This window comes from Ahaetulla prasina, chromosome 3, assembly GCF_028640845.1.
Source record: "Ahaetulla prasina isolate Xishuangbanna chromosome 3, ASM2864084v1, whole genome shotgun sequence".
NCBI lineage: Eukaryota > Metazoa > Chordata > Lepidosauria > Squamata > Colubridae > Ahaetulla > Ahaetulla prasina.
The window spans coordinates 2381354-2867202 of record NC_080541.1 but is presented as its reverse complement, the minus strand read 5'-3'; the positions used below and the strand labels follow the sequence as shown (position 1 = coordinate 2867202).

The following is a 485849-nucleotide window of genomic DNA, read 5'->3' as shown; positions in this document are numbered from 1 at the left end:
AGATGTTGAACAGAAGGGGCGAGAGAATCGACCCCTGCGGCACCCCACAAGTGAGGGCCCTCGCGGTCGACCTCAGCCCCCCTGTCAACACCGTCTGCGACCAGTCGGAGAGATAGGAGGAGAACCACCGATAAACGGTGCCTCCCAATCCCAATCCCCCCAGCCGGCGCAGCAAGATACCATGGTCGATGGTATCAAAAGCCGCTGAGAGGTCTAATAGGACCAGGGCAGAGGAATAACCCCTGTCCCTGGCCCTCCAGAGATCATCCACCAATGCGACCAAAGCTGTCTCCGTGCTGTAACCGGGTCGGAAGCCGGACTGGAACGGGTCTAGATAGACGGATTCTTCCAGGTATTGGGGTAGCTGACGTGCCACAGCACTCTCTACAACCTTCGCAACAAAGCAAAGGTTGGAGACTGGCCGATAATTTCCCAAAATAGCCGGGTCCAAAGAGGGCTTCTTAAGGAGGGGTCTCACCACCGCCTCTTTCAAGGCGGCAGGGAAAACTCCTTCCAACAAAGAAGCATTTATAATCCTCTGGAGCCAGCCTCGTGTCACCTCCTGAGTGGCCAGCACCAGCCAGGAAAGACACGGATCCAGTAAACATGTAGTGGCGCGGAGCCTCCCCAACAACCTGTCCACGTCCTCGGGAGCCACAGGGTCAAATTCATCCCAAACAGACTCAACAAGACGTGCCTCCTCTCCCTCGCTTGGATCATCCCAATTTCGGTCCAGACCATCCCGGAGCTGAGCGATTTTGTCGTATAGATAACCACTAAACTCCTCGGCACGTCCCTGTAAAGGGTCATCCCGCACCTCCTGATGAAGGAGGGAGCGGGTCACCCGAAACAGGGCGGCCGGGCGGTTATCTGCCGACGCAATGAGGGTGGAGGCGTAAGAACGCCTCGCCTCCCTCATTGCCACTAGGTAGGTCCTAGAATAGGACCTAACTAGTGTCCGATCAGCTTCGGAACGACTGGACCTCCAAGTGCTCTCTAGGCGTCTTCTCCGGCGTTTCATCTCTCTCAGCCCCTCGGAGAACCAAGGGGCCGGACGAGATCTGCGCCGGGTCAGAGGCCGCAAAGGCACGACACGGTCCAAGGCCCCAGCCGCGGCCTGTTCCCAGGCCGCAACTAGTTCCTCAGTCGTGCCGTGGGCCAGATCCTCAGGGAATGGCCCAAGCTCCGTCAGGAACCTCTCAGGGTCCATCAGGCGCCTGGGACGGAACCAACGTGTAGGTTCCGTCTCCCTGCGATGGTGGGTGGCGGTTCGGAGGTCTAGGCGAAGGAAAATGATCGGACCATGACATTGGTTCTGTTACTAAATCGTCTAGTATCAGATCATTTAACCACTGACCAGAGATATAAATCAGATCCAGCGTGCCCCCCCCCATGTGCGTAGGGCCATCATTTACTCGAATCAGGTCCAAGGCCGTCATGGAAGCCTGGAACTCCCGAGCTGCAGTCGATGATAAGCCAGCTGATGGCAAGTTGAAATCCCCCATAACTATAAGTCTGGGGGTCTCAACTGCCACAGTGGCAAATAACTCCAGCAGCTCGGGCAGGGCTGTGGTCACGCAGCAAGGAGCCAGGTACGTGATCAACAAGCCCAACTGATTCCTATGGCCCCACCTCACATAGAGGGATTCACAGCCGGCAATCTGAGGAACAGTGGCCTCCCTCGGCTCTAGATCTTCCTTAATGACAACCGCCACCCCTCCACCCCTACCCTGGGCCCTCGGCTGATGGAATGCTCGGAAACCTGGGGGGCACAGTTCAACGAGGGGAACCCCCCCTCTGGCCCCAACCAGGTCTCCGTAATGCCCATAAGGTCCGCGGACTCCCCCTGAATAAGATCGCAAATCAAGGGGGCTTTATTTGCCACGGACCGGGCATTACATAACATCAACCGAAGATCCAGGCTCTGAGGATCACGGCCGCCCGAGGAACGGGTAGGGACTAAGGGGCCGGAGCACGTGATCGCTTTCAGACATCGAGCACGTGCTCCCCAGACTCGATACGGCCCCCCCCTCCGCCATATCTGCCTCTCCCACTTACCGTACAAATTGAACCACCCTCTAGTCCTGGAACAAACCCCTCCCCCCCTGCCTTCAGACCAGATGTAGTAGTGCTGCGAACTGGCACCGGGGCTGGATCCCTCCCCGACGGGTTCTCCCCCCCACCCGTCTTGTCCCTCCCCTTTAAAAACCCTTGTTTAAAATCTATTTAAAAAACCCCATACATTCTTCTTAGCAGCATGCCACCTCTCTGGGTCCCAAAACCCTTCGTTGAGGTAGGCCCTCGATAACTTGGAGGGCCATTCCTGCGAGGCGGGGGAACCTCGCAGTCGAAGGAGGTCAATAGGCGAGTATCTCATGGAGAAGAAATAATAAATGGCAGAAAAGGGGTCCATCCCTAACCGGTATAGGCATCACAATCCTTCAGATGACCCGGTCAAGACACGCTGTAAGATGTTAAGAATTTAGGAAGTTCACTCTCGCCAAGCTGTTAATGGTGATAGAAAATGCGGCCAAAAAAGCCACCAGCTTATTATTATTATTATTTATTATATTTGTATACCGCCCATCTCCCGAAGGACTCAGGGCGGTTCACAGTCAAAAAACAACAGAAAACATATAATAGATAAAAAACAGCTAAAAGAATAGGACCTAACTAGTGTCCGATCAGCTTCGAACGACTGGACCTCCAAGTGCTCTCTAGGCGTCTTCTCCGGCGTTTCATCTCTCTCAGCCCCTCGGAGAACCAAGGGCCGGACGAGATCTGCGCCGGGTCAGAGGCCGCAAAGGCACGACACGGTCCAAGGCCCCAGCCGCGGTCTGTTCCCAGGCCGCAACTAGTTCCTCAGTCGTGCCGTGGGCCAGATCCTCAGGAAATGGCCCAAGCTCCGTCAGGAACCTCTCAGGGTCCATCAGGCGCCTGGGACGGAACCAACGTGTAGGTTCCGTCTCCCTGCGATGGTGGGTGACGGTTCGGAGGTCTAGGCGAAGGAGAAAATGATCGGACCATGACATTGGTTCTGTTACTAAATCGTCTAGTATCAGATCATTTAACCACTGACCAGAGATATAAATCAGATCCAGCGTGCCTCCCCCCATGTGCGTGGGGGCCATCATTTACTCGAATCAGGCCCAAGGCCGTCATGGAAGCCTGGAACTCCCGAGCTGCAGTCGATGATAAGCCAGCTGATGGCAAGTTGAAATCCCCCATAACTATAAGTCTGGGGGTCTCAACTGCCACAGTGGCAAATAACTCCAGCAGCTCGGGCAGGGCTGTGGTCACGCAGCAAGGAGCCAGGTACGTGATCAACAAGCCCAACTGATTCCTATGGCCCCACCTCACATAGAGGGATTCACAGCCGGCAATCTGAGGAACAGTGGCCTCCCTCGGCTCTAGATCTTCCTTAATGACAACCGCCACCCCTCCACCCCTACCCTGGGCCCTCGGCTGATGGAATGCTCGGAAACCTGGGGGGCACAGTTCAACGAGGGGAACCCCCCCTCTGGCCCCAACCAGGTCTCCGTAATGCCCATAAGGTCCGCGGACTCCCCCTGAATAAGATCGCAAATCAAGGGGGCTTTATTTGCCACGGACCGGGCATTACATAACATCAACCGAAGATCCAGGCTCTGAGGATCACGGCCGCCCGAGGAACGGGTAGGGACTAAGGGGCCGGAGCACGTGATCGCTTTCAGACATCGAGCACGTGCTCCCCACACTCGATACGCCCCCCCCTCCGCCATATCTGCCTCTCCCACTTACCGTACAAATTGAACCACCCTCTAGTCCTGGAACAAACCCCTCCCCCCCTGCCTTCAGACCAGATGTAGTAGTGCCGCGAACTGGCACCGGGGCTGGATCCCTCCCCGACGGGTTCTCCCCCCCACCCGTCTTGTCCCTCCCCCCCCCTTCAAAAACCCTTGTTTAAAAATCTATTTAAAAAACCCCATACATTCTTCTTAGCAGCATGCCACCTCTCTGGGTCCCAAAACCCTTCGTTGAGGTAGGCCCTCGATAACTTGGAGGGCCATTCCTGCGAGGCGGGGGAACCTCGCAGTCGAAGGAGGTCAATAGGCGAGTATCTCATGGAGAAGAAATAATAAATGGCAGAAAAGGGGTCCATCCCTAACCGGTATAGGCATCACAATCCTTCAGATGACCCGGTCAAGACACGTTGTAAGATGTTAAGAATTTAGGAAGTTCACTCTCGCCAAGCTGTTAATGGTGATAGAAAATGCGGCCAAAAAAGCCACCAGCTTATTATTATTATTTATTATATTTGTATACCGCCCATCTCCCGAAGGACTCAGGGCGGTTCACAGTCAAAAAACAACAGAAAACATATAATAGATAAAAAACAGCTAAAAGAATAGATAGTTAAATTCAATTGATGCTCTAACTTTAAATACAAATTTAAAACCTCATTTAAACCCCTTTTTTAAAAATCCCAATTTAAAACTACATTCAAGCTAGTCCTGCTCTTCGAAACAGCAACGTCTTCAGCTCACGGCGGAAGGACTTGAGATTGGGGAGTTGACGAAGCCCCAGAGGGAGCTCGTTCCAGAGGGTAGGGGCCCCCACAGAGAAGGCCCTCCCCCTAGAGGTTGCCAGCCGACATTGTTTAGCTGACGGTATCCGGAGGAGGCCCTCTCTGTGAGAGCGCACTGGTCGGTGAGAGGCTAATGGTGGCAGTAGGCGGTCCCGTAAATATCCCGGCCCTAGGCCATGGAGCGTTTTAAAGGTGATGACAAGTACCTTAAAGTGAACCCGGGAGACCACTGGGAGCCAGTGAAGATTACGCAGGAGGGGTGTTACATGGGAGCCAAAAGGTACTCCCTCTATCACCCGCGCAGCCGCATTCTGGACCAGTTGGAGTCTCCGGGTACACTTCAAGGGGAGCCCCATGTAGAGAACATTACAGTAGTCCAGGCAGGATGTAACAAGGGCATGAGCGACCGTGCATAAGGAAGCCCGATCCAGAAAGGGGCGTAACTGGCATATCAGGCGAACCTGATGAAAGGCTCCCCTGGTGACGGCTATCATATGATCTAAAGACAGCCGTACATCCAGGAGGACGCCCAGATTACGAGCCCTTTCCGTGGGGGCCAATAGTTCGCCCCCAATGGTCAGTGATGGAATTAGCTGACTGTACCGGGCTGCCGGCATCCACAGCCACTTGGTCTTGGTGGGATTGAGTCTGAGTCTGTTCCTCCCCATCCAGACCCGTACGGCCTCCAGGCACTGGGACATCACTTCAACAGCCTCGTTGGGGTGGTTAGGGGTGGAAATATAGAGCTGAGTATCATCAGCGTATAGATGACAACTCATCCCAAGACCACGGATGATCTCACCCAGCGGCTTCATATAGATGTTGAACAGAAGAGGCGAGAGAACCGACCCTTGCGGCACCCCACATAAGAGGCGCCTTGGGGTCGATCTCTGTCCCCCCGTCAACACCGTCTGCGACCGGTCGGAGCGGTAGGAGGAGAACCACCGATGAACAGTGCCCCTCACTCCAAGTCCCTCGAGTCGGCGCAGCAGGATACTATGATTGATGGTATCAAAAGCCGCTGAGAGATCTAATAGGACCAAGACAGAGGAACAACCTCTGTCCCGGGCCCTCAAGAGATCATCAACCAGCGCGACCAAGGCTGTTTCCGTGCTGTGACCAGGCCGGAAACCGGACTGGAATGGATCAAGATAGACAGTTTCATCCAGGTACTGGGGCAACTGTCGTGCAACCACACTCTCGACAACCTTTGCCAAAAAGCGAAGGTTGGAGACCGGACGATAATTTGCTAAACTAGCTGGGTCAAGGGAAGGCTTCTTGAGGAGGGGCCTCACCACCGCCTCTTTCAAGGCGGCAGGGAAAACACCCTCCAACAAAGAAGCGTTCACGATTTTCTGGAGCCAGCCTTGTGTCACCTCCCGGGTGGCCAATACCAACCAGGAGGGACACGGGTCCAATAAACATGTGGTCGCATTCAATCTCCCCATTAACCTGTCCATGTCCTCAGGGACCACAGGATCAAACTCATCCCAGATAATAACATCAAGACCTGCCTCGCCCACCCCGTCCGGATCCACCCAGTCTGTGTCCAACCCTTCCCGAATCTGAGCGATTTTATCAAACAGATATTGTCCAAATTCCTCAGCTCGACCCTTTAAGGGATCCTCTACCGCTCCCTGATGGAGGAGCGAGCGGGTCACCCTAAACAGGGCGGCTGGGCGGTTATCTGCTGATGCAATGAGGTTGGAAAAATACTCCCGTTTTGCCAGCCTCATCGCCACTAGATAGGTCCGAATTTGAGACCTAACTAGTGTCCGGTCAGATTCGGAGCGGCTGGCCCTCCAGATACTCTCTAGGCGTCTTTTCTGGCGCTTCATTTCCCTCAGCCCCTCGGAGTACCAAGTACTATTAATACTCCTATTTGCATTAAGATATAAACCTTCATTATTTAATTATTCAATATTTCAATGTATCATTCTAATGCCGATTACAACATTGTTTAAGCATGCATAATAATACTATCTTTCAACCTCTAATCTTTCCATTTAATTCTTTCATTTATTCTATTTAATCAGGCCATCCTTACTAATCCTAGTATAGTACACATATTGTATTAAAACCTAATCCCCTTACTCCATCCTGACAGCTACTACCATATTGTTTAAACATACATATTAGATCCATCTTTCAACCTCTAATCTTCCATCTGTTTATTACTTTTATAATATGAGTATCTTTATTTCTACTTCTAGTCTTTTAATCAGGCTCTCATTATATTAAAGAAAGAAGGGGGAGGGGACAAAAAACATTTCCTTTCTATCCACCATCTCTTGCCCATTTTAATATTTCAGTTTTTTGGGTTTTTTTGGCATACCTCCCATACTCCTCAACAAACAATGGCGGTTTGTTGATAGAAAAGCTCTCTTTGAGCCCAAGAAACCCTGATTCTTATCTCATCGTGTTCTCCCTGTAGAAAGTTAGCACCCACCCCTCTCTTCGAAGAATGAAATGTTTTGAGAAATACTAAAAAGGCAGAATATTATATTTCCCTGGGTGAGTAATGGAGAAACGTGCTCTTGGAGAGGAGCCTCCTTAATAGCCCACAGCAGATGTCAGCACAGGAGATAAAGAGATAGATAGCTCTATTCATAAGCAAATTCCCTGCAGCAAGGTCTGAACAAAGGTAGGATTAGCCCTCAGCCATAATAGGAATTGCCCAACAAGTCCCTTCATTGCATCAACCCAAACTTCAACCAAACGTAGCTCAGACAAACATGACCCCTACATGGCACCATAGGAGTCTGACAACAGCCAATAGAACGCATATTCTTGCACAGGAACAGGAAGCGCCAGTGCAGAGCCCAAGAGAAGATACAAACTCCAATCAGCTTCCGTGTTTCTAGTGTCCCAGCTTAGAACTGAACCCGATGGATATTTCTCCCAACATCACCTAACCCCTATAATTCAAAACGGTCTCTATGGCATGGGGCCAGTACAGGTAGTTCTCGACTTACAACAGTTTGCTTAGTGACCGTTTGAAGTTCCAATCACACTGAAAAAAGCGACTCATGCCCATTTTGGGACAGTTACAACTGTTGGGGGATCCCCACGGTTACGTGATCAAAATTCGGACGCTTGGCAATTGGCTCCTATTTATGATGGTCGCAATGTGCCAGGGTCATGCAATCACTTAACAGAATAACAGAGCTGGAAGTGACCAAGATTGGAGGTCTTCTAGTCCAGGGGTCTCCAATCTTGGTCCCTTTAAGACTTGTGGACTTCAACTCCCAGAGTTCCTCAGCCAGCAAAGGCTCTGGGAGTTGAAGTCCACAAGTCTTAAAAGAGCCAAATTTGCAGAGCCCTGATCTATAGTCCAACCCTGTCTGGAGACAAACATGAACAACAGTTTCAGGATTTGGGTATGGGTATGGCCAGTCTAGAAAAAAGAAGGGGAGACATGATAGCAATCTTCCAAAATTCGAAGGGCTGCCACAAAGAAGTGGGGGTCCACCTATTCTCCAAAGCACCTGAGGGCAGGAAAAAGAAGCAACGGATGGAAACTCATCAAGGAGAGAGGCGACCTGGAATTTCCTAACAGTCAGGACAATTAACCAGTGGAACAGCTTGCCTCTAGAAGTTGTTGGTGTTCCAAGTGTATAAAATAAACTTGGCTTACAGGGAGCAAATGGCCCCAAAACTCAGGAATCCGCTAGCCGGATGTGCATAGGGACTACCCAGACGGCTGAAAAAAATGATTTCTGACAGGTTCTCGCACTTTTGACCAGGCCTCACACTTATGACTGGTCATCATTTATGCCTGTTGCAGCATTTTGTGCATAGAGACTACTTGGAGGGCTGAAAAAGTTATTTTTGACCTGTCCTCACACTTTTGACCGGTCCTCACACTTTTGACCGGTCCTCACACCTACAACCGTCCTCACATTTTACATTTTGTGCCCTGTCTTGTAACCGTGGTGAAGAGAAGCAGTTGTGAAATGAGTGGCATGGTTATTAAAAATGCTGCAATGGGCATAAATGTGAGAATGGTCATAAGTGCGAGGACCGGTCCGAAATGACTTTTTTTTTTAACCCTCTGAGTAGTTTCCTATACCCATAGCCATGGCCACCCGGTCACATGAGCAGCTAGGCTTGCCCACCACATTAGAGTTTAAGAAAGAAGGGAATTGATAGTGTGATGGTTTAATGGTGTGAAATGGAATATGTTTTATGTTATATTTTAGATTATGTTTGCTAGTTACAATACCCTGTATTCTGTTCTGGGAAGTCTCCGGTGGGGGGAGGAGGGGGGAAATGGGGGGGAGGGGAACATTATAAATTGATTGATTGCCATTGTACAGGAATAATGGTAGAATTAAACAAGTTGGAATGGTGTAAAGTCGGGGCTGCTCGGTAACCACTCCTGAAGGGAAAGGGTAAGGAAAGAGGAGTAAAGAAGGAAGAAAGTAGGTAGGTAGGTAGGAAAGAAGGGAGGGAGAAGAAAGGATAGGAGGAGAAGAAGGAGAAGATAGAGGGTTAGAAAGGATGGTAGTGAGAAGTGGCGAAGAGGAGGGGAAGTAGGAAAGCGAGGAGAAGGATGGTGGGGAAAGTCGAAGAAGGATGAGAAGGGTAGAAAGGATTAAGGGAGGGAGTGGCGGTCAAGTAGCCCGGATTGAGCATAATTTGAGTATAGGATCGATTGTATAAGTGATTGTATTGTACACTGGTCAAATTGTGGGAATTATTATGGGAAAAAAAAATAAACAATTTTGCCCTAAAAAAAATAATAATAATGCTGCAATGGGCATAAATGTGAGAATGGTCATAAGTGCGAGGACCGGTCCGAAATGACTTTTTTTTTAACCCTCTGAGTAGTTTCCTATACCCATAGCCATGGCCACCTGGTCACATGAGCAGCTAGGCTTGCCCACCGAGTCACATGACCACCAAGCCCAAAATAAGCCACGCCCACAGAACCGGTTGTTAAATTTTTTTGAATCCCATCACTGGTTGGAGGTATCCAGATGTTGGCACCTCTGCAAAAGGTGCCCGTCTCTCCTCCCATCCAGACCCAGAATTAACTCAGGTTATTCTCAGTTCTACTGATGGGAAGGGATGAACTCTTCCCCCCGCTATTTCTCCTTTTGCCATAGTGGACCATTCCACTCATTTTCCTCCCCTTCACCGGCGTTGCATTGGTTTCCTCCATGCGCTTTAGGACTATTTCAATCTAGCAAATGGGGGGGAGGGAGAGAAAGTAGTGGATTTTTCCTCCCCCCACGAAATCCATCAGGATTACTCCCTGTGAGAAACCATTTTCTTCCCATGTGTGGCGACAACGCGTAAAACCAAGATAAGAAAACATTTTCTAGGGGGGAAAACAAATTCTCTCCGCTTTAAACGCACCCCCGTCCACCATCGTGGCCTCGTCCGCGCAACAAACTGGCCCATTCCACCTTTGTCGGGGGGAGGGAGCAAGAAAGAGAAGAAGGAAGAAAAAAGGAAGCAGAAGGAAAAGCTTCACCTCTCATCGCACTGACGAAGCAGTATGTATACACCCGATTTTGTCGTCGTCGTCGCGGATTCTCCCCTTCCGCCACCTGTTGGTATCGCCCCCGCTCTCTTTCTCTCCCCCCCCTCGATTCTACAGAGAGTGAACTCGCCCGGAGAGGCGCCGCTCCCATAACCCCCTGCGCGGCGCGCGGCTGCCTTCTTTCCGCCGGAGCGTGAGGCGGAGTGAGCATCTCCCTCAGGCCGGTTGCCTCGTTGTCATCCCGGCGGCGCTGCGTGAGTACAGCCCCTTCTTTCGCCCGGAGCCCGTCGATCGATCGGTCGGTAGGTCGGCCGCGCCGGGATTCCCTTCCGTGGCTCCCGGAAAAATTCGAGGCGGCGTCCGGTCGGGCTTGACCCGAAGGGTCTCGGCCATCCCCAACCGGGCGCCCGCGGGCGCCACAACGCCATCCCAGTGGGCGGAGGCTCCTGCGCGCGCCTGGGGTGAGGGTGGGGGGGATGGAAGTGTGTTGGGGGGGCAGAGGGATGGCGCGGGGTATCGAAGCTGCCCCCCCACCCCCATCCGGTCTTTAGTTCTTTATTCTCCATCCTTTCGTGGGTCTACCTTGCGGGGTTGTGGTTAAGGAGTCAGGGCTGGAGATCCGCCCGGGCTTGCGGCCCTTTCAGGTGTATTGCAAAGGGGTCTGTGTGTGTTTGGGGCGGGGGGGGGGAGGGCTTGCAAGTAAGTCCCAATGGAGGGCTTCTTTTTTGTGCATCAAGTCAGCATTTCCCAAGCTTGGCAGCTTTTTTTTGCTAAACAAATAATTCCCTCAACACTGTCAGACTATTTACTGAATCTGCACTACTATTAATCGTTTCATAGATCACCAATCTCTTTCCACTTATGACTGCATGACTGTAACTTTGTTGCTGGCAATCCTTATGATTTATATTGATATATTGACCATCAATTGTGTTGTAAATGTTGTACCTTGATGAAGGTATCTTTTCTTTTATGTACACTGAGAGCATATGCACCAAGACAAATTCCTTGTGTGTCCAATCACACTTGGCCAATAAAAATTCTATTCTATTCTATTCTATTCTATTCTATTCTATTCTATTCTATTCTATTCTATTCTATTCTATTCTATTCTATTCTATTCTATTCTATTCTATTCTGTGTACACTGAGAGCATCTGCACCAAGACAAATTCCTTGTGTGTCCAATCGCACTTGGCCAATAAATTCTATTCTATTCTATTCTATTCTTTGAAGATGCTGGGCTTCCAACGGAAGGCGGAATTCTGGGAATTGGGAGTCCTTAAAAGTTCCACCCATCCTGCGTTTTTAGGATGGGTGAACTTCGTTGAACGAAGCCGATTCAAGGCCTGGAGACTAGAACCCGTGAAGAACAAAGGTTGCAGGAATTGGGTTTGGCTAGTCTAGAGAAAAGAAGGACTATAGGAACAGTAACAGAGTTGGAAGGGGACCTTGGAGGTCATCTAGTCCAACCCCCTGCTCACACAGGAGACCTGTGCTAGGGATTCGAACCTCCGAACTGCAGACCTTTCTGATGGACAAGCTCAGCGTTTTAGCCACTGAGCCACCTGATAGCAGTATTCCAGTATTTTAGGGGCTGCCCCAAAGAAGAGGGGGGCAACCTATTCTCCAAAGCACCAAAAGGCAGGAGGAGAAGCAACGGATGGAAACTAATCAAGGAGAGAAGCAACCTGGAATTAAGGAGAAACTTGCTGACAGTGAGGACGATTAACCAGTGGAACAGCTTGCCACCAGAGGTTGTAGGTGCTCCATCACTAGAGGGTTTTAAGAAGAGATTGGACAGCCACCTGTCTGGAATGGTAGAAGGTCTTCTGCTTGAGCAGGGGGCTGGACTAGAAGATCTCCAAGGTCCCTTCCAACTCTGTTATTTTGTATCTGCATTGACAGTGTGAGAAAAGAACAAATGGTTTAACAAATAGCTCTTAAATAAGTAAGTATTTATTGTATTGCTGTTTCCTGTTTGTTTTATTGGGATATTTTTATGACAACGGTGAGAACAATTCATCAGTGGAACGGCTTGCCACCAGAAGTTGTGGGTGCTCCAACACTGGAAGGTTTCAAGAAGAGATTGGATAGCCCCTGCTCTCAAATGGTATTCCTGCCTGGGCAGGGGGTTGAACTAGAAGACCTCCAAGGTCCCTTCCAGCTGTATTCTGATTGATTGAAGTCTCTGGAGATTCTCAGTCATGCAAATCATGCTTCTCCCAAAGGTGTTTTTTTCAATGAGCAACTGGACTTCCTTTGGTTTTCCTTGAAGATGTTTCGCTTCTCATCCAAGAAGCTTCTTCGGTTCCGAATGAACGGTGGAGAATGGAAGGATGTATATTTTTTTCAATCATCCGGTGATAAGGACTCTTTCTAAAAGTTGTTGAAGCCACTCAGCGGTTTGCCAAAGAGATCATATGTCTTAAAATTGAACAGCCCTCTCTCAATGGAATGGAAGAGATAGACAACTACCCTCCTCCTGTCCATATCACAGTCCTCTCAACACCTCCAAGAAGGCTCCACACCCATTTGCACCACTCAGGTGACCTTAAAGACAAACCCCCAGGTGGCCTCAGTGACTCTCTTAAAGAGACCAAATGACCAGCTGTCTGGAAGGAATATAAATCCTTCCATTCGCCAGCATTCAGTCAGAGCTCAAGTAGCTTCTCGGATGAGAAGTGAAACGTCTTCAAGGAAAAACAAAGAAAATTCAGTTGCCTTTTGAAAAAAAAAGGACTTTTGCGACCCCCCCTCCCCCATCCACATCTTAAAAATTGCTAAGATTGAGAAACACCTATATTCGGCTTAGGTTTATTAAGGCTGGACTAGGTCTTGGGGCATTAGTTGATTCTGTACAGATAGTCCTTGACTTACATCCATTTGTTTCATGGCCGTTTGAAATTATAACTGTAGTGAAAAAAGTGACTGGTTTTCACACTAACAACCATTGGCAGCATCCCTATGTTCATGTGGTTAAAATTCACACATTTGGCAACCGGTTGATAATTATGACGGTTGCGGAATCCTGGGGTCAAGTGATTTCCCTACCCGCAAACTCAGTGAAAACAGATTCATTTTACAGCTGGATTACCAACTTAATTGCAGTGATTCACTTAACAACTGTGGCAAGAAAGTTAAAATGGGTGTGTGTGTGTCATTTAACGGTCTTGCTTACCAATGGCAGTTTTTGGCTCCGTTGTAGTCGTAACTCAAGGACTATCTGTAATCCGTCATGCTCTGTCCACTCGTTGCCATTCTTTGCCTTGCCTTGGCATTTTTGGCTTTTGGAAATCCTGAACCCAGGGGTGGAAGAGGGCCAGGCCCTAGGACTGAGCCTGCAGGCAGCTGTGAATTAGATTAGAAGTTATGCCCTTCACAAGGCTTTAACCGGTTTTGCTGGTGAAATCTTGTTTTCTCAACCCATTTAAAAAAAAAAAAAAAAGTTGAGTTGCCTCGAGAGAAAAAAAAGGGTTGCATTCATTCCCTCTTGGGAGAACGAAGACACAATAATGAAAGTTTTGTTTTAGGAGCTTGGAGAAGTAGCATTTCCCTAGTAGGCGACCGTTTATCGCATAGACTCACTTGTGATAGAAGTAAAGGAACTCCTCATACAGGAACCGTATTTCCCCCCAAAATAAGACCAGATCTTATATTAATGTTTGCTCCAAAAGATGCATTAGGGGCTTATTTTTTGCTTAGGCCTTCTTTTTGGGGAAATACGGTACTATGCATCTGTCTGGCTGACACCTGGGACTTATTTTGGGGGAAGGGCTTATATTACGAGCATCCTGAAAAATCATACTAGGGCTTATTTTCCAGTTAGATCTTCTTTTGGGGGAACTTAGTCCTCGACTAAGTAACTGTTCAGAAGTAGAGCAGCATTAAGGAAAAAAAAAACCCATACCACCAGTCCTTAGACTTATGGCTGTTGCAGCCAGTGTCCCTGGGGTCAAGGGATTGCCATTTGAGACCGTCCTGGTCAGCTTTCCGACATGCAAAACCAATGGGGGGAAGCCGGATTCGCCTAACAGCTGCATGGTTTGCTTAACAACCTTGGCACAAAGGGTTTTAAAATTGGACAGAGATTGCCTAAGAACCACCTACTATTCAAAGAGAAATTCTGGCCCCAATTATTACCCTACATCAAAAATTGCCTGTACTTTGTGGTGGTTCTGCACACTAATTTGTGACTTAATAGCTTTGTCCAGTGTGACGGTTCCCAGTTGTTGAAGGAATTCTAGTTACAAATGTCAGCCTTTCTGTTTGCCTCATCTTTTAGATCAAGTAACTGCGTAGAACATCTACTTCTGTTACTTAAAAAAAGAAGACTTGGAACACCTTGAAGAGCCACGTTTTTGCCTGCTGTGTCATTCCCTTCTCTTGGATGCAGTCCCTGTTCAATTTTTAATGTTGCGCTGTACTGGGATGTGGTACTTTAATTGTATGCGGATTGTCAGCAGTTTTTATGTATATCATCAGATGAGGAGCTCTCTGAGCTTAGTCGTTTCCTTGCAGACATTTCATTAACTAGGTAATATCAGTGCAGCACTAGCACTGATGATGTTACCTAGTTAGGGTAATGAAACTTCTGCAAGAAAACAAGCAAGCTCAGAGAGCATCAAGGACCCATCATGTCAACCCTGAACTACAAATCTTCTCCTTTATTGGTACCATCATTAGAGATAGTCTGCTATTGGTTTTCTCTTTTCTTTTTTCTTTTGCAACTTTTTTCTTTTCTAGACCGATTTGGTTTTTATTGTAACCTGGCATGCTGTCTTAACTGGTCCTTAGCTTTTTTTCTTTTCTTTTTTTTTTAGCTTTCTAGCGTACAAATAAACATTTTGTGATCAACCAAATTCTCAGGCATGCTTTTATTGATCCTATAGCAAATAACCTACTACTCGCAGATGAGAGCTTAAATTAAAACATTACACAGTTGTGAGTCTATGAATAGTAGGTGATTTTTATGGCTGCCCACATGCACAACAGAACATGGAGTACGCATGTCAATTCATGTGCCTGGCAGGTCAGTTCCAGTGAGTTTGATGGTGGACTTCATAGCTTTACAAGTTGCAGGTGTTTTATGGCCATGTTTTAAATAGGAGCCCACCTTCATTGTTTACAGTTTAGCATTGAAGTGATCAATAGCATTCTAGAATGTTTTTATGTATAGCTGGGATCTCATAGAGCAGTGGTTCTCAACCTTTATAGTGCTGCGACCCCTTTAATACAATTCCCCACGATGTGGCAACCCCAACCGTAAAATCATCCGCAAACATGTGCAAATGATAGGCAGCGATCTCAGCACGCCTCAGCAGCTGCAGAAGGGGGGGGGGGAAAGCGGCAAACTTTTTTTGAATTTATCGCCCCTGAAGCCGTATTGGCCAGCGATCTGAACTGCTTGCGATTGCCTTGAGGACGGAGGCATTAAAGCGGAGACTCCTCCCCTGTTAAGTTTATCGCGCCTGAAGCCAGATTAGGCTAGCGATTGGGAGTGATTGCAGCTGGCTTGAGAGGGAGACATCAGAGCAAAGATTTTTTTTAAAATTCATTTCTTTTTTAATTCATCGCGCCTGAAACCGAATTCAGCTAGCGATTTGAAGAGCCTGCAGCTGGCTTGTGGAGTCAACCATTGGTGCGCGATTATTTGACTCGCAAGTATACTTCCCATATTTCCGATGGTCTTAGGCGACCCCTGGCAAATCGTCATTCGACCCCCAACGGGGTCCCGACCCACAGGTTGAGAACCGCTGTCATAGAACCATGATGGTGAACCTATGGTAGCCATATCGGTGGGCATGCAAGCTCAGCTCCGGTATGCATGCACACGCTAGTCAGCTGATTTTCGGACCTTCTGGATCCACCAGAAGTAGGGAAACATGCTGTTTCCTGCCTCTGGAGGACCTTCAGGGTGGTGGCAGGGAAGCCCCCCTTTTTTTTCTCCCCAGCCTCCAGAGCCTTTCTAGGAGCCTGGGGAGGGCAAAAACGGCCTTCTCCACCCCCCTGGAGGCCCTCTGGAGGCAAGAAGTGACCCATTTGCCAACTTCCGGTGGGACCGGAAGGCCTGTTTTTTTGCTGTTCCCAGCCTCCAGAGCCTTCCTAGGAGTCTGGGGAGGGCAAAAATGGCCTTCCCCACCGTCACCCCCAGAGGCCGAAAACAGCCTCTTTGCCAACTTCCGGTCCCACTGGAAGGACCGGAAGTTGGCAAATGGGGCCGGTTTTGCCCTCCCGAGACTGTTAGGAGGGCCTACCGTGCCATCACGTGCAAGGAGCAGGAGGGAGGGTCATTTGCGCAGGGCAGGGTGCATAGAATTATGGGTGTGGGCACAAGCGTGAGTGACACCCCCCACCCCCTCCGCTCCGCTCCTGGCACACGATGGCAAAAAGGTTTAGCCATCACTGTCATAGAGTAACACATTTTTTCCTAGAGGAAAGATGGTTCCATAGTATAATTTATATATCTGAACTTACATCAAATACACTGAAATCCAGATAAGAGTTACTTTCATATATTTGTTATATTGAAGATAATGTATTTGGAATATTTGGAAAAGTGATCAAATGGATGTTAAATTTAATAAATTTAGTTCAGTGGGTTTGGCCTAGGCATCACATTCAATAGTAGCATTAACTAATTATTGGGAGGGGGTTATGAATGAGGAACTGGATGTAATAGCTGCTTCACAAGTAAAATTAATGTATTCAGAATCTGAAATAAAGTCCCATCATAGGTTTTTGCTGGTGATTTGGAAATTTATCTTCATAACTGGGCTTATTTTAACTTTAAAATGATAGAGAAACATAGCTCTCAAGGTTTGGAGATATTGGGGGGGGGGGGGTTTAGTCCTACTGTGAGTAGGACATACTGGAAATTTGTTAACTTTGGACTTAAAGGAAAATGGAATTATAAATTCAGCTGGCTGGGGAATTCTGGGAGTTGAAGTCCACCCATCTTTAAGATGCCACGGTTGAGAAACAGTTTTAATCAACAGTGTAATCTCAGAGTACGGTTTTTACATTACTATTCCAGCGATTTGTCATTTTACTCTCTTCTGTTGTTACCTGTAGAAACAATATTTTCACTTTTCTTCTCCTTTTAATGCTTTCTCTTTCTTCTACTTTTAATGCCTTCCTAGGAACCAGAAAGTAAGTATCTGCTGACAACACAGAACATTTCTTGACCGGTTTAAAGTAGAAGTCGTCGCCCCCGTCAGTCCGTCGCCCCGCGAATCTCTTGTTTTTAAAGAGTCCTATCATTCTGAGATCTCTTGTCTCCTTTTCATACTTCTCTCTTTCCTCTTGATGTAACAGTGGTAGGACGAGAAAATTTACATTTCAGTCAGAGAAGCTGTAGTTCTATAACACGGCTGTTTATAAGCCTTCATTTCTTCGATATCGGCAAAACTGCCGATAGTTTCTGTATACCACAATGTTGACATAACACACAATAATATAAAGGTTTTCTGGCACGTCGTATGTGGGTTCACCCCACGTTGTTTAAAAAGCTGTCCCTTTGTTCTCAGATTGCACTTGATGAACTAAGCCACACCAAGCAAGCCACATTATGGGTTAAGCGTTATCTTCAATATTTATCCTTCCCATTCCCAAAGCACTGCGAGCAGCCAGCAAAGCCATACAAAGAACATCCAATGATAAGCCAGGCCGTCTGGCTATAGAGAGAGGAATTCAGACAGTCCCTGCTCCCTTGCAGGCCACCTTGAAAGATGCCAGCCACAGCTGCCCATAAAATGCCAGAAAAATGTATCATCTAGGCCAGGGGTCTCCAACTTTGGCAACTTTACGACTTGTGGATTTCAACTCCCAGAATTCAGCAAATCCCAGCAGAGCTGGCTGAGGAATTCTGGGAGTTGAAGTCCACAAGTTGCCAAGGTTGGAGACCCCTGGTCTAGACCAAGGCCACTAAATTCTGAAGCCCAGCCTAGGCCAGCCATGAAAGCCTTACCCCAGAACAGGGGCCTCCAACCTTGGTCCCTTTAAGACTTGTGGACTTCAACTCCCAGAGTTCCTCTGCCAGTAAAGCTGGCTGAGGAACTCTGGGAGTTGAAGTCCACAAGTCTTAAAGTTGCTAAGGTTGGAGACCCCTGCCCCAGAACATGTACTTCTCGACTTACGAACATTAGTGATTGCTCCAAGTTAGTGATGCTGAAAAAAGTTGACTTGTGACCATTTTTCAAACTTCTGGTCACATGATCAAAATTCAAGCAGATTGGCAACTGACCGGTATTTGTGACTGTTGCAGTGTCCCAGGATCATGTGATCATCTTTTGCGACCTGACAAGTAGAGTCAATGGGGGAGCCAAATTCACTTAACTACCATCTTACTAACTTAACACATTTAAGTGATTCACTTAACAATTGGCAGGGAAAGTCATAAAAATGGGGTAAATCTCACTTAACAACTATCTTGGTTAACAGAAATTATGCACTCAACTGTGATCGTAAATTTTATACGGGCAAACTGTTTACTTAGAAACAAATGTAAAATAATTTAGTGGTTCTATGAACTTGGTATGTTGTTGTGCTGCGAACATTTTTTTTTTAATTCAAAAAGTTTTTTTTTAAAAAAAAATCCCCCCCCCTTTCTCCCCAACCCCCTCCCTTCACTAATACCTCCCTCCCCTGACTTCCCGGATCAAGCACAAGGTATAGTTAAAAATAAAACAAACATATGCTAAGAAAATTTTTCCCCAAAACTATTATACCAATTTTCCCTCTCTAGCTCTGACTTCCTCCTAACCTAACCAAAATCCTTCAAAAAAAAATAATTAACAATTAACAGTAATAAAATATATAAATCAATAGAACAAATTAATCCTAAAGTATTTAAAACCAGCTAAAGCATAAAAATCCAATCCAATTCAGAGAATATCTCCCTTATAGCTTCTATAACCATATAATTTCCCCCCCCCAGGTCTTTCTTACATAAGATCTTTCGAGAATATTCTATTTAAAATTCAGTGCAACACATTATAAAATTTCAATACCGAAAATTACAGTATCTATTCAACTTTAGTCGAACATTTTGATATATTTAAAAGAATCCATAAACTCCTTTTTTTACGGCTGGCTGCTCTTACAAATCGATTTATAAAATACAGCACTTTCCTTCCTAGAAATGTTTGGAGTTGTTCTTTTAGTCCCCGAATCACTTTAGGGTTTAGGGGAGGTGATATAGCCCAAGGGTCTCCAACCTGGAATTCTGGGAATTGAAGTCCACAAGTCTTAAAAGTTGCTAAGGTTGGAGACCCTTGCACTAGACCACACCATTTCTTTCCCGAAAATCTGGCAAACAGATCAATTGCTTAGCTGATTGAGATAATCGATGATCGGTCTGAGAAGACAAAAAGATTGGCCCGGATAGTCCCTGTCTCAGATGGATGGGATGGTGCAAAATTGAGAATCATAAATAAAGGAAATTCTTATAGTAAAGGTATTGATATAAAAACCAATCTAATTTTACCTGAGCAAGACACATTTCAAACTCCATATGATAATAGTGAGCTTTATTTAACAAGGGCAGAGTTTGATTTTTGAGATAGAAAGATGTTGCTGTATTTTTGTGCATTTTGTAAACACAAAAGCCATCTGGCTGTTAAAATAAAACTTCTCCTAAGTTATCCTTGTATAAATTGGACCTCCCTCCTACACACATGCTTAAACTTACAAAACGTTTCAGGGCCTCCAATCTCCCTGCGTCAATCTTTCGATAAACACCCTTGTCTCTTTTTTTCCCTAATTCTTGGGCTGTTGTTTTATTCTTGGATTCGCTTTAGATCTAAGAGAGATGGTATCCAAAATTGCCCAAGGGAATCTTATGCCAGGAGCACAGTTAAAATGTTCCTTGTGTGGCTTTGTATGTGAAAAACAATATCAGTGCAATACTAGATTATAAACGAGTTAAAAGTAGGAAGGCGCAATAGAAAAAAAAACATACAGGCTAAAGCGATGATTATTTATTATTTATTTACGTATTTATTTTATTAGATTTCTAGACCGCCCTTCTCCCGAAGGACTCAGGACTCAGTACAGCCAAGATAAAAATAAACAATGTACAATTAAAAATAAATAAAAAAAACTTATTATACAGTTAGGCCAATAAATTAAAATATATAATCTAAAAAACCCCAATTTAAAACTAAATAACAATTAAATTTAAAATCTACCCAATTTAAGATGATGACAAGTTCTTGGTTTGTCTCCCCCGAGATGGCATTGTGATGTCAAAGGCATTTAGCGCCTGTCACAATTCCTTGGAAGTTCACATAATGCTTTATTCTGGGACTTGGCTCATAACAGCTTACAGCTTTTTAACATCTTACTACAAATTTGTGATGGACGCACTCAAGGTTAGACAAGTAACTTTTTTCCAATTTGTAGTAGCGTGCTCCATTTCAAGTCTCCAACAGTAAGTAGGGAAAATGTTACTAACGTACCTGAGATGACATGTACCTTTTAAACAACAAACAGCACTTTGAGGAATGGCCTGACTTTTGTTCAGGTTAATACCAAGTAATTTCATCTACATGTGGGCCACTTGTTTGTTTCCACAGTGAGGCGCCAAAATTGTCAATCGTGTATGTGTTTAAAACTGCCAAAGGTTTAGTAATTCTTCCTTAGTAACACATAATTTGGGTATCCAACCTCAGCAGGACTTTTTGGGAGTGTAGAGTAATTTTGCCCACCAGATTCTTAAAATGTCATTTAACTAAGAAGTCAGTTTTTCCAACTTTTAATTCTGCTTTATTTGTGTGAAATATCCCCTTCTAGAAGAAATGGAACTGGCAATTTATGGGAGGTTTTGGGCAGTAAATTGTGGAAGACTTTCTCCCTTTCTTCACCAGGAAGGATGGGACTGAATTGCTTTCAGTATAGGCAGGTCTTATTTAGTGACTGCCTTGTATAGCAACCATTTGCAATTACTATGATAAAAAAGTAACATTGCAACCAATCCTTGCATTTATGACTTTCTAATAAGATGATAAGTATAGTTGTGGGTTCACTTAGCAAGTGTTTCCCTTAACCAAGTTGCCGGTCCCAATTTTGGTTGCTAAATGTTGTGTTGAATGTTAAGGGTGACAACAGAGACCTCTAGCCAAATCATACCACTCAAAACACACACAAATACACACACCCCTTTTAAAGCCTCTTAATGACTTATGGTGTTTTCTTGCCAATCATCCAGGGTTTTTTTTTTAAAAAAAAAAAGCCTAGCCTAATTCCCACATATTTCCTGGTGGTCTCCCATCCAATCCTCCTTAGTTTCCAACCCCAGGCATGCGGTGCCACCTGCAGAGACCTTTGCCAGTTCTTCATGGCCCAGGCAATATGGATCGGCCACTCCAGCCCCCAAAAAGCCCACTAGCCATGCCAAGACCTTTGAATATGGGTTTCAACATGCTCCAGGGCAGCTCTGAGCTTCTCCAAGAAGTGTTTCTCTGTCTCTTCTGGATGTTTAGGACTTGAGCCCCTTTCGGGACTGATGTGGGGGAGATTGTGGGAATGTTAAAAATCCGAACATCTGGCAGACACGAGTTGCCTACTTCTGCTGAAGCTGCTTGTCCAAGTACTAATGAGGAAGACGGGCAGTTTAAGAAATACGAAGCATAAAAAATATATATATTGTTGGCATACTGGAGAATGACAAGGGGCAGAAGAGCTCTCTAAACAATTTGTTTAAAGCACTTTTTAAAAAAAATAAAATGGCGCAATCATCCACACAATTAGGGCTTTGTATACAGGTAGTCCTCAACTTACGACCAATTGTTTCAAGTTACAGCGGCACTGAAAAATGACTTGCAATCGGCTCTTGACTAGCCACCATTGCAGCATAACCACAATCACATGATCAAAATTAGGGTGCCTGGCAACCAGCACACATTTACGATGGTTGAAGCGTCCCTGGGGTCTTTGCTACCTTCCCAGCCAGCTTCTGACAAGCCAAGTCAGTGGGGGAAGCTGGATTCACTTAAAGACCGCATGATTCACTTAACAACTGCAGCGATCCATTTAACTGTCACAGCAAAACAGGTCGTAAAATGGACCACGACTCATTTAAAAATGTTGCTTAGCCACAGAAATTTTGGTCCCCAAATGTCATCGTAAGTATATGTATACAAGTAGTCCTCGACTTACAAGGGGTTCATTTAGTGACCGTTCAAAGTTACAGCGGCACTAAAAATGTGACTTACGACCATTTGTCCCACTTAGGACTGCTGCAGCATCCCCCATGTTCATGTGATCCAAATTTGGCCGCTTGGCAACTGACTCATAATTATGACGGTTGCAATGTCCCCGGGGGTGGGGTGGGGAGGTGTCACAGTGACCTGACAAGCAAGCCGATGAGGAAGCCAGATATACTTAAGAGCAGTGTGACTAACTTAACAACTGCAGTGATTTGATTAACAACTGCAGCAAGAAAGGTCATAATGCGAAAATAAATAAATAAATAAAATGGGGCAAGACTCCCTTAACAACCGTCTTGCTTAGTCACAGAAAAGTTGGGCTTAATTGTGGTCATACGTCGAGGACTACCTGTAATTGGTGGCGCTTGGGGGGCATTGCATAGCTTTTCCAAGTGCCACTGTTCTAGAGTTCCCAGCTGGCAGGGGCCATACACCCAGGTTGGAGAACGCCATGGCACTGTCCGCTGCTTGTGGTGTGTTATTTTAGCCACTGTACCTTTGTCCTTGTCTCTTCATGCTGGCGCCACGTTCGGAAGATGAGAACAAGGAAGCTGCTGTACCCTACTGAAAAGGTCTGGGTGGACAAGCCTAAGTACGACGAGGCCGAGAGGCTTCACTATGAACGAGAAGCAGCGTTAGCTGCCTCGGCGGCCGGGTCTTGCCAAGAGCTGGTGGCTGTGAACGGCTTCTGCCATGAGGAACGCGCCGAGGAAGCGTTGAAGGCAGAACTGTGGCGGGTTGGCAGCGGGAAGAAGCAGAAGAAAAGGAAGTATTCTCCCAAAGCCAAGTCTTTGGGACCCAAAATAGATCCCGTCTTGGCGGGGTTGTTGGCTGACCACGTCTGGTTTGACAAACCTCGGTGTGACCGAGCGGAATCTGCCTACCACATGAAACTCGCCGACTCTTTGCCCCTGGTAGCGCTTCCCGTCGTTGAGCCAGCTGCTGTGGTGCCTTGGTCTGAAGACGCCGTCCAGGCTGAGACTGAGCACGTCGGAAACCAGGCCGTCTTGCGCTGCACTCACAGCAGCCTCATGGCGTGTCACCACGTCATTCAGGATGTGTGGGTCAACAAATTCCACTTCGACAACGCCGAGAAGTCCTTTGTCGAAAGGTCCCAGCTTGTGACGCTCGCACACCTCCTGCAGCCCCCGTCCGTCCTGAAGCTGGCCAGCACCGGGCCTGTCACCCCTGACGAAGGCTACGTGACGGCCCTGGCTACTCCTTCCACCCCGGCCCACGTTGTCGATGCCGAGCGTCAGGCCCCCAGCTCTCCGCTCATCCCGGCGGGAGACGCAAACCAGACGGTGAACGGCAAGCCTCCGGGCTCCAGTTTGCGAGCTCTGCTGTCCGAAGTCTGGCTGGAGAAGCCGATCTATGATGACGCCGAGCGATTATTCTATGCCAACATGTTTGACGGCCACCCTCCAGGGAAGGTGAGGCTGCAGGAGCGCGGCCACGCGGACATCTCCAGAAAGGGCCGGAAAGAGAAGAAGGGCCGGAGCAGCCTAAGGAAGCAGTCGACGGGAAAACGGGGAAACAACGCTGCAGTTGGGACTCTGACGCCCCAGGAAACGGCAGCAGCCGCACCGCAACCTTCTGCCTGGCATTTTATGCACCCGGACACGGAATCTTTGTGGTTTAGCAAGCCCACGTATGACAGTGCAGAAGCCTGCTTCTACGCCTCCCTTGCCCAAGAAGAGGCCAGCAGACTATCGGAAGCCACGCGAGTTAAGGCCACCCAGCCCACTGCGCAGCCCTCCAGCGCACCAGAGCCTGATGCTAAGTAGGAAAAGCATGTGTTGGGAGGTGTTTGGCAGGGGTGTGGGGGTGAATGTTCTCGGTCCCAACAGCATAGCTATAAAGACTTAGACTCAGCATGCAGAGGGCATGGGAGATGTTTCGGTGTGCAGCTGGCCACGGCCAGGGCTAAGATAGCAATGGCACTTAAGACTTATATACCACTTCAAAGTGCTTTATAGCCCTCTCAAAGTAGTTTACAGAGTCAGCCTCTCGCCCCCAACAATCTGAGTCCTCATTTTACCCCATCTCGGAAGGCCAAGTCAACCTTGAGCCGGTCTGGATCGAACACCCAGCAGTTGGCAGCTGCATTTACTGCATTTAGATAGAGGGACGGACGGACGGACAGACAGATAGGAGAGGTGGATGGACAGACAGACAGAGATTGGACGTAGATAGATAGCACTAGCCCTTAGACTTCTATACCGCTTCACAGTATCTTTACAGCCCTCTCTGAGCAGTTTAAAGAGCCTATTGCCCCCCCAACAATCTGGGTCCTCATTTTACTGACCTCAGAAGAACAGAAGGCTGAGTCAATCTTGAGCCAGTCAGGATCGAACTGCCGAACTGCAGTTAGCCTGCAGTTCTGCATTCTAACCACTGCACCATCATGGCTCATGATGCTCCCCTTTGGCAAGGAGCATTATTGAAAAAAAAGGAAATTAACCCTACTGTTTTAGGAGAACCCAGAACTAAGGGGAAATTTCCTGAGAGAACAGTTAACCAGGGGAGCATCTGGCGTCCAGAAGTTGTGTGGGCTCCCAGTACTGGAGGCTTTTAAGAAGAGACCGGGCAAACATTTGTCTGAAATGGTACAGGGTCTCCTGCTTGAGCAGGGGGTTGGACTAGAAGATCTCCAAGGTCCCTTCCAACTCTGTTATTCTGTGTTCTGAGAAGGGATTCCGGTGTTTCAAAGTTAAGGAAAGGGTTTGGAAAGAGGTTGTCCTTTGTCTCTGTTTCAGTTGAATTGACAGATACGTGTACCAAGGGAGTCCCTGTGAGCTAATACCAGATGAAAAGAGTATTTCGTTCAGTGAATCTAGATTTTAAAAGCCCATCCCCCCTCCCCTTAATGCTTCTCTGCATGCAACGTGTTGGATGCCTCCTCTGCCTGCTCTCATGTGAGAAAAAGTGTCAAATCTATGCGTCACCCGAGCCCTGCCCTTGGCGGTGGGATGGAACCGCTTGCCAAGCCAACTCTCCGCGGGATAACTCGTCATGGCCAACTCCCCACAGATTGTCGCAATTTAATTTATTTCAGTTTAATGAATTGTAATTTTTGACATTCTCATTTCATTCTGTCCCTCCTTCCTTTAATGGTTCCATTCCACTATTTCTTTGATATTCATCTCATTCTTGTCCCGCCGTGAATTGGCCCTGACAAGAGGTCCTGTGACGGGTTGTTGGGGTCCCCCTTGGTGGCAATGTTTGTAAGAACCGAATCCAAACTGCTGCTTCGCAAGAGGGACACCAGTGTGCGGAGATGTTTTGAAGGGTAAAACACCCTGGATACTACTTGACTGAGTTTTAGGCCGACATGAGTGGCGTAAATCAGATTTTGGATGTCTCTTGAGATGATATACTTTTTGATGGTGTTCATGGTACTCTGTGCTATACCCCATCTCTAGTTTAGTAAGCATCTCTTAAGGCCAGCTGATGCTCTGTGATTTTATTTCCCCTACTCTCCCCTTCCAGACTCTTGTAGAGAGCATTTATCTCCCATCGTTGCTGAATTACAGTCCCACATCTAGCATTTATTACCAGGTTTCTCTTCCAGAGGCAGATTCAAAGATCAGGAGGATTGAGATTCCTAGTTATCCCTGAACTACCAGGCAGCCAGATAAAATTTCCCCCCGAAACAGTTTGGCAACTGGGACTGTTGTAAAACAGTGGCTCTTGCTCCATTGTGTGGTTTTGTTCAATCCCTTGAGGGCTCTTATTAGTGGAGGCCTGTTCAGAGTTTACTGAGAAGGTTGGGGTACTGCTAAGCCCCTTGTTCTGTGCTGTTTAAGGATCGGGTGCTGTTTGTAATACCGCATATCTTCTGAGAAAAAATAGCCAGGGTTAGGGCACTGCTCCTTCTGTTACCCCTCTTTGAAGCCAAAATTTGTAGCTGGTAGTTACTCTTCTGGTCAGTTTTCAAGTGTCAAATGATTCGAGTAATTGCTTGTTCGATTGCATTTTGGTTAGCTTTTCCGTATAGATCTGGGTGTCCAACCTTGGTGCCTTTAAGACTTGTGGACTTCAACTCCCAGAATTCCTCAGCCAGCTTCTGGCTGAGGAATTCTGGGAGTAGAAGTCCACAAGTCTTAAAAGATGCCAAGGTTGGATAACCCAAACTAGAGTGATGGGTTAGTGAGTCCTTACCAGGTGCAGCCCTGAGGGATGAATGACTCGTGGTCACTTGGTGACCTGATCCTAAAAACAAGTGCTTTCAAATATTTATTTAACCTCCTCCTCTTTGCAGAAAAATGGCAACCCACTTCCTCATGCACGAGAAGATCTGGTTCGATAAATTCAAATACGACGATGCTGAGAAACGGTACTATGAACAGATCAACGGTCCAGCCCGCAGCCCTTCCTGCCAGCAGGTAAGATGCTAACATCTCCCATGTCCAAGACACAGGTGGCCTCTCATTCGATCTGGTCCAATACAAACGGTGCTCCTACCTGTAATTGTGGATTCTCTACTGGTTCACTCTGATCCATCCAAGCTTGTATTTTTCGCCTTCGTTGATGTCTCCGCAAGGCTTTGTGTTCTGACCCACCTCACCAAACACGACAAACTCTCTGTGGTTGAAGCAATGATTTCTTTATTAGGAGCACTAACAGCCCCGGCAAAAAGTTCCTCTCTCACTGCAGGCTAATAAGTCTGTCTGGCAGGGAGATGAATAATTGTCTGCCACATCTATTCATCTCCACCCCCTGCCTTTTATCCCCAGAGCTAGGGTGAGGCTTTGCTAGCAGCAGTGGCTCTTCCGTTCCAAGGATCAGCCCACAGATTTCCATTGCTCTCCTCTCCTCTGCCTTCTGCGCATCAGGCACCGGACCCAGCTGTGTTCCTCCCCTTCCTCATCAGCCACCTCCAGACCTGGGGGCTGTTGACTCTTCACCTGAGGACTGACAGACGGCCCAGGTTCCACCTCTGTCTCTCTCTTTCTCTGCCAGCTCCATTTCCTCTTCCTCCTCAGAGCTCTCAGGTTGCCTTGATGCTGACCTTGACTCCCACATCACCATCTCTGATTCAGCTGCTGGAGGAGACAACACCTTGGGAAACCATTTCTGTCCCTCTCTCCTGCCAGTTTCGGCTCCCCTTTGCGGGTTATTCGTAGAGAAAACCCCAAAGAGCTGACGGCAAGGGTGGTCCTTTGTCCCTACACGCAACCAGCAAGTACAAATTGTGTGCCATCTCTGCTCACTTATCAGCATCGTAACTTGATTCATAGAAAGTATTTCTCCGGCCATTTTGAACTCTTGTTCCATTCTCAGTCACCCTCGGAATCTGGTAAGGTTTGAACTTCCCAATAATTTTGGGTCTTTGGCAAGGAAGGGGGGGAGGCCACCTTTAAGGAGAGTCAAGCAAAGGGTTGAGGGTTCTGCTCCTTTGTGGGGGGAAAGTGGGGGCCCCCAATTCCCGAGTAACCCTCAGAATAACCTGCAGGTCGTCCTCGACTTACAACCAGACTTGAGTCCAAAATTTCCCTTGCTAAGCAAGACGGTTCTTAAGTGAGTTTTGCCCCATTTTACAACCTTTCAGGTCGCAAGATTGTTACGTGAATGTGCCTTCCCCCATGGAGTTTGTTTGCCCCAGAGGGTTGTGAAAAGGGATCACGTGACCATGGGGCACTGCGATTGTCGTAAATATGAATAAGTTGCCAAGGGTCTGAATTTTGATCACGTGACCCCGGGGGAATGCTGCAATGGTCATAAAAGTGAAAAATGGTCCTAAGTCACTTCCCCCCCCCCTGCCATTGTAACTTTGGTTGCTAAAGGTGTATTTGTAACTCAAGGATCACTTGTAACATGTCACATTCAGTCTGAGCACTAAATATAGGTACTCCTCAACCATCATTGAGCCCCAAATTTCTGTTGTTAAGTGAGACATTTGTTTTGCCCCATTTTACAGCCTTTTGTTGTAACCCAGGCCCAAGTAGGTTGTAATAAACTTAGTGAAAAAAACGAACTTTATTTGAACAGCTGGGAATTACTTCATTCCCAGCGTCGTTCAACTCAAAGTAAAACAAATGCCTCCCAACACAAATTCCTCAGTTATCTCACAAACCTTAGCCCAATTAGCCAAACTACCAAAGGCCCTTCCTGGCAAACGTCCAGAAGCCACAAAAACAAAGACATACACGAAGCAGAAGACGCAGCTACGACATTGTTTTCCGGCAAAGCCCAAAGGCCGTTGCTGGTCTGTTTTAAGCCTTATGGGAGGGGCCAATCATCTCTTGGCCTTACTCCTGAGTTGTCCTCTCTGCTTGAGCTGCTCTTGCCTTCTGGCAACTCTTCTCATGCGTGTACTAGGAACAGGCTCCTCCTATTCCTCTGCCTCACTACTATCAGCCTCTGGAGGCTCTGGAGTCCGTACCTCACTCCCCGATGGCCCTGGCCCCACCTCAGCCTCATCGCTGTCCGACTCCGTTGCCAGCTCCGTAGGCTGCTGAGGGACCACAACACCGTTCTTGCCACAGTTGTTAAGTGAATTGCTGGAGTTGATCAGTTAGCGACCCGGTTATTAAGTGAATCCGGCTTCTTCATCGGCTTTGCTCGTCGGAAGGTCGCAAAAGGGGATCACTTGACCTTGGGGCACAGCAATCATCATAAGTACATGCCAGTTGCCAAGCGTCTGATTTTTGACCACATGACCCTGGGGACGCAGCAACGGTCGTAAATGTGAAAAATGGTCATAACTCACTTTTTTCAGTGCCGTTCTAACTTTGAACGGTCACTAAATGAACTGTTGTAAGTCGAGGGTTACCGGTACTTGTAGTAATCTGAGATCCTGGCTCACAGGTATCTTGAGTACCGTAGCTAACAGGAAACTTTTAATCCCTAAAATAGTTTTAACACCAACTCCTTCATACGGGAAATCCCTCCATTTTGCATTGTCTGTCACTGGGACCATTCCCTCTTCTGGGACAAGCCAGGGTTCCTGGTTTGAAACTGGCTTATTAATATAAGCCCAGAGGTGGGATTCAGCCAGTTCAGGCAAACCGGTAGTTGTGACCTGTGGGTGGGCCCATCCACCTGCACTGGCGCTATGCCGTCCTGTTTAGCTGCGTTTTTTAAGCCGCATGATTCCCAGCCCAGCCCAGCCCCGCCCCATCTCCATGCAGCTGCTACTGGTTTTCAGTGGTTCTCCTGGTTGTATGCGGAAGATTGCAAAGTGCGCGTGTGGGCCTTGTTCTCCTGGGCTTGTATGCTCACGACTCAAAAGATACTATAATAGCAGGGAGTCTTTGTAGCTCAGGGTTGAAGTGTGAGGGCCTTGGTGCTCTCTGAGCTTAGGGTGTTTTTTTTTGCAGACGTTTCATGACCCAACTAGGGAACGGCATCAGTGCTGTATGTAGTGCTCCCTTCTAGCACTTAATGATGTTAGTGGGATAATGAAATGCCACCAAGCTCAGAGAGCACCAAAGAGACGCTATCCGGACACATTAAAGCAGCCCCTTCTATGTGGGGCTTTGTTCGGGAGCTCAATCGATCGGAATTCTGTACTGCAGTTGCATTTTGAAAATCTTTTTTTTTTTTAAATCATTTTATTCCTCACTTTAGAGAGAAAGCGTTTGTCACCCTGTGTCCTTAGCTGGTGGAGCTATCTGAATGGGAATTGTTAGATCAGCCTGTTTTGATCCCACAGCTAGTCGTGTCACAAGCCCTTTCTGCTTATTCGTTCCAGTATTTTTCCCTGTCCCACTACCAGCCCCCTTCAGTTTTTCATTTTCTCAGTCCTTGATAGGAGGGACAGGAGGGATAGGCCCTTTTTAAAGGCCTTTTGGTAGGGAAGCAGTGGCTCAGGGGCTAGGACGTTGAGCTTGTCGATCGAAAGGCCGGCAGCTCAGCGGTTCGAATCCCAAGTGCTGCCGTGTAATGGGGTGAGCTCCTGTTACTTGTCCCAGCTTCTGCCAACCTAGCAGTTTCGAAAGCACGTAAAAATGCAAGTAGAAAAAATAGGGACCACCTTTGGTGGGAAGGTCACAGTGTTCCGTGCGCCTTTGGCGTTGAGTCATGCCGGCCACATGACCACGGAGACGTCTTCAGACAGCGCTGGCTCTTCGGCTTTGAAACTGAGATGAGCACCGCCCCCTAGAGTCGGCAACGACTGGCACATACGTGCGAGGGGAACCTTTACCTTTACCTTTAAAGACCTTTAATATGCAAACAGAGTGTTCTTCAAATTTGGGAGCACAGAATTTAAGTCGCCTCCAATTTAATACACATAACCACCCAGAGGTATGCATGTGTGGTGGACAGTTTAGAAATAACCCCTCCCCCCAAAAAAAACAACCCAAATAAATTACTCATCTTGCAATGCTGGCCGGAATATCCTGAGGATAAATAACATTTTTTATTGTATTTCTCAGTTTCCCCAAATGAACCTACAGACTTGGGTTTGGGCCAGAAACCGATAGAATTATGGAAGCAGTTTGTGGTGTATTTTGCACGTGCCCCCTTTTTTACGGCCAGAAATTTCACTGACAGCAGCATGAGTGTGGCCTAAGGATGGCTTGGCTGGGCATAGTTCCCCTCCGCTGCTTAATGCTGAATTTAGGTGGTTACCCCCCCACCCCCGTGGCAGTATTGCAGGAGAATTCATGTGGCCATGTAGAGTTGATAACAACTGGCCACAACTATTGCCACAAAAGCGATGGTGTGAAGGGTTTGATGGGTAAGCGGAGGTTGCCGAGGGCCGCAGACGGGCTGATGCAAACATTCCCCCCCCCCAATCCCAGCTGTGCATTGTGGGTAGGTGCAGACCCTTCATGCCGATTGGTTCCAACTTCCTACCAGGAGGTTATGGAACTTAACTTCTCCATCCAGCTACAGGTAGAGTCCTCAAATGACAACAATTCATTTAGTGACCCTTGGAAGTTTCAACGGTACTGAAAAAAGGGACTTATGACTGTTTTTCACACTTATGACCGTTGCAACATCCACCTGGTCGTGTGATCCAAATTCGGACGCCTGGCAACAGACTCATACTTATGACTGTTGCCGCATTCCCCCAGTCACGTGATCCCCTTTTGCAAACCTTCTGATGGCCGTATTTCATACTTACGACTGTTGTGGCATCCCCATAGTCATGTCATTAAAATTCAGACACTGAATTTTGACCTGTACTTACGACCGTTGCAGTGTCCCGGGGTCACGTGATCCCCTTTGCCACCTTCTCACAAGCACAGTCCATGGGGAATCCCGATTCACTTAACGACCCCGTTACTCCCTTAACAACTGCACTGATTCACTTAGCAACTGTGGTTAAGAAAGGTCGCAAAACGGGGCAAAACTCACTTAACAAACGTCTCACATAGCAACATAGGTTTTGGGCTCAACTTGTGGTCGCAAGTCAAGGGCTAGCTGCATTTCTGCCACTAAAGTACCTGTTGAAGATGATGTTAACATTTACAAAAGGTGAAAACAAAATCGGACAGAAACCCCTAACCCCCCCCCCCCCATCCCCACCCTCCTGTCGAAGTTTGCCTTGAATTGTGGAAAACCCACCTGGGTTTGATCCGCCCTGTGCAACACGAAGAACACCAAACCAAATTCACAGTGGCCACGATAGGTGTGCAGATGCCCTCTGCGAGTGGGACAAATTGCCATCACCAAATTGTGACTTTGGGGCTGAAAAACAAGCTATCCCACATATGGTGACACAGTGCAAAAAAACAGGGGCCCCTAATGGAGACTTTATTGATTTTCTGGCTGTGACGCAAAGAAGCAAAAGATTATATCCGTAATCTAGATCAGGGGTCCCCCAACCTCTGGGCCGCTGCCCACTAACGGGTCCTGGCCCATTCGGAACCGGGCTGCGCAAATGGATGGATGGCGCACGTAGTTGGTCTTTGCCGAGCAGCAAAGCTGGCTGAGGAATTCTGGGAGTTGAAGTCCAAAAGTCTTAAAGGGACCAAGTTTGGACACCCCTGATCTACACGGTCTCCAACCGTGTCAACTTTAAGCCTGGAGGACTTCCAATTGCCTGGAGCAGGGGTCTCCAACCTTGGTCCCTTTAAGACTTGTGGACTTCAACTCCCAGAGTTCCTCAGCCAGCTTTGAAGTTGAAGTCCACAAGTCTTAAAGGGACCAAGGTTGGAGACCCCTGGCCTGGAGAACTTCAGTTTCCCCCCAGGGGAATTCTGGGAGTTGAAGTCCTCCAGGCTTAAAAGTTGCCAAGTTTGGAGACTCCTGATCGAGACATAACATTCCCAGTATTTTTAGATTTTCTGTTTCGTATTTTGTATTTTCATCTCTTGTACTCGTTGAAATGTGGTATGACTGTGCCATAATCTACTGGGAGGAGGGGGAAGGTGAAGAACACTCAAACGGGAAACATTACAATTTTGCTGGTGTATTTTAAAAAAAAACCCGCCTTTGCAAACCATCCCTGACTGACAGCCGCCTGACTTCCGAACAGTGCAGGAAAAGTCTACGGCAGCCTTTAGCCCTTGCGCTGAGCAGGCGAATTTTCATGCTGTTCCCTTTCCCCACAGCCAGCTGTTGCGCACCTTAAAAAGGGTCCCTTTCATTTTGAGCCACTTTTGGGGAACTTCTCCTGTGTCTGTATGCACTTCTTTGGAAACAAAGAAAGAGAAGGAAAACACACCACTTGGTTCTTTCTGCATGTTTGCAGGAGAACGGCGCCAGCACCATCCTGCGCGACATTGCCAGAGCAAGGGAGAATATCCAGAAGTCACTAGCCGGAGTGAGTACTCAGATGCTCTCTCACCAGCTGGCTCTTTCCGTTCTTTTTTTTTTTTTTTTCCCTGGCTGTGGCATATCTCTCAGTCCGTCCTTCCTTCCTTCCTTCCTTCCTTCCTTCCTTCCTTCCTTCCTTCCTTCCTTCCTTCCTTCCTTCCTTCCTTCCCTGATAATGTTCCATAGTTGGGTAATAAAATGTCTGCAAGAAAGCTATCAAGCTCGGAGAACCACCAAGGGCCCCACAGACCTCCACTTCCTCCTCCCTCCCCTTCCTCTTCCCTTCCCTCTGCAAACCCCACTCCCTTCCAGCACTGATGATGTTCCATAGTTGGGTCATGAAACGTCTGCAAGAAAACTACCAAGCTCAGAGGCCATCAAGGACCCCACAGTCCTCCCTCCTCTTCCTCCCCCATCTCCGATAAACTCTTACCTGTGTGGTTGTCTGTGGAGATTCTCAGCCATCCAGGTCATGATTGTCCCAAAGGTGCCTTTTTTCTTCTTCCTAAAAGCAACTGGACTTTGTTTTCCCTTGAAGACGTTTCGCTTCTCACCCGAGGAGCTTCTTCCGTTCTGCTGAAGCTTCCGATCAAGAACTGAAGAAGCTTCTTGGATGAGAAGCGAAACGTCTTCAAGGGAAAACAAACTCCAGTCACCTTTGGAGAAAAAAAAGAAAAGAAATAAAAACACCCTGTGTTTGACTGCCTGTTTGGATTCTCCTGCCTTAAGTTAGAGAGCTGGGATCGTGTGAGATGAACTCTATCCTGCAAAGCACAATATCGCAGACAAGGAAATCTAAGGCTCGGCTTCCTCCAGGGAGTAACGCTTTTGCAGACTAAACCTAAACAACTATAGAATAGAATTTTTTTATTTTTTATTGTTTATTTTATAAACAACTATAGGTAGTCCTCGACTTAAAACAGTTCGTTTAGCGACCGCTTGACGTTACCACGACCCTGACTTTCTCCACTTACGATTCTGGCAGCATCCCCATGGTCACGTGATTTACATGCAGGATGCTTGACAACTGACTCATATTTACGACGGTTGCAGTGTCCCGGAGTCATGCGATCTTCCCATGAGCAGAATCGACGGGGAAGCCAGAACCGTGTGACTCAACACATGCAAGCGATTCACTTAACAGCTGTGGCCGGAAAGGTTGTAAACGGGCGAAACTCACTTAACAACGTGTCTGGGTTTGCAGCAGAAATGTTCGGGCTGCATTGTGGTCGTATGTCGAGGAGTACCTGTAACACGGGCTGTTTGGTGCCAGAATGCACAATTCAAAATTCTTGCAGGATTTTCCTTAATTCTTCCTCAGAAGGAGAGAGAACAAGAATAGCCTCACTCTGTGTCCCTTTTCACTGTACAGGTAGTCCTCGAATTACAGGCATTTTATTTAGTGACCATCCAAAGCGACCATGGCCCTGAAAAAAGTGACTTATGGCCATTCCTCACACTTACGACTGTGAGGAATCCCCACCGTCAGATGATCAAAATGTGGGCGCTTGGCCTCCGTGTCCTGGGGTCATGCGATCGCTGCTTGCGACCTTCCCAGCTGGGCTTCCAACAAGCAAAGTCGGATTCGCTTAAGGACTGTGTGATTCACTTAACAACCGCGGCCCCTTCATAACCGCCTTGCTGAGCAATGGAAGTTCTGCTCCCAGTTTCTGTTGCTAAGTGAAACATTAGTTGTGAATTTTGCCCCGTTTTATGACCTTCCTTGCCACAGTTGTTAAGTGAATCACTGCTGTTGTTAAATTAGAAACACTGTCATTAAGTGAGTCTGGTTTTCCCAATGATTTTGCTTGTCGGGAGGTCGCAAAAGGGGATCCGCTAACACTGCAACTGTCATAAATGTGAGTCGGGTCCCAACTGTCTCAATTTTGATCATGGGGGAGGCTGTAACGGTCGTAAGTCAGAAAAACGGTCATAAGTCACTTTTTTCCAGTGCCATTGTAACTTTGAACGGTCACTAAGTGAATGGTTGTAAGTCAAGGATTCTCTGTCCTGCCCTCTTAGGTTTCCCAGGGAAGATAAGAGGTAGTTTTCCACTTATGACGAAAATTGAATCCAAAATTTCCTTTGCTAAGTTAACTGAGTTTCTCGCCACCGTTGTTAAAATGAATCAGTGCAGTTGTTCAATTCATAACACGGTCGTTAAGTGAACCTTGCTTCCCCATTGACTTTTGCTTGTCAGAAGGTCACAAAAGGTGACCCTGGGACCCTTCAGCCGTCATAAATGTGAGTCAGTTGGCAAGCATCTGAATATATGACCACAAATGGATGCTGCGACGGTCGTATGGGTCCTAAATTACTTTTTCGGTGCCGTTCAAATAGCCACTACACAAATGGTCGTAAGCCAACAACTTACCTGGAGTCTACTCAGATTGCAACTGGTACAGGGAATATTTAGAACATTTAATATTTAACATTTAAAGAGAACAAGACCTTGTTCTGTATTTTTCCGATTTTGTTTTTTTAACGGAAACTGAGACTGATTTAAGGACCGTTTTCCTCATTCGGGGCCTTTCCAGGTGTGTGAGCATTGCAGGCCAGCAGGTGCCCCTGTGGAGATGCTGCTGGATTGAGCGAAATCAAGTTGGAAATCAATAGAAGATCAGAATCCTACACCTTTCCCACTTTTCGGCTCCAATCGGGGAACTTTCATTTCTCTTGGAAAGCCAAGCTCTGCACCTTTACAATTAATCCTCGACTTACGACAATAAGCAAGCCCAAAATTCCCATTGCTAAGCGAGGCCGTTGTTAAGCGAACCTTGCCCTGTTTTAGGACCGCCTTTGCCATTGAGTCAATCCTTGCAGTCATTAAGGTAGTAACACGACTGTTAATCAATTTGGCTTCTCATTGACTTTGCTGGTCAAAAGGTTGCAAACAAGGATCGCGTGCAACAGGCCCCGGGACATTGCAACAGGCATAAGTACATGCCAGTTGCCAAGCACCTGAATTCTGATCCACCTGACCACGGGGATGCTGCAGCGGTCGTAAGTGTGAAAAACGTTATATAAGTCAAGGACTGCCTGTATTGGATATGACGGTGCGAACATCCCTGGCAGGTGTGAGGATTTGAGTTGGTTTAGGACGGTCCCTGAATGAGGCTCTGATGGTAATTCTGATGGCAAATTGACAATTAGATGCCGGGTATGAAAGAGAGGAAAACCCTTTTATTAGCAGATGAATACAGGCAGTCCTCGACTTGCAACCGTTCACTTAGTGACCGTTCAAAGCTACAATAGGCCTGGAAAATGACTTACAACCGTTTTTCACACGTCCGACCGTTGCAGCATCCCCACAATCACACGGTCAAAATTCAGACCCTTGGCAACCGATTCATACTTACGACGGTCGCAGTATCCCGGGGTCATGTGATCCCCTTTTGCGACTTCCTCCCAATGGGGGAAGCCAGATTCACTTAACAACCACGTTACTAAACAGCTGCCATGAATTACTTAACCGCTGTGGCGAGCGAGGTCGTAAAACGGGACAAATCTCATTTAATAAGCGTCTCGCTCAGCAACAAAAGATGTCGGGCTCAACTCTGGTCGTAAATCAAGGACTGACCGTACGTAGCTTTGGCTGTCTCTGGTTTAGGCCGGCCGGTGGTAGCCCTCCTGTTCAAAGATATATCTTGTGGGGTTTTTTGCAGATGTTCTGTATTAAATATCCATATTCTATTTTTAAGTGGCACTTGGAGAACTGTCAGCTAAGGTGGTTATTATATTTCATGGTGGATTAGATCTGTCCCAAAAGGTCAAAGCTTGAAGGAGAATACGGAAAAATAATTCTCGGTTTCCCTTTTTCTTTTTAATGTAAAGAGCTGCTTCTAAAACACTTGAAATTACTCAAATATTTTCAGTCTCAACCAAACTGTGAAAAATAGCCACTCAACCAAGTGTGAAAAATTCCCATAAGTCTTTTTTCAGGCCATCATAACTCTAAATGGAATGTTGTCAGTCGAGGATTACCTGGAAGAGTTCATTTAGTGACCGTTCAAAGTTACGATGGCACCGAAAAAAGGGACTTATGATCGTTTTTCAGACTTACGACCGTTGCAGCATCCCCATCGTTACATGATTGACATTTGAACGCTGGACAACCGACTCGCATTTATGACGGTGGAAGTGTCCTGGGAGGTCTCATGATCCCCTTTTGCGACCTTCTGACAAGCAAAATTAATGAAGCCAGATTCACTTAACAGCTGTGTTCCTAACTTTTTTTGTTTGTTTGTTTACATTTATATCCCGCCCTTCTCCGAAGACTCAGGGCAGCTTACAGTGTATAAGGCAATAGTCTCATTCTATTTGTATATTTTCTTTTTTTTTTTTTTTACAAAGTCAACTTATTGCCCCCCCAACAATCTGGGTCCTCATTTTACCTACCTTATAAAGGGTGGAAGGCTGAGTCAACCTTGGGCCTGGTGGGACTAGAACCTGCAGTAATTGCAGGCAGCTGTGTTCTAATAACAGGCTTCTCTATTGCCTGAGCTATCCCGGCCCATCTGCAGCCGGAAAGGCCCTAAAACCAGGCAAAACTCACTTAACGACCGTCTCGCTTAGCAACAGATATTTTGGGCCATCAATTGAGGATGACATGTACGGAAATTCTTAATTTCCCCTTTGATAAGTAAGCAGCTGCTTTTAAAACACTTAAACTTGTGCCTTGGCTGGATTGAGCACTTGAAACATTGGCCAAATCCGGCTGCCATAATCATTATTATTACTTTTTTTTTTTTTTTAAGGCTACCCAGCTGCATAAGGACATTGGGCGGTTTACAATATGTGCAGTACGTAACTTACAGGCCCAAGCAAAGCAACCTGAGCCAGCATTGAAAAAACGTTCATGAAAAAGGTTCCCAGATGCCCTGTGCCAGGCCTGGGAAAAAAGCCAAGGCATTGCAGGGACATTCTGTTCTAGAGAGGGCAGGACTTTGGCAGAGAAATCACACCTCCAGGCAGGATAAGAAGCAACGGATGGGAAACTCATCAACTTTAATTAATTTCCTGACCGTGAGAACAATGAACCAATGGAACAAAAGTTGCCTTCGAATGTTGTGGGTGCTCCATCGCGGGAGGTTTTTAAGGAGAGCAAAGCTGGCTGAGGAACTCTGGGAGTTGAAGTCCACAAGTCTTAATAGAATAGAATAGAATAGAATAGAATAGAATAGAATAGAATAGAATAGAATAGAATAGAATAGAATAGAATTTTATTGGCCAAGTGTGATTGGACACACAAGGAATTTGTCTTGGTGCATATGCTCTCAGTGTACATAAAAGAAAAGATACGTTCATCAAGGTACAACATTTACAACACAATTGATGATCAATATATCAATGTAAATCATAAGGATTGCCAGCAACAAGTTATAGTCATACAGTCATAAGTGGAAAGAGATTGGTGATGGGAACGATGAGAAGATTAATAGTAGTGCAGATTCAGTAAATAGTCTGACAGTGTTGAGGGAATGATTTGTTTAGCAGAGTGATGGCCTTCGGGAAAAAACTAAAGGAGCCAAGTTTGCAGACCCCTGGTATAGGGTCTCCTGCTTGAGCAGCGGGTTGGACCAGAGGACCTCCGAGGTCGCTTCCAACTCTTGTTATTCTGTTAGGACACGTCTCATCAAATATTTTGTGCATCCAAGGATGTTACATAATAATCCCCTGTTCCACATCATAGCGTTTCTTGCATGGAGAACAAGCAAATGTTCATTCGTTACCCTAATTACAATTCTGACTCTATTGTGAAAAGGAGTCTCTCTAAATCTGGGTCTCCCAATTCCCAAGAGTTCTGGGACTTGAAGTCCACAAGTCTTAAAGTTGCCAAGGTTGGAGACCCCTGATTTAAACAGCATAACCACAGGCAGATGCAGCAGTTGAGATTCACAGGGTAAGCCGGTTCCAGCCCAAGTAATGAGCATTTTCCGGTTTAAAGAGGACCTTAAGCCTGCTCTTTATATTCTGCACCTCATTGCTCTCACAATCTCAGCATATTGGTACTTTTGAAAGTATTTTTTTTTAAATCCTTTTAATTCCTGCACGTGAGGCTTCTGCTACACCAACTTTCTGCACTGCATGAATGAATCTCCATCGTGATGGGATTATTTTACCAAGAAAATATATATATATATATCTTGCCCTTTCCAGCTCAAGACGGTTTTGCAAATCCCTCTGGAAGCCCCTGGTGTTCGGTCCAAGAAGCACCGGAGTCGCGCGGCTGTAAGTCGCTTATGGGAAGGAAGCGATCCCCTTCCTTCCGTCTGTCTGTCTGTCCCAGCTGGCATGGAAGAAACAGCCATCCGACATGCCTCTCGTGCTGCTTGGAAAACTCTGTCCTGTCCATTGTCCATTTCTGTGCATTTTTGGCCTCTCAATTTCCGTGCTCTGAATTATGGAACTTCAAGCACTTTCTGGAAGGGGATCAGTGTTTGACTTCCGAAGCTGTAATATAATTCCTCCCTTCTTTTAGAGACATCTATGTCTCCTAAAGGGATGCGGTGGCTCAGTGGCTAAGACGCTAAGAGCTTGTCGATCGAAAGGTCGGCAGCTCAGCGGTTCGAATCCCTAGTGCTGCCGTATAACGGGGTGAGCTCCTGTGACTTGTCCCAGCTTCTGCCAACCTAGCAGTTCAAAAGCACATAGCAAATGCAAGTAGAAAAAATAGGGACCACCTTTGGTGGGAAGGGAACAGCGTTCCGTGCGCCTTTGGCATTGAGTCATGCCGGCCACATGACCACGGAGACGTCTTCGGACAGTGCTGGCTCTTCGGCTTTGAAACGGAGATGAGCACCGCCCCCTAGAGTTGGGAACGACTAGTACAAATGAGCGAGGGGAACTTTTACCTTTATGCCTCCTAAGTATCAGATACTTACCAGTATATTAGTCATACCCTATAAAGTCCTTTACTTGCACAGGTAGTGCTCAACTTACAACCATAAGGGAGTTCAAAATTTCTGTTGCTAAGCAAGACATTTGTTAAGTGGATTTTGCCCCTTTTACGACCTTTTTCGCTGCATTTGTTAAGTCAGTAACACGGTTATTAAATGACTCTGGCTCTGTTTGTCAGAAGGTCACAAAAGAGGGTCACGTGACCCCCAGGACACTGCAACCGTCATAAATATGAACCGGTTGCCAAGCGTCCAGATTTTGATCACGTGATCGTGGAGATTTCCGCAACGGTCGTAAGATTGAAAAATGATCGAAAGTTACTTTTTTCAGTGCTGGTGCCGTATTTTTTTTGGTGCCGTTTTAACTTTGAACGGTCACTAAACGAATTTGGTTGTAAGTCAAGGATAACCTGTACCTGACGGGTGGATGTTTTAACAACCGGGTAGATTTTCCCAATGAAAAAAAAAAATCGGTTGTTTGGCAGAAATTCGTTCCCACCCAGGCAGCAGGATGCAAAAGTGACTTCAGTTCACTCGAAGAGTTTTGCGCTGCTAATATCTCGCATGCTCCCCCAGCCCCGTTTTGAATCTTTGGCAGGTTTCACAATCTGCTTTTGCACTTTGCCAGAGTGGCTATGTTGTTAAAGGCCGGAGAAATAAATCCTTCTGCTTACAAAAAAAAAAAAAAAAAAATCAAGCGGAACTCAGTAGCTGATCGATTTGGAGCCAAGCTCTTTAGAGTTCCTGTGTGGATCCTAGGGAGAGGCAGACATTCTGTCCACCCTGAGTAAGGAAAGGTCTTTCTGCCCTCAGCCTTGTGGGTTGGAGAGATTTTATTACAGGATTACATTCTTGCACTTCCTTTCTTAACATAGAGTTCCAATTGAAGATGTTGGGCCATGTCCTAGCAAAGTACCAGTAAAGGAGAACTTTGGTAGCTCAGGGTTGAAATGAGAGGCGCTTGGGTGCTCTCTCGGCATCAGTCATAAGATTACCTAGTTGGTTAATGAATCGTCTGCAAGAACACAACCAAGCTCAGAGAGCACCAAGGACCACACAGTTCTCCACCTCCTCCTCCTCTCTGCTATCCCCACTGCCCTCTAGCACTGATGATGTTAGCTAGATGGATCATGAAATGTCTGCAAAAAAACAACCGAGCTTAGAGAGCACCAAGAAGAAGGAAGGGAGGGGAGAGAAGGAAGGAAGGAACCAAGCTCAGACAGCCAAGGAAACCTCATAGCTAGATCATCCAGCATTGCAACTTTTAATTACTTAATTTAATTATCCTTTTAAGAAATCAAGGAAACACATCCTGGGTATTCAAGAATCTCCTTTTCCTTTGCAAACCATAAAAGCTTTTCCGGTCTTGTGCTCTTACTGGTTCCCAGTTGCTTTCTGGAAGTCTCCCCTGTCCATCTCCCTCTTGTGGCTACAGCTTGGCTTTGTTGTCTGTGGGTCTGGTCGGGGTCAGCGCTTGGCCTGGCCTCACCTCCCCCTCCTCCCTTCGTCCTCGCTGTGTCTTGCAGACCGCCAGCGGCCCCTCCCCCGCAGGACCAGCCGGAGACCAAAATGAGGTGGTCACCAGGATTGCTAACTTGGAGGCAGAGAACCAACAGCTTCGTAGCGGTGAGTAGCCATGCCCTAAGACTTGATCGTAGCTCTAGATTGAGGGATTGTAGCATCCTATCCTTCTAATAATCCTTTTTTCTTACTGTTTTCAGTGGTCACAAATCTCCAAGTGGCTATCTCCAAACTGGAGTGTCGCCTGAGCGTGCTGGAAAGGGCATCGGCTTCCCATCATCCTTCCCCACCTCCACCAACACAGGTAAAATGTGCTAAAAAAAAAAGTCTTATGCCTGTCCATTGCTTTGCTCATTTTTAAAAAGCACATGCTTTTTTTAAAATCCAAGGCCCATTCCTTCCAAGGCCTTCGTAGCAACGAATAGAAATGGGATGGGATGGGATGGGATGGGATGGAATGGAATGGAATGGAACAGAACAGAAAACAGAGTTGCAAAGGGACCTTGGAGATCTTCTAGTCCAACCTCCTAATTTAACAGGCTTCTTTGCCTTGACTCACACAGCTAGCTCAGGGGTCTCCAACCTTGGTCCCTTTAAGACTTGTGGACTTCAACTCCCAGAGTTCCTCAACCATCTTTGCTGGCTGAGGGACTCTGGGAGTTGGAAGTCCACAAGTCTTAAAGGGACCAAGGTTGGAGACCCCTGAGCTAGATGCCTGATGAGCAATGTTGAGATGTCCCAATCAGTTCTCCTCAGGAGTAGAGCAGGGGTAGGTTGGAGCGAGGCCGTCCCAAAACCTTCAGGCGAGGTCCCTCAAATAGTTGGACCCATGCCATGCAGGGCTTTATAGGTGACGTCCTCCCCCCCCCCCCCCCCCGTGTAGTTTTAAGGGGGAATGGGACAACTCATTGCGGGACAATTTAACAATTCTGTTTAAATTATTTAAAATAAATAAAAATTATTTTAATTGTTGCCATTCACCTTTCATTCTGTCCCTCCTTTTGCATCCTTCCTTTAATGATTCTATTCCGCCATATATATTTTTTATATTAGCATAACGGCAAGTTGGCCGCGGCAAATTGGCATGGACTCCTTTGAAGGGTGGTGTCCGCGGGCGTCGAGAAAGCCAGGCCTTCTTCCCACGCCTTCCTCCTCCTCCTTTCTGATGAAACTCTTAAAACCTCTCCCCCCCCCCCCCCGGGAAGGGCTTTCGGGGTGAGGCTCACCTTCTTGTTTTTTTCCGCAAAGCACGTCACCCCCATGAAGAAAGTTGAGCCCCTGGCCGTCCCGTCCAAGAAGGTGGTGCTCCCTTCAGCTACCATCAGAGAAGAATCCCCGGGCGGTGCCGCCGCTGCCGCCTCCTCCGAGGAAGACGATGACATCGACCTGTTTGGCAGCGACGAAGAAGAGGAAGACCAAGAAGCTGCCCGCCTTCGGGAAGAGCGGCTAAAGCAGTACGCCGAGAAGAAGTCAAAGAAGCCGGGCCTGATTGCCAAGTCCTCCATCCTTCTGGATGTCAAGCCGGTGAGTGGGAGGCTCTGGGGCTGGTTGACGTTCCCACATGCCCAGCCCACGCTCCCCCGTTCCCTGTTTCTCCTTGAGCCCACAAAAGCCGCGTGGATCCTGGACCAATCCTCTCGAAACAAAATTTCATCTTTTTCTGAGTTTTTCATCTGCTTTTCTGCTCTTAAAGCAGGGGGTGTTGAACTCAAGGCCCGCGGGCTGGATCCAGGCCACAGGGTGGTTAAATATCAAAGGACTGGTCAGTGGTGCCTCTGCCGGCCAAAATGGGCTGTGGGTGCCCCCCCCCCGTGGCCTCTTTTCAACCTATCCGGCCTCCAGCAGCACTCTGCCGGCCAAAACCAGGCCGCATGGACCCCCTGCGAAGCCTCCCCATGGACTGTTTTGGCTGGCAGGGTGCTGCAGGAGATGTCCGTCCCGTCTGCCCCCTCTCGCTCCTTGCTGGCCCGCAGAGGAGAACTACAATACTGATCCGGTCCTCGAAGAAATCCAGTTTGACACCCCTGCCTTAAAGAGTTACGGTAGGGTGGTTTGAACTGCTGGCTAGGATTGCTAAAGGAGGCTTCTGGATCTCATTCACAGGGTTGGGTTTAAGATTCACTGATTTTCTTTGGGGTTGGGAAAGTAGCAGAAATGGGCCAAGCTCATTTTGGCAGTTGGCAGTTGTTCACATTTCTAGCAATGATTCCTGCACCAGGTAAACCTTGTTCTCTTGTTCTCGCAGCTTAACCAAGACCCGGGTTCCGTCCAGAGGTGGCCCGTAGGGAAATTGGGGGAATTAACTATGCGTTGTGGCTCCAGCCCCCGAACCTGGCCCCATGCCCGAAAGTGACTCCAAGAGTGAGGGGGAAGGGCCAGTAAGGCTTACCTCAGGAGCACCGATTCCTTTGGCCCGGCTCCAGGAGCCAGAACCAGACCAGTCGGAGGATGTAATGAGGCCGTCATCCCCTGATTCCTCCCTTCCCCAGGTTACGCCTTCAGACCCAGCTGATAATCATACTAATCAAGCCTGGATCGACCCGCACTTCAGAAGATTAAAGAGGCAGCGTCATTAAAGGGAAGGGTGGGGCAGGAGCCCCACCCCACAGGATATATAAGGAGCTTTGGGACTGCTCTCATTTCACGGGAAGCAAATTAGCTGAACCGTGTTGAAGTGAGCTGAAGTCTTAATCTGTTTGAACTTTTTGGCAGGCAGCTGCATTTTCTCGGCCAGGACTGATAGGAGCCATGTATCCACTGGCTGTAGGCCAGCTCGTTACTCCAAAGTGAGGACGGAGACAGAACACTATGCTTGCTTTCACGTGAGAAACCGAGAGCTGGTTTTGCTGCTTCTGTGCCAGTGTGTTTGTAAAGTTTTATACTCTGGGTAAAATAATATCCCAGGAGTTTCTTTTTCTGGATTTGCCAGCTGGGCAGTTGACAGGGCCTTGCAATGCCCCTGGGTCACCTGATTGTGATCTCAGCTCTTGGCAGCCATCTGCAATCTTACCCTGCCGGCTTCCTCAACCGAAGCCAGGAGAGAAGATTGCAAGCCACTTTGTTTCTCGGTGTGGCACCGCCTCCCTTCCTAAGTTCCGAGCTTTCTGGCACACAGCAGGTGGGAGAGCTGGCGTACTGGGTTGGAGAAAGGAAGCACGGATCGCCAGGATCCAAACCCCAGCCTGCCGGTTCTGTGCACGGAGGTTAGCTACCTGCCTTGTTTGCTCTGTTTGAGTAAGGACCCGTGCTTGGCGACCGCATCCAGATGGGCCAAAATGGTGGTCATTAAGTAAGATGATATGATAGAATAGAATAGCATAGCATAGCATAGCATAGCATAGAATTTTTATTGGCCAAGTGTGATTGGACACACAAGGAATTTGTCTTGGTGCATAGGCTCTCAGCGTACATAAAAGGAAGAATAGAATAGAATAGAATAGAATAGAATAGAATAGAATAGAATAGAATAGAATAGAATAGAATAGAATAGAATAGAATAGAATTTTTTATTGGCCATTGAATGCACCAGAGGAGAAGAGAAGAGAAGAGAAGAGAAGAGATTTTTTTATTGGCCAAGTGTGATTGGACACACAAGGAATTTGTCTTGGTGCATATGCTCTCAGTGTACATAAAAGAAAAGATACCTTCAAGGTACAACATTTACAACACAAATGATGGTCAATATATCAATATAAATCATAAGGATTACCAGCAACAAGTTACAGTCATACAGTCATAAGTGGAAAGAGATGATTATGTGGGCATCATGCTTAACCATTCCAACAACTTACAACCGTTAATGGGCAGGCTCCATTACGCCATAAACTGGAGGGCTTCCTGTCATTTGTTAGTTGGAAAAGTGGCTCACAGATTCCTCCTGAATTTCCATTACATTTCTGCTGGAATTTTGAAAGGGCACGATGGCTGAGTGGTGAAAGACTTGTCAGCGAGAAAACAGACAGCCCCCAGGTTCGAGACCCGAGGGCTGCGTGACAGGGTGAGCTCCCGTTCCTCGCTTGCCCCACTTAGCAGTTCGAAAGCATGCAAAGATGATAAATAGGTACCACTTCGGTGGGAAGATGACATCGTTCTGTGTGCCTTCAACGGTCACATGACCACGGAAATTGTCTTTGGACAACGCTGCCTCCCTCAGCCAAGCAACATCGATGAGCCCCTAGAGTTGGATACGACTAGACAGGGGGAACTTTTACCTTTTATTTCTGCTGCTATGAGGGACCCTGGTGGTTCCTTAACAGGGTGTGCAAAATAGACTGTTTTGGAATCACCACAAGATTTCTGTCGCCTTCCCAGGCCGAGCCTTTGCAGAGATACTCCGAAGGCTTTCTTTTCGGCAGTCTTCTGGAACAGGAAGTGGCTCAGGGACGCTCTGTGCACGCCTGTTTCTCAATGTTCTCTCTCTAAGAGGTTTTCCATTCCCTTTTAGCTTTGGGTAGCTCCAGAAAGACGAGACACATTTGTGCAGCGAAACTGCAACTTAATGCGTTGGGCAGACTTCAGATACCGCAGACAAAATCGTAGACAAATTGCAAAGAGGCTGAGTTGACTATGCACAAGCGATGCTTGTAGGACTCGTATCCAAGAGAAGGTGAAAAGGGAATGTTTCATTTAGCAGAGAGGAGTTTCAAGACGGCTGGAGAGGATGTAAGACAGGGGTCTCCAAACATCGCCGCTTTAAGACTTGTGAACTTCAACTCCCAGAATTCCCCAGCCAGCATGGCTCTAGTCTGCGGGAGACTCTCTGTTTTCTCTGACTGTGATTGTCATGCCCCCGTCGGAGCCTGAATCTGCATGGGAGGGTATGCCAGAGCTGTGGCTGACAGAGACTGATGGGGGGGCTTCGTTGGCTTTGGAGGAACGGGGCGAGGAGCAATACGGGCCAGCCCCGGGCCACTCAGGCTTGGGACGGCTTGCTAACAGGGAGAAACCAGGGCAGGCTGACCGAGAGAGGGAAGGCAGTGGAGATGAGGAGTGGCGGAACTCAAGTGATGAACAAGGACTGCCCCCTCCTGATCCCCAAGCACAGAGAGTGGAGAGAAGGCGGGAACAGCGCAGGCCGACCTGACAACTCGGGAGGAGAGTGTCCCGCCCCTGTTTACAAGGCACACCTGGGAATTGAGATTTAAGGAGACCCTGTGGGAAGGGGCGTTTGTTGGGAACAAACGCTGAATTTGTGGAGTTGTATGTTGTTGCAGATATTTGGAGTTTGCTGGACTTCTTGCCTAGTTCCTTTGCTTCCTGGACTCATTGACTTATTTCCTTGCCCCGCTGGATTTCTTGCTTTGCAGCCGTTGTACTCACAGCGTTTTGCAGGACTACTTGCAGCCAGAGGTTGTTGGAGGGGGGGGCATGTGTGAGTGTGAACACTTTGCTCTGGGACTTGCCATAAATGTGAGAGCATTTGGGGGAAAGTTGGAGCAATAAAGGGGCGGTTTGAACTGACTGTGTTGCCTCCGTGCCTTGCCCCCTGTCATTACGGTGATTCGAAGTGGCAAACACACACATGGGATCTGGGGGGTGTGGGCTGTGGGGAGTGGGGGAGGCAGCTCACTTATGTCCTGACATCACCGTGGCTATCAGCATCCCTCTGCCTGGCTGGCTGTGGAATTCAGAATCCTCAAATCTGCCAAGTTTTGAAACTCACGATGTTGGAGAGGACCAGGCTGAGCCTGAAGGTGGGGTCAAACGTGTCATTAGTCTGGAATCCCTACATGCCTGAAAGAGACCTAAGTCCAGCCTCACCCCTTGAAGTCCATTCGCTGTTATCTGCCGCCAATTTGCCTTGACCACGAATAAATCAGATTCCGGTATAGGCTGCATGGAATAAATAAATTCACGTGGCCGGAAAGAGGACTCTTAATTTCATGCAAATTTTGGTGTCCTTTGGAGAAGCAATTGTTGTCTCAATTTTGTGGGTTGGTTTTCAGCTCGTTTTACAGCAAACCCTTTATTTTGGCATACAAAGCTGCCTTGATTTGATTCCCCTTTTGCTAGCTGTGAGTTTGAGGTCCATCTTTCTCATTCTTTCCTCCCTCACCCCCCCCCCCCCATTTCCAGTGGGACGACGAAACGGATATGGCCAAAATGGAGGAGTGTGTCCGATCTGTCCAGATGGATGGGCTTGTCTGGGGGGCTTCCAAACTGGTCCCGGTGGGCTACGGCATCAAGAAACTCCAGATCCAGTGTGTGGTGGAGGACGACAAAGTCGGGACAGATATCCTGGAAGAGGAGATTACCAAATTTGAAGATTATGTAAGTTTTTCAAAGGTGGTGTATTCCTGTTAGATGGGCCACTCAGAAGTTCTGCCAACGCTAGTAAAAAGCCTTGAGTTATAAATCAAGTTAGGGTTAGGGTTTATTTAATTAATTAATTTATTTATTATTTATTTATTTAATCAGGGAATATCTGGAGTAGAGGTCTTATGCCAAAGGTTCCTTTGCAGGGATCACAGATTCTCTCAATATCTCTGATAATCTCAGTTCCCAGGTCATATCTCACCCTTCTGTCTGACATGGATTGCTTTTATTTTGATGATGTAAACGAAGATTCAATCATCCAGGCCAGAAAGTATCTTAAAAAGGTTAAATCATCATTATCATCATCATCATAATATTTTAATTTTTATACCGCCCTTCTCTCAAAGGACTCAGGGCGGTTAACAGCCAGATAAAATACAGTACAATACAATACAATAAAATCACTATTAAAAAACTTACTCGATATGGCCTATAAGTTAAATTATAAAATACATAATATAAAATAAAACCCCATTTAAAATCCAATTTAAAAACCCATTTTATGCCAGTCCTGCTCGGAAGAATAAATACGTCTTCAGCTCGCGGCGAAAGGTCCGGAGGTCAAGAAGTTGTCGAAGTCCTGGGGGAAGCTCATTCCAGAGGGTAGGTGCCCCCGCAGAGAAGGCTCTCCCCTGGGGGGTCGCCAGCCGACACTGTTTGGCTGACGGCACCCTGAGAAGACCCTCTCTATGGGAGCGCACCGGGCGGTGGGAGCCATGTGGTAACAGAAGGCAGTCCCGTAAATATCCCGGTCCTAAGCCATGGAGCGCTTTAAAGGTGGTAACCAGCACCTTGAAGCGCACCCGGAAGACCACAGGCAGCCAGTGCAGTCTGCGCAGGAGAGGTGTTATATGAGAGCCACGAGAGGCTCCCTCTATCACCCGCGCAGCTGCATTATGGACCAACTGAAGCCTCCGGGTACTCTTCAAGGGGAGCCCCATGTAGAGAGCATTGCAGTAGTCCAGGAGAGGTTTCGTTACTCATCCAAGTAGCTGCTTCAGTCAAAACGAAAATTTTGGGCAGGCAGAGAAAATGGTTGGAAAGAACGGCTGCAGGAACTGGGCCTGGCTAGTCTAGTGAAGAGAAAGACCATGGGAGACATGATAGCATCTTCCAATATTTGAGAGGCTGCCACAGAGGAGGAGGGGGTCAAGCTATTTTCTAAGGCACCCAAAGGCCAGACAAGGACTAGTGGATGGAAACTGATCAAGGAGAGATTCCCTGACAGTGAGAGCAATCAACCCATGGAACAGAAGTTGCCTTCGGAAGTTGTGGGAGCTTCATCCCTGGAAGCTTTCAAGATGAGACTGGACTGCCATCTGTCCGAAATGGTGTAGGGTCTCCTGCTTAGGTAGAGGGGTTGGACTAGATGACCTGCAAGGTCCCTTCCAACATTGTTAATTTGTTAAACCAATTCTTGCCATACAGATTGCAGGGGATTTCTTCCCAAAATGAAAAGCAACCTGAAAATGAAGATATGAAAATGAAGATCCAGGCCAAAAGTATCTCAAAATGTTAAACAAAACAGTTTTAAAAAACTTTGGTCCAGTTGCCATGATTTAACCTTTTCAGATATTTTATTTTGAAGATAACTGCTATTATTATTATATTCAACTGACATCTATGCATGAGTGGGGGCCTCTGCACTTTCCCAGCCTTATTGGTTCGGCCTTCCACAACTGTGTCTTGATTTCCTGCTCCTCTGCCTCACAATCTGGGCAGGGAACAGGTTGAGGTGGCTGGCCGGTGCCATCGCTTCAAGAACATCCAGACAGTTTGCTTCCTCCCCCTTGCACAGGCTAGGTGGATATATTTCTTTTGGAGTCACATGGGTTGAATTGTTTCAAATGGCAGGCTACATCTGACCCATGACCCATGGGCCAGAGGTCATGAACCCTGTTCCAGAGAGATCCAGCAGCCAGAAGCACAGAACATCCTCCCTTTCCCCCCCACCCCAAAAAAAAAATCATAAAGGATCAGGGATTTCAGGTCACCCGAAAGATATTTGACCAGAAGTGTTCAACTTTGCCAACTTTATGACCTGGGAACTTCAACTCCCAAAATTCTGGATGGGGAATTCTGGGAGTTGCAATCCCCAGGTCATAACATTGCCAAGATTGGATTCTCCTGTTCTAGGACCATGCATTTAAATTGCATGCTTTAACTAGGTTTATTGCAAGCCTCATAAGCTATATATTCGCTCATTTATTTATTTGTTAAATTTATTTGCCACCTATTTCGGCATGGGGGCGGATTCCAGGCGGCTTACAACTGTGAAAAGGAACAAAAATGAAAAGATATGTAAATGGAACAGAAGTAAAATAACAAAACAATAAAGTAGACATTGAGAAATTAACCCAACGAGACTAAATACACCAATATGCTAATCATGGGTCAATTTTTAGGCTTGGTTGTGTTCTGTAAACCCAGCTCCACCTCTCCCATATAAAGGTTTTTACCCTGCAAATATTACCCCTTGCCTTGCTGTTATCTCAGGAAATGCTACATGCGTAGAATTCTGGTCCCAGTGTTGGTTAACTGAATTCACACAACTCACTAAAAACCCTTTTTTATTATGGTGTCGTTTTATTAAGACTTTCGACACGCGAAGACCATTTGACTTTCGACAAATCAGACCAGGGTTTGGCTTAGCACAGTTGACGAGCTCTGAGTCCCAACGAGGGACCATCACAGTTGTCCTTATTGCTGAGTTTTGGCCCAAATAATCCCCCAACCCTTGGTGCCCTCAGGGTTGAAGTCTCACAGTCGCACCTCACCGGTTTTCAGCAGCTTTAAATCACAGTTAATGTTTTATTTCGGCGTGGTGATATTTCAGGAATGGGAAATGGAACCAGAAGTCGTTCTTACGCTGCTGATTCTGCTCAGCAAAGATGCGGATAACAGAGTCACAGAGTTGGAAGGGACTTTGGAGGTCTTCTAGTCCAACCCCCTGCTCAGGCAGGAGACCTTTATATTTTTGCAGACAAATGATTGTCAAAGAATCAAAGAAATGGAGGGAGTTGTGGACGGAATGAGAGACTAAAACATATGAAGAATGGTTGCAGGAATTGGGTATGGCCTGTCTAGAGAAAAGAAGGACTAGGGGGGATATGATAGCAATATTGCACTATTTGAGGGGCTGCCACAAAGAAGAGGGGGTCCACCTATTCTCCAAAGCACCAGAATTTAAGAAGTAGTGGATGGAAACTAATCCAGGAGAGAAGCAACCTGGAACTAAGAAGAAATTTACTGACAGTGAGGACAATCAACCAGTGGAGCAGCTTCCCTCCAGAAGTTGTGGGTGCTCCATCGCTGGAGGTTTTAAAGAAGAGACTGGACAGCCATCTGTCTAAAATGGTATAGGGTCTCCCGCTTGAGCAAGGGGTTGGACTAGAAGACCTCTGAGGTCCCTTCCAACTCAATTGTTCACTATTCTCTCCGTTTTGACTACACCCACCCTGGCCAAAGTACCTTTTAGGCATCCATTGTCCAAGTCCCTTCTATAGAAGCCTCTGGACGCCTGAATGAAATGACGGAGCCAGGCCTGAGATGCGCAGGTCTCCCCAAACAAAGCTGCTCATGGCTCTCTTTTTGTCTTCTAGGTGCAGAGTGTTGACATAGCTGCTTTCAACAAGATCTAACGGCAAACCTTTACCCTTTCTAAAGCTAATAAATGGTTAAGAGTTGGAGAGCGATGCTGGGGCCTCTTGTCTTTCCCTGCGGATTAAGAAGTCTGAGATTGTGACACTAGGAAGCAACATCAACGGCGCCTGGGATGTAAATGCTCACTTCCAGAGGTCGCTCATTTCAGAAGTGGTGTTTAACTAACATACCTTTAACCGGGGTGTTTTTGTGAGATTGCAGCCCTGCAGACTTTGTGACTGCAAAATCAAATTCCACCGTGGTGTATCAGTTGTGTTGGAAAGTTTTAAAAAGTGGACATTCTCCAGTAGACTGCTCCAGATCGCCTGGGCAGCATCGCCTGGGCCACTTTTTAAGACCTATAGACTTCAACTCTCAGAATTCCCCAGCCAGCTGGGGAATTCTGGGAGTCAAAGTCCACAGGTTTTAAAGTGGCCACAATTGGACACTCCTGATACAGAGAGATCCACTCAAAACACCAGATGTTGCTCAAAAGATCCCAGTGGCCAGCCGTTCTATGTTGAGCGTGATCTTTCCATCAGTGTTGCAAAAGAACATGGTTTCAACATGGAATCCCATCTTTCTTCGACATGCGAGAAGGATAATTTAATGTTTTTTAGGCTTAACAAAGAACGTTTTTAATTCCCTCTGTTGAATGCTTGCACGTCCACGCACAAAGCTCAGCTTTCATCAAATCGGTTGAAAGTGCCTGTGGAAATCCGAGGTCCATAAAGCAGGGGGCCCTGTTGTGACCAAGGCCCAAGTAGATAGTAGCAAATGCAACCAGTTCAAAAACAGACTTTATCAGAACAGCTGAGAATTAACTCGTTCTCAGCGTAGTCTAAACAAAATCAAAGCAAATTCTTCATAACACAAGTCCTCAGTCTTATCACCAACCTTGGTCTAATTAGGCAACCTGCCAAAGGCCTTTCTTGGCAACAATTCAAAAGCAGAAGACGCCAACAAGAAATAAATGCAGCAAGAGAAAGAGCAAGGCTATCAATGTTTTCAGACAAAGCCCAAATGCTGGTGCTGCTCTTTTAAGCCTTAATGGGAGGGGCCAATCATCTCTTGGCCCTACTCCCGAGTTGTCCTTTTTGCTTGAGCTGCTCTTGCCTTCTGGCAGCTCTTCTCATGCGTGCATTAGGAACAGGCTCCTCCTGTTCCTCTGCCTCACTACTGTCAGCCTCTGGAGTCTGCACCTCACTCCCCAATGGCCCTGGCCCCGCCTCATCTGGGTCTTCCCCAGCCTCCAGGACTGGCCCATGTTCTTCCTCAGCCTCATCGCTGTCCGACTCCGTTGCCAACTCCGCAGGCTACTGGCGGACCACAACAGTCCCCAACCCCTGGACCGCAACCCATTAACCAGGCCGCAGCCCGATTCGAACCAAGCCACACAAGTGGCGGAACAGCCTCCATTCGCATGCAAAGTTCCACTCGCATGAGTGGCCGGCTCTCGTGCTTATGTGTGAAGTGCTACTCGTGTGAGTCGCAGGCACCTGTGTGTGTGCCTGAATGTGGAGTTGCATGCCTGCCACTCACACGGAGCAGTCCCCTCTCCCACAAATTATTATTAGTAATATAGTAAATATATATATATATATATATATATTAACTGCTTCCATCCTGCAACGATATCTGTAACTGTCCAACATGTGGATTTGCCTATCCCAGGCCCTTGGTAAGGACTCTATAGGTAGACAAAAGTCCCAAAACCAGTCTGGCTGGCTTTGCAATGACTAATACCGTGTTTCCCTGAAAATAAGATCCTGTCTTACATTTTTTTGAACCCTGAAATAAGCGCTTTGGCCTTACTGCCATGCGCTCAAAAGCCCGATTGGCTTTTGGCTTTTGGGGGAATCGGGGTAATAATATCTCCTGGCCATCGAAACTACGCGATTATGGATGTAACGTGACAGTGATACCCATTGTCATCGGGGGACTTGGCGCCATGTCCAAGAATTTTACATCAAAAAATGGCAGCTTCCTGCAATAACACCAGCGGAACTGCAAAAAAAGACTGCACTACTCAGGAACATCGTACATCTTAAGAAGATACTTGGTTGATACTTAGGATGCTGGCAGCAACCCGTATCAACCATCAGTGCCAGTCAATTATATTTGTGATGTATTTTTAAACGTTCAGTTGACCGAGTTTCATGTTTCATGAATAAAAGAATAATTATTTGGACCAGTCACAAGAATAATGAGAACAATTGGACTGAATAGGTAATCAAAAAAACTAAAAAGCCAGGCTTGTATGCCTAATTGGTTTTTACCATGGTTTATTGAGTAAAATCACATTGGGCTGACCTTATATCCATTTATCCTATCTCATTTTGTACCATTTATGATTTCTATTGCCTATCTTACCATCCGTCTTATCAGACTTATCATAAATCAATACCTATTTTAGGAACTGCTGCCCGTCTCCCTCACAAAGGGACTCTGGGCGATGTACAAATAAAACGTTTTAAAAAAAAAAACAATACAAAAATGTAAACTAGAGGTGAAGATAGTTAAAATTCAACATGGAAGGTTAATGAGAAGCCCTGCTGCCTGCTCCCCTCTGAGATGCCAGGGCCAGAGTTTGCAGGCTGCCCAATTTCACAGCCACTCGCACACAGGCTTACAAATAAAAATCGAAAGTACAGTATATTAAAAAAGAAATCAAGAACTCCCAGAGGCAGCCAATGAGTAATGGAAAGGGCTCGATCCCCATCCTGGACCAGCACCTAGGAGTGAGCCAGTAAGTCCTCACTTTGTGGAAAGTCAAAGGGGGATGTAAGTCTCCAAGGGGTGCCCCCCCCCTTTGGACAAAAGTGACCTGGAGTGGCGTAGCTCAGGGGTCTGCACCCTTGGCTCTTTTAAGACTTGTGGACTTCAACTCCCTTCAGCTTTGCTGGCTGAGGAAGTCTGGGAGTTGAAGTCCACAAGTCTTAAAAGAGCCAAGGTTGCAGACCCCTGACCTAGCTAGCTGGCCTTACCAGGGGCAGAAACAGAGGAGGCGGCAGTCCTCGACTTAAAACCGTTTGCTTAGTGACCAAAGTTAAAACAGCAACTGAAAAAAAAGGAGCGATGACTGTTTTTTACATTCGGCTGTTTGACAACTGACTCACATTTATGACGGGCTAGTCACGTCCCGGGGTCACGTGACACACACACACCCTTTGGCGACCTCCTGGCAAGCAAAGTCAAAAAGGGGAAGCCAGATTTGCTTAACAACCTTGTGACTAATTCCATACCTGCCCTGGTTCACTTAAACGTGGCAAGAAAAGTCGTAAAAAGGGGGACACACACACACACCCCACACTCCAGGGCTTTTTCCCATGCAGGATCTGTGGCAATGGCCACCAGCTTTCAAAGGGACAATTAAGTTTGATTAAATCTTCATTCTTCCTCTTCTCTTTTCTCTTCTCTTCTTCATTTCTCTTCTATTCCACTCCACTCCACTCTATTCTGTATTTTCTATTCTACTGTACTCTACTCCATTCCAATTCCCACCCCCATTCCCTATTCTATTCCATTCCATTCCATCTATTATTCTATTCTATTCTATTCTATTCTATTCTATTCTATTCTATTCTATTCTACTCTAGTATATTCCCATTCCCATTCCCATTCCCATTCTCCTATTCTATTCTATTCTATTCTATTCTATTCTATTCTATTCTACTCTACTCTACTCTAGTATATTCCCATTCCCATTCCCATTCTCCTATTCTATTCTATTCTATTCTATTCTATTCTATTCTATTCTACTCTACTCTACTCTACTCTAGTATATTCCCATTCCCATTCCCATTCTCCTATTCTATTCTATTCTATTCTATTCTATTCTATTCTATTCTATTCTATTCTATTCTATTCTACTCTAGTATATTCCCATTCCCATTCTCCTATTCTATTCTATTCTATTCTATTCTATTCTATTCTACTCTACTCTAGTATATTCCCATTCCCATTCCCATTCTCCTATTCTATTCTATTCTATTCTATTCTATTCTATTCTATTCTATTCTATTCTATTCTATTCTATTCTATTCTACTCTACTCTACTCTAGTATATTCCCATTCCCATTCCCATTCTCCTATTCTATTCTATTCTATTCTATTCTATTCTATTCTATTCTATTCTATTCTATTCTATTCTATTCTATTCTACTCTAGTATATTCCCATTCCCATTCTCCTATTCTATTCTATTCTATTCTATTCTATTCTATTCTATTCTACTCTAGTATATTCCCATTCCCATTCCCATTCCCATTCTCCTATTCTATTCTATTCTATTCTATTCTATTCTATTCTATTCTATTCTATTCTACTCTACTCTAGTATATTCCCATTCCCATTCCCATTCTCCTATTCTATTCTATTCTATTCTATTCTATTCTATTCTATTCTACTCTACTCTACTCTAGTATATTCCCATTCCCATTCCCATTCATTCCCATTCCATCTCCCATTCTCCTATTCTATTCTATTCTATTCTATTCTATTCTATTCTATTCTATTCTACTCTACTCTAGTATATTCCCATTCCCATTCTCCTATTCTATTCTATTCTATTCTATTCTATTCTATTCTATTCTATTCTATTCTATTCTATTCTACTCTACTCTACTCTAGTATATTCCCATTCCCATTCCCATTCTCCTATTCTATTCTATTCTATTCTATTCTATTCTATTCTATTCTACTCTAGTATATTCCCATTCCCATTCCCATTCTCCTATTCTATTCTATTCTATTCTATTCTATTCTACTCTACTCTAGTATATTCCCATTCCCATTCTCCTATTCTATTCTATTCTATTCTATTCTATTCTATTCTATTCTATTCTACTCTACTCTAGTATATTCCCATTCCCATTCCCATTCCCATTCTCCTATTCTATTCTATTCTATTCCATTCTATTCTAGTATATTCCCATTCCCATTCTATCTCCCATTCTATTCTATTCTATCTATTCTATCTATTCTATCTATTCTATCTCATTCTATTCTATTCTATTCTCTACTCTAGTATATTCCCATTCCCATTCCCATTCTCCTATTCTATTCTATTCTATTCTATTCTATTCTATTCCATTCTATTCTATTCTCATTCTACTCTACTCTACTCTAGTATATCTCATCTCCATTCCCATTCATTCCCATCTCTATTCTATTCTATTCTATTCTACTCTACTCTAGTATATTCCCATTCCCATTCCCATTCTCCTATTCTATTCTATTCTATTCTATTCTATTCTATTCTATTCTATTCTATTCTATTCTATTCTATTCTACTCTAGTATATTCCCATTCCCATTCCCATTCTCCTATTCTATTCTATTCTATTCTATTCTATTCTATTCTATTCTATTCTATTCTATTCTACTCTACTCTACTCTAGTATATTCCCATTCCCATTCCCATTCTCCTATTCTATTCTATTCTATTCTATTCTATTCTATTCTATTCTACTCTACTCTAGTATATTCCCATTCCCATTCCCATTCTCCTATTCTATTCTATTCTATTCTATTCTATTCTATTCTATTCTACTCTACTCTAGTATATTCCCATTCCCATTCTCCTATTCTATTCTATTCTATTCTATTCTATTCTATTCTATTCTATTCTATTCTATTCTACTCTACTCTACTCTACTCTACTCTAGTATATTCCCATTCCCATTCCCATTCTCCTATTCTATTCTATTCTATTCTATTCTATTCTATTCTATTCTATTCTATTCTACTCTACTCTACTCTACTCTACTCTACTCTAGTATATTCCCATTCCCATTCCCATTCTCCTATTCTATTCTATTCTATTCTATTCTATTCTATTCTATTCTATTCTATTCTACTCTACTCTACTCTACTCTAGTATATTCCCATTCCCATTCCCATTCTCCTATTCTATTCTATTCTATTCCATTCCATCCCATGGGTGGCCCGCGGGCGCCCTGCTGGCGCTAAGCGAGGGAAGCTCCCCTTCCGCTCCAGCGCTACAATGTCTCGAGGTGCGGGGGGGGGAGAAGGAGGAGGAGGAGGAGGCGTGGCTTCCCCTCGGGGTGGGCGGGGCTCCTGGCTTGCTGGGTCTCCGCGTGCCCCGGCCGGGCGCAGAGCTCGGAGCGCAGCCGAGCCGAGGAGAGGAGAGGCGAGCCGGGCGGGCGGGCGCGGCGGGGCCATGGAGGCCGGCGGGGGCTCGCTGGCGTTGCTGACCGACCTCTACCAGTTCACCATGGCCTACGGCTACTGGCGAACCGGGAGACACCGCCAGCCGGCCGCTTTCGAGCTCTTCTTCCGCCGCTGCCCGTTCCAGGGTGCCTTCGCCCTGGGCGCCGGCCTGACCGACTGCCTGGCCTTCCTCCGCGCCTTCCGCTTCAGCCGGGCAGGTGAGGCGGGGGTGGGAGGGGTGGGGGGGGACCCTCAAACCAAGACCGAAGCCCCCCCACCCCAAAAGGGGCTCCCTCCCTCCCTCCCTCCAGTCCTCGCGGGCGCCCGGTTGGGGAAGCGAGCTGGCCAAGGCACGTGTTGGGTGGAGGGGAGGAAGGGGAGGCTGGGAATGGTGAGCCTCGGGGGTCGCGGAAGACCCCGAGGTTCCCCAAAAGGGCCTGGGATCCCCCCTCCCTCTCTTGCATCAAACCACCTTGCACGTGGGGAGGGGGGGGGCTTTCCCTGCAGGAGCCAAAGGGATCTCCTGGTGGTCTCCCATCCCAATGATGAGTTTTTCCCCCCCCCTGGGGCTGTGTGTGTGTGTGTGTGTATGGAATCAATTGCACCTTTGGGACAGTGAGCTTGCCAGGGCATGTAGAGGTGGGGGATGGGGTGGGATGGGAGGCTGGGAATGCTGAGCCTCGGACCCTGAGGTTCCTCAAAAGGACCTGGGACCACCACCACCCGCCCCTTGCATCAACCCACATGCACCTAGGGGTGGCATGGGGGGTGGCCCTTTGGCGGTCTTCCCTGCAGCAGCAGCAGGATCTCCTGGTGGTCTCCCATCCCAACGATGATCCAGCAGTCCTTTTTCCCTTGAATGGGGTGGAACCATTTGCGGCTTGGGGGAAGTGAGCGGGCCGGGGGCAGGGGGGGGGGGGGTGGGGGAGATGGGAGGCTGGGAATGCTGAGCCTTGGGGGTTGAGAAAGACCCTGGGGTTCCCCAAAAGGATCTGGGATCCCCCCACCTTTCTCTTGCATCAACCCACGTGCACATGGGGGGCTTTCCCTGCAGGAGCCAAAGGGATCTCCTGGTGGTCTCCCATCCCAATGATGAGTTTCCCCCCCCCCCCCCTGGGGCTGTGTGTATGGAATCAATTGCACCTTTGGGAAAGTGAGCTTGCCAGGGCATGTAGAGGTGGGGGGTGGGATGGGAGGCTGGGAATGCTGAGCCTCGGACCCTGAGGTTCCTCAAAAGGACCTGGGACCACCACCACCCGCCCCTTGCATCAACCCACATGCACCTAGGGGTGGCATGGGGGGTGGCCCTTTGGCGGTCTTCCCTGCAGCAGCAGCAGGATCTCCTGGTGGTCTCCCATCCCGACGATGATCCAGCAGTCCTTTTTCCCTTGAATGGGGTGGAATCAATTGCAGCTTTGGGGAAGTGAGCTGGCCAGAGGCATGGGGTGGGTGGGTGGGGGAGATGGGAGGCTGGGAATGCTGAGCCTTGGGGGTTGAGAAAGACCCTGGGGTTCCCCAAAAGGATCTGGGATCCCCCCACCTTTCTCTTGCATCAACCCACGTGCACATGGGGGGGGGCTTTCCCTGTAGCAGCCAAGGGATCTCCTGGTGGTCTCCCATCCCAATGGTGAGTTTTTTTTCCACCTCTGTGTGTGTGTATGTAGGTGAATCAGTTACACCTTTGTGTGTGAAAGTGAGCTTGCCAGGGCATGTAGAGGTGGGGGAGCCTCGGACCCCGAGGTTCCCCAAAAGGACCTGGAACCACCACCACCCGTCCCTTGCATCAACCCGTGTGCACCTAGGGGTGGCATGGTGGGGGCCCTTTGGGGGGGGTCTTCCCTGCAGCAGCAGAAGGATCTCCTAGTGGTTTCCCATCCCAATGATGAGTTTGATCCAGCAGGCCCTTCTCCCTGGGGGTGCAGGGAGGAATCAATTGCAGCTTTGGGGAAGGGAGCTGGCCAGGGCATGTGTTGGGTGGGGGAGGGATGGGCAGCTGGGAATGCTGAGCCAGGGGGCTCGCGGAAGACCCCGAGGTTCCCCAAAAGGACCTGGGATCCCCCCCCTCGCATTAACCCACATGTGCCTTTCCCAGCTGCGGATTGGCATAGGGGGAGCCCTTTGGGGGCCTTCCCCGAAACATCGGAGGGATCTCCTGGTGGTCTCCCAGTGATGAGTTTGATCCAGCAGGCCTTTTTCCCTGGGTGTGTGTGTGTGTGATCAGTTGCACCTTTGGGAAAGTGAGCTTGCCAGATCATTTGTTGGGTGGGTGGGTGGGGATGGGCGACAGGGAATGCTGAGCCTCATTCCGAGGTTCCCAAAAGGGACTTGAAATCCCCTCCCTCGCCCCCTTACCCCACCCCACGTGCACCTTTCCCAGCTGGGGGATGTCATAGGGGTCTTCCCTGCAGTGGTGTGTTTGTGTGTCTCCTGGTGGTCTCCCATCCCAATGGTGAACTTGGTCCAGCAGGTCTTTTTCCCTAGCGGGCGGGAATCAATTGCAGCTTTGGGGAAGGAGACCCACAGGTGGGAATTGAACTTGCCTTCAGTGGGGCAAGCCAGAGCCAACTGCCCATCCAGAGGTTGGGGGTGGGGGGGAGATGCAAGGAAGAAGACAGGCCAGCCGGTTGCAAAGGAGCTAAGGTGAATTTTTTATTTCCTTCCCCATAAATCGCACCTTGGCGCTAAAACGCGCCTGTAAAACCTCAGAGGTTGGCTTGGGGCCAACACCGAGAGGCAGCGTGCCTCAGTTTCCCCTTCTCCAAATCAGGGGGGCTGTGCTTTGCTTTGCATGATGGGCTCTCTGGGGAAGAAACGATGCCTCCGGTTGGATTAAGGCTCGGGGCTGGGGAGGAGGAGGAGTGACAGTGTGGCTGAATTTGAGTTTGGAGCGCATCCAAAGGGTGCGTGCATGCATATTGGTTAACGGGCCATGCGCCAACGCCCAGGCACGGTGCTGCCTTGCAACTTTTGTCATGCCCACTACGCATTTTGTGCAAAGTGTGTAGTGGGTGCAAAAAAAAAACTCCAAAACCCCGGTACAAAATTACCCTCTTAACTGGTGGCCCATCTTCTCCTATCCGGCCTTCCTTCTTCTGGTGCTCCTAAACATTTATTTATTTATTTCTCGAGGGGGGGGGGTTCTCCTCAAATTACAATGGTTTGTTTAGAGACGGTTTAAAGTGACGAGTGGGGGGGGAAAAAGCGACTTGCGACCAACTTTTCAACTGAGGACAATTGCAGCTGCCCCCCCTCCCCCCGTGGTCACGTGATCAGAAGCAGATTCACTTAACAACCTTAACAAGTCCTGTTAAGGTCCTCTGGTGGCTCAACAGACTAAAGCAGTCTGTTATTAACATCAGCTGCTTGCAATTATTGCAGGTTCAAGCCCCACCAGGCCCAAGGTTGACTCAGCCTTCCATCCTTTATAAGGTAGGTAAAATGAGGACCCAAATTGTTGTGGGCAATAAGTTGACTTTGTATATAAATATACAGATAGGATGAAGACTATTGCTAACATAGTGTAAGCCACCCTGAGTCTTCGGAGAAGGGCGGGATATAAATTCAAATTTAAAAATAAATAAAAATTGAACTGCGTTACTTCGGTGAATACCTGTAGCAAGATTACGTCGTAAAACGGGACAAAGCTCACTTAATGGCTATCTCGCTTGGCAAAGGGAAACGTTGGGCTCGATTGTGGTTGTATGTCGAGGACTACCTGTATTAGCTAGAGAAATATCCCTTGGGCATTGCCATTCCTCTCTACCACAGAGGACAATCTGCACAATTGTGGCTTTGGATTAAAAAATTTATTTATTTATTTATTTATTTATTTTATTTATTTATTTTGTCACAACAATATATGTAGGTATCATACAAAAGATTATATAGTATATAAACACATATATGGGTAAATATAAGGAGGTATAAGCATATATATAGGAAGAAGAAAAGAAAAAAAACAATAGGACAGGAACAATAGGACGTTTGTGCTCTTATGCACGCCCCTTATGGTCCTCTTAGGAATGGGGTGAGGTCAATAGTAGAAAGTTTTTGGTTAAAGCTTTTAGGATGATGGGAAGAGACCACAGAGTCAGGTAAAGTATTCCAAGCACTGATGATTCTGTTACAGAAGTCATATTTTCTGCAATCTAGATTAAAGCGGTTAACATTAAGTTTAAATCTATTAGTTGCTCTAGTATTATTGCAATTAAAGCTGAAGTAGTCTTTAACAGGAAGGACATTACAATAGATGATTCTGTGAGTTAAACTTAGGTCTTGTCGAAGGCGACGGAGTTCCAAGTTTTCTAAGCCTAGGATTTCAAGTCCGGTGGCATAAGGTATTTTGTTGTTTTCAGAGGAATGGAGAACTCTTCTTGTAAAATATTTCTGGACTCGTTCAATTGTACTGATGTCAGAGATGTGAAATTGTCCCATTTGTGGAAACTCACATGTCTTCCCCCCCCCCGCCCACACCCCCACCTCAGGAATTTCCTGGGAGAACCAGTTTGTTTTACCTGGTAATTATGGTAAATTGCTTCATCTTGTTCAAGGACTAGAAGTTAAGAAGATAACCTTTGTACAGCTTTTGGTTCAGTTTTTTTTTTGAGGGGCTGCCCCAGAGAAGAGGGGGGTCCACCTATTTTCCAAAGCACCAGAAAACAGGACAAGAAACAATGGATGGAAACTCATCAAAGAGAGAAGCAACCTGGAATTAAGGAGAAACCTCCTAACAGTGAGGACGATTAACCAGTGGAACGGCTTGCCACCAGAAGGTGTTGAAGAGTGGACAGACACTTGCCTGAAATGGTAATCTTTTTGCCGTCACGTGCCAAAAGCAGGGGGAGCGTGTGGTGGGGGTCACACACATGCGTGCCCACACCCATAATGCAATGCGCTCTGCCGCCCCCTGCGCATGCGCTCACAACCCCCCCGGACCCCCTCTGCTTTTGGCACATGATGGCACGGTGGGCCCAATAGGCCCGTTTTTTGCCCTCCCCGGGCCCCAGAGGCTTTCTAGGAGTCTGGGGAGGGCAAAAACGACCTCTCCACCCCCCCAAAGAGTCCCCCTCCCCCCGAAGACCCAAAAATCAGCTGACTGGTGCACAGATGCACGCTGAAGCTGAGCTAGGGCAACGCTCGCGTGTCCACAGATATGGCTCCGCGTGCCACAGGTTTGCCATCATGGGTATAGGGTCTCCTGCTTGAGCGGGGGGGCTGGACTAGAAGACCTCGAGGTCCCTTCCGAATATCATTCTGTAATTCTTTTAACTAGTGGGACAGTTTGCCTCCAGAAGTTGTGGGTCCTCCATTGCTGGAGATTTTTAAGAAGAGACCAGACGGCCATCGATCAGAAATATTATAGGTCTCCTGCAAGAGCAGGGATTAGACTAGATGACTCCAAGGTCCCTTCTAAATCTACTATTGTTAATGTACAACCAACGGTCTAATGTGGCAAAGGAGCAACCTAGAACTCCAGGAGAAATAGAATAGAATATTTTTATTTTTTTTAATTGGCCAAGAGTGATTGGACACGCAAGGAATTTGTCTTGGTGCATACGCTCTCAGTGTACATAAAAGAAATTTCCTGACAGAGCAATCAACCAACGGTCGCCTTCAGAAGTTGTGGGTGCTCCAACACGGGAGGTGCTTAAGAAGAGATTGGGCAGGCATTTGTCTGAAATGGCATAGGGTCTCCTGCTTGAGCAGGGGGTTGGACTAGAAGACCTCTAAGGTCCCTTCCTATTATTCTATGTTTAGGATGGTGCTGAATAAAGGACCACACAGAAGGAAATTAAAAAAAAAAACAAGAACGTTCACCAGAACAGGATATTGGCCTAAAGTTCCTAAAATCCCCGCTACCCTGTGCAAATTTTTTTTTATGGGCCCATTTGCAGCCCCCCCACCCAACTGTCAAATTTTAGGATCCTACAACCAGCATTTTTCTCCCAAATTTCTCCACGTTTTTCATGTCTCCAGATGTTCCCCCTGACTTCGTTTCTCCCGATTCGTTTTTTCATTGATGTTTTGTTTATCTGTTATGAAATTTATGCGCCGCCCATCGCTTATCTAAGGAGCCGGGATAGCTCAGAACATAAATAGACTTGGCGCTAAGGAAGGAACATTTTCTGCAGATTCTAAGCTGTCTCCCTGCTCACCCATTTCCAAACTTGTTTCTTAAATGCCTGCTCATATTTATTCTTTTCATCTCTCTCTCTCTCTTTTTTCTCTTTCATCCAGATTTTATTCAGGCTTTGTTACTTGATATCCGGTTCTTGGTATTCAGCCTCAGACGCTGAATTGGATTCTTGCAAGATTTTTGCTGGCTGGGCTTCTTGGAGATAGAAGGCCGGGTGGAATGGAATTGGAAGAATTGCAATCCTGCTCTGGGCAGAAATCTCCCTTAAGCATCCATAACATAACATAACATAACATCAGAGTTGGAAGGGACCTTGGAGGCCTTCTAGTCCAACCCCCTGCCCAGGCAGGAAACCCTTCACCATCTCAGTCAGATGGTTATCCAACATTTTCTTAAAAATTTCCAGTGTTGGAGCATTCACAACTTCTGCAGGCAAGTCGTTCCACTTATTAATTGTTCTAACTGTCAGGAAATTTCTCCTTAGTTCTAAGTTGCTTCTTTCCTTGATCAGTTTCCACCCATTGCTTCTTGTTCTACCCTCAGGTGCTTTGGAGAACAGCCTGACTCCCTCTTCTTTGTGGCAACCCCTGAGATATTGGAACACTGCTATCATGTCTCCCCTAGTCCTTCTTTTCATTAAACTAGACATACCCAGTTCCTGCAACCGTTCTTCATATGTTTTATCCTCCAGTCCCCTAATCATCTTTGTTGCTCTTCTCTGCACTCTTTCTAGAGTCTCAACATCTTTTTTACATCCTGGCGACCAAAACTGGATGCAATATTCCAAGTGTGGCCTTACCAAGGCATTATAAAGTGGCACTAACACTTCACGTGATCTTGATTCTATCCCTCTGTTTATGCAGCCCAGAACTGTGTTGGCTTTTTTAACAGCTGCTGCACACTGCTGGCTCATATCTAAATGGTTGTCCACTAGGACTTTGCAGATGGTTGCTGACCTTCAGCCAAACTGGGAGGGGAGGCTGAGCCTTGTGGCTTATGGTTTCCCTGGTCCAACTGTTTTTACTGAATCCACCTGGATTTGAGAAGTTCGAAACCGGTCATAATTTTCAAGGTGTAACCTGACTTATCAGGTTACAGCTGAAGACATATCTATTCTTTCGAGCAGGACTGGCTTAAATAGGGTTTTTAAACATGGATTTTATTGGGGTTTATTTTACATTTTGTATTGTATTTTAAATTTAGGCTATATTGAATAAGTTTTTTAAATAGTGTTTTTATTGTAATGTATTATTTTATCTGCCTGTTCACCGCCCTGAGTCCTTCGGGAGAAGGGCGGTATAAAAATTAAATAATAATAATAATAATAATAATAATAATAATAATAATAATAATAATAATAATAATAATAATTATTATTATTATTATTATTATTATTATTATTATTATTATTATTATTATCAGAAGGGAGTGGAACTTAGAAGCTATTCCAGTTCTTTCATCAAATGTCCATATGATAAGACAGAATAATCAGGTAGGAAAGGGGCCTTGGAGGTCTTCTAGTCTAACCCTCTGCTCAAGCAGGAGACTCCATATATCGTTTCAGACAAGTGGCTGTCCAGGCTCTTCTTAAAAACTTCCATGTCGGAACATCCACAACTTCTGGTGGCAAGCTGTTCCACTGGTTAATTGTCCTCACTGTTAGGAAGTTTCTCCTTAATTCCTTAATTGCTTCTCTCCTTGATTAGTTTCCATTCGTTGCTTCTTGTCCTGCCTTCTGGTGAGTATTTATGGAGTAGTACCATAAATTGACCCCCTCTTCTTTGGGGCAGCCCCTCAAATACTGGACTACTGCTATCATGTCCCCCCACCCCACCCCCAGGCCTTTGTTTCTCTAGATTAGCCAAATCCAAATCCTTCAACCCTTCTTTGTATGTTTTAGTCTCCAGGGCTTGAATCATCTTCATTGTTCTTCTCTGCACTTTTTTCAAAGTCTCAATATCTTTTTTGTAGTGCGGTGACCAAAACTAGAAGCTGTATTTTAATATTGCAATGGTGCAAAGTTCAGGTTTATAGCAGTCAAAATCTTTCTGTTCTATTCCTCTAGTTTTGGTATTGCTTTTAATTCTGACACATTCTGCTTGTTTCCAGCTGAAGAGAGATATATATTGATATACTGACCATCAATTGTGTTGTAAATGTTGTACCTTGACGAACGTATCTTTTCTTTTATGTACACTGAGAGCATATGCACCAAGACAAATTCCTTGTATGTCCAATCACACTTGGCCAATAAAGAATTCTATTCTATTCTACTCTACTCTACTCTACTCTACTCTACTCTACTCTATTCTGTGTTGTACCCTATGATTCTTGATGAAGGTATCTTTTCTTTTATGTACACTGAGAGCATATGCACCAAGACAAATTCCTTGTGTGTCCAATCACACTTGGCCAATAAAAAATTCTATTCTATTCTATTCTATTCTATTCTATTCTACTCTACTCTACTCTATTCTGTGTTGTACCCTATGATTCTTGATGAAGGTATCTTTTCTTTTATGTACACTGAGAGCATTTGCACCAAGACAAATTCCTTGTGTGTCCAATCACACTTGGCCAATAAAGAATTCTATTCTATTCTATTCTATTCTACTCTACTCTACTCTACTCTACTCTACTCTACTCTACTCTACTCTATTCTATTCTGTGTTGTACCCTATGATTCTTGATGAAGGTATCTTTTCTTTTATGTACACTGAGAGCATTGGCACCAAGACAAATTCCTTGTATGTCCAATCACACTTGGCCAATAAAGAATTCTATTCTATTCTATTCTATTCTATTCTACTCTACTCTACCCTACTCTACTCTACTCTACTCTACTCTACTCTATTCTGTGTTGTACTCTATGATTCTTGATGAAGGTATCTTTTCTTTTATGTTCACTGAGAACATATGCACCAAGACAAATTCCTTGTGTGTCCAATCACACTTGGCCAATAAAGAATTCTATTCTATTCTATTCTATTCTACTCTACTCTACTCTACTCTACTCTACTCTATTCTGTGTTGTACCCTATGATTCTTGATGAAGGTATCTTTTCTTTTATGTTCACTGAGAACATATGCACCAAGACAAATTCCTTGTGTGTCCAATCACACTTGGCCAATAAAGAATTCTATTCTATTCTATTCTACTCTACTCTACTCTACTCTACTCTACTCTACTCTGTGTTGTACCCTATGATTCTTGATGAAGGTATCTTTTCTTTTGTGTACACTGAGAGCATTTGCACCAAGACAAATTCCTTGTGTGTCCAATCACACTTGGCCAATAAAGAATTCAATTCTATTCTATTCTACTCTACTCTACTCTACTCTACTCTACTCTACTCTACTCTACTCTACTCTACTCTGTGTTGTACCCTATGATTCTTGATGAAGGTATCTTTTCTTTTGTGTACACTGAGAGCATTTGCACCAAGACAAATTCCTTGTGTGTCCAATCACACTTGGCCAATAAAAAATTCTATTCTATTCTATAAACTTTAATAAATATCCTGGCAACACTCTTAAAAATATTCACACTGTCTATTTCTTACGGTGACAATGCATATACCAAATATATTTTCTAACTTTGCATCAAACTCTGAATCTAGGTTAAAGTGCACCCCCCCTTTTTTTGTGGCAGCACCTCAAATATTGGAAGACTGTTATAGTGTCACCTCCTCTTTGCTATCCGTTTCCTTTTTTAAAACGTCACACGGTCTTCGTTTGGGCATAAATTCGTAATATTAAAAACTTCGCCCCGTGTAAATTACCATAGTCTTTCATACCAGGGGTCTCCAACCTTGGCAACTTTCAGACTTGTGGACTTCAACTCCCAGAGTTCCTCAGCCAGCTTTGCTGGCTGAGGGACTCTGGGAGTTGAAGTCCACAAGTCTGAAAGTTGCCAAAGTTGGAGACCCCTCTTTTATATACTTTTAATGTACTTTTTCTGGAGCAGTCCCTTTCTCTATCAGTTGCTCTAATGATCTTTCCTATCCTCGCTAATCTTGGCCATTTTTCTAACGGTTCCATTCTGTTATTCGTACTCCGGAAGTGAAAATGAATCTTACAGGTAGTCCTTGACTTAACAGCAGTTCATTTAGTGACCGTTCCAAGTTACAACGGCACTGAAAAAAGTGACTTGCGACCATTTCAACACTTGCGACCGTTGCCGCATCCCTGTGGGTCACATGATCGAAATTCAGATGCTTCGCAACTGACTCATACTTTAGTTCAGCATTCAATACCATCATTCCAGGCACTCTTCTAACTAAGCTAAACCAGCTACAGGTACCGGAACAGGCTTGTAAGTGGATCACAAGCTTCCTAACAAACAGGAAGCAGCAGGTGAAGCTAAGCAAGATCCCATCAAATACCTGTACAATTAGCACAGGGGCCCCCCAAGGCTGTGTGCTCTCCCCACTTCTCTTCTCTCTGTATACCAATGACTGCCATCTCCAATGATCCATCAGTTAAGCTACTGAAGTTCGCAGATGACACAACAGTGATTGGTCTCATTCGAGACAATGACGAATCCGCATATAGACGAGAGGTCGAACGACTAGCCTTGTGGTGCAACCAAAACAATCTGGAACTGAACACGCTCAAAACCGTAGAAATGGCGATAGACTTTAGGAGAAATCCTTCCATACTTCCACCTCTCACAATACTTGACAACACAGTATCAACAGTAGAAACCTTCAAATTTCTGGGTTCTAACATATCGCAAGATCTCAAATGGACAGCTAACATCAAAAACATCATTAAAAAAGGACAACAAAGAATGTTCTTTCTGCGCCAACTCAGTAAGCTCAAACTGCCCAAGGAGCTGCTGATTCAGTTCTACAGAGGAATTATTGAGTCTGTCATTTGCACCTCTATAACTGTCTGGTTCGGTTCTGCAACCCAACAAGAAAGACACAGACTTCAGAGGATAATTAGAACTGCAGAAAAAATAATTGCTACCAACCTGCCTTCCATTGAGGACCTGTATACTGCACGAATCAAGAAGAGGGCCGTGAAAATATTTGCAGATCCCTCGCATCCTGGACATAAACTGTTTCAACTCCTACCCTCAAAACGACGCTATAGAGCACTGCACACCAGAACAACTAGACACAAGAACAGTTTTTTCCCGAAGGCCATCATTCTGCTAAACAAATAATTCCATCAACACTGTCAAACTATTTACTAAATCTGCACTACTATTAATCTTCTCATCGTTCCCATCACCAATCTCTTTCCACTTATGACTGTATGACTGTAACGTCGTTGCTGGCAATCCTTATGATTTATATTGATATATTGACCATCAATTGTGTTGTAAATGTTGTACCTTGATGAAGGTATATTTTCTTTTATGTACATTGAGAGCATATGCACCAAGACAAATTCCTTGTGTGTCCAATCACACTTGGCCAATAAAAAATTCTATTCTATTCCATAATACAGTTATCTTGTGTTGCAAAACCCACTAATTATCTTTCCTCTTCAATGTCAATCAATCAAGATTCCCACAAAGCCCCCCTGATCTGTCTAATTAGTTCCAAAAACATCAGAAGTCCTTTCATCGAAATATCCCTCTTTCGAATTTTTACAGTCCCCTTTGTCCGTTTATGACTTTCTTAAGTCAAACTGTCACTAAGCTCTTGGCGGTTAATTTTTAAAAATATCATTTCCCTTCTTTCTTGCAGTAATTTAGAAGGGAGGCCGACTCACTAAAAGGATTTTTTCTTCAATTTGTTTCAAAGACGTTAAAATGTCTCTTTAACAGAACAGGCCAGAAACGCGGCTGGGCCATCCTCTGACAAGCAGAATAACGGAGTTGGAAGGGGCCTTGGAGGTCTTCTAGTCCAACCCACTGCTCAAGGAGTTGACCCTATACAGGGAGTCCTCGAATTACGAACACAATTGAGCCCAACATTTCTGTTGTTAATTGAGATATTTGTTAAGTAAATTTTGCCCATTTTACGATCTTTCCTGCCTGCCACCATTGTTAAGTGAGTCACTGCAGCGGATAAGTTTGTAACCCGGCTGTTAAATGAATCTGACTTCTCCCTTGACTTGGCTTGTCAGAAGGTCACAAAAAGAGATCACGTTACCCTGGGACACTACAGTAGTGGCCAAAATTGTGGAAACCTTTCGGGAAAAGTGTATTTTCTAAAACTAGCTAATAACACCACTTTTTTTTGGAGTAGTACCATAAAATTATATATCAGTGGAAAGATAATTGAATCAAGAATGTAATGCAATAACTTATGAAGGATTTGCTATTAGAATAGCAGTTACAGTATAAAGAAGAAAAGTGAAACACAGAAAAAATGAGATAGACGAATATTATCACCATGTCAGTGAATCCTTAGTTGGGTAACCTTTAGCATGAATTACAGCCTTACAATGTCTTCCCATGGAGTGAACCAAGTCTTTGAGTTCTGCAGCTGTTCCAATGTGAAACCAAGATTGATTGATTGCTTCTATGAACTGGGTTTTATTGCTGGGTCGCTTCTGACTAGCAAGTTTCTTGAGTCAGCTCCATAGATTTTCAACTGGGTGAAGGTTTGGGCTATTCCCAGGCCATTCCAGCCGTGGAATAGGATTATCTTGAAACTCCCCCCAAAAAAGTGGTGTTATTGGCCATCAAACCTCAAAAATACACTTTTCCCAAAAGGTTTCCACAACTACTGTAAATCAAGGATTACCTATGCAGCAATTTGAAAAAAGCAATTTGAAATTCTATTCCTCCCAAAAATAAGGAGTGGGTCCTTTTTTGCTTTGGGGGCTGCGTGTATCTTCATGCCATCGGAGGTCCAAGTTTGGAAAGTGCCTCTTCCACACCAGGTGAAAGACGCAGGTAAATTACAAATTGAGAGAGAACCACATCTGCTCTCTGCCCAACAGCTGGATCTCAGCTTGCCTGGAGATGTTGCAAGGGGGAGTCTTGTGTGGGCACGCATCGTTGGCGGCTGAGATTGCCTTGGCTGCCCTTCCCAGTCTCTCTGGCACTCGTGCATCCCACACACACACACCCCCATGAGGGAGAGGGTGTGGGTTTCCACTAGGTGTGAAAATGCACATCTGAAGTGTGAAAGACTGCTGGGGCGTGTTTGGAGGCCACAGAGAGTAGCTTGCACTTCTGTGGGTTTTGAGGGGAATCTCTGTAGCTCAAGGGTTGGCCTGCGAGATCCTTGGTGCTCTCTGAGCTTGGCTGGTTTCTTGCAGGTGTTTTGTGATCCAAGTAGGAGAAATCGTCAGTTTGGAAGGGAGGGGGGGTTTGGTGAGGAGGAGGAGGAGGAGAAAGGGGAGGAAGAAGAAGGAAGAGGAGGAGGAAGAAGACAAAAAGAATAGGAGGAGGAGGAGGAAGAAGAAAGGAAGAAGAAGAGACGGAAGAAGAAGAGGAGAAGGAGGAAGAAAAAAGAATAGGAGGAGGAAGAAGAAAGGAAGAAGAGGGAGAGGAAGAAGAGGAGAAGGAGGAAGAAAAAAGAATAGGAGGAGGAAGAAAAGAGGATGAAGAAAAGAAGAAAATGGGGCTGTGGGTGCACTTTAAGCTTTGTTATTTACTTGCAGATGTTTCATTACCCAGCTAGGCAACATTATCAGTGCTAGAACGAAGGGATGGGGTTGTAGAATGGAGGAGGAGGAGGAGAGGAGGAAGTGGTAGAGGAGGAAGACTGTGGCGCTCTCTGAGCTTGGTTGTTTTCTTGGAGACGTTTCATTCCTAAACTAGGCAACGTCATCAATCCTAGAAGGGAATGGAGTTAATTCTCTGTTTATTATATTTAAGTGGCTTGTTTTGAGGGAGCAAACCTCACTCCATTCTAGCACTGATGATGCTTCCTAGCTGGGTCATGAAATGTCTGCAAGAAAACCACCAAGCTCAGAGAGCACCAAGGACCCCACAGTCCTCCTCCTCCTCCCACCTCCTTCCTCCCTCCTTTTTAGCACTGATGATGTTACCTAGTTGGGTCATGAAACGTCTGCAAGAAAACCACCAAGTTCAGAGGGCACCAAGGACCCCAAAGTTGTCCTCCTCCACCTCTTCCTCTCTACACAGCTCACTCCAACGAGCGCTGATAATGTTACTTAGTTGGGTTATGAAATGTCTGCAAGAAAACCACCAAGCTCAGAGAGCACCAAGGCCCCCCTCATTTCAACTGTGACCTATCAATATTCTCCTTTATGAATTGTATGAACTTACAAATATTCCTTGATTTACGACTGGTAGCTTGCAGCTGTTCAAAATTATCACCGGGACCGGCTTCCGATGACCAGCTGCCCACCCCCCTGCAGTCACGTGACTGCATGTTGGATGCTCGGCATCCGGTCCACAGTTACGACCATTTGCAGCATCCCATGGCCTCTTGGCCACATTTTTTGACATTTTTTAAAAAAAAACAAAAAACCCCAGATTGACTTCCCTTTTTCAGCAAAAACCTGCCATAGAAAAACTGTTTCCTTAATCATCACAGGGTTTGCTTAATGACCACTGCAGGAAAGGTCGTAAAATCGGATCGGTTTAAAGCTGTCGTGACCATAATGGGCAGGCTCCATTGTGGTTGTAAGTTAAGGACTATCGTAGAAAATACGCTATTGGGAGCAGTGCCTGACAATAATATTGTAAGAAAAGCTAGCTTGTGGATTCTCTGTTGTTGAAAGGAATGCTTCCCCATTTTTTCTCTTCTTCCCAGTCTTAAAAAGTTTCCCTTTTTAAGGGAAAATGCCTTTGATTTCTTACTCGGCTTCCTTTTGTTTCAGATATCGAGTACCTGAAGTCCGTCCTCCCAGCGACAACTGAGGAAGCGTTCTTTGAATACTTGTACACGGTCGATGCCTCCGAGGTTTCCATCTCGTCTGCCCCAGAGGGCTCGGTGGTCTTCTCCAGGGTGGGTGCAGCTTCCAGCAGCTCCCTCCGAGAAAGTGCAGCGTGGACGAGCTCAGAAGAGCCTTGTTGGTTCCAGAAGAAGAGTGGGACCGAATCCTGGCCCTTTTTACCTTGGGGGGGAAGGAAGGGGGCGAAGGAGAAGGAAGGAAGGAAGGAAGGAAGGAAGGAAGGAAGGAAGGAAGGAAGGAAGGAAGGAAGGAAGGAAGGAAGGAAGGTGGAAAGAAAGGGTGGGTGGAAAGGAGGGAGGGAGGAAGTTCTGGAAGGAAGGGTGGGAGGGAAGGAAGAAATAGAGAAGAGGGAGGGAGGAATGGAAGGAGGGAAGAGGCAGGAAGGGTGGGAGGAAGGAAGAAATAGAGAAGAGGAGGGAGGGAGGAATGGAAGGAGGGAAGAGGCAGGAAGGGTGGGAGGAAGGAAGAAATAGAAGAGGAGGAGGAGGAATGAAAGGAGGGAAGAGGCAGGAGGAAGAAGGGTGGGAGGAAGGAAGAAATGTGGGAAGGAAGGAATAGAGAAGAGAGAGGCAGGAAGGAAGGAATAGAAGGAAGGGGAAAAGTGGACAAAGGGTGGGTGGGTGCAAGGAAGGAGAAAACGAAGGGAGGGAGGAGGAGGAAGGAAGGTGGAAGAGAAGGGAAAAGGGTGGGAAGGAAGGAAGGAGGAAAGGAGGGTGGGTGGGTGGGAGGAACCAAGGGAAGGAAGGAGGGAGAAGGGGCATGAAAAAGAAAGAAAGGAGAGAGAAGAAGGAATTAAAGGGGAGGGTGGAAAAGAAAGAAGAGGGAGGAAGGAAGGAATAGAAGGAAGGGAAGAGCACGAGGGTGGGTGGGTGCGAAGGAAGGGAGGAAATGAGGGAGGGAGGGAGGAAAGGAATGTGGGGAGGAAGGAGGGAGCAAGGGAAGGAAGGATGGAAAGAAAGAAGAGAGGTGGGTGGGAAGGAAGGAGGGAAGGAGAAGGGGAATGGAAAGGGAAGAAAAGGGATGAGAGAAGGAATTAAAGGGGAGGGTGGAAAAGAAAGAAGAAGGAGGTGGAAGGAAGAAAGAAGGGATGGAGGATGAGATGAAGGGAAGGGAAGGAAGGAAGGAAGGATTGCTCATTAAACTAGCCCACAACTTCAACCGAGAAGGACCGTATGTTCTGAAATTCATCCCAAGGAACCTTCTGGCTAAAAGGCCTTGCTGAGATTGTCTAACCCAGGGGCCTCCAACCTTGGTCCCTTTAAGACTTGTGGACTTCAACTCCCAGAGTTCCTCAGCCAGCTTTGCTTTTCTGGCTGAGGGACTCTGGGAATTGAAGTCCACAAGTCTTAAAGGGACCAAGGTTGGAGACCCCTGGTCTAACCTCCCAGTCAAGATGGCATCTGATGAGCCATCGGGAGGAAGCTCACCTGATGCTCCCCTTCTCTCCCCTGATTCTGCTCCTCCAGGTGCCGTTACTCCAGGTCAGAGGTCCCTTGTTGGTGGTCCAGCTTATGGAGACCACTCTGCTGTGCCTGGTGAACTACGCCAGGTGAGTCTGCCTGAGGAGCCAGGGAGGTTGGGTGTGTTCACATCCCCAACCAGGTCCCTGTGTGTGTGGATCTAAAGTGATGCGTAGAATATTTTCGATTTTTAAACCTTTCCAGTTCAAAATGACCCGTTTTGAATGTGAATCACTCCAGCTCATTCCGAAATGGGCTGTTTTCAGTGTTAACGATATTGGGTCTATTTTTTCCTGGGAAATTTTAACAATTTTCCCCAGATGTATCTGAGATTGATAGTTTAAGGCTTTACCTTGAAATAAAGGTAATAAATTCCACAGAAGTCCTGGATCCCAAATTTTGGACAAATTCTGTCAGCTATCCCACCTGTAGTACCTGTCCTACCATGCACGGTTTCACTCAGTTAAGGATTACAGGAACAAGAGTTTTAGTAACAGGTAGATATAAAAACAGTGGGAATAGAATAGAATACGATAAAATAGAAAATATGGAATGGAATGGAATAGAATACAGAATAGAATAGAACAGAACAATAACTATTGTAACTTTGAATGTACACTAATCAGCATACATTAAAATGAAATTTCCTTGCATACACCTCTCGAAGAGTCTCCACCTCCAATATACACTACATGAACATGACAAAATAAATAAATTTTCTAGATTTACAGTAGTGGCCAAAATTGTGGGAACCTTTTGGGAAAAGTGTATTTTATTTTTTTTTTTTATATAAAAAGTTTTTATTGGTCAAAAAAGATTTATGCAAATACATATCAGGTATGGTAAATTTTCATTTTTCTTATACATGATAAGAATTTTACTCAAAATTTTAAACACATACAACAGCCATATGGCAAGCAGGTGATACGAAGTAGCTAAGTTTCAATCTTACATACACAATAAGGAAGGGTCAAGAATAATCAGAATATCATACGAAAGAGAATAAGGAAAACCAACACAATACCAAATATCTTTGTCACTTCCTAGTTTTGGATCTCAGAACTCTGGGTTCAGCCTGACCCAACTCCAGGGCCGCAACAGCGGCAGCCGCCTCCGCCCCATGGTCTATAACCTCCCCTTCTTCAATTCCTGGGTCATCTAATTCCAGGAGGGCTTTGTGTTCCTCCACGGAGGCCGCCGCCTCCAATTGTACTAATTTTTTCGTAATGCCTCCCGGAAAATCATCAATCCCTCTGGCATCAGCCATCTGAAGCCCACTCCCTTCTGGTACAATTTGCTTGATAAAAAGTAATATTTCTTTCTCATTTCACGTACCTGTCTGGGAATCTGCCTCAGAATGGCTATCTCCCTGCCCCTATAAGTCAGTGCCCCACTCCTATGTTTTCTAAGAATTTCATCTCTCGTCTCTCTTTTCACAAATTTGACATGAACCTCTCTAGGAACTGCATGCGTGCATATTGTGAATTAACTCTATAAACTCGATCCACATCCCAATTCATAAAATCAACACCTCTCCCAAGAAATTCTCCCAACAGTTTAGTCACAACGTCTCTCAAGTCTTCTTGGTCCACTTCTTCCAAATTTTGAAACCTAAGGAAATAAGACATTTTATCCATCTGTAGTCCAAGCACAGCATTGCTTGTCGTCTCCCCTCTTTTCTGCACTGCCCGCATCTCACCCTCCAGACCTTCCACTTTCTGCTTATTTTCTGCTGAGACTTGTTGAGTATCCTTTAAATCCTTTTGGATAGTCACAATTTCTGCTCTTATTTAACATAACATAACATAACATCAGAGTTGGAAGGGACCTTGGAGGCCTTCTAGTCCAACCCCCTGCCCAGGCAGGAAACCCTACACCATCTCAGTCAGATGGTTATCCAACATTTTCTTAAAAATTTCCAGTGTTGGAGCATTCACAACTTCTGAAGGCAAGTCGTTCCACTTATTAATTGTTCTAACTGTCAGGAAATTTCTCCTTAGTTCTAAGTTGCTTCTTTCCTTGATCAGTTTCCACCCATTGCTTCTTGTTCTACCCTCAGGTGCTCTGGAGAACAGCCCAACTCCCACTTCTCTGTGGCACGCCCTGAGATATTGGAACACTGCTATCATGTCTCCCTAGTCCTTCTTTTGTTAAACTAGACATACCCAGTTCCTGCAACCGTTCTTCATATGTTTTATCCTCCAGTCCCCTAATCATCTTTGTTGCTCTTCTCTGCACTCTTTCTAGAGTCTCAACATCTTTTTTACATCGTGGCGACCAAAACTGGATGCAATATTCCAAGTGTGGCCTTACCAAGGCATTATAAAGTGGTACTAGCACTTCACGTGATCTTGATTCTATCCCTCTGTTTATGCAGCCCAGAACTGTGTTGGCTTTTTTAACAGCTGCTGCACACTGCTGGCTCATATCTAGATGGTTATCCACTAGGACTCCAAGATCCCTCTCACAGGTACTACTATTGAGCAAGGTACCACATATACGGTACTGGTGCATTTTGTTTTTTTGGCCTAAATGTAGAACCTTACTTTTTTCACTGTTGAATTTCATTTTGTTAGATAGCGCCCAATTTCATCCAGTTTCTTGTCCATATTAGATAACTTTTCCAGAATTCTCTCCATTTCTCCAGCAGTTGGTCTCTGACCTTTTGCCATTTAAAAAAAAAAAAATTTTCAAAATCCTCAGGCAAGCACAGTATCCTTATAATTTCCTCCGGATCCACCAGGGGGCACTCACAGGAGCAACGAGTCCAGAGTACAGTTAATCAACCAGGAAGCCGAAGGGAAGTGATGTCATCAAGATTCTCATAGTGAAGGCGGAAGCTGGACGCCACCATTGTTCCCCAGAGGGAGGGGGGGCCTCAAACCCTCCCTCCTAAATTTCTCCATCACCTCTTCTCTCCAGAGCTCCACAAAACCGGTAATCTTGTTATTTTAGTTCTCCTCTCTCCAAAGTGATTCGTACTCCTTCCAGTCGCAGGGGAGAAAAAACCCCCCCGCACTCCGGAATACTCCACTCACGTTTGCCGATATTCCCTTCCCTTCTTCATTCCTCAATTCTTCTCCGTTCCCTGTTCACCACCAGGCTGCTGCAATTATAAATCCAAAGCCCGGTGTCACGGGCACAGCGGCCCAGGCGGCGACCAAAGTAATGGCGCGGCCTGTAGCCTCCGAACCCCGCGAGCCTAGGGCCGCGCCAGCATCGGTCCCCAGTCCTGTATGTCGGCTGGGAGACCCCTGGCGAGCCGTCCGTGCGGCAGGTGTCCTTTTCGGAACACCTGGCCCCTAAGGGCCTCGGCGGCGGCCGGATTCGGACACTGGAGGCAGGAGAAGCCTTCCAGACGTCCGTTGCCACCGGACACCGGAAGTCGTCTCCGGAAAAGTGTATTTTAATAACACCACTTTTTTTTTTTTTTTTGAGTTTCAAAATAATCCTATTCCACTACTGGAATGGCCTGGGAATAGCCCAGACCTTCACCCAATGGAAAATCTATGGATCCGACTAAAGAAACTGGTTAGTCAGAAGCGACTCAGCAATAAAACCCAGTTAATAGAAGCCATCATTCAATCTTGGTTTCACATTCTAACAGCTGCAGAACTAAAAGACTTGGTTGACTCCATGGGAAGACGTTGTAAGGCTGTAATTCATGCTAAAGGTGGCCCAATTAAGTATTAACTGACACAGTGATATTTTTGTACAGTATATCACATTTTTTCTTTGGTGATAATTTTTGTATATCTCCTTTCACTTTTCTTCTTTATAACTGCTATTCTAATAGCAAATCCTTCATAAAAATTATTGCATTACGTTCTTGATTAAATTTTCTTTCCATTCATATATAATTTTATGGTACTACTCCAAAAAAAAAAAGTGGTGTTACTAGCTAGTTTTAGAAAATACACTTTTCCGAAAAGGTTTCCACAATTTTGGCCGCTACTGTAGTTGTAAAGGATCCGTATGTATAGATTTCCACAGGATATTTTTGGGGTGAAATGTTAGCTAGATCAGTCATCAGAGTCACCAGGCTCTGTAAATGCTCTTTCAAAGTTTAGGTGGTGAATCATTTTATGCCAAATTTCCATGTGCATTAGGAAAGAAAGGCATGTAGAAGTAAAATTAAAAAATGCAACCAATCTTTGCAGTGCCCTTAACTGCATTAGTGCTCTGTAACAGATGGATAAGTAGCTTGCCACCTTAATCAACAAAGGTGATTAGGGGACTGGAGGCTAAAACATATGAAGAACGCTTGCAGGAACTCGGTATGCCTAGTTTATTGAAAAGAAGGACTAGGGGAGACATGATAGCAGTGTTTCATTATCTCAGGGGTTGCCACAGAGAAGAGGGAGTCGGGCTGTTCTCCAAAGCACCTGAGGGTAGAACAAGAAGCAATGGGTGGAAACTGATCAAGGAGAGAAGCAACTTAGAACTAAGGAGAAATTTCCTGACAGTTAGAACAATTAATAAGTGGAACAACTTGCCTGTAGTAGTTGTGAATGCTCCAACACTGGAAATTTTAAAGAAAATGTTGGATAACCATCTGACTGAGATGGTGAAGGGTTTCCTGCCTGGGCAGGGGGTTGGACTAGAAGGCCTCCAAGGTCCCTTCCAACTCTGTTACTATTATTATAAGCTTGCTGAGTTTTGCTGCTGTGTGGTGATACACTGCCATGAACTGTTGGGAGGACGGATGAAAGGAGGAAGGCTTGGGAAATCGAAAGTAACCGCTGTATCTCCTCGAGAGGCTGCTTCAAGGTCATTTGACTGGAAGAAGGAGGGAGTTGCATTCTAACCTGGCCTTGAACTGATCATTATGAAAACATCTTGCTTGAACCTGTTTGGTTATAATACGGGGTGGGCCATAGGAGGCAGTTAAGGGTGGGAAAAGTTGAACGTAGGGATTTGGGCATGCGATTCTCAGTTCTGGCTTTGTACTACTGCAGTGGACTTGGCCTCTAATAAAACTATACCTTTCTCAATAAATGGAGCCAGGGATCGTTTTTAGAATAGAATAGAATAGAATAGAATAGAATAGAATAGAATAGAATAGAATAGAATTTTTTATTGGCCAAGTGTGATTGGACACACAAGGAATTTGTCTTGGTGCATATGCTCTCAGTGTACATAAAAGAAAAGATACGTTCATCAAGGTACAACATTTACAACACAATTCACTTTTTTTCCATAAAATAAGTACGCATGCCATCCATATAACAAGTCATAACCTTCTATATTCAAAATTCTTTCCTCTGTTAAGTTAAACCAGTCACTTATTACTGAAAGGGTTACTGCTTCATAATATAGTTTAAAGTTAGGCATTCTTAAACCACCTCTTTCCCGTGAATCCTGTATTATTTTCATTTTAACCCTCGCCTTTTTACCCTGCCATATAAATTTATTAATCCCACTCTGCCAATCTTCCAAATTTTTATCCTTTTTAATTATAGGTATCATCTGGAACAGAAACAAAAATCTAGGTAACACATTCATTTTAATAGCCGCAATCCTTCCCAATAGGGATAACTGCAATTTCTTCCAGCCACTCATATCATTCTGAACTTTTGCCATAGCAAGTCATAATTATTCTTATAAAGTTTCTTGTTCGATGAGCTAATATAGACCCTAAATATTTAACCTTTTTACTACCTCAAATCCTGTCATTTCCTCTAGTTTTTGTTTCTGTTGTATAGACATATTTTTAATTATCACTTTTGTTTTATTCTGATTTATTTTAAATCCTGATACCTTTCCATATTTATCAATTACTTCCAACAAAATCTACTTGAATTTATAGGATTCGTTAACGTAACCACTACATCATCTGCAAAAGCTCTAACTTTGTACTCATATTGTCTAATCTTAATTCCTCTATTTTCATTAATTTCGTATTTTATCTAATAATGGTTCCAGAGTCAAAACAAACAATAATGGTGATAAGGGACATCCCTGTCTTGTTCCTTTCGCAATCTTAATAACTTCTGTCAAACTACCATTTACTATAATCTGTGCTGTTTGCTCTCCATAAATCGCTTTAATTATTCTAATAAAACAGTCTCCAAATTGCATTTTCTATTAATTTAAATAAAAATCCCAATGCAATCGATCAAAGGCTTTCTCTGCATCCAAAAAAATAAGTGCCGCTGAAGTATTCTTCTTTTCCAAATATTCCAATATATTAATAATCTGTCTAACATTATTCCTCATCTGCCTCCCTTTTATAAAACCAGATTGATCAGTATGAATTCTTTGTTGTAAAACTAACATTAATCTATTTGCTATTATTTTTACAAAAATCTTATCATTATTTAAAAGTGAAATCGGCCTATAGTTACCAGGTTTAGAGCAGTCTTGCTCCTCTTTCGGTATCAGTGAAATAAAAGATGTTTTCCATTTCCTAATTGTATCTGATTAAATAATTCTTTAAGTGGGCCTAATATTTCATCCTGTGTTTTTTTATAATAAGTTGCTGTAAGACCATCTGTACCAGGGGTTTTCCCCATTTTTAATTGTTTAATTGCCTCCACTATTTCTCCAGTAGCTATCGGCCGGTTCAGCTCCTCCCTCTGTTCTAATGTTAGAATATTCACCTTATAATCTTTCAAATAATCATAAATGTCTCTATCCAATATTTTGTCTTTTGCATATAGTGCAGTATAAAATTCTGAGAATGCCTTTTTAATTTTATCCTGTTGGTATATCTCTTTACCTTTATATTCTATTTTTTGTATGACACGTGCTTTCTGTTTCTTCCTTAAATTATATGCCAACCATCTCCCAGGTTTATTTGCATTACAAAAGGTATTATGTTTAGCATATTGTATATTCGTTGCCACCTGGTCTGCCATTAACATATTAAATTGACTCTGTAATATTTTTATAGCCTCTTTAAGTTTATGATCTTGTGGGTTTTGAATTAATAACTGTTGCTTCCTTTGAATTTCTTCTTCCAAATATCTACGCTGCCTTTGTTTATTATTCCTTTGCCTGTTGTCCAAGTAAATCAATATCCCTCTAATAAACGCTTTGCTCGCTTCCCACACAGTTCCTATAGGTGTCCCTTTGTACATATTAAAATCAAAAAATTATTTTAACTGTTTCTTACAATAAGTTACATTATCCTCATATCTAAACAGATTTTCATTCAACCTCCATGTTCTACCACCTTTTTTCCCTTGTAATAATTCCATCCATACTGGGCTATGGTCAGTTAAACACCTCGGAAATATCTTCGTTTTCTTCACCCTAGAAAGCAAGTCATTAGAAATTAAAATAAAATCAATGCGTGAAAAAGATTGATGCCTATCAGAAAAAAAAGTAAAATCTCTCTCATCTGGATTCCGTAACCTCCATATATCTCTAAACTCAAAGTCTTCCATCATTTCAAAAAAAGATTTTGGTAATTTTGCATGTATAGGTATCTTCTTGGAGGAGGTTGTCTTATCCTTCTTGTATCAATTACTCCATTCCAGTCTCCTAATAAAATAAACGAACTATAATCCCAGAGGTCAACCTCTCATGTAACATTTTGTAAAACTTTTCTTGTTGCTGATTAGGTGCATAAATACCTATCAACAAAGTCTTTTGCATCTATCACCAGTTCAATAGCAATAAATCTTCCTTGAATATCTGCCTCAATTAGCTTAGCTGGTAAATCCTTCCTGATATATACAACAATTCCATGCTTCTTTTCCAAAGCTGATGCAACAAAATGGTTACCCAATTTTGAATTAATTAAATATTTTTGGTCTGATAATTTTATATGTGTCTCTTGCAAACAAATCACATCATTTTAAATTGTTTCAAGTAGTGAAATATTTTCCTTCTTTTCTGAGCTGAATTCAAGCCATTAACATTCCATGACAAGATTCTATTTGCCATTACTGGCCTCCTGAAGCTTTGAAGCAGACAACGAAAGCTCCTCCTCCGGTATCTTCCGTCTAGCTCCTCCCACAGCTTCCATAATGGGATCCTGACTTTTACTTTGAGACTGTTGCTCTTCTTTACGCTTAAGGGCTCCTCTTGTCACCCTTTGCTCTTGTGGTTCCTCTAATACTGGCAGCAATAAAGGCTCTTGGGTCACCACGCCTTCTTGAGTCTCTTGAAGTTTTTCTATCACTTCTATTTCGACTTTCAAAACTGTAGAAAGAAAATCCTTTGCCTTTAAAACAGTGTCAATTCTATATCTCCTTCCTTGATAGAATAGTGTCAGTCCAACTGGCACCTCCCATCTGAATTGAATCTGATGTTTTTTAAGTTCTTGTGTAAAAAAAGCAAATTCCTTCCTGTCTCTTAACATCTTTGAAGGAATCTCTTTCAACACCTTCAACTCCTGTTCTCCAATTTTAAAGTTGTCTGATATGAAACTTGCAGAATTTGATTTCTCATAGTCCTTTTCACAAAATAAACCACAATGTCCCGAGGAAGCTTTCTCTGTCTTGCAATCCAAGAATTAACTCTATATATTTTATCAATTTGGTAAGCTACCTCTTGGGGTCCGCTTCAATAAATTCAGCCAATGCTTCTGATATAATTTTTCTTAAGTCTTCTCCACGCTCTTCTTGCATACCACAATTCTAAGAGCTCCTTCCATAAGTTTATATTGTAATATCACAACCTGATCTTCATTTTGATCCACTTTTTTCTGAACACCTTTCATTTCGTCTTCTAAATGCTTATTTGACTGAGAGATCTGTTGCATTTCCACTTCCAATCCTTCAATTTTTTTACTCAGTCCTTGAACTGCCATAAGAATATCTTCTCTTATTTTTGCATTAAAATTCTCCATCATCTCTTTTTGCCTATCTTCAGAAAGTTTTAATTGTTCTTTCAATATTTCCTCAAGACTTGGTTCAGATCCTTCTTCCAGAAGGCTTTAAAGGTTTAGCTGCCATTCTGTCTTCAAAAGAATTAGGAATTCAAACTTAATAACTCTCCTTCCTCCTTTCAGTATAAAAAAACTCCGTTTGTAACAATCCACAAGTAACGCTGCTTCATCGTACTAAAAAATTTTTACTTTCACTTTTAGACGCCATTTTAAAAGTCAATTAATCAAAGACAAAGAAAGGTTTCAAGTTTCAAAAAGGGAGTCGGTACTTGCCGTGCTGATTCTGCATCAAAGATCGAACGCTTGTGAAATTCCCGTCTGCTTGGAATATCAATCAATTTAATAAGTCCTCTAGAGCAGAAGCGACATTCCTCTCCTTTTCCCTGATAAAAACAGGGGCGTGCTGAAGTTGGAAGGAGTGGAATTCGGTGGGGTCATAAATCCAGGAAAATTCGCTCTTGAGAGCAAACCCCCTGTCAGACCTGCCACTCTTCCACAATTCTGATAACCTCTTTCACCCAGAGATTATGCTAAGCTCAGTGAACAGTGATTTATTTTCTGTTTCACTGACTTTTACAATCTTCTAACACGGAGTGCTCTGTTAGAGCACCCAGCAGGAGGGTGACGTCACTGGAGAATCATGTGTTGAGAAGTGCTCTTTTGCGGGTCTGGAATAAATATTCCTATAAATTAGATTACAAGATTCCTATATGGGCGAGCCCTAGACATGCAATAGAGAATATAAATATAGAACAGAAACAGGAAATGATTACATATAAAGAACTTTTGTATGCTGAAGGAGGTAGATTGCAATTAAAATCATTACAGGTATTAAATGAAGAAGGGAGGAATTATACTTGGTTTCAATATGGGCAAATAAGTGCTAGATGGAAAGAAGATCAAAAAATTGGTATAATGCAAAGGGAGGAAAATTTAATAAAGCAAATTAGAAATCAGACCCAGGAGCATATAAAGAGATTGTATAATGTGTTGCTTGAAATAGATTCGGAAAAGGATTTGGTAAAGGATTGTATGATAAAATGGGCACAGAATATTCAGGAACCAATAATGTTGGAAACATGGGAGAAAATCTGGGTTAGAAATGTTAAGTTTACACAAGCACAGAATTTAAGGGAAAATTTTTATAAGATGTTTTATAGATGGCATTTAGATCCCAAAAAATTATCATGTATGTATCCTAATATCCAAGCGAAATGTTGGAGGTGTGATTGTGATGATGCTACATATTTTCATATTTGGTGGACCTGCAAGAAAATTAAGGTCTTTTGGATAAGAATTTGGTGGATTATTCAAAATGTACTGAAGAAGAAGATAAAGTTCCTGCCACAATTTTTCCTTTTGGGAATTATAATGGATTGTACAGGGATTGAGACTAAATTGATTTTGAACTTAATAACAGCAGCAAGACTGTTGATTGGACAATACTGGAAGAAAGAAGAGATACCTACAATAGAAGAATGGATATTGAAAGTTATTAATTTGGCTGAGATGGCTAAAATCTCAGCGTTTTTAAAAGACAATACGCAAGAAAGATATTTAATTGAATGGAAAAAATGGATTGATTTTCTACAAAATAGATATCAGATTAAGAAATATCAGATTGCCTTTGAATAATTAGAAAGTTATTTTATGTAATGGGGAGGGGGTTGGGAGACGAAAAGCTTTGGATGTGGTTATTTGGATTGGAAGGGAAAATTTTATTCTATGTTTGGTTTATGTATAACAATACCTTGTGATTGACCCGGGAAGCCGGGGGGTGGGGGAGGGAGGGGGGTGTTTTGGTTTTTTTTGGGAGGGAGGGGGAAAAAAGGGGGAAAAATGTTTTTGTTTTTTTAAAACTCTTTCAATAAAAAAAAAAACAAAAAAAACATTTACAACACAATTGATGGTCAATATATCAATATAAATCATAAGGATTGCCAGCAACAAGTTATAGTCATACAGTCATAAGTGGAAAGAGATTGGTGATGGGAACTATGAGAAGATTAATAGTAGTGCAGATTCAGTAAATAGTTTGACAGTGTTGGAATTATTTGTTTAGCAGAGTGATGGCCTTCGGGAAAAAACTGTTCTTGTGTCTAGTTGTTCTGGTGTGCAGTGCTCTATAGCGTTGTTTTGAGGGTAGGAGTTGAAACAGTTTATGTCCTGGATGTGAGGGATCTCTAAATATTTTCACGGCCCTCTTCTTGATTTTTGCAGTATACAGATCCTCAATGGAAGGCAGGTTGGTAGCAATTATTTTTTCTGCAGTTCTAATTATCCTCTGAAGTCTGTGTCTGTCTTGTTGGGTTGCAGAACCGAACCAGACAGTTATAGAGGTGCAAATGACAGACTCAATAATTCCTCTGTAGAACTGAATCTCTGTAGAACTGAATTTATTTAGAGATTTAAGATGCGGCAGGCCTGACGTTCTCCAATGGATTTTTCTTCTGCAGTCTGGTGGCCACAAACGCCGCCCGGTTCCGTCTTGCAGCCGGCCCAGACAAGAAGCTGATGGAGATGGGTCTGCGTCGGGCTCAGGGGCTGGACGGAGGCCTCTCAGCATCCAAGTACTCCTACATGGGCGGTAAAGTCCGGTTTGTTACTCTGCTCTTGAAGGCGGCGGTGGGAGGACTGAGGTCAGCCCCAGGAGGTAGACCAGATAATGAGGTCAACTCCACAGGAAGGCTAAAACGGCTTTCATGGGGAATGAACATGGCTACAGAATCTCTCTCTCTTTCTCTCTCTCCCCTCCCCGTCTCCCTCCCTCTTTTTTTCTCTCTCTGCCTCTCTCTCCCTTTCTCCCTCTCCCCTCCCTCCCTCTCTTTTGATCTTTCTCCCCCTCTCTCTGCCTCTCTCTCCCTTTTCCTCCCCCTCCCTTTCTCTCCCTCCTCTCTTCTCTTTCCCTCTCCCTCTTCTCTCTCTCCTGTCTCCTCCCTCTTTTCTCTCTGCCTTTCTGCCTCTCTCTCCTTTCCCTCTCCCTCTTCTCTCTCTCCCTCTTTCTGCCTCTCTCTCTCCTTTTCCTCCTCCTTTCTCTCCCTCCTCTCTTCTCTCTCCTGTCTCCTCCCTCTTTTCTCTCTCTGCCTTTCTGCCTCCCTCCTCTCTTTTGATCTCTCCTTTTCCTCCCTCCCTTTCTCTCCTCCTCTCTCTTCTCTTTCCCTCTCCTCTTCTCTCTCCCTGTCTCCTCCCTCTTTTCTCTCTGCCTTTCTGCCTCCCTTCCTCTTCCTCCCCTCTCTGCCTCTCTCTCCCTCTTTCTGCCTCTCTCTCTCCTTTTCCTCCTCCTTTCTCTCCTCCTCTCTTCTCTCTCCCTGTCTCCTCCCTCTTTTCTCTCTCTCTCCCTCCTCCTCTCTTCTCTTTCCCTCTCCCCTCTCTCTCCTCCCTCTTTCTGCCTCTCTCTCCCTTTCCTCCTCCTTTCTCTCCCTCTCTCTTCTCTCTCCCTGTCTCCCTCCCTCTTTTTCTCTCTCTCTGCCTTTCTGCCTCCCCTCCCCCTCTCTTTTGATCTCTCCCTTTTCCTCCCTCCTTTCTCTCCTCCTCTCTCTTCTCTCTCCTCTTCTCTCTCTCCCTGTCTCCTCCCTCTTTTCTCTCTCTGCCTCTCTCTGCCTTTCTCCTCTCCCTCCCTCCCTCTCTCTTTTTCCCTCTCCTCTCTCTCTGCCTTTCTCTCTCCTCTCTCTCTCCTGTCTCCTCCTCTCTTTCTCTCTTCTCTCTCCCCCTTGCTTTCCCTTCCTCTTCTCTCTCTCCCTCCCCTCTTTTTCTCTCCCCCCCTCTCTCTCCCTCTCTCTCCTCCATCTCCCCCTTTCTCCCCCCTCTCTATTCTTCTCTCTCTCTCCCGCTCCCTCTCTCCATCCCTCTATCATCTGTCAAGTGTGAAAAGCTCTCATCAATCAACTTTTTTGGTGCTGTTGTAGCTTAGAGCGGTCACTGAATGAACGGTTGTAAGCCAAGGGCTGCCTGGATCCACCGCTATATGAACCCAAGCGGTTCTACCGCCTGCTAGTGAAGAGAGGGATCCTGGGATGCTCTGCCTAAGTTTCCTCTCTCCTCATTCTCTCCCTCCCGTCTCCCAAATTTACCCTTTTCTAGGTTTTGATTTTACCAGCAACGTCCTGGCCGGAAAACTCTACGGGATTCCAGCGGTGGGAACCTTGGCTCATTCCTACGTCTCCTCTTTTAGCTCCGTGGACGATGTCAACCCACGGGTTAGTACTCAGGGTGGCAGGAGAAGGTCCCCCCAAAGATCACCGCAGTTAAACTGCCAGGAAGAAAAGGGAAACCTGACTTTTCCAAGGCACCTGAAGGGCAGGACAAGAAGCAACGGATGGCAGCTGATCAAGGGAAAGAACCAACCTAGAACTAAGGAGAAATTTAAGGAGAAATTTCCTGACAGCGGGAGCAATTAATCAATGGAACTGCTTGCCACCAGAAGTTGTAAATGCTCCAACGCTGGAAGTTTTCAAGAAGAGATTGGACAACCATTTGCCTGAAATGGTCTAGGGTCTCTTGCTTGAGCAGGGGGTTGGACTAGAAGACCTCTGAGGTCCCTTCCAACTCTGTTATTCTGCTAAATAGCTTGAAACTGGCTCCTTTTATTGCCCTTCAAGAAACGGTTTGTTCTGCCTTGGGCAGGTGATTCTCACAAGAAGCTAAATGCTAGGATGGCCCAGTGCCAGGACTGCGTTTCCAGAATGTGCTGAAGTCCAGCGAATGGGCTCCGTGATCAATTCGTTGGATGGCTCGTCCTAGCAACACGTTAACGCAACGGTTGGGTGCCTGTAAGATACCAGAGACACCCGACCGGTTACGTTTATTATTGGGCTCTCCATCTCGGCTCGATCCCAAGCTAGATGCAAATACAGCAAGAGAATTAAATCATGAAGAACTGTTGCCCCCCCTTGGATAATTAACGGGGGCCAAGAAGGTAGAAATTCAATTATTTTCTTTGCTGGGAGAAACTGTGAATCTAAAGACCATTGAAGGTAGAGTTGGTATTACTAGAAGGGGATGTGTCAGCATTGAACTGGGGTCCTTGGTGCTCTCTGAGCTTGATGGTTTTGTTGCAGATGTTTCATGACCCAACTAGGTAGCATCATCAGTGCTAGAAGGAAGTGGGGTTTGCAGGGAGCAGGAGGAGGAGGAGGAGGAGGAGGAAGAAGACAACTGTGGGGTCCTTGGTGCTCTCTGAGCTTGGTGGTTTTCTTGCAGACGTTTCATGACCCAATTAAGTAGCATCAGTGATCCTTCTTTCCTCTCTCCCTTCCCCGTCTTTCCTCCCTTCCTTCCATCCCTCCCTTCTCCCCTTCCTTCCTTCCTTCCTCTTGATGCTCTCTTGACCTTGGTGGTTTTCTTGCAGATGTTTCATGACCCAATTAAGTAGCATCAGTGATCCTTCCTTCCTCCTTCCTTTCTCCCATTCTTTCCTCCCTCCCTTCCTTCCTTCCCTCCCTCCTCCCCTTCCTTCCTTCCTTCCTTCCTTCCTTCCTTCCTTCCTTCCTTCCTTCCTTCCTTCCTTCCTTCCTTCCTTCCTTCCTTCCTTCCTTCCTCTTGATGCTCTCTGAGCTTGGTGGTTTTCTTGCAGACGTTTCATGACCCAATTAAGTAACATCATCAGTGATCCTTCTTTCTTCTCTCCCTTCCCCCTTCCTTTCTTCCTCCCTCCCTCCCTTCCTTCCTTCCTCTCTCTCCCTCCTACTCTGGGAGCTCCTTAGTTTTCTTGCAGACCTCTCATTACCGAGGTAGGTAACAATATTAGAGCTAGAAGGGAGTGAGGTCTGCTCTCTGTTTATATACAAGTGGCTTGCCTGGTCGGTGTTGCGTGCTCTTGGTGCTTCCTTGAATAGGCTTCTGTTAACTGAGTTGGCAGTTCTTCAATTGGGACCTTAATTACTGCTTGGTGTAACTAATGTTCCCAGCCTCTGCTTAGCTGTGTGTTGATGGTTGTGATCTTTTAGCTTCTGGATTGTCTCAGTAAATAATATCCCAATCAAGGAACTTGAGTCCTTGAGTGGCTCAGATTGTTAAGACAGTCTGTTATTTTTATTTATTTATTTATTTTTGTTTACATTTATACCCCGCCCTTCTCCGAAGACTCAGGGCGGCTTACAGTGTATAAGGCAATAGTCTCATTCTATTTGTATATTTTTACAAAGTCAACTTATTGCCCCCCCAACAATCTGGGTCCTCATTTTACCTACTTTATAAAGGATGGAAGGCTGAGTATTAACAGCAGCTGCTTGCAATTACTGCAGGTTCAAGTCCCACCAGGCCCAAGGTTGACTCAGCCTTCCATCCTTTATAAGGTAGGTAAAATGAGGACCCAGATTGTTGGGGGCAATAAAAGTTGACTTTGTATATAATATACAAATAGGATGAAGACTATTGCTTGACATAGTGTAAGCCGCCCTGAGTCTTCGGAGAAGGGCGGGATATAAATGCAAATTTTTTAAAAAAGGGAACTACTCAGAACACTCCTACCAATACTGACAGGGCAAGATGCTTGGCTATAAACAGAGAGCAAACCCCCCTCCCTTCTAGCACTGATGATGTTACCTAATTGGGTAATGAAATGTCTGCAAGAAAATCACCAAGCTCAGAGTCCAGAAAAGAAGAGAATAAAAGTGTTGGAAGGGACCTTGAAGGTCTTCTAGTCCAACCCCCTGCTTAGGCAGGAAACCCTACACCACTTCAGACAAATGGTTATCCAACCTCTTCTTAAAAACTTCCAGCGTTGGAGCATTCACAACTTCTGGTGGCAAGTTGTTCCACTGGTTAGTTGTTCTAACAATCAGGAAATTTCTCCTTAGTTCCAGGTTGCTTCTCTCCTTGATTAGTTTCTACCCATTGCTTCTTGTTCCGCCTTCAGGTGCTTTGGAGAACTACTAAGGAGTCCGTAGACCAGTCCGGGCCTTCAAACATGAACTGAAGACCTTATTATTTCACCGAGCGGGACTAGCCTAAGACATATTTTAGCGAAATTTTAATGGGTTTTAATCGGTCTTCGACCGTTTTAGTGATTTGGCCAGTAAATATTTGTTATTAATTGTTTTTAAATATTGTTATTTATTGTATTTATATTGTATTTTAATTTTGGCTGTAAATTGCCCTGAGTCCTCCGGGAGATGGTGCGGTATAGAAATGTAATTATAAATAAAAATAAATAAAATAAATAAAATATCCCTGGGAAAGAGGATCTGTCTTGGAGTTAGACAAACAGATGTGGACCTTTGTGAAAGATCTGGTCAAGTAGCCAGGAAGTCCTATCAGTTGAGGGGCCCACGTGGTCTTCCAAGAAGCCCCTGTGGAAGGTCCTTTCTGAGCAGCGACCAAGAAATTCCAGACTCGTCAGAGGGGGATGGAAGTACTGGGGCTTCTTGAGAAGTGGTTGGGCAGTCTCTCTTTCCCCCAGTAGAGCCTGCTGCCCCTGACTGGGAAGGAGCCCGTGGATTTGCCAACGTTAGTGGACAAATGGTTGACCCAAGTGTGCCAGTTACTCCAAGTCCCGCCGGAGAAGGTGAGCTGCGGAGAGCGGGCAGCCTTCATGTCCTATGCCATTGCCTACCCACACAACTTCCAAGGGCTGGTGGACACCTACTGCGTCATGAGGTAAGGAGAAGGAAGGCTGAAAACCCCACTTTGAGGGGATGAGGTTTGGGGTGGGACTGGTCTGGTCATCCTTGGCTGGACTCAGAAGCTAAGCAGGAAGGGGGGATGTTAGGCCTTGGAGTCGAGACCACCAAGGAATCCTGAAGACCAAAGCAACATCTAGAACAGTGGTAGTCAACCTGGTCCCTACCGCCCACTAGTGGGTGTTCCAGTTTTCTTGGCAGGCGGTAGGAGTTTTGTCCAATATTGAAGAACTTTTCCTTTTTTTTAATTTAATTGACTTTTTAAAAAAAATTCATAGCATTATTTAAAAACATTTTTGTTAGGTTTTCATAAAATTCCTCGTGACAATTTAAATTTCTGAAAATATACTATTTGTATCGCCTGCACATAAGTTTAGTTCACGTTACGTAAGTGAAACTAAATGGCGCTATAGTGCGACCGCAAACAAAAGAGCCTCGTCCCAGAATAGCTCGCGCATCTCCCGCCCCACACCACCCAGCTGTAACAGACAAGCAGAGCGGGTAGCCGGCGCGAACCCCCCCAACCCCAATCCACGAGAGAGGCATGCGCAGATGACGATACACAGCGCATTACTGTGGAACCGGTGGGTGGTTAGAAAATTCTACTACTAACAGAGATACAAAAGTGGGCAGTAGGTATAAAAAGGTTGACTAGCCCTGATCTAGAAGAAGGCAGTGATGAACCGTTTCTGTAAGACTCATTATCTATGGATTGATAGGATTCCATAGGACAATAACTGACTGGGAAGTCTTCCCATCATTTGAATATGCTAGAAGAGAAGATTTGTAGCTCAGTTTTGAACTTCGTAGTCCTTACGAAGTTCAAAAGCTTGGCGGTTTTCTTGCAGATGTTTCATGACCCAACTAGGTAACATCATCAGTGCTACAAGGAAGTGGGGTTTGCAGGGAGGAGGAGGAAGGAGCATGAGGAGGAGGGGGAGGAAGACAACTGTGGGGTCCTTGGTGCTCTCTTGAGTTTGGTGGTTTTCTTGCAGACGTTTCATGACCCAGCTAAGTGACATGATCAGTTAATGGCTTGCCCTGTCTTCGTTGGTGGGAGTATCTTATTTGAATCTTCTTACAGACCCCTGTTGAAAATCCATCAGGAACTTCCGTGTAAATACTCTATAATACTTACGTACAGTCTCCTCACACTTTCCCCTTTTTTAAAAGAAACCTCTCACTTATTATTTTTTTTTTTTAGAACAATGCAAGAGGAGAACTCTGTTAATCTACTGTTAAGCACAATACTTTTAAGAAATGTTACTCTTAGGCAGGGGTCCTGTGAATAGTTTCTCTAAACATATATATATTTTAATTAAAAACCTGTCTCACTTAGCAACAGAAATTGGGGGTGCTCCATTGGGGTTGTAATTCGAGGACTAACTGTAAAGAACAACATGGCATAGGGCCGGGTTATTTACGGGACCGCCTGCTGCTACCGAATACCTCTCACCGACCTGTGCGCTCTCACAGAGAGGGACTCCTCAGGGTGCCGTCGGCTAGGCAGTGCCGGCTGGCAACGCCCAGGGGAAGGGCCTTCTCTGTGGGGGCTCCCACCCTTTGGAACGAGCTTCCCCTAGGACTTCGTCAGCTTCCTGACCTCCGAACCTTCCGCCGCGAGCTTAAAACACATCTATTTATCTGCGCAGGACTGGACTAGATTTTAAAATTTAAATTGGTTTTAAATGGGTTTTATTATGTATATTGTTATTTTTAATTATTCGGCCATTTGTAATAAGTTTTTTAACTGATGTTTTATTTTGTATTTTATGTATATTTTTATTTGGCTGTGAACCGCCCTGAGTCCCTTGGGAGATAGGGCGGTATAAAAATACGAAAAATAAATAAAATAAATAAATAAACTCAAGAATGGCCTCTCCTGTAAGCCTTCAGGCGTGATCCCTCAGGAAAGCTTGACGGATACTTCAATCTTCTCAGGAGTGGCATCCCCAACTTTTGTGCCGTCGCCCTGGCGTTGAACCAGCTGGGATACCGAGCCATCGGAGTCCGGCTGGACAGCGGAGACCTGGCCAAGCAGTCGGTGGAGATCCGGCACATCTTTCGGACCTGTAGCAAGCAGTGAGTTGGGGGGTTGTTGGGCTGACCCTCTGGTGTCAAAGAAGGGGTGAAACGCTACCGGTTAGGGCCGGTTCGCCCGAACTGGTAGTAAAAAAGGCTGCCGGTTTGCTGAACTGGTAGTAAAAAAATGTAAAAAAAAAAAAAAGTTCCGACGATCAGCTGACCACGATCCTCGGAACTTTTTTTAAAAAAAAATTAAGCATTTTTTTACTACCGGTTGGGGCGAATAGGTAGTAAAACAAATGCTTAAAAAAAAGTTTTTTAAAAAAAGGTTCGGCCGATCGCACGGCACAGCTGTGATTTTCCAAGCTTTTTTTTTTGTTTTGTTTTTTTGCTTTTTTAAAGCAATTTTTTACTACCTATTCGCCTGAACCAGTAGCAAAATAAATACTTTAAAAAAGTTTTTTTAAAAAAAAAAAGGTTCCCAAGATCACAGACTGCTTGAAATAAGTGAACAAAGGGCCTTATGACCGTTTTTCACACTCATGACCATTGCAGCATCCCCAGAGTCACATGATCAAAATTCGAACGCTTGGAAACTGACTCATATTTATGACGGTTGAGTGTCCCGGGATCACATGATCCCCTTTTGTGACCTTCTGACATGCAAAATCAACCAGAAAGCCAGATTCACTTAACAACCGGGTTACTAACTTAACAGCTAAACTGATTCACTTAACAATTTTTGCAAGGCAGGTCAAAATTCACTTAACAACTGTCTCACTTAGCAACAGAAAGTTTGGGCTCAATTGTGGTCATAAGTCGAGGACTGCCTGTTACAGGACTGCCATTACAGCCTTAACTTTTTCCTTTAACAAAGTAATATTTTTTTGCAGTATTTTATTCAGAAAAATTAAAATACAAAATCCAAAAGGGAAAAATTAAGACAATACAAAATGAGACAAAAACGTTTAAAAAAAAAGATGTGGGTTAAAAGGACAAAAAACAAAAACCGATATCTCCCCTCCCCCACCATTGAACACTGACAAATATATTGCAAAAATAATAGCTTTTCTGCTTGCAAAACAGGTCCAAAATTTATAACTTCTACATCTATTTGCAACCCAATTTGACCTGTCATACATTACATATATATAAAAGGAAAAAAATAGTTAACAGATTAATGTACAGCAAAGTTATACTTCAAAGCCCTGTTAACAATCTGTTATTGCAATTAAATCATAGAAAGTCTACAACTTCTTGTCTACCACAATTCACCCCGATCATATACTAATATTTCCTACTCCTTTCTATAATAAACTTACCTGATCGGCAAAATCCAAAATCAACATTTCATATTTTTTTTTCCATCTCGGGCACAAAGTCCAGAAGTGGTTTCCAAGTAGAAATGAAATTTGTTGCCTTTTTTTCTTTGATCCAAGCAGGCAATTTAGCCATCTCTTTTTTCCCCAGCCATTTATCCATTGTGGAAAAGTTATCATTCCATTTTTGTGGCAGTAAGAAAGTCTTGATGGAGACAGCTGGATCCCCTTGGCGTAGGCTGCAGACGTGTCTGTGTGTTGCAAGAGAAAAAATGAAGGGCTTATAGAGAAAGGAAGGGGGTGTCGCGTAACCCCTGTGTCTTCCCTTCCAGTTTCCAGGTTCCTTGGTTTGAGAGGATACCCATCACGGTGAGCAACGATGTCAGCGAACAGAGCTTGGAAGAATTGTCTCGAGAGGTGAGGATACACCGATGCAGCTTGGCCTGGGGTGGGGAAATATTTTTTGATGATCTATAGAGCCCAAAAGCTTTCTTAGCCTTTGCAGTGAAGGTTGGAATAGAATAAAGCTGGAAGGGACCTTTGGAGGTCTTCTAGTCCAACCCCCTGCCCAAGAAGGAGACGCTATACCATTTCAGACAAGTGGCTGTCCAGTCTCTTCTTAAAAACTTCCAGTGATGGAGCACCCACAGCTTCCAGTGGCAAGCTGTTCCACTGGTTAATTGTCCTCACTGTCAGGACATTTCTCCTTAGTTCTAAGTTGCTTCTCTAATTGATTAGTTTCCACCCATTGCTTCTTGTTCTACCCTCAGGTGCTTTGGAGAATAGCTTCTTCTTTGTGGCAACCCCTGAGATATTGGAAGATGCTATCATGTCACCCCTAGTCCTTCTTTTCATTAAACTAGACATACTCAGTTCCTGCAATCGTTCTTCATATGTTTTAGTCTCCATCCCTTTAATCATCATTTTCCAAAAGTCTCGACATCTTTTTTGTAATGTGGTGACCAAAACTTTTATATATAAAATAGAATAGCAGAGTTGGAAGGGAACCTTGGAGGTCTTCTAGTCTAACCCGCTTCTCAGGCACGAAACCCTCTATCATTTCAGACAAATAAATGTCCGATCTCTTCTTAAAAACTTCCAGTGTTGAAGCATTCAGAACTTCTGGAGGCAAGTTGTTCCACAGATTAATTGTAACTGGTAACTGGAAGCAGTATTTTAATATTACAATGTTGTGATAAAGCAGTCAAAATTTTCTTCTATTTCCCTGTGTTTTTTTTTTAATTCTGACATATTCCACTTCCTTGCAGCTGAAGTGAGATAAACTTTAATAAATATCCCGATAGCACTCTTAAAATATTCACATTGCACATTTCTTATGGTTAAAATGTATACCGAATGCATTTCTTAAATTTGCGTCAAACCCTGAATCTTTGACCAAGTTGGCTGGATTTGCACGATGTTCTAAATTCTCCGCAAAAATTAACTGAGTTTAAAAGTCACCCAGTTTAAGGTATTGTAAAAATGCAGTATCTGGGTTTTGGGGTGTGTGTTTTTTACCTGCTTATGCAAATGCAGCCGATGTCTGCTAAACATATTGTGTGCAAAATGGTTAAACCTTGATCTGGATTCCATCAGTGGTAGAAGTTTGCAGGATGTTGTTTTTTCAAATTACATAATATTTTAAAAAACTCTTTTAACTTTTTAATTATTTTGATTCATGTGGCTTTTTTTCTTATTTTAACCTTGTGAGCTACCTAGAGTCACACACAAGAGATGGACTGCTGTATAAATTGGATGAAATAAGTAAACGAGAAAAAAGATTAGAAATATAGTGATTAAAAGTCACATGCTGAAGCACAGAGGGAAGCGATTATGTTTTCCAAAGAAGGGAATGCTAGGAAAGATTGAGCAGAGTTCGAAATGGAGTATTCTGTATTTTTAGCAGCAGGGGAAGTTAAATATAGTGGTGCAGTGTGATACAACTAATGCACTTCCTGTATTTTTAGTAACTATCAAAGCAATCCAGATTATCACCCCATATTTATATTATGGTTTGGCCTTGGCTTCCTGTTCTGACCCAGCCTTAGCAGAAACAAGAAACGGATTCCTTGTCATGAAAACCCCCTCTTTATTTATCTCTTGTGAATTAATGGCATTCACCCACCGAAAAGTCCAGGCAACAGTCCTGCAAGGAGTTAACAGCAGCAATAGACCTTATCAGTTCCTTGTGATAATTGCCAGGCCGGGAGCTCCCAGCTCAAAGGCTGCAAATTAAGTTCTGGCAAGCAGTCTTTGTGGCATGAAACACCATGAGCAAAATCTTCAGAAATACGAACGGTTGTCTCCTACAACCACCACTCCCCTTTTCCTTCTATTTATTCCCCAGCCAGGGAGGGGCCATTTAGCGTCCACGTGGGCCTTGCTTTCTTAGTTGACTCCTTGTCCTCCGTTGTTCTCCTCTCCTAAGTGCTCTGCGCATACGTGCATCTGGAACAGGCCCCAGCTATTCTTCCTCCTCTTCACTCATCTCAACCTCAAGGCAGCTGCCTCTCTCGTGGCTGGGAAATGTCAGACAGCCCTGGATCTATCTCTGCGTCCGACACAGAGCATCCATCAGAGCCTTCCCCAGACTCCAGAACTGGCCCAAGTTTCTCCCCATCATCCGAGTCTGCCGCCAACTCTGCTGGCAGCTGGCGGGCCACGACACTTTACTTACACAACTGACCCCAAAATTTCCACTGCTAAGCAAAACAGTTGTTAAGTAAGCTTTGCCCCATTTTAATGACCTTTCTTGCCACAGTTGTCAAGCGAATCACTGCATTCGTTAAGTGAATCATTAAGTTAGTAACACGGGTTGGTAAGTGAATCCGGCTTCTCCATTGACTGCGCTTGTCTGAAGGTCGCAAAAGGTAATCACGTGACCTCAGGACGCTGCAACTGTCATAAGTACATGCCAGTTGCCAAGCGTCTGAGTTTTGATCACGTGACCCTGGGAATGCTTCAACAGTAGTGTGAGGGGGGGGGGAAGTCGTAAGATTTTTTTCAGTGCTGTTTTTTTTTTTTTTTTACATTTATACCCCGCCCTTCTCCGAAGACTCAGGGCGGCTTACAGTGTTTTAACTTTGAATAATCACTAAACAAATAGTTGTAATATGACGACTATATTATTATTAGTTGGGAGGAAAGAAAGATTGAAGCTATTTGTCTAATAAATAGAGGGTTGTATTTATTTATTTATTAATCATACTTTTATACCGCACCATCTCTCGTAGGACTCAGGGCGGTTCACAGGCATATTAAAATACAATTAATATAATAAATACCAATTTAAAACCCAATTAAAACAAAATATTATAATAGTCAAATCACTAAAACGGTAAAGACCGGTTAAAACCCATTAAAATTCGACTAAAAATGTTTTATTCTTAGGCTAGTCCAGCTCGCTGAAATAATAAAGTCTTCAGTTCACGCCTGAAGGTCCGGAGGTCTGGGAGTTGCCGTAACCCTGGAGGAAGCTCGTTCCACAGGGCCGGTGCTGCCACAGAGAAGGCCCTCCCCCTGGGGGTCGCCAACCTACATTGCTTGGTCGACGGCACCTGGAGGAGGCCCGCTCTGTGGGAGCGCACCGGTCGTTGGGAGGCTATCGGCGGCAGAAGGCGGTCTCGTAGATATCCCGGTCCTAAGTAGGACAGGATCTGAACTTGTGCTCCTCTGACGCCAGGAGAAGACACCGAGGTTCAAAAGCCTGGCCTTCTCTGATTTGTGTGACATCGTGAGATTGTGTGCGTGTGTGTGTGATCCATCCATAAATCTGGGCTCAGGCGTTCCCCTTTGGTTTTGCTGTGTTCCTTGCAGGGTAACGAAATCGACATGATCGGCGTTGGGACCCACCTGGTGACGTGTCCTCTTCAGACAACCTTGGGCTGCGTTTACAAGGTACCTAACCTCTCTGCCCCGCGAGAACGAAGTTGGCAAAAGCCAGATCGCTTCTCGAGGGCAGCCGTTGTAGGCCAGGAAGTCTGCTGTGGGGCAGGGGAGATGGGTCGATCTCTAGAGCAGGGGTGGGCAACGATGGCCCTTTTATGCCTTGTGGACTTCAACTCCCAGAATTCCTAAGCCTCCCCATGGGTCCCCTCACTTAAGGCGGTCCAGCTAGAGGGAAGGGCCTTCTCCATAGTGGCCCCCTCCCTGTGGAACATTATTGTTGTGTCTGCGCCCCCCGAGCCGGGCCCCCTGCCAGAAAGTGACTCGGAAAGTGAGGGTGTCGTGTCCCACTCCTCCGCTGACGGCCGGGTCGGGGAAGTCCGTATCAAGCATGCCTCTGCAGCTCTGCCAAAGTCCTATCAGAGTCCTCAGGGCAGGCAGGAATCCAAGGTGTGACTTCAGCAATCCAGATTAGACTTTGTCTGACTCAGAGAATGCCAGAAAGCAGATCCTTTATATAGGCCATGGGGTGTCGCTCCATGACTCAGCACTTATCCAGGCCTGCCCCTCCCTTCCTTTTGCTGACGTCGCCTCTCCATTCTCCGGAAGCGTGGATCTATCCATTGCATTGTTTCGTCTCCAGCTGTTGGTAATCCCAGCTCGTGGCTGGCTTCAGGCGCACATGCTATCAGAGGGAGGTTTGTTTGTTCGGCCTGTCCGGGCATGGTGCCAGGGCTGGGGGCTGGAGGCATGCCAGGACATTCTTCAGCACTATCAGCATCTGGCAGGAGATAAGAGGGGCCCGGCTGCGGCAGTGGGAGCGAGCGAGACACAACAGAGGGGGAAGGGCCATCAGGACTTACCTCGAGAGCACCGGCTTCCCTGGCTCAGCTCCAGGAGCCAGAGGCAGGCCAGGTGGAGGAGATAACGAGGCCTCCGTCCCCTGACTCTTTTACCCCCCCCCCAGGTCACGCCTCCAGACCTGGCTGATGGCAATCAGGCCTGGCTGGACCCTAGGTTTCATAGGCAGGAGAGGCGGGAACAACAGAAGCAGGGGTGGGGCAGGCCTAGGAAGTGCTGACTCATGGAGCCACACCCCACAGGATATAAAAGCAGCAAGGGCTGCTATACCACTTCGTGGCGAGCAAATCAACTACTTAGAGGGAGAGAACTAGAGCTGAAGTCCTGTTCGTTCCTGGTTTCCTGGCTGACTCATCGGCATCAATAGAGATAACAGAGACACTTGGCAGACGCTCGCTAGTTTGCTGCCAGAGCTGATAGTTGCCGGCTAATTAAGTCATCGCTCGTGTCTCCCGGACTGCGGAGGGGGACAGATCAATTATCCCTGCAGAGATAAGACTGACCCCCACTTTGAATTCTTTGGCAAGGCTGTGAAGACATGGGTCTGCAAATAAGCCTGGGGACCTCAGGGTAATATGGGTTTTATGGAGGAGGAAGAGGAGAAAGGGAGGATGAATTTATTTAGTAAATTTAATGAGGGGTCCTTGGTACTCTCTGAGCTGGCAGTTTTCTTGCAGACGTTTCATTACCCAGCTAGGTAACATCATCCATGCTACAAGAAAGTGGGTTTTGTGGAGGAGGAGGAGAACTCTGGGGTCCTTGTTGCTATCTGAGCTTGGCTGTTTTCTTGCAAACGTTTCATTACCCAGCTAGGTAACATCCTCAGTGCTGGCATTTAGCTGGGTAAGGAAACATCTGCGAGAAACCAACCAAGCTCAGAGAGCACCAAGGACTTCTAATTAACAGTATTTATTTATTATTAATTTATAAGCTGCCCCTCTCCTCTGTTGGGCAACGAACCACATATCTGAGAGCAGGTGGCCCTGAACGAGGTCCAGTGTCTTTAACTTGTTGCGTTTGGCTCCATCTTTAGCTGGTGGAAGTCAACGGTTCTCCGAGGCTGAAAGTGACCGAAGACCCAGACAAGACAACCTTGCCTGGAAGGAAAGTGGTCTACAGACTGTGGGATGAGGCAGGTGAGTCGGGGGATCCCCTTCAACCAGACCGAAGTGCCTGATGGTTTCAGAGTCTCTTGGCCTACCCAACTTCCTGGGCTCTTGGAAAGGCGAGAATTTTCTTAGCAGAGATGCCCAGTGCTTGTGGGAAGTAGATATTGAGGTACTGGGAATACCTGTGACCCACTTTGTGGAGGAGCTAAACCCACTGAGCAACCCCAATGACTATCTGGAGCAGGGGTGTCCAATCTTGGCCATTTTAAGATTGGGGGGCTAACTCCCAGAATTCCCCAGCCAGCTGCCCTGCCCTGTCTCATCCCATCTTGTTCTATCCTATCCTATCCTACCTTACCCTACCCTACCCTACCATATCCTATCCTATCCTCCTATTCTATTCTATCCTGTCCTATCCTCCTATCTTACCCTACTATCATCCTATCCTACCACATCCTACCTAATTTGGAGCATTAAAGTGGAGTTTGAACTCTCTGCTGGCTGTGTGACCTTTGTGCCTTGTCATGGGTCATCACACCATCTGCAGTGGGACTCGTGGCCTTTCTTGGACGGTTGGCTGGCCAGGAGAAGAACTGCTGGATGAGACAGGTGCCGTCCGTCACAAGCATCCACCTCTCCGTCATAAGCCAGGTGTTACTTCTAACCTCGCATCTTCTGGTTCTCTGAAGGCTTCCCATGCATGGATCTCATGGCCCTGGAGGAAGAGTCGGCTCCGGAGGCTGGCCAGGAGGTGGGCTATTGGCCTCTGGGAGGAACCGAGAGAGCCGGGAAGGTGATTCCTTCTGCAGTGGAAATCCTTCACCTTGTCTACTTTAAAGATGGACAGGTAAGGGGGTTGAATTCGTTCTGGCAGCCTGGGAATCGGGCTGTCTTGCAGCAGGATGTCTCTGGGCGTGATGGAATCTCATCCTGAAAGAGGAGAGAAACACAACCTCAGTTAATCAGAATAGAGCAGGAAGGGACCTTGGAGGTCTTCTAGTCCAGGGGTCTCCAACCTTGGTCCCTTTAAGACTTGTGGACTTCAACTCCCAGAGTTCCTCAGCCAGCTTTGCTGAGTTGAAGTCCACAAGTCTTAAAGGGACCAAGGTTGGAGACCCCTGGACTAGAAGATTACCACGGGGGCTGAGAAGGAGCTGGCATTGGACCAGACCAGCCTGACCTCCTGAGGAGAGGAGGGACTAATGGGGGGATATGGAATGTTAGCCATATTTTGTCTCAGATCCAACTTTATACTGCTACAGTCATGATGTATTTAGTAAAAGTACTTTTCTTTATTTGCAAATGAAGTCAAGGTGTATTCTTTCCTAAATATAATCAGAGGCAGCCTGACAGTATTAACTCAAGGACTACCTGTATCTTTGAACCGTCACTAAATGAATTGTTGTAAGTCAAAGGACTACCTATATTTGCTGTTGTGGCTGTTTAGAATAGAAAGGGGCTGCCGTTGGACCATTTATGTTCCCGTTTCTCTTCTCTTTCTGCCTTTCTCACGCCAAAGGTTTGCCGGACTCTCCCCACCCTGTTGGAGATCAAGGCTCACGCTCAGAGGTCCTTGGATAAGCTCAATCCTGTCCACAAGAGGCTGCAGGATCCAGAGACCTACCAGGTATCTCATTTTGCTCAGAAAGGCCATGCTAGAGAGAGAGAAATGCCTCTAACGTTGGACTTGTGAACATAAAATAGATCGAGGGGAGGCAGAATTCAGGGGTTCTCATCACTTACACATCTATACTGGTAGTCCTCGATTTAGGACCACAATCAAGCCCAAAATTTCCGTTGTTACGCGAGATATTTGTTGTGAATTTTGCCCCATTTTACGACCTTTCTCGCCTCCGTTGTTAAGTGAATCAATGCAGTAGATGTTAGTAACCCGGTTGTTAAGTGAATCCGGCTTCCCCGTTGGCTTTGCTCGTCAGAAGGTTGCAAAAAGGGATCACGTGATCTTGGGACACAGCGATCGTCATAAATATGAACCGGTTGCCAAGCATCTGAATTTTGATCACATGATCATGGAGATGCTGGAAAGGGCGCAGCTGAAAAAAGGTCATGTCACTTTTTTCAATGCCGTTGTAACTTTGAAAGGTTACTAAAAGAACTGTTGTCAGTCGAGACCTATCTGCATTGCTAAATATACAGATCTGTAGAATTGACTGGGACACTACACATCCTCTTCACAACCTGTTCTGAAGTTGAATGGTTGTATATTCTGAAGAACTGAAGAAGCTTCTTGGGTGAGAAGTGAAACTTTTTCAAAGAACACAAACCAAGAAAAATCCAGTTGACTTTTGAAGATCTTCCTCCCCCTGTCCTTACCACTTTCTATAATCAAAAACATCCTATCATATTGCATTACTGTCTGGTTTGGAAGCATTACTGCTTCAGACAGGAAGGCAGTGCAGAGAGTGGTGAGGACAGCAGAAAAGATTATTGGCAGTTCACTCCGTTCTATCCAGGACGTGGGATAGAAGCAGTGCTTGAGTAGGATCCATAGGATTGTCTGGGACACTACACATCCTCTTCACAACCTGTTCTGAAGTTGTATGGTTATATATTCTGAAGAACTGAAGAAGTTTCTTGGGTGAGAAGTGAAACTTTTTCAAAGAATACAAACCAAGAAACATCCAGTTGACTTTTGAAAATCTTCCTCCCCCTGTCCTTACCACTTTCTATAATTGAAAGCATCCTGTCATATTGCATTACTGTCTGTTTTGGAAGCATTACTGCTTCAGACAGGAAGGCAGTGCAGAGAGTGGTGAGGACAGCAGAAAAGATTATTGGCAGTTCACTCCGTTCTATCCAGGACACGGCAGATAAGCGATGTTTGAGCTGGGTCCGTAGGATTGTCAGGGACGCTACACATCCTCTTCACAACCTGTTCTCTTTGTTACCTTTAGAGAGGGGGCTTTGTGGTATGCGAAGCAAAACATCCAGATTCAGTCAGTTTTACTGCATATAGCATCAACCTTTTAAACTTTCAAGTTTCTTCTTTCCACTAAGTATTCAAGATGGACAGTGATTAACATTTATATTACTTTACTTTATTGATTAGCCCTTGGGCCATATCAAAGTGCAAAGTTCCAGGCACAAATTGTTACTAAAATCTGATATAAACAATTTAAAACGAAATTGGATAAAATACAATTTAAAATGAAATTGGAACAAAATACAGAACATTTATATGTATTTATAAGCATGGGTGTACACACACACACAAACACATGAGAACCCAGATTATTGGGGGCAGTAGGCTGACTCTAAACTGCTTAGAGAGGGCTGTAAAGCACTGTGAAGCTATATAGAAGTCTAAGTGCTATTGCTATATGTAAGTAACGGAATTTCATTTTTAATGTGTGCCAGTGTGCCCCCGGTAAAAAATGACAGTAAAGGTTATCTTATCTTATAAGGCTCAGATGGACTAACTTAGTTCAAAATCTGGGATCCAGGACTCCAAAGGGTTACACTTCTTAATTACATTTGGGCAAACTACGGCTGCTTCAAAGCTATTGGCTGCCGTTCGAGTCCCATGATCTTCATTCTCAACCTTCTGTGACGGTTTCCCAGCCAATCTTGCAATCCTTTGCTTTCCCTCCCCACCTAGCAGCAGCCACTTAACCTTGGTTTGCTTCCCCATCTCAGGTGGCCGTGACGAGAAAGCTCTACCTGCTCCTCCTCGACCTGCAGAAGGACAACAGCTCCTGAGCATCACTCCGCTGTCGCAAACCGAAACCAGCCAGTGGCTGCTGTGAGGATCTGGACTGAACAAGACCCCAAATTATTGGGGGTTGTGGGCTCCCGTGCCAACCCTCGAGCGGTTCACCTCCAAAGTCTGTCCACGCCCACGTCTCTCCAACTCCGTTACCCTCCATCACACACACCTGTACACAAGTCTTTCAAAGGAGCTGGCTGGGGATTATTGGGAGTGTTGGCCAAGTGACCGGGAGAGAGCAGAGGGTCGTTCTCTTCCAGGAGCCCACCACGATCTGTTGGGTCGATAGAAGAACCCAACCAAATTTTCTGCGTTCCAGCGCAGGGCTGTGGCTGGACCAGATGCAAATCGCCAGTAGGATGCAGGAAGAGGGATGCTGGTAACCACGGTGATGTCAGGACACAAGGGAGCTGCCTCCCCCACAGCCCACCTAGCCCCAAATCCGATGTATTTGTTTGCCACTTCGAATCACAGTCAGAAAAAGCGGAGAGCCCCCACAGGCTAGAGCAAAGGGGGGGGTGTTTCTCCAAATTTGGCCACTTTAAGACACGTGGACTTCAACTCCCAGAATTCCCCAGCCAGCCAGGATTCTGGGAGTTGAAATCCACAAGTCTTAAAAGCCATGTTTGGAGACCGCTGGGCTAGGATTCGCTGGCTGTAAAATCAAGCGAGGGTCCCCCATGTTGTCCCCGTCACCACCTCCCCTCCCCCAAACAAAAGCCTTTGGCAACACTACACCTTGATGTGCCTTTTCTTGCTTTGAGAATTGTGTGTCTCTTTTTTTGTGTGTGTGTCCCCCCCACCTGTGAATGTGATCTGTGTGGAATCTGGTTTTTTTAATCTGCAAAATGATCTTTGGGTTTTTGGTGCTCCCACTCTTGAGCTCAGGAGCCTGGGGTCAAAGGAGGGTTTGGACTGAGTCAGCTGCACTAATTCTGGGGGGTGTGTGTGTGTTGGGTTGGGCTTACTTTCTTGCGAATGTTTGGATGCTTTCCAGGATGGTGTGACACAGAAAAGCCGGCTCTGAAACCAGCTGCCGCCATGCATTGAAAATTTTATCTTTAGAAAACAAAACAATAGAAGGCTTAGGTACATTTGCTGCTCTTTATCCAAACCAAATCCTAGCTAGCACCCCAGATATCCCAACCACCTAGGAAAGGCAGCCTTTAAAAAGACAAGCCTTTAAAAGCGTCTTGCACGCTAAGTTGCCACTAGAAAGAGTGCAGAGAAGAGCAACCAGGATGATGAGGGGAGGAGGCTAAAACATATGCAGAAGAACGGTTGCAGGAACTGGGCCTGGCTAGTCTAGTGAAGAGAAGGACCAGGGGAGACAGAATAGCAGTCTTCCAATATATGAGGGGCTGCCACAGAGAGGAGGGGGTCAAACTATTTTCCAAGGCATCCAAAAGCCAGACAAGGAATAATGGATGGAAACTGATCAAGGAGAGATTCAACCTGGAAATAAGGAGGAATTTCCTGACAGAACAATCAACCCATGGAACAGAAGTTGCCTTTGGAAGTTGTGGGAGCTTCATCACTGGAGGCTTTCAAGAAGAGACTGGACTGCCATTGGTCAGAAATGGTCTAGGGTTTCCTGCTTGGGCAGGGGGTTGGACTAGATGACCTACAAGGTCCCTTCCAACTATTCTAATCAGATTCCAATTCTAATCATGACCAGTTGTGGGAGCTTCATCCTTGGAGGCTTTCAAGTGACTGCCACCTGTCAGAAATGGTGCAGTGGGGGGAGGAGAGGAAAGGGTTGGGCTAGATGACCTACCAGATCCCATCCTACTGTTGTTCTGTAAAGCTGCCTAAAATCCAATGCAGCAGGGTTGGTTGGGGCATTCTGGGAATTGAAGTCCTTAAGCTCCCCTGGTAGAGCCTCCTCGAATGGAGGGGTGGACTAAATGACCAGGTCCCTTCCTACTTATTCTGCAAAGCTGCCTAAACAAGCCAATGCAACATAGGTTCCCAAGGTTGGGCCACCCCTGGTATAGGGCCTCCTGCTTGAGCGGAGGGTTGGACTAGATGACCCGCGAGATACCCCCCTCCCCCCTGGTAGTCTGAATTCAATGGGGAAAAAATAAACCACACAGGATTTGGATGCACAAAAACTCAACTTTATTCAAAGAAACTCAACGAAAACTTCCAACTTTCGAACCCGTCTCTCGCCACGTCGGGGAGAAGTCCAGATTCGCCGCCGCGCCGAATGAGTCCCCCTCCTCTAACGACCCTCCACCCCTTTTCTTTACAACGAACTGCCCGCCCACCCCGTCCAACAATGCAAACGAACGAAAACTGGGGAACCATCCCGGGGGGGGGGGACTCGGGGGGAGCTGGGCCCCTTCACATGCCGGCTTTCTCGGGGCTGCCGGGCGAAGGGCTCTGGCCGCCTTGCAAGCTGCCGCCCGCCCCGTCGGCGCGGCAGATGGGGATGGGGACGGTGCGCTCCCAGGCGGGGCTGGAGCCCAGGCGGGGAGCTTCGATGCGGAGCCGGCCGGCCTCGGGGGCCAAGCAGCAGGTCAGCCCTTCCAGGTCGGCGTCGTCGGGCAGGAGCAGCTCCCGTCGCACCTCGCGGACCTCGTGGCAGATGCAGCCGTCGGAAGCCTCGCTCCGCTGGTCCCGCCGGCCGCAGACCGTCAGCTTGGTGCCGTCCACCTTGACCGCCAGCTCGTCGGGGCAGAAGTCGCCCACCTCCACGCCGAAGTAATAGGTGCGCCCGTCGTCGCTCTGCTCCAGCCGGGGGATGCCGCTGCCCGAGCCGCTCCGACGGGGCATTCCGCCGCCACCTCCGCCGCCGCTGCTGCTGCCGCTGCTCTGCCAGCCCGAAAGGCGCGGATAGGCGTCGAGCAAGCCCACCCGCAGCCGCTCCATCTCGTCCAGGTGGCTCTGCAGGTCGCCCACCAGCTGGTCCAGCAGCGCCTGCGGGGGCATCCCCAGCGACACGCACTCGAAGCTCCGCGGAGCCCCGCGGGTCAAGCGCAGCCGGCACTCGCGCGAGAAACTCGACATGACGTCCAGGGAGCCGCCGGGCTGAGCTGCTCTCGCCACCGGCCGCCCGTCGAGCAAAAGCTGCCGCCGCTGCTGCTGCCGCCGAGCGAGCGACGGGAGACGCGGGTGGCGAAACGAGCGGCTGCTCCTGCTGGACTCGCGCGCCTCGACGACGCTGCTCTGGCGAGGGAGCGGAGCCGGGTAACGTCTGGCGAGCCCGCCCGGGGAAAGGGCGGAGCGAGAGCCCGGCTGGCTTTGCAGCAAACAAAGTTGCCAAGTGTTGGGCCAGACGAGGAGCAAGCGAGCCCGGGTGTTTGCCGCGCTCCGGTCCCTGCAGACGTGACCGCGCTGGCTCAACGGCATCCTTGCAATCTGTTGCACCCTTGCATTCAATTGCACCCTTGCGTTCAATTGCACCCTTGCATTCAATTGCACCCTTGCATTCAATTGCATCCTTGCATTCAGTCGCACCTTTGCATTCAGTTGCACCGTTGCAATTGATACCACGCCTCGATCTTTGCGATTTTTTTCCCCAGAAGGCGCGCTTTTGCAGAATTGCGAGGAGAAGGAATATGTTGGAGAGGTTTGCATCTGCTGAGACGGCTTGGAAGGACGCGCCGGTCGAGTTGCAAACGCAGACGCCTTCCTCGCCCCGAAGGGCGCTGGAAAAACGGCGCCTTTTTTGTTTCTTTTCGACAGCCGTCCCCGTGCGAGGTTTTCCCGCCCTCGCCCCGGTTTTTGTTTTTTGCAAGGGGCGATGCAGGGTGGGAGAGAGGGAGGGGAAGCTCAGATGCCGGAAGATCGGCCTAAATGGGGCCGGTTGTGCACGTGACATCAATTCTACCTGCTTTTTTTTTTTTTTTTAAACAAGTGTGAGTTATGGAATTCATTTAATTTAATAACTAATTTAATTATTGGGCCAGTTTGGTTTAATGGTTACGGAGACAGGATAGAAAGCTGGTGATGGGGGAATTCTCCTTAGCCACAAAAGCTGGCGTGGGTGGTTGACCTTGGGCCATTCACCAGGAGACGGGGAATTATAGTCTCTCCTTAGCCACAAAAGCTGGCGTGGGTAGTTGACCTTGGGCCATTCACCAGGAGACGGGGAATTCTAGTCTCAGCCGCAAAAGCCGGCGTGGGTGGTTGACCTTGGGCCATTCACCAGGAGACGGGGAATTCTAGTCTCTCCTTAGCCACAAAAGCCGGCGTGGGTGGCTGACCTTGGACCATTCACCAGGAGACTGGGAATTCTTGTCCCTCCTTAGCCACAAAAGCTGGCGCGGGTGGCTGACCTTCGACCACTCACCGGGAGACGGGGAATTCTAGTCTCTCCTTAGCTACAAAAGACGACTAAACGAAATCTTGTAAATTGAGAACCACCTATTGGTTTAGGCTTAAAAAATTAATAAGATCAGGATGGCAGCTCTTGATTGTTTTATTTATGTCTTTATAATGTGTGCATAACTGCCAATTTTACGCAGAACTCTGGCTGTCTCACAAGCAACAGTTAAATCATGATACAATGAATATATAGATATATGGAGGAGGTGGGGCAGAGTCGGGGGTGGGTGGGGGGTGGAATCAAAAGAGAAATCTGCCTAGATTCAGTACCTAGCAGCTTTAAGACTTGTGGACTTCAACTCCCAGAATTCTCCAGCCAGCTATGAAATGCAGTGAATTGCTGCATTTGTTAAGTCACACGGTCATTAAGTGAATCCAGCTTCCCCCCCCTCCCCATGGTCAGAAGGTTCCAAAAGGAGATCACATGATCCCCGGGACATTGCAACCGTCATAAATATGAATCGGTTGCCAAAGCGGCTGTATTTTGATCACGTGACCGGAGGGAAATGCTGCAACGGTCGTAAGTGTGAAAAATGGTCACAAGTCACTTTTTTCAGTGCCGTTGTAACTTTGAACAACGTGAACAATAAGTTTAATTGGAAGTTAATGTATGACCTTGGTCTTTCACCTATATATAGGTGTATATATACACCTATATACACCTATATATATATATATATAAAGACTATATATATAGTCTTTCACATATATATATATGAAGATGACGAATGAGACTTCGTTGAAACGTCGCCAAGACACTTCCAATTTTATGCGGGAGAAAACCCGAATAACCAAAGACATATATATATAGCCTTTCACATATATATATATGAAGATGACGAATGAGACTTCGTTGAAACGTCGCCAAGACACTTCCAATTTTATGCGGGAGAAAACCCGAATAACCAAAGACATATATGTATATATATGTATGTCTTTGGTTATTCGGATTTTCTCCCGCATAAAATTGGAAGTGTCTTGGCGACGTTTCAACGAAGTCTCATTCGTCATCTTCAGGCTTCAGCTTCGTGCTTCTGGGAGCAATGTGTGATTGCAGCTGTTGCTTCCTTTTCAACTGCTAGTGGGGGTTTGAACTGATTGGGTGGGAGCTTGGCTGTGCTCTGATTGGATGGGGTTTTTTGTGTGCTCTGACTGGCTGGGGGTGTGTCCTGTGTTGGTGGGGGCTTGGTTGTGCTCAGATTAGTCTGAGTTGCAGGGGGATTTGAGCTAGTGAGCTGCATTGCTGTTGTTTGGCTTCGTGTTTGTGGTCGTGCTACATCTTCATAGTGGGTGTCTGTCTGCTGTATGTATGGATTGGAAGGGTTTGAAATGGCTAATGTTGCAGCTGCGGTCTGGCTTCTGGTCCTTGGTCGTGCTTCCTGATCCTTGGTCGTGCTTCCTGATCACTTATATATATATATATAAGCCACATATAGTAAAAAATCTGGCAGCATAATGCACTTTAACTAACAGCCCGTCTCATCTCACCTTATAGTACCAGCTGGGAAGGAAATTTTAGATTTTAAGCCAGAGGTCTTCAAACTTGTCAGCTTTAAGACTTGAGGACTTCAGCTCCCAGAATTCTCCAGCCAGCTTTGCTTTTCTGGGAGTTGAAGTCCTCAAGTCTTAAAGCTGACAAGTCTGAAGACCTGTTTTAAGCACTTTTCAGAACTTTGAGTGAGTTAATACCTGCCTAACTTCAGGGGCACCAAGTGTTCCATATGGCACAACTGGTCACAGAAAAGACCGCCTTCTTAGCTCCTGTCAGATGGCAATATTTAGGGGAAGGGCCTAGGAGGGGGCCCACCCTTCCTGAGTTGGTAGGGCGGGTAGATATCCTTAGGGAAAGATTCTCAAGCCTCCAAAAAATAAAATCCAAAAAAATAAAATCCAAGGCATTCCATCTTCCTAATAGCTAATAGGGGGGAAAAAAAGACTACAGAGGCTACAATAAAATATAGCTACGCATAGGTCATCTTCAGGGTCGACAAAGATGCCCTGCAGATTTAACAGCATAACGAAGTTGGAAGGGACCTTGGAGGTCATCTAGTCCAACCCCCCCTGCTGAAGAAGGGAGACCCTACACCATTTCAGACAAGCGGCTGTCCAATCTCTTAAAAGCAGTTCCACTGATTAATTGTTCCGGATCGGGGTCGCCAACCTTTCAGACCTCAGGGACCACGACATTCGTCATTTTAAATCCCGCGGACCACGAATACGAATCCAGCGCGCCGCTGATTGAAGTGCCTGGACTCCCAGTGACGGGATGGGGTCCTTCAGACACTTAGTTTGGTCACCTGTTTCTGCAACCTTAAACACTCAAAGAGCCATTTGGACCTGTTCCCCACAGAAAACAAACACTGGGATCTCTTATCTCTCCCCCTTTTCTGTTTCTCTGTCTCCCCCCCCTCTTTGTCTCTCTCTCTCTCATCCCTCTTTCTCTCCCCCTCTCTTTGTCTGTCTATCTCATCTCTCTCATCTCTTTCTCTCTATCCCTCTCTGTCTGTCTGTCGCTCATCTTTCTCTCTCTCATCTCTGCCCCTCTCTTTCTGTCTGTCTCTTATCTCTCTCTCATCTCTTTCTTTCTCACTCCCCTCTGTCTGTCTCTCTCATTTCTCTCCCCTTTGTTTGTCTGTCTGTCTCATCTTTCTTTCTCTCCCCTCCCTCTCTTTCTGTCTCTCTCTCCTCTCTCCTCTTTCTCTCCTCTCTCTCTCTCTCTCTCCCACCCTCTCTTTGGCTCTCTGTATCATCTCTCTTTCTCTCCCCCTCTGTCTGTCTGTCTCTCTCTCATCTCTCTCTTTCTCATCTCTCTCCCCCCTCTTTTTCTGTGTCTCTTTCTCATCTCTTTGTCTCTCTCTCATCTTTATTTCTCTTTCTCTCTCTCTCTCTCTCTCTCTCTCATTTCTCTTTCTCTCTTCTCATCCGGGGTGAAGTCTACTTACCTTCCCTACCAGTTCGGAAGTGCGAGCGCTCCATCATCAGGTCCAATTTTTGGCCCTCTGCACATGCGCAGAGCCTTCCCTCCAGAGGGTCAAAAACTGGTTGCTTCCTGGTTAAAACCAGGATTCACCGAGAAAAAAAAACACACCGCAGTCCCAATGGCTCAGAGGGAAACCACTTTTATTATAAACCAGGAAATCCATCAAAATAAATTATTTTCCCTTGGACTGTGCGCACCCATCCACCCACACCCCGCACACACATATACACACACACACACCCGTGGCCACATGCACCAAGGCAAATCAAGGCAGCACCACAAGCCAAAGTCTGAGGGTGACCCACACCTGTCAGTCCATCGGGCGCTGCCCTCGGGATCAGTTGCAGCTTTTGGGCAAGCGGTAGACGCCCCCCGAGTAGCTGAGCTGCTGGTCCCGGACTTTCTTCTGGAGGAAGACCTGCAGCTCCTGGATGTCGATCTCGGTCACCATGGGGCCCGTCATCACAAAGATCTTTAGCATGCTGTGTATGCGCTCCAGGGAAAGGCACTCCAGGTTGGTCAGCATCGCTTGGATGTAGGTCCAGAAGAGCTACACAGGGGGCACAAGGACACAGAAAGAAGGGCGAGGCAGAGGTCAGAACACTTGCATGGTGGCGGCGGGAGTGGCTGAACACTGCAGGGCTCTGGCTCAGGTGCTTCTGGGATCCCGCCAGCCCTGAGCTAAAAGGCTCCCGTTGTGCCCGGACAAGGGTGGGTCACTCAATCGAGGCCCAGTGCTCGGACCCCGCCTGCTCTCTGGCTTTCCCCCCTTAGCCAGGACTTAGCCTGGTCCACGGAGGGAAGCCTTCTCCGTCCTCAGATGAGCACCTGCAGTTCCTCCTCCTTCTGGTCCGCCTGGGAGGCCATGGCCGAATCCCCCTCCTCATCGCTATCGATCAGCACCACCTTCTCGGCCTGGTCCTTCAGCTCCTCCTCGATCACCGTGAAGGTCCCGGGGGGCTCCTCCCGCAGCACCCCTTGCTGCAGCCAGAGGGTCATCTTGCGCCGCAGGGAGGCCGCGGGCACCTTCACAGCTTCGCTCAGCTCCTCCAAGGTCCACGTGCCTGCAAAAGAGGCAGCCACCCTGCTTAGGGCCTCAGCTCGAGCCCAGCAGCGCCGCCTAAGGAAGGGTCCCCAAGGAGGGAGGCCCAAGAAGGATCTCCTGGTAGAAAGCCTTCCCTCCATCTACCTTGACCCTGGCAAATGCCTCCCTCCCCATAGCTGGCTCACATGACCGACATCTATGCATCTACGCGTGCGTGACTGGCGGCCCTTCCCTGGAAGACTGGGGGCTCCCTTCATGGAGCCAGGAGACCTACTTTTCTCCTGGAAGTGCAGGATGACCGCCGCGTGCACCGGCGACACGGAGAGGGAGATCGTACGGTCCGCCAACTCCAACTCCAGGTCTACCAAGCCCAGGTGATGCTTCCAGTTCAAGGTCCTCATGGCCTGTGAAGAAGCCACCAGGGGAAAAACGGGATTACTCAGCTGAAGGACCGGAAGTTCCTGGCTGGCGGCCCAGCCGCACGTCTGCTCCACACACGAGCAGGATGCCCTGAGCGAAGGGAGCGGAAGGTGGCAAGAAAGGAACAGCCGAATCCTCGGAGGAGAAAGAGAAGGCCTCCTTCGCGGTTGGCTGCCAGCTGCGGAAGAGGCCCATGGCTGAGCTCCCTGCAGACGGAGGACTCGCCTACCTTCAGCTTTTCATACTTCTTAGCGTAGGCCTCCATGGCCTCCTTGATCGGCCCCGGGAGCTCCAGCTTCTCCTCCTTCAACGGAGGCCAGAACTCACTGGAGAGGATGGTGGCCTCAAGGCTGAAGGGGGGCCTTTCCTGCTCGGGCAGCTTCTGCTCCTCATCACGAATGTTTGCATTGATGCGCCGAGAATCCGCCATGTCCTGCATGGGAGAGATGGAAGGGACGTCCGAGCTCAGCTGGACAGGCCACAGCGGGGCCTTTTTGTGGGCCTCCCCAGCCGAGTAAAATCAGCCTTCGGAGGGACCGGGCTGGTCTGGCAAGGTCTCTATAAGGGAGCACCTACTTTTAGCATGACCTCACAGTAGTGCATCTGGGCCTCTCCAAAGCGCAGCTTCAGCAGTTCCACATTTCGGATCTCCCTGAAGCGAGAAGAAGGGCGGACTGTTGCCGAGGCCTCTGCTGCTCTCATTCTGTAGAGGAGACCCTCTACCGGCAGAGAAGCTCCACCTGCCCCACAACCCTCCTTATCCCCGGCCGGTCGCAGCAGAGCAAAGGGCCCACAGAGGGCTGCCTTTCCTGGCTCTGCCTCAAGGGACTTTGCGCAGCTGCGGGCCTCACCTCTCGGCACTGTAGTTGCATTGATGCAGCAAGCGGTCAGCCAGCAGTGTGCGGTACTCATTGATGAAGAGGTCTTTGCTGCCATAGATGCTCACCAGCAGGCTGATGATGTCCGAGGAGCGGCGCTTGGAACTGGACTTCCCTGGTAGGAGGGGGCGAATGGGCAGAGGCCAGAAGCATCGCAAACCCGGTTCCCGTCTCCCAAAAGTGCCTTCCAACCGCAGCCCCCGACTCACCTGGATCGGCATCGACCGGATCGGGCACCCAGTCCTCGGGATCGGAGTAGTCGTCCTCGCTCTCTTGGTCGTTCTCCAGCGTCACCGGGTCAGCTTTGGAGAGCTCATTTGCCAGATCAGCCGATCCTTCAGCATCCCCCGTCAGGCCTGCCACAATCTGCCGCACGGTATCTTCCCTGGTCCTACAGAGGAGTGGCTGATGGGACTACCACAGCGATGAAATCCCCCTGGTTCTATCCGGCTCGCCGAACCGATAGCCCCGATGGTGGGAGACTCCGCTCACCCGGTGGGACGTCATTACTCCCTTTTTTTTTTTTTACCAACTGCGCATGTGCAGAAGGTTCTGCGCATGTGCAGAAGAGGCGCGCTCCTTTCCCAAACCGGTAGCGAAGGAAAGTGGATTTCACCGCTGGTCTACCACCAAAACGACAGCCGGCAATCCCGACTCATCACATCGGCGAAAACAAGCCAGGGCAGCCATAGAGGCGCCACTGCCAACCGGCCCCTCTCACCTCAGGTATTTCCGGATGGGCTCACAGGCCACTTCCAGGATCACCATGGAAGAGTCCAGCTCTCGCAGGGCCTTGATGGCCGAGATGTACAGGGTGATGATATCTGCGGTGTTGACCCCTGAAACAGAGGAGGAGGAGGGGGCACGTAGAGGTGAGACTCCCTCAGGGAGGCTGAGAGGAAACGCCGGGCAGAAGGAAGCGCGGTCGGTCACCCACCGGGATGGAGGAGACGGAGTTCCAAGGCGCTTTTCAGGGAGGTCAAGAGCTCCTGCCGCTGATTGGTCCTTTCAAGGCAGTATTTCAGGTCTTCCACTGCAGGCTTTGACTCCGGGAAATCTGTACCAGAAACCGGGGCAGCCGGAGGGAGGGAGGGAGGGAGGGTGAGGAAGTGCACCCAGCGCTGGGCTTTTTTTTGGGGGGGGCGCTCTGCTCCGGGTCTGCGTCCTGCCCAGCAGTCAGAGAGGCTCCCACAAGGGCTGGCTCACCGCGGATGATGCTGAAGAGTTCCTCGATTCGCATGCTGGCATACAGGCGGTAGAAGAAACCCTGAACATGGCAGCGCCATCTCTTCAAGGTGCTGCTGCTGCTGCTGCTGGCGGCCGGGCTTGGCAGGGTGGCGGCGCTTTCTTGCAGAAAGACTCTGCTGAGCCAGCCGATCACCTTTTCGATCCACTGGGGCAACAAGGGCACAGAAGGTGCGGAGCCCCCTTAGCAAGGGTGAAATGCTCCCGGTTCAGACTGAATTGGCCGATCCGGTAGCGATGGCGGCAGGTGGTTCGGAGAACCGGTAGCAAAAATCCCTGCCCCCCCACCCCATGGCCAGCTGAACTGCACGATCATTAGAGGGGTTTTTTTTTTTTACTTTTAAAAGCATTTTTTCTTTGACCAAAAAAAAAAAAAATGCTTTTAAAAATTAAAAAAAAGGCCTCTGATGATTGCACGGCTCAGCTGGGATCATCAGAACCTTTTAAAAGCCTTTTTTCTACAACCTCTTCGGCCCAAGAGGTTGTTAAAAAAATGCTTTTAAAAGGCCCCGACGATCCCAGCTGAGTTGCCTGATCGTCAGAGGCTTTTTTTTTCTTTTAAAGGCATAAAAAAAATGTTTTTAAAAGAAAAGAAAAGCCTCTGACCATCAGGCAACTCAGCTGGGATCGTCGGAGCCTTTTAAAAGCATTTTTTAAGAAAAAATGCTTTTAAAAGTAAAAAAACAAAGTTGGCCATGCCCATTGTCACATTACCCCACCACCACCAAGCCACGCCCACAGAACCAGTAGTAACACATTTTACATTTCACCCCTGCCCCTTATATTTCACCATGTCCCCATTTACTTGTACTCATTCCTAGTTCGTGTCCACGTTCATACTTCGACCTGTTATCTAGTACAGGGGTCTCCAACCTTGGCCACTTGAAAGCTTGGCGGACTTCGACTCCCAGAATACCCCAGCCAGCAAAGCAAAGCAGCAAAGCTGGCTGGGGAATTCTGGGAGTTGAAGTCCGCCAAGCTTAAAGCGGCCAAGGTTGAAGACCCCTTATTACAATAAGAGTTGGAAGGATCCCTGGAGGTCATCTAGTCCAACCCGCAAGCAGGAGACCCTACACCATTTCCGACCCCTGATCTAGTATATGTTGGACAAATTAAATTAATTAAAAAAAAAAATAAGCTGAATAGGGAGAGTGGGGAGATGGGTCCCTTTTCCCCGGGGCGCCCCTCTCCCACCCTCCTGCCTACCTCTTGGAACTCGGCCAGGAAAGAGCGCTCGTACTCGCCCCGACAGCGCCGCTCCACGCGCTCCTCGATCATCCGGTGCAGTACGTGGGTCACGGCGTCGGCGCTCACCCGCTCCAGCAGGTTCAGCTCTTGGCTGAAGGGAGAGGAAGACACAAAGAAGGCCGGTCAGAAGCCCCACCCAGCCCATCCTTTCCAGAGCCGGGAAGGGGCCTTGGAGGTCATCTAGTCCAGGGGTCTCCAACCTTGGCCGCTTTAAACCTGGAGGACTTCAACTCCCAGAATTCCCCAGCCAGCTTTGCCAAGCGGCCAAGGTTGGAGACCCTGGCCGGGGGATTCTGGGAGTTGGAATCCTCCGGGCTTAAAGGTTGGAGACCCTGGCCGGGGGATTCTGGGAGTTGGAGTCCTCCAGGCTTAAAGTTTGGAGACCCTGGCCAGGGGATTCTGGGAGTTTGAATCCTCCGGGCTTAAAGATTGGAGACCCTGGCTGGGGGATTCCGGGAGTTGGAGTCCTCCAGGCTTAAAGGTTAGAGACCCTGGCTTGGGGGGGGGATTCTGGGAGTTGGAGTCCTCCGGGCTTAAAGGTTGGAGACCCTGGCCGGGGGATTCTGGGAGTTGGAGTCCTCCGGGCTTAAAGGTTGGAGACCCTGGCCGGGGGATTCTGGGAGTTGGAGTCCTCCGGGCTTAAAGGTTGGAGACCCTGGCTGGGGGATTCTGGGAGTTGGAGTCCTCCAGGCTTAAAGGTTGGAGACCCTGGCTGGGGGATTCTGGGAGTTGAAGTCCTCCAGGCTTAAAGGTTGGAGACCCTGGCCGGGGGATTCTGGGAGTTGGAGACCCCCAGCCTAGTCCAACCCCCTCCTCCTCCTCCTCCCCCCCTGCCGGTACTTACAGGATGCCGTTGAGCTGCTGGAACTGCTCCGCGGCCAGCGGGCAACTACACGGCTCCTCCCCGCAGCCGCAGCCCGCCGATTCCTCCTCCTCCTCCTCGCCGCCTCCGGGCTGCTGCTGCTGCTGCATGTAGCTGCGGAAGCTGCGGCCGTAGAAGCGTCGGACGGCCTGCGGGAAGCCGGCGGGGGCGGCGAAGAAGAGGACGGCGCGCAGCAGCGCCTCGGCTCTCTCCCGCGGGCCGCCCGGGCGGCAGAGCCCCTCCGGCCGCAGCCACTCCTCCAGCAGGGCCAGGCCGCGCAGGTAGCGCTCCAGGCGGCGTCGGAGCAGCGCGAAGGCTTCCAGCAGGCGGGCCGGAGAGCACGGAGCTTCCCCGCCGGCCCGGCTCCAGAACTCGGGCGCCAGCCGGGCCTGCAAGTCCCGCTGCAGCACCTCCAGCAGCCACTCCTGCAGCTCCCCCAGCAGCCCCCGACGCCCCAGCACCGCCGCCGCCGCCCGCAGCTGCTCCCCCGACGCCGCGCCCCCCGCCGGTCCCCCCGCCAGCCCCAGCGCCGCCGACGGCACCAGGCCGGAGCTCAGGGCGCGCCAGGCCGCCGACAGGTCCATCGCGCGGGCAGCAGGGCGGCCGGTGCAGGAGGAGGAGGAGCCGACGGGCGGGAAGGCGGCCGGGCGGGGAGAGAAGCGGCGGCGGCGGCGGCGATGACCCAGCAAGGAGCGGCGCTGCAAAGCTACAACAACGAGCTCGTTAAGTGTAAGGTTGGGGGGGGCGGGGATCGAGGCGGTGGGGGAGGGGGAAGAAGCCCCCCCCCGGTGCCCCCTCCCCCCCTTCCTCCCTCCCCCCCTGCAGGCATGGAGGCGGGGGGGGGGTGGGGGAGAAGCAGGGAGGGAGGGGGAAAAAAAGTTCCGTGGCCCCGCAACGCCCCTCCCCTCCCCCTCTGAAGGGGTGGGGGAAGAAGTGGGGGGAGGGGGAGAAGCTCCGTTGCCCCACATTGTCCTCCCTCCCCCCTGCAGGCATGGAGGTGTGGGGGGGGAAGAGCATCGTTGCCCCACATCGCCCTCCCTCCCCCTCTGAAGGCGTGGGGGAAGAAGTGGGAGGAGGGGGAGAAGCTCCGTTGCCCCACATTGTCCTCCCTCCCCCTTGCAGGCATGGGGGAGGGAGAAAAGCAGGGGGGGAGGGGGAGAGGTCCGTGTCCCCACAGCATCCTCCCTCCCCCCTCCAGGCATGGAGGTGTGGGGGGGGGAAGAGCATCGTTGCCCCACATCGCCCTCCCTCCCCCTTCCTCCCACTCTGAAGGCATGGGGGGGAGAAGGGGAGGTAGGGGGAGAAGTGCCGTTGCTCCAAGGCCCCCTCCCTCCCTCCCCCCCTTCAGGCATGGAGGAGGCGGGTGGGGGTGGGGAGAAGGGAAGAGGTGGGGGTCGCCGTTCCCCAGAACCCCTGATCCCGCAGGCCCCTCTCTCCCTCCCTCCGTCTCCCCACCTGCTGCAGGCATCGAGGAGCTGTGCGCCAAGCGGGAGGAGCTGAGCCGGCAGATCCGGCAGGAGGAGGAGGAGAAGGGGAAGCTGCAGGGCGACCTCCGCCTGCTGACCGAGCGCCTGGCCCGCATCAACGAGACCCTGGCCCACAAGATGGCCTCCCGCAACGAGTTCGACAAGACCATCGCCGAGACCGAGGCGGCTTACATGAAGGTGAGGGGGACGGGCTTCAGGCGCGGCTCAAGACGCCGGGCTTGCCCATCGGAAAGGTCACCAGTGCTGTTGTGACCCAGGCCCAAGTAGGTAGTAATAAACTTAGTCCGTGAAAAAAACTAACTTTATTTGAAGAGCTGGGAATTACTTCATTCCCAGCATCGTTCAACTCAAAACAAATGCCTCCCAACACAAATTCCTCAGTTAGCTCACAAACCTTAGTCCAATTAGGCAAACTGCCAAAAGCCCTTCCTGGCAAACGTCCAGAAGCCACAAAAACAAAGATGTACATGAAGCAGAGGATGCAGCTACAACGTTGTTTTCCGGCAAAGCTGAAACACCCGTTGCTGGTCTGTTTTAAACCTTATGGGAGGGGCCAATCATCTCTTGGCCTTACTCCTGAGTTGTCCTCTCTGCTTGAGCTGCTCTTGCCTTTTGTCAGCTCTTCTCATGCGTGCATTAGGAACAGGCTCCTCCTGTTCCTCTGCCTCACTACTATCAGCCTCTGGAGGCTCTGGAGTCTGCACCTCATTCCCTGATGGCCCTGGCCTCACTTCAGCCTCATTGCTGTCCGTCTCCGTTGCCAGCTCTGTAGGCTGCTGATGGACCACAACAGGTGCAGGTCTCCTGCGTGAGCAGGGGGGTTGGGCTAGATGACCTCCAAGCTCCCTTCCAACTCTGTTAACTGTTACTGAGAGCCCGGCCCCACCTGCATCCTCCTGCCCCCTGCCTTAGTAGAAGCAGATGTAGGGTCTCCTGCTTGGGCAGCGGGGTTGGGCTTTGATGGCCTCCAAGATCCCTTCCAAGTCTGTTAATCTGTTAGGCCCCCCGTTTTCCCACCCACTCCAGATCTTGGAAAGCTCGCAGACGCTGCTGAACGTGCTGAAGAAGGAAGCTGGGAATCTGGCCAAGGCCACCGAGTCCAAGAACCTCCCAGCCAAGGACAGCTGAGAACCCCGGGGGAGGGCATTGAGGAGGGGGGAGGGGTTTTGGGGAGCATCAATTAAAAGTTTATGGATTTCTTAAAAGACTTTTCTTCCTGCAGCTTCCATTGGGGGTAGGCAGAGGGTCTGCATGGGGTGGGGGGGGGGGCAGGGGCCTTTTCCAACCCCCTTCACACACGCCCCTCAGGGCAAACCAGGTGGGCAGCAGGTAAGAGGGTAAGGGGCTTCTAGCAGCTGCATCACCAAGCTGGTGGTCCCAGCGCCTGGCTTTCTTTGGGACACACAGCCAGCCAGATCTTTAGAAGGGATCATGTGGCTTTTTTTTTTAATTAATTGTTATTAAATTTATTTGCTGCCCATCTCCGTTTGAGGCAACCCTGAGCTCTGACGGAAATTGGTGCTACATTTGACTGATGCAACATACACACACAACAACAACTGGCTGACCTGGAATCTCCAACTCTGGAGCTGACGTGGAAATAGAATAGAATAGCCCAGGGGTCTGCAAACTTGGCTCTTTTAAGACTTGTGGACTTCAACTCCCAGAGTTCCTCAGCCAGCAAAACTGGCTGAGGAACTCTGGGAGTTGAAGTCCACAAGTCTTAAAAGAGCCAAGTTTGCAGACCCCTGGAATAGACTAAGACTTAAGGCTAGAATAGAATTCTTTATTGGCCAAGTGTGATACATTCATCAAGAATAAAAAGATACAACACTTAGTGATAGTCAAGGTTACTAATAAGCTATCAAATCATACGGTACTAGAAAACAAACAAAAACAATATATTTGAAAGATATGTCGGAAGAAATGTCCATTTGGGTTCAATTCCAAGTGGGGGAAAAGACACTGGAAACATGGAGACTGCTTGGAAAGATGGTTTAATGGTGGACGGGATCACATGGTTTGAGTTCCTGAACAGAAAAATGAGCGAGATGCTGAGCATGCCTTGGTTTTATGCCCTCTCTGAGCTTTGAACTTGTGGGGCACAGGAAGAGTATCCTGATTGGCTGTCAGACTCCCAGGGGGTGGGGGTCTTAGCTAGCCTTGCTGGCTGATGTAATCTCCCCAGGTGCCATGTGGGGAGTTTCTGTTGCTAGATGGGTCCTATTGTGTTGCAGATGATGGTCCGTTGGCAAAGATGGGGAGGGGGAATTGGGTTTCTGCCTCTGGCCCATTGACAAAGTCGTGGGGGGAGGCAGGAAGGTGGCAGCTGCTTTGTCTTATAAAACATGTTTCTCCATTTCTCATCCAGGGAAATATATTCTGCCTTTTTAATATTTCCTAAAATATTTCATTCTTCTAGGACAGGGGTGGGTGCTAACTTCCTACAGATACAAGCAACATGGCTATAGTCATAAGTGGGAACAGATAGACACTAGTAAGGAAGAGAAGAATAACAGTAATCCAGCCTTAGTAAATTATTTGACAGTGTTGTGGGAATCCGTTGTTAAGCAGAATGATGATGTTCGGGAAAAACCTGTCCTTGTGTCTAGTTGTTCTGGTGCGCAGAGCCCAATAGTGACATAGTGAGAGGCTCCTGCAGTGCAGGGAGAGCAAAGGGACAGGTAGAAGGAGGTGGAAGCTGTAGCTGCAGCCCTCATAGCAACACAAAAAGGTAAATAGAAACAGCCAGGAAGGCTCTGTCTGTAGGCCGCCTCCCTGCTTGGTGTTTGCTCTGCCTAGAAGCAGGCTGGGCCTGGACTTAACAACATCTGAAGCCCAATTATTTTAGCCTAGCGAACAGAGATTTGCCTCCACCATCCAGCTTCCTTTTCCTCCAACCTTCTACGCTTTCACACCTCCCCTGATCATGAATCTTATCAAAATGGCCAGATACTATAGGAATCTGAAGGTCAGAATTGGTAAGATGGGGATCTAGGTCTTAGATCTAGGATCTAAGCCTGACTAGGTGGCTTAGTGGCTAAGACACTGTGCTTGTCGATCAGAAAGGTCAGCAGTTCGGCGGTTCGAATCCCTAGTACAGATTTGCTGCGTGAGCAGGGGGGTTGGGCTAGATGACCTTCAAGGACCCTTCCAATTCTGTTACAGTTACGGGATCTTAACTGCAGGTTCACGTTGCAGTTCTGCACACACGGATATACCAATTGCACAAAAAAGCCAAATAAATCACCCAACAATAATGCTGAAGAAATCGCTTGAGTGGTTTAATGAACCTGGGAAGCCCATTCAAAGGCGGAAGAGGAACATGTGCACCAGTGCCATTTTTCCAGCTAGATCCAGCAGAGTGTAAGATCAAAGCCCCAGCTTCCTCCATGAATAAAAACAATTAAGTGCAAAATATACAATTAGCTTGTTTTGATTTAAGATACTAAATAGAAAGAAGACACACACCTACTCTCCAGGAGGTTTAAAACTTGGTCCTTTCACAGGCAGCTACGTGTGAGCTGAGCCCCATATATAAACACACAACATTCTGCTCTTGCCTGGAGTGTTACTGAAATGGTTTATTGTTGTTAGTTGTGGAATGTCCCACCCATCGACAACGTTCCTCCAGGCCTTCCTGTCCTCTACCATCCTCTGGAGTCCATTTAAGCTCACGCCCACTGCTTCAGTGACTCCATCCAGCTTCCTTTTCCTCCAACCTTCTACGCTTTCACACCTCCCCTGATCATGAATCTTATCAAAATGACCAGATACTATAGGAATCTGAAGGTCAGAATTGGTAAGATGGGGATCTAGGTCTTAGATCTAGGATCTAAGCCTGACTAGGTGGCTTAGTGGCTAAGACACTGTGCTTGTCGATCAGAAAGGTCAGCAGTTCGGCGGTTCGAATCCCTAGTACAGATTTGCTGCGTGAGCAGGGGGGTTGGGCTAGATGACCTTCAAGGACCCTTCCAATTCTGTTACAGTTACGGGATCTTAACTGCAGGTTCACGTTGCACTTCTGCACACACGGATATACCAATTGCACAAAAAAGCCAAATAAATCACCCAACAATAATGCTGAAGAAATCGCTTGAGTGGTTTAATGAACCTGGGAAGCCCATTCAAAGGCGGAAGAGGAACATGTGCACCAGTGCCATTTTTCCAGCTAGATCCAGCAGAGTGTAAGATCAAAGCCCCAGCTTCCTCCATGAATAAAAACAATTAAGTGCAAAATATACAAGAGTCAATTAGCTTGTTTTGATTTAAGATACTAAATAGAAGACACACACCTACTCTCCAGGAGGTTTAAAACTTGGTCCTTTCACAGGCAGCTACGTGTGAGCTGAGCCCCATATATAAACACACAACATTCTGCTCTTGCCTGGAGTGTTACTGAAATGGTTTATTGTTGTTAGTTGTGGAATGTCCCACCCATCGACAACGTTCCTCCAGGCCTTCCTGTCCTCTACCATCCTCTGGAGTCCATTTAAGCTCACGCCCACTGCTTCAGTGACTCCATCCAGCCGTCCCCTTCTTCTTTTGCCCTCCATCGTTCCCAGCATTCGGCTCTTCTCCAGTGAGTCCTTCCTTCTCCTTAGGTGGCCAAAGTATTTCAGTTTCATCTTCAGGATCTGGCTTTCTAAAGAGCAGTAAGGGTTGATCTCCTCTATGACAGACTGGTTGGATCACTGACTGGTTGCAGTCCAAGGGACTCGCAGGGGTCTTCTCCAGCACCAGAGTTCAAAGGCCCCAATTCTTTGGTGCTCAGCCTTTCTTATGGTCCAACCTTCACAGCCATCCATTGCAACTGGGGAAACTGCAGCCTTGACTATACGCACTTTTGTTGGCAGGGTGAGGTCTCTGGTTTTTAGTACGCTGTCTAGATTTGAAAAAGATTTTTAAAATTTTTAGATTTAAAAAAGACTACAAGGATCACAAATTGCCAACTTTCTACATGTAAGACTGCTGCACGGTGGAGCCGCACGATTTGGTCACAAAAATGCAAGCATCAGATTATGGGGCATACCTGCGATTAGCCCTTTTGGGAACTGAAAGTAACAGAGTCCACTAGATAGCCTGGCCCTTTAGATGAGGACTAGCACCTTGAATTGAACCCAGAAGGAAACTGGGGAGCAATGCAGCTCACACAACAGAGGTGTAACGGGCAAACTCCCATCACTGCACACATGGCCACATTCTGGACCGGTTGTAGCTTCTAGGTGGTCTTCAAGGGCAGCCCCATGTAGTGCGCAGTGCAGTAATCTGGACAGGAGGTAACCAAGGCATGAGGGACTGCAAAGCCTGCCAGTTCAGGAAAGGGCCCCCAACCCATGGCTGCCATCTGCTCCTCTAGCAAGAGTCCTGGGACCCCCACCCAAATTAGAGTACAATACGATATAATACAAATTAGAACAGAACAGAATAGAATAGCTGGAAGGGACCTTGGAGGTCCTCTAGTCCAGCCCCCTGCTCAAGCAGGAGAACCTATACAAATTGCAGGGGTCCTGGAGGATTTGCATCCTGTCCAGCCATGGTTGGCTGGGCAATTCTGGGAGCTGAAATCCAAAGAAGGACAGTCGGAGCACCAGCTGTCGAAACTACCAGGGAGTCCGGCTTCTGCTAGGGCTGTTTGCAAAAGACGCCACCGACCTTTTCCAAGCCCCGGAGCTGGATGAAGGGCGTAAACTACCGGGGGTGGGTGGGGAGGGAGGCTTCCCGGATAAAAGCCCGCCCGCCGTCGGGGCTGCACAGTCAGCGGTGGCGGTCGTGTGCCGAGCGGAGGAGCGATGGCGAGCCAAGGCTACGGGCGGAGGCAGCCACTCCGCGTCCTGCAGGAGCCGCAGCTGTGGAACTTCGGCCGGCAGCCCGACTGGGAGGCCCGACGGTGGGCCGTCAGCGGCGCCCCGAGCCTCTTCAGCCAGCTGATGGGCCATTTAAACGAGACAGACCGGCTGCGCCTGGTGCTGCTGGACCCTTCCCCGCTGCTGGCCCTGGAAGAGCCCGGCCCCGGCTCGAAGGAGCGGACGCAGCCCCTTTTCCCCCGCGGGCAACGCTGGCACCAGCTGGCCCTCGACGTGGAGGGCTTCTCGGCGGAGGAACTCACGGTCAGGCTGGAAGGGAGGAAGCTGACGGTCCTGGGGAAGCAGGAGAAGGAGACGGCGGCCGAGGACGGCTGCGTGTGCCGGGAGTCCCGCCAGGTGCGCAAGGAGCTGCTGCTGCCCGCCGACGCCGACCTGGAAGCCCTCACCTGCGCCCTCAACCCCGACGGGCATCTCCGCGTCCAGGCCCCGCGCCTGGAACGCACCATCCCGGTCACCGTGGAAAGGAACCCGAGCGAGGTCGGCGAGACCGACGGAGGGGCCGAGGCTGCCTCGGGAAGCGAGAAGCCGGACGGGGCGGACGAGCAGGGATCAGCGGTTCCTTCCCAGAGTTCCGTTTAGCGGCTTCGGAGGGCGTTTTCCCCGGGTGTCACGCAGCAGCGAGGATGGGGCGGGGGTCGTTCTGTACGTAGCAGCAAGGGTGGGGGAACAGACTCGGTTTGTTGCATTCACACGACACGGGTTGTACTCATTTCCTGGGAAATAAAGCTGTTTTCCTTCAATATCGCTTTGCTCGGGTCTGAATTAATAGGGGTGGGTGGGAGGGAGAGGAGGCTGCCTGCGGGGGTCCCTTAGGAAGCAGAGGGGAGCTGCTAAGGACCGGGATGGGGAGGGGGAGCGTGGGAGAGTTGGGTGATGGAGGGGAGGTCGGCGGAGGAGCGAAAGCGGAGCATCTTCGGCGTTCGGCCATCGGAAGTTTTCGGCCAGGTCCGTCCGATGAATCGCAAGAGGCGGTGGTCGACCTGGAGCCCTCCGCAACGTCGGAAATGAAACACGCAACCCCTCCTCCCAGCAGAGATGGGTGCGGCAGACGGACTGCCTGGGGGCGCAGGAACCCCTCGGTCTCGCTGGACTGGCGAGGAGCTGCCTCTCAAAAGGGCTCCGGAACCCGGCAGCTTCAGGGTGGCCGCCTCAGTTCACCAAGGAAATCTGGATAGTCCCTGGATGGGAGACCACCAGGAAACCTCCGGGCGGTAGGTTATATTGGGGCGGGTACTCAAAAGTGTCCCGAACAAAACGATGCTTGGGGAGTTTTGCCCCGAGAAATCCAGGGGTGTCCGTGAAACTTGAGGGACACGAGCTGCCCTCGAAGACACCTTTAGTCATTAGAAGAGCCAGAGGAAAGGGCACCTCCAGGTGAGCCCAGTGGGGTTTGATCAGCCTTGGGAACGGAGACCACGAGGAAATCCCAGGGTCGTGGGGATAAGCTGGCAAGGACTAAAAAGAAAAACTCCTCCGACAGAAGCCACCGCGGTTGGGTCGGCCTCCCCACCAGTCCGGTTGAACTTCTGCCTGGCTTCTGCCAAAGAGGGATTCGGAGCGAAGGCAGAAAGGTCTGGAGGCTGCTTGGGATTCATGGTGCTGTAGGGATCTCTTCGCCACACTCGTCCTCCAGAACCCTCGGACTACAGTGCCCATCCGCCACCGCCGCTGCGGATAATGGGCTTCGGAGTCAGCCGCATGAAGCGGAGGGGGGAGTCTCCCCATGACGTCTCCCCCTCCCTCCAGACGCGGGGAAAATCCCTGGGTGGAGCCACGTGGGGATTTCCCTCGCCCCGCCCCGCCCCTCTGGAGCTTCCAATTGGCCAAACGTAGGCGTCTATCAAAGAGAAGGGGAGGGAACAGAGTGCTCTCCGTGTGCCCTCTTCTCCCGTCCTCTCTTCCATCCCGTCGTTGATTGGGCGAGCCTTGGCGTCCATCAAAGGGAGGGGGCGGTAAAAGAGAACGCTCAGTCTTGCCCACTTCTCCCCTCCTCCCTTCCATCCCGTCGCTGATTGGGGGAGCCCCTGGGGGGCGCGCTCACCTTTGTCGTTACGGTTACCGATTGGCCGTTTGGGCGGCTGACGTCACGCCCGTCGCCCGGCCGACTGAGGGGAGCGTCGTTTCCTCAGATCTTCCCTCAGAAGATTCTTCTCTTTCGGACGGGCGGGCGACCGGTGGCGAGGCTCCGTCCCCATCCCCGAGGAGAGCCCAGGAGTCCCCAGTCCCGCGGAAGGGTCGGTCCCGGAGCTGCCGTTGTCCCACCGGTTCCTTTCCGCCGCTGGGAGAAGGCCGAGACCGGGCGACGAAAGGCTGTGGGGAAGGCCCGGGGGCGGCTGAGGGGACCGAGACCGGTGTGGATTCTTTCCTCTCCCGGCGTCGGTTACCTGCCTTACCTGCTTTACCTGCCTCCTTTGACTCCCGGCGGCCTCCGAGGTAGATTTTCTCCCTCACGATCCGTCGCTAACCCGGCCTTTCGGTTTCCCTTCAAGACACGGCCTTCGGGTCCCCGACTTACGACCACCATGGAGCCCCGGGTTCATGTGGCCGAGCGAGACGGTAGTTCAGTGAGCTCTTTACGGCTTTTTTCCTGCCCCCGTTGTTAAGCGAATCACTGCGGTGGATAAGTTAGGAACGCGGTCGTTAATGCGAATCTGGCTTCCCCTCCCCCCACATGGACTTTGCAGGTCAGAATGTCGCCAAAAAAAAAAGGGTCACATGAGCCCAGGATGCTGCGACCGCCATAAATATGAATCGGTTGTCAAGTATCCGAATGTAAATCCCACGACCGTGGGGATGCTGCAATGGTCGTAAGTGTGAAAAATGGTCATAAGTCACTTTCTTCAGTGCCATTGTGTGACTTCGAACAGTCACTAAGTCGAGGACCACCCGTATGCCTGAAAAGTTAGTCTTATCAATGGCGTTAAGTAGATTTTCCTTCCGAATGATTTGTCCCTAAGCTCTGATGATGATACCTAGTTCGGTAATGAAAGAGCTGAAAGAAAACAACAGAGCACAGAGAGCACCAAGGACCCCACAGTTCAACCCTGAGCTTGGATACCCTCTTCCGTTGGTGATGGTTTGTTTTCTTGGCTATCCATGGTCTCCTCAGGAGTCTTCTTCAACACCTCAATCCCAAAGTTTGATACTCAGGATAGTCTTCCTGTCCTGCTTCTTGAAAGTTCAACTTTCACTTTCAGATCGTCTTGGGAAATACCAAGGCTTGTGACTGCTGGTCTGAAATACACATCTCAGTAACAAATCTCTTTTCCTAAGTCCCAAAGGTGCTTTTTCAAGGCATTTCGCTTCTCATCCAGAAGAGAAAATCTCTCTCTCTCCCTCTCCCCCTCCCTCTCATTCTAACCCCTTTTTCCCTCTCCTCTCTCTCCCTCCCTCTCATTCTCCCCTTCCCTCCCTCTTGTTCTAACCTCTCCCTCCTTCCCTCTCTCTCTCCCTCCCTCTCTGTCTCCCGTTCTCCCGCCTCTTCCTCTCATTCTCCTCCTCCCTCCTTCTCTCCCCCTCCCACTCTCTCCCATTTTCCCCTCCTCCCTCTGTCTCTCTCTCCCTCCCATTCTCCCTCTCTCTCCTTCACTCTCTCTCTCTCTCCCCTATCCTCTCTATCTCCTCCCATTCTGCCCCTCTCTCATTCTCCCTTCCTCCCTCTTGTTCTAACCTCTCCTCCTCTCTCCCCTCCTTCCCTCTCTCCCTCCCTCTCTCCCTCCCACTCTCCTCCTCTCTCCCATTCTCCCTCTCTCCCCTCCTCCTCCTTCCCTCTCTCCTCTCATTCTTCCCTTCCTCCCTCTCCCTCTCATTCTTCCCTTCCTCCCTCTTGTTCTAACCTCTCCCTCCCTCCTTCCCTCTCTCTCCTCCCTCCCTCTGTCTCCCGTTCTTCCCCTCTTCCTCTCATTCTCCCTCCTTCCTCTGTCCCTCTCATTCTCCCCTCCCTCTGTCTCCCGTTCTTCCCCTCTTCCTCTCTCCTCTCATTCTCCCCCTCCTCCTTCACTCCCTCCCACTCTCCTCCCTCTCCCATTTTCCCCTCTCCTCCCTCTGTCTCTCTCTCCTCCCATTCTCCCTCTCTCCTTCACTCTCTCTCCTCTCTCCCCTATCCTCTCTATCTCCTCCCATTCTGCCCCTCTCTCATTCTCCCTTCCTCCCTCTTGTTCTAACCTCTCCCTCCTTCCCTCTCTCCCTCCCTCCCTCTCTCCCATTCTCCTCTTCTCTCCCTCCCATTCTCCCCCTCGCTCCCTCTCATTCTTCCCCTTTCTCCCTGTCATTCTCCCATTCCCTCCCTCTCTCCCTCTCATTCTTCCCTTCCCTCCCTCTTGTTCTAACCCCTCCCTCCTTCCCTCTCTCTCCCTCCCTCCCTCTGTCTCCCGTTCTTCCCCCTCTTCCTCTCATTCTCCCCCTCCCTTCCTCTCTCCCCCTCCTTTCCTCTGTCTCTCTCCTCTCTCCTCCCTCTGTCTCCCGTTCTTCCCCTCTTCCTCTCTCCTCTCATTCTCCCCTCCTCCTTCACTCCCTCCCACTCTCCTCCCTCTCCCATTTTCCCCTCTCCTCCCTCTGTCTCTCTCTCCTCCCATTCTCCTCTCTCCTTCACTCTCTCTCCTCTCTCCCCTATCCTCTCTATCTCCTCCCATTCTGCCCCTCTCTCATTCTCCCTTCCTCCCTCTTGTTCTAACCTCTCCTCCTTCCCTCTCTCCTCCCTCTCTCCCATTCTCCTCTTCTCTCCTCCCATTCTCCCCTCGCTCCCTCTCATTCTTCCCTTTCTCCTGTCATTCTCCCATTCCTCCCTCTCCTCTCATTCTCCCTTCCTCCCTCTTGTTCTAACCTCCTCCTTCCTCTCTCCTCCCTCCCTCTGTCTCTGTCTCCTTCCCTCTCTCCTCTCATTCTCCCCTCCCTTCCTCTCTCCTCCTTCCTCTCTCCTCTCATTCTAACCTCTCCCTCCCTCCTTCCCTCTCTCCTCCCTCCCTCTGTCTCCCGTTCTTCCCCTCTTCCTCTCATTCTCCCTCCTTCCTCTCTCCCTCCTTCCTCTGTCCCTCTCATTCTCCCCTCCCTCCTTCACTCCCTCCCACTCTCCTCCCTCTCTCCCATTTTCCCCCTCCCCTTCCTCTCTCCCATTTTCCCCCTCCCTCCCTCTCTCTCCTTCCCTCTCTCTTCCTCCCTCTCTCCCCTGTCCTCCTCTCTCTCTCTCCCTCCCATTCTGCCACCCGCCATTCTCCCTCTCTCTCTCTCTCTCTCTCTCTCTCTCTCTCTCACACACACACACACACACACACACACACACACACACACACACGACTAGGTGATCACAAGACTCCTGGAGGCCGCACCTATCATAAATCTGACGGTTGCCAAGCATCAGAGTTTTAATCACATGACCATGGGGATACAGCAACAGTTTTAATTGTGAAAAATGGTCACATAACCAAAGTTACAACAGTAACTTTGGTCACTAGATGAACTGTCGTACATCAAGGACTACCTGTATACTTATGTGTTGTTGTCTGCATGTCATCACAATCGCTTGGATGTTGATATCTCTGCTGTTCAGAATGCCACTACGCTCCTTCTACTGTTGTTCCAGGCATAACTGTATTGCATAGCAAATCTAGTTGACTTGTAAACTTTTTGGGACATCTCTACCATGCCATCAAAACAGGTCCTAGAAGATTTCTTTATCACCATTGTCTTGTGAAAGTACTTCGGATGGCTTTCAAACAATATTCATCATCCTCGCTCTAACTAAATAACTGATCCTTGGAGATCAAGGGTGCACATGCTGGCTTATCTTCTTTAGCAGTTTCAGTTTCAGTGCATATTTGGATGAGGCTATTTTTGTATCTGAAAAAAATAAATTTGGTCAGAGACTGATCACACATTTGTTTATTTTAGGACGGAAGAATTTGAAAATGGACACCCCCGTCTCACACTATTCTTACCAGTCTTCACAATTGGACAGAAACATGTATTATATCTTGACGGAAAACTACCATTATGGCAGCAAGCTTTTCCACGCAGGGAGTATGTGTTATCTGAAAGAACAGATATACCTGCAGCACATTAGCAGAACGTCTACTCGCATGTGGCGGTTTATCATGGAACAAGATGGTTCCATGGCTACTTTGGACGTGGAAAGCCTGCAGCCGGTGAATGAGAAGATGGCCGACTTCCTTCTGGCCATTTGCAACGCTCAGGAACGCTTGAACTGTTTTCTAGACAGGCAGGTTCTAGATGCTGCCATGATGGCTGAACTAGGTCAGCAGGTCTTGGTCGATCTGGATGATCAATTTTTCCCTGCTATCATCCGCTATATTGGGAAACTTAACAAGAGCTCTTTACCGTCAGGGGTCTATCCAATTTACTTTGGTGTGGAATTGCAGGTAAGGCGGATATTTAAAAAAGGCTCTTATTTTTGTGCCAGACTGACAGAGTACAGGTAGTGCTCAACTTATGGCAGTTCATTTAGTGACCCTTCAAAGTTACAGCGCAGCACTGAAAAATGTGACATAGGACCATTTTTCACAGTTAGGACCTTTGCAGCATCCCCATGGTCATGTGATCAAAATTCACCTGCTTGGCAACTGACTCATACTTATGATGGTTGCAGTGTCCCACGGTCACGTGATCCCCTTTTGTGACCTTTTGATGTGCAAAGTCAATGGGGAAGCCAGATTCACTTAACAACTGATTTAACAACTGCAGTGATTCACTGAACAGCTGTAGCAAGTAATGTCATAACATGGGGCAAAACTCACAACAAATGAAATGTTGGGCTCAATTGTGGTTGTAAGTCGAGGACTACAGGTAGTCAGTTTATACCTGTTGTATGCAGACCTGTTTTCTGATCACCGGGTTATATGGTGAGTTTTTAATTTAAGCATGAATAGAATATTTTTTTTTCGCTTTGGAAGGAATGAAATTTAAAATAGAGATAGTCCTTGACTTAGGACAATTTGTTTAGTGAAATACCAAATTAGTGCAACACACCCAGAAAAATTCAACCTCCGCCCCAAATCTAAGAGATACTATTTCTTGGGGAAAGAGTTTTGACTTGATGTAACCTGAACCAGTTATGCAGATTTGTAGATATGCTGAAGAATTCTGGTAGTTGAAGTCCACAAATCTTAAAGCTGCCAAGGTTGGGCACCCCTGGGCTAAGGCCCCTCAATCATGACCTATGTCTGCTACTTCTCCAGGGTGATGGTGAAGGCAAAGGCCACTGTGCTGGCAGCTACCATGGGGCAGAATACTTCAAGTGTAAACCCAAGTGCGGCCTTTTCCTGCCGTTCAACAAGCTACAGTTTCTGCCAGCGTCAGAGACCAACCAGGTGGAGGAGAAAAAGCCGAAGGCTGATGGAATCCTGCCGGTGAAAATGGGCGACCCCGTCGGCTTTTATTTAGATGATGCCTTCACACGAGGGATAGTCCTGGAAGTGTATCAGAAGGGAAATGAGTGGATGGTGAAAGTATGTTCGGTAAGGTCTCAAAGAGAAAACTTCTGAAATTTATTTGTCAGTTTTATTTGCTTTTTTTCTCTCGTCTCAAAGGTACTTTTCAAAAGGCAACTGGACTTTTCATTTTCTTTTTAAAAACATTTTGCTTCTCATCCAAGAAGCTTCTTTAGTTCTTGCATGAGAAACGAAATGTTTTCAAAGAAGAAGAAATAAACAAAGTCCAGTTGCCTTTTGGAAAAACATCTTTGGGAAAATGTCTGCAAGCATAAACAAGCTCAGAAAGCACCGAGGACTTCCCAGGAAAGTTAGGTCCAAAATGAATAGAAGTTTATTTCATCCTGCCTCTAAACAAGAATCCAGACTACTAGCAGCCAAGGCAAATTGGTAGTAGATAATAGTCAACAGAATTCAAGGAGGGCTGGACTTAGATCTCTTGTGGGTACAAAGGGACTCTAAACTAATGACGTCTTTGATCCCTCTCTCTCTCCCTCCCTCCCTCCGGCTTGGCCTGGTCATCTCCTACAGTAATAGGATTGGAACGGACCGTGGAGGTCTTCTAGACCAGGGGTCCCCAACCTTTTGGACCTCAGGGACCACCAAGTTCATAATTTTAAATCCTGCGGACCACTAATACGAATCCAGTGCATTGCTTGCTGAAGTGCCTGGACTCCCAGTGATGGGATGGGGTCCTTCAGGCACTCTCCCTCCTCTCTTTCTCTCTCTCTCTTCTCTTTCTCTCTCTCTCTTTCTCCCACTCATTCTCTCTCTGATTCCCTCTCTGTCTCTTTCTCTCTCTCTCTCTCTCTCATTCTCTCTCTCTCTCATTCTGTTTCTTTCTCTCATTCTCTGCCTCTCTCATTCTGATTCTCTCTCTGCCTCTCTCTCTTTCATTCTCTTTTTCTCTTTCTCTTTCATTCTGTCTCTCTCTCTCATTCTGTCTCTCTCTCTCATTTTCTCTCTGTCTCTCTCTTTCATTCTCTCATTCTCTCTTTCTCTCTCTCCCCCTCCCACTCTTCTCATTCTCTCTCTCTCATTCTCTTTCTCCCCTCGCTTTCTCTCATTCTCTCTCCCCACTCTTCTCTCATTCTCTCTCTTTCTCTCTCCCCCCTCTCTCCCACTCTTTCTCATTCTCTCTCTCTCTCTCATTCTCTCATTCTTTCATTCTGTCTCTTTCTCTCATTCTCTCTCTCTCCCCTTTCCCCACTCATTCTCTCTCATATTCCCTCTCTCTCTCCCCCCCCCTCATTCTCTTTCTCTCTCTCATCTCAGGGGCCAGCCAGTGTCTTGGGGCTGAGAGGAAGTCAAGCATCTCCCTGAGATACCGAGGTGCACAGAGCACCAACAAGGACCGGCAAGATCCAGCAAGAGACGAAGCTTTACTCCCACTCTGAAATATGGAGCAAATCTCCATCCCCCCCTCCCCTTCCCTTGCCAGGCGAGGAGTGACTGGGAAGGGAGGGCAAGGGGTGGGGACAGCCAGTGGTGGGTTCAGTTGACAGGAAGCTACAGGAGGGGGAAGAAACAGTCCGGGGTTCCTGCCACCCATTGCTTTGGCCCATCTGCACCGCCATCCACCCCCCCTTTGCACCATTACCTCATTCCGGCTGGCACTGCAAAGTTGCAAGTTGCACAAACCTCCCTCTACGGCTGAGATTTCCAGCCCCACCATGAGCTGCCTGGCCAGTCCCATATTCCAGAGCTCTAGTCACAGGACTGGCCATTGCTCATCCTGGAGCAGCTCCTCCACCCAGGTGCACCATGGACCACCAACATTTTCTCACGGACCACCAATTGGTGACCACTGTTCTAGACCAGCCCCCTGCTCAAGCAGGAGAACCTATACCATATCAGACAAATGGATGTCCAGTCTCTTTTTAAAAGCCTCCAGTGATGAAGCATCCTAAAGGCAAGCTGTTCCACTGGTTGATTGTTCTCGCTGTCAGGAAGTTTCTCCTTAGTTCTAGGTAGGATATCTCTCTTTAATTATCTTCCACCTCTTACTTCTTGTCCTGCTCTCAAGTGTTTTGGAGAATAAGGTGACTCCCTCTTCTCTGTGACAGCCCCTCAAGTACTGGAAGGCTGCGATCATAACACCCTTTGTGATAGGGTAGAACAGAGGTCTCCAAACTTGGTAACTTTAGGACTTGTGGACTTCAACTCCGAGAATTCTTCAGCCAGCCATGCTCAAAAGTTGCTAAATTTGGAGATCCCTGGGATAGAGCGATGTGAAACAGCCTCTTCTGTATTGGCTGGGTTGCTGAGAATTGGGGGAGCTGTAGTCCTAACACAACTTGGGGGAGTTGTCCTAATTGTTTGTCATTGAGAGTGACTGAGCGGCCATATAAATCCTCTAAACAGACATACCTTGAGCTGGCTGCATTGTAAGACCTTGGGGTCCCTATGATCCTTTCTGTCCTCACGTTTTGTGACTCAGCTGGATAACCAGATAGCACTGGGAACAGTTGCAAGCAACTCTTATTTTGAGAGAGACAAATGTGAACCAGTGCTCTCTTTCAGAAAACCTCCATTCCCTTAAACCCGTTTGTTTCTTTTTTGGGAAAGGAAATAGTTTTGTAAAAGCTTTTAATACTTGCTTTGAGGAAGGTAGAAGGAAATTGGACACCAATTAGCTTGCGGGAGTCTGATGTCTCTGCAGGGGACATACAGTACCAGTGCAAAACATGGACGCTTACAATAAAACATAAACAAAAGTTAAGTCACCACGGAAATGAGTTCTTTGAAGAAAGCTGCTGGAGTGACCAGAAAAGATAAAATCAAGAATGAAAGCATAAGAGAAAGAATAGGCATAGAACCAATCTTAAGCCACATATAAAACAGCAAATAAAATGGCTTGCTCACCTGGAGAGAAAGGTCCTGGGATTCCATACCGTACAAGGCATATAAAAAAGAGGAGAAAGTTAAAGAACACGAGGCAGACCCAGTCAGATGCCTATTTAAGAGCAGAAAAAAATAAAACAGAATAGTCATTACTAAATTATAGGAGGAAACCATTTGTTAAGTGAACTTGTAGAAAACGTCCTATTCTATTCTATTCTATTCTATTCTATTCTATTCTATTCTATTCTATTCTATTCTATTCTATTCTATTCTATTCTAACATTGGCAAAGAAACATTGATATTTCTTGGAAATTGCTGATTTAGTGAGGGGGTTCTGTAAATGTGATTGAGGGGCTCCACATGTGTATTGCCAATTGACTTTCTGCAGGGTTCTCCAAAATATTATTCATTTATTTATCAATTGATTGATTTAGTTATTATATCTGGCCATCCATCCATATCTGTCTGTCTATCTATCTGGTTTGCCTATCTCACTTTCCAAGTGACTCTGGGTGGTTTACAGATAAGTTACCACCAATCTTTTCATAAGATTAGGTTCTCAGCAGCTGTTGTTAGCACCCTCATGAACTGACTGTGGCACCTAATAATTCCCCTGGATTTTTTGTTATGTACAGGACTTTGTAGACAAGCAAGGATGGTCTCTGAATACGTACATGCCTTTTTCTGAAAGGAAACCTTTTTCTTCCAATAATATTATTTTAAAATTAGAGAATTATCTTAAATTACCTACAAATAAAATACAGAGGCAGGTGTTATCCAGACTCCCTTTAGGGTAAAGAGGACTTCATTTCTCATAAGTACAGGATGATCTTATTTTACTATTGGATACTACTACTTTACTACATAATATATTGCATAGAGAAATGCCTTCCTGACAGCTGACATTTTAAAATCCATCCTCTAGAGTTGGACTTGGGCTGAAACTCCCATTGTATTTGGCCCTTGACTAAATTGATTGGCCATCCAATTACGTAAGGAAGGCGACACATTGTCTGCATTTTTTCTGGTGTAAATTCATCAATACGAATTTGCCTGTGGAGATTCTCAATCATCCAGGTCATGGTTGTTCCAAGGATGCTTTTCCCAAAAGGCAATTTAGACTATCTTGTTTATTTTCTTTTGAAAATATTTTCCTTTTTATCCAAGAAGCTTCTTCAGTTTTGAGAAGCAAAAAAAAAAGAACCCCAAGAAAGTCCAACTGCCTTTTGGAAAAAACACATTTGGGACATCAAAAGCACCTTTGGAACATCAAAACGAACTATTTATCAAATTTACTTCTCATCTTGCTGTTCAGAAGACTCTGGGCAGGTGAATGATGCTTTTGTAGAATTCCAGCACCTGTTATAAGTTGGAAAAAAAGGAGGAGACTCACTCCATCCACAACCATCCCTTGTGCTTAGATCCTAAACTCCTGTTAAGTTTTCCTTCTCTCCTTTATTTTAGGAGGAAGAAGGCTCAGCAGACGTTTTCCGAGAGATCCCTCTGGATTCGGTGGTGAAGGAGGAGCTGCTCTCCTTAGGTAAATGGCTTTTTGGACAGCCTGGAGTTTTTATTGTCATGATTTTGGGAGGGTGACTGAAAAACAAGTACACAGGTAGTCCTCAAGTTGCAATCGTTCATTTAGTGAATGTTCAAAGTTACAACAGCACTGAAAAAAGTGACAACCATTTTTCACATTTACGACCTTCGTAGCATCCCCACAATCGTGTGATCAAAATTCAGATGCCCGGCAATGGACTCGTACTTATGACCACTGCTGTGTTCCTAGGTCACGCGATCCCCTTTTCCAACCTTCTGATGAGCAAAATCAGTGGGAAAGCCAGATTCACTCAATAACCTTATTTCTAACTTATCAACTGCAGCGATTTACTTACTGATCAGAGCAAAGGAAGGTCGTAAGATGAGGCAAAACTCACTTAGCAAATGCCTCACTTAATAACAGAAATTTGGGGCTCAATGGTGGTCATAAGTCGAGGACTACCTATAGTCAAATATACCGGAGCAGAATGTCATACCTCGTCTTATCTGAGCTTTTAGAAATGAGGAAAGCAAAACACCATAAGATCAGAGTGAAAGGGTTTAGCAGAAATAAATAGACAGGCCTCGCTTTTCTGTGTTTGATATAGATCCAGATTCTGGGCTCCAGGAATATTTCAAGCGTAAGAGAAGTGAAAGTGCAGAGAATTTGGAAGACAAGACGGGCTCTCTGGATGTCAACTCTGTGGTGCAGATCAACTTAGACAAGGGACGGGCTGTGACAGGGACTATCCGTTGGATTGGCTGCCTGCCTAACACCCAGCAAAGGGTGGCTGGAATTGAGTTGGTAAGCACCCATCCTTTGTACTGTGTTCCGTCCCCCTTTGCGCTCTCTCTGTCTCTCTTTGATGTGAACTTTTCAGCTTTTAGCCAGATCAGGACCCAGAGCACTGAGCTATGCCTGCAGAATAGAAACTGCCTTCATCCCCAGCAGCTGGGCCCCCCTGGAGCCAAGAGCCTCTGAAAATGGAATGGATGGTTGCTCCCATTGGATTCTCTCCGTTGATCTTTCTGGAGCCAGCAGGCATGTGAAGTCTGCTGATCAAAGGTCACAGTGAGAAGGTTTGGCCCAATTCTTTGGTTTCCTCTTGCCCAGAAGATAATAATGAGGTAGCTTCCATTATTTATTGTGCCTTGAATAAGTGTGTGTGTATATATGTATATGTACACACACACACATATGTATTCAGTCTATCTACCTGTATGTATGTATGTATGTATGTATATTTATTTATTTATTTATTTATTTGTATTTGTATTTGTATTTGTATACCGCCCTATCTCCCGAAGGACTCATATATATATGTATATATATAGACTCAATATATGTGAGTGTGTGTATACACACATACACATGGATAGATAGATGATAGATATAGATAGATGACAGACCGACTGGCTCAAGGCACAATAAATAATGCAAGCTCCCTCATTATCACCTCCTGGGCAAGAGGAAGCCACAAGGTGACCCTATATAATATATTATACATACCGTATTTTTCGGAGTATAAGACCTTTTTTGGTGAGGAAAACAAGAAAAAGAAATCTGCCTCTGCCTCCCAGCAATTTTGCCTCATTGCAGCAAACAGCAATCAGCCTGCTTTACTTTCATTTTCAGCATAGCTTGAGTAGCACAAGAAAAAAAAGAATCTGCTCCCAGCAATTTACCTCCTTGCAGCAAGCAGCAGAGGCTGGCGCAGCAATAGGCCATGGCAATCCCTGCAGCCTGAAACAGCTGAGAGTTGGGAGGTTGATGCAACAGACAACTTGTGCTAATTAGGCTGTGCTGAAGCTGAAATGGGCTGTTTCTTCTTGCTGCTTGCTGCAAGGGGGTAAATTGCTGGGAGGCAGAGGCCAAAGGGTGAGAGCCAGTGGATGGGAGGGGCTACATTCGGTATATAAGACGCACCCAAATTTTCACCCCCTTTTAGGGGGGGGAAAAGGTGCATCTTATACTCTGAAAAATACAGTATGTATGTATATAATTATATATATAATGTGTGTGTGTGTAAAAAAATCCTTACTGGATTATTGAATTCAATAATTGATGATTGAAATTATCAAATACAGGTAATCTTACAATTTATAATAGTTCATTTTGTGACCATTCAAAGTTAGAACAGCACTGAAATAAGAGACCATTTCTAACCCATGGTACAGGATCAAAATTCAAACACTTGGCAATTGAAGCAGATTTCTGACAGTCACAGTGTCCCGGGATCACACGATCCTCTTTTGTGACCTTCTGACAAGCAAAGTCAATGGGGAAGCCCGGTTCACTTAACAACCGGGTTACTAACTTAACAACTGCAGTGACTCAACCATTGTGGCAAGAAAGGTCGTAAACGAGGGGAAAACTCACGAAACAAATGTCTCGCTTAGCAACAGAAAGTTTGGGCTCAATTGTGGTTGCAAGTCAAGGACTACCTGTAAGAGGGACCTGTTATCCTCCCTGACAGGATGAAGAGAAAAACGGTCTTTCCGACGGAGAGTGGCAAGGTGTGCGCTATTTTACCTGTCCTCCCTATCGGGCCCTTTTTGTGCGGCTGGAGTCGTGCCAACCAGATTCGCGTTTCCAGGGAAACAAATGCCTGTTTCAGGAGCCCTCTGAATGCAGTAAGTCCTTTCCCTGCAATGGCTGAGATGTTGAGTCCATAAAGTCTTCAACGGGCATCGGTTTGAACCCTTGGTCAGGGCAAGAAAATGAATGTAGATGCTTATTTATTTATTTATAAGTAATTCAAGGCAACAAACATACCTAACACTGCTGCTTCCTCCTATTTCCCTCCCAACGACAACCCTATGAGGTGGGTTAGGCTGAGAGAGAGGGACTGGCCCAAAGTGAAGCCAGCCAGCTTTCATGTCTTAACGCGGAACTAGAACTCACCGTTTCCTGGTGATTGGCCCAAAGTCACCCAGTCGGCTTTCATGCCTAAGGTAGGACTAGAATGGTTTGTTGCACAGTCAGCCAGATGCTTAGACTCGATTTGGTGTTTTTGGGGCCCTTCCGAAGGACCTGGGATAGGCAGAGGTTGCTGTCTGATGAAGTTCAAGGTCTCGTTGCAGGATGTAAACTGTTGGCAATTGACCGGTGGGGATTTTGTCACTGTATTATTAATTAAGATTTAATCTTCAATTTGATTCCCAGTCTGGGACTGGTAAAAACTTAACAGTTCAGGTCCTAACCAAGGACCTAAGAGCTGCTAAGGTAACATCTGAGCATATAGGCCAGTGATGACTAATCTTTTTGCCATTGCGTGCCAGGAGGGTGGGGACAGGAGGGGTCGTGCGTGTGTGTGCCCACACCCATAATTCTATGTGCCCCGCACATGCGCGCACGACCCCCCCCCCTCCTGGCACACGATGGCCCGGTAGGCCCGCTTTTCTCTCTCACCTGGCTCCAGAGCATTTCTAGGAGTTGGGAGGGCGAAAACGGCCTTCCCCACTTCCCTGGAGGCCCTCCGGAGGCCAGAAACAGCCCGTTTGCCAACTTCCAGTGGGAGTTGTTTTCACCCTCCCCAGACTCCTAGAGAGGCTCTGGAGGCTGGAGACAGCAAAAAATGGGCTTTTCAGTCCCATTGGAAGTTGGCAAACAGGGTGTTTTCAGCCTCTGGATCTCTGGGGGTGGGGGGGGGAAGGCCATTTTTGCCCTCCCCAGGCTCCTAGAAAGGCTTTGGAGCCAAGTAAGGAGAAAAATGGGCCTTCCCCACCCCCATCCCCCGAGGCCCTCCAGAGGCAGGAAACAGCCTGTTTCCCTACTTCTGGTGAGCCCAGAAGGTCCGAAAATCAGCTGTGGAGCTGAGCTTACATGCCCACTCATATGGCTACGTGTGCCACCTGTGGCACGCGTACCATAGATTCGCCATCACGGATATAGGCAGTTCTGAATAAGGTGGTTCTTTGCAAAGGTCTGATAAGTTCAAAATTCCCATGTATCTAGGTAGCCCTTTGGGGATTGCTCCAAGGGCTCCTGTTACTATTAGTACACCCGTTTATTTATTTCTTCCTCCACAATCACTTGACTTCAATTTGCAGATCGCGATATTTCATTATTTTTTTCTAGCTGTTTCTCTTCAATTGGTGTAGCAATATCACCTGGTGTAGCAATATCAATGAACCAGATTTTTTTTCTCTCCATAATAGCCATGTCAGGTGTTTTGTGGGCCAGAGGTCAGTCTGTTTGGATCTGAAAGTCCCCACAGGATCTTGACTTGCTCATTTTCAAGAACTTTGTTAGCATCTTCTTCCTCTTCCTCTTCTTCTTCTTCTCCTCCTCCTCATTATTATTATACTTTATTCATTAAACATGAAACAACAACTTCTTCTTCTTCTTCTTCTTCTTCTTCTTCTTCTTCTTCTTCTTCTTCTTCTTCTTCTTCTTCTTCTTCTTCTTCTTCTTCTTCTTCTTCTTAATATTATTAATATTAATATTAATAATAATAATAATTTTCAACAGAGATTCCTGCTCTGTTTCAGGTGAGGTGGACAGCCTGTCTGTTCCGAGCAACTCCCCACCCCTGAGAGACCAGGTGGCCGTGAATGTCCTCCGAGGGCGGATGAGGGGGATCCAAGGCCACTGTAACTCCTGCTACATGGATGCTGCCCTATTCAGGTTGGCCGCCCTACCGAGCTTCCTTCACCCTGCAGGTGAAGGTACCGCCTTTGGGACTCTGCTTGTTGATAGCCTTGCTTTCCCTTCACCTTCTTCTCCCTGAATCTCTCTGTCCTCCACCCTGACGCCTTGGACTGACTGGCCCATCCTCTCTCCCCACAGCCTCTTCTCCTGCACCTCGGTTTTGGATTCCATGCTGTATAAGCCCCCTCTCCCCGCTGATGGGCGCATTCAAGAGATCCTCCGGGACAAGATCGTCAACCCTCTGAGGCAGTAAGTGGCTCTCTGGGTCCTCTGATGGAACCGGGACTGGAGGCTCAAATGTGTGAAGAACGGTTGCAGGAACTGGGCATGGCCAGTCTAGTGAAGAGAAGGACCAGGGTAGACAGGAGAGCCGTCTTTCAGTACTTGAGGGGCTGCCATAAAGAAGTGGGGGTGGGGGCCAACCTATTCTCCAAAGCACCAGAAGGCAGAAGGAGAAACAATGGATGGAAACTAACCAGGGAGAGAAGCAACCTGGAATGAAGGAGAAATTTCCTGACACTGAGGACAATTAACCAGTGGTACAACTTGCCTTCAGAAGTTCTAAATGCTCCACTGGAATTTTTTTAAGGAGGGACTGGATAACCATGTTTCTGAAATGGTATAGAGTTTCCTGCTGTCGTGTCCCACTCTCACTCCAACACACGAGTCAAGGAAGTCCGTAACAAACTTGGCAACGAAGCCTTTGCAGCTTGCCAAGTTCCTTCGAGGTTTATCAGGGCAGGCAGGAGTCCAAGTTGTGACTTCAGCGATAGAGTCCGGTATCAGCAAACTAGCTAAGACTTTGCTTGATTCAAGGTTGGAATGCCAAAAGCAGGTCCTTTATATAGGCTGTGGGGTGTGGCTCCATGACTCAGCATTTATCCAGGCCTGCCTCACCCCTCCTTCTGCTGGCATCGCCTCTCAGATCTCCGGAAGCGAGGGTCCTCCTACACTGAATTGTCTTCAGCTGGATCTGCTGTCAGTAATTCCATCACCTGGCTGGCTTCTTGCTCACACGCTGTATGAGTGAGGTTTATCGGGCTTCTCCTTTCACTCCTGGACTCCTCTCCAAGCATGGGGCCAGGGCTGGGGGCTGGAGGCATGACAGGTTGTTCATCTTCATTTTCGGAGTCTGATAAAAGGCCCGGTTGGAGACGGGAGGGGCCCTGCTGAGGAGAGGACGAGTCACAACACCTGCCTAAGCAGCGGGTTGGACTAGAAGACTTTTGAGGTCCCTTCCAACTCTGTTATTTTATTACAGGTAGTCCTCGACTTAGGATCACAATTGAGCTCAACATTTATGTTGCTAAGCGAGACATTTGTTAAGGGAGTTTTGCCCCATTTTATAACCTTTCTTGCCACAGCTGTAGAGATTCTCAGCCATTCAGGTCATGGTTGTCCCCAAAGGTGTTTTTTCAGAGGCAACTGGACTTTCTTGTTTTTTTCTTCTGAAGATGTTTCGCTTTTCATCCAAGAAGCTTCTTCAGCTCTGACAGGGAATCACTACAGACTTTTAGCGATACAATTTGGGATGAACACCCTTTGAATGGTGTGGGAGTAGGAATGGACTTCCAGAAGAAAAAAAATGCAGACTACAGGAACCATTTGCACCACTCAGGTGACCCTGAGGACACAGGTAAATCTCCAAGTGGCCTCAACGTCCCTCTAAAAGATGCAAATGACCAGCTGTCTGCAAGGAGTATTAATCCTTCCATTCCCCACCATCCAGTCAGAGCTGAAGAAACTTCTTGAATGAGAAGGGAAATGTCTTCAAAAGAAAAAAAAACAAGAAAATCCAGTTGCCTCCTGAAAAAGCCCCTTTGGGGCTGACGTGTGTCTGTATTTGGGGCTTCCACTGCTGTCTTTGTAAAAAGAACCTTCCAGGTAGATTCTGGAAGAAACGTCCATTTTAAAATAGACACCAGAAGCTCAATTCCACATCTGGGAGAGGAGGTCTAAAAGGTGCCATGGGAAATACAGGTAATCCTTCATTTATGACCGATCACTTAATGACCGTTTGTTAGTTCTCAAGGCTCCTCCCAAGGCTCCTCCCTGTACTTAAAACCTAGACTCAAAGTTCCCACGGCTGCCACTTCCCCAAGGCACCTGGTTTTGGGTGCTCCACAACTGGCCCACATGTTCAGCTGTTTGCAGCGTCCCACAGTCCCATGACCTCACTTTTACAATACAGATAGTCTTCCACTTACAACAGTTCATTTAGTGACTGTTGAAGGTAACAACGGCACTGAGAAAAGTGAATTATGACCATTTTTCACAGTTACAACCTTTGTAGCACCCCTATGATCATGTGATCAAAATTCAGATGCTTGACAACTGGTTCATACATACAACCGTTGCTGTGTCCGAAGGTCACATGATCCCCTTTTGCGACCTTCCGACGAACAGAGTCAATGAGGGAAGCCAGATTCACTTAACAACTGGGTTCCTAACTTATCTTGATAGCCGGGTCTGGATGGGGAGGAACAGGCTCAAACTTAATCCCTCCAAGACGGAGTGGCTGTGGATGCCGGCACCTCGGTACAGTCAGCTGCAGATGCGGCTGTCTGTCGGGGGTGAATCATTGGCCCCGATGGAGAAGGTACGCAACTTGGGCGTGCTCCTGGATGGTCGGTTGTCCTTTGAAGACCATTTGGCAACCGTCTCCAGGAGAGCATTTTATCAGGTTCGCCTGATCCGCCAGTTGCGTCCCTTCCTGGACCGGGATGCCTTATGCACAGTCACTCATGCTCTCGTTACCTCTCGCCTGGACTACTGCAATGCTCTCTACATGGGGCTCCCTTGAAGAGCACCCGGAGACTTCAGCTAGTTCAGAACGCGGCTGCGCGGGTTATTGAGGGAGCGTCTCGGAGCTCCCACATAACACCTATCCTGCGCAGACTGCACTGGCTACCTGTTGTTTTCGGTGCGCTTCAAGGTATTGGTTACCACCTTTAAAGTGCTCCATGGCTTAGGACCGGGCTATCTACGGGACCGTCTACTGCCGGCTTCTATCTCCCATCGTCCGGTACGTTCCCACAGAGAGGGACTCCTCAGGGTGCCGTCAGCCAAACAGTGTCGACTGGCAGCCCCCAGGGGGAGGGCCTTCTCTGTGGGAGCTCCGACCCTGTGGAACGAACTTCCCCTCGGACTTCGACAATTACCTGACCTTAGGACCTTTCGCCGCGAACTTAAAACTTATTTATTTCATATGGCTGGACTAGCCTGATTTTTATTTTTATTGGATGGGTTTTTTAAAATTTTGTGATTTTACGGGGGAGTATGCTTTTTAACATTTTGGGCATTTAAATTAGTTTTTTAAGGGATGTTTTTAATTATTGTGTGTATTTATATTTTATCTGCCTGTTCACCGCCCTGAGTCCTTCGGGAGAAGGGCGGTATACAAATTAAAATATTATTATTATTATTAATGGCAGCAATTCACTTAACAACTGTGGCAAGTAAGGTCATAAAATGGGGCAAAATTCATAACAAAGGTTCACTTAGCAACAGAAATGTTAGGCTCAATTGTCGTAAGCCAAGGACTGCCTGTATTTTTGGCTAGAAACAGGCATTTACTTCCAGTTTCCAGCCAAAAACACCTATTCGGACAAAAATAGTGCAAAATATGTCATAAAATTAGATCGGCCACATGGGTGTCTTGATTTATGACCATGACAATATACAACGGGAATTCCAGGCTCCATTACGGTCGTAAATCGACAACTATCTGTAGCAGTTGGACCAGGCCTGGCATGGATTTTAGTGGCCTGAATTGAAGCCATGACGTAGCTGCATGTTTCTTTTCCTTCACCTTTCAGAAGCAGAATAAATTGAATGCAAAGAGCTGGGATTTTGGAGACCCGGTGTGGAGATAGTGGCCGCCAGAATTTAGTTTTCAATTGTGTCTTGAAATTTTCCTTTTTGTCTTGATCTTAAACAGGAACGGTTTTGTCGCTGCGAAAAGTGTGATGGATCTTCGGTATCAGCTGACCGAAAAGGGACAGTCTTCCAGTTTTGCTACTTCGGAAAAAGGTGCCTTCCTTCCTTCCTTCCTTCCTTCCTTCCTTCCTTCCTTCCTTCCTTCCTTCCTTCCTTTCTCTTTCTCTTTCTCTTTCTCTTTTCTTTCTTTCTCTTCATCTCTCTCTCTCGATTTGAAATTGTGAGATTCCGATTTCAAAATTGGGGGATTGAAGGTGGACCTGGATTCCCAGGATCTCTGGCTGTGATTTTCGTGGGAGGGATTGGGCAGGAGGCAGAGATTATCGAGTAGATTCCTCTGCTGAGCAGTGGTTTGACAATCTGTCTTTTATCTTTTATATGTAACAATTTTATTAGTTTATACTATAGCGTTCAATGAAAATACAAAATAAATAAAAATAAAAAGATAGGGAAGGAAAAAGGGAAGAGAAAAGTGAAAGAAAGAAAAGGAAAAACAAAAAAGAAGGCCTTGACTTCCAACTCCCTTTGGTGCAGTAGAATAAGGCATTAACATCAAACCTCAACTTTTTTACTTTTAAATAGTAGTATAAACTAGCCATTTCTATAAGAACAAATCTATCTAATCGGTAAAATCCAAAATCAAAGTTTCTATTTTTTTGCCCACCTCAAGCACAAAGTCCAGAAGTGGTTTCCAAGTAGAAATAAACGATGATCTGTCCTTTTATCGAATAAACTAGAATTGGCTGGACCGTGCCAAAGCAGAGAGCACCCCTTTCTTGGAAAAAGGCAACATAAGTTTTACAAAATTCTGTTAGTTGATTCCATGCAGTGCTACGGAGGATGAAATTAAGAGCCTTAGAACGGTTAGAACAATCAACCAGTAAAACAGCTGGCCTCCAGAAGTTGTGGGTGCTCCATCAGTGGAAATTTTTAAGAAGAGGTTGGACAGCCATTTGTCTGGAATGGTTTAGGGCAGGGCTCTTCAACCTTGGCAACTTTAAGCCTGGTGGACTACAACTCCCAGGATCCCCCAGCCAGCAAAGCTGGCTGGGGAATTCTGGGAGTTGAAGTCCACCAGGCTTAAAGTTGCCAAGGTTGGAGAGCCCTAGTGTAGAGTACTCCTGCTCAAGTGGAGATTGGACTAGAAGACCTCCGAAGTCCCTTCCAACTCTGTTATTCTGTATTCTGATTGGTCAGTTGCTAGTAAATTATTAAAGGCTGGCTATGGCAAGAACTGATGACTCGCAGCCTGGACAAGGCATCCCAGAAACGGAGGAGAGATTAAACCCCATCCGTTCCCAGCGGCCAGAATTTCTTTCCTATGGTATCTATTACTTTATAGGGTTTGCACCCCACTTTAATCCTTACATCTTTACAAAAACCTTGGGAAGAGGACGAAAAGGCAGGGCAAGAAATATTTAAAATCTTATCAAAGAGCGATCCAGTCTAGAACTGACTGGTCTAGAAATTGGGGGTTGAGCAGGGGGTTGGACTAGAAGACCTCCAAGGTCCCTCCCAACTCTGCTATTCTGCCTTTGTATGGTCCTTTCTTTTGTGATTAAATCACCACTTGGCCATCTTATCTGTCCAGCAGAGCCTCAGGGAGGATCCGTGGGGCGAGTGCTTTTTCAGAGAAGGATTTGTGCTTGCGGCTGCAGCAGTGTTTGTTCTCCGTGGAAGGAGGGAGCAAGTGGGGGTGGTGGGGTGTCACATGGCCCTGCATCTGACCCTCTGCTCTTTCAGACCCCGAAGAGTTTCTGAATCTGATCATGCATCGCATTCTTGGACTGGAGCCACTCTTGAAACTGCAGTGAGTCTATCACGCCACCCTTCCATCCTCACTTGGGTTATCCTGAAGGGGGGGGAAAAATAGCATTGGAAGGGACTCCGTGACCTTTGAGATATGGTCTAGTGGTAACCAATGACTCGGTAAGAGATGTCTCTCTAGCAAGAGAGAAAGAGATGGGAGGGGAAGAAGGCCCCAACCAGGCCTGGTCCATGCTGGAAAAGGGCTTATAAAGGCAGCCGGTCAGACCTGCCTCGGCTTGAAAACTCCTCTAAGTAGAAACCACGTGTGGAATGGTAGCTGACACAGGCCTCAGGAGTCTCAGGGAGCTGCCTCTTCTGCAAGCAGGAAATTGACCACCAGAAATGACCACTTCCACCGACACTGACAGGGCCAGTCACTAGGATACAACATGAGAACCGGCCCCACTCCCATTCGGCACTGATGGTGTTGCTTAGTTGGGTAATGAAACGCCTGCAAGGAAACACTCAAGTTCAGAGAGTGCAAAGGTCCTTACAGTCTTCCTCCCCCTCTTCCTCCCCTCTTCCTCCCCTCCCCAAACCCCTCTCCCTTCTATCCCTGATTATGTTACCTAGTTCGGTAATGAAATGTCTGCAAGAAAACACTCAAGCTCAGAGAGTACAAAGGACTCCATGGTCCCCCTCCCCCCTCTTAATAAGACTGTCAGACAAGGATATTGGATTATCTGAAAACTGTCTGGCCAAAGTTTGATTTTTCGCCTCCTTCCCCACTTCCACCTCCACCACCTTCTTCTCTTTTTATCCTTGCAGACAGCTGGTCATTTGCACCCTTTCTGAGGGTCTTTGAGGCCACCTGAAGCTTTATCCTGTGTCCAGGTGGTTTCAACAATTCACTGAAAGGATGTAAAGGACCAGCTCTCTGCAAGGAGTATAAATCCTTCCATTCCCCACCATCCAGTCAAAGCTGAAGAAGCTTCTTGGACGAGAAGAGAAATGTCTTCAAAGAAAAACCAGAAAGTCCAGTTGCCTCATGAAAAAAAAAATACTTCTGGGACAACCATGACTTGGATGATGGAGAATCTCCACAGGCACTTGTGAATTAATCTTCTGATTTTCCAGTGTGACCTGTTGGTGATAACTTGAAACCTCAAAGAGCAGAGAAATAAGCTGAAACTTGGAAGTTCAGCTTTTCCCGCCTGCCTTTTCGGAAAGAGGTGGGGTATATAATCCCCAGGCTGGCTCAGGAGGGAGGGAGGAAGGATCTTCTCCGGGTTCCACTCCCACCATGGCTGGCTGGCGCTTCTCGGTTGAAAAAGAAAAGTGGGTGGAGGCTGCAGCTTAGTTCTGCGTAGTTGAAACTTTGGTTCCTTTTTCGGGGTTGGGCCAGAGTCGGTGGGTCACCAGAGCGCTTCTTATTCCAGGTCTGGAAGGCTGAAAGAACAGGAGTGTTACTGTTACCAGATATTCATGGACAAGCAGGAGAATTTGGTGGTACCCAACGTTCAGCAGCTGGTAGAGCATTCCTTCCTCACCTCGGACCTCAAGTTAGTGGAGGTGAGTTCCTCCTCCTCCTCCTCCTCCTCCTCTTTCATAAGTGCTGCCCCCCACCCCACCCCGCCAAGCAGCATAGTCTTTAGCACTTGTGGCTGGTTTTCTTCTTGCTGCGTGCAGGGATTTGGGAGCTGCATTCAGTAAAACCTGGAGCAGCATTTTCAACTTTGGCCCCTTGAAGATGGGTGGATTTTAATTCCCAGAATTCCCCAGGCACAGTTAAGAAACTGCCTTGAGGAGTGACCTCAAGAGGGGGCCCTGGGCTTGGTCTGGCCAAGGTCCCAGATTCCAGGCCTAGAAGAACCTTCTCTCTGGAAACTTTGACACAAGTCTCGGCCAATGAGCAAAAACTGAACCAGGATTCCCTGCGCTCAGTCGTTCGGTCCATGGTCATCTCACAACTGGACTACTGTAATGCATTCTGCATGGGGCTACCCTTGAAGATTATTTGGAAGCTACAGCTGGTGCAGAGTGCAGCAGCGCAGGTAGTTTTGGGCCCCCCAAGAATGGCCCCTGGGACACCACTGCTCCACGAGGTGCATTGGTTACCCATCTGCTTCCGGGTGCAATTCAAGGTGAAGCCCCTCATGACAGGGATCAGGTTACCTGAGGGACCGTCTCACCCCATTGGGATTGGCGCATACCACCTGTGCCAGCAGAGGCAGCATGCTGTGGCTCCCTTCAGCCCAATTACCTAACTGGCGGGGTCCAGAAGCAGGGCCTTCTCTGCTGTGGCTCCTGCCCTCTGGCCCCAACCCTCCTAGAGGCTTTTAAGACCCCTGGCTCTGCCAATTGACCTGTGCCCTTGATTGAGGGGGGTGGGCACTCCATCCTGGAATTGGTTAGCGGATTAAGAGAAGATTCTACCCCTACTTCGTTGCCTATTGCTTCCCTCTTTAACCCTCTTTGTTAATTTTAATATTAATATGTACTGTTTTAATGTTTTATATTGTCCTTTTTATCTTCTTGTAAACTTTCCATAGTTTCCTGATGGGCGGCCTAGAAATTTAAGAGAGAGAGAGGGTGAAAGAGGGGGTGAGCAGGAGGGGGAGATGGAGGGAAGAAAGAAAGAAAGGAAGGAAGGAAGGAAGGAAGGAAGGAAGGAAGGAAGGAAGGAAGAAAAAGAAAGAAAGAGGAAAGAAAGAGAAAAAGAAAGAAAAAGAAAGGGAGAGAAGGAGGGAGAGGAAGGAAGGAAGGAAGGAAGGAAGGAAGGAAGGAAGAAAATGAAAGAGGGAGGAAAGGAAGAAAGGGAAGGCGAGAGGAAGGAAGGAAGAAAAAGAAAGAAAGAGAAAGAAAGAAAGAAAGAAAGAAAGAAAGAAAGAAAGAAAGAAAGAAAGAAAGAAAGAAAGAAAGAAAGAAGCAAGCTTTGTAGGCAGAGATAAGAAGAGCCAGATCTACCCGGGGGGGCCTGTGGGAAAGAGCAGGGCCACATGCTGGGGGTGAACTTGGCAGAAGCCCTCTGCCCTCCGTGGGGGCTGCTGGTCTCCAGACTGGCCCCTTCCTATCTCCATTTCTCCCTTCCAGATTCCGTCCTGCTTTATTCTCCAAATGCCTCGTTTTGGGAAGGAATACAAAATGTTCAGCAAAATCATCCCTTCCTTGGAGCTGGATATCACCGACCTGCTGCTGGACAGTAAGTCCTCTGGGATGGGGGGGAGAGAGAGGGGGAGAGAAGGGCATAAAATGCTCCATAAACCACCTCCCTGTGATGCCACCCCGCAGCGTGAAGCTGAGGATAAGCTAAGCTAACCTTCATCGTCATTTTCCCGTCTACACAATGGCACACCTGAAAATGAGATTCCAATGCCCTGCTCTGGAGAGAAGGAATGCCCCCCACCCACCCACCCACCAATGTCTTCATCCCAAGATGACAATCATCATATAATAGCAGCAGCAGAATCCCCAAAGGCCAGGCTATACAAAAATGACACTCAAACGTTTATCTATCTATATATAGGTAGTCCTCAACTTACGACCACCATTGAGCCTGACATTTCTGTTGCTAAATGAGACGTTTGTTAAGTGAATTTGGCCCCAATTTACCACCTTCCTTGCCACCGTTGTTAAGCGAGTCACTGCAGTTGGTAAGTTAGTAACCGGGTTGTGACGTGAACCTGGCTTCCTTGTTGACTTTGCTTGTCAGAAGGTCGCAAAAGGGGATCATGTGACCCCGGGAAGCCGCAACCGTCGTAAATATGAACCAGTTGCCAAGTGCAGGACTAGCTTGAACATAGTTTTAATTTTAGGGTTTTAATTAGGGTTTTAAACGGGGTTTTAAATTGTATTTAAATTTTTAGGCCGTTATTGAATCAGTTTTTTATATGGTTTTTTAAATTTGTATTGTATGTACTGTGTTTTTATTGGCTGCGAACCGCCCTGAGTCCTTCGGGAGAAGGGCGGTATACAAATATAATAAATAATAATAATAATAATAATAATAATAATAATAATAATAATAATAATAATAATAATAAAAAAAAAAAAGTGTCTGAATGTTGATCATGTGACCCTGGGGATGCTCCAACGGTTGCAAGAACGAAAAATGGCCATAAATCACTTTTTTCAGTGATCATGTAACTTCAAATGGTGACTAAATGAATCGTTGTAACTCAAGGACTACTTGTATTAATCACAGTCCATTTTGAATATTTATTTATTTATTTATTTATTTATTAGATTTATATACCGCCCTTCTCCCGAAGGACTCAGGGCGGTTTACAGCCAAATAAAAATAAGATTACAAAAATTAAGAAATAATTTAAAATCTAAATTCAATTAGGCTGAAAAATAAAACAGTAATAAAACCATATTAAAACCAAACTTTAAAATACGTTAAAATACATAGCAGAAAAAAGATTCTTGAGATTTAACAAGGTTTATATGGGAAGGAAAAGGGAGTTGGAAGGGACTCCCAACAACAGGAAAGATGTCCAATCTTGGCAACATTAAGACCAGTGGTTTTCCAATTCCTGGAATTCTTAGAAGTTGCCAAGGTTGGACACACCCCTTCCCTAACTCTTTGCACATGTGTATAGCCACAAGGAGTAAGGCCCCAGCTGCAAGCTGGGCAGTTGCTGAGCCCCTGAAATCCAGTCACATGACTGAAGAGGGAAGGGGTGGAACTGTGGAATCAGGTTAGAACTGTCTGATATCCGTGGGTCATGAAACTTGTGCAGTGTCATGTCACAGGAGCTCCTTGTGCGGAAATCATCATTAGAACTGTGGCATTGATTTCTGAACTCCCTTTGGTGCACTAAAATAAGATAATTGGGTGTGTGTGTGTGTGGGGGGGTATTTTTATTATTTTTACTTTTTATTATTTTTGTTTTTCTACATTGTGTTTTTATTATCTGTAAGCCGCCTAGAGTCACCGTTAGTCAGTAGGCAGCTATATAAATTATCTAAGATAGATAGATAGATAGATAGATAGATAGATAGATAGATAGAGGGATAGATAGAGTGATAGATGAGAGAGAGATAGATGAGAGAGAGAGAGATAAAAGCACCAATCCTTTTTACTTTTGCATAATAATATAAACTGGCCATTTCTATAACAACAAATCTATCTAATCAGTAAAACCCAAATTCAAAATTTCATTTTTTTTTCACCTCAAGCACAAAATCCAGAAGTGGTTTCCAAGAAGGAACAAAAGTAATTGTGGTTTTTTTTCTTTAATCAAAGCCGTCTGTTTATAACCATCTCTGCTAAGGCCATCAACTTTTGCAGCCATTCATCCATTTTGGGAATCAAAGTATCCTTCCATTTTTGTACTTTTTTTACCTTTCCTTTTCCTTTCCTTTCCCCCCTTTTCCTGTACTTTCTCTTCCCTCCCCTTCTCCCTCCCCTATTTTCCTACTATTTTCTTTGGCATTCTTGTATTTTTTTTTTTTTTTACATTTATATCCCGCCCTTCTCCGAAGACTCAGGGCGGCTTACAGTGTGTAAGGCAATAGTCTCATTCTATTTGTATATTTACAAAGTCAACTTATTGCCCCCCCAACAATCTGGGTCCTCATTTTACCTACCTTATAAAGGATGGAAGGCTGAGTCAACCTTGGACCTGGTGGGGCTTGAACCTGCAGTAATTGCAGGCAGCTGGTTTTAATAACAGGCTTCTTACAGCCTTGAGCCACCACGGCTCAAGTTTATTTTTATTTATTTGTATTATAAACTAATTTAAAAAAATATCCCGTATCATTAGAACGGTTGCCACGATGAGGGCAGGCCTCTGGTCTGAAAGGAAATTTTCTGAGGTCTCCCTGTCGTGTCCCACTCCTCCTCTGACAGCCGGGTCTGGGAAGTCTGTATCAAGCGTGGCCATGAAGTCTCTGCAGCTTTGCCAAATTCCTGTCAGAGTTCTCAGGGCAGGCAGGAATCCAAGGTGTGACTTCAGCAACCAGATTAGATTTTGCTTGACTCAAAGAATGCCAAAAAGCAGATCCTTTATATAGGCCATGAGGTGTGGCTCCATAACTCAGCACTTATCCAGGCCTGCCCCTCCCTTCCTTTTGCTGACGTTGCCTCTCCATTCTCCGGAATTGGGGATCCGTCCACTGTGACTTTCCATCCTCCTGATCTGCTGCCGGCAATTCTAGCTGGTGGCTGGCTTCTTGCTCACGCCATTAGGATGAGGTTTATTTGCTCAGTCTGTCTGGGCATGGTGCCCGGGCTGGGGGTTGGAGGCATGCCAGGCCATTCTTCTTCACTATCAGGTTCTGGCTCAGATAACAGGAGATGGGAGGGGCCCGGCTGTGGAGAGGGGGGCGGGCGAGGCACAACACTCCCTTTCTCACTGACCCAGCCAGATTTCTGCTTGTGACCTCTGCGAAGGATGCAGGATTTGGGCTTTGGATCAGTGAGATGCTTTGCTTCTGACTGGGGGAGCCAAGAGGCCTCTGGCTTCCTGGGGTCTTTCTGGTCACTTGTGAATTGCAGGGAACGGATGAAAGTTTCAGGGGCTGATTGTTGCATTCACGCTTCAGGTCCCCGGGAGTGTTTCGTGTGTGGAGATATCGCAACTCTGGAGTGCTCGGCGTGCTTCAGAGACAAGATGTTCGCTGGCACGGGGCTGAAGCAGTTTTGTGACTCGTGTGGCAGTCAGGTGTGTGGTTTTTTTTGTTTTTGTTTTTTGCTTTGAGGAATGCTGCGGACATTCAGGTCGGGTTTGTTGTACTAAATCCCCAACAACTCCTTGCCAAGCTGGTCCACTATTGCTTGGTGGAGTTGATTTGGTCAAAGGTGGCACAATTTAGGGCAAGGTTATCCAACCTTAAAGGGCTGCGGTGGCTCAGTGGCTAAGACGCTGAGCTTGTCGATCAAAAGTTTGGCAGTTCATTGGTTCGAATCCCTAGTGCCGCCTAACGGGGTGAGCTCCGGTTACTTGTCCCAGTTTTGCCAACCTAGTAGTTAGAAAGCATGTAAAAAATGCAAGTAGAAAAAATAGGGGCCCCCTTTGGTGGGAAGGTAACAGCGTTCCGTGCGCCTTTGGCGTTGAGTCATGCCGCCCACATGACCATGGAGACGTCTTCGGACAGCGCTGGCTCTTCGGCTTTGAAACAGAGATGAGCACCAGCCCCTAGAGTTGGGAACGACTAGCACGTATGTGCGAGGGGAACCTTTACCTTTACCTATCCAACCTTGGCAGCTTTAAGACCAGGGGCTTCTGGTGGCTCCGCTCTCTCCGAAGGACGCCCTAAGGGCGCCCGCGCTGGGATTCTGTAAAAGCCGGCGAAATCAACGGCTGAAAGTACCTTCCCCGGTAAGGAGAAGGGAAAGAGCAGAAGAGGGAAGGGTAGAGCTCTCTCTAGAGGCCCCGTTTGGGGAACTCGAAAGGGAAAGTTCCCTGGAATTCCTTCTGCAAAGCTCCAGCCCCAGTGTGTTTCTGCTTTAAGCAGACAGAGAAGAGAGCGACCACTTCTGCTTCAATTGATTGTTATGGATATTTATAAGCAGACGGAATAAAACACAGGAGATCAGTCATTTAAATTGCAAGTATTAAATCTGACTTCTATTTTTTCTTTTAAAAAAATAATAATTTTTTTTTCTCTCATCTACAATCAACACAATGAAATAAAATGGCGTTTACTTGTTGAGAAAGTGAAACTGAATGGAGATTTTATCTTATTGTACTGGACTGTGGATTGTTGGATTATTTTAGTTTGTTTAAGTATTTCATAAGGGGATTTTCAGCAAGAACTTTGCCATGAAGGTTTTTTCAGAAGAATGGATTCGTGACTTTATACAGGATTATACAGAAAGAATGTATTTAATTATTCAACAATACGAATTGGAAAAAAATGGAGGCGTTTTGGATGAGAGTTTGGAGGAAATTAACCAAAGTAATCAGGACTTGGAATATGGAATGGATGTAAAGAAGCCTTTTTTAAAAAGTTTGGATGAAAAGCCTGAAGTTGTGCTACAGGAGGCTGTCTCCCGAAATGGAAAAATTCACAGGGTTAATGCTTTCCAAGAGTTTTCTTTTCGGATTGAGGGAATATACGGCAGTAACTCGTGGATTCTTGGACATAAGGAACTATTATTATTATTATTTATTATTTTTATTATTTAAATTTATATACCGCCCTATCTCCCAAAGGACTCAGGGCGGTTCACAGGCATATAAAACATCAGTGTACAAAATTAAAATAATCTTTAAAAAACTTATTCCAGTGCCCTATCATTAAAAATAGAAATATAAATATTAAAATCAATTTAAAACCCCTATAAAATTTAAAATCTAAGCCAGTCCTGCACAGATGAATAAATGTGTCTTGAGCTCGCGACGGAAGGTTCGAAGGTCCGGAAGTTGACGGAGTCCTGGGGGGAGCTCGTTCCAGAGGGCGGGAGCCCCCACAGAGAAGGCCCTTCCCCTGGGCGTCGCCAGACGACACTGCCTAGCTGACGGCACCCTGAGGAGTCCCTCCCTGTGAGAGCGCACGGGTCGGTGAGAGGTATCTGGTCGCAGTAGGCGGTCCCAGATAACCCGGCCCTATGCCATGGGCGCTTTAAAGGTGGTCACCAAAACCTTGAAGCGCACCGGAAGGCCACAGGTAGCCAGTGCAGCCTGCGCAGGATAGGTGTTATCACGGGAGCCACGAGGGCTCCATCTATCACCCGCAGCCGCATTCTGGACTAACTGTAGCCTCCGGATGCCCTTCAAGGGAGCCCCATGTGAGGCGTTGCAGTAATCCAGGCGAGACGTCACGAGGGCGTGAGTGACCGTGCATAGGGCCTCCCGGTCCAGAAAGGGGCGCAACTGGCGCACCAGGCGAACCTGGTAGAACGCTCTCCTGGAGGCGGCCGTCAAATGATCTTCTAGAGACAGCCGTTCATCCAGGAGGACGCTGTTGCGCACCCTCTCCATCGGGGCCAGTGACTCGCCACCGATGGTCAGCCGCGGATTTAGCTGACTGTACCGGGATGCCGCATCCACAGCCACTCTGTCTTGGAGGATTGAGCTTGAGCCTGTTTCTCCCCATCCAGACCCGTCGGCCTCCAGACACCGGGACAGCACTTGATAACCGTTGGGGTGGTCCGGTGTAGAAAAGTACAGCTGGGTGTCATCCGCATACAGCTGGTACTTCACACCGAAACCACTGATGATCTCACCCAGCGGCTTCATGTAGATGTTAAACAGAAGGGGAGAATCGACCCCTGCGGCACCCCACACATGAGGCGCCTCGGGGCCGATCTCTGCCCCCCTGTCAACACCGACTGCGGCCGGTCGGAGAGATAGGAGGAGAACCACCGATAAACGGTGCCTCCCACTCCCAATCCCTCCAACCGGCGCAGCAGGATACCATGGTCGATGGTATCGAAAGCCGCTGAGAGGTCTAATAGGACCAGGGCAGAGGAACAACCTCTATCCCTGGCCCTCCAGAGATCATCCACCAACGCGACCAAAGCCGTCTCCGTGCTGTAACCGGGTCGGAAACCGGACTGGAACGGGTCTAGATAGACAGTTTCATCCAGGTGCAAGGGAAACTGATATGCCACCATACTCTCTACAACCTTCGCATGAGCGGGTTGGAGACCGGACGATAATTACCTAAAACAGCCGGGTCCAGGGAAGGCTTCTTGAGGAGGGGCCTCACCACCGCCTCTTTCAAGGCGGCCGGAAAGACACCCTCCACCAAAGAAGCGCTCGTAATCGCCTGGAGCCAGCCTCGTGTCACCTCCTGCGTGGCCAGCACCAACCAGGAGGGGCACGGGTCCAGTAAACATGTGGTGGCATTCAGCCTCCCCAACAACCTGTCCATGTCCTCGGGAGCGACAGGGTCAAACTCATCCCATACAATGTCACCAAGACCACCCTCAGGCGTCTCACCCGTATCACCGCAATCTTGGTCCAAACCATCGCGAAGCTGAGCGATTTTATCGTATAGAAAACCGTTAAACCCCTCAGCACGTCCCTGCAACGGGTCATCCCGCTCCCCCTGGTGTAGGAGGGAGCGGGTCACCCGAAACAGGGCGGCTGGGCGGTTATCTGCCGATGCAATGAGGGAGGAGGCGTAGGTACGCCTCGCTTCCCTCATTGCCACTAGGTAAGCCCTAGTATAGGACTTCACTAGTGTCCGATCAGCTTCTGAACGGCTAGACCTCCAGGAACTCTCTAGGCGCCTCCTCCGGCGCTTCATCCCCCTCAGCTCCTCGGAGAACCAAGGAGCTGGTTGGGACCTGCGCCGGGTCAGAGGCCGCAAAGGCACGACCCGGTCTAAGGCCCCCGCCGCGGCCCGTTCCCAGGCCGCAACAAGTTCCTCAGCCGAGCCGTGAGCCAGACCCTCAGGAAATGGCCCAAGCTCCGTCCGGAACCCCTCCGGGTCCATCAGGCGCCTGGGACGGAACCAACGTGTCGGCTCCGTCTCCCTGCGGTGGTGAATGGCGGTCAGAAAGTCCAGACGAAGAAGAGAGTGATCTGACCATGACAAAGGTTCAATGACTATTTCCTTTAAGTCCAGATCTCTCAACCACTGACCAGAGACAAAAATCAGGTCCAGAGTGCCACCCCCAACGTGAGTAGGGCCATCAACTACTTGGGTCAGGTCCAAGGCCGTCATGGAAGCCATGAACTCCCGAGCTACCGTCGATGACGAGCCGGACGATGGCAAGTTAAAGTCCCCCACGACTAAAAGTCTGGGGGTCTCAACTGCCACCCCAGCAAGCACCTCCAGGAGCTCGGGCAGGGCAGCTGTCACGTAGCAAGGAGCCAGGTACGCGACCAGCAAGCCCATCTGACATCTATGACCCCATCTCACAAGGAGGATTCGCACCCGGCAATCTGAGGTACAGTGGTCTCCCTCGGCTCTAGACTCTCTAATCACAACCGCCACCCCACCACCCCTACCCTGGCCCCTCGGCTGATGAAGTGCTCGAAAACCCGGGGGGCACATCTGAACAAGGGGCACGCCCCCCTCTGGGCCCAACCAGGTCTCCATGCGCCCATAAGGTCCGCGGCACCCCTGAATAAGATCGTGAATTAGGGGGCCTTATTGGCCACGGACCGTGCATTGCATAACATCAGCCAAGGCCAGGGCCCTGAGGATCCTGACCATCCGGGAACGGGAGAAGTTTGAGGGCTCGGGCGCGCGATCGCCTGTAGGCATCGAGCGCACCCCTAACACGATATGAGCCCCACTTCCGCCATATCTGCCCCTCCCCTTACCGTGGAAATAGCACCACCTCGACCAATGGAACACCGACTCCCCATGACCTCGGACCCACCAACCCCGCCACGAGCATGTGCAGGAACTGGACTCCCCGACGGGTTACCCCAACACCCACCCTTCCTCCCACCCCCAACCCAAGCCCGTCGGTTTCCTCCCCCTTAAAATCCCTTTAAAATTCCCCTTAAAAAATCTATTAAAACAGCCAATTAAAAAACCCCTAAGCCTCCTATTTTTCGCATGCCATTAGGAAATATTGTGACTGACTTTTCAAAAGGAGTAATGAAGGAAAGACAGAGACTAATGCATCAAAAATGGCAAGAGACAAAAGTATCATTTTTGAAAGAATTTTTTTTTTTTGAAATATTAACAGAAAAAGATTTTAGCCTTTCTGAAAGACAATACGTAAGGAAGATTTGGAAGAAATGGGTTGATTATATGTTTTATAACCATCATAAAAGACTAGATATTTGGATTTATACTGGATTTTGACGAGGAAGGACTAAAGTTGAACAGATATTGTAATTTCCCTGTATTGAAATTCTATAATCTGTTGTATTGAATTTTAAATAGAATATTCTCGAAAGATCTTATGTAAGAAAGACTTGGGGAAAATTATATGGTTATAGAAGTTATAAGGAGATATTCTCTGAATTGGATTGGATTTTTATGCTTTAGCTGGTTTTAAATATTTTAGGATTAATTTGTTCTACTGATCTATATATTTTATTACTGTTTATTGTTAATTTTTGAAGGATTTTGGTTATGTAAGGAGGAAGTCAGAGCTAGAGAGGAGAATTGGTATAATAGTTTTGGGAAAAATTTTTTAGCATATGGTTGTTTTATTTTAACTATACCTTGTGTTTGTTCCGGGAAGCCAGGGGAGGGGAGGGGTTTGTGAAGGAGAGGGTTGGGGGAAAGGGGGAATTTAAAATAAATAAATAAATAAATAAAAAAAAGACCGGTGAACTTCAACTCCCAGAATTGTGGGTGTTGAAGTCCACTGGTCTTAAAGTTGCCAAGGTTCTAGAAATCCGGGTTTAAACCTTCCTTGCCAAATTCTACAATCTTGAAATGAACAGAGGCTGATGCAATCTCTACGTTGTGCAACACGCATCTTTTTATATATTTAACTGCAGGCTTAGTATTATTTGTACTACTTTACAGATATTTTTTAAAAAGAGGATACGGCAGCATTTTTTAACAACAACTTGTCCAAAAATAGCAGCTTCTAAACATTTTCTGCAGACAGCTGAGAAACATTGTATTCTGGTTTGGGATATTTTCTTTTCGCCCCAAACGTTCTTGGGTCTCTCTGTATATTCTGCATGTTTGTCAGCTTCCTGCTGATTCTCAATAACATTCAAGCGTGGGAACTGTGAGGGCCTTTCAGGAAGCTTTATCTTTTCTTTCTTGCAATTATTTTGTAGTTGATTTGAAACAGATGTTGGAGGGATGTTTTGTTTAGATAAATCAACCGCATTTCAGCTTCAGTTTATTCAGGCCCAGAGAAAGTCACGTGTCTTTTTCAGTTTAGACTTCATCAAATCTTGTAATCAGATCGAATGATGGTTTCCACTATCCCAAGAGCTTTCTTTTAATAAATACGTTTAATATACAGGCAGTCCTCGACTTACAACAGTTTCATTGAGTGACCATTCGAAGTTGAAAAAAGTGACTTATGACTATTATTCACACTTATGACCGTTGCAGCATACCCAGGGTCACGTAATTTACATGCGGATGCTTGACAGCTGGTTCACATTTATGACGGTCACAGTGTCCCAGGGTCACGTGACCCCCTTTTGCCACCTTCTGACGAGCAAAGTCAATGGGGAAGCCAGATTCACTTAACAACCGTATGACTAACTTAACGACTGCAGTGATTCACTTAACAAAAATGGCAAGAAAAGTCGTAAAATGGGGCAAAACTCATTTAACAAATGTCTCATTTAGCGACATGAATTCTGGACTCAATTGTGGTTATAAGTCAAGGACTACCTGCATATTACCAGTACATACTCTCTTTTCCGTTAACTAATTCACCTCTTTCCTCCTTCACCTTCAGCAAAATTGTTATGTTTTCTGCTGTTCTTCTAAAGTGGTGTCCAGTTAATTCTTCAATTAGTCGAAGGCAAATAGGCTCTTTTCATTCCATCACCAGGAATCAAGGCTTAATTAATTAAAGTCCCCCTTCCTCCCCCCTATCGTGTAATGTCTTAACCATTTTACTCTAAGATAAATTTTCTGAAAGGAAAATTGGTAGGAAGACTGTATCCAATGCATATGGGTGTTACAGTCTCTGGGCCTCTGGGGGCTCAACAGGCTAATGCAGCCTGTTATTAACAGCAACTGCTTGCAATTACTGCAGGTTCTAGTCCCACCAGGCCCAAGGTTGACTCAGCCTTCCATCCTTTATAAGGTAGGTAAAATGAGGACCCAGATTGTTGGGGGCAGTAAGTTGACTTAGTATATAATATACAAATGGATGAAGACTATTGCCTGACATAGTGTAAGCCACCCTGAGTCTTTGGAGAAGGGCGGGATATAAATGCAAATAAAATAAAAATAAAAAAAATAAATAAAACAGTCCTCCCCACCTTTGCAAACCTTCCTTTTTTTAGGTGTCTCAGGCAACCAGAGTGTTTTGTCCAAGGGAAGCTCTGTGTGTATTTGTGTGTGTGTGTGTAAGTAAATCCTGTGTTCCTAATATCAAGGTCTCCTGCCTGAGAAACCTCACCAGTTCTCCCTCGCTCGCTTTCAGGCTCACTCCCACTATCAGCGAAGAGGCCATCAGATGACCAAGCTGCGCATCCCCAAGGAATTCACTCGGGACGGCCGTCGAGACAGGGTGCGGGTGCCACGGGAGAAACTGGAGCTTTTTGCCGTTCTCTGCATTGAGACCAGCCACTACGTGTCCTTTGTGAAATACGGGCCGGACAAAGAGAACTGGATGTTCTTTGACAGCATGGCAGACCGACATGGTGAGCCATTCATTTGTTCGTTCATTCATTTGTTCGTTTGTTCATTCATTTGTTCATTCATTCATTTGTTAGTTCGTTCGTTCATTGATTCATTCGTTCGTATTCCCTGGCTTTATTTGTAAGTAGCGCAAAACAGAAAACATATTTAATAATTTTCCCCCCACCAATTTTCCCCATAGCAACAATCCTATGAGGTGGGTTGGGCTGAGAGAATCTTGTCTAAGGTGGGATTAGAATCACCATCTCCCAGTGATTGGCACAAAGTCACCCAGCTGGCTTTCATGCCTAAGGCAGAACTAGTACTCCCAATCTCCTGATGATTGATCCCATGTCACCCAGCTGGCTTTCATCCCTGAGATGGGAGTAGAACTCATTGTCTCCAGGTGAGTGCCCCAAGGTCACCCAGCCAGTTTTCATATCTATGGTAGGACTAGAACTCACCATTTCCTGCTAATTGTCCCAAAGTCACCCAGCCAACTTGTATGTCTAAGGTGGGACTAGAACTCACTGTCTTCTGGTAATTGGGCCAAAGTCACTTGGTGGTTTTGATGCTTAAGGTGGAGCTAGAATTCATCATCTCCCTGTGATTGGCCCAAAATCACCCAGTTGGCTTTCATGCTGAAGACAAGGCTAGAATTCACTGTCTCCCAGTGACTGGGCCGCAGTCACCCAGGCGGCTTATATGCCTAAGATAGGACTAGAATTCCCCGACTGCTGCTTCTAGCCTGGCGCATTCACCACTAAACCAAATGTTCCTGTCTGGGCCAGGGTTTCTGCTTCCTTGGGGGGCTGGAGGGGCACATTTTCAGCTCCAAACACAGGGGTGCCTGAGGGCTTTGTGGGGATCTCTGGAAAGTGTTCCCCTTCTTTCCCAGGCAAGGCAAAACGCCTGGCCCTCCAATCCGTCTCTCCCTCCCTCCCTCCTCCACTCAGGTGATGAGAACGGCTACAACATCCCCACGGTGACTCTGTGCCCCGAGGTTGCCAAATACCTGGAGATGCCCGTGTCCTCCTTGGCCATGGAGCAGCCCCGGGACATGGAAGGAGTCGCCAAGCGCCTCTTTTGTGACGCCTACATGTACATGTACCAGAGCAAGAAGATGGCCCTTTACAAATGACGCCCACGCCGGAGGCCCCCAGAAGAAAGAACCTCCAGGCCTTTCCTGCAGCTCTTCTCTCCTGCTCTGCTGCTCACAGCGCCCCTTCTCAGGGACTAAGCGAAGGCAGTCCTGCCAGCCAGAAGCCCCTGCAGTCGAGACTCCCCCAACCCCGCATTGATTCGCAGGGGAGGAACGTGGTTGGTAGAAGAGTGTGATCGACATACCTCACTTCTCACTCCACTGAGCTTTGGCTTGTAATCTTCGGACTGATATGCCCTGACCACAGCTAGAAACACAGAAGCTGAAGGTCAGATGTGGGGAGGGGGGAAGACTGCCTGGGCTGTAACCCTGAAGCAGGAAGCCCCCAGCCCCATTTCCGGCCTGATCTGAATCCGGTGAGAATGCCTCTTCCTGAACAGACTGATGGGGATTTGTGGACAAGGATTGCTCACAAACTCTGCCCTGACTTTGTCTAGGAATCCTAAGTGACCAAAACGTCTGTGACTCTTTGCACGTGGCCATTTTTAATGCTTCCGGGGCACCTATTATGGCGTCCACCCTTTAAAAAATGACATTTTTTAAAATTAGGGGCTCCAAGCTGAAGTTGCATGATGACATCTTACGTTGCACCTTCAGCTGTCCAAGAACATATTACCCCACTTGGGGGGAACCTCCCATTTATTGTTTTAGTTTTTCCATTTTTGATGAGGCTGCACTATGTACAATCAGCTCCCATCCAAAGCAAAGAGGGCAGCAACTTTGGGCGTCCAATTTAATTAGTTTAAATTAATTATTATTTTAATAATTTAAAGTGCCCCAGCAGCACATTCAAAGAAGTATCTAGGGAGCCTTGGGCTCCTTAGCTAATTTCTATTTTCGGATGCAAACAAATACATCCCTGGATTTGCCTATGAAAAATCTAAGATATATAAATGACTTTTCCTACTAAGTCCTATATATTTTTTCCTGTACTGTAGGCTGTTCTCTTTTATCAGCTTGTCTAATTCGAATTTCTATCTCTAAGTGCCAAGGTTATGAAAGGTCTTCTTGAAATATCAGCTACGAAAACCCTTCAAATGAACACTTTTAAGGCTGCCTTGCTCGGTTATGTGCGACTTACACAATCATTCCCCTGACTGATTCTCATTTTCTTCCCATCCCCAAACAAAACAGCTTTCTTATTTTCTGTCCTTGTAAATACGATGAAATAAAGCTCGCAAGAAGCAGGAAGAAAAGTGCCTTATCTACACAGCCGGGTGTATAAATTTTAGCTCTAAGTGGATGCACTTTTCTTTTTTCTCTGAAAAGATACTGTAATGTAATACATTGTCACTGAAATGTCTCGCACTTCAGCTTCAGATCAACACTTCCAATTACGGCCCTTTTCAAAACAAGGCTGCCTCTTGGGGGAGAAACTACTACTTGATAGTAATACTTGATACTGATGTCGGAGATCCCTCTCACTAAACAGATCTTGACACGCTGGCAAGTTAATTACTGCAATAAAGAGGTGGCATTTGATTCGGTTTGTTTGCTTAGAATAATTTTTTAAAAAATATTGTAAATGTTTAGTTTTTGTAAGTTATGTTGGTTTGATCCAGGAGCATCCAACCTTGGCAATTTTTAAGATTTGTGGACTTCCAACTCCCAGAATGGCTGGCTGGATAATTCTGGGAATTGAAATCTAAGTCTTAAAAGTTGCCAAGGTTGGATACCCCTGGAATAGTCAATGCTTTTTGCACTTTCAAAAAAAAACACCCATATGCTGAATTGTATTCTCTTATCTTTTCAGTCTGTAGCCCTTTTTTGCTTTCATCTCAGGAAAAAAAAAAAAGAACTTTTTGTTTATGTAATGTCTCTCTGAAAAATGTCTTCCAATAGAGTCTTATTTTTAACTTGACTTATGTGTTTGCCTGTTATTTTCCTAAAACTCAAGGTCTTAATATTATTCAATCAGAACAGGCCTGGAAGAGACCTTGGAGGTCTTCTAGTCCAACCCCCTGCTCAAGCAGGAGACCCTATCATTTCAGAGAACTAACTGGCTGTCCAATCTCTTTTTAAAAACCTCCAGTGATGAAGCAACCACTTCTGGAGGCAAGCTGTTCCACTGGTTACTTGTTCTCACTGTTAGGAAGTTTCTCCTTAATTCCCTCCTTGATTAGTTTCCATCCGTTGCTTCTTGTCTTGCCTTCTGGTGCTTTGGAAAATAAATAGACCCCCCCCTCCTCTTTGTAGCAGCCTGTCAAATACTGGAAGACTGCTACCATACTAGACATACCCAATTCTGCAACCGTTTTTCATGTTTTACTCTCCAGGCCTTTAATCGTCTTAGTTGCTCTCCCCTGAACTCTTTCCAAACTCTCAACGTCTTTTATGTAATGTGACTAAAACTGGATGCGTCATTCCAGGCGTGGCCTTACTAAGGCTTTATAAAGCGGAACTAATACTTCACGTGATTTGGATTCGACGCCTCTGTTTATACAACCAAGGATTATATTGGCTTTTTTTTTTGGCTGCTGAATGGCATTGAAGAGGGAACAGAGTTCCTAATTCCATGCCTTTGGCATTGCTGGCTGTTTTTCTCCTTGACTGTTGATGTGGGAAGCGATGAGCACTCAGGATACGACAGACAGATGGGTTTTTACTATTTGACACTTTACGTTAGGCTGCATGAGTCAGTAGCCCTTCCTAGGGTGCCTACAAGGCAATCAAAAGATGATCTTTTAATCAATCACGGAGCTTACAATTATAGGTAGTCCTCGACTTAAAACCACAATTGAGCCCCAAATTTCCCTTGCTAAATGAGACATTCGTTAAGTGAGTCTTACCGCATTTTACGCATTTTCTTGTCCCAGTTGTTAAATGAACACTGCAGTTGGTAAAATAGCCATCTGGCTTCCCCACTGACTTGGCTCATCAAAGGGTCACAAAAGGGGGATCGCGTGACCTCTGGAACGCCGCGATCGTCCTAAATATGAGCCAGTTGCCAAGCGTCCAAATTTTGATCATGTGATCCTGGGGATGCTGCAACGGTCGGAAGTGTGAAAAATGGTCTTAAGTCACTTTTTTCAGTCCCGCGGTAACTTTGGTCACTAAACGAGAAGTTGTAAGCCAAGGACTACCCGTAGCGGTAGGTAAGGCCAGTCCGTTGCAACAGGAGGCTGAGACATGAGAAATCCTTCCTACGGAGAAAATGGACAGAAATTCACGCGGACAACGTCTTGTTATAAATACTGGCTAAATAGATTTATTTGTTCATAGAAAGAAACAGAATCCCTCCCCAGAGTGGCACCAAAAAAGAAAGGGGGGGGGATGATCTTGCAACAGTGCTGTTGTGCCAACTCTCTTGTGCTTCTTAGGGGTTCCTCTGCTGGAAGAAAACAGGGGGTTGGGGGGCAGTTTGAACTGGGCTACTGGCAAGAACTCCCACCCACCCAGGAATTGCTGCGGTTGTCTTGTTGAGTTGCTCAACGGATGTCCGTTCAGGTTGCAAATTTGCTTCCTTCTCACACTTCCTCCTTTGCTTGAGGCTTCCCTGGTGCCCACTCCCTTTAGAATAGAATAGAGCTGGAAGGGACCTTGGAGGTCTTCTAGTCCAGCCCCCCCTTTCCCCCCCCCCCACTCAAGCAGGAGAACTTATGCCATCTCAGACAAGTGACTGTCCAGTCTCTTCTTAAAAACCTCCAGTGATGGAGGCACCCACGATTTCTGAAGGCAACTTCTGTTCCACGGGTTAATTATTCTCTTATTAAATTATTATTCATGGAAACGAAGCACATGGGGACCCCCCCCGCCCCCCGCAGACTGAAAGTCACAATTTGAACTCGCCGTTCTTGCAAAAGTCACCAGAAGGGGCAATTGATTTATATCTCGCTTTCAAGCCGGCTAATTTTTTTAAATCCACGGTTGACTGCATTTTAAAAGCAGAGAATTAATTTTAAAATTAAGAATTAAGGAGCTCACTTAAATGGCACCGGTTCACTACTAACAGGTGTGCAACCAGTTGCTTCCTCCCCATCCAGGGTTAGTAGTCGAAGAGGGAAGTCCAAGGATAGCAAAAAAACAAAAACAAAAAACAACCCTGACAGCTTTGTAAGAACCAAACTTTGCAGGGAAGTTCTCAAACTTTTGAGAATTTTAAGGACCGCCTTCTCCTAAGCAACAGGTCTACTTTCCTGCAAAATGGACCAGCAAATACTTGCTGTATTTTCTTGCACTTTTAAGTCCTGAATTGTGCCAAGTTCTCTAACAGGGTTTTGAACCCTGTTCTGGCTTTCCTAGCAACTCCATCCGAGATTCATCAAAAAAACACCCAGTTGGAGATGGGACTTCCTTTGCAAGTTGCATTTTTTTTCTCCCCGTTTCTGACACGTCTCTTACAGGTTTTCGATATTCTTGCTGCAGAATATTTTTTTTTAAGTGCTAACTACAACTCTCAGCTGGCTTGTTATGTTGGATGAACTACCTGGTGACAACCGTTCCTCCTTTGTAGTCTTCCTGGCACCTTTTGAGAAACAGGTGGCAGATTGGACTCCTGTCTTTTGAGTCTGTTATTGTCATGAATTCTCCTTTCGTTGCATAGTCCTCTAAGACAGGGGTCTCCAACCTTGGCAACTTTAAGCCTGGCGGACTTCAACTCCCAGAATCCTCCAGCCAGCTTTGCTTCTGGGAGAATTCTGGGAGTTGAAGTCCGCCAGGCTTAAAGTTGCCAAGGTTGGAGACCCCAGCTCTGATACATAAACGCTCCTGTTTCAAGTTATTTCCTGCTCTAAAACCCACTTCACCCTCTAGTGCATTTCTCCAAGATGTCCCTTGAGCGACGGTCCCATTGCGAGGCAAATTTAACCAAATGCGTCCCAAATTCGGTCAAAAAAGGCTTCTTGAAATTATCTGGCCTTCTTCTTTATCCTTTCCCTGTCATCATCTTTTAACTACCCCATAATCCCTTGCGGGGTGGGATCTGGGCAAATGAATGGCGCTAGCGGAGTTTTTACTGGCCGGATGCCCTTCCTGTTGCCAATGCAGAGTTTTGTTCAGCTGATATATCGTGCCCAGAGAGAGAAATATTGGCCTCTACCTAGGATCAAACTCACAGCCTCCTGATGGTGAGGCGAGAGCTCTAACTCTAGGCCACCGCAGCACTCCTATCCTCTCCCTAAGTGGGTGACACTTACCTACTGTCCTTAGAGCCAGGGTATCCAACCCTTGGCAACTTTAAAACCCGTGGACTTCAACTCCCAGAATTCCCTAGCCAACCATGGAACTAAGGAATTCTGGGTGTTGAAATCCCTGAGTCTTAAAAATTGTCAAGGTTGGAAACTCCTGCCTTAGTGCATGCAGAAAATTCTTAAAAAGAGGCTAAAATAGCGACAGAGGAGAATCTTTGTAGCTCAAGGTTGAAATGAAGGGTCCTTGGTGCTCTCTGAGCTTGGTTGTTTTCTTGCAGACGTTTCATGTCCCAACTAGATAACATCATCAGTGCTACAAGGGAGCTGGATTGGTGGAGGGGAGAAGGAGGAGGGCTGTGAATTCCTTAAGTGGTTTGCTCTCTATTTAAATACAAGAGGCTTTCCCTGTTATATAAAATGAGAGCAATCCTCCCTCCCTCCCTCCTAGCACTGATGATATTACCTAGTTTGGTCACGAAATGTCTGCAAGGAAACATCTAAGCTCAGAGAGCACCCGGACCCCGCCGACTAAATTATACGCCCCTTTTAAGTCTCAAAATGGAACTGCTGTTTTAATTGGACTTGTTGTGACTCCAGCCCCCGAACCTGGCCCTATGCCCGAAAGTGATTCCGAGAGTGAGGGGGAAGGGCCGGTAAGGCTTACCTCGGGAGCACCGATTCCTTTGGCTCGGCTCCAGGAGCCAGAACCAGACCAGTCGGAGGATGTAATGAGGCCATCATCCCCTGATTCCTCCCTTCCCCAGGCTTCGCCTTCAGACCCAGCTGATAATAATAATCATCAAGCTCAGCTTGACCCATGCTTCAGAAGATTAGAGAGGCGGCATCATCAAAAGGGAGGGTGGGGCTCCACAGGATATATAAGGAGCTTTGGGACTGCTCTCACTCCACGGGAAGCAAAAGTTTAGCTGAACCGTTTCAAAAAGAGCTGAGAGTCTTGCTACGTGAGTCATTTGTTTGAGCTTTGGCAGGCAGCTGCAATTTCTCTGCCAGGACTGATAAGAGCTGTGAATCCACTGGCTGAAGGCCAGCTCATGGATCTGAAGTGGGGAAGGAGACAGAACAGACTTGCTGGAAAGCTGATCACGCCTGATCCAAGTATTCTTTCCACAAAAGCACAGGGTGTTACCCCCCCACCCCAGCCAATCACCTTCTAACCATCAGCACTACGACAATTGAGGCACATCCTCAACCCATCGCTCCAGGCCAGGTGGAGGATAGGGAAAAACATGACGAGAACCTTTCTATCCCTCTCTCCCTCCCTCCCTCTCTCTCTCCCCTTCTGAATTGCCTGGGACCCCCGACGTGCCCGCAACCCCTCCCATTCAACAGCCAGCTTTAAGACCAAATGCAGATTACAGCTAGAGAAAAATAAAGATTATGCCTTTTAAAGAAGAGCCGAAAGCTGGAAGCAGTTCAGCCAAAAGACAAGCACCTTTTTTTTTTGGGGGGGGGGGATCCCAAAAAGGAATCTGGAGAGGCCGCTTTGGGGGAAGGACGATGCGTTATCTGTTGCGCCTGGATCGTGCTTTGCCCTTCAGATGCCACGTCTCTGCGGCGGCTTCGTCTTTTCCAAGGTGACCCTGACTTGGCTTCCAAATAATGCCTGCCTACCTTAGATCGCCCGCATCAAGGAAGAAGAAAGGGCGTTCCCAAGGGAAAGGAGGCCACAAGGAATAGCAAAAATGAAAATATTTCTTTCTGCAAATGACATTTTTCCGAATCGGCCTCCACAGACTTCCGGGATGGTTATTGGTGGGGAAGGGGAGATTTGTTTTCTTCCATAACCCGCAATAAATAAATAAATATACCCAAGGCTGCCACGATGGTCTGCGGAGAAAGGCGTGTGGGACTTTGCCTCTGGCACAATTTGGAATTTAGGATGGGAAGACCAGCTGCAGAGCAGAACACAACGCCACTGGGAAACTGATCTCAGCCTCTCTTGCTCGTGTCCAAGACTTGAGCCTCAAGAGCTGAATGTGGCACGGATCCTTTAGGATCTCGCAGGCCAATCCTCTGAGATTCCCTCATATCCCTCTGCCCCTCCCTCCACATCTCTGCCCCTTCTCACCTGGCCCCACCGAGTTTCTACTGTGCAAAACCCACATTCTCTGGGGAAAGTTAGATTAGAGGCACTTTGCTAACTGCCTTAGTTGCACCAAAGCCAACAACAACAACAAAAAAAAGAATAATAATTAATAATAATTAAAAAAAACATAATAAAGGCTCCTCTTCCCGATCCACCAGGAAGAGGAACAAAAAACAAAACAAAACCCCATGGATTAAGACACAGCCCCGATGAAACATGTGGAAGAAGAGAATGACGGCGAGACCGGCATTTTTCCGACGCAGGAAGGGTTGAGCCGGCCTGTTTCATGAGAAAATGGTAGGCCAGGATTCCTGCTTTCTATGCCCGAGGGGGAATTCCAGCTAAGGGGGCTTTGTCCCTGCGGCCCCAGGAAGCCGGCAGCATCTGGTGGGCCTGAAGGATTCTCTTGGAAGGCTGGAGAAGAGACGCAGCGGCAGACCAGGGAAGTCGGGTGCCGTTCAATTACGCTTGTTGGCCAACTGCCGGTCTCGCTTCTTCTTCTCCATCAACCTGCGTTGAAAAAAAGTGATGTCCTTCCTTTCCCTCCCTCCCTTCCTTTCTCCTTGATGCTCTCTGAACTTGGTTATTTTCTTGCAGACATTTTATTACCCAATTTAGGTAGCATCATCTGGGTGAAAAAGGGGGTTATGGAGTGGAGGAGAAGAGGAGGAGGACTGTGGGGTCCTTGGTGCCCTCTGAGCCGGGTTGTTTTCTCGCAGACGTTTCATGACCCATCTAGGTAACATCATCAGTAGTAGAAGAATAAGGGAGTGGGGTTTGTGGAAAGGAAGAGGAGGAGGAGAACTGTGGGTCCCAGGGTGCTCTCCGAGCTTGGTTGATTTCCTGCACATGTTTCATAACCCAACTAGGTAAGAGTAGTGGAACGGAGTTGATTTTGTGGAATGGAGGAGGAGGAGGAAGGGAAGCGGGAGGACAACAACGACGACGATCAAGTCTTGGACACTTAGTGTCCTTAGTTGTTTTCTTGACCTATCTAGGTAACATCATCAGGAATCCCAGTATGGAGGAAATGTGGAGCCCCTGGATCCCATCCATGTCCTTTCATGACCACTGGGCATAAAGTGTGAGAGGCCCTTGGTTGAGGAGTTAGGGGAGTAGGGCCTGGCATATTAGAGTTGGATCTAGGCCTCGCACTGGACTTGGCTTTAGCAAGACAACTGAGCTGGGTTCAAAAGCCATGGACCAAAGATTGGTGAAGAACTGTTGATAGCTCCAGTGGTGGGATTCAGCCAGTTCGCACCACTTCGGGAGAACCGGTTGTTAACTTTCTGAGCAATTTGGCAAACTGGTGGTTGGAAGAAATCATTAGGGCAGAGAGCCGGTTGTTAAATTACTTGAATCCCACCCCCAAATAGCTCCCTATAACTATAGTTGTCAATTATAGTTGTGAGGAAAGGAAGGTATAATGTCACAGCTGGTTTCAGCGGATTTGAACTATGGGTGGCTGATGACCTAACATAGTTGGGTAACGAAACATCTGCAAGAAAACAACTAAGCTCAGAGAGCACGAAGGACCCCAGAATTCTCCTCATCCACCCTTAAAACCCCACTTCCTTCTAGTACTGATGATATTATCCAGTTGGGTGATGAGATGTTCATAAGAAAACAATGAAGCTCAGAGAGCACCAAGGACCCCACAGTTCTCGCTGTTGTCATTCTCCTCCTCCTCCTCCTCCTCCACCACCACCACCACCACCACCTCCTCCTCCTCCTCCCTGCAACCCCATTCTGTTGTGACTCCAGCCCCCGAACCTGGCCCCATGCCCAAAAGTGACTCAGGAAGCGAGGGGGAAGGGCCAGTAAGGCTTACCTTGGGAGCACCGATTCCTTTGGCTCGGCTCCAGGAGCCAGAACCAGACCAGTCGGAGGACGTAATGAGGCCGTCATCCCCTGATTCCTCCCTTCCCCAGGCTACGCCTTCAGACCCAGCTGATAATAATAATAATCAAGCTTGGATCGACCCACGCTTCAGAAGATTAGAGAGGCGGCGTCATCAAAGGGATCGGTGGGGCAGGAGCCCCACCCCACAGGATATATAAGGAGCTTTGGGACTGCTCTCACTCCACGGGAAGCAAAAGTTTAGCTGAACCGTTTCAAAAAGAGCTGAAAGTCTTGCTACGTGAGTCATTTGTTTGAACTTTGGCAGGCAGTTGCGATTTCTCTGCCAGGACTGATAAGAGCCATGAATCCACTGGCTGAAGGCCAGCTCATGGGTCTGAAGTGGGGAAGGAGACAGAACACATTCCTTTCTGATGGTGTTACCTAGTTGGGTAATGAGACGTTTGCAGGAAAACCACCAAGCCCCCACAGTGGATTAATCCCCAGTACGATTCCTCTTCTCGGGTTGCCAATTGGGGAAAATTTACCCACCACTCCTGGAAAGTAGAGCGAGAGAGAATCCACCACGACTACAGCAGACCCTCTTGGTAAATTTCCACCCAGGACAGCAGGAAGACCAGCGACCACTCACTTCCTGTTGCGTGCTTCGGTCAGCTCCATGAGTTGCTCCTGTGCCAACCGCAGCTCATCCAGCCGTTGCTGGTAACGCGCGTCGCAATTGTTGCTGTGTTCCAGGTTGGATACCTGGTTGGAGAGCTCGTTCGCCCGGTCCCGGAGTTGCTGGATGGAAGAATACAAGTTCTCGTCGTCTTCTTCCTGCAAAAGAGAGAAAGGAACCTCCCGGTTGCTGAGTCTCCTGGCTTGCGTCTTGCCCAGGCTTGGAAGGGAACGTTTTCAGATGTTCTACAATCTTCTGGGGGTCTCTTTTTTCAGGACTTGCCAGCCCAACCCTGCCCGGCCTCCAGCTCAGATGCTGCCGCGCCCGATGCCCTTTCAGGAAGGACCCCAAAACTCACCTTGGCGTTGATGATTTCAATGTGGAGCAGAAGAGAAGCCAGCTCGAGATCCTCGCTGTAACTGTTCTTCAGCGGCACCGACCGGTAGCCTGTGGACGAAAGGTGGAGGAGAAAAATCCCAAATCCATCTCGTTCAAAGGCTGGACAGCCAAGCAAACGATCTCCAGGCAGTCCCCAGCTTACAACCCTGATCGGTCGTAAGTCGAAGACTATCTGTAGACCAAGGACTACCACAAATTTCTGTTGATAAGCAAGACATTTGTTAAGGGAGTTTTGCCCCATTGTATGACCGGTCTTGCCACAGTTGTTAAGTGAACCACTGCAGTTGTTCAGTGAGTCACACGGTTGTTAAGTTAATCTGGATTCCCCATTAATTTTGCTCATCAGAAGGTCGCAAAAAAGGGGGGTATCACATTACCCTGGGATATGGCAACCTGTCATAAATGTGAGTCAATTGTCAAGCATTGGAATGTAAATCACATGACCACGGGGATGGTAAAACGGTCATAAGTGTGAAAACGGGTCATAAGTCACTTTTTTTCAGTGCCATCGTAACTTCGAACAGTCACTAAATGAACTGTTATAAGGTAAGGACTACCTGTACAGGTGTAGTCCTCAGTTTACGATCAGCATTGATCCCAAAATTTTCACTGCTCAACCAGGCAGCAGTTAAGCGAGCTTAACTTAAAGGCCATTTTATGACCTGCTTGTCGGAAAGCGGCTGGGAAAGTCATAATTGGCAGTCCCATGGGAACCCGCCATTCACTTCCCGGGAGAAGCATGCAAATTTTGCGAGGGGTGTGTTGGGGGGGGGAATGGGAGGGGCCGAGCCAGTACCTGTTTTGAGGCTCTTGACGGGGAAGGTGGCCTGGGCCAAGAAGTTGGGGTCACTGAACATGTCTTCCTCGTAAACCACGAAGCGGAGAAAAGCAAACTGGGGGTTGTTGATGTCGAAGATGAATTGCTTGAGCAGCCAGAGGGGGGTGAGGCCGTTGTCGGCTGGGCGGAAAGGAAAGGACAAAAAAAAAAAAAAAACCATCCACGTGAAGTTGCTCCATGGGTTGGAGAGCCCAAACTTACATACAGAATAACAGAGTTGGAAGGGACCTTGTAGGTCATCTAGTCCAACCCCCCCTACCCAGGTAGGAGACCCGCCATCATTTCTGAAAGATGGCAGCCCAGTCTCTTCTCGAAAGCCTCCAGTGATGAAGCTCCCACAACTTCCAAAGGCAACTTCTGTTCCATGGGTTGATTGTTCTCACTGTCAGAAAGTTCCTCCTCATTTCCAGGTTGAATCTCTCCTTGGTCAGTTTCCACCTATTATTTCTTGTCCTGCCCTTGGGTGCTTTGGATCAGGGGGTCACCAACCTTTCGGACCTCAGGGACCACTAAATTCATAATTTTAAATCCTGTGGACCACTAATATGATCTGCCTAATGACTGGCGGGGTGGGCGTGGCTAGGTGGTCATGTGACTGGGTGGGTGTGGTTAACTTGATGTCACTCATGTTGAGGGGCGCCTCGCCGGCCTTTCCTCGCCCCTCCCCACCCAGCCACTCTTTGCCTCCCCGCCTGGGCTCCTTAGGGCCCCAAGAGGAAGCAGTTGTTGGAGCTAAGCAGCCACCACGAGAAAGAGTTGGCAAAACAGCTCAGTTCAAACTGGATCTGACTGAGAAGGAGGCTCAGCAGAAACACCTCACTGAGGACTAGGAGCACAGGTTTTCCAAGCAGAGGGAAGACCTGCGGGAGTGCAAGGCCAGGGACCGGCACCTGGAGGCTCAGTGGGCTGAGATGGTCAGCCAGTTCCAGGCCATGATGCAGTCCCACTGGAACGAAGCCCTCCAGCTCTTTGCTACCAGCAGCACTTCCCTCCAGCCTTCGCCCAAAGCCCCACACCAGGAGGCTGAAGCAGACCCCAAGTCGGAATTTCTGCCCCCCTCAGACCCACACAAGGGGGAGATTCTGTGCAGTAACCCAAACGTTCATTGCATGTATCCAGCCAGGGGCTGTACTTTGAGGACTTAGTGCAATATAAAAAATGCAAATATTTTTTCTGTGGACCACCAACATTTTCTCGTGGACCACCAATGGTCCACGAACCACCAGTTGGTGACCACTGCTGTGGAAAATAGCTTGACCCCCCCTTCCTCCTCTCTGTGACAGCCCCTCAAATATTGGAAGGCTGCTGTCCTGTCTCCCCTGGTCCTTCTCTTCGCTAAACTAGCCAGGCCCAGTTCCTGCAACCGTTCTTCAGATTTACGCATGGTAAAAGTGATTAGAAGAGGAGTCAGTTTTTGCACGGATGCCTTTGAGGCTAAAAATCCGCTTCTCTGATGCTTAAAGGACCCTTTCGGCAATTTCAACTCTACCCTTTCTGACCTGGAACAATTTTTATTTTATTTTAATACATTTATTTTATAGCCCACTTTTACTGTTCTGACAAATAACTCAAGGTGGCAAGAGCATATCCAACGTACCTTCCTCCTCCTATTTTCCCCACTACGACAACCCTGTGTGAGGTGGGTTGGGCTGAGAGGGAAGGACTTGCCCAAAGTCACTTAGCCGGCTTTCATGTGGGACTAGAACTCACCGTCTCCCAGGTGATACCTGATGCACCTGGTCAGGTGCGGCTCCGTGAAAGAGAAGGTTCAGGGGCGACATAAACTTCTCATTCCAACATTGGTTCACACACGTCCCCTGGTGTTGGAAGTGTTGGCCACATTCAGACAAACCCGGAACACGCAATGTCATTTCCTGATTTCATACCTACGACATCCGTCTTGTTTTTGCTGTTGTCGAACTCCGAGCCGCACACCTCCACCTCCACAAACGGGCAAACGATGCTGCGGCCATTTTTGGGCAGGTGCCGGGCCCCCAAGATCTGGAGGGAGAAAGAACGGGGTGGGTTAGGCGGGCAAGGCAGGACCCGCAAAAGCGGCAGCCAAGCTGGGAGAGGGGAAGTGTCGTGTCCCACTCCTCCTCTGACGGCCGGGTCTGGGAAGTCTGTATCAAGCGTGGCCACGAAGCCTCTGCAGCTTTGCCAAAGTCCTGTCAGAGTTCTCAGGGCAGGCAGGAATCCAAGGGGTGACTTCAGCAAACCAGATGAGACTTTGCCTGACTCAAGGAATGCCAAAAGCAGATCCTTTATATAGGCCATGGGGTGTGGTGGCTCCATGACTCAGCACTTATCCAGGCCTGCCCCTCCCTTCCTTTTGCTGACGTCGCCTCTCCATTCTCCGGAAGCGGGGATCCGTCCACTGTGTCTTTTTGTCCTCCTGCTCTGCTGCCGGCAATTCTAGCTCATGGCTGGCTTCGTGCTCACACGCTGTAGGGAGGTTTGTTTGCTCAGTCTGTCCGGGCATAGTGCCAGGGCAGGGGGCTGGAGGCATGCCAGGCCATTCTTCTTCACTATCAGCCTCTGGCTCAGATAGGAGATGGGAGGGGCCCGGCTGAGGAGAGGATGGCGGGCGAGGCACAACAGGAAGGGTGGAGGGAGGCGTCCCGCGTGATCCCAGCTGACTGACCTGCAACTGGACAGTGATGGGTTCCACGTGCTTCAGGCTGCTCTTGTCGAAAGGGTCGAAGACGTCGTCCCGCATCATTTCCGGCTGCAGGACGTAGCCGCTGCGCCCGCCCAGCATGAAGAGCGACTGGTTCAGCTGCATCGGTTTGTCTGGAAGGAGGGATTCAGAGGGAAGAACAGCCAAAGGGGACCCCGTGAGGTCAGAGCAGGGGACAAAGGGCCTTTGGAGAACCGAATGGTATGCGGGAAAGGCCTTGGCAGACGGAGGGAAGAGAGGCTGTCCAGAGAACAGTCAGAGAAAAGACGGCACAGCCTGCAGCTGCATAACGGTTGGAGAAAGAGACTCGGGACACCCCCCCAGTGGCGGGATTCAAATAATTTAACAACCGGTTCTCTGCCCTAATGACCGGCTGGGTGGGTGTGGCCATGGTGGGCGTGGCCAGGGGGTATGACAGGCAGCACTCGGCCTCCTGAACCCCCATGGGGGCCGTGGGTGGCTCAGGCTGTAAGACAGCCTGTTATTAAACACAGCTGCTTGCAATTACTGCAGGTTCTAGTCCCACCAGGCCCAAGGTTGACTCAGCCTTCCATCCTTTATAAGGTAGGTAAAATGAGGACCCAGATTGTTGGGGGGGCAATAAGTTGACTTTGTATATAAATATACAAATAGGATGAGACTATTGCCTTACAAAATGTAAGCCGCCCTGAGTCTTCGGAGAAGGGCGGGATATAAATGTAAATAAATTTAAAAAAAGGGCCGCGAGGGGGACTGTTCTGTCCTCCTCCGCCTCCGTCCGAATGATGGCTTAATTAGCCGGCACTATCAGCTCTGGCGGCAAAAGAGCCAGCGTCTGCCAAGAGCCCTTGTTATCTTCCATGACGCTGGTGAGTCACAAACTTCAGCTCTAGTCAATCAGTGGATTTGCCTGTTACAAAGAGACACAGCAGCTCTCGCTGCCTTTTATATCCTGTGGGGTGTGGCTCCATGACTCAGCACTTCCTAGGCCTGCCTCATCCTTGCTTCTGTTGTTCCCGCCTCTCCTGCCTACGAAACCTAGGGTCCAACCAAGCCTGATTGCCATCAGCTGAGTCTGGAGGCGTGGCCTGGGAGGGGAAGAGTCAGGGGACGGAGGCCTCGTTATCTCTTCCACCTGGCCTGCTTCTGGCTCCTGGAGCTGAGCCAGGGAAGCCGGTGCTCCCGAGGTAAGTCCTGACGGCCTTTCCCCCTCACTGTCCAAGTCACTTTCTGGCAGGAGGGCCGGCTGGGGAGGCGCAGACACAATAGGGACACACGCCACCACGTGCCCCGTTTTGCGCCTAGTAGGCCTCCCTGCGCCCTCCTGGGAGCAAAAATGGGGCGCGTGGGGATTCCTGGAAGGGGAGGGGGAAGGAAGGGGCAGGGCCAGTCAGCAATTTAACTACCGGTTCACCCGAACCGGCTGCAATCCCACTACTGGACCCCCCTACTTTCTCAGTCTAAAAAGGGGTGGGGGAATGCTGCCTAGGGAACAGTCAGAGAAGAGATGGCATAGCCTGCAGCTGTATAACGGGTAGAAGAAGAAACTCAGAAAGGTTCCTCCCTAATTTATCAGGCTATCAAAAGAGACAGTGGGAGATTTATGCTCCCAGACCTGCAAGATTCTGTTAATGTAGCCTGACAGTTGAAAGTTGAAGCAGCTCACCTGGTTGTGTTTCCTATCTGATCCACCTGGAAAGAGTGAACTGATGTCCTTCAAAGACCCTCCCTGGGTCTCCTGCTCTGGTTTCACAGGGTTTACATACTCTCAGGTAGTCTTCCAAACCTGGCCAATTTAAGACTGGTGGACTTCAACTCCCAGAATTCCGCATGCTCCAGCTGAGGAATTCTGGGAATTGAAGTCCACAAGCCTTAAAGTGACGGCGTTTGAAAACCGCCGATCCAACCCATTCAATATTGAAATGAATTTACCGGGCGTCTGGAAGTTGAGGGCCACTAACTGGCTGCCACAGATCCACATGGGCAAGGGGTCATAGTTGGAGGAGTCGAGGCGCTGGCCCTTGGGGTAGACGCGGCTGAGCTGTCGGCGGTTGTACTGCAGGAATTTTTTCCCCTTGCTGCGGTTGGCGTATTTCTCCGCCTTGGTTTCCGGGAAGGAAGACATGTCCCGGTAACAGGCTTTCTCTGTGCCGATCTCTGGAAAAGAAAACAGGTCAAGGAGTCAGCTGTCATGGATACGGATCCTCCGAGGCTCAGCGCCACCCCTGCAGAGTGGGGAGAGGGAATACGGGAAGTCCTCGACTTACAACCACAATGGGGCCCAAAATAACTGGTGCTTGTTGTATCTTGTCCGATCTCACCTTCTTATCTGCTTCCGAACATGGAGGAATGTCCTAGTATGCCTCCCGGCCCCAGCCCTGGCTCCATGCCCAGACAGGCTGAAGAGGAGGAAGTGTCTCCAGCCCCCAGCTCTGGCTCCATGCCCAGGCAAACGGAGCAACTAGACCCCTCCCCCTCCCCCACAGCATGTGAGCCTGAGGGAGGTCAATTGCCAACAGCTGCAGACTGGAGTGACCCTCGCATCAGAAGACTGGATAGGCAGAGGCAACAGAAGGAAGGGAGGGGCAGGCCTGGATAAGTGCTGAGTCATGGAGCCACACCCCATGGCCTATATAAAGGATCTGCTTTCTGGCATTCTCTGAGTCAGGCAAAGTCTACCTTATCTTGCTGAAATCACTTTCTGGTCTCCTGCCTGCCTTGAGGACTTTGCTAGGACTTTGGCAGAGCTGCAGAGGCACGCCTGATTCGGATTTCCCTGACCCGGCCGTCAGCGGAGGAGTGGGACACGACAGTGCTAAGCGAGACAGTTGCTAAGTGAGTTTTGCCCCATTTTACGACCTTTCTTTCCACAGCTGTTAAGCGAATCACTGAAGTTGTTAAATTGGTAATATGGTTGTTAAACGAATCTTAACTTCAATCAATCAGTCAGAATAGAGCTGGAAGGGACCTTGGAGGTCTTCTAATCCAACCCGCTGCTCAAGCAGGAGACCCATGGCCATTTCAAGCTTTGCTTGTCAGAAGGTCGCAAAAGGGGATCATGTGACCCCACCCCCAGATACTGCAACCGTCATAAATATGAATCGGTTGCCAAGTGTCCAAATTTGATCGTGTGATCATAGAGATGCGGCAGCAGTTGTAAGTGTGCAAAATGGTCACAAGTCATTTTTCAGTGCTGGTATAACTTTGAACAGCACTAAATGAATTGTTAAGTCGAGGATTACTTGTATTCACTGTTCCCTCTAAGCTGCGCGCGTGCGCAAATGCGCACTGCTGACACGGTCTCCGCGCACAGAAAATCTGTGCTGCGCAGCTAATCAACGCCTGTCAAATTACGTTGATTAGCTGCGCAGCTGAATCAACTAAAACTTTTAGCTAGAATCGGCTAGCTAAAAGTTTTAGCTGGCGAATCTGTCTTCGAGCTAATCAACGCCTGTCAAATTACGCTGATTAGCTCCGCAGCACAGATTCGGCTAGCTAAAACTTTTTGCTAGCCGAATCTAGCTAAAAGATTTAGCTAGCCGAATCTGTTTGATTCTTTTAATAAATCATGTGACTTGAATGGATGGATTTAATAAATGAATAATAAATAATAATAATAATAATAATAATAATAATAATAATAATAATAAATAAAATAAAATAAAATAATAATAATAAATAAATAAAATAAATGAATGGATTTAATAAATCATGTGACTTGAATGGATGGATTTAATAAATGAATAATAATAAATAATAATAATAATAATAAATAAATAAAATAAAATAATAATAATAATAATAATAATAATAATAATAATAATAATAATAATAATAATAATAATAATAATAAAAATAAAATAAAATAAATGAATGGATTTAATAAATCATGTGACTTGAATGGATGCGATGCTGGCATGACCCGCACGTCTGATGTTGCTCACAGTGGTCCAAGGGACCGCTCAGGGAGTTAGTGTGCTTGCTCAGACTCGTGAAAAATTAGAGGGAACATTGCTTGTATTGTATTGTCCACATACCTCTATGTATTATATATCTATATGTATACCTATATGTACATTATATCTCTCTATCCATCTTTCTCTTTCTCTCTCCCTCCCTCTCTCTCTCTCTCTCTCTATTGCTATCTGCTCTCCCTCTCTCTCTCTCCATCCTTATCTATCTATCTGTCAGGCTGCCTCTGATTATATCTAGGAAAGAATACACCTTGACTTCATTTGCAAATAAAGAAAAGTACTTTTACTTGGTACATCTGGATAGCAGCAGTGTTAAGTTGAATCTGAGACAAAATATGGCTAACAATCTATATCCCCCTTATTACTCCCTCCTCTTTCCCAAGAGGTCATCAGGTCTGGTCCAATGCCAGCTCCTTCCCGTGGTCCCGTGGTAATCTTCTTCCGCAGGTCTCTGGCTGTCAATCATATCAGGAATGCAATGTCCGTTAGAGTTCGCACTCAAACATTCCCGTTGAATTCAAAACATTAATCTCCCCTCCCCCCTTAATTATGTCAGACCGACACTCTTAAAGGGCCCTCTCTACTTAACTTGAATCCAAGAGCTATTTACATTAGAAATAAAATCCCATGCTATCTAACAACTGAATATAAGAAGTACAAAAAGAGATGAAGATTGGAGTGGAGGCTGACACTATCTATCTTCTACCTGACTATCTCTCTCTCCGACTCCATCTCTCTCTCTCTCCGTCTCTCCCTCCCTCCCTCTCTCTCTATTCATCTATCTATCTGCTATCTATCTATCATCTGTCTGTCTGTCTGTCTGTCTATCTTTGCTGATGCTTTATTTAGGGGATGCTAAATTTGTCTATAGTTCATTTAATGACAGCACTGAAAAAAGTGACCTATGGCCATGCTTCACTCTTACGCCCACTGCAGCAGCCCATGCTCAGGTGGTCACAATTCAGGCCCTTGCCAGGAAAGGGAAAGTCAAATTCCCTTCAGCACCATGTTATGAGCAGCTTCAGCAACAGGCATTTTGGGCTCAGTTGTGGTCGAGGACTGCCTGTCACGGTGATTGGGTGACGACTGTAGAGGCCACATGCTGAAGAAAGAAAGAAAACCCCGCCGGAGCCTCTGAGGCCGAAGTTGGGACGAAGGGCCAAAGTAACTCACTCTCCTCATCGAAGGGCACTGGACGGCAATACACGACCAGCTCTGAGAGTTCCAGGGCAATCTTCTTCCTCCGCTCCATGATCTTCCCTTCCTGCATCTGGACACAAGGCAGACAGAGCACAATCAGGAGGCATCTGGAGAGCATCTATCCCACCCCACCATCCACAGGAGCACATGCAGAGAAAGAGGTCTGAACATATGGTTCTTCCACGTTGACTCCCAGAGAAGAAACTAATCAGGGCTTCACGACCCGAAGATAAAAGGGCGCAAGGGCTGCCTTGACAATTTTTTTTCTTTTAAAAAGCATTTTTTAAATGCTTTTAAAAGCCTCTGATGATCAGGCAACTCAGCTGGGATCGCCAGAGAAGCCTTTTAAAGGCATTTTTTTTTACAGCCTCTACGGCCGAAGAGGTTGTAGAAAAAATGCTTTTAAAGGGTTCTGGCGATCCCAGCTGAGTTGCCTGATCACCAGAACCCTTTAAAAGCATTTTTTTACGGCTTCTTCGGCCAAAGAGGTTGTAGAAAAAATGCTTTTAAAGGGTTCTGGCGATCCCAGCTGAGCCGTGCGATCATCAGAGGCTTTTTTTTTTACTTTTAAAAGCATTTTTTCGGCTGAAGAAAAAATGATTTTAAAAGTAAAAAAAATAAAAACCTCTGATGATTGCGTGGCTCAGCTGGGCATGTGGGGTGGGGGAGCAATTTTTGCTACCGGTTCTCCGAACCACCCACCGCCATCGCTACCAGATCACCCAATCTGGTCCAAACCGGGAGCATTTCACCCCTGGAAGAGCCCCAGGTGGGATTATTGGGAGCTGGTCTTTACAATATAAAGCCTCGGTAAGGCCACACTTGGAATATTGCATTCAGTTTTGGTCGCCATGATGTAAAAAGGATGTTGAGACTCTAGAAAGAGTGCAGAGAAGAGCAACAAAGATGATTGGGGGACTGGAGGCTAACACATACGATGAATGGTTGCAGGAACTGGGCATGGCTAGTCTAGTGAAGAAAAGGACATGGGGAGACATGATAGCAAGTGTTCCAACATGTGAGGGGCTGCCCCAAAGAAGAGGCAGTCAAGCTATTCTCCAAAGCACCTGAAGGCAGGACGAGAAGCAATGAGTGGAAACTAATCAAGGAGAGAAGCAACTTAGAACTAAGAAGAAATTTCCTAACAGGGAGGAAAATTAACCAGTCATTATTGCCTTTAGAAATTGTAGTTGCTTCATCACCAAAGGTTTTTAAGAAAAGACTGGACAACCACTTGTCTCCTGCTTGAGCAAGGCGTTGAACTAGAAGACCTCCAAGGTCCCCTTCCAGCTTTGTTATTCTGTTATCACATTTATTTTTTATTTTTATTTATAATTTAATTTCTATACCGCCCTTCTCCCGAAGGACTCAGGGCGGTTTACAGCCATATTAAAAACTAACACAGAATACAAACAACAAATTAAAACCAAATATTTAACAGGCCAAATCAAACTAAAACGGTCATCGACCGACATAAAACCCATTTAAAATTTCGATCTAAAATTTCGCTTAGGCCAGTCCCGCACGATGAAATAATAAGGTCTTAAGTTCGCATTTGAAGGTCCGGAGGTCGGGGAGTTGGCGTAACCCCGGAGGCAGCTCATTCCAAAGGGCCGGTGCCACCACAGAGAAGGCTCTCCCCCTGGGGGCCGCCAACCGACATTGTTTGGTCGACGGCACCCTGAGGAGGCCCACCCTGTGGGAGCGCACAGGTCGATGGGAGGCTACGAAAAACAGTTGCTGGAATTGGGTAAGCCTAGTTTAATGAAAAGAAGGAGTAGGGGGTGACATGATAGCACCTTCTAATATTTGAGGGGCTGCCACAAAGAAGAGGGTGTGGTCAACCTGAAGGCAAGACACAAGAAGCCGTGGATGGAAGGAGAGAAGACAAGAAGCCGTGGATGGAAGGAAAGAAGACAAGAAGCCGTGGATGGAAGGAGAGAAGACAAGAAGCTGTGGATGGAAGGAGAGAAGACAAGAAGCCGTGGATGGAAGGAGAGAAGACAAGAAGCCGTGGATGGAAGGAGAGAAGACAAGAAGCCGTGGATGGAAGGAGAGAAGACAAGAAGCCGTGGATGGAAGGAGAGAAGACAAGAAGCCGTGGATGGAAGGAGAGAAGACAAGAAGCCGTGGATGGAAGGAGAGAAGACAAGAAGCCGTGGATGGAAGGAGAGAAGACAAGAAGCCGTGGATGGAAGGAAAGAAGACAAGAAGCCGTGGATGGAAGGAGAGAAGACAAGAAGCCGTGGATGGAAGGAAAGAAGACAAGAAGCCGTGGATGGAAGGAGAGAAGACAAGAAGCCGTGGATGGGAGGAGAGAAGACAAGAAGCCGTGGATGGAAGGAGAGAAGACAAGAAGCCGTGGATGGAAGGAGAGAAGCAACCTAGAACTAGGGAGAAACTTCCTAGCAGCGAGAACAGTTAACCAGTGGAACAACTTGCCTCCAGAAGTTGTGGGTGCTCCAACACAGGAGGATTTTAAGAGGAGACTGGACAACCATTTGTCCTGAATTGTGTAAGGTTTCCTGCCTGAACTTAGAAGACCTCCAAGGTCCCTTCCAACTTTTGTTTTTCTGTTATTGTGTCTTCTTCCATGAGGCAGTTTGGCCAATAGAGACAGAAAAAGCCCTTGGCTGCATCCCGAGTCCCATTCCACCGCATTCGATCCCAGGACCAACTTTCCCAAAGTCCTAAGACTCCGCATCTTCAAACGAGCACCTTGTGGAGCCAACCCCAAAACCTGAGGGACCAGATCTTCCAACCAGAAAACTCCCCTCAGGAGGACTCACCCTAGCGTCTGCGTTCTGCGTGACCTCTCTGATCTTGGCCACCCAGTCGTTCAACTCCTCCAGAGTATCCGTGGCGACATCCAGCGACTGGGATGGGTGGGTCATCTGCTGAGAATGGATGGTGAAGACAAAGGGTTTGGGGCTCCTGGCGTCTTTCGAGATAACTACAAGGACATCAGAGGGGGCGGCTTTACTGGAAAAGGCCCCCCAACGCAGGACGGGGGTGGGGAGCATGCGGGGCGCAGGGGGTTGCTGGTCTCCCATTTGGGGCAAAATAACTGGAAGAGGACAACGATCGACCGGCGGCCACATGCTGTTGTGACTCGTCCTCCCTCCTCTCCTCAGCCGGGCCCCTCCCGTCTCCAACCGGGCCTGTTATCAGACTCTGAGTCTGATAATGAAGATGAACGACCTGTCATGCCTCCAGCCCCCGGCCCTGGCCCCATGCCCGGAGACGATTCCAGGAGTGAAAGGACAAGCCCAATAAACCTCACTCATACAGCAAGTGTTCCTTCGGCTCAGCCGTCAGAGGAAGCCAGCCAGGTGCTGGAATTACTGACAGCAGATCCAGCTGAATACAATTCAGGGTAGGTGGACCCTCGCTTCCGGAGATCTGAGAGGCGACGCCAGCAGCAGGAGGGGTGGGGCAGGCCTGGATAAATGCTGAGTCATGGGGCCACACCCCACAGCCTATATAAAGGACCTGCTTTCGGCATTCCAACCTTGAGTCAAGCAAAGTCTTATCTAGTTTGCTGATACCGGACCCTATCGCTGAAGTCACAACTTGAACTCCTGCCTGCCCTGATAAACCTCGAAGGAACTTGGCAAGCTGCAGAGGCTTCGTTGTCAAGTTTGTTACGGACTTCCTTGACTCGTTCGGCAGAGTGGGGGGTGGGACACGACACATGCAGGGAGGGCTTCCCTGGTGCTCTTCAGCAGCAGCTCAGTGGTCGTCTGTCCAAAATCTCTCTCTTCCCGTTGAGCAAGAGCTGGACTAGATGACCTTCATGGTTACAGGTCATCCTCAACTTACAACCGTTTGTTTAATGACCATTTGAAGTTACACGGGCACTGGAAAAGAATGAGTTATATCCATTTTTCACACCTACGACCATTGCAACCTCCCCGCGGTCACATGATCGGAGCTCAGCTGCTCGGCAACTGGCATGTCCTTATGTTGGTTGCAGTGTCCTGGGGTCACGTGATCCCCTTCGGCCACCTTCTGACCACGGAGAATCCAGATTACAACTGAGCTCTCTAGACAATCAAAACGTTTGTGAAAAGCTGCATCAAAACAATACGTTTTTTTGATTGTGTGTCCATGGGGGTGGGGGGTGGGGAGCCGCAACGGTGGTCTGTTTGGAAAAATGGTCCAAAGTCAGTTTGTTTCCAGTTCGGTTGTAACTTCAAATGGTCAGTAAAAGAATGGTTGTAGGTTGCAAACCATCCGGAAATAAAAATAAAATATGAAATAAAATAACGTAAAATAAAATAATAAAAGATAATAAAAAGATAAAATAAAGTAAAATAAAATGCATTAAATAAATAAATAAAGTAGAATAAAAAATAAAATAAAATAAAATAAAATAGAATATAATAAAATTAGATAAAATAAAATAAAATGATAAAAAATAAAATTAAAAATTAAATTAACAAAAAATAAAATAGAATAAAATTAGATAAATAAATAAAATAAATAAAATAAATAAAACAAATATAAAGTAAAATAAAATATGTAAAATAAAATAAATAAAATAAAATAAAGTAGAATAAAAAATAAAATAAAAAATAAAATAAAAATAAAATAAATAAAATAAAATAAGATAAAATAAAATAAAAAATTAAATTAAATTAAATTAAAAAATAAAATAGAATAAAATTAGATAAATAAATAAAACAAATAAATAAAATAGATAAAATAAATAAAATAGATAAAATAAAATAAAATAAGATAAAATAAAATAAAATAATAAAATAAAATAAAATAAAATAAAATAAAATAAAATAAGGCAGGGTCCCCAAAGTCAGAGGCAGGCCTCCAGGGAAAGAGGAAAGAGGCTCAGGCGCCCGACCGCCCTCCTCCGAAGCGCTCCGCTACTCACCGCCAGGCACGGAACCTCTGCGCAAGACACTCACCCACGTGGCACGACGGGACGTCGATGAAGCCTTTCAGGAAGTTCCCCAAAGGGCTGTTCTCCACCGACTGGGATAGGGAGGGGGGAGAAAGAGAAAACGGGAGGGCAGCAATGTTAAAATGAAACACTTTTTGTTGTTGTTAATTAAGGTCACTTCTGTTCACTGACTGTTCTAGTAGCTCTTTTTTTTTAATTTTTAATTTTTTAATTTTTAATTTTTTTTAATTGCTACCAACCTGCCTTCCATTGAGGACCTGTATACTGCACGAATCAAGAAGAGGGCCGTGAAAATATTTACAGATCCCTCACATCAGGACATAAACTGTTTCAACTCCTACCCTCAAAACGACGCTATAGAGCACTGCACACCAGAACAACTAGACACAAGAACAGTTTTTTTCCCGAAGGCCATCACTCTGCTAAACAAATAATTCCATCAACACTGTCAAACTATTTACTGAATCTGCACTACTATTAATCTTCTCATTGTTCCCATCACCAATCTCTTTCCACTTATGACTGTATGACTATAACTTGTTGCTGGCAATCCTTATGATTTATATTGATATATTGACCATCATTTGTGTTGTAAATGTTGTACCTTGATGAAGGTATCTTTTCTTTTATGTACACTGAGAGCATCTGCACCAAAGACAAATTCCTTGTGTGTCCAATCACACTTGGCCAATAAAAATTCTATTCTATTCTTAAACCAAAATATGTATTTTTTAAAACCTGTGCAACTTTAAGCTGCGTGGACTTCATTTCCCAGAATTCCCCAGCCAGGAACTGAAGATGGAGGGCGCAGTTCCATCTTTCTGGGAAGGGAATTCAAATACAAGTAGTCCTCGAACTTACGACCACAATCGAGCCCAGAATTTATGCTGCTAAGTGAGACAGTTGTTAAATGCATTTTGACCCATTTAATGAACTTTCTTCCCACAGTCGTTAAGCAAATCGCTGTAGCTGTTACGTTAGTAACCCGGTCGTTAAGTGAATCTGGTTTCCCCATGGACACTGCTCGTCAGGAGGTTCCAAAAGGGGAATCGCATGACCCCGGGACACTGCGACCGTCATAAATATGAGTCAGTTGCCAAGCATCTGGATTTTTATCACGTGACCACGGGGATGCTACAACCGTCGTAGGGGTGAAAAATGGTCATAAGTCCCTTTTTTTCAGTGCTTTTGTAACTTTGGGTCACTAAACAAACTATTGAGAATTAACTGTACAGGTAGTCCTTGACTTACAACAATTCATTTAGTGACCATTCAAAGTTGCAATGGGCCCAAAAAAGTGACTTATGACCCATTTTCACACTTACGACCGTTGCAGCACCCCCATGGTTATGTGATCAAAATTGGGCAACTGATTCATATTTATGACCGTTGCTGCATCCTGGGGTCACGTATTCCCTGTTTTGCGACCTTCCAACGAGCAAAGTCAACGGGGAAGCCAGATTCGCTTAAGAACCGTGTTGTAACAAATGTCTCGCTTAGCAACGTATTCTGGCCTCCATGGTGGTTGTAAGTTGAGGACTATCTGTATTTGCACTCCCTCCTCAGAAAAGATGGAGCTGCAGCCTCCTTCTTCGGTTCCTGTAGATGTGCTGGGTGGAGTCCCACATTCCCAGAAGCAGAGCTGGGATTCAGCCGGTTCGGAGCAGTTCGGGTGGACCGGTAGTGGCAACTTGTGAGTGGGCCCACCTGGCTGCAATCCCGCCCTATATCGCTGCGTTTTGGACGCCGCACGCATGTGCACATGGCGCGCGTGAGCAAATTGTCATGCTGTTTAACATCGTACACATGTGTGGATGGTGCGCGAGTGCAAATTATCGTGTTTTGTGACGCCGCACGCACGGGCAGATGGCGCGTGCTTACATTTCCGCTGCTGGGTGAACCTGTAGCTACCATATGTGAAGCCCACCTCTGCCCAGAGGGAAAGTGTTCTGTCCCCCCTTGCCTCAGTCCGAGCAATTACTTAATTAGCCAGCCACTATCAGCTCCGGCAGCAAACTAGCAAGTGCCTGCCAAGTGTCTCTGTTATCTCTCTTGATGAGTCAAGAACAAGGAACAAGCAGTACTCCAGCTCTAGTTAAGCAGTTGATTTGCTTGCCACGAAGTGGTATAGCAGCCCTTGCTGCTTTTATATCCTGTGGGGTGTGGCTCCATGACTCAGCACTTCCTAGGCCTGCCCCACCCCTGCTTCTGTTGTTCCCGCCTCTCCTGCCTACAAAACCTAGGGTCCAGCCAGGCCTGATTGCCATCAGCTGGATCTGGAGGCGTGGCCTGTGGGGGGAAAGAGTCAGGGGACGGAGGCCTCGTTATCTCCTCCACCTGGCCTGCTTCTGGCTCCTGGAGCTGAACCAGGGAAGCCGGTGCTCCCGAGGGTAAGTCCTGATGGCCCTTCCCCCTCATTTTCCAAGTCACTTTCTGGCAGAGGGCCCAGCTCGGGGGGCGCAGACACAACAGGAAGGCTAGCCAGGATGAAGCCAACATGGTTTCTCCTCTCTACATTCGTAGCAGTTTCCCAAAGAAAGCTGGGAAAAACACAAACTGACCGCTTCGTCCTGCTCCGGCGCGGAGGTACTCAAGGTCTCCTCCACGTAGTTAGCAGGGAACCACAGCTGCTTCTTCCCGCCATAATCTCCTCGCCACCTGGGAGGGAGAAAGGAAAGAAAGGGGAGAAAGACAGTTGTGACGACGTGGGACGCAACGGTACACAAGCAAAACAGAACAGGGCAACGGCACGTTTCTCTCGCCGCAGCCCCTGGTGCGTGAATATAGGTAATCCTCGACTTACGACCGAAGTCCCAACCGGAATTTCCATTGCTAAGCAAGGCGGTTGTGAAGGGAGTTGTGTCTGATTTTATGGCCCCTTTTTTTTTTGCCATGGTTGTTAAGTGAATCACTGCAGTTGTTAAGTGAATTGGGGGGTGGTTAAGCAAATCCAATATTTCCCACTGCTTTTGTTTGTCAGAAACTGGCTGGGAAGTTCACAAAGGGAGATGAAATGAACCCAGGAGGCCAAAACAGTGATCAATACAAGTTGGTTGCCAAGCACCCAAATTTTGATCAAGTCAATCAATCAGAATAGAGCTAGAAGGGACCTTGGAGGTCTTCTAGTCTGCCCCCCTGCTCAGGCAGAAAGCCCTATGCTATTTCAGACAAGTGGTTGTCCAGTCTGTTCTTAAAATCCTCCAGCGTTGGAGCATTCACAACTTCTAGTGGCAAGCTGTTCCACTGGTTAATTGTTCGAGATGATCAGTTGAGTTAGATCAAGATGGTGCTTCCAAGGAGCAAGGATTAATCAGCCCATCATGTAGCCATCATCGCCAAGCAAAATTGCATGTGACGTATTCTAATTCCTTTCCTTTGCGCATGTTGGTCCCAGTTGTCAGTTCCTCCGCAAAATAGCGGCCCTGCAGGGCATTAGCCAAGAATAAACCCTGAATGTCCTTTTCTAGGTATCAGAAGGTCTTTTAAACAAAGGAGAAAAAAAACCAGGGGAGGAAGTCATCAAAGCATTTAAGTCGTAAACCCCAAGATTTTTATTTTTTATTTTGTCACAACAGTATATATAAGCATAAGCATGAAAGGAAGGAAGGAACAGCTGCAATCACACATTGCTCCCAGAAGCACGAAACTGAAGACTGAAGATGACGAATGAGACTTCGTCGAAACGTCGCCAAGACACTTCCAATTTTACGCGGGAGAAAACCCGAATAACCAAAGACCTACATAAGCATGAAAGTAACTATATAATATATAAGCATATATATATAAGCATAAGCACACAATAACTATATTAATTGGATATAACGAAAGAAAACAATAGGACAGGAACGGTAGGCACGTTTGTGCTCTTATGCACGCCCCTTACAGACCTCTTAGGAATAGGGTGAGGTCAATAGTAGAGAGTTTTTGGTTAAAGATTTTGGGATTTTGAGTAGAGACTATGGAGTCAGGTAATGAGTTCCAAGCATTACAGAATGTTACAGAAGTCATATTTTCTGCAATCAAGTTTGAAGCGGTTGACATTAAGCTTAAATCTATTGTTTGCTCTTGTATTATTGCGATTGAAGCTGAAATAATCTTTAACAGGAAGGACATTGCAATAGATGATTCTGTGTGTTAAACACAGGTCATGTCTGAGTCGGCAGAGTTCTAAGTTTTCTAATCCCAGGATTTCAAGTCTGGTGGTATAAGGTACGTCAAGAAACAATGGATGGAAACTGATCAAGGAGAGAAGCAACTTAGCACTAAGAAGGAATTTTCTGACGGAGAGAAATATTAATCAGTGGAACAGCTTGCCACCAGACGTTGCGGGTGCTCCAACACTGGAGGTTTTTTTAAGAGGAGACTAGGCAGCCATCTGTCAGAAATGGTATGTAGGGTCTCCTGGTTGAGCAAGGGGTTGGACTAGAAGATCTCAAGCTCCCTTCCAAATATTATTCTGTTATCCTTTTAATTAGTGGAACAACTTGCCACCAGAAGTTGTGGGTGCTCCATCGCTGGAGGTTTTCAAGAAAAGACTGGACAGCCACTTGTCTGAAATGGTGTAACATCTCCTGCTTGTGCAGCAGGGGGTTGGACTAGAAGACCTCCGAGGTCCCTTCCAACTCGGTTACTCCGTTATATTTTGGGGGCCCTTTTTCCTTCCTGAGCTGAGATTCCTGGCTACTTTGGAGTTACCCAGCAAAGGTCCCTTGAAGTTCCTCCTTCCAAATTCATCTGGGACTCACCATCCCCCATCCTGCTGGTCAACGTTGTGGATGATGGCTTGTTTGCAGAAGGAGAGCTCGTCTTCTCGCTGGGCTTTGTAGTCATACAAGGCCTTTACGGTACACTGCAAAGGTAGAATGACCACAATGGAGTCTGGAGTTGATGTTAGCCAGTGAGACATTTATTAAGGGAGTTTCGTCCCATTTTAGGACTTGCCTTGACACGTTTGTTAAATGATATCCCTGCAGTTGTTAAGTTAGTCACACAATTGTTAATGGCTTCCCCACTGACTTTCCTCGTCAGAAGGCCACGAAAGGGGATTAACGGGGGACTGCAACCGTCATAAGTACATGCCAGTTGCCGAGCCTCTGAATTTTAATCACGTGACCTCAAGGATGCTACAACGGTCGTAAGTGTGAAAAACAGTCATAATTCACTTTTTTCAGTAACTTTGAACAACGAAATGAACTGTTGTAGGCTGTATTTTTAATTGTAACAATGAGAAGAGAGCTAAATCCATAAACTGAGAATCTAATATGAGAAGATACTCAATCATCCAGATCAGGGGTCTCCAACCAACCTGAGCAAAGCTGGCTGAGGAACTTTGGGAGTTGAAGTCCACAAGTCTTAAAGTTGCCAAGGTTGGAGACCCCTGATCCAGATCATAGTTTTTCCAAAATGCAACTCGATTCTTTTGGGGTTTTTTCCCCTTTGAAAACGTTTCGCTTCCCACCCAAGAAGCTTCTCCAGTTCTGAACTAATGTAGCTGTATATTCTGAAGAACTGAAGAAGCTTCTTGGGTGGGAAGCGAAACCTTTTCAAGGAAAGAAAAACAGGAAAGGTTTTTTTGGGGGGTTTTTTTGTGAAAAAGCACCTTTGGGAGAAGATGGCTAAATCTATTCTTAAAACCGCAACACACCAAATGTAGAATTAGCTCCCCAGCCTCACCCACTTACCTTGGCCACGGGCATCTTGTTGGCTTCCACATAAAAGTGAGGGCTCCTCACCTCATACAGCGCCCCATAATCCAGCTCCTGTCAGGAAAGAACGAGATTTGTGACTAAAACCCTGGCCCAAGGGTTGTGACAAGAGGAGCTCTTAAGCGTAAAGAAGAGCAACAGCTTCAAAGTAGAAGTCAAGGACCCCAGTATGGAAGCTGTGGGAGGAGCTAGACGGAAGATACCGGAGGAGGATCTTCCGTTGTCTGCTTCAAAGCTTCAGGAGGCCAGTAATGGCAAATAGAATTTTGTCATGGAATGTTAATGGTTTGAATTCAGCTCAGAAAAGAAGGAAAATATTTCACTACTTGAAACAATTTAAAAATGAAGTCCACTCTTCTTAAAGTTGCTGAGGTGAAGAAACTCTGGTCCACTCCATTTCTAAGGACCCCAAATATGGAAGAAGACCCACCCACCCCCAAATCGAGGGAGAGGGAAAAAAAATAAAAGCTTGAATGACCTTCTTTGTACTAATGGAACTAAAGTAAAAAAGTAGATTGGACTGAAAATAACTCTCACGCTTTCTCCAAACTATTGTCGGCTGTGTGTTGTTGTCTCTTTCTACTCCACTGTTATTTCTATCAGACCTCCAATAGGCATCAGCAAGTTCGAAAATAATTTCTAAATGACCAAGAGGCAGATCTATGTGATGGAAGTAGGTCGAGAGAGCTTTAGGGTTTTTAGGACTTTGAGCTCTCCGTGCAGAACTCGTCAGAAATAACAAGACTCCAGGGAGGTAGTCCTGCTAATTCACTGTTTGGCATTCATATTTATTCCAGGAGAAATAAATTTAATGCTTGATTTGGGTTAAATTCAGGGAGGATTGGGCCTTCCTTCCTTCCTTCTTCTCTTTCTTCTCTTTTCTGTGCCTTATTTCCTCCGTCCCTCATTCATCCATCTTCTTGATGCCTTATTTTTTCTTTCCTTCCACCCTCCCTCCTCATCCATCCATCTTCTTAATGCCTTCCTTCCTTTCGTCATTTATTCATTTTCATCTTTCTTTCTTTCTCTTTCCTTTTTCTTCCTTTCATCCTTCCCTCTCTTCTCTATGTCTTATTTCCTCCCTCCCTCCCTCCTCCTTCCCCATTCATCCATCTTCTCAATGCCTTCCTTCCTTCCTTTCTTCCTATCTTTCTGTTTCTTTTCTTCCTTCCCTTTCTTCTCTTCTCTATGCCTTATTTCCTCCCCCCTTCCCTCATTCATCAATCTTCTTGATGCCTTATTTTTTCCTTCCTTCCACCCTCCCTCCTCATTCATCCATCTTCTTAATGCCTTCCTTCCTTTCGTCATTCATTCATTTTCATCTTTCTTCTCTTCTTCTTCCTTTCTTCCTTTCATCCTTCCCTTTCTTCTCTATGTCTTATTCCCTCCTCCCTCCTCATTCATCCATCTTCTCAATGCCTTCCTTCCTTCCTTTCTTCCTTCATTCATTTTCATCCTTCCTTCCTTCCTTCCTTTCTTTCCTTCCTTCCTTTTCTCCTTCCTTCCTTTCATCCTTCCCTTTCTTCTCTATGCCTTATTTCCTCCCCCCTTCCCTCATTCATCAATCTTCTTGATGCCTTATTTTTTCCTTCCTTCCACCCTCCCTCCTCATTCATCCATCTTCTTAATGCCTTCCTTCCTTTCGTCATTCATTCATTTTCATCTTTCTTTCTCTTTCCTTCTTCTTCCTTTCTTCCTTTCATCCTTCCCTTTCTTCTCTATGTCTTATTCCCTCCTCCCTCCTCATTCATCCATCTTCTCAATGCCTTCCTTCCTTCCTTTCTTCCTTCATTCATTTTCATCCTTCCTTCCTTCCTTCCTTTCTTTCCTTCCTTCCTTTTTCTCCTTCCTTCCTTTCATCCTTCCCTTTCTTCTCTATGTCTTATTTCCTCCCTCCCTCCCTCTTCCCACCTTTTCCTACTCATTCATCCATCTTAATAATAATAACAGAGTTGGAAGGGACCTTGGAGGTCTTCTAGTCCAACCCCCTGCCCAGGCAGGAAACCCTACACCATTTCAGACAGATGGTAATCCAACATTTTCTTAAATCTTCTTGATTCCTTCCTTCCTTCCTTCCTTCCTTCCTTCCTTCCTTCCTTCCTTCCTTCCTTCCTTCCTTCCTTCCTTCCTTCCTTCCCTCCCTTCCTTCCCTCCCCTCCCTTTCCCTTTTCTTCTACTTTTTTGGGAAAATAAGAGTTTGGGCTGGTGGCAAAAGGGAAGCCATGCTGGCTGGGGAATGCTGGGTGTTGGAGTGGCCGGGGGGGGGGGGCAACCCCTGAACCAGACAGAGGGACCTCTTACCGCCGTGCCCATCCTCTCCAAAGTCTCCTCGTTGATGGGGTACCGCAGCTTCATCTTGCGGTAGAGCGGGTGCTTCTCGTAGTAGCTGACCAGGTCGAGGAGACTCTCGAACTCCGCCGAGCTGCCCAGCGTGAAAAGCCGCCCTTCCTGCTGGACTCGGCAATGCTTGATCTTCCCCTCGGCCCTGGGGAGGGGGGGGGAGAGGGGGACAAAGGTTGTCATGGGGGGGGTCCCCAAATCCCGTTAAGTCGAGGGGAGAAGCAGGGAGAAGGTCAGCCCCTCGAGGTACAAACAGATGGTCACTAAACGAACGGTCGTAACTCGAGGACCCTCTGTACAACCCTGCTTGTAGCCCCCGGGGCTGTGGCCAGGCTCACCGGAAGGAGATGGCGTAGGAGTCGGCCTCGCTTCTCTTGCGCACCAGGAAGGCGCCGTCCCTGGGCACCCGCATCAGCATGTGCTCAGCCTGCAGACGGGTCAGGTTCGGGTGGTACCACCTGGGTGGGGGGAAGAGAAGAGGTGCCAACTCAGACACACACATACACACAGGTATCAAGGCTGAAGGGGTGAAGGGCTCCCAGATCATCTGCCAGGAAAGTCTTGCCATTGAACACACAACCTCTGCCTCTTCTAACGTTTCTTTTAACGGCCCCATAATCCCTTGTGGGATGTAGTCAGGGCAACTGAACGGAGCTAGCAGAGCATTTTAATGGCCGGATGCCCTTCCCTGTCGCCAATGCGGAGTTTTGTTCAGCAGATATATTCTCATTGTGCCCAGAGAGAGAAATATCTGCCTCTACCTAAGATCGAACTCGCAGCCTCCTGATGGTGAGGCAAGAGCTCCACCTTTAGGCCACCGCACCACTCATCCAAACTCTGCCTCATTTTATTAAAATCCATTAAATGTAAACTAAGAACGAATTATTTTTTTCAACAATGAAAAGCGCCCTCCTAACTCAAGCAGTGAGGAATGCTAGAGAGGGACCGACCTGCCTACCATTATTCAGTCCTTCCTTGTTTTGGAGGTCTTAAATTTAGAAGGCACTCTGTGCATGCTCAGAAGCTCCCACACCCAGGAGAGGAGAGGAGAGGGAAAGGGAAGGGAAGGGAAAGGAAAGGAGAGAGAAACGAAAGAGGGAAAGGAAAGAGAAAGGAAAGGAGAAAAAGAGGGAAAGGAAAGAAAAGAAAAGAAGGAAAGGAAAGGAAAGGAAAGAGAAGGGAAGGAAAGAGGGAAGGGAAAGGAAGGAAAGAGGAAGGGGACAGGAGGGGAAGGGAGGGGAGAGGAGAGGAGAGAGAAAGGAAAGAGAGGGAAAGGAAAGAGAAAGGAAAGAAGAAAAAGAGGGAAAGGAAAGGAAAGGAAAGAGGAAGGAAAGAGGAAGGGAGGGAGGGAGAAGAGAGGAGAGAGGAGAGGGAAAGAAAAGAGAAAGGAAAGAAGAAAAAGAGGGAAAGGAAAGGAAAGGAAAGAGGGAAGGGGAGGGAAGGAAAGAGGAAGGGGTTGGGAGAAGAGAGGAGAGGAGAGGAGAGGGAAAGAAAAGAGAAAGGAAAGGAGAAGAAGAGGGAAAGGGAAGGAAAGGAAAGGGAAGGGAAGGAAAGAGGAAGGAAAGGAAGGAAGGAAGAGGGAAGGAAAGGAAGGAAAGAGGAAGGGACAGGAGGGGAAGGAGGGGAGAGAGGAGAGAGAAAGGAAAGAGAGGGAAAGAAAAGAGAAAGGAAAGAAGAAAAGAGGGAAAGGAAGGAAGGAAAGAGGAAGGAAAGAGGAAGGGAGGGAGGGGAGAGAGAGGAGAGGAGAGGGAAAGAAAAGAGAAAGGAAAGAAGAAAAGAGGGAAAGGAAGGAAGGAAAGAGGGAAGGGAGGAAGGAAAGAGGAAGGGGATGGGAGGGGAGAAGAGAGGAGAGGAGAGGGAAAGAAAAGAGAAAGGAAAGGAGAAGAAGAGGGAAAGGAAAGGAAAGGAAAGGGAAGGGAAGGAAAGAGGGAAGGGAAAGGAAGGAAAGAGGAAGGGGACAGGAGGGGAAGGGAGGGGAGAGGAGAGGAGGGAGAAAGGAAAGAGAGGAAAGAGAAAGGAAAGAAGAAAAGAGGAAAGGAAAGGAAGGGAAGGAAAGAGGGAAGGGAAAGGAAGGAAAGAGGAAGGGGACAGGAGGGGAAGGGAGGGGAGAGGAGAGGAGGGAGAAAGGAAAGAGAGGGAAAGAAAAGAGAAAGGAAAGAAGAAAAAGAGGGAAAGGAAAGGAAAGGAAAGAGGGAAGGGAAGGAAAGAGGAAGGGGAGGGGAGGGGAGAAGAGAGGAGAGGAGAGGGAAAGAAAAGAGAAAGGAAAGGAGAAGAAGAGGGAAAGGAAAGGAAAGGAAAGAGGGAAGGGAAGGAAAGAGGAAGGGGATGGGAGGGGAGAAGAGAGGAGAGGAGAGGGAAAGAAAAGAGAAAGGAAAGGAGAAAAAGAGAGAAAGGAAAGGAAAGGAAAAAGGAAAAGACAGGAAAGAGGGAAGGGAAGGGAAGCCCTGGCTTCTCACTCCTTGCTCTCATGGGCATTGGGCTGCGGCACGGGGTCCGTCAGGCGCATCTCGAACTCGTTACAGCGCAGCGGCACCTCGCGGTAATGGCAGATGAGGCTGTAGAGGCTGTCAAAAACCAGGTTGTCGGTCAGGTAGAACTTGGTGGTGCCGGCTTCTTGCCGGGAGTGGATGCGGCAATGCTGGACCCGCCCGGAACGCCTGCAAGAAGGCGGCAGAGGAAATGAAAAGGTCGGAAGTTTCACGGGCAAAATTTTCAGGTTTTCACCTTGCAGTTACCGGCAGTCCTCCACTTACAACCGTTCATTTAGTGACCGTTTGAACTTACAGCAGCAATGAAAAAAGTGACTTGCGGCCGTTTTTCCACACTTACGACCATTACAGCATCGCCACGGTGACGTGATCAGAATTCAGATGCTTGGCAACTGACTCGTATTTATGACGGTTGCAGTGTCCGGGGTGGGGGTGGGGGGGTGTCACGTGATCCCCTTTCGACAAGCCAAGTCAACGGGGAAGTCAGATTCACTTAACAACCGCAGCTTATTCACTTAGCGACTGGGGGAACAAAGGTTGCAAAATGGCACAAAACTTACTTAAGGACCGTCTCGCTTAGCAACATAAACTCTGGGTTCAACTCAAGCAAAGTCAGCGGGGAAGCCGGATTCGATTAACGATCGTGTGACTCACTTAACGTCCACTTAACAACGGTGACAAGAAAGGTCGTAAAATGCAGCAAAACTCACTTAAAAACTTGCTTCGCCACATAAATTCCGGGCTCAACTGTGGTCGTAGGTTGAGGACTAACCTGTACTGTGTTTCTCATGATTTTTGGACACAAAAACTACGTCTGAACTTCAGGCCAGAGAGGTGTCCAACTGCTCCCCCCCAAATTGGATAGCCATTTGTCTGAAGTGGTGTAGGGTTTCCTGCCTGGGCAGGGGGTTGGACTAGAAGGCCTCCAAGGTCCCTTCCAACTCTGATATTATAGAATAGAATAGAATAGAATTTTATTGGCCAAGTGTGATTGGACACACAAGGAATTTGTCTTGGTACATAAGCTCTCAGTGTACATAAAAGAAAAGATACGTTCATCAAGGTACAACATTCACAACACAATTGATGATCAATATATCAATATAAATCATAAGGATTGCCAGCAACAAGTTATAGTCATACAGTCATAAGTGGAAAGAGATTGGTGATGGGAACTATGAGAAGATTAATAGTAGTGCAGATTCAGTAAATAGTCTGACAGTGTTGAGGGAATTATTTGTTTAGCAGAGTGATGGCCTTCGGGAAAAAACTGTTCTTGTGTCTAGTTGTTCTGGTGTGCAGTGCTCTATAGCGTCGTTTTGAGGGTAGGAGTTGAAACAGTTTATGTCCAGGATAACCCCATCCAATCAGCTGGAGCCCCAGCCACATTGCACCCATCAAACCCCCCTCCCCAGAATTAACCACTGTCCTGGGTCACCAAATTGCTGCTATTATTATATTATTATTGTCGTTATTGTGGTTATTAATCTTGGGATGGTGGTTGCCGTTTTTTTATTTTCAAGAACCTTGCGTCGGAATTTCATTTTCATGCATGCCGTTGTAGCGCAGGGGTCTGCAAACTTGGCTCTTTTTTTTTCTTTAAACAAAATTTTATTAATTGAAATATTAAAATGAATGGTGTAGAACGATAGAATTAATGATGTTATCAGATAAAATATTTCTTAGCAGATATGCATATGGAATGAGAAAAATCAAGGTGACAGCCATCGGTTAATTTAAAGTTCTGGATACAAGATGGTGACGATACCAATTTAGATAAATTAAGGATATTTGTAAATTGTGAAGGCACAAGAGATTGCTAATCACCCCGCACAATATTGGGATTGAAAGTGTTCTCATGTATATGTGTTTTGTCTTAAAAGAAAATTAAAAAAAAATTGTACATAAAAAAAATATTAGATTTAAAAACAAAGAAAACAAAGGACTTCAACTTTAAGAGCCAAGTTAGTTTGTTTTTCAAAGCCAGCTTTGCTGGCTGAGGGACTTCTGGGAGTTGAAGTCCACAAGTCTTAAAAGAGCCAAGTTTGCAGACTTAAAAGAGCCAAGTATACAGGTAGTCCTGTACATTTAGTGACCCTCCAAAGTTACAAGGGCAGTGAAAAAGTGACTTATGACCATTTTTCACACTTATGGCCATTACATTTTTTCCTGAAGGCCATCACTCTGCTAAACAAATAATTCCCTCAACACTGTCAGACTATTTACTGAATCTGCACTACTATTAATCTTCTCATCGTTCCCATCACCAATCTCCTTCCACTTATGACTGTATGACTATAACTTGTTGCTGGCAATCCTTATGATTTATATTGATATATTGACCATCAATTGTGTTGTAAATGTCGTACCTTGATGAACGTATCTTTTCTTTTATGCACACTGAGAGCATATGCACCAAGACAAATTCCTTGTGTGTCCAATCACACTTGGCCAATAAAAATTCTATTCTATTCTATTCTATTCTATTCTATTCTATTCTATTCTATTCTATTCTATTCTATTCTATTCTATTCTGTAATATATTCTCTATTCTATTCTATTCTATTTCTTTTATGTACACTGAGAGCATATGCACCAAGACAAATTCCTTGTGTGTCCAATCACACTTGGCCAATAAAAATTCTATTCTATTCTATTCTACAGCATCCCCGTGGTCACGTGAATAGAATTCAAACCCTTGGCAATTGACTCATACTTCTGACGGCCGCAGCGTCCCGTGATCCCCTTTTAAAGACCTTCTGACGAGCAAAGACAACGGGGAAGCCGGGTTCGCTGAACAACCGTGGGACTAAGTTAACCAACTGCCGCGATTCACTTAACGACGGTGGCAAGAAAGTTCGTCAAATGGGGGCAACATTCACCTAAGAAATCTTTCGCTTAGCCAGAGAAATTTTGCCTTCCGTTGTGGTCGTTAAGTCGAGGACTGCCTATGCAGGAAAACGGCAACCAATGTTACTTGAGTCAATTCAAAGGCTTAGCCAAGCGCGATCTCGAGGGTCAAAGATTTTGGGGTGTTGAGGGAGGCGGCGGGAGGGGGTTCTTACCAGAAAGAGAGGGTGTAGTCGCCCACAAACGTCTCGCTCTCGCGGACGAGGAAAGTGCCATCTTTGCCCCCGGTTTCGGTGCAGTACTCGTGGAGCAGCCGTTCGGCAATCTGACGCCCGTCGCGGCCCCCGCCCAATTTGCCATGGAACCATTTCTCACTAAAGTGCAGCTCGTTGTTGTTAAACTCCTACGGAACCGCCCGAGACAAGACGGACCAAGAGAGGAGAAGGAATGAGGACATGCAGGATTGAAACGGGGAGGAAGGAAGAACGAGAGAGAGAGAGAGAGTGAGAGAGAGAAAAGAGCGCTCGTAAATGAGACACAGCATATTCCTAAGAGCTGTCCGAATTACAGGGAGTCCTCGACTTACAATGGCTCGTTTAGTGACTGGTGGAAGTTACAACAGCAATGGAAAAAAAGGACTAATGCCCGTTTTTCACACTTACGACTGCTGCAGCATCCCCATGTGGTCACGTGATTTTCATTTGGGTGCTTGAAAAGGGATTCAACAACTGAAGGGATTCCCTTCACAAACCTGGCCAGAAAAGTCGTACAATGGGGTCGAACTTGCTTAGCCAATTTCTCACTTAGCAACATAAACATTGGGTTCAATTGTGGTCATAAGTCGAGGACTGTCTGTGTTCTGGCACATTTTGAAAAAGGCACACTGCATAGCAGCCAAATTCTGGGGTTTAGATACCCCATGTAGCTTCTTCTGCATTAAAAAAGGTCCTATGGCAGGGGTGTCCAAACTTGGTCCCTTTAAGACTTTTGGACTTCAACTCCCAGAGTTCCTCAGCCAGCTTTGCTGGCTGAGGGACTCTGGGAGTTGAAGTCCAAAAGTCTTAAAGGGACCAAGTTTGGACAACCTGTCCTATGGGATTCTTTAGGCCTAGACCAGGGGTCTGCAAACTTGTCTCTTTTAAGACTTGTGGACTTCAACTCCCAGCTCTCTCTGGGAGTTGAAGTCCACAAGTCTTAAAAGAGACAAGTTTGCAGATCCCTGGCCTAGACGGACTCTAAAAATCTTACTTTAAAATATTCCTTCTGTTTTAACTGCAACTAACAGATGAATATCTTTGTTTAAGGATGAAAAGCAGGATATATTTTTAAAGCGAGGTCACGAACAGCATGGTGGCTGCGGGATTGAACTGAGAAGCCCAAGGTTTCTAACCAGTTTCTAACCAGGTTTCTATATTACAAATCTGCTTGCTGCTTGTCTTAAATATGCTGTTTGACTGAACCTCAGCAGAATGAAAAGAGGCTGGCCTGCCTGATCAAGTCGCAAACGGGGGTCTCACGGCCTGAGAATGCTCAGTGCGAAATGTTAGATGACTAACACTGGTGAGCTCTCTTACCGGTAAAAAATAATATTTGTAGCTTAGGGTTGAACTGAGCTGGTTTGTTTGTCTTAAAGACCTTTCATTAGCAAATTAGGTAACATCATCAGTGCTGGAAGGTTTGCAGGATTCAGGAGGAGGACAACTGGGGGGGGGGGTTGGTTCCTTGGGGCTCTCTAAGCTTCACTGTTTTCTTGCAAGTGTTTCATGACCCAACCAGGTAACATTTGCCAATGTTAGAAGGTACAAATCCCACTCCCTTCTAGCACTGATGATGTTACCTAGTTTGGTAATGAAACATCTACAAGAAAAAAATTCCAATAGAACCATAGTAGTCCTCTTTCCCCTCCTCCTCCCCACAAACCCCACTCTCTTCTAGCATAGATGATGTTACCTAGTTGGGTCATGAAACATCTGACGGAAAAACAACCCAGTTCAGGGACCAACATGGACCCCATTGGGGGATATCTAATAACATAGCAATGCTGTTATTGCCAAAATTATGAGCTTGCAAATTCCTACACAACATCCTTTATATACAGCCGTGGTGGCGCAGTGGTTAGAATGCAGCATCGCAGGCTGACTCTGTCAACTGCCAGCAGTTCAATCCTGACCTCTTCAAGCTTGACTCAGAACTTCCATCTTTCCAAGGTCAGTGAAATGAGCATCCAGATTATTGGGGGCCAAAATGCTGACCCTGTTAACTGCTTAGTGCGGGTTGCAAACTACTATGAAGTGGTATGTCAGCATTCCAGGGAAAAAAACAAAAAAACAAAAAACACCCAACTCCAAGTAAAAAAAGGGCCGCGGTGTGGCTCAGGCTGTAAGAAGCCTGTTATTAAACACAGCTGCCTGCAATTACTGCAGGTTCGAGTCCCACCAGGTCCAAGGTTGACTCAGCCTTCCATCCTTTATAAGGTAGGTAAAATGAGGACCCAGATTGTTGGGGGCAATAAGTTGACTTTGTATATAAATATACAAATAGGATGAAGACTATTGCTAACATAGTGTAAGCCGCCCTGAGTCTTCGGAGAAGGGCGGGATATAAATGCAAATAAAATAAAAAATAAAAAAAATAAATAAAACCCAACCCATGTTTTATTGATTTGCCACAAGGATAGCTTGCTTTGCTGAAATTCTACAGCATCCCCCCCGTCTACTGGAATGCAGGGGGACTAAAGAATCAAAGTACTAAAGGAGCTGCGATGGCGCAGTGGTTAGAGTGCAGCATTGCAGGCTTAACTCTGCCCATTGCCAAGAGTTCGATTCTGACCGGCTCAAGGTTGACTCAGCCTTCCATCCTTTTGAGGTGGGTAAAATGAGGACCCAGATTGTTGGGGGCAAGAGGCTGACTCTGTAAACCGCTTAGAGGGGGCTGTAAATCACTGTGAGGCGGTATATAAGTTTAAAGGCTATTGTTATATTATTGGGCATTCTGAATAACTAACTTTGCAGGGTGAGCAGGTAAACTGTTCAAACTTTTCCCCAACAAGTAGTTAAATTGCTAACATAGTGTAAGCCCCCTGAGTCTTCGGAGAAGGGCGGGATATAAATGCAAATAAAAAAAAAATGAGTAGGAGGGAAGTTAGCCTCCATCCTTTCTTTCCTAATCATAATGAATGTTTATTGCCCCACAATGAGACTGGCAAAAACTCGGCTTCCCCAGCCGTCTCTAAGCGATTCCTTCACAATCCACTAGTCCTCATGGAGGCAGAGCCGTTCCAAAGAGCCTCCATCAGCAGAATACCTCCTTCTGTTCTGCCTCCTCCTCCTCTTCTCCATGGGACTGATAGTGGGAGGTCTCCTCCGAGTAGTAGATCTTGTTGCTTGTCAGGACGAAGTAGTGGGGGCTCCAGGTCTATGATGGAGAAGCAAGCGGGGAGGGGTTTGTGGTCAAAGCGAGAGAAAACAGAAGGGATAAAAGTCTTTTTGGACGTAAAATCAAGTACAGGTCAAGTGCAAATCCGCCCCCCTCCCCGCAGAATCCTAGCATTTCACCCCAAAACAACACAGCATGCTGTTGATAGCTGTAAAGATAGTCCTCGACTTACAACAGTTCGCTTAGTGACCAAAGTTACAACAGCTCTGGAAAAAAGGTGACGTAGGACCGTTTTTCACACTTACGACCGTTGCAACGACCCCATGGTCACGCAATCAGGATTCAGACACTCTTAATCGACTCATAGTTACGACGGCCGTAGCATCCCGGGGTCAAATGATCCTCTTTTGCGACCTTCCGACTGGCCAAGTCCATGGGGAAGCCAGACTGCCAACCACAGTGGCAAGAAAAGTCGTAAAACGAAGCAGAACTTGGTTAACAACTTATCTCGCTTAGCAACCGAAACTTTGGTCTCAACTGTAGTCGTAAGCTGAGGACTATCTCTACAGCTGGGTATGATGGAAGCAGAGAATTTAAGACACGGTCTGGGTACCTATTAGCCCATTTTTCGACCCAAACTCTGGTCCATGGGAACATGGGAATTGGTGACTCCAAAGGGCGAGGACCAGATAATCTCCCCTCCAGAGCAAGTAAAATGGAAGGACCTGGTTCATACCTTGCCCTCCCTCCATCCCACCAGTAACAGAATAACACAGTTGGAAGGGACCTTGGAGGTCTTCTAGTCCAATCCCTTGCTCAAGCAGGAGACCTTGTACCATTTCAGACCAACGATTGTGTAATCTCTTCTTAAAAGACCCCCAGTGTTGGAGCACCTACAACTTCTGGAGGTTTCGAAGTATTTCTACCAGGACTACCAGATTCTGTAACCGCTTTGTTCCCTAGGCCGGCCGTTTGGGAAACTCGCAAGATTCGTTTTTCTTGCTATGTAAGCGAGCGTATCCAACTAAGACCGGGTTGTTTCTCTGGGTCACATAATCTATGTGGGTATATGCATCACTTTGTATTTATTTATTTTCTCATGGTTTATATGGTGTATATGGGAAGTAGTGACCCTTTAAAAGCTGCATGCAAAGAAATTTCATTTTCATGTAGGGTGATTAGTGTACATTCAAAGTGACAATAAAGTTATTCTTTCTTTCTTTTTCTGTCTACCTATCTATCTATCATCCGTCTATCATCTATCTATCTATCTATCTATCTATCTATCTATCTATCTATCTATCTATCTATCTATCTATCTATCTATCTATCATCTGTCTATTGTCTATTATCTATCTATCTATCTATCTATCTATCTATCTATCTATCTATCTATCTATCTATCTATCTATCTATCTATCTATCTATCTATCTATCTACTATCTATCTATCTATCATCTGTCTACTATCTATCTATCTATCTATCTATCTATCTATCTATCTATCTATCTATCTATCTATCTATCAACTATCTATCTATTATCTGTCTATCTATCTATCTATCTATCTATCTATCTATCTATCTATCTATCATCCATCCATCCATCCATCCATCCATCCATCCATCCATCCATCCATCCATCTATGTTTCCCTGAAAATAAGAGCCTGTCTTATATTTTTTTGAACCCTGAGATAAGCGCTTGGCCTTATTGCCATGCGCTCAAAAGCCCGATTGGCTAATTGGGGGAAACAGGGTATCTATCTATCATCTATTTATCTATCTATACCTACTCCTCCTCCCTCTAATCCAACCCTCCTCTAATCTATCTATCTATTCCACTGATTAATTGTTCTCACTGTCAGGAAATTTCTGCTTAGTTCTAGGTTACTTCTCCCCTTGATTAGTTTCCATCCGTCACTTCCCATTTCCATCCATTGCAGTGGCTTCCCAACTTTCTGGCTGCAAAAGTTACAATATACATGTACTGTGGATCAGTGTTTCTCAACCTTGACCCCTTGAAGATGGGTGGACTTCAACTCCCAGAATTCCCATGGCTGGCTGGGGAATTCTGGGAGTTGAAGTCCACCCATCTTCAAGGGGCCAAGGTTGAGAAACACTGATCTAGCAAATGTCTGGCTGGGGAAGTTTGATATGAGCAAACCATGGTGGTGGAGACCATCTGGAGACCTTCTGAAGACACCGGGCAGCCTCAACCACCACCACGTGGCCCATCCCCGCCCCCAGGAGCTCACATGGTCAATGGGATCTTCCAGGTACAGAATGCCGTTCTTGATGGAGTTGCTGATGTCATTCTCCGAGTAGCTGGCCGTGGAGACTTCTTCATAGAGGTTGCCTTCCACCAGCTTCTTGTGCTGAGGCCGGGAGAGAAAATGAAAGAGGGTTTTGAAGGGATGCTGTGCTTGGAAGAGAGGGTTCCTGATGGATAGATCTAGTTATTTACATACGCAACCATATCAAACTGAGAAGTAGCTCATCTCCATCCCAAAGGGACCGTTTTCTGAACATAGGGGGTAAAGGAGGTGAGAAGATGACGGAGGGACCCAAAGGGTGGCATTTTGGGGCCAAAAAATCCAGCTCAGGACTGCTCACCTGGCAACTTGTTCTCTTTGGGATACAAATGAAGCACTGAAGGGTCTTTGATGTTATCTGAGCTTGGCTGATTTTCTTGCAGATGTTTCATTACCAAACTAGATAACATCATCAGTGCTAGTAGGGGGAGGGGTTTACGGAGAGGAAGAGGATTGTGGCAACTAATTTAGCTGTGAAAACGAGATCTAAATATACTGACATTAGATACCTAAATGTAAGGCAATGTATACAGGATAATATGATACAACTGAAGTATTGTATGTCAGAAAATAATATCGCCGATAATTTTACAAAACCGCAGGGTGCGGTCAGACATAAAACATGTTGTGAGAGTTATGGGCTGAGATTATAAACTATTATATATTGACCGGTCCAAAGGGGAGTATGTCAGGAAATTGTTATTTGCCTAACTAGTTGGCCAGGCAATATATAAACTAACTATGTATGTTTGTAGAAAGGCATGATATTGCTTTAAGGCTGTGCTGCATCATTGCAAGCATCCTGATTGGCTGAGCTCTGCAGCCAATGTATAAAAGGACTACTAAATTATGGCTTGTGGGGAATCTACAGGGACGCTACGGCATTGTAACCTGAAGACATGCTGCAACTGTATATGTGAGCTTTATGATCGTTGCTTGATTATGGCTAGTTACTGATTCCTCAAGATACTGACTGTTGTGAATTGAACTGTGTTTTGCTGAACTGGAAGAAGACCTCGTTTGTTGTGCAAGTCTACGTTGGTAAGAAGACTTGATATTTGTAACATCCCTGACTGACTGGCTTTATATGTGTATGACCTGGAATTGTTTTTGGACAATGTCTTTGCCTTTTCCCTAAAAGTAAGGAATATCAAACCCCAGTTTGTCTGCAAGTGACTGTTATTGTATACAACCAGTCTCAGTCGTTTTCATGCGTAGGGTTCTCTGCTCAACAGTCCACAATTTTCCTTGTGAACCCAGATTACCCTTAACAGGGTCCTGGGTGTTCTCTGAGCTTGGTGGGTTACTTGCAGACATGTCATTACCACACTAGATAACATCATCACTGCTAGAAGGGAGTGGATGTTTGGAGTGGAGGAGAAGGAGAAAGGGAGGAGGAGGAGGAGGAGGAGGAGGAGGAAGAGGAGGAGGAGGACTGTGTCATGCTCCCAGAATCTGAATCTGAGATGGAAGATGAACAGCTGAGGAGGGTGGGAGAGTGGCTTCCTTGGCTATGGAGGAAACTGGGGAAGGGCAAAGTCAGGCTGGGCGGAGCAGTGGAGAGAGAGAACAAGGGAGAGGGGATTCAGATGAAGACCAAGACCCACCTCCCTCCTCATCCTAGGGTGCGCAGGGAAGAACGCAGAAGAGAGCAATGTGGGTTGCGTGGCTTACGAGGAAGGAGAGGGCTGTTGTGTCTTGTCCGCTCTCACCGCAGCCGGGGTCTGCTTATCTGCTCCCGAACACGGAGGAATGTATGCCTCCCGGCCCCAGTCCTGGCTCCATGCCCAGACAAGCTGCAGAGGAGGGGGCACCTCCCGGTCCCAGCCCTGGCTCCATGCCCAAGCAGGCTGCAGAGGAGGGAGACCCCCCGGCCCCAGCCCTGGCTCCATGCCCAGGCAAACGGAGCAGCTAGACCCCTCCCCCTCCTCCACAGCATGTGAGCCTGAGGAAAGTTTACTTCCAACAGCTGATTGGAGTGACCCTCGCATCAGAAGATTGGATAGGCGGAGGCAACAGAAGGAAGGGAGGGGCAGGCCTTAATGAGTGCTGAGTCATGGAGCCACACCCCATGGCCTATATAAAGGAGCTACTTTCTGGCAGTCTCTGAGTCAGGCAAAGTCGAACTTATCTTGCTGAAGTCACTTTCTGGTCTCCTGCCTGCTCTGAGGACTTTGCTAGGACTTTGGGCAGAGCTGCAGAGGCAAGCCTGATTCGGATTTCCCTGACCCGGCCGTCAGCGGAGGAGTGGGACACGACAAGGGCCCTGATTCCCTTTACAAGGCACACCTGGGGATGGAGTTTAAAGGAGAGGCATTTGGGAGGGGCATTTGTCAGGAACAAATGCTGAATTCATCCAGTGTTGAGAGTTGTGGCCTGCATTCCTGGCATTCCTCCTGACTGTTTGAATATCTTGGACTTCTTCCCGTCTGGGACTCATTCTCTTGCCCTGCTGGAGTGACTGATTGCAGTCATTCTGCTTGCAGCATTTGGACTGGAGCATCTGCAGCCAGAAGCTGCTGCAGGTTTTGTGGGAGAGTTTTTCTCCAGGTCAGAGAGTAAACGGAACATCGGGGACATCTCTGGCCATCTTGCCTTCGTGCCAAGCCCCAGGTCATCACAGATTGCGGGGTCCTTGATGCTGTTGGAATTTGCTTTCTTGCAGGTGTTTCATTACCAGACTAGATAACATCATCAGTGCTAGAAGGGAGTGGGCTTTGCACCTTCTAGCACCAACAATGTTACCTGGCTGGGTAATGAAACACCTGGAAGTAAACAACCAAGCAGAGAGGAGGAGGGGAAGAGGAAGAGGACTGTGGAGGAGGAGTGAGCGCTGATGATGTAACCTTGTAGGGTCACGAAACGCCTGCAAGAAAACCACCAAACTCAGAGAGCACCAAGGACCCCTCAGTTCAACCCTGAGCTATAAATATTCCCTTCCAACTGAAACACTTTTTATTCTTTTTAGCCAGTGGTTCTCAAATCTTGGCAGCTTGGAAATCAGTTGACTTCAACTCCCAGAATTCCTCCACCGGAATGTTAGCTAGGGAATTCTGGGACGTACGACCCACATACGCCAGTGGGGGAATTCTAGAAATCGAACTGCACACCTCTTCATGCTGCCAAGATTGAGAAATGCTGATCTAGACCAAAGGCGTCTTTTAAGCAACTTTTAAGCAACTTGGCAACTTTTAAGACTCGTGGACTTCAACTCCCAGAATCCCCAGCCAGCCATGCAGCTATGAGTTGAAGTCCATGAGTCTTAAAAGTTGCCAAGGTTGGACACCCCTGGCTGGGGAGATCCTTGTTTGGGACTCAGTTTTTTTACCCAGGCATCTTAAAATGGTTCTGCTGGCTGGAGGATTCTGGGAGTTGAATTCATCTTCAAGTGATCAAGGTTGAGAAGCATTGAGAGGGGTCCGGGTGGAGAAGGCTGATATGAGCAAGCCAGGATGGTGGAAACCATCTGTAGATCTTCTGAAGGCACCTTGCACCTTAAGTCCACAAGTTGCCAAGTTTGGAGACCCCTGGTCTACAGCAACACCACTGAACCCATGCACGGTGTAAGTGGATAGTTGTAATTGAGCATGGAAGACGCAGGGAGATTGTGTTGTAATCCGCCAGCAGCCTGCGGACCTGGCAGCGGAGTCAGACAGTACGGAGGCTGGGGAGGACAATGGGCCAGTCCTGGAGTCAGGGGAAGGCCCGGATGAAGGCTCTGCGTCGGAGGCAGAGATGGGGCCAGGGTCATCTGGGAGCGATGCGCGGACTCCGGAGCCTCCAGAGGCGGAGAGCAGAAGCAGAGGAACAGGAGGAGCGTGTTCCTAGTGCAGGCATGCGAAGAGCTGCCAGGAGGCAAGAGCAGCTGAAGAAAAAAGGACAACTCGGGAGTAAGGCCAGAAGATGATTGGCCTCTCCCATAAGGCTTAAAAGAGCAGCAACGAGCTATTGGGTTCTTTGTAGGAAAGCAACATTGCTTTCTGTGGTTCTTATCAGGGTCTCTTGAACCTTGTAGGGGTTTTGCCTAGAAAAGCCTTTGGCAGGTTGCCAAAGACGTCAGAGGTTGGTGATAAGGCCCACGGAGTGGGGTTGTTGTTGTTTTTTTATTTGCATTTATATCCCGCCCTTCTCCGAAGACTCAGGGTGGCTTACACTATGTCAAGCAATAGTCTTCATCCATTTGTATATTATATACAAAGTCAACTTTTATTGCCCCCCCAACAATCTGGGTCCTCATTTTACCTACCTTATAAAGGATGGAAGGCTGAGTCAACCTTGGGCCTGGTGGGACTTGAACTTGCAGTAATTGCAAGCAGCTGCTGTTAATAACAGGCTGCATTAGCCTGTTGAGCCACCAGAGGCCATTAAGAATTTTGTTTTGGAGGAAGTTGAGAATGAATTCATTCTCAGCTGTTTTAATAAAATAAGTTTGTTGGGGACTGAATTGTGTTTAGTAATCATGACTTGGGCCTCGGTCACAACAGATTGCTTCAGGGCACACAAAGAGAGCAGAGGGGTTGGAAGGCTCAGGATTTCTCCCAGGTGGGAGACAAGAGGGCTGGGCTACCTTGATCAGGATTTTTTTCTTGAGCTGGGCAGGAGAAGGAAGTTGGTCGGCATTGACGTCAATGGGTTTGGTAAGCAACATGTCGCCAAAGACCTTCTTGAAGTGGGACGCCATGTTCCTCTGCTGGACGATGCTGCAGTGATCCTCGATGGAAAGGATAACGGGATACCTGTGGGAGAAGGAAAAGGCATCAGGCAGCCCCTGAAAAATCCTGCATTTTTTTGTTTACGCCTAGGGCAATAGCCAGGAGTGGCGTGGTGGCCTGGAGGTGGAGCTCTCGCCTCACAAACAGAAGGCTGTGAGTTCGATCCTGTTGCTGTTGTTAGTTGCGAAGTCGTGTCCGACCCATCGCGACCCCATGGACAAGGTCTCTGGTGGCGCAACAGGCTAATGCAGCCTATTATTAACACAGCTGCTTGCAATTACTGCAGGTTCAAGTCCCACCAGGCCCAAGGTTGACTCAGCCTTCCATCCTTTATAAGGTAGGTAAAATGAGGACCCAGATTGTTGGGGGCAATAAGTTGACTTTGTATAAAAATATACAAATAGGATGAAGACTATTGCTTGACATAGTGTAAGCCGCCCTGAGTCTTCGGAGAAGGGCGGGATATAAATGCAAAAAAAAAAAGGTTCCTCCAGGCCTTCCTGTCCTCTACCATCCTCTGGAATCCATTTAAACTCACGCCTACTGCTTCAGTGACTCCATCCAGCCACCTCGTTCTCTGCCGTCCCCTTCTTCTTTTGCCCTCCATCTTTCCCAGCATTCGGCTCTTCTCCAGGGAGTCCTTCTTTCTCATTAGGTGGCCAAAGGATTTCAGTGCAGATATTTCTCTCTCTGGGCACAGTGAGAATATTATCTGCTGAACAAAATTCTGAAGGGCATCCGGCCAGTAAAACACTCTGCTAGCTCCATTCAGTTGTCCCGACTCCACCCCGCAAGGTATTAGGGGATCATTAAATGACAAAGAAGAGAAGAACGATTGAGGGCAAAAGAAGAATGGGACGACAGAGACCAAAGTGGCTGGATGGAATCACTGAAGCAGTCGGTGGGAGCTTAAATGGTCTCTTGGGGATGGTAGAAGACAGGAAGGCCTGGAGGAACGTGCGCGATAAGTCAGACATGACTTTGCAACTAACAGCAACGACAACGAATGACAAAGAAGAAGATCTAGGGCAATATTCAAGGATGCTCCGTTCTGCAATTTGGATGGGGATGGCCTGAGGTGGGACTTCCTGAGAACAGGAGGTGCTTGGCAAAGGGATGGGGACAAAGGTTTCGGGCTACCATTTTTTTATTTTTTTATTTTTTTGGCTTGGGAGCAAACGGCGGAGCTTCTATCTGGCTGCTCCGTTCAGTCCACTAAAACATCCTTTCCAGTGTCTGGAACCTTCTCCACCCCGAGGGACAATTTTTATGGAGGGCCCCTGAAGCCATTCTGTGAGATTCATTCTCACCTTCAAACATTCTGCCCTCCAATGAAGAACGAGGAGGAGGAGGAGGCAGAAGAGAAGGAGGGAGGAAAAGGAGGAGGAGAGGAGGAAGAGAAAGGAGATAAGAGGTGGAGGAGATGAAGAAGGAAAAGAAGGGGAGAAGGGGAAGGAGGAGGAGAAATAGGAGTTAGAGGAGAAATTGGAGAAATTGGAGAAGGGGAAAAAAAGAGGAGGAGGAAGAAAAGGAGAAGAAGGAAAAGAAGGAGGGGGAGAAGAAGAGGTGGAGGGAGGAAGAGGTGGAGGAGGAAGCAAGACCCAAGGCGCATAAAAGCAGCAACATGGCTTACTCAGAGGTGGTGAAGGCGTGCTCTTTGATGGTGTGCAAGACATCCAGGAACTTGATTTTGGAGGTCAGCGTGTGGCCGTGGTAGATGATGGGCAGGTCATCAGGGCCATCCCAGCAATCCACTGGAACAGAAGAAGATCAAAGCTTGGGTTTGATTCTTCAAATTTGAATCCCAGCTTTTTAAATCATCACATAAATCGGGCTTCCTCCACTGGGCACTTTCTGGCCGCGTCGAGATTCAAATGTCCCCAAGACAAGTCCCCAGTCCGTGCGTTGTATGCGCGAGAGGGTTGTTTGTGCGGGGTGTACATTTCTTCCCCTGAGAATTCCAATCCTTGCACGCTTCTTGGAGGTGCCCAGCTGAGGAAGCAGACACTTCTAGCTCTCCACCCAATGAATCAATTAATCATCTCAATCTCCTGCAATTAAATCTAACAAAGGCTCCTTGCAAACAATACACCAATTGCATTTCCCTTCTGCAGCCGTCACCGACACCTTCAATTCTGCAACATGGCCTTTCCCAAGGGCTGTCCAGGTGTGACGGTCTTCCAACATCTGTAAGCAACCTTGCAGTTTGGGATGCCAAGAAGGGGAAGCTGTGGCCTTTTGGGGGGCTTTTTCCAAATGTAGAAAATCACTACGTGGTGGAAAAAAAACACCCCACAAATGGTGCTCAGAAATAGCCTTGGGGCAGATCATCAAAAATAAGGATGGAACCGTTAACCAGAGCTTGTTAATGGGGTGAAGAATGAGGGACATCAGCTTACATTCCACTTCTTATAAAGAAAATCTATATAAAATGTTTTATAAATGGCATCCACCACCTGCTAGGTTAGCCAAAACGTTTAAAAATATGTCTAGCAAATGTTGGAAATGTAATCAAAAAATGGGCACATATTATCAAATGTTGGAAATGTAATCAAAAAAAATTGGGGGCAAAGATACACAGGTGGCTAGAAGATAGGGAATCATGTAGATTTTAACCCAGAACTGTTTTTAATTAAGTATATCAGAAAAATGAGATAAGTAAAGTATGTATTTTTTTTGGTATACATTTTTTGTTTTATTTTTAGATATACATCAACATCAATAAACGAACAGTGTAAGATAAGAAAAGTTAAGTATTTAATATTTGATGTTTTAACAGCAGCGAGGATTCTATTAGCACAATATTGGAAAGATGAGGAAAACACCACAAGATGAAGAGATAATTAAGAAAATATTAGATTGTGCAGAAATGGAAACTGTACATTGAAAATTAAGCCAAAAGAAGACACGGAGGACTATCAAACATGGAATCTACAGTATTTTACCAGTAGTTGGAAAAAAGGAGATTAAGAATATAATCAGAATTATAATTAATTAAGCAAATTAAATACCCAGAAAAGACAATGTTTATTAAGCACTAAGAAATTAATCAGTGTACTTTTCAAAGAGGGTGGAAATGTTGGTGCGTCTTATATACTGAATACAGCCATTTTTGGCTTCCTGAAACCCTGCCCCAGGCGTCCTGTTTTCGCCAAAAACAGCCCCGTTTTTGTTTTATTTTGTTTTTTGCAAAAATGGGGCCTGCAGAGGGTTTGGGAGGCCTGCAGAGAGCTCCTGTAGGCTGGGGAGGGCAAAAACCTTCCCCCCCCCTCCCGTTTACCTCTTCAAAATCTTGGTGCGTCTTATAGTCCGAAAAATACGGTAATAAAATAATCAATTAAAATTTGGGGGCGGGGGGCGGAAAGAAGCTTACGTTCAATGCATCGGCAGCCCATCCGAAGGCAGCGGGCATAGGCCTCCAGGGAAGACTCGCTGGAGAACTGATCCCCTGTGAGATACCTGCAAGGAAGGAGGAGAAGCAAATGGACTGAAACTGTGGGTTGTGAAAGGCTGTGGGGAGAATTTGGGAATGGGTTGGAGGAGGCCCCCCCAAATCCACAATCTCTCAAAGACTTATTTTCTTTTTTTCTTTTATTAGATGGATTCATAGGAGAGGTCCTTGATGCCCTCTTGAGCTTGGCTCTTTTCTTGCAGATCTTTCATTACCAAACTTGGTAATGTCATCAGGGCAACAGCATTAGCACTGATGATGTTCCTTAGTTGGGTCATGAAAGGTCCGCAAGGAAAGAACTAAGCCCAGAGAGTATCAAGGATCCTACAGGCCTCCTCTTCCTCCTCCAACTCTCCTCAAACCCCTCTGCCTGCCAGCACTGAGGATGTTACCTAGTTGGGTCATGAAATGTCTACAAGAAAACAACAAGAAAGCAAAGCTGGCGGAGGAACTCTGGGAGTTGAAGTCCACAAGTCTTAAAAGAGCCAAGTTTGCAGACCCCTGGCTTAGCAGAAGACCTACACATACTGATGCCGAGGAACTCTGGGAGTTGAAGTCCACAAGTCTCAAAGTTGCCCAGTTTCGAGACCTCTGCTCTGGCTCCAAATTAGCTGTGGGAAAGGACAGTTTACTAATCCTTGGCGTTATGGCCAACACAGGCCTGGTGGAATGCAAGGGATGATCCTATCTAGCATGACCTCAGTTGCCTCCTTTCCACGCTGAATCCATCCATGAATGACCCAAGAATCGGAGAAGCTCTTACGTGTTATGAGAAGAGGAGATCCAGTACTGCGACAAGGGGAAGTTCATTTCTTCAGGGACCACTTGGTCACCCTTGGAATCCATCAACATGTTTTCTTTGGAGAACAAGAAGGTCAGGAACTGCGCAGAGAAGGAGGGAAAGAGTTTTAATGGGGATTTTAATAGTTTTTAGTATATTCAGCCAATCTAAATTATTCTTTTAAATCTGTTTTTAATTTTTGTATTTGTTGTTCTTAGTTGGCTGAAACCGCCCTGAGTCTTTTAGGAGAAGGGTGGTATAGAAATTGAATAAACATAAACAAACAACATAAACATAAACAAGAAAAGAATTACAGAATAACTGAGTTGGGAGGGTTAGGGTGATTAAGCACTAAGAACTGTAATTACCAAACTTTTCAAGAGTATGGTTCCACCTAAAGAGGGTGGAAATATTGGTGCGTCTTATACACTGAATACAGCTATTTTTGGCCTCCTGAAACCCTGTCCTGTTTTCGCATTTGATGTGCGAAATTTGACATATGCGTAGCCATTTTATTTAGTTCTCTATTATAATCATTTGTTCCTTTTCTTTCTCTTTACTTGTTAAGGGGGGTTTTCAGGCTCGCCACATTCTTAAGGTAGGGGGAATGAATGAATAGATAGTGAGGATTGTTTCGGCTAGGTCAGGGGTCTGGAAACTTGGCTCTTTTAAGACTTGTGGACTTCAGCTTTGCTGGCTGAGGAACTCTGGGAGTTGAAGTCCACAAGTCTTAAAAGAGCCAAGTTTCCAGACCCCTGGGCTAGGTGACTTTCTCTCCCGTGGGAACGGAGGCTGCTCCTGGCGAGAGTGGAAGGTGGGAGTTTGAAGACACCGGGAAATGTGGATGGAGTGTTTATTGGGGAATGTGACTTTTGAGGGATATTTCTAATTTACATTACTATGTGGTGTGATTCCGGTTTGTGTCAGATCCGGAATTACAACAGACTTTGCCAATTTGACGCCTACCTAAATAAATTTGTTTTGGAAAATGGACTTTGCCTATTTCTTTTTTGAATGGGTTTCATCACGTGGAAACCTGACAAGGGACTTCTAGGCCAGGGATCTCCAACCTTGAAAACTTTAAGCCTAGTGGACTTAAAAAGCTGGCTGAGGAACTCTGGGAGTTGAAGTCCACAAGTCTTAAAGTTGCCAAGGTTGGAGACTCCTGCTCTAGATTAGGGGTCTCCAACCTTAGTAACTTTAAGGTTTGTGGACTTCAACTCCCAGAGTTCCAAGTCTCTTGGAAAGATTTTTTTTTAAATTTACATTTATATCCCGCCCTTCTCCGAAGACTCAGGGCGGCTTACAGTGTGTAAGGCAAAGATGGCTGAGGAACTCTGGGAGTTGAAGTCCACAAGCCTTAAAAGTTACAAAGATTGGAGAGCCCTGCTCTAGATTCCTCTGGGGAATTCTGGGAGTTGAAGTCCACCCATCGTAAAGCTGCTGAGGTTGAGAAACGCTGGCTTAACAAGACAACCCCCTCCCCGCCTCTGAGGATGATTGGAGGAAGAGAGCCGGACACTCACTTCATCCAGCTGGAAGACAGGCTCCGCCATGTCAGCAAAACGATCCTGCAGGTAGCTGCACATCATCCTGCGTACCTTGGCGATGTCACTCGCCCAGGCTTCCTGCAGGGAAAAGGCAGAGGGCGGAGTTACCAGGCAGCTGTGCAGCAGGAGAGCTGGGTTTGAACTGAGAGGGAGGGAGCATCCTCAGGAGGGGTCAAAAAAGTCAGCATGGCACCTGCAAACTCCTCCCACTTTGACGTGCACTGCACAGGTTTTAGCAAAATCAATGCGCCGTTGGAAGACTTGAAAGACCAGGCGAGAGAGAACATAATGGAGAAAATTTAAGTAGTGGCTAGGAGACAAATGGATTGCGGTGGAATGCGGTCTGGATCAGAGGTGGGTTTCAGCAGGTTCTGGAGAACCGGTGCTGGAAATTCTGAGTAGTTCGGAGAACTGGTAGTAAAAATTCTGAGTGGCCCCCCCCCCAGTCCCAGCTGATTGGGAGGAAATGGGGATTTTGCATTATTCCTCCCATGCCACGCCCACCAAGCCACACCCACAGAACTGGTAGTAAAAATTTTGAAACCCACCGCTGGTCTGTATTCCCAGGAGGGAGGGAAGGCCTTCCTTCCTTCCTTCCTTCTTTTTTCATTCATTCATTCATTCATTCATTCATTCATTCATTCATTCATTCAATTTATTTGCATTCCAGAGAACCAATAGACAGCAAAGTTTAGGCCGTGTGGCTGGAAGGAAGAAAGTTAAGTTGGCTCCTCCAGACTTATGGAGATCCTTGGAGTAGAACACTGATGATGCAAATAGTCTGCTTTACTTTGGCAAGATTCTGTCTAGAGGGGAGGAACAATACAGGAAGTCCTCAACTTACAACAGTGTGCTTAGTGATTTTTCGAAGATACAACGGCATTGAAAAATGGCTGTTTTTCACCCACCTACAACAACTGTGGCATCCCCAGGGTCACGTGATCAAAATTCATTCACTTGGCAACTGGCTCATACTTATGACGGTCGCAGCATCCCAAGGTCATGTGATCGCCTTTTGCGACCTTCTGACAAGCCAAGTCGATGGGCAAGCCAGATTTACTTTACCAACCGGGTTACTAACTTAACAACTGCAGTGATTCACTTAACAGCTGTGGCAAGAAAAGTCATAAAACGGGGCAAAACTCAATAAATATCTCACTTAGCAAGAAAAATGTTGGGCTCACGGAAGCCAAGGACTACTCATACAGAAATGCAGCTATTTATTTATGCATTTATTGAATTTACATGCCGCCCAGCTCATTGTCAAGGGACTGTGGGCATCTAACAAAAGAAAAGGTACATAACGGGAAAACATTAGCTATTTCATTTTTTTTTTTGTAAAAGTTTTATTTTTACATTCATATCCAACAACTCATCCAATGTACAGTTATATACAATTAGTCGGGCTTGCCCAGTCACCACCCCCTCCTTTTAACTCTCTTCCCTCTTCTACCTTCTTCTACTTTCCAGACCTTCCTCCCCTTCTCTTTATCTACATCTATTTCATTAATGTTAGTTTTTTGTTCATTATCTCTGCTGGTTTTCACAAAGGCAAACCTTTTTCCTTCAGAAAATACCTTTTGATCGTATTGTAAGAATTTCTGGAAGTCGTATAAGGTGATTTGGCAGAGTTCCGGCCGATCCATGTTACTGAAAAGGAAGCAGGAGAGACGAACCCATGTCAGCAGCTGTGTGCCACACACCCACACCTAACAGCACTTCGACAAGGGTGGGGCTCTTGGTGCTCTCTGAGCTCAATTGCTTTCTTGCAGACGTTTCATGACCAAACTAGGTAACATCATCCGCGCTACAAGGGAGTGGGGTGGTGGAGGAGGAGGAGAAGGAGGACTGTAGAGTGTTCTCTGAGCTCGGTTGTTTTCTCGCAGACGTTTCATGACCAAACTAGGTAACATCATCAGTGCTAGCTTGACCAAGCTCAGAGAGCACCCAGGACCCCACGGTTCAACTCTGAAGTGCAAATATTCTCTTCTATCAGTACTTTTGTCAATTGTTTGCATCTTTCGTATCACTTGTTCCTATCCTGGCATCTTTTGGATGAGTTAGGACCACATGTCTCAGAATTCCCAGCTAGCATCACCTACAGGTCCAGCTGGGCATCTGCTGGACACCAGGTTGGGGAAGATCATCTCCAGATGATTCCCTGAGCTACGGGCGTTCATGGCAGTTCTCAAAAGTTCTGGTTCCTTGCTCACCAAACTTGCTTTAGCTCAGTGGTCTTCAACCTTGGCAGCTTTAAGAGTTGTGGACTTCAACTCCCAGAATTCTCCAGCCAGCTCTGGGAGTTGAAGTCCACAAGTCTTAAAGCTGCCACGTTTGAAGACCTCTGCTATATGACTTCCAGGAGGAAACTAAATATATGGCTTTTAAACAGGTATTCACTATAATTATGTGACTCTACTATCTCAACCCTGGCAACTTTAAGATGTGTGGACTTCAACTCCCAGAATTCTAAGGCTAGCCATGTGTCGTGTCCCACTCCTCCTTTGACGGCCGAGTCGGGGAAGTCTGTATCAAGCGTGCCTCTGCAGCTTTGCCAAATTCCTTTCAGAGTTCTCAGGGCAAGCAGGAATCCAAGGTGTGACTTCAGCAATCCAGATTAGACTTTGCCTGACTCAAAGAATGCCAGAAAGCAGATCCCTTATATAGGCCATGGGGTGTGGCTCCATGACTCAGCACTTATCCAGGCCTGCCCCTCCCTTCCTTTTGCTGACGTCGCCTCTCCATTCTCCGGAAGCGTGGGTCTATCCATTGCATCGTTTCGTCTCCAGCTGTCGGTAATCCCAGCTCGTGGCTGGCTTCAGGTGCACATGCTATCGGAGGGAGGTTTGTTTGTTCGGTTTGTCCGGGCATGGTGCCAGGGCTGGGGGCTAGAGGCATGCCAGGACATTCTTCTGTACTATCAGCGTCTGGCAGGAGATAAGAGGGGCCCGGCTGCGGCGGGGGGAGCGGGCGAGACACAACACCATGCCAATTTTAACACATCTCAGAGGCTGAGCAAGACACCCCAAAAAGGATTGAAGAGGAGAGCTGGACGTTCACTTCATCCAACTGGAAGACGTTGGATGAAGGAGTCCCAATGCTATCGAAGTTGAGAACTCTAGGGAATTCTGGGAGTTGAAGTCCACATCTCAAAAGCTGTTGTGGTTGAGAGAGACTAGCTGGCAGTGGAATTCTGGGAGTTGAAGTCCACCCATTTTAAAGTTCAAGAGGTCAGAAAACAGTGGACTATGGAAACGCAAGTTTCAAAGCAGACTCTCTTTAATTACGGAGAGAGTAATTAAAGTCCCTAGAGGCATTTGTTGTTGTTTTGCTTTTGCTTTTTGTATTTTGCTTTGCTTTTCGTATGTTTTGGTCAATTCTTGGAGGCATCTGGCTGACTCTGGAGAAAGCCCTCTTGGTGCAAACCTTATTTTTGTCAACTTTACAACTGAGCTCCACCACAATCAGGAAAATCTTCTCAAAGAAGCCCGAAAGAGAGAATGCCATGATAATGAGCACCTGGGCCCACGGGGAAACTGAGGCACGCTTCTTACTTACCGCAAAGGGAAGGATAATTCCAGTTGTTCGATGATCTGAAAAGCAAAGAGGCAACGTGTGAGTTCACCAGTTTTAATCGCTCGCAAAGCTGGGACCGACAGAAGTTTTAAGAAAAGGTAATAATAATAATAATAATAACAGAGTTGGAAGGGACCTTGGAGGTCTTCTAGTCCAACCCCCTGCCCAGGCAGGAAACTCTATATACCATTTCAGACAAATGGTTGTCCAACATCTTATTAAAAATTTCCAGTGTTGGAGCATTTACAACTTCTGCAGGCAAGTCGTTCCACTGATTAATTGTTCTAACTGTCAGGAAATTTCTCCTTAGTTCTAAGTTGCTTCTTTCCTTGATTAATTTCCACCCATTGCTTCTTGTTCTACCCTCAGGTGCTTTGGAGAACAGCCCGACTCCCACTTCTCTGTGGCAACCCCTGAGATATTGGAACACAGCTATCATGTCTCCCCTGGTCCTTCTTTTCATTAAATTAGGCATGCCGAGTTCCTGCAACCATTCTTCATATGTTTTAGCCTCCAGTCCCCTAATCATCTTGGTTGCTCTTCTCTGCACTCTTTCTAGAGTCTCAACATCTTTTTTACATCGTGGCGACCAAAACTGAATGCAATATTCCAAGTGTGGCCTTACCAAGGCATTATAAAGTGGCACTAACACTTCACGTGATCTTGATTCTATCCCTCTGTTTATGCAGCCCAGAACTGTGTTGGCTTTTTTGGCAGCTGCTGCACATTGCTGGCTCATATCTAGATGGTTATCCACCAGGACTCCAAGATCCCTCTCACAGGTACTACTATTGAGCAAGGTACCACATATCTGGTACCTGTGCATTTTGTTTTCTGTATTTTTAAGCGGAAAGTGGTTCCGTGACATCAAAGGGCTATGATTAGTCCTTGACTCACAACCATTCATTTAGTGATCGTTCGAAGTTGTAACAGCACTGAAAAAAGTGACTTATGACGGGTTTTCACACTTACGACCGTTGCAGGATCCCCGTGGTCTCATGATAAAAATTCTGATGCTCGTCCACTGGCTCGTACTTATGACGGCTGCACGGCCCCTTCTGCGACCTTCCGACAAAGCCAAGTCAAAGTGGGGAAAGCCGGATTTGCTTAGTGACCAAATGGTTTGCTGAACAACCGTGGCAAGGAAGATGGAGCAAAACTCCCTTAACAAATGTCTCGCTTAGCAATGGGATTTTGGGGGGGTCAGTTGTAGTTGTGAGTCAAGGACTTCCGTGGTCCTTGACTTGCAACCGATCGCTTAGTGACCGTTTGAAGTTATGACCGATGTGAAAAGGGGGACTTATGTCCCAGATCCAAAGTTTGACAATTGGGGGTACCCACGTTACAGGATCACAAAACGGCACTCACTAATTCTCTAATAACTCACTAAGAACTCACGAATGAGGAGAAACCTCCTGTCAGTGAGAACAATTAACCAGTGGAACTGCTTGCCTCCAGAAGTTGTGGTTGCTCCATCACTGGATGCTTTCAAGAAGAGACCAGACAGCCACTTGTCTGAAATGGTAGAGGGTCTCCTGCTTGGGCAGGGGGCTAGACTAGACGACCTCCAAGGTCCCTTCCAGCTCCTATTCTATTCTATTCATCTAATTTGGCCGCATTTAGAATAGAATAGAATAGAATAGAATAGAATAGAATTCTTTATTGGCCAAGTGTGATTGGACACACAAGGAATTTGTCTTGGTGCAGATGCTCTCAGTGTACATAAAAGAAAGAATAGAATAGAATAGAATAGAATAGAATAGAATAGAATAGAATAGAATAGAATAGAATAGAATAGAATAGAATTTTTTATTGGCCAAGTGTGATTGGACACACAAGGGATTTGTCTTGGTGCATATGCTCTCAGTGTACATAAAAGGAATAGAATAGAATAGAATAGAATAGAATAGAATAGAATAGAATAGAATAGAATAGAATAGAATAGAATAGAATAGAATTTTATTGGCCAAGTGTGATTGGACACACAAGGAATTTGTCTTGGTGCATATGCTCTCAGTGTACATAAAAGAAAAGATACGTTCATCAAGGTACAACATTTACAACACAATTGATGGTCAATATATCAATATAAATCATAAGGATTTATGCAGAAAGCTCCTACCTCTGAATCAAATTTGTAAGTCAGAAAAGAGCCTACGGATTGTCCTCACCTTACAACCACAACTGACCCCAAAATTTCCATTGCTTAGTTATTAAACAGGTTTTTTCCTATTTTACAACCTGCCTTGCCACAGTTGTTAAGTGAATCACTGCCGTTGTTAAGTTAGTAACACGGTTTGTTAAGCGAATCCAGCTTCCCCGTTGACTTCACCTTTCAGAAAGATGCAAATGCGGATAATGTGACCCTGGGACACTGCGACCGTCATAAATACGAGTCAATTTCCAAAACGTCTGAATTTTGATCTAGAAAAAGACATGCGGGTTTTTTTGACCTGTGACATTGTGGCATCCCCCCCCCCGGTCATGTGATCGAAAATCCAGACGCTTGGAAACTGGCATGTACTTTTTACAGTGCTGTTGTCACTCTGGTCACTAAATGAACCCTTGTAAGTAGAGGACTACATGTATCGGACTCCTGAGTTTCAGCTCTTGCTGAGCAACACAAGATCTCCTCCTGCAACGGAGGCTAAAAGTTCTTACCGATTTCTGCGCATCGAACATCAGGTTTTTGTAGAAGTGTGTAAAATGGCTGAAGGTGATATCGCCACGAACCTCCAGCTCCTGCGTGGACCCAGAAGAGAAAAGAAAGAGCTAATTAAATTTGCCGAGACCGGAGCAATCTGGACCCTTCCCATGTATCGAGACTCCAGTTCCAACAATTCCCAGCAATGTCGGTAAAATGAGGCCACAGATTGTTGGGGGCAAGAGGCTGACTCTGTAAATTGCTTAGAGGGCTGTGAAACACTGTGAAGCAATATATAAGTCTAAGCGCTATGGCTAAGTGGGAAGGGAGGGAGGGAGGGAGGGAAGGAGGGAGGAAGGAAAGAAGGAAGGAAGGAAGGAAGGAAGGAAGGAATGTGGTAGCTCAATGGTGAGAATGCAGAATTGCAGGCTAACTCTGCCCACTGTCAGCAGTTTGATCCGAGGAGCCAGATTGTTGAAGGGCAAGAGGCTGATTCTATAAACCTTTTAGAAAGGGCTGTAAAGCACTATGAAGCGGTATATAAGTCTAAGGACTATTGCTAAGTGGGAAGGGAGGGAGGGAGGAAGGAAGGACAGGGAGGGAGGGAGGGTGGGAGGAATATTGCATTAGGAAAGAGGGAGGGAGGGAGGAAAGAAGGAAGGAAGGAGAGCTTGAGGAATGAAGGAGGGGAGGAAGGAATAGCGCAAGAGGAAGGAAGGAGGGGAAAAAGAAGGCAGGAAAGCAGAAAGGAATAGAGCATAGGGAGGGAGGGAGGGAGGGAGGAAGGAAAGGAAAGGAAAGGAAAGGAAAGGAAGGAATGTAGTAGCTCAATGGTGAGAATGCAGAATTGCAGGGTAACTCTGCCCACTGTCAGCAGTTCGATCCGAGGAGCCAGATTGTTGGGGGGCAAGAGGCTGATTCGGTAAACCTCTTAGAAAGAGCTGTAAAGCACTATGAAGCGGTATATAAGTCTAAGGGCTATTGCTAAGTGGGAAGGGAGGGAGGAAGGAAGGACAGGGAGGGAGGGAAGGCGGGAGGAATAGAGCATTAGAAAAGAGGGAGGGAGGAAGGAAAGAAGGAAAGCTTGAGGAATGAAGGAGGGGAGGAAGGAATAGCGCAAGAGGAAGGAAGGAGGGAAAAAAGAAGGCAGGAAAGCAGAAAGGAATAGAGCATACAGAGGGAGGGAGGAAGGGCCTCTGGTGGCTCAGACTGCTAAGGCAGTCTGTTATTAACACAGCTGCTTGCAATTACTGCAGGTTCAAGTCCCACCAGGCCCAAGGTTGACTCAGCCTTCCATCCTTTATAAAGTAGGTAAAATGAGGACCCAGATTGTTGGGGGCAATAAGTTGACTTTGTATATAATATACAAATGGATGAAGATTATTGCTTGACATAGTGTAAGCCGCCCTGCGTCTTCGGAGAAGGGCGGGATATAAATGCAAATTAAAAAAAAGGAAGGAAGGAAAGGAAAGGAAGGAATGTGGTGGCCCCAATGGTGAGAATGCAGAATTTCAAGCTAACTCTGCCCACTGCCACTAGTTCGATCCGAGGATCCAGATTGTTGGGGGCAAGAGGCTGACGCTGTAAACTGCTTAGAGAGGGCTGTAAAGCACCGTGAAGCAGTATATAAGTCTAAGAGCTGCTGCTATTGGTATCTGCTTACCACAAGTTTATCTCGAAGGAAACGCATATTCGGCACTCGGTAGTTGACCTGAGGTAACATGGCCTTCAGATCTTTGGGGCTGATGCTGCAAGAGAGATAAAAGTTGGATGTGCGTTCAGGCTCACACAATGACCCTCCCACACATACCCCGCCACCTGTGTTCCTTATTTCTTCCCTTTCCTCTCGGAGCTCAGGAAGGGGGTGGCTCACAGCGGGCACACCTCTCTTCATGGTGGAGAGAGAATTTGAACACAGGTCTTGTCCCCATCCAACTGCTACAGATTGCATTACGTCACACAAAGAAAATAAACCTTTTTGGGGGGGGGGTCTAAAGCAGGGGTCTCCAACCCTGGTCCCTTTAAGACTTGTGGCTTTGCTGGCTGAGGGACTCTGGAAGTTGAAGTCCACAAGTCTTGAAGGGACCAAGGTTGCAGACCCCTGGTCTAAAGGGTGAACTCCACAACACTTCAGGTTTTATTTTAAATTGCATTTTTCTCTGTCAGTGTTTCCAAATTTCTGCAGCTTTAAGAAGGGTGGATTTCGACTCCCAGAATTCCCCAGCCAGCATAGAATCCTGGAAGTCACAGAATTCTGGGAGTTGAAGTCCACTCCTCTTAAAGTTGGAAAGCTGGAGAGCCACTGGTCCATACATTTATCCCAGATCCCAAACCACAGAGAAAGACTAATATTTGCTGGCGGCTTGCTTCTTTGGAGAAGTTTTGACAGTTGCAAATAATATTATCCTGACCCTCGGATACAGACCCCCTCTTCGGTTCTTTTATTTTTTTTAATTTTTATTTATTAATGAAAGTTATATGCTCCCCATCTCCCCTAGAGGCAACTCTTACTCGGCTTGCAACCCACTGAAAAAAAGACAAAACATTTTAAAATAATAGATATTAATGCTAATATTTTCCTCTGTGGAAACCAAACCGTTGTTCCAAGTTGCAGGCAGCAGGGGGCAGCAGGAGATGTCCCACCCCATCCCAAAATCCACTTTCCCAGTTTGGGATAAATCCTCAAACTGGTTTTTGCAGATTACAGACTGGGTGCCTTCTCTTGCAAAAAGGGCTTTGAACCGTTAATGTTGCTTCAAACTACAGGTAAAGTTTCGCACTTTGAGAGACAGTAACTTAAGTGCTAAACTAATCAATGTATGTCATTCACACTAACATTAAACCTAAAAAGTCCACTGGTTGAATGCTGAAAATTATCAAAAAAAAAATAAAAGAATTTTTTCTCCCCAGAAAATTTTAGTTTATTCAAAGAAGATTAAAATGCAAAACACCAAAATATTTTTAAAAAGGGGGAAAAAGACAATAGACATTAAAGAAAAAAGTGTTAAAAAGAAAAAATAGAAAAAAAACATTAAAAAAAGAAAAAAAACTTATATACACCTAATATCTTCCCTAGTTGAATGCTGATTAGTATAATCTGCAATGTTGGTTTCCCCTCCCTTGCAAAATAGGCCCAAAGAATTTCAAATTGTTAAACTGACAAATCAACTTACATATGGATAGCCTGTCATCTATAAACTATATTAATAACAACGTGGTTAACAGTAAAAATAATAATAATGAACATATTATGTAAATTATATCAAAAGTAAGTGATGTGTTCTCCTCTCCCTACATAACAAATCTACAACAATTATAAACTTTCCCATCTATACTTAATAAAAATATTTTATTTTTTTATTTTTTATTTTTAAAAATAATCTATATTTTTAATAAAAATGCGACATGTAAAAATAAGTTCCTGATGTGGAAATCGATTAGTTTGTCAATCAAATCAAACCAGCAATTCCGTTCATTATATAAAAAAGCAGTCAACAGATAACCTCACAAGTAAACCTAATCTTCAAAACCTTCTGTTAACTATTCGTTATTGCATTTAACTGCCAACAGAAAATCTACCAACAGTTTATAGCCTGTGATAAACTTATCTAATCCGCTGTCTTTATACCAATAGGAATGTATAGGAAACCCTATATTTATAGGGGGCTGGACTAGAAGACCTCCAAGGTCCCTTCCAGCTTTTGTTACTCTGCAATTTTGCCATCTCTGCCACTTCTTTCAATTTTAAGATCCATTCTTCAACAAGAATATTTTTATTATTTTTATTGCTAGTGTTTGATGGTTGTTAGTTCCTTGCTTCTTCTTTTTTTTTTTTCTCCTTTTCAGGTAGTCCTTGACTTACAGTAGTTTGTTTAGTGACCATTCAAAGTTACAACTGCACTGAGAAAAGTGACTTTTTCGTACTAACGACCGTTGTAGCCTCCCCACAGTCACATGATCAAAATTCAGACGCTCGGCAACAGGGGCGGGTTTCAAAACCCGTCGCTACCGGATTGCTCGTGGGCACGCGCATGCTCTCACTCGCACGCAACGCTTTTGAGCGTTCGCAGAAGCGTCCGGTGTGGGTGGGCGGAGCCTCCCACCGCCACTGCTCACCGGTTTGCCCAATCCGGGGTGAACCAGTAGCAACCCACCACTGCTCGGCAACTGGCATGGACTTACGACCGTTGCAATGTCCTGGGGTCACATGATCCCCTTTTGTGACCTTTGGACAAGCCAAGCCAAGAGGGAAACTAGATTGGTTATGTGAGAGAGAAGGATTATAATTGTGTTAGATTTTTAAAATTTAATGTATGACTGTTTGTTTATTGAACTATACCTTGTGTTTGCTCCGGGAAGTCGGGGGGGGGGGCGCGGCGGCAAAGGGGGTTTTGGAGGGAGGGGGGAAGGAGGGGGAGGGGGAGGGGAGAGGAAAAATGTAATTGTTGTTGTAAAACTTTTTCAATTAAAAAAAAAAGAAAGAGGGAAACTAGATTCACTTAACAACCAGTGTTACTAACTTAACAAGCGCAGCGCTTCACTTAACAACTGCGGCAGGAAATGTCATAAAATGGGGCAAAACTCATGTCTCGCTTAGCAAATGGAAATTTGGGGCTCCATTGTGGTCGTAAGGCGAGGACTAACTGGGCCCTCAATTTCTCCCTCTCTGCCAGTTTAAAATTCATTCTTCAACAAGAATTCCCTTTTTAATATAGACAGACAGGCAGGCAGACAGATAGAGATAGATAGTGTTTGTGGGCTGTCGGTTTCTTCTTCGTTTTTGCATTTTAACTTTGGAAATAAAATAAAATATTTGAAACGATATAAAGAATCTCGAAGAGCTAAACTGCAGGCCGGGATGTGCCAGGTGTGTGTGAGTGTGTGTGTGTGTATAGGGGGATGTTTGTTATTCGTAGGGTCCCCTGTCAGATCCCCTCCCTGCGTATGTCTGTCTCGGGAATAATGCAGGAATACCAAGGATCTCTTTTCCCTTTGAAAAAAACCTGGATCCCTCTCAGACAGGGAGGGAGGGGCAGGAAGGAGGCCGCAGGTATGCCTACCTGAGACTTTTCATGCCGAGGCAATTCAGGTCAAGCAAGGTGGGGCTCCTTCCTGAATAACAACTTTGTTTGTTCAAACACATCTGTCCCGGGACTGCAGCCCAGGAGCCTCTTGGCACATTCACCTTCTGTGTCTCTATGTGTGCGTTTCATGGCAGGGGAGGGGAGGGGGGGCATGAAGGCCACCTTCTTCAACCTTGTGCCCTCTGGATTGGCTGGGACAGGACCCACACCTCTCCCCACCCCCCCACCCCCAGTCAAAGGGAGGGGTTTGCAGCACGGTGTTGTTGATTGTCACTGAGTTTGTCTGTCTGTCTGTCTATCTATCTAACCTACCTATCTCATCCATCCATCAATTCACTCTCTCTATATATTTCTATCATCCATCCATCATCTCTTATCTATCCAATCGTCCATCCATCTATCATCCAATCATCTATCCATCCATCCATCTATATCATACAATCATCTATCCATCCATCCATCCATCCAATCATTCATCCATCCATCCATCTATCTATCTATCATCCAATCATCTATCTATCTATCCATCCATCCATCCATCCATCCATCCATCCATCCATCCATCCATCCAATCATCCATCCATCCATCCATCCATCCATCCATCCATCCAATCATCCATCCATCCATCCATCATCCAATCATCTATCCATCCATCCATCCATTCATCTATATCATCCAATCGTCAATCCATCCATCCATCCAATCATCCATCCATCCATCCATCTATCTATCATCCAATCATCTATCCATCCATCTATATCATCCAATCATCTATCCATCCGTCCATCCATCTATATCATCCAATCATCTATCCATCCATCCATCCATCTATATGGATACATACCGTAAGCCGGGTTACTTACGGGACCGTCTGCTGCCACCGACTGCCTCCCACCGACCCGTACGCTCTCACAGAGAGGGACTCCTTGGGGTGCCGTCCGCCAGGCAGTGCCGACTGGCGACACCCAGGGGAAGGGCCTTCTCTGTGGGGGCTCCCACCCTCTGGAATGAACTTCCCCCGGGACTCCGTCAACTTCCCGACCTTCGAACCTTTCGCCGCGAGCTTAAGACACATCTATTTATTTGCGCAGGACTGGCCTAGGATGTTAATTTTAATTTAGTTTTTAATGGGGTTTTTGTATTTTAATTATAATTTTAAATTGGCCTTATTTAATAAGTTTTTTAATTAGTGTTTTATTTTGTATTTATATCTGTGTTTTTGTGTTTTTAATAGGCTGTAAACCGCCCTGAGTCCCTCGGGAGATAGGGCGGTATAAAAATGTGATTAAATAAATAAATAAATAAATAAAAATAAATATATCATCCAATCCATCCATCCATCCATCCATCCATCCATCCATCCATCCATCCATCCATCCATCTATCTATCTATCTATCTATCTATCTATCTATCTATCTATCTATCTAATCATATTTCTTAATTCCCCTTAGAGGTTGTTTCCCTGCTTTCTTGCAGAGGTTTCATTACCAAGACAGCCATTCTCACCAGTGCTCTCTGTGTTTTGTGGTTTTCTTGCAGACGTTTCATGACCCAACTAGGTAACATCATCAGTATTAAAAGGGAGTGTGGTTGGCTCTCTTTTTATATGCTAGCGGCTTGCCCTGCCAGTGTTGGTTTGATATCTATACGACATTCCCACCAATACTGACAGGGCCTGTCACCTGTATATAAACAAGAGAGCGACCCCACTCCCTTTTAGAACTGATGCTGTTCCCTAGCTGGGTCATGAAACATCTGCAAGAAAGCCACCAAGCTCAGAGAACAACAAGGACCCCCCAGTTCAATCCTGAGCTACAAATAGTCTCTTTTATCAGAATCTCATTAGTTGCATAATACACTTAAAAGACCAAATAACGGGTGGATACGGCCTTTGGGGTCATCCTCCACACCTAGAGCCATTGCACAGCCACAGCTGATGTTTCCAATGTGACATTCCTGATGCCAGGCCAGGTTGAATTCTGCCTGGACCAAGCCGTTCTAAGCAACCCTGAGCTTATTCTTTCAATAGAATAATCGAATTCTTTAATAGAATAATTTTTCTGGGTAGAAGAACATCAGGAGCCAAAGAGATGCTTTGCTGGAGAAGATCCCAGAAAGTTAATTCTGACTTCTTCTTTCTTTTTGCCTTGAATGAATCCCTTTGACCAGGGGGTTAAAATAAGCAATTGATTAAAAGAATGTGAACGAGATTAAACTGAGTTAAATATTAACTCCCTGGGAAACGGAAAAACAGACCTTCCAACTTTACTTTTTGCTAAGTAACCTTGGTGGAAGAAAACATAGTTTCCCCTCGGTTTGAATGTGCGATTCGGTGCTCTACCTTTGGCTGAAAAATAAAATTTTCTGGACCCTCGCTTTCTCCTTTTCCAGCTCCACACCACTTCCTCTCTCCACACCCATTTCCTCCTCCCTTTCCTGCCCCACATCCTGTTTATGGCTTCTTGACAGGGTGGGGTGAGGTGGAGGGATACCCAGTCAATGCCCCCAGCTTCCTGATGTCTTGGCTTTTTCCTATTTCGTTCCGAAGTCTTTGATTCGGAGCAAGGATGTCTAATCTCGGCAACTTTAAGTCAAGTGGACTTCAACTCCCAGAATTCCCGAGTCAGGAATTGCAGACTCGAAGAAGGGTTAAGAGGGGGGCAAATTTAGAGCCCCTGTACTGAAAAAAATGATAGAAGAGAGTATTTAGAGCTCAGAGTTGTACTGTGGGATCCATGGTGCTCTCTGAGCCTGGCTGTTTTCTTGCAGACATTTCATGACCCAACTAGGTAACATCATCAGTGCTAGAAAGATGTGGTTCATTCTCTGTTTATATATAAATGGCTTGCATTGTCACTATGGGTGGGAGCGTTCGGGGTAGTTCCTTGATTAGGTTGTGGTTTACTGTTTAACACCAGACCAACAATCAAGCAGTAAACAATATCCCAATCAAGGAACAACAAACTCAGACAAACAATCACACAGCGAAAAAACAGCCTAATCAAGGAACTGCTAAGAAGAAAGCAACAATCTCACCAACACTGGCAAGGCAAGCTACTTGTAAATAAACCCCACCCCCTTCTAGCACTGAGGATGTTACCTAGTTGGGTCATGAAACGTCTGCAAGAAAACCACCCAACTCAGAGAGCACCAAGGACCCCACAGTCCTCCTCCTCCTCCTCTCCACAAACTCCTAGTATTGACGATGTTAGTCATGAAATGTCTGCAAGAAAACAAACAAGCTCAGAGAGCTGGAAGGACCCCTGTTCTGTCCCCCTCGCCTCAATCCGAGCGATGACTTATTTAGCCGGCACTATCAGCTCTGGCAGCAAACCACCGAGCGTCTGCCAAGTGTCTCTGTTATCTCCCTTGATGCCGATGAGTCAACAAACAGTACTTCAGCTCTAGTCAAGCAGTTGATTTGCCTGCTACGAAGAGGCATAGCAGCCCTTGCTGCTTTTATATCCTGTGGGGTGTGGCTCCATGACTCAGCACTTCCTAGGCCTGCCCCACCCCTGCTTCTGTTGTTCCCGCCTCTCCTGCCTACGAAACCTAGGGTCCAGCCAGGCCTGATTGCCATCAGCTGGGTCTGGAGGCGTGGGGGGAAAGAGTCAGGGGACGGAGGCCTCGTTATCTCCTCCACCTGGCCTGCTTCTGGCTCCTGGAGCTGAGCCAGGGAAGCCGGTACTCCCGAGGTAAGTCCTGGCGGCCCTTCCCCCTCACTTTCCAAGTCACTTTCTGGCAGGGGCCCCGGCTCGGGGGGCGCAGACACAATAACCCCACAGTCCTCCTCCTTCTCCTCCCACCTTCTTCCTCCCTCCCTTCTAGCACGGATGATGTTACCTAGTTTGGTAACGAAATATCTGCAAGAGAACCATCCAGCTCAGAGAGTACCAGGTATCCCACAGTCCTCCTCCTCCTCCTCTTCCTCCTCCTCCCCAGAAACTCCACACCCTTCCAGCACTGATGCTGTTCCCTATTTGGGTCATGAAACCTCTGCAAGAGAACCACCAAGCACCAAGAAAGCCCCCACTACAGAAACCGCAACAAACTAGACCTCCCCCAGAATCTGTGAACCTTTCTCCAACCAAGCGAGTGCGGTCAGTCGGGCCAGATTCTTGTAACTCAAGTGAACTCAGCAGTAAAGCTTCTGCTGGAGGCCATTCACTGTGGCTGCTTGTGCCTAACACACCCCGGTCAAGAGCATAAAAGAAAAAAGAAAAGGGACCCGAATAAGCGCCAGGTCCTCTATGGAAGCCTCTGCGTTCTTCCAAGAGAAAACTGTCCTCATCTACTCACCTGCCTTCTCTAGATCTGTCCATTGAGTCGAACTGCTTCCTCAGCCACCTGAAGGAAGACAAAAGTAGTTTTACAAAAGAGCTACACAGGCAGAATGACAGAATGACAAAGTTGGAAGGGGCCTCAGAGGTCTTCTGCTCCACCCCCCCTGCTCAAGCACTTCAGACAAATAGCTGTCCAGTCTTTTCTTAAAAAAAACCTCCATTGATGGAGCACCTACAACGTCTGGAGGCAACTTCTGTTCCACTGGTTAATCGTCCTCACTCTCTCAGGAAGTTCCTCCTTAGTTCTAGGTTGCTCTTCTTCCTTGGTTAGTTTCCATCCGATGCTTCTTGTCCTGCCCTCAGGTGCTTTGGAGAATAGGTGGACCCCCACTTCTTTGGGCTAGAAGATCTCTGAGGTCCCTTCCAGCTCTATTCTGATTGAAGGATTGACCCTTTCATCTCTGGAAAACTTTGAGGAGGAACATCAAGGCTGTTTTTTGGCCTCGGGACAGGTGTGGACAACACACATTCCTAAGCTAGGGCAAGGATAAGAAAGGCAGGCTGGAGCAGAGGTCTCCAACCTTGGCAACTTTAAGACCTGTGGACTTCAATTCCCAGAATTCCTCAAGCCAGCTTTGCTTGGAAGTTGAAGTCCACAGGTCTTAAAGTTGCCAAGGTTGGAGACCCCTGGGCTGGAGAGTCTGCTCCAAGTAAGCACCCGATTGAGTAGCGTGGAATCATTTGCTCCAAATTCGGTGACGCTTTGTGCTCTACCCATTTTTTCCTCCTGCTGGCCCATACCTTTCAATCTGCAGAGGCGTCGGTGACCGCTGCGTATCTGTCACCAGCCAGTTCAACCCGGCCACCCAGAGGGTCACGTCATCCTCGCAAAAAGCTGAAGAAGACAAAGACAACAAAAAGAGACGGAGGACAATCGATGGATGGACTTATCCTGGAGACCCTGGCTGAAAGGAAAGGTGATCTGAGCCACAGCGGCACCAGTGGTTAAAGTGCAGTACTGCAGGCTACTTTTGCTGACTGCCGGCTGCCTGCAGTTTGGCAGTTCGAATCTCACCAGGCTCAAGGTTGATTCATTCTTCCATCTTTCCGAGGTGGGTTAAATGAGGAGCCAGATTGCTGACTCTGTACACCGCTTAGAGAGGGCTGGAAAGCACCATGAAGCAGTATATAAGTCTAAGTGTTACTGGAAGGAAGGAAGGAAGGAAGGAAGGAAGGGAGGGAGGGAGGGAGGGAGGGAGGGACAGCTGTGGTGGCATAGTGGTTAGAATGCAGTAGTGCAGGCTGACTCTGCTCATTGCCAGGAGTTCAATCCTGATTGACTGAAGGTTGACTCAGCCTTCCATCCTTCTGAGGTGGGTAAAATGAGGACCCAGATTGTTGGGAGCAAGAGGCTGACTCTGTAAACTGCTTAGAGGGGGCTATAAAAGCCCTGTAAAGCGGTATATAAGTCTAAGGGGTATTACTATCTCTGAATCTTCATCTTGGCCAGAGCTTAAGACTTTGTTCCTCACTGTTGTGTCTGCGCCCCCCGAGCTGGGCCTGCTGCCAGAAAGTGACTTGGAAAGTGAGGGGGAAGGGCCGTCAGGACTTTATCTCAGGAGCACCGGCTCCCCTATCTCAGCTCCAGGAGCCAGAAGCAGGCCAGGTGGAAGAAATAATGAGGCCTCCATCTCCTGACTCTTCCCCCCACCCCGCCCAGGCCACGCCTGCAGACCCAGCTGACGGCAATCAGGCTTGGTTTCGTAGGCAGGAGAGGATGGAACAACAGAAGCAAGGGTGGGGCAAGCCTAGGAAGTGCTGAGTCATGGAGCCACACCCCACAGGATATAAAAGGCAGCCAGAGCTGCTGTGTCTCTTTGTAACAGGCAAATCCACTGACTGACTAGAGCTGAAGTTTGTGACTCACCAGCGTCGTGGAAGATAACGAGGGCTCTTGGCAGACGCTGGCTCTTTTGCCGCCAGAGCTGATAGTGCCAGCTAATTAAGCCATCATTCGGATGGAGGCGGAGGAGGACAGAACACTCACATTCAGTATCTACTTGCATGTCTAGCTTCACTAACATGCTAAATTATATCCCTAGTTAACCAAATCCCATTCCTACATTCATAGGTCTTGAGATGTTTCAAGAAATAAACCATATGATATTAAGCTATCAGGGCTCCAGCCAGGTTCCTGGAAGAGACTGACCCATGTCCTGTTTCAGCCAATAGTCTAACACAGGGGTCTCCAACCTTGGCAACTTTAAGACTTGTGGACTTCAACTCCCAGAGTTCCTCAGCCAGCAAAGCTGGCTGAGGAACTCTGAGAGTTGAAGTTCACAAATCTTAAAGTTGCCAAGGTTGGAGACCCCTGGTTTATCAGGTTGTGAGAAATGACCTTGTGTTCATCATTTAATTTTTTAATCACAATCAATTCCTAGTTTGTTGGTCTTATCCATTTTTATTTTTTAAAAAAATCTGCTACTGCCAAGGAAGATGTCTATGGAGGTGAACCTCCAGGTGTTTTTAATGACTCTCAGAGTGTAAATGACCGACAGATTGAAAAGAGCACAACCATTCGTTTAGTGACCATTCAAAGTAGCAACGGCACTGGACTTACAACCATTTTTCACAACTACAATCATTGCAGCATTGACCGTGGCCTACGACCGTCATGTGTTCCAAATTCAGATGCTTGGCAACGGGCTCACATTTACGACAGCCGCACCATCCCGGGGTCACGTGATTCACTTTTGCGACCTTCTGACAAGCAAAATCCCTGGGGAAGCAAGGTTCACTTAACAACGCTCCATGGCTTAGGGCCCGGGTACTTACGGGACTGCCTGCTGTTATCTCATGCCTCCCACCGACCCGTACACTCACACAGAGAGGGTCTTCTCAGGGTGCCGTCCGCCAAGCAGTGTCGGCTGGCGGCCCCCAGGGGAAGGTCCTTCTCTCTGGGAGCACCTACCCTCTGGAACGAACTTCCCCCCGGTTTACGCCAATTGCCTGACCTTCGGACCTTTCGCCGGGAACTGAAAACTTATTTATTTATCCAAGCGGGACTGGCCTGATTTTTAAATTCTAAATTTTAAATTTTTAACTGTAATTTTACTGGGTATTTTATATGGTCAATTGGACGGTTTTAATTTCGGTCTTTTATTGAATAAGCTTTTTAATTGTTATTTTAATATGTACATTAATTGTTTTAAATGAAGGCTGTACACCGCCCTGAGTCCTTCGAGAGAAGGGCGGTATAAAAGTTTAATTAAATAAATAAATAAATAAATAAATAAATAAACGGGGCGACTGAATTAACAGCTGCAGTCGTTCACTTAAGGTGGCCAGGAAGGTGGTAAAACAGGGCAAAATTCACTTAACAAGCAACTGACTCGCTCAGCAACAGAAATTTTGGGCTCGATTGTGGTCGTAAGTTAAGGACTCCCTGTCGTTGTTGCGGTTGTACCCAATTTTATGACATTTTTGGCATAGTTGTAATGAAAATTCGAGTACTTGGCAAGTGGCATGTACATGACCTCCACTTGCGACCTTCCCAGCCAATGAGCAGAGTCAATGAGGGAAGGTGGATTCACTTAACAACCTCCTGATTCATTAACCATAATGATCTGCTTAACGACCATGGGAAAAAGGCCATAAAATTGGGCTTGATTCACTGAACAAGCCGCCTTGTTTGGCACCAGAAATTCCAGACCCAACTTCTGCCTGTATGTCGCCCAGAATCACAATTTGTCAATTACTGCAGGTTCGAGTCCCACTAGGCCCAAGGTTGACTCAGCCTTCCACCCTTTATAAGGTAGGTAAAATGAGGACCCAGATTGTTGGGGGGGCAATAAGTTGACTGTGTATATAATATACAAATAGAATGAGACTATTGCCTTACACAATGTAAGCCGCCCTGAGTCTTCGGAGAAGGGCGGGATATAAATTAAAAAAATAAAATAATAAACAAAAATGGGGAGGCCTTACGCAAGTGTGGGTTAACTTTTTTGGTGCCGAGTGCCCAAAATGCATGGGCATGCGAGCAAATGTATGCGCGCGTGCACGAACCCCCAAAATGCAATGCAAGCACCCCCTGCACATATACCCCACCCCACACATGTGTGTGCATCCCCACGCATGTGCCCTTTCCCCATGCCCCGTTTTGGCTTCCAGGTTGATGCAGGATGCCTTCCAGGCCCAAAACGGGGCACCTGTGAACCCCCATAATCCAATGGGAGCACCCCCTGCGCATTGGCGTGCATGTCCCCTACGTGCGCCCTGCTCCCTGCGCGGGCGCGGCAGAGACCTGAAGACCAGCTGGCTGGAGGGAGACATGTACACATGTGCAGTGGAGCTGGGCTGTACGCTTTGCTGGCGTACCCGCAGAGAGGGCTCTTCGTACCACCTGTGGCACACATGTCATAGGTTTGCCATCACGGTCTTACACCTTCTCTAAATAAATGATTCCATAAATTCATTTTTTTCCAATGATGCAGCATTACAGATCCAAACGTTCCTTTACGGAGGAATTGGAGCATTTGATATTCTGCAAAGAGAATTGCCCGGTGGAGGGAAAACTGGAAAGAAGGCAGATTCTGTCTTAAAAACAATGCCTTAAAACTGCACTCAGGTACACCACACCCCTCTCTCTCTCTCTCTCTCTGTTGAGTTAGTCACGGGAAGTTTATTTGTCTTGGCTAAAAGCCACCGAGAGCCACGGAGGGCCTTGCCAAGAACAGATTCAAGAGCGAAAAGCAAACCAGACGAAGAACGGCAGGTCTAAAGTGTGAGATTAAACCGACCGATTAAAAAAACACAAACATGGCATGGCAGTGAAATTCCCTTTCCTAAAATATCGGAACAAATCGGCAGAATTAAATACGTTTGGATTACAGGTAGTCCTCGATTTATGACGATAAAGGAGCCCAAAATTTCTCTTGCTTAATGAAACAGTCAGTCAAGTGAATTTTGCCTCGTTCTACGACCTTTCTTGCCACCGTTGCTAAGTGAGCCACTGCAGTTGTTAAGTTAGTAGCAAGGTAAGTGAATCCGGCTTCCCCATGGACTTTGCTTGTCAGAAGGTCCCAAAAGGGGATAAATATGAGTCAGTTGCCAAGCTTCTAAATTTTGATCACGGTCATAAGTGTGGAAAAAAAAATCACTCATAAATCACTATTTTCAGTGCTGTTATCATTTCCAGCAGTCCTTAAACAAACTGCTGCAAGACAAAGGACTATCTGTACATAAATTAAATCCAAATAAGGGCTCTGTAAAAGATTTACAGGTCTCCTAGCTAGTTCTGATCTTGGTTGACCAAGACAGGGGTCTCCAACTTTGGTCCCTTTAAGACTTGTGGACTTCAACTGGCTGAGGAACTCTGGGAGTTGAAGTCCACAAGTCTTAAAGGGACCAAGGTTGGAGACCCCTGGACCAAGAAACATGTCTATCTTACTCCTTCTCCTGAAAAGGCATCTGTTCCGTTGGGACTCCCTGCCCCATAAGTCAAATATTTGTCTAGGAATAAGGGAGGCTTATTCCCAGTTGAAGCTGTTCAACAAATACATCATCAAACCTTGTAGACTTTTGAGCCAGAGGCCTTCTAAGATGTTCAGAAGTTGGAATCTTTTCTTTGTTTGGATGTCTACCAGGAGATGAGGTCTTCATGTGGTGCCTGGGATTACAAGAACCTCCGGGTCCCTTCTAGAGGGACTCTGGTTGGGAAGCTTGGAATAGCATTTTCTGCTGTTCAATGTCATTCCCAAATAACATACCTATCAACCCTATAAGGCAGGGGTCTGCAAACTTGGCTCTTTTAAGACTGGTGGACTTCAACTCCCAGAGTTGGCTGAGGAACTCTGGGAGTTGAAGTCCACCAGTCTTAAAAGAGCCAAGTTTGCAGACCCCTGCTATAAGGCAGGGGTGGACAACTATGGCCCCTTTAAGACCTGTGGACTTCCATGGCTTAGGACCGGGATATCTACAAGACCGCCTTCTGCTGCCGATTGCCTCCCAACGACCGGTGCGCTCCCACAGAGCGGGCCTCCTCCAGGTGCCGTCGACCAAGCAATGTAGGTTGGCGACCCCCAGGGGGAGGGCCTTCTCTGTGGCAGCACCGGCCCTGTGGAACGAGCTTCCTCCAGGGTTACAGCAACTCCCTGACCTCCAGGCCTTCAGACGTGAACTGAAGACTTTATTATTTCAGCGAGCTGGACTAGCCTAAGAATAAAACATTTTTAGTCAAATTTTAATGGGTTTTAACCGGTCTTTACCGTTTTAGTGATTTGGCTATTATAATATTTTGTTTTAATTGGGTTTTTAATTGCTTATTTATTATTGTTGTATTTTAATATGCCTGTGAACCGCCCTGAGTCCTACGGGAGATGGTGCGGTATAAAAGTATGATTAATAAATAAATAAAAATAAATAAATAACTCCCAGAATTCCCGAGTCAGCTAGAAATGCTCTTTCTATAAGGCGTCTCTAGGACTTTATCTCAATTGTAGAAGAGGAGTTACAGTCCATCTCAGCCACTTTAAGATGGGTGGACTTCAACTCCCAGAATTCCCCAGCTGGTTAGGGAATTGTGGGAGTTAAAGTCCACCCATCTTAAAGTGACAGAGATTGAGAAGCATTGATTTAACTCCTTACAAAACTCAAAATCTTTTTAGGGTTATTTTTCTCCCTGTGAAAATTCATCAGCTCATTTTTCTTGCTTGCCAAAAACATTCAGCTCGTTTTAAGATTTGTGGTTTTGCCTGGTTTTTTTTTTTTTCCCCTGCAGAAAAGTCCTGTTCTCAAAAATGCCACAAACGATTGACCTGCTAAGGAATCTGACTGCTACTCTTCAAAAGTCAATGTATTTAATCACCCGGCTTTAGGGAAGTCCACAGATGCTTCCTTCTGCTGAACCCATGGAAAAAAGGCAGATAAAGATTTCAAAGCAAACAAAAATGGGGATTAATAGGGTTAACTCATCGCTGTTAAAATCCTGGAAAGTTTATTATAAGGAGATGATGATGCTAAGAGGACTATAAACTGTAAAATTTTACGCCCTAATAAATTATGTTAGAATGTTCTAGGGCAGGGGTCTGCAAACTTGGCTCTTTTAAGACTGGTGGACTTCAACTCCCAGCCAGCAAAGCTGAGGAATTCTGGGAGTTGAAGTCCACCAGTCTTAAAAGAGCCAAGTTTGCAGACCCCTGTTCTAGGGGTCACAAAACTCTAGCTTGCCTGTGTAGAGTAATACAGGAAGTTCTCGACATACACTAATTTGTTTACTGACCGTTTAAACTTACAAAAAAATAACATAAGATCAGTCCTCACACTTACGACCATTGCAGCATCCCCATGGCCACATGATTAAAATTCAGGCGCTGGGCAACCAGCATATAATTTATGAAGTCATGTAATCACCATTTCCCAACCAGCTTCTGACAAGCAGTCAACGGAAGGAACTCAATTTGCTTAACGAGGCCACGATTCAAAGCCACGGAGGCCTTGCAAAAAAAAAAAAAAAAAAAACAGATTCAAGAACAAAAAGTAAGCCACACTCACAACTTCAGGCGGTCCTCGACTTACAACAGTTCATTTAGTGACCATTCAAAGTTACAACGGTGCTGAGAAAAAGGGACCTCTGACCATTGTTCACAGTTACGACCTTTGTAGCATCCCTATGATCATGTGATCAAAATTCAGAGGCTTGGGAACTGGCTCATATTTATGATGGTCGCAGTGTCCCAGGGTCATGTCACAAATGGTCACTAAACAAATGGCTATAAATTGAGGACTCCCTGCATAAGCAGGAGATAGATAGATACAGGTAGTCCTCAACTTACGACAGTTCATTTAGTGACCGTTCAGCGTTATGAGGGCACTGAAAAGAGTGAGTTATGATCGTTATCCACACTTACGACCGTGACAACATTCCCATGGTCACACGATTTACATTCGGATGCAACTGGTTCATATTTATGACGGTTGCCGTGTCCCGGGGTCACGTGGTCAATTTTTGCGACCTTCCAACAAGCAAAGTCAACAGGGAAGCCAAATTCACTTAACAACCGGGTTACTAACCTATCAGCTGCAGTGATTCACTTAACAACGGTGGCAGGAAAGGTCATAAAATGGGGCAAAACTCCCTTAACCAATGTCTCGCTTCACAACAGCAATTTTGGGTTCAATCGTGGTCATAAATCGAGGATTACCTGTACAAGTCGGAAGTCTGAAATTAAATCAAGCGATTAAAAAAAACCACGGTAATGAAATATTTCCTAAAATATTAGAACAAATAAGCAGAATTAAATAAGTTTGGATTACAGGTAGTCCTGGATTTATGACGACAATTGAGCCCAAAATTTGTGTGGTTAAGTGAATTTTGCCCATTTTTATGACCTTTCTTGCCACGGTTGTTAAGTGAATCACTGCAGTTGCTAAGTTAGTCACCCAGTTGTTATGTGAATCCAGCTTGACTTTGCTCATTGGAGGCTCGCAAAAGGGGATCACGTGACCCTGGGACCCTGCAGCCGTCATAAATATGCCAAGCGGTTGAATGTGACCGTGGAGAATGCTACAACGGTCGTAAGTGTGAAAAACAGTCATTTTCTTGCTTAGCAATGGAAATTTTGAACTCAGTTGAGGCCAAGGCCTGCCTGTACATCACTTGTCCAGCTTTTAAAATTCACTTAACAACGACTTCAAAAACAGGCCGGAAAAGTGGACACGATTCTCCTAACCTCCTTGCTTAGCAATGGAGACGCTGGTTCCAATTGTGGCCGTAAGTGGAGGACCACGTGTCAAGATATCTGAAGAGGGCCGCTCTCTTTTCTGCTGACGCTGGGAAAACCACAACAAACGTGGGTGTAATTTAAGAAACGTGATAGCAAGCTATTAGTAGGAGAGGCGATGTGTCATCTCCCTTACTTTGAGCAGGATGTAATCAGAGAGAAAAGGGCTAAAAACAGCAATTAGATCAGGGAAGGTTGCAACCGACTCCACAATTACATCCAGCCAGACTTCCCCCATTTATGCGTTCCAGATGTGGGGCGATAATTCCCCAAATCTGCTATCTCAACTCATCAGGAAACATATTTAAGGAAAATATTCCAAATACTTCAAATACGTCCCAGATATGTTTTTGCATATAATAATTCAGGTAAGCAACATAAAAACTGCAACATTTTATATTTTATATTTCTAAATTTTATATGAATTTTAATGGGTTTTTAGAATTTTAAATGTTTTAAAGTTTTCGGCCAATTGTATAATAAGTTTTTTAATTTTGTTTTAATTGTATATTGTATTGTTTGGGTTTTTATTCTGGCTGTACACCGCCCTGAGTCCTTCGGGAGAAGGGCAGTATAGAAATCTAATAAATAATAATAATAATAAAATAATAACACCAAGTTGGGAGAAGAATGTTCTAGGCATGGTCTTAATTTTGGGATCAACAGGTAAAATGTCTTCGGAAATTCTCAAGTCATCTACTTCAGTAGTGGTTTTTCACTTACCTTCGCTGCTGGTTTGGAACTAGGGTGAACCGGTAGAAACCCACCACTGATCCAGTTCATGGTTGTCCCGAAGGTCCCAGAAGGCAACTGGACTTTTCTCTGGTTTTCCTTGAAGACGTTTCGCTTCTCACCCGAGAAGCTTCTTCGGTTCCATTCTCCACCATTCAGTCAGAACCGAGGAAGCTTCTCGGGTGAGAAGCGAAACATCTTCAAGGAAAAACAATGAAAGTCCAGTCGGGCCTTTTGGAAAAATCCCCTTTGGGACATGAAGGGGTACTTTTTGCATAACTGGTCTTAGAATAACATGATACAAGGCTCCCATCTCCATGACCTGTTCTGTATCATTATCATAGGCATCTTTAATTAATTAATTAATTAATTAATTTAATTAGAACTGCAGAAAAAATAATTGCTACCAACCTGCCTTCCATTGAGGACCTGTATACTGCACGAATCAAGAAGAGGGCCGTGAAAATATTTGCAGATCCCTCGCATCCTGGACATAAACTGTTTCAACTCCTACCCTCAAAACGATGCTATAGAGCACTGCACACCAGAACAACTAGACACAAGAACAGTTTTTTCCCGAAGGCCATCACTCTGCTAAACAAATAATTCCCTCAACACTGTCAGACTATTTACTGAATCTGCACTACTATTAATCTTCTCATAGTTCCCATCACCAATCTCTTTCCACTTATGACTGTATGACTGTAACTTGTTGCTGGCAATCCTTATGATTTATATTGATATATTGATCATCAATTGTGTTGTAAATGTTGTACCTTGATGAACGTATCTTTTCTTTTATGTACACTGAGAGCATCTGCACCAAGACAAATTCCTTGTGTGTCCAATCACACTTGGCCAATAAAAATTCTATTCTATTCTATTCTATTCTATTCTATTTATTATCCTTTTTACTACATTTTAATTATAAAGGAGAATATTTGTAACTCAGGATTGGAGAGAGGTTTGCAGGGAGGAGGAAGAGGAGGAGGAAGAAGAAGAAGAAGAGGAGGAGGAGGATAATGACTGTGGGGTCCTTGGTGCTCTCTGAGCTTGGTGGTTTTCTTGCAGACGTTTCATGACCCAACTAGGTAACGTCATCAATGCTGAAAGGGAATGGGGTGTGTGGAGAGGAAAAAGAGGAAGAGGAGGAGGATGACAACTGTGGGGTCCTTGGTGCTCTATGAGCTTGGTTGTTCTTTTGCAGACATTTCATGACCCAACTAGGTAACATCATCAGCAGTAGTAGAAGAAGGGAGTGGGGTTTATGGAAAGGGGGAGGAGGAAGGAGGAGGAGGAAGGTGACTGTGGGCTGCTTGGTACTCTGTGAGCTTATGCAGATGCTGTTACCTAGTTGGGTAATAAAACATCCGCAAGAAAACAACCAAACTCAGAGAGCACCAAGGACCCTACAGTTGTTTTCGTCCTCCTCCTCCTTCTCTTCCTCCTCCTCCTCCTCCCTGCAAACCTCACTCCCTTCTAGCACTGATGATGTTACTTAGTTGGGTAATGACACGTCTGCAAGAAAACAACCAAGCTCAGAGAATACCTCATTTAAATATTTACTGTTGATTACATTTAATACTATTACATTTATTAATGGGGCCTCTGGTGGCTCAACAGACTAATGCAGTCCGTTATTAACAGCAGCTGCTTGCAATTACTGCAGGTTCAAGTCCCACCAGGCCCAAGGTCGACTCAGCCTTCCATCCTTTATAAGGTAGGTAAAATGAGGACCCAGATTGTTGGGGGCAATAAGTTGATTTTGTATATAATATACAAATGGATGAAGACTATTGCTAACATAGTGTAAGCCGCCCTGAGTTTTCGGAGAAGGGCGGGATATAAATGCAAATTAAAAAAAAATACTGTACTAAAATTTAATACAGGTAGTCCTCAACTTGCAACCAGTTGTGCAGTGACCAAGGATTACCTGTATTGCCAAGATAGCCTGTTTTATCCTAAGGCTAACTACCTCTGGCTAAAATTAAGAACAACGAATCAAACACCCTTCGGTTGTGTGCTTTTAACTCCTAGCGTTACAACGGTGTTAGTAACTGGGGATTTGTGGAGTGGCCTTCAAGGCTGCCGGGGGTGGGTGGGTATTGTTCTGTGGGATCAGGGGATTCAGCTTTGACCCTTCTGACTGTGTGCCCCCCCCCACCCCCCACTCAAAAACATTACATTACCCTCCACTGACCAGCAACACTCAGTGTCTTCAACCGGAAGTCCATTCCGTACAGGATAACAAAACATAACGCTGAGTCCAGCTTCCGGGCTTCTTCCGGGTAACGTTCAAAATCCCTGGAATTTTTCCCAGGCCGGATCTGTTTAATTTCCCTGATGTCCACTGTGGAACAAAGAAGAGAGAAGAAGTGAGTCAGCTCCCCAGTTTGCACAAAGACTTAGTCCCAAAAATATAGTCTAGGCAGCCTCCTTCCTCCTGGGTATTCTTGGCGGTGTGAATCACACTTTCTCATGAGTACAACCACAACCTGCCTCCCCTTTCCCCCAACATCATGAGGACTAGATCCTAATCTGCCTGGTTAGCCTGGCGTCAACACCACCACTTGGTCCCATTGTCAGAGCCACTTCCTGAGACCCAGAAGATCGGTACTGGCTTCACGTCGGTCGACATTTGAAAAAAAATCACCATACCACCATCTATGTAGTAGTACATAGAATAGAATAGAATTTATTGGCCAAGTGTGATTGGACACACAAGGAATTTGATTTGGTGCATAAGCTCTCAGTGTACATAAAAGAGAATAGAATAGAGTAGAGTAGAGTAGAGTAGAGTAGAGTAGAGTAGAGTAGAGTAGAATAGAATAGAATTTATTGGCCAAGTGTGATTGGACACACAAGGAATTTGATTTGGTGTATAAGCTCTCAGTGTACATAAAAGAGAAGAGAAGAGAGTAGAGTAGAGTAGAGTAGAGTAGAGTAGAGTAGAGTAGAGTAGAGTAGAGTAGAGTAGAGTAGAGTAGAGTAGAGTAGAATAGAATAGAATAGAATAGAATAGAATAGAATAGAATAGAATAGAATTTATTAGCCAAGTGTGATTGGACACACAGGGAATTTGTCTTGGTGCATATGCTCTCAGTGTACATAAAAGAAAAAGAAAAAAAAATACCTTCATCAAAGGTACAACATTTACAACACAAATGATGGGCATAGGTTGCAATTTAACCCTTAATGATAGCAACAAAAAGTTACAGTCATACAGTCATAAGTGGAAAGAGATTGGTGATGAAAACGATGAGAAGATTAATGGTAGTGTAGATTTAGCAAACAGTTTGACACATCTGTGTAGTAGTACGTATCAGGCATGAAAGATCAGGTCCATGTGTGAAAGTCCAATTAAACTGATTTATTGCTGCTAAGGCCAGGCACAGGAACCTTCTCAACTAAAGGTGAACACCTGGCTAGACTTGGAAAAAGGGTTAACAGCATTCAAGGAGAGTTGAACTTAGACCATTTGCAGCTACGAAAGGATTCGAGGCTGATTCCTCTTTAGACGCCGCCTTCAGGTGTTCGGCTACTTGTTCTCTTACAGTATGTGACAAATACTTTGAGGAGGGGGGAAAGAGATGCTCCCTATGGAACAGTCAGATAAGAGAGGGGCATTGCCCACAGCTGTATGTAGGTAGTCCTCGCTTAACAACTGGTTGCTGAGCAACTGTTTGAAGTTATGATGGTCCTCCCCAGAAGTACTTTGGACTCGTTTTTGACATTCTGAGACAGACGGACTGATGTATGCATGTGCATGCATGCACACACATAACACACACACACACACACCACACACACACACCCCGAGTCATGTAATTGTATTTTGGGTACTTCGGCAACCGGCTCGCATTTACCACAGGATTTTAGGAGCGAGTAAAATCTCACACCGTCCCAGAAGGATAACAACAGAAATCGATCAGGCAAATTTCCATACAGGGCCACATCCCTTCTCAAAAGTGGGGGGCCCTGGGAACCCCATCTAGGCCAGCAAACCAAAATGCACAAAAGGTTTTGATTACTAAATGTGTAAGAAAGATTCGGTTTCCGTGGTGGCGCAGTGGTTAGAATGCAGTATTGCAGACCGACTCTGCCCACTGCCAGCAGTTCGATTCTCACTGGCTCGAGGTTGACTCGGCCTTCCATCTTTCTGAGGTGGGTCAAATGAAGACCCAGATTGTTTGGGGGCAAGCGGCTGACTCTGTAAACCGCTTAGAGAGGGCTGGAAAGGACTGGGAAGCGCTATATAAGTCTTATGTACTATTGCGATTGCTATTCTGTAGAATTGTTTCGGCTTCACACCCTGTAATTGCAGAGATGCTCTCGTTTCAGCTTAGGAAGGGAGCAATAAAGCTGTGGGCACTACAAAGTTGTTCTCCAAAGTTTTTCCAGGTCACCTGGTACAACTGGCCAACCGATCCATATCCGCAGCTGCCCTCTCCATCTGCTTCCCCTCCTGCATCTTATCTGTCCCCTTCCCCATATCTCTTTCCCCTCTCCTTCTGCTCATCGGTGCCTCCTTCCTTCCTTCCTTCCTTCCGGCTATTTTCTTGCTCCACAATAAAGTTTAACCCAGCCTCCGCTAATCTGGGGCATTCCGGATGGGATGGACTACAATGGAGCCTTCTTAATCAGAGACTTTTGAAACTGTTTTAAGAGGATTCAAATATTTCCTAACTCATGCTTAGTTAGGTCTTAACTTTTCTGGGTTTTTTTAAAAAAATAAATTTTATTGATTTTCTATTGCTTACATTTGTTAGTGCGTAATAAATATCATGTTGTCTGGATAGTTAATTTGTGTAACAATACAGATTGCATTCTTAATCTCCAACCCTTTTTCCCAACCATTGGTAAAATAAAGGCCATGACTGATAATATTCTGTGTCTTCTTTCTGTTTAATTTTCAATGTAAATCTATCCATTTCTGCACGATCTGGTATCTTCCTAATTATCTCTTCATCTCACGGTGTTTCTTTTTTCCAATATTGTGTGAATATAATCCTCGCTGCTGTACTTTGCTTATAAATGCTTTTAAACACTTCATGGTTTAAAATCCATGTTTCCCTATCATCTTTTCTAACAACCTGTGTATTTTAATTTTTCTGTTTTTGGCATGCATCTCCAGGTGACAGGAATGTTGATCGATAAGGAGAGGGAGGGAGGGAGGGAGGGAGGGAGGAAGGAAGGAAGGAAGGAAGGAAGGAAGGAAGGAAGGAAGGAAGGAAGGAAGGATGTTAGAGGGAGAGAGGGATGAGAAAGAGAAAGAAAAAGAAAAAAGGAAGAGGGAGGGAAGGAGGGAAGGAAAGAAAGAAGGAAGGAAAGAAAAAAAAAGAAAGAAAGAAAGAAGAAGGAAGGAAGGAAACATGTGAGAGGGAGGGAGAGAGGGAGGGAGGGAAGGAAGGAAGGAAGGATGTTAGAGGAGAGAAGGATGAGAAAGAAAAGAAAAAGGAAGAGGGAGGGAGGAGGAAGGAAAGAAGGAAGGAAGGAAGGAAAGAAAAAAGAAAAGAAAGAGAAAGAAAGAAGAAGGAATGACGGAAGGAAATATGTGAGAGGGAGGGAGAGGGAGGGAGGGAAGGAAGGATGTTAGAGGGAGAGAGGGATGAGAACGAGAAAAAAAGAAAAAGAAAGAGGGAGGGAAGGAGAGAAGGAAAGAAGGAAGGAAGGAAAGAAAAAAAGAAAAGAAAAGAAAAGAAAGAAGAAGGAATGACGGAAGGAAATATGTGAGAGGGAGGGAGAGAGGGAGGGAGGGAAGGAAATATGTGAGAGGGAGGAGGAAGGAGAGAAGGAAAGAAAAGAAGGAAGGAAGGATGTTAGAGGAGAGAGGATGAGAAGAGAAAGAAAGAAGAAAAGAAAGAAGAAAAGAAAGAAGAAAAGAAAAGAAAAGAAAAGAAAAGAAAAGAAAAAAAGAAAAAAGAAAAAAGAAAGAAAGAAGGAAGGAAGGAAGGAAGGAAGGAAGGAAGGAAGGAAGGAAGGAAGGAAGGAAAAGATTTGGAATTTGTCTTGGAACTGGAAGGTGGCACTTCAGAACAAGTTAGAGTTGGGTTCCGTTTAACTTTCTGGGGGGACAGGCAGGGGCCACAATTGTTGGGAAGGCCATGCCAAACAGGGACATAGTTTCCCCCCAGTTCAGGAGACAAAAAGTTCAAATTCTTTGTGCCGTCTGTGTTGTAGGCACTTAATGACGTAAGGTTTCCATTAAAGCTTTGGCAGGAAAATTGATTTTCACTCCTTGTGGTTGTAGCTATAAAAAAACCGAGATTTTCAAAGGCACAAAGAGCTCTGGCTGCAGGATACCCCCCTCCCTTTAAGATAACCACACAAGGGCCCCCTTCTTCAGACCCCAAACATCCTCAATTCTTTAACAGTCCTTTTCCTTCCATCCTGCATGAAAACACTGAGGACCAGGAACCTCAACACTGGTAAAACATAAGCCCGATCATCAAAGGGCTTGTTTCAGCGGTTACTGCTCCTCGTTGGAGGGCGGGGTGTGTGTAAATCTGGCTGCCCCCCCCCCACAAAGATGCTTTCAAATAAGACCCACTGCTTTGGGGTCAAAGCTGCTGCTTTTTATCCTCCTGGGACAAATCACAAATCTGGTCACTTCCTGCTTAATTTCTCAGAAATCTATTTGAGATGCAGAAAACATTTGGTGCTGTGTATGTCAAGGAAATGGGCACAATCCTGCATCCTACGAGCAGTTTCTGATCCGGCTACCCATGTGGTTTCATAATAAAATCTTCCAGTGGATCTGGTGCATGGTTGGATAATAACAAACAGAGCGGTTGCAGGCATCGGGTATGTCTAAACAATGAAAAGAAGGACTAGGGGTGACATGACAGCATCTTCCAATATCTGAGGGGCTTCCACAGAGAGGAGGGGGCCAACCTATTCTCCAAAGCCCCTGAAGGCAGGACAAGAAGCAACGGATGGAAACTAAGCAAGGAGAGAAGCAACTTAGAACTAAGGAGAAATTTCCTGACAGTGAGAACAATCAACCAGTGGAACTGCTTGCCTCCAGAAATTGTGGCTGCTTCTATCACTGGAGGTTTTCAAGAAACGTCTGGCCAGCCACTTGTCTGGGGAATAGTATAGGGTCTCCTTTTCAAGCAGGGGTTAGACTAGAAGACCTTCAAGTTCCCTTCTTATTCTGTTGTTATTTCCTAATTTCTGAGGTTCAGGAGATGCATGAAGGAACCCGGCACAATTTCTGCATTTGGGAGAGAAACTTTTGTAGGAATGAAACCCACCTCCCACCCCCACAATCTGGGAGACCCTCCAGAACCGGGGTCTCCAACCTTGGCAACTTTAAGACTTGTGGACTTCAAGTCCCAGAGTTCCTCAGCCAGCAAAGCTTTAGAACAGGGTGTTGTGTCTCGCTCGCTTTCCCCGCAGCCGGGTCCCTCTTATCTCCTGCCGAACGCTGAGGAATGTCCTGGCATGCCTCCAGGCCCCAGCCCTGGCTCCATGCCCAGGCAAACAGAGCAACTAGACCCCCCCTCCCCCACAGCATGTGAGCCTGAGGAATGTGAATTGCCAACAGCTGGAGCCTGGAGAGATCCTTGCTTCCGGAGAATTGAGATGCGGCGTCAGCAAAAGGAAGGGAGGGGCAGGCCTGGATAAGTGCTGAGTCATGGAGCCACACCCCATGGCCTATATAAAGGATCTGCTTTCTGGCATTCTCTGAGTCAGGCAAAGTCTACCTTGAATTGCTGAAGTCACTTCCTGGTCTCCTGCCTGCCTTGAGAACTTTGCTAGGACTTTGGCAGAGCTGCAGAGGCAAGCCTGATTCGGATTTCCCCGACCCGGCCGTCAGCGGAGGAGTGGGACACGACACAGGGGTCTCCAACCTTGGCAACTTTAAGACTTGTGGACTTCAACTCAGCCAGCAAAGCTTAAAGTTGCCAAGGTTGGAGACCCCTGGTCCAGAAGACCACATCTATCCCCCTCCCCCTCCCCTTTTCCTGCATCAGTTTCTCCCTCCATTATCTGAGCCCCCATCAGTAGTTAGTAGTTATTTCCTAGAGACGAGATTTTCTGTAAATAGCACCCTTGCAAACTGCAGAAAAACAGACCGCCTAAGAATACCGATGATTTGACTTATTTTTTGGCGTTTCTTCTAAATGAGCTGGATTTTTCGAAGTTTGCTTGAGTCATCCGTTTTATCCCAATAAGGTCCCGTTTTTTTAAAGTGCCCTCTTTTGCAAACCGCTTTGGGCAGCATGGAGGGGAAATAAATACAAGGACCGCAATTAGTAATCAATAACAATTGTCTGGGATCAACGGTTAACGTTCCCCAATTCAAAGGAAAAGGGGAAGTCTTTATTCAAATATTCCCCAGAACACAAGGAGCACAAGGAGAAAGGTGATTTCAGAAAATTGCATAGAATTGCCCCTGGAATGGAAAATGTGTCGACTCACAACTAAGCGCCATTTAAATCCAAGGGACTGAATTCCTCAGCAAATTCCTTCGGCTCTTAAAAATAATTTAAGTTAGGGATCATTAGGACAAATGGCTAGAAAGCAGTCAAGGTCCCTCAAGGTGGGTTGAAAAGTAAAAAAAAAAAAATCAATCAATATGGTAGGTACAACCATGCTCGGTTGGTCTAGTGATTAAGGCAAGAGGCTAGAACAGTGGTTCTCAACCTTTATAGTGCTGCGACCCCTTTAATACAATCCCCCACGATGTGGCAACCCCAACCGTAAAATTATTTTCGTTTTGAATTTATCGCGCCTGAAGCCGTATTGGCTAGCGATCTGAACTGCTTGCGATTGCCTTGAGGACGGAGGCATTAAAGCGGAGACTCCTCCCCTATTAAGTTTATGGTGCCTGAAGCCAGATTAGGCTAGCGATTGGGAGTGATTGCAGCTGGCTTGAGAGGGAGACATCACAGCAAAGATTTCTCTCTTTTTTAATTCATCGCGCCTGAAGCCGAATTCGGCTAGCGATTTGAAGAGCCTGCAGCTGGCTTGTGGCGTCAACTATTGGAGCGCGATTCTTCGACTCGCAAGTATATTTCCCATATTTCCGATGGTCTTAGGCGACCCCTGGCAAATCGTCATTTGACCCCCAACGGGGTCCCGACCCACAGGTTGAGAACCGCTGCGCTAGAAAGTAGGAGACGATGAGTTCTAGTCCCACCTTAGGCCTGAAAGACAGCCAGGTGACTTTGGCCCAATCACCAGGCGACAGCGAATTCTAGTCCCTCCTTAGACATAAAAGGTGATTTAGGGGAAAAGTGTGAATTCTAGTGCTGTTTTAAGCATGAAAGCCAGCTGGGTGGTTTTGGGTTAATCACCAGGAGACTGTGAGTTCTAGTTCTGCCTGAGGGATGAAAACTGGTTTGGTGAATGTGGGCCAGTTCCTCTCTCTGAGCCCACCTCGCAGGGTTGTTATTTTAGGGGAAACAGGAGAAAGAAGGTTTGTTGGATATGTTCCTTTTCTTGAATTATTTGTAAAAATAGATGCTGTATAAACAAACAAACAAACAATTGCAGTTATCCTTCTCACTTTCTTGACAACCTTCTTCTGTTGGTACCTTACGATTTATCATTTAGTGTTTGTATCTTATGATTAATGATTGTAACTATGATTTATGATCTATGCCTTATCACTTTGTTGTTTTTATGTACACTGAGAGCTTATGTTGTACCTTGATGAAGGTATTTTCTTTTATGTACACCGAGAACATAGGCACCAAGACAAATTCCTTGTCTGTCCAATCATACTTGACCAATAAAAAATTCTATTCTATTCTATTCTATTCTATTCTATTCTATTCTATTCTATTCTATTCTATTCTATTCTATTCTATTCTTACTCCTATTCTATTCTTACTCCTATTCTATTCTATTCTATTCTATTCTATTCTATTCTATTCTATTCTATTCTATTCTATTCTATTCTATTCTATTCTATTCTATTCTATTCTATTCATTGTGCATCCAAATCACACTTGGCCAATAAAGAATAAAGAATTCAAACAACCCCTGTCCCTCTCTTATACAGATAGTTCTCAACTTACAACAATTTGTTTAGTGACTGTACGAAGTCACAACGGCACTGAAAGAAGTGACTTATGACCGTTCCTCACACTTACGACCCATGTGAAGACCACCACGATCATGTGATTAAAATTCAGATGTTTGGCAACTGACTCACAGTTATGACGGTTGCAGCGTCCCATGATCATCCTTTGCGACCTTTTGACAAGCGAGGTCCATGATTCACTTAACAACATGTTACTAACTTAAGACCTATAGTGAGTCACTTAACAACTGCGGCAAGAAAGATTGCAAAATGGGGCAAAACTGACTTAACCAACATTTCAATTAACAACATAAATTTTGGGCACCATTGTGATTACATGCCCAGGACTATCCGTGTGCCCATCAAATTCTCAACTCTCCCAGCGTGTCACTCGCCAAACCAGCTGCCCCTCGTCCTGGCATTTTTCTCTCTGGCACAAGGGGAGGATATATTTGGGCTGGCATTTCCCCAAACCATTCCATTGCAAAAGAAAACAAACAAATAAAAATAAAAAAGGGAGTGGGTGAAAACCGGATTAGTGGACGGGTAGCATGGAAAAGAGACCGGAAGATATTTCTGCTGTTGCGAGACGCTGGCACAGCCATGCCCTTTCCTGCCCACACGGTGGGATCGGCCCAAATGACGGATTGTCTGCAAAAAAAAAAAAAGGAAACGAGGCCTTAGAAACAGCCCCCCCTCCGCCCCCCCTTCTCAGAAGGGTCACTTCCGAGGATCAACAGAACCTCTGGATGACTCACAGCTGCAAATGGGGGCAAATTTTATTCACTCCAGCGTTATAAATAGGATGGAGTGGACTTGGAGAGGTTTTTATGGCGTCTGGCACGGCTTCCCACCTCAAACATCCTCGGTTGTCCAAGGGGACGCTGATGCGTTCCTGCATTTACGGCTCAGGAAAGTTTGGAAGCCGTTTCTGGACTTTGTGCTTGAGATGTGGGTGGGGGGGGGGAAATGAAGCTCTGGTGAAACCCCCCCCCTCTGGATTTCACGAGATCATAAAAATAGGGACTTTAGGGAAGAGTTTGTCGTGACAGCGAATGACACCTCCGTTCTGCAGATCTGGGAAGGCGGGACTAGAATTCCCACCTTCCTGGGGATTGGTGTAAAATCACCTAGCCAGTTTTCATGGTTAAGGCGGGAATAGAACTCACAACCTCCTGGGGATTGGCCTAAAGTCCCCTAGCCAGAACTCACAACCTCCTGGTGATTGGTCTAAAGGCCCCTAGCCAGTTTTCATGGCTAAGGCGGGACTAGAACTCACACCTTCCTGGGGATTGGCCTAAAATCATCTAGCCAGCTTTCATGGCTAAGGCGGAATTAGAACTGACAACCTCCTGGTGATTGATCTATTATTTATTTATTTATTTTATTAAATTTTTATACCGCCCTTCTCCCGAAGGACTCAGGGCGGTGTACAGCCAAAGTAAAAACAAAGATATATACAGTTTAAAACAACAATTAAAAAGAGCAAATTTTAAAGGCCGATTATTAAAATTTAAATTAAAAAGTTAAAAAATATTAAAACCCCAATTAAAATACATCACTAATTATGCCAGTCCCGCTTTAATGAATAAATATGTTTTGAGCTCACGAGGGAAGGTCCAAGATCGGGCACTTGACGAGACCGGGGAAGTTCATTCCAGGCGCCACTGCCCCCACAGAGAAGGCCCTACTCCTGGGGCCGCCAGCCGACACTGTTTGGCGGACGGCACCCTGAGGAGACCCTCTGTGCGAGCGCACGGGTCGGTGGGAGGCAAAGGTAACAGCAGGCGGTCTCGTAAGTACCGGGTCCTAAGCCATGGAGCGCTTTAAAGATAGTTACCAAAATCTTGAAGCGCACCCGAAAGACCACAGGAAGCCAGTGCAAGCTACGGAGCAGCGATGTCACGTGGGAGCCACGAGCTACTCGCGCAGCCGCATTCTGGACTAACTGCAGCCTCCGGGTGCACCTCAAGGGCAGCCCCATGTAGAGAGCATTGCAATAATCCAGCCTAGACGTAACCAGAGCGTGAGTGACCGTGCAAAAGGCATCCCGATCAAGGGAGGGGCGCAACTGGTGAACCAGGCGAACCTGGTAAAGGCCCTCCTGGCGACGGCCGCCAGGTGTTCATCAAAGACAGCCGTCCGTCCAGGAGGACACCCAAGTTGCGAACCGCCTCCTTTGGGGCCACTAACTGCTTCAACAGTCAGCTGCGGATGCAGCTGACTGTACCGGGATGCCGGCATCCACAGCCACTCCGTCTTGGAGGATTGAGCTTGAGTCTGTTTCTCCCCATCCAGACCCGTACAGCTTCCAGGCACCGGGACAGCACTTGACCGCTTCGTTGGGGTGGTCCGGGGTGGAAAAGTACAGCTGAGTATCATCAGCGACAGATGATAACTCACCCGAAACCACTGATGACCTCACCCAGCGGCTTCATATAGATGTTGAACAGGGTGGGCGAGAGAATCGACCCTGAGGCACCCCACAAGTGAGGCGCCTCGGGGCGACCTCTGCCCCCTGTCAACACCGTCTGCGACCGGTCAGAGAGATAGGAGGAGAACCACCGATAAGCGGTGCCCCCACTCCCAATCCCTCCAACCGGCGCAGCAGGATACCATGGTCGATGGTATCGAAAGCCGCTGAGAGATCTAATAGGACCAAGGCAGAGGAGCAACCCTGTCCCTGGCCCTCCAGAGGTCATCCACCAACGCGACCAAAGCCGTCTCCGTGCTATAACCGGGTCGGAAGCCGGACTGGAGCAGGTCCAGATAGACAGTTTCCTCCAGGTGCCGGGGAGCTGCCATGCAACCACACTCTCAACAACCTTCGCCACAAAGCGAAGGTTGGAGACTGGACGATAATTACTCAAAATAGCTGGGTCAGGAAGGCTTCTTGAGGAGAGGTCTCACCACCGCCTCCTTCAAGGCGGCGGGAAAACCCTTCCATCAAAGAAGCATTTATAATCCCTGGAGCCAGCCTCGTGTCACTTCCTGAGCAGCCAGCACTAACCAGGAAGGGCACGGGTCCAGTAAACATGTAGTTGCATGTAACCTCCCAGCAACCTGTCCATGTCCTCGGAGCCACAGAATCAAACTCATCCCAAATAACCTCAACAAGGCGTCTCTGTCGTCCCGGCTGGATCATCGCAATCTTGGTCCAAACTATCCCGAAGCTGAGCGATTTTATCGTATAGATAACCGTTAAACTCCTCAGCTCGTCCCTGCAGGGTCATCCCGTCCCTCTTGATGGAGGAGGGCAGGTCACCCAGGCTGGGCGGCGGGCGGTTATCTGCCGATGCAATGAGGGTGGAAGCGTGAGGCAACCGCCTCCCTCATTGCCACTAGGTAGGTCCTAGTAAAGGACCTCACTAGTGTCGATCAGCCTCGGAACAGCTAGACCTCCAAACACTCTCAGGCGTCTTCTCCGGCGTTTCATCTCTCTCAGCTCCTCGGAAAACCAGGAGCCAATTGAGATCTCGCGGGTCAGAGGCATAAAGCGCGACACGGTCCAAAGCCCCAGCCGCAGCCCGTTCCCAGGCCGCAACCAGTTCTTCAGTCGTGCCGTGGGTAAGATCCTCAGGAAGCGGCCCAAGCTCCGTCAGGAACCTCTCCGGGTCCATCAGGCGCCTCGGGCGGAACCAACGCATTGGCTCCGTCTCCCTGCGGTGGTGGCGGTCTGAAAGTCTAGGCGAAGAAGAAAATGATCTGACCATGACACGGTTCTTTCACTAAATCTCCTAAATCCAGATCATTTACCCACTGACCAGAGATAAAAATCAAGTCTAGCGCCTCCCCCAATGTGTGTAGGGCCATCAGTTACTTGAATCAGGTCCAAGGCCGTCATGGAGGCCTGGAACTCCTGAACCACCGTCGACGACAAGCCGGCAGATGGCAGGTTGAAATCCCCCAAGACCAGTAGTCTGGGGATCTCCACCGCCACGCCAGCAAGCACCTCTAGCAGTTCAGGTAGGGCTGTAGTCACGCAGCAAGGAGCCAGGTACGTGATCAACAGCCCCATCTGATTCCGGTGGCCCCACTTCACAAGGAGGGATTCACAGCCAGCTATCTGAGGAACAGTGGACTCCCTCGGCTCCAGACTTTCTTTAATCACAACCGCCACCCCCCCACCCCTACCTTGGGTCCTCGGCTGATGGAATGCACGGAAACCCGGAGGGCACAGTTCGACCAGGGGTACACCCCCTTCTGTGCCCAACCAGGTCTCCGTAATGCCCATAAGGTCCGCGGACTCCCTCTGAATAAGATCACAAATCAGGGGAGCCTTGTTAACCACGGACCGGGCATTGCAAAGCATCAGCCTAAGACCCAAGCTCTGAGGGTCTTGACCATCCGGGGAACGAGTGAGGACTGGGGGGCCGGAGCACGTGATCGCTTTTAAACATCGAACACGTGCTCCCAAAGAGCGATACGGCCCCCTGCCTCCGCCATATCTGCCCCTCCCACTCACCGTACAGATGGAATAATGTTCTCCGCTCTGTACAATCCCCTCCCGCCCCGTCTTCGGACCAAGTGAAATAGTGTCGTGAGCCCGCGTTGGGACTGGACATACCCTCCCCGACGGGTCACTCCCCCTACCCGTCAATCCCCTCCCCCCCTTTAAAAGCCCCTTATTAAAAAACCTATTAAAAAACCCCCAGAGATTCTTCTTCGAGGCATCTAAAGGCCCCTAGCCAGTTTTCATGGCTAAGGCGGGACTAGAACTCACACCTTCCTGGGGATTGGCATAAAATCATCTAGCCAGCTTTCATGGCTAAGGCGGAATTAGAACTGACAACCTCCTGGTGATTGATCTAAAGACCCCTAGCCAGTTTTCATGGCTAAGGCGGGACTAGAACTCACACCTTCCTGGGGATTGGCCTAAAATCATCTAGCCAGCTTTCATGGCTAAGGCGGAACTAGAACTGACAACCTCCTGGTGATTGATCTAAAGGCCCCTAGCCAGCTTTCATGGCTAAGGCGGGACTAGAACTCACAACCTCCTGGTGATTGGCCTCAAGGCCCCTAGCCAGCTTTCATGCCTAAGGCGGGACTAGAACTCACACCTTCCTGGTGATTGGCCTAAAATCACCTAGCCAGTTTTCATGGTTAAGGCAGGACTAGAACTCACAACCTCCTGGGGATCGGCCTAAAGTCAACTAGCCAACCCTGCCTAGCAACCCTCCCCCCTCTTTCCATTAGCAGCTGCTCTGGATGGACTCTGGCAGGAACAAGGGGAGGGGGAGGGCAGCCAGCCAGGAAGAGGAAGCCCCCATGGCACCATGTGCATCCGGACTAGTGTGCAGCACATCACCTTGCATGTCCTGGGAGGGGAGGGGGACTCCCTCCCTCCCTCCCCTTTTGCCATAGAAGGCGCTACTTCCTGACCCCTGCGCACAAGCCTTGCTCGCAGAGTGGCCTTTTCTGCCCACACGGTGTGGGCGCCCTCCCCCTTTTTCGCCACAGCCCTCCCCTTCTCAGGAAGGCTCCTTCTGCACAACAGCAGAATTCTGACGGAAGGACTTTCCGTTCACGTCAAGCGCTTGTGCAGGAGAACTTCCCGAGCGATCACGCCTCGTGCACCGTTATTTCGAGGGGAGAAAGAGTGAAGGCGTGTGGATTTCTTCGTTCCAGTATTTGAGGGGCTGCCCCAAAGGGGAGTTGGGGTCCACCTGTTCTCCAAAGCACCTGAAGGCAGAACAGGAAGCGTCGGATGGAAACTAACCAAGGAGAGAAGCAACCTGGAACTAAGAGGAAATTTCCTGAAAGTGAGGACAATTAACCAGTGGAACGGCTTGCCTCCAGAAGTTGTAGGTGCCCCATCACTGGAGGCTTTTAAGAAGAGACTGGACAGCCACCTGTCTCAAATGGTATAGGGTCTCCTGCTTGAGCAGGGGGTCAGACTAGAAGACCTCCAAGGTCCCTTCCACTCTGTTATTCTGTTAAAAAGAACAGCGAGCTGCTAACTAGGTCTTTATCCTGAAAGAAGAAGGGGAGATGATTGTCTTTTCTGCAGTATTTGAGACTATTTATTTATTTCTAATTGCAATGTCAATCAAATGGATGCTAACTTTATCAGGGCAGGAATCCTTTCCTGATGGTTATATAAAGATAAACAAAGGGAAGCTATGTTGATATCTACACCAGTGTTTGCCCAATGTGGCAACTTTAAGATGCGTGGACTTCAACCCCCAGAACCGTATATGTGGTACCTTGCTCAATAGTAGTACCTGTGAGAGGGATCTTGGAGTCCTAGTGGATAACCATTTAGATATGAGCCAGCAGTGTGCAGCAGCTGCTAAAAAAGCCAACACAGTTCTGGGCTGCATAAACAGAGGGATAGAATCAAGATCACGTGAAGTGTTAATACCACTTTATAATGCCTTGGTAAGGCCACACTTGGAATATTGCATCCAGTTTTGGTCGCCACGATGTAAAAAAGATGTTGAGACTCTAGAAAGAGTGCAGAGAAGAGCAACAAAGATGATTAGGGGACTGGAGGATAAAACATATGAAGAACGATTGCAGGAACTGGGTATGTCTAGTTTAATGAAAAGAAGGACTAGGGGAGACATGATAGCAGTGTTCCAATATCTCAGGGGCTGCCACAAAGAAGAGGGAGTCAAACTATTCTCCAAAGCACCTGAGGGTAGAACAAGAAGCAATGGGTGGAAACTAATCAAGGAGAGAAGCAACTTAGAACTAAGGAGAAATTTCCTGACAGTTAGAACAATTAATAAGTGGAACGACTTGCCTGCAGAAGTTGTGAATGCTCCAACACTGGAAATTTTTAAGAAAATGTTGGATAACCATTTGTCTGAGATGGTGTAGGGTTTCCTGCCTGGGCAGGGGGTTGGACTAGAAGGCCTCCAAGGTCCCTTCCAACTCTGTTATTATGTTATGTTAATTCCCCCTAGCCAATACGAGTGGGCTAGGGAATCCTGGGAATTGAAGTCCATATACCTTAAAGTGGCCAACTTTGCAAAAACACCAATCTACACGGATCCTTCCTGGCCAGAAAAAAATAAAAGAGATTCGCCAGATCTAAAATGATGAGGAAAAGGGCTTTTTGTGACAGGTTTGACGCAATGGGAACCAGGCAGACGCTCGCCTTATACGTGAATCTCACTTCACAACTCCCGGCTGCCAAACCCCGCTTGTTTATTTATTTAGCCACAAACACAGTCACCCTTTGTGTGACACACAGGCAGCCCTGGCGCCCAGCAGGGCCGGGTCCGTGGGCTGGGAGGAAGCGGGCGAGATAATGAAACCAGAGTGTGTTTGCCTTCAGGCACCCATTCACTTTTGCCTGTACTTAAACCGAGACTTCACCTGGCGGGCACCTTTCTCGACACACAACTTTGATCCAAACCCAGAAGATATTTAGTGCAGGGGTCTCCAACCTTGGCAACTTTAAGACTTGTGGACTTTAACTCCCAGAGTGAGGAATTCTGGGAGTTGAAGTCCACAAGTCTTAAAGTTGCCAAGGTTGGAGACCCCTGTTCTAAAGCTTTGCTGGCTAAGGAACTCTGGGAGTTGAAGTCCACAAGTCTTAAAGTTGCCAAGGTTGGAGACCCTGTTCTAAAGCTTTGCTGGCTGAGGAATCCTGGGAGTTGAAGTCCACAAGTCTTAAAGTTGCCAAGGTTGGAGACCCCTGATTTAGTAGATATTTCGATTCACCTGGGACAGGCTGCAAAAATTAATTGTGTTTTTAATCCCTGGGGAAGCCCGGACAATTTATTCAACCTGAGAACGGTGTTGAAGGGACATAAAGAAGAAGCAGAAATCTAAACTTTCACTGCCTGGTCATAGAACAACAGCATAAGGTTGTCTGAATGCAAACGTGGCTGTGATTTTTGTCTCCAGATGGTTTGGGATAATTTGCAACCCGTTGCCGTTTGCTCAGGGGGCAGTTAAGTTACTGTGCAAAGGACCAAGGTCCTACACCATGACAATCATTTAAATAGGAGCCAGCCGTGTGCTGCAGCAGCCAAAAAAGCCAACACAGTCATAGGCTGCATGAACAGAGGGATGGAATCAAGATCACGCGAAGCGTTAATAACACTTTATAAGGCCTTGGTAAGGCCACCCTTGGAATCCTGCATCCAGTTTTGGTCGTCACGATGTAAAAAAAGATGTTGAGACTCTGGAAAGAGTGCAGAGAAGACCAACCAAGAAGTTTAGAGGGATGGAAGCTGAAACTTAATGAAGAATGATTGCAGGAATTGGCTACGTCCAGTTTAATGCAAAGAAGGACTAGAGGTGACATGATAGCAGTCTTCCAATATTGGAGGGGCTGTCAAAAGAAAGAGGGGGTCAACCTATTCTCCAAAGCAGTCACTTTGTCTGAAGTGGTATAGGATCTCCTGCTTGAGCAGGGGGTAGGACTAGAAGACCTCAAGGTCCCTTCCAGCTCTATTCTCATTCTCAAAGCACCAAAAGGCAGGACAAGAAGCAACAGATCGAAACTAATCAAGGAGAGAAGCAACCTAGACTAAGGAGAAACTTCCTGACAGTAGAAGTCCGTTCCACTGTCAGTTGCCTCCAGAAGTTGTAGGTGCTCCATCACTGGATGTTTTTAAGGAGACACTGAACAACCATTGGTCTGAAATGGTACAGGGTCTCTTGCTTGAGCAGGGGGTTGGACTAGAAGACCTTCAAGGTCCCTTCCAACTCTGTCATTCTGTATTCTGTAAAACTTCAGATGAGAAGGGCTAGGTGTGACATGATATCATGTTCCAATGTTTGAGGGGCTGCCCCAAAGAAGAGGCAGTCAAGCTATTCTCCAAAGCACCTGAAGGCAGGACAAGAAGCAGCGATGGATGGAAACTAATCAAGGAGAGAAGCAACTTAGAAATAAGGAGAAATTTTCTGACAGTGGGAACAATTAACCAGTGGAACGACCTGCCTCCAGAAGTTGTGGGTGCTCCATCGGTGGAGGTTTTTAAGAGACTGGGCAGCCATTTGCCTGAAATGTTATAGGGTCTCTTGCTTGAGCAGGTGGTTGGACTAGACTAAAGGACCTTCCAGATCCCTTTCAACTCTGTTATTCTGTTATGTCCACAAGAGGACATAAGGAAGGAGCTGGAAAACCATCCCAAAAACCATCTACTCTCTCATTGGCTCCTCAAATTGGCATCCACGCATCTGGCAAGACCAGCGTTGGACTTACAGGCAAACCAAAGGAGAGGATTCTCCCACAAGCTCTCCATTGCATTCCCCTGAACAAATCTACCAACCTCTGACTCTCTGCTGCACCACAACCCCCATCATCCCCAGCCAGCCAGCCAGCCGGCCGGCCGGACGAGACGAGCTCTCTGCCTGAGCGAGCAGGGAATTTCAAACGGCAACACACAACTTTGAAAGGACAACAGGAAAGCAACGCAGCCTCAGGGACAACGGAGGGAGGAACGTGGCGCACTGTCCCCGTATCATCCTGCCAACGACACCAGCATGTGTGCGACGCCGTGGTGGCTCCACAGCTGCACTCACACAACTGCGTTGCTCTCACAAGCCTTGAGACGGCAGCAGCGTGGATCATTTGCTACCGAATCGGGGTTTAGCCGAGCTTTGCGGGAGGCATCGTCCTTCCATTATGGCACTAGGCAGGCAAACCACAGACTAGCCGTGATTCAAATGCACCATTTTCTGAGTGTCAGAGCAGCAATTATAACAACAAACATCCTGACTATTTAAAGAACACACAACTTTGTGTTAATGAAACATCCCTGCGAAGGAATGCACACCCTGCCTCTCTTTTTCAGGAGGCGAAATGAGCTGGAGAACCAAATTAGGCAGGGGGTCTCTTTAAGGCAGGGGTGTCCAAACTTGGTCCCTTTAAGACTTTTGGACTTCAACTCCCAAAGTCCTGGGAGAACTCTGGGAGTTGAAGTCCAAAAGTCTTAAAGGGACCAAGTTTGGACACCCCTGCTTTAAGGGGACGTCACTTGAGTTGTGCGGCCTTATTGTGGTGACGTCACATCGTTATGACGTCATTGAGGTGGTGTCGCTTGTGCCACGCATCTAGACTCCGAATCGTCTTTTAAGAGCAGTGTTTCTCAACCTGGGCCACTTGAAGAGGTGACTTCAACTCCCAGAATTCCCAGCCAGATGGCTGGGGAATTCTGGGAGTTGAAGTCCGCACCTCTTCAAGTGGCCCAGGTTGAGAAACATTACAACTTACAGCAATTCATTCAGTGACCGTTTCAAGTTACAACAGCACTGAAAAAAAGTGACTTATGACTTGGTTTTCACACTTAACAACCATTGCAACATCCCCATGGTCACGTGATCATAATTCAGGCACCTGACAACTTGCTCATATTTATGACAGTCGCAATGTCCTGGGGTCCTGTGTTCCCTCTTTGCGACCTTCTGACGAGCAAAGTCAAGGGGGGAAGCTGGATTCACTTAACAACTGCTGCAATTCACTTAATGACTATGGCTAGAAAAGTCGTAAAACGGGGCAAAACTCACTTAACCAATGTCTCCCTTAGCAGCACAATTGCTCAATTGCCATCGTAAATCGAGGACTATCTGTGCTTTAGCTAATTGTGAAATCTGGGTGCCACCAAATCTGCAACATTCACATGAATTTGCCACAATACAGGTAGACACAATGACCTACAGGGAAGGTACAAAACCTGTTAGTATTTTTGGGAAGCAAAAAATACAAACCACTTGCAAAATCTTTAATCACTTGTTGTCGTATCTGGGAATTTCACACAGCCACATCTTCTTAACAGCCTCTTTGCTGTTTTAAGTTTGCCATGTGTGTTCCAAGCTAGGCAAAATAATCTATTATTTCCCTGTGGGTCTTTTATTCTTAATAAATGTATTAAATGTATTAATAAATTTATTTGATTTATTTTCCAAAGCACCTGAAGGCAGGACAAGAAACAATGGATGGAAACTCATCAAGGAGAGAAGCAACCTGGAATTAAGGAGAAACTTCCTAACAGTGAACCAGAGGAACAGCTTGCCACCAGAAATAGTCTGAGCTGCATCACTGGAGGTTTTTAAGAAGAGACTGGACAGCCACTTGTCTGAAGGATCTCCTGCTTGAACAGGGGGCTAGACTAAAAGAACTCCAAGGTTCCTTTCAGCTGTATTCTGATTCTATTCTGACTTGCAGAGTTATAACTCTAATTTAATGGCTTTTGTGTATTCTTTTAAAGGCAATGAAAGATTCCTTAAAACAGGGTTACAATATTGGCCACTTTTAACTTGTGGACTTCAACTCCCAGAATTCCCCAGCCAGCATGTCTGCCTCTGGAATTCTGGGAATTAAAGTCCACAGGTCTTAAAGTGGCCAAGGTCAGATATCCTTGCTTTAAAGCAGGGGTCTCCGACCTTGGTCCCTTTAAGACTTGTGGACTTCAACTCCCAGAGTCCCTCAGCCAGCTTTGCTGGCTGAGGGACTCTGGGAGTTGAAGTCCACAAGTCTTAAAGGGACCAAGATTGGAGACTCCTGCTTTAAAACACAGGTATACATTAAATCATTAAACGCAAATGAATCTCTTTTCTTCCCTGGTTGTAGGCCAGATTCAGAAGGCACACAAAGATTGTCAGAGAATGGCACACTGCCTCCATATCACATCCGAGGAAGTCAGAGATATGTGTGTGTTTGTCCTTGCAAACAACTGAACTGAGTTTGGCTTTCCTCCTGCTTAAATAGGGTGAGATACGGTCTCTGTTGTGTGTACAAAAATAAGGAATCCACCCAGGCCAAAATCGATCGGACAACTCTGACTGGTGTACAGGGAGTCCTCGACTTACAACAGTCTGTTTAGTGACCGTCTTTAAGAGCAGTGTTTCTCAACCTGGGCCACTTTAAGAGGTGCGGACTTCAACTCCCAGAATTCTGGGAGTTGAAGTTCGCACCTCCTAAAGTGGCCCACATTACAACATACAACAGTTCATTTAGTGACCGTTCGAAGTTCCAACAGCACTGGAAAAAGGGACTTACGACCGTTTTTCACGCTTACGGCTTCTGCAGCTTCCTCCTGGTCGACGTGATCAAAATTCAGACACTCGGCAATTGACTCCTATTTATGACGGTCGCAGTGTCACGCGATCCCCCATTGCGACCTTCTGACGAGCAAAGCCAAGGGGGAAGCCAGATTCACTTAACAACGGGGTAACTAACCTATCAGTGATTCACTTAACGACGGTGGCAAGAAAGAGCATACAATGACTCGCAATGAACAAATGCCTCACTTAGCAGCATCAATTTTGGGCTCAATAGTTTACAGCCAATTCAGACTTTTCTGCCCCCGAAAGGATTAACCCAGGGGTCTCCGACCTTGGTCCCTTTAAGACTTGTGGACTTCAACTCCCAGAGTCCCTCAACCAGCAAAGCTAAGCAAACTAAGCTAAGCAAACTCAACTAAGCAAAGCTGGCTGAGGAACTCTGGGAGTTGAAGTCCACAAGTCTTAAAAGAGCCAAGTTTGCAGACCCCTGGGTAAACCTAAAGTCCAGAGCCAAAAATCCTGACAGTGGACAGGATGGGAAGGAATCACACCCTTGGACACTGAATGGTGGAATCGGTCCTGCTGGCCAGGAGGAAACCTTCTGGAGAAGAATGGCAGGAAGGGAGATAGACCGAGGTCTTCTCCTTCTCCTTTGCTTCTGAAGGAAGATCACAACAGCTGTGTGGAAACTCACCCTTCCTGGACTTCCTGGTTTCAGGAGTTCCAGAAGGCGAGGTCCTAACAGCTCCGGAGGCCCCACCTGAGGAGGCCTCCATAGATTGGGCCAGTCCCTTCTTTGGGTTGGTTCTCCTGCTCCCACCAGCCCCGAAGCCCCGGCACTCACCGTCCCCCTCCACTTTCTCAGGGGTTCGGCTCCAGATGATCTGACGGCTCTTCAGCCGGACTTGGAAGCTCCTCCGTTCGGGCCTCTGGGACTTCTTCTGGTAGAACAAGGTCAGGATGGTGCCCATCTCCAAGCACTTGAGAACCTGGGCCATGTCCGGCCCATTGGCCGCCTCCATCCGGGAGGGGTCTTCCAGGAAGCCATTGGTGAAACTGTTCAGCCTGGAGAGGGACATCTTTCAGCACATGGCCAGGGGGGGCCCTGGCGACAGGCTTGGGGGTCTCCTCTGGACGACGGAGGCAGGTTCCAAGGGGGAGGGTACCCCCCTTCAGTCCCCTGAGGGAGAATTGGAAAAGGGTCGTCATCTTACACATAAGAGAAAGGAAGAAAAAGGAAAGAAGGTGAAGGAAGGAAGGAAGGAAGGGAAGGAAAGAAAGAAAAGGAGGGAGCGAGGAAATAGGAATAAAAGGGAGAGAAGGACAGAAGGAAGGAAAAGAAGGTGGGAAGTGAGAGAGAGAAAGGAAAGGAGGGAAGGAAAGAGAGAGAAAAAAGTAAGAGAGGGAGGGAGGAGGGAAGAAAAAGAAGGAATGGAAGGAGGGGAGAGAGAAGGAGAAAATGAATAAAAGGAAAGAAGGAAGGAGGGAAGGAAGGAAGGGAGGAAATAAGGGAGGAAGAAAAGAAAGAAAAGGAGGGGAGAGAAAAAGGGAAGGGAGGAAAAGAAGAGGGAAGAGAGAGAAACAGAAGGAATTGAAGGAAGGGAGAAAGAAAGGGAGGAAAGAAGGAAGGAAAGGAGAGAGAGAGGGAGCGAAGGAGGAAGAGAAGGAAGGAAGGAAAGAAATCTGTGAGAGGGAGGGAGAGAGGGAGGGAGAAAAGAAAGAGAAGGAAAGAAGGAAGGAAAGAAAGGAAAGGAGGGGAGGGGAGAGAAAAAGGTAAGGGAGGGAGGAAGGAAGGAGGGAAGAGAGAGAAACAGAAGGAATTGAAGGAGGGGAGAGAGAAAGGGAGGAAAGAAGGAAGGAAGGGAGAGAGAAGGAGTGAAGGAGGAAAGGAGAAGGAATTAAGGAATGAAGAAGGAAGGAAATCTGTGAGAGGGAGGGAGGGAGGAAAGAAGGGAGGGAAAAAAGAAAGAGAAGGAAGGAAGGAAAGAAAGGAAAGGAGGAGAGGGGAGGGGAGAGAAAAAGGGAAGGGAGGGAGGAAGGAATGAGGGAAGAGAGAGAAAGGGAGGAAAGGAAGGAAGGGAGGGAGGGAAAAAGAGAGAGGGAGCAAAGGAGGAAAGGAGAAGGAATGAAGGAGGAAAGGAAAAGGGAGGAAGGGAGGAAATGTGTGAGAGGGAGGGAGGGAGGAAAGAAGGGAGGGAGAAAAGAAAGAGAAGGAAAGAAGGAAGGAAAGAAAGGAAAGAAGGGGAGAGAAAAAGGTAAGGGAGGGAGGAAGGAAGGAGGGAAGAGAGAGAAACAGAAGGAATTGAAGGAGGGGAGAGAGAATGGGAGGAAAGAAGGAAGGAAAGGAGAGAGAAGGAGTGAAGGAGGAAAGAAGGAATTAAGGAATGAAGGAGGAAGGAAATCTGTGAGAGGGAGGGAGGGAGGGAGGGAGGAAAGAAGGGAGGGAAAAAAGAAAGAGAAGGAAGGAAGGAAAGAAAGGAAAGGAGGGGAGGGGAGGGGAGAGAAAAAGGGAAGGGAGGGAGGAAGGAAGGAGGGAAGAGAGAGAAAGGGAGGAAAGGAAGGGAGGGAGGGAGAAAGAGAGAGGGAGCGAAGGAGGAAAGGAGAAGGAATGAAGGAATGAAGGAGGAAAGGAAAAGGAAGGGAGGGAGGAAGGAAACCCGTGAGAGGGAGGGAGAGACGGAGGAGGAAAAGAAAGAGAAGGAAGGAAAGAAAGGAGGGAGAGAAAGGAGGAAAGGAGAAGGAAGGAAGGAGGAAGAGAGAGAAAGGAGGAAGGAAGGAGGAGGGAGGAGAGAGAGAGGGAGCGAAGGAGGAAGAGAAGGAAGGAAGGAAAGAAATCTGTGAGAGGGAGGGAGAGAGGGAGGGAGAAAAGAAAGAGAAGGAAAGAAAAAAAGAGGGAGAGAGAAAGGAGGAAAAGGAAGGGAAAAGAGAGCCAGGCGATACCCACCTCCGGGAGCCTTCACGGAGCATCTCTCTCCGCGGGAGGGGAGGGAGGGCTCCTGATGGGCCAGGGGAGGGGCGCCGGAGGGGGCGATCCAAGGGGTCCGGCTGGGGCCCCGCGCTCCCCTCACCCGTCCGGGGGCCGCCCGGGGGCTGCAGTGCGGGGGCCGGAGGGAGGGAGGGCGGGAGCGGGCGGGGGTCTCTGCGGCGGAGGGTCCTGCCGGGCGGCGGGCAGCGGGCAACAGCAACAGCAACAGCAGCGGCGGCCGCAATGGGGGCGCAGAGGAAACGCCGCGGCGCCCGGCCGGAAAAGACTCGGGAGGAGGAAGGGAGGAATTTGGGGAAGGGAGGAGCGGAGCAGGAGGAGGGAAAAGCGGGGAGGGGGGCGCAGCGGGCGGGCTCGGGGAGGGGGAGGGCAGCGGTGAAGGGCGACCCCTGCAGGCGGCCGGAGACCCTGCAGCAGCCCGGCCAGCGGTGTCCAGATGCGGCGTCTCTGGGCTGCGCAACGCTTCTCTCTCTCCAGGAAGGCGCCGCCTGGGGGGGGGGGTTTGCAGCCAGTCCCCGAGGGACGCCCCGTTTCTGAGTCTAGGCTCCCCACCCTAAAGGAAGGCTGCCGGGTTGAAAAAAAAGACCCTTTGCTCCCCCCCCAAATGATGGGGGGCCCTTATGGGTTGACCCAGTTTTCCTCTCCATCGCTTTCCTCTCCTGCCCATCCAGTGGGGTCCAGAGCTGCCGCATTGGTCCAGGGGTCTCTTTGGGGGAAGCATCTTTTGAAGGGTCTCCATGCTTGAGTCGGAAGTTCCACGTCTGTCTCCTGCCCAGCCTTGTCCTCCTTCAGGTTCTCCACCAACGGGCCTCTGGAGAAGCCCTCCAGGCCGAGGTCAAGCAATCAGAATAGAGCCGGAAGGGGACCTTGGAGGTCTTCTAATCCAACCCCCTGCTCAAGCGGGACGCGCTATATCCATGATGGTGAACCTGTGGCACGTGTGCCACAGGTGGCACCCTGAGCCATATCTGTGGGCACGTGAGCATTGCCCTAGCTCAGCTGCAGCGGGCATGTGCGCACTGGCCAGCTGATTTTCAGGTCTTCTGGGGTCACCGGAAATTGGGAAATAGGCCATTTCTGGCGTCCAGAGCAGGGGTCTCCAACCTTGGTCCCTTTAAGACTTGTGGACTTCAACTCCCAGAGTTCCTCAGCCAGCTTTGCTGGCTGAGGGACTCTGGGAGTTGAAGACCACAAGTCTTAAAGGGACCAAGGTTGGAGACCCCTGCTCTGGACGCCAGAGGGACTCTGGGAGTTGAAGTCCACAAGTCTTAAAGGGACCAAGGTTGGAGACCCCTGCTCCAGAAGGCCTCCGGGAGGGTGAGGAAGACCATTTTCACCCTCCCCAGGCTCCTAGAAAGACTCTGGAGCCTGGGGAAAGTGAAAAACGGGCCTACCTGGCCCACCGAGCCATCCCATGCCAAAAGCAGGGGGAGCGTGGTAGGGTTGTGCGTGCATGTGGGGGGGGGGAGGGGCAGGGCACATTGAATTATGGGTGTGGACACACGCAAGAAAGACCCCCCCGCGCTCCCCCTACTTTTAGCATGCAACGGCAAAACTGTTAGCCATCACTGCGCTATACTATTGCAGACAAGTGGCCGTCCGGTCTCTTCTTGAAGACCTCCAACTTTGAACCTGGAGAGAGAAAGGGGGGCTGCCCTGAACATCTTTATAAGGGGTGTGCGTGTGCATGTGTGTATGTGTATATGAGACACATTTGCAAGGGGGCAGCTAGGAGTGGCGCAGACCACTGGTGAAGAGGGTTGGAAGGCCGGCATAGTACACAAGGAAAGCGGATGATACGAATTCAGAATAGAGCTGGATGGGACCTTAGAGGTCTTCTAGTCCAACCTTCTGCTCAAGCAGGAGACCCTCTTACCATTTCAGACAAATGGCTGTCCAGTCTCTTCTTTAAAAACCTCCAGTGTTGGAGCAGCCACAACTTCTGGTGGCAAGCTGTTCCACTGGTTAATTGTTCTCACCGTTAGGAAGTTTCTCCTTAATTCCAGATTTGCTTCTCTCCTTGAGTAGTTTCCATCCGTTGTTTCTTGTCCTGCCCTCTGGTGCTTTGGCAAATTGGAACCCCCTTTTCTTTGGGGCCGCTCCTCAAATACTGGAAGACCACTATTATGTCACGCCTAATTCTTCTTTTCTCTAGACTGACCATACCCAAATCCTGCAACTGTTCTTCATAGGTTTTTGACTCCAGGCCCCATAATCTTAGTTGCCCTTCTTTGCATTTTCCCAGCTTTTTTGTAATCTGGGGACCAAAACTGAATGCCGTGTTCCAGGTGTGGCCTTAGGAAGGCTTTATATAGCGGTACTAATCTTCCACCTGATTTTGATCCTGCGCCTCTGCGCCTCTGTTTATACAACCAAGGATTGTATTTGCCGTTGCACGCTCCTGTCTCAAGTTTAAGGGATTGTCCACTAGGACTCCAAGGTCCGTCTCACGGTTACTATTTTTTAAGACAGGTTTGGCCTAATCTGTACTTGTCCCTTTGGGTTTTCCTGCCCAGGTGTGTAAAACCTTGCTTTTCTCCACCTTAAATTTCAGGTTGTTAGATAAAGCCCATTGTTCAAGTCTGCTTGTCTTCCGGCTATTCCGGTCATCTTGTGGCCTGCATGACCAAATGACCAGATGTGCATCCAACCTCTGGCCTCACATGCAGCTGACGTGAAGGAGGGGAGGGCTGTCCCATCCTCTTTAAAAGGATCCATCTTGGGACCCCCGTGGATTGGTCTGCCCCTGGAGCAAAGCCATCATGTAGCTCGCTTGGTAATAAATCACAAGGCAGGACCTTGTGACCCAGGAAATGTTTTGACAGCCAGAGGCCACCATGAATACTCTGGGGCGGTTCAAGGCTACAACAGATGAGTGGATAGTACACTGCAAAGGGCCCTAGGGTGGAGAGGACTAGAGTCTTATCTTACAAAACTTTGCACTTCCCACACCGTAAAAAAGATGTGGAGACTCTATAAAAAGTGCAGAGGAGGACTAAAACATATGGGCATGGCTACTCTAGTCAAGAGGACCAGGGTGGGACATGATAGCAGTCTTCCAATATTTGAGGGGCTGCCCCAGAGAGGAGGGGGTCAAGCTGTTTTCCAAGGCACCCAAAGGCCAGACAAGGAATAATGGATGCAAATGGATCGAGGAGAGATTCAACCTGGAAATAAGGAGAACTTTTCTGACAGTGAGAACAATCAATGAACGAAACAGATGTTGCCTTTGGAAGTTGTGGGAGCTTCATCACTGGAGGCTTTCAAGGGGAGATTGGACTGCCATTTGTCAGAAATGGTGTAGGGTCTCCTTCTTGGGCGGGGGGGGGGTTGGACTAGGTGACCTCCAAGGTCCCTTCCAACTCTATTCTGTTCTGTTCTGAGGACTATCTGTACAGTACAGTGCAGTCATGCTTCATGCTACTTACATTTCCCGGACACTCAATTAATTGGTGATTTTTTTAAAAAAAAAGAATATCACAAATGCCCATTAACCAATCAATTTCTCTCTTTTTTTTTCTTTCTCAGATAACATTTCGTCCCTTGATTAAAGAAAGCAGGGAACTGGGACACGGAAAAAAGACTGGGTGCCATTCAGAGCTGGTTAGAAAATGGACAGCTATACAAATGTTCTAAATGAATGAATGGATGGATGGATGAAGATTCAATTTATGAGAAGATCTTGAGATCCTGTCCTGCCATCTCCTCAGTTACAACTCAGTTCCAGCTGCTTTGAAGCTCGTTGCTGGAGCAGCCACGGTGATGGCAGAATCGCCATGGTATTGTATGATTCCAGATCTTTGAAAAGCTAACTGTTCTCCTCTCCCTCCCCAATGGATGAAAACCAGGAGAGTGGTGGTCTCGCTTTGTCCAGGTGGAAAAGTTCTCCGAAGGAGGGAAAGCAGGAAGAGTGGTGAGACCTCCTAAGAAAGACCAATTTCAATGGTGCCATCTTTTCTGTAAGAACTTGTTAGCTGTTAGGGGACTGGAGGCTAAAACATATGAAGAAGGGTTGCAGGAATCGGATATGTCTAGTTGGATGAAAAGAAGGATTAGGGAAGACATGATAGCAATCTTCCGATATCTCAAGGGCTGCCACAAAGAAGAAGCAGTCAAGCGATTCTCCAAAGCACCAGAAGGCAGGAGAAGAAGCAACGGGTGGAAATTTATCAAGGAGAGAAGCAACCTAGAACTAAGGAGGAATTTCCTGAGAGAGAGAACAATTCTGGCTTCCGTCCAGAAGTTGTAGGTGCTCCCTCACTGGAGGTTTTTAAGAAGGGACTGGACAACCACTTGTCTGAAATGATACAGGGCAGAGGTCTTCAAACTTGGCAGCTTTAAGACTTGTGGACTTCAACTCCTAGAATTCTCCAGCCAGCAAGTCTTAAAAACTGCCTAGTTTGAAGACCTCTGGTATAGGGTTTGCTGCCTGAGCAGGGGGTTGGACTAGAAGACCTCCAAGGCCCCCTCCGTTATTCTGTTTCACATGCTCAGCATAGTTGAGTAGGGGAAGGACGGAGTAAAGGGAAGGATGAGGACCACAGAGAAGCAGTAAGAGACTCAAGATCTTTATCTTGTCCACCGTAGTTGCCTAGGTAAAGACAAACAGAAGAGAGGTGTTCAGAGTAGGCTTCATCACTGGTTTGATCCACACTGACCTACTCTGTTGAACAAGATATTGATTGATTGATTGATTTAGTCGAGTACCGTATTAAATAATATATATAAGCATGAATTGAATACATAAAATGAATACAATTAAAGGGAACATTAGGACAGGGACGGTAGGCACCCTGGTGCTCTCATGCACGCCCTTTTCTATGTTCATGCTGTGATGGCTAACCTTTTTGCGTTCGCGTGCCAGGAGGGGGGACCAGGGGGGGTCATGCGCATGTGTGCCCACACCCATAATTTTATGCGCCCCACCCCCGTGCATGCACACGCAACTCTTTCCCCCTCCGACACGCGATGGCCTGGTAGTCCCGTTTTTCTGTCTTGCCTGTCTCCAGAGCCTCTCTATGAGTCTGGGGAGGGTGGAAAATGGCTTTCCCTATTTCCCTGGAGGCCCTCCGGAGGCCAGAAACGACCCGTTTACCAACTTCCGGTTGGACAGGAAGTAACTTTTTTGCTGTCCCCGGCCTCCAGAGACTCCTAGAGAGGATCTGGGGGCTGGGGATAGCAAAAAACATCACTTCCTGTCCAACCGGAAGTTGGTAAACGGGCCGTTTCTGGCTCCGGAGGCCTAGGGAGGGGTGGGAAAGGCAGTTTTTGATTACCCCCCCCCCCGGACTCCTAGAGAGGCCATTGGTTTGCCATCATGGTTCTAGTGGCAGACGTTCATCAGGCCCAAATGAAGAGGGGACATCCTTTTTGGCAATACTGTAGTTTAAAACCGTTAGACCCCTTTAACAATTTAAATAATGCAGTAAAAAAACAGAACAGTGGTAGATACAAGCGTTTTGTATTGCCTCGTCAGTACCAAACACACAATAACAGGGTTAAAAGCGACATATTGCATATGCCTCTTCCGAATTGGGTTCCTTGGTGAACTCTGAGCTTGGCTGTTTTCTTGCAGATGTTTCGTTACCCAAACTAGGTAACCCAGTCAGTGCTAGAACAGAGTGGGGTTTGCGTCTAACACTCCTTTCTAATACTGAAGATGTTATCTAGTTTGGTCATGAAACATCTGCAAGCAAACACTTGAGCTCAGAGAGCACCAAGGACCCCATGGTCTTCCTCATCTTCCTCCTCCTCCTCCTCCTCTTCTCCTCAACCCCTTCTAGCACTGATGATGTTACCAAGTTGGGTCGTGAAACGTTTGCAAGAAAACAACCAAGCTCAGAGGGCACCCTGGATCCCACAGTCTTCCTCCTCCTCCTCTCCACAAACCCCACTTCCTTTCTAGCATTTCTGCTGTTACGTAGTTGGGTAATGAAATGTCTTCAAGAAAACAACTAAGTTCAGAAAGCATCAAAGACCCCATAGTCCTCCCCCTCCCCCTCCTCCCCCTCCTCCTGCTCCTCCTCTCGATAAACCTCAAGCACTGATGATGTTACCTATTTGGGTAATAAAATGTCTGCAAGAAAACAATCTAGCTGAGAGAACACCAAGGAGCCCTCATTTCAACCCTGAACTCCAAATGTTCTTTATTCTTCCAGACAGAGTGGGTGTTATTTATGTCTTCCTTCTTTTTCTTTATTTTTTTCATAGGTCAATACATTAAATTTACTGAGATAGGGGAAGACCTTCTTATTGCTCCTGGAGTAACTTCCGAGGCCTTTCCGTGTCTCAAGATCAGCTCCTCCGCTCTCTTCCGCTCAGTCTCTTCCGCTTCATCTCTTGCGGGAGGAAGTTTTTTTCCCAAGTCCTTTCCAAGTCCTGCAGAGGAAACCTTAAAGGAGAAGGTCTACAAAATGTCCAACCAGGCAGACGAGCACAACGCATGGATGGAAACGACCAAACCAAGGACAGATTCTGTTGGAGTCCAGGTTGGGTTCGACGCTGTTAAACCGGACCGTCTTCTCTCCCTGGATGACCAAGGCTTCCGTGGTCGGGAAGCAAAGTTGGAGAAGATGTCAGAGCCGAATGGTTCTGCTTTTGGAGAACTGGTTGAAGACCTGGGCCTGGTGGATCAGGAGACATCTGCTCAGGTGCAGGAAGAAAGGAAGACTAACGCCCAAAAATCCTTTGGAGAAGGAATGAACCTGAGTCCATCAGAGATCACTTGCCCAACTCAGGAGGAGGAAAAAGAAAGCTTCCAGGTATTGTTATTTCTTCTGGGAGATGCCTGTCCCTGAGTCTCCCTGCAGCTTCCTATCATCATTTATTTATTTATTTATTTATTTTATTAGATTTTTATACCGCCCTTCTCCCGAAGGACTCAGGGCGGTGTACAGCTGGAATAAAATACAGAATATATACAATTAAAAGAAATTAAAAGAAACTATTAATAAATGGCCGATAATTTAAAAAAAATTTAAAAATTTAAAAAAAAAAATAAAAATTTAAAAAATTTAAAATCACTAAAACCCCAATTTAAAATCAACTATTTAAGCAACTATTCATCATCATCATCATCATCTTCTTCTGTTAACAACCCCATAATCCCTTGCAGGATGTAGTCAGGGCAACTGAATGGAGCTAGCAGAGCGTTTTAATGCCCGGATGCCCTTCCTGTTGCCAAGGCGGAGTTTTGCTCAGCAGATAATATTCTCACTGTGTCCAGAGAGAGAAATATCTGCCTCTACCTAGGATCGAACTCACAGCCTCCCGATTGTGAGGCGAGAGCTCCACCTCTAAGCCACCGCACCATTCCTTTGCCATGCTTCCCGTTATCTCTGTAACTTTCATGTATGCTTTATAAGGGAAGCATCCGGAAGTCGTTCCTTGCTCCATTCCATCATTCTTTGCATCTGTGCAAAAAATATGTCACATTTGCCAAAGGATGGGGAACAAACTTTAGAGCCCTTGCCTTTATGGGAATAGTTGTCTAGGAGAGCAGGGGGTCTCTTCAACCTTGGTCCCTTTAATAATAATAATAATGATGATGATGATGATGATGATGATGATGATGATGATGATGATGATGATGATGTTTTAATTTATAGACCGCCCTTCTCCCGGAGGACTCAGGGCGGTGAACAGCCAGTTAAAATACAAAACAAACCCATACAATAAAAAACTTATTCAATTGGCCAAGTTAAAATACAATTACACCCTATAAAATCACTAAAATTTAAAAACCCCAATAAATCAATTTAAAAGTTTAAAAAATTAAGCCAGTCCCTTTAAGACTTGTGGACTTCAACTCCCAGAGTTCCTCAGCCAGCAAAGCTAGCTGAGGAATTCTGGGAGTTGAAGTCCACAAGTCTCAAAGTTGCCAAGGTTGGAGACCCCTGTTCTAGAGCCACATTTCTCAATCTTGACCACTTTTTAAAAATTTATTTGCATTTATATCCCGCCCTTCTCCGAAGACTCAGGGCGGCTTACACTATGTCAAGCAATAGTCTTCATCCATTTGTATATTATATACAAAGTCAACTTATTGCCCCCAACAATCTGGGTCCTCATTTTACCTACCTTATAAAGGATGAAAGGCTGAGTCAACCTTGGGCCTGGTGGGACTTGAACCTGCAGTAATTGCAAGCAATTGCTCTTAATAACAGACTGTCTTACCAGTCTGAGCCACCAGAGGCCCTAACTTGAAGATAGGTGGACTTCAACTCCCAGAATTCCCCAGCCAGCTTTGCAGTGATTTGTCCATGATGGTGTGGGGGCAGGGTTGTCCAACCTTGGCAACATGAAGACTTGTGGACTTCCAATTCCCAGAATCCCATGCTAGTTAGGGAATTCTGGGAATTGGCTGGCTGAGGAATTCTGGGAGTTGAAGTCCACCTACTGTATCTTCAGGTGGCTAGGACTGAAAAATACAGATATTCTTTGATATTTAGGGACCGTTCAAGGTTACAACGGCACTGAAAAAAGTGACTTATGTCCGTTTTCCACACTTACGGCCTTTGCAGCATCCCCACGGTCACGTGATCAGAATTCAACCGCTTGGCAATTGACTCATATTTATGACGGTCACAGCATCCCAGGGGTCACGCGATCCCCTTTTACGACCTTCTGACAAGCAAAGTCAAGGGGGAAGCCAGATTCACTTAACAACCGTGTTACGAATGGCAGTGATTCACTTAACGTCTGTGGCAAGAAAGGTCGCAAAATGGGGCAGAACTCACTGAACAAACGTCTCGCTTGGCGACATAAACCGTGGGCTCAATTGAGATTGTAAATTGAGGACTACCTGTAATCCCCATCCATTTCAAAATGTTTCTTCCTGTTTATTGCAGGGCCCGGAGGTCACGCCTGGTTGTGTCTCTCCCGTGGACGTCCTGCTGTCCACGGTGGGTAGCCTGAAGACCTGTGAGAAGAACCTCCTGAATGCAACTGCAATGAAGCTGACTGTGATTTTGCAAGAACAGAAAACTGATTTGAAGGACAAGGTGAGAGGCTCCTTAAAGTCTGAACCAGCCAGAAGATGGTGTCCCCAGCAAGAATCCAAGACTGCACTGTTTGTGGGATCTTCTCCAACTCTTTTTCCAGAATTGTCTTGGGAGGGTTGAATTCAGTAGTGGTGTTCTGTCCCCCCCACCTCAATCCGGGAGACACATGAACTGACTCAATTAGCCAGCAATTTAGTCCACGGCAGCTTTCAGCTCTGGCAGCAAACCAACGATCGTCTGCCAAGGGTTTTGTTTATCTTCCCTGATGCCGGCGTCACAGAAGCTCGTTACCGGAGCAACCAGGAAGTCAGGAACAAACAGCAATCCAGGCCAAATGCTCAGTCAAATAGTTCAGCTCAAGTTTTCTCCAGTCAGTTTGTTTTGTCCGTCACAAAGTAGTAGAGCAGCCCCTCCTGCTTTTATACCCTGTGGGGTGTGGCTCCGTGACTCCGTGCCCCACCCCTTCTTTTGTTGTTCCCGCCTCTCTTGTCTACGAAACTTGGGATCTAACCAGGACTGATTGTCCACAGCTGAGTCTGGAAGCGTTTCCTGGGCGGGGTGAGATACAGGAGACAGAGGCCTCGTCACCTCCTCCACCTGGCCTGCCTCTGGCTCCTGGAGCTGAGCCAGAGAGGCCGTCCTGCGGAGGGGAGCCCTGACGGGCCTCCCCCCTCACTCTCTGAGTCACTTTCTGGCAGGGGGCCAGGCCCGGGGGGAGGGGCTGGAGCCACAACAAGCGGGTTCCTCTTACTTTTGCTTTGTTCACACAGAGCACTTCTGCCCATACGTAGAGCGTCCCTGATGACGTCCAGGTGGGTGGACGGAGCCTCTCACCGTCACCACTACCGTCACCACTACCAGTTCACCCGAACTATGGCGAACCATTAGAAACCCACTGGTTGAATTGCAGTAACAGGGCTCCATATTTGTTGAGATCCATGGGGTCACCAGTAGCTCAGCAGTTGACTGGCTGATTTAAGGGCATCTGATTGAATCCACGGTCAACCACAGAAATCGCGGGTGACTTTGAGCCAGTCAATTTTGAAGAAAGAAATAAGACAGCTGGACTTCAGAAGTTGTGGCTGCTCCATCCCTGGAGGTTTTTAAGGAGAGATTGGAGAAGAGCAACTTCCTCTCTTGAAACTTTACCTCTATCTCCATCTTCCTCTTGGCTGTTCAGTGTAGGTATTTCTCCCGCCTCTACCCTCTTCCACTGCCTAGGTTCCAAAATTTCGTGGCAACCAAAACTGGATGCAGTACTTCAGATGTGATCTCACCAAAGCAGCATAAAGCGGTTCCTCCCACGTCTTGGACCGTGGGTGCTGCTTGAACGTGGTCTCAGAAGAAGAACTGGAGAACCCAAACAGGGTCGCTGCTGAAGCTCCCGATTCCCCCCCGACTTGTGGCCCTGTACCCATCTCTCTCTCTCTCTCCCATCGTTTTTCTGCAGGTCTCAGAAATAGTGGAACAGCTGTACTGGGAGATCAGCAGTATCCCAGTGGGCAGAGCTCGGAGGGCGGCGTTGAACGTTGTGACTTCTCTAGCAGAGGTATCACCTGAAGACGTGGTCTCCAGCCTCTTGAAGCACTCTCTGCCCTGCAACAGGTATGACACTGCTGCCTAACAGGTAAACTGCATTTACAGAAGGGGAGGTCCATAATTAGAATAGAATAGAATAGAATAGAATAGAATAGAATAGAATAGAATAGAATAGAATAGAATAGAATAGAATTTTTATTGGCCAAGTGTGATTGGACACACAAGGAATTTGTCTTGGTGCATATGCTCTCAGTGTACATAAAAGAAAAGATACGTTCATCAAGGTACAACATTTACAACACAATTGATGGTCAATATATCAATATAAATCATAAGGATTGCCAGCAACAAGTTATAGTCATACAGTCATAAGTGGAAAGAGATTGGTGATGGGAACGATGAGAAGATTAATAGTAGTGCAGATTCAGTAAATAGTCTGACAGTGTTGAGGGAATTATTTGTTTAGCAGAGTGATGGTCTTCGGGAAAAAACTGTTCTTGTGTCTAGTTGTTCTGGTGTGCAGTGCTCTATAGCGTCGTTTTGAAGGTAGGAGTTGAAACAGTTTATGTCCCTCTTCTTGATTCGTGCAGTATACAAGTCCTCAATGGAAGGCAGGTTGGTAGCAATTATTTTTTCTGCAGTTCTAATTATCCTCTGAAGTCTGTGTCTTTCTTGTTGGGTTGCAGAACTGAACCAGACAGTTATAGAGGTGCAAATGACAGACTCAATAATTCCTCTGTAGAACTGAATCAGCAGCTCCTTGGGCAGTTTGAGCTTTCTGAGTTGGCGCAGAAAGAACATTCTTTGTTGTCCTTTTTTGATGATGTTTTTGATGTTAGCTGTCCATTTTAGATCTGTCCATTAGTCAGCTGTCCATTAGCAGTCCAAGCAACTGGTTTCCCACATTGAGTGTGTCTCTGAGCTGTCCCAACATGGTCAGTTAGAAAAGAAAGACTTTCAGGTCCATACAGAAGTACACTTTACTAAAGCCAAGTGGATAAAGCAAAGCTGGATCTGGGATTTTCACGCCCAAAGAATGTGGTTTACTTTCCCCTTGTTCTCATCTTCCACCTTGGTTATCTTTGAGTGTCCAATTAAGTGCTAACACATTGCTTGGGTAACAGTCCCTGACTTCGGGTGGGCTGGATAGTTCTGCGTCCCATAGTGTGACCCATAGTGTGACCTTGCAACGGCCTTTTCTTTCAGTAGGGCCAAAGAATTTGAAAGAATACAATAAATTTTGTGAATAAAAATGGTGACAGCTCACAAAGATTACTAGGTGCCAATAGAAATACACCTTATTTCCATAGCAAGGAAGATAAAGCAGGAATGGTTAACTTGATTACTTAAATGGTTAAATTGATTACTTACTTAAAGAGGAAAATATCACTTCTGGAATTTGTGCTTGTGAAGAAAAAAAATGAAACTTTGATCTTGGTTTTGTTGATTAGAAAGATTTGGTGTTATAGAAATGTCTAGTGATATATTAATGTGTAAAAGAAAAATGTTGAGGCTGGAGTGTGTTTATCTTGTACAGTGCTCGGAAGAGTTGGAAGTCAATGTCCCCTTTTCTTTCTTTTTCTCTTCCCCCTTGTATCTCACACCAGAGGGGTATTCAGCTGGTTCAGACCGGTTCGCCCGAACTGGTAGCGGAAATCGCGGGGATGCAGTTTGGTGTCTGTGCACCTGGTCCAGTCTCAGAGCTTTCTTTATCTTCTGGTTTCATTATTAATCCCCCAATGGGGCTGCAGGTTGTTAATTCTGAGTTGGAAGGGACCTCGTAGGTCATCTAGTCCAGCCCCCCCGCCCAAGCAGGAGACCGTCTGTACACCATTCCATTTCAGACAAGCGACTGTTCAGTCTCTTCTTGAAAGCTTCCAGGGCTGAAGCTCCCACGACTTCTGAAGGCAAACTGCTTCCCTCACCCATCGCAGCCCGTGAGCGAAGTCACACCTTCCACGCTTCCGTTTCACAGCACAGCCTCCGAAATGTGGAAGAGTCTTTGCACGGTTCCCGAGACGAACACCAAAGTCATGTGGTACTTGCTCCGAGAGTTGAAACGGAGAGCCAGCCTACCCGAGCACAGCTGCAGCGCTGGAGATGGCACCGGTTACAAGGAGGGGCTGGCTCCTTTGGCAGTAAGTGTCAGCCCTGCAAGGTAGACCAGACCAGAGCATGAATGTCCCCAGGAAAGGCTCAAATGACAGGACTTTTAAGGCTTCAATCCCAGAAACTTGCAAGCATAATTAGAGGTACTGTGTTCCCATGAAAATAAGACCCTACTGGAAAATAAGCCCTAGTCTACACCATTTCTGGCAGATGGCAATCCAGTCTCTTCTTGAAAGCTTCCAGTGATGAAACTTCTGTCTTTCTTTCTCTGTCTGTCTGTCTGTCTGTCTATCTATCTATCTATCTCCATTCATCCATCCATCCATTTATATCCATCCATCAATCCATCTCCATCCATCCATCTATCATCCATCCATCCATCCATCCATCCATCTCCATCCATCCATCTATCTATCTATCTATCTATCTATCTATCTATCTATCTATCTATCTATCTATCTATCTATCTATCTATCTATCTATCTATCTATCTCCATCCATCCATCCATCCATCCATTTATATCCATCCATCTCCATCCATCTATCATCTATCTATCTCTATCTCCATCCATCCATCCACCAAACCATCTATCATCCATCCATCTTCATCCATCCATCCATCCATCCATCCATCCATCCATCCATCCATTTATCCATCTATCATCTATCTATCTATCTATCTATCTATCTATCTATCTATCTATCTATCTCCATTCATCCATCCATCCATCCATCCATTTATATCCATCCATCAATCCATCTCCATCCATCTATCATCCATCCATCCATCCATCTCCATCTATCTATCTATCTATCTATCTATCTATCTATCTATCTATCTATCTATCTATCTCCATCCATCCATCCATTTATCCATCCATCTCCATCCATCTATCATCTATCTATCTCTATCTCCATCCATCCATCCACCAAACCATCTATCATCCATCCATCTCCATCCATCCATCCATCCATCCATCCATCCATCCATTTATCCATCTATCATCTATCTATCTATCTATCTATCTATCTATCTATCTATCTATCTATCTATCTATCTACCTACCTACCTACCTACCTACCTACCTACCTACCTACCTACCTACCTACCTACCTACCATCTATCATCTCTAATAGAATAGTAGAGTTGGAAGGGACCTTGTAGGTCATCTAGTCCAACCCTCCCACCCAAGCAGGAGACCCTACACCATTTCTGACAGATGGCAGTCTAGTCTCTTCTTCAAAGCTTCCAGTGATGAAGCTCCCACAACTTCTGAAGGCAACTTCTGTTCTGTTGGTCACTTCCCAGAATTACCAGCATCTTCAAGATATGGTCAGAAAAGTTACGATGGCAGCCATGGTGCTTTGATCAAAATTCCCTGGCATACATTATGGAATGTGGTGGGATTAATTTATGTCCCTGTGATATCATCTTGACTACCCTATGGCCACCAAGAACCCCACCTCCTCCTCTTCCTCCCCTCCCCACAAACCCCACTCCCTTCTTGCACTGATGAGGTTCCCTAGTTGGGCCATGAAACGTCTGCAAGGAAACCACCCAGCTCAGGGAACACCAACCATCCTGCATCTTAGTGTTGTGTTTCTTTCTTTTTTTAAAACTTTCCTAGGCCATGAGAGCGCTGGGCGAAATGTTGAAACTCTTCACCTGCACAGGAGCCATCCACGGTTTCTACCCCACCCTCTTCCTGGCTATCCTGACCCAGATCCACTTCCTGGTGCAGCTTCCAGGCTACGGGGAGGAGGAGGAGGAAAAGGAGGAAGAGGAGGAGGAGAAGGAGGAAGGCTGGACGCAGCAAACAGCCGGCTCCAGTGGCAGGGATAACAGCCATCCCCCTGGTCACTGCAAACATGTGGTCACTGAACATGTGAGGTGATTATATGGGGGAGACACCCCTCCTCCCTGCGACTTAAGACAAGGTCCCCCCAAATCCTCTTTCTATCAGAATAGATCTGGAAGGGACCTTGGGGGTCTTCTAGTCCAACCCTGTTCTGTCTCCTTCCCCACTTCAGATCCATGAGCTGGCCTTCAGCCAGTGGATTCACGGCTCTTATCAGTCCTGGCAGAGAAATCGCAGCTGCCTGCCAAAGTTCAAACAAATGACTCACGTAGCAAGACTTTCAGCTCTTTTTGAAACGGATCAGCTAAACTTTGCTACCCGTGGAGTGAGAGCAGTCCCAAAGCTCCTTATATACCCTGTGGGGTGGGGCTCCTGCCCCACCCTTCCTTTTGATGATGCCGCCTCTCTAATCTTCTGAAGCGCGGGTCAAGCCAAGCTTGATTATTATTATTATCAGCTGGGTCTGAAGGCGTAGCCTGGGGAAGGGAGGAATCAGGGGATGACGGCCTCATTACGTCCTCCGACTGGTCTGGTTCTGGCTCCAGGAGCTGAGCCAAAGGAATCGGTGCTCCCAAGGTAAGCCTTACTGGCCCTTCCCCCTCACTTCCTGAGTCACTTTCGGGCATGGGGCCAGGTTTGGGGACTGGAGTCACAACAAACCCCCTGCCCAAGCAGGAGACCCTATTCCGTTTCAGACAAGTTCTCCAGTGATGGAGCTTCTTTTGGCAAGCTGTTCCACTGGTTAATTGTCCTCACTGTCAGGAAATTCCTCCTTAGTTCTAAGTTGCTTCTCTCCTTGATTAGTTTCCATCCATTGTTTCTTGTCTTGCTTTCTGGTGCTTTGGAAAATAAGTTGAACCCCCTCTTCTTTGGGGCAGCCCCTCAAATACTGGAAGACCGGTATCATGTCCCCCGCCAGTGGTGGGTTTCAATTTTTTTTTACTACCGGTTCTGTGGGTGTGGCTTGGTGGGTGTGTCATAGCTTGGTGGGCATGGCAGGGGAAGGATACTGTAAAATCTCCATTCCCACCCCACTCCAGGGGAAGGTTACTGCAAAAACCCCATTTCCTCCCAATCAGCTGGCACTCGGGAGGCAGAGAATAGATGAGGGCGGGGCCAGTCAGAATTTTTACTACTGGTTCTCCCAACTACTCAAAATTTCCGCTACCGGTTCTTCAGAACTGGTCAGAACCTGCTGAAACCCACCTCTCCCCACCCCCAGTCCTTTTCTCTTGGCTAGATATAATCTTCAAATGTTCTTTGTATGTTTTAGCCTCCAGTCCTCGAATCTTAGGTGCTCTTCTCTGCACTTTTTCCAAAGTCTTTTTGCAATGTGGTGACCAAAACTGGACGCAGAATTCCAGACGTGGCCTTACTAAGGCTTTATAAAGCAATACTAATACTTCACGTGAATTCTACGCCTCTGTTTATACAACCAAGGATTGTATTGGCTTTTTTGGCAGCTGCTGCACACAGCTGGCTCATATTTAAGGGATCGTCCACCAGGACTCCAAGGTCCCTCTCGCAGTAACTGTTTCTGAACCAAGTTTCCCCTAATCTGTACTTGTCTTTTCCTGCCCAGGTGTGAAACCTTGCTTTTCTCCACCTTAAATTTCACGTGGTTGGATAGGTGCCCTTTTTTTTTTTTTGATCACAACAGTATCAATATAAACCAGGGGTGTCCAAACTTGGTCCCTTTAAGACTTTTGGACTTCAACTCCCAGAGTCCCTCAGCCAGCAAAGCTGGCTGAGGAACTCTGGGAGTTGAAGTCCAAAAGTCTTAAAGGGACCAAGTTTGGACACCCCTGATATAAACAATAACCCATCATGAGAGAAAAAGTATATATAAGTAAAAGTATAAATAAAAGTATGCATATAATACTATAATGAACGATAGGACAGGAATGGTAGGCACTTTTGTGCTCTTATGCACGCCCCTTATAGTCCTCTTAGGAATGGGGTGAGGTCAATAGTAGACAGTTTTTGATTGAAGATTTTGGGGTTTTGAGTAGAGACTATAGAGTTCCAAGTGTTAACAACTCTGTTACAGAAGTCATATTTTCTGCAATCAATGTCCAAGATCTGTCAAGGTCTTTCTCCCTGAGCCTTGTGTTGCCTGTGTAGGTTCGCAGTGGATACGCTGAGGACCCTGATGCTCCGAGACCACAACTACAAGGTCCTGCTAGGCATGGAGATGAACAAGGGCTGGGGTCTCCTCTCCAGCAAGGAGGAACACCTGAGAGGCGTGGTCCTCCTTGCTCGGTAAGCAGCTGCTCCTGAGCTCCTGATCCCAAGGAAACCATCGGCCCACCTGTCTCATGAAAGTTAACCTCTGGGCATTGGGGGTGGGGCCTCTATCTTCCCAGAATCCTAGTGACCGTTACAAACCATCATTTGTTGGGGCTGCTGGCAGAGGTCATCCCGCAACTGAACGCCCAGGAGGAAGAAAGGGCTTTGACAGCCAAGGCGCTCTTTGTGGGGGTAAGTTGAGATGGGATCTAGGACAGGGGTCTCCAACCTTGGTCCCTTTAAGACTTGTGAACTTCAACTCCCAGAGTTCCTCAGCCAGCAAAGCTGGCTGAGGAACTCTGGGAGTTGAAGTCCACAAGTCTTAAAGGGACCAAGCTTGGAGATCCCTGATCTAGGACACTGGAGGTGTGTAGGTTGGGTAAGGGGCTGGAAGAGAGGAGTCTGACTCTATAGCAGGGGTCTCCAACCTTGGCAACTTTAAGCCTAGAGGACTTCAACTCCCAGAATTCCCCAGCCAGCAAATATATAGATCAAAATAAGAGATAAATTTGTGTTTACATATATTTGATCAAGAAGGAATATCTGAGAATATACTGTATGAATAGAGTTCAGATTTGAAACGACGTTGAATTGTACAACTATCACGGACGTATTTTTTTGTCACAGATGTATTTGTATTAGTATTTTAATATTTTAAATTTTTATAAAGGTTTTTTAAAAAAAAATATTAAAAATAAAGTAGCCGAGGTAGGAGACCCCCTGCTCTAGTCTACAGGGCTCATTTCTGCGTCTCAGGCTTGAGGACTCCTGAAGCAAAGGTGGGTCAGAAATAGTTGATCATGAAGGTTAAGTCAGCCAGAACCTGGCTCTCTTGGGTCCAGCAGAGGCGTCCCCTGGCATCCACCCGTTGCTTCTGGGATTGCCATCAGGAAGCTAACCAAGGAGGCCTCTGAGTTGAGTTTCTGCAAAGGTAGCCTGTCCCCTCCTCCCCCTCTCCTTTCTCCAAAATCCCTCCCTTCTAGCACTGATGATGGTACCTAGTTGGGTCATGAATTGTCTGCAAGAAAACCACCAAACTCAGAGACCACCAAGGACCCCGCAGTCCTCCTTCTCAGACCTTCTCAGTCTCCTCTTCCTCCTCCTCCTGCAAACCCCACTCCCTTCTAGCATTGATGATGTTACCTAGTTGGGTCATGAAACATTTGCAAGCAAACCACAGAGAGGACCAAGGACCCCACGACAGTTCTCTACTTCTTCCTCTCCCTTCTCCTCCTGGACTCTGCAATCTCTACACTTACTAGCACTGATGTTGTTACCTAGTTGGTTAATGAACCCACCGAGCTCGGGGCAATATGGACATTCCACAATTCAACCCTGAGCTATAAAAATCCTCTTCTAGCTGTCCTTGCTAGACGGTGTCCTGCATGCTACCAAAGCTGCTGGTTGCCCCCTGGGACTCGCCTTGGACTTCCAAGGACCTCCTGCAAAGGCGCTGGAAATTCTAGTAGCCCTTGGCAGCCATGGGCAGGGGGAAAGCTATTGTGTGGTGGCAGAGGCTTTGCCCTGCTCTCCCTATGGGGCCGGGAGATGCCAGTGGGGCAGAGAATGCTGGAGTGGGGTCTTGGTTGCAGGGGGTTATGGGCAGCGGTTGGATTCAGCTGGATAGGGCCGGTTCTGGTAGCTAAATTGCTGGCTGGCTCTGCCCTGCCCCTCCTCACCCCTTCCAGGAGTCCTCTCGTGCCGCATTTTGGCTCGGAGGTAAGTGCAGGGAGGCCTCCTAGGCCCAAAATGGGGCGTAGGAGGGTGACCCATCCCCCCTGCGTCCCATTTTTGCTCCCAGAGGGGTGCAGGTGGCCGAGTGCTGCCTGTCACACCCCCTGGTCACGCCCACCCAGCCGGTCAGAGAAGTGGTTGTTAAATTATTTGAATCCCTCCCCTGGCTATGGGTACAGGGCCAGCCGTCGGCCCGTGTCTGATGCTGGCTGGCTGGGAAGTTTCTTTGCAGCAAGGTTTCCATGCGGCTGATCCCCAAGAGGAGAGTCCTGGCCAAGCTGGACCAGTGGCAGGCAGACCCCCAACCGGTGGTCCGTTGGCTCAGCTTCCAGGGGTTGGAGAACCTGGCGCTGCAGAAGCAGAAGGTAAATTGGGGGTCCTGACCGGTGTGTATGTGTGTGTGTGTTGAAGGTGGTTCCCAGTTCTTGAAAAAGTTGTTCCTTTGATGAGCTAAATCCCCAGATGGCAGCCAATTTCCAGGTTCTCCAGACCCTTCCCAAGAAGATCGTGTAGGAAGAAATAATCATGCACCCACTCCCCCCCGAATGAATTATTTTGGGGAATATTAAAAGAGGCAGAATATTATATTTCCCCAAAGGAGAAATGGAGAAACACGTTCTTAAAGGCAGAAAGCAGCCCCCAGTCTTTCTTAACAGCCTCCAGCAGATGCCTGAAATCTTTAGAGATGGACGTTTTGTGTCCGTTAAGAAATCCAGGCCAGCCTATTCACTAACAAAACACCTTCAGCTCCAAATAGATTAAGAATTTACGTCCTCCCTCATGCCCAAATTCTAAGAACAGGACATGATCCTTAGGACATAATAGGATTGAGCCACCACCAGTAAAATAGTAAATGACGAGTGGTGCGGTGGCCTAGAGGTGGTGCTCTTGCCTCACAATCGGGAGGCTGTGAGTTCGATCCCAGGTAGAGGCAGATATTTCTCTTTCTGGGCACAACGAGAATATATCCACCAAACAAAACTCCGCGCTGGCAACAGGAAAGGCATCCGGCCAGTAAACCACTCAGCTCCATTCAATTGCCCAGATTCCACCCCGCAAGGGATTATGGGGTTGTTAAAATTTTGGAGAGCTGCCCCTGATTTGATTCCAATTCAGAACGCCTTGATCTTCAAGCGTTGGGGGGGGTCCCTGGGTGGGCTTTGGGGACGGGGTTTTAGGGTCTGGTTTCCCCAAAGTGTCCCTCCTTGCAGCTGAGGTCCCTGGAGGGCCTGGTCTCCAAAATGCTGAGAGGTCTGAACGAAGCTCAGGAGAAGACGGTGAGGGATACCCTCGGAGCGCTGCCCAAGATCCTGAGCCACCACCAGCGGAGACTCTACATGGGCTCCCTATGCGTCCTCATCGCGAAGAAACTTCGGCCTCTCCTGGAGGAGGTAAGGCTGAGGGTTGTGGCAGAGCGAGAGGGAAAATCCTGCTCTGGCAGTTTAGGATTTAGCAAATACAACCCTCAATTCAGGGTTGAAATTAAAAATTAAATTAAATTAAATTAAATTTTGCCCTACCGGTTCTGTGGGCGTGGCTTGTGGGGGGGAGGTCATGTGACTGGGTGGGCGTGGCCAGCTTGGCATCACTCACTTCAAGTGGCTCCTCCCCGGCCCCTCCCCTTCCCAGCCGCTCCTTGTCGCGAATGGCAGGAAAATGGGGAGGGGGATATTCCTGCCTACCATCCTTCCCTCAGTCTGCGCTGAGATTGGAGGAATGGATGATAGGCAGGAAAATCCCTTTCCCCATTTTCCTGCCTTTCACAAAAATGGCTCGATTCCAGCTTCTCCCCACTTCCCCCGGTCCTCCTCCAGGCTGCAGCAGCTCCGTTCTGAATGGTGGGAGAAAAGTTAGCGTTCCCTTTGCTGCCTTCAACATTGAATTCTGTGGAATATTGGTGTGGGTGGGACCAAGGAGGGGTAATTACTACCCGTTCGGTGAGCTGATGCCCATCATTCATAGCAGTTCACCCAAACCGGTCCGAACCGGTAGGATTTTCAACCCTGCCTCAGTTGCATAAACTGTCGTGTCCCACCCCGCACTCCGACGAACGAGTCAAGGAAGTCCGTAACAAACTTGGCAACGAAGCCTTTGCAGCTTGCCAAGTTCCTTCGAGGTTTATCAGGGCAGGCAGGAGTCCAAGTTGTGACTTCAGCGATAGAGTCCGATATCAGCAAACTAGATAAGACTTTGCTTGACTCAAGGTTGGAATGCCAAAAGCAGGTCCTTTATATAGGCTGTGGGTTGTGGCTCCATGACTCAGCATTTATCCAGGCCTGCCCCACCCCTCCTTCTGCTGGCGTCGCCTCTCAGATCTCTAGAAGCGAGGATCCTCCCACTTTGAATTGTCTTCAGCTGGATCTGCTGTCAGTAATTCCAGCACCTGGCTGGCTTCCTCTGACGGCTGAGCCAAAGGAACACATGCTGTATGAGTGAGGTTTATGGGGCTTGTCCTTTCATTCCTGGAATCCTCTCCGTGCATGGGGCCAGGGCCGGGGGCTGGAGGCATGACAGGCCGTTCATCTTCATTATCAGACTTTGAGTCTGATAAAAGACCCGGTTGGAGATGGGAGGGGCCCGGCTGAGGAGAGGAGGGAGGACGAGTCACAACATAAACAGAGGCATAGAATCAAAGTCACGTGAAGTATTAGTAGCAGTTTGTAAAGCCTTAGTAAGGCCACAACTGGAATGCTACCTCCAGTTTTGGTCCCCACATTACAAAAAAAGTTGTTGAGACTTTGGAAAAAGTGGAGAGAAGAGCAGCTAAAATGATTAAAGGCCTGGAGACTAAAACATAAGAAAAACAGCTGCAGGATTTGGGTTTGGCCAGTCTAGAGAAAAGAAGGACTGAGGGTGACATGATAGCAGCCTTCCAGTATTTTGAGGGGCTGCCCCAAAGAAGAGGGGCTCTGTGCCCCATTTCTCCACATCTGCCCCAAAAGACAAAATCTTTACTTTTAGGAATAAATATTTCTCCTTTCCTCACAGCTGTCTGGATCTCATTTTTATTTATTTATTCTTGCTTGAATTAGAACCCCGAATTATTCTTCTGTTTGCTTGTTTTCTCTGTGATGGATTTGTTCTTTTCATTATTCCTCTTTATTTTTTTATTTTGCATTACCATGGCGGTTGGTATCGCGCAGTCGGCCAGATGTTGTAGAAGATGCTGCAGAAGTTGTGAATGCTCCAACATTGGAAATTTTTAAGAAAATGTTGGATAGCCATTTGTCTGAAATGGTGTAGGGTTTCCTGCCTGGGCAGGGGGTTGGACTAGAAGGCCTCCAAGGTCCCTTCCAACTCTGATATGATGATGATGTTCATACGGGATTTCACAGTTTTGTTCTGCCTCCTTCCCAAGGGCTTAGGAGAGGCAGATGTGGATGCTTGGTTTTATTTTTTAATTTATTTCATCTTTTCATTTTTTTAAAATTAGTCTCACTCCCTCCCCTCCTGCCCTTGCCCTTGGCTTCTTCCTGGAGGGCAGACGAGAGAATGGTGCCCCTCTGCCCACCCCAGCCTTCTTCTCCTTCTGTCCAGGAACGAGAGCCGGAGCGTTCTCTGGCCGTCCGCCTGTTTGGGGAACTGCTGCCTTGGGTGAATGTCCGGCACAAAGCTCAGATGCGGGAACGAATCCTGACACACTTGGTACCCTTCGTCCTCCACCTGTACGACCCCAACCAGCAAGTGGTTGAGGTAAGACCCTCCTCGCTGGGAAGGGGCTGTTGCAAACTCAGAGGGGCAGAATTCAGCCTTGGGTCTCCCTGGGGCAGGAGGCATTGGCCTAAGTCCCTGGCCTTGCTCCCCAAGATTGTGCGGGGAGGTGGCAAGAGGCCACTTCGGATGGGGGGACACTTCCCTCGGAGAGCCCCCAGTGTGGTGTGGTGCCTCTTTAACCACACATCTTTTATTTATTTATTTATTTATTTTGTCACAACGGTATATATAAGCATAAGCATGAAAGTAACTATATAATATATAAGCATATATACATAAGCATAAGAATGCAATAACTATACTAATTGGATATAATGAAAGAAAACAATAGGACAGGAACGGTAGGCACGTTTGTGCTCTTATGCATGCCCATTATAGTCCTCTTAGGAATGGGGTGAGGTCAATAGTAGACAGTTTTTGGTTAAAGCTTTGGGGATTTTGGGAAGAGACCACAGAGTCAGGTAGTGTGTTCCAAGCATTAACAACTCTGTTACTGAAGTCATATTTTCTGCAATCAAGATTGAAGCGGTTAACATTAAGTTTAAATCTATTGTTTGCTCTTGTATTGTTGTGATTGAAGCTGAAGAAGTCTTTAACAGGAAGGACATTGCAATAGATGATTCCATGAGAGTTTCTATGAGAGATTCTATGATTCTGGGAGAGCTGAAGGCGAGCGGCTTGCAAGAAGAACACAGAAGCACATCTGGGTCGCACATCTGGCCTGTCCCTCTTTGTCCCTCACACAGACTTACAAGTGGACTTTGGCCCGATGCAGTAACTTTCTGGGCTGGAACCTCGGGTTGGAAATTTTGACCTTGGCCTATTGTGACTGCCAGAAAGCCCTGGACAAGATCTGCAAGAGCGTGGTAGGTGGGGGATGGGATGGATGGACCCCTTCTCTGAGGAAGTCCCCCCAACACTCCACCCCACTGACAAAATTTTCCTGGGATTCACCAGCTGGTTTTATCACCGTCTGGGAGATGGGCGTAATTTGATGCCCTTCCTCAAATGGCCACACGGATGAGATGAACCAGCTGAGCGAGGGGGGGGGGGGCTACTGGGGGGCCTAATAGCAGTTTTCCAACATTTGAGGGGCTGCCCCAAAGAAGAGGGGGTTCAACCCAGGGGTGAAATGCTGCCGGTTCGGACTGGATCGGCTGATCCGGTAGCGATGGCGGCGGGTGGTTCGGAGAACCGCTAGCAAAAATCCCTGGGGCCCCTCCCCCACCCATGCCCCCCCAATCGCCCGCTTGCCCGCTTGCTGCTTCTTTTAAAAAAATGCTTTTAAAAGGTAAAAAAAGGCTCTGACGATCACAGCTGAGCCGCACGAATAGGTTGTAAAAAAATGCTTTTAAAAGTAAAAAAAAACAGATCACACACCACAGCTGATCATCCCTGCCCTGCACACTGTTCTACTTACCCCCGGGCCTCCTTTTGGTGTGCAATGTGTGTGCACACCTCGCATTTGGTGTGTGGTGCGCACTGCGCATGCGCAGCGCACGCAAAGCCAGCAAACCAGTAGTAAACTGGTTCAGATTTTACCACTGGTTCAGCCTATTTTCCAAAGCCCCTGAAGGCAGGACAAGAAACAATGGATGGAAACTAATCAACAAGAGAAGCAACCTGGAATTAAGGAGAAACTTCCTGACAGTGAGGATAATTAACCAGTGGAACAGCTTGCCACCGGAAATAGTAGGTGGAAGGGTTTTTTGAGAAGAGACTGGACAGAGCCATAATAAAATAATAAAATAAATTTGTCTGAAATGGTCTAGGGTCTGCTTGGGCAGAGGGCTGTACCAGAAGACCTCTAAGGTCCTTTCCAGTTCTATTCTATTTTTTTAAATTTGCATTTATATCCCGCCCTTCTCCGAAGACTCAGGGCGGCTTACACTATGTCAAGCAATAGTCTTCATCCATTTGTATATTATATACGAAGTCAACTTATTACCCCCAACAATCTGGGTCCTCATTTTACCTACCTTATAAACAGTGATGGGATTCAACCAGTTCTCACCACTTCGGCAGAACCGGTTGTTAACTTTCTGAGCAGTTTGATGAACTGGTTGTTGGAAGAAATCATTAGGGCAGAGAACCGGTTGTTAAATTATTTGAATCCCACCACTGCTTATAAAGGATGGAAGGCTGAGTCAACCTTGGGCCTGGTGGGGCTTGAACCTGCAATAATTGCAAGCAGCTGCTGTTAATAACAGACTGTCCTACCAGTCTGAGCCACTCAAGGACCCAATTATTCTGAATTGGTATGGCCCGCTTTCCTTGTGTGCCGTCCCAAGGCGAACGGCACCATTCCCCCCCCCCAAAGGATGGGCATCCCTGCTATGCAGGCCATCCGCCACTCCTGGCTGCCCCCTTGCAAATACGACACACACACACACACACACACACACACACACACACACACACACACACACTCCCCTTGCAAAGAGGTTCAGGGCAGCCGCCTCCCCTTTCTCTCTCCAGGTTCATTGGTACCCTGACAAGATCCTGGTTTTCCTGTCTTGTACGCTGGATTACCTGAAGAGCTCCAAGGCGCCCCTGCGCAGGGCGGCCGGGGTCTTTGCAGGTGAAGGGTGGGGGTATCCACCCGGTGGGAAGGGGACCCCTTCCAGCTTCAACCTGGACAGCTGATGCTGGGTCGAGGCCAGCCATCTCTCACCAGCCACGCTGATGAACCCTTCCAGTCCTCGACTTACAACCATTCACTTGTGTGAGAACAGCACTGAAAAGGACCAGATTTTTCACTCTTACGACCGTTGCAGCATCCCCAATTCAGGTCGTCCTCGACTTACGGACTCAATTGAGCCCCAAATTTTTATGTTGCTAAGAGAGAGATTTGCTAAGGGAGTTCTTCCCCATTTTACGATTTTTCTCGCCACTTATTTTACAAGTAGTCCTCGAGTCATGGCCACAACTGAGCCCCAAATTATCTCTTTCTAAGTGAGTTTTGCCCCATTTTATGACCACCGTCGTTTAGCGAATCGCTGCGGTTGTTACATGAGTCACACGGTTGTTAAGTGAATACGGCTTTCCCCATTGACTTTGCTGGTCAGAAGGTCACAAAAGGGGATCACGTGATGCAACCGTCGTAAGACAGCACCACCACCAGATGGATTCGTAACTGGCTGACCAACCGCACTCAACGTGTAGTCCTCAACGGAACTACATCCACATGGAGGGAAGTATGCAGTGGAGTACCCCAAGGCTCTGTTTTAGGCCCAGTACTCTTCAACATCTTCATCAATGACTTGGACGAGGGGATAGATGGGGAACTCATCAAATTTGCAGATGACACCAAGCTGGCAGGAATAGCCAACACTCCAGAAGATAGGCTCAAGTTACAGAAAGATCTTGACAGACTTGAACATTGGGCGCTATCTAACAAAATGAAATTCAACAGTGAAAAAAGTAAGGTTCTACATTTAGGCCAAAAAAACAAAATGCACCAGTACCGTATATGTGGTACCTTGCTCAATAGTAGTACCTGTGAGAGGGATCTTGGAGTCCTAGTGGACAACCATTTAGATATGAGCCAGCAGTGTGCAGCAGCTGTTAAAAAAGCCAACACAGTTCTGGGCTGCATAAACAGAGGGATAGAATCAAGATCATGTGAAGTGTTAGTGCCACTTTATAATGCCTTGGTAAGGCCACACTTGGAATATTGCATCCAGTTTTGGTCGCCACGATGTAAAAAAGATATTGAGACTCTAGAAAGAGTGCAGAGAAGAGCAACCAGAGAAGAGGATTAGGGGACTGGAGGTTAAAACATATGAAGAACGGTTGCAGGAACTGGGTATGTCTAGTTTAACAAAAAGAAGGACTAGGGGAGACATGATAGCTGTGTTCCAATATCTCAGGGGTTGCCACAAAGAAGAGGGAGTTGGGCTGTTCTCCAGAGCACCTGAGGGTAGAACAAGAAGCAATGGGTGGAAACTGATCAAGGAAAGAAGCAACTTAGAACTAAGGAGAAATTTCCTGACAGTTAGAACAATTAATAAGTGGAACGACTTGCCTTCAGAAGTTGTGAATGCTCCAACACTGGAAATTTTTAAGAAAATGTTGGATAACCATCTGACTGAGATGGTGTAGGGTTTCCTGCCTGGGCAGGGGGTTGGACTAGAAGGCCTCCAAGGTCCCTTCCAACTCTGATGTTATGTTATGTTATGTTAAATGTGAGTCAGTTGCATATGAATGTAAATCACGTGACCGTGGAGATGTTGCAACAGTCTTAAGTTTGAAAAACGGTCCTAAGTCCCTTTTTCAGTGCTGTTGTAACTTTGAATGGTCACTGAATGGGAACTTGTAAAGCGAAGACTAGCTGTATTGATCTTGACGGTGATTAAAATTCAGACGCTTGGAAACTGGCATGTATTTACGACGGTTGCACAGACCGGGTCTCAAGCGACTCCCATTTGTAACTTTCCCAGCTGGCTTCCGACAAGCAGAGTCAATGGGAGAAGCCCGATTCACTTAACGGCGGCACGATTCACTTAATGACGGTGGTGTTTCGTTTGTGGCCACAAAAGTAAAACGCTCCCTTAACCAACAGCCTTCTTTAACAATGGAAATTTGGGGCTCAGTTGTGGTTGTAAGTCGAGGACTATAAAATGTCCCTGTACTATACGAGGCGTAGTGTTAAAATGCAATTAATGAACAAAACTGTAACATTTGGTGTAAAGTTTTGGGGAAAAAAGAGTATATATACACCTTACTTTAGGAAAATGTGCAGCTCTTTGCTGGTAGACTGCTGCGAGCGCGAAGCGGGTGTGAATTCAAATCCTGCGCGGTCAGGATGTACAGGTAGTCCTTGATTTAAAACGGCTCATTTAGCGACCAAGTTTCAACGGCACTGAAAAAAGTGACTTATGACCGCTTTTCACACTTGTGACCGTCGCAGCCATCCTTGTGGTCACATGATCAGAATTCGGACACGTGGCCACCGACTCATATTTATGACGCTTGCAGTGTCCCGAGGTCACGTGATCCCCTTTTGCGACCTCCTGACAAGCAAAGTCAGTGTGGGGGAAGGCCAGGTTCACTTAACAACGGTGTTATTCATCTAACGACTGCAGTGATTCCCTTAAGAACCGTGGCAAGAAAGGTCATAGAACAGGACAAAACTCCCTTAAGAACTGTTTCGCTTAGCAATGTAAAGGTTGGCCTCAATTGTGGTCGTAAGTCGAGGACTACCTGTATTCTGCCTGGGTAGATCCCAATCGATCCTGGGCAGATCCCGCCAGCCGGCCAAGCCTGGAGCCACCAGGAGGTGGGGGAGGCTGATGAATTAGATAGTTGGGTAAGACTCTGAGGCAGTACCAGATGCGAATTCTGCTCTTTCCTGTCCACACAGGATTCCTTGCCTTTTACATGGATGGCCAGCAGCTGAGCCAAGAAGCCCTGATTGCCCTTCAGCAGGGTAAGTGAGGGTAGGGGGCAGCGGGCATGTGTGTGTGTGGGGGAGATACCAGGCAGCCTTTTGCAAATTGGGGTGGGGGGCTTCCTCAGGGGATGATGGAGAAAGTCAGAATTGGGCCACATCCGGGCGGATAAGACCCCCACAAGTTCTTCTGTTTGAAACCTCGGGTGTGGCCAAGTGCAATGCCAAGGGTTCACGGGGCTGGTATCGAAGTGAGATGGGCGGCATGTCAATATAAATTTAATAAATAAATGTGCAAAAATGGATGGAGTTAGCAGAGATGGCTCAACGGACTGCTTTAATTAAAGAAAAAAAAATTAGAAATACTTTTATTTCTACCTGGAAACCGCTGCTGGACTTTGTGCTTGAGGTGGGAAAAAAAGATGAAACTTTGATTTTGGGTTTTACCGATTCAATAGTTTTTGGTTATAGAAATGGCATATTTCCATAGAGATAGGTTTGTGTTGTTATATAGTAGCATAAACTAGCCTTTTCTGTAAATGTTTATACTACTATATAAAAGTAAAAGGATGAGGTTTGGTGTTATTATTTTATTCGACGACACCGAAGGGAGTCGGAAGTCAGTGTCGTTTCTTTCTTTTTCTCTTTTTTTTTCTCTTCCTCCACTTTTCTCTTCCCTTTTTCCTTCCCTGTCTTTCCTATTATTTACTTTTGTATTTTGTTTGTACACTATATTAGAAATGAATGAAAACTGAATATATGAACATAATGACGCAATGTTCACAATTTCGGCCAATTTAAAATTAGTTTTTTTTAAAATTGTTCTTAACTTTTGTATTGTTGTTTTTTAATTGGCTGTAAACCGCCCTGAGTCCTTCCGGAGAAGGGCGGTATAAAAGTTGAAATAATAAATAAATAATAAATAAATGGATAAATCAGCTTGTAAAATGGGGCAAAACTCACTTAACAAATGTCACTCATGCCCTTGTCACTTCCCGCCTGGACTACTGCAATGCTCTCTACATGGGGCTCCCCTTGAAGAGCACCAGGAGGCTCCAACTGGTCCAGAATGTGGCTGCGCAGGTAATAGAGGGAACAACACTCCCATGTAACATGTAACACCTCTCCTGCGCAAGCTGCACTGGTTGCCGGTGGTTTTCCGGGTGTAATTCAAGGTGTTGGTTATCACCTTTAAAGCGCTCCATGGCATAGGACCGGGCTATTTACGGGACCGCCTACTGCCACCGATAGCCTCCCACCGACCTGTGCGCTCCCATAGGGAGGGCCTCCTCAGGGTGCCGTCAGTCAAACAACGCCGACTGGCGACCCCCAGGGGGAGGGCCTTCTCTGTGGGGGCTCCTGGTCTTTGGAATGAGCTGCCTCCGGGGTTACGTCAACTCCCTGACCTCCAGACCTTCAAACGCGAGCTTAAGACCTTTTTGTTCTATCGTGCGGGGCTGGCCTAACGTAATTTTAAATGTGGGGATTTTATGAGGATTTTAGGATCGTTTTAATTTATTGTGACCAAATTTAGAATCAGTTTTTAAAAGGTTTTAATTTTTGCTAATGTTGTTTTATTCTGCTTGTAAACCGCCCTGAGTCCTTCGGGAGAAGGGCGGTATAGAAATCAATCAATCAATCAATCAATCAATCAATCAATCAATCAATCAAATAAATAAATAAATAAATAAATAAATAAATAAATAAATAAATAAATAAATAAGCAAGCAAACTCCCAGCTAGGGTTGCCTTTTGCAAGTGGCTTTAAAGGGGCGGAAAAACCATCTTCACTTTGATTCTGGAATCCCATCTCAAGAAAAGAGAGGTTTATTTATGGTCTACGGGTACTCCTTGACTTACAACAGTTTGTTTAGTGGCCGTTCGAAGTCACGACGGCACTGAAAAAAGTCACATAGGACTGTTTTTCACACTTAAAACCATCCCCATGGTTACATGATCAAAATTCAGAGGCTTGGCCAGTGATTCATATTTATGACGGTCGCAGTATCCCGGGGTCACGTGATCCCCTTTGCGACCATCTGACGAGCAAAGTCAACGGGGAAGCCAGATTCACTTAACAACCGCGTTACTAACTTAAGAACTGCTGTGATCATAGAAGAATGGATATTGAAAGTTACTAACTTGGCTGAGATGGCTAAAATCTCAGCCTTTTTGAAAGACAATACGCAGGAAAGATATTTAATTGAATGGAAAAAATGGATTGATTATTTATAAGGGCCGGGATAGCTCAGGCAATAGAGAAGCCTGTTATTAGAACACAAAAGCCTGCAATTACTGCAGGTTCGAGCCCGGCCCAAGGTTGACTCAGCCTTCCATCCTTTATAAGGTAGGTAAAATGAGGACCCAGATTGTTGGGGGGGCAATAAGTTGACTTTGTAAATATACAAATAGAATGAGACTGTTGCCTTATACATTGTAAGCCGCCCTGAGTCTTCGGAGAAGGGCGGGGTATAAATGTAAACAAAAAATAAAATAAAAAAATAAAATAAAACAGATATCAGATTAAGAGATAACAGACTGCCTTTGAATAATTAGGAAGTATTATTTTAGAATGTAATGGGGGAGCTTAGGAAATGAAAAGACTCGGATGAGGTTAATTGGATTAGAAGGGAAAATTTTACTCTATGTTTGGTTTATGTATAACAATACCTTGTGATTGACCCGGGAAGCGGGGGAGGGAGGGTGAAGGAGGGGGTTTGAGGGGAGGGGAAAAAGGGGAAAATATTTTTGTTTGTTAAAACTTTTTCAATAAAAAAAAAGAACTGCTGTGATTCATTTAACAACTGTGGCAAGAAAGGTTGTAAAATGGGGCAAAACTCATTTAACAAATGTTTTGCTTAGTAACACAAAATTTGGACTCTATTGTGGACGTAAGTAGAGGACTATCTGTATTTATTTATTTCATTTATATGCCACCCTGTATAGAAGCGCCTCTGGCTGGCTTAGAATATAATAAAAACATACATATAAAGACACTTAAACCAGGGCTCTCCAACCTTGGCAACTTTAAGCCTGGCAGACTTTAACTCCCAGATTTCCCCAGCTGGGGAATTCTGGGACTTAAAGTCCGCCAGGCTTAAAGTTGCCAAGGGTGGAGACCTCTGACTTAAACAATTAAATATCTTGAAGATTTATATAAATATATTACTTCGTTTAATATGCAATTCTAGTGTTATTTGGGCTTCATTTTTTTTTTAATCCAGGGAGTTAGAACACATAAGAAGGTTTATAGCTTTGATCGTTCAATCTCTGTTTGTAAGCATGGGTGGCTAGGGAATTCTGGGAGTTGAAGTCCACCCATCTTAAAGCAGGCTGGCTGGGGAATGCTGGGAATTGATCATTTATGGTACTCAGCCGGGCGAACTGGTAGCAGCAACCTGCGGTGGGCCTGCCCACCCGCCTCGGTGCAACGCTGTCCTATTTACCTACGTTTTCTAAGCTGTGTGCATGCAAAGGCGCACACTCACATTTTTTGGTGTGCGGTGAACCGGTGCTAAACCCACCTCTGGAATTGATGCCCACCCATCTTGAAGCAGGCTAGCTGGGGAATGCTGGGAGTGGAAGTCCACCCATTGTGAAGCCGGCTGGCTGGGGAATTCTGGGAACTGAAGTCTTTTCTTTTTTTGGTTCTAGGTCTTGATTGCCTGCTGACCGATCCGGAACCCTCCATCGCCGAGGTGGCCTCCATCTCCATCTTGCAGGTGAAGGAGGCCCTTCGGACGGCTTCGGCCTCTGCCTCGCCCATCCCCGCAGCCCTGGCATGGATGTTTTGCTGCCTCCAGCCGGAGGGGAAGGAGAAGCCCCAGTTTGAGGACAGTCCCTACAAGAGGAAGGGAAGTCCGGAGGCCTCCCTCAACATCCCCCAATCCCTCCATTAAAGAAGCCAGCAGGAGGCTGCTTAAGGCTCCCAAAGTCACGGCCGGCCGCCTTCGTTTGGGGGAAACGCTGTGTTGTGTTACCCTGGACGTTGCGATGTTTTGCTTGTTATTCATTGCAGTGTTTCTCATAAAAGCTCCACATGGTTGTTTGGAGCCTCCAAAACTCTAAGTAAACAAACACAAATGTCGCGTTTCAGGCTTCCACTCTTGTGTTATAAGACCGTTTGTTCTTTTCGACAGGTTTTTGTACTCTATTGTAAGCTGCCTTGAGTTGTGTCTAGGTGTATGGGTAGTCCTCAACTTACAGCAGTTCATTTAGTGACTGAAGTCACAATGGCACAGAAAAAAAGGGGCCTAGGGCTGTTTTTCACACTTATGACCGTTGTAGTATCCCCGTGGCCATGTGATCAAAATTCAGACCAGGGGTGAAATTCAGCCGGTTCTATCGGGCTCGGGCAAACCGGGAGCAGCAACTGCAGGAGGCTCCTCCCACCCGCGCGGATGTCATGAGGTCACTTTTTTGCGACATTTTAAGCCTCTGCACATGCACAGAAGACTTTGCGCGTGCGCGGACGACAGCACTCACTTGCTTTGCTTGCGCACACCTGGTGCGCACATATTTTTGAACCCGTAGGGAAGGTAAGTGAATTTCATCCCTGATTCAGATGCTTGGCAACAGACTCCCCTAATCCTTCTAGAATAGAATAGAATAGAATAGAATGGAATGGAATGGAATGGAATGGAATGGAATGGAATGTAGAATAGAGTTGAATAGAATAGAATAGAATAGAATAGAATAGAATAGAATAGAATAGAATAGAATAGAATAGAATAGAATAGAATAGAATGGAATGGAATGGAATGTAGAATAGAGTTGAATAGAATAGAATAGAATAGAATAGGATAGAAAATAGAATAATGGAGTGGAATGAAATAGAATAGAATAGAATAGAATAGAATAGAAAATAGAATAATGGAATGGAATGGAATAGAATGGAATGGAATAGAACAGAACAGAATAATAGAATTGGAAGGGACCTTGGAGGTCTTCTAGTCCAACCCCCTGCTCATATGTAGTGATAGGGAGGCAGTTTGCCCTGACCCATTCTGGGGCAGCGTTTCCAATTTCCCAGTCCAGGCCACAGTTTGGGATCGCTTAGAGGTCTCCCATCCTAATCCAATTGCCTTCATCAAGAAGGGCCTTTTCAGCCATGCGTTTATCAACACCCAGGATTTTTGCACAAGTGGGTTTCAAAGCGGAGCAAAACACCTGGGCAGGAATTCCTGGGAATGCCGTTTGGAAAAACCACTGGCCAAGGGTCTTCCAGAGAAGGTGGACTGGGTGCACTTGCAGCTGGGCAGCTGATGTTTCCCCCCCCCACATTATCATCTTCCCCCCGCCCCTCCCCCGCCTCTCCCTTTCCAGGTTTCTGCAATCTGCTGGCTCAGCTCTTGCAGAGTGGTGCAGTTCTGCTGCACTCAGCGATTTCTGCTAAAGCACCAGGAGCCCCCTCCCCTCTCCCCCACCCCCCCAGGCAGCTCCGGTTTCCGACGTGTCAGTGAGTTAATTGGGGTCCTAGCGCCGGAGCGAGGAGGCTGCGTTCATTAAAAGGATGAACGAGCCGCTTCTTCGGGGCGAAAAGAGTTTAACGGTCCTAAACCGGATCTCTTTCCCTGAGGGTGGGGGGGGCGGAAGGGGGCCTTTGCCGTTGCACATCACGAGGGTGTGTGTGCTTCAAAGACTCTGCTCGCAAAGGGACTCCCTCTCGTTGATTTTATTTTATTTTATTATTTTATTTACTAAATTTAAATTTAATACATTTCCTCTCTGCTGCAAGTCAGATTTGCAGTTTCCTCGTTTTTGCAAAGGGTGATCTCCCTCCTATTTATTTTACAGGTAGTCCTCGACTTGCGACCGCAACGGAGCCCCAAATTTCTGTTGCTAAGTGAGATATTTGTTCAGTGAGTTTTGCCCAGTTTTATGACCTGTCCTGTCTCAGTTGTTACGTGAACCACTGCGGTTGTTAAATGAATCTGGTTTCCCTTTGCCTGTCAGGAAGTCTCAAAAGTTGATCACATGACTCCGGGATCCTGTGACCGTCATGAGTCAGTTGTCAAGCGGCTGAATTTTGATCATGTGACCATGGGGATGGTGCAGCAGTTGTAACTGTGAAAACCAGACATAAGACACACTTTTCAATGCTGTTGTAACTTTGAACGTCCCTGAACAACAACTTGCAAGTGGAGGACAACCTATATTTAGTAAATCTGCAGCCTGCAAGCCAGATCTGCAGTTTGCCCGCTGTTGCAAAGGGCGATTATTTTAATTTATTAAATTTGTAACCTGTCAATCGGATATGGAATTTGCAACGGTAAATTTGCAACCTGTTAAGTGTCACATTCCAGCACTACTCCCGGAGAGTAAGTGATGGGATACGCCTGGAAGTATCCCATCACATCCTGCGTGTCAGGAATGCAGACATGCGTTTCTGACACGCATGTCTGCGTGTGAGGAACGAAAGGTGCTTCTTTATTTCTTTATTTATTTTTTATTTGCATTTATATCCCGCCCTTCTCCGAAGACTCAGGGCGGCTTACACTATGTCAAGCAATAGTCTTCATCCATTTGTATATTATATACAAAGTCAACTTTTATTGCCCCCAACAATCTGGGTCCTCATTTTACCTACCTTATAAAGGATGGAAGGCTGAGTCAACCTTGGGCCTGGTGGGACTTGAATAGAATAGAATAGAATAGAATAGAATTTTTTATTGGCCAAGTGTGATTGGACACACAAGGAATTTGTCTTGGTGCAGATGCTCTCAGTGTACATAAAAGAAAAGATACGTTCATCAAGGTACAACATTTACAACACAATTGATGGTCAATATATCAATATAAATCATAAGGATTGCCAGCAACAAGTTATAGTCATACTACTACTTGAACCTGCAAGCAGCTGCTGTTAATAACAGACTGTCTTACCAGTCTGAGCCACAGAGGCCCTTTACAACTGCGGGCAGATGTGTGTAACGCCTGGCGGAAGGACAATGGAATTGGCTTCTCTTCAGAGAAGGAGCAGGAAAGCTCTTTTCAAAGCAGGAAAAACTTTTGAAAAATCCTTGCAAGCAGGAAGGTTTTCAAGAGATTGGACCAACAGCTGTCTCCAATGGTACAGGGAGTCCTCAATTCACAACAGTGACCCTTCGAAGTTACAACAGCCCTGAAAAAAAGTGACTTTGTACCGTTTATGAGCCGTGGTGGCGCAGTGGCTAGAGTGCAGTACTGCAGGCTGCTTCTGCTGACTGCCGTCTGCCTGCAATTTGGCCGTTCAAATCTCACCAGTTCTCAAGGTTGACTCAGCCTTCCGTCCTTCCGAGGTCAGTAAAATGAGGACCCAGATTGTTGAGGGCAAGAGGCTGACTCTGGAAACCGTTTAGAGAGGGCTGGAAAGCTGTCAGGCCTGGAAGCCATCTTTTTCGTTGGGCCTTCAGGCCTGCCACATTTACTACAGTGGGAAACTGGGAGGGGAGATTGTATGAAGCTAGGATGATAGTCATAATAACATTCCTTTCTCAGAGAGTCAAGGACATCTTGCCCTGCACCTGGAAGGGTGGAACTGGGAGGCATCTCCAGTTGGGACGGTGCATTGCAACCCAACAAGAAAAACACAGACTTCAGAGGATAATTAGAACTGCAGAAAAAATAATTGCTACCAACCTGCCTTCCATTGAGGACCTGTATACTGCACGAATCAAGAAGAGGGCCGTGAAAATATTTGCAGATCCCTCGCATCCTGGACATAAACTGTTTCAACTCCTACCCTCAAAACGACGCTATAGAGCACTGCACACCAGAACAACTAGACACAAGAACAGTTTTTTCCCCAAACGCCATCACTCTGCTAAACAAATAATTCCCTCAACACTGTCAAACTATTTACTGAATCTGCACTACTATTAATCTTCTCATAGTTCCCATCACCAATCTCTTTCCACTTATGACTGTATGACTATAACTTTGTTGCTGGCAATCCTTATGATTTATATTGATATATTGACCATCAATTGTGTTGTAAATGTTGTACCTTGATGAAGGTATCTTTTCTTTTATGTACACTGAGAGCATATGCACCAAGACAAATTCCTTGTGTGTCCAATCACACTTGGCCAATAAAAATTCTATTCTATTCTATTCTATTCTATTCTATTCTATTCTATTCTATTCTATTCTATTCTATTCTATTTCTTTTATGTACACTGAGAGCTTATGCACCAAGACAAATTCCTTGTGTGTCCAATCACACTTGGCCAATAAAATTCTATTCTATTGATTGGGCCACGGGTTGGAAAACCTGGAAGCTTTCAGATTCGGGTTTTCCCAGATGTGCCAACATGACACCTCTAATAAAATGGAACTCTGAGTCTTGGAGTTTGAGTTCGTTGGCGGTGTTCCTTGGAACCCTGATAAAAGCACTGTAAAGGGGGATATAAGTCTAAGTGCTATTGCTATTTCACAGTTACGACTGTTGCAGCATCCCCATGGTCAGGTGATCAAAACTGAGGCGTTTGGCAACTGACTCGTATTTATGACGGTTGCAGTGTCCTTGGATCCCGTGACCACCTTTTGCGACCTTCCGAGAAGCAAAGCCAACGGAGAAGCCGGATTTGCTTAACAACCGTGTGACTAGCTGAACAACTTGCAGCGCTTCACTTAACGACTGTGGCAAGAAGGGTCGTAAAAATGGGGAAAAGCACTGTCTCGCTTCGCAAAGACAAGTTTTGGGGCTCAGTTATGTTCGTAAGTCGAGGACTGCCTGTATAGGGTCTCCTGCTTGAGCGGGTGGGTGGGTGGGGGGGTTGGACTAGAAGACCTCCAAGGTCCCTTCCAATTCTGTTAACATTCCGTTCAATGAAAGTGGTGAGTTTTGTTATTATGGCAGTCGTTGCTGCTGCTTCAGGGGGAAGCTTCACTTCCTTCTTTCTCCATCCAGAAAGCCACATCCAGTTCTGGACTGTGGAGCCTCTATATCCAGAGGCAGTCTAACACAGGGGTCTCCAACCTTGGTCCCTTTAAGACTTGTGGACTTCAACTCCCAGAGTTCCTCAGCCAGCAAAGCAAAGCAAAGCAAAGCAAAGCAAAGCAAAGCAAAGCAAAGCAAAGCAAAGCTGGCTGAGGGACTCTGGGAGTTGAAGTCCACAAGTCTTAAAGGGACCAAGGTTGGAGACCCCTGTTCTAACAGGTAGCGGCCAGAGTGAGCACCCTCACGCTGGGCGGACCAGCAGGAAAGCAGGCGGGGCTTGAGCTGCGCCCCTCAATCCCTCCCGCTACAAAGAAGGCAGGGCTGAGCGGCTTGGGGATGATGGGATCTGTAGCCCTAGCCAATGCGGGGCCGCGTCCCCTCTTGAGTTCCCGTTCGCCGCAGAGCCGGAAGTGTCGGGTTGCAGCCGGCTCTCCCTCTCCCTCTAGAGGCCGCGACGCGTAGAAGGGAGCCGTCGCGCGGCGATGGCGTCACGGGGGCGCCGGCGACGGTTGGCGGCTCGGATGGAGCCCGAGGAGGAGCGGCTGAGGCGGCAGATCCGCTTGCTTCAAGGTGGGCCTCAGCTGGGGCGGCGGGAGGGGAGGCCCGGCCTGAGGGCCCCGGAGGAAAGCCGGGCGGGGTGGTGGTGGTGGGAGCAGGCCGGGCTCCCTCCCTCCTTCCTCGGGCGGGGCCGGGGACCCCTCATAGGGAGGGGGGGGTGCCGGTCAGCGGGGGCCATTAGGGACCCGGCCACAGCAGGCCCTGCCCCGGAGCCCCTCAGGCCCTTGAGGGGAAGGGAATACAGAGACTGTCACCCCCGTCCCCCTTTCCCTGGGGGGTGTTAATGGGCGGGGAGGGTTGGGCTGGATGGCCTCGGAGGTGCCCTTCAGCTCCATAAGACCGCCCATTCGGAGGGGGTCTCCAAACTTGGCAACTTTTAAGACTGGGCGGGGGGGGGGGCTTCAGCTCCCGGAATTCTGGGAATTGAAGTCCACTGAAGAAACTCTAATGTTGTGATTCAAAATGTTTGCAGCCCATAGACTGAATAGTTGAGAGACAGGTTGGTCTATAGTGGGGAAGGAAACCAGATTAGAAACCAGGAGACTGGGAGTTCTAGTTCCACCTTAGCCATGAAAGCTGGCTGGGTGAGTTTGGGCCAATTGCTGGTAGACGGGGAGTTCTAGTCCTACCGTAGGCATGAAAGCTGGCTGGGTGAGTTTGGGCCAATTGCTGGTAGACGGGGAGTTCTAGTTCCACCTTAGCCATGAAAGCTGGCTGGGTGAGTTTGGGCCAATTGCCCGAAGACTGGGAGTTCTAGTCACATCTTAGCCATGAAAGCTGGCTGGGTGAGTTTGGGCCAGTTGCCATGGGGGTCGGAAGTTCTAGTCCTATCTTAGTCATGAAAGGTGGCTGGGTGAGTGTGGGCTTATTGCTGGGAGACTGGGAGTTCTAGTCCCACCTTATCCATGAAAGCTGGCTGGGTGAGTTTGGGCCAGTTGCCATGGGGGTCGGAAGTTCTAGTCCTACCGTAGGCATGAAAGCTGGCTGGGTGAGTTTGGGCCAATTGCCCGAAGACTGGGAGTTCTAGTCCCACCTTAGCCATGAAAGCTGGCTGGGTGAGTTTGGGCCAGTTGCCATGGGGGTCGGAAGTTCTAGTCCTACCGTAGGCATGAAAGCTGGCTGGGTGAGTTTGGGCCAATTGCTGGTAGACGGGGAGTTCTAGTTCCACCTTAGCCATGAAAGCTGGCTGGGTGAGTTTGGGCCAATTGCTGGTAGACGGGGAGTTCTAGTTCCACCTTAGCCATGAAAGCTGGCTGGGTGAGTTTGGGCCAGTTGCTGGTAGACGGGGAGTTCTAGTCCCAGTTTAGCCATGAAAGGTGGCTGGGTGAGTTTGGGCCAATTGCCATGTGGGTCGGAAGTTCTAGTCCTATCTTAGTCATGAAAGGTGGCTGGGTGAGTGTGGGCTATTTGCCGGGAGACTGGGAGTTCTAGTCCCACTTTAGGCATGAAAGCCAGCTTGGGGGTCTTATCTGTCTGGCTTGTTGCCTGGGCTTGGCATTGGGGGTTGAGAGAGAGTGGTTGGCTCAAAGTCCCCCAGCTGGCTTTCATGTCTAAGGTGGGACTATAACTCCCAGTCTCCTGGTGATTGACCAAACTGGGAGTTCTAGTCCCACTTTAGGCATGAAAGCCAGCTGTGGGACTCAAACCCCCCAATGTCAGGCCCAGGCGGACCAGCTGGCTGGTCATTTCCTGTCTGCGACCAAATGAATCAACAGTTGGTTGATCCAGAGAAAGGGGCCGATGGGTACTGTAGTTGTGCGGTGGGAGGAGAGGCCCAGCCTGAGGGGCCTGGAGGAAAGGCCGGGGTGGTGTGTATACATATATAAAATATAGGTGTTTTTGAATCTCTGTTCATTCCTGGTGACTGTCTGGACTGATCTCAGCCAGATTTTCAGAAGTTGTTTGACCTTGTCTCCTCCTCTATCGGGGTAAAATTTATTTTTTATTTATTAATCAAATTTCTAGACCGCCCTTCTCCCGAAGGACTCAGGGCGGTGTACAGCCATATTAAAATACATAGATAGACAATGAATTTAAAATAATTTTAAAATGAAATATTTAGCCGGCCAATTGAACTAAAAAATAATAAAACCAATTAAAATCAGTATAAAGTTTAAAATTTAAAATTTAAAAGCTAAAAAAATCTAATCCAAAAGCTAAAAAATCTAATCCAGTCCTAAAAGAGAGAACATCTGGCGCAAGGTCACCCAGTCGGGTTTGTCAGATTAGAACTCCGTCTCCTGGCGTCTAGCCCGCTGCCTTAACGGCTTCTCTGAGCTGGCTTCCAGCATACAGATAGTCCTCGACTTACGACCACAGTTGAGCCTAACATTTCTCTTGTTAAGTGAGTTTTGCTCCCTTTCATTTTCTTTCTTGTCACTGTTGTTAAGTGAATCACTGCAGTTGATAAGTTAGTAACCCCCAGTTGTTAAGTGAATCTGGCTTCCCCATTAACTTGTGTCAGACACAGCAACCGTCATAAATATGAGCCAGTTGCCCAGTGTCTGAATTTTGATCAAGTGACCAAAGGGATGCTGCAAGTCTTTAAGTGTGAAAAATAACCATAAGTGACATTTTCTCTCCTGCTGTAACTCTGAACGGTCACTAAACAAACTGTTGTAAGTTGAGGACTACCTGTATTTACACACACAATCCTGGAATCTTTATTTTATTTTACCAGGGGACCTCGTAAGTTTGATGGGTACTGTTTTGACCACGTGCAGGCGGTCCTCAACTTACGACCACAGTTGAGCCCAAAGTATTTTGCCCAGCGAGGCTGTTATTAAGTGAGTTTTGCCCTCTCTTAGTTAGCGACACGGTCGTTAAGTGAATCTGCCAGGCCTTCCCTGTTGATTTTCCTTTTCGAAAGGTGACCAAAGGGGATCACGTGACCCCCGGGGTACTGAAACCGTTGTGAATGTGAGCCAGTGGCCAAGCATAGGAATTGTGATCCCATGACCATGGGGATGCTATAAGGGAGGTAAGTGTTAAAAACGGTCATAAGTCGCTTATGTTGTATCTTTCAGCGGTCACTAAATGAACTGTTAAGTAGAGAATTACCTGCACATCATATTGAAAGAGGGCAATGTTTGGAAGCCAGAGTGTAACCTGCCTAAATTTGGGGGCTTGGTTGCAATTTAATCATTGCTGTTTCAGAACCATCTGGTTTGAACAAATGGACTTGGTTTCTGCCGAAATAGGAAATATGATACGGTTTCCTCTGATTTGCACCAGGTTCTCACACCCTGAAATATTTGAAGAATATCCTGCTCTTTTGATCAATAGCAAGACAATCTCTCCCCAAGACTTTGATTGATTGATTGATTAGGTGCCATCCCCAGCAACCACATAAATCGATTTCCCCCCCAAGAATGATTTGTTGCTGATGTGCTCCCTTCAGACCTCCGAACTGCGCACCCTTCACCACTAAACATAGAGAGAGAGAGAGAGAGAGAGAGAGAGAGAGAGAAGGAGGAAGGATATGGGGAAAGCTAAAACCGTTGTGCTTTTATGTTGGCTTGCAAGGCAGCTAACAAGGTTTTTCCGTCCTGATTTATCTAATCCTGCTCCATCTGGTGTTAGCAAATTCCACTGGTTAGCTTCTCTGGCAGGGCAGATAAGATGTCAGTCTTTATCTAAATAAGCCAAAATCAAGGATAATTCTCAGTAAATGCCTAGCCAGGTGAGAGAGCTGCACATGTGCCCTTCTCCACGCACAGCCACAAAGAATATTCCGGCCGTTCATCACATTTTTCTTTTAGGATATCTCCTATGTTTCAGTTGTCTGCAGGAAAAGCTGCAGGTAAAGTTTTAGACTTCCAACTTCTGACTGCAGGTAGTTGTTGATTTGCAACCATAAAGGAGCTAATCATTACAGATAATCCTCAATTTACAACCATTTGTTTAGGGATTGTTCAGAGTTACAACGGCAATGAAAAAAGTGACATGACCGTTTTTCATGACTGGAGCTGTGGTGGCGCAGTGGTTAGAATGCAGCACTGCAGGCTAATTCTACTGACTGCCGGCTGCCAGCAGTTCAACAGTTCAATCCTGACTGGTTCAAGGTTGAATTAGCCTTCCATCTTTTCGAGGTCTGTAAAATGAGGACCCGGATTGTTGGGGGCAAGAGGCTGACTCTGTAAAACTGCTTAGAGAGGGCTCCAAAGCACTGGGAAGAATAGAATAGAATAGAATAGAATTTTTTATTGGCCAAGTGTGATTGGACACACAAGGAATTTGTCTTGGTGCAGATGCTCTCAGTGTACATAAAAGAAAAGATAGGTTGGTAAGTCTAAGTGCTATTGCTAAGAAGGAAGGAACAAAGGTGTCAGACCTGGAAGCCATTTTTTACTTTTGAGCCTTCAGGCCTGCCACAAATTCTACTGTGGGAAAATGGGAGGAAGATGGAGTGGAGATGATGTGTAGTCAAAATAACATTCTTTCCAGACAGTCAAGGCTGTTTTGCTCTGCAGCTGTGCTGAGAAGAATGAGGAGTTATCTTCTGTTCCAGAGAGTACCTGATTGGTTGGTGTGACGGACATGTGGGTGATGGGCAAGGACTTGAACTTTCTTTTGGGTGAGGAAAACCTGGAAGCTCTCATTCTGGTTTTTCCAGATGTGCCAATATGACATCTCTAATAAAAATTAGCTTTGAGGAAACTCAAGCCTTGGAGTTTGATTTTGTTGGAGGTGTTACTTGGAACCCTGAGGGACGGAAGGAAGGAAGGAAGGGCCGTGATGGCCTAGTGGTTAGAATGCAGTATTGCAGGCTAACTCTGCCCATGAGCCACAGTGGTGCAGTGGTTAGAATGCAGCACTGCAGGCTAGTTCTGACTGCTGGCTGCCTGCAATTTAGCAGTTCGAATCTCACCAGGCTCAAGGTTGACTCAGCCTTCCATCCTCCTGAGATGGGTAAAATGAGGACCCAGATTGTTGGGGGGCAAGAGGCTGACTCTGTAAACCGCTCAGAGAGGGCTGGAAAGCACTGGGAAGCGGTAGATAAGTCTTATTGCTGTCCCTGTGGTCATGTGATCCAAATTCGGACTCTTAGAAACTCATCTTTATGACGGTCACAGTGTCCCGAGGACATGGGTTCTCCTTTTGCAATTTTCTGACAAGCAAACTCAACTGAACAACTTACTAACAACAACTGCAGTATTAATGTCATTTAACAACTCTGGAAAGCAAGGCCATAACATCCTATCGCATAAAAATGTCTACACTCATAAAATGTTATAGGGTCTCCTGCTTAAGCAGGCGGGGGTGGGCTAGAAGACCTCCAAGGTCCCTTCCAACTCTGTTGTTCTGTTATTCAGGTCTCATCAATGACCATAAAAACGTCCATGGGAATGCGCCGGTTCCTCCGCCGCCTGCTTCTGTCTCCAGATGGAGGAACCCTAGACTTCCTGCCTTTCACAGTCAAGCGACCTTCGGCGCTAGATACAACCAGCAACCTTCCCAAGATTTCTCGTCCGGCCAGGCCAACGCGACTACCTGGAGGAAGAAATACTCTCTTGTCAACGCCCCGCCTAGACCAGCCCTGCCTTCACCTACCAGCGTTTCTCCGGGGACTTCCTGGGCGGCCCAGAGCCGTGTCGGTAGGGAGGCTCCCAAGCCACAACTGATGCTTTCGGAAGCGAAGGCCATCTCCAGCACAAAAGCAAATGTCTGCCGACCAGCTGGCTCCCTGGCGGGTGATGCCACCGGCTCAGGGTTCCTGCAGGGCGTTTCAGGATCAAGAAAGGAACCGTCGTCTTCTAAGGGAAGCCCTTCCGCGGCTTCTTGGCCTTTCAATGCGGAGTCGAGACACAACAAAGATACGTGCACTTCCACTTTGTCCCACGTACCCCGTTACAAAAGTCTGGCTACAGGTGGAAATAACCGACCAGCGGCCGGTCAGAAGAAGCCCTTTGGGGGGAACAAGCTGACCCCCAGTTTAGGCAGGACTATCAGCGAGAGTGCCATTACGTTGAAATCTGAGCCTCGGTGGTGTCTGGCCTCGCCCGAAAAGGGAACAGGCTCTCTCCCAATCTGGAAGAAGCCAGCACCTGAGCTCTCACACCTGTATAGTTCATCCCGCCACCCCTCCCCTGCAGGGCCAGCCAGGTTCAGCCCCACCAGGAGCGTGGGTCGGTCTGCCCATTCGGATGAGGAGGCATCTTCCAGCAGTGGGATGAGTCTTCCCCCAAACAAGTCCGCCATTGTTTTGCTCCAGAAGTCGTCTTCCTTGCCAGCCTCCGGCAGGTCTTCCCGCTTCAAGAAAGCCAACTACACCTGGGTGGCAAATCCCAGCAAATCCCCTCGAAGCGTGAAGCGGTGGGCCGTTTCCAGGGCCCCCGAAAGCACCCCCAAGTTAGCCATCTGCGGGGCAGCGGCCTCTCCCAAGTTACAACCCAGGGGAGCGCATCTCGAGCTGGGGGCCAAACCAAAGAAACCCAGCCCGCATTCGAAGGCGGCGGTTTCCACCAGCCAGTACAAGTGGAAAGCAGCGAGTGCGAAGTCTGCTCCTTCCACCTCGGCCTCCGTCTTCACTTGGAAGCGCAAGGAAGGGGTTAGGCCCGGGGAGGCCCCTTGCGTGGGTGCCAGCACCTCCTTCCAGGCGCTGAGGCGGGTCCCTCTCGCACATGGCAGCCCCAGGGGCTTTTTTGGAACTAGTGGCTTTTTTAATTACAGACTGAGGAGTTGGCCGAAAAACACAAAGAGGAAAGGAAGCGCCAGGTAAGTTCCTGGTCCTGCTAGGAGGATCTTTGTTCCAATTGGGGTTTTTTTCTTTTCTTTTAACTTCGGTTGGTCATCCTGGTTATGAAAGTGGGAGTGGAGCAGGGGTGAAATGTACAATTTGTTACTACCGGTTCTGTGGGCGTGTTGTGTCTGCGCCCCCCAAGCTGGGCCTGCTGCCAGAAAGTGGCTTGGACAGTGAGGGGAAGGGCCGTCAGACTTACCTAGGGAGCACCAGCTTCCTTGGCTCAGTTCCAGGAACCAGAAGCAGGCCAGGTGGAAGAACTAATAAGGCTTCCATCCCCTGACTCTTCCCCCCACCCAAGCCACGCCTGCAGACCCAGCTGATGGCAATCAGGCTTGGTTGGACCCTAGGTTTTGTAGGCAGGAGAGGCGGGAACAACAGAAGCAGGGGTGGGGCAGGCCTAGGAAGTGCTGAGTCATGGAGCCACACCCCACAGGATATAAAAGGCAGCGAGAGCTGCTGTGTCTCTTTGTAACAGGCAAATCCATTGATTAAGAGCTGAAGTTTGTTTCTGAGTGACTCACCAGCATCGTGGAAGATAACGAAGGCTCTTGACAGACGCTGGCTATTCTGTTGCCAGAGCTGATAGTGACGGCTAATTAAGCCATCACTCCGACGGAGGCGAGGGAGGACAGAACAGGGCATGGCTTGGGGGGTGGGTAATGTGACTGGGTTGGCATGGCCAACTTTTTTTTGTACTTTTAAAAGCATTTTTTCTACAACCTCTTTGGCTGAAGAGATTGTAAAAAATGCTTTTAAAAGCCTGTAATGATCAGCTGGGATCGCCAGAGGAAAAAATGCTTTTAAAGGGTTCTGACGCTCCCAACTGAGCCATGTGATCATCAGAGACTTTTTTCTTACTTTTAAAAGCATTTTTTCGCCCAAAGAAAAAATGCTTTTAAATGAAAAAAAACAACAACTCTGATGATTGCGCAGCTCAGCTGGGGCGGGGAGGGAAGGAGGGCAGGGATTTTTGTTACCGGTTCTCCGGACCACCCCTGCCATCGCTACCAGATCCAAACCGGGAGCATTTCACCCCTGGAGTGGAAGGTGTGGAATGGAATGGAATAGAAGAGAATAGAAGAATGAAGAAGAGAATAGAGGAATGAAGAAGAGAATACAGGACAGGATAGGATAGAGGAATAAAGAAGAGAAGAGAAAAATGAAGAGAAAATTAGACTAGACTAGACCAGACTAGACTAGGAATGAAGAAAAGAATAGAGGGATAGGATAGGCTCGAATAATGAATAGAGGGGATGGGATGGGATGGAATAGAGGAATGAAGAAAAGGAAAGAAAAGAGAAAAATGAAGAGACTAATAGATATAGAGAAATAGAATAGAATAGAACAGAACAGAACAGAATAGAATAATAAAAAATGGAACAGAGAGTAGAGTGTAGAGAGTAGAGAGTAGGAATAGGAATAGAATTGAATTCTTTATTGCCCAATTGGACACACAAGGAATTTGTCTCCAGTGCATAAGTTCATGGTGTACATACAAAAAGCAAGTAATAGGTCATCGACTACAAATCATAGTTACAATCATTAATCCTAAATTAACGTATGACTCCACATGTTCCCCGAAATAAAGTTACTATCTTTTCCTGCCGCAAAACCTGCCCTTTGCGGGGGAAGTGGGTTCAGGCAGTGCCATAGTTGGGGACTCCAGTAGAAGTTAGCAAGGCTGGCTTACCTGCTGTGAACCGGGGGAAGACTGATTCGCTGAAAGACACTGCAGTTTTATCAAGATGAATAAGATAAAGTCAACTAATGTGCGTAATGTGGCGCAGTGGTTAGAGTGCAGTACTGCAGGCGACTTCTGCTGACTGCCGTCTGTCTGCAGTTTGGCAGATCGAATCTCACCAGGCTCAAGGTTGACTCAGCCTTCCGTCCTTCTGAGGTGGATAAAATGAGGACCTAGATTGTTGGGGGCAAGAGGCTGACTCTGTAAACTGCTTGGAGAGGGGTATAAACACTGTGAAGGGGTATATAAGTCTAAGGGCTAGTGCTAAGTAGGAAGGAAGGAAGGGCCATGGTGGCGGAGTGGTTAGAATGCAGTATTGCAGGCTAACTCTGCCCACTGCCGGCAGTTCAATCCTGACCGGCTGTTCCTGTTTGGGGGAAAAAATGCATTTGTTTTATGCTCACTTAATGACCTCCATTTTGGCCGTAAGTCAAGGACTACCTGTCTAGACCTGGGCTGATTTAACTTCGCAAATGTTATGGATTCTGCAAGCTTGCCGAATTCAACAAGATGAAGAGGGAAGGCCCAGTTTTCTGGTCCAGACCCCTGGAGGACTTTCAGGTGAGGTGAGGGGAGGGGAGGGGAGATGCCGGAATGCCTCCTTGTGGCCGGAACCACGTTTAGAGGACAAAGTGCCCGTGACGAAGATCCTGGCCAGGTGGTTTCATGCTTTGCTTGCACTTTGCTCCCCAAGGGGATTGGGGCTTTTCATCACGGAACCAACGGTCCTTTGCCTCCGTGGTCTGCATTGTGTACACAAGACCTTTCCGCGTGGTGCCTTTGTGGATGTGCCTGTTTGTGTCCGAGGCACTTTTGCGGGGAAGGATTCTGACAGGCGCCCTGCTTCTCCTTCCAGCTCTCCCACCCTGCTCCTGAAAAGCCGCTACTGCCTCCGGAAGCGCCACGCCACGCGGGGAAGGTCCTCCCCCACCGCCCGCAGAACCGGCACCAAAGGCCTCGTGCAGATCGGCAAGCACAGGTTGCGCCGGCTGCCGGCCTCTCGCGTTCCTGGTTCGCCCAAAGAAGGTAAGAGATGTTTCGAATTGGGAGATGCTGGCTGGGTGGCGGGAGTGAGTTTGACCTGCTGCCCTCGACTCTGGATGGGTGGGTGGCCAAGTCAAGACTGTCGCGCGCCAAGAGGCCAGCTATTGTGGTTCTCTTGGGTTGGTTATCCCGGTTCCGATCCGAACGTGGATATTTTGAGAGGGTCTCTAGCCAAACAATCAGGACCGATGAGGGTCTTTTCTCTCATCACCTGGAGGGTTGTGGGTGATTTCCTATGAAAGCCCAGGGGTCCCGGATGTTGCAGTACCCCATTTGCAGTGTTTTAAGGGTGGGGTTAGGGGTGGGCTGCCTCCCACTTCCGAAAAACCTTGTGATCCATATTCAGGGTGGATTTCATTTAAATCAAGTCGATTTAAATTGCAATTTAAATTGCTAGTAAAAAGGCTTGATTTCAATCGACTCGATTTAAATCATAATTTTTAAAGAGCAGATGTCATCTCTGCTGTGAAATTGGGTGAATGCATCCACGCAGTGCATGTTATCTCAGCTTGCGGAGCTTGGATTCATTGAATGAGTTTACCGAAAATGGAAATATTGCAGAAGATACAGCCTCATGCTGTATAACTAAGCTCCGTTTCATGCTGAATAAACTAAATTATTAATATATCTTAAACAGAAAACTCTCTTTAGATAGATTTTTACTTCAAAAGCATTTTATTAAAATAAATTTGATAAAAATAAAAAAATCTGATTTAAATTTTAAAAAAACCAATTTAAATTTTTTAAAAAACTGATTTTTTAATTAAAAAAAAATCGCAGGTTTTTATCCACTCTGTCCGTATTCAGGATCGAGCTGTTGAAAGTTACCCAATTTTCAGAGATTTTGGCCGTGGAAATTTGGGGTGTCGGCCGATCACTAACCAGGGAGGGTGGGCTTCTACGGCCTGTGGCTTATGGTTGGCTGATACCCACCTAGGACCTGACTCTTTGGCTCTCGGTTGCCCCAGCTTTCTTTGCCTGACTTGCCTGTACCTTGAGGAGGAAGAAGACGATGGGAGGAAGAAGGCCCCTCCACCCCTTGAGTTAGTTAGAACAGGTGTAAAATAAAAATAAAAATTCCTATTTCTCCGCTGAGCGTTTAGGCAGAAGGGCCTGGCTCGGCATCTTTCTGGCATTTTTGCGGCTTTTGAAATGTTGACAATTTCAGAAAGGTGTTTGAAGATCTGGAGGCGGGTGGGTGGGTGGGGGGGAGCCCAAGGCTTCAAAGACAGATGTGCTGTACAGTTGTTTTCTTGGCTCTTTATTTAGTCTACTCCCCGCCGGCTGACTCCGACTTCCTCATAAACAGAATCGCGGAGGGGGGGGCGGGGGAACAAGTCTTTCACACTTTTTTTTTTAATCTTTAAATGGGAGGAAAAAAAATGACTTAGATTATTCAGCCTACCTTTGCTCAAAGCTGTCGTGTTTCTGCTTTTCGTGTTTGCATCTCCTTTTTACAACTAGCATTTTGTGCTGTTCCTAGAAAAAACAGTTTATGACCTACATTTGTTAGCAACTCGTTGCAGGGTGTAAGTTCGTGTTTGGGGGGATGTTGGGTAGGTTTTGTTGTTGTGGTGCCTTGTGACTAAGACAGGATTTTGTAATAGATTTTGTGCGTAGGATTGGAGAAGTCAAGCTTTCAATCCAGATTATATAGGGCGTTCTCGATTTACAACCGTTCATTCAGTGACCATTTGAAGGTAGAAGGTGCTGAAAAAAATGACTTGTTTCTGGTTTTCACATGACCATGGGTGGCAGCATCCCCATGGTCACGTGATCAAAATTCAGAGGCTTGGCAACTGGCATGTACTTATGACAGTTGCAGTGTCCCAGAGTGTCAAGGTAATGATGACCAGCTGCTGTAATACTTAATGCTGTAATGATGATGCAATGGTAGTAATGAGTCAGTAATTAGTTATTTGACTCTTTACCACTTTGAGAGGCTGTTTTATAAGAGAGGTCCTGTGAGAGCATCTGTCTAGTGTGTGTGTGTGTCTCTTTGTGTGTATGTGCACGCGCACTTGCGCTTCCATGCTGTAGTTCATGATTGATTGCCTGAATTTTCCTAATACGCGTATGTATATATTCCTTGTAGATAAACCGCTATTTGAAAAAATAGAATAGAATAGAATATTTTTTGTATTGGCCAAGTGTGATTGGACACACAAAGAATTTGTCTTGGTGCAGATGCTCTCTGTGGACATAAAAGAAAAGATACCTTCGTCAAGAATCATAAGGTGCAACACTTGATAATAGTCATAGGGTACCTTCATCAAGGTACAACAGTTACAACACTTAATGATAGTCATAGGGTACAAATTTAACACTTAATGATACAACACTTAATGATAATCATAGGGTACAAATAAGCAATCAGGAAAAAATATCAATATAAATCATAAGGATTACCAGCAACAAAGTTACAGTTATACAGTCATAAGTGGAAAGAGATTGGTGATGGGAACGATGAGAAGATTAATAGTAGTGCAGATTCAGTAAATAGTTTGACAGTGTTGATGAAATTATTTGTTTAGCAGAGTGATGGCCTTCGGGAAAAAACTGTCCTTGTGTCTAGTTGTTCTGGTGTGCAGTGCTGGGTAGGAGTTGAAACAGTTTATGTCCTGGATGTGAGGGGTCTGTAAATATTTTCACAGCCCTCTTTTTGATTCGTGCAGTATGCAGGTCCTCAATGTTTATTTATTTATTTATTTATTTATTTATTTAAATTTTTATGCCGCCCTTCTCCCGAAGGACTCAGGGCGGTTTACAGCCATAATAAGAAACAACAACAATATACACATAAAACCATAATTTAAAAAACTTATTATACAAATGGCCGATTTAAAACGTTTAGAATAAAACCCCAAATTTTAAAATGTTAAAACATTAAAACTAATTAAAATCCTATTAAAATCCTATGCCAGTCCTGCGTGAACAAACAAATAGGTCTTCAGCTCTCGGCAGAAAGTCCGAAGGTCCGGCAATTGCTGAAGTCCAGGGGGAAGTTCGTTCCAAAGGGTGGGAGCCCCCACAGGCAGGTTGGTAGCCATGGTTTTTTCTGCAGTTCTAATGATCCTCTGAAGACTGTGTCTGTCTTGTTGGGTTGCAGAACCAAACCAGACAGTTATGGAGGTGCAGATGACAGACTCAATAATTCCTCTGTAGGACTGGATCAGCAGCTCCATGACAAACCTGTTTACTGTATTTTGCTCCTGGGTTGTCTCAAAATAGTCCCACTGTGCACGCTCTGACACGGAGTCACATAATCCCCCTTTTGTGACCTGACGAGCAAAGTCAACGGGGAACCCAGATTCACTTAGCAACCGTATCACTGACTTAACAACTGGATTGAGTCATGTAGCAACTGCGGCAAGAAAGGTCATAAAATGGGGCAGGACAAGTACTGGGGGCTCAGTTGCGGTCGTAAGTTGAGGATCACCTGTAATCAAGAGGGATGGAAAAAAGGTCCAGATTTTCAAACGAGATCCGTTGTGCCATTTGTGACGTTGCCCGTTGCAACTCCATGGCAGCCAGCTTGTGTTTCGCGGTTGTTATCTGAGACCTGAACATGCGTGACCTTTGAAAGGGAATCTGAAAATCAGCAGGTGCACCTGTGTTCCCTCAGAGCCAGGTGAGCAGGCCCTGAGGCCTGCAAGAAAAGGGTTAATGTTCGGGCTGTGAGCTTTGAAAATAAATACCATTGCAACCCCTCTGCAAAACCCTCCATGTTCTGAACCCTGGGGCTTCTCGGCGCTGGGGGTCTGGGGCCAGGGCTTGGTGGGGGTGGGGGTCCCTCCTGATAATGAGGTCCTGCAGGTAATTTGATTAGGGCCTGTTTAGTTGCAACCGCTAGCAGGCTGCTAGGTGGAGCCCATTCCTGGCCCTGCCTCTTTCTCCTCCTCCTCTTTCTCTTCTTCCTCTACTTCCTCCTCCTCCTCCTTTCCTTTCCCTTTTTATCCTCCTCTTCATCTCCTCCTCTACTATTTCCTCCTCTCCTCCTCCTCCCTCTCCTTCTTCTTCCCCTTTTCCTCTTCTCCTTTATTTTCCTCCTCCTTCCTCTTCTTTCTCTTTCTTTTTATCCTGCTCCTTCTCCTCCCTTCTTCCTCCTCTTCCTCTTTCCCTTTATCCTGTTCCTTCTCTTCTTCTCCTCCCTTTTTCCTCCTCTTCCTTCTTCCTCTTCTCTTTCCCTTTATCCTCCCTCCTCCTCCTCCTCCTCCCTCCTCCTGAGGTTGGGGGCCTGTGTGTTTCCCCCCACCCCGCCCCCGCTTCAGCCAAGATTCGCGTGATGCCTCCTCCTCCTCCTCCTCCCCCTGACCTGTAGAGGGCAGTCTTGGCCCTCCCGTTTGCCTGGCCCACCTTTTTCTGGTAATTGATTGCCTAATTCGCTCTTTATGTGAAAGAAAGCAGATACCGGGTAATTTGCAGCAATAACCTGCTATTGCTGGGCCAGTATCAAAACTCCCATGTTCATTTCAAGTGGCAGATAAAACACTAATATATAATTATCCTTGCAAATTGGATTGTTTTAAATAACCAAAAGACTGCGGCCAGGAGAACACCCTCCCATTTCCCTTGAGTTAGGAGAGAGTCGTAATTGCTGCGTTCAATCAATTTCCCTGGCATTAGAAATTCCATCACCATCAACATTAAGCTATATTCATTGTGATGGCTAAGAGCCGGGCCATTTCTCCTCTTTTCCTTAACTGGCAAAATTAATCAGGGAAAAGATTTTAAACATTTACCCGTGCGAAAGAGGTCAGCCCTGCCGCTATATTGCTCAGCAGATAAGGGGGCTAATAAAAAGAAAATTGAATTACTAATGACCGCCAGGAACCGAGTATATAAAAACTGGCAATCGCTCGCTTCAGGAGGAAAGGAGAATCAATTTTCTTCGGACAAGGTGCACTCGTATTTTTTTTTTTAAACTTGGGCGCATATTATCAGCAATTTAATTTGAAAGCACATAAACAGGAGGAAATGGTTAGGAAAATAATGAGCCTTTAGGTGTAAACTGCTACAGGATATATGCTGTACACAATTTATTTGGCACAACAGATAATCACTTTAATTGAATTCAAAACTGCATTGTTCAGCAGTGCGGCTGCTCTCCCCTTTTTTTCTTTCTTTCTTCCGCCGGTGGGGACCGCGAAATATTATACAGAGGTGTCGCGTCCTTTCCTTGTAATGTCTCCCACAAGGCAACGCCGCGTGCCGCCCCGTTCATGTGTTGAGGTGGGCTGGGGGTGGCATTGCCATTAAAAAGCGGTGGGAGTTTCTGTGAGCGGCAGGATCCTCCCGCCTCTGTGGGAATCCACGATTCCCGGAATCGGTGGCCAGTGGTCCCTTTCTGCTCCATGCGCCTCGAGCAGGCGGGCCCATGCTGAATGCACGGACTTTCCTGCTGCCTCTGGTGGGCCATGGCCCCTGGACTTAGGGCATCCAGAGACGGTGTATTTCGTTTCAGAAGCATTGAAGTTAAAATAAGGCATATTATAAGATAGTCCCCAACCTTTCTGGCTGTAGAGTAGAAGAGAGAATGGAATGGAATAGGAATAGGAATAGGAATAGAATAATTTTATTGTCACTTTGAATGTAATAATAATGTTTTTTTAATTTGTATACCGCCCTTCTCCCGAAGGACTCAGGGAGGTGAACAGGCAAATAAAATACAAACAGAAACATACACCATAATTAAAATAACCCTTAAAAAACTGATTCAAGTATGCCAGAAATTTAAAATAACATTATACCCCATACAAATTACAACAATTTAAAACCCACAATTAAAATTTAAAATTTAAAATCAGGCCAGTCCAGCCATATGGAATAAATAGGTTTTAAGTTCGCGGCGAAAGGCCCTAAGGTCAGGTAGTTGTCGAAGCCCGGGGGGAAGCTCATTCCACAGGGTAGGAGCCCCCACAGAGAAGGCCCTCCCCCTGGGGGCCGCCAGTCGACATTGTTTGGCTGACGGCACCCTGAGGAGTCCCTCTCTGTGGGAACGCACCGGACGCTGGGAGATAGAGGCCGGCAGTAGGCGGTCCCGTAAGTACACTAATGTACACTAATGTACACTAATAGGCATACATTAAAATGACATTTCGTTGCAGACAACTCTCAAAAGGTCACCAGCATTTTTGACAGATGGCAGTCCAATCTCTACTTCAAAAATTCCAGTGATGGAGCACCCACAATTTCTGGTAGCAAGCAGTTCCACTGGTTAATTGTTCCCACTGTCAGGAAGTTTCTCCTTAATTCCGGATTGTTTCTCTCCTTGGTTAGTTTCTACCCATTGCTGCTTCTTCTGATGCTTTGGAGAATAATTTGACACCCTCTTCTTTGTGGCAGCCCCTCAAATAGAATAGAATAGAATAGAATAACAAAGGACCTCGGAGGTCTTCTAGTCCAACCCCCTGCTTAGGCAGGAAACCCTACACCATTTCAGACAAATGGTTATCCAACATCATATTAAAAACTTCCACTGTTGGAGCATTTACAACTCCTGGAGGCAAGTTGTTCCACTGGTTAATTGCCTTCACCTTCAGGAAATTTCTCCTTAATTCCAGGTTGTTTCTCTCCTTGATTAGTTTCCACCTGCTGCTTCTTCTCCTGCCTTCTGGCGTTTTGGAGAATAGCTTGACTGCTTCTTCTTTGTGGCAGCCCCTGAGATATTGGGAGACTGCTATCATGTCACCCCTAGGCCTCCTTTTCATTAAACTAGACATACCCAGTTCCTGCAACTGTTCTTTATTTATCTAGCTGTTTTGGTGTGCAATGCCAGGGACGAGTTTTGTGGAAGACCATTTTTCCCACAGACTGTGGGGAGGGATGGTTTCGTGTGAACCTAGATCCCGTGCATGCACAGATGAAGCTTTTCTCATTCACCTTGCGTGGCCCGGTTCCTAACAGGCCACAGACCGATACCCCTGCCATAAAATTCTAAAGTGTAAAATTCAAGATGAAAATATGTACAAATTCAACCCATCTCGCCCAGAATGTAGTAACGTGAATTGTCCAGAGGCTTCCAGGTGCCTTTAGATACCGTCTCCTTGTTGCTTTGCTAGTCTCAAAATAGCCGGGGCTGGGCATGCACCAGCCATGTGCGTGTGCAAAAGAATGAACCGGGAAGATCTTGCCATTCGGTCCCATGGGCCTTTTTGCTTTCTCACCAGCCTGGTGTATGGGAGCCCGGCCTGTGTTAAGTTGCCAGAAACCCAGCGCAAGAACGCCTATATCTTTGTGTTGTGCTGAATTAGCGGTAATTTTAATGTGCTTCTCCGTTCTCCTCTGCTGTCTGGACCACACAGATAAACAAGATTGCTCTGGGTCTGGGCTGCCATTAAATCTCTCTTATGAACGCAGATGAAATATATCGTGTAGCAGCGGGCGTACCGTTCTTTTTTAATCGCATCGCGCTGGAGGCTCACGAGGTTCAGGTTTGGAGATGAGGGTGCAGGGGACCCCAGACGAAAACACTTGTCAGCAAAAGAGGAACCTTTGCGGGTTTTCTATTGGCGCTTCTGAGCCAGAAACCTTCAGGTGTGTTGGAGAATTAACTCCCCGGTTTCTTAAAATTTTGGTGTAGTCACATCACACCTGGAAGGCACCTGGTTGGGGGGGGGGAGGGGAACTGCCAGAAGTAAAATGCTTAGGGCTGGACCCAAATGCCATAAAGAAAGAATAAAAGGTATACCAATCCATACCATTTCTTAATTTTTAAGACCGTTTTAGTTTAATTAGTTTAGTTAGTTTAGTTTAGTTTAGTTTATTTATTTAGTTTAGTTTAGTTTATTAAATTTCTATACCGCTCTTCTCCCGAAGGACTTTAGTGTTAATATTTATTATTTCAATGTTCTATCATCTATTTCATTACTTTGATTGGTTTAAAACCGCCCAGAGTTTCTTCTAGGCAAGATGTGAGACCTATAGGTGGAAACCTTTTGGGAAAAGTATATTTTCTAATAACACCACTTTTTTTTGGAGTAGTACCATAAAATTATATATCAATGGAAAGATAATTGAATCAAGAATGTAACGCAATCACTTTTATGAAGGATTTGCTTTAGAATAGCAGTTACAGTATAAAGAAGAAAAGTAAAACACGTAGAAAAAAATGAGACATACAAAAATGGTCACCCTATCAGTTAATACTTAGTTGGGTAACCTTTAGTATGAATTACAGCCTTACAACATCTTCCCATGGAGTGAACCAAGTCTTTGAGTTCTGCAGCTGTTCTAATGTGAAACCAAGATTGAAGGATTGCTTCTGTTAACTGGGTTTTATTGCTGGGTTGCTTCTGACTAACAAGTTTCTTTAGTTGGTTGGCTCCATAGATTTTCCATTGGGTGAAGGTCTGGGCTCTTCCCAGGCCGTTCCAGCAGTGGAATAGGATTATCTTGAAACTCCCCCCAAAATGGTGTTATTAACCGTCCAAACTCAAAAATACACTTTTCCCAAAAGGTTTCCACAGTTTTGGCCACCACTGTAGTTCTTGATTTACAACAGTTCATTTAGTGACCGTTCAAAGTTACAAAGTGGCCTATGACCGTTTTTCACATTTACAACCGTTGCAGCATACCCCAGGATCACGTGATCGAAATTCAGTTGCTTTGGCAACTGACTCGTATTTATGATGGTCGCAGTGTCCCAGGGAGGTGACGTGATCCCCTTTTATTTTATTTATTATGTATTTATTTTTTTATTTGCATTTATATCCCGCCCTTCTCCGAAGACTCAGGGCGGCTTACACTGTGTCAAGCAATAGTCTTCATCCATTTGTATATTATATACAAAGTCAACTTATTGCCCCCAACAATCTGGGTCCTCATTTTACCTACCTTATAAAGGATGGAAGGCTGAGTCAACCTTGGGCCTGGTGGGACTTGAACCCGCAGTAATTGCAAGCAGCTGTGTTAATAACAGACTGTCTTACCAGTCTGAGCCACCAGAGGCCCTTATAATTACACATATAAATATACACATACCAGAATAACCAAAGACCTACATACATATATATATATATTTGTTTTCTGAGGTTTTCGCGGGTGTTTGTATGTAGGTCTTTGGTTATTCGGGTTTTCTCCCGCGTAAAATTGGAAGTGTCTTGGCGACGTTTCGACGAAGTCTCATTCGTCATCTTCAGGCTTCAGCTTCGTGCTTCTGGGAGCAATGTGTGACTGCAGCTGTTTCTTCCTTTTTAACTGCTAGTGGGGGTTCAAACCAGAAGCACGAAGCTGAAGCCTGAAGATGACGAATGAGACTTCGTCGAAACGTCGCCAAGACAATTCCAATTTTACGCGGGAGAAAACCCGAATAACCAAAGATCTACATATATATATATATATATATATATATATATATATATATATATATGTGTGTGTGTGTGTGTGTGTGTGTGTGTGTGTGTGTTTTCTGAGGTTTTCGCGGGTGTTTGTATGTAGGTCTTTGGTTATTCGGGTTTTTTATTATAATTATTATAATTAATTATATATATAATAATTTCAATGTTTTATCTCGTTATTTTTATTGGTTTTAAGCCGCCCAGAGTCTCTTCTAGACGAGATGGGAAGCATTTATATTCAAATAAATAAATATGATCAGATCTGGCCTTGGTTGTCCAGCCCCCGTAGGGTCCTGGGAACTGGTCTTCCGGTGGGCTGCATTCTTCCTTGATCAGATCTTTCCTTTTAATTGTCATTAAGGAGTTGGTCAGCCTCAAAATTATATTAAAACAATCCATCAATTATGCAGTTGGTCTCATTTCTGAGGCATACGATCTCATCCATGCTGGATTTATTCCTAATTTGCTATTATTTCACGCAGGATTCCCCCCCCCCCCATTCCTTTGATTTGTTTCAAATGAAGGCTAAGATAAAAGATATACTCCAGCAGGGGTGCAGGTAGTCCTCGACTTACGACCACAATGGAGCGCCAACATTTCTGTTGTCAAGTGTGACATTTGTTCAGCGAATTTTGCCCTCTTTTACGACTTTTCTTGCCACCGTTGCTAAGTTAGTCACACGGTTGTTAAGCAAATCCGGCCTCCCCATTGACTTTGCTTGTCAGAAGGTTGCAAAAGGGGAAGCCACGTGACCCAGGGACACAGCAACTGTCATAAATACGAGTCGGTTGCCAAGCGTCTGAACTGTTGTAAGTCGAGGACTACTTGTGAGGGAACCCAGCTACGATTCCATCTTTGCTTCCGATTTCCGGCCCTTGATATTTCTTGGTGGGTCCCCATGATTTCTTTTCCTGACCTTTTTTTTAATTATTTGCATTTATACCCCGCCCTTCTCCGAAGACTCAGGGCGGCTTACACTGTGTTAAGCAATAGTCTTCATCCATTTGTATATTTATATACAAAGTCAACTTTTATTGCCCTCAACAACCTGGGTCCTCATTTTACCTACCTTATAAAGGATGGAAGGCTGAGTCAACCTTGGGCCTGGTGGGACTAGAACCTGCAGTAATTGCAGGCAGCTGTGTTAATAACAGACAGACTTAGCAGTCTGAGCCACCAGAGGCCCCTTCTTTTCAGATCTGTCATAAACCCAAGATTGCTCCGCTTGGCTTAATTACAAAGCGCCACGCTTGTCTTTGCAGCTTCCGCAGAGGGGAGAAGGGGAAAGGCAAAGGCAGCGGAGAGAAGGGTCAGAGGTTGAGAAGGGCCTGAGCCCGGAAGGCAGCCGGGTCTCTTGGCTTGTCTTCCGAGAGCCTCAGTCATCCTGGCCATGATTGGCGCCAAAGATGCTTTTCCGAAAGGCAGCTGTGAACTGTTGGGTTTTTATTTCGAAGGCCTTTCGCTTTTGGAGAATTGGAACTGAAGAAGCATCTCGGATGAGAAGCGAAACGTCTTCAAGGGAAAACAAAAGCCCAGTTGCCTTTTGGGACTATCTGTTGCTTTGGTGTTGGAGAGCGAGTGTTGGATTTCAAATTGCCTGTTTCTAAACATGTCTCCCAATTTCTCCAATCCGTTTTAGAATTTGAGTCCCGAGGAGGGGCCCGTTGGCACCCTTTGACACGATGGGCATCCGTTCTTCCTAATAGAGGTAACAGTTGGGAAGGAACCTCAGAGGTCTTCTAGTCCAACCCTCTGCTCAAGCAGGAAAGCCCCATACCAATTCAGGCAAATGGTTGTCCATTCTCTCCTTACAAACGTCCAGTGATGAAGCACCCATAATGTCTGGAGGCACCGGTTAACTGTTCTCACTCTTACGAAGTTTCTCCTTAATTCCAGGTTGCTTCTCTCCTTGATCGGTTTCCTCCGTTGTGTCTTGTCCTGCCTTCAGGTGCTTCGGAAAATAAGTTTATTCCTTCCTCTTTGTGGCAGCCCCTCAAATATTGGAAGACCGCTATCGTGTCTCCCCTGGTTCTTTTCTGTATTAAACCAGACATACCCAATTCCTGCAGCCGTTTTTCATATGTTTTAGCCCCCAGCCCCCTAACCACGTTCTTGGCTCTTCTCTGCACTCTTTCCAGAGTCTCAGCATCCTTTTTAACAGTGTGGTGACCAAAACTGGGAGCCGTCTTCCAGGTGTGGCCTTACCAAGATGCCCCAGTGCATTACAATAAAGAGGCCTTATAAAGGTGGAGAAGCTATGACGGTCGTGACTGTTTTTCAGTGTTGTTATAACTTTGGATGGCTGCTAAAGGAACGGCCGTAACTCGAGGAGTTTCCACGCAGCTACTTCCTGGGCCTCGTATCTCTCAGGTGGCGAAGTCCCGTTTCCTGCAGAATCCCCCTCCTCGCCTCAGTGGCCAAGGCTGCTGATTCAGCCGGTTGTTGCCGTGCGTCTCCCTCCCGGCCTTCGCTTGCAAACGTTTCCTTTCTCGTTATTCCGCAGAGGCCATTAGCCTGCGAGGCAGTTCTGCTGTTTGGCTTCCATTTGCAAGCCCTCGCTCCATTTTCAAGAGCCGGGGCTTTAATGGTGTGTGGACAGATGAATCCGAAGAGAGCTGGAAGGGACCTTGGAGGTCTTCTAGTCCAGCCCTCTACTCAAGCAGGAGACCCTATACCAGTGATGACTAACCTTTTTCTCGTCATGTGCTGAAAGCGTGTCTGTGTGCGGTGTGCCCCCCCTGCGCATGCCACACAATCCCCCCCTCGTTGCCACCCCCCGTGCATGCGCACACAACCACCCCTACGCTCCCTCCACGCATGCACGCCTCCCTGCAACCTCCTGGGCCAAAAATGGGCCATTGGGTCCAAAAATGGGCTGTGGGGGAATGCACTGCGCCCCCATGCTCCCCCCCTGCCTTGTGTGCATGCACGCGCAACCCCCCTTCGCATCCGCGTGTGTCTCCCGCATGCGCCCTGTCCCCTTCCCCCGCATCCTGAAAATCAGTTGGCTGTCAGGAGGCTGTACGCACGCATGCGCGGTGAAGCTGAGCTTGGCGATGGCTTGCGTGCCCGCAGAGAGGGCTCTGAATGCCAGCTGTGGCACACATGTCATAGGTTTGCCATCAGAGTCCTATACCATTTCAGAAAAGTGACTGTCCAATCTCTTGGACGAATCAGCGAATCTCCAGTTCTTGATTTTCAGAGCCTGGTGCTTTGCAAACACAAACGGAGCCCGGAAGAGCACAAGACAGGAAAGTTTCTGAAAGTTTTTTTCTCGGCCTCTGAATTACAGTTTAATGCCAGCTATCTCTGCCGTAGTTTATCAGCCTAGCCAAAGGTTTGTGAGAAAATCCAATGGAATCCTTTATCTGGGGATGTTGAGTTGTTGACTGGGTTAAAAGTAGGGCTTTCCAATTTAGGAATATGAGGCCAAAGCTGATAATGTATCACCCTTTCCTTCCCTCCCTCCTTTCTGGCCTTGAACGTAATTTTCCTCTTGGCCAGATTTCACCTTTGATTGGTGATCTTAATTTCATGACGGGCAGTAAAACAGGCCCCGTGTAATGCAACTGCTTCGGAAGATATTAAGGGGGAGAAAACCCCCCTCCATGTTTTATGGGAAAGGAGCCACCTTATCAGGAGGCTGAATCCAGCAACTGGGCGGGGGTTGAGCTGGAGGACAGTTGGGAGCATCGAGCAGATTTAAACCTTCACCTGAATACAGATTTAGTCCTCCACTTACAATAGTTTACTTAGTGACCATCCACTGAAAAAGTGACCTATGACTGTTTTTCACACCTATGACCATTGCAGCATCCCCAGGGTCCCGTGATTTACATTCAGAGGCTTGACAATTGACTCATATTTATGACGGTTGCGGTGTTCTGGGCTCACACGATCGCCTTTTGCGACCTCCTGACCATCCAAGCCAGATTCACTTACCAAACGGGTTACCAACGTATCAACTGCAGCGACTCGCTGAACAAACGTGGGGAGAAATAGTCGTAACCTGGGGCAAAATTCACTTAATGAATTTCTCACTTAGCAACCTAAATTTGGGGCTCGGTGCTGGTCGTAAGTTGAGGACTGCTTGTATTGCCACCAAAACCCTGCCCTTTCCGCATGCATCCCCGAAACGTACTCGCAAGGAAAAAAAATCACCCTGGAAGACCGCTGAGAAAGTGGCAAAGTGGGTGTCACAGGTTTTCTGCCGCTTCCAGTAAGGAAACATTTTTGGGGCCTGCGGGAAAATAAGGAAAAAGGAAAGAAAAGAAATAGAAATTGTTGAATGGCTGTGGCTCCTTTTGTGAAAACGCTTGATTTTCAGAATACAACAGATATTTTCTCGGTGCCTAAATGGCAGCGCCTAGCTTCTCCCTCCCAGAAAGGGATGTTGGGAATTGGGAATTTGGGGAAAGGCCAGAAAGAAACATGGACGCAGGTTAGCTCCCAAGCAAAACCAACAAATGGCGTGAGGCGATCCCCTTTTCCAACCTCTTGACAAGCAAACTATTGTCCTCCCTCCTCTCCTCAGCTGGGCCCCTCCCGTCTCCAACCGGGCCTTTTATCAGACTCCGAATCTGATAATGAAGATGAAAGGCCTGTCATGATTCCAGCCCCCAGCCCTGGCCCCATGCCCGGAGAGGATACAGCGTGTGTTCCTTTGGCTCAGCCTTCAGAGCAGGAAGCCAGCCAGGTGGTGGAATTACCCGGGCCTACTCCCTCTGACCCCTCCCTTTCCCAGACGCTGCCAGCAGATCCAGCTGAAGACAATTCAAAGTGGGTGGACCCTCGCTTCCGGAGATCTGAGAGGCGACGCCAGCAGAAGGAAGGGTGGGGCAGGCCTGGATAAATGCTGAGTCATGGAGCCACACCCCACAGCCTATATAAAGGACCTGCTTTTGGCATTCCAACCTTGAGTCAAGCAAAGTCTTACCGAGTTTGCTGATATCGGACTCTTTCACTGAATTCACAACTTGGACTCCTGCCTGCCCTGATAAACCTCGAAGGAACTTGGCAAGCTGCAGAGGCTTTGTTGCCAAGTTTGTTACGGATTTCCTTGACTCGTTCGTCGGAGTGGGAGTGGGACACGACACAAACTCAGTGGGGAAGCCGGATTCCCTTTGCAACCCTGTGACTCACTTAAGAATGCAGCGATTCGCTTAATGAACGTGCTGAGAAAAGTCGTAAAGTGGAGGAAACTCCCTTAGCAAATTTCTCTAGAGGAGGTCAGCAGTATTAAGTATCTAGGGGTGCAGATAACCAACAATCTGAAGTGGTCTTTCCATGTGTCATCCTTAGTGAAGCGTGCAAACCAGCATCTGCGGATGAGGAGAGCACCTCTTTCTCCTTCTATCCTGGCCACTTTTTACAAGGGCATGTCTGAGAGCGCTTTAACAAACTGTATCCCGGTTTGGTGGCAGCAGCGCCTCAGATAGAAAGTCCCTACAGAGAGTGGTGAGGACAGTGGAGAAGATTATAGGGTGCTCACTTCCCATTATTCAGGATACTGCTTATAAGCACTACGTGCTTAGAGCTTGAAGTATTGTCAGAGACCCCCCACACACACACCCCTTCACGGTCTGTTTCTGTTGCTCCCCTCCGGGAGGAGGTTTCAGAGTATTTCTAGCAGGACTTCCAGATTCTGTAACCGCTTTGTTCCCTAGGCCGTCCGTCTGGGAAACTCGCAAGATTCATTTTTCTCGCCATGTACATGTAAACATCCAAACTAGACTGGATTGTTTCTCTGTGTCATATATGTGGGTATATGCATAATTTTGTATTTATTTATTTTGTCAAGTTTATGTAGTGTATATTGGCGGTGATGACCCTTTGAGAGCTGTAGGCAGCGAAATTTCATTTTAATGTATGCTGATCAGTGTACATTCAAAGTGGCAATAAAGTTATTCTACGTCTCGCTTAGCAGCATAAATTTTGGCCTCAGTGGCGGCCGTAAGAGGAGGACTACCCTTATTAACCGGGCCATTGTAGACCTACTACAGCAAGGAGGAGGGTCAGGCCCTTCCCTGGGGCTGGAGGGACATGTTTTACAACTGCCAAAGGGCATCGGAGTAGTTCCTTCCCTAAGGAAAACTTTAAAAAAATTGCTGAATTAGGCAGAGAAGGCCAAAAAGGCTACTGCCGCGCTTCTTTAATCTTGAATAAATTATCTTTTAATCTTGAATAAATTATCAGAAAAGTCAGAGGCTGGGCCGTTTTTAATGTATTGTTAGAGCTGTGCTCATGAGCTCTTCCTCAATAATCCGTGAGTTTTGACTACTTTTGGGGAGGGGAGCGGTAATGGGCCATGGGGACATTTGCTTTGAAATGGCAGCTAGTGATACACATTTTTTGGGGGAGGGGGGCATAACTCCCTTTGATGGCTTGCCTCCGGAGGTTGTGGGTGCTCCGTCTCTGAAGCTTTTTACGAATGTTTGTCTGAAATGGATTTCCTGCCCGAGCGGCGGGTTGGACTAGAAGACCTTCAAGGTCCCTTCCAACTCTACTATTCTGTTATCTAGTCCTGCCTGACCGGGGATGGGAACGGGGCTTGTGAGCAAATGATGGAGTTGGTACAACTGGGGAAAAGGAAAGAGGCCACCAGTTCAAGGTTTGGTACCGTGTCCTTTCCAATTGGGCATGCCCAACCTGGCGCCCTCGCCAGATGCTCGCCAGATGCGGAGCACCGTGGCTCCCAAGATCCCAAGCTGGTAGGAAGAGAAATGGGCCTCCCCCTTGCCATGCGTGTTCAACCGTTGTTCCCCCACTCAAGGGCCCAATTTCTACATACCTTAAAGCAGGGCTCTCCAACCTTGGCAACTTTAAGCTTGGCGGACGTCAACTTCCAGAAATCCCCAGCCTTTTATTTGCTTTTGTGGAACTGAGTGCTCAGTTAACAGAATTAACAGAATAACAGAGCAGGAAGGGACCTTGGAGGTCTTCTAATCCAACCCCCTGCTGAAACAGGAGACTCTATCAAAATGGCTCTTCTTAAAAGTCTCCAGTGATGGAGCATCCACAACATCTGGAGGCAGGCAGTTCCACCGATTAATTGTTCTGTCAGGAAATTCCTCCTTAGTTCTAGGTTGCTTCTCTCCTTGATGAGTTTCTACCCATTGCTTCTTGTCCTGCCTTCGGGTGCTTTGGAGAATAAGCTGACCCCCTCCTCTTTGGGGCAACCCCTCAAATATCAGAACACGATGTCAGGTCACCTCTAGTCCTTCTCTTCTGAACGTTTACAGAATACAGAATGGCAATGTTGGAAGGGACCTTGGAGGTCTTCTAGTCCAGCCCGCTACTCAAGCAGGAGACCCTTTACCATTTCAGACAAATGGTTGTCCAATTTCTTCTTGAAAGCTTCCGGTGACGGAGCACCCACAACTTCTGGAGGCAACCTGTTCCACTGGCTAATTATCCTCACCGTCAGGAATTTCCTCTTTATTTCCAGGTTGCTTCTCTCCTTGATGAGTTTCCATCCTCCGTTGCTTCTTGTCCTGCCTTCGGGTGTTTGGGAGAACAGGCTGACCCCCCTCTTTTTTGGGGCAGCCCCTTAGATGTGAGATGTTCTACTGGAGGGCCGCTCTTTGGAGCTGCCTGCAGGCAAAGGCTCGCGAATCCACGTTTGAACGCTGCAGCGGCCCATAAATAAAGACGGGCTTTGCTATAAAATGTAATGAAGAATATTAGCATGAAATCAAGATGTTAAACTCCCCTGTGCGATAGGCCATAAATTCCAGGCGTTGCGCTGCATTCCAGCCTGTCATTTATTTATTTATTTTAAAAGGAATACGTATAAATTTAGGCGGATGGGTTTATGTTCCTGGTTCCCCCCCCCTCCCCCCAGTCTTTGGGGAGGGTCCCTTCTCCGTGACCCTCTCTTTTCTTCAGCGCCTTTAAGTCAGCAAATCAGCCCAAGACTAATGGGCGGGAGAGTCGGCTTATTAAAAGATTTCCTGTGTCTGGCAAAGGGGGACCCTGAGTGAGCAGCCCCTTAGTTGAGAAACAGACCGTCTGTGCCTGGGAAGGCGGATGTGGGGATACAGCACTTGAAGGGCAGAGGAAGGCAGAGAAAGTGAGGGCAGAAAGAGACCTAGTGGCCCATCATCATGTGCACCCTTTGAATGTATTTGCCTTTCTCTCTCCCTCTCCCTCCCTCCCTCCCTCCCTCTCTTTCCTTCCTTCCTTCCTTTCTTTCTTTCTCTCTCTGTCTCTCTTTCTTTTTCTTTCTTTCTCTCTCTCTCTTTCTTTTTCTCTCTCTTTCTCTCTTTCTTTCTCTCTTTCTCTCTCTCTCTTTCTTTCCTTCTTTCTCTTTCTTTCTGTCTCTCTTTTTCTGTTTCTTTCTTTCCTTCTTTCTCTTTCTTTCTGTCTCTCTTTTTCTGTCTCTTTCTTTCCTTCTTTCTCTCTGTCTCTCCCTCTGTCTTTCTCTTTCTCTCTCTCTCTTTCTCTCTCTCTCTCTCTTTCTTTCCTTCTTTCTCTCTCTTTCTTTCTCTCTCTTTTTCTTTCTCTCTTTATCTTTGTCTCTCCCTCTGTCTTTCTCTTTCTCTCTCTCTCTCTTTCTCTTTCTTTCTCTCTTTCTTTCTCTCCTTCTTTCTCTCTTTCTTTCTCTCTTTCTCTTTCTCTCTCTCTCTCTCTCTCTCTTTCTCTCTCTCTTTCTTTCTCTCTCTCTCTTTCTTTCTTTCCTTCTTTCTTTCTTCCCTCTGTGGAAATCAACAATCAGCTCCATCATTTCTCTCCCTCCCTCCCTCCCTCCCTCCCTCCCTCCCTCCCTCCCTCCCTCCCTCCCTCCCTTCCTTTGTGGAATTCAGCAAACCAGCTCCATCGTTTGTCCTCCCTCCCTCCCTTTTCCTTTCCTTTCCTTTCCTTTCCTTTCCTTTCCTTTCCTTTCCTTTCCTTTCCTTTCCTTTCCTTTCCTTTCCTTTCCTTTCCTTTCCTTTCCTTTCCTTTCCTTTCCTTTCCTTTCTAAATTTTCTGATTTTTGATTTATGTTGGATGATGGACATGTGCTCATCCTAATATTTAAACTCATTTTCTTTCAGGCCCCCTTTTGTAACTGGGCGGTGGCTGCCTGGAGCCATTTCCAAGTCGGGCCCTTCTGTAAACGGTGCCTAAACCCCCAACGCAGTCCTGTGGGGCAGTTCCCCGGCTCTCTTGGTTGGCAGAGCCCTCCCCACGACTGCTGCGTTCAGTGCCCCCGGGCGGTGCATCTCTGCTTCTCCTGATCTTGTTTTCCAGCCTTGATGTTCCGGAACTTTTCTGTGGCTCCTTTGGCTGTTCTTCACAAGCGTCTTTGTCCTCCCTGCCAGAGTCTTTAATTGCAGACTTTGGCTTTTAAAATCACCCGTTAGACTCACCCCCGAAAACACAAATCGGTTGTTTGGGGAGAAGCTGCTCCGATCCCCCCTCCCTCAATCAGTGGTTGTGCAGATCCCTCCCTGGCCTTGTTCTAATTTGCTTAGTAACTTTCTCTCTCTCTCTTTTTTTTTTTTAAAAAGAAAGAAAGAAAAGGAGAACCTTGGGTTGCGTCCTCCAGAGTGCCGAGCAAAACAAAACCCCATCACCAAGCACTTTTCAAAAAACCCAGCCGCCGTGTCACATCAGCCTCTGCCGCCGTTTGTCAAGTTGTGTCTCATCCATCTCCTGCTATTGGAATCGTGCGAGAGATGGGCTCCTCCTGCCCCTCTCCCGTCCGGTGACCCAAATATAAAAGGAAGAGATTATTTAGCAAAGCCGTCAGAAAAAAAGAGAGACAAGCTAGAGGAGGAAAGTGGCAACACGCCCCCCCCCGCCTTCCTCTTGATGCTCATTGTCCTTCATGACTGGTGCGCCCTCTGGCTGCTCAGCACAGCTGTCCTCCACTTACGGCCACAATGGAACCCAGAGTTTATGTTGCTAGGCGAGACGGTCCTTAAGTAAGTTTTGCGCCATTTTGCAACCTTCGTTCCCCCAGTCGCTAAGTGAATAAGCTGCAGTTGTTAAGTGAATCTGATTTCCCCATTGACTTGGCTTGTCAAAAGGGGATCACGTGACCCCCCCCCCCCCGGACACTGCAACCGTCATAAATAGGAGTCAGTTGCCAAGCATCTGAATTCTGATCACGTCACCGTGGCGATGCTGTAATGCTCGTAAGTGTGAAAAACGGTCATAAGTCACTTTTTTTTCTTCGGAAAAACAGCCAGTCTCTTCATGAGCAGCTATTCTAAATTACCTATTCCAGGTGTTGCTAATCCACGGCAACGAATAGGAGAGATTTCGGGCATTTCAGACGCCCCCAGATTTATCGCAGCCGAAGCAATTCAGAATCGGAATCGAATTGGAAGGGACCTTGGAGGTCTTCTAGTCCAGCCCCAGGAGATCCTGACCTAAAGCATTTCAGACAGTTCTCAAACGCCCCTCTAATGCAGGAGTGTCCAATCTCAAAATGGGACAAGTTTTCTACGGCCAACTCACTGGACAATTTTAACAATTCAGTTTATTTAAAATAATTTAGAAAATTATTTTCAGTTTTGCCATTCACCTTTCATTCTGTTCCTCCTTTTGCATCCTTTCTTTAATATTACTATTGCACCCTTTCTTTGATATTAGCGTAAGTCTTGTCCCGCCGTGAGTGGTCCTATAGTGGTCCTGCTGGCCGTGGTAAGTTGGCCAAGGTGAATTGTCATAGACCCCGTCCAAGCTTGGCACCTTTAAAACTTGTGGACCTCAAATCTCACGGCTGGGGAATCCTGGGAATTGAAGTCCACAGGTCTTAAGGTTGCTAAGGTCGGGCCCCCTGCTCTGCTCTGATGGGAAGAATTCCAGGCAATTTCAGACCGTCTTGTAACCGCTTCCAACCTGAGATTCGGGCGTTTGAGAGAAGCGGTTGCCTCCACTTCTCCAGGAAGACTGCCTTCTTTTATTTCAAAAAGGATGTTCAAAAAAATGTCGTTGAGGAAGACAAGAGAGGCTCTCAGGGGAATCTGCCATAAGACTGGATCCCATCTCCTTCCCTTTCATGAGTGGAAGTGGGTGGAAGCATAGAACATTGGAATTTTATATGATTTCAGCCATTTTACATGTTTCCACCCATTTCAGAGATGCCTGCTGTGCAGTTTTGTTTTATTTTTTTTAATTTTTTGCTGGAGGCTCTCTGTGTACACAATAAAAGATTCCTCTCTGCAGTGTGGGGGAGGTTGGAGTTTTATTTATTTTAAAAAAAACTCTTGGCAGTTTTTAACTTGGGAGGCTCCTTGGCTGTCTCAAGGTTCTTGGGCACTCGGCTGCCATGAATATTTTAGCAAAAAGCTGATGTGCATTCATCCATTTGGGTCAGGTCATCTTCCTTGGGGCCGGATGGGGAGGCTTTGAAAAGTTTTGCTTTCTTGATCTAACTCTCAGCTGGCCCACAGTAACAGAATAACCAAGTTGGAAGGGACCTTGGAGGTCTTCTAGTCCAACCCCCTGCTCAAGCAGGAGACCCTACACCATTCCAGACCAATGGTTGTCCAGTCTCTACTTCAAAACTTCCAGTGATGGAGCATCCACATCTTCTGAAGACAAACCGTTCCACCAGTTAATTGTTCTCACTGCCAGGAAGTTTCTCCTTAATTCTAGGTTGGATCTTGCGTTGATAAGTTCCAATCCATTGCTTCTTGTGCTTTGGAGAGTAGCTTGACCCCCTCTTCTTTGTTGCAGCCCCTCAAATAATGGAAGACTGCCATCATGTCACCTGTAGTCCTGATACAGAATAACAGAGTTGGAAAGTACCTTGGATGTCTTCTAGTTGAACCCCCTGCTCAGGCAGGAGAACCCTATACCATTCTGGACAAATGATTGTCTAATCTCTTCTTAAAAACCTCCAGAGTTGGAGCACCCACAACTTTTGAAGGCAACCGTTCCACTGATTAATTGTTCTCACTGTCAGGAAATTTCTCCTTACTTCCAGGTTGCTTCTTCCCTTGACTACTTTCCACCCATTGTTGCGTCTCCTGCCCTCAAGTGCTTTGGAGAATAGGTTGCCCACCTCTTCTTTGTTGTAGCCCCTCAAATATTGGAAGATCGCTATCATAAAGTCCTGGTCCTTCTTTTCACTAGACTAGACTAGACTAGACTAGACTAGATTTTTTTTATTGGCCAAGTGTGATTGGACACACAAGGAATTTGTCTTGGTGCATATGCTCTCAGTGTACATAAAAGAAAAGATACTTTCATCAAGGTACAACATTTACAACACAAACGATGGTCATAGGGTACAATTTAACACTTAATGATAAGCATAGGGTACAAATAAGCAATTGGGAACGATCAATATCAATATAAATCATAAGGATTACCAGCAACAAAGTTACAGTCATACAGTCATAAGTAGAAAGAGATTGGTGATGGGAACGATGAGAAGATTAGTGCAGATATAGTAAATAGTTTGACAGTGTTGAGAGAATTATTTGTTTAGCAGAGTGATGGCCTTCGGGAAAAAACTGTTCTCGTGTCTAGTTGTTCTGGTGTGCAGTGCTCTGTAGCGTCGTTTTGAGGGTAGGAGTTGAAACAGTTTATGTCCTGGATGTGAGGGGTCTGTAAATCTGTTAAGACATACCCAAATTCCAGCAACCGTTCTTCATATGTTTTATGAAGTCCCTTAATCATCTTTGTTGCTCTTCTCTGCACTCTTTCTAGAGTCCCAATATCTTTTTTACATCATGGCGACCAAAACTGAAAGCAGTATTCCAAGGGTGGCCTAACCAAGTATAAAGTGGTACTAACGTTTCACGTGATTCTATCCCTTTTTTGATGGGATGAGAAAAGACCAGGAAATCCCAGACTTGTAGATTTCATAGAGAAGGTAGAAAAAAACCCCTTTGGGGTTATTTCCAAGGAAGTCACTTAAAATCAAATTCACACGTTCCCGTTCTCTCTGGTAGGTACCCAGCTGTTCTCCTTGGGCCCATTTAATGCCCTGAAGGAGGGGATTAAGGTGGCCCACAAAATACCTGTCTTCTAGGAATGGAGGATTTGGCGACTTCCATGGTGACACGAGCTTCCTGCGCAGGGGGCTGTTCTAACTAGTGGATTTTTCCAGCCCTCAAGAGCGGAGATGCTTTCATAATGATTTTTACCGCCGTTCCAGAATTTATTACGTGCCCCGCTCATGCCCTCCTGTTCCTCTGTTCCTCCACCCTTGCGACCAAGACCTTTAATTGGATCCAGCAGAGTCGGTTTCATGTTCTCCGAGTGGCGTGCCATGCCATGCCCGGACACCCAGGAGAAAGCTCTGCCCATCAATCTTCCCAACTGGCCCCGCTGACAAACGGCCGGTCAGTTTCTCAGCTGTTCTGGGCTCGGCTTGTGCCATTGCTGAGACCCAGAGTCCAGGCGAAGAAGCAACTGCGGGGGCTTTTGGACCACGGCTTGGGCGGGTGCCGCCCCCTTTCGTGGCTTGTTTAGCCTGGAGTGTGCCAGGGGCAGGTGGGTGTGAGTGGGTCGGACAGCTGTGGTTGTGTTATGCACAGGGTGGGGAAGAGTGTTAGGTTTCCTGAGGAATTCCTCGGGAATATAATCTGAGCAATGATCTAATCCCCATTACTAAATGAAGAGTCATTAAGCAGCTTCTTTCTTACTCCAGTTGTTGCATGGATGGAGGAGAGCTAAGCAGCCTAGCATCTGGTCAGGCTTAGGTTCCAAAGAGGCAACTGTGGACTTTCTGGTGTTTCTTTGAAGACGTTTTGCTTCTCACGCGAGAAGCTTCTCTGAGCTGAAGAAGCTTCTCGGATGAGAAGCGAAACGTCTTCAAAGAAAAACCAGAAAGTCCGGTTGGCTCTTGAAAAAGCACCTTTGGGACAACCAGGACCTGGATGATGGAGAATCTCCATAGACACTCATGCCTGGGTGTTTTATCATGCCCCAAAATAGCAGCCTGTGACACCCTTGGCTTCAGTTGCTCCTTTCTGTGGTTCGTGTCCAGTTGGTGGTGCCCATTTGCTTGAGCGCATGGATTTGATCGTGGAGACAAGTGGTCTTTCAAGAGACATGGGTTATTTTCTACAGCAGAGGTGGGCAGCGATGGGCCCTTGACGACTGGTTGAGTTCAATTCCCAGAACTCCTGAGCCAGGCAGCATAGCTGGCTCAGGAATTCTGGGAGTTGAAGTCCACCGGTCGTCAAGGGCCCATCATTGCCTGCCCCATTCTACAAATTGGGTGGGTTGATCTAGTAGTTGGCCAGATGTTAGCTGTGTCTTCTATTAACTTAGCTGTCATTAAGATTGTTGGTTTCTTTCGACCGTGGAGAAGGTAACCAAGTGGGCAGACGTCCTCCTGAGAAGCAAGCGGGTCTTTCTCTGATCTCTCCTTTTTCTGGTTTCTCCTTGATCCCACCTGAGAAAACACGGTGGTGGCAGAATCCTGGTTTGGTGGCTGCTTCTGGACCATAGGATGGCTCGTCCGATTGATGGAACTGTGAATTCTGAGCTATGAATTTTTGTACAGGAAAATGTCAGGGGGATCTGTCCGTCAACTGAAGCTACAGGAACCCGTTGCACACACAAAAGGTGTGTGATCAAAGAATAGAGAAAGCAGAATAAAGTTAATTGTCAGGTCCATCAGAGATGGGGCAGACTCCCTCCCAGCCGGTTCCAGCCTGGCTCCAAGGCTGTTGGGCCCTGAGAACGGCCTGCCATCTGTCTAGCACCCCTGCATCCTCAAAACATCCTTGTGGCATCGAGGATGGGGAATGGGGGAACTGCTTTGTGCTTTCCGCGGGACTCTTCAGATCCCGCCTGGCTTTCTTGCAACCACTTTCTCTCAGTAAAAGTTCTTTGGATTTCATTCGATGGAGTCAAGAGTTTTGCTTTCCTGAGGGACCAGCTGGGGCAGGTCCTTACCTTAATGTTTTGAAATTTCATGGAAAGACCTGAAGGGGGATGAAGCCCACCAAATAATCCCTCAGTTGATGGTCTTCTGTAAAGAAGAACGGACTAAAATCCCTCCAGGCTGATGGGCGGAGCTGATTAACAGTGATCGGAAACATTCAGTGGCAGTTATTGCTGCATACCAGCTACTCAAAAGGTGCCGTTAGGCCTGTCTCCGTCCAAAACTCAAGAAAGAACACCCCCCCACACACACACACTCCATTGAGTTAGAGAAGAGGTACTTTTTCTAAGTTTGAAATGAAAGCAGCGAAAGCAAGGGAAGATCTGATTCAAAATGTGCACACATTGAAAGTCACCCCAAATCCAGCACTGAGAGTCCAATCAACGTCCAGTATGATGTTATGGGAGAGCTCCTCTTCAGGTATTTCTCGCACCTGGAGTCTCAGGACGGTTGGCCTTGATGGAGTATAAACAACTCCACTCGGCAGCGCCATAATTCATTAGTGCAAACCTCCCAGTTCTCATGGGACTACTATATACCAGCCCATCCCAAATGTCCATGGCCCCTACCCTAACCCTCAAATACTTTGGAGAGTAAATTGATTCTCTCTTGTCTGTGGCAGCCCCTCAAGTACTGGAAGACTGCTATCATGTCAACCCCTAACTTCAATAAGGTAGACATGCCTGGCTCCCTCAACCCTTCACCATATGTTCTAGCCTCCAGTCCCCTCATCATCTTTGTGGCTCTTCCCTGCACTCTTTCTAGAGCCTCAACATCTTTTTTGTACCTTGGTGACCAAAACGGGACATCCTATTTCAAGCGTCGCCTCACTAGGCTAGTGTAAACTGGTATGTATGATCACTTCTCATGATCTTGAAGCTCTCCCTTTGTTATACAGATTAACAGAGTTGGAAGGGACCTTATAGGTCATCTAGTCCAACCCCCTGCTGAAACAGGAGACCCATTTCTGACAGGTGGCCGTTCAGTCTCTTCTTTAAAACCTCCAGTGATGGAGCCCCCACAACTTCTGAAGGCAACTTCTGTTCCACGGGTTAATTGACTGCATTGGCTGTAGAAGATCCATTGTTGGTCTGGACAAGCTAGAAAGTTGTAATCAACTGGGCTCGCCTGCCAACTAGAATTCTGTGCATTAAATCTGCATTTGAAATATTGGAATATTCTTTAACAGCCAAGCGTGATTGGACACACAAGGAATTGGTCTCCAATCCGTAAGCTCTCAGTCTATATACGAACAACAAAGTGATAAGCCATAGATCATAAATCATAAGACACAACCACAAACCATACAATACAAACAAGAAGTGATCAATCATAGTAATAGGAGAAGGTAGTAGAAAGCTGAGAAGATCAGAAGGATAATCGCAAAACAGCCCTACTACTACATGGGTAAATATCCTTAGACATAAGACAGCATTGTGGCAATTAGGTGTTCCGTAGAGTGATGGCTATCTTTGTATCTAGGCATGCAATGCCCTATAGAAGCATCCTAAGGAGAGAAGTTGAAGCAGTTTGTGTCCAGGATGTGAGGGGCCTGTAGATATTTTCTCAGCCCTCCTGATCTGTGCAATATACAGATCTTCAGTGGAATGAAAGGCTGGTTATAATTGTTTTTTCTGCAGTCCTAACTATCTGTTGAAGTCTGTGTCGGTCCTGTTTGGTTTTTATGGACCATCCACATTTCTCCCTTGCTCTTACTTCTAGTCTAGAGTAAAGGAGGTCTCAGAGTGAAATGATAGCGATAATCCAGTATTTGAGGGGCTGCCACAGAGAAGGGGTGGGTGGGTTTCAATTTATTTTCCAAAGCACCAGAAGGCAAGACAAGAAACGACGGATGGAAACTAATCAAGGAGAGAAGCAACCTGGAACTAAGGAGGAATTTCCTGACACTGAGGACAATTAACCAGTGGAACAGCTTGCCACTATGTTATAGCTATGTGTGCTCCAACACTGGAAGGTTTTAAGAAGGTTCACTGAGTGGTGCAAATGGGTGCGTGGAGCCTTCTTGGAACTGCTGAAAGGACTGTGTTGTAGTCACACCCATTTGCACCACTCAGGTGACCCAGGACACAGGTAAACCTCCAAGTGGCCTCAACGCCTCTCTCTAAAAGGATGCAAATGACCAGCTGCCTGCAAGGAGTATCAATCCTTCCATTCCCCTCCATCCAGTCAGAGCTGAAGAAGCTTCTTGGATGAGAAGCAAAACGTCTTCAAAAGAGAAACTCTTGAAAAAAAAGCCCCTTTGGGAGAAGGAGGTCTGAGCAGAAACCTCAGCTGCTGGTCTATTCTGGGGCTTGGCAACTATCTCGATGCCCCCCTTACTCAGGGGAGAGAGCTCCTGGTCTCAGCTCGCCAGCAGAAGCATCTGAGCCACGCCGGGCATGTCTTCCTTGCCCCGGCCAGCTCTTTGGAGGGGTGGGGCGGGTGGGGGGGGAGTTTCTTATTAGGACAGAGATGCCGTTCCAATTTTAAAGTTTGTTCCGCATGGTTGGCCCCCACCCACTGAGGAGTTTGTCCAGCTCCAGCCGATTCCCCCTTCATTTGGTCCGCAAGGAATATCTATGACGATTTTCAGCCAGTCCAGGTCATAAAGTGGTTGGTTTTTAGTGTTGAAAAGGCGACCGGACTGCTTTTTTTTTTTTTTTTTGAGGAAGGAGAAGGCCAAAAGAGCTTTCGCTTCCTCTCCTGGAAGCTTCCCCAGTTCTATCGGATGGCGTGGGCAGATGGAAGGCCCGTTATTGACCGTTGAGATTCATTGGTTGGGAGGGGGAATGATAGCTTCTGACAGGATGGGGTGTGTGTGTGTGTGTTTATGGAAAGATTGTGTTTTCTTTGCAGTCAATTGGTCTTTTTTTTTTAATTTGAATTTATATCCCGCCCTTCTCCGAAGATTCAGGGCGGCTTACACTATGTTAAGCAATAGTCTTCATCCATTTATATATTATATACAAAGTCAACTTTTATTGCCCCCAACAATCTGGGTCCTCATTTTACCTACCTTATAAAGGATGGAAGGCTGAGTCAACCTTGGGCCTGGTGGGACTAGAACCTGAAGTAATTGCAAGCAGCTGTGTTAATAACAGACTGTCTTAGCAGTCTGAGCCACCAGGGGCCCATCAGAGAAGGTCTTACCATTCTCTGAGAGCCCCTGTGGTTCCTTGGGGTTTTATCTGGGACCCCAGGGTCACCTGAATCAGAGGGGGGGAGTCTTCTTGGAACAGCCAGAGGACTGCATTGTAAATGGGGTGGGGTGGAGGATGTTGAATTCCTCCCCCCCTCCCCTCTTGGCAGTTAACAGCTGTCACTCAGAGGCCTCCGTTGTTTCTCTCTCCCTGGGAGTTTTCAGAGGTGGCAAAGTCATCAGTTGGGGTTAGGTGTGTGTGTGTGTGTGTGTGTGAATCCTGCACTTTGCAAGGGGGGGGCAGTTTGGACCGGATGACCTTTTAGGTTCCCTCCGACCCCGTGATCCACTGCCTGGGTATCGTTGATCTGATTCCAGTCTGAAGAAATGGGATGACCATCGATGGTGGATGGAGATGGGCCTTCAGTAGATGTCAGACCTTCCTGGAGACCTCCAGGGGGTGAGGAGCTCAAGGCCTTGGGCAGCTTTGAGCTCCCACAGAAGGGCTGGGAGGTGAAGGAAGAAGGGATGACGTCACCTTGGCCTGGGAGTTGAATTTGGCCCAGAGTGGCTCCCCTCCCTCAAACTCCCCCAGCGGTGAAGGTTCTGGCCTGGGAATCAGGAGATGGGGAGCGCTAGGCCAGCCTTGAGGCATGAAAGCCGGCTGGGTGACTTTGGGCCAGTCAGCAGGAGACGGTGAGTTCTAGTCCCGCCTTAGGCATGGTAGCCAGCTGGGTGACTTTGGGACAGTCCTTTTCTCAGCTCACCTCAGCTCACCTCACAGGGTTGTTGTGAGAAAATGAAAGGAGAAAGGAGGCTTAGGTATATCCTGTCATTAATTCTAAAAACTAAAATGAGATATAAATTAAGTAAGTAAGTAAGTTAGTAAGTAAGTAAATAAATAAATAAAAAACAAATCTTCCCAAATGCGAACTGCGCCCCCTGTTGGCAGGGGCTCTCGTAGCTTAACTTAAGGTGCCCTTTGGTTCCATTCTGAAGTCGTCTGAGTGTGGAAACGAAGGAAAAAAGGCGGCACAGGCAGTCCTACGACTTACGACTTTTCTTGCCGTATTTTCTTAAGCGAATCACTGCATCGGTTAAGTTAGTGACACGGTTGCTAAGTGAATCTGGCTTCCCCATTGACTTCGCTTGTCAGAAGGACGCCAAAGGGGATCACGTGACCCCGGGGACACTGCAACCGTCGTAAATACGAGTCAATTGCCAAGCTTCCGAATTTTGAACCCCTGACCGTAGGGATGCTGCAGTGGTCATAAGTGTGAAAACGGTCATGATTTGTAGCTTCAAACGGTCACTAAGCGAACTCTTGTAACTCCTGAAGTTGAAGTGCTGGACAGAAGCTGCTTCCCTGCAAATGGCCTGTAGGGGGCACTCTGGTTATGTATTTTGGCCTTGCAAAGTTGTGAAGCTCATATATCTGCATTTTGAACTGTGGAGAAGGGACTTCGGCTGAAAGGGATATGGATTAATTTCAGTGCAGGCCAGTCTACATTATCCAAAGCGAAATAGGGCGAAACTGACAGCTCCCCCACAGATTGGTCAGGGGTGGGGTAGGGTGGGGAGAGCGGTGCTGCCTTCCCGCAGAAGCGATTTCAGAAAATTCTCTGAAAATTTCTTCAAATTTTGCAGAAGGCAGCCATTCCTTGAGATTCTGGCTGGGTTTGTGATCTTTGTTGGTGTCTCTCTATTTTATATTCCATGCATTTAAATATTTTTTGTGGCATGTGAGTCAGTAAGGTTTTCAAGCTAGGGAGACAGAATAACAGAGTTGGAAGGGACCTTAGAGGTCTTCTAGTCCAACTCCTTGCTCAAGCAGGAGACCCTATACCAGAGGTCTTCAAACTTGGCAGCTTTAAGACTTGCGGACTTCAACTCCCAGAATTCTCCAGCCAGCTATGCTGACTGTTGAAGTCCATAAGTCTTAAAGCTGCCACGTTTGGAGACCCCTGCCCTATACCATCCCAGACAAATATCTGCCAGTCTTCTCTCAAAAACCTCCAGCAATAGAGCACCCACAACTTCTGGAGGCAAGTCATTCCACTGATTAATTGTTCTGTCAATTTCTTCTTAGTTCTAGGTTGCTTCTCTCCTTGATTAGTTTCCACCCATTTCTTCTCGTTTTGCCTTCTGGTGCTTTGGAGAATAGCTTGACTCCCTCTTTTTTGGGGCAGCCACTCAGATATTGGAAGATCCTATCATATCACCCCTACTCCTTCTTTTCATTAGATTAGACACTCCCAATTCCTGCAACTGTTCTTCGTATGTGATAACAGAATAACAGAGTGGGAAGGGACCTTGGAGGTCTTCTAGTCCAACCCCCTGCTCAAGCAGAAGACCTTATACCATTTTAGACAAATGGTTGTCCAATCTCTTCTTAAAAGCCTCCAGTGTTGGGGAATTCACAACTTCTGGAGGCAGGTTGTTCCACTGATTAATTGTTCTAACTGTCAGGAAATTTCTCCTTAGTTCTAAGTTGCTTCTCTCCTTGATCAGTTTCCACCCATTGCTTCTTGTTCTACCCTCAGGTGCTTTGGAGAATAGTTTGACTCCCACTTCTTTGTGGCAACCCCTGAGATATTGGAAGACTGCTCCCTTGTCACCCCCTAGTCCTTTTCATTAAACTAGACATACCCAATTCCAGCAACCGTTCCTTGTATGTTTTAGCTTCCGGTCCCCTAAACATCTTTGCTGCTCTTCTCTGCACTCTATCCAGGGTCTCAACATCTTTTTTTTTTTATATATATTTGTGGTGACCAAACTGGTTGCAGGATTCCAAGCGTGGTCTTACCAAGGGATTAAACAGTGGTACTAACACTTCACGTCATCTCGATTCTCTCTTTCTGTTAATGCAACCTAGGATTGCATTGGCTTTTTTGGCAGCTGCCGCACACGGCTGGCTCATATTCAAGCAATCGTCCACTGGGACTCCCAAGATCCCTCCCACAGTGGCTGCTGCTGCTGAGCTAGGTATCACCTATGCCCATGATGGCGAACCTGAAGCATGCGTGCCACAGGCATAGCCATATTGGTTGGCACGCGAGCTCAGGTGGGACTGGAAATTGGCAAATGGACCGTTTCCGGCCTCTGGAGGGCCTCCGGGGGGGTGGGGAAGAGCATTTTCACCCTCCCCAGACTCCTAGAAAGGCTCTGGAGCCTGGTGAAAGAGAAAAAGGGGTCTACCAGGCCATTACGTGCCAGGAGTGGTGTGTTTGTCTGTGTGTGTGTGTGTTGTGCGCATAGAATTATGGGTGCGGGCACACATGTGACCCTCCTGCTCCTGGCACGCGATGGCAAAAGGTTAGCCAACACTGACCTATGGTATACTCATGGATTTGTTTCTTCATGCCTCAGTGCAATGTTCAAAAAATCCAAATTTCATATGTCCTTAGGAGAAAAAAAAAGGAAGGAAAGGCAGGCAATCCCTTTTGGAAGCCATGGGTTTGTCCCATTGTTTGTCCACCTGCCTTACCTGGGGAGGGACAAGACACCCCCCGGTGGGGGCGGGGGGGGGGCGGCCAATGTCAGAAGCTGATCTGGAAGCTCCTTGAGGAGAAAGTTTCCTGCAAGCTTGAAACCTCCTTCTTGATATTCGCCATAAAATAAACCGTCCTTGCTTTGCATTATTAACGTTGGCCATTAGCCTGCTTTGTTAAAAAAAACCAAAATAAAATAGAATTGAAAAAGGACAGTTGAATAATCACATCAGCTGGGTGAAGGAAGGGACTTGGCCTTTTGTGGGCTTGAAGGCCACCCTTGGCTGACCCTCAGGGGCTCTTGGCCAAGAAATCAGTAGGGCTAAGTTTGATTAAATTACAGTACATTAAATTAATAAGAGGACACTGTGTTTGTTTCATAAATTTTGCATCGGGTTGTAACTCTTAATGGAGGGTGACGGTACCGGGGTGGTGGAAAGAGTTGTGTAATCTCTGTACAGGTTGTGTTGAGTAACAAACCCGCCAAACTTCCAAAACATCAACAGCCAGTCCTCCACTTACAACTGTTCGTTTAGTGACCATTCAAGGTTACAAGAGCACGGGAAAAAGGGACTTATGACTGTTTTTCACACTTACGACCATTGCAGTATCAAAATTCAGGCGCTTGGCACATGGTTCACATTTATGACGGTCACGTGATCCCCCTTTGCGACCTTCTGACAAGCAAAGTCAGTGGGGGAGCCAGATTCACTTAACAACCGTGTGACTAACTTATCAATCCACTTAACAACGGTGTCAAGAGAGGTTGTAAAATGGGGCAGAACTCACTTAACAACTGTATAGCCTAGCTGCAAATACTTTGGGTTCAATTGCGGTTATAAGCCAAGGATTATTTGTAGGAAAAAAAGAAGATGACACGTCTTTTATAGCACCTGTAAAGGCAATTTCTTAAATGTGGGGGAGATAACTTAAGAAAGCGAGCCCAGCCACAGACCGTTTTTTTCTTCTTCACATGCTGGTGCAAATGCAGGTAGTCCTTGACTTACGACCACATTTCTCTTGATAAGTGAGACATTTGTTTTGCCCCATTTTACAACCTTCCTTGTCAGCGTTGCTAAGTGAATCACTGCAGTTTGTAAGTTAGTGACCCGGTTGGATGGCACCGTGGCTGCTGGGTCAGTTCAAGAACCCCCCCCCTTTCCCCCCTCAAAAAAGCCTCCCAGAAGACCCAGGAGGTTAAAAGAGCCTGGATGGGGCGCCCCCCTCCGTGAGGGTGTGAGGGAGGAAGAGAGGAGGTGAGTGTGGGTGAGTGGGGTGGGAGTGCGAATCCTGCACTCCCACCCCACATCGGATCAAATCCTCCTGCGCCCCCTTTCCGAGGGGAGCTTGAGCATCCCTTTTACCAAGTTCGCTTGGTCCGCCAGTTGCGCCCCTTCCTTGACCGGGATGCCTTATGCACAGTCACCCACGCTCTGGTCATGTCTCAGTTGGATTACTGCAATGCTCTCTACATGGGGCTGCCCTTGAAGTGCACCCGGAGGCTGCAGCTAATCCAGAATGCGGCTGCGCGAGTAGTAACGGGAGCCGCTCGTGGCTCCCATGTAACACCACTGCTCCGTAGTCTGCACTGGCTTCCTGTGGTCTTTCGGGTGCGCTTCAAGATTTTGGTCACCACCTTTAAAGCGCTCCATGGCTTAGGACCCGGTACTTACGAGACCGCCTGCTGTTACCCTTTGCCTCCCACCGACCCGTACGCTCTCACAGAGAGGGTCTCCTCAGGGTGCCATCCGCCAGACAGTGTCGGCTGGCGGCCCCCAGGAGTAGGGCCTTCTCTGTTGGAGCATCGACGCTCTGGAACGAACTTCCCCCTGGCCTACGCCAAGTGCCTGATCTTCGGACCTTCCGTCGTGAGCTAAAAACACATTTATTTATTCAAGCTGGACTGGCATAATGGTTTTTAATATTTTAAACTGGTTTTTTTTTATTGTTGTGGGGTTTTAAATTTATAAATTTTAAATTTAAATTTTAAATATCAGCCTTTTTGTAATATGCTCTATTTTAAATTTTGGTTTTAATTGTATATATTGTGTTTTATTTTGGCTGTACACCGCCCTGAGTCCTTTGGGAGAAGGGCGGTATAAAAATTTAATAAATAATAAATAATAATAAATAATTGGCAGCGCCTGACTCGAACTCGGCGCAGCAGCTGTCAGGTTGAGTAAATAATGCAGTGCGGGGTGTGTAGCCAAGCTGGTAACGAAGACACTCGCCGGGTCACCACCGTGGAGAAGTAATGAAGTAGAAATGAACTGCCTGCCTCCGGAGGCGAAGAAGAAGAGGGAGGGGAGGCAGCCGCTCGGCCCCCCAAGACCCGCCCAAACCTTCCCCCCCCCCGAGATTGATGGCATGTGCTGATGTTGGGCACCCAAGCTGATTCTCTCGCTTTGGAGGGCTGTTAATCTGAGGATTTGGGGCTCGTCCGGGGGAGGGAGACTCCCCAAAAGGAGAATTGGCGGGGTGGGTGGGATACACAGGGACCCCTCCCACGGCCAGCCAGGGAAGCAATGCACGGCCCTTTCCTCTTTTTTTGCTGGCTTTGGAGCTTTGGTTATTTACTTAGCGGATGGCAAAAAACCCCATCGTTCCAAAGGTAACATCACGGTTACCTTCTCAAGATGAAACGCTAATAAACCAGGTTGAATCTTTTCAGATTCAGCTGTAACGAGGGGATGTTGTGACCCTCCGGAGGAAGACTAGAGCAGGGGTCTCCAAGCTTGGCCACTTTAAGACTTGTGGACTTCAACTCCCAGAATTCCTCAGCCTGGTCTAGGGTCTCCCGCTTCAGTGGGGCGGGGGGGGTCAGACTAGAAGACCTCCCGGATCCCTTCCAATGGTCTTATTCCGTTATGAATGTCTTCTTTCCCCACCCTGCGAGAAGGGTGTGTTTGGGCAGTATAGGCAGTTCTCCACTTACAACAGCTCATCTAGTGACTGTTCAAAGTTGCCACTGCCCTGAAAAAAGTGACTTGTGAGCATTTTTTCACAGCTGCAACCATCAAAATTCAGACCCCTTGGCAACTGACTCATATTTACGACGGTTGCTGCAGCCCAGGAGTCTCGAGTGATCCCCTTTTCTGACAAGCAAAGTCAACGGGGAAGCCAGATTCGCTTTACAAACGTGCGACTCACTTAAAAACAAGTGCAGTGATTCGCTTAACAATGGCAGCAAGAAAGGTCGTTAAACGGGACAAAGCTCACTTCATGAATGTCTCGCCTACCAAGAGAAATGTTGGGCTCAATTGTGGTCCAAAGTCGAGGACCGCCTATCCCTGGTCCTGAGGACTCAGCAGAAATTAACATTTCCTGCCTCAACTCTAAAGATTGGGGAGGGACGTTAAAAATGTCCCCTGCTCTAATTCAGCCCCTGTGCCACCAAATGTGGCTGGAGAAGCCACCCAAGAAGTCTCTGTGGAGACTCACAGACTGCCAATCATGGTTTATGACCCCTTTAGCACAGTAATGGTGAACCTTTTAGGCTCAGCCTGTCAAAACCTCAGAAAAATCTGAGTTTATTTTGCCCATGTTTCACATTTGTAATTATTTGGCATTTCTTTCTCTAATACACATGAATGGACCGTATTTTGTTTGAAAAAAGGAGACCGCGTGACCCTGGGACATGGCGACCGTCGTAAATATGAGTCAATTGCCAAGCAGCCAAACTTTGATCACATGATCCTGGGGATGCTGCAACGGTCGTAAGTGTGGAAAAACGCCCATCGGTCTCTCTTTTTTTTTAGTGCCGTTGTAACTTCGGTCACTAAACGGACGGTTGTAAGTCAAGAACTATCTGTGTTAAGTTGTGATAGCTATGTGGATGGGCTTTTGAGTGCTTCAATGGAAACTGATATTAAAAATTTGGCTTTTATTTTAGGATTGGAGTGCGTGACACATCTACTGTGCTGATTGTTTTTAGTGGTTCTTCTTCCAAATATTTGGGTTTTTAATTGGGGTTTTTTTTGTGTGCATTTATATCCCGCCCGTTTCCGAAGACTCAGGGCGGCTTACACTATGTTAGCAATAGTCTTCATCCTATTTGTATATTTATATACAAAGTCAATTTATTGCCCCCAACAATCTGGGTCCTCATTTTACCTACCTTATAAAGCAGGGGTGTCCAAACTTGGTCCCTTTAAGACTTTTGGACTTCAACTCCCAGAGTCCCTCAGCCAGCAAAGCTGGCTGAGGAACTCTGGGAGTTGAAGTCCAAAAGTCTTAAAGGGACCAAGTTTGGACACCCCTGTTATAAAGGATGGAAGGCTGAGTCAACCTTGGGCCTGGTGGGACTTGAACCTGCAGTAATTGCAGGCAGCTGATGTTAATAACAGACTGCATTAGCAATCTGAGCCACAGAGGCCCCTCTGTGTTTGTTGTATTTGTATTTGGGGATTGCTTTTAATGGCGCATTGTCCAGAATATCTGCTTCACAATATTGCCCTATTTCAAGCCAAGGGGCTGCTGGCATTGCGGATGCCCCGACAACAAGGAAGGTGGTGTTAATTTAAAAAAAAATAAAAAATAGCCACAGGAAAGATATTGAAATGGTGCGAAGGCTTTTGTCAGTCGTCCCCGTTTCTATTGCTTAATACGGCGTGTGGTGTGCAGATTATCCGCCAATAGATTAGAAACGGCTCCCTCGATTGTTATAAATTTCCATGTGGCTAAATATTGATATTCTGCTTCGGTTTTTATTGATATGCATTCTCTTGGGCTGCCCTGTTGGTCCACTTTTTTATGAATATGAAAAATCAAAGGCCCTTTATTATTTTAAATAGACCCCAGTTCGGCTGTATTGTTTTATGTCCAAAATCAGCTGGGTTAGTTAATGGGAAATGGCTGGCCTTGAATTAATGCTGCCGTTTCCCAATGGGACTGGATTAAAACGTAGAGCAAACAGGTAATGGGGGAGGAGGGTAGTTTTAATACAGGTGCAGAAAAGATCTTTGGGGGAGAGTTTTCAGAATAGAGCTGGAAGGGGCCTTGGAGGTCTTCTAGTCCAACCCCTTGCTTAGGCAGGAAATCCTATTCCATTTCGGACAAGTGGATTTACAATCTCTTCTTAAAAACCTCCAGTGATGGAGCACCCACAACTTCAGGTGGCAGGCTGTTCCACAGGTTAATCGTTCAAGTGTTGCTGATGATGTTGGGCCAGGAGGTGGCTGTCTTTGATCCAGGCCAAAAAGTCAAATTTGATGAGTCAGAATCAGAATCAGATTAGAGCTGGAAGGCTTCTAGTCCAGGCCCGTGTTCGAACAGAAGACCCTGTGCCATTTCAGACAGTAGTTCAATCAATCAGAATAGAGCTGGAGGGGACCTTGGAGGTCTTCTAGTCCAACCCCTTGCTCAGGCAGGAAATCCTGTTCCATTTTAAACAAGTGGATTTACAATCTCTTCTTAAAAACCTCCAGTGACGGAGCACCCACAACTTCTGGTGGCAAGCTGTTCCACGGGTTAATTGCCCTCACTGTCAGGAAGTTTCTCCTCAGTTCCAGGTTGCCCAGCGCAGAATCTGCATTTATATATTTTTCCTCCAAAAGAGACGGTGGCAGAGTTGCTTAGCAGGCGTAGTCCTTGACAATTGAGCGAGACATTCGTGAAATCTGTTTTCCCCCATCTTGCGTCCTTTCTTGCCACAGTCGCTAAGCGAATCACCGCAGCTGTTAATTGAGTAGCACGGTTGTTAAGTGAATCCGGCTTCCCCCACGGGCCTTGCTTTTCAGAAGGTCGCAAAAGGGGATCACACGACCCTGGGACACTGCGACCGTCATAACTGTGAACCAGGTGGCCGTGCCTCCGAATTCTGATGTTGCAGCAGTTGTGAGCGTAGGGAAAAAACAGGTCACGTCACGATCCTTTCATGCCGTTGTAACTTCGAACGGTCACTGAATGAGTGGTTGTAATCCGGGGGCTGCCTGTAGGAGTAACTCTATCTCAGGTGTATCTGTAGATGCATTTGGGCTCTTCTGAGCCGAGTGTCAATCACCGAGGCCCAATTTCTTCTTCTGACTTCCCGAAAAGAGGTAAATTTACCCAGGTGGGGGACTCTCCCTCGCTCCCTTTCCAGCTTTAAGGCTGACAGGAGGAAATGGAAAGGGACCATTCGGGGCCTGCTGAGGAAGAGGAGATGAGAACAGGCCCGGTTTGGTCACCGCACTGAATTTGCTCTTTGCTTTCTCTCCCTCGAAAGCCGTGACATCAAATTAAGGCAAACGGCCCCTCCTGGATGCTTCCATTTGCAGCCTGGCTCATTCTGACAAACTCTGCTGTCCTTGAAGGGGGAGGGGGTGGAGAGGAGGTGGCGGGGGTGGGGGAGGAATAGAAGGGAACCCATGTAGCTCAGGGTCGAACTGTGGGGTCCTTGTGGCTCCCTGAGCTCAGTGGTTTCCTTTTGGACGTTTCGCTACCAGACTAGGGAACAGCATCAGTGCTGGAAAGGTGGGGTTTGCATGGAGGAGGAGGAGGGGGAGGAGGAGGACTGCAGGGGGGTCCTTGGTGCTCGCTGAGCTTGGTTGTTTTCTTGCAGACGTTTCATGATCCAACTAGGGAATGTCATCACTGAGACTACAAGGAGAAGGAAGGGAGGGAGGGAGGGAGGAAAGAAGGAAGGACACTGATGATGTCAGTTGGGAAATGGAGTGTCTGCAAGAAACAACCAATCTTAGAGAGAACCAAGGACCCCACAGAGAGATATCTCCTTCCTTCCTCCCTCCCTCCCTCCTCTTCCTTTTATCCCTTTCCTCCCTCCCTCCCTTCTTCCTTCCTCTTCCTCCCTCCCTCTCTCCCTTCCTTCCTTCCTCTCTCCCCTTATCCCCTCCCCCTCCCCTCCCTGTTTGAGGGCTACTTCCCGGCGGGAGTGCAAAGCCTGGTTGCTGAAGTTCCCCTGGGGGGCATCCTCCTCACTGCACACGGGAGGGGAATACGGGGGAGGGGGCAGTGAGTTCACCAAGAGCCCATCTCTGGGGAAGGAGGGCTTAAAATGCCCCAGTTCTCTTCTTCAGTTGAAAATGGTCCTGAGGGAACCCTTGTACGATATTGGAGGAAATTGGAGCATGGACACTTGAAGAGAAGAGAGCCCCCGCCCCTCCTCCCACCCAGCACATTTTAAAGGCTTTGTCCAGTTGTATTTGTGAGAAAAATCCAATTTCAGCCTCTTCCTGCTCTGCATTTGAAGGAGGGCTGCCATGAGGCATTTCCACAGTCTGAAAACTCCCAAGGCTCAGATGGACCAACATTTGCAAGGAAGCAAGGAAAATGCTATGGTTCAGAAATGACTGCCTGTGAATCCCTCCGAGGTGACTTGGTGCTTGGGCCTCTGAGGCCTTGCTGGCTGCTAGAATCCATCCGCCTGGCTCCTTGCGGCCCTCCCAGTAAGGCCGCGGTGTGGCTCAGCCTGTAAGAAGCCTGTTATTAAACACAGCTGCCTGCAATTACTGCAGGTTCTAGTCCCACCAGGCCCAAGGTTGACTCAGCCTTCCATCCTTTATAAGGTAGGTAAAATGAGGACCCAGATTGTTGGGGGGGCAATAAGTTGACTTTGTATATAAATATACAAATAGAATGAGACTATTGCCTTATACATTGTAAGCCGCCCTGAGTCTTCGGAGAAGGGCGGGGTATAAATGCAAATGAAAAAAAAATGGGAAAAAAAAGCGGCTTCTCCAAAGGAAGTGGGATCCTCCCCTAAAGAAACATGTATAATATATATCTTTATATAAAATACATCATATGAAAGATGCCATCACGGTATTTTTCTTGCTCTTGGTTTCTTAGTTTTTGATCTAATCCTGTTAATTTTTAATATTAATGGTTTTATTATAAGCCAGCCGCTTTGGATAGTGAGATTGACAGCAGATAATCTTTGGATGGAGGGATGGAGGGATAGAAAGATAGATAGATAGATGATAGATAGATAGACAGACAGACAGACAGACAGACAGTGATATACTTAGAAGAGATAGATAGAAAGAGATATGGATAGATAGACAGACAGATAGATAAATAAATAAATAGATACAAAGTAGAATAGATGAGACAGAGATGATAGAGATGGATAAGATGGATGAAATGGATAGATAAGATAGATCAGTGGTTGGCTGGATGGATAGATAGAAGAACAAGTAGCTAACAGATGAGAGATAAGATGGATGAGAGATAGATGATAAATATCAATAGTTATATGACAGATGATAGAAAGTGGATTTGTAGATACATAGAATTTTATAGATAGATCAAACGATAAGCTCATTTGGGTCTCTGGTAAGAACTCTGGGTGGTTACTTTTTTCTAGCGTCCCTCTCTTATTCAGTAAAACTACTGTGCGCCTATACAACGTCCGGGTGCGCATTCCATTCAGAAGCCGGTTGTTCAGAAACACAAAATAGTCACAACCTGTTTCTGCTGAAGTTGAAGCTGCCAAGGGTGGGGAGCCTGGCAGGTTTGAGAAGGCGAAGGAGCCACCCTGACTGTCGTGTCCCACTCCTCCGCTGACGGCTGGGTCAGGGAAATCCGAATCAGGCGTGCCTCTGCAGCTCTGCCAAAGTCCTAGCAAAGTCCTCAGGGCAGGCAGGAGACCAGAAAGTGACTTCAGCAAGATATGTTTAGACTTTGCCTGACTCAGAGACTGCCAGAAAGCCGGTCCTTTATATAGGCCATGGGGTGTGGCTCTATGACTCAGCACTTATTCAGGCCTGCCCCTCCCTTCCTTCTGTTGCCTCCGCCTATCAAGTCTTCTGACGCGAGGGTCACTCCAGTCTGCAGCTGTTGGCAATTGACCTCCCTCAGGCTCACATGCTGTGGAGGAGGGGGAGGGGTCTAGTTGCTCCGTTTGCCTGGGCATGGAGCCAGGGCTGGGGCCGGGAGATGCTCCCTCCTCCGCAGCCTGTCTGGGCATGGAGCCAGGGCTGGGGCCGGGAGGCATACTAGGACATTCCTCCGTGTTCGGAAGCAGATAAGAAGGCCCCGGCTGTGGTGAGATCGGACGAGACACAACACTGACTTTTAGACTTAGACTAACTTTATTTGTTGTCACTCGGAATGGACACTAATCGGCATACAGGAAAAGGAAATTTCATTGCACGCAGCTCTCAAAGGGTCACCACCTCCAATCTCTCTCTCCCTCCCTCCCTCCCTCCAGGCCTGGGGGGTCAGGGCAGGGTCCCCTGCAGTGCTGCCCCGGGTGCACCCTGGAAATCTCTCCAGGCTCTCCAGCTAAACGTGGGGGTGGGATGGGGGGGGGAATAGAATTTGGAGAAAAGTCCTGTCAGATTTTTTTTTTTTCATTAAGTTCAAAAGCAGATGGATGTTCCTCCAGTATCCTGAGGCAGCAGTAACAAATCAAAGGGTTTAGATTAGAATAAATTCTTCAGCCAGCCTTGCCAATGTGCCAACAATTCACTCGGTCCGTCTCTTCCCATTCGCCTGAGGTTGCTGTTTTCTTGAAGGGTGCATCAATAGAGTACACCATTAGGAATCGGGTGCCAGCAATTTGCCAGCCTCACCTAACAGTCCCACCCAGGACTCTTCAGGTTTTTGCAAGAGAAGGGAGAAAAAAAGGACAAAAAACCCAACCCAACCCTGGGGCAGCTCCTCGCTAGCAGCACGACTTAAAAACGTTTTAGGTTTCTCTGAATGGATAGCAGCCTCGCAGCTTCGAAGGCTTTCGAAATGCTGGCAGGAGCTGCCCCCCCCCCGTGCAGAGTATCTGCTCTGAATTCAAGGGCTTCCCAGATTGGGGCTTGGGGTCTCTGCCCCTTTGACACCACCGGGCAGAGTTGGGTTGGCAAGCGCCCAGGTTTAGGGGGCCCTGTTACAGCCTGTCGCTCCTGCTCTCCGACACTGTCAGAATTATTGGTTGCTGTTGATTCTTATTGCTGTTTCATTCCTTCATTCATTTATAAAGCTATTGTATTCTGCCTTAAAAGCTGCCTGTGATTAAGTGACTTTATAAGAAGAGAGAAAGGAAAGGAGAAAAAGAGGAAAGGGAAGGGAAGGGAAAGGGAAAGGGAAAAGAAAAAAGAAGAAGAAGAAGAAAGAAAAGAGGGAGGGAGGAAAGGAAAAGAGAGAAAGGCGAGAAAAGAAAGGAGAAAGAGGGAAAGAAAAGAGAAAGGAAAAGAGGGAAAGGGAAGGGAGGGAAAAGAAAAGAGGAAGGAAAGGGAAAGAAAACGAGAAAGAAAAGAAAGGGAAGAGAAAGGAAAGGAAAGGAGAAAGAAGGAAAGGAAAGAAAGGAAAAGAGAAAAAGAGGGGAAGGGAGAAGGGAATAGGGAAGGAAAGGAAAGGAAAGGAGAAAGACAAGGGAGCTGGTTTGCTGATTTCCAGAAGGGTGTAATAAGTGTGTACAATAAGTTACCAAGTACTTTTCAGGCCACAGATGGTGACAAAAGGGAGACTTTCCCAGCAGCAGAGTTATTGTCCGATGTGGTGAGAAGGGAGAGCAGCCATTGCCGCCTCCTCCTCTCTGGGGTATCGATAGAAGAGAATATTTGTGGGGTCCTTGGTGCTCTCTGAGCTGGGTGGTTTCATGGCAGACATTTCATCACCAAACTAGGTGACATCATTTATTATTTATTTATTTATTTATTTATTTGATTTTTATACCGCCCTTCTCCCAAAGGACTCAGGGCGGTTTACAGCCAACATAAAAAAACAATTTTATAAATAGAATTAAAAACATTTTAAAAATCTAATTCAATTTGGCTAACCCCATTTAAAACTATTAATAGAAAAACGATAAAAAGAAACCCAATTAAAAACCATAATGCATTAGGCCAGCCCTGCGCAGTAAAACAGAAAGGTCTTGAGTTTACGTCGGAAGGTCCGGAGGTCGGGGAGTAATCGTAACCCCAGAGGAAGCTCATTCCAGAGGGTAGGTGCTCCCACAGAGAAGGCTCTCCCCCTGGGGGTCGCCAGCCGACATTGTTTGGCTGACGGCACCCTGAGGAGACCCTCCCTGTGTGAGCGCACAGGTCGGTGGGAGGCTATCGGTGGCAGCAGGCGGTCCCGTAAATAGCCCGGTCCTATGCCATGGAGCGCTTTAAAGGTGGTAACCAACACCTTGAATTGCACCCGGAAGACCACCGGCAACCAGTGCAGCTTGCGCAGGAGAGGTGTTATATGGGAGCCACGAGTAGCTTCCTCTATTACCCGCGCAGCCGCATTCTGGACCAGTTGGAGCCTCCGGGTGCTCTTCAAGGGGAGCCCCATGTAGAAATCGTTACAGTAGTCCAGGCGGGAAGTGACGAGGGCGCTGATGGCATTACCTAGTTTGGTAATGAAATGTCTGCAAGGAAACGTCTGCAAGAAAACCACCCGGCTCAGAAAGCACCCAGGACCCCACAGTCGTCTTCCTCTCCCTCCCACTCCCACTGATGATCTTCCCTAGTTGGGTCATGAAACGTCTGCAAGGAAACCACCAGGCTCAGAGAGCACCCAGGACCCCTCATGTCAACCCGAAGCTACAGATATTCTCCTCTACCAGGAAGGGACATTGGTGTGGGATGGGGGCGCGTAGCTTGAACAGCAAGAAGTGCATCTCATCTCACTTGGTGGCGAGAGGTCTGCAGAGACTCCATCAGGAGCAGAGACTGAGGCAGCCTGACTGCTTCCAGGAGGCCTGGTTGTTGGGCTTCCTCCCTATTACAGAACAACCCCTCCTCCCCCAACCCTTATTTGGTTAAATAACAAGCAGGAGAGGGACCCTTTTCCCCAGGAACACCGAAACCCCCCCCCCCCCCCGCAGTGCCGTCAATAAAAAGATTACCTGACAGCCGAGGAGGGAAAATGAGAATTTATCAAATATTGCCGAGCGCTGTCAAAAACAGCTTGTCAGGCTGGGGGTTTTAGATAAGGAGCTTTTTTCGGCTTCCGCTCCAGCTGCCTCCCCAGCATCCGTTGGGTGATTTCCCCCCACCTCCCCAAGGAAAAGGTAAGAAGAAAACCCTTCTGCTCACCCAAGAAAATGTAGGGGTTCCTCAGTAGCAGAACTCGGGCACCCCCATGGGGTGCAGCTGCAAAAAACGGGGTTGCGTTGTTAGTCATCCCCCCCCCCCGAGGGATGCGAAGGAACAAGGGGAGAGCGATAACCACATTACAAAAGAGAAGTTGAGAAAAAGTGCAGAGAAGAGCAACTAGGATGATCAAAGGCCTGGAGACTAAAAAAACATATGAAGAAGGGTTGCAGGAATTGGGTATGGCCAGTCTAGAGAAAAGAAGGACTAGCGGGGACATAATAGCAGTCCACCAGTATTTGAGGGGCTGCCCAAAGAAGAGGGGGGTCAACTTATCTTCCAAAGCACCCGAAGGCAGGACAAGAAGCAATGGATGGAAACTAATCAAAGAGAGAAGCAACCTGGAACGAAGGAGAAACTTCCTAACAGTGAGGACAACTAAGAAGTGCAACGGCTTGCCACCAAAAATTGTAGGTATCATTGTTGTGAACCAGGTTCCTTGACCCGGACTCCTGGACTCGGATGATTCAGAAAGTGAGGGAGAAGACCTGGCAAGCCCTGCTTCTCTTGAGCCCTTTCCCTCCCTGGCACCCACTCAAAGGGAGGAGGAGGGGCCGGCAAGGCCTGATTCCCTGGAGCCTTCTTCTGATTTGGCAACGCCCCAAGAACAGTTTTGGAGTGATGCAAGACTGTGCAGGCGTGACTGGCGCGCGCAGCAGAAGCAGAGTTGGGATAAAGCCAAGTCATAATTGTCATGCAGTGACATCTGCAGAGACTATAAATAGGAGGCGGGACTTCCTGATTTTTTGTCTTGGACAAAGCAATGAATTTGGGCGGGCAATCTGTATCAACGGAGGGAAGAATATATTCGTGAGTAATTCTGGCCTTATCTGTAATTTCCTTGTTATCTCCAGAAACTTGGCAGGCCGGTGAGTAGACGTGGCCAGGACATTTATATATATGTAAATAAATCAGAAAAGGAGGCCTCTGACTGACTCTTTGCTGGGAGTATTGGGGGAAGGGAAACAGAACAATCATTGGAGGATTTGAAAAAGAGACTTATCTTTCTCCTGCTTGAGCAGGGGGTTGGACTAGAAGACCTCCAAGGTCCCTTCCATCTTGATTCTGATTCTGATTCCGATGTCAACTCCCAGAATTCTGGCTGGGGAATTCTGGGAGTTGAAGTCCTCAAGGCTTAAAGTTGCCAAGGTTGGAGACTCCTGGCTAAGGTGATGATGATTGATGAATAACAAAGGATAATCATCATAACACAGATGGTCCTCAACTTAGGACCACAGCTGAGCCCAACATTTATGTGGCTAAGTGAGAATTTGTTAAAGTGGTTTTTTTGGTCCCATTTTACGACCTTTCTTGCCTCAGTTTTTAAGCAAATCACTGCGGTTGACAAGTTAGTAACCCGGTTGTTAAATGAATCCGGCTTCCCCATTGACTTTGCTTGTTAGAAGGTCACAAAAGGAGATCATGCGACCCCAGGACACGGCAGCCGTCAGAAGTGTGAGTCAGTTGTCAACCATCCGAATGTAAATCATGTGACCATTGCGGATGCTGCAACGGTCAGGAGTGTGAAAAACGGTCAGAAGTCACTTTTTTCCGGTGATGTAACTTCGAACAGTCATTAAGCGAACCGTTGTAAGTCGAGGACTATCTATAATGATACCAATGGAGAAGGTAGTGGAACAGATGAGAAGGCTAATAGTAATGCAGCCCTACTACATGGGTAAATATCTTTAGGCCTAAGACAGCGCTGTGGGAATTAGTTGTTCGGCAGAGTGATGGCATGAGAGAAAAAACTCTCCCTGTGTCTTATCCAAGAGGCAACTGGGCTTTTGGTTTTTCCTTTGAAGACGTTTTGCTTCTCCTCCCAGAAGCTTCTTCAGCTCTGACTGGATGGTGGGGAACAGAAGGATTGATCCTCCTTGTAGACAGCTGGTCATTTGCCTCCTTTTAAGGGAGGTTTACCTGTGTCCTCAGGGTCACCTGAGTAATGCCTCCAAGTGGCCTCAAGGACTCTCTAAAAGGATGCAAATGACCAGCTGTCTCTGCAAGGAATAGATACCCTCTTGGAATGTCCAGTTGCCTCTTGGAAAAAGCCCCTTTGGGACAATCCTGACCTGGAGGACCGAGAATCTCCATAGATACTCCCTGGGTCTAGTTGTCTTCACATCATAATAATGATGATGATGATGATGATGATGATGATGATGATGATGATGATGTTTTAATTTGTATACCGCCCTTCTCCCGAAGGACTCAGGGCGGTGACATGCAGGTCATGCAATGTCCTATAGCGAAACGTCTTCAAAGAAAAATCAGAATGTCCAGTTGCCTCTTGGAAAAAGCCCCTTTGGGACAATCCTGACCTGGAGGACCAAGAATCTCCATAGACACTCCCTGGGTCTAGTTGTCTTGACATGCAATGTCTTATAGCGCCATCCAAAAGGGAAGCAGTTGAAACAGTTTGTGTCCAGGAAGTGAGGGGCCTGTCGGTATTTTCTCAGCCCTCCTTCTGATCCCTGCAATACACTCGTCTTTTATGGAAGGCTGGCTGGCTGCAGTGGCCTTTTCCAGCAGTCATAACTCTCCGTTGAAGTCTGTTTGGTTGCTCTACCAAACCAGACAGCTATAGAAGGACAAACCACAGACACAGGCTAAACCAGTATTTATTGCAAGGATAAAAGCCAAATACAAGTACAGTAAAAATGCTATAACCCCCTTCCCTTATGCTGGATGGCATTTGGGACAGGATTGTGGGCCCCTTAGGTAGGGAAGGCTGTCGGAAGTCTTGTAATGTGACTTGTAATCTACAACCCTTTGTGCCTGAGGTCGCTTAAAAACTCAACCTTCCCCAAAGACGGGGGTCTCATCCCCCACCAAGGAATTACACATGACATGTAATTGATTAGAGGGGTCCTTGGTGCTCTCTGAGCTTGGACTAGAAGACCTCCAAGACCTCCAAGACCTGAGCTTGGACTAGAAGACCTCCAATTCTGTCATTCGTTTTTAATCAATGAGAATATTTGTAGCTCGGGGTCATCATGAGGGGTCGTTGGTGCTCTCTGAGCTTGCTTGTTTTCTTGCAGGCATTTCATGACCCAACTAGGTAACAGCATCAGTGCTTGTAAAGAGTGAGGGTGGATGTCAGTTTATATTCTGGTGGCTTGTGCTGTCAGTGTTGGTGGAGGTGGTCTTAGAGAGTCTTGGGTTGGGCTGTTTGCTGTTGGCTCCTTTGGCAGTTTCTTCATTGGGGTGGGGTTGACTTGAGGTGAACCTTGGAGTTGATCTCTGCTGATGTGGGGGCTGAGGGCTGGTGGGGAGGTGCCGGGGTCCTTTTTGTCCTCTTTGGGGCTGGTCGAGGGTCTCTTTTGCGTAGTCCATAGACGTCGTTCGTGTCTCTGTGCCTCTGGATGGCTGATCGGTCACAGTGCCAGGCTTCTCCACCTTCCCTGGCATTTTGGGACTTGGCCTGGTCTAGGATGGTCACATTTCCCCCATTGAAACTAGGGTTAAATCTGTCTCCATGTTGTGAAAGCAAAGGATTTTCATCATGTCTTCTGACTGCCGGAGGGCGTTCGTGGATGCCTTCTGCCAGCCTTCTGCCTGCCTGTCCTATCTAGGGGGTTGTTGCAGTTCTTACATTGCGTGTTGTAGAATGGATGACTCCTCTTTTGCCTTCTGGGGTAGTTGGGTTTTTGGGTCTTCTTAGGAAGTTTTGAAGGCCTTCAGTTGGCCTGTATGCTACGCCGGCTTCCATGCAGTCTGTTTGTGGTTTCTGAGATATTCTTGATATATGCGTAATTGATTAAATACCCATTAATCTGAGTTAGGCTAGTGGCAATCTATTTTATTTTATTTATTTTTTCGTTAAATTTATTTGCCACCTATCTCGCCGTGGAACTAGCTGTGGGCTTACGATAATAAAAAGGAAGAAAATGGAAAAGGTGTGTAAACAGAACAGACGTAAAATAATAGTGCAATAAAGTAAACTTTGACAAAGGAACACCATGAGAATAAAGACATATGATCACCAATTGACGGTCATCCCTCCACCCCACGCCTGGCTTCACCTGGGGACATTGGGCTTCTCTTCCCACAATTCCCAACCAGCAAGCCCAGGAATCCTGGGAGTTGTAGTCCAACTCATAACGGACATTCCCCCGGGGTGGATAACTCAGAACTGCAAAATGAAGCGTGAGAAATGTCACCCTTCGGCTCTCTCTGGGTTTTTTATTTTTTGGGGCAGGAGTTTTCTTCCTTTGAGATGCAGACTTTGAAACCTTTGGGGGGGGGGAAGAAGGGGGGGAACCCCCCACCCACCCATAATCTATGGAACTGTCACCTCGCAAACTACTCCCATTTCATACAGATAGGTTAGGTGTCAGCCCACGATCGATGGCCCTCCAACAATAATTATAAAAACTAGCAGGTTGTGTTGCTTGAGTGAGTTTAAGAAGAGTGGGGTCTCAATCTTCCCTCTAATAGGGTGTTGACAGACCGCAGATGCAGGGGATGTGGGGGGGGGCTCTGTCTTCTTCTGACAGCCTTGTCATTAAGCACCAGGTAGCGTGGAACAGGGGAGAACACGGATCCGGCGCACGAGGGAACACGCCAGGTTGACAGGAGCGATTTGTCTTTGCGCCGCTGCCCAAAAGCCTTTGGCTGCGGTTGGGGTGGCTGCTTAAAGTGACTTATGGCCCCTGTCTGGGGGCCGTGCTTGTGATTTGATAATCGGTAAATGTTTGTCAAAGACGAATTCCCTGCCTGATTCAGGGCTCTGCTGGAGACACAAATGAAAAGTGGTGGGCTGTGAAAAACACATTGGATGGATTTAAGGAGCCCGGCGCGGGGATGAGCGACGGCGCACGGGCGACCTGCCGGACTCTGCGCGCATCGCCGAGGGGTGATGTGCAAATCGATCCCGAGAAGAGATCTGGGTTTGAGCAGCCACAGTATACAGGAAGCGCTTGACTTACGGATAGCCCAACATTTCTATTGCAAAGGGAAATAATTCTTTAAGTGAGTGTTACTCCGTTTCTTGCCACAGCTGTTAAGTGAACAATAGCAGCGTTCCGATATTTGAGGGGCTGCAACAAAGAAGAGAGGATCAACTTATTTTCCAAAATACTTGAGGGCAGGACAAGAAGTAACGGATGAAAACTCATCAAGGAGAGAAGCAACCTGGAATTGAGGAGGAACTTCCTAACAGTGAGGACAATTAACCAGTGGAACAGCTTGCCACCAGAAGTTGTAGGTGCTTCATCCCTGGAAGTTTTAAGAAGAGACAGGACAGCAACCTGTCTGAAATGGTACAGGGTTTCCTGCCGAGCAGGGGGCTGGACTAGAAGACCTCCAAGGTCCCTTCAAACTCTGTCATTCTGTTATTCTGAATCAGTGCGGTTGTTAAGTTAGTAACACTGTCATTAAGTGAATCTGGCTTCCCCATTGATGTTGCTTATCAGACATTTGCAAAAGCTGATCGCATGACCCCGGGACACGACCACTGTCATAAAAATGAGCCAGTGGCCAAATTTTGATCATGTGAACCATGGGGATGCTGCAATGGTCATAAGTGTGAAAAACAGTCCTAAGTCACTTCTTTTCATGTTCGTCATAATTTTGAATGGTCACTAAATGATCTGTGGTAAGTCAAGGACCACCTGTAGATGCGCTTTGCTTAATATCGTGCCGTAAAAGCGAAACCACACCTTACGACGCATTGTGATAGCTTGACCCCACCTTTGGGATACCTCGAAATAAACTGAAGCGCCTGAAAAATGTAGCTCTAATTTCACTCCTGTGCGACCCCTCCTTCTTTAGAGAGGGTTTGTTTTTAGCCGGGGATGATGGGAATTTAAGGGCAAGCACATCTGGAGGAGAGCAATTTGGGGGGAAAATATTTTAAATTCATCACCCTTCCCTCCCACTTGCCCTTGGTCGATCAGTGGCCTGAAAGTACAACACATATTTTTTTAGCAGCAAGGATCTCTCTCTTTTCATCCCATCACATCTCGATGGAGTTCCATAAAATACAATCAAATGCATGTATCAGTGATATTTATTTGGACAATGACCAGCAAAATTTAAAAAGAAGAAAAACAGAGTGAACCAAATAATTACAACAATATACTGACAACTAGCAAAATAAATGCTGGGCAGGGGGTTGGACTAGAAGACCTCCAAGGTCCCTTCCAACTCTGTTATTATTATTGTTATTATTATAAATCGGGGTAACTCAGATGAAGATGGTACCTTGGAGAAATCTTAATTTTCTTCTGTGCCGGTCACTTTCTCCGTGTCTGGCCGTTTGCCTCCTATGCAAAATCTCCTATCAAATTCAGAATTTTCGAGTAAAAAGTATTGATGTCAGCTAGGAAATCAGATTTTTGATTTGTGTGATGTCTTTAAGATTTTTTTTTTTTTGGTTTAGAACCATTAATTCAGAGTCCAAATAAGCTTTGAACATCGGAAGATGACTCCGGATTAATTCCCTCTCCTGTTAATAGGGCTTACCAGCTGAACTTCCTAGCAAAGATTCTTTTATTTCCCCAAAAGAATCTAGAAAGATTCGTTACAGTTTTTAATATCCTTAATAGAGGGGAGATTCTCTTAAAGTCGTATGGCTGCGGGATGAATGAGAGGAACTTCTACCCCCTTTCGTTTAGCGACCGTCGTTCAAAGCTACGGCACTGAAAAAAGTGACTGACGACCCTATTTCACACTTAATGACCATTCCAGTATCCTCGTGGTCATGTGATCAGAATTTGCACGCTTGGCAACCGGATCATATTTATGATGGCCGTAGGTAGTCCTCGTTTAGCAACCATTTGAAGTTACGATACTGTAAAAAAAAAAAAAGTAACTTATGACCATTTTTCACACCAGCATCGTGGGATGAAGGCCCCTCCTCCTTACCAAATGACCCCTCCCCCCCCCACCCACCCCCCGAATCGGGTCAAAGGAAAAAGAGAATTCCTCCACCCGGAGGCTGGACGTCTGAATCTCATCTTGGAGGCTGTTTGATTACAGCCTGCAGTTCTTTCTATTTTGTTTTATTTATTTAAATTGCCCCCCCCTCCCCAATCCCCCATGCGTTTGAAGAGAGGAAGAGCAGGAAAAAAGTGGCGTGATTTATTAGACTCATAAAAATTCATACTTTGTTATTCCAGTCCTCTTGCATCTGAGGCTTGTTAGAATGAGAAGCCCTGGCGTCTCCCACCGAGAGCCCGGGAGTGGGAGGGGGGCTCATTGATCACATTTCAGCCTTTGCGCCCAGCCTGCCCGGGTGTTCTCGTTTAGAGACGTGGACTGGGTGGCTAGAAGTGCATTAATAATCATCTGTGGATTGGGGAGGTGGGAGCAGAGAGACAAAACCCCTCCGTTATGGTGTTTGAACAAGGCCCAATTCACCCGGGATCCATTTGCTCTCTTTAACCGCCTTCTACAAACACTTTTCTTGCAGAAATCGTCTTCGTCCCAGCAGAGAAGGGCCTCCATCACCCGTGGTTCTCCTGCTTCCGGACGCTTCCTCTTCGGGTTGCTTAGCCGTGTAAAAGGGGTGCAGGGAGGAAGTCATTTGGTTTAGTGCAAATGTGAAGGGAGGTCAGGGAATCCTGGGTTCAAATCCTGTTTTGCTTACAAAACTGACAGTCAATTTTCTCTAGAAATGAAGGCACCAGGTTGCAAACCAGCAGAGGGTGAGTTCTAGTTCCACCTCAGGCACAGAAGCCAGCTGGGGGACTTTGGGACAATTGCCAGAAGACTTGTGAGTTCTAGTTTTGCCTTGGGCATGAAAGCTGGTTGCTCGTCTTTGGGCCAATCCAGGGGTGAAATCCAACAGGTTCTGGAGAACCAATAGCAGAAATGTTGAGTAGTTTGGAGAACCAGCAAATACCACCTCTGGCTGGCCCCAGAGTGGGGGTGGGAATGGGGATTTTGCAGTATCCTTCCCCTGCCATGCCCACCAAACTACGCCCACCAAGCCACACCAGGCCCACAGAACTGGTAGTGAAAAAATTTGAATTCTACCACTGGGCCAATCCCCCAGGAGATGGCGAGTTCTAGTCCTGCTTTAGGCACAAAAGAGTGCTGGGTGACTTTGGGCCAATCACTAGGAGATGGTGAGTTTTAGTCCCGCCTTGGGCATAAAAACCAGCTGGGTGACTTTGGGCTAATTAATTTGTGTCGGCAAGGAGCAAAAATTTATAAAAAAAAACACATTTATGATGTGTTCCTAAAATACACTCTTCTCCGAACAGAGAATTGGTTTCAGCATTGGGATTTGAGAATTGGGAGAATCCCGCAGTTTAAAGGGCCCTAGATAACTTTAGTTAGATTACGGTAATTCAATATAAAGACAGAGTCTTCTTGCAGGAGCCAGTTTGGGTTGGTGACCAGGACAACAGGTTTTGTCTTCCGAGTTTTCAGACTCGTGCGGAAATCCATCCTCAGGGGACTTCTCTCTAGCAGTGGATGTGCTGTTCTCTCTGATATTTATATAGTGCCTGGTGTATGTGGCTTTTTAAATGTTCTTTGGGGTATGTTGATGGCTGACTTTTAAGTCATTAGCTTCATTTGTTTGTGGTGCCCAGCCTTCACCTTCTAAGTACTTGATAAATCAGCACTCCTGTTGACGGATGAGCGGCTTGTCTCCCAGCCTTCAGTTGCTTCCCTGGCTGTTTTTATGCCTACTCGTCCAACAATCTTAGTAGCTGCAAAATGGAATGTCTGTTCTTGTTGGTTGCAGAAGACAAACTCTCTGGTCGGTCCCAGTGACCGACCCAGATTGGATCCAGCAACATTATCCCGGGACACGTCTGTTCGCCTTCGTTCGCCGGAGCCTTCTGATTGCACTGTGCTATTAGTGTGAGTTAAAATGGACTCACAGCATGGCTGGCTTGGGAATTCTGGGAGTTGAAGTCCACCGGTCATAAAGGAGCCGTAATGGCACTACAGCATTCTGATTTTAGTCAAGACAGCACTGGGTACCTAGAGAGAGGCAAAACTGTTCTTCTTTCCTCTCCTGGTCAAAATGGAAGGGAATTAAGATCCATCTAATAGCTGCCGGTGGCCTTTATCCCTCCCCCCAAGGAACACGCCAATCTCCTCCTCAAGCTATAAGTGATGGCTCGGGCTGGGGGCTGCCGTGGATTGCTGGTGATATTTGATGTTCCCCTCGAATCAGCCTCGGCCGAAGAGCCTCTCGCCCCTCGCTCATTTCAGCTTAAATGAGCAGTGGTTAGCCTGGGATAATAATATGATGGTTGCTTAATTATATCATGAGTAGAAAGGACCGTTTTGGTGCCTCCAAGCAGGAAGCTGATTGTGCATCAGTTATGACCCTACTTGGATTGTGGGGGACTTGGCTGAAAGTCAATCCCACTGCCTTCATCCCTTCTTGTTTGGACTGCTGCACTGGGCTGTGCGTGGGTCTACCCTTGAAGACCCCTTACGAGGTCCAGATGGGGGCAGCCCAAGCGGTAGACAGACCCCGGGCCCTCTTTGTCCTAGGGCCCACACCTGTGGTCCTTCCTTTAAGGTGATGGCTGTCATGAATGAAAGCTGCTTGGGGATGAATATCTTCAGGAGCCCCAATTCTGTCTGGTTTCCATCGAGCTGAGAACATCTGTAAAAGTTGGATCCTTCCTTTGGGGATGAACTTTCTCAGTGACAGTCCTCTTTGAGGAACACCTGCCCATATGAGTCCAGCTCCTTGCCAGTGTAGATCTGGCTCTTTGGAAGGCTTGAGGTGGGGGTGGGGGCAAAGTTATTGTGAAAAAGGAGGCGCCTGCTCTAGGATGTCTTGATGGGTGGTTATTCTCTTGATGCTAAATTCATGGCAATTGTAATCTCTTCCTTTGTGCAGTTTCTTTTGCTATTGTGATGCACTGCTTTTAACAGAATAACAGATTTGGAAGGGACCTCAGAGGCCTTCTAGTCTAACCCCCTGCTCAACCAGGAGAATCTACGCCATATCAGACAATGGGCTGTCTAGTCTCTTCTAGAATACCTCCAGTGATGGAGCTCACACTACGTCTGCAGGCAAGCAGTTGATTATTCTCACTGTCAGGAAATTTCTCCTTAGTTCTAGGTTGCTTCTCTCCTTGATGTGTTTCCACCCCTGGCTTTTTTGTCCTGCCATCAGGTGATTTGGAGAATAGAACATAGAATAACACGATTGGAAGTGGCCTTGGAGGTCTTCTAGTCCAGCCCCCTGCTAGAGCAGAAGACCTTATACCATTTCAGACCAGTGGCTGTCCAATCTCTTCTTAAAAACCTCCAGTGCTGGAGCACCTACAACTTCTGGAGGGAAGCCGTTCTACTTAGTTAATGGTTCCAATTATCAGGAAATTTCTCCTTAGTTCCACGTTGCTTCTCTCCTTGATTAGTTTCTATCCATTCAATCCAATCCTTATTTGCTGCCCTGAATGGAGCTGAGTTTGTTTCCCAATTTTGGAGGGAAGGCTTAACTTCGGAATCTGTTTGACATGATGCCGGCTTGAAGAATGCTTTTATGCTCCTTTTATGAATTGCTCTGGGAAGATGTTGCTCCCCTCTGGGAGAAGGTTTCGAAGTACTTCTAGCAGGACTTCCAGATTCTGGGACAGCTTAGTTTCCTTGGCCCTCCGTCTGGCATAATTGCAAAATTTGTTTCTCTCCCCATGTCCATGCATACATACAAACTAGACTGTGTTGTTTCTCCGTGTCATAGAATATATGTGGGTACATGCATAATTTTGTATTTATTTATCTTGTTGTTTATATTAGAGGTGGAGACCCTTTGAGAGCTGCGTGCAACGTAATTTCATTTTAACGCATGTCGATCAGTGTACATTCAAAGTGACCATAAAGTTATTCTAAGTCTACATTCTAAGTCTAAGGACTTTTGCCCCCCCCTCTCCCCCCCCCCCTGTGAACGCAGCAGCCCAGAAACCCTTCCAGGGCAAAGAAAGAAAGAATGAGGTGCCCAGGTAGGAGCGGGTCGCTCGCTCGGGGTACCAAGTGTGGCTGGGCTGCTTCCCATCCGGTTGCTGTTTGTGTCGGCAGAGCCCTGGCCTAAGGGATGGATTTGTCTGCACTCGGAATTGCTACCTGACTGGATTGAAGTGCTTTAAAAGCCGAGGTTGATTGCCAGAACCGGAGAGCAGCCGGTCAGCATAATGTGTTGACCGTGGGTGCATAATGGGCCACCCCACATCAGCAGAGACCTGGAGTATTAAATCAGCATTAGCCTTCGGAGGCCTTCAAGCCAGACCTCGTGAGTCTCAAGTGGCCGGCTGAGATTTACATGCCTAATTTAAGGCCGTGAAAAATGTCTCCACCCACCCACCCCCAGCGGAGAAGAGGGGGCTCCTGCCACCCGAAGTATTATTGATGGATAAATTTAGGGGTTTGTTTGAGCCTCCCCCCCCCTCCTCTTTTGCCTTGGCGCACATATCGAGAAAGGCTGTTCTCGGGGACGAGGGATGTAAACCGATTTAGCCCTGCTGGTCATGGGGATTGGGGAACTAAAGGGATGTTTCCGTTTTGCAAATTTTGGAATTGGGGATGAAGAATTTGCTTTCAGCACATTTTAGATCCCGATTTCTCCGTTTCTCTCTTCTCACCGGCCCCTGAGAAAAGCCGTCGCTTAAACTTCTTCGCCACTTTAAATTGTCAGTGTGCAGTGGGCACAGCTTTGTGCAACCACCACAACAACAACAACGACGATGATGATGATGATAGATTTTATTCTCTTTTCCTGATGCGTCTTCATTGCTCTGTAGGAACTTGCAGTAATTAAAAAACCACAATATTAAAAATACGGGTGCAATAACGGAGGCCGGCGTGACAGATAAAATACAGCCTTCAATAAAATCACTCCAACCTGGCAAATTAAAAACCTGCTGAAAGCACAACTTCGCCAGCCCCTCCGAAGGTAATTGGAGAAGAGAGCACCTCCGCCTCCCTGAGCGAAGGCTGGCTTGGCTACTCGGGAAAGATGTTCTCCAAAGCTCTTCCTCAGCGCTGGAGGGACGATAGACAAGGACCCAGACTCTCCATCTTAGAGCAGGGGTCTCCAACCTTGGCCGCTTGAAGACCTGAGGACTTCGACTCCCAGAAATCCCCAGTCACCAGACAATTTAACAGATGTTTCGCTTACCAACATTTGTGTGTGTGTGTGGGGGGGCCCCTCAATGGTATAATAATCAGAATAGAGCTGGAAGGGACCTTGGAGGTCTTCTAGTCCAACCCCCTGCTCAAGCAGGAGACCCTAGACCATTTCAGACAAATGGCTGTCCAGTCTCTTCTTAAAAACTTCCAGGGATGAAGCACCCACAACTTCTGGTGGCAAGCAGTTCCGCTGGTTAATTGTCCTCACTGTCAGGAAATTTCTCCTTAGCTCTAAGTTTCTTCCCTCCTTGATTAGTTTCCATCCATTGTTTCTTGTTTTGCCTTCTGGTGCTTTGAAAGATAAGTTGACCCCCCTCTTCTTTGGGGCAGCCCCTCAAATACTGGAATACTGCTATCATGTCCCCACTAGTCCTTCTCTTCACTAGACTTAGCCATGCCCAGTTCTTGCAACCGTTCTTCGTGTGTTTTAGTCTCCAGGCCTTTGATCATTTTAGTTGCTCTTTTCTGCGCTTTTTCCAAAGTCTCAACATCTGTTTTGTAGTATAGTGACCAAAACTGGATGCAGGTTTCCAGGCAGGGCCTTACTAAGGCTTTATAAAACTAAGGCTTCACGTGATTTTGAGTCTATGCCTCTGTTTATACAACCAAGGATTGTATGCGCTTTTTGGGCTGCAGCAGCACACCGCTGCTCATATTTAAGTGATCATCCACTAGGACGCCAAGGTCCCTTGTGACCCACAAGTTCTCTTCTTTGTCATATGTTGAGGACTACCGGTATACCATCCTCCACAAATGGTTGTCTAATCTTGTCTTGGAAACCTCGAGTAGTGGAGCACCCATAACTTTTGGGAGGCAAGCTGTTCCATTGATTGATTTGCTCGTTATTCTGTTATTCTCCATGAATGGCGAAGGGAACATAGGCGCAATGCTGGCCTGTCTTAAACGTTAAGGTTAAACTTAGATCAAGCCTCTGTTCTGATTTTCTGAGCCTGAAAATCGGTCTTTGAGTTTGGCTTCCTTTTTGCCGTAACCACCTCCCCACCCTTTCCGGTTCTTGATAACAATTTTTTACCCGCGGTGTGGCTCAGGCTGTAAGAAGCCTGTTATTAAAACACAGCTGCCTGCAATTACTGCAGGTTCTAGTCCCACCAGGTCCAAGGTTGACTCAGCCTTCCATCCTTTATAAGGTAGGTAAAATGAGGACCCAGATTGTTGGGGGGGCAATAAGTTGACTTTGTAAATATACAAATAGAATGAGACTATTGCCTTACACACTGTAAGCCGCCCTGAGTCTTCGGAGAAGGGTGGGATATAAATGTAAACAAACAAACAAAACAAACCCACGGATCTCAATACTAAATTAAAAGGGTACCAGAGGTGAAGGATGCACAAGTTCCGGAGCCCTTCATCGTCCCACCTTCCGCGGGAACGAGATGACAACGCGGGTCCTGTTGCACATCATTAACTCACCGTCACGCCTGCGATCTCCCCGTTGGGTAAAAGAGTTCCCGCGGCAGACAAATGTGAAATGACAGATTCCAGAGACAGATTGCGGAAACCGTGCCGTCCCCACGTCGACAGGTCCCGACAGATGGGGGAGGCTGAACGGATTAAACAGATGGGCGGATGGCTGCTCAGAAAGATGGAGAGGAAGGGGGTCTGAGCTACGGGCGGGGAGATTCCTTTGTGGGGGGGGGGAAAACACACACCGCCAAACACCCCCCCCGGGAGCGTTGTTGGGGCAGTCGATGGATTTCTGGAGTCCTTGGTGTGGGATCAGTGGAAGTACTTTCGCAGGGGAGGGTGTAGGCAGTCCTCAACTTACAGCCGTTCATTTAATGACCGGTCGAAGTTACGACGGCACTGGAAAACTGACCTAAGCCCGTTTTTCACACTTACGACTGTTGCTGCCTCCCCACAGTCACACGAATCAAATTCAGATGCTTGGCAATCGATTCCTATTTGTGACGGTCGCAGTGTCCCGGGGTCACACGATCCCCTTTTGCGTCCTCCTCACGAGTAAAGTCAGTGGGGGACGGCCTGATTAATGTAACAGCTGCAGCGATGTGTTTAACAGACGTGTTAAGAAAATTGGTAAAATGGGGCAAACAAACGTCTCCCTTAACAACATAAATTTTGGGCTTATTTGTGGTCCTAAATTGAGGACTAATACCTGTAGTTTGATCACTGGGAAAGGTTATTTTAGGAGGATGTTTGACTAGAAGAGAATCTTTATAGCTCAGGGTTGAAATGAGGGGTCCTTGGTGGTCTCTGAGCCTGGTGGTTTCCTTGCAGATGTTTCATTACCCAACTAGGTAACATCATCAGTGCTTGAAGTGAAGGAGGTTTGCAGAGGAGGTGGACTGTCGGGCCCTTGGTGCTCTCTGAGCTTCCTTGTTTGCTTCCAGATGTTTCAACACCCAACTAGGTAGCAGCTTCAGTGCTGGTAGGGGGAGTGAGGTTTCATAAATGAAGGCAAAATATACGTGTCCCCAAGAATCTTGGTGTGATTATTGGTATAATTAATGATACTTATATCATTATATAATATATAATATAATATTATTATTATATTATATTATTATTATATTATATTATATTATATTATATTATATTATATTCAGGTAGTCTTCAACTTACAACAGTTTGTTTACTGACTATTCAAAGTTACAACAGCACTAAAATAAAGGGGGACTTATGGACTATTTTTCATGCTTATGGCCTTTGCGGCATCCCCATGGTCACATAATCAAAATTCAGACACTTGGCAACGGGTTCATATTTATGACGGTCGCAGAATCCCCGGGTCACGTGATCCTCTTTTGTGACCTTCCGACAAACAAAGTCAAGGGGTGGGGAAAGCCAGATTCACTTAACAACCGGGTTACTAACTTATCAGCTGCAGTGATTCACTTAACAACTGAAGCAAGAAAGGCCGTAAAATGGGGCGAAGCCCACTTAACAAATGTCTCACTTAACGACAGAAATGTTGGGCTCTGTTGTGGTCATAAGTCAAGGACTACCCATATATACGAAATGATTATATATGGTTACAATGTACGTATAATTAAAGGTAATTCTTGGTGTGAATGCCCTGCGCATAACATGAGTGAATTTGGGGGCTCCCGGGATGGTCACCCCACATCGCCTGGCGGGGGGTGTGTGTCACCCCACGCTGCCCCCCCCCCCCGGTTGTCTCCTTGCCTCGCATTCTGAGTTTCCCTTCAAATGGTCCAAACGCTGAAGTCCAGGAACCATCTGCTCCTGCATTTCGCCCCGACTCTTATTCCATTAGTCTGGATTAAGTTTGCACTTCCTTATATTGATGGCTAGAAACACGTCAGCTTTTGCTTCGGCTTTGGTTTTTTGCATTATGGATCTTGGAGGCTTGCAGACGGATGACTCTTCCTTACAGCTAAATTGTGACGGATGGGCGCGTCTCCGCCCGAGAGGCCCTGCGATGCTTTGCACCACATTCCTTCCCACAGCCTGAGTTTGTCGCAGGCCTGAGTTACTCCAACGGGCTGGCCTCCCTTGGTCGGGAAAGGCTGGGCCTGGGAATACGAGACCTGTCTTTGGGTGGTTCAGGGGTCTCCATAATTGCACCCTGGATCAGAATACGGATCATAGATTAGCAGAGCTGGAAGGGACATTGGAGGTCTTCTAGTCCAACCCCCTGCACAAGCAGGAGATCCTATACCATTTCAGACAAGTAGCTGTCCAGTCTCTTCTTTAAAACCTCCAGTGATGACTTCTGGTGGCAAGTTGTTCCACTGGTTAATTGTCCTCCTTGTTAGGAAGTGTCTCCTTAATTCCAGGTTGCTTCTCTCTTTGATTAATTTCCATCCATTGTTTCTTGTCTTGCTTTCTGGTGTTTTCAGAATCAGAATAGAGCTAGAAAGGGACCTTGGAGGTCTTCAAGTCCAGCCCCATGCTCAAGCAGGAGATCCTATACCATTTCAGACAAGTGACTGCTTTGGAGAATAGCTTGACTCCCTCATTTTTGTGGCAGCCCCTTAAGTATTGGAAGACTGCTATCATATCACTCCTGGTCCTTCTTTTCACTAGACTAGCCATGTCCATTTCCTGCAACCTTTCATTGTATGTTTTAGCCTCCAGTCCCCTAATCATCTTGGTTGCTCTTCTCTGCACTCTTTCCAGAGTTTGAACAGCCTTTTTTTACATCGTTGTGACCAAAACTGGATGCAGGATTCCAAGTATGGTCTTACTAAGGCCTTAGAAAGTGGTGTTAACACTTCACGTGACCTTGATCCTGTCCCTCTGTTTATCCAGCCTAGGATTGTGTCGGCTTTTTTGACGGCTGCCCCACATGTCTGGCTCATATTTAAGTGATTGTCTGCTGGGACTCCAAGATCCCTCTCACAGTTACCACTATTGAGCAAGTTACTACATATATTCTACCTGCATATTTGGTTTTTCTTGCCTAAATGTAGAACCTTCCTTTTTTCACCCTTGAATTTCAAGTGTTGAAGTTCCTGGTAATTAAGAAAAGTTTTTTTATGTGTTGAAGTGTTTAGTGTGTAAGTTCAAACATACAGTTCACGTTGTAAGTCGTGGACTACCTGCAGACAAAGAAAAGTGGCGATCAGTCAGTCAGGGCAAAACCTTATTCGGATTGGCAAAGAAAGGGTGATGGCCATTTTCACCCCCTGCGTTGGCTTGTGTGTAATTCTTGAATTACTGCTTTCATAAAAAGCTGCGGATTCGCCTCCAGCTCTCTTCCAGATAGCAGGTCTCCTCCTAGCAGCGGGCCCGACTCCCAGATCGATTGGATCCATGGAGCGAAATCTCTTCCACGACCATTATAAATATTGCTGTTGTGTGCACTAGCTTAATGGAGATATTTATTAAGGATGGGTAGCAGAGGCAATCATGGGGACACGCCGTTTTGAACGTTCCCTTTGCTTCTTGCAAGCTGCAGAAACGGGGAGGTTTTTGCTCTGGTGGATCAGACCCAAGTCTAGGAGAGACCGGCAGGGATCCCTTTGATCTTAAAGCCACTTAAAGCCAGCCCTGAACGTGGCTCTTTCTTGGCTTGTGTAGCTTTCTCTGTGCATAGTGGATTTCCAAGAGAAATAGAAGCAAGGATTTTAATGTTCTTTTTAAATGTTCATTAAGCTGTAAGCTGGCCGTTTGAAACGAGATGGGCAGCAAATAAATTTCATTAATAAAAATAATAAGTAGTAAACAAGAACAAAATAATGTTTGGTAGAATTTAGTAAAGTGCTCGACGCTGGACTTTGGTTGCGGGAGAAAGTTTTACAACTAACATAAGAAAGGGACTTTCGGCGTAAACTTGTGGTCCTGAGGTTGGGTTTTAAGATGCTCCCCTTTCGGCATTTCTTGATAGGAACTTGAATTTAATTCAGGTAGTCCTTGACTTACAACCACAATTGTTAAGTGAGACCATTGTTAAGTGAGTTCTCTTAAGTGAATCACTGCAGTTGTTAAGCTAGTAACTCGGTTGTTAAGGCTTGCTTGTCAGAAAGTCACAAAAGGTGATCACATAACCCTGGGACACTGCAACCGTCATAAATCTGAACCGGTTGCCAAGCGTCTGAATTCAACAGAATAACAGAGTTGGAAGGGACCTCAGAGGTCTTTTAGTCCGACCCCAGACTCACACCATTTCAGAAAAATGGTTGTCCAATCCCTTCTTAAAAACTTCCAGTGTTGGAGCATCCACAACTTCTGGAAGGAAGCTGCTCCATTGATTAGTTGTTCTCACTGTCAGGAAATTTCTCCTTATTTCCAGGTTGAATCTCTCCTTGTTCAGTTTCCATCCATTGTTTCTTGTCCTACCCTCAAGTGCATTGGAGAATAGCCTGACCGTCCCCTCCCCCTTCTTTGTGGCAGCCCCCTAAGATATTGGAAGACTGCTATCATTGCCTTCCATTGAGGACCTGTATACTGCACAAATCAAGAAGAGGGCCGTGAAAATATTTGCAGACCCCTCGCATCCAGGACATAAACTGTTTCAACTCCTACCCTCAAAACGACCCTATAGAGCACTGCACACCAGAACAACTAGACACAAGAACAGTTTTTTCCCGAAGGCCATCACTCTGCTAAACAATTAATTCCCTCAACACTGTCAGACTATTTACTGAATCTGCACTACTATTAATCTTCTCATAGTTCCCATCACCAATCTCTTTCCATTTATGACTGTATGACTGTAACTTTGTTGCTGGCAATCCTTATGATTTATATTGATATATTGACCATCAATTGTGTTGTAAATGTTGTACCTTGATGAAGGTATCTTTTCTTTTATGTACACTGAGAGCATATGCACCAAGACAAATTCCTTGTGTGTCCAATCACACTTGGCCAATAAAATTCTATTCTATTCTATGTCCCCTCTAGTCTTTCCTTTCTCTAGACTAGCCATCCCCAATTCCAACAACTGTTCTTCATATGTTTTATTTTGATCCCGTGGCCATGGGGATGCTGCAGTGGTCATACGTGTGAAAAATGGCCATTGGTCCCTTTTTTTCAGTGCTGTTGTAACTTCGGTCACTAAATGAATGGTTGTAAATGGAGGAGTACCTGTATTTGACCTTGTTTGAGGCTCGAACAGGCAGGAAGGTAAAATTGCCATTACCTTTGTTGTTTGAGAACTGGACACGTTCATCCTGATATTTTATGCAGCTGGGTCTCCACAATGCATTTTACTCCTTCCCTGCCTTTTATCCAATTTGTTCTAAACAAGAGAGACCCTAATTGAAATGGCTTCTGAGATGGGCTGTCCCTTAATATCTGCCCCGCAGCAAAGAAAATGTGATTATTTTGCTTAAACTTGGCAATAAATACTTTAAAAACACAGGTTGCTATTTCAAGGGGGCCGGCTTTATTGCTAATGTAGAATAAACCATGAATTCTTATGTGACGGTTTAAAAAAGAGTCGTCCTGGCATTGCACGAAATAGTTTTTAAATATCTTCATAGCATTTCAATTCTGAAGAATCACAGGCAGCAGATGGAGAAAATAATGCGGGGAAGCCAAAATGGAAGGAAGTGTTGTGGCTTTTAAACAGTGACAAATACAGGGGCCATAGTCCTCAACTTATGACCACAATTATGTCCAAACTTTATGTTGCTAACCGAGACAGTTGTTAAATGAGTTTTGCCCCATTGTATGACTTTCTTGCCAGGGTTGTTAAGTGAACCACTGCAGTTTTTCAGTTAGTGACACGGTTGTTAAGTGAATCTGGCTTCCCCATTGACTTTGCTTCTCAGAAGGTCTCAAAAGGGGATCACGTGACCCCGGGACTCTGAGACAGTCATAAATATGAGTCAGTTTCCAACTGTCTGAATTTTGATCACGGGACGGCTGCAATGGTCATGTGAAAAATGGTCATAAGTCATTTTTTTTAACGCGCCATGGTAATTTTGAACAGTCACGAAATGAATTGTTGTAACTCGAGAACTTCCCGTGCTTTGCATATATATATATATATATATATTTTGGGGATGAGGTCTCGATATGGAGTAGTAACCTGGTGGGTAGATAAATTATAAATCAATCGATGTCCAGAATTAATGACGAGAGAGAAAGTCACTTGTTTCAACAGAATGTTGAAGAGGATTGGCAATGCTGCAGGTTTGCAAGTTAGTAGGATAACCCTCCAACAGAGAATAAAATTTGGGGAGTTATGGGGGAGAAATGAAAAGAACAAGTTAGAAATTGGTCAGGATGCATCCCTGGGCCCTGGAAGGGGAGGGAAGAAATCCGGAATGAATTCACCAAAATCGACTTTTCAAAAATTGTAATTTTGACAGAGTTTATCAATGGTTGGTTTGTTTCTATTTAAATTTATTAACCTTTTCAACTCGAGTGGATTTTTATTGAATAAACTTAGTGGCTATGGGACAGAGGTCTCCAAATTTGGCAACTTTTAAGACTTGGGGACTTCAGCTCCCAGAATTCCTCAGCCCGTGCATGCATGGGAGTTGAAGTCCCCAAGTCTTAAAAGTTGCCAAATTTGGAGAGCCCTTGCTATAAGATAAGAGAGTACATCCTCTTTTGGAGTGCTAACTGTTGAAAAACCAGAAAGCAAAGTTACTTTTTTTCTCTATAGCCTCTCCTCTTCTTATCTGCGCCCTCCAATTTTCCTTTCTCCCCGTTCCACCATCGTCTTCTTTTTTTCCCTTTTAATTTCCCATTTTTGGGGGTATTTTATCTTCGTTTGAAATTCAATAAAGTTCTATTTAAAAAAAAACAAAAACCCAGAGAAGGACTAAATGAACCCTTTTCTCCCAGGGGGAGGAATTAAAAAGAATCCCTCAAGGTCCCGCGTTCATAAATGATCTTGACTTAGGGGGAAAAAAATTAGCAATGATATAGCTCCTGTTAATATTCCCTATTAATATGGCTCGGTCCTTTGATCCTGCAAAGAATCCGGAAGCTTCCCCTCTCCCCATTCTTGGGGAATAGAATTGAGATGGATAAGGTTTTCTCCTGCCCCCACAAATGTCCTTGACTTAGGTGTTGGATTAAAACCCATCGTATTTTAAAAAAAAAAAAGCAACCCTCATTTTCAGGGCCTCCAGCTCAGATTTTTTTAAACAAACGTACCAGCTCTTTTGTGCACCAAATGGCTGTCTCTATACTCTGTAAATTGCTTTGATGGCATTGGAGGATTTACCAGCGTCCACATCCTGAAAATGCACGTGGATCTGACCGGTGAGGGCACCTGTCTTTCCGTGGCATTACCACCCTTTGCTAAGCCCCGCAGGGAATCTGTGCGAATGTCCATTCGGCACGCGGAATTAGCCCTGCTGATTTGGCACTCAATTCCCCTCGAGCATCTGCAGCTGAAACCCATGGCCACCGAGGTAACCGTTCCGGGGCGCTCAGAGCCTCCTAAAAAAGGCTTTTCAAAAAAGTTTTCCAGGATGGCGGTTTCGGTGGTCTTCCAGCGGAGCGCAACGGACACCCCGCTCGGGGCCCACCGGTGAGTGATGCTCCCTCGTAGGGGTTTATTACCTGTTAAACAGCACCAGCAGCTCTCGAGCATCAAAGCCTTGCGAGGGTCATAAACCTGTGGCATAAGCAGAAGGGGTGGGGTTTTTCCCCCTTCCATTTTCCAAAGCGGAATTAAATGCTCTTCCTTGAACGAAAGGAGCAAGGCAACTTTGCGAGCGATATAAAATTAACCTCTGACTGCGCCGCTCCCCGGGAACATCTTGAGCAGCTTGCGGGCTAATCACCCCTCTCTAATCCTTGGCTTTGCTTCCTCGCCTGAAATTGGCTACTCTGTAATAGAGTCATCCTGGCTCTCTTTTCCCCTCCCAGCACCTGGGATTTGAGCTAGCCACGGGGAGGGGAAGAAACCAGGACGCGCACCGTTGAGCCGAGCGGCAGCGTGGCACAAACGCCGTTCAGATGTCTCTGATGGAACCCAAAGCGCCAATTAAAGGGGATTTTTTGCCGGGAGGGCTCAGAGGCGTGACGTGCTGCGCTGGCTTTATTGACCAGCACGGGAACAACTGCCTGGGATGAGCTGAGGCCTCTCTCCTCCAGAAACCCTCCTCCTTCCTTTCTCCTGAAGATTTGATGTGCAGAAGGAAGTGGGACACCCCAAAGGTGATCCCCCCCCCCAAAAAAAAAGGCAAGGGGATTTTCTTGGGTTTTTGAAAGGAAAATAAACCAAGAAAGTGCAGTTGCCTTTTTTGGAAAAAGCACCTTGAAGACAAGTGTCACCTAGACGATGGAGAATCTCAATGGGACGTGAGCACTTTTGGTCCCCTCTTCTTGTCTCTTATGGCTTGCTGTCTTCTCTTGGATCCCAAAAGATGTGCCAGTTAATCCCAAAGGTTGTTTTTTTTTCTTCAAGAGGCAGCTGGACTTTTTTTCTTTGAAGACGTTTTGCTTGTCTTCCAAGGAGCTTCTTCAGCTCTGGCTGGATGGTGGGCAATGGAAGGATTTATACCCCTTTGCGGGCACCTGGTCATTTGCATCCTTTTAGAGAGTCGTTGAGGCCACCTGGAGGTTCATCTTTGCCCTCAGGGTCACCTAAACGGTGCCAATGGGTGTGGAGCCTTCTTGGAATTGCTGAAAGGAGGACTGTGTTGTAGTCACACCCATTTGCACCACTCAGGTGGCCTTCAGGACACAGATAGACCTCCAGGCGGCCTCAACGACTCTCTAAAAGGATGCAAATGACCAGCTGTATTTAAAGAGTATAAATCCTTCCCTTCTCTGCCAGCCGGTCAGAGCTGAAGAAGCTTTCTGGATGAGAAGAGAAATGTCTTCAAAGAAAAAAACCAGAAAGTCCAGTTGGTGCTTGAAAAAAAACAACACACCTTTGGGACAACCATGAACTGGAGCAGGAGTCTCCAACCGTGGCAACTTTAAGACTTGTGGACTTCAACTCCCAGAATTCCTCAGCCAGCTTTGCTCTGGGAATTAAAGTCCACAAGTCTTAAAGTTGCCACGGTTGGAGACCCCTGACCTGGAGGATGGAGAATCTCTACAGACATGCGCCAACTAATTTTTTTTTTTAAAAAAAATTTAAACCTATTTATATAGGTTTATATTTTATATTTTAAACCTATGAATATATATGCAAGTAGTCCTCCACTTACAGCCATTTCTTTAATGACCAAAGTTACAACAGCACTGAAAAAAGTGACTTGCAACCATTTTTCACGCGACCGTTGCAGCCTCCCCATGATCCCAATTCTGACGCTTGGCAACTGACTCATATTTATGACGGTCGCAGAGTCCCAGGGTCACGCCATTTTCCCTTTTGCCACAAGCAAAGTTAACGGGGAAGCCAGATTCACTTAAGCAACCGTGTGACCAACTGAACCGCGGCCGCGATTCACTTAACGACTGTGGCAAGAAAAATCTTAAATGGGGCGAAATTCATTTCAAAACGGTCTTACTTAGCGGGCGTAGAACGTGGGTTGAGTTATGGGGGTCGGTCGAAGACTTTCCCTATTACTAAAACTCTCACTGTGTTTCTCTGATGTCATTTTGCACCCGCAAGTTAGCCCAAATGGTGCACTAGATACCACGATCGTTTTTGAATCGAGAGACCGAAAATCCGCTATCTTAAGGAACGCATTAAAGAACCTGGGACGTCCCTGGAATTGAAATTTTCACAAAAGGAAAATGGGAAGATACAGTGAGGGGTGAGTGGGTAGGAGAGAAGGGGAAAGAGAAGTGCGGAGGGGAAAAAGAAGAAGAAGAAGAAGCATTGATTTCTGACTCCCTCTGTTGTGCTAAGATAAAGCATTAACCTCAAACCACAACTTTTTTTTTTAACTTTTTCATCATAATATAAACTAGACATTTCTATAAAAAACAAATCAGTCTAATTGGGAAAACCCAAAAATCAAAGTTTTATTCCCCCACCACCACCTCAAGCACAAAGTCCAGAAGCGGTTTCCAAGTAGAAACAAAAGTACTTCTTTTCTTCGATCAAAATGGTCAGTTTTAGCTATTTCTGCCGACTCCCGTCAGCTTCTGTAGCCAGGAAACCTTCCCCGTTTAAGCCAATTGGATTGGCAAAGTTGTGGCCGTGTGGCGGTGTCCCCGCAATCCCGGTACTTGCGATTTCCGACGCTGCCTGCCGATTTCCCTCAAGGAAAGTCGATGGGGAAGCCAGCAGGAAGTCGGAAGCCTCTTCCCCTCCCATGGTTTTGCCCCACACTTGAAAGAAGGGACCCGCCCTGCCCCTCTTTTGATCAGCCCCCAAGATTGGGAAGACAGTCCAGCCCTGCGGGCAAACAAAATAAAATAAAGAATAATTATAACCTTATGAAAAGAATCAAAACAATTCATTTTTGCATTTCGTGTTGCTTACCGCTGGGATATACCCGCAAACGAACAGCGCTAGACACTCGTTTAATAAATGAAACCATCGCGACGGTTTCTTCCGCATTAGCCCGTTTTAAAAGTAAAAACGGGAAAAATCTGTTAAAAATAGAGCAATGCCCTGGAAGAATGAAAGGGAGGACGATTCCTGGATAGGCTGTCTGGGCTGCTTCTTCTGAAATGGAAGCAACATCGTAAGATTTCCCGCGTGTTTCGCTGGGAATTTGATTTTTCAGGCGTCGCTTCTTCTTAGACTGTTTGTGCCGACAAGCCAAGTCAAAGGGGAAGCCAGATTCACTTAACAACTGTGGCAAGAAAGGTCATAAAACGGGCAGGGGGTTGGACTAGAAGCCCTCCGAGGTCCCTTCCAACTCTGTCTGTCTGTATTCTCTTCTGTATTTCCTCTTGTATCCAGGAGACTCAGGCTGGGGGCTCATGGGGGGTGGGGGTGTGTGTGGAGGGGCTGCTGGATCTCCCGAGGAGGGACTTGGCCATCCGAGTAAGAGCCCACCAAGAGGAAATGAGCGCCACGTTTGGAGCCACCAGCCAGCTCCACCTGCTGCGCCTGGGAATGGCTCCTCGGTGGCTGTGGGGATAATGAGGTATGCCAGCGTGGGGAGGAGGGGAGGGGAGGGGAGCGGAGGGGAATGCAGCCAAAGAGCTGGGGAGCATCCAGATGATGCGCTTGGCTGGACTGTGCAAGGCCTGCCTGTCATCGGGGAGAACGGAGAAATGCGCCCAGAGACACTTCTCAGTGTTTTTGGAAAAGATGCTCCCTCCCTCCCTCTCTCTGTCCCTCTCCCCTCCCTCCCTTCCTCCCTCCCTCCCTCCCTCCACATGGAGATGAGGCTGGAGATCAGTCCACTAGAGTTCAGCAGCCAGTTTGTTTTCTCTGTCTTTCTCTGTCTGTCTGTCTGCCTGCCTGCCTGCCTGCCTGCCTGCCTGCCTGCCTGCCTGCCTGCCTGCCTGCCTGCCTGCCTGCCTGCCTGCCTGCCTGCCTGCCTGCCTGCCTGCCTGTCTATCTATCTATCTATCTATCTATCTATCTATCTATCTATCTATCTATCTATCTATCTATCTATCTATCTAATCTATCCATCTATCCCTATCATCAATCTATCATCTATCCATCCCTGTCATCAATTTCTTTCTTTCTTTCTTTCTTTCTTTCTTTCTTTCTTTTTTCCTTCCTTCCTTCCTTCCTTCCTTCCTTCCTTCCTTCCTTCCTTCCTTCCTTCCTTTCTTTCTTTCTTTCTTTCTTTCTTTCTTTCTTTCTTTCTTTCTTTCTTTCTTTCTCTCTCTCTCCCCCCTCCCTCCCTCTCTCTCTTTCTTCCCGCCCATCCATCCATCCATCCATCTCCTGCTAATTGACCCAAAATTACCCAGTCAGCTTTTTTTTTTTTTATTTGAATTTATAACCCGCCCTTCTCCGAAGACTCAGGGCGGCTTACATTGTGTAAGGCAATAGTCTCTTTCATGTCTAAGGCAGAACTAGAACTCCCAGACTCCTGGTGGTTGGCCCAAAGTCACCCATCCAGCTTTCACGCCTATTATTTTTATGTACAAGTCAAAGATTGCAAAAACATGTAATACTTTTTCCTCCTATTTTCCCCAGAACTACTACCCTGTGAGGTAGGTTGGCAGAGCGGGGGGGCTGGTCCAAAGTCACCCAGCTGGCTTTCACGCCTAAGTCAGGACTAGAACTCACCGCCTCCTGGTGATGGGCCCAAAATTACCCAGCTGTCTTTCATGCCTAAGGCAGAAGTAGAACTCCCAGTCTCCTGATGATTGGCCCAAAGTCACCCAGCTGGCTTTCATGGTAAGGGCAGAATTAGAACTCACCGTCTCCTGGTGATGGGCCCAAAGTCATGAGTCAGTAGGGGGCTTTTCTTGAGCTTCCAGGAAGCGCTCCATTCTCTTCTCTTCCCTGCCTTTCCTTCCTGCCGAGTCTTGTCTGCTTTTATGGCGCCCCTTTAGGTCCACCCCGGGGTCCTTTCCCGAACTCCCCGCCAAGGCTTCCAGGCCTTTGCCAGGCCACCCTCTGCCTTCCCTCTCGGGCAGGCTCTTCCGGAATCGCAAAGGCCGCCCCCAGGAGCAAAAAAGCCCCACACTCAGCAATGTGCCCGAGCCTCTCCAGGTCCGTGCGAGCCCCCGAACGAGCCTCGGGCTGATAAATGATGCTCATATCCCATTCAGATATGATGCCAGCAGTTTCTTTGTGGTTTGCCTTCCATTGCGGTAGTAAAGTTTTTAATTAGGAAAGCTAATGAGATCGATTAGTCATTAGGCCTGACCTCTGGATCTCGGGCGAGGAGGCACATGGTGTGCGCCGGGCTGATAACGGGGACGCCGGGGCATTGTTCGTAATAAAAGCGGAGAGCGTTTGAGTTGAGTGAAACGTGCCACGGGGAATACATCACGGCCGAGAGGGGGGGGGGGGAGAGAAACATCGCAACCCCGGGAGCCTGTAATGAAGGGAATTAAACCAACATCCTATCTAAATAACATGATTATCTACACAAAAGCTCTCAGCCAGGAAGGGAGAAGGGAAATCAGAGCGCCGACAGACGGCTCTTCCGTGCCAGGTGCTGCACCGTGGCCGCGGTCGATGCAGGCCCTCCGGAAGAAAAGTCGGGGTTTGCGGGTTTTCTAGGCGGGATCCCGCAAGGTCTCCTTCCTGCTGGATCTCCAGCTGGCCACGGAGAGGGCGGATGGGGGCTCCGATTGAGTCTCTGAGTCATTACAGGTAGTGTTCAACTTGCGGCCGTTCGTTTAGTGGCCATTCGGAGTTACAACGGCACTGAAAGAAGTGACCCAAGGCTCTTTTTCCACACTTGCAGCCGTAGTAGCATCCCCGTGGTCAGGTGATCAAAACTTGGACACTTGGAAACTGGCATGTACTTATGTCGGTTGCAGTGCCCCGGCTTCATGTCATCATCGCCTTTTGCAACCGTCTGACAAGCAAAGTCAATAGGGAAGCCAGATTCACTTAATGACCATGTCAATAAGTTAACAACTGCAGCGAATCACTTAACAAGTGCCCGGATTTATTGTCTATATTTTTTTTTACTTTTCTTTCCCCCTCTTTTTTGTTTTCTACTACTTTTGTTTTTTTCTTTGTATTTTATATTTTGAAAAAAAAAACAACACCACCTCAATAAAATCATATATTGGAACAAGCGCCCGAATTTTGATCACATGGCCATGTGCAGGTTGCAGGTGGTGTGAAGAACGGCCGAAGGTCACTTTTGTCAGCCCTCTGGTGACTTTGAACGGTCACCAAACTAAAAATCAACTGGGAAGCCAGATTCTCTTAAAAGCTGCGTTGCTGACTTAACCTCTGCAGGGTTTCACTTAACAACTCTGGTCAAAAGAGTTGTAACATGGAGTAAAAGCTCCCTTAACAACTTGCCTCCAGATGTTGTGAATGCTCCAACACTGGAAATGCTTTGGTGTGTTAGCTGTATCTGTCCTTTATAGATAGATTGGATGGATACGATAGACACAATAGATATGATAGGTAAATAGGTAGATAGAGAATAGATGTAGATATCTATAGTCTCTCTCTCTCTCCCTCCCTCTCTCCCTCCCTCCCCCATCCCTTCCCCCTCTCTCTCCATAGAGTGATAGATAGAAAGATAGATTACATATATAGATATCATAGATATAAATATTAGATATCTATAGGTATCTATATATCTATATAGATAGATAGAGAATAGATTATCTATAGACACACTCTCTCTCCCCTCCTCCCTTCCCCCTTCCCTCCTAGATAGAAGGATAGATTACATATATAGATAGGATAGATATAAATATTAGATATTTGTAGGTATTTATCTATCTATAGACAGACAGACAGACAGACAGACAGACAGACAGATAGACGGATGATAGAAAGATAGGTAATGATAGATTGATAGATCAATAGATCAGATGAATGGATGGGTGGGTGAGTGGGTAGATAGATGATAGATAGATAGATAGATAGATAGATAGATAGATAGATAGATAGATAGATAGATAGATAGATAAAGACAGACAGACATATTAAGTGGGCTTTTAAAGTCCATCCAGGTAAAGCAGGCTGAGTCTTTTAAACCCCGCAGTTCCTTGGAGAGCCGCAGAGGCTGCAAGGAAACCTGAGATGGCAAAGCCGAAGGGCAGGACCTGTGTTGTGTTGTGTTGTGAGACAAAATGTTTTTTGTGAGTCATGCACCTGATCAAAAACCCTTTGGGGGAACGAAGGGCTTGGCGGAGGGTGATGTTGAAATAGATCCGAAGGGATGGCCCAGGCCCTGAAGTGAGGGCTGCCACATGGAATATTGTTTGGACAAATAGAGAAGCTAGTCCACTTGTTTTCTCTCGCTTTAACCCCTGTTTCCAGGCCGTTGTCTGGATCGGGGGTCTCCAACCGTGACCACTTTAAGACTTGTGAACTTCAACTCCCAGAATTCCTCAGCCAGCTTCTTTCTGGGAGTTGAAGTCCACAAGTCGCAAAGTCCCCAAGGATGGACGCTCCTGCTTGAGCAGTGGGTCAGACTAGAAGACCTCGAAGGTCCCTTCCAACTCAGTTCTTCTCTTAACTTCCTGTGGTGCCACCCCTGATAGATTTCCCCTTATTTTGTGCCCTTTGAAATGGTCCAACGTAGCCAACAGGGAATCTTCAACTTGCCTTCACGGAGGCTGGGAGAAGAAATTCAGGGGGAAAAAGAAGAAGACATATAAGGCATTCTTTTTCCCCCCACTTTTCCACCTTGCAATAATTTCAGGTGAGGGGGAGTCATCTTTCGCGCTAAAACCGGCAGACTGAAGTCTCAGCATGGCACGTCAGCTTTAATTATCTGGGCAGTTATAAGCTGTATGTTATAAAAGTCGGGCAATTAGATGCATCCCTTAAAGCTGTTGGAGGGGAAAAAAAAAATGACCGGCTAACCAGACCAGAAAGGAAGAGAATCCAACAATTTAGCCGTTAATTGCAAGGAGCCTTCAGTGGGGAGGGAAAAAAACGGCATTTGTATCACCTTGGAAAATATTGTTATTAAATGATTAAATGCATAAATCTGTTTGGGAGCCCAGAGACCTCTCTGAAAAAGGTGATCTTTCTACATGGATGTGGAACGCATCCAAAGCCTCTCAAAGCTTCCACAAGGACCGGAGAAAGGATCTAGAACAGTGATGGCTAACCTTTTTGCCATCGCGTATCAGGAGGCGGAGGGTGGGGGTGGGGTTGCGCGCCTGTGTGCCCACACCTATAATTCTATGTGCCCCCCCCCCATGCATGCGCACGCAACCCCACCCCTGTTCCTGGCACGTGATGGCCCAGTAGGCCTGTGTTTCTCTCACCTGACTCCAGAGCCTCTCTATGAGTCGGGGGAGGGTTAAAACGTCCTTCCCCATCCCTCCTGGAGGCCTTCCGGAAGCCAGAAACGGCCCGTTTACCAACTTCCGGTTGGACAGGAAGTGACCTTTTTGCTGTCCCCAGCCTCCAGAGACTCCTAGACAGGCGTCCCTTCTTGTCCAACCGGAAGTTGGTAAACGGGCCGTATCTGGCCTCCGGGGGATTGGGAAAGGCAGTTTTCTCCCTCCCCAGACTCCTAGAGAGGCTCTAGAGCCAGGTGAGAGAGAAAAACGGGCCTTCCCCACCACCACCCAGGCCCTTTGGAGGCAGGAAACAGCCTGTTTCCCTACTTCTGGTGGGCCTAGAAGGCCCGGAGCTGAGCTCGCGTGCCCACTGGTATGGCTACGTGTGCCACCTGTGGCACGCATGCCATAGGTTCGCCATCATGGATCTAGAACATTCAGCCAATGCAAAACAGCAATATTGCTAGTCCTCGGCTTACAACAGTTTGCTTAGTGACTGTTCAAGGATACAAAGGCACTGAAAAAGCGGCTTTTGGCCGTTTTTCACACTTATGACCGTTGCAGCATCCCCATAGTCACATGATCAAAGTTTTGACTCTTGGCCACTGGTTCATATTTACGACGGTTGCGGTGGACCTTTTACAGCCTTCTGACAAGCAAAGTCCATGGGGAAGCTTGATTCACTTAACAACCACCTTCCTAACTTAACAGCTGCAGTGATTTAGTTAACAAGTGGGAACGTCATAAAATGAGACAGAACTCACTGTGCCTAGCAGCACTGATTTGGAACCGCTTGTGGCCATAAGTCGAGGACTACCTCTGTTGTCCTAGCTGCTGCCATCTGGGTGGCCGAAGTGGTAGCCCAATTGGTCACCTTCCCCATCCTCCATCAGCTAGGATGAGGGAGCTTCTAGGGGTAGAGATGCCCCAGGAAACTCCCTGCAGAACTGAATCTCTTATCACGGATGACTCAGAGAAGTGAGTCAAGCTGCATTTTGTCCTGTGTGTTTCTTTTCCTTCCTTTTCTTCTCTGTTACGCTGCCCTCGTGAGGCAGGAAGAGGCGGATCGCCAATGGCGTGTTCTCTTTCGGTCTCTCGCTGGCACACGTGGTGCCTGATTCCCCAGACAGCCCAGTTTCACGCCCTGGCACCGTCCCCTCCGCTGAGCGTCTCATCCGGCAAATGCCGGCAAGTCCCTGTTCCGCCAGGCCTCCTGAAGGAGTTCATTAAAAAGCCTCCCAAAGGCCTTTCCTCATTGAGTTCACCAACCTCCACCCAGCCTCCCTCCCTACACGCAGTTCCTAGGGGGTCAGGGGGAATCCGTGTCCGTGCCCAGCCCCCTATCCCTCTATCGCCCCTGGGCCAAAGTCTCCTTGTGGCTCAGGGTTGAACTTCAGGGTCCTGGGCGCTCTCTGGGCTGGGTGGTTTTCTTGCAGGCCTTTCACGGCCCTACTAGGTGACATTATCAGTGCTAGAAGGGAGAGAGGTTTGCAGGGAGGAGGAGGGGGGTAGAGAAAGGGAGGAAGATGAAAAAGAGATGGGGAGAAGGAGGACGAGAATTGTAGGGCCCTTGGTGCTCTCTGAGCTTGGTGGTTTGTTTGCAGACGTTTCATGACCGAACTAAGTTACATCATCAGTGCTAGAAGGAAGGGAGGTTTGCAGGGAGGAGGAGGAGGCCTCTGGAGTCCTTAGAGCTCTGTGACCTGGGTTATTTCCTTGGAGTGGTTTTGTTACCCAACTAGGTAGCATCGTGAATGATCTTCCCCTTCCTTCCTTCCTTCCTTCCTTCCTTCCTTCCTTCCTTCCTTCCTTCCTTCCTCCCTCCCTCCCTCCCTCCCTCCCTCCCTCCCTCCCTCCCTCCCTCTCATTTCATCAGTTCTAGAAGGGAGTGGGGTTTGCACCTTCCAGCACTGATGACGCGACCGAGTTGGGCAGGTGCGTTACTGTTTTGGTCAGATGTGATGTTAAGCTTATAAAAAAAACCAAGTAAAGGAATCTTTGGAGCTTTGGAGAGATGTAGAAGCAAAGTAACACTTATATTTGAGAAATTAAACAAGTTTCTGGCGTTTTAGGTAACCTTGAGGCAGAAAGGGCCAGAGGCCGTAAGAGTGGCTTTCTGGCTATTTCTCAACCTTTGCAATGTTAAATTGTGTAAAGTTCAACTCCCAGAATTCCCCAAACCAGGCTCTCGGGTTCTCCAAAGAGCAGCCAGGTACTGAATAAAGAAACTACGATGGTCCCCCTTCTTGTGCCACTACGATTTTTCAAGCCGTGTCTTTTTCCTCCACAGGTCCCAGCTTCGTCCTGGTCACCAGCCCAGCGGCCCACCGAGTGGTCAATACTCGCTACAGGCTGGTGAAGAAGTTGGCAGGACCTCCCGTGACCCCTGCAGCCTCCAGTGCCAGCCCAGCTCACGGCTGGAAGGCCAGGAGGCTTTCATCGTCCAGGTGAGGGTTGCTCTTCATTCATAGCAGAACGGGAAGCTTTCTCGGGGGGAGGGGGCGACACGAGAGACCTGTCGTTAGACGGGAAATGTCCTCCCTTCCTCTCGCCAAGAAAAGTCATACAACGTATCCAGGCAGCCCACGACTTGATTTATTTATTTATTATTTTATTTATTATTTAGATTTTTATACCGCCCTTCTCCCGAAGGACTCAGGGCGGTGTACAGCCAGATTATAAGAACAATACTATATACAAATTAAAACAGAGACTTAAAATAACATATTCTATAAATGGCCGAAAATTTAAAACCCATCAATTTTAACCCGTAAAATTCATAAAAATACCCCAATTAAAATTATTTAAAATTTAAAAAGTTTAAAAAATTTAGGCCAGTCCCGCTTGAATAAATAAATACGTTTTCAATTCACGGCGAAAGGTCCGAAGGTCAGGTAGTTGACGCAAACCAGGGGGAAGTTCGTTCCAGAGAGTGGGTGCTCCTACAGAGAAGGCCCTTGAGCCCAGGAATTCCCACTGCTGTCAAGGCAGCTCTCCCAAACTGGACTTTCTGGTTTTCCCTTGAAGACATTTCACTTCTCATCCAAGGAGCTTCTTCAGCTCTGACTGGACGGTGGGGAATAGAAGGATCGATACTCCTTGCAGGCAGCTGGTTGTTTGCATCTTCTAGAGGGTCGTTGAGGCCACTTGGAGTTCTATCTGTGAGCTGAGTGTCACCCAAGTGGTGCAAATGAGTGTGGATCCTTCTTGGCTACAGGATGCTTAGTTTCTGCCCTGTGTCCCCAGGCTTTTGGGGATGAGTCTGGGTTGTTTGCATCTCAAACAGAAGCACAAACCGTTTACTGGAAATCCGTTCCTCCTCCCGCACCATCTGATGGGTGTCCATCCCAAATTGCATAGCTAAAAGTCTGTAGAGATTCTCCGTCATCCAGGTCACGGTTGTCCCAAAAGGGCTTTTTCCGGAGGCAACTGGACTTTCTGGTTTTTCTTTGAAGATATTTTGCTTCTCATCCAAGAAGCTTCTTCAGCTCTGACTGGATGGTGGGGAATGGAAGGATTGATACCCCTTGCAGAGAGCTGGTCCTTTGCATCCTTTTAGAGCAGGTGCTAAGACAGCTGAGCTTGTTGATCGAAAGGTCGGCAGTTCGGCGGTTCGAATCCCTAGTGCTGCCGTGTAACGGGGTGAGCTCCCGTTACTAGTCCCAGCTTCTGCCAACCTAGCAGTTTCGAAAGCAGGTAAAAAATGCAAGTAGAAAAGATAGGGACCACCTTTGGTGGGAAGGTAACAGCGTTCCATGCGCCCTTGGCATTGAGTCATGCCGGCCACATGACCACAGAGACGTCTTCAGACAGCGCTGGCTCTTCGGCTTTGAAACGGAGATGAGCACCGCCCCCTAGAGTCAGGAACGACTGGCACGTATGTGCGAGGGAAACTTTTACCTTTTTAGAGCAGGGGACTCCAACCTTGGTCCCTTTAAGACTTGTGGACTTCAACTCCCAGAGTTCCTCAGCCAGCTTTGCTTTGAGTTGAAGTCCACAAGTCTTAAAGGGACCAAGGTTGGAGACTCCTGTTTTAGAGAGTCATTGAGGCCACCTGGAGGTTTAGCTGTGTCCTCAGGGTCACCTGAGTGCCGCAAATGGGTGTGGAGTCTTGTGTCATCTATCTCCAGTGTAAGAACCCAATCCTTTCAGCAGTTCCAAGAAGGTGGCAAAAAAATCAGGTCGGGTTCATGACCGTCGTGTGTTACGACTGTGACGGCAGGCTCCATGACGGTCGTAACTCAAGAACTACCAGCACTTGTGTTTTAATCAGGGCCCCGTCCCCATTTTCAACCTGAGCCATGGCCTCTTTCCCAGAACCTTCCCAAGGTGGTCTCCATCTTATCCTGGCGGCTTATGGATCATGGCGGCTTGCGGCTAACCCGGGTTGTGGTCTCCACCCTCTTCTGATAAGCCCTGAGGTTTGAGGAAGGATATTTTCAACTCTTAGTTCATTAGAAACACACACACACACACAACACACACACACAAACCCACCAACCCACCATGGATGATCAATAGCCGTTTGCCAGTAATTAGTTTAAGGTGACTGAATATATTATAAAATTCTACAAACAAGGCTGGCAGCTGGCTTGAAAAGTGGGAAAATGATTTTTTTTAAAAAAAAATCAGAATAAACTTCTTCAATTACCGGGTAAAATAAAAGGAAACGCTGATACTCCTTTTTTTTTTTTTTGGGTGGGGAGGGGAAGGGGGTTAAAAAAAAAAAAGAGCTGATCGTTCAGTATTTGTTCCTGTTTGAAAACAGTTTAAAAATTAAGAAGCAGATGCTTTCTCTGGGAACTTCTGTCACCGGCAATTTAGAAGCATTTGAGGGTGTCAAAACAATTGCTATTCCAGGCGTTTACAATGGAAGTCTCGCCCATTTAGAATAGAATAGAATAGAATAGAATAGAATTTTATTGGCCAAGTGTGATTGGACACACAAGGAATTTGTCTTGGTGCATCTGCTCTCAGTGTACATAAAAGAAAAGATACGTTCATCAAGGTACAACATTTACAACACAACTGATGATCAATATATCAATATAAATCATAAGGATTGCCAGCAACAAGTTATAGTCATACAGTCATAAGTGGAAAGAGATTGGTGATGGGAACTATGAAACGATTAATAGTTACGACACCCTTCCTCAAAACAATGGATGATCCCTCTCCTAAAAATAGCCAAAGTTGGTCCAAAGGAAAGGTTGCCCCGCTTCTCACACCTGGGGATGCCTAGCTTTCATTTATGAATTTTGTATCCAGGAAGAGAGGAGTCGGCCAGGCGAGGGGTTTAGGAAAATTATTATTTATTTATTTATTTACATTTATACCCCGCCCTTCTCCGAAGACTCAGGGCGGCTTATACTGTGTTAAGCAATAGTCTTCATCCTATTTGTATATTATATACAAAGTAAACTTATTGCCCCCAACAATCTGGGTCCTCATTTTACCTACCTTATAAAGGATGGAAGGCTGAGTCAACCTTGGGCCTGGTGGGACTTGAACCTGCAGTAACTGCAGGCAGCTGCTGTTAATAACAGACTGTCTTAGCAGTCTGAGCCACTCAAGGACCCTTGATAATTTGGAATTATTGTAAAACGTGTGTCAATTTGGCTGGAGAGAACCAGCTGCAATTCCGCTCTCTGGCAACGCTCGGCTTACAACGGTGCATTTACAGGCAGTCCTCGACTTACGACCGCAATCAAGCCCAACGTTCCTGTTGTTCAGCGAGACATTTCTTAAGTGTGTTTTGCCCTGGTTTTTCGACCCTCCTTGCCAAACGTGTTAAGTTGGCCTCTGGAATCCTTGACACCAGTTTATTGGTAGTTCTCGACTTACGACCAACATTTCTATTGCTAAGTGAGACAGTTGTTAAATGAGTTTGGCCGCATTTTACAACCATTTTCCACAGTTGTTAAGCAGATCACGACGTTGGTTAAGTGAGTCATACGGTTGTTCGGTGAATCCGGCTTTCCCGTTGACTTTGCTTGTCAGACGGTCGCAAAAGGGGATCACGTGACACCGCCCCCTCCCTGGACTTTGCAACTGTCATAAATATGAGCCAGTTGCCGAGCCTCTGAATTTTGATCATGTGACCACATCGATGCTGCATTGGACGTAAGTGTGAAAAAATGGTCATAAGTCACCAGTGTCATCGTAGCTTCGAATGGCCACTAAATGAATGGTTGTAAATTGAGGACTGTCTGCATTTATAATGTCATCGTATTTGGAGAGCCTTCAAATATAGTCCCGAGGCCTCTTATTTTGCCTTCTGCCCAAAATTATGCCCAGGACTCCTCCAGGGCCTCTGATTCCAATACGTGTAGGTGGCCTTTTGCTTCTCCATCTCACTGGAGCTTTCTCCTGGCCTCCTGAGATGTTGGAAGCCCAAGCAGAGCTGCCAAACGAGACGTAGCCTTCTGCTCTCCAGTTGCCTCATCTGATGTCACGCAGCTGGACCATCTGCCTCCTTCCGGGTTGGGCTTGGTGTCCAAGGAGCTGGAGATGGGACGCCTTCTAGAGCCAGCCTTTGCAAAGTCAACCCGATGTGTTCATAAACTCCCCCTACCCCTTTTGGTATAGAATAGAATAGATATAATTTTTATTGGCCAAGTGTGATTGGACACACAAGGAATTTGTCTTGGTGCATCTGCTCTCAGTGGACATAAAAGAAAAGATACGTTCATCAAGGTACAACATTTACAACACAACTGATGATCAATATATCAATATAAATCATAAGGATTGCCAGCAACAAGTTATAGTCATACAGTCATAAATGGAAAGAGATTGGTGATGGGAACTATGAAACGATTAATAGTAGTGCAGGTAGACCTCAACCAGATTTCAGCTTGCCATCCCTCAGAGAATTCACACTCCTATGGATTTATGTGGCTGAAGGCTTGTTGTGGTGCAGATCAGGGTGGGGTCCTTGATCATCTGTGGACTTTTAACTCCCAGAATTCCTGAGCCAGCCTTCTGGGAGTTTAAGTTCAAAGGTGGTCAAGAGGCCATAGGTGCTCACCCCTGCTGTGGACGGTAATGATGGTAGTAGTGATGATGTTGATGGCGATCAATGATCACGGTGATGAGAGTGATGATTGTGATTTTGATCAGGGTTTTCCAACTTGTGGACTTCAACTCCCAGAATTCCTCAGTCCGACGGATTTGGAGAGCCCTGATCTTGAGGATGGTCATGGTAATGGATATGATGAGCATGATCTTGATGATGCTGATGTTGACCATGTTCTTGATGATGATCATGATGGCTAGGATGACCGTGGGCTTGATGATGATCATGGTGATGAGAATTCCTCCTTGAAAAAATGGACAGGTGGTTCCTGTCCTGGTCCTTTGATAGAGAGACTGGTAGGACAGGAATAGGAAGCACGGAGAAGGGCTGGATGGGGACCAAAAGATGAAGGCATCTCCAAGACGTGTTGTCCTTCTCCAGCCCTGGAAGCTCCTTCCTTGTTGACCCCTTTTTCCCTTTCTGGAGAGGTTGCAATTGCTCCACCACAAACTTTCCTGGAGACAGTAGACGGGAGTATATTTTAAATTAATTTTACCGCACTTTTGTAATATTTTTGTTTTCAATAGATTGATGGGCGACTTGGGGGCTGTTTCTACAAATTTATGAAGATAATTTTCCCCCTCTTGATAAGGCGAAATTTACACCTGCTATTTCCCTATTAATTCACATGGCTAAGTGGATCTAATTTCCTCCCTTCCTCCTATCTAGTCTGTGTGGCCTTTCCTAATGCAATTTTCCCCCATCGCTAAATCACTGTGATCAGGAGTCGTGATCGAGTTAAATTAACTTAAATTAATTTACTTAATAAGAGCTCCAATGAGGTTAAGATTTATTGATTCGGCTTTCTTCTCTCCTCCTCTTCCTTTATTCCACTGGGGATTTTTTTTTAATTCCCTGTTTCTCTTGCTTTTATATCCCTGGGGGAGGCGGGTTGAGCTTCAGCAGAAGCACCGTAGATTTGTGGGGTTTGCCAGTAGAACCCCTTCTTTTTTAAAATAAAAAATAAAAATAAAATTAGTTATGATTTTATCTGCAATAGGGAAATGGTGGGCTTTTAGCTGGAAACGTAAACAAGCAAGCAGGGTTAAGGGCAGGCTAGCTCCACCCTTGTGCCCTCTGGATAGTGGGACACCAGTTTCCATAAACCCCAGCCCCTAGACTGGTCTGTTTGGAAGGCCTTCGTTTGCAGAACAACGTCCTGGTTCTTATATTTGCTTATTTATTTCCTGCCTTTATTTCTTTTAGGAACAAGTCAAAGATAGCAAAAACATTTTCCTCCTATTTTCCCTACAACAACTACCCTTTGAGGTAGGTTGGCAGAGAAAGAGAGAGAGACTGGTCCAAAGTCACCCAGCTGGCTTTCACGCCTAAGTCAGGACTAGAACTCCCAGTCTCCTGGTGATTGGCCCAAAGTCATCCATCCAGCTTTCATGCCTAAGCGGGACTAAAACTCACCATCTCCTGGTGATTGGCCCAAAGGCAGAAATGGAATTTATGGTTTCCTGATCCAAAGTCACCCTATGGCTTCTATGGCTAAGGTGGGACTAGAACTCCCAGTCTCCTGGTGATTGGCTCAGAGTTACCCAGCCAGATTTTGTGGCTAAAATGGGACTAGAATTCTCAGTCTCCTGGTGATTGGCCCAAAGTCACCCAGTGGCCTTTCATACCTAAGGCAGAAATGGAATTTATGGTTTCCTGGTGATTGGCCCAAAGTCACCCAGCCGGCTTTCATGCCTAAAGCGGGACTAGAACTCCCCGTCTCCTGGTATCAGCCTGGTGCTTTTACAACTAGACCAAACTGCTTCTCCTTTTTGCATTAAAAGTAGAATAAAAAGAAAGTGTGCAGTTAAGATCATTTGAAATAAAACTGAACTGTGCAGTCGGGGCGTTCCAGAAGCATCCGTACAAGGGGAGCCCTGGATGTTGTGGGACGTCGTGAAATTAGTGCCTTCACGCAGGTCCATTGCTCGTTCGAAGCTGGCAGCGTTAGGCAAAACAGAGCAGCCAATGGTGGGTTTTACCCACTGCCTTTACCTTCAAGTAAACCGCCGTAGGGAAAATGGAAGAAGCGGAGCATTGATTGGATGTAGAAAACCACGTTGTGACTCATTGGGAAGCAGAATCTTTTTTTCTGGTTCCATTAAAAGAGCGGGGCGGGGAGAAACAATTAAATTGCAATTTAAATTGCAATTTAAATTGGGGATCGTTCTACAGGCAAACACGGCCCTTGTTCAGAAAAACACCATCGGAGTCTTTTCTATCGTCTGTGAGGGATGTATACCCAGATTTCCTAGAACAGAGGTCTCCAACCTTGGTCCCTTTAAGACTTGTGGACTTCAACTCCCAGAGTTCCTCAGCCAGCTTTGCTGGCTGAGGGACTCTGGAAGTTGAAGTCCACAAGTCTTAAAGGGACCAAGGTTGGAGACCTCTGTCCTAGAAGATGGACTAAGGTCCTATTAAGGTGATAGAAGCAAGGCCTTCTGGGGCAGGTTTGTTACCCAAGGAAGTTCTTGGGTGTGTTACAATGGTGGCTCCCTTTTTTTAAAATTTGTATTTTATTTTATACACAAACAAACATTTAACACATCAGTCATTCCTTCCATGTGACATCTCGGTGTTTTCTCCGTGACTTCGTCTTTTTATTGTTTCTTCTGTCTTCATTCTCGCTTAATCTATTATATTTCTCCAAAAATACTATATTCTAATTATACCATTCTCTTACATAACTATTAATTTTTTCATCTATATCTCTTTTCCAGCCAATGGTAAAATTGATTCCATATCTTAAAATATTCTGAATCTTCTCTTTCTTTACTTATCAAAGTTAATCTATTCATTTTTGCACAGTCTAAATTTTTTTTTAATTCCCTGTTTCTCTTGCTTTTATATCCCTGGGGGAGGCGGGTTGAGCTTCAGCAGAAGCACCGTAGATTTGTGGGGTTTGCCAGTAGAACCCCTTCTTTTTTAAAATAAAAAATAAAAATAAAATTAGTTATGATTTTATCTGCAATAGGGAAATGGTGGGCTTTTAGCTGGAAACGTAAACAAGCAAGCAGGGTTAAGGGCAGGCTAGCTCCACCCTTGTGCCCTCTGGATAGTGGGACACCAGTTTCCATAAACCCCAGCCCCTAGACTGGTCTGTTTGGAAGGCCTTCGTTTGCAGAACAACGTCCTGGTTCTTATATTTGCTTATTTATTTCCTGCCTTTATTTCTTTTAGGAACAAGTCAAAGATAGCAAAAACATTTTCCTCCTATTTTCCCTACAACAACTACCCTTTGAGGTAGGTTGGCAGAGAAAGAGAGAGACTGGTCCAAAGTCACCCAGCTGGCTTTCACGCCTAAGTCAGGACTAGAACTCCCAGTCTCCTGGTGATTGGCCCAAAGTCATCCATCCAGCTTTCATGCCTAAGCGGGACTAAAACTCACCATCTCCTGGTGATTGGCCCAAAGGCAGAAATGGAATTTATGGTTTCCTGGTGATTGATCCAAAGATCCTTAGCCATGGAAGCCATAGGGTAAGGTGGGACTAGAATTCTCAGTCTCCTGGTGATTGGCCCAAAGTCACCCAGCCGGCTTTCATACCTAAGTCAGGACTAGAACTCCCAGTCTCCTGGTGATTGGCCCAAAGTCACCCAGTGGCCTTTCATACCTAAGGCAGGAATGGAATTTATGGTTTCCTGGTGATTGGCCCAAAGTCACCCAGCCGGCTTTCATGCCTAAAGCGGGACTAGAACTCCCCGTCTCCTGGTATCAGCCTGGTGCTTTTACAACTAGACCAAACTGCTTCTCCTTTTTGCATTAAAAGTAGAATAAAAAGAAAGTGTGCAGTTAAGATCATTTGAAATAAAACTGAACTGTGCAGTCGGGGCGTTCCAGAAGCATCCGTACAAGGGGAGCCCTGGATGTTGTGGGACGTCGTGAAATCAGTGCCTTCACGCAGGTCCATTGCTCGTTCGAAGCTGGCAGCATTAGCCAAAACAGCGCAGCCAGTGGTGGTTTTTACCCACTGCCCTTACCTTCAAGTAAACCGCCGAGGGAAAATGGAAGAAGCGGAGCATTGATTGGATATGAAAACCACGTGACTCATTGGGAAGCAGAATCTTTTGTCCCCGGTTCCATTAAAGGTGGGGGGAGAGAGAGAAACAATTAAATTGCAAGCTCACTTTTGGGGATCGTTCTACAGGCAAACACGGCCCTTGTTCAGAAAAACACCATCGGAATCTTTTCTGTCGTCTGTGAGGATGTATACCAGATTTCCTAGAACAGAGGTCTCAACCTTGGTCCCTTTCAGACTTGTGGACTTCAACTCCCAGAGTTCCTCAGCCAGCTTTGCTTTGCTGGCTGAGGACTCTGGGAGTTGAAGTCCACAAGTCTGAAAGGACCAGGTTGAGACCTCTGTCTAGAAGATGGACTGAGGTCCTAGTAAGGTGATAGAAGCAAGGCCTCCTGGGCAGGTTTGTTACCCAAGGAAGTTCTTGGGTGTGTTACAATGGTGGCTCCCTTTTTTTTTTTGAATTTGTATTTTATTTTATACACAAACAAACATTTAACACATCAGTCATTCCTTCCATGTGACATCTCGGTGTTTTCTCCGTGACTTCGTCTTTTTATTGTTTCTTCTGTCTTCATTCTCGCTTAATCTATTATATTTCTCCAAAAATACTATATTCTAATTATACCATTCTCTTACATAACTATTAATTTTTTCATCTATATCTCTTTTCCAGCCAATGGTAAAATTGATTCCATATCTTAAAATATTCTGAATCTTCTCTTTCTTTACTTATCAAAGTTAATCTATTCATTTTTGCACAGTCTAAATTTTTTTTTAATTACTTCTCCTTCCAAAGGTATTTTCAATGTTGGCTCACTTGAGTAGGAGCCAGCAGTGTGCAGCAGCTGCCAAAAAAGCCAACACAGTTCTGGGCTGCATAAACAGAGGGATAGAATCAAGATCACGTGAAGTGTTAATACCACTTTATAATGCCCTGGTAAGGCCACACTTGGAATATTGCATTCAGTTTTGGTCGCCACGATGTAAAAAAGATGTTGAGACTCTAGAAAGAGTGCAGAGAAGAGCAACAAAGATGATGAGGGGACTGGAGGCTAAAACATATGAAGAACGGTTGCAGGAACTGGGTAGGTCTAGTTTAATGAAAAGAAGGACCAGGGGAGACATGATAGCTGTGTTCCATTATCTCAGGGGTTGCCACAAAGAAGAGGGAGTCGGGCTGTTCTCCAAAGCCCTTGAAGGTAGGACAAGAAGCAATGGGTGGAAACTGATCAAGGAGAGAAGCAACTTAGAACTAAGGAGAAATTTTCTGATAGTGAGACCGATGAATCAGTGGAACAACTTGCCTGCAGAAGTTGTGAATACTCCAACACTGGAGGTTTTCAAGAAGAGACTGGACAGTCATTTTATTTATTTATTTATTTGTCACAACAGTGTCTATATAAGCATAAGCATGAAATAACTGTACAAAATAACATTTGTCTGAAATGGCATACAGGGTCTCCTGGGCAGGAGGTTAGACTAGAAAACTTCTCAGGTCCCTTCCAACTTTGTTATTCTGTTAACTCCACCACCTGTTTATTCGAGCTCTGCGCCTTGTGGCTGGTGTTAAAGCGCTGATGGCTGTTTGGGTAGTGTGGTAGTGTTGACTTCATTGAGAACAGGGCTGGTTCCTCCCCTTCCCCTTCTCTCCTTCGTTCCTCCCTCTCTCCCTCCTCCCTCCCCTCCTTTTCTTTTCTTTTCTTTCCTCCCTCCCTCCCTCTCTCCCTGTTGTTGAACATTGCTTGGGGGAAAGGACACGTTGGGGGCCCTGCTCCCCCCCCCCTTCCTCATCAGATTTCCCAAGGGGAGACTCAGGAGGGCCGAGTTTTCTCACCCTTGACTTCCTGTGGCATTGAGATCTGGGCAGTGCAAAGTTTTCCCCCCTGCAATCTCTTGTTTGCCATGTGCTGCTCTCTTTTCCACAGACCTTTTTCCAGGCTGGTTTTGAGCTTCTCCAGGAGAGGAAAAAGTCTGAACGTTGACTCTCCATCTCTTAAAACGATCTGTTTCTCCTGCCTGCCTGATGCAACCGTGTTTCTTTCCCTCTTCTCCTGGGAAGATCAGAAACGGAGGCAGCGAGATTATGGGCCGTGAGCCGAGATGCAATATTGTCTGCATCTAAAGCCAGAATTACCTTTATTTCAGGCTGTTAAATATGATGTCGGCAGGCGCTTAACCGTCCAATGGCTGACCCTATTAAGATTGCTATTCTGATAGTTTAGCGCCTTTGAAGAAGGCTTAAGAAAGAGAAGGAAACTACAGGCTTCAATAATTCTGCCTTAGAGCTCCGGTTGAAGATACGAGAAGGATCCGAGCACAATTGGGCATCTTCTCACGTTCCCCTTTGAGTAATATATCAAGAACTCAATAAAGGTCCTGTTGGATCCGATCTACAGGTAGTCCTCGACCTGCGACCGCAAGGGAGCCAACATTTACGTTCTTAAGCAAGACAGTGAATGAGTCCTCCCCCCCCCCCCCATTTCGCAATCTTCCTTGCCACAATCGTTAAGTGAATCTGGCTTCCCCGTTGAGTTGGCTTGTCGCAAAAAGGGGATCTCTGCGACCGTCATCACTGGACCACAGGAATGTTGCAATGGTCATAAGTCTCAAAAACATTCATAAGTCCCTTTTTTCAATACCGTTGTAATTTCGAAGAGTCTCTAACTGAACTGTTGTAAGTTGAGGACTGTATTTATAATGTTCATAATATTTGGAGAGCCTTCAAATATAGTCCCGAGGCCTCTTATTTTGCCTTCTGCCCAAAATTATGCCCAGGACTCCTCCAGGGCCTCTGATTCCAATACGTGTAGGTGGCCTTTTGCTTCTCCATCTCACTGGAGCTTTCTCCTGGCCTCCTGAGATGTTGGAAGCCCAAGCAGAGCTGCCAAACGAGACGTAGCCTTCTGTTCTCCAGTTGCCTCGTCTGATGTCACGCAGCTGGACCATCTGCCTCCTTCCGGGTTGGGCTTGGTGTCCAAGGAGCTGGAGATGGGACGCCTTCTAGAGCCAGCCTTTGCAAAGTCAACCCGATGAGTTCATAAACTCCCCCTACCCCTTTTGGTATAGAATAGAATAGATATAATTTTTATTGGCCAAGTGTGATTGGACACACAAGGAATTTGTCTTGGTGCATATGCTCTCAGTGGACATAAAAAAAAAAAAGATACGTTCATCAAGGTACAACATTTACAATACAATTGATGGTCAGTATATAATATAATATAATATAAATCATAAGGATTGCCAGCAACAAGTTATAGTCATACAGTCATAAATGGAAAGAGATTGGTGATGGGAACTATGAAACGATTAATAGTAGTGCAGGTAGACCTCAACCAGATTTCAGCTTGCCATCCCTCAGAGAATTCACACTCCTATGGATTTATGTGGCTGAAGGCTTGTTGTGGTGCAGATCAGGGTGGGGTCCTTGACCATCTGTGGACTTTTAACTCCCAGAATTCCTGAGCTAGCCTTCTGGGAGTTTAAGTTCAAAGGTGGTCAAGAGGCCATAGGTGCTCACCCCTGCTGTGGACGGTAATGATGGTAGTAGTGATGATGTTGATGGCGATCAATGATCACGGTGATGAGAGTGATGATTGTGATTTTGATCAGGGTTTTCCAAACTTGGCAACTTGTGGACTTCAACTCCCAGAATTCCTCAGTCCGACGGATTTGGAGAGCCCTGATCTTGAGGATGGTCATGGTAATGGATATGATGAGCATGATCTTGATGATGCTGATGTTGACCATGATCTTCATGATGATCATGATGATGATGATGATGGATAGGATGACCGTGGGCTTGATGATGATCATGGTGATGAGAATTCCTCCTTGAAAAAATGGACAGGTGGTTCCTGTCCTGGTCCTTTGATAGAGAGACTGGTAGGACAGGAATAGGAAGCGCGGAGAAGGGCTGGATGGGGACCAAAAGATGAAGGCATCTCCAAGACGTGTTGTCCTTCTCCAGCCCTGGAAGCTCCTTCCTTGTTGACCCCTTTCTCCCTTTCAGGAGAGGTTGCAATTGCTCCACCACAAACTTTCCTGGAGACGGTAGACGGGAGTATATTTTAAATTAATTTTACCGCACTTTTGTAATATTTTTGTTTTCAATAGATTGATGGGCGACCTGGGGGCTGTTTCTACAAATTTATGAAGATAATTTTCCCCCTCTTGATAAGGCGAAATTTACACCTGCTATTTCCCTATTAATTCACATGGCTAAGTGGATCTAATTTCCTCCCTTCCTCCTATCTAGTCTGTGTGGCCTTTCCTAATGCAATTTCCCCCCATCGCTAAATCACTGTGATCAGGAGTCGTGATCGAGTTAAATTAACTTAAATTAATTTACTTAATAAGAGCTCCAATGAGGTTAAGATTTATTGATTCGGCTTTCTTCTCTCCTCCTCTTCCTTTATTCCATTGGGGATTTTTTTTTAATTCCCTGTTTCTCTTGCTTTTATATCCCTGGGGGAGGCGGGTTGAGCTTCAGCAGAAGCACCGTAGATTTGTGGGGTTTGCCAGTAGAACCCCTTCTTTTTAAAAATAAAAATAAAAATCAGTTATGATTTTATCTGCAATAGGGAAATGGTGGGCTTTTAACTGGAAACGTAAACAAGCAAGCAGGGTTAAGGGCAGGCTAGCTCCACCCTTGTGCCCTCTGGATAGTGGGACACCAGTTTCCATAAACCCCAGCCCCTAGACTGGTCTGTTTGGAAGGCCTTCGTTTGCAGAACAACGTCCTGGTTCTTATATTTGCTTATTTATTTCCTGCCTTTATTACTTTTAGGAACAAGTCAAAGATAGCAAAAACATTTTCCTCCTATTTTCCCTACAACAACTACCCTTTGAGGTAGGTTGGCAGAGAAAGAGAGAGAGACTGGTCCAAAGTCACCCAGCTGGCTTTCACGCCTAAGTCAGGACTAGAACTCCCAGTCTCCTGGTGATTGGCCCAAAGTCATCCATCCAGCTTTCATGCCTAAGCGGGACTAAAACTCACCATCTCCTGGTGATTGGCCCAAAGGCAGAAATGGAATTTATGGTTTCCTGGTGATTGATCCAAAGTCACCCTATGGATTCCATGGCTAAGGTGGGACTAGAACTCCCAGTCTCCTGGTGATTGGCTCAGAGTCACCCAGCCAGATTTTGTGGCTAAAATGGGACTAGAACTCCCAGTCTCCTGGTGATTGGCCCAAAGTCACCCAGTGGCCTTTCATACCTAAGGCAGGAATGGAATTTATGGTTTCCTGGTGATTGGCCCAAAGTCACCCAGCCGGCTTTCATGCCTAAAGCGGGACTAGAACTCCCCGTCTCCTGGTATCAGCCTGGTGCTTTTACAACTAGACCAAACTGCTTCTCCTTTTTGCATTAAAAGTAGAATAAAAAGAAAGTGTGCAGTTAAGATCATTTGAAATAAAACTGAACTGTGCAGTCGGGGCGTTCCAGAAGCATCCGTACAAGGGGAGCCCTGGATGTTGTGGGACGTCGTGAAATCAGTGCCTTCACGCAGGTCCATTGCTCGTTCGAAGCTGGCAGCATTAGGCAAAACAGAGCAGCCAGTGGTGGTTTTTACCCACTGCCTTTACCTTCAAGTAAACCGCCGTAGGGAAAATGGAAGAAGCGGAGCATTGATTGGATGTAGAAAACCACGTGACTCATTGGGAAGCAGAATCTTTTGTCCCCGGTTCCATTAAAGGTGGGGGGAGAGAGAGAAACAATTAAATTGCAAGCTCACTTTTGGGGATCGTTCTACAGGCAAACACGGCCCTTGTTCAGAAAAACACCATCGGAATCTTTTCTGTCGTCTGTGAGGGATGTATACCCAGATTTCCTAGAACAGAGGTCTCCAACCTTGGTCCCTTTCAGACTTGTGGACTTCAACTCCCAGAGTTCCTCAGCCAGCTTTGCTTTGCTGGCTGAGGGACTCTGGGAGTTGAAGTCCACAAGTCTGAAAGGGACCAAGGTTGGAGACCTCTGTCCTAGAAGATGGACTGAGGTCCTAGTAAGGTGATAGAAGCAAGGCCTCCTGGGGCAGGTTTGTTACCCAAGGAAGTTCTTGGGTGTGTTACAATGGTGGCTCCCTTTTTTTTTTTGAATTTGTATTTTATTTTATACACAAACAAACATTTAACACATCAGTCATTCCTTCCATGTGACATCTCGGTGTTTTCTCCGTGACTTCGTCTTTTTATTGCTTCTTCTGTCTTCATTCTCGCTTAATCTATTATATTTCTCCAAAAATACTATATTCTAATTATACCATTCTCTTACATAACTATTAATTTTTTCATCTATATCTCTTTTCCAGCCAATGGTAAAAATTGATTCCATATCTTAAAATATTCTGAATCTTCTCTTTCTTTACTTATCAAAGTTAATCTATTCATTTTTGCACAGTCTAAATTTTTTTTTAATTACTTCTCCTTCCAAAGGTATTTTCAATGTTGGCTCACTTGAGTAGGAGCCAGCAGTGTGCAGCAGCAGCCAAAAAAGCCAACACAGTTCTGGGCTGCATAAACAGAGGGATAGAATCAAGATCACGTGAGGTGTTAATACCACTTTATAATGCCTTGGTAAGGCCACACTTGGAATACTGCATTCAGTTTTGGTCGCCACGATGTAAAAAAGATGCTGAGACTCTAGAAAGAGTGCAGAGAAGAGCAACAAAGATGATGAGGGGACTGGAGGCTAAAACATATGAAGAACGGTTGCAGGAACTGGGTATGTCTAGTTTAATGAAAAGAAGGACTAGGGGAGACGTGATAGCAGTATTCCGATATCTCGGGGGTTGCCACAAAGAAGAGGGAGTCAAGCTATTCTCCAAAGCACCTGAGGGTAGAACAAGAATCAATGGGTGGAAACTAATCAAGGAGAGAAGCAACTTAGAACTAAGGAGAAATTTTCTGATAGTGAGACCGATGAATCAGTGGAACAACTTGCCTGCAGAAGTTGTGAATGCTCCAACACTGGAGGTTTTCAAGAAGAGACTGGACAGTCATTTTATTTATTTATTTATTTGTCACAACAGTGTCTATATAAGCATAAGCATGAAATAACTGTACAAAATAACATTTGTCTGAAATGGCATACAGGGTCTCCTGGGCAGGAGGTTAGACTAGAAAACTTCTCAGGTCCCTTCCAACTTTGTTATTCTGTTAACTCCACCACCTGTTTATTCGAGCCCTGCTCCTTGTGGCTAGTGTTAAAGCGCTGATAGCTGTTTGGGTAGTGTGGTAGTATTGACTTCATTGAGAACAGGGCTGGTTCCTCCCCTTCCCCTTCTCTCCTTCGTTCCTCCCTCCCTCCCTCCTTTTCTTTTCTTTTCTTTCCTCCCTCCCTCCCTCTCTCCCTGTTGTTGAACATTGCTTGGGGGAAAGGACACGTTGGGGGCCCTGCTCCCCCCCCCTTCCTCATCAGATTTCCCAAGGGGAGATTCAGGAGGGCCGAGTTTTCTTACCCTTGACTTCCTGTGGCATTGAGATCTGGGCAGCGCAAAGTTTCCCCCCCCTGCAATCTCTTGTTTGCCATGTGCTCCTCTCTTTTCCACAGACCTTTTTCCAGGCTGGTTTTGAGCTTCTCCAGGAGAGGAAAAAGCCTGAACGTTGACTCTCCATCTCTTAAAACGATCTGTTTATCCTGCCTGCCTGATGCAACCGTGTTTCTTTCCCTCTTCTCCTGGGAAGATCAGAAACGGAGGCAGCGAGATTATGGGCCGTGAGCCGAGATGCAATATTGTCTGCATCTAAAGCCAGAATTACCTTTATTTCAGGCTGTTAAATATGATGTCGGCAGGCGCTTAACCGTCCAATGGCTGACCCTATTAAGATCGCTATTCTGATAGTTTAACGCCTTTGAAGAAGGCTTAAGAAAGAGAAGGAAACTGCAGGCTTCAATAATTCCGCCTTAGAGCTCTGGTTGAAGATACGAGAAGGATCCGAGCACAATTGGGCATCTTCTCACGTTCCCCTTTGAGTAATATATCAAGAACTCAATAAAGGTCCTGTTGGATCCGATCTACAGGTAGTCCTCGACCTGCGACCGCAAGGGAGCCAACATTTACGTTCTTAAGCAAGACAGTGAATGAGTCCTCCCCCCCCCCATTTCACAATCTTCCTTGCCACGATCGTTAAGTGAATCTGGCTTCCCTGTTGAGTTGGCTTGTCGCAAAAAGGGGATCTCTGCGACCGTCATAAATATGAATCTGTTGCCGAGCATCTTAATTTTGATCACTGGACCACAGGGATGTTGCAATGGTCATAAGTCTCAAAAACATTCATAAGTCCCTTTTTTCAATACCGTTGTAATTTCGAAGAGTCTCTAACTGAACTGTTGTAAGTTGAGGACTGTATTTATAATGTTCATAATATTTGGAGAGCCTTCAAATATGCCGGAGTTCTGTTGTGTGGACTTAACACAGCTGGAGATTGTTAGATTGGAGGAAATCGATAGATACGATAGATGGAAAATTTCCAGTGTAAAAATCACAAGTAAGTATAAACTTTTGAGGGCTCCTTGGTGCTCTCCAAGCTTGGTGGTTTTCTTGCAGACCTTGTCGGTTCTGATGATGTTCCCTAGTTGGGTAATGAAATGTCCACAAAAGATCTTTCTTGCTGTGATGATGTGGGACATGGTGTGGCAGCAACACAGCCAGTTCTAACGCCCCTTTATTGCTCCAACTTTGCCCCCAAACGTCCCCACAGTAACTACAAGTCCTGGAACCAAGCTCTTACATGCACTGTTGTGTCTGCGCCCCCCAAGCCGGGCCCCCTGCCAGAAAGTGACTTGGAAAGTGAGGGGGAAGGGCCATCAGGACTTACCTCGAGAGCACCGGCTTCCCTGGCTCAGCTCCAGGAGCCAGAGGCAGGCCAGGTGGAAGAGATAACTAGGCCTCCGTCCCCTGACTCTTTCCCCCCCCAGGCCACGCCTCCAGACCCATCTGATGGCAATCAGGCCTGGCTGGACCCTAGGTTTCATAGGCAGGAGAGGCGGGAACAACAGAAGCAGGGGTGGGGCAGGCCTAGGAAGTGCTGAGTCATGGAGCCACACCCCACAGGATATAAAAGCAGCAAGGGCTGCTATGCCTCTTCGTAGCAGGCAAACCAACTGCTTAACTAGAGCTGAAGTACAGTTTGTTCCTGGGTGACTCATCAGCATCAAGGGAGATAACAGAGTCACTTGGCAGACGCTCGCTAGTTTGCTGCCAGAGCTGATAGTGCCAGCTAATTAAGCTATCGCTCGGACGGAGGCGAGGGAGGACAGAACATGCACCTTCAACAGCCTCTGGCTGCGAGTAGTCCAGTAAGGAAGGTGAACAAAGCAGTAACCAAGGCCGGTAGTCCAGTAAGCAAGATTAACAAAGCAGTCCAGTGAGGTAGGCAAACTGGGCAAGGCACACAAGACAGAGCACAGTAATCTCCAGACGTCGGCAAGTGCACCTGAGGCTCCATAGATTCAGCACTTATTCTCTACACATGCTCCTCCCCACAGCGTCTCTTTAAGGCTCAGTCCCCAGATGTGCCTAGTGAAGAGGGGCAGGGTACTCTCCTCCTGAGTAGATGGCTCAGTCTGCGCTGTTCTCACCTTCTCTCCACTCTCCGTGTTCGGGGATCAGGAGGGGGTGGTCCTTGCTCATCGCCTGAGCTCTGTCTCTCAAAACTAACAATCATAATCTAAAATAATTCCTAAATTATAATCTCCAGTCTCTCCACGCTTATTCACACTCTCAATTCCCCTCTCCTTCAAAAATATATCTAATACAAATTATTTCCTAAATTTACTCATATGCTATTTGATATTTTTTTATCTGATAAACCATTTTTTTTCTCCAAAGAGGAGGCAACAAAATGTACTCCCAGTTTTGAATTTATCAAATATTTCTGGTCTAAAGATCTAATATGTGTTTCTTGTAAACAAGTAATGTCATTTTTAAATTGTTTCAAATAGTGAAATACTTTCCTTCTCTTCTGTGGTGAATTCAAACCATTAACATTCCAAGATAATAGTTTAATTGCCATTATCGGCCAAAGGAAACTTTTGGAACACTAGCCGCAAATCACATTTTGCTTTAGGCCTTGCTCCTCCCACTGTTTCCGTTGTAGTAGTTGCCAGTTGTTGTTGTGCCTTCATCTCTTGTTCCTTGCGTTTAGCAGCAGCTCTTGTCAGCCTTTGTTCTTTTGAATCTGGACCCGTCGTAGGTATTTCCAACACTTGTAATAAATCTTCTTCCATCGCAATCTGTTCTTGAACCTGCTTCACTTCTCTTTCCTTCACTTCAGTCTCCTTTCTTCTAGCATCCAGTGGAGAAAGACTTCCAACTTTTAATGCCTCAACATAAAATTCTCTCGCTTTTCCAACTGTATTGAGACGATGTACTTTCCCTGCATAATATACTATTATACCAGTTGGAATATCCCATCTATATTCAATCTGACGTTTTTTAAGTTCATTCACCAGGAAGGCAAATTCCTTTCTAGCTCTTAACATTTTTGGTGGAATTTCCTTTAATATTAAAATATCCTGACCAGCAATCTGAATCTTCTCCCCCTTATATGAGGCTTGCAAAATCTGATTTCTCACTGTTCTATTTGTAAAATAAATAACAACATCCCTTGGCAACTTTTTTTGCCTTGCTATCCAAGAATTCACACGATATATTTGCCTGAGCTCTGTCTCTCATGCTCCCTGCTTAGCCTCTCTTGGTCCTCCTGCCCCCCTTCCTCCCTGTCTACAAGCCGTCCCAATCCTGACAGGCCCTGGCTAGAATGGCTCTGCCCATCCCCCTTCGCAGATTCAGGCTCCGACAGGGGCAGGACACTTGCCAGGTAGGGGGGAGAGGGGGAATGCTGCAACGGTTGTAGGTGCGAAAAGCAATCATAAGTCCCTTTTGTCAGTGCCCTTGTAACTTTGATCACTAAACAAATGGTTGTAAGTAGAGAACTACCTGTAAGGGGCTAACTGCACTACTACTACCAGGTGTAATTCAGAGATTGTCTGAAGTGGTGTAGGGCTTCCTGTCTAAGCAGGAGGTTGGACTAGAAGACCTCCAAGGTCCCTTCTAACTCTGTTATTGTTGTTGTTGTTGTTGTTGTTACGAATTAAATAGTTCTGCTTTCTCCCTGTTGCTTGTCACCTTCTTGCCACTTTCTCCCAACAATGGACCAATTGTTTCCTTGACTTTTTTCTTGTTTTTAACATGTTGGAAGAAGCTTTTTTTGTTATTTCTTACTTTTGTCACAAGCCTTTGTTCATTGTGAGCCTTAGCTTTTCTCTCTTCATCTTTATAGGCTTGGGATATTTGCTGATATTCTGCCTTAGTTATTTGCCCCTCTTTCCACTTTTTATACTTCATCCTTTTTGTCTATCAATTTGTCAGATAGTTCTTTATGCATCCATGCTGGTTTCTTTTGAGATTTATTATTTTTCTTCTTCATTGGTATTGTGCTAGAATGGGCTTTTATAATCTCACTTTTCAAAATTTCCCAAGCTTCTTGAGTTGTTTTCCCCTTGAGGATTCTCATCCATGGAATCCTTCCCAAGCTCTCTCTAAGTTTATTGAAATTAGCTCTCTTAAAATCCAGGGTGACTTTCTAAGGCTCTCTTAAAGGTGAGGATCTTGCGATGGGTCAAGTGTGGGTCATGTTGAGTGAGGGTCTAGTGATGGGTCTTGTCAGGTGGGTTAGGGTTAGGGTTAGGGTTAGGTTGGGGGTCTTGTGATGGGGAGGTCATGTCAGGTGAGGGTCTTGTGATGGGTCAGATGTGGGTTGTATCAAGTGAGGGTCTTGCAATGGGCCTTGTGATGAGTCAGGTGAGGGTCATGTCAGGTGAGGGTCTTGCAATGGGTCTTGTCAGGTGTGGGTCACAACAGGTGGGATGATGGGGAGGTCACATCAGGTGTGGGTCACGTCAAGTGTGAATCTTGCAATGGGCCTTGTGATCTGTCAGGTGAGGGTCACATAAGGGGAGGGTCTTGTGATGGGTCAAATGGGGGTTGCATCAAGGGAGGGTCTTGTGATGGGTCAGGGGTGGGTCATGTCAAGTAAGGGTCTTGCGGAGGTCCACCCCTCGCCGCACCCACGAGTCCATCGAAGCCTGGCAGTCCACAAGCAACTCCCTCCACAGACCCATCGACCTACAACCAGCCTACCAACCCCTCGGAATCCCAATCAAACCGCCCAGCCAACCAGAGACGGCACTGACCCTCCATCAACCCCCTCTCCCCCCCCCCAACCAGCACTTCACCTGCCAGTGATCATAACCGTGAAAGGTCAGAACTGTGAAAAACAGCCAAGTCGTATTTCTCAGTGCTGTTCCAACGTTGAACTGTTGTAAGTCGGGGCCTTACCTGTACCCTTGGTAAAATGATGCCTCAGGTGGTGTTTTTTTTTTTTTTTTGCTTTGCAAGTAACATGGGAATATCCAAAAAGGCAAGGGGGTCCCAGAAGCCCCCCCTCCTCCCCCCTTCCCAAAAAATCAGTTTCTGTCGGCACTCCATGGCCTGCTGAGGCTTTGCTGTTGGGAGGGGCTCCGTGTGAGGAGAGGAAAAGGAGGGGGGCGCGATTCGAGCTGGAATTTATGAGCAGCGCAACTGGAGGGGAGGGGAGGGGAGGGGTGTCCCATCCTACAAGCAAGTGCTGAGAAGACAGAATCCCTGCAGCCAGGCATCATCATCGCGACTCGGTTGAGTCCGGCGGTTTTTTGGCTACCAAGCACTCCTTGGAAGCAACTAAGGGGGCTGCCTTTTTTGGGTGCCCAGAAAGGGTGGGGGCATCTCTGCATGCTTAGTTGGATCACTCTCTGTCCCTGGCTGGTGGCAGGGTTCGGCCACATTGTCCCCCTGTTCTTCGTGGGCCTGCTGACCATGGCTGGAGGGCCTGCATCCATCAGTGGCATCGATGCCCTGTGGCGATGTTTATATACCCTTTCCCTACGTGGTTTCCTCTTTCCTCTTCCTTGAGTTTCCAGGTGGTGAATCTGGAAGGGCATTGAGATGTCTTTTCTTAACAGACCAGACACAGTTGGAAGGGACCTTGGAGGTCTTCTAGTCCAACCCTCTGCTCAAGCAGGAGACCCTATACCAGGGGTTCCCCAGCCCCCGGGCCACGTTCCAGTACTGGGCCACGTCCTATTGGGAACCCTATACCATTCTGGACAAATCGATGTTCAGTCAGTTTTTGAAAACCTCCAGTGATGGAGACCCACAACTTCTGGAAGCAAGCAGTTCCACTGGTTAATTATTCTCACTGTAATAAATTTCTCCTTAGTTCTAGGTTGTTTCTCTCCTTAATTAGCTTCCACCTGTTGCTTCTTGTCCTGCCCTCAGGTGTGTTAGAATAGAATAGAATAGAATAGAATTTTTATTGGCCAAGTGTGATTGGACACACAAGGAATTTGTCTTGGTGCATAAGCTCTCAGTGTACATAAAAGAAAAGATACCTTCATCAAGGTACAACATTTACAACACAAATGATGGTCAATATATCAATATAAATCAGAAGGATTGCCAGCAACAAAGTTACAGTCATACAGTCATAAGTGGAAAGAGATTAGTGATGGGAACTATGAGAAGATTAATAGTAGTGCAGATTCAGTAAATAGTCTGACAGTGTTGAGGGAATTATTTGTTTAGCAGAGTGATGGCCTTCGGGAAGAAACTGTTCTTGTGTCTAGTTGTTCTGGTGTGCGGTGCTCTATAGCGTCGTTTTGAGCGTAGGAGTTGAACCAGTTTATGTCCAGGATGCGAGGGGTCTGTAAATATTTTCACGGCCCTCTTCTTGATTCGTGCAGTATACAGGTCCTCAATGGAAGGCAGGTTGGTAGCAATTATTTTTAGTGTTGGAGAACAAGTTGACCCCCTCTTCTTTGTGGCAGAACCTCAAATATTGGAAGATGCTTTCATGTCCTTCTTTTCATTAACCCTAGACATACCTAAAGCATTGTTCATGCTTTAGCCTCCGGCCCCCTAATCATCTTTGTTGCTCTTCTCTGCACTCTTTCTAGAGTCTCCGCATCTTTTGAAACTTTGGGGCCAAACTTTCCTCTCATCCCTTTCTCCTCCTTCCCAGTTCAGTCAATAAAGGAAATGAGAAAGTACAAAAACTTTCGGCTTTAGCAGATAAGTTAGAAAACCTTTCTCATCCCATCTAAAAAATGGTCTTGCCACAGATTCTGCAAAATGCTCACTTGGAGAATGTGTGTTTATGGTATTCCTATGGACGTATTCACAATTTTGTTTTAAAGATTTTTACATAAATGTTTATTAAGTATATTTTTAAAATACAATCTAACATAAAGTAGGAAAAAGAAGGAAATCAGAGAGCTTAAGTTGCAAGAAAGGAAAGAAAAATTGAAAAGAAAGAAAAAAGGTATGGAGAAGCAGCTTCCAATTTTCTTTAAGCAGTTATAACTACAATTATAAACTTACCTCTTTCTCTGCGGTTACCACACAACTCTCTTCTTTCTATAATCTATCCTCTCTAATCATCAAAATCATAAATCATAAGTTCATTTTTTCTATTTCATGCAAAATAGCCTATAAGGGCTTTCCAGCCAGCAATAAAGGTAGATATTGTCTTTTCTCTGATCAAAGAAGTCAATTTTGCCAATTCAGCAAGTTCCATCGTTTTCGGCGACCGTCCCTCCGTCGTGGGTAGAGCCAAATCTTTCCATCTTTGATTTTGTTTTAATCATCTGGATGTGTTTTGTAAAGGTTTAGAAATAAGGTTGTTGTTTTTTTCTCTCTGTCTCTCTCTTCTGAAAGACTGTTTAAAACTAGTCTCCCAAAATGACATCTCATTAATATGAAATTCATCTGCTGGAATAGGAAACGTTACTGAAGAGGGAGAAAAAAGGGGCTTCAATTTTAAAAAGAATATTTTCTGTAGGAAACTTTCCTTAATCACTTCGGTGTGGAGGATTGAATCGCTCAAGCTCCTGTGTTTCTGAGAAGTTATGCTACATATAGCAAAACAATATGAAATACATAATATGAAAAAACTGCAGAGAAGAGCAACAATGATGATTAGGGGACTGGAGGCTAAAATGTATGATGATCAACCCTGACTGCTCTTTAGAAGGCCAGATCCTGAAGAGGAAACTCAAATACTTTGGCCACCTAATGAGAAAGAAGGACTCACTGGAGAAGAGCCTAATGCTGGGAAAGATGGAGGGCAAAAGAAGAAGGTGGAGGACAGAGAACGAGGTGGCTGGATGGAGTCACTGAAGCAGTCAGCGGGAACTTAAATGTACTCCAGAGGATGGTAGAGGCCAGGAAGGCCTGGAGGAACCTTGTCCATGGGGTCGCGATGGGTTGGACATGACTTCGGACTAGCAACAACAAAAGAAGGACTAGAGATGACATGATAGCAGTCTTCTGGTATTTGAGGAGCTGCCCCAAAGAAGAGCGGGGGGGTGGGGGGTGGGGGTGTCCACCTATTTTCCAAAGCACCTGAAGGCAGGACAAGAAGGAATGGATAGAAGCAACTCGGAAAATAAGGAGAAATTTTCTGACAGTTAGAACAATTAATCAGTGGAACTTCAAAAGTTGTGAATGCTTCAACCCTGGAAGTTTTCAAGAAGAGATTGGACAACCATTTGTATGAAATGGTGTAGGGTCTCCTGCTTGAGCAGGGAGTTAAACTAGAAGACCTCCAAGCTCCTGGGATTGTATAATTCTATGACATACAATCTATGACATAGCTTCTGTGATTCTAGCCTAATATTAATTTTGAGTTAATTGGTGACTGAAGATGTGATAGTGATAGGAGGAGGAGGAGAAGCAGAAGGAACAGGAGGAGGAGGAGGAAGGGGAAGAAGAGGAAGAAGAAGGAGAGGAAGAGGAGGAGGAGGAGGAAGAAGAGGAAGAATTCAGTCCTCCAACAATAACAACCAGTGTGGCCATCCAGATTGCCGATGCCATAGGTCAAATTTGTGCATTGCGTTTTTCCAAAGCGCTGTCCAGGGCATTGCCTGCCCCACAGTGGCACTACTGGGTCTAAAGCGTGGGAGGTGGGTCTGACCCTGACCCTCTACAACTCCAGCCTCCCCACTGAGGATTTGGGGAGGGGGCAATTGCAGCCAGGTTCCCTTTGCCCTCCAGGGAGCAGCTACAGTAATTGAGCTCTACTTTGGAGGAACTAATGAAAACCAAATCAAGCTGGGACTCAGAGGTTAACCACCAGCTTTAAATGGATATGAAAATACTTGAGAATAATGGGATTTTCCTTTTTTTAATTTTGGTTAATGGAGGATTGGAATTTTTGAATTGATCCTATTAAAAATAAAACTGTCACTTGCAGACCTGGGGAAACAATTATGGGTTATTTAGTTGACAGGATATTTGATGTTCATCTTGGCCCCAGCCTTTCTCCAGGCTCCCCACCCCCCCAACATCGCCCATGTGGCTCAACGTGCAGGAGGAAACCTCAGGAGTCTCTTCAGAGAAGGAGAGAGGAACCCTATCCCACAGCCTCTCTTTCCTCCCGGGAAATGGCTTGGCTATTTTGGGATCGTCTCCTGCAGGGATCTCCCAGCTTTTGGCAACTTTTAGACTTGTGGACTTCCACTCCTAGAATTCCCCAGCCAGCCGTGGGGAATTGTGGGAGTTGGAGCCCACACAGGTTAAATTGGCAAGGTTGGACGCTCTTGGTATAAATCTACCTGGTCTGCCCTCATTTGGTTGTGACACCTGCTTGCTGTTCACACACCCAAAAATAAGATAATGCTATTCTTCTCTTCTCTTCTCTTCTCTTCTCTTCTCTTCTCTTCTCTTCTCTTCTCTTCTCTTCTCTTCTCTTCTCTTCTCTTCTCTTCTCTTCTCTTCTCTTCCCTTCCCTTCCCTTCCCTTCCCTTCCCTTCCCCTTATCGAAGGCTGGTTTTCCTCCCCCTGGCTTCCCCTCAGCTGTTGGCTGCCTCTTCTCTTGCCTGTCCTGTCTGTCCACTTGTCATTCCCATGTTTTACCCTTCGACATGCGGATCCTGTGGCAGAAATACAAGGGAAGGCAGCTCAGTTAAAATCCGTCTCCATCCTTCCTGGGGGATTTTTTTTGCAAAAGACAACGGCAGCTTCAGTTTTTCACCTTTCCAAGTGGTCCTTTCTATGCTCCCTCATCAATTGTCTTCTGAAGGCCACGGAATCCTTGGCCCCCGACCATCATTTCTGTTGCTAAGTGAGACAGTTATTAAGTGAGTTTTGTCCCATTTTACCAACCTTCTTGCCACAGTTGTTAGGCGAATCCCTGCAGTGGTTAGGTTAGCAAACCGTTACTTAATCCAGCTTCCCCGTTTTTTTGTTGTTGTTTTTTTTGCATTTATATCCCGCCCTTCTCCGAAGACTCAGGGCGGCTTACAATGTGTTAAGCAATAGTCTTCATCCATTTGTATATTATATACAAAGTCAACTTATTGCCCCCCAACAATCTGGGTCCTCATTTTACCTACCTTATAAAGGATGGAAGGCTGAGTCAACCTTGGGCCTGGTGGGACTTGAACCTGCAATATTGCAAGCAGCTGCTGTTAATAATAGGCTGCATTAGCCTGTTGCGCCACCAGAGGCCCGTTGACTTTGCTTGTCCGTAGGTTGTAAAAAGGGATCATGTGACCCCGGGACACTGAAACCGTCATAAGTACAAGTCAGTTGCCAAGTCTCGGAAGTTTGATCACATGACCTGGGGATGCTGCTGTGGTTGTGAGTTTGAAAAATGGTCACAGGCCCCTTTTTTCCAGTTCCGTTGCAACATTGAACGGTCACTAAGCGAACGCATGTAAATCAAGGACTCCCTTTCTTTGAGAAGAGACCACCGAGAAGCCTGTTTGTGGTGGGTTTCAAGGTGCTTCCAGTGAGAGTTGCTCCCTCCCCCCTCCTGCCAAAGTGGGGTGCTGCTGGGCATTGCGCAGGAGGGTTTATGGCCACACTCAGTCACAGTCCAAAAACAGACCAGGCCAGGACAAAAATTAAGTGCGTATTAATTGGCCACTAATTAAAATTAATTGTCTTTAAGACAAAAGCAGTGAATCAATGTATAATGATAATTGCCTCTAATTGCACATGCCAACCATTTGGATTGCAGACACCAAAGGCTCTGAGCTGCAGCAACCCACTGTAGGAACACCAATGCCCATGTTCCTCAGCACCTGCGGGAGGGGGCAGAGGAGGAGGAGAAGGAGAAGAGGGAGAAGGAGGAAAAGAGAAAGAAGGGAAGGAAGAGGAACAAAGGAGGAGAAGAGGGGAAGGAGAAGGAAGTAAAGAAGGAGAGGAAAAGGGAAAAGAGAAGGAAGAAGAAAGGGAGGAGAAGAAGGGATAGGAGGAAAAGAGGAAGATGGGGAGCAGAGAGGGAAGGAGAAGGAGGAAAAGAGGAAAGCGGAAGAGAGGGAAGAGGAGGCGGAAACAACAGAGAGGAAGAGAAAGGAGGGGAGGAGGAGGAGGAGGAGGAGGAGAAAAAAGACGATGGAAGGTGCAAGGAAGGAAGAGGCAGGGCTGGAAGGATGGAATTGAGGAGAGGAAGCGTCGAGCAGCCCTGCTTAGCCCCAGCAGCTGCCCCCAACTGTTGCCAGCATCTGGGCTGCTTCCGGCTGAGCTGCCAGGGAGGCTGCCCAGGAACGGGGCAGGAAGGTCGCTGCCTTAAGCTTCGCTTTAATTGGATTAAGCCTCCCCTTCCGGGCGAAACCCCACCGCCTGCCTCTTCGGTCCCGGGCTCCGAAGGGGGCATCCACCTGTTCCTTCCTGGCGTGAGAAATCTGCACACCGAGGAGGGGGTCCGGAGCAGATGCCGGGCTGGGAGAGGTCCGCCTGCGTTTGTGGAAGTCCCTCCACCATGCCGTGAAATTTCCAGCAGAAATGCTGCAGAGGAATTCTGGGAGTTGAAGTCCAGAGGTCTTAAAGGGGCCAAGGTTGGAGACCCCTGACCTAGTCCTAGATGGTCTCCTCTGTGCCTCCTTTCTATTGTGGGTCAGGCCCCGGTCCCAGAAATCTGAAGGAGCTAATAGTGAGACAGTGAGATGGATTCAGGCCAGGGGTGAAATCCAAATTTTTTTTTACTACCGGTTCTGTGGGCGTGGCCTGGTGGGTGTGGTGTGGCTTGATGGGCGTGGCTTGGTGGGCATGGCAGGGGAAGGATACTGCAAAATCCCCATTCCCTCCCTACTAATTTTAATATTCTAAATTTTTAAATTTTAATAATTTTAACTGGTGTATTTTATTGATGGGTCAAATTTGACGGTTTTAATTTTCGGCCATTTATAGAATATGTTATTTTAACTATGGTTTTAATCTGTATATTGTTCTGTTTTAATCTGGCTGTACACCGCCCTGAGTCCTTCGGGAGAAGGGCGGTATAAAAATCTAAATAATAAATAAATAATAAAAAATTATGGGGCCAGCCAGAGCTGGCATTTGCTGGTTCTCCAAACTGCTCAACATTTCTGCTACCAGTCCTCCAGAACCTGTCAGAACTACTGGATTTCACCCCTGATTCAGGCTTAGGTTTAACCCGGGTGGAACCCCTCTGGGGCTGGGATGTGTGCTGCAGCCCCTCGCTTTTCCTGGGCACAGGGTGGGGGGAGCACTCCCGACCTTCTGGATCTCATCCTTCAAGGGTCCCGCACTCCATCCCAGGTTTAAGTAGCTCTCTTCCCCAGGCAAAGAGAAGTCAGCCAGTGCCCCCCAGTGGGTACAAGTTGAAGTTGGGGTTGAAGGAGCCATTATGGGCCCCATAAAACACTCCAGAGGAGCAGAATTTGGGGCGGGGGGGGAGCTAAAATGTTCAGAATCAGTGTGTGATCTTTATCATCATATTGGGTGAATCTCTCTCCACCCCTCTCTTTCTCTCTTTCTTTGTCTCTCTCTGTCATTTTCTCTTTTCTCTCTTTCTCTTTGTGTCTCACACTCTTTCTTTCTTTGTCTCTTTTTCTTTCTCTCATTTTCTTTCTTTCACTCTGATTCTTTCTCTTTTTCTCTGTCTCTCGCTCTCTTTTCCTGCCTCTCACTCTTTCTCTCTTTCATTGTTTCTTTCTCTCTCATTTTTGCTTTCTCTTTCTCTTCCTCCTTGTCTCTCTCTCTCTTTCTCTCTCTCTCTTATCTTCCTTTCTTTATCTTCATCCCTCCCTCCCTCCCTGTTTAGAATGAAAGGAGCTGATGATATACATGTTTTCTATTTATTTATGTATTTTTTATTTATTTATTTTGTCACACAGTATATATATAAGCATAAGCATGAAATAATTATACAATATACCTTTCTTTTCTCCTTTTCTTCTTCCTAAATTGTGGTCATCGAGTCTGCCACCAAAGTTTGCCAGAAAAATAAATATCTCAAGCAGTTGCATGCAGTGGCTTAGGCAGGTGAGGGATGGGACACTCCGCTCCAAGTTTTGCAATCTGTGAATCGCAAAAGGAAAGGAGGAAGGAGGGGAAGCGAAAACCAGGCACAAAGCAATAATAAAGCGGATATATTACCATCGGGTGTTCATTATGGATTAAATTTATATCCCGCCCTGATCTCCCTGATAACGTGACTCTAGGCGGCTTACAAAGAGTAAAAAGATAAATATAGAAGCAATTACAATTTTAAAAGTTCTATGAGAACTTGGTACTTTCTGAACTTGGTTGTTTTCATTACCCTAAATTAGGTAAGATCTAGCACTGATGATATTCCCTAATTGGGTCATAGAATGTCTGCAAGGAAACCGTAAAGCTCGGAGAATACCAAGGACTGTGTAGCCCCCTCCTCCTCACAAACCTTCTCCCGCCTAGCACTGATGATGTTACCTAGTTGGGTCATGAAACGTCTGCAAGGAAACTACCAGACTCTGAGAGTACCAAGGACTGTGTAACTCTCCTCCTCCCCACCACCTCCCCACCTCCTCCTCGCAAACACACTTCCTCATAGCACTGATGATGTTACCTAGTTGGGTCATGAAACATCTGCAAGGAGACCCCCAGGGACCCTTCATTTCAACCACGAGGGACAAAGATTCTCCTTTATTAGCTCTGTTGTCATCCACCACGTAATGATTGGGAAGGAAAGAAAATGGGAAAACAAGAAGGCCCTGCCGGCTGACCTTTGGAGGGCCAATGCTTCTGGTTTCCTCCCCCCCCCCCTCCATCACGGAGCAGTGTGGTATCTTATAGACGCCAATGACGGCCAGATGAAAGATGGGCTGGGAGGAAGCCGCCTTTCCCCCCAGATGGATGGTGTCCCTTCTCGGCTTGATGAAACAAGCCAGGTTGCCGAGCGCTCCGCGCGGGAAGCATCTCCAGGATGCGAACATTCATTAATAAGGCGCATTAGAATGGCTGTAATGAATAGCGTGATGGAAGACGCGCCCTCGTTCGGGTGGGGGGGGGAATACGCGAAGGTTTTATAGCTTTTGTCTGTTTAATGCATTTTGTACTGTAGCGTTCCTTGAAAGATGGGCGAGGGGTACTTAAATTTATCAGCAGAGCCACCGAGTTTTCTATTATTATTATTATTATTATTATTATTATTATTATTATTATTATTATTATTATTATTATTTCTTGGGATAAGAAATAATAGAGCCCTAGAGAAAGTAGTTTAGAGCCGCTGTTCCCAGGCTGCAGCCTTGGAGGTTTCAAATGATGGGGGGCGGGGGGGGGCTCTGGGAATTGGCATTTAGCTTTGGCAGGTTCTGCTGGATTTCACCCCCCCCTTGCTCTCCCCCATCTCCGGAATTTGGATGGATGCCATTCTTCCCCCACCTCCCCCTCTTCATTGTGAAATGAGGAAGCGTGAGCTCAAAAATTTCTCACGGCCGGTTTGCATTTTGTATTTTTCAATGCCAGGTCTGTCGCTTTGCTTCTTGTTAGGCTAACATCGGACAATCATTTGTCTGATTGGACAGCTGTTTGTTTGTTTGTATAGGGCAGGGGTCTCCAACCTTGGCCACTTTAAGCCAGGTGGACTCCAACTCCCAGAATTCCCCAGCCAGCTTTGCTGGCTGGGGTATTCTGGGAGTTGAAGTCCTCCAGGCTTAAAGTGGCCAAGGTTGGAGACTCCTGGTATAGGGTCTCCTGCTGGAGCCAGGGGTTGGACTAGCAGACCTCCAAGGTCCCTTCCAACTCTGTGATTCTGTCATTCTGTTAAAATCAACATTCCGATTGCTTCAGCTGGCTTGCACAAATCTCCCTGTACAGCTACTCCACGACTTTACAATCATTTTGTTTCATTTTTAATTTTTTTTCTATACTGTGTTTTTATTGTTTGTAAGCTGCCTAGAGTCGCTGTGAGCAAGTAGCCAGCTATATAAATTTTCTAAGAGAATAAAATAAATTTGTTTAATAAGTTACAACGGCAGTTGAAAAAAATGATTTGTGACCGTTTTTCACACTTAACGACCGTTGCAGCATCCCCACGGTCACGTGATCAAAATTCGGACGCTTCGCAACTGACTCGTATTTATGACGGGTCGCAGTGTCCCGGGGTCACGTGATCCCCTTTTGCGACCGTCTGACGAGCAAAGTCAAGGAGGGAAAACAGATTTGCTTAATAACGTTGTGACTAACTTAAGATCTGCGGTGAGCCACAAAAGAAAGAAAGGTCATAAAACAGGGCAAAACTCATATAATAACTGATTCACTTAGCAACAGATGTTTTGGGCTCTACTGGAGCCATAAGTAGAGATAGGAAGGTCTGGAGAGAGAGAGAAAAAAGAAAGAAAAATTTGGGGGAAAAATCAGGGTTTTCCCCAATTTTTCCAGGTTTCTTTTCCCCAGACCTTCCCATCGTAAGTCGAGGACTACCTGTGCCGGAGCTGTGCTGGTTGCACAGATTTGCACACCTTTTAGCGAATGCTGCAGCTTCCATTCCTGATTTTCCAGGAGTGGCTGGTTCTTCCTTGGCCTTTGAATGGAGACCCCCCTGCCCGTCTTCACATCCGCTGAACCTCCAAAGCTTGCCTGGACAGGTTTGGGTTTATTTATTTATTTATTTGGGGAAGTTTGATTTGATGAGAACAGTCGGTTACGACTCCCCGAGAGCCGTAAAAGTTAATGCGATGGTCTCCTTGCGCCTGTGCTCATTTTTATAATTTTTTTTTTTTTTATTTTATTTTATGAAACAGGACAGAGGGAGCTTAGTGACTTATTACTATTCATTTCGTTTCGATGCAGTAAATATTGATTCAGTTGGGGGTTTTCAATTTAAACCACTCGGCGATTATATAAAATATTACTCGCCTCTGAAATTATGCTTACCGATCCCTTCGGCTGCTCATTAAGGAAGGAGTGCAATTTTGAGATTCCTTCGGCTTCCATCATCCTAATAAATGGGCCCGGCCGACGGGTTCTGCAGGCGAGGGGGTCCCGAGGAGGCAGCCGGCACGGATCTGACAGCTTGGCTGGGGCCCTTCGTCTGGTGCCGCTTCCGGGCCTGCCTGGTTTTTCATATTTATTTATATATTTGGAGGCAAATGGGCCCCTTTCTGCAGGATGAGTGCCCCAGCAGGCACCCCATCGAGGTAGAAGCGGGGGGACGGGACACAAGCCAGATTTAAGGCAGATTCAAGTTGTGGGATATTTATTTCTGATGTTTTTAATGTTTTTATGCTGTAAGCCACCCAGAGTCACTTCAAAAGGAGATGGATGGCAAATAAATTTAATTAGGATAGAGGGATGGATGGGAGGGAGGGAGGGAGGATCACTGATGATGTTACCTAGTTGGGTAATGAAACGTCTGCAAGAAAACCACCAAGCTCAGAGAGCACCAAGAGGAAGGGAGGGAGGGAGGAAGGAAGGGAGGAAGGAAGGAAGGAAGGAAGGAAGGAACGAAGGAAGGAAAAACTGACCTGCGTCTGTCAAGCCCAGACTGGAGAGTCCTTTTTATGGAAGTGGAAGATGGGCAAAAGTTGCACGAAAGAGGAAGCCTGGCTGGCCTAGTGAGAGACGATTTTGTCTCATCTTGAGCAAAGTTACTACTGCTAGCAGCGAACCACACGCCAGGGATTAAGGGCCTTTTTGTTTTAATGACAAATTTCTGTGTGAGTCTATTTCAATCAGTTCTTGAGGTGCTTTATTTATTTGTATCCTATCTTTTTTATTATTTTTACAAACAAACCAAGGTGCTGAACATAATCAATACATTTTCCTCCACCCATTTTTCCCACAACAACAACCCTGTGAGGTAGGTTGGATGGAGAAAGCAGAACTGGCTCTAGAATAGAATAGAATAGAATAGAATAGAATAGAATAGAATAGAATAGAATAGAATAGAATAGAATAGAATAGAATTTTTTATTGGCCAAGTGTGATTGGACACACAAGGAATTTGTCTTGGTGCAGATGCTCTCAATGTACATAAAAGAAAAGGTACTTTCATCAAGGTACAACATTTACAACACAATTGATGGTCAATATATCAATATAAATCATAAGGATTGCCAGCAACAAAGTTACAGTCATATAGTCATAAGTGGAAAGAGATTGGTGATGGGAACTATGAAACGATTAATAGTGGTGGAGATTCAGTAAATGACAGTGTTGAGGGAATTATTTGTTTAGCAGAGTGATGGCCTTCGGGAAAAAACTGTTCTTGTGTCTAGTTGTTCTGGTGTGCAGTGCTCTATAGCGTCGTTTTGAGGGTAGGAGTTGAAACAGTTTATGTCCTGGATGCGATTTCTTTCTTTTATGTACACTGAGAGCATCTGCACCAAGACAAATTCCTTGTGTGTCCAATCACACTTGGCCAATAAAATTCTATTCTATTCTATTCTATTCTAAAGTCACCCAGCCACCTTGCATGGCTAAGACGGGACTAGAACTCCCAATCTCCTGGTGATTGGCCCAAAGTCACCCGGCCAGATTTCATACCTAAGGCAGGACTAGAACTCACTGCCTCCCAGTTTCTAGCCTGGTGCCTTCATCACTAGACCAAATTGGTTCTCAAATACCTGTGGTAGCACATATGCAGGGAGTCCTGAGTGAGAACAGAGAGATGGCTTCTGATACAGTAACCTTTGGGGGTTAAATGGGTAAAGATGGATTTATTCAGGAAATTTCTCCTTCGTTCGAAGTTGCTTCTCTCCTTGATAAGTTCCCATCCGTTGCTTCTTCTCCTGCCTTCAGGGGCTTTGGAGGACAGAACGGAGTTGGAAGGGACCAGCTCCCTGTTCAAGCAGGATACCGTTTCAGACAAATGGCTTTCCGGTCTCTTCTTAAAAACTTCCAGTATTGGAGCACCTAAACTTCTGGAGGCAAGCTGTTCCACTGGTTAATTCACCTCACTGTTAGGAAGTTTCTCCTTAATTCCAGGTTGCTTCTCTCCTTGATTAGTTTCCATCCGTTGCTTCTTGTTCCGCCTGCAGGTACTTTGGCTGACCCCGTCTTCTTTGGGGCAGCCCCTCCAATGCTGCTCTTCCCCCTACTCCTTTTCATTAAACTAGACTTAATTTACTGAGTCTGTCATCTGCACCTCTGTAACTGTCTGGTTTGGTTCTGCAACCCAACAAGACAGACACAAACTTCAGAGGATAATTAGAACTGCAGAAAAAATAATTGCTACCAACCTGCCTTCCATTGAGGACCTGTATACTGCACGAATCAAGAAGAGGGCCGTGAAAATATTTGCAGATCCCTCGCATCCTGGACATAAACTGTTTCAACTCCTACCCTCAAAACGACGCTATAGAGCACTGCACACCAGAACAACAAGACACAAGAACAGTTTTTTCCCGAAGGCCATCACTCTGCTAAACAAATAATTCCATCAACAATGTCAAACTATTGACTAAATCTGCACTACTATTAATCTTCTCATCGTTCCCATCACCCATCTCTTTCCACTTATGACTGTATGACTATAACTTTGTTGCTTGTATCCTTACAATTTATACTGATATTGTTTCCTGATTGCTTATTTGTACCCTATGCCTATCATTAAGTGTTGTACCTTAGAATCCTTGACGAACGTATCTTTTCTTTATGTACACTGAGAGCATATGCACCAAGACAAATTCCTAGTGTGTCCAATCATACTTGGCAAGTAAAAAATTCTATTCTATTCTATTCTATTCTATTCTATTCTATTCTATTCTATTCTATTCTATTCTATTCTATTCTATTCTGTGTTGTACCCTATGATTCTTGATGAATGTATCTTTTCTTTTATGTCTACTGAGAGCATATGCACCAAGACAAATTCCTTGTGTGTCCAATCACACTTGGCCAATAAAGAATTCTATTCTATTCTATTCTATTCTATTCTATTCTATTCTATTCTATTCTATTCTATTCTATTCTATTCCATTCCATTCCATTCCATTCCATTCCATTCCATTCTATTTGCATCTTTTCTTTTATGTACACTGAGAGCATAGGCACCAAGACAAATTCCTTGTGTGTCCAATCATACTTGGCAAGTAAAAAATTCTATTCTATTCTATTCTATTCTATTCTATTCTATTCTATTCTATTCTATTCTATTCTATTCTAGACATACACAATTCCAGCAACTGTTGTTTATATGCTTCTTTGTGGCAATCTCTCAAATGTTGGAAAACTGCTATCATGTCCATGTCCCCCAGTCCTTCATTAGATTAGACCAGGGGTCTGCAACCTTAAACACTCAAGGAGCCATTTGGACCCGTTTCCCACAGAAAAGAAAACACCAGGAGCCACAAAACCCTTCCCGTGCCTGACTATTTCTTGAGCGGCCACAAAACTAGCCTATGTAGTTGAATTAAACCTTCTGTTTTCTTCTGAAACTTTTCTTTTCTTGGATTTATCCATGGTTGGCCTACCGGGGGTTGAAAAGCTCAATAAATCGTGTGCCAGGAGGTGTCTCACATTGGCGGTTGTGACACATATTTTGAGTGACGGAGCCGCAGCAGAGGGTTGAAAGAGCCAGATGCGGCTCCAGAGCCACAGATTGCTGACCCCTGAACTAGATTTACCTACTTCCTTTAACCATTGAAGCCATTGAATATGAATTCAGCTCTCAGGGTTGAGAGTTGGGGAGACTTTAAGGGAGCCGATCCCCTAGCAGGAGCAGTGGGGACCTTCGACGTGGTGACTGCTCGCTAGATGGCTACACAATTCCTGTTGATTTGTGGAGAATTGACAAATGTAGCTCAGGGTTCTGCAGGAAAGATCGCGAAGGATGTTAATTGATTCTTGCAAATGAATTTTGTCTGCCTCACACATTTTTCTCTAGCAAAGGGAAGGAGAAGGAGAACAAGGCCACCTTCTTGGCTCCTGGGATCTTATCCCAAAGATTGGCTGGACATCTCCTGAATCTGGACTCGTCCCGATGGCTGTGAATTGTCACTTGAACTCCTTCAAGTATGTTTCAAGTGGTACTTTGGGTTTTGTTTGAAGGGCAGCCGGAAACTGATGAATAGAATAGGAGCCTTGCTACGTATTTCAAAAGTCCGTTCCTAAAATTGTTCAAATTCTAGCTTCCACTTTTTATGGGCTGGGCCTTCTCGCTCCTCTGAAAGGAAGTGTTGACCGGTGCATGGGAACCACTCGGGAATCAATTCCACCTGCAGCAGAGACGACCAATGGACACCCAAGAGAAACGATGACGTTGATAAGTTCGGGAGATAGAAAACCATCTTTGTACCAACTTCTACAATTCCATTCTCTCTCTTGCCCCCTCCTTCCTTCCTTCCTTCCTTCCTTCCTTCCTTCCTTCCTTCCTTCCTTCCTTCCTTCCTTCCTTCCTTCCTTCCTTCCTTTACAATTCCATTCTCTCTCTTGCCCCCTCCTTCCTTCCTTCCTTCCTTCCTTCCTTCCTTTACAATTCCATTCTCTCTTGCCCCTCCTTCCTTCCTTCCTTCCTTCCTTCCTTCCTTCCTTCCTTCCTTCCTTCCTTCCTTCCTTCCTTCCTTCCTTCTTCCTTCCTTCCTTCCTTCCTTCCTTCCTTCTTCCTTCCTTCCTTCCTTCTTCCTTCCTTCCTTCCTTCCTTCCTTCCTTCCTTCCTTCCTTCCTTCCTTCCTTTACAATTCCATTCTCTCTCTTGCCCCCTCCTTCCTTCCTTCCTTCCTTCCTTCCTTCCTTCCTTCCTTCCTTCCTTCCTTCCTTCCTTCCTTTACAATTCCATTCTCTCTCTTGCCTTCTTCCTTCCTTCCTTCCTTCCTTCCTTCTTTCCTTCCTTCCTTCCTTCCTTCCTTCCTTCCTTCCTTTACAATTCCATTCTCTCTCTTGCCCCTCCTTCCTCCCTTCCTTCCTTCCTTCCTCCTTCCTCCCTCCCTCCTCCCTCCTTCCTTCCTTCCTTCCTCCTCCTCCTCCCTCCTCCTCCCTCCTCCTCCCTTCCTTCCTTCCTTCCTTCCTCCCTCCCTTCCTTCCTTCCTCCCTTCCTTCCTTTCTCCCGCCATCTCATCTTTGAAATTATTTCCAAATAAAGGTAATCCTCGAGTTACTGCCACAATTGACCCCAACAATTTCTGTTGCTAAGCAAGACCATTGTTAACTCAATTTTGTCCCACTTTGCGACCTTTCTTGCCAGAGTTGTTAAGTGAAACCCTGTGGTTGTTTAAGTTAATCACCCGTTTGTGAAGTGAATCTGGCTTCCCCGTTGGCTTTGCTTGTCGGAAGGTCGCCAAAGGCCATCACGCGACTGTCATCAATACGAGTCAGCTGCCAAGCACCTGAATTTTTTGATCACATGACCATAAGGATGGCCGCAGCGGTCGTAAGTGTGGAAAACGGCCCAAAGTCACCTTTTTCACTGCCACTGTAACTTTGAACAGTCATTAAAACAGTCACTAAGCGAGCTATTGGAACTCGGGAACTGCCTGCGTTTACCTCGTTTTCTTATTTCTCTGGATCCACTTTTTCTCCTGCTTCCCCTCAGAAGAAGGCAGGCCTTGAACTGATTTCCGATCTTGCTGAAGACGGGGATTTAATTGTCTCGAGTCCTCCCTCAAATCCTGTGTCCTCGCGGCCGGAAGATCCAACCTGGCGCCTTTAAGCGGCTTAGAGAGACAAGTGCGTCTCCTTTCTCTTCCTGCCACCTTCCTTTTCATGGCTGATTCTCACCGGCTCCCAATTTAGCAGCCCACAAATCCTTCCGAAGCAATTTCAGCATAAGTGTCTGAAATGGGAAAATGGCCGAGGAGATGGTTTCTGGGAGAAGACACGGCTGATGTAGCTGGGATACTGCAGCCCTGGGCGATGGCGGTAGGTGGCTTGCTTCGGACCACAAGTTGGTCCGGAAATGAGATGTTCTCTTGACATCCACGAAAAAGCCATCTCTCTCTCTTTCTTTCTTTCTTTCTTTCTTTCTTTCTTTCTTTCTTTCTTTCTTTCTTTCTTTCTTTCTTTCCTTCCTTCCTTCCTTCCTTCCTTCCTTCCTTCCTTCCTTCCTTCCTTCCTTCCTTCCTTCTTTCTTTCTTTCTTTCTTTCTTTCTTTCTTTCTTTCTTTCTTTCTTTCCTTCTTTCTTTCTTTCTTTCTTTCTTTCTTTCCAGAGTAGGCTCTGGTGAAACTGAAAGTGGTCCTCACGATATAAAAAAAAAAAAAGATGTAGAGACTCTAGAAATGCAGAGTGCAGAGAAGAGCAATAAGGATGGTTAGGTGTCTGGAGGCTAAAACATATGAAGAACGATTGCTGGAACTGGGTATGATGAAAAGAAGTGACATGATAACAGTCTTCCCATATCTGAGGGGCTGCCCCAAAGAAGAGGGGGGCCAAATTATTCTCCAAAGCACCTGAGGACAGGAGAAGAAGCAACGGGTGGAAACTCATCAAGGAGAGAAGCAACCTGGAATTAAGGAGAAACTTCCTGACAGGGAGGACAATTAACCGATGGAACAGCTTGTCACTAGAAGTTGCGGTTGCTTCATCACTGGAGGTTTTTAAGAAGAGGCTGGACTGAAATGGTATAGGGTACAGGGGGTTGGGTTAGAAGACCTCTAACATCCCTTCCAACTCCGCTATTCTGGTACCAAGGAAAGTTGAAGGCCTGCTTTGGAAATTCTAAAGGGGGTCCAGAATGGTTCCTCCTTGCTGATGATTCTCCAGGTTGACCAGAAGTAGACTTCAATTTCCCAGTAGAAACCTACCTCGGTCTCCTTGGGAAATGAGCTGAAGTCTACATCCCTTTGAGGGAGCTTTTTAAGTGAATACTGTGACCTCCTTAACTCTTGAAAAATTTTGGATCGTGTTGATCCTTGAATAGTTGCTTCATTCCTTCTAAAATACAGGTCTACGCACATCTGCCCAAGTGTAAAGTTCATAATCAAAATAAGGAATTGACATTCTTCGGTAGATGAGCTTTCTCTTCGTCATCACCAAGATAGACGACGGGTCATCAAAATGATCCAATTGGTCAAATAGTTCTTTGGAAGGCAGCAGGGGCCACTTCTGGCTCCACTTCTAGAAAGGAGGAGAAATTTCCTGACAGGGAGAACACTTAATCAGGGGAACAGCAGAAGTTGAGGGTGCTCCATCATTTGGGGGGGGGGTTTAAGAAGAAACTGGACAACATTTGTCTGAAATGGGCCTAGGGGCAGGGATCCCCAACCCCCGGGCAGCGGCCAACCACCATGGCTTATTTGGAGTTGGGCTGTGGCAGTGGGTGGCAGGAGTGGGCACATGTGCACGCAGCTCAACCTGCGTAAGGAACGGGCTGGTGGTCTCTCGCACGCATGTACACCGGCCCACCTCTTATGTAAGTTGAGCTGCGCACCGTCCCGCCACTTGTGTGGCCCAGTTCCCCTTCCCCTCCCAGCCAGGCTGCCAAGCTGCAAATGTTGGGGTCTGCTGGTCTAGGCTTTCCTACTTCAACTGGGGGTTGGACTAGAAGACCTCCAAGATCTTCCCCTGTAGAAGAACACGCTCACCTGACCCAGCTGGGCCTTGGGATATTGATGGAGATTTTGGATTTTGGCTACAATGTTAACCAGCAGCAAAAGTCACCAGCCTTCCCTCAATTTGGACAAGTGTCCTTTTTGATTTTCACACCTGAAATTGGAAGATGCATTTACTGTCACGATGAAGAGTTGCAACGGGCAAAGGGTCTTCTGTAAGGGGTGTTGTTCCTTCACACACCCAGTCACCCACAACACCTTGTTGTTCTTCAAATGTCACAGACTGTTGGCTTGAACATGTTAACCTGTCGTCATCCTGCCCTGCCCTGAACCTCCAGCCATCAACCTCCAGTGGTAGTTGCAGAGGACAAGGGTTGTCCAAAGATGTCCTATGGCTTCATCTGATGCTCAACAGATGTTTGGAACAGAAGCCAGCCAGCAAGCGGCTGAGATATCAGAAGTAGCATCCGCGTTGGCCAAGAGATGGCAGCGAATGAAGGCGAATACGTGCGTCCCAGGACCCAGGACAGTGTTGCAGACTCCAATCTGAGTCGGTCACCGGGCGGGACCAGAGGTTTTGTCTTCCCCAGTTTTGGACTCATGCTGGAGCCCATCCTCAGAATACCTCCGTGTATCCTTTGGACTGTTCTGTGTGCGGTATTTATACAGTGCCTGTTGATTGTTGTTTTTTAGATGTCGATTGGGGTGTGTTGATGGCTGGCTATTAAATCGTTGGCTGTTGTTTGCTTGTGCTGTCCAACCCTCGCCTCCTAAGTGTTTGATAAGCTGTGGTAAATCAGCACTCCCGTTTCCCAGCCTTCAATCACTTCTCTGGCTGTTTTTGTGCCTGCTCATCCGACAATCTTAGTAGCTTCAAAATGGAATGTGTGTCCTTGTTTATTGCCACGTGAGGCCCAATGCCCAATGAGTTTGGGTGGCATTGCAGTTGCATCTTCCTCTTGAGAAGAAGGCACCCCACTCCCCCAAAACACCAGAGAGTCTCAGAGCATTGTCTTCCGTGGCCTCTGGAAAGAAACACACACACACACACACACACCTCCACCCCCCCTTCTAACACCACCTATGGATGCGCTAGGCGTGAGTCTTGAGTGTTCACTTCTTCGGCATTTCCCTAGTCAGCAAGGTTTGTTGTCTGGTCCTCACAATCGCACAAAATGCAAAAAAATAAAAAAAATAAAACTTTCCCCTCCCTCCCTCCCACCACGACCACCACCGTCCGTCCCCCCCCCAGTTTAATTTGCGGTTAGATATCTGTTCAGATTGCCTCCACTTCCCCCAGTCAGCACTTAATTGGCAAGTCACTTGATTTAACAGCGTGGGAGCCGGCAACGGAAAAATGGCTGGCATAAATCACCCTCTGACGCCAGAAAATAGATATAATCTCAACATTAACTACATTAATAGTAGCAGGAGCTGAATTAAGAAAGCCATAAAGCATAGGCAGGAGAGTGTAAATTATCACCCTCTCTCGCATCTCTACGGGCTCCCTCCTCCCTGCCCACCCGTTTTGTTGAGCAAGCCTGCCTTAGCCGCCCTGTGAACCACTGTCTGTCCGTGTGGGTGCAAGGCCTTCCCTAACAAATTCCCTGCCCTTCCACAAGGACTAGGTTGGGCCTCTGCGCAGAGCAGTGATTTTCAACCTGGGCAACTCTATGAGGTGTGGACTTCAACTCCCAGAATCCTCTACACCAGTGTTTCTCCACCTGGCCAACTCTAAGAGGTGTGGACTTCAACTTTGCTGGCTGGGGAATTCTGGGAGCTGAAGTCCACACCTGAGAAACGCTGGTATAGAGGATTCTGGGGATTGAAGTCCATATCTAAGAGACCTTGGTGTAGAGGATTCTGGGAGCTGAAGTCCACACCTGAGAGACCCTGGTGTAGAGGATTCTGGGAGCTGAAGTCCACACCTGAGAGACCCTGGGGCAGGGGATTCTGGGAGCTGAAGTCCACACCTGAGAGACCCTGGTGTAGAGGATTCTGGGAGCTGAAGTCCACACCTGAGAGACCCTGGTGTAGAGGATTCTGGGAGCTGAAGTCCACACCTGAGAGACCCTGGTGCAGAGGATTCTGGGAGCTGAAGTCCAACCTGAGAGACTCTGGTGCAGAGGATTCTGGGAGCTGAAGTCCACACCTGAGAGACCCTGGTGCAGAGGATTCTGGGAGCTGAAGTCCACACCTGAGAGACCCTGGTGTAGAGGATTCTGGGAGCTGAAGTCCACACCTGAGAGACCCTGGTGCAGAGGATTCTGGGAGCTGAAGTCCACACCTGAGAGACCCTGGTGTAGAGGATTCTGGGAGCTGAAGTCCACACCTGAGAGACCCTGGTGTAGAGGATTCTGGGAGCTGAAGTCCACACCTGAGAGACCCTGGTGTAGAGGATTCTGGGAGCTGAAGTCCACACCTGAGAGACCCTAGTGTAGAGGATTCTGGGAGCTGAAGTCCACAACTGAGAGACCCTGGTGCAGAGGATTCTGGGAGCTGAAGTCCACACCTGAGAGACCCTGGTGTAGAGGATTCTGGGAGCTGAAGTCCACACCTGAGAGACCCTGGTGTAGGGGATTCTGGGAGCTGAAGTCCACACCTGAGAGACCCTGGTGCAGAGGATTCTGGGAGCTGAAGTCCACACCTGAGAGACCCTGGTGTAGAGGATTCTGGGAGCTGAAGTCCACACCTGAGAGACCCTGGTGTAGGGGATTCTGGGAGCTGAAGTCCACACCTGAGAGACCCTGGTGTAGAGGATTCTGCGAGCTGAAGTCTACACCTGAGAGACCCTGGGGCAGGGGATTCTGGGAGCTGAAGTCCAACCTGAGAGACTCTGGTGTAGAGGATTCTGGGAGCTGAAGTCCAACCTGAGAGACTCTGGTGTAGAGGATTCTGGGAGCTGAAGTCCAACCTGAGAGACTCTGGTGCAGAGGATTCTGGGAGCTGAAGTCCACACCTGAGAGACCCTGGGGCAGGGGATTCTGGGAGCTGAAGTCCACACCTGAGAGACCCTGGTGTAGAGGATTCTGGGAGCTGAAGTCCACACCTGAGAGACCCTGGTGTAGAGGATTCTGGGAGCTGAAGTCCACACCTGAGAGACCCTGGTGTAGAGGATTCTGGGAGCTGAAGTCCAACCTGAGAGACTCTGGTGCAGAGGATTCTGGGAGCTGAAGTCCACACCTGAGAGACCCTGGTGCAGAGGATTCTGGGAGCTGAAGTCCACACCTGAGAGACCCTGGTGTGAGGATTCTGAGCTGAAGTCCACACCTGAGAGACCCTGGTGCAGAGGATTCTGGGAGCTGAAGTCCACAACTGAGAGACCCTGGTGTAGAGGATTCTGGGAGCTGAAGTCCACACCTGAGAGACCCTGGTGTAGAGGATTCTGGGAGCTGAAGTCCACACCTGAGAGACCCTGGTGTAGAGGATTCTGGGAGCTGAAGTCCACACCTGAGAGACCCTGGTGCAGAGGATTCTGGGAGCTGAAGTCCAAATCTAAGAGACCTTGGTGTAGAGGATTCTGGGAGCTGAAGTCCACACCTGAGAAACCCTGGTATAGAGGATTCTGGGAGCTGAAGTCCACACCTGAGAGACCCTGGTGTAGAGGATTCTGGGAGCTGAAGTCCACACCTGAGAGACCCTGGTGCAGAGGATTCTGGGAGCTGAAGTCCAACCTGAGAGACTCTGGTGCAGAGGATTCTGGGAGCTGAAGTCTACACCTGAGAGACCCTGGGGCAGGGGATTCTGGGAGCTGAAGTCCAACCTGAGAGACTCTGGTGCAGAGGATTCTGGGAGCTGAAGTCCACACCTGAGAGACCCTGGTGCAGAGGATTCTGGGAGCTGAAGTCCACACCTGAGAGACCCTGGTGTAGAGGATTCTGGGAGCTGAAGTCCAACCTGAGAGACTCTGGTGCAGAGGATTCTGGGAGCTGAAGTCCACACCTGAGAGACCCTGGTGCAGAGGATTCTGGGAGCTGAAGTCCAACCTGAGAGACTCTGGTGCAGAGGATTCTGGGAGCTGAAGTCCACACCTGAGAGACCCTGGTGCAGAGGATTCTGGGAGCTGAAGTCCACACCTGAGAGACCCTGGTGTAGAGGATTCTGGGAGCTGAAGTCCACACCTGAGAGACCCTGGTGCAGAGGATTCTGGGAGCTGAAGTCCACAACTGAGAGACCCTGGTGCAGAGGATTCTGGGAGCTGAAGTCCACACCTGAGAGACCCTAGTGTAGAGGATTCTGGGAGCTGAAGTCCACACCTGAGAGACCCTGGTGTAGAGGATTCTGGGAGCTGAAGTCCACACCTGAGAGACCCTGGTGCAGAGGATTCTGGGAGCTGAAGTCCACACCTGAGAGACCCTGGTGTAGAGGATTCTGGGAGCTGAAGTCCACACCTGAGAGACCCTGGTGTAGGGGATTCTGGGAGCTGAAGTCCACACCTGAGAGACCCTGGTGTAGAGGATTCTGGGAGCTGAAGTCCACACCTGAGAGACCCTGGTGCAGAGGATTCTGGGAGCTGAAGTCCAACCTGAGAGACTCTGGTGCAGAGGATTCTGGGAGCTGAAGTCCACACCTGAGAGACCCTGGTGCAGAGGATTCTGGGAGCTGAAGTCCAACCTGAGAGACTCTGGTGCAGAGGATTCTGGGAGCTGAAGTCCACACCTGAGAGACCCTGGTGCAGAGGATTCTGGGAGCTGAAGTCCACACCTGAGAGACCCTGGTGTAGAGGATTCTGGGAGCTGAAGTCCAACCTGAGAGACTCTGGTGCAGAGGATTCTGGGAGCTGAAGTCCACACCTGAGAGACCCTGGTGCAGAGGATTCTGGGAGCTGAAGTCCAACCTGAGAGACTCTGGTGCAGAGGATTCTGGGAGCTGAAGTCCACACCTGAGAGACCCTGGTGCAGAGGATTCTGGGAGCTGAAGTCCACACCTGAGAGACCCTGGTGTAGAGGATTCTGGGAGCTGAAGTCCACACCTGAGAGACCCTGGTGCAGAGGATTCTGGGAGCTGAAGTCCACACCTGAGAGACCCTGGTGTAGAGGATTCTGGGAGCTGAAGTCCACACCTGAGAGACCCTGGTGCAGAGGATTCTGGGAGCTGAAGTCCACACCTGAGAGACCCTGGTGCAGAGGATTCTGGGAGCTGAAGTCCACACCTGAGAAACACTGGTGCAGAGGATTCTGGGAGCTGAAGTCCACACCTGAGAGACCCTGGTGTAGAGGATTCTGGGAGCTGAAGTCCACACCTGAGAGACCCTGGTGTAGAGGATTCTGGGAGCTGAAGTCCACACCTGAGAGACCCTGGTGTAGAGGATTCTGGGAGCTGAAGTCCACACCTGAGAGACCCTAGTGTAGAGGATTCTGGGAGCTGAAGTACACAACTGAGAGACCCTGGTGTAGAGGATTCCGGGAGCTGAAGTCCACACCTGAGAGGCCCTGGTGTAGAGGATTCTGGGAGCTGAAGTCCACACCTGAGAGACCCTGGTGTAGAGGATTCTGGGAGCTGAAGTCCACACCTGAGAGACCCTGGTGTAGAGGATTCTGGGAGCTGAAGTCCACACCTGAGAGACCCTGGTGCAGAGGATTCTGGGAGCTGAAGTTGAAGAACACTGGTGCAGAGGGCATTGTGGCTCCTCACCATATCACGGGCTGGGGCTGATGTGACACAATGAACATGTTTTCAAGCCATTTCACACCCGCCACTCGGTTTCCGCTATGAAGGGGGCAGCTGTTGCCTATTTCACGCCCTTGAGAGATCTAATCCAGCAGGCCTCCATCTCATCATCACAGGTGGAGTCATTTCCCTCTCCATCTGGACTACTCCGGAAATCGCTGCAGGACCTTTGCCCTGCGACCTTTTTAATTTAGGTTCTCACACTGAACTGGGCGATGTATGAACTTAATTCAATTTCAAGGGTGGTGAGAACACCCCTTTTCCATAGTTGTGGCTTTTGGGGTTCAGGGCAGTTGACTCCCAGATGTGATTGGAAGGGGACTGTTAAAAGGGAGGAGCTGCGGCAAGTTCCCCTCCACGGCGTGTCCAGGTCCTGGCCTGGGATCCAGGATGGCTTGGATCAGTTTGTCCAATTTGGGTGCCCTCAACAAGTCGCATAGAGAGTGTGGGACTGTGGTGGGATCGGTTTGAAAAGGCTGCTGGGGCTGTCAGTCACCTGCTTTGTGGAGAAGTGTTTGGTCCTAAATAAGAAGCCTGTTATTTGCTCAGGAGAAGCCAGTGGTGCCCTTCCTAGTCCATGGATCGGCCGCTCATCCCTGGCTCACAGATCTGGAGAGGGTGGCCACCCTGAGAGCACCTATCTCCTCCTTGTAGTGGAGGAACTGGCTCTCTTTAGTGGGTCTCTGTCCTACCTCTCCGTCTGTCTCATGGTGGACACACCTTCTCTCTCTCTCCTCTCTCTCTCTCTCTCCTTCTGCCTTCCTCTCTCCCTCCATCATCCTCTGCCTGCCTGCTTGCCTCTCTCCCTCCCTCCCTCCTTCTTTCCTTCCTTCCTTCCTTCCTTTTTCTTTCTTTCTTTCTTTTTCTCTCTCTCCCTCCCTCTCTCTGCCATCTCTTTCTTTCTCTCTCACTTTTTCTTTCTTTTCCTCTCTTTTTCTTTTCTCCTTCTCTCATTTTTTCTCTCTCTCTCTCTGCTACTCAGCTGCCTCTTCATCCTTCCAAGCAAAGCATCTTCTGGGTCAGGCTCCCCTGGGTGCTTCCTTCACCCTCCAATTCCAGCGGTCCCATGCACACCTGATAGACTCTCACAGATGTGGCTTCTGCCCAGTTTTATGGCGCTGCTCATTCGGAATTCCCCAGGGATCCGATAGCTGCATTTGCACAAGCCCCGGTGAAAAACTCAAAGGGTTCAGCGGGAATTCAGAAAAGACACTTGGCATTCTCAGGGAGCAGATATTAGTTAGTCGGTTACAGAATAGAGTTGGAAGGGACCTTGGAGGTCTTCTAGTCTAGCCCCCTGCTCAAGAAGGAGAACCTATACCATTTCAGGCAAATGGTTGTCCTGTTTCTTCTTAAAAACCTCCAGTGTTGGAGTATTCACAACTTCTGGTGGCAAGCTGTTCCACTGGTTAATTGTTCTCACTGTCAGGATATTTCTCTCTAATTCTGATCCCCTCTTCTTTGTGGCAGCCCTTCAAGTACTGGAAGACTGTGATCATGTCGCTTCTAATCCTTCTTTTCTCTAAACTAGATATACTGTTCAAACGTTCTTCCTATCTTTTAATCTCCGGGCCTTTGATCATCTTAGTTGCTCTTCTCTGCACTTTTTCCAAAGCCTCAACATCTTTTTTGTAATGTGGGGACCAAAACTGGATGCAGGATTCCAGGTGTGGTTTTACTAAGGCTTTATAAAGCGCTACTAATCCTCCTGGTCAGGGGTCTCCAGCCTTGTCAACTTTAAGCCTGGCGGACTTCAACTCCCAGAATCCCCCAGCCAGCTTTGCTGGCTGGGGAATTCTGGGAGTTGAAGTCCGCCAGGCTTAAAGTTGAGAAGGTTGGAGACCCCTGCTCCAGGTGATTGTGATTCCATGCCTCTATTTATGCAACCAAGGATTGCAAAGGTTGTTCAGGGAGTGAAATTAGTGTTCACTGCGTAACTGATTAGCGTGTCAGGTTCCCAAACTGGCATCCAAGGTTGTGTTGAGACTTGAGGGAGGTTTTGCAAATGCGACTTTCTAAAATACGAGGTTTAGGATCCAGGTGCTGGGTTCTAGAAAGGTGGTGAGCTCTGAAGGGCAGAGAAGAACATGCCCGAAAGCTTGTTTCGTGAATGGCGGCTTCTCGAATGTAAAGACCTTGGCCAAGGGTCTCCGAACGTGACAACTTTAAGCCATCCTAGCTGGCTGAGGATTTCTGGGAGTTGGGAGTCCACAGATCTTCAAGTTGCCAAGTTTGGAAGATTTCGGATGTTGGGCTTAGTGGAAGAGCCAGAGTGAAAAAAAGCGATCTTTCCTCCAGTTGCCTTGAGGGCTTTCAGCTCTAATTAATTAATTAACCAGTGGAACAGCTGGCCACCAGAAATTCTGGTGCTTCATCACTGGAGGTTTTTAAGAAAAGTCTGGGCTGCCACTTGTCTAGGGTCTAGGGTCTCCTGCTTGAGCAGGGGGCTGGACTAGAAGACCTCCAAGGTACCTTCCAGATGCTAACCTAGCCTATCTCATCTCAGAACATGGCCAGGCTGGCTGAGAGCGATGGGAGTTGTAATCCAGCTGCCATGGAGAGTAGCAGGCTCAGAAAAGCGTTATGCCTTACTTTGCTCTGGGTTCAGCTTCCAGGGGAAAGACCTTCCCACCCCAGCAATTATTTGGGGGAGGGGGGCAATCTGAAAGGAATGGGTGGGAGGTCTCACCCCCCAGTTGTTCTCTCTAATTGCAAAACCCAGCGTGGTGGCGAGGCCCCCTTGCCCGCTGATGCGGCTCCTCCTCCGAGTTGCAATCTGAACTTTTAAACTTTCCGCGAAGCCCCCTCCCTTCTCTCTATTTCCCACCTCTTCCTCCTCCTCCTCCTCCCTCCCTTGTCAACCCCTCCCCCTCTTTTGTGGGTTTCCAGCCTGCCTTTGCAAAGTGGCAGTAGCGCCCGGGTGGAAATGGATTTTTAAAAGTGTCATTTTGCGGAGAATTTTTATTTCCCACCTGGTTGTTTATTAGTCCTCTTAAAACGGGAGCTTGTAACGCGCGCATTGATCGAAATACCAATTGAATAGATGGGAGCCCATAAAATAGATCTCCCCTCCCCCTCCCCCCCCACCTTCGCGCACCTTTTAATAACGGACTGATCTCCTTTTTGTGATGACGGCAGGAAGGGCCCGTCGCTGCGGCCGAGCCAATTCCCAGGCCTTAATGGGTGGCTCTGAATCATTTTTAGACATGGCTCTAGTCTCCGGGCAAGAGTTGAGCTGGCCGAACAGTTTTTAAGTGGCTGGTCCTGATGGAGACTCTGGTACAGGTAGTCCTCGACTTGCGACCACAGTGGAGTCCAAAATCACTGCAGTTGTTAAATTAGCAACACAGTCATTAAGTGAATCTGGCTTCCCCTTGGACTTTGCTTGTCAGAAAGGTCGTAAAAATGGGATCATTGAAAATGTTTCACTTCTCATCCAAGAAACTCCTTCCTACCTTCCTTCCTTCCTTCCTTTTTTCCTTCCTTCCTTCCTTCCTTCCTTCCTTCCTTCCTTCCTTCCTTCCTACCTTCCTTCCTTCCTTCCTTCCTTCCTACCTTCCTTCCTTCCTTCTTTCCTTCCTTCCTTCCTTCCTTCCTTCCTTCCTTCCTTCCTTCCTTCCTTCTTTCCTTCCTTCCTACCTTCCTTCCTTCCTTCCTTCCTTCCTTCCTTCCTTCCTTCCTTCCTTCCTTCCTTCCTTCCTTCCTACCTTCCTTCCTTCCTTCCTTCCTTCCTTCCTTCCTTCCTTCCTTCCTTCCTTCCTTCCTTCCTTCCTTCTCCCCCTCCCCTCCCCTCCTCAGTGCAGGAGTTAAGTTAGTCACATGGTTGTTAAGGGAATTTGGCCTCCCCCATCGACTTAGCTTGTCAGAAGGTCGCAGAAGGAGACCACGTTGTAAATCGAGGACTACCTGTGGTGGTGGGGGCAATATGCTGACTCTGTAAAATGCTTAAGAGTGCTGAGAAGCATTATGAAGCAGTATACAGGAGTCCTCCACTTACGACCACAATGGAACCCCCACATTTCTTTTGCGAAGCGTGACTAGTTGCTTAAATGAGCCTTACCCCTGACTAATGTCCTTTCTTGCCATCGTTCCTAAGTGAATCATTGCGAACGGAGGACCCAGGTGATTGGGGGCCATAGGCTGACTCTGTAAACGCACTTAGCGAGGGCCGCGAAGCGGTATAAAAGTCTAAGCACTATTGCTATTAAGTGAGTCACATGGTTCTTAAGTGAAGCGGGCCTGTCAGAAGGTTGCAAAAGGAGATCCCATGACCCCTGGACATTGTGACCAGGGGTTCAGGTTCCCAGGGAGTCAGGTTCCCAAGCAGCCGAATTTTGATTACATGACCATGGAATTGCTGCAGCGGTCATAAGTGTGAAAAACTTGGACAAGTCGCTTTTTCCAATGTGGTTGTAACTTTGAACGGTCACTAAACAAACCTGTCATTGGAGGGCTACTTGTAATGTAGTCTTAGCAATGGGGGGTGGGGGGGATGTTCCCCTTGCCTCCGGCCCCCAACAGAGACCCCAAAGAGAGCCGAGCGGCCCAGCCACCCTCACCTGTGCAGGTAACCCTCATAAGGGCAAAGAATTTGAAAGAATACAATGAGTTTTGTAACTCAAAACGGTGGCAGTTCACAAAGATTATTAGCTGCAAATAGAAATACACCTTATTTCCATAGCAAGGAAGCTAAAGCAGGAATGGTTAAATTGATTCCTTTATTCAAATGTATGTTTTTATTTGGATATCACTTCCGGATTTTGTGCTTGTGATGGGAAAAAAAATGAAACTTTGACTTTGGTTTTTATTGATCAGAAAGATTTGTCATTATAGAAATGGCTCGTTATATATGAATGTCTAAAAGTAGAAAAAGTTGGGGCTGGAGTGTTTTTATCTTGTTCTGTGCTAAGAAGAGTTGGAAGTCAATGCATTCTCTCCCCCCCCCTTTTTCCCCCTTTTCTTCCCCTTGTATCTCACACCTCCTTTTCCCTGCTCTTTTTCCTTCCCTTAATTTCCTATTTTTTTTCTTCTTTGTATTTTATATAATAAAACAAAACCTTAATAAATTAAAAAAAAAACTCACATTAGAGAACAAGCCTCAGTCACATTGTCACAGCTGCCATCTTGATTATGGATTTATTTTACTTATTTATTACATTTTTATACCGCCCATCTCCCTATCCGTGGGGATACCCCTAGGATGGAGAAGGACTTACATGCTGTTCTTCCCCTAAGCTGCCGGCCACAGCTGACCCAGGGTATCTGGCCAGCCAGCCGGCCAGCCACCGAGGCTTTCTGAGCCCCCGGGGTTGCATCCCGTGGCTCTGGGTTCAAATTAAGCCCACTCCCACTAACAAGGCCGACGGGTGGCCTTGCGCAGAGGATCTGCTGCCGCAGGAGAACCAGAGGAAGGGGCTTTGGAGGCTGGTGGGTTGATTTGTTTTTATGGGAGGATTTAAACGCCGCTTTTGAACCAGGTCACTCTCTGCTTGGACAGCTGGGTTGTCCGTCCCTCCGTCCCCCCGCAAATCATGAGTAAAACATGCAAGGTTGCGTGGTGGAAATACGCAGAGGCATGATCGTGTCTCTGATGACTCTGAGAGACGTCTCGTTTTCTCCATCGGCCGTGACGGCTCCAAGGCCTCCTTCAATGCACCCCTAAAGAGCTCTGGCATGCAGAGGAACCTGTGTCTCTAGTCCACAGTAATTCGTACATACGTACAGGTACACGCAAATGAAATAACGCAGCGCAAACAAAACAGTTGCACTGAAAATAGACAGGAGAGAGACAGATAGGAAGGAGAGAGAAAGAGAGAGAGAAAGAAAGAAAGAGAGAGGGAATGTACATATATCTATATCTCCGTATGTCTATCAATCTCTCTCTCCACTCACTGTTTATCTCTGGTCATTAATGCAGCTGTTTTCTTTGAGCTGCCTTATTTCATTTGTGTGGTTGTATGTTCTGTGTATGTATAGACAGGTAGTCCTCGACTTATTCAAAGTTACATCATCACTGGAAAAAAGTGACTAAGGCCTGTTTTTCACACTTACAGCCGTTGCTGCACGTGTTCAAAATTCATCTGCTTGGCAACTGACTCATATTTATGACGGTCAAACTGTCCCAGGGTTACGTGATCCCCTTTTGCGACCTTCTGACAAGCAGAGGCGGTGGGGAAGCCGGACTTGCTTCACAACGGTGTCACTAGCTTACCAACTGCACTGATTCACTTAACAACCGTGGCAGGAAAGGTTGTAAAATGGGCGAAAACTCACTGAACAAAAGTCTCGCTTAGCAACAGAAATTGTGGGCTGAACTGCGGTCGTAAGTCGAGGACTACCTGCACGTATGGTTGTGTGTAGGTGCATAGTTAAGTAGATATAGGTGTGGGGGGGGGGCTTGTGTGCAGTGCAGCTTGTGTGGTTGTGAGCCCTGTGCCAGAGAATTGTCTTGTGAATCCGGTTGCTCCCCTCCATCCACCCGGGAGGAGTAGGAGGGGGGGGCTGCCGCTTTGGGCCCCCATCAGAGGAGAGGGCCGACTGGGGTCTTCGTGGTTGACTCCGGGCCTTTCCCGTCCCTAGGAAATGAAGAGGCTGCAAAAGTAATGGAGTCACGTCATGGGACATTAAAGGTGATTTTCTCTTTCGCCTCGTTTTATTTGTTTGTTTGTTTTTTTGCTGCTCCAGCCATTAAATGCCTCTCTGCACTTTGGCCATTATTGACCAATAAGTGAGCGTCTAAGCAGGTTCTGCCTCCGGAGGGGAGCTTTGCTCTGCCAGTGGCTGGCCTTGCTGGAGGTGGCGGGGAGGAATGGGGAGGGGAAAGTTGGCAGGACATAGCCAAGCCCAGGCCCCCTTCACCAGGACAGGCATGGGGAGAGGGCTCTGCAGGAGGCACTCTGGAGATCCTCCATGAGAGCCTGGCACAGGAACTGCCTTCCTGCAGGTGGACTATGGGCAGCCTTGGGGTGGTGAGATGGGGTGGCTACTACACTGCCTGCCCTACCCTGCCCCACCTCACACTGGCCACCTGTGTCCCCATGACCAGTTTGAGCAACAAGCCATGGGACATTGCTGGAACTCATCAACTGTCCCTTCCTTCCTTCCTTCCTTCCTTCCTTCCTTCCTTCCTTCCTTCCTTCCTTCCTTCCTTCCTTCCTTCCTTCCCTCACCCTATCCCTCCCTCCCTTCCTTCTATCATTCCTCCTTCCTTCCTCTGACCTATGTCCTTCCTTCCTTCCTTTCTTCCTTCCTTCCTTCCTTCCTTCCTTCCTTCCTTCCTTCCTTCCTTCCTTCCTTTCTTCCTTCCATCCATCCATCCATCCCCTTCCTCCCTCTTTTCCTCCCTCCCTCCTGGCCATGGGGGTGTCTACTCTGAAACAACGTTGTTACTAGACTTGAAGGACAGTAGATCATCCCATGGTGACAGCTTAGCTGGATACTCCATCTGTGCCCCTGCCCCCTCCTCTCCTTCCTGGCTTTTGGACCTCCTGTTCATACCTTTTTCTCTAGGAACGCTCAGAAATCCTCCTGTCTCCCAAAGGATGTCATCATCCCCCCTTCCCCCCCCCCCCCGATTTCTACCCTTCAGGATTTCTCCCTGCAAAGAGGGAATCTTAAACACCGAAACCCCTTCCTCCTTGTGTTGCGTGTTGTGGCATGCCACAGCCTAAGAATGGAGAACTTTTTTGATAGTTTAGTGAATCACTGGAGTGAATCACATGTGCTTTTTTTTTTTTTTTAACATCTGTTGCTCATAAGCAAATAAGAAATTTCCAGATCCCAGCTCTTCGGAAGAGATAAAATTGTTTGCCACCATATCAATTTGCCCCAAAATCTGCACCAGCCATAGCCTGGCTCTTGTAGCTAGAGTTGCAAACTCATGAGAAAAGAGAAGCCCAGTAGTGCTTGGCTACTAGAAGGCGTGAGGACTCCAACTCCCAGAATTCCCCATCAAGATTCCCCAGATTGAGAAACACTAGATTAAGTGGCGGGGGAGTGGGTGGGGGGGAGGAGGGGGGGAATCCCAGCGTGACACTCGGTGGGGAGCAACCGACAGGCGGTTTATAAGAGCCCCGTTTGAAAGCACCGGCGGCTCTGCTCATTGCGCAGGAACGAGGCCGGTCTGTTTCCGAGGCTTTGGAGGGAAAGATGCATTAGCCGAATGGCTGCCCAGAGACAGCTTTGTGCTGAAGTGCAGGATTGTTCCGGAGGTGAGTGCTGAGTCGGCTGCACATGTTCAGGGGCGTCCGGGGGAATTTGCCGAGATGGAGATTCTGCTGAAGGGGAACTCTGGAGTCCCTCAACGGAGCCTGGTTCTCTTTCCTGCGGAAAGGGGGCTGCAGTTAACCTGGGGTCTTTGGGGGGTGGGGGGCTGCAGTGTTGCATGTCTCTCCCCCCCGCCCAGCTGAGCATCTTTCCTGGAAAGGAGCTTAGTCCTTCCCTTGTGGCTTAGATCAAAGCTCCATGCTTCCAAGGTGTTTATCCACACACACACACACACACACCCAAACAGGTCCTCGTCCTCCGAACTCCCAACTGGAGGGGGTTGGGGTCCAGGGACGGGTCCATGACAATCAGGCCTGCTAGGATCGGACCCATATTCTGGACCTCCGTGAGCCTCCAATTCACATGACACCAACAAAAGCTGGTTGAATCCACAGCTGTGCCTTGCTGAGGAGGGCACTTTGTATTAGTTGAGGTTTCTCTGGGGAGAAAAACTGCCTCCCAGCACTGATGATGTTCCCTAGTTGGGTCATGAAAGGTCTTCAGGAAAACCACCAAGCTCAGAGAGCTCCCGAGGACCCCAAGGTCCTCTTCCTCTTCCTTTACCTCCTCCTCCTCCTCCTCCTCCTCCTCCTCCTCCTCCTCCTCCTCCTCCTCCTCCTCCTCCTCCTCCTCCTCCTCCTCCTCCTCCTCCATCATCTGCAAAAGCTCTCCCTTCTAAGACTGATGATGTCACCTAGTTGGGTAATTAAATATCTGCAAGAAAACAGCTAATCTCCAAACCAGCCTGTCTTTCCAGGAACCAAGCTGCCGCTGCTGCTGCTGCTGCTATTGTTGTTGTTGTTGTTTCTTCTTCTTCCTCCTGCATCTCCTCCTCCTGCATCTTCCTCTCCTTTGCAAATCCCACTTCCTTCCGGCACTGATGAGGTTCCCTAGTTGGGTCATGAAAGGTCTGCAAGAAAACAGCTAATTTCTTAGAGCATCAAGGACCTCATACTCCACCTCCTCTTCCTCTTTCCCTCCTCCTCCTTTTCCCTCCTCCTCCTCCTCCTCCCACCTTCCCCTTTTATCCCTCCTCTTCATCGCTTCCTCATCCTGCTCCCCCTCCTGCACCTGCTCCTCTTCCTCCCCTTTGCAAACCCCACTCCCTTCCAGCAGTGACGATGTTACTTAGCTGGGTCATGAAATGACTTCAGGAAAACCCAAGATACATAGGTTCTCCTTAATTAGTGCATCGATTGTTTGCTTATTGGGAATACTGACAGGTGTTGGAAAAGTTGGAAAAGATCTCCTCCTCCTCCTCCTCCTCCTCCTCCTCCTCCTCCTCCTCCTCCTCCTCCTCCTCCTCCTCCTCCTCCTCCTCCTCCTTTCCCAGATCTGGACTTGCAGAGTCCGGAGGTTGAGGGGTGGTTTAAGGAAAAGGGGTACCAGCTGGAATTCCCATGACCTGCCCAGGTGAACGCCTTGGTCTGGGGGGGCCTGCCTTGCCTGGAGGTATTGCCCATTTCCATCCCTGGACAGCCGACGGGTTTATATTTTTAAGTGGCCTGACGGATGGCTTTCCCCCATTTCTCCTGGCCCCGTTTTCCCTCTCTCTTCTCTCCCACTTAAAAATAATTTAAAATTTGCTTTCCGTCCCCTCTTTGGGGGCCGAGGCAGAGGCAACCCCTCAACCTTCGGTACTCAAGGTTACGGCGATAAATTCTCGGGCATTGTCACTTCTATTCGGAGTAAATTGGCTGGCCCGCTTTCGGGCTGAAGGGAAGATAATTTGCTGTAGTATTTCAAATGGATTAGAAATGGATTTGAAGGGAGAGTTCATGCCTCCCATTACAAAGGCTAGAAAGACAGCGATGGGGAAAGGCTCTGTTCACTCGCCGGCCTTCATTATCCACGCTTAATACCTTTCCTATTTGCCAGCATTAATGAAATTTCCTGTCGGAGGAAGGCCCGCCGGACGGACGGATGAGAGAAGCCTGGAGATGGGGAAGGGGTGGAGGGGGGGGCCTGGGGCGCTAGAAAAGGAATTACAAGCCCCTCACGGTGAGGGCAGGCGCATTCTTCAGGGCCTCGGCCGGCAATTATCCCATTAATTTTATCCTCCTTTTCTCAAAGCAGTTCATTTCCAGAAGTCTTCCCTTCCATTAGGGGAACAATTGGGAACGAGTGCGGTGACACCGAGGCGGATGGGAAGAAGTCGGCAGCTGTGGTTGGAAGGCAGCCCCCCCCCCTCTTCCACTCCGCCTGCTCTTTCCCGGGGTGGAAGTTTGGGGCAGGCGGGCTCTGCGGCTCAGGAGCGGGCGATTTATATTTTATTTTATTTTATTTTATTATTTTATTTTATTTTATTTTATTTTATTTTATTTTACTTTATTATTTTATTTTTAATTTAATTTAATTTTATAGTTTGCTTTCCTTTTTCTTTTCTTTTAGTTTTATCCTTTCCTTTTCCTTTTTTTTATTACTTAATATTTTATTATTTATTTTATGTATTATTTTCAATTTTTAGAACCGCCCACCTGGCTCACAGAGAAACTGTAGGCGATGTGCAAGTAAAAAACAAACAACCATAAAAACAGTACAGATAGTCCTCGACTTACAGCCACAATTGAGGCCAAACTTTTTGTTGCCAAGCGAGACAGTTATTAAGAGAGTTTTGCCCCATTTTACAACCTTCCTTGCCACAATTGTTAAGTGAATCACAGCAGTTGTTAAGTTAGCAACACATTTGTTAAGTGAATGTGGCTTCCCCATTGGCTTTCCTAGTCACTACAGGGGATCACGTTATTGTCTGTCTGTCTATCTAGTTTAGAGACTGCCCATCTCACTCACAGTGTGACTCTAGGTCAGGGGTCTTCAACCTTGGCAACTGTAAGCCTGGAGGACTTCAACTTCCAGAATGCAAAGCTGGCTGGGGCATTCTGGAAGTTGAAGTCCTCCAGGCTTACAGTTGCCAAGGTTGAAGACCCCTGACCTAGATGGTGGGTGTACAATTCAAAACCTATAGAATAGAATAGAATAGAATTTTATTGGCCAAGTGTGATTGGACACACAAGGAATTTGTCTTGGTGCATATGCTCTCAGTGTACATAAAAGAAAAGATACCTTCATCAAGGTACAACATTTACAACACAATTGATGGTCAGTATATCAATATAAATCATAAGGATTGATAAATATCACGTTTCAATAGGAAAAAGATGAGATGGTTTTTTTTTTCTTTTCACCCCTCATGGGGCATCTAAGTGGTCTATGCATGTATGTATGTATGTGTGTATGTACTGTATGCGCACATGTGTATATCAGCTGTCTCTAGACAGGTTGTTTTGACCTGAAGGTTGGTGTGGAAACCTGAAATTCCCCCAAGGAATCCAATTGTTTTTAAGTTATCAAGGATCTTGGCAGGAATTGAAAAAAAGCTCCAGTGTTCTAGAACAGGGGTCTCCAACCTTGGCAACTTTAAGGCTTGTGGACTTCAACTCCCAGAATTCTTTGCTGGATGAGGACTTCTGGGAGTTGAAGTCCACAAGTCTTAAAGTTGCCAAGGTTGGAGACCCCTGTTCTAAAGCTTTGCTGGCTGAGGAATCCTGGGAGTTGAAGTCCACAAGTCTTAAAGTTGCCAAGGTTGGAGTCCCCTGTTCTAAAGCTTTGCTGGCTGAGGACTTCTGGGAGTTGAAGTCCACAAGTCTTAAAGTTGCCAAGGTTGGAGACCCCTGTTCTAAAGCTTTGTTGGCTGAGGACTTCTGGGAGTTGAAGTCCACAAGTCTTAGAGTTGCCAAGGTTGGAGACCCCTGTTCTAAAGCTTTGCTGGCTGAGGACTTCTGGGAGTTGAAGTCCACAAGTCTTAGAGTTGCCAAGGTTGAAGACCCCTGTTCTAAAGCTTTGTTGGCTGAGGACTTCTGGGAGTTGAAGTCCACAAGTCTTAGAGTTGCCAAGGTTGAAGACCCCTGTTCTAAAGCTTTGTTGGCTGAGGACTTCTGGGAGTTGAAGTCCACAAGTCTTAGAGTTGCCAAGGTTGGAGATCCCTGATCTAAAGCTTTGCTGGCTGAGGAATCCTGGGAGTTGAAGTCCACAAGTCTTAGAGTTGCCAAGGTTGAAGACCCCTGTTCTAAAGCTTTGTTGGCTGAGGACTTCTGGGAGTTGAAGTCCACAAGTCTTAGAGTTGCCAAGGTTGGAGACCCCTGTTCTAAAGCTTTGCTGGCTGAGGAATTCTGGGAGTTGAAGTCCACAAGTCTTAGAGTTGCCAAGGTTGGAGACCCCTGTTCTAAAGCTTTGCTGGCTGAGGAATCCTGGGAGCTGAAGTCCACAAGTCTTAAAGTTGCCAAGGTTGGAGACCCCTGTTCTAAAGCTTTGCTGGCTGAGGAATTCTGGGAGTTGAAGTCCACAAGTCTTAAAGTTGCCAAGGTTGGAGACTCCTGTTCTAGAGAAGTGATGGCAAACCTAAGGCACGTGTGCCAGAAGTGGCATGCAGAGCCATCTCGCCAGGCACGCCAGCCGTCACCCGTTGTTCTTTTGGGTTCTGACGCACCAGCTGGTCTTCACGCACACAAGAGCACCGGAAACCGAAGGAGCAGCTCTGTGGTGCACATGTGCATGCCAGGAAGCTGAGTTTCCAGTTTCCAGTGCGTCCATGCACATGCGCGCCAGGGAGCTGCTCTTTGGGTTTCCGGCACTCGGTGCTGAAAAGGTTCGTCAACACTGTTCCAGAGTTGCGCTGTCTGACCTCAGCAACTTTAAGCCCCGTGGACTTCAACTCCCCAAACTCCCATGTCTGTAACACATCCTCAAGGTCAGGGAACCAGCGGTGCCGCAAATGATTCGAGCTCTTCGTTTTCCTCTGAATATCTTGCCTACCCTATTTTATAGAGTTGTTCGAATGAAGCAGAAAAGTACCAGGTAATCCTCAGCTTACGACCACAATGGAGCCCAAAATTTCTGATTTTACAGCCTTCCCTGCCACAATTGCTATTGTTAAATAACAGAAATGTTGGGCTCAATTGTTTGTACTTGATGCTGGGTTTTTGGGTAGGTGGGAATACGGGATACATGGGTCAGCATCTCTCCACAGTCTCTTAAATAACAGTAAAGGAGAATATTTCATTATCCTACTAGGTAACATCATCAGTGCTAGAAGGGAGTGGGGTTTGCAGAAGGGAGAAGAGGAGAGGAGAAAGGGAGGGGGATGAAAAAGAGACGGGGGGGGGGAGGAGGGAGAGGAGGAGGATTGTTGGGTCCTTGGTGCTCTCTGAGCTGGGTGATTTCATTACCCTACTAGATAAGGTTATCAGTGCTAGTCTCTTAAATCATCAAAAATTCTGATGTTTGCAACTCGATCCCTTTTTTAAAAAAAATATTGAAGACTATCATTATGGAATTCAGCAATAACATGCATGTTTTGCCTCCCACGAGGAAGGTCTGAAGTTCCTTCTCAGAACTTCTGGGCTGGGACTTCGGTCTCACCCTGCCCTCACAAGGCAGCATTTGACTTTGTTGGTGGGCCTGGTCTCCAAGATGAGACCCTCCAGGAATTCTGGACTGAAGTCCCCAAGTTGCCCGAGCAGGTGGTCAACTCTACTGGTTGAGCTGCTCAACTCACTTCATGCCTTGGTGGGTTTCCTCTTTAGAGCTCAGCCCTTCCAGCTCTGACTTTTTGTGGGTCCTGGAAGTACCGAGAGGACCCTTCCCCAACCATTATCATCATCCTCTTTTAATGACCCCATAATTTCTTGCTGGGTGGAATCTGGGCAACTGAATGGAACTAGCAGAGTGTTTACTGGCCGGATGCCCTTCCTGTCGAGTTTTGTTCAGCTGATACATTCTCATTGTGCCCTGAGAGAGAAATATCTGCCTCTACCTAGGACTGAACTCACAGCCTCCTGATTGTGAGGTGAGAGCTCCACCTCTAGACCACTGCATTCCTCCTCAACCATTAGGTAAAGGTAAAGGTTCCCCTTGCACATATGTACTGGGTGGTCATCTCCATTTCAAAGCTGAAGAGCCAGTGCTGTCCGAAGACGTCTCCGTGGTCATGTGGCCGGCATGACTCAACGCCAAAGGCCCATGGAACGCTGTTACCTTCCCACCAAAGGTGGTCTCTATTTTTCTACTTGCATTTTTTACGTGCTTTCGAACTGCTAGGTTGGCAGAAGCTGGGACATCTAGGTATGCGGCACTAGGGATTTGAACCACTGAACTGCCGACCTTCTATTAACAAGCTCAGTGTCTTAGCCACTGACCCACTGCGTCACTCAACCATTAGGGAGCCTTTAATCCCTTTTTCATGCATCCCCCACCTCCTTCCAGAGTCTAGACCCCTGTTGAGATTAAGGGCAGCTGGAGCTGACCGCCTCTCCGGCCCTCGCAATTTATTCACACAGACCCAGGAAATTAAACGCCAGCTGGTTGACTTTTGAGACTTTCATGCTACAACAGTTCACGCAGACTGATCCTCAGACGGGAAATTAAAAACAAACAAACACAAAGGCGTGTCATCCAAACATAATAAATAGATCCGCTAATTAATTAAAATTGTTGGTTCTTAATGTTGACCCAGAGAGCTTTCTTTGGAATATCCTGAAGGGCTCAAGAAGCAAAAGGTTTGAGAAACGTTGGTTAGGGTACGAGCCGCCATCCTCGACCTGCGTAACCACAGAAACGCAAGGGTGGTCATAACTCACTCTTCCTCCAGTGTTAACCACCATTGTGACTCTTTACCGATTCAGTGCCTTGCATGGAATTCCTTTGCAGGAATTCCTCTACTTACAACAGTTCACTTAGAGACCATTTGAAGTTACAGTGGTACCGAAAAAAAGTGACTTCAGACTGTTATCCCACACTTACGACCGTTTGCAGCTTTTTTTAAATTCAGCGTCTGGTTTTCTCTTCTCAGGTCTCTCACGTCCAATTCCACCCGCCACTCTTCACCAGGGAGCAGGTCTCAGGCAGGGCAGCAGCACCGATGGAGAAACAAAGGACTGCGTTGCATCGGAGGAGTCATGTACCGGGTGTCTGCTAACAAGCTTTCCAAAACGTCCAGCTCTCCCGGCAGGAGCGTAGAAGCAGCGACCAGGAGCCATACCAGAGGAGGTGAGCGTCAGTCCCTGGCTGCATCCACTTTGCCTAAGAGATGGTTGATGTTCCGTTCTCCCTTGCCTTGCTCCAAAGTTCAAAATTCAGCTCCTAATAGTGGATACCTTCAGGGTTGAAATGAGGGGACCTTGGTGCTGTCTGAGCTTGGCTGTTTTCTTGCAGAAGTTTCATTACCCAACCAGGGAACATTATCCTTTCCTTTCCTTTCCTTTCCTTTCCTTTCCTTTCCTTTCCTTTCCTTTCCTTTCCTTTCCTTTCCTTTCCTTTCCTTTCCTTTCCTTTCCTTTCCTTTCCTTTCCTTTCCTTCCCTTCCTTCCTTCCTTCCTTCCTTCCTTCCTTCCTTCCTTCCTTCCTTCCTTCCTTCCTTCCTTCCTTCCTTCCTTCCTTCCTTCCTTCCTTCCTTCCTTCCTTCCTGGTTCTTCGTCAGAGGGACCAAGGTGGTTTTCTTGTAGTTGTTTCATGTAATAGTTTCATGACTTATCCAGATAATATCATTAGTGCTAGAAAGAAGGAGAGGTTGGGGAGAGGAGGAGGGGGTGGGGAGGAGGAGAAAGGGGGCTAGTAATGAATGAATAAAAATCAACTAATTTTTTGCAAGCTAAATCGAATATCTATTGCCGAAATTGAAGGGCTGGTCATGTTTAGTTAACTTGTTACCAACTATTTTGGCCATTTTTTCAATTTTAACAGAACGGTTCTTAGGTAGGAAATAATTAAAATTGCGGCTTTGTTTGTTGCTTCTGTTTAGGAATCTAATCTCTATAATTATATCTTGAACAATTGAACAGTTTCTCTCTTAAACGATTGCCTGTTAGAGCATCAGGTTGAGAATCAGAGATGATAAAGAATTGATTTTTGTGGGGTTCGGAGGCCACAACTCTCGTTTCCACTCCAAAATCCCCCCCCCCCGAAATAGGGAGCCGGTCCGTTGCATCTGTAGCGATCCAGATAAGGCTCCTAAATATATGTTAAATTAGTTTAGATTTTCATCACCAGGAATAATGAGGTGCATTAATACAAATGCTGTGCGTTGCCACAAACAGCAGATTTTTAGGAACTTAAAGCCCGCTCCCCCTCCTTCGTCCATTCCCTGTTCCTTCCTCAGTGTGTCCCCTGCTTGTTCCGAACTCTGTTCCTGAACGATCTCTGTGGGCGATCCCTTGCTCCATTTCACCAGGCAGTGGGGCACTCAGACCGTTTCCAGTCATTAACGCAGGGAGGAAGTTCTCCAGGCATGCTTGACCCCTGCAAGTCTATGGCCAGTGCTGAGATAAGCAGGAGGGGACGAGATGAAGAATTGCTCCGAGCGCCTGTTCTCGGAGGATATTTCTTGGCCTGAAAATTGTAAAGGTTGTTCCTGCTGGGGGAAAGGAATTTTATGGGGTAATCAGTTACAGATGCTTGAACACTTTCCCGTATCTGGAATGGAATAAAACCGAACAGAACAGAATAACAGAGTTAAGGTTTTCTAGTCCAACCCCACGCTCAAGCAGGAGACCCTGTACTATTCCGGACAAATGGCTGTCCCATCTCTTCTTAAAAACTTCCAGTGATGGAGCATCCACAAGTTCTGAAGGCAAGTCCTTCCACTGATTAATTGCCCTCACTGTTAGGAAATTCCTCCTTGGTTCTCGGTTGCTTCACGCCTTGCTTAGCTTCCATCCATTGTTTCTTGTCCTGCCTTCACGGGCTTTGGAGCATAGGTTGATCCTTTCTTCTTCATGGCATACTATCATGTCATTCCCTAGTCCTTCTCTTGTTAAACTAGACATATCCAATTCCTGCAATTGTTCTTCGTATATTTTCACCTCCAGCCCCGTAATCATCTTTGTTGCTCTTCTCTGCACTCTGTCTAGATTCTCAATATCTTTTTTGTCTTTTGACCAGGAGATTCTAGTAAAATGTCAAGATAAATCAGACTTCTCCCATCCATTCTGTTGTGAGAGTTTGCAGGTTCCCCACATGAGGTTTGTCTTTCAGTAGACCTCAGACCATGAGGTCGAACTCCTCCTCCTCCTCCTCCTCCTCCTCCTCCTCCTCCTCCTCCTCCTCCTCCTCCTCCTCCTCCTCCTCCTCCTCCTCCTCCTCCTCCTCCTCCTCCTCCTCCTCTTCTTCTTCTTCCTCCCCCTTTTCCTCTTCCTCCTCCTCCCCTTCCCCTTCCCCTTCTCCTCAACTCCTGCCCAGAGTCACAAGGTATTTGGCTTTAAAAAGGCAGTTTGATCCAAATCGATCTGCAACCCCAATGAAAACAGTTAATCAAGCTTTCTGGGAAAAAATGTGGCAAGATTCCACAAGAGAGTTAAAAGCAACGCTAAGGAGGGAAACCCTGCAGGTTGGAACTCTGGTTCCAACTGAGATGTTCCTTTCAACAGCCAAGGTCTCTGAAAAAAATTCAATCTCAGTAGCACAGCTTGGCTTGTAGTTTTCCTGAAATGGAATTTTATTCTGGTGGTAAAACAGGGCAAAACTCGCTTAGCAACTGTCTTGCTTAGCAACAGAAATTTTGATTGTAAGTCGAGGGCTACCTGTATATAAAGTTTGTGAAACTGGCAATGCCTGACAAACTGGGAATAAATAAGGAAGAAAAAAGATCGTCCCATGGTTGGCACAGAGCCATTATAAATTAGACCAGGGTTTGCAAACCTTGGCAACTTTAAACTGGGTGGACTTCAACTCCCAGAATTCCCCAGCCAGGTTTGCTTGCAGATTTCTTTAAATAGAATTTTGTTTTCCAACAAGGACAGTAATTCTTCAAGGTTATAAATTGGTAAAGTTTGGTAGGCAGGACTTGGGATGCTATAAACCAGGCGTCTCCAAACTTGGCAACTTTAAGCTGGGTGGACTTCAACTCCCAGAATTCCCCAGCCAGCATGTTCCGATGTTCTCTGCCGCTCTTAAAGAGAGTATTGGAGATCATAATTGCACAATTGCGGTTTCTATCATTGTAATCGCGAACCAGATCACATTCTCATGACTGCGGAGATGCTGCAACAGCCAGAACTACGAGGATCCGGCATAAGTACCATTTGTTCAGCGGCATTGTAACTTTGAACGGTCACTGATGGATTGGTTGTAACCCGAGGACTATCTAGAGTGCAGGCAGGATCCACAGGGCTGGTTTTCCGCAAGTTAAGGCGCAGGTCTCATTTGTAGTAACAACTCAAGGTGAAATACGCATTCATCCATCGGTCCTGGAGTAACAGTCGGGAAGACGCCGAGGAATTACGGGGATGAAGTCAGAGACACTGACACAAACATGTAGTTTTTATATAAATAAATACACTTTACGTGTGTGTGCTCTGTACGCTGTTCGATTTACCGTACGGTGATCCTGACTATCTTGCCTGTACTTGCAGCAGGTGAGATAGGCAGGAGTACCGTGAGGTAAATCGAACAGCATACGGAGCGCACACACACCCACTGAAGAAAAAGGCGGGAAAAAAGGGAAACGCCCCCTCCACACACCGCAACCAATCATAGCCCAGATTGCCTCATGCATGAATCAGCACTGCTCAACTACAGCTGTGTGTTCTGGCCCATTGCTCTCTTTACTCTTCCAGCTACTACATTTTAATATCCTAATGGGAAGAGATGCTAACTTTTGGGCGAGCCATTGATTTATTTTCCAACATTTGTGAATGATTCTAGGTCTTTCTACGGGCCAGGAGTAGGAAGGCCATTTGGTTCTTGTGATGGACTGCCGGTTAGACCTGAGGTGTCCACACTTGGAAACTTTGTGGACTTCAACTCCCAGAATTTTACCTAACATTACCTTACTGACGACCCCCTCCCCCTTGTAGTTCTCATATCAAATGACCTTAATGCCAAAGCCGACTGCAACTACATAGCAAAAAAGGCCCTAAGAGTTGTTAACCTAATTTTACGCAGCTTCTTTTCTAAAAACTTTACACTACTAACTAGAGCATACAAAACATTTGCCAGACCTATTCTTGAATACAGCTCATCCGTCTGGAACCCATACCACATCTCTGACATAAATACAATAGAACGAGTCCAGAAATATTTTACTAGAAGGGTTCTTCACTCCTCCGAAAACAACAAAATACCTTATACCAACAGACTTGAAATCCTGGGATTAGAAAACTTACAACTCCGTCGACTTCGACATGACCTGTGTTTAACACACAAAATCATCTATTGCAATGTCCTTCCTGTGAAAGACTACTTCAGCTTCAATCGCAATATTACAAGAGCAAAAAATAGATTCAAGCTAAATGTCAACCGCTTCAAACTTGATTGCAGAAAATATGACTTCTGTAACAGAGTTGTTAATGCTTGGAACTCATTACCTGACTCCATAGTCTCTACTCAAAATCCCAAAAGCTTCAACCAAAAGCTGTCTACTATTGACCTCACCCCATTCCTGAGAGGACTATAAGGGGCGTGCATAAGAGCACAAAAGTGCCTACCGTTCCTGTCCTATTGTTCTCTTCATTATATCAAATTAATATAGTTGATGCATATATAATTAATATAGTTGATGCATATGAATATATATATATTCTTCAAGGTATGTTATTTTATCTATGACAATTGTTTATGTATACTGTTGTGACAAAAAGAAATAAATTAAAAAATTTAAAAAAATTCCCCAGCCAGCATGTGCTAGCTGGAGAATTCTGGGAGTTGAAGTCCACAAAGTCTTAAAGTTTCTAAGTGTGGAGACCCCTGGGTTAGATTAAGATGACGGAAAAAGGATCCGGGAAAGCAGAAGTACCCCCAAAAAACTCCTTCAAAAGCATTGGGTTGGACTGTCTTTTCGCGATTCTGTCCCAAATCCCCATTAAAATCCCATCTCAAATTCTCATCAACTCCTGGTTGAGATCTCCCAATTCTTTCTGTTTAAAAAAAAATAAAAAAAAAAATCTGCCAGCTCATCCTTTAGTTCTGCCTTTCTCCCTGCCACCTGCTTGAGTGGGTCTTCTTAATGCTCCAATGGGACAAATTATCTGGAAAAAAAAAAGAGAACGGGGAATCATCGCATCGGCTTCACGCTCCCGCTCTTCCTCCTTTCGCCAGGATCTGCACACGTTTTCATTTTCTATCTGCAACTCCCAGCGAGATAATCCGCGGTTTAAGCTAAATCTCCACCCTTTTCACCTCGGAGATGAGGCACCGCCGTAAGCATTTCCTGTCCCTTCTTCTTCTCTCTCTTGCCCTCCCTCCCCCCAATCCCCCCCCCACCCTCCTTCCCTGCCTCTTATTATGGGAAGGGGCTGCAAGAGGCAGAGGAGGCAGCTGGGGACCGTTTACCCTCAATCGAGACATCTTACAAACTCATTCCTTGCTCTACTGTTCTGCTTCGCCTCTCGTTTGTGTATTTTATTATTTTTAATTCTCCTGTATTAAAACGTTTCGGTCGTTTTATTTTTATCTGAAAGCGTTAACGGTTTCCACTTTTTGTTTTGTTTTCTCCCCCCCCCCCTTCGGAATGGGGTCAACAGGCATCACTACTGTTGTCTTGTCATTTTTGGAAAGCGGGCTCCGCCTGGAGGCTTTCCTTCCCTCTGCTCCGTGTGGCGGAGGAAGGGGCTGCCTGGTGGGAGAAGCATTGCCAATCGGATCACAGCGTAACCGAGAAGGCCCAGGTGCAGCTCCTGGGATTTTGCTCAGCTCAGCTCTCCAGCCAGCCAGCCTTTCCCGCTTGGAGCTTTGCGGCACTCGGAATACCTGTGATTCCACCCCCACTCTGTTTTAGTTGGGTTTTCAAAAGGATTATATAATCCTGGGGCTGGAAGGGACCTTGGAGATCCTCTAGACCAACCCCCTACTCAAGGCAGGAGTCCTTATACCAACCTGGACAAATGGTTGTCCCGTCTTTTCCTGAAAACAGAGAGGGACGGAAGAATGGGAGGGAGGGAGAGAGAGAGAGAGAGAGAGAAAGAAAGGAAAGGAAGAAAGAAAGGGAAAGGAAGGAAGGAAGGAAGGAAGGAAGGAAGAACGAGAAAGAAAGAACATGCAATTATAAGTAGGGAGATCTTTTGATAAGTTTCCTCTGAATTCTTTCTCCAACTATTTGTTGTGTTGTTTTGCTTGCATCTTCCATCGCGCGCGCGTGTATGTGTGCGTGTGTGTGTGTGTGTGTGAGAGAGAGAGAGAGAATGTAGTCAAAGTGGTATTACTCAAGCTACATGGTTGACACTTTAACTCTTTTGACAATAACACAATAATAAAGTTAGAAGAGTCTTGGAGAACTTCTAGTCCAATCCGTTGCTCAAGGAAATTGGACAAATGGCTGTCCAGTTTCCTCTTCAAAGCCTCCAGTGTTGGAGCCCCCACAACTTCTGGAGGCAACTTCCGTTCCACCGATTCATCGTTCCCACCGTCAGGAAGTTTCTCCTTAATTCCAGGTTGCTTCTGTCCTTGATTAGTTTCCACCTGTTGCTTCTTGTCCTGCCTTCAGGTGCTTTGGAGAATAGCTTGACTGCCTCCTCTCTGTGGAAGCCCCTCAGATATTGCAACACATCCTTATAAAGGATGAAAGTCAGGTCTTTCTGGTCTTTTTAATTTGGGAAAATCTGCTTGGTGAGTAGCTCTTAGAAGAGACAATGTTCACTCAGCTCTGCTCTTGAACATCTGGCTTTTATTCCGCCGCCCCTGGCATTGTCACCTGGGACTGTCTGGGTGCCAGTGGGGCAGCATCAAACTGCAGTTTTCAGTTCTCTCCTCAAAACATCCGAACCATAACTTTCATTCAGGGCCCCCTTTCCTTCACCCACTTATTCCAAATTTGGACAGACCCCACCTAGAAGAAAGGAAGAATTAATAAAACAAATTTCAGCAAAGCAATAGAACCGCAGTGATGAAACGGACAATTTAATCAGTGGAACAGAAGTTGTGAATGCTCCAACACTGGAAGCTTTTAAGAAGAGATTGGATAACCCTTTGTCTGAAATGGTGTAGGGTTTCCTGCCTGGGCAGGGGGTTGGACTAGAAGACCTCCGAGGTCCCTTCCAACTCTGTTACTCTATTCTGCTATAAGAACAGCGAATGTGATTCAGCCCCGAATGTATGGTAGGTTTTTATAAACGTCGTACAAATAGAAACACGAACCTCTCTGTCTGAAGCCCAGAATATTTTTTAGGGAAGCTAAGCTCTTCTTGAAATTATTTGCACCCGATTGCTATAATATGTTGCTGGCTTCTAGAAGCATTTAGCCTCACCAGCACCTTCTTTTTAGCTGCCTGCACCGGCAGGGGATTGTGGTCCAGGTTGTACCTCCGTCCATACCTTTTGCAATATCGGCGGCCAATCACGAGGCTGCCAGAACTGATCAAGCAAGCCATTCATCTCTGCAAGGGGAAGGAAACGAGTTCCTTTCTCGGAGCTTGTCCGCCGCCGATGGGAAGAGTGGCGGATGCGGACACAGGAGGCCTGTGGGGAGAGGGAGGAGGCCGGGGTGGGGTCCCTGACACCGTCCCTTGAATAAAAAAACTGGCGTCCCTGCAAAAAGCAGATTGGCCTCTCCGGCAGCAAGAAAAGAACCTGGTTCCAAAATTCAATCAGAGTTTTGTGCGTGCTCGGTCTTCCCCGAACGTGGCTTGATTGAAACAATTTCAGGGTAAAAACCGTCGGGACGCGTCCGCTGGATGGACGAAATCTTCGTCTCTCCGATGCCAGCAAAGGACTTCAAGCTCAAGCCGTTTTATGGATGGTTGGGCTTTTTAATCCCCCTCGTAGTGGATTTTCTAATCAGAGACTGGATTTTCTTACGGGATCATTGGCAATTTGGACCCTCAGAATTTCGGAATAAAGCCGGTTGAGAACCTATATTGTGCCAGGCTCCCCACCCCGAGGGAATGCTTGAAAACAAAACCTCTAGTATCAAAATGCCGGGAAACTACCGTAATACAATGGGCAATTCTGATCGCTGCGTAATTCCGATGCTTCAAAAGACCAAAGGTGATTTTGACGGTAGAGGGTGATAGAATTAGCCACAGGGTGGGGGAAAAAAATGTCCATAATCCTAGATTCCAAGTTTAAAGAGTTTTAAACTTGGCAATTTTAAGAGAGGTGGACTTCAGCTCCCAATATTCTCCAGGACTGGCTGGGGAATTCTGGGAGTTGAAATCCACAAGTCTCAAAAATAGGGCTTTCTGCTTGAACGGGGCGGGGGTGGGTGGGTCCCTTCCATCTCTGTTATTCTCACTTCGTTGGAGTTTTACCTCCTTCCCTGGCAAACCAGGTATGCTCAGGAGCTAATTCCTTTAGCATGCTGCTCTTTTTTTTCACCGGCTCTGACTCCTGGCTTGGGCCCTGCCGATTTGCTCAGGCGTCTGCCTGCTCTGTTTATCCGTGGTCGGAAAAAACCCACCGGCACCAGGTGTGCTTGTAACCTTCCACCTTAATCTCTGCCTCGGAAGTCCTGATGTATGAAACAGCTCCTTATACTCGGCAGCATCTCCCAAGGTGTCAAGGAGTCAGAAATGCATTAAGCCCTCCCCCCCCCACTCCCCAACTAGTGTGTGGGAGGGGGGGCACCCCAGATCTCCCTCCTCGCCTTGCCCAGGTGCTACTCAACAAGGCTACGGCCACGATTGGGAAAACGAAGTGATTTAAATTTCCTTCCTGCTTTCCAACTACAACACCCTTTGAAGGGAGTGGAACTTTGTCCTGTTCAAATGAGGGTAGAAGGGAGAAGGAAAGGCTGGTGTGGGGGGGGGCATTGCAGGGGGGGAGGTTTTCAGATTGCTAATGGCGGTACCAGGGGAGACAGTTTTTTGAATTCTGAACCTACAACTTCATCCAGAAAGAAGAGAGGATGGGTGGGTGGCTGGGTGGGTGGGTGGCTGGTAGACCCCCAGCCACCAGTTGTTAAGATTTAAATGACCCTCAAGTAGCTGCTGGTGCTGATCTCCTGGAAGGCTGATGATGAAGAATAGTGAAAGAAAGAAATTTTTCCCCGTCCGCAGCCCTCCAGAAGGTTTGGTTCAGCACTAAAGCTTATGGAAGGGGAAAGTCGGGGTGCCCTGGGTGGGGTGTGCGTGCCATGAAGCTACCTTAGCTAAGGCAGCTCTTTTAAAGGGCTCCTAGCAGTGACGAGAAAAACCTTGCAGGTTAAGCAGTTCGGCAAGGCGAATTGCACTCGGAAGGGCAGGAGGCTGCCTGGCGCAGTATCTAGCATTGAGCCTTTCTTGCCAACTGGGTAACCTCATGGGCGGGCTATTTACGGGACCGCCTACTGCTACCAAATACCTCTCACCGACCCGTGCGCTCTCACAGAGAGGGACTCCTCAGGGTGCTGTCAGCTAGGCAGTGCCGTCTGGCGACACCCAGGGGAAGGGCCTTCTCTGTGGGGGCTCCCACCCTCTGGAACGAACTCCCTCCAGGACTTCGTCAACTTCCGGACCTCCGAACCTTTCGTCGCGAGCTTAAAACACACTTATTCATCTGCGCGGGACTGGATTAGATTTTAAAGTTACTGGTTTTAAGGTTTTTTTTACTATTTATACTATTTTTAATAATTTGGCTATAGAATAAGTTTTTTAATCATCGTTTTTAATCTGTATTTATATGTATTTTAACTGCCTGTGAACCGCCCTGAGTCCTTAGGGAGATAGGGCGGTATATAAATATGAAAAATAAATAAATAAATAAAAATAAATCAGGGCTAGTTGGGTCATGAAACATCTACAAGAAGATAGGGGAAGTCAGAGATCACCAAGGTCCCCAGAGTTGTCGTCATCCTCCCCTCCTCCTCTTCCTCCTCCTCCTCTTGTTTTCAAACTCCATTCCTTTCTAGCACTGATGATGCTACCTAGTTGGGTCATGAAATGTCTGCAAGAAAATCACCAAGCTCGGAGAGCACCAAGGACCCCCACACTCTTCCTCTTCTTCCTCCTCCTTTCCCCCCCCCCCCTTCCACAAACCTAACTCCCTTCTAGTATTGATGTTGCCTAGTTGGGTAAAGAAATATCTGCCAAAAAAATTACCAAGCTCCGAGAGCACCAAGGACTCCACAATCCTCCTCCTCCTCTTCCACCCCCACCGCCCCGCCCCATTCCCTTACAGTACTGATGATGTTACCTAGCTGGGTCATGAAATGTCTGCAAAGAAAACCACCAATCTTGGGGATCCCCAAGGAGCCCACAGTTCAACCTTGAGCTACAAATATCCTCTTCTATTGGACTGTGTTGGATTACTCAGTAGCTCCCAAGGCAGTTCTGTTAAAGCAGGGGTCTCCAACCTTGGTCCCTTTAAGACTTGTGGACTTCAACTCCCAAAGTCCCTCAGTCCCTAAGCAAAGCTGGCTGAGGAACTCTGGGAGTTGGAAGTCCACAAGTTCTAAAGGGATCAAGGTTGGAGACCCCTGTGTTAAAGTGACTCAGTGAGGATTGCCTGTGGTTATCTTTGCATGATTGGTAGGCCTCCCTCCCTCTGGATCTGTGGCTCATGCTAGAAATGTACCCTTGGGGCTGGCTGTTAAAAGACCACAGAAAAACATGTGGTTGCATTGCCAAAACCTTGAGCTGGCTACTTTCCCCACTGAATGTGTCTCCCAGCCATTCACACTTGTTTGGCACAAACAGGGGCTGCCCCAAAGAAGAGGGGCTCAAGCTATTCTCCAAAGCACCTGAAGGCAGGACAAGAAGCAACGGATAGAAACCAATCAAAGGAGAGAAGTAACCTGGAATTAAGAGAGAAACTTCCTGACAGAACAATTAACCAGTGGAACAGCTTGCCACCAGAAGTCTTGGGCGCTCCATCACTGGAAGTTTTTAAGTAGAGACTGGACAGCCACTTGTCTGAAACAGTCGAGGGTCCCCTGCTTGATCAGGGGGGTGGACTAGAAAGCCTCCCTATTGTATTATTCTGAGGCTTCGTGGTTCGTGTCTTCTGTTTAATCGAGAGCCTCCCTTGGCTGAAGGCTGGCTGCAAAGCTGAAGCTTCTGGGGAACATTTTTCAGTGAGGGGGGTTGCTGCAGATGACACCCTTTGTGGAAGGACGTGGATATTTGTAGAGGCAGAATCTGATGGTGACCCCTGGGGAGGAGTTGCTGGAGTCACCGGAGGCCCCGACAGATTCTGGAGGAGTTCGTTTCAGAAACAGTGGTAATGACTCAGGTTGACTCTTTCCTCCGTTTCCTTCTCGCTGCTTGTGTTAAAGAATCATCAGGCAGTTGGATTGTAAACATGATTCAGACCTGCCCTCATCTGGGGAGTCTTCTTCTCCCAAAAATTATCTTGGAGTCTATACCCAAAAATAAAGGTCTCCTCCAAAAAAATGATTTTGAAGTCATTTTCTTGAAAAAAAAAATAATTTGGGTGTCTTCTCCAAAAGTTGATTATTTTTTTTTAAATTTGCATTTATATCCCGCCCTTCTCCGAAGACTCAGGGCGGCTTACACTATGTCAAGCAATAGTCTTCATCCATTTGTATATTATATACAAAGTCAACTTTATTGCCCCCCAACAATCTGGGTCCTCATTTTACCTACCTTATAAAGGATGGAAGGCTGAGTCAACCTTGGGCCTGGTGGGACTTGAACCTGCAATAATTGCAAGCAGCTGCTGTTAATAACAGACTGCATTAGTCTGTTGAGCCACCAGAGGCCTGTTTTCTGTGGAGATAAAGATAAAGACCAGGATTGGTTCCCATCGGGACCATGAGCATGGATGTGCTATTTATTTATTTTTATTTATTTATTTATTAAATTTTTATACCGCCCTTCTCCCGAAGGACTCAGGGCGGTGTACAGCCAGAGATAAAATACAATATATATACAATTAAAAACAACATTTAAAACGTAGCAGATTATAAAAGGCTGATAATTTAAAAATTTAGATTTAAAATTTAAAATATTAACAGAACCCCAAATTTAAAATTCAACATTATTATGCCAGTCCCACTTGAATAAATAAGTGTGTTTTAAGCTCATGACGGAAGGTCCGAAGATCAGGCACTTGACGTAGGCCAGGGGGAAGTTCATTCCAGAGCGTCGCTGCCCCCACAGAGAAGGCCCTTCCCCTGGGGGCCGCCAGCCGACACTGTTTGGCGGACGGCACCCTGAGGAGACCCTCTCTGTGAGAGCGTACGGGTCGGTGGGAGGCATAGGGTAACAGCAGGTGGTCTCGTAAGTACCCGGGTCCTAAGCCATGGAGCTAGGCTCAGAGGAAGGCACATTAGCTCTTCTGCCACCTTTGGCTCCAGTCTCTGTTGCCTGGAAAGGGATTGGAAGAAAAACCAATCCATCCTTGTTCTCAGTCACAGCTGATCCTTCTGGCCCAGGTCGAAGGGCTCAGGCAAAACCTCCTCCCCATTTCCTTACAACCAAAGAGCTCTGTTTTACCCTGGAAAGAATAATTTAGCAAAGTGTCGAGGGAGATTCTCAGTCCTCCAGGTCAGAGTTGTCCCAAAGGTACTTTTTTTTTCAAGAGGCAACTGGACTTCTTCGTTTCTTTCTTTTGAAGACATTTCACTTCTCATCCAAGAAGCTTCTTCAGCTCTGAGTAGATGGTGGGGAATGGAAGGGATTGATATTCCTTAAAGGCAGCTGGTCATTTGCATCCTTTTAGAGGGTCCTTGAGGCCACTTGGAGGTTTATCTGTGTGCTCAGGGTCACCTGAGTGGTGCAAATGGGTGTGGAACAGTTCCAGGAAGGCTCTACACCCATTTGCTCTACTCAGGTGACCCTGAGGACATTAGAGAGTTGTTAAGGACACTTGGAGCTTTGTCTGTGTTGTGTGACCATCTGTGTCTTTAAAAGCTCCAGTGAGGGAGCACCCACAACTTCTGGGGGGTAAACTGTACCACTAGTTAAAAGAATTACAGAATAATGTTTGGAAGGGACCTTGGAGGTCTTCTAGTCCGACCCCATACTCATACCATTTTCAGACAAGTGGTTATCTAATCTCTTCTTAAAAACATCCAGTGTTGGAGCATTTACAGCTTCTGGAGGCAGGTTGTTCCACTGATTAATTGTTCTCACTGTCAGGAAATTTCTCCTTAGTTCTAAGTTGCTTCTCTCCTTGATTGGTTTCTACCCTTTGCTTCTTGTTCTGCCTTCAGGTGCTTTGGAGAAAGATGGACCCCCTCTTCTTTGGTTTTGGTTTCATTTATGTTTGGTACTCCTCAGCCCATCAGCTACCTCCTTGGGACCCCTTGGCACCATGGAGCATTGGTTACGTCAACCTCCCCGTGTTTCCAGCAGAAGCTGGAACTGTTCTGTTCATTAAATGGGTGATTCTGGCAGGGATTAATAAGATCTCATTTGTAACATCACTTCTTCAACTCCTGCGAATGTCTCGATAAGGTTTCCGGCAGCCAAGGTGGTTTCTCTGCTGTTTCCATCAAGTCTGCTCCGCAAAGGCAGCCCCTCTGGGACCCGCCGGATGCCTTTAGGATGGCCATACACGGAGGGGGCTGCAAGTGTTATACCAGGCGGCATAGATCTGCCGTTTTGGAAACATTCGTCCAATGCGATCAGATACGACAATTGCTGCCACTGTGTGCGCTTTCCCAGAAAAAAAATGAAGATTAAAAACTATTGCAAACTAATACAGTACAAAGTAAGAAAAAAGAAATAAATCAAAGAGAAGGGTGAAAGAAATGGGGGGGGGAGTGAAATTAAAATAGTAAAGAAAGAAAAAAGATATAAAGAACCAGCTTCTCATCTTTTATGGTTAGAACTACAATTATAAATTTACCTCTCTCTCTGCGGTTACCGGGTAGCTCTCTTCTTTCTCTAATCTATCCTCTCGAATCATCAAAATCATAAATCATGTTCATTTTTTTTTCCGTTCATTTCACGCAAAACAGCCTATAAGGGCTTTCCAGCCAGCAATAAACATACATAATGTCTTTTCTCTGATCAAAGAAGTCAATTTTGCCATCTCAGCAAGTTCCATTCTCTTTGCCAACCGTCCCTCCGTCGTGGGCAGAGCCAAATCTTTCCATCTCACTATGGTTATCATGCAAAAAATCCCCAAAGTTTTGTGACTTTTCCCCAAGTGCTTGTGCATCCATACCAAAAGAGGAAAAAACCCTGGTTTCAATTGCGCATCAATCTTTAAAATCCTCTGAATCACTCAATGGATTTAAATCCATTATTTTCTAGGTTTTTTACGTGCCCAAACATCCTATTTGCCATTCACATTCACATGCGCACCCTCCTAAATTCAAAGCACCTTCATGCGTTCCCGTGCCAAGAAAGGTTGTAAAAGGGAGCAAAACAACCATCTCGCTTAGCAGCGGAAATTTTGAGCTCAGCTGTGGGTCGTAAATCGAGGACCCTAACCCTAACCCCTTGGAACGTTTTTAACACCTTCCCTCTTTTCTCTTAGCGTCTTTGGTTTAATATCTTTTTCCCAAGCAAGTTTGCTGATGTGCATTTTTTAACACTGGGTGGTGTCACTTGGTGCCTTGGGGTTCTTGCCAAAATTCCCGCCGCGAAGGCCTCTTTCCTTGCAGTGAGGCGCCGTCAAACAAGCAGAAACCTGGACACTGGGGTGTTTCACTTGGTCTTTCCTGGGGTTTCCTCTCCCTGTGGCTTTTGCCATTGATCCCCCAAAGCTGGATTCCACAGGTCCCTCTGATGCTCCCTCTCTCCCTCCCCCTCTCTCTGTGTGTCACACACACATACGCTTCATTGTGTATGGGGCACTTTATTTACCCAAGGAACAGATGGGGCTGTGCCGTCAGCAGTCGGCCGCATGACAGGCCCGGTGAAGGGAGCGCCGCTTGACGCACTATCAAATTCCACTCACTCTCTCAGGAACACAGTCGGGTTGGCAGGTGAGCGACGGAGAGATGCTCGTCCCACCTGGAGCGCTCCCAGCACATGTCTCGGCTGACGGCACAGGAACTGCCACCGCGCCAGTTGGAGCCACGTTGGCAAGTGATTGCCTAATGATTAGGCGATCTCTTTGGCGTCTGCTCCAGCCGTGAGACCCCAGATTTACACACAGCCCAGTTCAAAAGAGACCAATTTCCCCCAGGTCATCTCCCTAAACCTCTTGAAGATTGGCCAGAACTCAGGGACCGGACACCTGCTTGGCTTTGCATGCAGGAGAGCCGGGTGAAAGGGCAAGGCTTCCAAAGAAGAGATACAGAAGACCAACAGAAGGAGATCTTTGTAACTCAGGGCTGAACTGTGGGGTCATGGGTGATCTTTAGGGAACATCATCAGTGATCCTTCCTTTCCTCCTTCCTTTCCTCCTTCCTTCCTTCCTTCCTTCCTTCCTTCCTTCCTTCCTTCCTTCCTTCCTTCCTTCCTTCCTTCCTTCCTTCCTTCCTTCCTTCCAGCTGTTCCTGGCTGGGGAAGGCTGAGCTACCCATTAGAGGAACTAGGGATCCGATCAATTAAGTCCTGGTCAAGGCAATTGAAGACTTCAAGTGTCCAGTGGAAGGAGAAACCAGCTCGTGGAGAAAGCTGGCCAGGAACAGCTGAACGCTGCTAGATGCTTTGCTTTGTCCTTCTGAGTTCATGAATTTATAAAGTCCATTTAGCAACTCGGCCAAATGGGTCTAGCAGAGGGAGATGGAGGTTCTGGAAGACTGTTGGACTTATGGTGTGGGGTGCCTCATCTATCTCTTTCATTGGCTCCTGTGATGTGATGGGGGGGTGGGGTGTTGAGCAGGCAGGGCGCTGGCGGGGTCAGATTTAAGAGCTGCTAAGTGACTCCAGGACAAAGGCTAAAGAGCATCGTTTTGAGTTCGCTTAGGATGCAGATTGTTTTGTCTGTCGGTTTTGTTTCTGTTGCTTAAATTAGAATTACTGCTGCAGTGGCATCCGAGTGGTTTTATTCTTTATTGATGCCGGCCACTTAGATTTCTGGTGTGCGCATAAATCAACATTTTTCTTTCTGTTTGTCTCAACACTTCCCCCACAATCTCTGCAACGGGAGTAAAAAGGAGGACCGGATCACACCAGGTGTAAGACATCTGGTGCAGCTTTCAGAAGCAAAGACTGGTCGTTCCCCCCCCCCCCCTTGAAATTGGGGTGTGTGTGCAGAGAAGCTGCCAGGAGTGGATCTTGCGGGTGCCCACAGGGCAGGGGTCAGGCTGAGGCTCACTGACCAGTGCCAGGGAGCGCAACTGAGGCACGGACAGTTTGCATAATCCTTCGCCTTGATACCTTGACCAGTTTGTGTTGGCTTTCACCTGTCTACTTTTGTGACTTTACTGGACAGCAGTGCCCAGTAAACAAGACCGTCTCCGGTTTCTTTGCAGCTTGACCTTTGCCTTGTAGGTGGATTTTTGCCAAATGCCAGAGATGGACATTTAACGCTATAAAGACTCTAATTCAATGGTGTTTTTTTTTTTTTCCAGCCTTGGCAAGTTTACGCTGGGCTGGCTGGGGAATTCTGGAAGTTGAAGTCCACCCATCGTAAAGTTGCCAATTTTAGATGTGCCTGCTTTAAGGCATCCGAAATCCTGTCCTGCCAATCAAACTTTACAAGTTTACAACTTTAAAACATTACTGTCCTTGCTGGAAAACAAAATTCCATTTAAAGATAACTACAAGCAAAGCTGGCTGGGGAATTCTGGGAGTTGAAGTCCACCCATCTTAATGTTTCCAAGGTTGGCAAACCCTGGTCTAATTTATGCTGGTTCTGTGCCAGCCATGGGACAATCATTTTTTCTTCTCCCTTGTTTATTCCCCGTTTATTGATGGCCAGTTCCTGGGCTTGTGCAAAAAAAACCTTGCACAAACTTTATATACAGGGTAGTCCTCAACTTGCAACAATTCACTTAGTGACCGTTCAAAGTTACAGCGGCACTGAAAAAAGTGACTTATGACCACTTTTCACACCTACGACCTTTGTAGCATCCTGATGGTCATGTGATCAAAATTCCTATGCTTGGCAACTGACTCGTATTTACGACGGTTGCAGTGTCCCGGGGTCATGTGATCCCCTTTTGCGACCTTCTGACAAGCAAAGTCAATGGGGAAGCCGGATTCACTCGACGACCGTGTTTCTAACTTACCAGCTGCAATGATTCACTTAGCAACGGTGGCAAGAAAGGTGGTAAAATGGGGAAAAACCCACTTAACAAATGCCTCACTGAATGACAGAAATTTGGGGGTCAATTGCGGTCATAATACGGGTAGTCTTCGAGTTAACAACCAGATTGAGCCCAACATTTCTGTTGCTAAGTGAGACAGTTGTTAAACGAATTTTTCTTCCTTCTACCGCCTTTTTGCCACCGTCGTTAAGCGAATCATGGCAGTTGTTAAGTGAATCACACAGATTTTCCTCTGGCCCCCCCCCCCCCTCACCCAATTGACTTTCCGTGCCGGAAGCTGGTTGGAAAGATCACAAAAGGGACCAAGAGCGACTGTCATAAAAAACACCTCAGGTGACAAAGTGCCCAGATTTTGATCTCATGACGGTGGGAATGCTGCAATGGTCGTAAGTGTGAGGGAACAACAGTCATGAATCTCTCTTTCAGCGCCACTGTAACTTCAAATGGTCACTAATCGAATGGTCACAAGTCGAGGGCTACCTTGAAAGCCTACCTCCATGTTAATTCCTAGGGCTGAATTCTCTCTCTGAACCGCTTCTTTTTCTTTCCTGCAGCATCACGGCCCGACTCGGCACCTGGGACTCCCGGCTACCCTTCACCCGGCTGGCCCAGCCGGTCAATCACCAGCCGCTACATTGCCAGGTTAGTCGTGTTCTTGAAAGAGCCCCGGGGCCTAGGCGCACATGGGTGGCTCAGGCTGTAAGACAGCCTGTTATTAAACACAGCTGCCTGCAATTACTGCAGGCTCGAGTCCCACCAGGCCCAAGGTTGACTCAGCCTTCCATCCTTTATAAGGTAGGTAAAATGAGGACCCAGATTGTTGGGGGGGCAATAAGTTGACTTTGTAAATATACAAATAGGATGAGACTATTGCCTTACACAATGTAAGCCGCCCTGAGTCTTCGGAGAAGGGCGGGATATAAATGTAAATAAAAAAACAAAAACATGCACACCCTCACTTAAGAATAGGGTAACAGAATTGGGAGGTCTTCTAGTCCAGGGGTCTCCAACCTTGGTCCCTTTAAGACTTGTGGACCTCAACTCCCAGAGTCCCTCACCCAGCAAAGCTGAAGTCCACAAGTCTTAAAGGGACCAAGGTTGGAGACTCCTGTTCTAGACCAACCCCCTGCTCAGGCAGGAGACCCTATACCAGGGATGGTGAACATGCTTGCGCGCTCATCTGGGCCGCAACCACGAAGAGGAGCTGCCCAGGGGGCATGTGCGCTCCGGAAAATGAACTTCTGGTTTCCAGTGTGCGCATGCGCACCGACCAGCAAGTCTTCCTGTTACAGCCGCATAAGCACACACGCCAATCAACTGACCGGCACATATGCTCACACCGCAAAACGGAAGACCAGCTGTTCTGGTTTCTGGCACTGCCAGACGCACAAAGGCCAGCTGATCGTCACGTGTCCATGCATGCCAAAAACCCGGAAGAGGAACAGGCGATGCTGCGTGTGCCAGGTGACATGGTTCCGTGTGCCACAGGTTCGCCAACACAGCCCTCTACCAATTCAGACAAATGGTTATCCAATCTCTTCTTCAAAACGTCCAGTGTTGGAGCATTCAGATCTTCTGGTGGCAAGTTGTTCCACAGGTTAATTGTTCTAAGTTGCTTCTCTCCTTGATTTAAGAGCGGGGAGGATGGCAAGCCCTACGGGGCGGCCATGCTACAGATCTCCAGATCACTTGAAGTTCACGATCCCCTTTCAAAAGAGCTGGGATTCCCAAAACTCTTCCCTGGGAGACCCAACAGGCCCCAGCCTTAGCATGTATCTGGTTGGGGGCCTGATTTTCGAAGGCAACTGAAATGAGGCAGGACCCACTCAGTCAGCAGTCAGCACAGACAAACGTCCCAGATTTAGAGCGAGTTTGGTGTAATGGGGAGAGTTTGTGAGTTCCAGTCCTGCCTTAAGGACGAAAGCTGGACCAATCACTAAGACCCTGGGAGTTCTAGTCCTTTCATAGGCATGAAAACTGGCTGGGTGTCTTTGATCCAATCGCTCAGAAACAGTGAGTTCTGGTCTCACCATAGACATGAAAGCCAGTTCGGCCACTTTAGGCCAATCACCAGGAGATGGTGAGTTCTAGTCTTGCCTTAGGCATGAAAGCCTGCTGGGTGACTTTGGGCCAGTTTGTTCGTCGCAGCCCGACCCACCTGACTGGGTTGTTGTGGGAAAATGAGGAGGAGGAAGGAGTAGCAGCTATGCTTGCCGCCTTGAGTTACTCATAAAGGCGGGATGAAAATCAAATAAATAAATAAAAAATTAGACTTGGGCCACTGTGACAATCTGTCCCAGGAACCAGAATATCGCCTCCTTTAGGTTGTGAAACTAAATCGAAATCCCAGCTCCTTGGTCAAATGCCAGGTGAGTAGCTTGAACACGAGGGATCTCTTAGCCAAGATTCCCACCTCTGTCTCCTGGGAGCAACGGAACCTCTCATCCACAGCCCACAGCCCTTTCCCTTAAGTCAAAGAGGGGCTCTAAGAGCAGGCCACTTCAATGCAACTTAGATGTCCTCTTTTAAATTCTCTTATTTGTTCTCTCGCCTTTCAAAATGAATTTTGGAGGTTGGCCTTGAGCCAAGAAGACCACAAGAGGCTCAGAGGGAGATTTTAATACACATTTATACACCGCAGTTATTTAATCCCGGCAACAGAGCCGCCGACAACACAGGTTAACAATGCCCAAATTAATGAATCCCACCGATAGATATTCCCCCATCGCTATTGAAAGAATTGCTTGAATATTAGCAGCACCCGGAGGGCTGATCCCTGCTCTTTTCAATAAATGCTTTAATAATGTCGTTCCAACGGTTGGCTACTCAATACTGAGTGAATTAAAGTGATCGATACCCACATTATACGCAATCTGGATGAAAGAAGCCCCCGTTCTCTTGAAATGTCAATCTGTTCTCTGCCCTCCACATCATTTCTGTTTCTAATTTGGGTGGTGGGTCGCCTTCGTTTTTTCTTTTCTTCCCTAATCCACCCCATCTATATCCCCCTTCCCCCCCAAATCAAAGGGAGAAACAACTTAGAATTAAGGAGAAATTTCCTAACAGTAAGAACCAACTGGCCTCCAGAAGTTGTGGATGCTCCCTCACTGGAGGTTTTTAAGACAAAACTGGTCAATCATTTCTCTGAAATGCTATAGGGTCTCCTGCTTGAGCAGGGGGTTGGACTAGAAGACCTCCAAGGTCCCTTCCAACTCTGTTATTCTGGATCCCCATTCACAGTACGTGGAACATCTTGCCTCCAGAAGTCGTGGGTGCTCCATCACTGGAGTTTTTAAGAAGAGACTGGACAGGCATTTGTCTGGAATGGTAGAAGGGTCTCCTTCTTGAGCAAGGGAGTGGACTAGAACAGGGGTTTTCAACCTTGGCAACTTTAAGACTGGTGGACTTCAACTCCCAGAGTTCCTCAGCCAGAAAAGCAAAGCTGGCTGAGGAACTCTGGGAGTTGAAATCCACAAGTCTTAAAGTTGCCAAGGTTGGAGACCTCTGGATTAGAAGACCTCCAACTCAGTTATTGTGTTGTTACTGTATTCTGTAAAAGGCCTTGCCTAACTCGTGAGTTCTCTTGTCTGCTTCTATCCCTCCCTGCAGCCGCGCTGTGCAAAGGAGCCTAGCCATCATTCGCCAAGCCAAGCTGCGGAAGGAGCGGAAGAAGGAATACTGCATGTACTACAACCGTTTTGGGAAGTGCAACCGCGGGGAGAGCTGTCCGTACATCCACGACCCCGAGAAAGTGGCAGTCTGCACCAGGTCTCTTGTCTTTGTCTTCTCCGTCCCCTTTCAGCCCAAAATTAGATGTTACATACCAGCTATAATATCACCTTTTAATACTTAGATCAGTGTTTCTCAACTGTACACATGAACCGTATAATTTATGAAAACATAGGAAGAACAGTTGCAGGATTTAGGTTTGGCTAGTCTAGAGGAAAGAAGGACTAGCGGGGACATGATAGCAGGATTCCAGTATTTGAGGGGCTGCCCCAAAGAAGAGGGGGGTCAACTTATTTTTCCAAAGCGCCAATAAGGCAGGACAAGAAACAATGGATGGAAACTAAGCAAGGAGAGAAGCAACCTGGAATTAAGGAGAAACTTCCTGACAGGGAGGACAATTAACCAGTGGAACAGCTGGCCACCAGAAGTTGTGGGTGCTTCATCACTGGAGGTTTTTAAGAAGAGGCTGGACTGAAATGGTATAGGGTCTCCTGCTTGAGGAGGGGGCTGGGCTAGAAGACCTCCAAGGTCCCTTGCAGCTCGATTCTGATTCTGATTCTGACTTCAACTTCCAGAATTCTGGCTGGGGAATTCTGGGAATTGAAGTCCACCCATCTGAAAGTGGCCAAAGTTGAGAAGCACCGCTCTAGTTTCTTAACACAGTTTAGTTTTTTAAATACAGTTAGTCCTCGACTTACGACCACAACTGAGCCCAACATTCCTGCTGTCAAACAAGACAGTTGTCGAAATGAGTTTCGCCTCATTTGACAAACTTTCTTGCCACCGTCGTTAAGCGAATCACTACAGTGGTTAAGTTGGTAACCCGGTGGTTAAGTGAACCTGGCTTCCCCATTGACTTTGCTTGTCAGGAAGGTCGCAAAAGGGGATCACGTGACCCCGGGACACTGCAACCCGTCATAGGTACAGGCCACTTGCCAAGCATCCACATTTGGATCAGGCGACCGTGTGTGAAGGAGTCACGAGTCCCTTCTTTTAGTGCCCTCGCGTCTTCGAAGAGTCCCTAAATGAATGGCTGTAAGTCAAGGACTGCCTGTATTAAATGAATTTGCAAGTCTGACTGAGCGCTATCTCCTTCTATTCATCTTCTGCTCCAGTGACTTAGAGTCTCTCTGAGCTTCTTCCAAACCTTATCTGGATTTTCTGGACTTCAAAAAATGCTTTCTCCCCTTTAAATGTCTATGGAGAATTTCAGTCCTCCTCCAGGTGATGGGTTGTCTCCAAAGGTTCTTTTTTTCCCCAAGAGGCAACTGGACTTTCTGGTTTTTTCTTTGAAGATGTTTCACTTCTCCTCCAAGAAGCTTCTTCAGTTCTGGCTGGATGGAGGGGAATGGAAGGATTGATACTCCTTGCAGGCAGCTGGTCATTCGCATCCTTTTAGAGGGTCGTTGAGGCCACTTGGTGGTTTGTCCGTGTCCTCAGGTCACCTGGGTAGTGCAAATGGGTGTGCAAATGTCATATTCCTCCCCCCTCTTTTGAGAGAGGGCTGTACAATTTGGACATAATGGCCTCTTTGACCCCGCTTTCAAGCCAGGTGACCCTGAGGACACAGATAAACCTCCAAGTGGCTTCAATGACTCGCTAAAAAGGAGGCAAAAGGATGCAGAGGACCAGCTGCCTGCAAAGAGTATCAATCCTTCCATTCCCCTCCATCCAGCCAGAGCCGAAGAAGCTTCTTGGGTGAGAAGCGAAACGCCTTCAAAGAAAAACCAGAAAGTCCAGTTGCCTCTTGAAAAAAAAGCTCCTTTGGGACTTCAGCTTAAGCAGTAGAACCTGCACAGAGCTAGCCTTCCACTTTCAATCATTATTTGTTTAGCAACCGTTCGACATTACGACCGCACTGAGAGAAAGTGACTCAGAACGGTCCTTGCGCAGTATCCCCAGGCTCCTGGGATCCAAATTCAGGCGCTTGGCAGCTGGCCTGTATTTACGATCTTGCAGGATCTTGGGGATCACGTGGTCACCCTTTGCGATCTTCCCAGCCGGCTTCCGACAAGCGAAATCAACGAAGGAAGCCATGAAGGAAGGCTTCATGACAGCCTGTTTCCCTTAATGTCAGGCACGGAGAATGACGGCCACGCATTCAAATTCCCATGGAATTTAGTCCATTAATGGTTGGCACTCAATTAGTGCAAGGTAGAGTGGTGCGGTGGGGTAGAGGTGGAGCTCTCGCCTCACCATCAGGAGGCTGTGAGTTCGATCCTAAGTAGAGGACGATATTTCTCTCTCTGGGCCACAGTGAGAATGTATCTGCTGAACAAAACTCCGCACTGGCGACAGGAAGGGCATCCGGCCAGTAAAACAGTCTGCTAGCTCCATTCAGTTGCCCAGACTCCACCCCGCAAGGGATTATGGGGGTCGTTAATTGACGGTGATGGTTGACTCAGTTGGTTCAAGGTAGGAGTTAAAAGGCTTCAAGAAGGGATGGACTGTTTGTGAAGGACTCTCTCCTTCTACCATTGCAGTCATTTCCTTAACAACCATAGTAAAAAAAAAAATTTGTTATAAAACCAGGCACGAGTCACTTAACCATTGCCTTGCTTTAGGATCAGAAATTCCAGTGCCCAGTGGTGGTCCTAAGCCGAGGACCACCCGCCCCTCCCGTGAGCTCTTCTTCCTCACTCTCTGCCTCTCCTAAGTCAGTCCTCCCTTTGGTCCCCTTGACAGATTCCTCCGCGGCGCCTGCAAGAAGACGGATGGGACGTGTCCTTTCGCACACAAGATTTCGAAGGACAAGGTTGGTTTGCCTCAGTTGCTAAGTGGCTCTCTGCGGAGACAGCTGCATTGAGGGCAGGGGGGGGGGCGGGGGGGGCGATGCCTCCGACACTTTCTAATCTCCTTCATTGGCACATCCCTCGACGAAGCGTTTCCCCACCGTTACGGGGACGCTTCCCCCTAATGAGAGCAAAGTGTGTCTCTTGAACCAACTCGAAGCATCGGTACTTTAACATATTAAGCCGGGTGCCGCTCGGCAGCACCTGAGCCTGCCTGCCTGCCTGCCACTTGAGTAGGGATTACGGGGATAAAGGGTCGAGCAGCTGAGGCCCTGGCCGACACACACACATTCACACACACGTAGATGTACCTCCAGGCTGATTCCTTGGCCATGCAAAAAAAAAAAATACAGCTTGAAGAACACCTGTGATGACCTGGGGCACGACACAGAAGCAACACAGGCAGCTGATGGTTCAAACAGCCCCTTTATTGCTCCAACTTTCTCCCAAACGCTCCCACGTTTCTGAAAAGTCCCAGAGCAAAGTGATCTCCCTCTCCCTCCCTCTCTCTCTCTCTCTCTCTCTCTCACACACACACACACACACACAAACACACCCCTCTAGCAGCCACTGGCTGCAAGTAGTCCAGCACAACGCTGTGAGCACAACAGCTACAAAGCAGGGCGAGAGAATAAGTCAATGAGTCTAGGAAGCAAAGGAACAAGGGAATGGTTTTAGTAAGCAAGAAATAAAGCAAGAAGTCCAGGAAATGTCCAACATTAGCAACGGCACACAACACTCCATGACTTCAGCGTTTGTTCCTGACAAATGCCCCTCCCCACAGCGTCTCCTTAAGTCTCAGTCCCCGGGTGTGCCTTGTGAAAAGGGGCAGGGTACTCTCCTCCCGAGTAGATGGCTCAGTCTGTGCTGTTCTCGCCTTCTCTCCACTCTCCATGCTCGAGGATCAGGAGGGGATGGTCCTTGCTCATCGCGTGAGCTCTGTGTCTCACGTTCACTGCTTTGCCTTTCTTGGTCCTCCTGCCCCCCTTCCTCCCTCCCTACAAACCGTCCCTGGCCTGACTCGGCCTGCTCCTCCCCACATGCCAATGAAGCCACCCCCTGGTTCTCCGTGGGCTCCAGTTCCAGCTCGTCTTCCTCCGCGGATTCACGCTCCAACGGGGCATGACAACATCCTCCAAGCTCAGCATTCTGGAAGTTGATCCTAGCTACCTTATAATATAGGGCGGCACGGTGGCTCAGCAGTTAAGATGCTGGGCTGGACTAGAAGACCCTCAAGGTCCCTTCCAGCTCTATTCTGATTCTGATTTCTGATTCGTTGGCTGGAAAGCCAGCAGCCGAGGTTCGAGACCCAAGCGCCTCGTGATGAGGGGTGAGCTCCTGTCCTTGCTCCAGCTCCTGCTAATCGAGCAGTTCAAAGGCACTGCTTGGTTAGGTACCACTTTGCTGAGAAGGGAACAGCGCTCCGTGACGTCACGGTGGCCACGTGACCATGGAAATGTCTCAGGACAGTGCTGGGTCAATGGCCTTGAAAGAGACATGAGAACTGCCACCCACAACTAGAGTCGGAAAGATGATAGCAGTTTCCAGTATTTGATGGGTGGCCCCAAAGAAGTGGGGGGGGGAGATCAACCCATTCTTCAAAGCGCCAGAAGGCAGGACAAGAAACAATGGATGGAAACTCATCAAGAAAAGAAGCAACCTGGAATTCAGGAGGAATTTCCTAAGAGTGAGAACAATTAACCCGTGGAACAGAAGTTGCCTTCAGAAGTTGTGGGGGCTCCATCGCTGGAGGGTTTTAGAGAAGAGACTGGACAGCCACTTGTCAGAAATGAGTCTCCTGTTTCAACAGGGGGTTGGACTAGAACAGGGGTCTCCAACCTTGGTCCCTTTAAGACTTGTGGACTTCAGTTCCCAGAGTTCCTCAGCCAGCTTTGCTGGCTGAGGGACTCTGGGAGTTGAAGTCCACAAGTCTTAAAGGGACCAAAATTGGAGACCCCTGGACTAGATGACCTACAAGGTCCCTTCCAACTCTGTTAATCTGTATCTAACTTCGCTCTGCACAGCTGCCGACTCAGCAGGTAAAAGCCCAGCTGGCCAGATGTGCCGACAGGATGAGAAACTGCTTATGTACTTTTTGTGTGTGTGTGTGCAGAACAGCTGGCTGCGTTCGTTCAAGGCTGCCTCTCCCGGAAGGCTTGGTTTGGCGAGGGGCTCACAGACCAGGTCCCCGGAAAAAGCAGGAAAAGATTTAAAATTTGCAGGATTCTATTGGGACCGACTAAAGCTCTGTTTCTGGTGACCGGCCCAGATTGGATCCTGCAACCTGGGACACGTCAATTCGCCTTCATTCGCGAAGTTTAAATTGGCTGACGCCATATAATTTCTGGAGAGGACAGATGTGCTCAATCTTCCTTTTGTAACAACACAAAAATAGTTTTGCAACTGACATGTTGTCTCGAGTTTTCAGTTTTGCCTTGGAATTTTCGGGTGGTCTCCATCCCAACTGAAGCTTCGCCGTGTGTGTGTGTGTGTGTGTGTGTGTGTGTGCGCGCGTGCGCGCGCGCGCTTCTGTGTTGTCTTTTGCAGTGACAAGGTCACTGTCGTGTCCCACTCCTCCGCTGACGGCCGGGTCAGGGAAATCCGAATCAGGCGTGCCTCTGCAGCTCTGCCAAAGTCCTAGCAAAGTCCTCAGGGCAGGCAGGAGACCAGAAAGTGACTTCAGCAAGATATGTTCGACTTTGCCTGACTCAGAGAATGCCAGAAAGCAGGTCCTTTATATAGGCCATGGGGTGTGGCTCCATGACTCAGCACTTATCCAGGCCTGCCCCTCCCTTCCTTCTGTTGCCTCCGTCTATCAAGTCTTCTGACGTGAGGGTCACTCCAGTCTGCAGCTGTTGGTAATTGACCTCCCTCAGGCTCACATGCTGTGAAGGAGGGGGAGGGGTCTAGTTGCTCCGTTTGCCTGGGCATGGAGCCAGAGCTGGGGGCTGGAGATACTTCCTCCTCTTCAGCCTGTCTGGGCATGGAGCCAGGGCTGGGGTCGGGAGGCATACTAGGACATTCCTCCGTGTTCGGAAGCAGATAAGAAGACCTCGGCTGTGGTGAGATTGGGCGAGACACAACAGTCACCCTTCCGTACAGGAAGTCCTTGACTTACCACCATCCGCTTAGTGACTCTTTAAAGTCACAAAGCTACTGAAAAAAAGTGACTTATGACCATTTTTCACACTTACGACCTCTCCGTAGTCACGTGATCAAAATTTGGACGCTTGGCAACTGGGTCATATTGATGACGGTCGCCGGGTCCCCCAGGGTCAAGTGATTCCCCTTCTGGCAGGCAAAGTCAGCGGGGAAGCCCGATTCGCGTAACGCCTGAAGCAGTGACTCACTTAACAAGTGTGGCAAGAAAGGTCGTAGAATGGGGTACAACTCACTCAGCCCATGTCTCGCTTAGCCACAGAAATGTTGGGCTCAATTGCGGTCGTAAGTCGAGGACCACCTGTATTTATCCCAAGGGGTCACGTGATCCACTTTTGCGACCTTTTTTTTTTTTTTTTTGAATTTGTATCCCGCCCTTCTCCGAAGACTCAGAGCGGCTTACACTGTGTCAAGCAATAGTCTTCATCTGTTTGTATATTATAATACAAAGTCAACTTATTGCCCCCAACAATCTGGGTCCTCATTTTACCTACCTTATAAAGGATGGAAGTCCGAGTCAACCTTGGGCCTGGTGGGGCTTGAACCTGCAGTAATTGCAAGCAGCTGTGTTAATAACAGACTGCTTAGTCTGCTGAGCCATCAGAGGCCCTCCATCCATCCATCCATCCATCCATCCATCCATCCATCTGTCCATCCATCAGTTCATCCACCTGCCCATCCATCCATCCCTCCAGCAATTCATTCACCTATCAATTCACCCATCCACCCTCCATCCAATCATCCATCCAATCCAATCCATCCATCCATCCATCCATTTATTTTATTTTTTTTTAGTTTGAATTTATACCCCGCCCTTCTCCGAAGACTCAGGGCGGCTTACATTGTGTTAAGCAATAGTCTTCATCCATTTGTATATTATATACAAAGTCAGCTTTTATTGCCCCCAACAATCTGGGTCCTCATTTTACCTACCTTATAAAGGATGGAAGGCTGAGTCAACTTTTTTTTGTTTGTTTGTTTACATTTATATCCCGCCCTTCTCCGAAGACTCAGGGCGGCTTACAGTATGTAAGGCAATAGTCTCATTCTATTTGTATATCTACAAAGTCAACTTATTGCCCCCCCCCCAACAATCTGGGTCCTCATTTTACCTACCTTATAAAGGATGGAAGGCTGAGTCAACCTTGGGCCTGGTGGGACTAGAACCAGCAGTAATTGCAGGCAGCTGTGTTTTAATAACAGGCTTCTTACAGCCTGAGCCACACCGCGGCCTGGTGGGGCTTGAACCTGCAGTAATTGCAAGCAGCTGCTGTTAATAACAGACAGACTTAGTCTGTTGAGCCACCAGAGGACCTTCTGACAAGCAAAGTCAATGGGGCAGTCAGATTCACTTAACAACCATGCTACTTAACCTAACAAGTGCAGTGATTCACTTAACAAGAAAGCCGTAAAATGGAGCAAAGCTCACTTAACAATGGCCTTACTTAGCAATGGAAATTTTGGGGCTCAATTGCAGTTACAAATCAAGGTTTGCCTGCATCTGAACTTCAGTCACTTTAAGACAGGTGGACTTCAGCTTGGAAATGTTGCGGCTCAGTTGCGATCGTAAGTCGAGGAGTACCTGGAATCCATGGAAGTGACACAGTCCTTTCCTTTCCTTAGAATAACTTGATTGTAACTTTGAAGGCACACTAAGCGCCATGCGTTAAAATGAAATTTCATGGCATGTAGCTCTCCAAGGGTCTCCGCCTCCAATATACACTACAGAAACGACGACACAAATATAAAAAAATAAATACAAAATTATACAGAGGCCCACATATATATTATACGGCACAGAGAAGCAACACAGTCTAGTTCAAGTGTATACATGTAAGTGGGGAGGAAAAAACCATTTTAACGTTTATATATGCTGTTTTACATTTCAATATTTTATTTTATCTACCTACCAGAGTCCAAAGATCGCTTTTTGCCTCCTTCCTTCCTTCCTTCCTTCCTTCCTTCCTTCCTTCCTTCCTTCCTTCCTTCCTTCCTTCCCTCCCTCCCTCCCCTAACACACATATGCTCTTGCCTTCTTTCCATTTTTAACTTTTATATATACTGTTTTCTATTTTCAGATTTTAGCTTTCCTTCCTTCCTTCCTTCCTTCCATTTTCATCTCCTTCCTTCTTTCCTCCCTCCCTTCCCTTCCCTTCCCTCCCCTCCCCTCACATAGATAGATGGAACAGAACTTCATTGTCACTTCAATTGTACACTAATCGGCATACGTTAAAATGAAATTTCATTGCCCGCAGCTCTCAAATGGTCACCACCTCCAGCAGACGCTACCCAAACATGACAAAAATATCAATCCATAAATACAAAATTATGCATAGGCCCACATAGATTCTAGGACACAGAGAAACATTCCCACCGCATTTGCGAACGAAGGGAGAGTTCACTTTGCTTGTCTCCCGCAGAACGATGCAACCCGAGGGAGCTGCGAGCGGAAAGGGGGGCGTCTGCTCCCCACATTCAGACCCTGCCGGCTGGGCCAGGCGAGCTCCCTCTGCATAGGGGAGAGATGCTTGCCGGTGATTTATAGCCGAGGGAGAGGGCTGACTTCTGCACCTGATCCTGTAGCTTCCTGTTAACCTGGTAATTACCAGAAAAAGGTGGCGGCAGCCTCGTTTATCAAAGTGGGGCCGAAAGAGAGCAGCTGGTGAGTTAATTCCTCCAGCAGACATGGGGGCTCCTGCCACGGTGAGGTTTGGACCTTCCTGCACACCTGAGCGGAGCCCCTTCTTTTAACCCGGCGGGTTGTGCCCAGAGGGAGCATCCAGCCATTTCAAGGGACCTTGGAGGTCTTCTAGTCCAGCTCCCCCCTCCCTCCACTCAAGCAGGAGAACCTATACCATTCCAGATAAGTAGCTGTCTGGTCTCTTCTTAAAAACCTCCAGGGGTGGAGAGGAGGAGACGGCATTGTGGGGCAAAGGCCCTCCATCTCCTGGCCCCATCCTGAGTGGGCCCCGGGGCCTCTCCTCCCGACGGCTCTGATCGGAGACAAAGGTTAGTGGTAGGCTGCTGCTGCTACAGCTTTTCCCCTTCAGGAGACTTGACAAGAATCAGCATTTTTCTCCCTAATAGAGCTTCAAAATTCTGTGGTGAGCAATTTGGAAATTCACGTTGAGTTTCGGGTTCATTAGCTGCCGGCTCGCGAAGGCGGGCGCCTCGTCGGAGCTGCCTAATATGGCCGCGGCGCGCGAGCGCTTTGCGTTAATGTTGCCGTTATTTGCAGGGACGTCGCCGGGTGCAAACAAGGTTAATTGAAACGAGAAGGCAGTTCTCGGGGTAATGGCTCAGCCCCGGCAGCTGGGAGGGGCCCGAGTCCTGCATCGGGGTGGGGGCTTTATTATCCTCTTTTTATTAGAGCTAATTTGATCGCTCTATCAAAAGCTACATTAAAGGCGTCCACGGACGGTCAAGCCACGGCCGATCGCCAAGAGAGCCCTGGAGCCCTCTCCTTTATTGGAGTAGCCTGCAGTTAAAAGACAATTAAAAATAAACTCTTTGCTTTTGAAAACTCCCTTTGTTGTTCTGCCTTCTAGCTTGCCGTTCCCTCCCTTCCCCTTCGCTTCTCACACAACGGGAAGTCCTTGACGTACAACACCGTTCGAAATTTCAGTGGCCCTGAAGAAGGGACTTATGACCGTTTTTCACACTTAGGACCATTGCAACATCTCTCCTCCTTGATCAAAATTCAGATGCTTGGCAACTGGTTCATATTTATGACAGTCACAGAATCCCAGGGTCACGCGATCCCATTTTGCAACAAGCAAAGTCCATGGGGAAGCCAGATTCACTTAACAACCGTGTGACTAATTTAACAACCGCAGTGACTGTCTATGGAGATACCTCCAAATGGCCTCAACGACTCTCTAAAATGACCAGCTGTCTGCAAGGAATATAAATCCTTCCATTCCCCACCATCCAGTCAGAGCTGAAGAAGCTTCTTGGATGAGAAGTGAAGCATCTTCAAAGCAAAACTAGAAAGTCTGGTTGCCTCTTGGGACAACCTGGAGGATGGAGAATCTCCATAGACATTTCACTCCTCATAAGTTTTTTCATCTTCATTGCTCTCCATGCAAAATTGCAAATATGACCTCTCCGGTGTACTGTAGAGTGGTACTCTCACGTTCCTACAAAGTGGAAGGGATGGGTTTGGGGGTTGGTTTGTTTTTTCTGACTCGCAGAAGGTCCTCACTCAATCCTCTTCTCTCTTTGCTTCCCCCTGTCAGATGCCCGTCTGTTCCTACTTCCTGAAGGGAATCTGCAGCAACAACGATTGTCCGTACAGCCACGTCTACGTGTCCAGGAAAGCAGAGGTCTGCTCGGACTTCCTGAAGGGCTACTGTCCCTTGGGAGAGAAGGTGAGGATCCAGCTTGTTCTCGGCTTGTAACTCCTCTCTGGTTGGCCCTTGCAAAGGCCAAGACTGTGAAGTCCCTTTACTTGACCCATCTTCAAGTGGAGAAGTGGGGTGTCTCCTTCACCATCTTCAGATCATGACAGATCAGGGCTCTTCAGTTCATACAGGGTAGTCCAAGCTTGGCAACTTGAAGTCTTGTGAACTTCAACTCCCAGAATTCTGGGAGTTGAAATCCACAATTCTGGGAGTTAAAATCCGTAATTCTGGGAGTTGAAATCCGTAATTCTGGGAGTTAAAATCCGTAATTCTGGGAGTTGAAATCCATAATTCTGGGAGTTGAAATCCATAATTCTGGGAGTTGAAATCCATAATTCTGGGAGTTAAAATCCGTAATTCTGGGAATTGAAATCACAATTCTGGGAGTTGAAATCCACAATTCTGGGAGTTAAAATCCGTAATTCTGGGAGTTGAAATCCGTAATTCTGGGAGTTAAAATCCGTAATTCTGGGAGTTGAAATCCATAATTCTGGGAGTTGAAATCCATAATTCTGGGAGTTGAAATCCATAATTCTGGGAGTTGAAATCACAATTCTGGGAGTTGAAATCCACAAATCTGGGAGTTGAAATCTGTAATTCTGGGGTTGAAATCCACAATTCTGGGAGTTGAAATCCATAATTCTGGGAGTTAAAACTGGACACGACTCACTTAACAACCGTGTGACTAATTTAACAACCGCAGTGACTGTCTATGGAGATACCTCCAAGTGGTCTCAACGACTCTCTAAAATGACCCGCTGTCTGCAAGGAGTATAAATCCTTCCATTCCCCACCATCCTGCCAGAGCTGAAGAAGCTTCTTGGATGAGAAGTGAAACGTCTTCAAAGGAAAACAAGAAAGTCTGGTTGCCTCTTGGGACAACCTGGAGGATGGAGAATCTCCATAGACATTTCACTCCTCATAAGTTTTTTCATCTTCATTGCTCTCCGTGCAAAATTGCAAATATGACCTCTCCGGTGTACTGTAGAGTGGTACTCTCACGTTCCTACAAAGTGGAAGGGATGGGTTTGGGGGTTGGTTTGTTTTTTCTGACTCGCAGAAGGTCCTCACTCAATCCTCTTCTCTCTTTGCTTCCCCCTGTCAGATGCCCGTCTGTTCCTACTTCCTGAAGGGAATCTGCAGCAACAACGATTGTCCGTACAGCCACGTCTACGTGTCCAGGAAAGCAGAGGTCTGCTCGGACTTCCTGAAGGGCTACTGTCCCTTGGGAGAGAAGGTGAGGATCCAGCTTGTTCTCGGCTTGTAACTCCTCTCTGGTTGGCCCTTGCAAAGGCCAAGACTGTGAAGTCCCTTTACTTGACCCATCTTCAAGTGGAGAAGTGGGGTGTCTCCTTCACCATCTTCAGATCATGACAGATCAGGGCTCTTCAGTTCATACAGGGTAGTCCAAGCTTGGCAACTTGAAGACTTGTGAACTTCAACTCCCAGAATTCTGGGAGTTGAAATCCACAATTCTGGGAGTTAAAATCCGTAATTCTGGGAGTTGAAATCACAATTCTGGGAGTTGAAATCCATAATTCCGGGAGTTAAAATCCGTAATTCTGGGAGTTGAAATCCGTAATTCTGGGAGTTGAAATCCATAATTCTGGGAGTTAAAATCCGTAATTCTGGGAATTGAAATCACAATTCTGGGAGTTGAAATCCATAATTCCGGGAGTTAAAATCCGTAATTCTGGGAGTTGAAATCCGTAATTCTGGGAGTTGAAATCCGTAATTCTGGGAGTTGAAATCTGTAATTCTGGGAGTTGAAATCCATAATTCTGGGAGTTGAAATCCGTAATTCTGGGAATTGAAATCACAATTCTGGGAGTTGAAATCCATAATTCCGGGAGTTGAAATCGGTAATTCTGGGGGTTGAAATCCACAAATCTGGGAGTTGAAATCCACAATTCTGGGAGTTGAAATCCACAAGTCTTAAACCCAAAGTCGCTTTTCCAAAAAGCAACTGAACTTTCTTGGTTGTTGTTTTTTTCCCCTTGGAAACCTTCTCGTTTCTCATCCAAGAATCTTCTTCAGTTCTTCTTCAGCTTCTTGCATGAGAAGTGAAACATCTTGAAAGGAAAAAAACCAAGAAAGTCCAGTTGCCTTTGGGACAACCATGACCTGGATGATGTATGAGAATCTCCGTAGTAATCTTGACGTTGCCAAGCTCGGACACGGCTGGTTTAGTAGGTTCTGCTCAGCATTCCAGGCAGGGCTGGGTTTCACTTACCTCTCCCATTGGTTCACCCCGCAGGCACCTGGCCTCGAAAATGTGCCTAAATAGCACAACTTGGAGGCGAGGCGGGTGGGCAGGCCTACCAACGCTTGCCACTACCAGTTCCCCTGAAACGGGCTGAATAGCACCTCCGATTCCAGGTCATCCAAAGACCCGTTTCTGTTTTCCAAGCTGATGTTAAAAAAGAAGAAGAAGGGGGGGAAAAAAAGCTCAGCAACCTCAGATGCTCCTCGCCGTTGTTTCAGGGAATGTGAGCGTGTGTGAATGTGTAATTGAACTGGAGGAGTCGGAGCAGGGACTGTTTAGGGAAGCCGTCTCTCCTTCCCATGATAGACAAGGCTTTGATGTTTTAAGCAGCGAACCAGGAATTGAAAGGAGCCATTCGGTCTTGTTTTTTCTACTCCCAAGGTTTGGTCACCTAAAATACAGGGAGTCCTCGGCTTCCCACGGTTCGCTTAGTGACCGCTCAAAGTTACGAGTTACACTGAAAAAAAAGTGACTTATCACCTTTTTTTCCGACTGACAACGGTTGCAAGATCCCCATGGTTACGTGACCAAAATCCAGACGCTTGGCCACCGATTCATTATTTATGGCGGTCGCAGTATCCTGGAGTCGGGTGATCCCATTTTGCGACCTGGATCAAGGGGAAAGCCAGCTTCGCTTAACAACCATATTCCTAACTGAACAACAGCACTGATCCGCTTAACAACGGTGGCAAGAAAGGTCATAAAACGGGGCAGAGTTCACTTAAGAAATGTCTGGCGTAGCAAGAGAAATCTTGGGCTCAATTGTGGTCACAAGCCAAGGACTTCCTGTGCTCACTTTAAGATTAGAGGAACCGTTCTGCTCCGCGATCGCTTTATTATCTGTTGCTGCTTTCAGATTTGGGCACCAAATGTTGGCGGTTTGATTCCCTTCCCTTGGAATCTGGGATCATTTGAAGGGGATGTCACGTAGTCCTCGATTTACGACCACAATTGTGCCTGAAATTTCTGTCACTAAGTGAGACATTTGTTAAGTGAGTTTTGGCCCATCTTACAACCTTTTTTGCCTCCGTTGTTAACTGCAGTTGATAAGGGAGTCACCCGGTCACTAAGTGAATCTGGCTCCTTCATTGACTTTGCAAAAGGAGATTAGAGACACCGCAATGGTCATAATTATGAACCAGTTGCTACGCTTCCGAATTTTGATCACGTGAACGTGGGAATGCTGCAACGGTCGTAACTCTGAACTGCTAGTGACTATTTGAAGGTACAACTTACGACCGTTCCTTGCACTCAACGACCATCGCAGCCATCCCACCGTCAAAATCCAGGGGCTTAGCAACCGGTGTGTATTTATGAATGTACCAGCAACCTTCCCAGCCGGCTTCGGACAAGCAAAAGTCAGCGGGGGAAACCGGATTTGTTTAGCCAAAGCGGCGCTCCATTAACGACTGACTGCGGCTTGCATAACGACCGCAGCATAAAAGTTCGTAAAACTGGACACGACTCACTTAACAATCAGCTCGCTTGGCAGTGGGAATTCCGATTCCTCGTATGTCAAGGAACCTCCGCAGTCGTCACCATTATTAATAACTTGTCCTATTTTGTGGATATTTGCCTGGAAAAACGTTAGAAAGACATTCATTTTCTTTAAAAAAAAAATTGACAGAATTAAGATAGGTAAGAATTTGCTCGTCTCCAGCATGAGAAAAGGCACGTCGTACCCCAGTGGGTTTTTGTGCACACTGTAGCGCGTGCTTGCACACTAAACAAAACCAATACGCTGATGGCAGCACATTCTTTACATTCAAGAAAAGATGTGCGTTTGGCTGGAAGGAACCCTTTTGTCTCCTATCCTTTGTGTTCTCTGATCAGAGGAACGGAATAACCCAGTTGGAAGGGACTTTGGAGATCATCTAGTCCCACCTGCTGCTCGAGCAGGAGGCCCTGTGCCATTTCAGAGAGATGGTTGCCCAGTTCTTTAAAAAAAACTCTTAACGATGAAGCATTCACAACTTGTAAAGGCAAGTCATTCCACGGATTAATTTGTCAGGAACTTTCTCCTTAGTTCCAGGTTGCTTCTCTCCTAGATTAGTTTCCATCCGTTGCTTCCGGTCCTGCCTTCTGATGTCTTGGAGAATAAGTTGACCCCCTCTTCTTTGGGGCAGCCCCTCCAATACTGGAACACTGCCATCGTGTCAGGAAAAGGGGGTGACAGTCAACATTATCCCACAACTAAAGAAAACTTTCCCAGTAAACGTATGAATTCTAACCAATATAAATAAAGTTTGTGTTATGTCGGCCTTGCGGGGCGAACCAGATGCGAACCGTGTTCGTTGGGCTAATTCTGCGTTATTGTGAAGCTACACAGGCGGAATCTGGCAAACCTGAAAGTACATCTCTTTGATGCCGCATGCACCTGTGGATGGCGGGAGCGAGAGAATTGCCGTGTTTTGTGACACTCCGCGCATGCGTGGATGGTGAAGCCACACACGCGTGCTCATATTTCCAGTGCTGGGCAAACCGGTGGTATGTGAAGCCCACCTCTGTTTCCAACTAACAAATATTGCACTTAATTGGATAAATGGCCTAGATATTAACATATAGAACACTTATTCTATTTTTGTGAATCAAAGTATTTTAAAATGTAACCTCTAACTTGTTTATAACTTCTTGAATTCTTCACACCTTACAAAATGGACTACCTACTTCCATCCTATGGGTACCATAGAACGTGAACATAGAATGACAGAGTTGGAAACATATATAGTATTATGTGCTGCTATATAATTTTGTTACTGTTATCTCATGCCGGCTGGCGAAGTCTGGGAGTTGAAGTCCACACGACTTAAAAGTTCCCAAGGTTACACATCTCTGGTCTGGGGTCTCCTGCTTGAGCAAGGGGTTGGACTAGAAGACCTCCAAGGTCCCTTTCAACTCTGTGATTCTGTTCATTAATCGTTGGGACATCTTGCCTCCAGAAGTTGTGGGTGCTGCATCAGTGGAAGTTTGCAAAAAGACTGGACAGGCACTTATGTCAAATTGTAGAGGGTCTCCTGCTCGAGCAGGGGGTTGGACTAGAAGACCTCCGAGGTCCCTTCCAGCTCTGTTATTCTGTCATTCTAGTGCTCCATCCCGCTGCTTTTCTGCGTCCGTCGATGGCCCATTTGTTCAACCGTTCCTGACCATATTGCCATCATCGTTCCAACAGCTCTCTTTATGGCCGGAGCCTGCTTAATTGTACCTAGTTTGGGATTACTTTTAATGAAAAGCAGACTAAAGCCATTATAAATAAATAAACACTAAAATCAAAGTTAAATCCTGCAGCCCTTCCTGATGACAGGCAGGGGAGCCCGGCGACCATCGCTCGAATTTAACTGCTCAGATTTTAGTCACATCCCAGGTGCCTCTGGGCAGGACACGATCTTCAAGCCTTGTTCCACTGCCCATAAAACAGGAGTTCATTTTGCCTGTGGAGAGCTGGATGGGCTGATCGGTGGGACAATGCAGAGGTGATTATATCATGTCCTACTTTGAGCAGGCTATGCAGTCAGCTGCTCTGGTTCACCGTTGAACCAAGTGCTGGGCACAGCCATGGCTGGCCCTTATCTGGACATCTCCTTAGTTCTGGGAATAGGGATGACTAATTAGGCCGTAATTAACAGAATTAACAGAGTTGAAAGGGACATCGGAGGTCTTCTAGGCCAACCCCTTATACAATTCCAGACAAATGGCTGTCCAGCCTCGTCTTAAATGCCTCCATTGATGGAGCACCCTCAACGTCTGGAGGCAAGCCGTCCCACTGATTAAATAATAGAGTAACAGAGTTGGAAGGGACCTTGGAGGTCTTCTAGCCTAACCCCCTGCTCAGAGAGGAGACTCTTATACCATTCCAAACAAATGGCTGTTCAATCTCTTCTTAAAAGCCTTCAGCAATGGAACACGCACAATGTCTGGAGGCAAGCCGTCTGTTGTGTCTTGCCCGCTCTCACAGCAGCCGGGGCCTTCTTACCTGCTCCCGAACACTGAGGAATGTATGCCTCCCGGCCCCAGTCCTGGCTCCATGCCCAGACAAGCTGCAGAGGAGGGGGCACCCCCCGGCCCCAGCCCTGACTCCATGCCCAGGCAAACGGAGCAGCTAGACCCCTCCCCCTCATCCACAGCAGGTGAGCCTGAGGAGGGTTTACTCCCAAGAACAGCTGATTGGAGTGACCCTCGCATCAGAAGATTGGAGAGGCGGAGGCAACAGAGGGAAGGGAGGGGCAGGCCTTAATGAGTGCTGAGTCATGGAGCCACACCCCATGGCCTATATAAAGGATCTGCTTTCTGGCAGTCTCTGAGTCAGGCAAAAGTCGAACTTATCTTGCTGAAGTCACTTACTGGTCTCCTGCCTGCTCTGAGGACTTTGCTAGGACTTTGGGCAGAGCTGCAGAGGCAAGCCTGATTCGGATTTCCCGGACCCAGCCGTCAGCGGAGGAGTGGGACACGACACCGTCCCACTGATTAATTCACAGAATAATGGAATTGAAAGGGACCTTGGAGGTCTTCTAGTCCAACCCCCTGCTCAGAGAGGAGACTCTTATACCATTCTGAACAAATGGCCGTGCAATCTCTTCTTGAAAACCTTCAGGGATGGAGCACCTACAACTTCTGGAGGGAAACCGTTCCCCTGGTTTATTCTTTTCACTGTCAGGAAGTTAATTTTTCATTCCAAGTGGCTCCTCTCTTTCATAAGTTTCCATCCGTCGCTTCTTCTTCTTCAGTGAATGAATTGCCAGAGTGGCATGAAAGGGAAGCAGCTCCTGCCAGCTCTACTGGCATGGTATGAAGAGGGCGATGGAATCCCGCTGATAAGGGAACCTTGAGGTCTTCTAGTCCAACCCCTTGCTCAAGGCAGGAGTCCTTATCCCGTCCTGGACAAACGGTTGGCCAATCTTCTCTTGAAGATCTTCCACAACTCCAGGAGGCAAGCTGTCCCAATTCTTAATCATTCTCCCAGTCACGAAATTCCTCCTCATTTCCAGATTGGGTCTTCCTCTGAGGACCTTCCACCCGTTGCTTCTTGTCCTGCCTTCAGCTACTTTGGAGTATAGCTTGACCCCCTCTTACTTGAGGCAGCCCCTCAGATATTGGAAGATGCTATCATGTCACACACACCCTCCTCTTCCTCCTGTTCACTAGACTGGACATATCCCAGTTCCTGCAACCTTTCATTGTATAGTTTTGAGCCACGATGGCACAGTGGTCAGAGTGCAGTACTACTGGCTACTGCCTGCAGTTTGGCAGTTCGAATCTCACCAGGCTCAAGAATGACTCCGCCTTCGGGCCTTCCAAGGTTGGTAAAATGAGGACCCAGATTGCTGGTTGCAAGATGCTGTAAACCACTTAGAGAGGGCTGTAAAGCACTGAGAAGCGGTATATAAGTCTAAGTGCTAGTGCTAAGTATCGTTTTAGCCTCATAATCATCTTTGGTGCTCTTATCAGCACTCAACATCTTTCTTGTCTCATGGTGACCAAATCATTATACAGTGCTGTGTTTTAAGACTCCATCCAGCTCTTCCTCCAGTGAACAAAGTTGAAGTTGTCCCAAAGGTGCTTTTTCAGGAGGCAACTGGACTTTTTTTGTTTTTTCTTTTGAAGCTGTTTTGCTTCTCATCCAAGAAGCTTCTTCAAGCTCTGGCTGGATGGTGGAGAATGGAAGGATTTATATTCCTTGCAGACAGCTGGTCATTTGCATCCTTTTTAGAGAGTTGTAGGTTTCTCTCTGTCCTCGGGGTCACCTGAGTGGTGCAAATGGATCCTATGGTCTGCAATTTCTGCAGTGAAAATCCAGAGGATATAATTGGGCTGGGGAATTCTGGGAGTCGGAGTCCAGACATCCGAAAGCTGCCAAGGTGGAGGAACACAACGCTAAGGTTGATCTTTCTTTATCCGCCTTTATTGATTGATCTTCACTCCATCCCAGCAAGTCTTAATCTCCTGAATGGGACCAGTCTGGGCTCCCAGTTCCGAAGACGAGAAACGCATGGAAAGGCTCCCTGCACCTAGGAAGGCTTCCTTCCCTCTCCTCCATCCAAGACGTTGCAATTGCCAGATAGATCCAGGGACACTCCAGAGCCCTTGCAACAACCTCCTCGGAGAGGATTTGGCATTCATCTCGTAGTTAATGCTCCAGAAGGGCCCAGTTGCTGAGTTAATTAAAAGCAGAGTCCAGTGGGCCAATTCCACCATCCCGTCCTTCGTGCTGACGGTCTTCAGGAAGATGTGAAAAATTAGAAGTGTGGGGGGAGCCTTCCATTAGTGGGGAAGGAGAAAACCATACGGTGG

General features: G+C 46.9%; 9 protein-coding genes and 1 long non-coding RNA gene across 24 annotated transcripts in view; 8 read left to right on the top strand and 2 right to left on the bottom strand.

The window, feature by feature from the left end:
* Positions 1 to 10172: 10172 nt before the first annotated feature.
* On the top strand, positions 10173 to 51406 carry EEF1D (eukaryotic translation elongation factor 1 delta). Of its 7 annotated transcripts, none has more exons than XM_058176330.1 (9): positions 10173 to 10312; positions 26531 to 26654; positions 32918 to 32989; positions 39142 to 39213; positions 41408 to 41507; positions 41603 to 41706; positions 42651 to 42926; positions 47478 to 47672; positions 51320 to 51406. In XM_058176330.1, exons 2-9 carry the CDS (start codon positions 26535 to 26537, stop codon positions 51356 to 51358), a joined length of 978 nt encoding a protein of 325 aa, XP_058032313.1. In that variant the 5' UTR covers positions 10173 to 10312; positions 26531 to 26534; the 3' UTR covers positions 51359 to 51406. The 7 variants fall into 7 exon arrangements, with proteins under 7 accessions (XP_058032313.1, XP_058032316.1, XP_058032315.1 ...); XM_058176331.1 differs by having other exon boundaries at positions 10235 to 10360; XM_058176333.1 differs by lacking the exon at positions 32918 to 32989.
* Positions 51407 to 57469: 6063 nt separating this feature from the next.
* Positions 57470 to 104104, top strand: NAPRT (nicotinate phosphoribosyltransferase). The gene is made up of 13 exons (XM_058175261.1): positions 57470 to 57749; positions 72428 to 72555; positions 73969 to 74051; positions 85258 to 85388; positions 86882 to 86997; positions 90204 to 90397; positions 92362 to 92502; positions 94097 to 94181; positions 97581 to 97661; positions 99544 to 99646; positions 100309 to 100466; positions 101139 to 101246; positions 103277 to 104104. Exons 1-13 carry the CDS (start codon positions 57542 to 57544, stop codon positions 103337 to 103339), a joined length of 1599 nt encoding a protein of 532 aa, XP_058031244.1. The 5' UTR covers positions 57470 to 57541; the 3' UTR covers positions 103340 to 104104.
* A 6435-nt stretch (positions 104105 to 110539) lies between these two features.
* Positions 110540 to 116940, bottom strand: ANAPC2 (anaphase promoting complex subunit 2). The gene is made up of 12 exons (XM_058175260.1): positions 116339 to 116940; positions 115453 to 115585; positions 114208 to 114394; positions 113939 to 114058; positions 113723 to 113840; positions 113211 to 113392; positions 112975 to 113116; positions 112700 to 112775; positions 112353 to 112556; positions 111978 to 112107; positions 111487 to 111722; positions 110540 to 111208 (listed from the first exon to the last, which is right to left on the bottom strand). The coding sequence occupies exons 1-12, from the start codon at positions 116938 to 116940 to the stop codon at positions 110996 to 110998; spliced, it is 2343 nt and encodes a 780-aa protein (XP_058031243.1). The 3' UTR covers positions 110540 to 110995.
* Positions 116941 to 116947: 7 nt separating this feature from the next.
* On the top strand, positions 116948 to 119021 carry SSNA1 (SS nuclear autoantigen 1). Its single transcript, XM_058175262.1, has 3 exons — positions 116948 to 117085; positions 117821 to 118020; positions 118870 to 119021. Exons 1-3 carry the CDS (start codon positions 117034 to 117036, stop codon positions 118969 to 118971), a joined length of 354 nt encoding a protein of 117 aa, XP_058031245.1. The 5' UTR covers positions 116948 to 117033; the 3' UTR covers positions 118972 to 119021.
* Positions 119022 to 121927: 2906 nt separating this feature from the next.
* LOC131196239 (1-phosphatidylinositol 4,5-bisphosphate phosphodiesterase gamma-1-like) lies at positions 121928 to 264622 on the bottom strand. Of its 8 annotated transcripts, none has more exons than XM_058178785.1 (35): positions 264594 to 264622; positions 262494 to 262829; positions 250247 to 250333; positions 241847 to 241996; positions 230933 to 231026; positions 230148 to 230195; positions 222426 to 222510; positions 220780 to 220860; positions 218101 to 218135; positions 216120 to 216192; positions 214519 to 214620; positions 212975 to 213093; positions 212134 to 212219; positions 210394 to 210514; positions 208616 to 208784; positions 203992 to 204111; positions 201666 to 201776; positions 198578 to 198765; positions 195480 to 195680; positions 193362 to 193481; positions 192985 to 193168; positions 190660 to 190737; positions 189724 to 189827; positions 187540 to 187636; positions 184983 to 185049; positions 182847 to 183010; positions 180031 to 180127; positions 176816 to 177040; positions 174869 to 175017; positions 174111 to 174225; positions 172183 to 172344; positions 171346 to 171434; positions 170961 to 171145; positions 134018 to 134108; positions 121928 to 122728 (listed from the first exon to the last, which is right to left on the bottom strand). In XM_058178785.1, the coding sequence occupies exons 2-35, from the start codon at positions 262726 to 262728 to the stop codon at positions 122717 to 122719; spliced, it is 4044 nt and encodes a 1347-aa protein (XP_058034768.1). In that variant the 5' UTR covers positions 262729 to 262829; positions 264594 to 264622; the 3' UTR covers positions 121928 to 122716. The 8 variants fall into 8 exon arrangements, with proteins under 8 accessions (XP_058034768.1, XP_058034767.1, XP_058034765.1 ...); XM_058178784.1 differs by lacking the exon at positions 121928 to 122728 and adding an exon at positions 129155 to 129545; XM_058178782.1 differs by lacking the exon at positions 121928 to 122728 and adding an exon at positions 133727 to 133846.
* On the top strand, positions 123537 to 125422 carry LOC131196241 (heat shock protein 30C-like). The gene has a single exon (XM_058178790.1). It carries the CDS (start codon positions 123636 to 123638, stop codon positions 124287 to 124289), a length of 654 nt encoding a protein of 217 aa, XP_058034773.1. The 5' UTR covers positions 123537 to 123635; the 3' UTR covers positions 124290 to 125422.
* LOC131196240 (ubiquitin carboxyl-terminal hydrolase CYLD-like) lies at positions 125696 to 163094 on the top strand. Of its 2 annotated transcripts, XM_058178789.1 has the most exons (15): positions 125701 to 126143; positions 129597 to 130084; positions 130901 to 131179; positions 135462 to 135537; positions 136145 to 136341; positions 138014 to 138170; positions 140031 to 140166; positions 140329 to 140439; positions 144131 to 144222; positions 145873 to 145939; positions 147318 to 147450; positions 148972 to 149080; positions 152431 to 152549; positions 159875 to 160094; positions 161028 to 163094. In XM_058178789.1, exons 2-15 carry the CDS (start codon positions 129614 to 129616, stop codon positions 161210 to 161212), a joined length of 2352 nt encoding a protein of 783 aa, XP_058034772.1. In that variant the 5' UTR covers positions 125701 to 126143; positions 129597 to 129613; the 3' UTR covers positions 161213 to 163094. The 2 variants fall into 2 exon arrangements, 1 of the variants encoding a protein (XP_058034772.1); XR_009154674.1 differs by lacking the exon at positions 152431 to 152549 and having other exon boundaries at positions 125696 to 126143; positions 161028 to 161168.
* A 16990-nt stretch (positions 264623 to 281612) lies between the features above and the next one.
* On the top strand, positions 281613 to 287588 carry MROH6 (maestro heat like repeat family member 6). The gene is made up of 5 exons (XM_058176623.1): positions 281613 to 281622; positions 283386 to 283529; positions 284376 to 284555; positions 286702 to 286857; positions 287459 to 287588. The coding sequence occupies exons 2-5, from the start codon at positions 283407 to 283409 to the stop codon at positions 287492 to 287494; spliced, it is 495 nt and encodes a 164-aa protein (XP_058032606.1). The 5' UTR covers positions 281613 to 281622; positions 283386 to 283406; the 3' UTR covers positions 287495 to 287588.
* Positions 287589 to 287633: 45 nt separating this feature from the next.
* LOC131195002 (uncharacterized) lies at positions 287634 to 292271 on the top strand. The gene is made up of 3 exons (XR_009154359.1): positions 287634 to 287744; positions 289357 to 289459; positions 292244 to 292271. It is a non-coding gene; the product is annotated as an uncharacterized LOC131195002 (long non-coding RNA).
* Positions 292272 to 301664: 9393 nt separating this feature from the next.
* Positions 301665 to 485849, top strand: part of ZC3H3 (zinc finger CCCH-type containing 3) — a 229160-nt gene continuing 44975 nt past the window's right edge. Inside the window, exons 1-9 of the mRNA XM_058176624.1 lie at positions 301665 to 301763; positions 307067 to 308468; positions 311094 to 311263; positions 385682 to 385838; positions 446026 to 446222; positions 463770 to 463857; positions 466825 to 466983; positions 469630 to 469699; positions 477134 to 477265. Of these exons, the coding sequence (XP_058032607.1) occupies positions 301676 to 301763; positions 307067 to 308468; positions 311094 to 311263; positions 385682 to 385838; positions 446026 to 446222; positions 463770 to 463857; positions 466825 to 466983; positions 469630 to 469699; positions 477134 to 477265 (2463 nt within the window). The 5' untranslated portion in view covers positions 301665 to 301675. The remainder of the gene's footprint in view (positions 301764 to 307066; positions 308469 to 311093; positions 311264 to 385681; positions 385839 to 446025; positions 446223 to 463769; positions 463858 to 466824; positions 466984 to 469629; positions 469700 to 477133; positions 477266 to 485849) is intronic.

Excerpts from the sequence above, each read along its gene's own strand:
- MROH6 (XM_058176623.1), top strand. The coding sequence starts at position 283,407 with ATGCGGCTGATCCCCAAGAGGAGAGTCCTGGCCAAGCTGGACCAGTGG. Across the intron at positions 283,530-284,375 it reads TGGCGCTGCAGAAGCAGAAG|CTGAGGTCCCTGGAGGGCCT; the intron begins GTAAATTGGGGG and ends CCCTCCTTGCAG. Across the intron at positions 284,556-286,701 it reads TTCGGCCTCTCCTGGAGGAG|GAACGAGAGCCGGAGCGTTC; the intron begins GTAAGGCTGAGG and ends CCTTCTGTCCAG.
- NAPRT (XM_058175261.1), top strand. The coding sequence starts at position 57,542 with ATGGAGGCCGGCGGGGGCTCGCTGGCGTTGCTGACCGACCTCTACCAG. Across the intron at positions 57,750-72,427 it reads CTTCCGCTTCAGCCGGGCAG|ATATCGAGTACCTGAAGTCC; the intron begins GTGAGGCGGGGG and ends CTTTTGTTTCAG. Across the intron at positions 74,052-85,257 it reads TGCCTGGTGAACTACGCCAG|TCTGGTGGCCACAAACGCCG; the intron begins GTGAGTCTGCCT and ends TTTCTTCTGCAG.
- EEF1D (XM_058176330.1), top strand. The coding sequence starts at position 26,535 with ATGGCAACCCACTTCCTCATGCACGAGAAGATCTGGTTCGATAAATTC. Across the intron at positions 41,707-42,650 it reads CCCCACCTCCACCAACACAG|CACGTCACCCCCATGAAGAA; the intron begins GTAAAATGTGCT and ends TTTTCCGCAAAG. Across the intron at positions 47,673-51,319 it reads TTACCAAATTTGAAGATTAT|GTGCAGAGTGTTGACATAGC; the intron begins GTAAGTTTTTCA and ends TTTGTCTTCTAG.
- LOC131196239 (XM_058178781.1), bottom strand. The coding sequence starts at position 262,728 with ATGTCCCTCTCCAGGCTGAACAGTTTCACCAATGGCTTCCTGGAAGAC. Across the intron at positions 222,511-230,147 it reads GACAGATCTAGAGAAGGCAG|CATCAGCCCCAAAGATCTGA; the intron begins GTGAGTAGATGA and ends TCTCTCTTGCAG. Across the intron at positions 174,226-174,868 it reads CCATCACTGTCCAGTTGCAG|ATCTTGGGGGCCCGGCACCT; the intron begins GTCAGTCAGCTG and ends TTCTCCCTCCAG.
- LOC131196241 (XM_058178790.1), top strand. The coding sequence starts at position 123,636 with ATGGCGAGCCAAGGCTACGGGCGGAGGCAGCCACTCCGCGTCCTGCAG.
- LOC131196240 (XM_058178789.1), top strand. The coding sequence starts at position 129,614 with ATGGACACCCCCGTCTCACACTATTCTTACCAGTCTTCACAATTGGAC. Across the intron at positions 138,171-140,030 it reads TCAGGAGCCCTCTGAATGCA|GTGAGGTGGACAGCCTGTCT; the intron begins GTAAGTCCTTTC and ends GCTCTGTTTCAG. Across the intron at positions 149,081-152,430 it reads CACCGACCTGCTGCTGGACA|GTCCCCGGGAGTGTTTCGTG; the intron begins GTAAGTCCTCTG and ends TTCACGCTTCAG.
- ANAPC2 (XM_058175260.1), bottom strand. The coding sequence starts at position 116,940 with ATGGACCTGTCGGCGGCCTGGCGCGCCCTGAGCTCCGGCCTGGTGCCG. Across the intron at positions 114,059-114,207 it reads ACTCTTCAGCATCATCCGCG|ATTTCCCGGAGTCAAAGCCT; the intron begins GTGAGCCAGCCC and ends TTTCTGGTACAG. Across the intron at positions 113,841-113,938 it reads ACTCCGTCTCCTCCATCCCG|GGGTCAACACCGCAGATATC; the intron begins GTGGGTGACCGA and ends CCTCTGTTTCAG.
- SSNA1 (XM_058175262.1), top strand. The coding sequence starts at position 117,034 with ATGACCCAGCAAGGAGCGGCGCTGCAAAGCTACAACAACGAGCTCGTT. Across the intron at positions 117,086-117,820 it reads CAACAACGAGCTCGTTAAGT|GCATCGAGGAGCTGTGCGCC; the intron begins GTAAGGTTGGGG and ends CACCTGCTGCAG. Across the intron at positions 118,021-118,869 it reads CCGAGGCGGCTTACATGAAG|ATCTTGGAAAGCTCGCAGAC; the intron begins GTGAGGGGGACG and ends CACCCACTCCAG.